The 557,667-nt window shown below is 43.8% G+C and overlaps 70 protein-coding genes, 8 long non-coding RNA genes, 1 other non-coding gene and 2 pseudogenes across 150 annotated transcripts in view; 43 read left to right on the top strand and 38 right to left on the bottom strand.

Annotated features, from left to right (window-relative positions):
* LOC6538383 (protein lap4) overlaps positions 1-42,411 on the top strand; it is a 61,943-nt gene extending 19,532 nt beyond the window's left edge. For 3 of the 33 annotated variants that reach the window (XM_039376048.2, XM_039376049.2, XM_039376050.2), the window contains 27 exons: positions 1-304; positions 908-982; positions 3,835-4,049; positions 4,430-4,729; positions 4,790-4,869; positions 4,999-5,276; positions 11,571-12,166; positions 12,294-12,494; positions 12,566-12,752; positions 12,895-13,175; positions 14,081-14,365; positions 16,479-16,589; positions 16,899-17,078; positions 17,244-17,273; positions 17,454-17,612; positions 17,726-17,939; positions 18,007-18,095; positions 18,165-18,470; positions 18,537-18,869; positions 22,241-23,647; positions 23,882-24,103; positions 27,859-28,018; positions 28,440-28,716; positions 35,842-36,336; positions 36,811-36,946; positions 37,348-37,533; positions 39,559-42,411. The exon at positions 1-304 is cut by the window's left edge and continues 115 nt beyond it. In XM_039376048.2, coding sequence (XP_039231982.1) covers positions 1-304; positions 908-982; positions 3,835-4,049; positions 4,430-4,729; positions 4,790-4,869; positions 4,999-5,276; positions 11,571-12,166; positions 12,294-12,494; positions 12,566-12,752; positions 12,895-13,175; positions 14,081-14,365; positions 16,479-16,589; positions 16,899-17,078; positions 17,244-17,273; positions 17,454-17,612; positions 17,726-17,939; positions 18,007-18,095; positions 18,165-18,470; positions 18,537-18,869; positions 22,241-23,647; positions 23,882-24,103; positions 27,859-28,018; positions 28,440-28,716; positions 35,842-36,336; positions 36,811-36,946; positions 37,348-37,533; positions 39,559-41,190 — 8,739 coding nt within the window. In that variant the 3' untranslated portion in view covers positions 41,191-42,411. Of the gene's footprint in view, positions 305-907; positions 983-3,834; positions 4,050-4,429; positions 4,730-4,789; positions 4,870-4,998; positions 5,277-11,129; positions 11,478-11,570; positions 12,167-12,293; positions 12,495-12,565; positions 12,753-12,894; positions 13,176-14,080; positions 14,366-16,478; positions 16,590-16,898; positions 17,079-17,243; positions 17,274-17,453; positions 17,613-17,725; positions 17,940-18,006; positions 18,096-18,164; positions 18,471-18,536; positions 18,870-20,567; positions 21,289-22,240; positions 24,981-27,858; positions 28,019-28,439; positions 28,717-32,898; positions 34,305-35,841; positions 36,337-36,810; positions 36,947-37,347; positions 37,534-39,558 lie in introns of those variants that run through there. The other 30 variants (XR_005561628.2, XM_039376056.2, XM_039376051.2 and 27 more) reach the window with 30 other exon arrangements.
* LOC120321897 lies at positions 25,319-27,843 on the bottom strand. The gene is made up of 2 exons (XR_005561629.2): positions 26,085-27,843; positions 25,319-25,819 (listed from the first exon to the last, which is right to left on the bottom strand). It is a non-coding gene; the product is annotated as an uncharacterized LOC120321897 (long non-coding RNA).
* A 3,592-nt stretch (positions 42,412-46,003) lies between the features above and the next one.
* On the top strand, positions 46,004-50,217 carry LOC120321875 (annotated as a pseudogene).
* Positions 50,218-52,958: 2,741 nt separating this feature from the next.
* LOC6538380 (keratin-3, type I cytoskeletal 51 kDa) lies at positions 52,959-59,687 on the top strand. Its single transcript, XM_002098868.3, has 2 exons — positions 52,959-58,691; positions 58,757-59,687. Exons 1-2 carry the CDS (start codon positions 58,677-58,679, stop codon positions 59,594-59,596), a joined length of 855 nt encoding a protein of 284 aa, XP_002098904.1. The 5' UTR covers positions 52,959-58,676; the 3' UTR covers positions 59,597-59,687.
* A 428-nt stretch (positions 59,688-60,115) lies between these two features.
* On the bottom strand, positions 60,116-60,883 carry LOC6538379. The gene has a single exon (XM_002098867.4). It carries the CDS (start codon positions 60,834-60,836, stop codon positions 60,174-60,176), a length of 663 nt encoding a protein of 220 aa, XP_002098903.1. The 5' UTR covers positions 60,837-60,883; the 3' UTR covers positions 60,116-60,173.
* A 1,098-nt stretch (positions 60,884-61,981) lies between these two features.
* Positions 61,982-65,819, bottom strand: LOC6538378 (glycine, alanine and asparagine-rich protein). The gene is made up of 4 exons (XM_002098866.4): positions 65,746-65,819; positions 64,858-65,681; positions 62,980-63,049; positions 61,982-62,911 (listed from the first exon to the last, which is right to left on the bottom strand). Exons 1-4 carry the CDS (start codon positions 65,758-65,760, stop codon positions 62,096-62,098), a joined length of 1,725 nt encoding a protein of 574 aa, XP_002098902.2. The 5' UTR covers positions 65,761-65,819; the 3' UTR covers positions 61,982-62,095.
* A 254-nt stretch (positions 65,820-66,073) lies between these two features.
* Positions 66,074-66,902, bottom strand: LOC6538376. Its single transcript, XM_002098864.4, has one exon. It carries the CDS (start codon positions 66,841-66,843, stop codon positions 66,154-66,156), a length of 690 nt encoding a protein of 229 aa, XP_002098900.1. The 5' UTR covers positions 66,844-66,902; the 3' UTR covers positions 66,074-66,153.
* Positions 66,903-67,992: 1,090 nt separating this feature from the next.
* LOC6538375 lies at positions 67,993-68,849 on the bottom strand. The gene has a single exon (XM_002098863.3). The coding sequence runs from the start codon at positions 68,767-68,769 to the stop codon at positions 68,026-68,028; it is 744 nt and encodes a 247-aa protein (XP_002098899.1). The 5' UTR covers positions 68,770-68,849; the 3' UTR covers positions 67,993-68,025.
* A 1,256-nt stretch (positions 68,850-70,105) lies between these two features.
* On the top strand, positions 70,106-70,930 carry LOC6538374. The gene has a single exon (XM_002098862.1). It carries the CDS (start codon positions 70,106-70,108, stop codon positions 70,928-70,930), a length of 825 nt encoding a protein of 274 aa, XP_002098898.1.
* A 1,228-nt stretch (positions 70,931-72,158) lies between these two features.
* Positions 72,159-73,232, top strand: LOC6538373 (DNA topoisomerase 3-alpha). Its single transcript, XM_002098861.3, has one exon. The coding sequence runs from the start codon at positions 72,218-72,220 to the stop codon at positions 73,124-73,126; it is 909 nt and encodes a 302-aa protein (XP_002098897.1). The 5' UTR covers positions 72,159-72,217; the 3' UTR covers positions 73,127-73,232.
* An 88-nt stretch (positions 73,233-73,320) lies between these two features.
* LOC6538372 lies at positions 73,321-74,988 on the top strand. The gene is made up of 2 exons (XM_002098860.4): positions 73,321-74,104; positions 74,167-74,988. The coding sequence occupies exons 1-2, from the start codon at positions 74,090-74,092 to the stop codon at positions 74,854-74,856; spliced, it is 705 nt and encodes a 234-aa protein (XP_002098896.1). The 5' UTR covers positions 73,321-74,089; the 3' UTR covers positions 74,857-74,988.
* Positions 74,989-75,190: 202 nt separating this feature from the next.
* LOC6538371 lies at positions 75,191-76,300 on the top strand. The gene is made up of 2 exons (XM_002098859.3): positions 75,191-75,205; positions 75,262-76,300. Exons 1-2 carry the CDS (start codon positions 75,191-75,193, stop codon positions 76,195-76,197), a joined length of 951 nt encoding a protein of 316 aa, XP_002098895.3. The 3' UTR covers positions 76,198-76,300.
* Positions 76,301-76,961: 661 nt separating this feature from the next.
* LOC6538370 lies at positions 76,962-77,916 on the top strand. The gene is made up of 2 exons (XM_002098858.3): positions 76,962-77,069; positions 77,130-77,916. Exons 1-2 carry the CDS (start codon positions 76,962-76,964, stop codon positions 77,760-77,762), a joined length of 741 nt encoding a protein of 246 aa, XP_002098894.2. The 3' UTR covers positions 77,763-77,916.
* A 2,597-nt stretch (positions 77,917-80,513) lies between these two features.
* LOC6538369 lies at positions 80,514-81,532 on the top strand. The gene is made up of 2 exons (XM_002098857.3): positions 80,514-80,528; positions 80,596-81,532. Exons 1-2 carry the CDS (start codon positions 80,514-80,516, stop codon positions 81,385-81,387), a joined length of 807 nt encoding a protein of 268 aa, XP_002098893.1. The 3' UTR covers positions 81,388-81,532.
* Positions 81,533-85,500: 3,968 nt separating this feature from the next.
* LOC6538366 lies at positions 85,501-123,295 on the bottom strand. The gene is made up of 9 exons (XM_002098854.3): positions 122,668-123,295; positions 107,890-107,999; positions 104,474-104,572; positions 104,072-104,207; positions 103,849-103,985; positions 102,891-103,122; positions 102,338-102,530; positions 91,517-91,911; positions 85,501-89,819 (listed from the first exon to the last, which is right to left on the bottom strand). Exons 1-9 carry the CDS (start codon positions 122,723-122,725, stop codon positions 89,629-89,631), a joined length of 1,551 nt encoding a protein of 516 aa, XP_002098890.2. The 5' UTR covers positions 122,726-123,295; the 3' UTR covers positions 85,501-89,628.
* LOC6538367 (keratin, type II cytoskeletal 1) lies at positions 96,900-98,180 on the top strand. Its single transcript, XM_002098855.4, has 2 exons — positions 96,900-97,179; positions 97,242-98,180. The coding sequence occupies exons 1-2, from the start codon at positions 97,165-97,167 to the stop codon at positions 98,091-98,093; spliced, it is 867 nt and encodes a 288-aa protein (XP_002098891.1). The 5' UTR covers positions 96,900-97,164; the 3' UTR covers positions 98,094-98,180.
* Positions 123,296-134,122: 10,827 nt separating the features above from the next.
* Positions 134,123-135,160, bottom strand: LOC6538365. The gene is made up of 2 exons (XM_002098853.2): positions 135,097-135,160; positions 134,123-134,918 (listed from the first exon to the last, which is right to left on the bottom strand). The coding sequence occupies exons 1-2, from the start codon at positions 135,109-135,111 to the stop codon at positions 134,196-134,198; spliced, it is 738 nt and encodes a 245-aa protein (XP_002098889.1). The 5' UTR covers positions 135,112-135,160; the 3' UTR covers positions 134,123-134,195.
* Positions 135,161-139,394: 4,234 nt separating this feature from the next.
* On the bottom strand, positions 139,395-156,065 carry LOC6538364 (neuroendocrine convertase 2). The gene is made up of 12 exons (XM_002098852.3): positions 155,435-156,065; positions 145,495-145,602; positions 144,378-144,648; positions 144,249-144,286; positions 143,711-143,787; positions 143,253-143,341; positions 142,540-142,715; positions 142,153-142,466; positions 141,681-141,914; positions 141,447-141,611; positions 141,262-141,379; positions 139,395-141,206 (listed from the first exon to the last, which is right to left on the bottom strand). The coding sequence occupies exons 1-12, from the start codon at positions 155,645-155,647 to the stop codon at positions 141,045-141,047; spliced, it is 1,965 nt and encodes a 654-aa protein (XP_002098888.1). The 5' UTR covers positions 155,648-156,065; the 3' UTR covers positions 139,395-141,044.
* LOC120321750 lies at positions 143,327-144,648 on the top strand. The gene is made up of 3 exons (XR_005561467.1): positions 143,327-143,403; positions 143,455-143,841; positions 143,899-144,648. It is a non-coding gene; the product is annotated as an uncharacterized LOC120321750 (long non-coding RNA).
* Positions 156,066-157,343: 1,278 nt separating the features above from the next.
* LOC6538363 lies at positions 157,344-159,439 on the bottom strand. Its single transcript, XM_002098851.3, has 3 exons — positions 159,267-159,439; positions 158,183-159,205; positions 157,344-158,119 (listed from the first exon to the last, which is right to left on the bottom strand). Exons 1-3 carry the CDS (start codon positions 159,331-159,333, stop codon positions 158,088-158,090), a joined length of 1,122 nt encoding a protein of 373 aa, XP_002098887.1. The 5' UTR covers positions 159,334-159,439; the 3' UTR covers positions 157,344-158,087.
* Positions 159,440-159,856: 417 nt separating this feature from the next.
* LOC6538362 (protein YIF1B-A) lies at positions 159,857-161,794 on the top strand. Of its 3 annotated transcripts, none has more exons than XM_015193316.3 (4): positions 159,857-160,012; positions 160,317-160,855; positions 160,909-161,295; positions 161,355-161,794. In XM_015193316.3, exons 1-4 carry the CDS (start codon positions 159,991-159,993, stop codon positions 161,586-161,588), a joined length of 1,182 nt encoding a protein of 393 aa, XP_015048802.1. In that variant the 5' UTR covers positions 159,857-159,990; the 3' UTR covers positions 161,589-161,794. The 3 variants fall into 3 exon arrangements, with proteins under 3 accessions (XP_015048802.1, XP_002098886.1, XP_015048803.1); XM_002098850.4 differs by having other exon boundaries at positions 159,899-160,024; XM_015193317.2 differs by having other exon boundaries at positions 159,904-160,039.
* Positions 161,795-162,242: 448 nt separating this feature from the next.
* On the bottom strand, positions 162,243-167,343 carry LOC6538361 (WD repeat-containing protein 20). The gene is made up of 4 exons (XM_002098849.3): positions 166,294-167,343; positions 164,915-165,103; positions 162,911-164,851; positions 162,243-162,824 (listed from the first exon to the last, which is right to left on the bottom strand). The coding sequence occupies exons 1-4, from the start codon at positions 166,855-166,857 to the stop codon at positions 162,765-162,767; spliced, it is 2,754 nt and encodes a 917-aa protein (XP_002098885.2). The 5' UTR covers positions 166,858-167,343; the 3' UTR covers positions 162,243-162,764.
* A 974-nt stretch (positions 167,344-168,317) lies between these two features.
* On the top strand, positions 168,318-168,719 carry LOC6538360. Its single transcript, XM_002098848.3, has 2 exons — positions 168,318-168,330; positions 168,388-168,719. Exons 1-2 carry the CDS (start codon positions 168,318-168,320, stop codon positions 168,693-168,695), a joined length of 321 nt encoding a protein of 106 aa, XP_002098884.1. The 3' UTR covers positions 168,696-168,719.
* A 1,062-nt stretch (positions 168,720-169,781) lies between these two features.
* Positions 169,782-172,386, top strand: LOC6538358. Its single transcript, XM_002098846.4, has 2 exons — positions 169,782-169,978; positions 172,039-172,386. The coding sequence occupies exon 2, from the start codon at positions 172,041-172,043 to the stop codon at positions 172,308-172,310; it is 270 nt and encodes an 89-aa protein (XP_002098882.1). The 5' UTR covers positions 169,782-169,978; positions 172,039-172,040; the 3' UTR covers positions 172,311-172,386.
* On the top strand, positions 171,023-171,657 carry LOC6538359. Its single transcript, XM_002098847.4, has one exon. It carries the CDS (start codon positions 171,071-171,073, stop codon positions 171,380-171,382), a length of 312 nt encoding a protein of 103 aa, XP_002098883.1. The 5' UTR covers positions 171,023-171,070; the 3' UTR covers positions 171,383-171,657.
* A 5,624-nt stretch (positions 172,387-178,010) lies between the features above and the next one.
* On the bottom strand, positions 178,011-178,839 carry LOC6538356. Its single transcript, XM_002098844.3, has 2 exons — positions 178,698-178,839; positions 178,011-178,556 (listed from the first exon to the last, which is right to left on the bottom strand). Exons 1-2 carry the CDS (start codon positions 178,705-178,707, stop codon positions 178,105-178,107), a joined length of 462 nt encoding a protein of 153 aa, XP_002098880.1. The 5' UTR covers positions 178,708-178,839; the 3' UTR covers positions 178,011-178,104.
* Positions 178,840-180,008: 1,169 nt separating this feature from the next.
* Positions 180,009-181,169, top strand: LOC6538355. Its single transcript, XM_002098843.3, has one exon. It carries the CDS (start codon positions 180,351-180,353, stop codon positions 180,918-180,920), a length of 570 nt encoding a protein of 189 aa, XP_002098879.1. The 5' UTR covers positions 180,009-180,350; the 3' UTR covers positions 180,921-181,169.
* A 31,908-nt stretch (positions 181,170-213,077) lies between these two features.
* LOC120321884 lies at positions 213,078-214,722 on the top strand. Its single transcript, XR_005561615.2, has 2 exons — positions 213,078-213,533; positions 213,606-214,722. It is a non-coding gene; the product is annotated as an uncharacterized LOC120321884 (long non-coding RNA).
* A 5,171-nt stretch (positions 214,723-219,893) lies between these two features.
* Positions 219,894-223,392, top strand: LOC120321798. The gene is made up of 2 exons (XR_005561517.2): positions 219,894-220,179; positions 223,125-223,392. It is a non-coding gene; the product is annotated as an uncharacterized LOC120321798 (long non-coding RNA).
* Positions 223,393-228,391: 4,999 nt separating this feature from the next.
* On the bottom strand, positions 228,392-229,053 carry LOC26535530. The gene is made up of 3 exons (XM_015193315.3): positions 228,930-229,053; positions 228,720-228,875; positions 228,392-228,659 (listed from the first exon to the last, which is right to left on the bottom strand). The coding sequence occupies exons 1-3, from the start codon at positions 228,955-228,957 to the stop codon at positions 228,541-228,543; spliced, it is 303 nt and encodes a 100-aa protein (XP_015048801.1). The 5' UTR covers positions 228,958-229,053; the 3' UTR covers positions 228,392-228,540.
* A 52-nt stretch (positions 229,054-229,105) lies between these two features.
* Positions 229,106-230,065, top strand: LOC26536217 (annotated as a pseudogene).
* A 14,408-nt stretch (positions 230,066-244,473) lies between these two features.
* Positions 244,474-288,612, top strand: LOC6538352 (protein toll). Its single transcript, XM_002098841.3, has 4 exons — positions 244,474-244,918; positions 272,611-272,731; positions 283,952-285,191; positions 285,295-288,612. Exons 3-4 carry the CDS (start codon positions 283,972-283,974, stop codon positions 287,372-287,374), a joined length of 3,300 nt encoding a protein of 1,099 aa, XP_002098877.3. The 5' UTR covers positions 244,474-244,918; positions 272,611-272,731; positions 283,952-283,971; the 3' UTR covers positions 287,375-288,612.
* Positions 288,613-288,682: 70 nt separating this feature from the next.
* LOC6538351 (cation-independent mannose-6-phosphate receptor) lies at positions 288,683-309,736 on the bottom strand. Of its 8 annotated transcripts, none has more exons than XM_015193310.3 (18): positions 309,667-309,736; positions 309,203-309,280; positions 309,039-309,122; positions 308,501-308,717; positions 308,280-308,443; positions 307,922-308,205; positions 307,714-307,861; positions 307,535-307,656; positions 307,357-307,469; positions 302,175-302,629; positions 301,887-302,000; positions 295,595-295,741; positions 295,036-295,215; positions 294,844-294,970; positions 293,167-293,234; positions 289,849-290,110; positions 289,633-289,763; positions 288,683-289,468 (listed from the first exon to the last, which is right to left on the bottom strand). In XM_015193310.3, exons 2-18 carry the CDS (start codon positions 309,257-309,259, stop codon positions 289,388-289,390), a joined length of 2,754 nt encoding a protein of 917 aa, XP_015048796.1. In that variant the 5' UTR covers positions 309,260-309,280; positions 309,667-309,736; the 3' UTR covers positions 288,683-289,387. The 8 variants fall into 8 exon arrangements, with proteins under 8 accessions (XP_015048796.1, XP_015048793.1, XP_015048792.1 ...); XM_015193307.3 differs by having other exon boundaries at positions 309,039-309,125; positions 309,667-309,681; XM_015193306.3 differs by lacking the exon at positions 309,667-309,736 and adding an exon at positions 309,343-309,641 and having other exon boundaries at positions 309,039-309,125.
* LOC120321992 lies at positions 295,750-300,940 on the top strand. Its single transcript, XR_005561734.1, has 2 exons — positions 295,750-300,748; positions 300,804-300,940. It is a non-coding gene; the product is annotated as an uncharacterized LOC120321992 (long non-coding RNA).
* A 383-nt stretch (positions 309,737-310,119) lies between the features above and the next one.
* LOC6538350 (integrator complex subunit 12) lies at positions 310,120-311,365 on the top strand. Its single transcript, XM_002098839.4, has one exon. It carries the CDS (start codon positions 310,204-310,206, stop codon positions 311,197-311,199), a length of 996 nt encoding a protein of 331 aa, XP_002098875.1. The 5' UTR covers positions 310,120-310,203; the 3' UTR covers positions 311,200-311,365.
* Positions 311,353-313,402, bottom strand: LOC6538349 (nucleosomal histone kinase 1). The gene is made up of 2 exons (XM_002098838.4): positions 313,060-313,402; positions 311,353-313,003 (listed from the first exon to the last, which is right to left on the bottom strand). The coding sequence occupies exons 1-2, from the start codon at positions 313,291-313,293 to the stop codon at positions 311,420-311,422; spliced, it is 1,818 nt and encodes a 605-aa protein (XP_002098874.1). The 5' UTR covers positions 313,294-313,402; the 3' UTR covers positions 311,353-311,419.
* A 972-nt stretch (positions 313,403-314,374) lies between these two features.
* Positions 314,375-316,446, top strand: LOC6538348 (histone H2A.v). The gene is made up of 4 exons (XM_002098837.3): positions 314,375-314,583; positions 314,896-314,973; positions 315,160-315,273; positions 315,855-316,446. The coding sequence occupies exons 1-4, from the start codon at positions 314,581-314,583 to the stop codon at positions 316,083-316,085; spliced, it is 426 nt and encodes a 141-aa protein (XP_002098873.1). The 5' UTR covers positions 314,375-314,580; the 3' UTR covers positions 316,086-316,446.
* Positions 316,447-318,327: 1,881 nt separating this feature from the next.
* On the bottom strand, positions 318,328-321,245 carry LOC6538347 (SPARC). Its single transcript, XM_002098836.3, has 3 exons — positions 321,118-321,245; positions 319,293-319,472; positions 318,328-319,236 (listed from the first exon to the last, which is right to left on the bottom strand). Exons 2-3 carry the CDS (start codon positions 319,452-319,454, stop codon positions 318,484-318,486), a joined length of 915 nt encoding a protein of 304 aa, XP_002098872.1. The 5' UTR covers positions 319,455-319,472; positions 321,118-321,245; the 3' UTR covers positions 318,328-318,483.
* Positions 321,246-321,306: 61 nt separating this feature from the next.
* Positions 321,307-324,964, bottom strand: LOC6538346 (ribonucleoprotein RB97D). 6 transcript variants are annotated; one of them, XR_005561838.2, is made up of 6 exons: positions 324,798-324,964; positions 324,405-324,634; positions 324,089-324,333; positions 323,302-324,024; positions 323,092-323,237; positions 321,307-322,906 (listed from the first exon to the last, which is right to left on the bottom strand). XR_005561838.2 is itself a non-coding variant. In XM_015193303.3 (6 exons), exons 1-5 carry the CDS (start codon positions 324,876-324,878, stop codon positions 323,097-323,099), a joined length of 1,431 nt encoding a protein of 476 aa, XP_015048789.1. In that variant the 5' UTR covers positions 324,879-324,963; the 3' UTR covers positions 321,307-322,906; positions 323,092-323,096. The 6 variants fall into 6 exon arrangements, 4 of the variants coding, with proteins under 4 accessions (XP_015048789.1, XP_015048791.1, XP_015048788.1 ...); XR_005561837.2 differs by having other exon boundaries at positions 321,307-322,042; positions 322,104-323,248; positions 324,798-324,963; XM_015193303.3 differs by having other exon boundaries at positions 323,092-323,248; positions 324,798-324,963.
* Positions 324,965-325,102: 138 nt separating this feature from the next.
* LOC6538345 lies at positions 325,103-325,770 on the top strand. The gene has a single exon (XM_002098834.4). It carries the CDS (start codon positions 325,176-325,178, stop codon positions 325,701-325,703), a length of 528 nt encoding a protein of 175 aa, XP_002098870.1. The 5' UTR covers positions 325,103-325,175; the 3' UTR covers positions 325,704-325,770.
* Positions 325,771-325,807: 37 nt separating this feature from the next.
* Positions 325,808-329,697, top strand: LOC6538344 (oxidoreductase-like domain-containing protein 1). The gene is made up of 3 exons (XM_002098833.3): positions 325,808-325,952; positions 328,630-328,984; positions 329,298-329,697. Exons 2-3 carry the CDS (start codon positions 328,745-328,747, stop codon positions 329,553-329,555), a joined length of 498 nt encoding a protein of 165 aa, XP_002098869.1. The 5' UTR covers positions 325,808-325,952; positions 328,630-328,744; the 3' UTR covers positions 329,556-329,697.
* LOC6538343 (homeobox protein rough) lies at positions 325,959-330,474 on the bottom strand. The gene is made up of 3 exons (XM_002098832.3): positions 329,799-330,474; positions 326,713-326,947; positions 325,959-326,371 (listed from the first exon to the last, which is right to left on the bottom strand). The coding sequence occupies exons 1-3, from the start codon at positions 330,346-330,348 to the stop codon at positions 326,086-326,088; spliced, it is 1,071 nt and encodes a 356-aa protein (XP_002098868.1). The 5' UTR covers positions 330,349-330,474; the 3' UTR covers positions 325,959-326,085.
* Positions 330,475-330,966: 492 nt separating this feature from the next.
* LOC6538342 lies at positions 330,967-361,502 on the top strand. Its single transcript, XM_002098831.4, has 3 exons — positions 330,967-331,303; positions 332,832-333,431; positions 359,970-361,502. Exons 2-3 carry the CDS (start codon positions 333,164-333,166, stop codon positions 360,959-360,961), a joined length of 1,260 nt encoding a protein of 419 aa, XP_002098867.1. The 5' UTR covers positions 330,967-331,303; positions 332,832-333,163; the 3' UTR covers positions 360,962-361,502.
* On the bottom strand, positions 333,466-336,905 carry LOC120321729. The gene is made up of 2 exons (XR_005561439.2): positions 333,791-336,905; positions 333,466-333,705 (listed from the first exon to the last, which is right to left on the bottom strand). It is a non-coding gene; the product is annotated as an uncharacterized LOC120321729 (long non-coding RNA).
* LOC120321728 lies at positions 339,699-348,631 on the top strand. Its single transcript, XR_006245215.1, has 2 exons — positions 339,699-347,738; positions 348,076-348,631. It is a non-coding gene; the product is annotated as an uncharacterized LOC120321728 (long non-coding RNA).
* On the bottom strand, positions 361,279-363,379 carry LOC6538341 (DNA-binding protein Ets97D). Its single transcript, XM_002098830.3, has 5 exons — positions 363,204-363,379; positions 363,012-363,126; positions 362,879-362,948; positions 362,109-362,823; positions 361,279-362,047 (listed from the first exon to the last, which is right to left on the bottom strand). The coding sequence occupies exons 1-5, from the start codon at positions 363,265-363,267 to the stop codon at positions 361,617-361,619; spliced, it is 1,395 nt and encodes a 464-aa protein (XP_002098866.3). The 5' UTR covers positions 363,268-363,379; the 3' UTR covers positions 361,279-361,616.
* A 2,796-nt stretch (positions 363,380-366,175) lies between these two features.
* Positions 366,176-397,577, top strand: LOC6538340 (aminopeptidase N). 3 transcript variants are annotated; one of them, XM_039375272.1, is made up of 14 exons: positions 366,176-366,330; positions 366,873-366,963; positions 375,652-376,369; positions 377,536-377,571; positions 388,063-388,377; positions 390,616-390,799; positions 391,112-391,441; positions 393,726-394,097; positions 394,155-395,585; positions 395,644-395,767; positions 395,829-396,019; positions 396,079-396,246; positions 396,304-396,447; positions 396,513-397,577. In XM_039375272.1, the coding sequence occupies exons 3-14, from the start codon at positions 376,345-376,347 to the stop codon at positions 396,766-396,768; spliced, it is 3,576 nt and encodes a 1,191-aa protein (XP_039231206.1). In that variant the 5' UTR covers positions 366,176-366,330; positions 366,873-366,963; positions 375,652-376,344; the 3' UTR covers positions 396,769-397,577. The 3 variants fall into 3 exon arrangements, with proteins under 3 accessions (XP_039231206.1, XP_015048787.1, XP_002098865.1); XM_015193301.2 differs by lacking the exon at positions 388,063-388,377; XM_002098829.3 differs by lacking the exons at positions 377,536-377,571; positions 388,063-388,377.
* A 345-nt stretch (positions 397,578-397,922) lies between these two features.
* Positions 397,923-399,644, top strand: LOC6538339. Its single transcript, XM_002098828.4, has 6 exons — positions 397,923-397,999; positions 398,190-398,388; positions 398,443-398,579; positions 398,641-398,694; positions 398,755-399,070; positions 399,125-399,644. Coding segments are annotated over exons 1-6 (1,215 nt in total). The 5' UTR covers positions 397,923-397,998; the 3' UTR covers positions 399,633-399,644.
* Positions 399,645-399,687: 43 nt separating this feature from the next.
* Positions 399,688-399,759, bottom strand: Trnaq-uug. The gene has a single exon. It is a non-coding gene; the product is annotated as a tRNA-Gln (tRNA).
* A 231-nt stretch (positions 399,760-399,990) lies between these two features.
* On the top strand, positions 399,991-401,809 carry LOC6538336 (sperm-associated antigen 1). The gene is made up of 5 exons (XM_002098827.3): positions 399,991-400,367; positions 400,434-400,852; positions 400,908-401,035; positions 401,097-401,224; positions 401,281-401,809. Exons 1-5 carry the CDS (start codon positions 400,095-400,097, stop codon positions 401,716-401,718), a joined length of 1,386 nt encoding a protein of 461 aa, XP_002098863.1. The 5' UTR covers positions 399,991-400,094; the 3' UTR covers positions 401,719-401,809.
* A 449-nt stretch (positions 401,810-402,258) lies between these two features.
* LOC6538335 (uridine phosphorylase 1) lies at positions 402,259-410,850 on the bottom strand. Of its 2 annotated transcripts, XM_002098826.4 has the most exons (6): positions 410,560-410,850; positions 408,889-408,958; positions 404,026-404,149; positions 403,262-403,609; positions 402,832-403,203; positions 402,259-402,763 (listed from the first exon to the last, which is right to left on the bottom strand). In XM_002098826.4, exons 2-6 carry the CDS (start codon positions 408,942-408,944, stop codon positions 402,620-402,622), a joined length of 1,044 nt encoding a protein of 347 aa, XP_002098862.1. In that variant the 5' UTR covers positions 408,945-408,958; positions 410,560-410,850; the 3' UTR covers positions 402,259-402,619. The 2 variants fall into 2 exon arrangements, with proteins under 2 accessions (XP_002098862.1, XP_015048784.1); XM_015193298.2 differs by lacking the exons at positions 408,889-408,958; positions 410,560-410,850 and adding an exon at positions 405,237-405,479.
* A 2,934-nt stretch (positions 410,851-413,784) lies between these two features.
* On the bottom strand, positions 413,785-417,229 carry LOC6538334 (tetraspanin-13). 2 transcript variants are annotated; one of them, XR_005561445.2, is made up of 5 exons: positions 417,060-417,228; positions 416,530-416,697; positions 415,558-415,920; positions 414,956-415,480; positions 413,785-414,859 (listed from the first exon to the last, which is right to left on the bottom strand). XR_005561445.2 is itself a non-coding variant. In XM_002098825.4 (4 exons), the coding sequence occupies exons 1-4, from the start codon at positions 417,117-417,119 to the stop codon at positions 414,764-414,766; spliced, it is 687 nt and encodes a 228-aa protein (XP_002098861.2). In that variant the 5' UTR covers positions 417,120-417,229; the 3' UTR covers positions 413,785-414,763. The 2 variants fall into 2 exon arrangements, 1 of the variants encoding a protein (XP_002098861.2); XM_002098825.4 differs by lacking the exon at positions 414,956-415,480 and having other exon boundaries at positions 417,060-417,229.
* Positions 416,694-417,863, top strand: LOC120321733. The gene is made up of 2 exons (XR_005561446.1): positions 416,694-416,815; positions 417,582-417,863. It is a non-coding gene; the product is annotated as an uncharacterized LOC120321733 (long non-coding RNA).
* On the bottom strand, positions 417,530-419,036 carry LOC6538333 (putative gustatory receptor 97a). Its single transcript, XM_002098824.3, has 2 exons — positions 417,864-419,036; positions 417,530-417,806 (listed from the first exon to the last, which is right to left on the bottom strand). Exons 1-2 carry the CDS (start codon positions 418,905-418,907, stop codon positions 417,573-417,575), a joined length of 1,278 nt encoding a protein of 425 aa, XP_002098860.1. The 5' UTR covers positions 418,908-419,036; the 3' UTR covers positions 417,530-417,572.
* Positions 419,037-419,348: 312 nt separating this feature from the next.
* On the top strand, positions 419,349-430,291 carry LOC6538332 (probable Rho GTPase-activating protein CG5521). 2 transcript variants are annotated; one of them, XM_015193296.3, is made up of 8 exons: positions 419,349-420,007; positions 422,089-422,199; positions 422,697-422,714; positions 423,013-423,184; positions 423,244-424,210; positions 424,270-428,342; positions 428,401-428,597; positions 428,655-430,291. In XM_015193296.3, the coding sequence occupies exons 1-8, from the start codon at positions 419,902-419,904 to the stop codon at positions 428,909-428,911; spliced, it is 5,901 nt and encodes a 1,966-aa protein (XP_015048782.1). In that variant the 5' UTR covers positions 419,349-419,901; the 3' UTR covers positions 428,912-430,291. The 2 variants fall into 2 exon arrangements, with proteins under 2 accessions (XP_015048782.1, XP_002098859.1); XM_002098823.3 differs by lacking the exon at positions 422,697-422,714.
* Positions 430,292-430,932: 641 nt separating this feature from the next.
* Positions 430,933-438,001, top strand: LOC6538331. Of its 4 annotated transcripts, none has more exons than XM_039376888.1 (6): positions 432,885-433,015; positions 433,823-434,070; positions 436,342-436,596; positions 436,656-436,814; positions 436,880-437,021; positions 437,075-438,001. In XM_039376888.1, the coding sequence occupies exons 2-6, from the start codon at positions 434,007-434,009 to the stop codon at positions 437,625-437,627; spliced, it is 1,173 nt and encodes a 390-aa protein (XP_039232822.1). In that variant the 5' UTR covers positions 432,885-433,015; positions 433,823-434,006; the 3' UTR covers positions 437,628-438,001. The 4 variants fall into 4 exon arrangements, with proteins under 4 accessions (XP_002098858.1, XP_039232822.1, XP_015048781.1 ...); XM_015193295.2 differs by having other exon boundaries at positions 432,889-433,071; XM_002098822.3 differs by lacking the exons at positions 432,885-433,015; positions 433,823-434,070 and adding an exon at positions 430,933-431,229.
* Positions 437,988-440,957, bottom strand: LOC6538330 (aldehyde dehydrogenase X, mitochondrial). 2 transcript variants are annotated; one of them, XM_002098821.4, is made up of 5 exons: positions 440,800-440,957; positions 439,617-439,721; positions 439,432-439,532; positions 438,805-439,376; positions 437,988-438,744 (listed from the first exon to the last, which is right to left on the bottom strand). In XM_002098821.4, exons 1-5 carry the CDS (start codon positions 440,833-440,835, stop codon positions 438,101-438,103), a joined length of 1,458 nt encoding a protein of 485 aa, XP_002098857.1. In that variant the 5' UTR covers positions 440,836-440,957; the 3' UTR covers positions 437,988-438,100. The 2 variants fall into 2 exon arrangements, with proteins under 2 accessions (XP_002098857.1, XP_015048779.1); XM_015193293.3 differs by lacking the exon at positions 440,800-440,957 and adding an exon at positions 439,793-439,941.
* A 449-nt stretch (positions 440,958-441,406) lies between these two features.
* Positions 441,407-442,316, bottom strand: LOC6538329 (leucine-rich melanocyte differentiation-associated protein). The gene is made up of 4 exons (XM_002098820.4): positions 442,190-442,316; positions 441,885-442,121; positions 441,658-441,806; positions 441,407-441,604 (listed from the first exon to the last, which is right to left on the bottom strand). The coding sequence occupies exons 1-4, from the start codon at positions 442,217-442,219 to the stop codon at positions 441,472-441,474; spliced, it is 549 nt and encodes a 182-aa protein (XP_002098856.1). The 5' UTR covers positions 442,220-442,316; the 3' UTR covers positions 441,407-441,471.
* Positions 442,317-446,547: 4,231 nt separating this feature from the next.
* LOC6538328 (extensin) lies at positions 446,548-448,943 on the top strand. The gene is made up of 2 exons (XM_002098819.4): positions 446,548-447,577; positions 447,802-448,943. Exons 1-2 carry the CDS (start codon positions 447,442-447,444, stop codon positions 448,746-448,748), a joined length of 1,083 nt encoding a protein of 360 aa, XP_002098855.1. The 5' UTR covers positions 446,548-447,441; the 3' UTR covers positions 448,749-448,943.
* A 555-nt stretch (positions 448,944-449,498) lies between these two features.
* Positions 449,499-508,086, top strand: LOC6538319 (RYamide receptor). 3 transcript variants are annotated; one of them, XM_039376281.2, is made up of 8 exons: positions 449,499-449,863; positions 472,149-472,907; positions 474,047-474,163; positions 474,812-475,010; positions 506,757-506,825; positions 506,882-507,116; positions 507,463-507,554; positions 507,781-508,086. In XM_039376281.2, the coding sequence occupies exons 2-8, from the start codon at positions 472,252-472,254 to the stop codon at positions 507,817-507,819; spliced, it is 1,407 nt and encodes a 468-aa protein (XP_039232215.1). In that variant the 5' UTR covers positions 449,499-449,863; positions 472,149-472,251; the 3' UTR covers positions 507,820-508,086. The 3 variants fall into 3 exon arrangements, with proteins under 3 accessions (XP_039232215.1, XP_039232213.1, XP_039232214.1); XM_039376279.2 differs by having other exon boundaries at positions 506,882-507,186; XM_039376280.1 differs by lacking the exon at positions 449,499-449,863 and having other exon boundaries at positions 472,074-472,907; positions 506,882-507,186.
* Positions 452,406-455,958, top strand: LOC6538327. Its single transcript, XM_002098818.3, has 2 exons — positions 452,406-452,473; positions 452,531-455,958. The coding sequence occupies exons 1-2, from the start codon at positions 452,440-452,442 to the stop codon at positions 455,770-455,772; spliced, it is 3,276 nt and encodes a 1,091-aa protein (XP_002098854.2). The 5' UTR covers positions 452,406-452,439; the 3' UTR covers positions 455,773-455,958.
* On the bottom strand, positions 456,243-458,866 carry LOC6538326 (mucin-5AC). Its single transcript, XM_002098817.3, has 3 exons — positions 458,758-458,866; positions 458,427-458,703; positions 456,243-458,373 (listed from the first exon to the last, which is right to left on the bottom strand). Exons 1-3 carry the CDS (start codon positions 458,795-458,797, stop codon positions 456,342-456,344), a joined length of 2,349 nt encoding a protein of 782 aa, XP_002098853.2. The 5' UTR covers positions 458,798-458,866; the 3' UTR covers positions 456,243-456,341.
* Positions 459,280-465,689, bottom strand: LOC6538322 (phospholipase A1 VesT1.02). Of its 3 annotated transcripts, XM_039376284.1 has the most exons (3): positions 465,609-465,683; positions 464,828-465,550; positions 459,280-459,587 (listed from the first exon to the last, which is right to left on the bottom strand). In XM_039376284.1, the coding sequence occupies exons 1-3, from the start codon at positions 465,646-465,648 to the stop codon at positions 459,331-459,333; spliced, it is 1,020 nt and encodes a 339-aa protein (XP_039232218.1). In that variant the 5' UTR covers positions 465,649-465,683; the 3' UTR covers positions 459,280-459,330. The 3 variants fall into 3 exon arrangements, with proteins under 3 accessions (XP_039232218.1, XP_002098852.1, XP_002098849.1); XM_002098816.3 differs by lacking the exons at positions 464,828-465,550; positions 465,609-465,683 and adding an exon at positions 460,380-460,465 and having other exon boundaries at positions 459,280-460,304; XM_002098813.4 differs by lacking the exon at positions 459,280-459,587 and having other exon boundaries at positions 464,529-465,550; positions 465,609-465,689.
* On the bottom strand, positions 461,452-462,620 carry LOC6538324 (phospholipase A1 2). The gene is made up of 2 exons (XM_002098815.3): positions 462,530-462,620; positions 461,452-462,468 (listed from the first exon to the last, which is right to left on the bottom strand). The coding sequence occupies exons 1-2, from the start codon at positions 462,606-462,608 to the stop codon at positions 461,495-461,497; spliced, it is 1,053 nt and encodes a 350-aa protein (XP_002098851.2). The 5' UTR covers positions 462,609-462,620; the 3' UTR covers positions 461,452-461,494.
* LOC6538323 (phospholipase A1 VesT1.02) lies at positions 462,819-464,018 on the bottom strand. Its single transcript, XM_002098814.3, has 2 exons — positions 463,948-464,018; positions 462,819-463,893 (listed from the first exon to the last, which is right to left on the bottom strand). Exons 1-2 carry the CDS (start codon positions 463,985-463,987, stop codon positions 462,920-462,922), a joined length of 1,014 nt encoding a protein of 337 aa, XP_002098850.2. The 5' UTR covers positions 463,988-464,018; the 3' UTR covers positions 462,819-462,919.
* On the bottom strand, positions 466,379-467,565 carry LOC6538321 (phospholipase A1). Its single transcript, XM_002098812.3, has 2 exons — positions 467,483-467,565; positions 466,379-467,419 (listed from the first exon to the last, which is right to left on the bottom strand). Exons 1-2 carry the CDS (start codon positions 467,520-467,522, stop codon positions 466,434-466,436), a joined length of 1,026 nt encoding a protein of 341 aa, XP_002098848.1. The 5' UTR covers positions 467,523-467,565; the 3' UTR covers positions 466,379-466,433.
* On the bottom strand, positions 469,241-470,407 carry LOC6538320 (phospholipase A1). The gene is made up of 2 exons (XM_002098811.3): positions 470,329-470,407; positions 469,241-470,258 (listed from the first exon to the last, which is right to left on the bottom strand). The coding sequence occupies exons 1-2, from the start codon at positions 470,366-470,368 to the stop codon at positions 469,273-469,275; spliced, it is 1,026 nt and encodes a 341-aa protein (XP_002098847.1). The 5' UTR covers positions 470,369-470,407; the 3' UTR covers positions 469,241-469,272.
* LOC120321943 lies at positions 490,001-495,501 on the bottom strand. Its single transcript, XM_039376282.1, has 2 exons — positions 493,644-495,501; positions 490,001-493,588 (listed from the first exon to the last, which is right to left on the bottom strand). Exons 1-2 carry the CDS (start codon positions 495,030-495,032, stop codon positions 493,580-493,582), a joined length of 1,398 nt encoding a protein of 465 aa, XP_039232216.1. The 5' UTR covers positions 495,033-495,501; the 3' UTR covers positions 490,001-493,579.
* Positions 496,785-500,660, top strand: LOC6538318 (pupal cuticle protein 36a). Its single transcript, XM_002098809.4, has 4 exons — positions 496,785-496,958; positions 498,616-498,947; positions 499,042-499,478; positions 499,559-500,660. Exons 3-4 carry the CDS (start codon positions 499,169-499,171, stop codon positions 500,074-500,076), a joined length of 828 nt encoding a protein of 275 aa, XP_002098845.1. The 5' UTR covers positions 496,785-496,958; positions 498,616-498,947; positions 499,042-499,168; the 3' UTR covers positions 500,077-500,660.
* On the bottom strand, positions 508,080-513,971 carry LOC6538316 (endothelin-converting enzyme 2). The gene is made up of 9 exons (XM_002098807.4): positions 513,425-513,971; positions 511,554-511,713; positions 511,397-511,491; positions 510,751-511,324; positions 510,406-510,688; positions 509,515-510,346; positions 509,223-509,271; positions 508,835-509,033; positions 508,080-508,730 (listed from the first exon to the last, which is right to left on the bottom strand). Exons 1-9 carry the CDS (start codon positions 513,534-513,536, stop codon positions 508,386-508,388), a joined length of 2,649 nt encoding a protein of 882 aa, XP_002098843.1. The 5' UTR covers positions 513,537-513,971; the 3' UTR covers positions 508,080-508,385.
* Positions 512,300-513,146, top strand: LOC26535472. The gene has a single exon (XM_015193291.3). It carries the CDS (start codon positions 512,391-512,393, stop codon positions 512,931-512,933), a length of 543 nt encoding a protein of 180 aa, XP_015048777.1. The 5' UTR covers positions 512,300-512,390; the 3' UTR covers positions 512,934-513,146.
* Positions 513,972-515,196: 1,225 nt separating the features above from the next.
* On the bottom strand, positions 515,197-520,166 carry LOC6538315 (protein spaetzle). 10 transcript variants are annotated; one of them, XM_039376283.2, is made up of 7 exons: positions 519,262-520,166; positions 517,589-517,696; positions 517,334-517,420; positions 516,778-517,084; positions 516,265-516,643; positions 515,966-516,194; positions 515,197-515,535 (listed from the first exon to the last, which is right to left on the bottom strand). In XM_039376283.2, the coding sequence occupies exons 1-6, from the start codon at positions 519,325-519,327 to the stop codon at positions 516,017-516,019; spliced, it is 1,125 nt and encodes a 374-aa protein (XP_039232217.1). In that variant the 5' UTR covers positions 519,328-520,166; the 3' UTR covers positions 515,197-515,535; positions 515,966-516,016. The 10 variants fall into 10 exon arrangements, with proteins under 10 accessions (XP_039232217.1, XP_015048775.1, XP_002098842.2 ...); XM_015193289.3 differs by having other exon boundaries at positions 515,197-515,518; positions 519,262-520,164; XM_002098806.4 differs by having other exon boundaries at positions 515,197-515,518; positions 516,265-516,616; positions 519,262-520,164.
* Positions 515,534-515,975, top strand: LOC26535470. The gene has a single exon (XM_015193290.1). It carries the CDS (start codon positions 515,718-515,720, stop codon positions 515,844-515,846), a length of 129 nt encoding a protein of 42 aa, XP_015048776.1. The 5' UTR covers positions 515,534-515,717; the 3' UTR covers positions 515,847-515,975.
* A 4,367-nt stretch (positions 520,167-524,533) lies between the features above and the next one.
* LOC6538314 lies at positions 524,534-533,121 on the top strand. 2 transcript variants are annotated; one of them, XM_002098805.4, is made up of 5 exons: positions 524,534-526,512; positions 528,950-529,240; positions 529,348-529,705; positions 530,228-530,431; positions 531,767-533,121. In XM_002098805.4, exons 1-5 carry the CDS (start codon positions 526,507-526,509, stop codon positions 532,546-532,548), a joined length of 1,641 nt encoding a protein of 546 aa, XP_002098841.2. In that variant the 5' UTR covers positions 524,534-526,506; the 3' UTR covers positions 532,549-533,121. The 2 variants fall into 2 exon arrangements, with proteins under 2 accessions (XP_002098841.2, XP_015048767.1); XM_015193281.2 differs by having other exon boundaries at positions 525,560-526,512; positions 532,863-533,121.
* A 371-nt stretch (positions 533,122-533,492) lies between these two features.
* Positions 533,493-537,075, bottom strand: LOC6538313 (tyrosine-protein phosphatase non-receptor type 23). Of its 2 annotated transcripts, none has more exons than XM_002098804.4 (4): positions 536,784-537,075; positions 534,664-534,848; positions 534,332-534,608; positions 533,493-534,271 (listed from the first exon to the last, which is right to left on the bottom strand). In XM_002098804.4, the coding sequence occupies exons 1-4, from the start codon at positions 536,790-536,792 to the stop codon at positions 533,636-533,638; spliced, it is 1,107 nt and encodes a 368-aa protein (XP_002098840.1). In that variant the 5' UTR covers positions 536,793-537,075; the 3' UTR covers positions 533,493-533,635. The 2 variants fall into 2 exon arrangements, with proteins under 2 accessions (XP_002098840.1, XP_015048766.1); XM_015193280.3 differs by having other exon boundaries at positions 533,493-534,262.
* Positions 537,076-540,133: 3,058 nt separating this feature from the next.
* Positions 540,134-541,581, bottom strand: LOC6538312 (extensin-2). The gene is made up of 2 exons (XM_002098803.3): positions 541,421-541,581; positions 540,134-541,049 (listed from the first exon to the last, which is right to left on the bottom strand). The coding sequence occupies exons 1-2, from the start codon at positions 541,430-541,432 to the stop codon at positions 540,354-540,356; spliced, it is 708 nt and encodes a 235-aa protein (XP_002098839.1). The 5' UTR covers positions 541,433-541,581; the 3' UTR covers positions 540,134-540,353.
* A 1,119-nt stretch (positions 541,582-542,700) lies between these two features.
* LOC6538311 (circadian clock-controlled protein daywake) lies at positions 542,701-544,609 on the top strand. The gene is made up of 4 exons (XM_002098802.3): positions 542,701-543,609; positions 543,684-543,930; positions 543,985-544,118; positions 544,175-544,609. The coding sequence occupies exons 1-4, from the start codon at positions 543,525-543,527 to the stop codon at positions 544,483-544,485; spliced, it is 777 nt and encodes a 258-aa protein (XP_002098838.1). The 5' UTR covers positions 542,701-543,524; the 3' UTR covers positions 544,486-544,609.
* A 297-nt stretch (positions 544,610-544,906) lies between these two features.
* Positions 544,907-546,247, top strand: LOC6538310 (protein takeout). Its single transcript, XM_002098801.4, has 4 exons — positions 544,907-545,163; positions 545,218-545,467; positions 545,604-545,737; positions 545,809-546,247. Exons 1-4 carry the CDS (start codon positions 545,037-545,039, stop codon positions 546,168-546,170), a joined length of 873 nt encoding a protein of 290 aa, XP_002098837.1. The 5' UTR covers positions 544,907-545,036; the 3' UTR covers positions 546,171-546,247.
* LOC6538309 (fibrillin-2) lies at positions 546,246-550,367 on the bottom strand. Its single transcript, XM_039376278.1, has 4 exons — positions 550,223-550,367; positions 549,992-550,161; positions 546,400-549,488; positions 546,246-546,344 (listed from the first exon to the last, which is right to left on the bottom strand). The coding sequence occupies exons 1-4, from the start codon at positions 550,322-550,324 to the stop codon at positions 546,289-546,291; spliced, it is 3,417 nt and encodes a 1,138-aa protein (XP_039232212.1). The 5' UTR covers positions 550,325-550,367; the 3' UTR covers positions 546,246-546,288.
* Positions 550,368-552,067: 1,700 nt separating this feature from the next.
* LOC6538308 lies at positions 552,068-553,658 on the top strand. The gene is made up of 5 exons (XM_002098799.4): positions 552,068-552,273; positions 552,420-552,512; positions 552,575-552,731; positions 553,069-553,202; positions 553,263-553,658. Exons 1-5 carry the CDS (start codon positions 552,204-552,206, stop codon positions 553,613-553,615), a joined length of 807 nt encoding a protein of 268 aa, XP_002098835.1. The 5' UTR covers positions 552,068-552,203; the 3' UTR covers positions 553,616-553,658.
* A 523-nt stretch (positions 553,659-554,181) lies between these two features.
* The window catches only part of LOC6538307 (carbonic anhydrase 2), a 4,472-nt gene continuing 986 nt past the window's right edge, over positions 554,182-557,667 (bottom strand). The window contains exons 1-6 of one of the 2 annotated variants that reach the window (XM_002098798.4): positions 557,357-557,525; positions 555,476-555,588; positions 555,305-555,395; positions 554,945-555,213; positions 554,729-554,879; positions 554,182-554,573 (exon numbers count right to left, since the gene is read on the bottom strand). In XM_002098798.4, the coding sequence (XP_002098834.1) occupies positions 554,317-554,573; positions 554,729-554,879; positions 554,945-555,213; positions 555,305-555,395; positions 555,476-555,588; positions 557,357-557,411 (936 nt within the window). In that variant the 5' untranslated portion in view covers positions 557,412-557,525 and the 3' untranslated portion in view covers positions 554,182-554,316. Of the gene's footprint in view, positions 554,574-554,728; positions 554,880-554,944; positions 555,214-555,304; positions 555,396-555,475; positions 555,589-557,356; positions 557,526-557,667 lie in introns of those variants that run through there. The other variant, XM_039375483.2, reaches the window with a different exon arrangement.

Genomic DNA, 557,667 nt, shown 5'->3' with positions numbered 1-557,667 from the left:
TACCTGCCCCTGGAGATTGGTCAGTGTGCCAATCTGGGCGTGCTGAGTCTGCGGGACAACAAGCTGAAGAAGCTGCCGCCAGAGTTGGGCAACTGCACCGTGCTGCATGTGCTCGATGTCAGTGGGAATCAGTTGCTCTATTTGCCCTACTCGCTGGTCAATCTGCAGCTGAAGGCCGTCTGGCTGTCGGAGAATCAGTCACAGCCGCTGCTCACCTTTCAGCCGGACACGGATGCGGAGACGGGCGAACAGGTGTTGTCATGCTATCTGCTGCCCCAGCAGGAATACCAGCCAATTACCCCAGGTGAGTTTGGATGAGTCAGCAACGAGCTGTACGTATAAATGGCCATGTGGTTTAACCCACCACCACAGTGGTTAAAGGTTGCTCCACATTTGGCGCTGTCTGCTCGCGGTGGGCCAAATTTGGCCAAGTTATGTGCCCTTATCAGCACCTGACATAGATTCCACAATACCCCGAACCCCAGCCCCCGTATCGTTGTGCAATATCTTCCATCTATGCTCGCATTTCCGCGATAAGATAAACCGCACAAAGTGAGCAAACATCGCCAACAAACGAGCGCTATCCCAAGCTCTCTACGTTTGTATACCTTGCCCAATCTTATTGGGTGAACTGAACCCAATAGAATAAATGTATACAAAACTTTCGGCAAATCTTTAAAATTTCAATTCAATGTTATACTCCCAGCAAGTTTTCACCTATATTTGTGACTAAATTTATCTTCTAATGGTGCTGCAGCAAGAGCACCTTTTTCCATAATTCTGTTCTATACTGATTTTGATTATTTTCTTTGCATTCCGCCACGTCACGCGCTCCCTCCAACATTTGCACTCCACTCACCCTCTATTTTATGTTCATCCAATCCAATACAATCCAATCCAATCAAAGACTATCCACCCATGACGCTTTATAGATCAAGCGAAAAATTTGATTCCACGGAATTCTTCAGTTATCAGCAAAAAGGTTTGCGTTGAGTATTACCTTCTTTGTTAGTATCAATAAAAATACACGCTATATCTGCCTTGTACAGTTAACAAGTCCATATAGTAGAGTTGCTCATTTTGGTTTAATGAACTAGTTGCGTTGGAAATTAAATTTAAAATTCAATTGTTATCAGTTTAAACTCTACTATATTGGCCCACTTCATACTTGAAGCATGACCGCTAAGCATTTGCATGCCAGCTTTGTTTTGAATGTGAAGCTTAGAACTTATACTTTAATGCTTTCTGGTTACGAATGTTTTGAATAGAAAGTTAACTAGTTTCGAATAAAAAACCGAATAAGACCTGGAATGAAGCCAATGATCTAATAGTATGGTATGCTACCTAAACAATTTATATAACACCCATTCCGGTTGACATTTTAACCATAACCCCGTTCACTTGGGTTCCTCGTAGACGTTAGCATCGCAGCTCGCCAACACTTTTGGTTTTGGAAACGCATCTTGGTCTGGCCAAAAGCCAGTCAGCATTGACAATGCCTGTGTTGAGTGTTTGAAACAAAAACACTAACCGGTTTTCTCCAACACCCGAAAATGACGTCATGACAACAAGTTGTTTTGTTTTTCTTATAAGTTGGGTGTCTCAGGACCGGGCGTTGGCTTGAAAACATGAATATATGGTTTCTTTATAGTGACTGAGAATACTCTCACACACGCAACGTTGCGCGATGGATGATAAAAGTGTGTTCGATTTGGCTTGTTTGATTTGATTATGTTATTATTTTGTGTTTATATTCCACCATTCATTTGACGGCCCATGCGTGTTTCCCATCGCCGATCAGTGCCGTTTTTTGCTGCTGGTTCCCACACCCTGGAAAAAAACCACTTGGACTGGGGATTGGCTGGCGATTGGCATCTATTTTGCCCCCGAATTGAGCAGTCTTAGCTGCCCACCAGTGGCAGCATGCCAGATCAAAGCGGGCAAATAGACGATTTGTTTGTTGTTGGCTGCTAGTACCAAAGATCCATTACCGTTTCATCTTCCGACCATATATCGTATCCATGTTTCTCCCATGGAACATCCAGAGTATAAGGCCCTAGCATTTTGTGGCACTTGAGTGATGTCAACGCGTGTGACGTCATATGGGCAAGGCGTGGCAATGGGTTGCTTAAAAAAAAAACTGGGGCAAGATCGCCGAGCAATGTAATTATGTGTATGACGCTGCGTTGGTTAATAATATTAATCGCCCGGCTTGTTTCGATGTGGTACGTGTGTGTATGCCACCAAAACTAACTGTTGATTAATGGCCTGTCACAGGGGTTACAGTAGGACCTCGCTAGGTAGAAATCTTAATTCAAAAACCCGTTTAAATTCCTTACCACAGCCAGTAAACTCCTTGTAACATTGTAAATGTGATTTAAATATCTGTGCTTAAGTGTTTCAAAATCCAATTAAATTGGTTAAATTATTACCTGTAGATATGTAAATTAGCTAGCCTAGAGCTGAATTCGTTTATCACCAATCTTCACTGTGACATTCACTGATTGAGTGCCGCATGATTCAACCTGTATTTGTTGTTACCAATGTTGCTATTGTGGTTTCGGTTCTGTGGCGTAGTTGCTTCCCAATCGAAATGAATGTATAAGTAGATATTGTAACTGTTATTTGGCTTCGAAACGAGTTTTGGCCTATGCGATTGCCTATAAATAGCCGTATATCATCAGCATATTTGGAGAACAACTTGTCTGGTAACTTCGCAACCGATCAAGCGATCAACCGATCTACCGATCAATGGTCAATGACGGATTAAGTGGACACACAAATAGCACACATAACTCAACCAATTTGGATGAATGTGTGAATAGTTTCAAGATCACGTCGCCATTATTGTTTTCCCCGCACATCTTAGTGCCATGTAAGCTATGCTCAAATTATCCAATTAAAGTCATGGGACTACTCGGCTCGAGAAAAACAAGAGGAAATAATTTTAAATGCGGAGCACCCGACACGAAATGGCCTCTTATTATTGTCATTGCCATTACAAGTCGTCTTCTATTTGCATAAATCTTCATCTTGGCGCTTACTTTACTTGGACTCCCCACTGGGGGGGCCACTGAATTTGTTTGCCTATGCTAAAATCGGTAACGATTGTAAGTTACGACTGCGACGGACCGGACATTCAGCAATCGTGGCTTTGTCGGCGGCTGCGACTGTGACTGTGGATGCAGCTACTTGGGTCTCAGCCAGTGGCACTTCCTGCCTCGAAAAAGCGGTGATTTGCATTTGTTTATTGCCGCAACAGCCATCCATCCCCTGCACTTGCTGCGTAGATAGATTGATTGGCCGTCAGTTGGGGGTTTTGGTATCCGAGAAGCACTGATTGCCGCCTGCGTGCCCCCACATGTTGCAACTTTTATGTTGTTTACCCGTGATTGTGGTGTGAAAAATTTACGGCGCGCACACTTCTCATAAGCGCTTGATGGATTAGCCAGTGGACTTGGTTGGTCCAGCAGACCTGGCCAGCAGAAACTGCCAGCCAAAATGTTTACGCTGCTGCGTCCAAAAATAGTGGTTTGCCAGCTCGTAGTTTTAATGGTTGGTTTATTTATTGATTTGTGCAAAACCAAAAGCGTAGACCATTAAGCGTTTTGAATATAAGTCCGTTTGTATATAATAAATATCGTTGTATACATATATTTCATATATACTATATCTGCATACATACATATGTGTATATCCCAACAACTACGTATTAAAAGTGTGTGCATGAGCATGCAGTTCACTAATCCAAAGCCATTTTGAACCCCACAAAACACCTCGTTGCACTGTTGATTTATATGCTAATGGAATTCGTTTGATTTGCCCCTGAAACAGCCCGTGACCTGGAATCCGATTCGGAGCCATTCGAGGAGCGCGAACCGTCGCGCACCGTGGTCAAGTTCTCGGAGGAGGCCACCCAGGAGAAGGACACGCCCTTCGTGCGCCAGAACACGCCGCATCCCAAGGATCTCAAGGCCAAGGCGCAGAAGCTGAAGGTGGAGCGCAGTCGGAACGAGGAGCACGCCAATCTGGTCACCCTTCCGGAGGAGGTGAGTTCTGGTCTCAAATTCGATCCGAATGCCAAGCTTCTGCATTGGTTCCATCGATAGAAGAGATTTCTAAGCATTTTCCAGCGCAAATATACGATTGTTTTCATACGTTGTCATGCTCTTTTGGCTGCTTACTAATCCTAGAATTAAGCCTAGTGGCTAAGTAGCTTGAGTAGAAAGAGACCAAAACTAACTGGGTATTGCTGACTGGTTTACTACTCAATTCTACAAATTTAAACTATTTAACTATTTACAGAGTAACTTACACACACTTTACTGAATGCTTTATGTAGAATTTAATTTTACACACTTTGCTCGAGGAGCTGTAAAGTGCCATGTAAAGTCAAGTAAATAAAATAAAGTTCCCTTTTCCTCCCCAGAACGGCACCAAGTTAGCCGAGACTCCAACCGAGACACGAACCATTGCAAACAATCACCAGCAGCAGGCACACCCAGTGCAGCAACCAATCGTTGGTGTAAATTCCAAGCAACCAGTGGCTGTGGGTGTAGTCACTCCAACCCCGACGATAGCCCCAGCCGGCGTACAGGGTGGCCCAGAGGGAGCCAGCTCCACCGCCAACAATGTGAAGGCGGCAACGGCAGCTGTGGTGGCTGAATTAGCAGCCACTGTTGGTGGCGGTGATGAGGTCCAGGATGATGACGAGCAGGAGGATGAGTTTGTAAGTATTAGGATGGACAAATATCACATATTCTATAAAAATATTCAATTTACTTCTTAGGAATCCGATCGCCGTGTGGGCTTTCAAGTGGAGGGCGAAGACGATGACTTTTACAAGAGGCCACCCAAATTACACAGAAGGTAAGCAATATAAATCTTTAACTAATCGGTAATGGAATCTATTTGGACTACTCAATTGTTTTGTTAGTAAAAGTAGTTTATTTTTTACCTTTTTAATAATGATTCTTTACTATATAATTTCTTACCTAGGGACACTCCGCATCACCTGAAAAACAAGCGTGTACAGCACTTAACCGACAAGCAGGCCAGTGAAATTTTGGCCAATGCCCTAGCTTCCCAGGAGCGTAACGATACGACACCACAGCACTCGCTGTCCGGCAAAGTGACATCACCAATTGAGGAGGAGGAGCAGCTGGAGGTGGAGCAGGAGCAGGAACAGGAGCAGCAACAGCAACAGCAGCATCCCTTCGACTCCTCGCTCTCGCCCATTCCGGCTGGCAAAACAGCAGAGGCCAGCACCGACCCAGGTAAATACCGAAATTGTTTCAATTAATTACATTTATATTGCTCTATCTCTGTGAACCGAGAACTGTGTCCAAAACAGCCAAAGTGCTTTGGGTGCTGCATGGGTGATAGCCAGGCATTGATGGGAAATCGATATGAAAGTGGGCGGGCACTGGTAATTTTCACTCATTTGCCAATTGGGTGACCTTACGGGTAGAGGGGCAGACGGGCAGACACTGAAGTGGAAACTTAATTGGCATCCTCTTGGACCACTTTTTAGATGCAAAGTGAAACCACAAAGAGACCACCCATGCCCCCTTTTAATTGTTTCAGCTCTCCACACGCCACCTAAATATAAATACACTCTACTCTTTTATTTTTTTTGTTTTTTGGGGTCTAGGCCTCATCAATGGGGCAGTACTTCCGACATAATTATATCGGCAGAAAAAAGAGAGGTTATTAGCAAGAGAGCCAAGTCGATTAAAAGCGCGTTATGCCAGCGGAATACTACAGGTGTAGAGACCGTGTTGGGCTTGTGAAATACACGCAACAGTTGAGCGCTAACCTGGCCTATAAATAGGCAAGGCACGTAGTGTTTGCCTGCTTATCAGATAGCGATATCGGCTTGCAAAAGCTGATAAAAATGAGCAGAGATAGTGGAAAAACTGTGCAAACCTCACTCAAACCAAGCAGAGGGTAAACAAGCAAAGAGAGCGCCGAATGGCGATAAAAAATGTGGTGCAAATGAAACTGAAAAGAGTTGCCTCATTATACACATATGTGGCTAGGGCTATATGGGTATGGCTACCTGGGAAAGCTGAGAGTGAGCAGAGAGCTACGGAGAGACTAGAGTATAGAGTCTAACAACCAGAGACCAGAGACCACATCGAGTGCAATTGCCAGACTTTGCGACCGGGTCTGGGCGTTTGGCCCACTCGCCGCCTGCTTTAGTCATTCTTCAGTTACGCTTGCGTTTTGTCAACGTCGCGAGAGACGCGCTACATTCGCCAGCAGCTCACCGTACATTTGCACTTGTTATTATACGGTTTTTTATTATTTTTGTTTGCTCCTCAATTGGCATTCAAAACAGAGAGCGCGTTATAGCCAAGACTCCCGAGATCTTGGCCAATAACAATAGCAGAAGCTTCACACGCAAATATCAACACCTTGACTTAGTTATAAAAGCAGAGGGGAAACATCATTTCATTTCATTGTTAAATAATTCTCCCGAGGAGAGTGTGAAATGTTTTTTTCTTCGACTCTACTTTTTCTGCCTACGTGTTTTTGTTGTCTCGAGCGAATATGGAATATTGTTATCGATTTTTGTCTGCTGTCTGCCATAATTCCTTTATGGAGGTGTTGAGGAGGAGGCAGCGGGTCATTCGTCTGGAAAGTTTCTCACGTTGCGCATACGCAGCGTATGATGGCCCGAGGTCGTAATTGAATTTCAGCTGCAGTTCTCCGTCAATTCGAGTGCTCAAGGTTGGGAAACGGAACAGAAGGAAGCAATAGCGAAGCCCCCAGGCCAAGTAGCCATCCCTATTTGCATATCGGCTTCAGTGCATATCCCCGAAAATGAGCTACTTGAAAGTAAATTTAGTCTTGTTTATCTAGCAAGCGTTGCCGGGTTTTCTGTTGGATATTTGCAGATGGCAAACATGAGAAGTGTGCTCAGTTCGCTTCGGTTTAGTTCGGATCCGTACGGTTGTGTGCATATCCGGTTTCCCGGAATTTCCTTCGCCTTTGCACAGATTTTTCTGGCTTGATATTGCAACCGCTTCGGCAATACAATCAACATTTGCACAATTCCTTTGACATTTCTACGCTACGCTGTGCTCTATTTTTATAAATTTTTTTGCTGGTTTCTGGCAAACAATGAGCTGCATTTGCTACACATTTGGTGCACATTTCCTGCAGGATTCTTAAAGCACGGTTACCTCCTTTACTTTCGAAATAGAATGGTACCGTCCGAGTCGACCAATGTTGCCCAATAAATAAACCGTTGATAAGCTCAAGGCAATGGCATTCATTATTTATGTATTGTGCCGTTGATTGCATGGGATTCTTATTGAATTTTCCGCAGTATGTTGCGTGTTCGTCAATGTGCTTGTATATTTATATATGATTCTTTGTCGGTTTGGTTTCCCGGTTTGTTTGTTCGGTGCGCCCTTTTCATCACTGATGTAACAAAGTATGCATTATTATTTGCTGTTCTCTTGCAGCTTTTGTGCAAACAGCAATTTAAACTATTTGCAGTTGGCATTCCTTCTATCATGGGCATCAAACAAACACGATTTTCGATTTGGACTTTGGCTTGCCGAATGTTTTAAGTTTTGCGAATGAAATCATAGCCCTGAACCTCAGGCCTTGTGCTTTTCACAGTTGCATGCTAAGTTTATCGTTTAAACCGCCACTCCCCAGTGGTAGAATTTTCCCAGACCCCTCCCACCCCTCCCTGCCAACAGTCGTGACAGTTTTCTCTCCCCCTTAAAATAAGAGGAAAAATAGAATTTTCGCGCTAGAAAACAAACAAAAATGCAATAAACGCCAGCTGCAGCGGAGAAGAGAGAAGGAGAAGTGAGGAGCAGCCTGTTCGGGTCAAAGAATTTCACTGCGTATTTTCCAATATTTTCGCCGCCATGTTGATAGCATGGAAATGTGGAAAATTCGAGTAATTGTCACCGAGGTGGCTGTCTGTCCCAGCAAACCAAACCAATCCAAGCGAACATCGGTTTGTCAACAAACATGGATGCGGGAATGTGACGACCTGAATTGTTGCCCTCAAAATGCAATCAAAATGAACACTTACACACACGAACACACACTCGGAGCTGTTTTCATTACCAAAAGCGCTTTTCGCGCCCATGATATCATCCGTTTCGTTTTAAGCACATTAATCAGTACGCAAACCTGTGCTGCCCCACTGATATCGGGAAATAACGCATACGACAGGTGGACCAAGGTCATTAACTACCACTTGACTTTGCTGTACTGGCTGGGTTGGTCTTTTGCTGTAATGTTCCTACGTATGTGTCCAAAAATTTCGTAATGATTCAGAGCCACCTTATCGCCAGTTTGTTTTACTACTACGGTTTCGTTTTGTTTCATTCTCCCCACTTTGTTTTTGTGCCTTCTTGTTTTGCTTTATCACATTGGCTTAGGCATTCCAAAGTTTGATTAGATAGCAGTGTTTTGAACGCACACCCCTTTCAAAAAACCAACGCTCGATTGCAGTGAAAATCGAAAGAGAAGAGACAGTTTTCTGATGGAGGGAGCTTAGTGTGGTTTTGTTGTCGGGATATTCCTGGGTGATTTTATGCGCCCATAAAAACTTTGTTCATTAATTTTTGTCGCCACATTTAAGCGGACGTCGCACGGTCGTTTTTGTTGATTTCCAAAGCTTAACACTCGCAATTTGTCAGAGGCTGCAGCATCGCAACCCGGCGTTTAACCTGGTGGGCAATTAATCATGGAACCTGCCAGCACTTCACAACTAAAGCATTTTCCATAAGCGCCCGAAACAAAAAAAAAGGGCAAATAAAATATTTCAGAACTCGTGGATTGCAAAAGGGCTTTAAGTCGTTTTAAGCGCACTCGAATCATTGATCTCTTGCCATTGATAATGTCGGGGTAATTAAAATCGATTGATTCCATGCGGTCATTGGCTTAAATTCCATCAGAGTTGAAAGCGAAATTTGCATGAACGGGGAAAAGTTGTGGTGCAAGTTCTTCTTTTTTGTTTCCACTTGTCACAACAAATGTGACAAGTTGAGGCTCCTGGAGAGTGCCGTCCACATCTTGGCCACAGAATGCCGTGAGGAAAAAATAGTCGAGAAATATGAAATATGATTTCTGCCTTCTGGCATGTTATGTCCATGCTGTGGGCTAATTTCCCAGGGACAGAGATGACATAGTCATTTACATATAAATGACAAAACAAAAAGAGAGCAGCGAACTGGAGAGAAGCTGCAGGATTTCCCCGCTCCTTGCCATTGATTTTGGAATTTGGCATTTGTCAGCTGGCAGGAGATTCCGATTTGCGATTGCGATGCGATTGCGATTCATGGCCAGCGTGCAAATGCTAATGCATTCGGGGAATCATCATTTCTTATTGCCACCTCTTCGTTTTACGAGTTGCTCTCGTTGCTTTTGGTGTATTTAAATTTTTTTATGTTTATGCTTATGCCATTTATTTTACGGATGTGATGAAGGACAAAAACGATGGCCTTTCTGCGGGGCTCACCTCATTGAGCTGCACGCGTGATGTCATCGTAAAATGCTTAAATGCCCGCTTAAGTGGGTGCCGCAAAAAGTTCGCAGGCACTGTGGCAATCAGTAAAATAAGTCTGATAAGAAATATGAGGAAAACAAATGGTCTTATGCGATCCTTCTTGTGCAGTTCCTGTTCCTGTTCCAGTTCGTATTAAAACTTCACTTGCCGTGCCCTCCCTGCAGAAAGATTGCCTACATTCCGGCGTCCTCAGGAACCGGAATAAAAACACACAGCACGTGTCATTTGCTCTCCTCCCCGGGAAAAAATCTTATTTTGTTTTATGGCTTTTTCTCTGGTTATTGTTGTCTCAGACCGTTTTTCTCCCACTCATCTGGGTGGAGAGCATGAAAAGATGGCTTTATTCGGAGCATATGCATGTGGGGCGAAATATACATATCCATAAAAATATCTTTTGGTTTACACATTTGTCCGGCAATTCAGAGAGTCAAATTGAGAATGAGGGCGATGAGTTGTTGGCATTTAAAAAATTTAAAACGTTTAAACAGCATACTTTGCTGCCACAACACCTTCGCTTAAACTTCTATGCCACTGAAATTGTTGAATTATGAATATAAGAAGCACAAACAAATTTGGGTCTGTAAGCAAGCAAAGAAATTCAAATTTTCTGAATACCCCACTCAACTTACCAAACTCAATAATGGTACATTGAGTGAATGGCAATGTCGGTTTGCAGGTGAAGTAGACTGAAATCCGGCAATATTAATGTTGACTTGACAGGCAGACAGGAATCCAAGGAGGTGAGGCTCAAGCTGAGTGGTGCCCCTGTCTTTTCATTTATGCATTGATTAACATGAAAACTCGCATACAATTACAAAGTGAAATTGTCTCAAGAGCCGACTCTCTGTTTTCGCCCGTCCCGCCATCCTGGCGAATTCTTGACAGTCGATGGATGTGGAGATGGGAAAAGAAAATGATTTTGTTGGCCAAAGTGCCGACGGATTTATTGAGTGCAAATCAGCAATAGCGAAAATGAAAGCAATAAATGTGCTTCTGAGATGGGAAAAGTTACTGGCACTCATCTTTCTTACACCACCATTTCGACCTGAGGGACGTCTGAGCGTTTTCTGGCAGACTGTCTGTTTATTTATTTAATAATTATACAAAGTCGTTTTCTCAGCTGGAGGAGGGGTCTTGAGGGGTCTCAGCCAAGGTCGTTGCTTTAATGCCTGTTTCTAGTGGAGGGGTAATATCGCTTTTGCAGCGGTTCATTGACTGCTGTTTATGGCCAAGTACCAGCTGCTGTTGGCCAACTTTTGGTCATTCAATTTAAATGTCATCATGGCAGAAATTTATGCTGAACACGAACCCTTTAGGTTGTTGTTGCTTCGTGGAAGGTGTTTCAAATTGGATTAAATCAACGCAATAAATGTGTAATTTCACTGATGCTCCATCGCATTGATGGGGTTTTCCGTTCCAATGCACTTGAATGGATGCATATGGGCTATCCACTTAGCCAGCAGTCCCTGTTTTTATCTATTCCTCTGGCAGACACAGATCGATTGCGCTCCTTTAGCTCATCGGTAGAACGAAAAGTTAGCTTCGCATATTAAAAAGTGCAGTCAAATATAAAATAGGTTGCCTCACAACATAACAAACACTGGGTGTCTGGACAGGATGCCTGGCAGCTAGCTGCTTATATTAAAAAGTGCACTCAGATAAAAAGCAAATCCAGTCATGTTCAATGTCAAAATCAAAGTCAAAGAGGGCAACAATACCCTGCCCCGTAATGGCCAGCGCAGCAACGGCAACTTTAGCTACTCCGGAGCTGGAAGTGGTCGCAATAGTCCGGCGATGAGCAGCCTGCGCAGCTCACTGGCCTCCTCCAACCGGAGTCCCAGTGGATCACTGCAGCGCAAGGGCAAGAGAGTACGGATAGTGACCAGCTATGATCCGGTGGATCGGGATTACGAAAGGCAGAGGCAGCTTTATGGTAAAAGTTCGGGGATTAAGAAATATAAATATATTACCTCTGATAACTTGATAACTCGGTTGATATTAAATAAATCAATCTCTTTGTTTACAGATAACTTGGATGGCGTTACGGAGCTGCGTTTGGAGCAGTACGAAATCCACATCGAGCGCACTGCAGCAGGATTGGGTCTGAGCATTGCCGGTGGCAAGGGCTCCACGCCCTTCAAGGGTGACGATGATGGCATCTTCATATCGAGGGTCACCGAAGCGGGACCCGCTGATTTGGCTGGCCTCAAAGTGGGCGACAAGGTGATCAAGGTCAACGGCATTGTTGTCGTGGATGCGGATCACTATCAGGCGGTGCAGGTGCTAAAAGCCTGCGGTGCCGTACTTGTTTTGGTGGTACAGCGCGAGGTGACTCGCTTGATTGGACACCCCGTGTTCAGCGAGGATGGCAGTGTGTCCCAAATCTCTGTGGAGACGCGACCACTGGTGGCGGATGCCCCTCCGGCTGCATCCATTAGCCACGAGCGTTACATCCCGGCACCCATCGAAATTGTGCCCCAACAGCAACAGCAGCCCATTCAGCACGTGGCTCCAACGCATAGCTATTCGGGCAACGTGTTTGCCACACCCACAGCTACTGCCGCACAAACGGCGCAGCCTGCGGCGTCTGCTGCACCCAATGGATTGCTACTGAATGGCAGGGTGTGTAATCCGTGTAATACATTCCCTAACCAAATCCATCCACCTCCCTGACATTTCACTCGTTGCCCCGCACTGTCCTTTACTATTTGTGATTGATTTCTGGTTTTCGATGTGCGGTCATTTTCAGGAGGCGCCACTGAGCTACATCCAGCTGCACACAACGCTCATCCGCGATCAGATTGGCCAAGGACTGGGCTTCAGCATTGCGGGCGGAAAGGGGTCGCCGCCGTTCAAGGACGACTGCGATGGCATTTTCATATCCCGCCTCACGGAGGGCGGCCTGGCGCACCGTGATGGAAAAATTATGGTGGGCGACCGGGTGATGGCGGTGAGTGGGCGGCGTTCCACACGCCGGACGTTTCAATCTCTGAGCCAGGCTAATGGCATTTCCCTGTACAGATTAACGGCAACGATATGACTGAAGCCCATCATGACGCAGCCGTCGCCTGTTTGACTGAACCGCAGCGATTTGTGCGTTTGGTGTTGCAGCGCGAGTACAGAGGTCCACTGGAGCCACCGACGAGTCCACGCAGTCCGGCAGTGCTCAACTCTTTGAGCCCATCCGGCTATCTGGCCAACCGACCAGGTGGGTATATCGGAATACTCAATAGATTTGAACATCTGCAACTTAATGCTCCGAAATGCTGAACCCTTGTTTTCTTGTACTCGTATTTTCCTCCATGCGCTTTAAATAACCAATGTGTTTTTCCCACCTCCATTGCCAACAGCTAATTTCAGCCGATCGGTGGGGGAAGTTGAGCAGCCGTACAAGTACAACACCCTGGCTGCGACCACGCCCACACCGAAGCCCACTGTGCCAGCTAGTATAAGCAACAATAATAACACTCTGCCCAGCAGCAAAACCAATGGATTTGCCACTGCTGCTGCCACGATAGACAGCTCCACGGGACAACCAGTGCCCGCTCCCCGTCGCACCAACTCCGTTCCAATGGGAGATGGAGACATTGGGGCCGGCTCCACCACCAGTGGTGATTCTGGCGAGGCTCAGGTAAGGAAGTTGGATTGTTAGCTCTAGTAGTTGCATAGACTATAGTCTAGTTTCCTGTTTAGCCAGTTGCACGTCATTTTAATGTTGCCCATAAGCTCGTTACCTTACTTTTTTGTTTTCTACAATCATGATCAGTCGGTAGGATTAAGATAAAACCAAAATGTATTAGCTTGCGCTGCAGTATCTTGCATATATTTTTAATCAGCTTAAAAGGTAAGTAACCGAAATTTATTTTGTTATCTTAACAATAAACTGCAGCGCAAGTCGTCCAAGCAAATTGTTGTTGATATTTGGCGCCCAAAAACCTAAATTCAAAACTTAAACATGAACACACTAAATAGTCGTAAGTTACCTAATATGTGCTAATCCATTTCTCCGCCAGATTATCAAATACTCATAACACTAGCTGCTAGATCTATATATTTGCTCATCTACTCGTATGTATAACGAAATTGTTTGTGTTTGTTTTGCATGTGCCCTGTGCGCCTTGTTCGTCCTCCCAATATATGCCATATGCTATATGCTCATTTTGCATACATTGTCGAATATATATACATTATATTATCGACCGATTAGCTGCTAAGTTTGCACCGATTTATGTCCCAGCTTGTTGAGCACCCATCGAGAAAAAGAGCCAAAATGCTAGGAGGCGTTTGCAGGATTGTATCTAAATTAATGATATTCATAGTTAGGCACGTTAGCTTAGTTCTAGATCTTACGATGGCTACATAAGGCCATCATCAAAAGTGAAACCAAAATTTACAAAAACCAACATATTTTTGTTTCTTTTTCTCTGATCAACCCAACACCCCCCTCGAAAATCCAAAAAAAACTTGCTTAAAACCGATATTTCCGAACACTTTGCTAAACCCAAAAACCACGTAACAACCAACCAACGTGAGCAGCCCTCCTCGTTGCGACCGCTGACCAGCGATGATTTTCAGGCGATGATCCCGGCACACTTCCTCAGCGGCGGCAGTCAGCATCAGGTGCATGTGGCCCGGCCCAACGAGGTGGGCGTGAGTGCCGTCACGGTGAATGTGAATAAGCCTCAGCCGGATCTGCCCATGTTCCCGGCGGCACCCACCGAACTTGGCCGCGTCACCGAGACGATCACCAAGTCCACGTTCACGGAGACGGTGATGACGCGCATCACCGACAATCAGTTGGCGGAGCCGCTTATCAGTGAGGTGACTATCTCCACATCCCGCATACACTAGAAGCGCGTACAGTCGCTGCCCAAGAGTCCAAGAGTTAAAGAATCGTTGTGTAAATGCCACAAGCAAAGTTATCCGGACACACGGACACACATTATCCTGTAGCTCAGATGACCTGATAAAAAATATGTAACAAATTAATTATACTATATAGTGTATCCAGCACGGAATTCGAGCTTTCCTCGTCACCGCACATAAGCACGCACACCCGTACATGATGCACAACACACACCAAAATTTACCTAGTTTAAATCGAAATTAATTTACGTTTTATATTCTCCACAATTGGCACACTTTGACCCATTGGCCGCGCGTCCTATCTTCAATTTGATTTTGCTAAATAAATATATGTGCGTTTTGCAAACGATTTGATTTAACTATTGGTCCCCAGTTTGATGTACGTTTGCCTTGGAGGCGCCGAGTTCATATATGTTTCATGCCAAGCATTATGCAAAACATGCACATTTACAAGAGTTGTGATTGCTCCGACTAATTGATTAGCAGTTGAGATGGAATTGGATTAAGTTGGTTGTGGCAAAATGCTGGAAAATACTATTAAGCGATTAATCAATTCGATTTAATTCACTTAAATGTGGAAGAAGTTTTGCATGCCAATGGTTTCTGTACTAAGTTAACTTTCCCTCTACTAACACTGGATAAATATAATTTTCCATCTGTTTCACAAAAATCCTGGTTTATGTTTCTTTTGCAAATAGCTTGAAACCGACAAAAATATCTATTTAAGTGGGTATTAGCCATAATGCTTTTGAGGGGTTTTCAAATCTTTTTATCGTTTATCTTTTTGGTTACTAAGTGCTGCTACAGTTTTTGATAGCCAGGCCAGCACTTGTATTTAGTGTTTTTTCACAGTAACGTAATCTATTGAATTGAGCGGCAAAGCGACTTTCGTTTGAACGACAGAATGGTTTACTCACTCACTTTTCGTAGAGCCACTCGAGTGACATTGTCGACGTGATGCAAATCCCGGCAAGAAATCCCAGAGAGTCTGTGCATGTGGCAGGCTTTGTCACTTGCCACTTGCAGCATAAATATCTAAAGCGGCCAACTATGCTACATGCAAATATCCTTAAATAATAAAGTAAATGCATGCCGAAAAAAGATTTCGAAACTATAAATGACTCACAAGAGTTCCCAACAGCGTTTATTTTGTGTGCGGCAGAGTGTGGCCATAAGTAAACTTTAAATATTTCTGTTTGCCTTCGCAATCTCCATCTCCATCTCCATCTGCGTGTGTCTGTCTCCGGGGCACGGTTAAATAAAACATTTAATTGTTTTTAATTTATTTTCCCCTTGTGCGTTTGCATTCCGCATCGGAGCGAGATATCCTATCCGTTAGCTTCGAACTCGAAAGAATTCAATTTCCCGAGGTAATTGGCAAGAGTTAGTAGCAGTGTTTATTTGGCATCTTGACACGAATGAGCCTTTGTGGATATGTCTGTGCCAGTGTCAGTTCTCTGGAGTTAGTTCCGAGTTTGTCGGCAATGAATATAAAACCGAAATATTATGCTTTGATGTTGCAATATGCCAGCACTTGAGCTAAACGATGCTCACCTCAACCACAGGAGCCGCAAAAGCTTTGTTTAAATCTGTGTGAAAATGCGTGAGCCAAGAAAATTCAGCATAAAGTGGGCGTTTCACCCACTCACCCACTCTTTGTGCATGTTGTTTAATCTAAAATTAAGTTATTCATAAGAACAGCACAAAACGTATTCATTATTTATTGAATGTGAATCACTTCTGGTACTCGGTTTTCATGTTTAATGAATGCTTCGACTTAAGTGCATGACTTTATTTTTGTTGGTGTTTGTTTGGCTTGCCTTGGTTTTTGTGTCTCACCCAAGAGTAGCCCCCTTAATTTGCATGTACATTTTAATATAAATATCACCAACAATTTTGCACCACCATTGAACGCCAGCACATGAGCACCCTTCAACCATTCAACAATTCATCCATGGATTCACCTAATATACACGGCAGACTCAGTAGGATTCTTAGCGTTAGGCCCATTGATCTGTGTTAATTTTGTGATGTGCTAACACACGATTTCCCATTATCTGTCCTGTAGGAGGTTGTGCTGCCCAAGAACCAGGGCTCCCTGGGATTCAGCATCATCGGCGGCACGGATCATTCCTGTGTGCCCTTCGGCACTCGAGAGCCCGGCATTTTCATATCGCACGTAAGTACAGACGGATGGCTGTATTAACTAACAATTACCTGCAGCAGCAGCAGCAGCAGCAGCTGGCAAAAAAGTTTTCGAATTAAAACACTCGAGTGGCCGCAACTTGCGAATGCAAATGAGCTGCTGCTGCTTCTGCTGCTGCAGAACAATTGTTCAGAATCCAGTGGCTCAGTGGCTCAGTGGATGGCTTCATTATAAGCAGCCAACTAAGCCAGCTGCCAGCTCGAAAGTTTCAAGTCTTTTGGCCATTTATGAGTATAACAATTACCCCTGGGGTTTCCCCCACCCCCTTCTTAAATCGGACAGATTGTGCCCGGCGGGATTGCCTCCAAGTGCGGCAAGCTGCGCATGGGCGATCGCATATTGAAAGTCAACGAGGCGGATGTTTCCAAGGCCACACATCAGGATGCTGTTCTGGAGCTGCTGAAGCCAGGTGATGAAATCAAGCTGACCATTCAACACGACCCACTGCCGCCAGGATTCCAGGTAAGTTACGTGGACTGGCAGAAGTCCTTAATAACTTTTTTTAGACTGCTTTCGTAATCGTACTGTAAATATGTATACACGCTTTGGATCTACTTCTTACTCCCTCCTCTATAATCAATTTTTGTATACTCTGCCACTGCTCACAAACAAATTCAATACGCACAGAGCATAGAAGTAGTTTATGTTAAAACAGAGGTAAGCTCCTCTTGGCTTTGAGAGGGGAAATATTTGCAATTAGTCAAATGCCTTTTCCTCGCCTTTTTTTTTTGTTTGCTTTGTTTCGGCCTGATGAGAGTCCCGATTGTTATTTGTCAGCGTTTAAGCCGAGTCCTTGCCCATTTCCATACCCTGCTAATTGTTAATTGTAAATCGCAGGAAGTGCTGCTCAGCAAGGCGGAGGGCGAACGTTTGGGCATGCACATCAAGGGCGGCCTGAATGGCCAGCGCGGTAATCCTGCCGATCCCTCCGACGAAGGCGTCTTCGTGTCCAAAATAAACTCGGTCGGTGCGGCCAGACGGGACGGAAGGCTTAAGGTAACGTACTGCTACTGTCTTGGGCGATTACGCCCATGGGCTGAACCGCCCACCTTTGTTGTCTGGGGAAAAACTCAATTGAAACTTTTCTGCTGCTACTCCTTTTGCTTTAGGTGGGCATGCGTCTGCTGGAGGTTAATGGACACTCGCTGCTGGGCGCCTCGCACCAGGATGCGGTCAATGTGCTGCGCAACGCTGGCAACGAGATTCAATTGGTTGTCTGCAAAGGTTACGACAAGTCCAATTTAATTCATTCCATTGGCCAGGCCGGCGGCATGAGCACTGGCTTCAACTCGTCTGCATCCTGCAGCGGTGGCAGTCGCCAAGGTACGTAATCGTGAGCTTATCGACCCAGTTGAGCCATTCTTAAATTACTTTTCCCTTGCTTGCCCAGGCTCGCGTGCATCGGAAACGGGCTCGGAACTGAGCCAGAGTCAGAGTGTATCCAGTTTGGACCACGAGGAGGAAGAACGTCTGCGACAGGTGCGTACAAAAGTTAAGGAGCAGCGGCTTGGGCATGACATTAATAGCTACTTGCCCATTTCCCAACAGGACTTCGATGTCTTCGCCTCGCAGAAGCCAGACGCACAGCAGCCAACTGGCCAATCGGTCCTGGCAGCTGCTGCTGCCATGGTGCATGGCGCTTCGTCGCCCACACCACCTGCTGCTGCCACCTCCAATACTACTCCCCAACCCGCAGCCGCTTCAGTGGCATCTGCTGATTTAACAGCACCGGACACGCCAGCCACGCAGACAGTGGCGCTCATTCACGCAGAACAGCAGGCCCATCAACAGCAGCAACAGCAGCAGCAGACGCAGCTGGCGCCTTTGGGTCAGGAGAAGAGCACCCAGGAGAAGGTAAGTGACTCGGCTGGCCTTGGGACATTCGATGAAAACTTATGCCTTGTTTCGTTTGCAAATTAGGTGCTGGAAATTGTACGCGCGGCTGACGCCTTCACCACCGTGCCACCAAAGTCGCCATCGGAGCACCACGAGCAGGATAAGATACAGAAGACGACGACGGTTGTCATATCGAAGCACACGCTCGACACGAACCCAACCACACCCACAACGCCGGCGGCAGCTCTACCCATCGCCGGAGCAGAGTCAGCGAACTCGACCGTTGCTCCTTCTCCAGCTGTTCCAGCATCCACGCCCGGCTCAGCGCCAGTTCTTCCTGCCGTGACCGTGCAGACACAAACGCAAACGCAAACGACCTCCACGGAGAAGGATGAAGAGGAGCAGTCGCAACTACAGGTATGTACCCACCTGACCGTGGATGCACGTCTCTTGTCTTGGCTTTAATGTCTGTGTGTGTGTGTGTACACGTCTTTCAATATTTGTGTGTGTACTTTTTGTTTGAGTAAAATACCTGTCTGTGTGCGAGTTTGGGTACCAAGACCCAGACCCAGATCCAGATCCAAGTACAGATACACCCATGTAACAGCTAACACGAACCGACAGTCGCCACCCAACACACAACACCCAACACCAAAAACTCGACTCTAAACCCGACCAATCTCTTAACTTGATTTTTGTTTCGTATTTCGCTTGTTATGTGTTTGTGTAACTTCACTAATGCCTTTGTCCTGTCACTGACATTTCGTGTCCTGTGCTTGGAGTGCGTGCGTGTGTGTGTGTCAAAAATTTTAAAATGAATTCAAAGAAATAAGATGATAAACCAAACAAAAAAAAAAAGAAAAAACACCATACTACCATCCATATTCACAAACCACAAAGGTCACAAAACTGTTGTTGTGATAAATTTGGCATGTGATGCCAGTTGAAAGTAAAAAACGAGAAAAAGAACGTAATAAAATGGGAATTATAGCTACAAAAATTTTCAACTGAATTCACAGGTAACAGCATGATAGCATCAGACCATTAAACCAACTGACTGTAACTAAAACCAAAATAATCACTGCATCCACTCGTTCGAAAGCACTTTCATTCTCTCATGTAAACACTAGCAGCCTCGTTTTCCACATACATTTCGTGATTTGCGTACTTTTGTTGCTGCTTTAAGGCGAGTTCTTTTTTTTCGTTCAGTTGCATTTGAATTAAAAATGAATAAAAAATCATAGCCTATCTATGTGGGCCGACTGTACCTGGGGGCGTATGAGTTATGTATTTGTTCTGCATGCGTGTCGGGCTTGCGCTTAGCTGCTCTCAGCTCCTCTGAGCTGCTCCTTTGCCTCTTTGGCAGAGGAGTAGATGGCCCCACATTTATTGATATGGCAGCAGACAATTTATTATTTATTAGCATATTGGCTGCTGTTGCTGCTGGCTTTCTGAGAACGTCCTTTCTTGGTCTGGCTGGCTGGCTCACTCTGATCATTGTTCTTGTTGAGTTTCATTCTCGTTCTTGTTGTTGTTGTTGTTCGTGTTGCTGTTGTTATTTATGCTACTTTCATATTATATTCATTTCAGTTTGCGTCTTTACTGTTACTGTTACCGTTCGTTGGTACCTTTGCCCCCACTGCGTAGGCGGCATTGTTATTATTGTTAACGTTGATGTGGTTCTGTTTGTTGTTGGCTTTAAAGCATGCCCCATTTGAATTCGCATTGAAAGCAGTAGGGAACAAACGAAGTAACGAAAAGGGAAAGAAATCGGGCATACATTACATATATATAATATATACAAACATATACTTACTATATAGATGGCACGTATAATAAATGTAAATGTAAATAATTCAAAAACTGCAGAAAGAAAATTTCCATTAAAACGTCTCTCTTATCTTCTTCTCGTCCTTGTTCTTCTTTCATTCTTCTAAATTCCTTCAATAATGTGCGCGCTTCTCAACAAATTGTTGATTTTTTTTCTTCATTATTTTGTTTCTGTTTTATTTATAATATTTTTTGTTTTTTTTTTTTATTGTTTTTCTCAAAACATTTTGCAATCTGTTCCGTTGGTTTTGCATCGTTTTCCGCCCGCCATCGATTTCATTGCAGCTTACTGCTGAGCAGCGCATTGCTTAACAAGCGGATGTTTATCACCATAAGACTGAATATTTAGTTTAAACAGACAGAATACAAATGCTAGCAGCCAAAATGAACGGACAGGAGGCAACAGCTTGGGTGTGCAGGCTCTACTATTGTATTTGTACCAATGGAGTTGCAATATATATATATGTATACAAAATAAAAACAAACTAGGATTTGAGGAAGCGTGTTCAAAGGGCCAAGAGTTACTACTAATAGCGCTTTCGTCCCGTAATCCCCCACTCGAAATTCAATCAAAATCTGAACGCTCTCGGAACTCAGCAAATGGTTTCAATGTCTTCTCGCTAGAACTCTGTCTCCACCTTCTCATCCCAATTGTTAAAAAGTGTGTCCTTATCAACACTAACAGCAACAAATTCACACGCCTCCACAACCACCACACATTCCAGACAATTGTTGAGATGAAAGGAACTCACTACCGCAAATGTGTAAATGTATTTATCAACGTGGACTGCTGTAATGTTGTCGCCATTTTGCGGCATAAAGTATTCCACTTATACATATAGTCTTTCGATGTTTATACTATGTGAAACGAGAAAACTGTTTACTACATAACACGCAGAAGACACCCACACTATATACATATATTACTAAATGTGTAACAACGTGTGGCAATCACACACAAAAGGTCCAATTATGCAACTGAATAATACTCAAGAGAAGAATAGAATCTTTCCGACAAAAAACTAAAGCCGATGATGACAAAGGGCATCTTGTTATAACCTTTTGAATGAGCCAAGCTATACCTATACTAGGGATATTTTGTTAAAGTATCTACTAAACTGTTACCACATAGTTAAAACCGAATTCACACCGTGTATTGATTGAATATCCTTTAATGGCAATGGTTAGGTTTGAGTTTTCCACTTTCGTTGTTACCTAATGATAGTTAAATTTAAAGCTAGCTAAATGGAATTTAAAGTGTGCATTTTTGATGTCAATAAATCTTAATGTATTTGTCGTATAAAAACCTCAAAAAATGGGTCAAACTTTTAATTGCATTTCGGTTTTGTGTGGAGACCAAAGATTGAATTCTCGGAAGTTCCTTAGTTTTTGGCCAAGAAGTTTAATTCACGAAAGTTTTCGTTTGATTTCGTTATTTTCCTTTTGCCATGTGAATCGTCTTTGTCTCCGTATCTGCTATCTGCTCTCTGTATTTTCGTATCGCTGCTGTTCGCTATCGTCATCGTGTGCCGAGTTCATCAAACCAATATCATCACCCAGCAAATTGGCCAGAAGAGTCCCAGTCGCAGTCGCCATCGCAGTCACTCACCTCATCATCAAGCAGAAAATCACTGGTAATTGGCTAATGGACGCAGGTTGCAGAGGAGCACCAAAAACAAAACCAAACAGAATAGTACAACTTTTGTGTGTGTCGTTCGTACCAAAGCATCATCAACTAAATAAAGCGCACCCACATTCATTCCACTGTTTTACCGAGAATACCTCACCACCAACCATCTCACCCACTCACCATTAATGCTGCACACTGCAATTTGTGTTTCAAGCTTGTGTGCGATGACGTTGCACCCGAAAAATACCAAACCAAAACCAAAACCCAAACTAAAACGAATCTATACCGAACTAAATGAGCAATCCACCAACAATTCAAACTCTAATAGCAACGAGGCACCCAGACCCCCGGAGCACGTTACTCCTATCAGCAGATGCTGGAGTCGCAGGAGGAGAGCCGAACTTCTGGCAAAGCCGCCCAGGCGAAGCCCAAGAAGGCGGAGCCCGTGTACATCATAGATGACGAGGACGATGATGATGATGAAGACGCAGATTCCCAGCGGCTGGACGACATCGATGCTATCCAAGAGGAGGATGAGGAGGACACGGAGAGCTCTCCGCCCTTGGAAGTGCAGTCTCCACCTTCCTATGCAGACACTGATTCCGATACCTTCGATCGACGACGTGGCCGTTACACCAGTGACTCGGAGAGCGACTGCCGGCCGTACAAACCATCGAGATCGGGACGCAGTACGCCGGAATACGGTGGTCATCGCAAGTCCGTAAGCTTCGATCTCAGTGGAGACGAGCGCTCCAAGTCCGACTACGAGCGATCGCGTTCCCGCACTCCAGATGGTTATACTAGGGCCTACGATTCGGAGCAGGATACTCGAGGTTCGGGACGTAATCGCCTGCCGCGCAAGGGGATCTTGAGGGCCACCAGTCCGTGCGCCACGCTGGAAAAATCGGAACCCATTGTGCCAGCAGTGGCACGCATCCGTGATGTGGAGTCGCCGCAACTTCAGCGCGTTTCCCGAGCCACTTCCCCCGATCGACCTGGCGGGGAACTGGACCGGGAAAATCCATTCCGTCACCCCACTTCCGAGGACGATGAGTACACGCGGATAGCGAAGGAGGTCAGTAAGTCGCCTCGTTCGCCGCGCTCCACCCGCGAGCAATTTTTCTTTGGCTCTTCGAGATCCAGCGAGGATCTGCTGGAGCAATGCCAGTCGCAATCCAGTGGTCGCAGCACTCCCAGCACAGTGATCTCCAAGTCCACGGAGAATCTCACCGGCACGCGACCAAAGATACCACCACCCACCGCACCGAAACCGCAATTAAAGAAAGCGAACCTGGTGCGAAATGTAGCACTGGAAACATTCCAGGCCAGCGATGTGGGACAAGGTGATTTTACGGTGTTCGAGCACGATGCCAGCACGAATACGATCCATCCCGTGGAGGCCAAAGTGCCCGTTAGGGTGTCAACCAAGACAAAACCGAGTCGCCCGAGGGAATCACCACCACCGCCGCCAGTGAATTTCGCTACCCTTCCAAAGTTGCCCAGCACGCCAACTTTGCGCGAGGCAGAGGAGTCCATCTACATGGAGGCCCTGCCACCGACGCCCTCGCAGCTTCGTCCCCACGAATTCCTGCACGAAAACTCACCGGACAATATTCTGGTATCGCCGCAGGAGCATCGCGAGTATTTGCTGCGCGAGAACGAGCTGAGGAATCAGTTGCGGGCACCCTATGAGCCCGCTCCACCTGTGCCCATTGTCGGCGGCGGCGGATATTCGGTAACGAATCCCTTCCTAGATAGTTTCGACACCGACATTGACAGCCTGCCATTGCCACCACCGCCCACACCGCCTGCCCAACACCAACATACACGTCATTTGCATGAGCCGCCGCAGTTTCCGCAGTTTGCGCCACCACTAACCGCTAACGCATCCACGTCTCCATCTTGTTCTTCCAATGCTGCTTCTGCCGGTGGCGCCACTAACCGCTTGATGGATTCGCCGCAACGACAGCTGCTGGTCGCCGGGTCGCCCACCCAGATCTTTCCCACAGCTCAGATACTGCCCGTGCAGTATGCCAGTTTGCCGCAACCGCAGCAGCCCAACACGCTCACCCTTAAGACCGTTACCCCCACTTCGTCCCACGACCCCAAACAGCCCCTGTTCAACCTGGTACTCCTGCCCGGCGACCAGGTGGCCAACAAATCCTCGCCAGCAATGCTCTACCTGCAATCGGTGAGTGAATCGAGTGCCAAACCACGGAGGGGGCCACCACCTCCTCCGCCCGTAACCGTGACCTCACCCACGCCCTCGTATGCCGCCATGAAGTTTCCGACCTTCTCGGAAATCGTTGTCAGTCCCGATGCGAATAGCAATTACCAAAATATGACCACTGCTCGCGTTGGCGTCTCGAATTCCTCGCTGGCCCACAGCACCAGTTCCTTTTCCGTAGGCTCCTCCAGTTCTTCACTACTTTTGACCAAAAATTCGTCCTTGGGAGAGGGTGGTGTGCCCACCAGTTATTACGAGACGGCCGAGGAGATCTACTCGACCATCGAGGAGGAGGCCATCTACAGCAACACCTCCTTCTTCGATTCGCGGCGCAGCAGTGACACTTCGGTATCCCGTCGCGCCTCCAAGTCGCCCACACCGCCACCACTGCCTCCCAAGCGACCCTTGAAGCCCACCAAGTTGCGTACCGCCCCCGCTCCGCCGCCGCCCGTGGCCCAAAAGCCACATGGCCTGAGGGGCATGGCCAGTTTCAAGCTGCGCTCCCAATCCCAGCCGCAGCTGGAGGGGGCGTGGCAACAGCCTGCTCTACCTCGAACGCCCACCACGCCCACGGGCAAGGAGACAACGGTGTAAATTAGGGTTAAATTGAAATCTAAGAATAAATCTAAACTGTTCGCCAACGTAATTCCAAAGATACATTACCCAGTGAATACTACCATCACCTCAAACTTCCTTCCAAAGACACATTCTTCAGTACAAAATCTTCTTAAGCGAGTTCACCAATAACAATAAAACATTAAACAAAATAGTGAAAAGCAATACCCATACTTCATAATAAATACAAAAACTTACTTTAGCAATAAATCAATGGAAAATCAAAGAACTCAAGGCTTTCAAACACAAAAGTTTTTTTTTGCAAACGGAAATGCGCTCCCCATTTGATTGAATAGCTTCAAAATATCGAGAATATAGCGAGATTAGATTTATTCCTCTCCAAAAATCGATCCACCTCCAGTGGTGGACCGCCATCCAACCACTTGCCTTCGGTGGTTTGCAACGATGACGATGCACTTAATTGCTCCTAAGCTGACCGCAGCACCTTCCCATTCCGAATGCCAAACCCATTCTCTCTTTTCGTTCATGTCTCTGCTCATACATTTTAATTAAATTCTAACACCTTTTTGCCATCAATTAAATGGCCCAGCCCAGCCCCTTGCGTTTTAACTTGCTCTCTTTATTTCTGGAATCGACTGCAATTTTCAATATTTTCATTCCACTCGCTCGCAATTTAAATTGATTGATTTGTGGGCGGGTGGTGTCTGAGCTCCGAACTCCTGCTGAACTTGCGGGCAGGTGGCAGAATGGGTGGCGCACCTTTCCTGCTAATTAGATGCAACTTTCTGTTGACTTTCGAGACACCGTCGACCCCCGTCGAGCATATACTACCTAGTTTGCCACAAAATTGCAGTTGAAATTGAGCAGCAAGCGGTTGAAGTTTAATGGGTGCCACCTCGTCCTCAGTTCCTCCTCCTGCTCCGTCTGCTCCTTCTGCTCCTGCTGCTGCTCACCTGGCAACTCGTCCTGAGTCTCGGGACAAGTTTAATTTGACGTTGATTGAAACGGTTGGCTGCTTATGGTCGCCCACCTGCAGTTACCACGCCCACCGGGCCATTAATTTTTGCTACTGCTGATGCCGCCGCTGCCCATTTTTATTATTGCCTTTTGTTTTGGAAAAACAAAAACGAAATAAACGAATAAAACGAGTGAAAGGAAAATAATATACGAAAAACCAACGAATAAATAAGTAGTATAACGAAGAAAAATACCTGAGTATAAAATAAGAGCGAAATAACAGCGACAACAGACAGAAAACACAATTTTACAATTTATAAAGTTAATTTCGCCCTAGCGCTGCTAAGTTGATTTTAATGCTAATTTATTTTATCAAGACAAAGAAGCAAGCTAAACATTTTTAATTGCATACCTTAAGGCAAATAAACATTGCGTATTATTCTTATTTGCGTTTCGTGGGCTCTTTTCATTTTGTCTCGTCCCCCTTGGCCATGTATTGTGTAAACAGGGTTTTGAGTACTCCAAAAACGATTGTTTAAACCCAGTGCGCCCAATGGGGCCAGTGACCTTGACTCACTTGGCTACCATTTGTTTCTAATTGCGTCGTGACCCCAGTTGGCCAAGAGGCACTGACTGGTTGGCGACCTGTCGCTTTCGCACCTGGCCCTGCACTGATTTGGTTGTCGACTGGTTGCCCCTTTTCGTGTAGCTCTGTATCTCTGCTGCTTCTCGTTGTTGCAATCTTATCGCAAAGCACTCGTAATTGCCTAGCGATAAAAAAGAGTTGGTTACCCCTTATCAACGCCTTATCTTTCACCCACTAACACTGCGCTCGCATGGTCTGAATAATTCAATGGCTTATTGGCTTCTAATGCGCTGGCTATTTTGACCCACACACACATAGCACACATAGCACACACTGGGACATTTCTGGGATCGGTTAACTCACACACACATGCACATTCTCAACACTTTCATGGCTCAATAAATTCCTATTAGCTGGACTGCTGAGCAGGGCAAAAAGCAGCTCCTCACTGGAGCACTGGAGACTGATGCTGATAAACCAGCTACATGGCTGCCTCCTATCCTCCATGTTGTTGGCTCTGCGCATTGACTTTAATTGAAAATCGAAAAATCCGATACGAAATTAATTTCTCTTCTAAAAATACAGCTCAGTTAAGCTGGCACTCCTGCTGCTTTCACTTTTCCCCATGCACTTGTGTCCAGCCCTCCACTCCATCGCCCTTGGTTCTCTGGCTTGGTTTATTTATGAGCTCTCGGACTAGTGTGGTCTGATGGTCTGGCTGCTCCTTGCTGCTCCCGGCTGGAGGGTCGAGCTCCACCACTCGTTTGGTATAAGGTTGCAATTTGTGCAGTTTAACGCTGGCCTTTGCCCTGTTTGCCTTTGTTTCGTCTCGGTCCTAGGGACTTCCTCCTCCTCCTCCTCCTCCTCCTTCCAGTTGTCCCTTTGCCACCCAACCACCCGACTGCTGGCATTTAATGACTTTGTCGTCGTAGTCGCAGTCATCGTTGCTCTGCAGGCACTAACTATCCAGCACGGGTTGGCTTTATCTGGCCACTGTGTCTCATGTTGCCCAGCACGAGGAATTGCATGAAAGCATAAAACCGACAGTACACACGACTTTGGGTGATAAATGGCCAGCTCCGGTTTGGTTCGTTCCGTTCTAGCCCACGCAGCTGTAATTTGCGCCCTCTCCAGTTCAATCCGAACTCAAATCCCAACCCAAAACTCAAACCCACACCCCCCACCGTAAATTATATGCCCCGAGTGCAGGACATAGCAGCACAGACCCAAAAATGTCGGCTTGGTCACTTTATGATTGAGCCAGCCTATGGCTGATCCTGCTAAACCCCAACCGAAACGCCCTCACTGGGCGTAACCAGTTCTGGGCAAACAGACAGACGACTGCCAGCCTGCCTTTTTAATAAACTTGTGTAGTGCCATCAATTTTCTTTATGGCCATTTCGGATTTTTCAGCGCTGCCTTTGAAAATTGCAGTTTTTCCCAGTCATTTAATTGAAAATATGGCTGAGGCCTGCCAGCGATTCTGCTTTATCTGTTTATTGATTTTTTCCTTCGTTAAATAAATCCTTCAGATTTCTTTTCTTTCATTTTTTTTTTGTATGCGTTGAGTTGCTAACAAAAACGTTTTGCCATTTTCCAGTCAACACCTGCCAGCAGCAGGGAGGGAGCAGAGGAGGAGCCCCACCAGGACGAGGTTAGAGCCAAACCGACACCGACTAAAGTGCCTAAATCGGTTTCCGATAAAAAACGCTTCTTTGAGTCAGCCATGGAGGATCAACACAAGCCCACACAAAAGACAGGTGAGTCAATGGTTAGCCCAAAAAGTTCCATGATTGAATGGAACATTGAGTGGCTCAATGATGTCGCCATGTCGCCGTGCACTTTCACCAAGCTGCTGGTGGTCCTGCCACTTAAATCTCGCTTCTTGGCCCAAGTTGTCAATCAAACCACTTATCTGCGGTTGCCAAGCCACCACAACCGGTGGTCGTCACCTTTCGCTTCTCGGCTGGCGTAATTAGAAAAAGGGCGGAGGAATGCGCGGCTGGCTGCGCCATTTGCATGACAAAGTCTGCAGCTGCAGGGGAGCTGTAGTGGTGGAATCCACTTAGGCAGCTAAATGGCTAAGCTGCATCGGATCGCTATTTATTTAATTTCCCAACTTAATAGCGGGGCGATGTCCTTAGCTTACACTGATTTTATGCACTCTCTATTCGCTTGCAGACAAAGTTTTCTCATTCCTGTCAAAGGATGAAGTGGAAAAGCTGCGACAGGAGGAGGAGAGGAAAATTGCAACATTGCGCCGTGATAAGAATTCCAGATTACTGGATGCCGCCAACGACAACATTGACAAGGATGCCGCACACCAGTCGAGCAAAAGCAACAGCAACAGCAGCAGCGGCGAGGATAATGACGACAGCGACCAAGAGGAGGCCAACGCTCGCGAGGATTCCGTTGACAACGCCGCTCTGGGGCACTTCGATGATGCGGAGGACATGAGGTGAGTGCGGATGTGCGAAGCTCTCATTTCGGATTATTGGTGCTTGCATTATGCGCTTTTTATGTTACATCTGAATGCACAGACACACTATACACACACCACACCCCATCACAACCCACCAATCCACCCAATCAATCAATCTATCAATCACCCTTCACCCCATGCGATTTTATGATAAGCATACACCCACTTTCCCACTCACACTCACACACACACACACAAAACTCACACAACTTTTACGGTGTTTGTGCATTTGCTTAGTATAATCTTTTATGCAAAGTTGAAATTTTTAGTTTTATTGGTGAAGTTTTTCCGCTGCCTTTTGGTTTGGTTCTGGTGCCGGTTCTCTTGCAGCTGCTTTTAAATATGGGTTGCTCTTCAGTTTAGATGCCTTCAATCGTTCACATTGAAAAATACACCCCACAAAACACCACCACTCTATTTACTATCCATGCAGTCAACTGACGGAGCTGCTAATCATCATTGAGACTTAGTGTGTTATTAAATAAGGATAGCGTTCTATGGCTGAGTGTTCTTTAATAGTAAGTACACTCCTCACCACACAATATCTCTACAAACACACACACACACTCACGCACACACTTGCATACGATTATAAGCGTCTAAGCCCTAAGCAGTTTAAGTTTTATGTAGCACTTAAGCGTTGTATGGACTCGTAAATCGCAGCCAGACTCCCAGCCCTTAGTCTACTTAAAATGTAAGGAAAAAAAAAAAAATACCAGTGAGGATCTCGAAAAGGAGGTGGAGTGAAAATGACGGAAAAACATGTTATGGTTCTGGCGTTGAAATCTTTTTAGTACATAGACCTCGCGCCCGGTGGGCTTCAAATCTCATCTCGTGTATATGATAATCTAGTCGAAGCGGCAGAAACTCAAAAGTGTAAGTATATCCGCTGCTGCTGCTGCTGCTTTACTTAATTTTTTGTTCTGCCATTGCGTATACGCAATGTGCGCCTTCGGGCCTTCACCCTTGCTCTTCCTTTTGCTCCTCATCCTTCCGTGTGGGCGTCCTACTCCAATCCAGTCCACACTCCACTCGAATTCCCTGCGGCACAATGCCAGCTGTTTTTACAATTGAATAACTTCATTTGGGCATTCCGCAAATTGCGTTTTGTGCGTTTGCTCACTCAACTGGGCGGTGCCAGCTCAGATTCGCTTTCGGATTTGGATTCGCTACGGTTCTGCGGCAATGGATCGGCAAACGAGCCACCAGGAGAGCATCACGCAACACGTACGCATAATTCAGTATCCGCTGGGAATCGATGATTTTATGCTAAGTGTGTTGCAGTGAATTAAGCGCCGCGAATGAGTCGGAGACTCGGAAAAGGGCACTCGGTTTTGGTTGGCTCAAATTATATTTTACACCCAGCTCGAAACGGGCAATTATAATTAGCGCCAGTTGGAGTGTTGGCTGGCAGTGTGGCAGGGTCCACTTGATGGGTGCTCAAACCACTGTCGATGGCATGCAACACGTAGCAACCACAACCATTGTGTCAAAGGGCAACTAGTTTTCACTCTGTGCGTGGAAGAGGTGCCAACAAGCGGCGAACAAACAACAACTGAACAATGAAAGAAACTAAAAGCTTATGCCAGGTGGTATACACCCATCCAACCAACCAACCAACCAATGCTATGGTTGTTCCATCCACCAAAAGCACCACCCATCCGCCCACCATGGCAGTTATTTCGTACGCGGAGCTGGCGCTTATCAGCAAACTTTCACACATATGTGCTCCGCTTGGTTGAAGGACTCGTAGTCGTCGTCCCCACGCGATGTTCCAGTGGCTGGCTCTAACAACATTATATAATGAGCAACAACAAAGTAATTTAATACAATTTCGCCCCAAAGCTGTTGCAGGAAAACATTAAAAAGAGCGCAACCACCAAGCGTCAGCAAAAGTCGCCACTGGAATACCCTTCTCAGGTCATTAGCTCAACGATCCGTTGACCACTTGTCTGACCTCTGCCATAAACAAGCACTCACAACCTGATGTTTATGTTCTGTTTTAATTTATAAAAAGTTATCTGACTGATTAGAAACTGCAACCAGTTTTCGGCCACAAGGGTATTCACTGTGGCCAGCAAGCAAAAAATAATCAGTGATAAAAAAAGCAGAGACGTATGACAACAGCAGATATCATATATCTTGACAACGGGTTCATGACATTAAAGGACTCCGTGCTCGTCCTTTGTGTTAGCGAGTGGAATTAACTCCAAGAATAGAGCTACGAAAATAACGCGAAATTTATAAAAAAGAGAGAGCTAATTCCACTTTAGCGTTTATGTACATAGCATTACAAAGCGTTGGAATTTCAAAGGAGACGTCCTTTAACTCTTTAGATATGCGATGCTTTTATTTATCTCCGCCGTTCACCAGCGGCATTTGTTTTTCTAACCTTGCGCATAAATCAAGCCGCAAGAACTAATCATTAAATGGTTACAAATTTGGGAATAAATATCTTATGACTTCACAGTCCCGCGGAGCGCGGAATTCGGCGCAATTTTCCTAGCAGTCGCCATCGTCTGTTTGTCAACTTGGCCGAAAAGACGAGAAGACGAGAAGGTGGCCTTCGTTGGGGCACAGCTGCCAAAAGTTCGGGAACGAAACGGATGGAGATCCGACCACCCTGTGCTGTCCCAAAAAAAAAAAAATAAAAAACCCGCCTGCCAGCTGGCTTTACAACTTTACATGCATAATATAATAAATTGAAATGTGTGTTATTATGTTGCTCGGGCCGTAGCCTTGGAATTCATAACGAGGAAAAGAAGATAAACATGTTAATAACCTTGTAATAAATTTCTAGCAAGAATTTCTACTAGTTTCGTTCCTCTTTCCTGTTCTTGTTCATATATTTTTCCCATGCATAAATTTTGTAAAAAACCAAAAAAAAAAAAGAAAGAAGCACGGAGAAGTAGAAGTGGTAGTATATGCTGAATATATGCTGAAAAACCCATATCAAATTAGCCGGCAAGGCAGTGTTCTCCAAACTATTTGTATTTATATTCAAATTAAACTCGTCTAAATCTATAAAAGTTGTGGAACACAAAAGGCTCGCCAGATCCGTGTTTATGAATTTTATTTGCGACATCGAATTGGCTTCCGTGACGACAAAAACCTAGTCTCGATGTCGGCAAAACGCAATCGAATTCTTAGTCGTGCATTAATCGTCTAATTTATTGTTTGATAATTTATGTACTATTATTAGTTCGTCTGTTCCGCCGGGCATTCTACTATACCATCTTCTGCTCCACTCCGTTTTCTGATGGCTGATCGCTGATCGCCGAAGATACCGCCGTATTCTACAGATACAGATACATATGCAGCCACAGATTGAGATACTCCCTCGCTCTCGCTTTCAATTGGTTTGCGGTTGCGCTGCTTTTGACCCTGAAAAATATTGGCAGCGACAAGACAATTGGTGGATTTTTGAATGTTTTTCTGGTCAGCTGAGATGGCGGCGCGGTGGCGGTTGTTATTCTTTTTTTTTGTTTCTTTTTTTTAGTTTTTGGTGTCTCTTCTGTCGGTTTTTATATTAAATTTTTTACATTTAAATGTATATGTTTGCGGCCGTTTGCTTCTTGGACGTTTTTGTGATTTTATGCAGATGAAAATATTTATGTTTTGTTGATTGCGCATAAATTAATTTATATTTTATGGCGTTGGCGCTTCGTTCGTTCCTCAAATGGATCGCGCCGCGGCGTATGCAAATCGGACTGCCGTTGTCTGTGTTTCTGATATAAAAGCATAATTTGACCTTAAGCTAAAATGAGGGCGTTAATGATGTTTTTTGTTTTCCTTTTCTTAGTCTATTTTATAAATTTTTTTGGTTCGCTGGTCCACTGGTCCGCTGGCTGGTCGGTAGTATGCGTTTTTTTGTCGGCTGATTGTTTTGTTTTGGGTTGTTGCTTTTTTGGTCACATTAATATTAATTACAACGTCGTGGAAATCCCAGCTACATTTCGCCACAGACAGAATAAAATCCCCGTGGAAAAAGAGAACCAAACCAAACCGAAAAAAGCGGCGGAGATTGCTTTGCCGAATGCCGAATGCCGAAGGAGCATTGTGTGTTTATTATTTTACAATTAGCTTGACTCTCTGCACCTTTTTTTAATTGTACACCACAAAAACTTTCTGTTTCTGCTTTCCAAACCACTTTTGCAGGAATCCACTCGAAGAAATTGAAGCAGTATTTAGAAGTTAAACTAAACTAAGCTCTGACACCCACACTACGACTTGTGCGAATGTGACACGTTTATTAACCATAGCTTTAAGTGTAACCTCCATATAATACTATGTATGTAAAGTGTTTATTTCGAACGAGACTTTTTTCGAGACTAAGCTACACCTACTGAAGCGAGCAGTAAAGCAACTAATCTGCAATATAAAGTCATTTTTATACTGCGACACGAAAACTTTTTATACCCGTATGCCCCGTAACATGTTAACACTGAAACGTGAATTTTATAGAGTGACAACTACCACGAACTCCGCCCCCACCCCCACAGCCACGCCCACTTTCACCTGATATGGATAAAGGCATGGTGTTAATGCCACATGCTGTCTCTCCCTTTTGCATTTTATTAGCCTAATTATTTCTCTCTTTTCAAATTGCCCAACTTTCCGAACAACAACTACCAGTCTGTCTGAGTTGGCTACACTTGAAATTTTTCAGTACACATCCTGCACACTCACACACCTGCAGCACTTCTAGGACCTTCACACACACACACACACAGAAACACTTCTATACTTTAGTGCACACATATACTAAACACCCGTACACAAACGAACTCCAGTGCCTTGTGTGTTGCTTGCATAATTTATATGCGTTTTGCATTTTTGAAATGTTTGTTATTAAAAATAATGATTTTTAGAGCAGGACAAGAAGTCCAATTAGTTGTCTGTGTTCTTTTCGTAATGTCACCTTTGCCCTCCCACGGCACTTTTTTAATTGCCATAGATTAATGTGTGTAGATAAAGTCACGATTTCGCAGTCAGACACGCAGGTATTGTCGGGTTAATGTCGACTTATCGCCTTAGCGATTTCAAATCCTCGGATAACGATGCATTTACCACGATTGTTATACGTTAAACATACCAGAATCTTGAATTTAATTTATGAAAACTCAACTAATTTATAGGGACTCAAGGTGTTCCATTTGTATGCCCATTGTAAGAAGTTAGCGTTTATAGTTCCTGAGTTTTATTTCGAAAAAACAAGCTGTCAGCCAAGCAAATGTATTCCTAAAGTCTACAGCTGGTTAAGTTTTACGATACTCAAACGGTGTTATAACTTTGGATATATTTTATAAATATTTATATGTTAATATCTGTGAACGAAGCAACCACATAAATAAGAACTGCTTAACGATGTATTAAAATAACTACTGACTACGGTTATGGAATCACACCATTATCACATCATTACCATTACTATTATTAATCATCCACATATGTACGTATTTGTCATCGATTTGTGCCATACATATTTTATGTAACTTTGTTATTTTGCATACAAAAGAAGTACAATTTATGATACTAGAAATAAAGGCGAATGATTTAAATTAGCTTTACTGTAATTTATTTACCCCACTACAATCACCACATTTCTATAATTGTTCAACTTTAACCAATACTCGAGCACTCTTTGGTTGTGGTTTTTGCATTATTTAGCTCACCTACTTTTCTACCACTGCCACTTGACTTTTATTGGGGTGTTTTGATTATTCTGGCTTTCATCATAATGAGCAATTAGCAATTGAAAGATGAAAAACAATCATTTAGAGCTGCGAATGGATGGGTTGATGGGGTAAAAGAAAGTTTCATTGGGCATTGCATAAATCTGTCAATTGCAAAAGTTGAACGCGAATGCGCCGGAATACGTTTGTGGGTCCAGGAGAACATAGACCAATGGATTATTGTTGGAGGCGCGCGGTCGAGTGGCGGGGCAAAGTTCATTTAAAAGTCGAGAGGACAAATGAATGAATAAAGGGAGCAAGGAGGCAGCGAAATGAGCAAGAAAAGAATCCACTAGAATATTATAAGTGCAATTCCCTGGGTCAGGAGCTTGGCGCACTTTGGCTACTCCACGTAGCCTTAGTTGGCTCCTTCATTCCGGATCCTGACTCCTCCAGATTCCTCGGGCATGACATTTGCGTAGGTAGCGAGAGTGTTTCAACGAAAAGTTTCTCTTTCTCTCCCCAACCGCCGCCGCTGGTGCTCCAAGGACCAAGGACTAAGGAGCCCGGCGGCGTTCAAATTGAAAAACATAAATCACTCAAGCAGAAGTTGCTGCCAGCGACTTAGTCTTAGTAGTAGTAGTGGTAGTAGAAGTCGTTGTAGTATGTAGTAGTAGCCCCGGCTTTGTGTGAATAATTTCGTATTAAAGTTAAATTGAAAGTGTGTAGCAATTTGTTTAAAGACAAAAGTCAGTTTAGCTGCAAGGAGGGCATAAAAAAGTCGAGCGAGCGGATAGGCCACAAAGTTCAGGCAGGAGGAAGGAAGGCTGGAATCCTGCCCAAAATCCCATTGCAAATAGTTCTAAGGCGCTTTATTTTAAAATTAATTTTGCATACTACTATGCGGCTGCCATGCTTGAAGCTCGGTGCAGCATATACGACGAACGACCATGGTTATATAGTGCGAGAGGGCCCTTGCCAAGTTTTACGACTCCACAGACAGTGGCTCTTTGAATCCTCGACTACTTGGCTCCACGCTAATCTCCAGCTGCCATGTTATTGCACTTGTTGGCAAAGTTTTTCAAAAAGTGATTTTGTCAGGGGTTTGGCGGCTGGGGTCGCTTTCTCCTTTCGGGCTGCAAAACTTTGCAGTATGTTTCTTGGTTTTTAATTACAACAAATTCGACTTGTTATGCCAAAAAGTTTTGCAGGGATTCCAGGGCACGTACGCAAGTGTGACTAAAAGAAATTAACGTCATTATGTTTTGTAACTGCTCATATCACGTGCTAACCGCATCTCACCGATCTTCCCCCCTTTTGGTTTTGACAAGCAAATAATTTGATTAAATTTACATATATGTGTGTGTTGTTTTACTTTTGCACAATTCGAACACGAAAACCAACTCTCAAAAAAAAATTATGACAGAACCGCACAAAGTCTGGCGCCGACAATGCCACATGCCCCCAGCAAAATACCCAAGCAGAAGTTGAAAGCGAAACAGATTGAGGCGACTCCACCCACACCCACACCCACACCCACGGCTCTTGATCCGCCCAAGCCTTCGCTGCTGCCCAAGCCAAAGGTCAAGGTTGTCATTCCACCGGCACTGCAACAACGTCTTAAGCAGCAGCAGGTGCAGCAGCAAGAACAGCAGCAGCAATCCCAGCCCGAAGAGCCCTCAATTCCGGAGGAGGAACATGACCAGCAGCCAGAGCCGGATTCGCCCACCGCCGCAGGAGGCAGTCGCATACCCGTAAGAACCCTGAAGGCCGAACGCCGCGCCCTGGCCTTGGCAGCCCGCCAATCCGGACTCAGTGTGGTGGAGTATCTGACGCAACTGGAGAAGCAGGATGATAAAGAGTCCCCGGTTTCGCCCAATACGCCCACAACGCCCACTGGCAAAAGCCGTTCCATGATTAAGTAAGTTGAAAGCGTGACGGTCAACATAGAGTTGACATGCGTGCAGGTCCAGGTCCATGTCCAGACCTCCTTGCCCCCCAAAAAGGTTACAGGTCAAAAGTCCAAATGGTCCAAATGTGGGCGTGCGAAATGCCAGAGACTAGCCCCTGGCTTAGATTGGAGTATATAGAACACCCACACCAAATGCACCCACTCACGCGAGGCAATACGAACGGCTCTCAATGTTTCCGTATATGTACTATATATCTTTGTATAAATCTATATGTCGATTGGAACACCTACTTCTACATCTTTGTTTTTAGTTAGCGGTGTCTGTTCTAGCCACAATCACTTTTCCTTTCTCTGTCTGTAAATACAATAGTCATATCTGGTAATTAGTTTTGCTTAAGCCGAAGTACAGATTGAGTATCAGTTATACCCGTACATCTTAAGTGCAAGTGATATATGCTAACCAAATGATTCTCGTCCATTTAGTGCGGAGAAGCGCGCCTCCTGGCGAGCAGCTCGTCTTCGATCACTGGAACAGGGAGCCGTCGAGGCACAGGATGTGATCAAGAATATGCGCAAGATGACCGACGATCTGATCACCCACGAGTCCAGGGCCAGCGAGGTAAGTACTCGACTCGGGGCTAAAGTCCTCGCCAACTAACCGAACCCATAGCCAAACCCAAAAAACCATATACATTAACTTGCGCCCGATGAGATGGAGGAATGGCCCGAAATTTGCCTGCGAACATAACCATAAACGAGCAAAAGAACCCACATAGCTACATGGTTTGCTTCACTAACTAACTGCAAGAAATACTAATATCCTTCAGCCTCTCGATTGTAACTAATGAAGGTGCAAAATCAATATCCTCAATCACAATCGAGATATCGGAATCGGCAAATGTGGTATACCTCAGAAATGAAAAGTGGAAACCCCTTAAAATTGATATCTATTTCCCGCTGCCTAATACGTTTCTCACCCATTACTCTATCTCTCTTATTTATTGTCTACCCACTAATCAGGCTCAGCCGAAAATAGTCTTTCCCAAAATTGCCATAAAATCGAGCGACGGTCCAGTCATTGTGCGCGAACGCGAGAAAATCCTCGATGAGAAGATTGTGCGACGCACTGAGGAGGTGGCATGCCCCATTACGGGGCGACCTCAACTGCGCACCGTCGAGTACATTGAGAAAATCATCGAGACGGAGGTTAGAGCCAGCAAATCAAATTCAAACCAGCAATTACTGTATTATATATCAATTGGCACCAATTTGAGTTTCGTTTGAGCATTATTATGGGTTGCATAGCATAGCATAGCGTTCCAGACACATTAAATATACCTAATTATCGGTTTCTGTTGCCGTTGTGTTGTGTTGTGTTGCGTGTGTTTTGTATCCCAGCAATTGTAGCCATTTAAGCTGTAGCGTGTCCCTATTTCTTGTAGTCCGTATTTCCGGTTGCACATTAAGTACATTTTACGCACCCACACACCCATAAAGCACTCGCCAATGTCTCTCATTGTACAAAGCAAACATCTTACGAAGAATTCGCGGCATCGTCTTAATTATTTTATAGAGCTCATCATTTTTATGGTCTGTTAAAAATGTCTGTCCGTTTGTCCGCTCGTCCGTGGGATCTTCTCCTATTTCCATTCCTGGAAAGTTTGTCCAACTGCGCGCCACGTTGAGTAAAACAAATTTTAATATCCTTGAAGCACTCAGTTGCAAAGGGGATTTTGTTGACATTTGCCAGGCTTATGCGACCAGGTGCTTCACGCTCACACCGCCGTCCAGTCTCCAGCGGAAGTGCAGCGCATAAAAAGGACAATAAGCCACTTTTGCGAGCCACCTACGCGAAAAGGTTTTCGCTTTTTGAACGCGAGGCAGCGGCCAAAAATGATTTCCAGTTATTGTTTGGCATTTGAGTGTCGCGGTTTTTTTCTTTTTAAGGTCGAACCCTCGAAAGAGTTTCATTGTCTGTTTTTGGGGTTTGTTGTTGTCACATGTCTATAAAGCTATAACGACTCAGTCGACCGTCATTTGGCTCTTGATTCTGGATACAATTTTTAGTATGCGAACGCATTATAATGACGCGCTGCTTTTTATGGCCGAGTCCATTAAAATTAAGGCAAAAGTTTTTTGCTTTTGCCTGTTTGCTGTTTGCTGTTTGCTCGCAGGGGCAGCCGACTTTTAATGAGTTTCAAAATAAATACTTATAAAAAGAATGCAAATAAAAACAAACAAACCAGGCAAACACGCTAAGGATTTTATGCGCTATTGTTATTCTGCGGGCACGTGTTTAGGCCAGGTTTTTTTTTTTTTTGTATTTTTTTTTTGGCCTTTTATTTTCAATTTGCCAACGAACGGAAAGAAGTGCCATCAGAAACAAGCCAAAAAGAATGTCAACGGCAAGAAAGAAGGCCTTCTGGCGAGCAAACTGCAAACTGCAGTTGCATCACATCTGGGGGAACTGCAAGCGAAGCTTAAGCCGTATCTGATTCTGAATCCGAATCGGGCTGTGGTTTCATTCTGGTAATTCGAGTGCAAAAAACTCGCCTGCATGGCAAAAGAGACGGAGACCCGAGCCTCTTGTCCGGAGGCTGACCCCGTTGCATTGAATTCGCCGCAGGATGTCGCCGGAGCAGGCTCTGTTCTCGGATTGCCTGTCAGCTGCAGTTTAGTTTCGGCTTATCGTCCTGGCCGGGATTCGGCGGGATTCTTGTGTGCTAGAGTCTCCTGCCCCAGGACCAGATGAAAATGCTGGCAATTTTCTTTTTTAGTCGTTTGTCAATTTGCCTCATATCACGTATACGACTAGGCTGCCCCCGAGCGTGCCAGCTTCTCAAAATTCAACCAGGTCGTGATCGGCTCAACTGGAACTTTAAAAATATTGCACGTTCACCCACCCACCCATAATTACTAACTTTAACTAACACCTGTCTGCACCTGTACATATAATATATACATGCGTAGCCTTCACCGTATGTTTTTAATGCATCACTCCTTTTGGCCTGGCTCACATCTCAGTACACCCGTCAAGCTGTTCGTTTTCCACCTGGCTGTATAAATTAGCTTTAAGCGCTTTGAGTGGGACACACATCTCTGGTTGCGGTGCCTGCTTTCTGCTTTCTGCTTTTTGCCATCTGCTTTCTTGGCCTTGCTTCCATTGCTTCCATTAGTAGTTAGTGTGCTGGCAAACCGAATGCACAACGTATCCGCCTCATCTACACTTAGGTGGAGACCTGCAAGGAACGCATCATATCCTTGGAGCTGCAGGTGCCCGAAACGGAGGACGAGGGCAGGCTAGATGACACGCAACCGCCTCTGGAACTCGAAGCGGATGACTTCCAAGACGACGAAGATGACGACGATGATGATGAAGATGAAGACGACTACGAGGATGAAGATGAGGAGGAGGACACCGCCTCCATTGTGACTGTACAAGCGAACAATGAGAAGCTATTCCTGCGCCACGATTCTGATACCTATGGTCCTTCGTCCATTGAAAGTGTCGCATCCGGCAAGGTGCGCATCAAGCCCACGCCGCTGTCCCTTCACCAAACGCTGGCCAAGGAGACCACAATTGTGGAGGTACTGAATCCCGTCATCGGCGGCGACGGCAGTGCCCGCACCATCCACGTAAGCGGTGGCCTGCCCTTCGAGGAGGACGCTTTCGAGCAGGGCGCCGTGGCCGTGTTGCGCAGCGAAACATTCGTCCTGCCAGGAGCCGCCGGCGGTGGCAGATCTGAGTTGTCATTAAACGCTAAAATGAAAACCGTGCTCGAGGAGCTGCTGGAGAACGAGCGCGTCAAATTGAATTTGCAAAAGAGTCTCGAGGGCGAGGAAGAGCAGGACGATGACGATGACGATGACGATGAGAATGGCAGTGCCTATGGCGACGCGCAGGACTATGTGGAGAGCGCCTATGGCGATGCCATTGACGATGTAGTTGACTTTGGCAGCGCCACGGTCACGAGCCGCACAGCCAATGATAAGGAGGATGTCAAGAATGGGAATCAGCAGATCCTCGAGGAGCTGATTAAGGACAGCAACCGCAACACAATCATTGCTAAATTGGCGGGCCAATTGTCAGACGATGATGAAGAGGATGACGACGAGGAGGAGAGCAGCGACTCCTCGGACGAGGATAGCGATGACTCCGACGAGGAGGACAACGCTCAGGAGCAGCTGAATGTCACCTATGTGCAGGGCGCCCAGGTGATCGAGAATCTCAATACCCTGGCCACGGGCGGAAAGCTGCAAAAGTCGCAGACCTACACAACCATCAAGCAAGCGGAAGAGCCAAAGGAGGAGGACACGAAACTGGAGGAGGAACCATCCTCGGAGAAGCCCTGCGGAGCTGATACCCTGGCCCAACTGCAGGCCGAGCAACGCGCCCTGGCCGAGATCTCAAAGCAGCTGCGCAAGTCGGTGGAGGATTTGCTAAACGCCGATGGCGAGACGGTGGTGGAAACTCAGAGAACTTACACTTTGCCCGCTCCCAGCGATAGTTCAGCGGTGGTCACGGTCACCGAGGTGGTCAAGAAGCAGAAGAAAAAGAAGAGCGAAACCGGGGAGGAGCTCTTCAATCGCCTGCTAAACGCCGGAGAGTCGGAACGTCAGATCTTCGACAGACAGCAGGGCGAGACCATCACAACCACCACCACGACCACAGAGGCTGTGAGCTCGGAGGACAACGAGCCGAGCACCAGTGTGGTGACCACCACGCGGACTGTGTCCAATATTGTGACCAGCGGCATTCCCAGGCCAGAAACCAGCAAGCAGAACAACCGCAGCAGCAGCAGCAACAGCAGCAGCAGCAATAATAACCGCAACAAGAACAAGCGAAAGGGCAAAAAGAAGTAGGGGATATCCGGCAGCAGCTGAAAGGAAATGGGCTGAAGTGTTGAAGTTGCGTATACGCCGTGTGGTGGGTATGGGTATGGGTATGAGTATGAGTATGTGATCCGAGTGAAACCCTACGCGCACAACCTTTCGCACAAACACTCACTACCCACACACATACACACACTCACAGAAACACACATATCAGCGTGTTAGAGGGCTCGTTGTCATCTCTCTACATTAGAACCACTAATTGTATACATATGTATATTATGTATGTACGATATTCGCATTTGTATTGATAATTTTAATTAATTGTGCAAATAATGTGTCCCATGCATTTACAAAATCCCATTTGTTACTAATCATCAAAGTGTGCGCATTAAAACAAAAATATTTTCATTGCAAATTAAAAACAAATCGAATTGCCGAATGATATATTGCAAGAATTTAACAGCAAAATTTAATGTTGTGCAGCAACCGCAAAGAAACGAGAACAACAACACAAATCGCCACACTGAGCCCATCAGAATTGAATTAATACAACAACAGCATTGGACGAACAAAAAACAAAAAAAAAAGGGAAACAAAAATCTTATTTAATTGAATTAAATAATTTCACTTTGTTTGCATTTAACTATCATTTGCATACTGCATCTGGTTTTTCTCCCTCATTGTGTTTTTCCAAATGGGCTTTGCTTATTTTCCACAAATTAAATTTACGTTTTATGTTCTAGCACAAAAAGTAGGAGCAATCCCAAATCCGTGCCCAGCAGCCGGCCGAAGTATGAATTATCCACGATGATCCTTCACGAGAACCATTTACCATAAACTTTAAGCATTCCCGACTGCCCGAGATTTTTGGGGCATACTCTTTTTTAGTTTTAGCCTTAAGCAAACTAAACCCGCAACTAAATGAAACTAGAGTCGAAACGAAACAGCGAGAGCCGAGAACATAAATCAAATAATCGTAAATAATATTACTATAATAATAGTTAGCAGTGTGTAAGAGCGTCCAGTTGTAATCCGTAGTATGTAACACATGGCATAAGCACAACTATGACAAATGTCCTATGGCGATTTCAGTTTCCACTTTTATACAAATGTAAAAATATTTACAAGCAATTTTATGTAATACCTTTATGATATTTAGTGTGTAAACTCGTCTTTTTATGAAAACGAAAGCAAATGCCGCAAAAAACGAATGAAAATAAACAAATTGTATGCATTTTTATTTAAAAACAAGAGAGAACGCTATAGTCGAGTTCCCCGACTATCTGATACCCGTTACTCAGCTAGTGTAAGTGCGAAGGACAGTTTTTGGCGGTTTGTGGGCGTTAGAGTGGGCGTGGCCAAAAGTTTTTTGGCAAATAGATAGAAATTTACAAGACTAATACAAAAATGAAAAAATATCAAAACATTTTTCAAAAGTGTGGGCGTGGCAGCTTTGGGCGGTTTGTGGGCGTTAGAGTGGGCGTGGCAAAAAGTTTTTTTGCAAATCGATAGAAATTTTCAAGACCAATACAAAAATGAAGAAATATTAAAACATTTTTCAAAAGTGTGGGCGTGACAGTTTTGGGCGGTTTGTGGGCGTTAGAGTGGGCGTGGCAGCATGATTCGACAAACTTGCGCTGCGTCTATGTCCCTGGAGTCTGTTTACTTAATCTCAACTTTCTAGCTTTTGTAGTTCCTGAGATCTCGACGTTCATACGGACAGACAGACGGACAGACGGACGGACAGACGGACAGACGGACAGACGGACAGACGGACGGACAGACGGACATGGCCAAATCGACTCGGCTATTGATCCTGATCAAGAATATATATACTTTATATGGTCGGAAACGCTTCCTTCTGCCTGTTACATACTTTTCAACGAATCTAGTATACCCTTTTACTCTACGAGTAACGGGTATAAAAACCAAAAAAAAAATTGTGTACATTTAATTTGCCGGGTGGATATTGCCGTATTTGGTGATGCTTTATGGCATCTGAATGTGGATTTGGCTGTCATCATTTTTGCGTGGGCGTGTGTAATTACGCCAACTGGCTTTTCTGCATATAATCCACATCTATAATAGACAGCGCTGCTATTTATGTGCCGCTTAAAATTGTGTAAAATTGCTGAGACTCAGTTTATTTATATGCACGTCAGGTAAGTTACTTAGGCGGTACACTCAGAGAAATGTTATGTCACTGTATTAAAATTTGTGCTTCCACATGATAGATAAATGATAATTTAAAGAATAGTTTAGTCCTCAAACCAACGAGTATGCAACATTTTGCTCTATCTCAACTTTCGCTGAGTGCATTTATGTAATAGCCATTCTGATTGCGTTGAGCATAAAGATGTGAAATATTGTTAAAGCCGAGACATTTAAGGCAAGGCTCCGCATTTATTTATGCGCCGCACAACACCAAGCATACATACATGTCCCGTGTTCCTGTGACGCAGCGGAAGCGGCTGCCACGCCGTGATGGAAGATACGGCGTTGGAGATACGGAACTAGAACCTGGTTCTGCAACTAGGACGCTCAACAAACGTCTTCCGACACGGCCTGTTGAGACAGTGAAATAGATAGACAGCTGCCAGGTCCGATGGAAAACGGGTGAGTGGTGGTGGTGGGTGGGGTGGGGTAGTTGCTAATGTGAAAATCGTTAGAATTCGCTCAGTACGCAGAACTTTCAACCGGAATCGCCAGGCTCACGTTCACGTTCCCTGTTTGCTGCAGTGTGCATAATACGATTTAGAGTGCGCAGCATATGGGGCAGATACTTACATCGGTATGCACTTGCGTCAGCATCTTAAATATTTCATGCCCACCAATCGAATTAAGCCCTGCTGCTGAATGCTCCCGCTGATGCTGATGTAGATGTTGCATGTTGCAAGTGTAATGTTGATGATGCTGTTGCTGTTGCCGTTGCTGCTGCTGTTGCTACTGCTGTGCCTGAAGAAGACAAATGAATGCGGCGTTGGCGGTCCCATGTCGGCGCCCTTGACCGCCCGCCGCCTTTTTCACGCTCTCCTGGCCACGATGCACATTTGCATTCTGCATTTCACCGGCCAGCTATCCAGCTTTCAAGTGCAGGATCCACTGCAGCGACGATGGCGTCGCTAATGCAGATGCAACAGCAGCAATAGCAACAGCAGCATCCCCAGCAGTAATATCGCAACCAGCAGCCGCAATGCGCATTAATCAAAATCTCATCTTCGTGGGTGGCATTCGCACAAATACAAAACACCCACACAAATACGGGCCACGTTGTTGTTTACGTGTCCGCAGAGCAATGGAAAACAAAAACAGTTTGTCATATTTTAATACACTCCAGTGGTCCGGCAATGCAGCATATACAGGCGCCGCTGTCGTGGCCAAAAATCCAGCCAATTGTCGTCCCCTGTCACATTTAATAGGATTATGCTTGGTTAAACACAAATATCCTTGGACACACATACACACACACACACACACATAGTCGCACCATGGGTGACACATAAATTTACAGCGGCGTTGGCTGTTTGAAATTTTTCCCATTACACACATAAATCCAGCAAAGATGGTCGTCGAAAACCTCTTGAAAAATGTCCACTGTTTGTTTATACAGCTCCGCACATATGCTACATACCTGCACCGACGACACCTATGTACATACACGTACACGTATGGAAGCTCCTGTGTGTGTGGCCAGGTGAGAAGAGGTCCTGGTCCTTGGTCCTTGCTACTTGCTGCTTGGTCCTTGGGCGCGTGTTCGGCGAGCTATTTGCCGCCGCCCGTAGCTGAGTTATCTGGCAAATAATGGAACGTGCTGTGCAGATGATGCGTTTTCATAAATTTTAAATAAGCACAGCAGCTGGCACAGGACTCCCAGATCCCAGAACCCCAGCCAATCCTTTGGAGCAGCTGAGCAACGGCGATAGAGATAGAGAGAGAGAGAGAGCGAGTGCCAAGAAGACAATGGAGGACACTCTGTGCTGGTGCATAATATCAAATTTTATTCGAAAGTTTAGTTGCGTTTGCTTAACGCCCGCCCATCTCTTAAGTTGGCTGATTCATTTATCAAGCACTTTATCAGCAGCAATCGGTGAGAATGAAGAATGCACGCTCCGACGGACAGTAAAATATTTACAGAGGGCGATATTAGATTTGCCCCGAGAATTGCATGGAGAAAATGCAAGAATTTTAAATCGAGTCATCAATTAAAAAGGTTTCCAATAATAAGAGTTTCATATGGCATAAGTCCACTAGAAGTTACAGAATATTCTTTTTATTAAAAGATCTTCAAGATACTATGTTGGAAAATCTGTTTATCTAATAATAATATCTTAGATATGTATCCTTTTCAATATTTATATAAGAGTTATAAGAATATATTCTCACTTAAGTAAAGTAAACCCCCAATATACATAGTTTCTAAACCGTGCGCTGATTATATAAACTTCACTTTGTTGTGCTTTTTTGCCCAAGTGTGTCAAGTTGATCTCAGAATGAGTTACTCTCCGGACGGGAAACTCGTGAAAGGGCCGTTGGAGCAGGGACAATGAGTGGATAGCTTGCAGATGGGCTGATGGCCTGATGGGCTTTGTCTAGCCCATAAAAATGCATGGCCCGCATTGCAATTTTGATTGCGCTGCCCCCCGGTTGGCGAAAGGGAACTTGTTGTTGTTGTTGTTGTTTTGCTGCTCCTTCAGCCTGTTGCTGTTCGGAAAATGTGAAAAGCGATGGAAATGCGCATGCGCTGGAAGTGTGGGACACAAACTGTTGCAGTTGCGAGTACAAAACATTGCCCCTGCGAGGGCCATTTTATCCGCTGCCTTATCCAGTCTAAGGCTTTAATAGTTGTTTGCGTGGGGCAGGTCCCCAAAAGGGACGTTTCGTTCGGCAGCTCGTCTTCGTCGACTTTCGACGACTGTTCGACTCTGTTGGACTGGAAGTCTATGCAAAGTTCGTATTTGGTTTCTTCGCTGCCTGGAATGTGGGTATTTGGGCTGGCTTTAGAGCAGCTAACTCCACCGCCCCCCTGAAAGCATAACAACAACAACAAAAAAAAAAAAAACAGTGGAATGGAAACCACCAAAGCCCTGAGGCCTTACCATCTTTTTTTTGTGTTTTCCTGTCCTGGCGCTGTTCCTCTTTTTCGCACCACTGCGGCAACGGCTGCTTTGCAATTGCAATTTTCAAGGATATGCTTGAAGCAGATTTATATGGAGGGCTCAGTACGTGCGGAATTTATTAATGCCGCCCTGGAGAAGCTACCCCGTTTTTTCGCCATTGCCATCATTAGTTGGAGCAACAATGATGCCACCCACTGCCCAATCGAGCCGCCAAATGTTACGTAAGGTGAGTGAGCGGCACATCGAAGTTCGCACATTAATAATGAGCTGTGTGTGTGTTTGTTTTTTAGGTGAGAGTGTTTTGGTGTGGTGGCAAAATTTGAATCGTGTGCTTGTGCTGCATTTTCTATTACCAGATTTCCGACTTTTGCCCCTTCAGAAACGCAAATAGAAACAGACACCACGGCGCACCACGTGTTTGTTTGCCATCGCTGCTCCGCGAACTTTAGCTCCCAATTCCGGACTTTAGATGTCAGTTGATGGGCCGCTTTTCCGGAGAGTCTACGGGAAAACAGCGCTCACGCTCACGTACGCGCATTAACGAACTTCGGTGCTTAAAGTGCAGTCGAAGGCAAGAGCAAACAAACAAACGCCAACGAAACCCACAGCTCCTCACGCCGTTAAAGTTTATCCGTGTTTGTGCAGTTGCCAAGCATGCTCCATCTCCCCGTGGTAATGAGCTCCGGGTGCAAAGAAGAGAGAAGGCCAGGTGCCGAGACGACTAGTGTCCATGGTTTAGCATAATTTATTCCGCAGAAGTTAAAACCAACGCCTTCAATTGCAGCCAAAAGGTTCCGTCCAGAAGGTATTATAGGGAAGTGAATTGAGTTCCCTCGATTAATTTTCCATCCAGCTTGACTGCCGTTAATTAATTTCCATACACGTCGCATATGGCGAAGATATTCGCTGGAAGAATCCTTGCAAGCTGGCCAGTGCTATAGCGGCACTTCATCAACGATGGTGCAGGCGGGAAAATCTGTTAAATTGGATGGTTTGCAGCTTTACGCAGTGGACACTCCCATTCTCAATTTGCATACATTTTGATTGTGATTATCCCGGGCCACTGATTTAAATGCGGACGGATAAGGATGTGGCTCGACACAGGCGGGCGACACAGGCGACGAAGCGTACACAAAGGATAATGCCTCCTCGACTGGCTGCATGTGGCAGATGGACCGCTGGCTGCCCCAGCTGCACCAGCTCATTAATAAACACGGTGTCCTGGCTACAGTAACAACTACAAGTGCACATTCACACATACGTACATACATACGCCGGCAAACGCAATTCCGCGGCTTGTTCGCCGCTTTTCCTCATCCGCCGACGATGATGAGCTTGTGGTCAGATGGTCCATTTCAGGCTCATTGTTTTCCATCGGTTAATGGCCAGCCTTTTTTTAAATCGCCCGAATGAAGTGTACGTATGTCGGCGGCCGTATACATACCTAAATATTTTTAAATTCCTTTTTAATTAAAATAGCATTAACCGAGTTTGAAGCGAACACATGTAGTGCACTTCACTGATGGGCCCATGTAATTATTGCGCGCTTTCAAACATTAAGTTATGCAAGCTATTTGGCTACTGAGCTTACTCGAATGGTTTATTACTGTTTCAAAAATTAATGTAATAAACTGCGTAAAATCTGAAATATTTTTTAAAATGCTCTATTGATAAGACCCTAATTGCGAATCCACTGAGTTCTTGAAGGGCAAGTCTTCTCTGTGTGCATTCTGATACAAAATGCAAATAGAAATGCTGATTGCTATTACATCGCCAAAGCCATCCTTGAGTGTCCTTGCTGGAGAAATGAACCCGCGATGGCGGACTGATAGCCCGCTGCTTTCATTTCTCATCATCGCAGCCAGCTCAGAAACTCAGCAGCTTTCAGCAGGACTCGCTGTCTGTTTCAGCCGCAGTAGAGCAACAACTTAACTGCACTCAACATTAGTTTGTTATCAACGCTCGATTGCTGCGGAAAATTGAAAAATATTGTCGCAGAGTGCAGAATGCAGGATGCAGCAAGCAGGATGCGGGATGCATGATGTAGGATGTAGGATGGTGGCTCTGGGGTGGAGCATCTGCTGCTTCATCAGCGCCTCCTGCTGCTCCGCCATCCTAATGATGGATTGCGCTGAAAGTGTCTTAAGCTCACACGCGCGCACTCTGCAAATAAAAGTTTTCAAATGTCGCCTATGCAGGCGCATCGTGGAAATTGTCTAACCCAAAGAACAAAAAGAAATCCCAACCACCCAACCCACCAACCTTGCTCCATTTCCAAAACTTAAAACTTTGCTTTTGATTTTGCATGAGCCCTCGTTGTCGCTGTCGTCTCTAAAACTATTTGGGTTGTGCTGTGCGGGCTGCTGGCTGATAAAGCGCACCCATTTCTGCCTTTAAGTGCACTTTAGTTGTGGAATTTTGCGCAACAATATAAATCATCTTGATCGAGCGACGGCAAGTGTCCGTTCGAATATTAAAGCGGGTGCTTTAAAATCGAATTTAAGCGATGCATTTCCGTTGCAGCAGCTGTTGCAGACAGATAAACGACTCAGAGTAATAAAAAATCGTTCAATATTTTTCCATGCCATCGTTTGGGGCAATACGACACATATACTACGAGTATATAGTTATACTTATATATTTTATAAAATTAACCACGCCTCGAGCGTTGGTTGTGGTAATTGAAACACGACGTTCAAAGTTGTTAATTAATAACATCGTTGTGGCAGTTGAATGGACAACTTGTTGCACTCAGCCTCTTAAAATGTCCCAGTCGTTTGTCAACTACGCTTTCGGCAGACACGCTAATGTGGTCAATGCCAACTGTTGCCACTGTGCCAGTTGGCCAGTTGGCCAAAACGGCAGAGTGGCCCAAATGGCGCAATGGCAAAATGGCAGGATGCAGCCGGAATGACTCTATAAATGCATCTCTGCATTCGCCCCTCTCTCTGCCCAATAAAAGTCAAGTGCATGCTTCGCTGGCAGCGTTCCAAAACGAAGGCGATGGCGATGGCGTCGATGGGGAAAGTGGTAAGTGGAACGGGAATGCGGCAATGGCGAACGGAAACGGAAGCGCGCAAAAAAATTACGACTGCAAAATGGCGATGGGGCTGGCGGCAGACGGCAGGCGGCAGAACTAAGATCCAAGCACCACTAAGTGGCAAAACATGAACAAAAACTTTGTCCGTTCTGCGGCCGCCGACAAGTTGAAACTAATGACAATTTTGTTGTAATTAGTTGCGGCCTTGCCGTAAACCAGCAAATGCGACGGCAACAAATAAGTTGTCAGCGGACTTAACTTGAGCAATTTTCATAGTTTCCATCTACGACGTCGTCGTTGTCGTTGTCGTTGTCGTCGTTCTGGCAAATCTTTTAGCTCAAATTTGTCGGAAATGAGATTCATTTGTTTCCCTTGTCGAGATTGTTTGAGTAGAAAAGATTGTTGCGTGGGCGTATCCATTTACCCGATAGCAGCTTACACACAAGGCCACCGGCTGCCAGAATATTTTCAGAGGTAGGTTTCGCACCCAGTCAGCTTGGCTTTTAATTATTTAAAATTGCAGGACTGCAGCTGCTGCTGACGTGTCCTGCGGGAGGATATACACGTGCACACACATATGCACAGGTCTGCAGCGACGCAGGACCGACCACAAAATATTCGCAACAGCAAACGAGCTGACTTAGCACTTTGGGTTGGGGGTGGGGGTGGTGGCTAAAAATGGCATTTCATAAATTCTGGCAATTAGGAGCTGTCCGAAAGGCAGAGCGTGGAATGTTGCCGTTACGCAAGGACACACCCAATAACGGCCAATTGAGGCGCATCCTGCAGGCACGAGGGCTGCTCTCAAATGACCTACTCTGAATTGTAAATTCAATCCATACAATATCTGAATGTGCCAGCATTTTCGCACCGTAAATACGCACATTGTAAATTTTATCGAGCGGATTGTGTGGGTTCGGTTCGGTTCTGCTCGGTTCGATTGTAAAACAATCCAGGGTGGTGGTGGGTGGTAAAATCTTTATGTGCCGCGCAGCGTCTTTATTTTATGCACCGCAAGTGAGAAGTGCGATTGTGCGGGCTGTGCCGCCCACATGCCAAAGGAGCTCGTTGGAGCAGCGACTCCTGATTTCATTTATTTGCACTGGGGCCCACAGAAGGATGTACCGAACGCACGTCCTGCTCCGTGGACAGGTCCTTTGGGCGGGGTAACTGTCATCGCAAATTGATGATGCGCAGCGGGCAAATGAAATATGGGAACGACTGCAATGTGACGTTCGAGGCGTGGCCAGTCGAATTCCATTGCGGTCTCACTCACTCGGCGTCTAATCAACATTTAATTGTTGTTCTTGTCCGGCAATTCATGACTTGTATGCACTCTTGCACACACAAATATTTTTTGGCTGGTAAATATTTCCTGTTTTTGGACGGGCATTCGAACATTTGCATTCGGTGGGTGTGGTCAAGTGGCACGTGGGAGGCGGAGGCGGAAGGCGGGCCAGCATTTGCATATCATAAAAATTCATGCCATTGCTTTTTTGTTTACTTTTTAAATTGAGCAACCGCAAAAGTTTTGCGTTGCATTAAGAGCAGCAAGTGGAATTCATACTCCCCATTCAGCTCCACTTCTCCAGTTCTCCAGTTCCACATCCACGTATTCCTGCTCGAAATCACACAGGGATTCACATTGCGACTTAGATTCGGCTTGGCAGTGCACAGGAAAAATAATCTTTAAATATGTAGAATTTCTATAACATGATATTTATAATAATATTCATTTACAATATTTTTATTCATTTCCTAGCAAAACAGGTTTATAATGGCAAATCTCTATTAACATCACAAAACATTTCTTATTTTCACGACCATTGTGCGCCGATCAAAAATCAATATGACATTTATGGACTGCCAAAGAAGAGGCAATTCGTGAATATTCAAATTGGCCTTGTTGTTTTAAGCTGTGTGTGGTGTTGTGTGTGTATGTCTTCTTTATTTTTTTGCTGTGTGGCATTTTCGCTACAATATTTTCGAGAGCACTTTGCTTCGATTTTTCGGCTGCTTCGGCGATGGTCGTACTGTAAGTCCTGCAGGCGAAGTCCTTTCGCCGGCGGTGTAGTCCTGCTGCTGTGTCTCACAATGTGCTGGCCATGTCTGCATATAAATTACGCCGACTTGTAGTTGTAATTTCTCTTCACGTCTCAGTTTGTCTTGTTCGGAACGGCACGCACATAAAATACATCAATGTGTCTGTGCTACTCGAGTGGTGGAGTTGGGACATTTCAAGTCCTTCCACTGTTCGTTCCTCCATCGTCCTTCAGCTGGGCCACACTGTGCAGTATCCAAGTCTCCACTTGCAGTTTTGATTTAGTGCTCTTACAGCAAGCCTGTAGCTCGTAGTTGGCTTTGTCGCTATTGCTGCGCAACTTTAAGCCACTGCGGAGTTGAATTTCACGTCAGGCTGAACTTAATGATACCTTCCGTGTTTTTGTTTCTCGTTTCCGCCCTTTTGCCTGGCCGTCCAGGCCAGGACAATGACATCCACTCAAGCGAGTGCCCTTTCCGTACGTGTGTGTCCAGGAGCCGGGCCGTTGAAATATTGTTTATTTACCCAATTAACGATAATTGCTTGGATCAATAAATTTATATTTGCCGAACGCGCCACCACGGCGAAAACCACACATAGACCGCTGAAGTAAAGTGAATTGTTGTCCCAATCCCAATCCCAATCGCAGCCAGCAATGTGTCATTATTTCGCCCCCAGGGAACACTGCCACTGCTGCGACGACATTAATCATGCCTCTAGAATGGTCGTCGTCGCCTGTCTGCGCATTAATAAAGTCATTACCATGTGCCAATCTCTGGCAATACCTTGCTTATCGGCCCGGCCAGAAGAGACCCATCACAGCCAAATGACATCCATTTCGGTACAATCACAGCTGCAATTCGGGGGGGTTTGTAATAAATTTTGCAACGTTTATCTGCCGGCTGACAAGCGGAAGCGCCTAAAGGCAGGCAACACTTTTTTTGTTGGTTAACTGCTTATTAAACTCTCGCGGTCGCATTAGAGTCACGTAGTGAATGTGAAGAGCTCGCGCTTTAAGCTTAAGTGGCAATTTTACAAAATAGCAGAGCGTAAAACAAATTTCTTTTATGTACTCGCAAATTGCTAGCCAAACTTTTCATATAAATAAATATAAAGGCGAACAAAGCGAACTCAGTGCGCGAACGACGAATACAAAATACAGTATACAGAACACAGAACACAGGACACAGAATGCCCCATCCCCATGCCACACTCTCATAACAAGTGTCAATGGTGGGGCGGACACTATAAACATAAAAACGTCTTGCCGCACAAAAAAAATGTCTTTAAAAACTTTGCGAGGCGTGGCGAAATTGTGGAGCGTGTTTAGAAGCCTGTTATTATTGTTGCCACCGCCGTTGTTACTGTGGTTGCACCGAAAAAAGCCGCCTAAACTGGCTAGAAACCTTCAAGAAGCTACCAATTGCAAGGGTGTTCAAAACGAGGCTGCTTAGCTTACTTCTCGACACCTTTAGAAAAAGTATGAATCTTTCTTCAGAGAAATACACTTATTATTGCCTCAGCTCGAATGATTACTTTTCGGTCAGTGTATTGCTGCTGGGTCGCTTAACGCCAATTGAATGCCGGGCTAAGTGGCAATGTGTGCGAAGGCGTTTTGCTTTTGCAATTTGCAATAACCAAAGCATGGCCATAAAAATATAGTTGCCATCCCAAAAAATCGGAGGGAAGTGCCAGTAAAAGAAAGAGGGAGAGAGAGACAGCTGGAGTGGACCTAGAGCGAGATGGCAGCACAATGAGTTTTTGATTACTTTGAAATTTCTTATTTGCCTTTCAGTAAGCCGGGCGCAAAAAAAAAAAAAAAATTGGCGCCTCGTTATTGTGCAAATATTGATAAGCGTCAGTCACGGCCTGCTGTTGGCCAAATCCCAAATCCAGAATCCGGAACCCAGAATCCGACACCTTCCCATCATCCTTGCCATCGCCACCGCCATCGCCATTCTGGCACTTTTATTTGTTTCGCAATCAGACTGCCAAGTGACATTTTTGGCGGTTGTTTGTTCAGCGCGGCTTATTGCCGGCCAGATTAGGCCTAGGTTTCCCAGTGCAGGCTGGACCAGTTTGTATTCGCTGAATGGAACGAAAACAAAGTTGATATCCACCAAAATCCTCGGGCAGTCGATATACCATACCGGTGGGATAATTAAATAGTTTCGCATTCGAACTGCTGGAAAGCATTCCGCAAAATAAGCCAATGCCACTGAAATTGGCTGAAGTTGACAGGCGTTCGCCAAATTGAAGAATTTCCGTGTGTAATAAATTTGAAACGTGACGCGCGGCGGCGGCAGCGGCGGCGAAGGCAAAACAAATGCGAAGCTTATTGATAGGGAGAAATGGTATCTGACTTGGACGGGATATGAATGTATACCCATTTCTTTGCCATCACCAACTTGCCGCCCAAAAGTTTGCATGTCAGCGGGTCTGATAGATCTGTCACCTGCTCACGTACGCGCCGAACGCGGGCCATCCGATGTTTGTCAAACATGATAACCTGGGCTAATAATTTATGAAATTTCCAATAATAAGCCTGACCAAGTTCATAAATTACACGGCGGCTAAGCTGAAAGTGCCCATTCAATGTGGCAGCTGCTTTAAGGACATTCAAGTCCTGCGAGCACGTGCAACTAGTTTGCTGATTGATTAAACCACGCAACATCATCTTGAAAGGCCAGCAACTGTATACTCGTACATACGTACATATATACAAGAGCCAGGACGTTCAAGGAATTGTTATTAGATCGTTTGCTAGTTCCACCACTTGCGTACTTTTCGCCAACTTGGTTCGCTGCCGATGCGGATACGGATGCTGATTCCGATGCTGATGCTGATGCCGATGCGAATGCTGATGCTGATGCTGATCTGACGTGGACGGCACACGTGCTAAAGTCACTTTTAACGGAACAACACGGCATCACTTAACGCGCTCCCCGCTCTCGTAACAGCGCCAACCTCCAATCCCCAATCCCCGACCGCTGACCCCGTGACCCCGTAACCCCGCCCAGTTTTTTTTCCCAAACCCAAAGCCCATGCCCATTGAATCGGACGTGACAAGTGCGGGCAATGGGCGATATCCCAGCATGGGCCACGATTCCTGCTCATTGTCATGTGCAGCGCATAAAGGGGCGGCATCGGTGAATGGGCCGAGTGGGCGGGGCCAGTAGGATGTTGAGTGGCGCCCAGGAATACCCAATATGACAGCCCCTGGCGAAGTAAGAGCGAAAGTCTCAGGCTAAAGTCATTCTTAAAGCATATCAAGTATACGCACTCAGCCCTTCGTTTAAGTCGAGCATGCCATAAAATCAAATTCCCAACGAGCTGATGAAATTACTTGCAAAAATATTTAACAACTCGAGTGCGAGCATGCTAAAAATGCCAATTGTTGTCAACAGGCAAACACTCGTTGTCCTGTGGAAACATTAGACTCTTGCCAAAATGTACTTGGCCTCCAGCAAGTAACAAGAAAGCATTAGGACTTGACCCACTCCCATCGCAAATGGGAAATTGTTTGCTTCAATTAAGCAAGAGTTTCCCACTCGTCTGAGCATATTTCACACAACGACCACTCCACTCAACGGGGTGCACCTACCTACCTAGTTGGTATTATGTAAATATGTTAATTCGTTCTCTCGGCCCGAAGACAAAGCCCTATGCTCTCGACCAACGCAGAGGGTCGAGTTCTGGTGACGCTTTCATTAGAAATGCAAATGGGCATGGCGACATCTTCAAGTTCAAGTTGCCGATAAATTTCGAGACGGGACTGGGAAAGCCCCACAGGTCAGCCAGGTGATAGTTGGGTCAACCAGTTTGGTCAGCTTTAACGTATAAAAGTCGCTTGCTGGCCTCGCTCCATACTTGATTTTACCCAGGCATTCTACTAAAGATTCATTACGTTGCCTTGATTGTGAGACTGCTTTCATTACGTATACGCAGCGTTGCCCCAAATTTATGTCAACCAGCGAATCGCGAACCGGCGCTAAATTTACGCCTATGTGTTCTTATTTTCTAATTACTATATATGCATGTTAGCCGGGCACGGTTGACTGTGGGCGTGGTGTATCTGTAATTAGTGTTTTGCACACACATATTCATATCAAATGCCGGCATAGTCGCTGTTTAATAAATTAAACGACAATTTGCACTGGGACCCGGTGCTGTTGCTGTTGCTGTGGCTCGTAAAGAGCTGGAATCCTGAAAACTGGGACATTAAGGCATTAAAACTGGCATTAGGCAAAGGCAGGCCTGCAATTAAAATAAAATGGAGAGCTCAAGCGTCGACAACAATATGCACTATAAGGCAGGCAAAAATGTATGTCCCTTGCACAGGATGCGTACTAAGAGGACCTCGAAAATAATTTATTGCCTCCTTGTGGGTGCCAAGAATCGCGCACTAAGCCGCCAATTTATTTGCCGCTCTTTTTGCTCTATTCATGTAGATAAAGCAAAGATTTTTGCTATGCTTTATATATATATATTTTTTTTTTTTTCTATTGTTGATTTCTTGTGGCATTTTCGGCTGATAGACGTGGCCCTCTGTTTAATAAATAATCTCGACCATTTAGCTAGATGGTTGCAAGCTAAAAAAATACATAAACACGCAAAATAATAATCAGCATCTGTCGTCGTTGCCGTTTGATTGTCAATACAACATATTTTTATCGCTAACACAATTTGCCAAACAAATTGGCCAGCTCGGCGAAATTTGATTTGATTTATTCCTTTCAGCACTCTCGGATAGGTTTTTTTAAATATTGCTTTTTTTTAGCATAAGCTTTAGTTTAGTTTCAGCTCGGTTCGGTTTGGTTCGGGTTTTTGCGCTTGCAATAATTGATATCGGCTATTTGCATATCAAATTTAATATATTTGCATATATTTCTTTTGCACAGAGAAACGATTTTGCGGCTAGCCAGTCAGCTTTTTGGTGAATTTTTTGTTTTTTATTTGTCGCCAGGTATGCGGAAATAATTTTGGTATATGAAACTCGTATCTAGAAAAGCATAGAAACGGTCTGCTCGTAAAAGAGTTCTAAAAAGCGGGCAGCTCCAAACATTTTTGCAAAAGAAAGGCTAGAAGCAAACAAACTCGTTTAACTGGTGCTTAAATGGCAAATTGGTCGTCCGTAAATAATGCTTATGATTTAAGGAAATTACTAATGCTCCAATTTATGGTGAGGCGACAGATTTGATTGGAATTTTGCACCTGAAAGGCACCGCCCGGTTTTGACACCAGCCAGGTGCCAGGTGATAGCCTGATAGCCGCATAAATTAAATGCACAATCTTATTCGTTTCGTCGTCGTGTTTTGGTGGTGGCAATGTACAATGGCAATAAAATAATATAGGGGCAGTCTTGTGGTCTAGAAAAGGGAAAGACTAAAAATAATGGATAAAATAATAAACAGTGACAGATTTTGTAAATAGATCGATTGACCCAAAAGGCCATTTACATAAAGTGGTGCCAGAAATTCCCTCCCGCAGTTTCTTATTTATATTTTTTTGGTCCACCGGGGCCGTTTTTTATTTATTTATTGATACGCCAACGTCGTCCGACCGCTATTATCTTCGATTCCAAGCTGGAAACTCTTTCCCCGCGTTTCGACCACTTTTTATGTCGCTGCTGCGTGCATCTTTTATGTGCGTGTGGCGCCCGAGACCTTGAAATTGTGGCTGGTTTGTTTTATTATGCTTACATTTGATTAGTTTGCATATGACATTGCCACCAGCGACCAGCGACTAACTTCGATGATGCTGAGATGCTGGCCAATCGGCGATCCGCAACAGTTGGCAGTTGAGCAAAAGGTGGGGCCGCACACAAAGCCAAGACAAATTGTTTTTGACTTTGGTTTATTGCTCGAAGTGTGAATCTTGATTAGATTCTGGGCACCATGGAATGGGGTGGTATCATATACCATCATTAGATGTAGAACGACACAAGAAGTTATATCATGGATGTGATGTCTTGGCGGATTTCCTCACTAACCCCATCTGCGGGTTACTCATCGCTATAGTTATCCGTGATATCAATCAATATATTAGTCATAACTGCGATTGGCATTTGCCACTATTGATTTGCAAATCGGTTTGGCTATCTTAAATATGGATCTTGGGTATTTCTCCTTAATTATGCAAATCAAATCAGTTTTCAGCGGATTTGTTGTGGCTGGTTAACCCCCCCTCAACCCGCTTCTGCTCCCAAACTTTGCCGAAATAAAATAAAAAACCATAATTTTTATGATATCAATAAACCATGATGAAAAACGTGATAATCGCTGATCAGATTAAATGGTCGCCTGGCGCCAGCTGATTACCGCCGAATTCCGAGCAGCTTCGGGTGCTGGTCAACAGTAAAAAAGCCTCAAGGTCGCAACGGTTGTTAACTTTATGGCTTCTATTTTGCAAAGCCGTGTTTTTGCCACAGGTTAAATGGCCAAGCGACGAGCTCCGGACAAATGGACAGATGGACCATCGGATAGATGGATGGATGAATGAATGGATGCGCAAAAAAGTCTGGCGAAAATTGATTTCTATCCATTTCGGACCCATTGTTTTTCAACCCCAACACCACAGTCCAGGGCTTGGGTTTTAAATAGCCAAACCCTAGAGCAGCCAGTCCCCGATACCATACCATACCATATACCAACCATATATTCCAAATACCAAAGGGGGGACGCAATAATCGCTGGGAATTCCCAGCTAGAAATATGCGGCTGGACCAACTAAAAAGTGTAGAAAAACCGAGTCGTTTTCGAACTCGTTTGGATGCTCCGCTAAATGTTTTAGCATACAAAATATGAAGAAAATCATTTCATTTTACTGAAAGCATGACCATTTATAGTGGCTCTGGCTAAACGAGTTTTCAGCCCTTTTCTGGCCGTTTCCTCTGCCGAGAGCCTGCTCTATTGGATTACAACTTGACGGGTAGGGTCTTCTGCCTGAACATTTTCGATGATACTCGTCGTACTGCGACTTGGACTGAGATCGTTGAATTAGCATAATGTCGACGGCAGCATTTGCAAGAATAGGGCGGCAAGATATCGATGCGCTTTGTTTATGTCGGCTTGGCCATTGTTTTATCGCACAAGCTTCGTTTTTCGAAGGTGGATAGCATTTCAAGAGACAAAAGCTGCCGAAGAAGTTACCAAAAAATGCTTCGAGCCAACAAAAACAACGGTGGTAAAGTCTGCATGAACTTGAGCGCAGTCCAGTGACACCGATCGGTTGGTTTTCGTATAAATATTGGACCTTTCGGTGATGCAAACGTCAGACACAACCAAGTGGTCAAAGTCAAAGAACTAAATTCAAAATGCGTGCCTTCATTGTAAGTATACGATCGATACACCAAAAGGATACCAGGGATTACAATTCAATTTTCTCTAACTCCAGGTTATGTGCTTGGTGGCAGTCGCCTGCGCCGATAAGCTCGGCTACAACTACCAGCCCGTGGGACACTCCAGCTCCGGACTGTCCTTCGCTCCTGGCAGTGGCAGCATTGGAGGTGGCTCCATTGGCGGAAGCATCGGAGGAGGCAGCATCGGAGGAGGCAGCATTGGCGGAGGCAGCATTGGCGGAGGCAGCATTGGAGGATCCATTGGCGGTGGTTCGATTGGCGCCAGCATCGGAAGCGGTGCCGGTCTGGGTGGTCTGAGCAGCTTTGGCGGTGGCAGCATTGGAAGCATTGGTGGTGGTGAAGCCCTCAGCGCCCCCGTCTCCTACAGCGCCCCTGCTCCCGCTGCTGAGCTCCAGAAGGAGTTCTTCACCTACACCGCCAACGAGCAGGACTTCGATGAGCCCCAGCAGCTGGAGCGCGTTTCCTCTGCCCTCAACAAGGCCCTGCGCGTTGTCTTCATCAAGGGACCCGAGAACCGTGGCCTGGAGAACGCTGCCCTCGCCCTCGCCAAGCAGGCTGCCCAGCAGGAGACCGCCATCTATGTCCTGAACAAGCAGGCCGACATTGGAGATCTGGCCAACAAGTTGAACGCCATCCGCAACAACAACAACAACAAGCCCGAGGTGCACTTCGTCAAGTACCGCACTCCCGAGGATGCTGCCAACGCCCAGCGCGCCATCCAGGGTCAGTACGACCAGCTGGGAGGATCCTCTCAGGCCCACAACGGTGGTGTTGCCCCCGTCCTGAACTTCGCCTCCGCCGCTCCAGTGCGTCAGGCTGCCGCCCAGAGCCCAGACAACTCGTACCTGCCTTCTTCGGTCTTCCGTCGCGTCTAAGTTGCTCGTTTCGCTCCTTTTGGAATCGAAAACGAAAGCGATTTTTGACTGATATTAAATCGTAGTTTTTGTTGACTAATGCTTAAATAAATTCAATTTTTAAATTTTAAAACCAATTTAATGTTTTGTAATGATTCCGGCAAACCAAAAAACTTTGCAGACATACTTCATTGGAAACGAAACTTCGCAAGCTCAGAATTATTTCCGGCGAAATATATTTTCCTTGCAAACTTTGCAAGTGCACATATGTTGGGGTCACATACTTGTATATGTTTCTTAGGAAATAGTTTATACCTTAATATTTTTCACAATTTTATAGCAATTTATGACTGCGGGAACAAGAGTGGCAAGAGAAGATATCAGCTGAGTTTGGGTTTTTTAGTTTACAAATAGTTTTCTTTCTGTTTATAGCTAATGCTATGAATACGTATGAAATATTTTTAAGTTTAAAAAAAATGTTGCATACTTAGGTTGACTTGGAAAATTTGTAAGGAAATTAACCCCATGAAAACAGCATCATTTACGTAAACATATTAGATAACTTTTATTCAAAAACAATTTTTAACAAGACGATTTTCTAGTGGCGCAGGCGGCTTAGAATGTTGGCGGGTAGGTAGTTGCTCTGTGGCACCTGCTGAGGAGTAGCACGTGCGGGAGCAGCTCCCTGAGATGCAAAGTTGATGGCGTTGGCCACGCCCCCGTTGATGGACTGGCTGGAGCCGCCCAGTTGATCGTACTGCGATTGGATGGCCCGCTGGGCATTGGCAGCGTCCTCGGGAGTCCTGTACTTGACGAAGTGCACCTCGGGCTTCTTGTTGGCATTCTGGCGCACGGCATTGAACTTCTGGGCCAGCTCGTTGATGTCAGTCTGTTTGTGCAGCACATAGATGGCCGTTTGCTGCTGGGCAGCCTGTTTGGCCAGGGCCAAGACGGCGTTCTCGTAGCCACGGTTCTCCGGTGACTTGATGAAGATCACACGGATGTTCTTCTTTACCGAAGCAAGTGCCCTCTGCAGAGCACCCTTATCCTCGAAGTCGTCATCGTTGGCATAGAAGCTGTAGAACTCCTTGTGAACGGAGGACTGGGGAGCGGCACTGTAGCTAACTGGTCCCGCCAGTGCAGCAACTGGGGATACACCACCACCCCCGATACTGGAGGTCGCACCTTGTCCGTAATTATATCCGGACAAACTGCCGGCACTTGCCGCAGCCAGAATGCTTAGAATAATGAGGGCACGCATATTGACCCGATGGCTACGAGGTGTTCTAGACGAATGAATAATATCGCATTCATTATCTACCTTTTATACCGCCAACGCGACGACGTTTAAAATTAGACTAGAAAATCTAGTCAATTGAGCCGTCTATTCGCATTGAGGTCCCTCTGGCGGAACACGGCGATCATTGATCTCCGCTCACGAATCGTGACTTGCGAATGGCCAGTGGCTATTGGCCATCGGCCATCGGGTTTTCGGAATGCTGTTAATCTGCTAACATAATTTCGCTCTTAACACATTTAACACATTGTTTTGAGCAAAAGGCAGCTTCAATCATGCCGCCGACTGAGTTGAGATTGAGATTCCGACTCGGAGTCCAAGTCCGAGCTAAGATCCGATGGCGAGTCCAGTCGTTTTCCGAACTATCGTGATTCACCCATAATTGGCTTATAATTTATGCACAAAAAAAAAAACGAAGAAAAATAACCGATCTCTTGGCTGTTTCAATCCGATTGTTTTGTTATATTTGCTTGAATATGTATACAGAACCGCTTATTTGTTAATGATTTCAACAAAAAAGTGATCGTCAGCTTAATAAAATTAATGATTAGACTTTGTTTTTATGGCTAATCAGGTTTCGATTGGGCATAAATCTTCATTGCCTTCATATGTGGGTTGCACTTGAGATTCCTTTCTAATTGTACGTGACACACGACGGGCCTCGGAAACCAGGTCATCTAACAGTTGTTGGCATCTCCGCGACCTTGAGCTGTCGGCGGTAAAGAACCAGTTCCTCGTTGGCCGGGAGTCCGATATTAATGCTTCCCGTCGGCCAAGTGGGTGGATCTAATCTTGTAGACGATTAATTTGGCGGCATGCGAGTTGGCTATGTCAGACAATTAGTCCATCGATTTGTATGGAAAGTCTCGGTGAGCATGATGCGGGGAGGTAAACTCATGAGGGAAACCTGCTCCGAAATGCCTTCCTTATCTTGATGTCGTCGCTTCGAGATATTTATAGTTTGAAGGGCACTTTTTATACTTAACCCATCCGCAAACAATCAAGCCAAACAAGGCGGACTTAATGCACCATTAGCTACTATGGCAAAGCCGCAATAAAAATGTCACTCTATAAAACACATAAGGCAGACCTTTGTTCGAATTTTCGTATTTAAATTTCAAATTTATTGGTGTAATTATGCATTAGTCAACAACGTGTAACAGGAAGAATGAGTTCTTCAGTCGAGATTTGCTTAAGTTAATGGACTCCATGGCGTAGCCTTCTTAAAAACGCAGACGACGGAACACCGAAGTTGGCAGGTAGGCGTTCTCAGGGATCTGAGCATTGGCCTTCTGGACGGGACCAGCGGAGGCGAAGTTCAGGGCGGGGGCCACACCACCATCATGGGTCTGAGAGGATCCTCCCAGCTGGTCGTACTGACCCTGGATGGCGCGCTGGGCGTTGGCAGCATCCTCGGGAGTCCTGTACTTGACGAAGTGCACCTCGGGCTTGTTGTTGTTGTTGTTGCGGATGGCGTTCAACTTGCTGGCCAGATCTCCAATGTCGGCCTGCTTGTTCAGGACATAGATGGCGGTCTCCTGCTGGGCAGCCTGCTTGGCCAGAGCCAGAGCAGCGTTCTCCAAACCACGGTTCTCGGGTCCCTTGATGAAGACAACGCGCAGTCCCTTGTTCACGGATCCAGCAACGCGCTCCAGCTCTTGGGGCTCATCGAAGTCCTGCTCGTTGGCGGTGAAGGTGAAGAACTCCTTCTCGAGTTCAGCAGAGGGAGCGGGGGCGTTGTAGGAGACTGGAGCAGCCAGAGCGTCGCCACCTCCCAGACCACCGAGTCCTCCAAGACCGCCCAGACCGGAGTCAATGGAGCCACCACCGATGGCACCACCAAGGGAACCACCTCCGATGCTTCCACCTCCGATAGAGCCACCTCCAATTGAGCCTCCTCCAATTGAGCCTCCTCCAATGGATCCACCACTGATGGAGCCACTGCCTGGAGCAAAGGACAGGCCGGAGCTGGAGTGGCCCACGGGCTGGTAGTTGTAGCCGAGCTTATCGGCGCAGGTGACTGCCACCAAACACAGGACCTGGAGGCATAAAGAGAGAAGTGTTATCCTGGCGTATAATCCTTTGAATCCTTGACCGCGCTACTTACGATGAATGCGCGCATCTTGAGCTGATTGTTGGTTCTTTTGCTTTGAGGTATGAGTTGCTTGTGTCTCTGGCTAGGAGCGATGTTTATTATTTATACAAATCCATCTTGGAGGCTGATAAAGACAAAGATACCGCCGCGGCGTCTGCTGCATGGAGATCTCTTTGAAGCCACTGTGTTTTGCCGCCTACAAAGGTTTTTGCTTCCTCGGTTTTTTTTAATGTTCGGTGTGGAATTTTTTGGTTGCGTTTCAATGGGCAGAGTTTGGTCGTTGTGGGTTATTCAAATGATGATTCAAATATTTCGAGTTTCGTCCAATAGTTTACAAGAATTCATATTAAATTATAAAATTAATATGTCGCGAGCACGTCGAAATGAGTTTATCATGCAGATGGGTCATAATTAGGTATTATATAAAATACATTTTTTTACAAATTCTTCGGCAAGGCTAAAAGCTTGTTTTATGTAGGACATCTGCACTTGGGTTTACCGACTAAATGACAATCGTTTAGGCATCATAATCGTTTTCGACACATCTGTTTAGTTCTGATTTATGGACATGATGCAAGCGCTAAATTTAGCAATTCGTCTAATGAGATGTTTGAAAAGCCGCCCCCAGTTCATTGATTCTTTTTTTCGCATATATTACGTACTAATAAAATAGAGAACTTTGCTTTGGAGTGATGAAAACGATATGTTTATATTTAATAATTTGCTTTTTTGTCGTAAAAACATTTAGCCTACATTTAAAATATGCGGAAATACATTAACTTGTTCCTTATCCAGTACTGTGAGCTTGAAGTTAATTTAAAGTCCTTGGTATTATAATATTTTGGTTATAACAAATGTCAAGGTCATCAGGAAGATGTCTTGGGTAATACTGCTCACAAATTTCTTAATGGATGTTAAAGCTTATATTTAACTGAAAAAGTAGGGATAGACATAGTTAGGTATGCTTATTAGCTGCACAAAACAGTCTTTATTTTAGCTGTGCGTCCCTTTTTGGCCGTTATGGAAAAAACTCCGATTGAAAATATCCGATTTCTTACAAAAAATTTTTTTTTCAATTTTTTGATAAAAATAATCAGTTTTTTTTCGATAGCAGTAAAAATAGTTGTCCAAATGTGGAATGCCATACCTCGTTGAATTCGTAACAAAATTCCCTATCGATCCATGTACATACATTGAAATGCTAATTTTTGGACATTTTTCGCAAATTTTGATGATGGTACCCCTTATCAAAAATGCGAAAATTTGTCAAAATTTTTTTTTTCGAAAACCAAATAAGTAAGAATAGACATAGTTAGCTATGTTTATAAGCAGCACAAACCAGTCTTTATTTTAACTGTGCGGCCAATTTTGGCCAAGTTATGGCAAAAACGCCGATTGCAAATATCCAACTTAAAAAATAAAATTTTTTTTCGATTTTTTGGTAAAAATAATCCGTTTTTTTCGATAGCAGTAAAAATAGTTGTACCACCACAAGAGCTCAAAAAAGGAAAGTGTAATTTTGTGTCATTTTTCGCAAATTTTTGATGATATCGAAAATGCAAAAATTGTTAAAATTTTTTTTTTTCCAAAACCGAAAAAGTAGGGATAGATATACATAGTTAGCTATTTTTATTAAAAATAGTTTTTCAATAAAAATAGTTTACAGTTTCCTATAAATGACTGAAATGCTTGTCTGACAGCTAACTTTTTAATCCACTGATGTTGTTATCAGGAAGTATTCACGATTGCTTACTTTACCACCATATAGAATAAAATATCACAAAATATTTGGATTCAGAATTTTTTTTATATTAATTATCAATAAGTTTCAACAATAAGATTTAACAAGAACAGTCAACGGCTTCATCTCGAAGTCGTTACAATCCTTACAAACGACGACGGAAGATGGAAGTGGGCAAGTACGAGTTCTCAGGGATCTGAGCATTGGCCTTCTGGACGGGACCAGCAGAGGCGAAGTTCAGGGCGGAGGCAACACCACCGTTGTGGGCCTGGCTGGATCCTCCCAGCTGATCGTACTGCGACTGGATGGCGCGCTGGGCGTTGGCAGCATCCTCGGGAGTGCGGTACTTGACGAAGTGCACCTCGGGCTTGTTGTTGTTGTTGTTGCGGATGGCGTTCAACTTGCTGGCCAGATCTCCAATGTCGGCCTGCTTGTTCAGGACATAGATGGCGGTCTCCTGCTGGGCAGCCTGCTTGGCGAGGGCGAGGGCAGCGTTCTCCAGACCACGGTTCTCGGGTCCCTTGATGAATACAACGCGCAGTCCCTTGTTCACGGATCCAGCAACGCGCTCCAGCTCTTGGGGCTCATCGAAGTCCTGCTCGTTGGCGGTGAAGGTGAAGAACTCCTTCTCGAGTTCAGCAGAGGGAGCGGGGGCGTTGTAGGAGACTGGAGCAGCCAGAGCGTCGCCACCTCCCAGACCACCGAGTCCTCCAAGACCGCCAAGACCGGAGTCAATGGAGCCACCACCGATGGAACCACCAAGGGAACCACCTCCGATGCTGCCTCCTCCGATAGAGCCACCTCCAATGAAGCCTCCTCCAATGGAGCCTCCTCCAATGGAGCCTCCTCCAATGGATCCACCACTGATAGATCCACTGCCAGGAGCAAAGGACAGTCCGGAGCTGGAGTGGCCCACGGGCTGGTAGTTGTAGCCGAGCTTATCGGCGCAGGCGACTGCCACCAGGCACATTACCTAAAGTAATCGAGGGTTATCCATTAGTTGTGATTTTGGCGGAATTCCTGACTAAACCACTTACGATGAAGGCACGCATCTTAAGTTTGAGTTTTGAGGTTCTCTTGGTTCGGAGCACAAATTGCTTCTGCCTATGACCACGGCGACGGTAACTATATATACCAAGCCAACTTCGAAGCTGGCGGCGCAGTTTCTCGAAGACAAAGCGCTGATGCTGCTAAATGTTTTGTCCGCCTACAAAGTAGGCAGCGAACGGCTTTTGTTCGGGCTCGCAGAGCAATTCAGCTTTGCATAAATGCTATTATAAGGAAAAGCTATTAAAAAACAAACAAATTGCAATAGCCGCTGACAAAGCCAGAAACTTGAAAGATCTAGATTTAAAGCGAAGTGTATTGGTTTTTATCGATTTTCGTTTTTCTTTTATTCAATTACATTTCTACAACACATTTAACAACTGTCAGTTTCCGTTCCCTTAACGGATGCGCAGGCGACGCAGGATGTTGGCAGGCAGGTAGGAGCTGCTCGTGGCGGCGGCTGGTGCGGAGTAGTTGGGGCCACGACGAGCAGGAGCCACGGGGGCAGCGGAAGCGAAGTTGATGGCGTTGGCAACTCCTCCGTTGATGGACTGGCTGGATCCACCCAGGTTATCGTACTGCGACTGGATGGCACGCTGGGCATTGGCCGCATCCTCGGGAGTGCGGTACTTGACGAAGTGCACCTCAGGACGCTGGTTGGCGTTCTGGCGGGCGGCATTGAACTTCTGGGCAAGATCTCCAATGTCGGTCTGCTTGTTCAACACATAGATGGCGGTCCTCTGCTCGGCAGCCTGCTTGGCCAGAGCCAGAGCAGCGTTTTCCAGGCCACGGTTCTCGGGTCCCTTGATGAAGACCACGCGCAGACCCTTGTTCACGGAGCCGGCGATCTTCTGGGCGGCCAGAGGATCCTCGAACTGGCTCTCGTCAGCCTCGAAGGTGTAGTATTCCTTGTTCAGTTCGCTGGAGACCGAGTAGTCCGGGCTGCTGGCGGCGCCATCGTAGGAGTCGCTAACACCGCTGCCGGAGTAGCTGGGAACATTATCGGAGGCGGCTCCAGTAAATCCCGCTCCGTAGTTGTACTGGGCGCAGGCGGCACCAATCAGGCAGAAAGCGATGAGGAAACGCATGGTGAAGATTTAAATTTTGTAGGCTGGGTGTGCTGAAGAGGCAAAGGCCAAGACTGAATCCTGAGACTGAGGCGAGCAGCTTATATACCCATCTGGCGTAGTTAGAATCCACTTAGAACCATAACCGACACCATTCCCGTCGGGTTGCTCTATAACTCAACTAGTTTTTTATGCAAAGCGGTGCGCTTATGAAATGATTATGCAAAACTATCCTAAAATTCTCGCCAATCCATCCAGTCGGCGACCCCCGACTTACTTACCAATTGCAAAAGTCAAATTCTCGACCGGTTCATGGCGCCGCGATCTATTCTTGACCGGGCCAAAACTGCCCGGAATTCGATTGGGGAAAATGCTGCAAAACTATCAAACCCGTTTCCCAAAAAAAAAGTCCGAGTCCGGCTACAAATGTTCTGATGGTCGTTAAAGTCAAACACAATGTGATGCATTCTGGGAGTTCCGCCTACGAAACGATAAAAGCTTAATCTATGCAAACTCTATTCATAGTTTATGACTTCTTGTTGCTTTCTGTTTGTCGCTTTTTTGCTATCGAAAGTGGGTCTAGAATTTTAAGCGACTTTTTAGTTTGGGGTTCAAAGTCAAAAAGAATGTCGGAAGCTTGCTTTGAACTCTGGGCAAACCTGTTCTAAATAGTCTGGGAATTCCACACAAGTCCCCTATATAAGAGCCAGAAATCTCGGGTCGCGTCAGTTTAAAATTAACAGGAACTGACAAACAATCGTTGTCCAAAATGATACTCATGAAAAATGCTTTATCTGGCGCAGAAAAGGGATATTTTCCACAAAAGTTTCACTCATACATTTTTGAGTTCCACAAAAACAAACTTTCTGTGTCATCCTAGCTAACCGAATGCAACCTAATGTTTCTTAATGCAAATACTCAAATTTTTTAACGCCTAAATATACCTTCCTTACCCTTCAAAGAGTATACGTTCATTATTTCTCAGAGTTGCATACATAACATAATTATTTTCTTATTAAAAGTTTTTTTTTCTCATATATTAATTTTTCAACAGTATTGATCAGACTAGATTTATAAGCTAATTTCCGTCTTGAACGGAATCAATCATAAAAATCAAATCAGATTACAATTATTTTTTCATTTTATTTATGGAATAAAGCAACAGGATAACTAGGCAACAACTCAACATTCGGTAAAAATCACTTAGAGACGCAGGCGGCGGAAGATGTTGGCGGGCAGGTAGCTTGGTCCTGGAGCACTGGCAGCGGTGCTCTCGCGGGGAGCGGACTGGGAGGCGAAGTTCAGGGTGGAGGCAACACCTCCATTCTGCGACTGGCTGGATCCTCCCAGCTGGTCGTACTGACCCTGGATGGCGCGCTGGGCGTTGGCAGCATCCTCGGGAGTCCTGTACTTAACGAAGTGCACCTCGGGCTTGTTGTTGTTGTTGTTGCGGATGGCGTTCAGCTTGTTGGCCAGATCTCCAATGTCGGCCTGCTTGTTCAGGACATAGATGGCGGTCTCCTGCTGGGCAGCCTGCTTGGCGAGGGCGAGGGCAGCGTCCTCCAGACCGCGGTTCTCGGGTCCCTTGATGAAGACCACGCGCAGGCCCTTGTTCACGGCGTTGGCGGCCTGGTCGGAGGCAGCTGGGTCGTAGAAGTCACCCTCGTCGGCGGTGTAGGTGAAGAACTCCTTCTCGAGTTGGGCCTGAGGAGCGGCGTAGTTGGGGGCAGCAGCGGATTGGGATCCTTCCAGGGCATCAGCAATGGATGATGGACCGGCGGCGAAGGATGCACTGGGTGCTGGAGCGAAAGCGGGTGCATCGCTGCTGGCCAATCCAGATGGCTGGAAGCTCAATCCGGAGGAGGAGTGGGCCACCGGTTGATAGTTGTAGCCCAGTTTGTCGGCCGTGGCCAAGGCAATGAGGCAGAGGACGATGAAGGAACGCATGTTGACTGTTTGGATTGCAAAGATGATTGGTTACTGACTTATCGATTTGATATTTTGGCTTTTATAGGTGCAATATTCAGTTCTTCGGCTGCATTATGAGGCGATATGAATTATGAACAGTTCGAATTTGCCTTAAAAATGCATAAATAAGAGATTAAAATGTTAAATTTATAATATAATTTTATGATTCGTCACACTGCTGCTGCGGTTGCAAATATTTGCATGGCTTTATTTTTACTGGCTCTGCGGAAAGCGGCATGCAAATTAGGAGCTAGCCAGAATTGGCCAGTGAGGAGGTTCATAGTCCGACTCGGATTGCCAAATCAGATGGCGCCAAGTAATTTATTAAGAGACCAATTATCGAATTAACTGATTTGGCGCTGACAAGGCGCAGCGGTGCAGTTTTTAATTGGCGACCAGCCTAGGCGATCAGAAATCATGTGTATACATATATATTGAGTAAAGATTGAGTAAAGATGGCGGCTATATTTAGCGATGAGTTCGATTCCTCACTTCCGGCGGATGGAAGGTCGCCTCCACCCGCCTCAACATTTGCATAAAGCAGCTAACACAGCGACCAAGACGACAAGACAAAGCCGCTGAATAAGGCAATAATAATTTGGCGAATCGTTAAAATATTTATTTTTGGCAGCGGTAACGCGACTAGGCGCGCCTCATTTGCATGTGAAACGGCCTGTCAAACGTTTTGTTTGCTCTCCAAGCCGATTTGGGTGACACTTCTTCTCATCCCGTACTGGGGCGTACTGGGAATGGGTTTAAATTTTCGTGATACACATGTACATGCATGAGTAACAAAGCATCCATCTAAATAGCCCCAAATGGGGTTTACGATGCTCTTGATGCTCTGTCCGCGGCTTTTTATAGCCAGATTTTATTGATTTCAACGATAAAGCTACATGAAAAATACCAAAACGGCAAGGTTGGCCCACAGCACTGGCCAAAAGCGGCGGAGAAGAATACGCGAATTATTGATTAAGGCAGCATATTGAATTTAATATGAATTTTATGGCGCCAGCTACGGCTCATACATGGCCCATACCTCTTCCTTCTGAGTTTCTGAATTTCTGATTTTCTGATTTTCTGATTTTCTAAGTTTCTAAGTTGACCTCATGGTGCAGCCACCCGCTTCGCTTGCATATTTTAGATATTTTAACGGGGTGGTACTGGTACTGGAACTGCCTGATCTAGGTGGCTTAGGCCATAATTAGACCACTTTATGCAGAGCGTTTTGCATAGCTGTGGCTTTCATCTGCATAAAAGCAAAAGAACCATTAGACGCCATCATCAAATCCCACAGCCACCTCACCCGCTCAACATGCATCAGTTCTCCGCAGTTCTTTGCCTGTGCCTCGCCGTTCTGGCCAGAGCCGACAAACTTGGCTACAACTACCAGCCCGTGGCCCACTCTTCCTCCGGATTGAGCTTCACGCCATCTGGATCGGCCAGCAGCGATGCACCCGCTTTTGCTCCAGCACCCAGTGCATCCTTCGCCGCCGGTCCATCATCCATTGCTGATGCCCTGGAGGGATCCCAGTCCGCTGCTGCCCCCAACTACGCCGCTCCTCAGGCCCAACTCGAGAAGGAGTTCTTCACCTACACCGCCGACGAGGGTGACTTCTACGACCCAGCTGCCTCCGACCAGGCCGCCAACGCCGTGAACAAGGGCCTGCGCGTGGTCTTCATCAAGGGACCCGAGAACCGCGGTCTGGAGGATGCCGCTTTGGCTCTGGCCAAGCAGGCTGCCCAGCAGGAGACCGCCATCTATGTCCTGAACAAGCAGGCCGACATTGGAGATCTGGCCAACAAGCTGAACGCCATCCGCAACAACAACAACAACAAGCCCGAGGTGCACTTCGTCAAGTACAGGACTCCCGAGGATGCTGCCAATGCCCAGCGCGCTATCCAGGGTCAGTACGATCAGTTGGGAGGATCTTCTCAGGCTCAAGATGGTGGAGTGGCCTCCACCCTGAACTTTGCCTCCCAGCCCGCTCCTGTCCAGGCTGCCAGCAGCCAGGCGCCCGCCCAGTTCCTGCCCGCCTCCCAGCCTGAGGCTACTGCCCCCATCTCCTCGTATGTGCCACCTGCCACTCCAGGAAGCTCCTACTTGCCCGCCAACATCCTGCGCCGCCTGCGTTTCTAAGTTCCTGTCATTGGACACTCTTTGTTATTGTTGAGATTTTAACTCGAAATAAATTTGTTTTAATATACATTTTAAAATTTCTTGCAATTCATTTAGAGGGCTTTTGAGGACTTGGTTCTAGTGAACAATATTAATTTTTTATGTCTTTTAAGTTCCCCTAGGATTGAATATATGTAATAATATATCCTAAAATATACAACACAACCTTTATTTAAATTTAAATGATAAACCTTTGGATAGACAAAAGAACCACCCTACCAAGTAGGCTAGAGGCGAATACACGACATTCCTGTGTTATTGTTTAGATTTGAGGACCGAATAAAATTGTTTAAAAATGTAAATTGTTAAGCAAACTTGCGGATCTTCGCGGCCAACATTCTTAGGCATATAATCGGCTTGAATTAAATTTCTGAGCTCAACAAAATTTTCGCATTCGGCGGTTGGCAAACGAGTTCGACATGCGTTGAATTATGAGTCCGTCCGGCTAAGCTGTTTGTGAAAATTGCAAATGAGCGGAAACCTAAGATGTTTTCTCTGCCATCGCTTTGTATAATCGGGTGCGTGATAATCTGTATAATCTGGTGTATAACATATGGCTTATCGGCTACTTGGCTGCCCATGCCCACGCACTTCGCGGTTCGAAATTGAGATGGCACTCGGTTTGACAAATTGCACGAGACATCGGACGACAGGCGACAGACGACAATGGTCAAATGCCTAAACTCCATTGGGGCGGGCAATTTAAAATTATTAAGCTGGGAAATTAGCCCAAAATTGGAGGGCCAGAGTCTTACTTTCAATCATGCCCAGCTCGATTTGCATAACAAAATGGGCGAACAAAAGAATGCGGCTACTGCATAGACAGACAATTTGGAGCTTGAAGCTTCGAGCTTGGAGCCGCTACTGCCCAGCCCTTTGTCGCCTGATTTACATAAAAAATTTTGTTTTTCCCTAAGCTGCAAGTTCATCAAATTTTAATCAACGCCGCCGCCAACGCCGCCACGGCTTCTGCTTTTGCCTCAGCTTCTGCCAATAGCTCTAGACCCAATCGAGCTCTCGGGCCCAAAGCCGCCGAGTCCGCCAAGTGGAAAAAGAAAAACCGAAAAACAGGTTAGGCGCGCAGACAATGCGAACCTTATCGCGATCTCCAGCACGCTGTCATACGCCTGTTCTGATTGACGCCCCTGCCGTGTCGACCAGGCCATATAAATGGCACGGCGGCTCAGTTCGACATCATTCTGACTTCCGACTCCGGAGCTCCAACTAGAACAGCAATCTAACAGCAAGATGCGCGCCTTTGTCGTCCTGTGCCTCGTGGCCATCGCCTCCGCCGACAAGCTCGGCTACAACTACAAGCCCGTGGGCCACTCCAGCTCCGGACTCTCCTTCGCTCCTGGAAGCGGTGGATCCCTGAGCCTGGGAGGCGGCGGTGGATCCTTGAGCCTAGGAGGCAGCGGTGGATCCTTGAGCCTGGGAGGCGGCGGTGGATCCGTGAGCCTGGGAGGCGGCAGCAACTTCGGCAGCTTGGACGGCGGCTTTGGCGGTGGCTCCATCGATCTGGGATCCTCTGGACTGGGATCTGGTCTTGGATCCTCCGGTCTTGGATCTGGACTCGGATCCTCCGGCTTCGGAGCCGATCTGGGTTCCGCCGGACTGAGCGCCCCCGTCTCCTACAACGCCCCCGCTCCCGCTGCTGAGCTCCAGAAGGAGTTCTTCACCTACACCGCCGACGAAGCCGATTTCGATGAGCCTCAGGCTTTGGAACGCGTTGCCAGCTCCGTGAACAAGGGTCTGCGTGTTGTCTTCATCAAGGGACCCGAGAACCGTGGTCTGGAGAACGCTGCTCTGGCTCTGGCCAAGCAGGCTGCCCAGCAGGAGACCGCCATCTATGTCCTGAACAAGCAGGCCGATATTGGAGATCTGGCCAGCAAGTTGAACGCCATCCGCAGCAACTCCAACAACAAGCCCGAGGTGCACTTCGTCAAGTACCGCACTCCCGAGGATGCTGCCAACGCCCAGCGCGCCATCCAGTCGCAGTACGATCAGTTGGGAGGATCCAGCCAGGCCCACAACGGTGGTGTTGCCTCCGCCCTGAACTTCGCCTCTGCTGGACCAGTGCGTCAGGCCACCGCCCAGATCCCCGAGAACTCGTACCTGCCATCGTCGGTGCTGCGTCGTCTGCGTTACCGCCACTAGGAAGTGCCATGCCATTGCTTTTGAAGCTGCCCTATTTGTTGACTTTATTGTGTTATCTGTTGATTTGTCGAACGAACCGCTCAAATACAATTCTTTTTAAAATTAATTATCTGGCTATTTCTGTGCTGTGTGTGGGAACTGAGTTAACCATAAAAATGTCGGGAATTTTTGACGATTGAGCCACTCACTTCGGGGCGAGTGAGAAATTGCAAAGCTCGGCGTTTATTACACGCCCGAAGTGGCAATAAAAATTCCAAAGCGATGGCGCCAAATGGAATACAAGTGGAAATCAATAAAAAATTTACATTTTTTGAGATGCAGAGGAAAAAAACAATCGATGAAAATTTTTTATCATAATTAAAATGTTAATCTGCGTGAAGTAAAAGGTTAGACAAACTATTAGCGGTCAAATTTATGGCAACTGCAAGACGGAACCAAGACGGCAAGACGGCAAGACGGCATACATAATGTATGAGTGATAACAGAGTGGCCGGATGAATGGCCAATAACAAAGAGCCAAAGTGGTCAGCGACAGATCTTTTCAAGAGCACCCACTATACGCTCGATTAGCATAAGCAGAAAAGTGGCCGAAGTTTGTTTAGAAAAATCATACAAATTATGCTCACCGCCGCAATGATTAAGCAGAAAATCAGAATCGAAAGAAGCCAGCCAGCCAGCAGCAAAGTTCAAAGATACAATAGCAGAGAAACAAACGGTGACAAAATGCGAATTGGGAATTGGGCAAAACTGCAGATTGGCTGATACAGGAGCAAATGGGCAAACTGCTCGGTATGAGGTGCAAAATCAAAGACAGCCAATTAAAAAACCAAATGATGGCCATAAACAAAGAGTTGCAATCTGCAGTGATTTTGCATAAAAGTCGTGGGCGTCGTGGAGTTGGACATACTTGCCTTCGATCCAGCAAACCGAGCGGAGTTATCCACCTACACACCAAAACTCAAGATGCGCGTCCTTATTGTAAGTACTTCGTACTCAAGGATCTCTAAGGAGTATCTCATACTGATACTGATTATTTTCAGGCTCTGTGCCTCGTGGCTGCCGTCAGTGCCAGGAGTGGCTACAACTACCAGCCTGCAGCTTCTGCTCCTGCCATCGCCTCCTTTGCTCCTTCGGTGGCCGCTAGCCAGGATGCCCCCGTCGAGTCCTATGCGCCTGCTCCCGCCCTCGAAACTGCTCCCTCTGCTGTGGCCACCAACTATGCGGCGCCCCAGGCTGAGCTCCAAAAGGAGTTCTTCACCTACACCGCTGATGAGCAGGACTTCCTTGAACCAGCTGGCTCCGAGCAGGTTTCCGGCTCCCTGAACAAGGCCCTGCGTGTGATCTTCATCAAGGGACCCGAGAACACTGGCCTGGAGAACGCTGCCGTGGCTCTGGCCAAGCAGGCTGGACAGCAGGAGACCGCCATCTATGTCCTGAACAAGCAGGCTGATATCGGTGACCTGAGCAACAAGCTGAACGCCATCCGCAACAACAACAATAACAAGCCCGAGGTGCACTTCGTCAAGTACCGCACCAACCAGGATGCCCTCAATGCCCAGCAGGCCATCCAGTCGCAGTACGATCAGCTGGGAGGATCCTCCACCATCCAGAACGGAGGCGTGGCTCCCGTCCTGAACTTCGCATCTCAGCCAGCTGTCCAGCAGGTGGCCGCTCCCTCGGCTCCTGGTAGCTCCTACCTGCCCGCTTCGGTCCTCCGTCTCCGCCAATAGGCAGTGCACTGACCTCAGACTGACCCATGACCCCCATCAACGATTCCTACGCACTCGCTGCGACCCACTTTGCCTAGTTTGTAAATCCCTCGAATTTCGATACGTGTCCCCAATAAAATATTGTTAATATAATAGAGTGTTGTAATAGATGGTGGGAATCGCGAATTTTGTAATATATTGGCGAGCGACATTGGACTAATTGCCCTATAAGGTTGGCAGTATTCCCGATTTGGTTACATTCATCCAACCACTTTTGAGGGCAAAATGTTATAAAATGCTTTGCCCTCTTGCGATTGTGAGTTAAATGTTTTTTGCTCTTCGCATTGGTTATATCATGCTGGGAATAGTGGTAAGTTTAGCTGAAAATTTGCAAGGTTTCGCATAAGATCATAAAATCTGTCCTAGTTTCTCACGTTGTTGGCGGGCAGCTCGGCGGAACTGGGCTACCAGTATCAGCAGAATAGTTATGGAGGAGGAGCTGTGAATAGCTATGGAAACGAAGCAGTTTTGGGCGATGAACGATACCCCAGGCAACCGGGTAATCACTACCAGGAGAACGCAGACTTTCACAAGCACTTTTACGCGTTCGAAGCTCCTTACGATTCTGCGGAGGAGGCGGATTTAGCGGAAACCAAGTTATCATCCCTTGCCGAGAAGAACCTCCAAGTCGTGTTTATCAAGGCGCCGGAAAACAAGGCGGTGGTGGGTGCTCTTAACGCCTTGGCCAAGCAAACCAGCGAGGATAAGACGGCCATCTACGTGCTCAACAAACAGACGGATGTCAATGAGCTGGCAAGCCAACTTAGTGCCCTTAAGGCCCAACACAAACATAAGCCACAGGTTCATTTTGTTAAGTACAGAACGGAGGAGGAAGCTGATCAGGCCCAACAATATATTCAGGCCCAATACGGCGGCGGATCTTCGATTCCCCAGCCGGCAAAGGCATCCTCCTTGGGATATTATCCCGAGCAGCGTCCACAGTATGAGCAGGTTGCGCAATCTGAGGAGTATCCAGCTGGCCAAGCGGGCTATCTGCCGTCCCCTCAACAGTCCGCCTATCAGCCAGAGTCAGGATATCTGCCACCCTTGCCCAGTTACTCCTCAATTTCGCAGGGCTACAATGCTGCTGGATCCTCAAGTGGAGCCTCCACCATTGGACAGCTTGATCTGCCCCCTGTGCCCGAGGCTCAGCAGGATCTATCGGCCAGCTTTAACGATGCCGGCGTGGACTACCGCTCCGCCAGATCGAGGCGATTCGATTTTCGGGCCAATGAGCGGCATAGGCGTGGTAGTAGGATGGTCTTTCCATCAGCCAACCCTGGAAAACGCCTGCGGCTCTGAATGGGCCACCCTCTGCCAAATTAAGACATTAAATTAGTGACATAAGACTGCCCCAAGGGGTAACTAGTTATAGCTGCGAATAAAGCCCAATAATATCTATCAATGAATTTGTGTTTCTTCTACACAGCCCAAGATCTCAGCTGGAGTTGTTAATTTCGGTAAGCGGCTTATCAGCGATGCGAGACTTTAGACTTTAGGCTTAAAATGAAAAAAATTAACAGGCAATATGACGTGTAAATTAACAAATCAGTAGCCATAAAACGTCGGTCGTAAAAATACCTGGCAAGTGAAAGTGGAGCTGTGGAGGTGTAAGTCGTTGGTTGTCTAAACAAATGGCTTCGACTATGACAGACGACAACAATGGGGACCCAACAAGAGTATATGAAAATATTTTATAACTAATTCAAATTGGGAGCTCATTTGTAAATTTTATGCGAATTAAATTCAAGTTCAAGCCGGGCATCAGGTCAAAACGCACAACCACACTCTTAGCTGGGTATATGTATAGTATATAATATTGGCTTTTGTTTCGGGTCTTGCAAAGCCAGAAAATTTGCATTTCAAAATTGAACGACATTAACATGGATAATCGGAGCAGGCAAACAAACACACACACACACAAAAACCAGAGCAAACGTTCGCAGAAATCTTTTATTGGAAAACAGATGCAAAAATGCGAAATAAAATAAAATCATAACGAGGGGCGACGCGGCCGAGAAGTCAGCTTACTTTCGACCTCCTATTTGTTTGTGTCGTATATAAGGATGGTTTTGTTGCTGGGACTGGATTATAACCGAACAGCGCTTCAAGCGGTAAAAATGGCCAAAAACCCATTGCCAGTGCCGAGTATCGCAGCCATGCTCTCCTTGCTGGTAAGTTTGGAAGTGGAAAGGTGCTCCTAAGTGGACAATAATTAACTAAATTTCTTATAGTTACTATGTACTTTCCTTGGTATCTGCCATGGCTTGGGAGATGTCTATCTGCCGGCTGAAAACGAAGTGTTAGCTGCTGGAAAACTGGCCACGGAGTACTTTACGTATGAGGCTCCAGCGGAGGAGGACCAGGTGGCGCCATGGCAATCGGCCAGGGAATTGGCCAAGGTGCTGTCGCCTCCGCAACAGGTGGTGTTCATTCGAACGCCGGAGACGAATGTCTTTTCACTGACTGCCAAGCAACTGGCGGTGAATAATCCACTGGACATCTTTGTGCTCCACCGGCAGGCGGATGCAGATGCTCTGGCCAAGCAGCAGACTGCGATACAACAGCAGGCATCTGAAAAGCCATCAGTACATTTCGTAAAATACAGAACTCCGGCGGATGTTACTAAAGCTCTAAGCGCCCTTAGAAGCGATTATGATCGGTTGCCAGGAAATAGTATTAGCCATGCTATAGAAAAAGCCGATGTTCTGCAGCTAAAACCACAAACAACTGAGACACCAGTGATTTTCAAGATCAGGCCAAAAGATAGCGACTACTACGAGACCCATGAGCCGGCGAGCGAATTGGAAACGGCCAAGTTGCAGGCGCTATTTCGGGAATATTTGCCACCGGGAAAACGACGTTAGTTAAGCTATGACCTATAGGCTAGTCCCAAAGATTGTTTAAAGGTTATTTAAATTAATTTTTAATTAGTTAAAATCAATTGAACTGTTCCTGAACTGTTAAATAGATAAATACACCCACAAACTTGTGGAAACTTTATGGTATAAATCATTCAAATTCAACTTCATGAAAAGTAATACCCATAATTTACCACGGCAATGGAAAGTTTTTATTTAATAATTTAGTGGACGTGGGAGCCAGAAACTGTTATAACGAAAATATAAATAGCATTGGTTATTTAAGTCGGTTTGAAAGTAGTGGACTTCAAACCATTCCGGTGACTTTTATTATGATTTGGATAAATTTGTTGGTTTTAAATTAGATAAATCTTTCTTCTGCAGTTCTACTGAGTTAGAATTAATTCTGCGCAATTTTAAACACTTAATAATAGCCATTCCTGATAATGCATAGGGTGAGCTGCTCATAAATAACTCAACAACTTGGAACTCGGAATTCTTGTAAACAAATTTAATTTAAATTTCAATCAAAAAACATTTAGTTGTTATGGCGAAGGTGGCTGCTGTTTATCTATAGCCTGCTATTATGAATAATTAATTACTCAGCCTATGAGCGCAACATTTTCCATCTGAGTTTCTGCCCCACACACTTTGTGGATTATCATCAAAGTATCTCTTAGATAATCATTAAGGTGTTGGTAACCGACTGCCGACTCCCGACTCCCAATTCCCGACGCCAAATGTTTTCTTAAGCAAATGTCGCCGACGCCGTTGTCGCTGGCAAACTTTTTAATGAGCTGCGCGCGGAGTTTTCCCACCGCTCCGCCCACATGGAACCGCTATTCCTGCATTGCCCCTCCAGGACGCAGGATTCTACGACAGGCGGTACTTTTGGAATGTTTCAACTAAATTACGCCACTACTCGGCAAACAACAGTGAAGGGAGAGGCGGGGAAAGGAAGGGGGCGGGCGAGGAAGACAGGACACTGGGGCTGACATCATTTCGCTTTGCAAATTGTTTTAGTGTCAAAGGTCAAACACACACTTACACCCGAGTGCCACACTGTGCCAGCGCCATATGACACGGCGAAGTGCAGCCGTAAAAAGGCTCCCTCTTCTGTTCTGCAGCTCCCTTTCCCAGTTTGCAGCGCAAATCTGTTGAGCAAGTTTTAGTTTAAGCATTTTTGAGAGAAGCAACATGAGATCCTGGGCCGCGGAGGACGAGCTTCGCTCGTTAGCGGTGCCTGCCAAAAACTTTGCCAGTCACGTCAAAGCTGCCGCTCCAACAATTCTCCCCAATCCGCCTCCAAGCCCACAAGCACTGCCCTTCAGGTGGCTTTTTTTTATTTCGCGGTATCTCCAAACACTGGGGAACATGAAGCTAAGCGCTTTAATCCTGAATCCTGGCCGGAGGCAGCTCATGACTTGCTGCAATTTCGGGACAGGTGTGTCCAAGGTCCAAGTCTCGGATTCCATCCAGCGGCAAAACCAGCAGAAGCAGCAGCAGCTGCCAAGTTTGCGTGTTTTCCAATCTTTTCATCGTTTTTGGGGCTCTTGCCTTGTTTGGCTTGCCATCTCCAAATTAGGCGCATTTTTGGCGCTGCTTTTGCTTTTGCTTTTTTTTTTTGGCCTACCAACTTTGGTAAGAGTTTCGCTGTGCAGCGGGCACGGCTAATAGCCAGCATGAGTGGCCAAATGCTGGGTGGAGTCATCTTGGCTAATCCTCCTAGAGAATAGGAATCCCAAACTGTAAGCATTGGAAACTGAAATCACAACTACATATATGGTATATTACTGCCTAAACTATTAATAATATTATTTAAATTTAATTAAAGCCAGATAAAAAAAATCCCTTTATAGTTAGATTATTATCTGTAAACCAGCTGAACTGTCAAACGAAGATTGTAATTATGAATTTCTTTCTTGTATCTTTGGTGACCCCTCGACCCACACAGCTGCTATTCCGCAATTTAGATTCTTATTTTGCCTTGGCCATCAAACGATGCCAAAAAAGTTTAAATTAGTTAAAGAACTTCATTAACTGAACCGTCGAAAAAGATTGACGTTTTCGAGCCATGCGGCGCTCAGTGGAAAACGAGAGCTCGTGGAAAATTATGAAAATTATGAGAATTATAATTACCGGCTTAAGCTGGCCAACCCGGAGCACCAACAGCCAACTGGTAACTGGCATCCAGTGACCAGTGAGCAGTGACCGCCAGTCGCCAGATATTATCACTAAAGCCAGTAGCTGTTTATTTTCCGAGCATTTCAACACAGTGGCTGCCGTTTGGCTGTTTGGTACGTCTCTGCAGCATCCAGATTGTGTTTTTTATGGCCTGTCGCAGCCAACACAAATCAATTAGATAATGTGGCAGTGTCGTTGGCATCGGCCGCATTTGCAATCGCAGTCCCTGATGGGCCATGCATATTTATAACCTTTGCAGAGTGCATTTAAATCAAAGCCAAGACAAACGATCGGGGACTGGTGATAGGCCTATGTCGGGGAATACGCTTGCATATTTAAACGGTGGGGCATTTTAATGACGATCGAATAGCATCGAAATCAAATCAACAATGCTGCGACGGCAAGGTCGTTCGTTAACAGGGGATTTCTCTATCACCGTTGGCCAAAAACTGGGTCTAATTCGTGGGAGGGGTGAATGCAGTGCCGCGTCTTCAACTATAAAAGCCAGATTGGGCTGAACTCCAAGCATTAGTTCCTCCTGTCAGCTCCAATTGTACACAGCTTCCAGTCACCATGCGCGCTTTTATCGTAAGTGTCGAAAGGATTTGGGAATCGAAAATAGAAAAGTATAAAACTAATATTGAAAATCATGCAGGTCCTCTGTCTGTTTGCCGTGAGCTGCAGTGCCGATAAACTGGGCTACAACTACCAACCCGTGGCCCATGCCGATGAGGGTCTGTCCTTCCTGCCCGGAGGTGGTCAGGTGATTGGAGAGCTTCCATCGCAGGCGCTGCCCGTGCTGAGTGGCGAGGCGGTGCTCTCCCAGCCCATTGATGCTTCCCTCCAGGCACCTGTTGCACCCCAGATCGCGCCCTTGGTGGAGGAGTTCCAGAAGGAGTTCTACAGCTACGCTGCCCCCGAGGAGCAGTACGATGAGGGTGCCAGCAACCAGCAGATCGCCAACTCCCTGAAGAAGAACCTCCGCGTCGTCTTCATTCGCGCTCCCGAAAACCAGGGCTTCGAACGTGCTGCCCTCCAGTTGGCCAAGCAGTCCGCCCAGCAGGAGACCGCCATCTACGTACTGACCAAGCAGTCCGATGTGTCCAACCTGGCCAAGCAACTGAACGCCCTCAAGAGCAGCTCCACCAACAAGCCAGAGGTGCACTTCGTCAAGTACCGCACTCCCGAGGATGCGGCCAATGCCCAGCTGGCCATCCAGAACCAATACAACCAGCTGCCCGGCGTGTCTCGCATTTCGAACGAGGGTCGTGCTCCCGTCCTGAACTTTGCCTCGTCCGCAGTCCAGCCTGCTGCCATTCCTGCTGCCATTCCTGCTGCTGCTGCTCCAGTTGCTGCAGCTGCTCCCAGCTCGGAGTACCTGCCCGCCACTGTGGTGGCTGGACAGGATTACCTGCCACCCAATCTGCGTCGTTTCCGCGTCAAGTAAATGGTCTCAAGTGCAGTTCCAACGGTAACGCTTCCTAATCCAGAAAATCGCATCGAAAAGAAAACACCTAGCTACTCCCATCACGTGCAAGTTAACTAGTTTTTAAGTATCCATGTAGAGGAATAAAATTTGTTTTGCTGACAAATTCCCGATGTGAACTGGAAAACTCATTTGCAGCCTAATTGCAGGATTCGGCCGTTTCCATGCTGCGGAACCGAACCTTTCCGTTGTGCGAGTTTCTCTTTTTGCCCGGCAAATCCTGCCTGCGCATTCGTGCGTTGTCCTTTCACATAAAATCCCTGAAATAATAGCCTGGATAAAGCGGCTGGCATGTCATAAAGTCCAGCAACAAGTTGAGCCACCCACATGCCACCCACTCATATTGCCTCCCGGCAAGTGGAACGAAACCGCACCCACACATCCATGGAATCTCCGGCATATGCACAATGGTTTTATCCCATCCGCCATTTGTAATTGGAGTTATTAGATTCGAAATGAAGTGGTTGCAAAATGGCCCGGTCTAGACCCGGCTCCAGCATCCGTCCACTCTTTGTGAGCCTGCTCGGAATCGGTGTCCCTCAGTGATGGGAAAACTAGCTGAGTACCAGGTAAAAGGAAATTTAACAAACTTATATGGCTATATGCTATGGTAAGCATTTACCATATGAACAGAAATGTATTATAAACAATATATATTAGCTGGTAAGACACATATTTCCAAGCTTAATTTCATGCTAATTGTATCTAAGTAGGCTTCGGGTTTTCAAAGCCAATATTCAGGTACCACTTTCGCAGCACTTCCCGTCACTGGTGCTTATTGTTTGCCAGAACAGCCGCTCTGCCCGTTGCGGTTTGAATAAGTGGCAACGTCCTGTTGCAGGTGAAAGCTGCCTGTATTCCTGATCTGTGTCCTGCCAGCTGGCAGCACTCATTGAGTGTGATTGTGTGCCCTTGTTGCGGGGTGTGAGCAGATACTGCCGTGCTAGTATGTGTTAGTATGTGTTAGTATGGTGCGCCTTGATGGCTTCCTGCTTCCGTGGAAGGCAAACTCATCATGCGAGATGCCAGCACACATGGCCCGAAACTGAACTATGCTGTGGATTTGGTACGTTGTTGAGTGGAGTCCTTAAATTTCACTTAGACGTAACATAAGCCCGATATAAACGCAACTCAACGGTGCATGTATTCATGGCCATCAGGATATGTGTGTGTGTGTGTCTGTCTTTTGGTGCTGCAGGAATCGCACGCTTATCAGCAGTCGAGTGCAAACTGAATCCGTTTCTCTTGTGCGGTACAGTGGCAAATCGCTAAAGCGTAACGACAGCGACAATATGCCAGCTATGCGGCATGGTTGGAGGGGGCAGAAGGGATCCGGGATCCTGGTAATTTAGGGCACCATAAACGCTGTTGGCTTGTCTGCTATTTGCCGTCTGACTGCGCCCAGACTGCTGCCTGTAATTAAGGTGATATGCAGCAGTCAGCCGACCGAATCGACGACGTGAATGCCAAGTGCGTGTCCTGTGCGTGTGGGCCAACATATCTGCAAGTGTGTGTTTGCTGTGCTGGTGTTTCTGTGTTAATGAGGAGCCCGCTGTGCGCACAAAATAAATTATTAAAACGACATTCACGGCACTCTCAAGTGTCGCCCGTGTGCAAAGCTCCTTTCTGACGCCCAGAGATATCAGCCACATTTCCACGAAGCTGAAAGGATTCAGCTGAACGAAGGAAAGACACCCTTCAAAGGATGCATAAAAAGGAAATTTAAAAAAATGCAAGTATATATATTTAATACATTTGCGTCGACTTAACGATGGACAATTATACCGTCTGAACTTGAATTTTTTCATTTTTGGTTTTCAGTGCATTAACAAAATTCTTTAATGACAATTTTACAAGTTAGAAGTTAAACGCTTTGAAATTAGAGAAAAAACGCGTATACGCCCCGATGTCAGCTGGTTGAGCAGCTAAAAACATAGCACACTTTTAGGCTTAATTTTTATAAGTGCAAAGTTTGCAAAGCGAACAATTTTAATTTCAATTAACAAGAATAAGGCCAATTTAATTTTCTGAATTCTGAAATGGATATCTGACGTAAGTCGCAAAGTTCAAGGTTGCACAAAAGTTAGAATGTTACGTATACGCCTCGTAGATTTATAGTTCAACCAATTCGAGATTAAACCCATATTGTGATAGGTCACGGGGGAAAGCATTTGCAAATACCTCGACCATTTCAATCTCACCAGCTGACAGCTGCGGTTGGCCAGCCAAACACAGAAATACTTGCCGAATTCACAGGCAAATAATGCAACTGCTAAATATATATATGCACTCCGTTATTTCGATATAATTCGCAGCGCGAAACTTTTTGGTAAATTCTGGCAGAATCGGGCATTTGCTTTCGGTCCCACGGGCTAACCAATATTTCTTTTCAATTTTTGGAGGGAAAGTTTGGTTGTACAACTAAATATTTTGACATTTGTCCGCATGCAGGCAAGGCAGCGCAACTTTGTACGGCGAGCGCAAATTGAAATGTGCTCGAGACAGTTCAGTTCAGTTCAGCCGACTCCATTGTTTTTGCCCAAAGCGAGTGCAACAAAGTTGTTTGCCTTTGTTAATTTGGCAACCGCCCATGCAGGTGGCAATGAGCTAGGGAGCTAGGGACCGGAGCCAAAATCCCGGCTAAAAGCCGAGTCGGTGGAGGAGGTACATCCAAGTGCACTTGCAGTTGGCAGTTGTACGCCATGTTGTCGCTGTCAAAAAGTTGTACTGCGCCTGTCGCTACTGCACTTGCTGCTGCTGCTGCTGCTGCTGCGGTTTGCTGCGCAATAGTTCGGGATTTGTTGCAAAAAGTGTTTATTGGTGTTTCCCGCGAGCTCCAGAGCCCGGCTACTCCATGAAAATTGAGTTATTTGGTCGACATCGGCATCGCCAACGCCATCGCCATCATTTCACCGTGCTGTTTGTGCACACAGCGCTTCGCTGGATGTAGAAAGTTGGCACACATGCTGCGAGTTTTAGCTCATTAACCGAGCCACTCTCCGCTGCTCGACTGCTGCATATTAATTAGTCGACTTTTGGGCGCTGCCATGTATAATTAAGCAGCGAACGAGCCTCTTAACAAACCACATCCTGTCTGACTCCTTCGCTTGCCATGGACATGCCTCATTAGCGGCAAAAGCAAAAGCAAAAGTAAAAGCAGCAGCAAAGTAAAGATAGGTTAGGGGATATGCATAAGGATAAGGACAAGGAGCTGCCAGCGTGGCCCACTTGCTAATTTAATATTTATACCTTAATCAAGGCAGAGTCGGAGAACCCTTTTGATGGTCGAAGAGAAAATCTGTTGATTCGTCGATAGCCAGATTGGTCCGGCCTAACGATGGCCCAGGCGTTAATTGCTCATTTCCATGCAATGTTGTCGTTTCGTCCTCTCGCCCCGAGACATCCTACATCCAGCTGTCCTGATGTCAGTCACACAAATTCGGAATCGATAGCTCGCATCTGTCACCAGGCACACACACCCACGTAACCCCCACCGATGTGTACAGGGCTTTGATTCCGTAATGAGCCAACCGGACTCGTTGCACCTTTGCGGTGTCCTGGGACGAAGGAAGATGGCAGTGGGAAAAGAAGAAGGAAAATACTCGGCCATTGTGTCTTGGGCTTTGTTGTTCGTTTGGATGAGTTTTAGGGCCGTGATATCCTTGCCTCACCATTTACTCCTTAGTTTATCCTTGCGTTGATTATTGCGGCCCGTCCCCTTTTGCAATTTCGTTGAGACTTCTGACCTTATGTGTCCTTTGTTTGTGCTCCCTCAATTTCCCTGCACATTTAAAAGGATTAAAAGGATATTCGTCAAACGAAAAGTTTCGCAAGTTTGTTTAACGCACTTGTGGGCTCCTCGGCCGCAAAATCCTGTCTCTCGACCCCCTAAACCAAGAAAAAAAAAACACCATTTTATGGCACAAAACCCCCTTTTTTGTATGGCTGCCACTTCGTTGTGTTTTTCTACATTTGCCATTTTTTTTTTTCTCGAGCTTTGGGTTCTTTGTTTGCTCGGCCTGCTTTTAGAGGCGTGTGCTTCTTAACTGGTCCTTGAATGAAACGCTTTTGGCCTTTTGTTTTCAACATTTATTTTTTAGTTCGTTCTCTTTACCACAAATATTCGTATTTCTGTATGTATATTTAATATGCTGTATATCCCTTTCAGTGTAGTAGATTGGCCAAGCAGTAGGCGCCATAATTTGGGTTGAGTTGTAATCGTAATTGTTGTTCTTCGTTTGTTAATTTACACTTTAAACTTTACACCTAATTCTCTCTGCCGCTCAGTGTACATATAAATATTCGTGGCTTAGTATAATAATAATACACATATTCCACACACTTTTTTTTCTGCGTTTGTCTTGCATAGGTTTTTTTGCAATTTTTTGCAATTGTATCGCTCGCTTGGTATGTCTGTATCTATAAATAAATATTTACTTTACGTTTATCGAGTTCAATTTGTCTGGGTTTCTTCAATATTCAGTTATTATTAGTAGCCTCAATAATGCTATTTATCTAGACAATTTCTTAGACCTTAAAACATTTTATACAATACAAATGAGGGAAATTCAAATTAGGCTGAATTCAATATCAAATATTTTCCACGTGATTTGTGCATGCGATTATATTAATGTTCGATAAACAATGGGAACAAAAAGTTAAAGCTTTTTGTGGTGTAAGTGTTTTAAATTAATAAACATACCTTTTCTCTATAAATATATCTTTTATACACGCTTTTTATGTGATTTCCTTATGTCGTCTTGTATACATAATTTCAATATATATTTTGTATAATTTCATGTTTTTTGTTCAATACGCAATGATATGTGTGACTGGAAGATTTTGATGTGAGAGAAATGATAAAGGTAGACGTGCATCTGATTTCCGGACAAAAGGCATTTTATCCGGCCATCTGACATCATCGTAATACTTTCGACTTATCAAAATACAACATTTAAATACATACTTGTATAACATGCGTTCCCATTACATTATAATGTCATTTGCTCGTCTACACGAGACCCCATGGCAGCCAAGTCAGCATCCACTTACGAGTATATGACTTGGAGAAGCCTCAGCAAACAATAATAATAATTAATCGGCGCAAATACCATATGCTAGGCATGAAAAATGTTAATTGGCTTCCGACTCGAGAGGCTGGGTTCTCTGTGTATTGGGAACCGAAAATGTTACAACATTTATGATATGTTTTGCGAATTGCTGCGACACTTAATGTACTCTTATTTGATCTATATAAATAACATCCTCTTGCGTTTCGCTTGCACTGGACACCTATATAGAGTTTTTACATTGATACACATACATAGATATGCTCGATAGAGGTTGCATAATTAGCTACGTGACTGGGATGATAAAGTAACTCCAAGTCCTTGGCCAATTATGCATATTATGCATATTCATGCGGATATTTGCTGAGACAACAGACGACTGAATTGAAGACAACACGCAGTTTGCATATTTATACAGACAAATAGAGAGGAGAGTGTATGACAATTGGAAAAGCTTTTTCGGGAAAACTGCGGATGTGTTGGCGAGTGTAGATAGTGTAGAGAGTTTAGAAAGTGATGCGTTGATAGGGTGTTTGCACTTGTTTATAGATTGGTGGGAAACATTTACTAGTACGAGTGATTTACAAACCCATAACTAACTGGGAAATAGCTCCCGTATAAGTTTACATAAATTAAATCATCTGGAATTGAATAATGGTTGAAATTAGCATACCATAATCATATCATTACTAAAACGATATAGTCTATGGATTTGAATGAAAACAGGAATAAATTATCGATTCGTTTTAAAGCATTTACATTTGTTTGTGTATAAGTGTATCATTTTTTACTTATTCGGTTTTACTCCTTTAATTTAGTTCTAAGTGTATGCAATCAGTAAATTTGCATGCACACCTATTCGTAATGTATAATTTATAAATGTAATCAATTTTCTGTTTTTTTTCTGTTAATAATAGACAGCGTAGCATAGGAAGACGTCAATACCTGCATAAGACATTTTAGCCATATTTTCATACATAATATGAACTTTGTTTTCAATTATTTATACGTGATGTCACCGTTATCATAATTAAGTATATGTCATTTATAAAAAATTCTCGTAGTTCGTTCAAGCATTATCCAGTTGGTGTACTCATCCGCTTTCACTGGCCACGAAACTACATGTACGTGTACTCACAATGAGGACAACCCTTGGAAAATGTTTCAACTGTGGCAAGATTTTTGTTTTGTTAATTTGCAGTTGTAATTGTTCATTGTTCTTTGTTAATTGTTAATTGTTATTGATTTGCTTTAACGGATTTCGCTTGCTCAAACTGTTGAAGAACATAGCAGGTTTAGTTGTTATACTTAATTTATGTTTGGTTTTGCATTTCGCCGTCGAGTAGAAGTCAAAAATAGAAGCCTAATTACACACACAGTACAGACAATCATTTAAATATACTTCGGTTTTTTTTTTCTGTTTATGTTTTTGTTTTTGTTTTTGTTTTTAGAGAGTATAGACTAGTCCACTAATTGCTTTACATATATTTACTTTGCCGGGTTGTCCGTGGTTGCTACCATCTTGCTTTACATAGTTACATTGTTATGCTACGTGTTAAAATGGTTCTTTAGCCATAGACACTTAAAGCGCGCTCGAAAATAATCCTCCTAAATACACAAGAAAATGCATCCGTACTTGTTGTTAAGCACTGCGACTAAGCCGCTCCTCAACCGGAAAAAAATAATGGAAAATGAAAATCTTAATGAAAACAATTAATCGCAACGGCAAATATTTTCCTAACTACACACTAAACGAACCATTGCAACGATAACCATTTACACACAACGAACCCAAAATGAAGGCTCCAAAATGAAAATAAATAAATAAGCCTCGTAATGTAAAGCGGAGTCGTTCCGGAGTGGGGTCACCCATTACGACCCCTACCAATTTTCGGGGTCACCACGCGCCGCAGATTGCGCCTCTTTTGGCTCCTTTTCCTTTGGGTTCTGCGTGCTATTTTTCGCTCCGCCTTTTTCTTATTTGGTTTTGGTTGTTTTCTCGAAAAATGTTTTCAACACTGATTGTTTCTGTAAGCTTCTTGGTTTAACTGTCTAATTATTTTACATTTAAACGTTTTATTTCCGGGGGTACGTTGGTACGAGGGATTCGGGTTACGGTACTGCTGGCTCCTAAACTCAATTGCCCTAATCTTAGCCTACCCTCAGTTTGCCACATCCCTAAATCCCTATCCGTTTGACTAGCCCAAGCGCTACAATACCGTAAAAAATATGTTTCCTTTGAGTGTTTTTTTTTTTGTAATTCGATTTGGTTTGCACTACAGCACTAAGATCATGCATTTTAGGTACAAGCTTCGTAGCGACTGCTTTGAAACGCCTAAAAACGATAGCCCTAATCAATTCTGGCTACTTTGGATTTGAATTTCTCTGGATTTTTTAGTTTCTTGGTTGTTCTTTGGGGGCGGGGTGGGACTGTGCCATCTCCCAAACATCTGACAAGGCCGAAATCAGTGGGCGGAGCACAACGCCCTTGACGCACTGACCTTGACAGAGCGCAAAAACTTTTGGTTTCTTTGTTCTGAGTTGCAGTCGCCTCCTATCCCGAAACTTATGTTCAATTAGCTATACAAAATTCTCCTCGGACTACAAAAAAGTGGCCGCTGGCCGGACTGAAAAGCATTCTAACCAATTTCCCGTCCGACTGCAACTTAATTACAAACATTTCTCTTTGGCATTGCGGCCACACAAAAAAATAGGGGGAAATCCACGCCCGCTTTTCTCGGTCATCTGCAGTTATTTACAAGTAAACTATTTAAATTGGCCGACCAAGGCGAGCACAAATGCTAAAAATGTTCTCTTAGTCCATTGTTGGTTTTTTCCTTTTGCCCTCTTTGAGCTGCACTAATTTAGCTGCTCGATCGAGCTCATGCTGGGGAAATAGATTAAAAATGCGGTGTACAATTTACAAAAATTCCAACTTGTCTTTTTTCCGATGCTGCTGCTGCTGCTGTTGCTGCTGCTTGTTCTGCTACATTTGTCCTTGATGGGATGGGGGATGGTGATGATGTGGTTGCCCTTGGTTTTGCATTAACAATACCTTCTGTGCGAGTATGTCGGTGGTCTTCTCCTCTCCTCCAGCGTGTCCCGTTCGCCTGCATCCCGCATTTGGTGCCATCTAGTAGCTGAGGGGCAGCAGGACGAGCAGCAGGATCTGCGCCAGTGACCACAAGTGCGTCACAACCGTGCCATGTGCCCTCCGTCCGGCGGAGGTCTCGTTGCCATGTCCGTTTCCATTGCCCAGCGCCGCCATTCCGATGCTCGGCGGTGCCGTCGACGTGGAGGAGGCCAATTGTCGCTCCACCTCAACTGCAAGAGGTAGAGAAAAGGATAATTACAGAAAGTGATAAACAATGCACGGAATAATTAAAAAAGGACGCAACCTTCCAAGTCTAGAAAGCTGGAAAAACAAAACGGAGTCCAATTATCTTTCAATTACCAAGTATTTTTAGGTACCAAAGTACAATTATTTTAATCAAGGTTAAGGTAAGGTAAGGTTCAAAAATTATAAAAAAAGATTATTTTTGCAACACAATTAGCTCTTATTTATATATTTTCCTTATCATATTTACAAAACAATTAAGCAAACAAAGTGTCACGCAAATAAATAACCCTGACAATATGAGAGGTCACAGATGAAGCGAAAAATCAATTTGGAAACCAAAGTTTGTGCCCACAAAAATGAATAATTCAGAGCAGTGATAAGTCCCGCAACTTATCTGGCCGAAATGGTTTACCGCCGAAATAGAGGCACGAAACCGCAGAAAAGGTCGCCATGTTGATCGGGCCAAACAACAAAAAAAACAGAAACTGAAGAAGTCTTGAGCGCTAAAAACTTTTCGCATAAGCGAACTGATGGCAGCCCCTTAGGGCGGCATAAGAAACAATTACAGAGTGAAGCATTCTTGGCTACGAAGTGGCAGTGGCCCAAACAAATGACGCACTTCACGCAACATAAATAACACGCATACGCCCCTTGGTACAAGTGACAGTTGGCAGCCACTCGGCCGGCAAAGAGGTCGAAAGACGAGACTACGAAGCTGCCGCCGGCCAAGAGCGATGGTTTCTGGGGGGGCTCACAAGGTTCACAGAAGGGAGAACGAGCAACGACCAACGACCATCGTGAGTCATGGCCCTGGTAATGTGTAAATTATTTGGTACAATTCGGGACAATTTACAACTTAAGGCACAATGACTTGGCTGGGACGTTAGTGTTAACAACCGGCTCGTAGGCAAACAAAGCCGGCAAAAATATATAAATTAACCTTTGTTTGGGCTGCTGTTCAGTTACCAAAGAGGCGGAGTAAATGGAAATTAAACGTAGACAAAGCGGCAAAACATACTCGTATGTAGCCCCCCTTTTTATGTGCGACACCAGTTAGGCAAACGAGGAAATTCAAGAACGAAATACCTAATCTGCCAGTTTGAGACAAAGGCAAAGCATTGGCTTTTGTTTAAAATTCCTCATTGGATTTTGCTCTCAGACAGTTGGGCAAATAACAATGCCCCAGCATATTATCATACAAATTTATTTTGTGAAAATTCATCAGTGATTCCATCATTTCATAATTTCGTGGCGCCGAGGACACTTTTGATGAGCTCACTGGTCGTAATTTCAGGCGAGTGTGTTTCGAAACAAATATTTGCCTGGTGTAGCATTACAGAATATAAAATAAATAAAGTAAACATATATGCGCTGGAAAACAGGGAACACAATGTAGTCTGGCTGCCGCTTTATTCAAATCACGCATACGCACCGTGATCACGGGGAAAAATGAAGTTTAATAAAGGCAAGAGCTATCTCTTGGTTGTAAACATGTAATGAAAGAATTTATTTTATTTTTAACTCTCTCTCTCTGTTTGAAAAAAGGTATAGGTCATAAAATATAGACATCAGTGTTGAGTGAAATGAATGTTATTTTCAGGAACTCATATTACGAATAATATTCTATTTTATTAAACTTAAAAATGTAACTAGTTTGGCTTCTAACATCAGTCTCACTCACCTTTCACCGAGTAAGTCTTGTAGTCCGCGTACTGCTCACCCTGGCCCACAGTCGCCGGGATCGTGGACAGGCAGGTGATCTCCATGCGACTGTTGCTGCCCACATGCTCCTCGGTGAGCTCGATGTTCAGCTGGCTGATGCTGAACATGCCCTTCTCCTGCTGGGCGGCGGTAACGGCGGCCGCTGCCGCCGCCACTCCGCTTCCACCGCCGGGATGCGATAGCGGTCGCTGGTAGCCGGCGGCCAGCTGGTTCATGGGTCCAGCGTTGGAGGGGATGCCCAGCTCCTTGTTCATGTTGGGAGCCTGGGGACCGAAGCCACCGCTGTTCAGGGTGCTGCGGATGATGCCCAGGGCGTTCTCGTTTATGTGGCGCCGATACTTGCGGTTGCTGTTCCTGCAACATAAAGTGAAAGTGTGGGTTTAATGTGCCTGTGCCTGGCAATTTGCACACAAATAAAATCGTAAATATTTGCATTTTATGATTGATGTGTGCAAACGTGAAAAGCAAAATAAGAGCCCGGGCAAGTGAGTGGAGCTTTCACATGCCGGGCACGCACATCTGATTCCCATACAATGCCTCTTGGATACAACCCATATAACCCATATAGCTGTCTTCATTTTCGCCAAGACCCCTGAGTAATTGATAGCCGTACAACAAACTTCACAAGTCTGAATGGCCCCCCGGATTGCAAAAGAGGCTCATTCGGTTTCCGAGAAAGAAAATACCATGTCAGAGATTATTGGGCATCTGAGTACGAGTATTTTTGCCTTTCTGCTGATTGGTTGGTAAGGCTTTCTAATGGTTCGCCTGCATTTCGGCCAGATTAGTTTGCATTATTCAGCCGTATCGCACATTGTGAGTCTAATTAGCTTTTACGACTTTGCTTCATATTTGATAAGAAGCCTGAACGGCATACAAATGAAGCCGGATCTGCGGATAAGCGGTTGTGTGGCTTTTGGGCTCCCAGATCCCTTCCCCTTCAATTACACTGGGTTTGTTCGTTTGTTCGTGCACGGTGACATGTTGCTTTATTACAAATTCAAAATGACAGCGAAATTACCTTTGGTATTGCCAAGATACAGACTTATACTCAAACACACACATGGAGATTCTTGAGAAAATAATGTCGAGGACATAAAGCTTAATGCTGTCTAACCAATTGTCAGCTGTGCTAGTTTATGGCCACCATTTACATATGTAGGAAATATCGAATTTCGTATGACAAAATCGCCTTTAAATTGGAGTGAAAAGCGTTCACTTTCGTCACATTTAAACAATTATACCATTTGCATATCTCTTGTCCTTGCTGCCGACTTTCCTGCTTATGCAAATTGCAAAGTAAATGCCATAGAATTTTAGCACAATTATATTTAAATAATATTCGGCTTAAAGTGCACTGGCTGCAAAACTCACAGTCTAAGTCTGAGAGCAAGGATGCGAATGCCACAGGCACTCGCCCTGATAAAGCAAGGTGTCAGCAAAAAGTTGCCTTTCCATGGAGTGTTTGCTCCTCTTTCAATCTTTTCCTATGTGTATGTATATATACTCGTAAGTATATATGTTCCAGAACATCCAGACTTCCTCTGTGCAACTGAAGCACTTGGCAGCTGGTAAGGAAAATGGGCAAAAGTGTCATGCAAATTGTGACGGCACAAGACGACATCTGTATACGCTTGAAATTCTCCACAATTGGAACTCAAATCCGAGAAGTAATTTTCATTATGGCTGTACAGTGAAATTTGATTTCATTTGCATCTATTAAAGTTGCCAGCACTTTGGGTCTAATGAAATGGTCAGAACAAAACATTCTGCACGTGTATACTAAATATTGGTTTCTTTGCCAAAATGTATAAATATTTTTTCCATTTTGGGTATGCTTGGCAAGCTGTAGCACGCACAAAGGTCAAACAATTGGTCTGGAGAAGTGTTCATGGAGAACTCAACCAATATCGAGTAGCAGTGTGGCAGAAACCGACAGCCAACAGCTTCGGTAGTAAGCCAGTTAAGCCAGCAGAGCAAACAAAAATGCGGGCCAAAACCCAGAACAAATGCACAACATCCTTCCATAAGCCTTCGACAGCTACAGCTCCAGGAACAGGACCAGCTCCAGCACCAGCTTCAATACTAGCTCCAGAGATGATGACAGCTGGTAGCTGCATCCAGGGCATCATCAACGAAGCTGTTGTTACTGCGAAGCTACTTGCACATCTACTTCCTCTGCTGCAGTTGTCTTAATAAAATTCCTTATGCAGCGCACTTTTCGCAGGAAACGCTGCCACCGGTAGTGCAAACAGGGCGAGGAGCTGGCATTTTCAGGGCAAAACAGCTAGGACAACAGCTTCAGCAGCCGTGGCAGGAAGCTCAAGTTCAAAACATAACAAACTTGCCGAGCAATTCAAATCAGACGGAAATGCGGGACCCGGTGTTCCGTTCTCGTCCCTCTGCTCCTTTTCGTCCTTAAATAAAGTGTGTGTGTGCGTTTGTGTGTGTGTATGTATAAAAGTTATGAAACTGCTGTCTGGCATGACACTTTAAATTCCGCTTTACCCTTGGCAAGAAACTGCGGAATATCTTAACTCGCAGCTGACATGCCAAAGGACCTTCTGGGTTTTTTGGCCCGGCCCAAGGCGATAATTTGAGAAATGCGCCTAATTAATTGATAAGTCATGTAGTTTCGTTCTGCTCCCTGCTGTGGAATATTTATGTGTCTCTGGGCCACAAAAACCGCAGTCTAATGCCATTTACAAACGCAGCCAAACGAACCGAAGGCTTCGATGCCGGCGCAACAGAACCTATTAGCAATTTATGATAGACACGGCAGTCCAGAAAAGTATCGGAAGTAGTGCTGCCGAGTTCGAAACTTGTCGATAAAATAATCTAAATGGTTCAAACTTTGTTGGTTGTGGTACCATACCATCTGTACTAACATTGAATAGTTCATGGAGCAAGCGGACAGCCTATAAGCGTTACAGTTATGAAAAGCAATCATTTTTCAAAATGTTCTTATTTATTAGAAAGTTTTTGATGGCAGACGATGATAGCAGTTGTAAAACATATAATCCCACAAATCACCACTTCAGCCAAATTTTGACGTGCTAAAGGACAGGGACTAGATACTCCGATCGATGTTACAATTCCTTTTCATTAACTTTATTTTGTTATTGTATGAAACTTTTAGCTTCCTTCTCGCCAAAACCCACCCACTGCATAACCGACAGCACTGAAGGGTCCGAAGCAACAAGATTTCCAATCGACACAAGAGCATTCGACCCACCATCAACCCACTTAGCAGGAACAAGCAAAGTAACTTAAGTGGGCGTAAGGGCTACGAGCAAAACCATGAATTTCTTATGCCGCCATGCACAAAAAGAGGTCTTGAGATCGGAAACCGGAACTTCGGTGAGCCGCAACTTGGCAACACAACAGGCAAACAACTACAACTACAACTACAACTACAACGGCAACTGGCAACTGGCAACTGGCAAAGAAACCAAACAGATTACCAGCCAAACTTTTGGCCAAAATCAAATCCTTGCACGGGAGTTAGAACCTCCTCCTCTTCGAACGCCAAAAATTACACAGCGCAGCGCATGCAAATTTTGTTGCCAAGTAATTGCCCAGGGGCAGCTAATTTGTATTAACTATTCATGGGTGTAAAGTGTTTCGTCATCGGCAGCGATGCCAAGTCGATGTCGACCTAAACAGTGTCTAACTTACGGCTCAAATGCGCGCGCGCACAAAAGAGCGCTGAAAAAAAGAAGTTTAAAACTGGGTTAGCCAGCGAAAGCACACTGACAGAAAAACTAGCATACGATAAATTAAATATTTTAAAATCCACAACTTTGATGCACATCATTAGTTGAAATAAATAGCTTTTATGCTTAATAATTTACGGCTTGCTTGCACTTTTGGCCAAATTGGTATGATTTTTAGCAGTGTAGGCCGACAGGAAACACCACTAGCACCGTTAGCTACCTTCGTACCACCACCAGCACAACTGACAACGGCAACTGTTACGCGTGTGAAATTATAACTGACAGCAGAGCTTCTTTTGTCGCCGCCGACTCGTCCTGGCATGCGGTTCATTGAATAATTTATGCACTATAAAGTGGCAGCAGGCCCATTCCATTCGGCCGGATCCGGGGATTCCTTTCTTTCAGCGCAAAAACAGGGCCAAATGCCAGAGAGAACGACGCGGAACGAGTTGTTTGGCATTGGAATGCAAATGCGAAAACTTCATTAAATGCCTCTGGTAGTATTTATATTAATTGCATGCGTGTCCTGATGCAAAACAAATATTACCACCTCCGCTGGCCAACTAATTAGAGGTTAAATCAAACGGAAAATTGTTCATTAGGAGAGCGACAGATAGATCGCTCATCATTTAAACCACTTAATTGGGAAAAACAATTTGATAAATTTAGTTTAAATCAAATTATTACGAAAGCAGTTGGTAGCCTGTGGCTGCCACACATGTTGCACGCGACTGCCGGCTACCAACCGCTGGTAATTGGCTTAATTGGGCATTTATCGTCAATCACGAAGTTGCATGTTCATGTTTGGCTTGAAAAATGCATATTTCCGTAATTAGCTTGATTGCATTTCGATGGAAAGCGCCACAGGGCCAACAGATATTGGGGCTAAGTTCATTAACGACGTAACAGTTTGACAGCCACTGATGGCAGTCCTAAAAGTATGCAACGAATGGCATTGAACTTAAGCTCAATTGGGCAATCAATGAATGAATCAAGCATATCGAATTCCACAATGAATGCTATCGTAAATGCCCAATAATATGTAAATGAAAAGCACAGCAAAACACAATAAAATAAAACCCTAAACCACAGAAAGATGCCACAAGCGATATGAGGTTAATTTGCATAAATAGGTTTTTTTTGTGTATGCCTCCCTTTTGTTTTTTTGTTGCTGGCCAGAGTATTTACGAAATCGAAATTATAAACCATAAACTAGATACGGTGGACAGTCGGCAGAGAGTCGCTGCTCGATTAGCGATTGATTTGTGATCCATGTAGCCAGTGTCCACTGCCACGGTCGACCAATTTGCAATTGCCGGAAAGATGTGTATATTGACTGAATTAATTAATATTGAATTTGACCAATCATTCGCAGAATTTTGCGGACACAGTAATTGATTTATTTTGCTTTCTTCCTTTTTTTTCGCCAGCTATTTGGCTTTACTGCAATTAATTAAATACGACCAGCTATGCAAATCGCCTGGCATTGCTCCACTTAAGTGGCCATAATTTCTGATTTGGCCTACCAACATCCAGCATTCAACATCCAGTTTCGTCGTGGTTTGTTTTTGCATTTCATTGCCAACGAAATTGGCAAACCGTTTCGGTTTCGAATTTATGCAAACAAATGCTGGCGGATACAGTTTTGAGCGCTTTGCGTCACCTGCAACGGGTATTGGTATTTGTGGTGGATTAGCATCAATGGCATGGGCTACACCCGCTGTCTCATCGCGGAAATCTGCATCTACTCGTAATATGGGACCTGATTGGGGCCGGGCTATAAAAACGCCCCTCGGCCAGATGGGCTGCAGCATTAACAGTTTACACCTCCCGGCGTGCCCAACACGTTAACAGATTCGATCGAATATTGGTTTGGAGTGGAGCTATCAATATGCGTGGATTTATTGTAAGTTTAAATGGCATAATTAGTTTGAAATAGTTTGACTAACTTGAGCTTAACTTTGTTAGATTTTGGCTGTCTTAGCTGTGGCTCACGCTGATGTGGGTGGCTACAACTATGGAGCAGGTATTGGATCAGGATCCATCTCTGGAGGCTCTCTGTCTGGAGGTTCCATCTCTGGAGGCTCTCTGTCTGGAGGTTCCATCTCTGGAGGCTCTCTGTCTGGAGGTTCCATCTCCGGAGGCTCGATCTCGGGTGGCTCCATTTCAGGTGGTTCCCTCTCTAGCGGTTCCCTGTCTGGGGGATCTTATTCCACCAGCTACGCTCCCGTGAACACCGAGTTCAACAAGGAGTTCTACACCTACTCCGCACCCGAGGCCGATTTCGAGGACAACAGGAGTGTCAGTGATCTGGCCACTTCGCTGAAGAAGAACCTCCGTGTGGTTTTCATCCGAGCCCCCGAGAACAAGGGCCTGGAGAACGCCGCCGTGGCCCTGGCCAAGCAGGCTGCCGAGCAGCAGACCGCCATCTATGTGCTGACCAAGCAGGGTGATCTCTCCAGCCTGGCCAACCAGCTGCAGAACCTGAACCATGTGACCGCCAGCAAGCCGGAGGTGCATTTCGTCAAGTATCGCACCCAGGAGGACGCCATCAATGCCCAGCGCACCATTCAGCAGGAGTACGAGCGTCTGGGTGGTTCCTCCACCTCCCACAACGGGGGCGTGGCACCCGTCCTGGACTTTGCCACCAAAGTGCAGCAGCAGCAACAGCAGCAGCTGCAGCAGGTGCAGCTGATTGATGAGCGTCGGGCTTCCAGCGGAAGTGTAAGCGCTGAACTGGAGGTTCCTTCGGCAGGATATATTCCACCACCAGCCGCAGCGCCCAGTTCCACGTACCTGCCTGTGAACAAGGTCAAGTAGGAAGTCCGCCAGTCCACCTTCTTAGTTACGAATTAGCGAACACATTCTCCATTAAGTGCTACCGTATAATATATAAACTTAACTTAATGTATGCCCGATATACGAGTATGGTTGCTGTCGAGATTAATGTAGGAAGTCATTTCAGCGTCTTGTAGCCACTATCGGTCAGAGCCTGGGCTGCAATTAAAACTAAAAGCGCATTGGCATTGGACGGTTTGGGTTTAAAAGGGGGCCGTAAATTTAAGTGCATGCCCTCTGACCCCGGATTCGTTGCCGGCGGTTTATGGCACGTCACCGACGACCACCGTTGACCCGCCCAAAAGGACTACCAACATACACGCGATCAGGGCCAACTGGTTTGAGCTAATTACCGCCGCACAGAGCCAATTTCTGGCGCTTCATGACCACAACCAGTCGCGACATTTAATGGGCGCCCTTTTGAGGGTCAAGTCGGTGGCAATTTGGTCCTGCCACTGTTGCTGCCGCCAAAGAAACCCACACTGAGAATTAAATGAAAATTACTAGCTGCATTTAGGAGCGCGCGCTCCTTTGTTGACCGTCATGAAATTTCAGCAAGCAAGCGAAAGGAAACCACAAAACTTCTAAACCAGAAAGTGCTTTGTTTTCCGTTTCCACCCAGTCCTTCGCGGCCACCGAAGTCCCGTCAACGACATACCTCGAAATAATTTAAAAATGCAGTTTTAATGGCAATTCCATTTGCAGTCAAGTGACCCCAAGTGATTTCCCCAATGGAAAACCCCGACAAAAAAAACGGTCATGAAGCTTCTATTAAAGAGGTGTTTCCCGTGGCCGATTTAAGCTGCCGCTTATTGGCATTTTGGATTGCCATTCGGATGTATCGTGTGTGCTGTGTTTTCGGTCGCTTCTGGTTTGTGGCACAAAGGAAGTTGGCAAAGGGCAAGCAAGCTGCCGGAATAAAAGCCAGGTTGAAGCTAGACGCAGACAAGGACCTTCAGACCTGCCCAACATTTAGTTCTCGGCTGGCGTGGGCCTGCCACAAAAGGCCTTACGTGTTGCACAAACATAAATTGTGCAACAACGTGTAAACTACTTTTTGACTGCATAAAGCCCACGATTCCCATTCCTGTTGCCATGTCCTTGCTGGCCCATTCTGAACCATCTTTTCCATGAACACTGCACTACTTACCCTTGAGTGGGGTAATATCTGTTTAAAAGGTAGGCAAAGTAATATCCTGTAGAATTTTAAGATTAATTGAGTGAAAGTTATTTTCACACTAGATTTATTAATAAGCAGAAATTTTATAAATAAGATTTTTTTAAGATAGTATATTCTACAGGGAAATATGTATTGTTTTAGAATTTTTCTGTTTGCGAATAAGAGTGCATTGTGTTCGTTGTGCTGGAGGATTCCCGGCTTTGTTGCCCATTTCCCCCGACAAGTGTTCATTCAGAGCTACGTGTTATGGCCCTTTCAGCCGTGCAACGTCTGCTCGTTGCCTGCCATTCAGTTTTGTTCTTTTCATGTTGCAATCTTAAAGGTCTTCAAGCCGTGCTCCACAGAAAATAGAAGGCAACAAAGCCGTGAAAGGCAAACAATGCATGATATACTCCTACACTTCTACGGCAATATGAAAGCCTTTTGATGTTCCGGCTTTCGAGTGCCACTTTTCTATCCGTCTGTCTGTCCGTCTGTCTGTCTGTCTGATTGTCGGCAAAATGGTCGGTAATCACGTTAAGCGGTTAATTACTTTGCATGGCTGATGTCACAGTCTACGGGCACGCATTCAAGTGACCCCAACCCAATGTTTTATGAGACGCATATATCGTGCAAGGTCACTGGGCTCAGAGGGCAGTGGGCGGTGGGCAATAGGCAGTGGGCGGTGACATTAGCATTGCATTTGCATAAAATAACATGAATATTTTCGCCACACCCACACATGCCGCCCATGATGCACAAACTTAATAAACAGCGCAGTTTATATTCCACGCCTGGCCAGCCAAGCAACCCACACAAACTCAAACTCAAAAACAAACACAAACATGAACGTGAACGTGAACGTAGCGAACGCAAGGAATTTATGCACATTGGCATGCACATAAACGCTGCCTGTTACTGGTTATTGTTGCACCGCTCGGCCTTGTCCTGCCTTTGTTTTCGCTGCTGTTGCATGTGCACTTTTCCGCCTTCCCCCCCAAACCCCCCCTCACCACTCACCAAACCGTATCCAACCCGTGTTGCAAATTTCCACTTTCCACTAGTTTACGCCAGGCGGCTGCATAAATATGCAACGCTTATCACATGGTTTTATGGCAAAAGGGCTTCACAGTTTTCGTTACGGCCGGAGGAGAGGGTGCTGAAATCACGCCACCGTAAGCCCATAACTGAAGCCATCTACAGGTGTCTGCAGGTGGTCTTTTAGGGATAGTTAAACCCGGTTGTGCAGGTGAAAAAATATCGTTTACAATTTGATGTAAATTACGAGTTTATCGTCCTGTTATAGAGCAAAATCAGTATTCAAAAATGCCTACTAAACATCATGCAACTTCATACTATAAAATGCATTCTGATATGAATAACTGCAAAATTATCTGCTACCTAGCATTTAGAATTGGCTGGTGATTATATAAATCCTTGCTACGTTGTTTGTAGCAGTACTTCTATATATTCCCGCCGTTAAAGGAATCCAATCTCTTCTTTGCCTGCCACTAGCTCAGCGTATGTTAAGCGTTGGAGCCTCGTGAGCTTTGAATACAAATTATTTCATATTGCCATTGGGCTCTCAGCGAAATTAGTTCCGCGCCAGACCCTTCATCACAGCCTTGCACCCTCTTTCCAGGACTACCTGCCACATCTACTTACAGCAGCAGTAGCAGTAGCAGCAGCACTCTGAGTTGTGGGAAATTATTTATAAAATAGTTTTCCGCACTGCTCGTGCATTCGGTTTGGTTTCTTTCCCGCGGCAAATGCAATTAGCATTCGCTGATTACCCGGCGAGGAAATGGCACGAGTGTAAATTATGGTTTTTACTTTATGGCAAATTAACCAAGTGGGTTTATTTCGCACACACATGCGCGTCGCTAACTTTTAACGGCCATAAACTCTGGATTCTACGGAGGCTGAGTTCGAAACTTTTTGGCTTATGCTAATGCGCATAGCCAAGCGGCAAGTAACCGTCTTTAAATGGCAAATTCATTTGCCAATTACCAAGGGCCGTGACATTTTAGCTGGTCTACTCGGCTTTTTTCGTTTTTATCCCGTCCATAATCTGTCAACCCACTCGGTCAATGGAATCGGTAGGGTTGGGTTGAGCGCTCAGGTGCAAAGGTTGCTGATACAATAGCTGCCAGGCTGCCTTGCCATGAATATGGCTCTTGAGTGCTCTGCATTCAACTTGTTCGCAGGACCATTTCTATTTCAAGTGGCTTTAACCCCAGCCCCAGACCTTCGACCCCTAACCTCCGACCAACCGCCAATCTATGACCCCCCAAGACGTGGCACGTGGCGTATGTGCAATGCCAACATCAAAGAACAGCTACTTCGTGGAAGCACCAAGCGAGTCGTGGCTTTCATTAAGCTGACACCTCGCCAACGCCCACCCCAATCCGCTTTTGGCCAGTTCTACTGCTCCTACTGCTCCTGCCACAACCCAACCAGGAACCCAGGATCATATACAGTATACTGCCACGTCCTTACACTCCAGCACTCCTCCAAAAGTTAGGGGGCCAAAAGTTGTTATATTGGAAAAGTTTCTTCGCTTGATTTTTAATATCACAGGTGAACGTAAATAATTTATTGCATTCATTTACGTTTCACATCCAATCGCGCCACGTAAAGATTTCGAAAAGCCAGCCAAGTGTTCCAAGGCGTTCCAACCACAAGGAGCACCACACAAAATTTATTTATGCGTTATACTCGTACATACAACAAAAGGCACAAGAAGCCGGGTCGCCGGGCAGAGGCAACAAACTGTAACAATGTGCCAACAGCCGTTGGCTTTAGCAGGGGCAAAATCCTTTTAGACCATAGATAAGGAAACTTTAATAAACACGCCACACACGCAACCTGGGAAATTGATAAGAATATGAAAAGTTTACCGTGCGAAAACTTTCCATGCCCCGTTATATACCCTTTGGTTAGCAGGCATCTAAGCTGGTTTCTGAAAGTTGCAGCTTTTTAATTTCTATAGCCCATAAATACAGTTCAGGGTCCATTCAGGCAACGAAACGGTCGAGATCGACGTGATTAATGTCCTTGCACTCACCTGTGCTTCTTCATCTCCATCTGCTGCTTCTTCAGCTCCATGTTCTTCTTGTTGGTGTCGTAGTTGCGCTGATGCACCTCGTGGAACTCGCCCACGTCATGGTAGTTGGCCAGTGACCCAAACGGATTGTTATAGAGGCTGCCATGGTGACCATGCCCCTCATGGTGGTGCGACAAAAAGTGCGGGAACTCATCTGCAATGCCGGGGAATAGATTGGCAAAAGGAGCACTGGTCAGCAATCAAACTAATTAACGTAAACGCTGCAGAGCCCCGTTTGGCGCACAAACGACACAGAAATGCCGCATTAGCCAGTGGTGATTCACAGCTTATTGTCTTGCCACTTGCAGATACACGGAGAGAATAGACTCAAGAAATGGGCCTGATTACGTTATCTAACTGTTTGTAATATTTACTTTTAATACGAGTGTTTGACACTCTTTGCAATTGATGCCAAGCTAATGCTTGATCTAATGCTATTTGTTTATTACTCTGTTGTCTGGAATCTAGACCCTTTTCTCGCAGTCTCCATTCTACGTGGACAATGGCTACTCACCCGCTCGTGCCCCGGCTGGCCATCGTAGGCTTTTGTCGTAGCGGTCCATGAATTGGCCAACGGGGATGTGATACTGCTGTTGGTACTGGTTGAAGTACTGCTGCTGGAAATACTGCTGCTGCAGCTGCTGCTGACTCAGCTGCGTCTGTTGCTGCTGCTGCGTGCGACGCTGATGCTGATGCTTCCCATTGAATGAGAACACGTGGTGGGTGCGCACGTACCTGTCCTCCACCTGTCGATACACAAAGGAGCCCGACAAGGGCGATGAGTCAGTGGGTGAATTGCTTGGATGGACAGCACATGACGCGACCAGCACAACAATGGCAATTACAATGGGCTGCGCACACAGAAGTCACTTGAATGTCAAATCCCATTGCCCATTCCAGTGCCACATCTGGACACGAGCGTCCGGCTTAAATTAAATATGGATCAGACCCCAAAGGGCCAGTCCCACATCTGCTCAGCTGCCCAGCTACCCAGCTGCTCATCTGCTTGCCACACAGTGCTGCAGTTGTTGCCATTTCCATAGCCAGCGGCGCGCGTTTATGAATAAATTTCATTTTAGAGTTGCCCGCCCGGGCAGTTATAATGAATTTATATAAATTTCATTTCCTCTCGCTGACCACCGACCGCCGACAGCAGCTGGCCAACGGGCATGTGCAATTAAAACGAAAGCTGACCAGGAAAGCTGGCTCATGTAGGCCATAATTATAAAATGGCTTAAACTGATGTTAATCTTAATGCACTGCATGGCACATTCATGCCACATTCATGCCACATCCCCTGGCAGTCGTTTTCCACTGATTAACCCACCGCCCGGCGGCAATTTTCGCACATAGATGCCCCGCCGTAAATAATCCATTGCAATTGGACTCCGATTACGCCAAGCAGACAAACAAACAATTGAATTGCGCAATCGACAATCGCACCGTCTGTTTCAAATATCACGCATACGCACCTTTTTCCCATTGATTAGCCACGTGATGTGCGGCGCAGGGCGACCGCGGGTGGTGTTGCACAGTGCGAAAAGTTTCTCGCCCACCGCGAAGGGCGTACGCTTGCGAAACTTAATGGTGGGCGGACCCGTCTGGGGCACTGCAAGTACAAGAATGGGGAATATGGTATACCATAATTATTGGAGCTGTTCACGCTTCGTGGTGGGGGGATAAATTGTTACGCACAGAACACGCTCATCAGCTCATCGGCGCTGGCCTTGGTGAAAATGGGGGTGTCCGTGGAGACCTCGCAGTAGAACTGGCCGGATAGATCGAACTGGACATTCTTCAGTGTCACCTGCTGCTCGTTGGAATTGTCCCACTGTTAATTGAAGGGCGGAGTGAGAAAGGACAAATGGACAAATTAGAAAAATGCAGGGACACCAAAATCTCATTAGCAAATCAATTGATTAGAAAGACAACTTGCATGTACGACAAGTGCCTACCAATTAGCTGCAATTTACTGACTTATTTTCCCATGTCAAATCCACAAATGATTACCAAGTCACAGCGGAGTGACAGCGGTAATGATGATTGAATAAAATGAATAAATAGTTGGCCATGGTACTCGCATCATTGGGTACTTACGTCGATTTCGGCTCCCTCGATGGTTGAGTTACGAAACGGCGGATTTCGCCCGTTTATAAATTCAAAGAACTTGCCCTTGTCAACCTTCAGCCATGTCACCTGCAAAACAAAGAACATTTACCAATATTTAAAGAAAACATGCCATGATTGCCCAGCCGCCCCACCGCCGCCCCAACCTCCCAATCAGATTCGGTTTCCGATTCACTCGATTCATTCGGCGATTGCTGCTTCTGACAGTGATTGAATGCGTCGGCTCTGATGGCTGTCCTCGGCCCAAGGATCACTTAATGCTGCAGCGGGACATTAATATATGGCTTAAATGGTGTTGCGCAATTTCGAACGTTGCGTAATCTGACCAAAAAATAATTCCCTTAATTCCCTGCCAGCTGCAGAGCATTTTAACTTGGTTAACTTGGCAACAAGTTGCGCTAACTGAATAATTTCGACGGCGAGCTGTTGTTAGCGCGTTAAACTGTAAACTGTAAATAATAAAACGTTTTTATCGGAATGGCAATGGCACTGGCACTGGCATTCCACAGAATAAGTGGGGCGGGGTGTTGGCGCTTTTCTCCCCATGCAATTAAAAACAAAATCTACAAGCGAAACTTGCACTGGGACACAAAAAGTTGTTTCCTGTTTGTAATTTTTTTTTTTTTTTTTTGTGGGGCGTGGGACGTGGAGCTTACGACAACGACAAATATGAATAATGAAAATGGAAATTAATTTTCATGCGCAAGTTTTCCACATCCAACTTAAAACTAGCCGAGCTGACAACGCTTTTCTGGCCGGATATGCGGCTCTTGTCGACCATTTTTAATTACGCCCAGCATTTATTTATTATGCATATTTTTTAACGCCCGCATTTATGTGCTTACTTTAATCACATTTCAGCGGGGTATTTCGGCGGCGGATTAAAGTTGAAAAGTAATTTATTTTTCTTGTGGTCCCTGAAAACTGGTGATGTCCAATGGCTCCTGAAATACGCTGCATTTGCATACAAAGTAAATATAAATTTGCTGTTTGTCTACAACATCTGAAAATCATTTTGAAATCGTGGTGCTTTCTACGAGTAAAGTGTACTTTAGTTAATTATTGTTTAGTCAGCAGACTATTGGGAATATTGTGTAAATATAAAATTGCTATATTTAAAATACGTTTTCCTCAAACTAGTGGTCACTGCACCCTGGTAATCCGGACCAGATCAGGTGACTCCACGTGTGTCCTGCTCCAGACGTCTGCTGATGGCCCGATTGACACGCGTGGCAGGAATTGCATTGATTGCACGCAACTTAATAATATTAATGTGCTTATTGAATGTGTCCGCGGCAGGCGAGGCGTATGCGTAATTTGTGCCGCAAATGTTGCCATTACTCAAGCCAGCGTCGTCGTGTGTGTATGTCTGTGTGTGTTTAGCGCTGTGCGGGTCAATCAATAGTAGTAGCCAGTAGCCAGCCGCACAACCACTCAGCCACACGGGGTCATAATGAGAGGGCAAACAAACAGCAACGGGGCAGCAAACATACTGGAAACTCGGTATACCGAATGAGCGGCCATTAGCGCACTCTAGGACCGCCAGACACGCATCGAGTTTTATCAACCACTTGTGGTCGTTTCAAACATTTTCCCTCGACCTGACATGCAACTTCGTATCGCCGCAATATCGCCAATGGATCTCGGGCTAATGAAAAACAAAGGGCAGCCCGAGATATTTACCTTTTCCGCTGATGTTTGTTCGCTTAGTCAGAGCGCCATGTGTTTACTTTGGCGTGCCTGCCTGCGCGCTCGACTTCATTTCTTTTGACTTTCGGCCTTTTGTTTATGTTTGGGCTTATTAGGACACGCGTATGGAATGAATTTCCCCATCCATTCAGTTGACACATATAATACACAAAAGTCTGAAAAGTGGTAAATCAAAAGCTCATTAATGAGCGCTGGGACGCCCGATTTTCGGGCCCAATTTGCCAGGCATCGGACTCACTTCGTAATTAGTTTATTTAATTTGAATGTATACAAAAACCGGTAGGTATAATTTCTTTTTGGGCAAAAAATATTATGTTCTACATGTGTAAAGGATCCCCTTACAGTTAGCATTTGCGTTTTAATTGCCTTTTTAGTGCCACTTCCACACAATTTGCCACGCTTCGTGCAACAATTCGAATGGCGGCTAGCCGAGCGCACTCGCTTATATAGTTAATTATACTAATTAGCTATTGCCCTGGTCCGCCCACAACTCGACCGACTGGCCAAATAAATAAATGTCTACATTTGAGTGGTATGTTTGGCTGTTTGGCGGGTATTTGGCTATTTGGTCGGTCAGCTAATTGTGCATGTTTCCCGCCCCGGAGCACACTTCAAATTTGCGCGGCCCAGCGGCGCATTAAATTTGTTAGTTGACACTTTTGGCGAACGCCGAACTAAACCGAGCCGAACCGGCAATGGAATATATCCTCGAATTTCCATGCAAATGAGACAACACAATGGCGGCTTAAAGTTGCCCGGGTCACGATCCGGAAACACGACATGGAATTCCGTGTACTCCATGTTATTCAAGTGGGGTTTCGTCGTGGCCCAACAATGGCTTCCACTCGCCTATAAGTACGTGCCCCCTTACTGTCGACATCAACATGGTTGTGTTCTAAATCCATCTTGGTTCCAGGACAAAAGTAATCAATATGCAGCTAATGTTGGCCAGTGTTGGCTCTTCCCATCGTGAGCCATAAAATTTGTACGCTTTTTTATGGTACTTAGAGCGAGCAAAACGTCAGGTTGAGCGACCTTCAGTCGGCATCGGTATGAAAAGTGCCACCAAAGTGGCCACAGCAAAAGTTCACAACTAAATTGAAAGTGTACAGCAGAAAATTGCTTCACTCGGTCAAGTTTACGCCGCGCCAAGGCAGTTGGCCATAAACCCAATGGGCCAAAGGCTTGGCAATGATTTTGGCGTACGCAAGTGCGTGTCTGTTGATATTTCGTGATGGAATTAAGTAAACTGAAGTGAAATTAATTGCCGCCAGTCTCAGTCTGCGTCGATATTGAGAAGCGGAAGCGGTAAAAGGTTTACGGCCGCGGCACTACGGATTCGATGGAGCGGAATGGCACTTTGAGTGCAACTTTTTTTCGTGTGGGCCGAATGGATGGGGTGCGCGATGCGGGATTCCTTTGACTGCCACAAAGTTGCGGCACGAAACTTCTGCTCCTGCCCGAAGGATATGGCTCGTCGTCGTCGTGGTGGCTGTGTTTGTCACAGTGCCGGAAACTTTTCGCCCACAAAATAGCACAAGGCGAACAAAGTTTCTTTGGCGCCCGGCCGCCATGGACGGCAATTTTTATTTTTCAATTTAAACTTTTTAATGCACTTTCCATAATTTATATGCGTATGCATGACATGGAACTTAATCCAATCCGCAGTCACTTACCTTGAACAGTATTTCCGGCCGGACATTGTGCGTGCACTTGAAGGTGGCACTCGATCCGCGTTCCACATACCGCGGCACCACCAGATTCACCAGCACATCCGATTGTCCATCTGAAACGGCAGAGATGGTACAAACATGTGAGTATACGAGTATACATACATACGTGTAAGTGCTTGCAACAAAGGACCCATTACAATGGAAAGTTCGGCCAATTGTGGCTTAATTGAAAAACTATTATAGGGCTTGGTCAAATGAAAAGTAATCGGTAAAAACTCAGCACTGGCGCCAGATATGCTGGCCCATTTAAAACGGTCTTTTCTACGGAATTTCGAAATTGCGGTCGGTCCTCGAACGAAAGATACTCCAGTGAACTGGCAGATTACGGGTCCTCGTCCTTCGACCTGGCTCAATAAATCTTAATTTGTTTGCCAAAGTGCACATGAGAAATTTTTGCGCCTGCATGCCGGCGTCCGGAGTGAGTGCGTCCGTCCTGCAGCTGGGGTGTCAAATATTTGCAGCCCCTTCTGGTGTCACCCAACCTCCATTTTTCACACGAAGGAAATGGATGGTGGGGTGAATGAGGGGATTTTGGTGTATTTGGGTGGCGTTTAAACGACATTTTCCCAGCCAGCACGTACGACCAAGGTGCCAAGGCACTGAATTGAGCTTTACAAAAAATTTAAAATTTTATATATACGAGTATATATATATGTATTTTCCAGAGTTTACACACATGACTGACCACCACTGCGTATACGTAATGTCAGCGTCTGTTCTGCCCGGCAGTTGATGACATTTAGTATGTGTTCTGGGCAAATAACAAGCACGTTAAATGAAGTCACTTTTTCGGTGATTTCTTGGGTACATAATTGATGATGGGAAAAAAACCTAGCATGTGTCATAAATGAGGCAGACAATCTCGAAAATGCTATTGAAAATTAGCCAATTTTTTTGTTGGCACCAATTTTTTCCAATTGGCTTTTGGTTATAACTTGTTCAAAAATCAATATTTTTGAATGTGCCAGCGCTGCCGCCATTCGCAATCATAATTAAGATACAAAGTGGCCCAGGGCAAACACATTGCCCCCATTTGGAGGCCGTATCCTGTGGCGCCAATTCTGTTTCCATTTTCATTTATTCACACCACGCGTCCATCGTCAGTCACGCAAAATGTCAACGACTGAGTAAGTAAAAAACGTGTCTGACAGCGCGAAAAATATGGAAATAATCGGATAACGCAAAACGAGAGGAGAACAAAACCCAATGAAATGAAGCGTGTCAAGTGAATATGTATGTATGTATATATGTAGCGAATGAATGGATCGGCGAAACAGGAGGCCCGAAACAGTTTGCAACTTGTTGCAGGACATGGCATAAACATGGCCAACCTTCAGCAGCCTGGTATCGTAGCCCCCAGCATGACGTACGTGTTCGTGCCGCACGCTAACGAGCCGAAATTTGCGAAAATTCAATCATGACCCAGTCGGTTGGCCAAAACCAAGACCAGGAGCAGGACCATCGCTCGAAATTCTGGCCCAAAAACCGAAAGCCAAACCGCAGCCGCAACAGGAGAAGATGCTGCCAATGTCTACGGCCAGAGGTCCAATGAGAGCCACTGTCAGTCATCAGACACCGATGGCTTTCCCGAAGCTGCTGGCTTCACAATCAAGTTGGCTCTTTTTTTGACAGTTATGTGGCAATACTTCTCGTCATTTTTCAGTCCTGGCAGTTGGCCCATATCTGCAAGAATAACGAATAACGAATTTGAACTGCACGACCGCTGACAAGATGCTCAGCAACCGCAATTATGCTTCGTTGGCTGTCTGGCAGAAAAAAATTCATTACTAACTTTGGCGCAAAAAAAAATGGGGAAAACACGAAAGGGGCGCTACAGATCCTTTGGGTTGTGCAACAAGCTGCGAGACGAGTTGGCAGCAGGCTTAACATTTCCACCACTCACTGGATGGATGGTTGGTTGGCAAAAAAAAGAAAAACGAGGGAACAGCGTTTCTTTGTTCGCGTTGTGCTTTTTTACAAGCGGAAATTGATGATTTTCCACGAGCTGAGCGACAATAAAGCGTGCATCATGTCAGAAAAACGCAAATAATCAATCAATCAGCATTAATCAACGCCCTATGCGGCAAGACAAGCCAAAGTGGGCAGCTGTTGCAGGCGGGGGCGTGGCTTTTGCAGATGCCTTCAATTTGACTTTAACAACTGGATTAGGCTGCGCAGGAAATTGATATTTATCGCCCACAAACTCAATTCGGCAGTAGATAATATTCAAGTGCTGTAAACAGAGATTCATGGTTTGCCACTTTATTGATTTCCATTTCCATATTCACTTCGATATTTCATAGTGTTCGCACGCCTTCGCTTCATTGGAAAAACTTGTACACAGGTGTTCAAAAATACACACACGACTAGCCACAAACCGATGGCATAATAAATGTTTACCTCCATCCCCAAAACATTTAGCTTGAGTTGCCGACCACAAGACCACTGACCATTGAGTTTGAGAAGTATGCACTCCATTCGATTCAGATAGTGTGGCCAAGGCCATGATTAATGGGCCAACTATTAAAGTCAATAATTGTTTGCCATTGGATAATTTAAGAGCTTCAACCGGACAGATGATTGATTGACCATGCTTCGTACGGACATGCCGCAATAATTAAAGAATTCCCTTTGTCGACGGTCAACTTTTTCCGCTAATTAAAATAAAGTTCAACAATAAAACGGGAAAACAATGACCATTAATATCGGGCACGTTTTTCCTTTGCTTGCCATATCAATATTTGATCTGAGGCCATTAAGCAGAGTATGTGCCCAGAAATGTAAAAAAAAAGTATTTATAAACTGCTGGGTTGTAAATTCATTTTACAGAGTGCTTCATCTTGCTGCTTTTGATGAGATAAAATAGCCAAATAAAAGATTAAATTCATAGAAATTATGAAATAAATGAAAAATCCGAATAATTTACAAACATTTTCTTCCTACAAAGAATATGCGTTCATTCCGAGTGTAGTGTAGTGTCTTACTCCGAAAACATCCAGTAATATCGACTAGGGGTCAGCTGTCTTGGCCCGTCTAACTGTCTGTTGGCCACCAGAAGGCTCCCCGGTGTCCTTATGGCTGGGAGTCATTATGGCTGAGTGGCAGACAATACTCGGGGCATTCACATTCCATGGAGTTCATTAGACACGGGCAGCTGCCAAAGCGGCATCGGCATCGGCATCCTGCCCTACCAACTCACACTTTTCCAAACTGATTTCCTGTCCTCATTACGGCCGTTTGTCTGCTCCGGTCTGATGAGGATTTGAAGATTGAAGGCATGACTGTCAATAATTTTCAATGCTCCACGACCTATCCGACCTATCGCAGTGGACTTGACATTCTCTAATTGATTGGTGGCCACGTGGCTAACCAATTTAAATGCATGCTTGATTGGTAACACAAACGTAGCCAGCCAGCGAACGGAACGAGTCGTGACTGGCAGTAAACGTCCACAATGTTTTTAAAGTTGACCGCACAAAGCAAACATTTTCCTAGCCAAAACTCAAACACACACATTCGCACATACACCATGGCAACGAAACCATGGAACACTATCAGCAACATAAGCCAAACAATAAAACGGCAAACACCCGGCATTTACCCACTCTAGGACTTGGACTAGGACTGTGACTAGGACGAGGACTACGAAAAGGATAAGGCCATAAGTCGTTATGCTACCGAGGCGTTCGTTCAGAAACTGTAAGCACTGGCTTTATTCGGCCTGTGCCTTTGTGTGGGCATGGGTGTCCTGGTGTCCTTCGTTTCTACGTCCTTTCATTCGGGAGCGAGAAACAAAAGGCCGAAATAAAAGGCAGACAAGGTCCGCCGGCATGTTCGAGGCATAAAGTAATTTTATAGAACAAATCACAGGCATTAGCGGATATAAATCCAGTTTATCCCTGCCAGTGTATGCGCGCGTGAAATTCAAATAACTCGGGGGGCACGCAACATTGGTGGGAGCAAGAAAAATGCTCGATTGTGGCCTTTTCTGGGGTCCTTGAGCTGTTTCTGGGCTTGTAATTCCATATCCCATCCGACCAGCAGCCAGCTAGCTACATGCATGTGGGAACTTATCCACCGTGGAAAGAAGAGACTTTTGAAATGGCCCAACTCTCCTGGGAGACAAATTGCTTGGCCTTGGTCACAAGGAAACAGGCATCAAAGACGATCCCAGCTGAGCACACTCCATTTTTTTTGCTAGTTGAGTCGAACTTTAATGGCTTTAAGCGGGTGATATCAAATTGAATTGCCCTCCACACAGGACATCTTTTATTTTATTCCTTAATTTTCACTCCCACATTTTAGTCACATTTCTGAAATTAAATCACAGCCGAATGCCGCCATGAATGGAATCAAAATCAAAGGAAAAATAAAATGAAAAACGAAAATGAAAATGAAAATAAAAATAGCCAACGCGATGTTGTCGCCTACAGCCCACCAGCCCACACACACAAACACACTGGGCTGGAATGGAGTGGCTTATACAAGCCCCCTTTATACAACATGACCGACGAAAGTAGCCAATGTAATGGCCAAAACAAAATATGAACGAAATTGCGGACCGTCCAGGGCCAAAAGCAGAACCAGAACCAAAAGCAGAACCAGAAGCAGAATCACAACCAGAGCGCCACAGGAAGCCAACTTCCTGGTTGAAAATTTTATCTCGTTGGCCATGGCAGCGACTACGAAAATGAAAGAGCCCAGCTAGCAAGAAAGGACGAATAAAAAAATCAAAAAAAAATAAAAAAAAGCGCCAGAATCCGTTTATATGTATATGTATAAGAAAACGGCTTCAAGGACACCTCATGCTGCTGGTGCTGTTGCTGTCGCTGGCGGCTGCACAACTACAGGCGCAACTACAACCAACACCACTACATCGCATCGGCGTCTAAGGTCCTGCCCAGGCACGCCCACAGGGTTGCCCAGCACGTAAAGTACATACCAGGCCATGCCACACCACGCCACACTGTACAGCACGCCCCGCGCCCATTTACAAGGCCGTGGAGCGAACACATGTAGGCCATGAATCTCATAACGAGTGTTAGACATGCGCCACGAGCCTCGCACTGTGGACGAAAAGTACCAGCCCATGCAACAAAGTCTATATACATCTTAAAAATTAACTCTTATCTTTTGTATCCCTTTTGGAAACCTTTAGGAATTGCAACTTCATATAAACTAATGATAGGTTGCAACAGATCTAAAACCTAAAGTTGTAGTGCAGTGCTGCTGATCTGTTAGGCAAATAACAACTAAATAAAAAACTGCGCCTACTTGGTTCTGCCCAAAAAATGATGATATAAGCCCACAGTTCGCCGTCTTGGTGTGGGTGGGCTTTGAGCCCAATAAGTGTGTGAGGATGGCCAACAGTTGCCGCTCCAGTAAGCGCGACCTGGACCTGCCTCGTAAAGCTGCAGACCATTAAAGAAATGAAAAGCAAACGCCGACGACCGAGACAGCGACTGCGACGGCGACGACGACGGCGGCGTTGGTAAACACATAAAAATGCTTAAATTACTTTTAAGGGGAATTATTTATTATTAATGTGTGGGCCATGAGAAACAAAAACCAACAAACAGGGAATATACCACAACCATGCCAAACAGCAAAAAACGCGACTAAGCCAAATTAGAAGGGCCGACAATTTGAGTTTCAATCATTTTGCATTTGGCTAATGCGTATTTCTCATTTTCAAATGTTTTGCGAAAACGCAGATGCAATTTTAATCGAGGGTATGGCATAAAAAGGCGGTTGTTTTGCTCATTTCCGGTTGCTACATTTATTCATATTCCACAAAAACATTCCACAATCGGTTTGGCAAACACATTTCAATCATTCATGACAGTTGCAGCCATGGCAAGTGGAATTCCAGACTGCATTTGACATTTTGCCGTTCGCACATTTTGGTGGAATATACCGATTTGTTTATAAGCAAGTCCGATTCAATTTCAAACGGTGCACTATTTCTAGTCACCAAAAACAATTAAATGAGGAGAATTATTTATTTATTTCCTGGTGTCACGACGTGGGGAGAAGTGACATGCGCAGCTGTTGTACGATTTTCAGAAAATTGAAAACATTTCCGCCACCCCTTGAGTGTTTTATTTTTTTGTTGTTGTTTTGTAGCCGCAACAAATGTTTGGAAACCGCAGGTGAACGTGGAAAAGTGGAAAGGAGGTGTCCACGTCCACGTCCACATCCACATCCACGCCCACCTGGACAATTAATGGGCGCCGAGGCCACGTGCTGTCCAAACCAAGCGGTCCTGACCGCCATCACTTTGAGCCTGCGTCACAATTATGTTTGGTATTCGTAATTTGACCAACGAATATCCTTCGACCACCGGACGAGCTTTTTGAAGTTGGCTAATCTCTAATCTACACCGGCATTAGTCCAGTGACAAGAGCATGGGATCTGGAAACTGGAATGGGTAGCAGATGGGATGACGAGATGACGCCATTGGCCCTGCAGCGTTTTTCGGCCCTGCTGATGATATTGACATTTATGCTTGACCCACAGTTTGACTCATTCTCATTCCTTTTTTTTCCGCATTTTTTTGTCAGCTTCAATTTGGCCAAAACAGAAGAGAACAGAAGAGAACGTTGGGCCCAATTTTTTGTTGACACTTGGCCGCACCTGCTGTCCGCCTGTCTATTTGTTTGGCTAATGTCTGTGGCCAGGACACGGCGAAGGATAGGTTCGTCGAACATGTGATATCGTTGGCATAGCCCGAACTATCCTGGCCGGACTGTAAATGCGCATTTGTCGAGGGTCAGATGGAAGCTATATGGCGTAGAATATTTGCGGGCTGCTAATAAGCAGCTTGGCCGGCGGCGACAGCAAAACCCTCGTCAACAACCTTGGCCAGAACTTCAGGACTTGTTGAAACAATGCGCGTCGCACACAAGTCCTTGCACAATCAATGCCAGCCGGGCTTTGTTTGCTTACCACTTTCACTACCACTACCACTACCACTTTCATTCCCTATTCCAATCGCAATGCGACTGCGAATTCCAATTCCTTCTGCTGGCCCGGGGCACCATTAAAAAATCAACGCCCAAGTCGGGCTCACAAAGTGCCTTCATTATGCGAATCCGAGGCGAATTCGAGGGGAGTTCTGCCTTTCCTTTTCCGTTTCTTGGCCTGAAAATCGGTCGTCTGTGCATTTCGGCCAAACGCTTAGCCAGGCTGAAAGCAAATTTCTGTACGCACAAAAGGCGTAACAATCAGGCTCTGGGCATCATAAAATCTATATGTAGAAGGGCCTTTTGTTTGGACTGCATGATTTCTGGCGATTGTAATCAATAATTTACGCATTTTCATTTTCGGCCAGCCCCAAGGAGGCATTAGTGTTTGGGTCGCAATTACAAAGACACAAGTGGCAGCCATTCAGGCGTGCACTTATGTGTGTGTTCTCTCCCTTTTTCCTGTCCCTTATTTTCGTCCTTTTTTTTTGTGTTTTTTTGTTTCGGCCAAGTTATCCCCCAAACGCCAATCCTTAATTTAACGCTGCATATATTTCAGTGCTCGCAGACAAAATAATTCGGCTGGCCCTAACATCATTTGCACTGCTTGAAAAGAGTCCTGCTGTTAATTTGCTCGCCTTTCAAAGTTATTTATTCATATTTAATTTTTAGAGCTTCCTGCCTGCACTTTCCATTATCCTGCGCCATTATTACCAAGCATCCCACTGTTGGGAGGTTGCCTGAGCCATTATTCAGCTGGTAATTCCCTAAGGATTGTGTTTACTTGAGTGCGCATGTGGCTGCCAATTGACGCGTATTTGGCTTTGTGCTTTGCTCTCTTATATAATACACAATTATTGAGCAGCGCCGTGATTGCCATTTTTAGCAAGCGGCGAACCATGCAGCTTGTTGAATAATAAGCAGCTTATCCTTAGTCAGGAGCGTTTGTTTGGGATTTTGCTAACAGCTTTGCGAGAAATTTTAAAGCGACTATAGAGCGAAAAATGCGTGGGCTTCAACTCGCTACACATGCTTAAAACTCGCAAATGCGGGTATTAATAAGGTGGCTAAGTCGCCCACTCATTACGCATACGACACGTGAGCCTGGCCACAACTCAAGAAGGCACAAGAGCGCACACTCGTAAGCACCTACCATTAACATTATTAATTCAATTTAACGCTTGGAATGCTTTATTCATCCGTGGCTTCCTACACATAGGCGCTCATTAGGGGCTAGAACGCTGAGTCACCTGCCGAATATTAACTGCAGGCATTAAATACTGTCGCGCTAAGCACTTTCATTACAGTCAAACATCACTAAGCCGTCTAATTGAATTTATATTAATAAATAGCTGTTAAACAGGGTAATTTAATGGCTTGTAATATATTGCTTATGATATTTGCACTAGATTTTGTCAGAGTTAATCAGCATGAAATTTTAATTTTAAATATCAGAAATCAAGAAGGTTAGCACTGTTGCACAATGTCCTTGCTCACTTACACACGAACTCAGAAGCCACAGCATGGAAATGAAAACATTGCCAGTAATTGAGGACTCGGTGAAATTAATTAGGTAGCTGGTGTGGGAGATGAGAAAACAATCTACAACTGGCTTCAGGCTGCATTCGCTTTGTTTGGCAGCCTTAGATATTAAAAGCAGATAGAGATACATGAGCCAGTTTAGTTTTAAGCGGAGATAATTTGAAAATCTCTTAAGAGGCTTGCCCGCTTTAGTTTACGTTTTACTTCCGGCTGTGAGAATCTACAAATTACTAACCGACTCTTTGCACTTCATCACTTTGTGTGTTGGCCGCTCTCACTCAATTTGCAGTAATCACACTTTATTTGTCTCATTTCTGGTGTTCATAAAAAACGAAAAGTTCGACCTACTCCTACTACTATTTTTTTTTTTCACATTTTTCTCGCTTTTCCGTATTGTTTGTCATGCGTTTGAGCGCGTGCCTAGATTTTAGCTAGTGTTTTATTGCCTACTTTGGGTCGTCCCACTCGTGCAAGGATCCAAGGATCTAAGGACCCCTTCGCCCTTCGCCACACACACACACTTTCAAGTGAGCACACACAGAACTGCACTAAAACAAAATTACACCCACTGTAGGTGGGGGAGTGGCTGGGTAGTGGGTGGGGATGAAAAACAAAACATTTGCCTTTCATTTGCGCCCCCTTTGCATAATAAAAATGTGTAGTTTACTTCCATTTTTCCCGCCCCACGCCACTCCCACCACCCCCTGAAAGTCGACCAACTTTGCTAGCCCTTTTTCCAGGCATTTGCCGACGTTATTGTTTGTTTGTTCATGTTTCCCCGCCCATCCGCACTCCCCATTTCTCGCAGTGTCTCCGTGGGTGCGGCTTGTACGCGTATGTGTGACATTTCCGGCTCTGTTTAATTTTCCATTCAGTCTGCTCCACTCTTTCCGCCGAGTTATACCCATTCTTTTTTTTTTTTTTTTGGCATTTAATGCGAGTTCTTTTTCACTCGGGCTTGCAATAATAAACTTTTTTAGTGCCTAGACATGTTTTTATTTAGTTGAAGAGGGGCTGTCAGACAATGGAGAGACACTGGGGTTTTTTAATTAATTTTTGCCTACTGGCGTCGAATCGTTTTCATGTACACCATGCGGCTTGCTAACGCCTGCCTGTCGCAGCAATACAATAAAATACAAGGCTAACTTCAAATTGTGCTGGCGCTTTTTTGGCAGTGATTAAATTGTTATGGCTGAGCAGTAAGCAAGGAGCCCATCTCGAATCTGCCATTCCGTGTGGCCTCGAATCACTGATTTGCCAGAAGCCAAAAAAGTGTGTGGTGCTGGGAACTGAAGCTATATACGACCTCCAATGCCTAATGACTACGGATTGAATGCGGGCTGAACTTCTGTGATTTCAATGGCCTGGGACAGGTTCAATTTATGCGTTTTGCTGTCATTTGTTTTGCTTGACCACACGGCTCTGTGCTTATGGGCTAAGCTAAGCTCTTTCGGAACCCGGGGTCCAGAAATTTATGCGCCATCACTTTGGTCTTTGGTATCCGGCTGCCTTCCGCTCAAATCCCTTAAAACCTCAGGAAAAAGGCAACAGCCAGGATCATTCATTTCATTTATTTTGCAGGAACTGCCGGCAGCGTTTCACTTTGGCCCTGCTTTAAACAGCTCTCGACCTTTGTCAAAAGTTTTGTGGCCTGAAAACTTTGTGGCGCAAATCAAACTGTGGATAATGATGAATGCGGCCAGCAGTTTGTGGCACTTGGCATGTGGGCCTGAATAATTACCGCATCGCTGGGCTCGCTGGTATGCGAGCTTGAGTCTTGACTCTTGTCTCTGAATGGCCAAACTTGGTCAATTTACATGTCGATGTTAATAGCGAATTTTTGTCAGCTCTTTTGGCATTGCGTGTGACCATCCAATTTATGGATTTTCCTCAAGTTTATTTTGGGTCGAGGCTCTGATTAGGGTTTGCCTGGTCGAGATTTATGCTGCAATTGTTTCCTGCTGTGAGCGCTCCTATTAAGGCTCATTAAGGATCAGGTTTGTGGAGCGGAGTGGTGGTGGTTGGTAAGGCAATAAAATATATTTGTCATCGGTTCTGCTTTAATGGAAAAAAGTGTTGGCTGACAGTACGGCGGACACAGCGATGCTGGTCGCTCATAAACTCATAAATTTGGTGAAAATGGCAAATCGATTCCGCTCTTTTTTGCGGTCATTGTTATTACAAAACTGTCAGAGCCCCGGACCAAGTGGAAGGCAAATGCAGGCGGCTATATCTCCAGAGTTCACCTCCCCCTCCCAGCTTCAAGTCCCCGGGCAGTTGGCAAATCCCTTTTGATAAAGTGCCTTTCGTCCTTCCAGGCAGACAGGCTCCTTCGAGCTTTTGGCTTGGAGTGTCGCATTATGGCCATTCTCGAAAGGCAACGCCTCGATGGCTTCGCAATTTCCAGCTCAGTACGCTTTAGTGGCGGATTTGGCAATAAGAGGCGGCCAGATTTATACAACTGCTTTCATGCATAATTATTTGCTGACATCTTAATAGTTTTTCCAAGTCTCTTTCTACCCGCTTTGACGTTTGTTTGCGCAAAGTCAATTTTACAGCCAAAAATAGCTGACAATCGACTGTGCATTGCTTCCGCTGGCAAGTGGCAAAGCAGGCTTCATAAATATTTTAGATCCTACACTTAGGCATAATTGTTTTGCGGAAGCTTTCCATTTTTATTTGCTTGCCACGATCCGCAGGGCTCAATTTTTTTTTTTTTTTGTATTTTGTCTAGGCCCCCTTTGGAGCAGCTGGCATCTGTCACCCACACACACGCGTGTATTTATTGGGGGCCTCTTAATGGGGCTGCCGTTTAACGACATTGCCAGGAGCTCCATAAATAATACAAATAATAGAAAACGCTGAAATATAAAATTCCGTTTCCTTGTTCCTCGGCTGCTGTTGCTGTTGCTGCTACCGAGTCTCTGTATTTGCGTCAATTTGTCGTGTGAGCAAGTTTATTTTTTGATAGGCCAGCAAGAAGGAATATAGCATGCCGATAAACCTGGCTCGAATCCCCGACTTTCTGCCTACACATCTCTGCCTCTCTACTTGTATGTCTTCCCCCGAAGGCGGCCCGAAAACAAGCTTAAGTCCTTGTCGTCCTTGGCGTGGCGACGCCACCTTGGGGCTTTTAAGTTTGACGCTCGTTTATAGACTTTGCACACTCTGCATTTACTTTACGGCGCCGCTGATGCGGCTGATAATAAGACCACGCGGCGTATGCGCAATGTTAGGCTGCCAGGATGCGGGGAGTGTGGCAGGCGGGCACAGCGGCAGAAAAACAATGGAATCAGCGAAAGTTGCCCAAAGTTTTTACAGCTCGATACACACACGCCTCAGAGACACCAATACAGGATACGGCAGCCAGCATCCAACCAACATTCCGCCAGCGGCCATTCGACTCTTGAGGAACTCTCGAGCCGTGCTTTTGTTTCGCCGAAGCTTGTTTTATAACTTTTTGATTGTCTTTGCGCCAAATTTGTGCAAAATTGCTCAAGTCTGTGGTTCTGTGGGCCCAGTTGCTGTCTTGTTGCTCGCACCTGCAAATTGTGCGCGGCATACATTACGGCTGCCATGTATAATATTTGGCTTAATCTGATTTTTGCCACTCAAGTTAACTTCGACAGCGGGCGGGTCGAAACTTTGCCCGCTGGCAGAGCCACAACAATTTATAGACCGTTTACAATATTTATTTCGATTCGTCGTAGGCCAACTTTTTTGGCCTGTCGTTGCCTGGCCCCCCAATTTGTATGACTTTATTTCGTTGCGAGTGCGGTGAGAGAGTCCATTAAAGTGCAATGGCATAGAGAGGCGGGTAAAGTTTCATTAGATATGCCAAAAGCGTCTTTGCACAAGTCAGTACTTGCTTGCTAGTCCCGGGGGCGGAAGGAGCAGCTAGCTTTGTCAAAGTCCTCACATGTCATACGGCAGACAGGCTGGCTGGCAGCAGGCATCCTGGCAGCAGGCAGCAGGCAGTAGGCATCCTGGCATCCTAGCATCCCTGGCAACAGCCACGCAGTCAGTTAGTCTGCTGCAGGCTACGGGCGTCCATCTCCCCGTCTGTCGTCGCCTGTCCTCGCCATGATGTGTGTACACTGAACACATCCTCGTCGTCGTCCTTTTGCACCCCCCCGTCCCAAACAGTTACGTCTTCAGTTGTCCTGGGGGCAGGACGAACCCTGCCATTGAAGCTGCAGCGAGTGCATATGTAGAGGCAACCACAGTTGCTGGCGGCTATAGCAATTATTACATCTGTATGGACATGTGGCCACATTAAGTATACGACGCGAAGGCCAGGCAGGACCTGCGGCTGTTGCTCCTCTTGTCGTCGTGGCGGCCCTGTCGCCCAAGTGGCCTGGCGCAATATTTATTCAAATGTTAGTGTCGTTAGCGGGCAGCCAGCCCCACTGTTTAGCTAGGCAAATTGATTTATGTTTTGCTTTAATTTCAAAATTAAATCCATCTCCAAGAGCTGGGCAAACACAGTGCGCTGGGCATCAGCATCAGCAGGATTAATCCTTTGTGCGCCAGTATGCCCGTCACGTGCGCCTTTTGTTGCTTCAGTAAATAAGTGCTCGACAGCCAGTTGGCAACTCAATTAGGCCATCAAGCGAAGGGGCTTCCTAATGAACTCCACTTCGCTCCGCCATTAAATCCAACCACCAACCACGAAGCAACCGCTAACGCCCACATAAATAATTCAATCTCAACAATTTCTGAGCACAGAAAATCAATAATAATCGCATCAAGTGTCGGAGGGCAGTTTCGATTACGCCTTTAGAAGCCCCGACCAGGCAACGTGTTTAAATTGTTAAGAGCCCGCATCCCGCATCTCGCATCCCGCATCCCACATCAACACACTCGATCCCATCCAGCTGCTAATCTGTGCGGGCGGAGGAGCAAGTCGCCGCTCCATAAAGATTCATTTCGTTTAATGACTTCAAATTGATTTCACTGTGCCATCGGCGCATTTTATATGACGCTGCCTTCAAGGATGCCCCACTCCGACGTGGGGTAAATGGCAAAAACGTGCTTTACGACGGGAGCGATGATCACCGTTTGGTTTGGAGCTTCTTCGTCCTCTTGGTTTTTATCCCATCTCTGGCTCCTTGGCGTATTAATTTTTCAGCAATTACGTTGCCAGCGACAACGTGAAATGGATACAGGCGAGGAGCCCTCAACTGCTCCGCGAGTTTTACAAGCTACTCATTGGTTTTTTTGATTAACTTTCGCTCGAAATGAAGCTGTAATGAAATTCAATTTTGTGGCATACTTTGGCGCACTCATTGGTTGGTTAATCAAATCAAACTGCCAGAGGCAATACCCATTAGCAGTGACATTTGCAATTCATCGAACGCCCCAACAAGGATCGCATGTTGCAAGTGAGCAGCGGACTGCTGTCGATAAGCCAGCAATTTACAATTTATTAAAATTAAAAGCATGCGCAACCTGTAAACCTGACAAGCCAGACATCACCCACTCCCATATATCCTGCGCCATCGAAAGCCCCTTAAAGGCAGCGAGACCGGACCGTGGTGGTATATTTATGAAGTAAATAATCGAAGCGTGCCCAATGAATTATTCATGAGCCTTATGGAAAAGCCAGCAGCCAAGGTGCCAGGTGCTGAGAACGCGTCCAGTGCGTGACTTTCGTCCTTTTCCGAGGGCCAAGAAGGACCATTCGACGTCCAGCCGCCCACATACCTGCGCACTATTTGCAATTAGCCATTCAAGAATTTCCATTCATCAGTTTTGCATATGCATATAGAAGTTAAACGCCAACATGCATAAAAAATTCTGTTCTGTAAATTCGAGCAGCTCAAACAAGCCCTTAACTCCAAGTCTCTACTAAAAGCTAAAAATAAAGTTTATATGGAAACATTTTCTCTGACCGACGCCCACGGCAGTACATTTTCCTTTAATAGTATACATTTAAACAGTAAAACCAATTTCTAAATTATATTTGCAAAAGCAACGCTGCTTCTGAATAACTAAAAGGTTTCAAATTACTTTACATATTCCTTTATAAATAACTTCATATATGTAGTGGCATGTGTTGATAAAACATAAATTAACAACTGAAATAGCTCATATTTGAGCTTGGTCAATTTGTCCTATTTTTAGCGCACCCACAACTAATAATCAGAAAGCAATCAGAAATGCCACTAGAAATGGGAGAAGCAAACATGAAATTCACAGGAAAAGTACTTACTTATTGGCTTTGTTTGCTGTAATCCTAAAAGTAAAGCGATTATCCAAAACCTATTCATATTTCCGTATTGATTGCTTCCAGCTGCAGCGGCAGATGGGGTAATAGCCTTGTTTAGCCTTAGATTGAAATCAAAAATGGGCACTCGATGCGTTTGCAATATCTTAACTGTAGCACTTGTACGATCTGATTATCTTCACAAAAATAAATAGCAACAATTTATCGGTGGCTCGTTCTGGGAATCGAGGGGTGTTTCTACTTTTGGCACCACCACCACACCCGAAAACCTAAGCAATTATCGATCGCAGTTTCGATTTTGGGGAAAAGGGAGTTACATGTTTTATTGAACGCGCGCAGCTATTGAGCATTTAATCCTGCAGATCGGATCGCGCGCACTCGCAGGACTCGAAGGACCTCGCCGGCAGGTGTCCAGCCCAGCCTTTCACTCGCACAGTCACTCTATCACTCTGCAACAGGATGCACTTTCACTTTCACTTTCGCTTACACTACACTACACAGCAGGGTGGAACTTTCGGGCTGAGGCAGTGGCTCACTGGCTCTGGCTTAAAACCACTGGCTCCGGGGCTCTTTGCATGCGCGCACTTGTTGTGCTCGTCGCAAGCGTTTATCCTAGACTGAAGTGGCAGGCGACACGCACTGCCAGCCTGGAAAGTGGACGGCTCAGGATACACCCACACCTGCCGCCGCCCCCTTTCATTTTTTGTTGTGGGAGTCGAGCCTTTCCAGCCACTTTTCCGAGCCAGAGATTGTGAGAGCGAAAGCTCGTCGGAGCTTTTTGCCGCTCACTTATCCGGCCAGTTGTTGCGCCACGGCAACAGTTCCCTGCCGAATCCTGCCCCGAGTCCAGCGAGAGTCAGAGTCCTGCCTGAATCAACAGGCTGCCATTCGTGGCCATTCCATTCCATTCCTTCCACTTTGTTTGCGGGCGGCCAAAAGCAGTCGCTTTAAATGCATTAAGTGTGGCCCAGCCGCGGGCCATCTAGCCATTCTGCCATCCAGCCATTCTGTAATTCCGCCGACAGCACGTCCGTCCGCTGGCCTTGTTTTTTTTAATTACCCCAGCAATTGTCTGTAATTGGTTTCTGTAAAAACAATTTGTGTTATAGTTCCCATTATTGAATTATAACATAAACAGTCAATTTGAGAGCTAATGATTGTCTGTCGCTCAGGAAATTTTACACTTGCTAGCGTGCAAATCAAATGCCTTTAATTGAATCTGATAAAATTATAGTGCTAACAGTTTATATTTACCAACAGCTTTTACTTATTCACAACGTTAGTTTAATACACAATTTACATATTCACAAGTACTCACAACATATTCTTCTGTGCTCATAATAATTCCTATTCATTTATTCAAACTATAATTACATTAGGGTAACATACTATATATTTGACTTCAATTACTGAAAAGTAATTTACATTTCCCACCCTTCTCCGCGTCGAATATTTAAACGTGAATCTACAATATTGTAATGAGTCGCCCATGAATACCGAATGTGGCCTGGCCTTCCTGGCCAAGTCGCTCTAATTCATGCGACTCCTTCCGCTCCTTTGACCATGACAGCGCATTACTCATTCCCACTAATATCCATGTTGACAGGTATCCAGTGCCGTTTCAGTGCCGATTCCGATTTCGATTCCGATTCTAACTTCGAGAACCGGCAAAGTCCTTGGCTGTACACCTGTCATCGCCCACAGACGACGTACCGAGTGGCATTTAAGCTTTGATGGAATAAATGAACACGGAATTATTTTAGCTAATTAACCAGGATCTACATCTGCGACACGTGCAAAACTTCTTGCCGTTGTCTTGTCTTTTTTATGGCGATTCTACTTTTTAAATTAACGACACTGTGAGAGGAGCACTGTCATGGCACATGGCCATAAAGTTTTATGCTCAGCCACGAGGATCAGGACCTGCAGGCGTATCCTGTCCGCGTATCCTGCGCATGGCCGCATCATTTTCCCCACGTCCGTACACTTTTAATTACAAACAATCAAATCAGTTTGTGTTTATGTTCCTCTTTTTCCGCCCCGCCATCCAGCTGGAAATTGGACAGGGGCCACATCATTGTCACAACAAGGACCGCGGACAGAACGACGGACAACGGACCTGCACTGAACGGAGTCGAGCCACCATTTTGTTTTTCTATGTGTGTTTGGACTTGGGCTTTGACTGCCAGCCTGTCATCATTAGTGACCACAACACAAAAGTTGACATTGCGCTAAATGGGAACATGGCCATGGCTCGCCGACTTGTTTGCTTGCGGCGATGTGCTGACATATCCAGTCGAAGGTATTAAGTCATAAAAAAGTGAGGGAGCCGCTAATTTGCGAAATTATTTTTGCTGACCTTCACTTACGCCAGCTTCTACTAACCCACCTTAAACCTTGGCAAAACACCCTTTGTTAGCAACTTGGGAGATATATATCCCTCTGCTCCACTTGAAAACTAAACAAATAGGGGCATGCATGCAGTTCGCATGAAAAATGGAATAAATGCTTGTTGGCAAATATTGGCTCATATTACCAGTCCGTATTTGTTTATGTAAATGCAGAGCAGGTTTTGACAAAAGCCCAACGTTTGCAGTTCGTGCAATTAAAACACGATAAAAAATACATTTTCAAAACAAAATTTTATGGCGCATGCAGCCAAGTGATGTATAAAACACACAAAGCTGGTTTCGCTCTCGTTTAGGAAATCTGTGATTGTTGGAATAACAAAATGGAAATATACAAATTTTAAACGCGAAACCAAAAATGTTTGGTCTCGCTAAGGTCGTTGGAAATTTGCTGCCTGTAAAAAACAACATGACCCCGGGCAATTTTCAGCGCTCAGCCACAGGAACTTTGGACCGCCCCGAAATGCCTTTCCATTTGGCCATGTTAAGTTGGCAAGACACGCGTGCTGGCCAAAATGCAAGTCAAACCGGCGCCAAAACAAAAGCTCGGCCTTTACTCTGTTTTTTTTTTTTGCGTTGCCTTTTCTGGCTGCTGAACAACAGCCAACAAAGCTCATTTACACGGGAAATAGCCTAAGTGCAAAAACCATTTAAATGCAAATTAAGCACAAAGTGAAAACATGTGAACAAAGAGGCTAACACACATACAAACACACGTACCAAATGCTTGTGGAAGCCAAGTATTTGGGCCATGCTCCTGGTTTTGGCTCCCAACGTGGCTTACACATCGGCTTCGGTTTCGCAGGAATGCCCAACAACTTTGGGCTGCTCTAAATGTAAAATAGTTTAGCGCCGCCAGCGCCACAACAAATAGCTCGACCAGCAGGATTGAGGAGCAGTGAGCCCCATGTCCTTTGGCCCCTCAGCCTGCTCGGTCTCTGATTTGAATAAATTCATATGCATAAATGGGCCAGGGAAGTCAACTGCAGCTGACAAAATCAACAACCTGCTCCAACTGCCCGGTAATTGAGTTAAAGATCCAGGTCCCAAGATATCGCCGGCTGCTCCGATGGCTCCAATGGCTCTACGGTGTACGGTGGCCATTGCTCCGTTGTCCGGCAACTTCACGAGCAATTTACCCACTGCGTATCAGCCACGGGCTAATGAAGTTACACACAGCCAGCTGCAGGGGTTGCTTTTATGGCCAAGGTGCATTACAACGAGCCATGGCTGCCGGCGATTGCACACCAGTTGAATGAGCTCGCCTCGATGGACATGGAAAGCCAGGGGCTTCAACTCCTGGCCCCCAAGGGCTTCTGTTCGGGGTGGCACCCAAGGTGGAATTATTTCATGGGCGGGGGTTTTACATTGCAGTTGAAATGGCAACCACGAGCTTTGCCTGAAACATATTACATACCTCTACAGTATTCGACTCATCCGATAGCTTTCTCTATAATCCCAGCAATAGTTTATCACAAACAGAACTTTCTAAATTCAAGCAAAATGATTTACAATTGGTTTAAAAATAATAGGAGCAACTTTTGGCCTTAACAATAATGATTGATGCCTGTACCATGACACCCAAAGGCATGATACGTACTGTTTCAGACAGCTGATGACCTCAGCAAACCAGCAGAACCATTTTTGGGCTGATACAGAAAAATACATTTTTTCTCATTTTTCACAAGGGGTTACATCAAATTTTTTTGCAAAAATTGGTCAAAAATTAACATATTACAACATATACACCATTCGATAGGAAATTTCATTGCGAGTTCAGCAAGATATAACATTCTATACTTGGATTATTATTTCTCATTCTTTGATAAAAATAAGAACTTTTTTATGGTGGAAATCGAAACTGTCATACCTCAAAACTCAAAGATTAAAGGGGCACAAACAAACCCAAAAATCCCCCTTGTCTACGCCCCTGGTTGATGTGCGACTGCCATGGCTGTTACTGCAAGTGTCGAGTGCGCAATGCGATAGTCTTTGATTATATCACAGCAGAAGGACGAAATTCCGACTGCGAGTGTGCGTGAACTCGATGCGAATAGTCCGAGTGTTTGCTTTATTTATGTGCACTAAACAAACAGGGTACGGACATCACTCCCCCGAGTAAAAAGTGCTGCAGGTGAAAGGGGGGCGATGGCGTTGGATACCAACCAGCCTGCAGCAAATTGAGCAACCGGCCGCAATTATTTTTACACGGCCAAGAGGAACGAGAGGCAGTCATTTAACACATTCTGCAATTGAACCCGATTGGGGCTTGATTCAGACATTTCGAATGGCACTCTTTGTTTGCCAGCGAGTTTTTGTATTCAGCCTGTTATTATTTGCCTGTGCGTGACAATGGGTCACTGGGGAATAGACAAGCAAAAAATACTTGTCCACATTTGTATAGTTAGTTTTTCATATAAATTTATCGATTCGCTGGTGCACAAGTGTGCACAAGAATGTAGCACTTCGAAATGAGAAATCAATCTGGCTCAAATCATACAGACTTATACATAAGCCATGTGCCAAAAAAGTTTCACTAAGCACGCCACATGAATTAAGTCGTTCTGGCGTAATAAAGCCCTGCTGCTCGTGATACTTGGTTCGACATTAGCTTGTTGATTTTGTGACCGTTCCGATGATGATGGGTTCATTCTTGTAAAATCTTATTAACTTTCATTGTTGTGCTGTGTGTGTATCAACTGTCACAATGAAGTTGTGTCTTGCACGTTTTGCTGCCATGAGCGACCCACATTTGTTGTTGCACTCTCACAGTTCATTTGATATTAATATAGACTCTGGCCACTGGCCATTGGTCACTGCTCACTGGTGACTGCTGCCCATGATGATAATGATAATGATGATGATGCTGCTGCTGCTGCTACTGCTGCTCCAGCTCTGCCGTTGCCGCTACATATGTTTTCATTTGTTTGACGCTGATGATGACAACCCTCATCAAAACTTTGTACCGATGGCCGCTCGATTGCTCGAGCGAGTGGTCAACGGCTGTTGACAGGCCACTTTGACATTGTGTGGGTCCTGCAAAAGGACACTGGCCATGTGTACGCTGTGTGGTGTACAGTGATACATAATTAAAAGGCCGAGGTCAGCGGGCCGGGGGAAGTTTTGATGCCACGCTCGGATATACCGAAAAACAGAAACACAAACGCACACACACTCACACTCAGGCCACACACAATTTAACTTAATGGCCAAAGGGACAAAGTTTCTGATTTTCAACATAAAAGTAAACAAGTTGCTTCCAGGTAATTTATTAAGCCTCGACCGGCCATGTGCAACCCAAATTGGTAGCAGTTCGAGCTGGATGAATCGAAAAAAGGCAACGGAAAAGCGCAGAGGTGCAAAGTCAATGAAAATCAAGTGCTGAGGGGGCGGCGGGGCGGATATGGCCAGCCCGAAGGCTTTCGGTGAACTATGAGGGATTCGAGGCCCCGAGGAGCGGACCATAGAAACCGAAAGAGTCAGCGAACACATGGAGAAATCATTTGTAGTAATTGAAATCGAACAAAGCACAAGTTGCACAGCAAAGGGAGCTAAAAAAAAATCAAACTGCCACTGGGGCTCGGAACACAAAATAAATGTACAACAGCAGAAAGCCAGAAGGAGCGAACGAAAGCGAGTGGATTGAAAGGCAATGGTTGGCTTCTGGTTTTCCAGCTCGAGCTTTACAAACTGACTTCAGACTTCCTGCAGCGGCAGGATGCAGCCCCCAGTCATATTGGCATTCGAATGTGAATGTGCAAGGCTCCACCAACCACCACCAGCACCACCACCACCACCTTCATGTGCGGAACATGTGTTGAATACGTGTTCAACACGGCCAAATGACGGCGACATCGCTCGAGTATTGTGTGTATGTATGCCATTTGCGCAGATGGAAAAGGATCTAAAGCAGGAGCTGCAGAAGGAGCAGGAGCAGAAGCAGGAGCCAAAATCAGCAACAATTCGCTGTTCATGTGTGAGCAACGCATGCAGTCGTGCATGGCGATGGCGGCTTAGACGCGCATCTTGAATGACGTTAATGCGGCTAAGCGGGAATCTTAACGCGACACACGACCGACATTTACCCACATATATGGTATATGGCAGACAGCATACGTATTATATATGCAAATTGTCGGCCCCATCGCTCTTAACACTATCTATAATAGGCAAGCGCTTGTCTAGTCATTGGATGCATGAATCGATTCAATCACACTCCTGTCACACGAGGCGTATACGTAATGCTTGTTAATTGCGGGGAGGGGGGGCAACTTGTGTGAAAGGACTTGCTAACTAGATTACACAAGCTAGCGAGTTTCACCTGTAGCGATGTGAATTATGTTGAATCACGTGGGTATTTAAAATGCAGAAGTAATAGCAAAATCCTGACCTTTTTTTACATCAATTAATATGCGAGAGTAACGATATCAATTAAATAAAAGTAAGCCAGATTTTTTCAATGATAAATTTCGCAAAAATTGATGCGGCTGAGTCTCGATTTCCTTTTTTGGCCACCATCTATGGTTTCTGTCGATGCCAGCAAGAAATGATTGGGTAAACGGAAAAGCACAGCTGCGGCTTGTTGCCCATTTATCCTTAATTATATACACGAAATCGGATTCGATTCGGGGCAAAATGATGAGCACACTGACTGACATATAAAACGAGCACAAGGCAAACGGCAACAAGTCAATAAAAACCGTTAAAAATTAATGCCACATTGAAGAGAGCACGATACGTTTCCAGCCTGATTGGCACTTAATTTACCATTCAATGGCCGGCTCTTGATTTCCAACAGGCCTTTAGCCTTTAGCCGTCGTTTTGTTAAATGCAAATGCGTTGACTTTTTGCGGCACTGTGTGTGTGTGTTAATTAACTGCCCGGATAGGTATGCTAATGCAAATAAAAATGCAATTGCTCCTAACTGCCACGGTTATGGCTGCCTAACGGTTGAGTTACGCTCGCACGTGCTCTGCGCCTGTGTGGGTGTGAGTATGGGTGTGAATGCGAATGTGAATGCGAATACGAGTGCAAGTGCTCGCTTGAGTGCACCCAAACGCTTTTGCTGCTTGGGCGATTTCAATAACGCAGCGTTACATCGATGCTGTGCTCCTTGCGAGAGTCTGGCCCGCAATGCCCCAACCAGTTGGCCCCAAGTTCGCCATGGTCAGATAGACAATTGATGCTCTTCGCTTGGCCGGGCGTGGCTGTTTAACCTGCCAGTTGGCCAAACTTCCAGCACCTGAGGGTGGCTTGGATGCACCGTAACAAAATGAATCATATAACATATAAACTTACTTATTTATTACTTTAAAAAAGGTTGAAAACCAAAAGCTCACTTAAAACAAATGAAGTAAAGCCAATAAATATCGCATCACTCGTTTCCCATTTCATTGCTAAAGTATTGTAACATTTTGTTGGTATCCAAAAATATTACTTTGCAGCATATGCCACGCATATGAATAAGTAATATATATTCCTCGCTGTGTGCGCAAATGTCGATGTTAAAACGAATGTGAGTGTGTGTGTCGATAAGTGCACACAATCCATTCGGTATTCAAATTACTTTAAATCGCATTTGTCTCGCGTGCACCGAGGTGCTCGCTCAGCTCTGCTCCCGGCACGTCCTTTCCGCAAAGTTGCAGTTAAATTTGCAGCAGGACTGGCAAATCAAATTTAGTAAAAGTCACTAGCACACGAGTGGCTGAGCAAACACAGATACAAATGTGCACATGTGCAGTTGCCAATATATGTGTGCATATGTGTATGTAGACTCTGTCACAGACAGACAGTCCGAGCAGTTTGGTTTTCAATTAAATTTATGGCTGGTCAACACAAAGGGGGAGATGGGGAGTAGTTTTGAGGAGAGCTGTGGCAGGGGCTCACTTTAATGCCAGAAAGCTAGGAACTAGAAAAGCTAAAAGCGAAAAGCGAGCCGAACAACGGCAAAGTTCATTTCGGCGTGAAAGGACGAAAATCGATTAGATCCAAATCTTTTAATAAGTTTCATTTCCGTTTTGTGCTGCCTTTCGGTTGGGCGCTGTCTGCGGCTGAGTACGGCCTTGATGGGTGGTGGATGGTGGGTGGTGGGCGAAGGCACTCCCCTTTTCAGAGACGCCCCTAAAGGGCACACCCATTTGCATTGCGACTTGCGGGCTGGAAACTGTCTAAGATCCGCTCCCCCATCCTGCGCCCTTTTATTACGTATATTAGGGTGCGATTTGGAAATTGCGGTTCAATTGAGTTTCGGGACTTGTCGACTGCCGGCAGTCAAGTGGTTGGTTGGCAAGCAAATTAGGCCAAACCAAACCAAAACCAGTAAAACCCACACCCAAAACCCACAGCCGCAGCGGGGCGCGATTTATGATTGACTGGCCAGTCAAATCGGAATCCGGATTGTAGTCGATAATTCGTTGGCGATTGTGATCTCCGTTTGCCAACTCACTTGTGAATGTTTCATGAGTGGCTCCTGTGCTTTCGAATTAAGGCATTAACGAAGCTATTTCGAGGGAAAAGCTAATTGTCTCGAGGTTGACTGTCATGTCGGCAATCAGGTTGGAAATGGTCGGGCATAGAAATGGAAATCTCACCCTTCTGCACCAGCAAATTGCTCGCCCGAAAACAAAAGGGATAATGATAGGCACAGCGGCCTCCTGTTTCTGCCAGGACACCTGGTCAACAGAAGGATAGCCCTACTAAGCCAGCCACACATCACAGAGAACTTACACTTGGAAAAACTAGTGAGAGGGCTAAGCGAATGCTTACAACAACCTTTATATACTTTTACCAATAATAACTAATATTAGGTGTTCAAGTACTTGGTACTTTTAAACGGTACGCTTTAGTCTACGTTTGCTTTTTTCTTTCCTAAGTGAATTTTTTCTTTCAGTGTTCTTTGTTTACGGTGCCTGGGCGTTCCAAACACAAGCATCGCAGCTCAGCTGCGGCTTTTGACCACGCTTCTTTTGGACGCCTTCGTCGCGTCTTTCCTTTCAGCCGGATTAATTGGCTGCGATGTGACACACACACTGGCAATCACTCACACACACCTTGTAAGCGGCTGGTCCTCACGTATGCACGCGTATGCCACGTCAACAAATCATTCACGCGGCCTGAAAGTAGGCAGCACTATTTTAACTTATTGCCTCTTTACGAGCACTTCAAGTTTTATGGGAGTTTTTCATTACTTTTCCGCTGGCCAAAATGAATGATGTGGCGACCTGGCGATTTCTGGTTTTACTATATTTCGTTTCGTTTCGTTTACTTTTTGTTTCCTTTCGTTTTCGGCATTGCCTTTCATTTCGATTCGGTTTCCATTTCGCACTTTTTGCGCTTTCACTGGCAAGGCTTTCGGCACATTAACGACATAAGCAGCGACTGACAGGACACGCCAACTGCTTGGCACGCATGGCCGGATGCCTGTTGTCCTTTGTTGGCTTTAATGCGGCTTAAATGCTGCCTTTCGAATGGATTTTTCATCCTTGGGGGTGCTTTAAAACCCCAACCCACATGCCAAACTAATTACACGTTTAGATGTCCCCAAGGACGGCATGGGTAATGGGGAATGGGGATATGTCAAAGAGCAATTAAAAATAATCGATATGCAACACGGGCAGGCGCGCTAAGTGAGCCTCAACCCCCGCAGGACAATTAAATTTAGAGCTCCGCCCCAAAACGATAACAATTTTTCACAAAGGATTAGAGAGCTGTCGGCAACACGTCGGCACTTGGCAATTTTTGCAGCATTCGATTGTAGTTGCTGTTGTCCCAGCAAATTACTTTTCCCCATGGCCAATATTGCTGCTGCCCCTAAACCGCAGCGCCAACTGTTTGTTTAATTAAATTGCAAAAGCAAGCTGAAACGAAAATTCCCTTTCTCCCTTTTGGCTGCAAGTTATAACCGTCGAGCTGAGCTGACCGACCAACCGGCAGCAGTCATTTGTATTAATTGAATAAGAATTACGCTTTAATCCGATATAGACAATATAGTCGTTGACCCAAAGTACCGGGCCAAATGGCAGACATTTTGTTGGCACTTCATTTTATATCTCGAACATTTTATTTCTACGAGCACTCCGCTCCTATTTTCCTACTTTTGTGTGCTGCTATATCGCGTTCCCTGGAAATTACGCCACCGCATACATAGCTAATGCCAGGACCCACGGCAATTGTTATTGAATCCGTCTAAATACACGGAGAAGGAAACCCGAGGATGTGTAAGGAGATCTCTTTCTCCATGGGTGTGTGCGGCTCTAAAAGGAAACCTGGAGAACAGGAAATTTCTTGGCTATAAATAGAGAGGCGGGCATTTAGAATTCAAGTCTAGCCCCCTCTGTATTTTTACCTATTCCACCTGCCAGTCGCCGCTGCTGAATGGCCCTCTAATTAGCCGTAACGATGGCACATATTTTATATTTTATCAATCCTTGACCCTGCGGCCCTTGGGCTTGGGAAACTGTAAATTGTTTTCAATACTCGAAATTATTATTATATTATTAAATTATTCATGAGTATGGGGGTCTGGTTGCCATCTGCCCGAGGGCACTTAAAATATGAAATATGACAGAAACATGCGAGATAGGAATCAGAGTCTCGTTGTCGTCCTCGCAAAGGAAAGCGGTGTAAGGAGCAGTAAGGCACATGACAGGATCCCTCTGGCCTCCAGCCATAATGCTCGGCGGTTGGTTGGTGGATGGTGGATGATGAGGGGAGGATGCTCTTGAGTGGCCAGGAAGTGGCTGGGAGGGAAACAGCTGGTTCCTGCCCCTTGCTGCATCTTGGTTTTTGCATGATAATCGCCTTTAAGGTTTCATGTTAAAGCTGTCACTGTTCGTGGTTGGAAGTCTGTCAATGGCATTTAAGTTTATTTTCCTTTTCTCTCAATTTAGCAGCGCAAAAAGGGCAAACTTCAGTGAATCATAAGTTTTCCGTTCGTTAAGCTGTTAATATGTGTCCACACACTGAAATCTCTGGTGACTTCAAAGTTCTGATTAGGGGTCCTTGGACATATTTAAAAGTATGTGGGCGCTATGTTTCTTTTCTTTGTATTTCTAAGGGTATACAACTAGCTCTTAAATAACTACAATCAATAATATACATATTCAACTACTTTCTGCGCAGCAACGCCGCTGGCAAATACTTTGTGAGGGGAGTGACGGCCTGCACCTGATTTTGGGCCTCATTCTGCTCCTGAACGTTGATGGCAGCCGGTGCAGAGCTGAAGTCCAAAACAGGTGCGACGCCCTCGTCCGAGCTGCGAGAGCTGCCGCCCAAGGAGTCGAACTGCTGCTGGATGAGCTGCTGGGCACGCACCGCGTCCTCCGGGGTGCGATACTTGACGAAGTGCACCTCCGGCTTGTGACTCTGGGCCTGATTCTCATTGGCCAGCCGCTGGGCCAACTGGGCCACATCCGCCTGCTTGCTGAGCACATAGATGGCCGTTCGCTGCTCGCTGGCCTGTTTGGCCAACTGGAGGGCTGCGTTGGTGAGACCTTGGTGTTCCGGCGACTTGATGAACAGCACGCGGAGATTGCGTTTCAGCATGCTGGCAATGTGCTCGGTGGCCTCGCGATCCGCAAACTCCTCCTCGGGCGCAGCGTAGGTGTAAAACTCCTTGCTAAACTCATCCGCAGCAGCTGGAATCTGTTGTTGCGTATTCTGCTGCACAAGCTCCGGTTGCTGATGCTGCTGCTGCTGCTGCTGCGTGGATGTGGAGCTAAATCCGGTGGCCTCCGCATCGATGAGTCCTGCAAAACGACGGTCGCCAGCCGCAGCTTGATAATTATAGCCCAATTTGGCTGCCGAAGCAGAAGCAATGAGGAAAAGTAACTGGAATTTAGAAAATTATCTCAGTTACAAAGTAGTTACATGATATATTTCTTAATTAATAAACTGGATAAACGAATTTCAAAACTTCTTTAATTTAGTTCACTTTGGCTTATGTTGCACTTATATTCCTGTTGACTTGTTTAATGTATTTCACTATTCTTAGCTTTAAATTTCTCACCAGAAATCCACGCATCTTGAGCAGATATTTTTGATGTCTAGTGCGGAGGATCTGTTTACCACTCGTTTAGTTTGCTAACTGACGTTCGATGTTTGCATTCCGATGGTATTTATACAAGCTTGCGGAATGGGAAATTGGAAATATGACAAATGATGGGCCTGCAATGTGGCAGCGTTTTTTGATTTGACTTGGCTATCGGGATCGGAATCGCATCGGTTTCCGTTTCATCTTCGGATGCTGCAACCCATCGAACTTCGCACATTGCCAACAGTTAATCAGAGATAAATGAGCTTTTAAGCGTTGACACAAAACCCCGTCTCAAGTTACGGGTTACGGGAAATGGGGATACCGCACGGAACCAGTTTCTTTTTTTTTTCAACCAGACCATGCAACCTTAGGGCGTTGCTTGTCTTACATAAATCTGCGGAACTACTCGTGTTTGGGCGGACGAACATCAAAGCCGCTTACTTACCACAAAAAACGATGCAAAATATGCATAATTAATTAATTAGCCGGGCGATTGCGATTTGCATCTTTTGCGGCAGGTTATGAACTCGGTTTGAAGCTCTCTTTCAACCCCATCGTAGTGTCGAGTCCATCAATATCGTCAGTCATCGCTTGGGCATCGACAGCAATTGTGGTTTTTGGCCGCACAGTGCAGTGTTTCTGTGGACTCAACCAATACTGGAATATTCCCCAAGTCGGCCAAGAAATGTCCGTCCGTAATCCTCACACATTGCTGCTGTTTATCCGAGCATTGGGTTTCCTGGTTTCTAGCCAACAACAAACGCCTTCAATTAGGCATACAAGGTATAGCAAGACACAGGTACAGAAACAGAAACAGACACAAACATTGCATAAACAATATTTAACAATAAATAGACACAGGCACACACTCAGATTCACAGGCAAAACGGCTTCCTTCGACTGGGCCAGTTAATTGCTCTGATTGTTTCACATAAATCTCCAGAGTGTTTATCTGTGGGTGGTTAGGTGTGTGTTTGTGGATGGGTGGATGAGTGGATATGTGTGTGCAGATGCTGACGATGTGCTCTAGTTGATAAGGCGGTCTGAAGAGCGACAGAGCTACCAATTGAATCCAACATAAACCAGTTAAGATGCACACGGCAACAAATTTGATGAATGTCAACAATGCTTGCATATCTAACTGTGCAAAGTTTCTTCAGTTATCATTATAACATGGTGGTATATAATCAATAGCAAAGTTTATCATGGGAATATTTAATTAAACTAATATTGTGCGTTTTCCTCTCAGTGCACGATATTGTGTGGCTGAGATTTATAGGCCTAAATCACCAGAACATTCCATCAGGCTGGAAGACAGGCAGGCAGTGGAGCAATGGCCAGAAGCAACAGGCTTCTCGGCCAGGCCCCAACAATATCCATTTATGCGCATAATGAGTAGTCATACATCAGGGATGGCTACAGCTGCCGACGGCTGCTCATCATCCCCAGTCTCATCCAAACGTGGGCAACTCCGCATCCAAATGGCCAGTGGCCGGCATTTACATTTATAAATATGCATAATTTGTTAAAGGCCAAATGAAATCCTGCAAACGGCCTCAAGGGGGACTCGAGCAAAACGCTCTTCTAATTTAATCATTTTGCCCATTGGCACCGACGAATTCATTTAATTTGTTGCCAGGCAGGAGTCATGGTCGTGGGTCGCGGGGGTATAAGGTGCGTTTACGGGCAAAGTTTTCCAAGGAGCAGTAAAACCTATCAGCCTATTGACAATGACACCCGCAAAAGGCAGCGTGTTCGTAAGTAAATAAACTGTCCCGAGGCCAGAGACCTGTCCCATAGAAGGTATCAGTTCGTCTAGGTTGCCGGGATTCCTGTTGTTTCCGCAGTTCGTTGTTCTGGTGATGGGCCCCTTGTTTACTATTTATCTTTGCACAGAAGACAAACAGAACTAAGACCAAACAATGAAAGTAACAATTTGGCAACGTCAAAAGTCGTAGGATGATAAGATTTATTTATAGTACCAATCGCCGTGATTGGCCAGTTTGAGGGCGTAAGTGGGAGTGGTAGTGGCAAAGGCAGTAAGAGCAGAGCTGATGCTTTTGTTAATTAAAATTTTGTAGGGCACGTGTGCCACGGAACCTGAGCCATAAATCATGACATCAACAGCAATGGCAGTGGGGTGGTAAACGAACTCAATCACCCACTGCCAAGGCAGCAAACTCCCCAGAGGCGGCAACAACAATTACCGTCAGATAATCATGGCCATTATGTGGGGCGCCAAAAACACAAATCATGACAGCATTAAGAGGAACAAATCGTTCCCTATCTCTGAGCGGACAAAGGTCAGCGGTTAGCGGTCAGCAGACCGTTATTACGCACAATTAGTGTCTGTATGCATTACAGAACTATCGAAGACAGGGTGCTCAATTAAAGAGCAATTACCAAATATTAGCTAATGGCCGGCCGGCTGGCAATTGACATTTGTGTCTGGCCCAGAGCGAATTGCTCTACGACTTTCGCAAGGCGCAAGAAAGAAACCAAAACAGAGCGCCCGGGGGCATTAATATTAATGAACTGCTCACACACGCGACCCCGGGCAGTTCATTAAAGTGTCAAACACTTTGTCCCGCAGACATGTCCAACTTGGGTCTCACTCTCACTCTCGCAGTCGCTCTCACCAGGGCAAAGACCACAGACCCCCGTAAAGACCCACCAATTCGAAAGAAAGTGGCCAAGAGCTACAGAAACTGAAAAAGAAACCGAAACAGAGATGCCAAAACCTGTTGCTCTCTTGGAAGCTGTTTGCTGGGGAGACGACACGACTGCGACGATAACGCCCAATTGACCCCAAAAGCGGGCAAGCTGTCACTATTAACGTGTCATAAATCAAAAACTTGTTACCATGTAAAAACGTAACATTTTGCATATTGACCGGGCATGTAACCAAATAGCTTCCCAGTTACATTTTTTGCCACAATCGCTCTTGGCCGCCGTGACACCATCGATGGCCACATGATATCGCCAGCTAATTATGATTGATGCTTGCCACTGGGTTCAAGTTCAAATGAAGGGGATTTCTAGAGGCCCCCCATTTGGAAAAGTGCAATATTGAAATGCCAAATGATAGGCGATATTTGACAGGGCAAGTAAAAGCCCTAAAATATTAAAAAAAGGAAATAAAGTAAAAGTTGGACCTGCCTTGCCTTGTGGCCACGTTTCTACGCGGCCTGTCTTGGACGCTGAAAACAATTAGTATGACAATTTATCATATGGCCACAGCCAGATGATTTATGAAGGCCTAAAAACAACACGTAGCCGACACGTTGCGTTGCGTATACGCCATGGAGTCACTCGCTGTGCTGTTTCTGTGTGTGTTAGTTTGTGTATGTGTATGCGTATTTGCTTCTGGGGGTGCGTCACATGTTTGCCCATTTCCTTCCTTCCTGCGGCCTGCTTGCTGCCGTTGTGCTATGCAATTTCTAGTTAATAAATATTTCCGGCTACAAGCAAACGGAGCAACAAAAAAAAAGCTGACAGACACGCCCGGCAAGGAGGCGACTTCTGGGCGGATATCGCGCAATTAGTTGAGTCAACAATTAAAACTGTTGCCCTTTTTCACACAAGAGTGCAAATTTGGCCTGGCTATTATTAGGATAGTGAGAAAACTATAAATCACCCGCAATTAAATATATATGAAAGGAAATGGCACCGAAATATTTCCCAAATATGGCGTCATATTCAATATCTTTTCCGTGGAGTGAACCGCAGCAGGACAGTAATCCCTTTACCCCAAATCCTGCAGCTATCACATGCTCATTCTGGCATATTAATTGGCTTTCATTAATTATATTTTGAAAGCGTGTCGGGGACATGGCGAAAATAGTGTTCCATAATTAATTGATGTTCATAATATTAAGGAAAAGTACATACATATATATAAAGTGTGGTCATTTAATTCCCCAGCAGGGTCCAAGTGGACAAAGCTCAAAAGCATATCCTTCATATGAAAGTCTTCGCCTTAAAAGCTTTCGGTAGTGAAAGTCTTAAAAAGCTTGCTGGAAACTTTTTGTAGAGTTTCCTGAACACAAACAAATTGTGTAGAAAGCCATTGGATGAGCTTTGAAAGTTTCCTCCAGTACACTGAAAGAAAAACTACATACTAAATATAAGAAATTCGATCCTTAGTGGAATCTAATATTTCAAGGATTATCTCGGAGTTTAATTTCTCCTTCAGGTTATGTTATTATAAAAGTTAGAATTCACCATGAAGACCACACGTTGTACCCATTTCCCAATCTAAACAACTTGAATCCGTTTTTTCTTAACTTTTATTTACAAAATTAAATTCTCTTTCTGTTCAATTACATGGAAATGACAAAACCGCACCAAAAGACAAAAGCAAATTGAGTGCTATAGGAAATGATTAAATTTGCAATCAAATATCGGTTTTGCATTAGCATTCACACATCTTTCTATAATTTTGGGTGGTAGGGTGCAACTATTGGTGCTACTTCTTTGTATCTTTGTATCTACAACATCAAAAATCAACTTAACGGCCACATTAGATACTCCTTGCTTTTATTTTGTGGTTTATATATATACGTATCATACATTTATGCATATATATATAGTTAAATATTCGGTGTATGTATATAATGGTTATTCCACAGTTGCTGCCGCCATCTCTTTATGTGGTTTTTGATTAATAATTACACATGTATGTACTTCATATATGGTTCTGTGTATATATATATAATTTTTTATTCCTCTCGCACATTATCGGTAAACTTTAACAATGCGCTGTATCTCAGTTATTAGACTAGGTAAAACAATCCGTATCTGTATCTCTCTGCTCACCGTTTAGGTTTATGCACTTGTACTTTAACATTTGTTTATGTATTTTTACTTCATAACACACGCTCCGTTTTACGTTACAATCGTGAGTTTGGTTTCACGCAATTAATGTTACTATGTTGTGGTTTTTTTTGGCCCCCGAAAGAAACTGAAAGGAAAACTATGTATGTAAATGCATTTTACACGTACGAGTTGTATCCAAATTAAAGCAGATTTCGGCTCGCAACTAAAGTTAAGCGACAAACTTTTTCCGCAGTAATGGGATTAACATTTTATGTTTTTGCTAAGTATCCTTTAAGTACATATGTATATGCATGTATGTAGGTATATTCGTGTATATATATATATATATATAGAGGATGGAAAACAAAGGACATAGCTTTAAAATACGTGTAAATACTTTGTTTAGTTTGTATTTTATACTAGAAAGAGTTATAAGTCTACAGCATAGGACGCAGTTAAAGATAGGGTATGCATACATATAGATATTACACATTTACATATGGTTTATCCTGTTTTCTTTGTTCTAGTTTTATTTTATATCTCTATTCCCCGCCTGCTCCTAGTCCTGCTACGCATTCAAATATACCTGCTATACCTGTTTTCTATGCTCTTATCTTGTGGTTTTTTGCCTTTGATATCGACTACAGAGTTTGCTAGGACACTCAACGGATTATGGTGTCGAGTGCAGAATTTCGATAAATCTGTTCTACTGTGGTAAATGTGCGCTTTTGCAATTTCCAGAAATAGTTTAAACAGCGAATTAAGTGATTTTGTGGCACCCTGGGCGCTTAGCTCACCAAATAAGAAAACTAATTACACAAACAGAAATTATAAGAGTACATCCCCTGCTTAAATGAACTTTCAGTTCTACAGATCCAACACAAATCACGAATGGCAAATATTAGAAGTTACACAAAGGAATAAACACAATCAAAATCAAATGTTTAATCTCAATCAATCCTATTCCAAAATAAAACACAGCCAGCACTTTTATTGAACCTCACACTAAACTCGTTGATAAAACGCCAAGCTGCCTAATGGACGTCGCTACGCGGATGTTTATCTGGACCTGACCTCTGACCCTCTGCGCGACCCTCTCCGCCCTACTTCATCTTCTTGTCCTCGTGCGCCTTCTTCACAATGGCCAGCTTGGAGTGCGGCGACGAGGGATGCAGGGTGCGGTAGGGCGCCTCCTTGGTGCCATGTAGTACCAAGGACCACTCCAGCAGATTGCCATGTCGCGTTTGTGGCGAATTGAAGCGAGCCTGTGGGCGGATTCATTTAGATATGCCAACTATATATAGGCAATTTATATACTACCTCCAGTTTCCAGGTTCCCTGCGGATACTCGCCCCACGAGTGAGTGGTCATGAAGGGCCATTTGGTGAAGCCATCGCGGTGGTCATCGTCGTTGGCGCGCCTCGACAGGATCATGGATCTGTGGAGTAATGATTATAAAATATTATAATCATGCATTTTATAAATGTTTTTATTAATTCACTTACTTAGTGCCCATTGGCGATGTAAGGAAGAGCTCCAGATCGCCGCGTCGTGAGGCATTTGCCGAGATCACTGCCTGTACATGTTCCAAATAGTTGACCTCCGTGTCGCTGCCCTTGCAGGCATCCGTTTTGATCTCCCAGAAGAGCGAACGACCCATAACAATGGCTCTGCGTTATTTTTAGAGGACAAAAAGGATAAGCCGACTTAAGCCTAGAAGTAGTCCAGGATATACTCACTGCGGCTGGGTGAGCTCGCCCGCCTCGCAATGATAGCGTGGTGGCACTGCATGCCACTGCTTGGATAGTGTGACCATGGCGCCGGCGTCCAGCACTCCGAACCCGAATAGGTGATTGAACTCCAGGCCCACGCCGTTCATTGTCCAGTGGAATCGGTTCTTGGCATCGAACAGCGAGTTGCGCTTCGATGTCAGCACCGTCAGATGCTGTATGTCCCGCCAAGTCAGCTGCGGACTGCCAAAGGAGTGTGGGTTTAAGAGGGATTAGCATAAATTCATAAAGTGACACAAAATAAATACACTCAAAAAAATGGTACTCCCTTGTTTGTTATCAAAGAGTTGATTTTAAATTCGACCTTATCATCAGGCTGTGTTCTGATAATTACCATTAAAATGGCATAAAATAAACTTAAATATGGACACCAATACTTTCGAGTGTATCAATCAGAGGGGCGAAGGCGAGGATTACTCACTTGGCCTCCAAGGCCAGGGCAAAGACGCCCGCTGCTTCGGGCGCCGCCGCACTGGTGCCCGAGTGGGTGGTCGTGCACTTGCCATAGAGGTCCGTGGTGGCAACGCCCGTGTTGGGGTCCTTGGCTCCGTTGCTGAATGTGGACGCCAGCGTGGAGCTGCAGCTCTCGTCGTAGTGGGCGTTCTGGCCATCGTTAATGGCACTGTTAATGGATATGGTCCACATGGAGGCGGCGTAGCCGTCGCAGTTGCAGTCATCCTCCTCGCCGCCGTCGCCGGATGCCCAAACATAGATGTTGCCCAGGCCATTTCGTCCCTGCGGGTGGCGTGAAAGATTAGCCATAAATTCCAAAAAAAACTGTACCTCCTCTTCCTCAGCTCAAGCGTACCTCATTGACGCCCTGGACTATCGCGCGCATGGTGGCATTCCGGGGACCATCCACGGTCTTGCCATCATCGGTGGGACCCCAGGAGGCGCTGTAGATGTGGATTTTGTGCGGCTCGTGGCCCATGGAGTTGGCCTCGATTAGGTCCGTCATGTACGGCTGATCCAGCATGCGAATGCCTGCGGAGCGGGCGATAAGTATGCATTAAATCTAATGGCGGAAATTATAAATCAATATTTATACGATCCCCGCCACACCGTCCACTTTCACTTGTCGCTTTATGGCAATCGTAAACATTGCAGTGCATTTCCCAGCGCCGTCTGTGGCTGTTCGAAATTTTTCCCGATTTTTCACATGATTTCTCCCTGGCGAGCGATAAAAAATATTGACAGATAACGCGGCTGGATTTGTGACCGCACTTGTTGCCTCCCCATTCCAAGAGGAAAAATATCTTCCATTTCATGTAAAAATCACATTTTATCGAAGCTCAATTTACAATGATGGAACGCGCCCCATGAACTTTACACTTTGGATATCACATATGTACATGACTGAAGCTGACAATTGATTCACCCCGTCTTTTCGCGGATTACGCTGCGTATGCGTAATGCGATTTATACGCCCGAAAACTTTGGAGGTCAGGACCTCGAAGGTGTCGCTGTTATATACACGCATATGTATATTTATTCAGCGGATATTCTGGCAAAGCCACTTACCTGCGATTTTGCTGTCATAAGCAACGCCAACGCCGCAAATTCCATTATCTCTGGCAGCAGCCACTTCGCCGGCACAACGAGTTCCATGGCTGAAAAATGTAGTAGCGGTCGAGGATGAGATGGGGTTAATCATTTACTCAGCATCCTGCAGGTAAGCAGCTTAATAAAAAGTACTCTCTCTATCTTTCTCTGCATTAAGCAGTGCCCATAAGCTGACAAACTATCAAGTGACTGGAGCTCCAGTCTCAAGTGAAAAGAGCCATTAATTTCGCAACTGCCTTTTAATTAGTCAAAGTTTTCTTTGCGAGCACAAAGACAAAGGCAGCTTAACCCATCAACTTGGACATTCCATTCAAATCGTATGGCACAAACAAATTATCCTCTTCAACATTCCAGTTGGCTGTCGAAGACATTTTTGGGCCCAAAATCGATAGCTTTGCCCATTCGCAACCACTTACCTGTTGAACCAGTCGTCGGTGTATCGGGGATATGGAAAGGGATCGTTACTGCTGAAGTCATAACTGGCCTCGGCATTCTGGAAATGAGCAGATGTAACCAGATTAAATGCGAGCTCACACGTGTGTGTGCGGTAAGTGGGTTTTGTTGTAGCTTTTGGGAAAATTATTCAATTTATTTTCGGAAGCAGACCACCTCAACTCAACTCACTCGACCCGCTTGCATATGCATGGCAGATAAGCACTTTGACAATAATAATGATGGTGGAAAGTTTTAGTGTCAGGAAAAGTTTAAGCTTTTAGCTTCAATTTCCTGCCAACTTTTACTATTATGCACATTAGGGATTTCAACAGTCCGTTGTGGAGCAGCTCCACAGATAAATTAAATTGCAGACATAGAGCCACAACAACTGTTGGCTATTTGGCCATGAATAATTCCTCATTGGCAACCGATATGTGCAGTCAGCCAAAATTTAATTAAATGCTCGCTAGTGCCATTTAAAAGGGCTTTGCAGCCATTGCGCGTGTGGATTATACTCACATAATTGAATTTCAGATCCGGATGCATGTAGTCCACGCCTGGGCAGAGAAAACGCCGCAATAAAGTGTAAAAGTGTAGGATAATAAACTGGTAGATTGAATTTTTATTTTCATTTCCGAAAATACTCACCATCATCCATGATGGCAGTCGTAACATTCTTTCCGGTGATGCCCTGCGCCCATGCAGCCTGTACATTCAGATCCAGCCTGACTTTGCCGCCATTCTGGCCCGTGTTCTTGAGGTACCACTGCATGGGAAAGTAGGGGTCAGTGGGCTCCTCGTCAATCCGATTGGCCTCGCCCACTTTCAGGTCGAACTTCATGCCGTGAATGGCGGGCACCGCCGGTCGCAGGCCTCGTTTAACCCGCTTGAAACCCGGCTGTTGCACGGCCGTATGCACCTGCGAAAGAGAGGGGGGGTGGAGAGGCCATTAGTGTTAACGTTTGGCGTGGTAACCACAAAAATGGGGTTACGCTGATGGGCCATCTGTCACACAAGCCGAACTCCACAGCATGCGGGTCATTGTTATGCGTACGCGTTCCAATCCAAAGCTGTGCAAACAGCTGTGAACAGAAGCGAAACGACCTTGTTTGCATGCCAATTTCCATATTGTCCTTCCAACACCCACACACCCACTCCATGCACCTTGTGTGTGCATTCATTCTGCACCCTGATTATCGACTATGGCCTATTGGCACGTTCCACTCCGTTGGCCAAATGGACGCACAGCCGCACGCAATGCAATCGATGTCCGTTATGCAGAACGGCAAACAATGTCCGGTGCAAACTATTTTGGGAGCTTGCAATGAACTCTGGCATTTGACATTGGTGCGAGAAAGCAGGCACATTGTTACAAGCTGATTGTGATTCCTGTTTGCCGTTTACTGGGAGTTTATGGGAAAAGTATTTTGTATTAAATGAAAAAAACGAGTAGAATACTGGGATAATCAATGGGCAGTTTTACAAAATGATTTACATTCCCAAGTGAAGTATCATGAAAACGAAAATATTATTTTTCCAGAAGAGTCCGGAATAGTAATATGAAATCAATGTGGAAAAATTGCCAACTACCCCATTAATAGTTATTTCTGTGTCTGTCTGTATTCCAAGCCATTGCATTGAGCACGTTCCTACCTTATTTGCGCCCCAACTAACAGCAAGTGTGCCAGTTTCCCTTTCGACCTTGATGCGAATTTTCTGCATTTCCCCTCCCCCCACCCCTCGCAAAGTTTCCACTTGTACTCACCGCCGGATGGCTCTTAAGGGCCCGTGTGTGCGTCAGACTTCGCCTGGTGCGGGCATGTGGAAGGGTCCGGTGCTTGAAATGATACTCGTGTCCATCGGCGCCGACCAGCTGTAAGGAGTCCAAGCAGTGCAAGAGAACATTTTATTAGAGACGTGGCATTTTAATTGAGAAAAACACATTAATTCTCTGCTTGTGTTGTGCCTAGAAGCGTGACCCGTAATTGCGCTCTAATTGAGTTTGGCCCCAGCCATTCCTCACACATTCTGATGGCTGTTGGTTGATGTTCGGTGGTGGGTGGTGTGGCCATAATTGTGCTCTAAATTGCCAGTCATAATCATCATCTGCTGCAGGAGCAGCAACTCCAACATCATCATCATTAATTGGCTTTGGTAAATTGAGTGCCAGCAGAGCCAGTAGAGCCAAGACTGAGCCAGTAATTTTCCGTTTTTCCCCACTGCAATTTTTGTGAACGGGATCTCGAGTTTCCACACGATACGTGCCGAGCCTTCGGGCCAAACCCACTTTCACTTGGCCAATGGCAGGCCGCCCTTGGGAAATGGGCCACTATTTTAGGCCTACACGCTGGCAAAATGGTCTCTTATCAAGATTACAGATTTATATAAGTTGCAACTTCGAAAGCCAACGATTTTCTTTCTAAGTACTTGTAAATACCATTTAAAGTAGGAGGAGGAATTTATTATACTTTGTTTCTATCACTATTTCCCTAAGTGTACGATTTTGATCCGCCGCCTGCAACATGTTGCTCATCTCTAAGCCATCGGAGACCCGAATGGCATTTGGCCAGCTGCTGGGCGTTATATAACTTTGCCCTTTTGGACGGATGGCCGGAGATGGCCGGGCGACTGGCGTCCTGCATAATTCAGGCTTACATCGTGATTAATTAGCAGCTGTGCGGCGTTGAGTGCCATTGCTATCAATTCATAATTCGCGCAAATGCGCATCAATAAAACGGCATCAGTGGGGAGCGGCGATGACAATACCCATCAATTTGCCAGCCAAATAAGCCCGACTGTGAATCTATTTTTAAAACACGCCTCATTAACCAAGCCAGCCGCAAATTATAAGGATGTCGACTTGATGGGCTTCCCGCCGGCAGCAGCGGTAAGCACACGTGGGTAATTGCCTTAACCCAGCCAGTAGTAACTGACTAAACAAAGGTTTTTTCCAACCATCGGAGTTCCATCAACGTGAGCTTATGCAAAACCCGCCCACGCGGCCTTTTTAAGGATTCTCGTCCGCTTCGCAGCAGCATTAAATATGAATAAGGACATTTGGGTGAGCAAATTGAGCCAGAAGAATGCTTTCACTCCTTTCACTCCTTTCGCGTTTCGGCATTTATGGCTTTTCTGACCGCTGTCTGCACACTTTCAATTCAGCTTCAACACTTTGGTCGGCAAGGAATAAAGGTGCGCGGAAAGGGTTGCAGGAATAGCAGAAATTTCTTTGATCAGTGAAAAATGCGTAATTCTAAGTAAACGTTGGAAGCGTTTAATGAATTTCAAGTTAAATTAACAAACGAAATGGGAGCCCTTTCAAAGGCGGAAAATCAATGGATGTAATTAATTTCTACTAACAATGAGGTACTAAAATTTACTTTATGAGAAAATAGTTGAGTGTTCATGCTAAAGATAATAGATCTTTATATGTGGAATACCAACAATAAGGTACTAAAATATATTTAATGAGAAAATAGTGTTATATTGGTGCTCAAAATAATAGAAATTTATATTTGCAAAATATTTGTTGGGTCGCGCCTTAATGTTCCTGATTTATGAAGCCCAAACACAAACTTAAAACCCTGACATCTATCACAAGCATTTCCCAAATTATGCGACAGAAATTCGGCATTCATTTACAGACTTTCAGTCATAAATTGATAAATTCGTAGCCAGCCACGTCAGCCAGTCAATAAATGGCTCCACCCAAGTGGAGCAATATTGGCGGGGTGGATTCAAACACCAGTGGTTCAGTGGTTTACTTAGGCGCCAAGTGCCGCGCATAAGTAAGCGGGAAAACAACGGCAAGGCGCGTAACTTGAGGGCCATCAATCCGTTGACTGCTGTCAATCACGGTCCTCCACAGACGGTTTGAGTTTGTCTATTTTTATGCCCTGTTAATTTGTGTGTAAATTACTCAATGGGTACTGCAACAGCTGGCCAGTTGGATTCTTTGGCCTATACTAGCCAGTTTAATGGACTTCCTAAGTATGTTGCCAGCTTACAAAAAAAATAGAGATAGATAACGATTGCGTATACGCACAGTGGGCGCTCTTGAACGCACACCGCACACAAATAAACAATGTGAGTTAACTAATCTGGCGGACATTTGACCACATGCCGCTAAATTGCTGGCATATTTTTAGATGTCCCGCATAATTTGCAGATTTTTCTTCATAAGCATAGCATATGGTATGCCGCTTCCCAACACTCCCAACTGCCAAGTGAAAGTCAAAGTAAAAACAAAACCTTCAGTCAGTAGGATTTATGTGGGTGGAGCTGAACACAGATATTAAGAGCAACAAAGCAGGACGTCTAATGTAGCAATATAGCTGCCATTGTGTCTGTGTGCAGGGCTCGCCATTATAAATATAATGTGTCACACGGGGTGATAACGGGGCTAAAATAAAGTAAGGACAGCTTCGTGGCAAATGGCAGCTGTTCGCCACCCCCCTTTTCGCTCAGTGTGCGCCCGTATGTGTCCGTTGTGTGTGAGTTATTCAAGCTCAACACCACCCACACGCAAAAGTTGGCCAAAAGCTCACATGAGTGCTGTGTCTGTCTGTGTTTGAGACACATTGCTCATTCCTCAGCCTGCCAAAATGGTGTCTATAATTAGTTGGCTGCCGCATTTAAATGGCAAATTTATTAACGAGAAGCCGTTGGCATCTTCGGCACTACCACTACAACACTTGTTGCTCGACAGGACAACAGCTGTGTAGTTACATCACGACCAAGGGATTTCGGTGTGGGCGTCTTTGTAGCCGGGTCGTGGCCACAACTCGTCCGCGCCATGACACGTCATCTCTCTTGGCCCGTCAACATCAGAAATTTATGGATTTTCACTCGCCCCGTGCGAATCCATGCAAGGTAAATGAAAAACCCGCTGAAAAAGCTGAAATATCATCAGTTGTGCTGTACATGACAGCTTCCCTCGTACATACGCATATACAGCCATGTATTTATGTGCAGCAGATATTTCACAGTGCCTGCAAAAATAGCATACAACAATGGGCCAATGGGGCATTTGGAATGGGCGTTTGTGTTGACTTTAAGTTGTTAATATAGCTTCCTTTGTTTACCTTAATCGAATTCTTGCTCGGTCAGCTGCCAACAGTACACAATGGTGGACATTCAACAAGTTGAGCAAACAGAATTGCTTTTAAATTCCTACGCAAGAGCTGATAAAATATTTAGTTTTCAATGTCCTGAAAATGTTTGCCTTACAAGGAGAGTGTACAGCTTCCTTGTAAACAAAATACGCATTATTGTAACATCCTGCGCTATAAATTTGTTATTTGCATGCATTAGCATACTTAATCTAAAAATACTGGCGGCTATATTCAATACTTTCCTCCAAAAAAAAGAATTGAAAACATAGAGGAATCCAATGCCGCATTCTCAGCCTTCCAGATCCGCAGAAAAGTAGGCAACAGATTATGCGAATAGCGTAAGCGATTCATCTCCGATAAAAGCCATTACGCAATCGTCGCATTTTATTTGTTTCCCAATATTGAAAGCCCCGAGGAATAACCATTCATCAATTTGTACACTCAGTTGGCCGAAATGGCTCGGTTTAGTTAACCAACCAACGTCAGAAGCAGGCGTTTATCAAGGACAGCCGCAGTCACTTTATCAGAAGGTGACCAACTTTTCTAGTGGCATTAGCCGTCAATAACTACTGGCACACACATAATATAGATAACAGTCGGGTTACCACGTGATAAATGTGTTTCCAGTGCAACTGCGCTAATTAGGAAAAATAGTCGCCCTTCCTGTCATTCTCGCAACTAATCAATCAGTCAATCAATAATAGGAATATGTATTACTGCACTATTGTGTTTGCATAAATTATCGCTACAAGCGAAAATCACTTGTGCAGACTGCTGAAACGGAGTCCTAAATGATAGCATTTTATCGTGCTGGTATAGAGAAAAGTCCTCATCAAGTGTTTTCCCCCCAAACTGTCAAGAGTGGCACTTTTATTCAATTGAAAAATACGCAAAAAACTTGCCTGTCTTTGTGCTGCGCCAAAACAATGCAAATAAGCGTGTTTGGATTGACAGCTTGGCGATCCACACAAATCCAGTCGTCAATAAATGGCATGCAAATTTGCACAGCCTTAAAATTAGAAGACCTCGATGGCAGGTGGCGAATTGGAGAAATGCAAATGAGTGTCCTGGCACAGGACTCGTGAATAATTCAGCAGGATGCGGCGACAAAGGAAACGGCAAAGACAAACAGCTGCGCACAACTCGACTAATAAGCTTTGATTGAGGCTCCTGCCATGTGCCCGTGATTATGGCATTTGATTTGCTGGCTGGATCAATGGTTAAACACAAGTACAAATTGCATTAAACTTCGACCATTGCCATATATATTAAATGAATTTAAACGGCGACTGCTCAGGAAATTGCGTTCTGACTTAAACTGGGCAGCTTAAACTGGGTCAAATTGTAAGGCCAGCGTAATTGAAAGCGGCGCAATGGTAGTAAGCCCTTAAGACGCTTTTCTATTCGGAGCAGGGCAAAGGCAGCTTGGCCGCCAGCACACAACATAATTATCTGGAGCGCTCTGTTGACATTGACATGCCATCGCTGGGCAGACACTGCGTATGAGCGATTTCTCAAAGCGCACACAGTGCCAGCTCGGCACTTTACGGAGTGGGCAGTCTTGGCAGCCACGCCAGCTGGCAGTTGGCTAATTAAATTTCAAGATATTCATCTAATTTTATCGGAATGAAATTTGCCGCGTGGCAAACAAAACTTTTACCCACTGACCTTTGACATTTTGGGGGAGTGCACACGCAAAAGCCAGAACGTTTAAAATAAAAATGTAATTATGTATTGTGTGTTATTCACACACTCGTTTATCAACTGCAGACATTTCGGGAGTGAGGCATTGAAAACTTTTTTAATTATTTACAAAGAGCAAGCGGCACGTTTGGTCTTTGTGCTTGCGCCTCGGTTTTCACTTTTTGTGGCTCTCGAAGCACTTTCCTTTTGGTTGAGGGCAAAATATTTGACAAAACTTTGGCTCAAGTGTTGATTTATTAAATTGTTTAGCCACAGTGGCAGACCCGACAGCCAAGGATGCTCGCAAAGGATGCTCGCAGGATCAGAGAAAGAGCAGGCGTAGGAGAAGCAGTGATGTGTGCATTAGCGACACCTGTCCAACTAAGACAACTGTGCGGGCCCAGGAGCACGGTCCATTGGTTCCATTATGGGAGCTGATCCACGCTGAGCCCGGCATCTTGTTTACAGCATGTCTATATTTAGTGCCACCCTACTTTCGCCTCCATCAAATGAATTCATAGCCCTGCGAATAACATCGAGAAAAGTTAAGCAGACACCGGGCTAAACTAGTTAAAGTTCGGTTCTACTTTTTGTGTGACCTCGTTTAAGCGAGACCCGAAAACTTTCTAATTAGCATTAGAGCCCTGTGAAATCGCAGCCATTCTCTTGCTATTATATTTATAGTTTAAAACTCATTTGTCAAATGATATGTTCAGGGGCAGACAGTGGGTTCCGTAACACAATATTCCCAAATGCAAACGAAAAGCTGGCAAATATTTACCAGATGTTGGGCTTCCGTCGTCACATTTTCGCAGGGGAAAAGTAAAAAGTTAAGGTAACTTTGGTAATTTTGTTGAGCCAATGTCAACCTGTTAGTGTGATCAAAATTGAAAGTAAACCTGACAAAGGACCACGAGTTGCCTCCGGTACCTCACTGCGACTCTATAGTGACTTTCCATATACATTACTTATTCTGTTTGGCCTTTGAAGCCAGTTTCGCTCAGATTTCGCTTATATAAATCCTTTCAAAAAGATATAAATTACCCTTCTCTTCAACCACTTGCAATATTTACACAAGGCATCACTCTCAGTTGCTGCACGTTAAACCTCTTGCATGCAGTCCTGCCCATAAACCGCTGCAAGTGTGTGTCATAAACAGCAGCATAAATTTGCCATGGCTTCAAATGCATATATCCTGTTACAATTTAAGGCAGTGTACTTGCTTTCGAAATTATTTTTAGTTCTTCAACCAGAAATGCCGTTGGCAACATGAAAAAAGCAAACGGCAAAACTATTCAGAGCCAATTACTGCATTAATAGTCATAAATCTTCCATCTGTGAGAAATTGTTGTCATCTGGTCCCTACAATAGCCAGCCTTTGTCCGGCCAACCATCGAGCTGCTTTCCAGGGCTAAAAATAAAAATAAATAAATAATGCGCCTGGACTCGGGCCGCAACACTGCGTATACGTGATAAGGCATTGTGTGCGCCGTGGTGGCTCGTGATTGTGTGCCAGTGTGTGTGTGTGTGTGTGTGTGTGTGTGTGTGTATGTGCAAGTGGGTGGCGTGTGTGCCTGTGGTTTTTGGGGCGATGGAGCCAACCTTTTTCCAAAGGCTCGGCATCTTGAACTCCAACTGCGTCTCTGTTTGTCCAGCGACATTCATTGGAATCGGAGTGCGCCTCCATTGTTTGTCTTGTATTTGCCAACATATGCTGCTAGCCTTGGGTTACAAATGTCCGTGCCTTTAATTTGCAACCATCTAACCATCTGGGCCAGCGACCACCGAATTTGTAAACTCGTTTTTCATTTGGCATAATAAATGAAAGGAAAACAGCCAGCGATAAGCAAACGGAGACGAATGTGCCGATGTCAGACCGCAAAGTCATTTCCACATTTGTCTTTGCAGCTCAACTCTAACCCGCCAAAAAGCAACAAAATACGGTTTGGTTTTTTGTGGCAAAGAGAAACTTATTAGGTTGAAAATATGCACTTCATCTACGTGTACGCTCTGGCATCTTAATAAGGTCACAACACTCTTGCATAATTTATGAGAAAACTATGGCTTAGCAGTATGAAACTATGCATAGTAGATGAGCGTTGACATTTCAGGAACTCCTGATTATCTGGGACAAGCTTAAGGAAAGCAAATACTTGCAATGTGTGTGGAGAGTGAATTACACGAAATAAGGACATCTGAAAGGAAGCTACATACTCCGCATATTAAGGACTCAGACAGGATTTTAAAACGCCTTTGAGTTATACCACATTAAAGGATGAATTTTTTTATTTATTATTGCACAAACATTTAATATCCCTCATAAATGGCTTTCCGCCTTATAAAGTACTATCTTTTAATTCGAAAAAATCGTAAGAACTTTGCTGATATCTTTTTCTATGCCCATAAACGTTGCTGTAATAATCTGCTTTTGCTGTTGCAATCACCATTGTTGGTGATGTTCTTGGGACTTAGAAGGGCTTTTCAAACAGCAAACCAGCAACACCAGCAACACCAGCAAACAACTAACGCCTGTTGCCGTTGGCCACGTCAACTGGAGTCCTGACTTAACGCTTTATGCAAGGATTTGGCTCACAGCCCCACAACGAAGACAAGCGGCTCAAATGGATGGGAGAGGGGTGTTGGGGTTGGCTCAATGACAGGTGAGTTTGTTGGCTTTTAAAGTTGGTACACACACACAAACCAGGCAGACACACCACTATGCATGCACAAAGGCTTTCGGTCCGGTCGTAGGTAAAACTTAAACCCAACGCACAGACTAGTCGCTTTGTGGCATTAGCCAAGTTTGGAAATTATTCTTGGCCAAACACGGGGCACGAAACTGCAGAGAGCTGCTGGTATTAAACTCCGCCAACGGCGTGGGCACAAATCCTGCGTGGGCAGTGAGGAAGCATATGTATTTACTTGAGCAAGAAATTGACTTTCGCTTTCTTTTCGCCACACAGCGTGCCCCATTTGAGTTTCAGGGCAGCAATTACATTCAACGCGGGATCGGGATTTATTTAGATTTGTACGGCAATAGCTGACTGAATCTAACGTTTTACTGCCGATAAGGTCGTAACATCAAAGGCAATAAAATCTAAACACACTCATTGTCAAAGTCCCGCAGATAAGATGCGGCGTATACGCAATATCGATTGGAATGGGAGCAACAGTGAGTTTGCCCTGGGTAAGCACTCACTTTTGGTTTGGGATACATTTTGATTTGTGCTCGGCGATAGCGTTTGACGTAGGAGCAACAGATTTCATTCGAGTTAGGTTTTTTCGTTGTTTCCTTCTTTTTTTTTCGGTTTTTTTTTTTTGGTTTTTTGATACATGTGCCGCAATTTTATTACGAGGACCACACCCACACAGAGCATGGGATTTCTGGGCAATTATCTAAAAACGAGTTCGAAGTCCGGAGGCGAAATGCCAACAGGCTGCAATTTGTAATTAAATCGGGGGCTATTTTTAAAAACATCGAACAGGAAAATCTCTTAGCTCTGATGGGATTATTATAGGCAATTGAGTGGGTAAAAAATCAATAATTACGAAGCTACATAATTAGACTGGAAATTCTCCGGAAAAAGATTGTCTCTACGGGTATGAAGCAAATCGAAAGGAATTAGTCGCTGAAATTGCACAGACTTCTGCTCGTGTTTCGCTTGCAAAGGAAAACATTCCGACGCAATTAGTCCTTTTTCCCAGAACCTGTATGTACGTTCGCCTGTGCAATGCGAGAGCAGTGTCCATGGCAACTGCGGCATGCAATCAGCTTTTGGCTGCGATGGGGGCAGATGAGATTGCGCCATTGCAAACAGCATCGATGTCGCAATGAAGCCATCGGATAACAAGGACCTCTCTCCATTCGCCAGGAAAGAAAACAACGAGCCGGGGCCTCAGGTGCCGACTGGATATCGGATTACCAAGGAATAGGAGAGTTAATTGGATTTAGCGCCAGCATTATGTAGTCCCCTCTTCCGATGCCCTCAATCTCAATCTCATCGCCGGCACTCTACTGGTTATTGATGCCCCTAATTAATTGCGTCCGTTCCAGCTCTTGAATTCGCATTAATCCTGAATTCCCCGAGTGAATTATTGACCTAATCCCAGTGCGTGCAACAAGTGCGCGTCATAGCTGTCAAGTGCTGACAGAATTGGGCAACGGTTATGCATTATTTTGACGGATGACAAACCCATAAGAGGGTTTATCGCTGCGAATCGCCAGGCTGTCAGGATTGCAGATTCCTGCAGTGACAGGAAAGCGAAAGTTCTCACAAGGAAAGTCGTTGCACAAGGAATTACAAGAGGAATGATTTCGTAATAAGCAGATATAATCATTATCCATAAATAAATGATAATGGCTTTTAGTTGTCAATCTTTATTCCTGCGCTTCGAAATTATTTAAAAATTCCACATAATCTGAGGAGTAATGGCCAAGAATGACAGGTCAGACTGTAAATTACTGACCTACTATGGTGTTATTTACCCCGTGTGTGGGCAGGTTTATTTTCGCCACTCTGACCTTGGCTCGAATGCAATGGCTTTTCAGCATGCAATGCGCAAATTTGCGCCTGGCGGTATGCAACGGAAACTCCGCTCTGCCGACGGAAGTTGGCCAATGCCACAAGCCCCAAAAACTTTGCCGCTTGCCAGCTGGCCAAAAGCTGCCTTTGGCATTCCGAGCACGCTCCTGGCACACAAACACACAACCAAACACATTAGGACACTCAAGCACTAGGACACCCAGACACCCCGCGAGCAATCGCAATTAACGCCTGACACGCGCCCGACAGTGCAGCATGTGAACCCAAAACGCTGGCAACTTGGTAGAAGCAACCAAAAGTGGTAGCGACCCACCAAGCCGGCCGTCGGCAATATAATAATTGATTTTTCGCACAATCCACTTACCGGGCCTAGGTTGTCGAAGCCGTACTTGTCGGCCACATCATGGGCAAACGCGTTGTCCACTCCGCGCCGGAAGCGCACCAGGAAGGAGCTGGTGAATACGGAGGGGCCGCTCAGTCCCGCTCCCAATCCGCCTGCTCCGCCGCCCGCTCCTGCAGTGGCCCAGTGGAGGAGCAGGAATGGGGCCAACAGCCAGCTACATGTGGCTGCTGCCATGGAATTCAGATTGGACGCCTTGGTCCTGCGGGTTCCTCCTGGCTCCTGGCGGCGATGGGGCAACTCTGGCAGCCCTTACAAACGATGAGTGCGTGGGGCGTCCTTTGGGGTTTTTTTCTTTCTTTCGTTGGCAGGATACCGATGTGCTGACGAAAATAAAGGACGCGCTCCACTGCACACCCTGCGTTTTTATTTCAGAATTGGCCACGCGAATTGGGTGCCCAGGATCAAGTTGCTCGGCTGGCAAAGTATCCTTTTGTTGTGGTTTGCAATTTGTTTTCTTTATTGTGTATTTGTAGCTCCTTCTCTGGAGCTTGTTGTGCTTTCCTTCCGCCTGGAGTTCTGTTTTATTTTATGTACTTTAGCTGGGTTCTTTGTGCGCTGCCACGAACTTCACTGGGGCGCTGCGCGCTGAGTACTGTTCGCCAGCGGTACCGACGGACGCCATTATGAATGTCCGCCAGGCGCCAAAGCGGGTGCGAAAGCTCCGCCGGAGAAGCTCGCTCGAAAGCTCCATTTCAAGCAGCCGATAAGCCATCCACCACCCGCCACCCACTAGACGCACCCCTAGCGGAGATACTGCTGTCTTGCTAGGTTCGCCAGTGGCGTGCACAGGACTTTTTCCAGGGGTTACGCAAGAAAACGTGGAATGATGCTCTTAAAGTATAGGGATATCCTGCTGATCCTGCAGATATAGTAAGTAAGATACACTAAGATATAGTAAGATAATCCCAACCCCCCAATAATCAATCTGACTACGCCCCCGCTCGCCTGCTACCGCTCAGCTGCGCTGGCTAAGCTTTTGCTCTGGCTTTTCCCCCCAACTCTGGCTTTCCATCTCGCCTGGCTTGGCTTTTGCAGCGGCTTTAGCTGCCCGCAGACGTCACCAGTTTGGCCGCCCGCTGCCATTAGCCACCCACCATGGGCCGTGCTAAGTTGTAGCCAGTGTTTTGTCATTGGTTTATGCTGCGCTCCGCAAACATATGGCAGCATACTTGACTTTCGCTGACTTTCGGCACGATTCGACTGATTCAGAGTCACATGCTCCTCCGGGTTCGGTAAGCGAATGGACTACTGACGACTGGTGGAGGACTATTCATAAACATGGGCGCAATTGCCTCTTACGCGTAATGGCTGCGAAAGGGCTTCAACTTTGACCTTAGCCCAAATAGGTTCATAAAGCCTCCAGCACCCAAGCCTTTAAACTGCAGGCCAAGCGAAAAGTGAAGACAGCTGGGGCAACTTTCGCCGGCTTTTCATGCCGACTTGATTGTTGCCTCCTCCACTTTTAAGTGCGAGATGGGATTCACACACTTTGATTTCATTTGCCATAAATTCTGCTTCCCAGGGAAATCGCCTTTCAGACGGCTCATTACGTTTTAAACATCGTTTTATGAACTCCTCATAAATTAAATGTGGGAAATGTACGTTTGATTGGTAAAGAATGAAAGGAAATTAAATTTAAGTTTATGAAAAACTAACTTAAGAGATAAATAAGTTCAAGACTTAGTTAAACTTAAATAATTGTTAATTAAAACTATACATCATAAGGTGTCACCAATAAGTTTCAGTTTTATTCGTTTTCCGGTAAAACCTATGTTATATAAACGGAAAATACGAAATACTTCTGTATACACTAGATTATTAAGGCTTGTGTCTTAAATTGTTCATACATATAAAAAAAAGAACCATAATGTAAGCTAATGTAATGTAGCTTAATAATACATCTTTATAGTATTTTCAATTTAAGAATATTTCAATAGGTTTATCAATAGTGGAAAAAAGAAAAACGAAATATTCATTGCAAAACGATCAACCATAACTAATGGTGAGGAATTTTCGTATTTAAGTAACAAGTGTAATTAAATGCTAATTTTGTTAAGTTCATTATCTGCTTCTCAAGCAGCTCGAAGTCGTAAAAAACCCCAACTGACCTATATAGATAACCATAGTCAGAATATTTAAACAGAAATCCTTCGCCTACATTTCAATTAATTTAAAACGCTGTCGCAGTCAACGAGCTTCCTATCCGTGAATGAAAGCTCAACCGGGGGACGACAATTCACTGCTTGTCGGCGACCAGTCGTATCCACCTGTCCGTCCTGCCACCTGCGCTGGTGGGCGGCGCGTTCGCGGCCCGATAATGCCGAACATATGGCGAGTCGCATGCGCCGAACGAACGCACAAGCATTCGATGCGAATATTAAGGGACCTGCTTTAAATTACAATTAATTTTTAATTAGCCTTAAATTAACATTTTCAAAGACGCTTTAGAGCTGCATTAATCAATTAGCGTACTCGTATACAGAATGCTCAATAAAGGGGGCACGCCAGTCAAGCGAAACAAAACGAAATATCTTAAAACTAACTTTGCTCATCACAATTGGTACTCGCTGAGGGGAAGCTGATTGTGTTCAGGGGCTGGTTACCTTATCGGGTTTCATTTCCGGCTGCCAAAGAGTTTGCCGCGCGCTGCAGGGAACAAAATGATGAGTTTGCTTTGGTCTACAAATGCTTAACTTCGTTGGCACTTACCATGCGATGTGGCTGGGGACAGGGCGTGCGAACTGGCATGCCGTTTGATGCGCGGCGTGTCCCTAAGCTCTGATCCAGATGCGGAGGACGAGCTCGTGCAGGCATTTGAATTGGCCGTCACATTGGTCAGGGTGGACACTCCGCTGGACGAATCCCCTGTGGTTGGCATTGATTTGTACCGCTGCAGCGAGGTACGCGGCTTTTTTGGCATTGTGGCCTGCTGCACTGCCTCTTCTAGAGCGTTTAGCCAGTCCTCGCCCTCGCTTTCGTCTTCCAGAAATTTCATGTAGAAGGAGGGTCGCTTTGCCGTGTGGTGCCTAGTGGGTGTGGTGCTTGTACTTGGTTTCGGAGGCTCTTTGTGCTCTATATTGGACTCCAGTTGCTGGGAGGCCTCGAGCAGAAAGAGATCCGTCTCCGAATCGTTGAGAAAATCTGCCATTGGATCGGAGGCAGCTGTGGGTGGAAGCACTGGCTCTGGGATAGCCTTCTTGCACGCTGATCTTGTGCGAGCAGCAACAGGTGGCGGAACTGTGGGAGTTTTGTGTGGCACTACTGGTTCGGACACAGCTATCTGTTCCAACTGGCTGTTGAGTCTAGCACAGCGCTCCTTAAGGAGAACATTGGCCCGCATCTGCTGTGCCCTCCACTGCTCATTGTCCAGTTGGCTGCGTCTATCCTCGACGCCCTTAAAGGCTATCTGCCGGCGTCGTTCCCGCTGGCTCAAACTGCCTATTTCCGCGGAGTCGAAGCCACTGTCCGTGGTGGCATTGCTGCTCCGGTTCCAGCGCCATCCCACCTCCGGACTCTCGGTGGCCAGCGTCTGGGAGAAGAGGCAGCTGGGCGAGAGGCTGATGTCCAGGCGGGGCGAGAAGTCCACACTGTCATCCAAGCTGGGCTTGTGTTTGTGTGGTGGAGTGCTCTCCAAATCAGACGTGATTCCCACTACAGTTGAGGAGTTGGGCGAACCGGGTGTGTCCAAGGATACACTTACATTGTGTCCTGGGCGCACGCTCTGCGGTGAAGCTATGGAAAATAAAGATTGTTTTATCGGTATTCCAGGTTCTTTGGGCGGGGAAATCTTTACCACTGTGGCGCTTCTGCAGAAGACGCGTGCTAAGCGTCAGAGATCGCCGTTTTAGCGCGTTCTCCATAACTCTGACTTAATAGAATAATTAATTGCGATCAAATTATTTAACTAATCAAATTTGTTTTGTTTTGCGCCGCTGAATGCGCTAAAAATTAAAGTATGCTGGCAGTGTTGCCAGATGGCAGGCTACAAAGACATCTGGTCACCCTGCTATTCAATTCGTTTTGGTAATAGGCCTTTTCCACTTATGCGAGTAGAAAATCACCCTTTAAAAATTTATAAAAACACTTTGTTTTTTAACTGTAATCAATTTATAATTGCATCGTTAAATGTTTTTTTATCTACTGGCTTAAAGTAGGTTATTTCTGCTACTCATAGTTCAACAAATGCAAAAATGCAGTTTCGCAGTTTTAGATAAAAAAATATGTTCGTCTACTTAGAAATCCACAAGCATACAAATGCAAATAATGATGTGCAAAAAAAAATTTATCCGGAATGAAGATAAATATATTTAAAATGAAAATATAGAAAATTTACAAGTCGTTATATATTTATTTATTGTTTATTAAAACTTTTAGGCTTTTAATTATTGTTGTGCGGATATTCTGATAGGCGGGAGGGCTTTGGTATTTTAAAACAATAAACTCCGGTCACACTGCAAAATGCTTATGGTGATGTGTTAAAAACCGAAATTTTGAATACAATTTACTGATCCAGGAAGATGAACTACAATCCAAATCCGGGTATGCGGAACCGTAAGTGGGAGAACTGTAAGGATCAGGCTACGCAAGCAAGTATACCCGAAGGATGTCCGGTGCAGCCACTCCGGAAATTCCCCAGCCGCCGACCGACCGGAATCGGAATCCGGAGTGCTGTCACTGTTTACGTTACACGTTACCCCACTGCATCCTATCTCCTAGTCTCTATGCCTGCCCTGCGTTTCCGTTCCGTGCTGCGTGTGTAGCTTGAGTGCCTGTGTTCCCCGCTTCCCAGCTGTCTCGTATTGATCCTCCGGCACTAACTAATGGTTGCTCTGTCCCAAAATAGCCTCAGCTGCCGGTCGCCCAAGGCCACCGAAGCGTGTCAGTGATGTTAATGCCATGGGACCCTCGGCTCCGATGATGGGCGGTGGCGCCACCTTCATGGCCCCGCCCTCGGGTCCCGGTATACTGGATCCCAATATGTATGGAGCACCTGCTCCGGCGCCGGTCAACAGCTATGGCTTTGACCCCAATCTCGGCCAGCCATCGCAGCACATGCAGCAGCCACCACAACAGCAGCCCGGATTCGGATATGGAGCACCACCCGCTCAACAGGCGGCTGCTCCACCCGCCTACGGAATAGGAGGACCTCAGCCTGGAGCACCACCAACTGGACAGTACCCACAGTTCGCTATGTTCCAGCAGCCCATCGTGCAAGACATGGCCATGCAGTATGGTCAAAAGCTAGCGGATCAGGGCAAGCAGATCATGGAGAATCAGTTCGAGAAGTGGGTGCCCGTAGCCAAGCTCAAGTACTACTTCGCTGTGGACAACGCCTACGTGGGCAGGAAGTTGCGCCTACTCTTTTTCCCCTATATCCATAAGGTGAGTGGTGAAACACAAAGGGAGAAACCATATAACTTACATTCCTCTTTTAGGACTGGTCTCTGCGTTACGACCAAGAACACCCAGTGCAACCACGATATGACGTTAATGCCCCGGATCTCTATCTGCCCACGATGGGCTACATCACATACGTGATCGTAGCGGGTTTGCTTCTGGGCATGCAGAAGCGATTTTCGCCGGAACAGCTTGGCATTCAGGCCTCTAGCGCGATGGCATATAGCATTTTCGAATTGGTCATTTACTCCATAGCTCTGTACGTAATGAATGTGAAGACGAGTCTGAAGACTCTGGATCTGTTGGCTTTTACTGGCTATAAGTACGTTAATATAGTGGTCTGCCTAATGGTTAGCACGCTGTTCTTTAGATCTGGATATTATATTGCGCTGGCGTACACCAGTTTTTCCTTCGGCTTCTTCTTGGTAAGTTTGCTATTGCTATTCATTTGTACAGCAATCAAGTATGCCACCCCTTTTTTTAGCTCCGTACTTTGCGGACGAAACTGCTGCAGGACAACTCCCCGGCTGCGCCCAGTGGAGCCATCAACTACGATCCGTATGGAAATCCACAGCAATTTGACTACAGCGGCGGGAAAAAGCGGAAACTCTACTTCCTGTTCATGGTTGTCGCGGGACAGGCGCTATTTGCCTTCCTGCTCTCCAAGCACTTGTATCTGCCAGAGGCGGAGGTGCTGGCGGTGCCGAAGACCTTCTAACCCACAGGCTTGATAGGTTAATTTGCATACTCCTTGAGTTTATCGGGGCCAGGATGCCCACTCACATGCCGAACGGTTCCGGAGCCAAGGCATTGTCATTTGCAGCATGAAGTTTGTGGTTGTCTCATCTGAGATTCGAGCGAGAGAAGCATATTTTTGTTAGAAACAAACACATTTTATAAATAAATACCAGCTATGAAAACTAATTTTTTATATAATTTTATTGAAATTTTAGTCTCTTTTTACTGTAACGTGTTGTTGGTTGGTTTTGCTTGCTCGGCTCATTGTTAACTTATTGGCTAACATCGCAAATTGCCGATTGTTTCTCCTGGTTCGTTATAAAATATATGTGTGAAATGTTTGTTGTGGTTCGGGTTTCAGATTTCAGATTTCAAATTTCCGATCACCGATTTCCGGTTCCTGTCTGCATTTAGTCTAATTTGTTCGGTTGTCGTCTTCTGCGTCTGCATGCTAAAACGTTGCACTCCGGCTTGCATCAAAAAATAAAAGGCATACGAATCCATAGTAATAGTAATGATAACAGTTCCTACTTTAGGTTAGTTCGTGAGTTTACATAGTTAGATAGTTCGTCGTTGGTTAGTTTGGGGCCTCGACTGCAACTCAGTACATAGCACAATGTGAAAAAACGTCCACTTCTCATTCCTCTATTTGATTCTGTTTATTTTAGTTCGCTAATGCAGTTCGCTTCCTTCTTCGTTCTTTTGCTTTATTTATCGTGTGTAGTGTAGGCTAGCACTTAGTAAATAGTTATAAACATGCTTTGCTTTGTTTTCAACAAATTCCACGTACTAAAAAAATAATACATTTACAACTAATAATTTAGATTAAACATATACGTTTGTTCTGTTGCCTGATGCTGCGTATAGATCGTAGTTATGTTGTACATAGCTATATATCGTATATATATATATATATATAAATATATATATGTTACGTGTGTACGGTGTGTCTGTGTGTGGTTCATAAACTCATTTAGGCTACATTTGGAATACAAAATACGCAACATAAAAACCTTTAAAACTCTTGCTCCTATCAATAAATTACCGAAATCAATCGCCTAGCTTTAACCTAGATCACCGACTGCTTCTGCTGCTTCTCCTGCTCCTGCTGCTTGACAAGATTACGCTGATAGTTGACCAAGTCCACTTTATTGAACTAAATTACCGTCCCGCCGGGCGCCGCCGTCTGTCCAGGTGACAAGTGCTGAGAGGCGTGCTATTAAATAAGGATATATCATTATTTATTATTACCCACTGCAAGTCGAACGATTTCATTTCTGTTGGGTGAAATGTCGTACTTACCGTGGCATGACCTGGCCGCGCCCAGGTGTAGATGAATCCATCCTGGCACGCCGTCAGGAAGCAGTCCTCGCGAAAGATCAGCGCCGTCAGCCGCTCGTGGGCGATCTTCTTGCAGACAAGCGGCTCCAGCAGTGGGCACTCATCGAAACGGGGGCAGGCGGGCGTTCCGATGAGCTGCATGGGATCGAAGCTGCTTACACCTGAGCCAGAGCCCGCTCCAGATCCCGACGCATGGGCGGCCGTTGCCAGTGAGGAGTGGTGCGAGGACCTGCTCAGCTTCAGGGACCCGAAACTATGCGCCGTCGAGCTGCTGCCAATGGCACCAGCCGCACCCGAATCCAGGGTGCTCGAGTGGCCAAAGTTGGAGGAGCTGCTGTTGTTACTCTGGCTGTGGTTGTTGTGTCCGCCAGTGTGGTTGTGTTGGTTGTAGCTTTTCAGCATGCTCATTGCCTTGCGGTGCTGACGATGCGCCGTGGAATGGCTTCCCTCATAGCCAGCGGCCTTCTTTTCCGAGCTGCTCAGGAAGCTGAAGTTCGAGAGACGCTGCGTGAGGCTGTTGAAGGCGCTGAAGCCGCTGCCCGAGTTGGAGGACTTGTTCGAGCTGTTGGAAGTCTTGCTGTTATATCCCGATGTAGTCTGCGACGACCTCTGTGCACTCCCGCTTCCGCCGCCTCCGTCAATGCTGTCCGACTTGGTGGCGCTGATGCAGTTGGGGAATTTGATTGAGTTGCCAGTGCCGTGGTTGCGGTTGTTCTGCTTCGTTGAGGACGCCGCTCCCGCTGCCGCTCCAGCCACCGAACCTGCGCCCGCATTCGATGAAGTCGAGGCGGGAGTGGCTGCCTCGGTGTCGCAGTCGTCGGGCGAGGATTGTGAGGATATCGTGCAGTTGGCGGTTGAGAACTTGCTGGAACTGCTATTGCTGTGCTCGCCGGCACCGTTTGTTGCGCCTCCGCCCGCTGCTTCCCGTGTTGGACTACAGCTGCCCGATTCCGCTTGCTGTCCAGCCGCTTGACCAGACATGGCCACTGGTCGGATTACCTTGATGCCGTCCTCTGCTTCCGGCTCTTCATCCACACCGCCGTTGAGATAGCCCCTTTCGCTGTTTGCTCGTTGACGTATCACCAATGGATGTCGAAGCACGTCCTCCGTGATGTCCCACAGGCAGATCTGCGTATCCTGACTGACGGAGCCAAGTCTATAACTCATAAGCTTTTCCGCCGAAGAAGCGTCCGAGCGAAAGGAGGCCGAGTGTGGGCCGTTGCGGGCAGCGTGTACGGGTGTAGAGTTCCTGTCGAAACCCTCGAAGCCACCATTGGCTGTGGAATCTCCAGAGAAGCGCGCCTCTCGCGAATGGGAGTACTCGTTCATTTGATTCTCATCGTCGCTGAAGTCACCGCCATCCCAGTTTGTGTACGACGTGGTATACGGATCAAACGCTACCACAGAGACCCAGGACCGATGGCCCTGGCCGCGAGCCACAACTCGTCGCTCGTGCAGCGACCACACGGTCACCAGGTCATCCTCGCCACCCACAACAATGTACTTGCCGTCGGGGGACCAGCACACGCAGAGGAAGCCGCCAAAGTAGGAGCGTGCGATGCCAAGCAGCTCCATGGTGTCGTAGTGAAAGACGCGCAGGAAACCGTCCTGGGAAACCACCGCCAAGTGAGAGCCGCAAGGCGAGAAGCAGAACTCATTGACGCAGCAGTTGTCGGTGCTGAAGACCCACTTGAAGAGCGGGTTCCTTGTGGTCTTGGACTTGCTGGTGAGTATCGTATAGCCGTCGCCAAGCTTGAAGGGCTGATAGCTGGGCGCTGTGGCGGCGCAGGGCAGTTCCTCGTTGTACAGGTACAGGTGACCTGAGGCGTGGGCGGCGAGGAACAGGTGCGGTGAGTTGGGTAGCCACTTTAGGCAGGTCACTTTGGTCTTGTCGATCAGTCGCTAAGAGAGAGACACAGTAATCAGTTAGCTTTTGCAGGGGTAACTATCAGTTAGAACACTCACCTCCTCGTTGAAGAGCTTCCTCACTTCCCGAGGACCAACGTGCGGGGAGACCAGCTGGATCTGACCTGTGGTGAAGCCCACCAGCAGAGGCGCTCCCGTGGGCGTGGCCGTGCTCGCGTTGAAGTCGTGGCAGCTGGGATTGGTGCCCTTGTAGAACTTCTTATCGATCGGCTTGCTCATCTCCGTGCCCTGAAAGTAAGTCAACAAGAGTCACTATCATCTGTTTATGTTTATCTTGCTCGTTCTGGATTGCATTACGTTTTCCTATTATAAACCTAAAGTGAATGGTTAGCAGCTAGAAAAGCTTCAAAGAGTTTCAATAAAACAAAAGTATAAAACCATTATATAATATCTGGGGAGTACAAGATGTAGGTGGGGCTGGAAATATTTATAATTTGTAATTTAAGATGGGGGCATCATAAACTCGATGCTCTGTGTAACTAGATGCCACTGGATATGAGTGTGTATAAACAAATCACAGAAATATAAGTCATCGCAAGCATCAGAGAAACTTGAAATTGTGCTAACTCGGAATAATGATAATTTTAACGATTAAAGTTTATTGCTTATGAAATATTGATATTAATAAAAGTCAAAATTCCCGTTTGAGCCAAGATTGGCATGGAAGATGACGTCCAGTGGGATGAAATAATATTGGAAATTAACACATTCGGAAAGCGGAGTGGAAATTAGCAGCTTGTTGGCGCAATCAGGTGGGAATAGCTCCATGCAAGCCCTGCCAAGTTCTCGCCAGCATATAACTATGGCAACAAAGAAGCCCAGCTAAAGCAAATACAGAAGGAGAATCGCAAGCTGTTGCTGAACAGAATGCCAAAGAATTAGAAACAGCTGCTGGGCCGCGGAAACAAGGCAAACACAAGCGAGGCGATGAGCAATTCGGATGGGCGAAAGTCGAACCAGGATTACTCTATCGGAATGTTTATTGACTAGAATGGAGTGGAATGCTATCGACTTTGGCAATTGAACAGGTGCTTGCGTTGATAATTGGACAAAAGGCCACCACCTTGCTGCATTCGAGGGTTCCAAACAAAAGGTAGAGTAATCCGCACGCAGGGATGAGCTGAATACGCTCACAACCAACCGGCTGGCTGCCTTCGAGCGCAATAAACATTCATAAAAACGCCAAACAAGCGAATTGATCATCAAGCGCTCGAAATGGAACAAATTAAGCTCACTGGGGGGACACTGCATGCAAATGGCAAGGTATTTTAGCCCCCGCCAATTGGCTGGTGCAATCCGCTTTGAATGCAATTGCCGGCAGCCTCTATCTCTGGTGTGATAAGCCCGCAGCACCACCCCAATCTGCGCCATGTCACGTGCTTGCGGATGGAGACGTATCTCTGGCCAACAATGTTTACCTTCTTGGCTCCACGAAAGGAGTAAACGTAGAGATCTCGTCCGAAGTTGAAGCATATGCGATCGCCACCCAGGACCTGGTTGGTTGCCACACCATTCTGGTCGACGACACCGCCGTTCATCATGGAGTGCATGGAGATGCCGCCACCCAGACGCGCCTCCACAGTGTTGTTCCCGGCACTGTTGCTGTTGCTGTTGTGGTTGCTGTGGCTATAGTTGCTGTCACCGCCGGCGCCTCCATTGGATATTGCTGTGGTGCCTCCAGCCGCTCCTGTGGGCGACGCTCCTGGCGAGCTGCCATTCGTTGTGCTGGTGGTTCCTCCTGCTGCTCCGCCTCCTCCGGCCAGTGGTGAGCCCACGCCCCCATCCGTGCCCAGCTTGCCCTGCGCCGGACTGGGCAGGGTCACCATGGAGACGCGCACCTGCGGCGAGCTCTGGTTGCTGCTGTAGCCCACCCGGTTGGGCCGCGAGTACTCCGAGAGGGTCAGCAGGCGGTAGGTGCCCTCGCGCGTGACGAACTGCGTCTTCAGGTCGTCCTTCACACTGGCGTCCAGTTGGTTGGCCATCGCTGGTGCGGCCACTGCTCCTCTGACGCTGCTGCTGCGCCTTCGCCTTCGCCGATCCACCAATTCCACTCGGCACTCAGCCCATGTGAATGCCAGGTGCCAGTGGTGCTAGTGGTGGCTCTGCGGGCGCTGCAGGTGCTCCTATCCAGCCCCAAATAACGCTGGCTGTCGCCACTAATTGAGCGCCGTGGGGTTGGGCTTGCCCTTCGTTTGTTTTCTTGTTATAATTAGATTTAATTCCTTCACTACACCGACTTTTGTGGGGCTGTGCTTGCACTGTTGTTGTTTCTGCCGTTGGAGCTGCGTTCGCCAAGTTTTCCGAGTTTTCCGGCCACTGCGCTGGTTGCCTGCATCACGGCGTGGTGGCGGCGGGTTGAGGGTGACGGGGATCGCGGTTATCGCATCGGCCGCACGCTCGCTTTTATTCCGCACAAATTACTTAATTTATTTCTAATTTCTGATTGGGCTTAGCGATGTGAAAAAACGTCGATATTTGCCGTCGATACTTTTCGATGTTCGCGTTGATATCGATGTTAGTACCAAGAGCTTGGTAAGTGTGGATTAACAACGCTTCACAAACTGGTCACTCTAAGCGATTTAATGCAAAGTTAAATAAATTTGTTTTGTTATAACGTTTTTAAACAAATACAATTTAGTACCGTATGTAATACATATTTGCGATTGTTATCATGGAAACAATATATTACTAATGATAGCTGCCAGACTGACAAAAATAGATTACGATCAATGGTGCCAAGCGGCGGTAATGATGGGCAGCACTGAATAGTTTGGCGCGTAATTTGAATTTGTAGAATATCCAAATAAGATTTGTTTTTGGAGTGTATAAGAAAAAAATAATGTTTTCTTAACTTTTAAATAACAGTATTTAGTTATTTGTGCTAAAGCTTTATTTTTTGCATTCGTAAATGGCTTTCCTGCTACCTATTCTACTTCTTGACCTTTTCCATTATTTGGTTTTTCTGCACCATCAATGGGCAACCAACGAAATAAACAACGTTCGACAGAAACCAGTGACTTGCGTTATTCCAGAAACTGCCAGAGTGTGTGTGTGTGTGGTGTTAGCCGGAAATGCATTTGGCATGTCCTGCGAAATTGGCCAGTGAAGAAGAAGAATGAAGCTGCTGTTTTGCCGCCCTTTCGCCTTTTACTTGCTCCCATTTTCTTGTTACTTTGCACTGCCAATTGCATTGAAGTTCCCAGCTAAATCTCGTTTGGGACACATGTCTTTTGTCTTGGCATTGTCACCCAAAGAATTCCCCCCCCCATCAGCTTACGAGTAGTCCGACCAAGTGGGATGGGCAAACAAGCGACGACCTCGAGCAGCGCATCGAACTCGAATCAATCAAGAGCGATTGATAAGAATGGCCACTTGAAGGGCTGGAGTGTTCCTATAAAAAGCATCTCCACCAGCCGGCTAAACACCCACTTTCACTTACACCATGCATCCGCAAGGTAAGTTTATGCCCTCGCTGTCAATTCGCAGGACTAGAGCTGATTATATCCGATTAGCCTCGTTCTGGCCACTCGCCTGCTGCCTTGTGCTGCTGCTGCTTCCATCCGGAATCCGATCGCTGTGCAACGACAGCTTTGAGCCGGGATGCCTCAACCCGGTGGAGCTGCACATCCCCCAGCGTTATTGTATAGACCCCACCAAGTACTGGCTCTGCAACGACATCGGTTCGCAGGCCCAACTCCGTAAGTGCCAGCCCAACACCGGATTCGACCAGGACCTTAACGCCTGTGTGCCGTGGACCGCATGGGAGTGGAAGCCGTGTCAGGAACCACCCAGTCGTCCTCCTGGATATGTGCCGTGCTAGGAAAGTAAGGAAGTCCAGATTCCTTGGCCTATAAAATGGGTTTCTAAAGATTTCTCACACTTCTGCTTAAAACATTAATGATAACTGGTTCACAGATTAAATTGGTCATTTTCTGATGTCGTTACTCTTCATTGTTTTTTTTTGGTTTTGGCTCTTAAAAAATGTTTATGTAAAATATCCAAAATAATGTAAACTCACACGTATATGGGATAATAAGCATTTGCATTTTAAATGCACGAAAACTAATTGCTTCGATGGGAATATTAAATACGTGCAAATTTATTAGTTTTCTAGGCTCAGCTATTTGTATAACGAAATGCGGGGGTCATTTTGGCTGTTAAGCTTAAATAATTTGTCACGCTCTTTAACATAATTTAAGCAAATAATTTACGAAAAATAAAATATGTCGAAGCTTATTTAAGTAGACAAGAACTTAATTAGCTATTTATTTATTTTTACATATGTCACTAGAAATGCCAGAGAAATCATGAAGCTGCTCGAACTTAAAATGCCAAAAATACAAATTATTTCTAGTAATGCTCTTTGCAGAGCAACCAAAGCTAATAAGGCAAGCGAAGTGATGGATGCCAAATATTTTTAGGGGCAGTATATCTCCATGTCCCCAAGATCCCCCTTGTGGTTTTATCTGGCCAATGTCAAGAGCACGAATCGCGAGAGCGATAAGTCGCATATCTCAGCGTCGCGAGTCGCATATCTGGATGAATCATTTTTATGAACAGCACTCGAGGCACACTCATTTCTCTCAGTGCCCGGATGTCGGAGATTTGGCGTGTATTTTTATGGCAGCGGTGTGATGATGCGCCGATGGCCAGTTGCAATTACAGTTGCAATTGTTAACGCGCGGCTTCTGACGGCATTTAAGCGGTTTTGACTGACGTGCCACGCCCCCTTTACGGTGCTGCCGCCAAAGCATTTGTCATAAATCAATATGTGAGGAGGGCACTCGTCCTGTGCTCCCCAGTCAACTGGTGGCGACCCAATCCCTTTGCTGTCCGCTCTGTCTGGCAATAAGTTGCCATTTTGCTATTTTTGATGCACTCGCCCGTGCATTTGGTGCGAGAATTTTATTTCATTTCACAGTTGTCAGTCAAACGCTTTGTCAGGCCGCCGAGCACATCAATAAGCGGCGAAAAAATACGATTCAATTGAATTTTTATTTCTCGCTTTCGCAGCTTTCGGGCGACGTGCGTGCGAGAACCAACAAAATATTTGCATGTAAAAGAATTTTCCGCCAGCCAAACAGGGAAGCGAGCTGAAACATAGTGAGTGCGAATCAAAGGGAGCGGGCAAAAAAATTGTGAAATGAAATTTTAGCATACGTGACGTATACGCAATATATTTAATTGCATTGAAACCCTCCTCTTTGTTTTCCATACCGTTTAATCACGCTGCAAGTATATTTTAAAGTGAACTGACAGTGGACGAAAAAAAAGTGGTCCGAATAATTGGGTTTCAGCTTTTGAGTGGTGGGATGAATTTGAAATCACTGCTCTACCTGCGTGCGCTGGCAAAATAATGGCCTTGTCTTTGAAAATCTCAAAATACTCGGGGAAATGCTACAAATGCCACACGAATTAGCATAAATCACTGGGGGCAAGGACAACGGCGGCAGGAAGTGGGCATTTTGCAGGCAGCCAAGTGCCGTTCCTCCCGGTGGCTTCACTTAATGGCAGACATTAATAACCCGATTTAATTTATGGCCCAAAACTAACAAAAGCCCAATCCGCAAAACTGAGCAACAAAGGCCAAGAAGGGCGGCAACGAGGCCTTTTCCCAACACCAACTCCGACTCCAACTCCCAACTCCAACTGCACTGTGCAGTGCACTGTGGCAATTACTCAAGTGCGCCAGGACGAAGGACGTAATGTGGCTTAAGGCGCACTCCTCCCTCCGCGCAGCCAGGTGAAATTTGTTGGCCCCAGTCCCAAAAATGCCTTTGAGGCAGTGTTTTGAATTAATTAGCCAGCGTATCCAGGCGAGGCAACATCGTCGTTGCTCCTCCGCTTGTTTGCGGCCTGCCTCGGCTATCTCTGAAAATAATTTACAGCTGCCGTTGATGTCATGAATATGCAAGCAGTTCGCCCGGGATGGGTCGCCATCCACCTGACCCCACCTGGCCAGTTCCTATCCAGCTCGGCTCGAGCGGAAGAAACAACAATTGGGCAAACAAACAGCGCCATAAAATGCGAGAGCAGAGTGGGTTGCTGGGGGGGATTAATACCAGATGAGCTTATCGCGACCACAGCATCACATCTCAGTTCCGCTCGATAAGATTTCGGTTAGCCGTGGCGCGTATAAAAAGCGTTCCACCGATTAGCATAGGTCAGTCCAACGAAAGTTATTCCAAGTTCAAGATGAAGTTCCTGCCTCTGTTCGCTGTAATCCTGATCCTTGGCTGCTCCACCTTCTGCAGCGGAGCTGCTGTGGCCAAGCCCACGGGTCAGCCGGGCTGCCAAACGGCCGAGGAAGTGGAGGTGGCGCTCTATGCCCACTTCTACCTGAAGAGCGCCTTCTGGGTGTGCTCCACCCAGGGCGTTCCCGCCACCCTCGCCCAGTGTCCCATTGCCTCTGCATGGTTGGATTCCGCCAAGGCCTGTGTGCCTTGGTCCCAATGGGTGTGGTCTCCCACTGTCCAGCCGCCCAGTCAACCCGAAGTTGCTGCCTAGAATTGGAGATTTAACATTCCACGCTCTTTCAAAATAAATCAAATTTAATATCTCTATCATGTGTCAAAAAGTGAAAAATGTCAGTCAAAGTCTAGTAAAAGTAAATATTTAGTTAATTTATTTGACAAATAACTTAGTTACTAACTAGCGCGCGTAAGATAAGCACAAAGACTTTGCACAGATAAACATGTTTGCTGTAATGTCAGACAGTCAAATAATGGAAATTTTACTTAATTCGTAAATAAAATGGCACACTTTCCAGCAAATGAGAAAAAGAGTGGAAAATATGCACTTTTTTAGCTTAATGGTTAACTGCGTTTGTGCGGGCATTAAACTAAAGCACTTAAAACAAAGTAAACACATTTGTCTCCGGTCTTTTCTCTTTGTTTATTGATAATAAATTATTTATTTTAAAAAATATTTGCCTGGTGCTACGAGTGCGGAAAAACATTCCGACTTCACTCACTTTTTTAATGCGTGCTTACAAAGTTGTAAAATATTGTTAAAAATACATTTATTTATATACAATTATGCGATTTAAGCTTTATTTAGTTGCACAGCTGATAAGCTTAACATATTTGGGTCAATGGAAAAAACTTGAATATATCACGGTGTGATTCCCAAATGTGCTTAAATGTGTGTCCTCTCACTTTCAGCCATGTCTGGTCGGGACTACAACGGAGAACCAGGCTGTCGCAGTCCCGAGGAACTGGGGCAAATCTACCGCCACTTCTGGGACCCCACCGCCTACTGGCACTGCGAAAGTGGCAAATCAAAGGAGGAGCAGGAGCGGGATCGGAATCGACCCGCCCAGTTGCACCGCTGCCCGGCCAACGAGCTGTTCTACGACCGGGAGCGGCGGTGCGTGAAGTGGAAGGACTGGCAGTGGACCGAACCGCAGGATCCGCCCACAAAGCCGCGCAAATAAAACACGCCGTGCGCGCGTTTCGCATGTATTGAAACAAATTGTCGAAAATATAATTAAAAAGCGCTTTTCGATTTTTCCCGGTTGAGTGCTGCTTAATTTATGCGTGGCCCGCTGCTCGAAGGACATGGGCATGGTGGTGATGGTGATGGTGGTGGTGCCAGGACATAAGCCGCTTTCGGGTGGCCGCCTCGCATGTTGATGCTGGCGGGGATTTGCTCTTGTTTTTCTGTGCCGCCATACGCCATACACCATACGTGCAACAATTACGAAATGTGCGTGCGGGTGCTGGAGTGGTGGAGTGGCCTTGGTGTCCTTTCCAATGCGGGATGGGGGGCTGGAAAACGGGGCTGCCCCCTGTTTGTTTGCGCAATTTGGTAAATTGACATGATGGCAATTTCCCATGGTCGGGTCCTCGTTGAGCTGCGTGGACTTAACTTCGCTCGCTAGTTTTAATAATTTTTAATTAGCTGCAGCGCAAAGCTCTCAAATGGACAAACAAAATGTGTAGCCAGCTTTGTGGCAGTTTCGGGTATTATTTCCGCCCCCCAAAACTGCCCAGAAATTTTTCACAGCCGGCGCCTAATGTAATTGCGAAATTTGTTGTATGCCCCAATTAAATTTGGAATCAAGCGGCGCTTAAGCGGCCAACAGCATTTAATTAATTGTATTTGAATTTAAAGCGAAAGTGTGTATATGTGTGGGTGTGTGTGAGTGTGTGCGGTCATTGGTGTTCGATCAATATTAAGCGATTCGTGTGATCCAGATTTCACTTACGTTCTTCCTGTTGCAGCTGCGGCAAAGCGGTGAGCTTTGTTTTTCCGCTTTTGTTTGGCTTTCAGCTTTGAATGTGTGTTTGTGTGTGTCTTTTATACGTTCATTTTGTTTTTTGTTTGAAGCCCCACAATTTGATATACACAAATCGATTTACTTGCGCATGCAAATAACTTTATTTGCTTAGTGGGTAAGAGCGGTAAGAGGGGCAGCAGCAGCAGCACAAAGGACTCGCACAGGACACACCAGCACCGAAGGAAAGAAAGCAAGAAGGAAAGAAAGAGGCAACCGAAACTGTTAACAAAAAGTCGACAGCCGGGCTTGGCTCAGCAGCCAAACAAATTTGCATAAATCGCAGTTGGTAGCACACAACACAGCCAACACACACGCCCGCATCCTGCCACCCAGCCACACACATGTGCTTATTCACACCCATACCAATATACCAATATACATCTATGTCCTGATCCAAAGCGACACAGCCATCGACATCGCCAACGCCATCGCCATCGACACGAAGTGAAAGGCGCAAAGACTAAGTGCATGCTTAAGTGTTTTCTTTTCTATTTACGTGCCACAGCGAAGGAGTGAGCAGCAGTGTCGTTTGTTTGCTCTGTTGCGGCTTGTGTGCCAAACCCAACCCACCCACCTAACCACCCACCCAACCATCCAACAATCCAACCATCCAACCATCCAGTCATCCAACCATACAACCACCCACAACCCGCTTCATATGTAAATCAAGGTAAACAGAAATCTGTTACAGCATGATACCATTACAATGACATGCAACGGACCCCGAAAACCCCCCTCCCCCAACTCGACTGGGGCCCAAGACCACCACAGAGTAAACTAGATACTTATACACGTGTCTCATATTGACTGCGATATGTTATACAAATGAGATATTGATGCCTCACCATTACAACACGGGCCGCAACAACAGCACGCCGCCCATTTGGCCATTCAGCCAGCCAGACAGCGTCGTCCTCGAGTGACAGCAAACAACAGGAAGAGGATCGGGAGAAGGAGCAGGGAGTAGGAGCAGGAGCAGGAGCAGGAGCAGAAGACGGAGCAGGAGGAGGAGGAGGAGCAGGAACAGGACTACGCCCAGAACCAGCAAAAGCAGCAGAAGCAGCAATAAATGCACGAAAAGCCGCCGTAATGGAGAGCCAGGTCCTAAAGTTGGCTGTTTAACCCATTAGATTACCGCTGAAACTTATAATAACTAGCAAGACTTTGATTGTAAATATAAAGATTGAAAGATTTACAATCAAATATCTTTATACCAACAAAAACTCTTTCAGAAATTTAAAATATTCAAACCCCTTAGGCTTTAAAGGGTTAACTAGCGGCTTGCATCGATATGCTGCAACTGGTTGGCCGCCCATCAAAAGGTACTGCCTTACGTAACCAGATGCGGCCAACTCCAGGGAGATAGCCACATAAGGAAAGTTGGAAAAGAGAAAAGAGAAAGGCTTTCTATGTGCGTGTCCAATCGCAAAGCAATCGAATCACACGGAGATACGAAAAATGGAAAGCGGCATCAAAGCTGGGGGATAGAAAATAGAGAAAATGCACAGAAAACAAGCAAAAAAACGTAGTAATTAGAAATTGAAGACCAAAAGTAGAAAAACGTAGCTCTGATGATGACTTGCTGCTCCTTGAAAGCAAACCATATCCTTGGGCACTCTATCTTGGGCATTCAAAAACGGCCATAAGCAAGAATCACAACTTGGTTCTATTGTAGTCATCCATAAATGTAATCGATGTCATGGAAAACTTGAATATGATTTTTGTGCAGTCAGCGAAGAAAATGCAATTACCATCTCTGCGCGAAACCAATTTTGCAGATCAATATCGCCAAAAAAAACAACTTTAGTCCTGTGTAAAGGACTAGTTTCCAACCCCAAATCAGCGATTACGAATCGAGGAGAATCGGGCAGAATGCAATAACTGAATACAAATTTGAAATGTGGCGGAAATTGAAATCGAAGGCGTTGAAGTGATTTCGTCTCGCAAAAATTCAATTGGAACGGCAACAGCAACAATCGAGCAAAAGGACCGCAGTAAATGTCTTGCACAACAACAATAACATTAACAACAACAGTTCGGCGGCACTTGAGCACCACCCTGCTGAGCCACCATTTCCATTCACGCAGGTCCTGGCAGCTCCTAGCAGCTCCTGCCAGGTCCTTATGGTGGCAAGGCTTCTGGTTACGCGGTTATTTGCCCTCCTCTCTGTGTACTGTGTGCTGGGTGCACAATTTTTCCGCTGCATGCAATTTTAATGCGATTTTGGATTTGATTTGTAACCGAAAAATAAGCCACACACAAACTTTTCCCTCTCGAAAGTGGTGCTGCGGTGGTTGCTATTGCCATTGCTGTTGTTGCTGGCTGGCAACTTCGAGTTGTGGTTGCATTGTAGTCGTTGTCGTTGTCGCTGCTCCTGTTCCTGTTCCTGTTCCCTCCTGTTGTTGCTCCGGTTGTTAAGTGCAAATATAAATTCAACGGGAGCGGCAAAAAGAGAGAGAGAGGGGTCGAAGGGGGGAGGGTTTGCACCCTGCTGGGAGCTGTGAGCTGGGGTCAAATATTTATTTGTTGCCGCGCACAAATTTTATGCTGCATACTTTCATGCGCCGCTGCAGCGGCGTCAGCACAATGTGGCACAAGTCACCAGCAAACCAGCACCACCCAACACTCTCCTTGCCACTGGCAGTGGCACAGTGGAAGCGAGGCGCATAAAACCTTCCGCTGCCATTCAAGTGGAAAAGTTTAAGCCAACTTTTCCAGCCCAAAAGCACCCATACCATTTGCTGTTCGCCAGCAATTCAAGCGCGAAAATGCGCGCACTGAAAAATCATTCAACGGAAGCCGCAGAAGGGGGTGCAAATTGAAGGAAGTCGGGGGCTGCCCATTGAATGTGACTGTCACCACAGAGGCCTGCGACTCCAAAAATGCCAATTATGCCCATTCGACGGAAAATGACTTGTACAATGGCCAACTGAACGGAAGTAAGCGGTGCAAAAGGTCAAAAAGAAGAAAACTACGAGCGCATTGCGTATGCGCCCTGTTGTCGACTTAATTTATGCGAACCAGCGCAGCAAACTTAATTAATGTAACAACACGTCAGCCAGGGGTCAGAGTTCACAGGCAGCTGGCGGCTGAAAAGCGGCGAATAGTGGCCACAAAACAATTGTAAACTCAATTAAATCCAAGCACCACTGCGGCACTGGCGCTGTGCAACAAGACGGACTCTAAACTACAGGCCAGAGTTCTCAGCTCGAAAACTACAAAAGGCATTCTATTTTTCAGCAGGCAAAATAATAAAGTGTTCTTAATAACAAATTTAAAAATATACCGCATTTGTAAAATGTTCAAAATAAATATCAAATAACTAGAAAGATGACTGAACTATTGTTAATCACTTATTTAAAGATAGATAGATAGTTAGTAAGCGATAAAATTAATTTTTCTCCGAGTGTGTACCCTCTCGTGTCGGAGCTATTCTGCCTGGGTGTGCTGATAACATACGACAGTTGTGACTTTAAAAATCCCTTCTCGCAATTTTTGCGCAAAACTTGTGCAGGATTAATGGTCCGAACGGCCCAGGCATCCATGCAATTAAAATGCAACAACAGCGGCAGGAGGCAGTTGGAGGAGCTGGAGGAGCTGGCGGAGATGAAGCAGTTGGAAGGCAGCAGCAGCAGGAGGAATCTAGGATGTGGTGGCAGCAACAGCTGCAGGAGTGGGCGGAAATGGAGCAGAAAGATTGCTCTGACTTTGGAGCGTTTGAAAACTCGCATGTGTGACGGCCGGAGTCCGGAGATAGCCACGCCATTTTAAAGTGGCTGGCGAGGCAACAAAACGAGCAGCAAAGAGAGAGAGGTGCAGAGGGGGCAGTTTCCACACTAGTTAGTGCCCCCCATGGGAGGATGGCGATGCTGCGGCACAGTATTGTCCGCATCCACACACACACACACACACAGAGGCTCCTCTTTCTGCATTCGCCATCATTGTACGGTTTTTGCCCGCAACGGCCAAAGACAAATAATGCAATTTCCTGACTAACTCATTTTGGGTGGTTGAGCAGCAGGAGGTTCCCCATTCCGGACTACATGCAACCGACTGTAGTTCCGTGTCAGTGACACTTGGCCCTCGCTGCCTGCCCACTCAGACATTTATTACCTAGTCGGGGATGTGCAATCGCTGCGAGTGATCAAAGGGTTGGGAGTTGGCGTTCTCATGGCGGAAAAACAACAACGAGGGCAAGGAAACAAAAGCTGGTGGATGGATCACTTGGAAACATACTAGATCTGCTTTCTGCTTTCAGCGTTCACGTGACTCCCTTTGGGGCATCTGACGCAATCATTGGCAACTTTTGGTTTCATGTTGCACCACTTCGCACGCAGCACACAGAAAACACAGCACACAGCACAAGATTAATGCGGTTCGGCATCGAACTTTAAACTCATTTTTAGCCCCGACGAGTAGAACTGCCCCCAAGGACCTCTCGCCAGACGAACATGTGTTCGGGAAACCAGGAGCATGTCCTGCAGTTGGTCCTTGCTCCTTGCTCCTTTTCACTGGCCCCTGTAATTTGTCGCCCCACTCGACGCTGTTTGTTTTGCGCTAAAGTTTGCGGCGACAATTGTTTTGCGCTGCGACAGCAGCCAACACACAAACTCACAATCCCAATCTCGCACACATGCGATTGGAATTTTCTTGAAAATGTTTGTCGTTTTTCCCAACGCCCTGTAATTTTTGCTCCTCGCAAGGGGAAAGTCAAGATTTATGCCATGGCATACCAAACTGTATGGAAGCCCGGAAATGTCGCAGCAGTTCAATTTGTGGGTTTCAATATGTGTCACCGCTTATCATATCAGCGCCACTCGACCACCGCTCATTTATCAATTATTTTCCAATCAATTTAAAGTTAATAACATTTCAATTCGGACACTTTTAATCGCGGCAAGTGAATAGCGCTGGAAGAACTATAATTAAAACGCCACACATATCACCATCAGTCGTCGACGCAGTTGCGCAACGTGCGCCACTGGGACCACGCGAAGCATCCCAGGTAGCCATCCTGGTCGACGAACGCCTTGCCATCCGGGCAAGGCAGCTCCTTGGCACCATCGCTGGTGCACAGATAGAAGCTGGACACATCGTCGGCGGCCTGGGGCCGCAACTTGCTGTCTCCGGTGCAGTCGGGCACCTTGATGTCCAGGTTCACGCAGGAGGGCTTCATCAGGTCGGAGGGCAGGCAGCCGCAGATGGTGGCGTTGTTCACGAAATAGTATCCCGCGTCGCACTCGTCGGTGATCACCTGGCCGTCCAGGCAGAAGTAGAACTTCCTAATGTCCTCGCCGCCCCACAGCTCGTCCTCCGACTGGCAAACTTCGGTGGCATTGCTGGCGCTGCCCACGGAGGCGGCGTAGCACAGAGCCAGCAGGCCAAAGAATATGATGAGTCCTGCGAATATCCAAGTGATTAATAGTAATAGTGATAAAGATTATCATGTAATATGCTTAAAATGTATTTGTAAATATTCGATGAGTTTCACTTTACGCCAGTCACAACAGTTGAGTAGATTATTTCGAAGGATGTGCTTACCTTTCAGCATGGTGAATCCTTTATCAGCTTCTTTTCGATTCAAAAATGTAACGCAGACTAAACGATTGAATGGCCACCGAGTGGCTTTTTATAACATTCTATCCAATCGGCCAACTTATCGGGACGGGACTTTCGAGAGCGCAACCATATCATTGGCATTGCCATTGACTTGTTGACACTTCCGATGATGAACGTTCTGCGAGGCCTGTTTTCTGTGTTGTGTTTTGGCTTCTGGTCTTGGCCACATCGCTTATCTCGGGTGTTTTTCTTATGCAGATAATGGCGAACTCTTGGCTTAATTTGCTGTACTGCCTTTGGCAGATACCACGCCTCAAGTGGTTGGCGATGAGCAGTTCCTGGAATCCGAAGTAACTTTGATTTTGGTGTGACATGGTGTCTGGGTGCCAAATGTTGGGTTCTCAGTGTCACCTGGTGTGCTGCTCACGTCTGGGAAACTTTTAATTGAATTCCCTGCCAGTGGAAGCCAACATCGATAGCAAGCCTATTGGAATTTAAGTCGATTATATTGTCAACTTTGGCAGAACTCCACGAAGTTTGCCTATTTAAACTTGGGGCTCGCGTAAATAGAGTGCAAAAAGTGGAGAAGCGAGTAAGGAAGTTGAATTGACAACGTGACTCAACAACAAAAACGGCTAAGAAGTTTTTCCTTTTTTTTGTTTTTTGTTTTTGGTTTTTTTTTTGTTTTAGCAGGTTATGGGCTTCGTGTCCTGGCCGCAAAGTGAGTTCTTAGCCGGCGGCAGCTGTGCCAGCTCCTTCATTTGGGCGCTCTAAGCCAAATCAATTAGAACTTTTGACAGCAGCTGGGCCTGCGACTGAATACTGAATACTACCGAAGCCATTCGAAAATGCTCCATTATCTCTTCGCCCAGTGGAGCGTAATTAAATTTTCAACTGATTTCTGCAGCAATAATTTCCAATTTGGCTTCATTTGAAAGGCAATTAATGTCTCTGCTATCGCTTAGATAAGCGATGTGCATGTGTGTGTTTCGGTGCTCTGCTCGTTTTCGGTAGTCCAAAACTGTAATGGCACTCTGATTCATTCGGCCAAGTTAGCAAAGAGAATTTCTAACAATCGAACGATGAGAGTAGGAAATTTTTTTGGCCAGCTCCTGATTGAAATCTTCTTCTCTCGTGCCATTAATTTCCAGAACTTATCGACCGAGAGCATACAACTTTAAACCAGTCCGTCTTATCTAATCAGCAAAACGATGCCAAAAGAGAGCGACGACGTCACTTTCAACCAAAATATATAAAAAAATGCCCGAAAAACCCGATGCCCGGTGCCCGATGAAAAATGACTGTAAAAATAGCTGGCGATAAGGTCTGCAGGGAACATGGAAAGTCATTGCAATGAGCATGGCTATAAAAGCGAAAGACAATGGCGACGACATCAATCAGTCGAGTCGAGTTTTTCACCAGCAAGCAACACACATAAATTTATTAACGAACCCAGCTTATGGCCAAATGATGAGAAGTGTGTGAAAAAAAAGAATATCTGAATTTACCCGCCAACTGCAGTTTGCAGTCCAAAATAATAAAAAAACAAAAAAAAAACAAGGAAAAGAAACAAAACGAAAAATCAGACATTCGGACAGTGAGCGAACGGGGGAACGTTGTGTGTCATAATAATAAATGCTCCGTTGGCGGTTCGTGATGAAATTATTTATGAAAAATAAATGGAGCTACTCCCCCTGGATGCTGCTCCCGATCCTCATCCTGACCCTGCTGCAGCTGCAGCTGCAGGAATGTATGGCTGCCAGCGCCGCCAACACGGACACAACCACGAATGCAACATGCAGACATGCCACGGACATGTGGGGAGATCCGGATCCCAACAAATTCTACGTGTGCTCCGATGGCGGACAACCGCTGCAGCTGGAGTGTCCGCCGGGTCGGGGATTTTTCAGCGGTCTCGGTTATCTGGGCTGTTTGCCCTACGGCCACTGGCCAGCCTGCCGGCCCACGGAGGAGCAGGTGGCCGCCCAGTTGTCAGCTGGCTGTGACAGCACTACCACCGGTCATGTGCCATCGCCCTGGGCATCGCCGGATCCCAATCGATTCTACCTGTGCCCCAGCACAGATGCCACACCTCTGCTGCTCAACTGCGCCGCCGGCCGAGGATTCGTGGCCAGTTCGGAGATGGTGGGCTGTGCGGATTGGTCGCAGTGGCGCCGCCAGATGGAGTGCGAGGCGTACTACTGATGCTGTGGGAAAACCATGTACTCGCTATATCAATAATCACATCAATACCCCAAACTCGAATATTCATTAACTTATTGGTTAGTCATGCTGCGCCATTTCACTCACTAGTTCTATCTGTAAATAAAGTAAAAAGTTTCTTACTGATGTGGGTGTTTATTGCTGACTGATAGACTTGTTCAAAACTCTGATACTGATAGGCGAAACAATTGATTGATAATGAAATCGATGCCGAAAAAAATGTGTGCAAAATAATTTTATTTTGCTATGTTATGTTATGCTTCTGATTTATAAATAATTCCGATATTTTGCAATAATTGCAACAATATCCAATTGTTCTCGTATACAGTATATTTTTGGATTGACCTAATGCTTTTCGATTGGCATTGCATTGTTTTGTGTCATTATATATTTAGAACACTCCGCCTGTCGGCTCATTGTTTGGATCTACTTATGGGATTAGTGAATTCCAAATAATACCTCTCACATGCTGTGCATTGCAAGCATTGCTCATTTGAGCATATTAAATGATGATGTGCTCTATGATGAGTGAGTGCGGCGCATGGGGCAAATCCTTTTAGTTCCCACACTCCCGCAAAGCCACGCATTATCCTTTGCCATTACTCTCCTTTATGCCCTTTTTTGTCTGCTGCAAACTGAAGGTCTGAACGGCCGGAGTTCCAGTGGTCTGGAGGTCTGGAGGTCAGCTTCTCCGCCTTTGATGTGCCATTTTACCATGTCCTTCCCTTCGGTGGGGCTATTTTTTACGGTACGGCATGGCAGCAGCTGCTGTGATCCGTGCGGGCCTGGCTCTAACCAGGCTCTCAGTACCCGTTTACAGGTTTAAGCCTTTGTCCTTGGCTGGCATAAAGCATGGCCCAGGTAAAACGGCATAAGAATAATGACACATGCAGCTGGGCGGCGCATAAAAAAAAAAAGGGAGCTGACTACACCGTGCAGCCCAACGGAAATTGCATTTTGCTTTGAGCGCGTCCAGATGCAGGAAATTACTGTCAACTGTTAACGCCCGGCGTTGGATCACGACCCCGACTTCTTTTGTCTGGCTTTAATAAATCTTCAATTTGCATACATTTCTCTTCGTTTTTTCGTTTTCAGTTACCCATTTCTGCCACGCTTTGCATTCCTCGACTGGTCGTTAATCAATGCCCGCGGATGCGATGGCAGACAACATCACGTATACGCAATTTTAATTGCCACTGATATAAAAGTGTTTAGCGGTTGGGGGGCCGTGCAAATTAATTAAATGTTTACCTGCTGCTCTCAGCAGAAATCAATGAAAGCGACTTCTAATTTATTGCGTACCAGAGACGTACAAAAGACGACTCCGCCAGGACTCTAGCATCCTGCTGACTCAGACTGGGCAAAAAGTAATTAACCGATTGGCAACTGAAACACGGCTGATAATATCCTTGGGAAATACTACGAAAATGGCTTTAACTGCCTTGCGCTTAGGGAGGCGCTGCTCCAGCGTTAAGTATGCCATAAATATAGTTTAAGGCGGAGGCAATCAGTTGGGAAATCAATATAGACCGCCAGCATCATCGATGTGGCTAATAGAGAGCACACTCCATACACTCGGGGGACCCATGACGCCCCGAATTTTCGTATCCTCCATGTGGCGTCTTTGTTAAGGGACTCTCCATTTCGTTGATTGCCCCACCGCAGGCGCAATAATATTGATCGTCTGCCAATGTTGTTCAGCTGCCCTTCAATTTATGTTCTCTCCTACTGCAAATCCAACTGGGCGCCAGCACACGAGCACCGGGGGTTAATGTGGCAATGCAAATCCCAAATATGGGCAAAAATGCAGTTGAAAGTGCCGCCACACACACACACACACTCACACTCACACACACACGCATACAGTGTACCCTGCAAATCCGAATGCGAATGCAAATGTGGCACCAAGGCCAGCAACGGTTAAAGCCTACACAGGATGCAAACAGAGAGACCGGCTGTGGGTCCTCTGCAATTGCAGTTGCCACTGATATACGGGGCTTAAAGGCAGGAGCGGATTTCAGGCTCACAAAACTGTTTAGTAATTAATAACTTGTGGTGGTTTTATATCAGTTCTTATATTACTTTTTGTTTGCATACCTATAACTCGGATTCTATATCTAATCCTTAGATCACAGGTCGTTGTCCACAGGTAGGTAGCTATCCACAACTACGAGTGTCCTTTTAGTGCCGATGCTAATCAGCGATGAGTGACAGATTTATGATCACCCAATTGGGAGTGAAACGTTGCAGTGAGATGAATCAATTGGTGGGTAAGGATGCCTCCGCTCCTGGCCGCCTGCTGTGGCTTCAATCCATTTACAGGTGTTTGCCCAGAGTCAATGCATACGCAGCCAGCCGTAAAACATTTGTCACATTTGCATTAAAAGCGGCTGCAAGCCGGGTACCTGCTTTATGTGTGTTTGCATTTGCCCACCAGGAACAGGAGCAACAGCAGCAGTGCTGCACCGGGATTGGGAAGCGCCCAATCCAAAGCAAGCCAGAACAGATCCAGTACACCCATACCCACATCCACACCAACAGCGTAACCCACACCCGGATGGCTATGCAATTTATTTGCACAGTGCACTTGCCAATTAATTCTTATCTCAGCAGCAGCCATGCAGGTTGCTTTCCCGGCGACTGCATAAATCAATGTGCCTGAAATGATAACTCATGCGAGAGTGCAGGACGAAGGGTGCTCCTGCCTATATACGATATGTATGCTCCTGTATTCTGGCGCACAAATCGTGCTCTAGATCGTCCTTCCGCCCTCCGCCACTTTGTCCTTCGATTGGATTGGAAGGCCCGAAATGAGACGTTACGTGCGGGGCATTGTGTGTCTAGGAACTGCAGCTCACTCAATTTCATGCTGTCAAATGTGCTGGCAAGATTCGCCTCCTCCGGCGGCACAGTCATATGCCTTCCCACCCACACCATCACCCTCATCCACATTCAACCTTCCACCCGCTGAACGGCTTCTAATTGAATTGCACTGCGATAATGGGCGTTGCAGCTTTGGTGGCACCTCCTAATTGAAAAGTGTTGTTCCCGACAGCAGCAGAAAATTTACGATAAAAGTGCCATTCGTCTTGTGAGTCGATTGAGATTTAAGTTGGCCACTAAGCCCGGTAGATAAATGCTTCGTAAATTGAGAGCAAAGGGGTGAAAGAATCCAAGGGATTATTCACTCTTTGGAATCTGTCATGCGGCATAATGAATTCATTTAGTATTCCATTTGTGGTCACCTGTGCATGCAACACCATTATTCATGCATTCTAATTTGATACAAAAGCCAAAAGAGGACTTTCTCGTCGGCGGCTGTCAGTTCAAATATGAGTCCAAACTTTATGTCCGTTGTCTGCTGTGTGTGGATTATCCTGCGGGCACAATAATAAGTGACTGCCCCGCACATAAATTCACATAATTAAAGCGATCCAATTATAAATGGCTGTGCGTTGCTGGCAGGCAGCCTCCACGTCCTCGTTCTCGTCCTCGTCCTTTGTCTCCGCCAGCTGTCAGCAAATCTGGGTACAAGGACGACAGGCCGCTTCCTGTTTTCCAATGCCACTGCCAACGCCTCAGGTGAGGCACACTGGGAGAAGGCCGCTGGGAAATGCTTGGCGCGCCCTGGTAATTAATTATGTCGGCTGCAATGACGGTGCTGAAAATATCCGGTAAGGTAAACCCAGCCAAAGGAGGGAAAATACAAAAATTACAACAAAAAAAAATTACAAAAAAGAGAAAAATGAAGCCAGGGTCGTGGGTCGTGGGGCCAGCGGAAACGGAAATAAGCACAAACAGTTGGCGACGGCATGAGAGCGGAGAAGCGAAACAAACAAGTCGCTGTGTGCGCCTTGCCGAAATGATTTATTAGAAACGACATTTCAATTTTTCATCGCCAAGTCTCGGTTCCGTTCCGCCTTACCGAATAAGAAACGCGTAGAAATAAATATATATAAATTTGCCTGTTGACAAAAAAATGTAGCAATTTCACATGCAACTAAATGCGTATTTCCGGCCGGAAGAGCCCCAACAACGTTTGTGCGTGTGGCATGGGCGAATGTTGGGACGGCACTTCCGCTTTACCGCCATTTTGCTGTTTGATTGGTCGGAGGAGTCCTTGTTGTCTCAAGCTGAGATCCCCTTTGACGAAGGTGCTGGTGCTGGTGCCAAGGAGCGCCATCAGGCTCAAGCAGCGCACAAAGTGTCCTCGCAAGAGTGCTTCAAAAAGCGAGAGACACGCAAAAAGGACAAATCGAGGTATCCAAGCACACACAGAACCAGACACACACACACACACACACAGGCACACACGCAAACCGCAAGGAAACAATAAATTTGCAGCAATGCGAAACGGAAATGTTTGCAACGGAAATAGAGGAAACGCAGCACTGCACTGCCACTGCACCACTGCCACAGTGGCAAAAGTCTCAGTTGTCCTTTTGCAATTGTCGCACGGCGGACGGCGAACGGCAAACAAACAAAGTAATTGGTCCACACAAATTGCCAAGCGAAAGAATGAAAAGCGGCAGGACGAAGAAGATGAAGGCGATGGCCAGACCGGAGAATTGCCACTCCAAAAAGGATGAAAGTGAGAGAGAGAGAGAAGGAGCGAGTAATGGCTAGTAAATTTTATTATGACCATGACGTGGCTACACAACCCTGCAATTGCTCTACCCACATTTTACCAAACCCACTTCACCGGCACATAAATTATGCATATTTAGCTGAGTGAAATTGAAAACTAATTAATTACACTTGCAGCCTGGAGCAGCAGCTAAGTGAGGTGGACCCCGTTTTGCTGGAGAAAAATGTTGTTCAACTTTTTAATTGCCAGCATCAAGTGTTTTTCAAATTGCTCTTGGCTGTAATTATGGTCGAAAAGTGGCTGAAACGTGAGACATTCTGCGCTGGCCAAGGGTCGTCAGCATTGCTAAGCTAGTAAACAGGACGAAGGAGTCGTGGGTTTGGGGGTTAAGGATACAGGAGCGGTGGCATTGAAAGCACTCAGCGAAAGTTCAGACACTTGTTGGTGGCTGCGACTCTGCAGCACTTTTCGTGTTGCCTACTTTGGGGCGACGGCAAAGGGGTACAGTGAATAATGCTTGGAATAATTCATTATAATTGGATTTTACCACATTCGTCTCTTTGAGAAGCTTTACAAGTAGGCTTGCCAATCTTGGTAATATCTACTAAATCGATAGTTTTGGTAGAATATAAATAACACAATAATTAGTTTGATTACAACGAGATTTTTTCCACATTATTAGAATTAGCTGTCTGTGTAGCCAATACTCACTGTATCTCTTGGCTCTTACATGGCTGCTTGGTGCTGCTTAATGAATTAATATAAGATGGTTACGGGGCTGCTGCTGCTGCTCCAGTCAAAGGAAAGGAATCGGCTTAGTGTCGCCCGGGCAACTTGAATCAGATTCAGGTTGCATTCCCCATTCCCCATTCCCACTTCCACTCCCACTTCAGTTTCCAAGCCCCTTACACAGCTGAAGGCTGCCACAAAAACCGCTTTTTCGAGGATCCCTTTGCTAATTCAATGCTTTAAATTCAAAGTGTCAATCAAAGCAGGTATTGATTCTCGTTGGCCCAGCCACGCACGGCTAAGACAGCTGGAGTTGGAGCTGGAACTGAACTGGGTTTGGGATTGGGATGGGGATGGTGAATGTGAAATGCGGATATGGGATGGAGGTGGAAAATTCAAAGGCAAATGGCAGGCGGCAGGAGTCACGTACTCTGACTGCCAAAGGGCAACCTTGCAATCGACTCGATCCATTTTCCATCACCTGTCTGATGCGATGCCATCCAATTGGAAGCCGTAGGCATAACACAATTCGCCTGGCCAGCGCTAAGCCCTTTTGGCTCCGGAATGTTTATCCAAAAAAAAAAAAAAAGAAAAGGGTTGCCTCTTCGACTCCGGCCGTATATTTCACAGCAAGTGCCAGGGGGAGTTTTATTAGTTGGACAGGTCGCAGTAGGTTCGTAACCCTTCTCAAAAACATGATACTAATAAAAATCCATGTTAATGTTGCATGAATACCAAATAAATTGAGGCAGCCAACACGTACAGTGCGCCTGCTTCTTCTTCTGCTCCTTTGCTCCTTCTACATTTATTGATTGAACATAAAATTGGGCAATTTCATTGACGTAACAATTTTTTATGCCCTAACCGGCGGCCGGGGAGCAGTTGTTAAAATTGGCCAAGATGCTCGAGGCAGAGACTTTGTCTTCTGTAAATTATTTATGTATACCCCAGTTCGAGTGACAAATGAATGCTTTGTGTGCCGCTTAAGCAGCTGTCACCGTTGCGTGTGTGCAACTTAGTGTGTGTGTGTGTGTGTGTGTGTGGAAAAGGCGCTTATCGATTTATCTTTCCATTTCCGTTTCCGTTTTTGCCACCAGATGCAGCTAGTTAGCCGAGTTGCTGCGGTTGCAACAGTGTCAGCCCGTTTTGTCACTGACTGGCAATCCTCCTCATTTCAAGCCGCATTATTAATGCCGTTCTGCGAGTGCTGGATCTGGCGTTTGTTTGACTACGGATTTTTAGCGCGAATCAATCAAATCACATGACTGCTTGACTAACAGCCAGTGATTTGATTGATGAACTGCGTCAACAGCGGGAGGGACGAGCTGCTGCTCCATGTCCTTGCTCCTCGATTGCCGCACGCACAGCGCCAGCGGGGGAGGACTCAAAGTCGTCCTGGCCCTGCGGTTAACTGGCTGAATCGCAGAATTAGCTTTGCGGCGTTAGGAGCGCATTATTGATTAGTGACTCGTATCGTCATCCTGATGGAGCATTAAAGATGCTTAATCAAAATCCGTGACATCGAACGGGGCGTGATGTCTGCTGCTCTCAGCTAATGAATATTTAATTTATCGCAAAGGAGCTCTGGTTTATTTAAAAGCAGCTGAGTTGATGTCTTTCAAGTTCACTTCGCTGTAATGTGTTTGCCCATTTCCGTAGCCATTTCATGCATTGCCATGTGTGCGGCAGTAGTTTCTTTGTATGTGTGCCGTAATAAAATATTTTATTACTTTTTAAGTGTATTTGGTGCTCGTAAAGTTTTGTTGCGTTCGCTTTCTCCTACGAGCTTCTTGTAATATTTTTTTCATCTTTTTCTTTTTTTTTCTTTTCTTTTCATTTCTTTCCATTTTTTTTGGAATGCGGCATGCAATGTCACATGTGAGCGAATGACTTGGCATCGTTCTTTGGGTATTTGGCATGCAAATGCCAAGTTGACTGCGAGTCAAGTTGGTGAAAGTCGAAAAATGTCATCGCCTGGCAATGTCCCGAAAATGTCGTAGTAATCCGAGTTCTGATGAACTTAACACGATTGCACCGAAAATGAAGCCTCATTTGGGACTCCTTCTTGGCTGGGCTTCATTAGTGACACAGTTGTGTATCCTATCGTCAGGTTAGGGCATTCACATACCTTGGTCATATGAGAGGTGCTGTGTATTCCCTTTCCACTTTTCGGGCGCATCTCTTTTATGTAAATGTGCGAAAATTTCATCGCACACATGCACATCAAATGAAATTGTATTCCTGCGGCGGGCAAAAGTACGAAAAGTGTGGGGTATAGGGCGATGGGTGGTGGGCTGTGGGCGGAAAAGCGGAAAATGTCTTATTCTCCCACCGGTGGCAGCTGGCATCCGTGTCCATGACAGGACTCCGGCGACGTCGCTCTGCTCCTTCTGCTTCAGTTGCCGCTGCGGCTCATCATCATCATGAACGGGCGGCGGCGATGGCGAGGTCGACGTCGTTCCCATTTCATCATTGTCATAACTTTGTGTCACAATTTCGTCCTCCTCCAAGCAGGTCCCATGTGTCCACGGGGCGAGCACAATTTTTCGACTAGAATGTGGCCACTTTTTTCTCGCTGCTCCAGCGTGACTTGGAACCTTCAATTTTGGCACTTGAAGAAACAGGCGAGACTAAAAGATGCCTACAGGCGTTTTGGCATTTGATTTGGCAACTTCTTCATTAGATCTGAACTCTCTTATCCCGGTCTATAAATAAAGCTTCTTAGTACTTACACTAACAGCTGATATAATATATTAATATTTTATATATATTTTTGTATATATATTTTTTATAGAACATGCTTTGTTTCGATTCTTTCTAGGCACTTCATTTTTCTGTGTGATTGGCGAAAACCTTCAGCGCATGGAATTCCATTTGTTTTCAGTTTCAGTTGCAGCACAGCTATTTCGAAGACATATTTACTTTATTTGAAAATACTTTCCTTATTGTTTGCACACTTGCCGATCGGCCTGTGGGCGTCATTTTGCACCGACTGTGACGACTGACAGCCAAAAAAAAAAAAGAAAAAAAACAGTGCCAACAGCGAAAACAAGGAAATATGCGATGCCAGCTCTTTGGGGCATATTTACACTTCACTTTTGCCGGGCAGTAAAGAATATTTCACATAGCAAATAAACAATTTTGGGGGGGTGAGTGGGGCACAGATGAAAGTGCCCCCTTTATTCGAATTCAGCATATGTGCAGCAGCTAGAACAATTTATTATGTCATCAACTGGCGTATATACCAGTTTACTCGTAAACTACTGTACTTGCAAATATGCTTAGAAAGCTGAATTTGCACAGAATGCAAAATGTGTGGCTAGCATCCTTGGGAACTTCGTTGTCACACTGTATAATATGATGATTGAAAAATTTGAAAGTAAACTCTGCTTTGCGGAAGGACTTTGCCAGCAGAAATGCAAGCTTCGCAAGATGGCCAAGTTAACGCTCCAAACGGACTGACAAACTGCTTTAAGTGGCCAAAAAACTTTGGCCGGTGCTAAAAAATGCCGGTCGGAGTTGAACACAAGTTGGAGTAACTTTTACATTGTAAGTCCACAAGGCAGGTGGCCCCCAGAGGAAAAGCGGAAAAGCGAGGCGAGAATAAATGTTAACAAGATGACGAGGGGAAAGGCAAAGAAAAAAAAAAAAAAATCAGAAGGAAGATCCACGAACCATTGGGCTGGACATCTCATTGTTTCGCCAGTGAATGGAAAAAATTAACTGAGCCGAGACTGGAGTTGCTTCAACTAAATTTTGAGGGATGCATTAGAACTTTTATTTGCAATAAAGCAAAGTTGGCCTGCGCATATTACGCGCAAATGAAATGCCCGGCCAGTCAATGTGTACCATTGAGATGCTGTTTCTGGTTTTGCCGTCGATTTTCTTTGGCCCCTTTTCACTGTCATTTGGCCAAGTTCTTGGCGCATAAACTTTTGCTGCAACATTTGCCTTCCCATTGTTTCCTCTGGCCAAAAGCGCCCCATTTCGTGGGAGGTTCTCCGTAACTGCTGCTGGGGGCAGCCAAATTAAAGTGCATTGTATGCTAAAAGTTTTCTGCCAGCAAACCGGAACAATGAAAAGTTCATGAAAATTTTTGCTTCAACGCATAAACAATAAACATAAAACTTTTGACCATTAAAAAGGCGCCCCCCCCCTTCAACCCCCCTGCCCAAGTGACAGTTGGTTAGTCTGCTTTTGGCCTAAAGAGCGAGCAGTGGGCGGTTTTTAGTGGGTGGTGGTTAGTGGGTGGTTGCAATCTGGCCAAGAGGGAAACGGTAGCCTCGAGTGCTTGCTCCCAAAGTTTTCTGTTGCTCTAATGACAAAAATCGGCGTGAATTTGATGTTTGGCCAAAAAGTTTTGTTCCCCCTTCTCAGTTCTTGTTGCTTCTTAGCCAAGTGAAATTTAGATCTTGAAAACTACAGCAGATTGTCCTTCGAAATCTTTGGAAAATCACTTCAGACGCCTCATTAGAATCAAAGAGGCAAGTTTTTAATGGAAGTTTCTGGGTAATTTGGGAACTTTAGTAAATGTAAATTTTCCTTTTTTGAGCACAGGTGGATAGAGGTATGGCATTCCACTTTTGGACAACTATTTTGACTGCTATCGAAAAAAAACGGATTACTTTTATCAAAAAATATAAAAAAAAAATTTTGTAAAAAAATTTTATTTGGCGATTTTGCCATAACTTGGCCAAAAATAGCAAATACTGCTATCGAAAAAAAACTGAATATTTTTTATCAAAAAAATCGAATATTTTTTGTCAAAAATCTGATATTTTTAATCGGCACTTTCGACATAACTTGGCCAAAAATGGCAGCACAGCTGATATAAAGACTGTTTTGTACTGCTAATAAACATAGCTAACTATGTTTTTCCCTACTTTTTTGGTTTTCGAAAAAAAAAATTTGGCTAATTTTTGCATTTTTGATAAGGGGTACCATCATCAAAATTTGCGAAAAATGGCAAAAAATTATCATGTCAATGTATGTACATGGATCGATAGGGAATTTTGTTACAAATTCAACGAGGTATGGCATTCCACATTTGGACAACTATTACTATAATTTGCGATAGGGAATTTTGTTACAAATTCAACGAGGTATGGCATTCCACATTTGGACAACTATTTTTACTGCTATCGAAAAAAAACTGATTATTTTTTATCAAAAAATCAAAAAAAAAAAAAATGTTGTAAAAAATCGGATATTTTTAATCGGCGCTTTTGCCATAACTTGGCCAAAAATGGCAGCACAGCTGAAATAAAGACTGTTTTGTGCTGCTAATTAACATAGCCAACTATTTCTATCCCTACTTTTTCGGTTTTCGATTTTAAAAATTCCTAGAACGGAGATTTTACCACAACTCGCTTACAAATAAACAAAACATCCGCTTTAAAGATGCTGAAAATCTCTGGGAATTGCGCATGCGCCGCGGATGTGAACTTCTCTTATACCAACAGAGAGATTCGGAGATGCCGAGAGATTAGCAGGAAACAGAGAATCAGAGAGAAATGGATTTCTCGATTCGGTGTAACCAGTATTATTCAGTTTGTGTTTACATTGTATATATACAACAAGCGACGACAAAGCCGATTTACACTTGCCAGACACTTGGCACTCGGCTCAAACCCGTACCCTGTACCCCGCACCCTGCATTTTGCCATTTCTCCACCATCTTTCTCCGGAGAAACGAAACGGACGGACAGGCCAGACGGACACGGAATTGCCGGCAACAGCTGATGAAGTCTGGCGAGGAGCAGGGTGGAGTGGAGCAGCAACTTGCATCGTCATACGGATTTTATGCATGGAGTCATAAAATTGTCGAGTAATTCAGCAGGCATGGCACACCCGTGGCCGGGCTATTTAAATTTGAAATAACAATTCCAAACTGCTCGGCGAGATGGAAAGTTTTCACGAACACACGGCAATGCGAGGAGCTCTTAAATTTGCTCACAATGAAGCAAACTTTTCATCTGACTCAAAACATTTGTAACGTGCCAGGGGAAAAAAAATATTTATTTCAGCTCGTATGTCATGCGACTGGTGGAGGGGAGCGGAGCGGAGGGAGGTGGGGGCGTGGCATTAAAACTTTGAGCCATTTTTCAAATTTGTCGCGGTTGCCCTGTACCTCCACCCCGCAAAACCCCCTCCAAAAAAAGCACACGAACCCACCCGCCTGTGGAATCAACTTGATAATATCACACGGCAAAAGCGCGGAAGTGCCCGGCAAGTTAATGCCTTATGACTACGACTACGACTGCGACTGCGACTGCGAATATGACCCGACCTGGCGCGGAAACTTTTCTGCCATGTTATAAAATGATTAATGATTATTCCGACCAACTGTGTGCGTCTGCGGTTCTGACCCGCCCCATTTCGCTGGCCAAATATGCGCCTGAAAATATGTTAACGCTTTTTAAATCATCTTGTCCCGTGTCTGCAGGAGTTTCGAGTTTGAGTGCGTGGCAGTTGTTTCAAAACATTAATTCTGAGAAATTATGCTAAGTTTGGCATGTGCGCAAGCCATTAAAAAGTAACAAAGGTTGGATTTTGTTAAGCAAAAGTGAATTTAATAGAAACTTGATTTTCAGTACATTTCCCTGTCTTTGATTGGCAGTAATCAAGTGCCTAAGTGCCGCCTACTACGGAGTCAAATGGAAATCAGAAATTGGAGACTGCAGAAGACTGCAATCAGAAGGTACTGCAAAGTGCGGGCAAAAATTTGGAAAATATAAGGGGATTTTCCCTCTGGGCAGGGCAAGTTTATAAGTTGCGTTATCCGAAAGAACCTGAAACGATATCGAAAATGAATATAGTTCACAGTTCTTTGACTCAGTTGCAGCTTAAACGTCTTCAAATAACAAGCAACCAGCAGGCAACCAGCAACCAGCATGCAGCATGCAACCAGCAGCCCACAATGATCTCTGCAGCCAAATCCCCCCCAGAGTTCTTTAGTCTGGCCGGGCAAAGCGCATTAAAGCAAAGTATTTTTGCCAGGATTTTGTTGCTCTTGCTTCTGGGTACACTTAAGCCTTGGCTGGGTATCAACAAACAGTACTTACCAAATCGTTTTCAGCTGCGATGCCAAAAAAGCCAGACAACGTTGGAGACTACTAGACCAGCGGGAGCAGAGGGACCGGTGGAGCTGGAGCCCAGGCGCCCAGTTTGCGGGCGTTTTGGAATTGGATGGGCAGGGCAGGGCAGGGCGAGGGGGGAGCCCTGCTCCGACTTTATAAATTGCATATCGAATTTAGTAATTTTCTGCATTGTGAGAATATCGTGCGTTGCCGGAGGCCACAGCACATGCCTGGCTATCTGCTCTGCTCTGGTCTGGTCTGGTCTGGTCTGGTCTGGTCTGGTCTACCTTGGCTGGGTGCTGCTGGGTTCTGCTGGGGATACTGGTCTGCACTTGGTGGTGAGTCATGGACTGGCTTTGGCTTGGAGCCCTGAACGTGGACTGCCGCTAATCATGCGATCGCCGGTGCATTGTTGGATCCTGCATTAAATTCCACGGCCAGTGTAAGGCACTTGCTGACAGGTTCTGTGCGCTTCCTGCAACTCCTGCTGCTGCTCCTACTGCTCCTGCTGGCTATTTTTCATTTTCATTTAATATTTATGATTTATTTATGTGCGGATGCTTGCTGGCTGTTTTCATATCGTACGAGAATTTATGCTTTCCGTTTTGGCCGTGCTTCGGACTCAGCAGGTCCTGGGTCAATATACCCATGGCACATCCACTACCAACTCTACCCCATTCTCGCAGGCTCTTCTAATTTTTTGAGCCACAACCTGAGGCAGACAACAATTTCATGCGCCGCTGGCCAGTGACTCGGTAACAATAACCATGGCAGGAGCAGTCACAGTTCCATACACAAGGCTTATTATGCAAATGCCTCACAAAACTTGACCACAATTGCGTTCTCATTTCCAGGACCCAAACGTAATAACAATATCTTGCCTTTATTTTTTTTTTCTTTTTTTTTGTATATGAGTTTGTCTGTGGCAGCAGCAATTTCTCGTTTTCCACTGGCTGCGCACGAAACAACAACAGAAATGGCAGTGCAACTTTTTCAATTAGCCACGCGGCCAGCATTAGTCTTATCATGGCCCAAAAAAAAACCCACCGACCTTTTGCAGCTTCGATTTAGCTCCAGATCAGCCCGGGGATTGGCTCCAGTTGCTTCAGTTGCTCCAGTCCAAACGGCAGGGCAAAGTTTTTAAACACGCTAGCTGACAGCTCAGCGCCATGGGGGCCATTTGCTGTTGAAAGCGGCCAAAACGTTGCTTACACTTGCTCACCTGCACAGCACAGGTATAATCGATATTTATTTATTTTGCCCATTAAAACAATAACGCAAACAAAAAGTTTTTAGGGGGCGCTACGATAGCTGATAGCTGCGAATGGGGAAATGCCAAGGGCTGTCGTCTGGCTGATAACATTATTTATACATTTCATTAGGTGTATTAAAATCAGTAAGGAGCAGTGTCGATTTGAGAGTTTTCTGTTTAAATAAGAATTTAGTTAAGTAGATATCAGCAGAACTTTATTATAAAATATCAGAACTGAATGGTGTTTTTTGTTACCTTTGCAACTAGTTAAGCATCTAATTTGTTGCCTCCACTGGACAGTATCTTTTACTTGATACCCATTCGATTTGCCAACATTTTGTCGTTGCCTTCGCTGCCAATCAAGCATTTGAGCTGCACACAATCCCAGAATAAATAAAATATGAAGCTTATGGTCTGAAAATTACTCAACAGCCGCACTGACCTGCCGCTTACCCTTGCCCCCCGGATGTAATAGAAAAGTGAAGCTCATCTAATATTTAGGTTGGCTGAACTTGGGGCTTCCCCCTACCGACAAAGTCGACCGCTCGCTGACCGCTGTCAGCCGCAAGCCAGCGAAACATTAACGGAATTGTTCCTCCGTCGGCGACGGAAGACAACGGATACATTCTGCTGCCTCATCGCATCCACACTCGTACACACACACACACACAGACAGAAGAGGCGGAGATACGGCCAAAACGAGAGGCCAGGACAGGCCAACGAGGACGTCCTCCTAGACGACGGGCTCAAAGCAAAACGAAAATTCCAATAAATTCAATGCGACACAGCAGACACTTGGGAGGACTTTAGGGCATGTCACAGCACCAGCAGCAGCATCAGCAGCAGCACATGGAGTGAAAGGAGTGGGGTGGTGGGTGCGCAGCAAGGACCAAAAGGAGTAGTAGCCAGACTGACAAGGGGCGGGTTGTGGGGCGTGGCTGTTTGTCTCTGTCCGGCGATGTTGGTCTTTTCGGTCTCTCGGTCTGGGGCTGTGAATGTGTGGCAAAGTTCAGACCTTTGACATTTTTGTTTCGGCATGCATTACTCATACGCAACGTAGTCCGCATTAGTCCCATATATGAACTCAACTCCCCAGCCAGCTGGCCGAGCAAAACTTTTCTAATATGTTAAGAGTGAGAGAGAGGAAATCTCTCGCTTGGTATTTAGATATTTTAATGAAAATCTCAGCTAATGCTTAACGCCCGTACATAAATAACGTCGCGCTTTCGAGTTGCTTTTAAAATATGTCCTGTCATAGACTAGTATCCTGGCATCCTAGTATCCTGGCGTATTGGTGTCTTGGCGTTCGAGGCTCCACAGCATGTGTCACAATTTATATGCAAACTTATCAACGTCTCAGTGTCCCTGGAGCATCGTTTGCATGCATACGACTAGCTGCACATGTCTGGGGCAGGAGCAGTAAGCAAAATGGGGAGCTGCTCGATGTGCTGTTAATTCCCATGGCCATGCCAGACTCTCCGAGTCTTTCCAGGATCAGGAGCAATGTCAGCGTCTGCTGCCTGGCAACATAAGTTTGGGGATTTTTATTTGGCGTCTGGCAGGAAATATGGCTCACAGGCTAACGCATGGCAAACGCAGCTGTTTGTCAAACTGCCTGAATAGGTCTCGAAACGCGTTGCCCCATTTTTTTTTTCTTTATGTTTTGTAGCTTTTTGTGCCAAACTTGATGGGGGCAAAATAAGTATTTTTTGTTTTTAAAGTTTCTTCTCGCTCTTGTAATGGGATCCATTTTAAAGGAAAATAAAATAAAATTGCAATTATTGCTTACGCGTTGCTGGCAGCCTTTTGTCTGTATTTTTCGTTCTGTTCGCTCCTTTTAGTGCAAAGCCCAAACAAAGTTTTGCACATTAAGAAACTTTTAAAGCCCTTTTTGCCTTCGCTCTTGTTGCTCCTGTTTGTTATTTGTTGTATATTCCGTTTTCCCTGGCATTGTTGTTGTTAATGCTGTTAACTTGAAGTTAACCCCAAAATGCTACTTTGTACAATTTGCTCCACGGCGGCGGGCGTAAGCAAAGCAGCTGGAAGTGGCCAACTTGGGGGAGCCCAGAGTGTTTAAATTTAAGTGCGGTAATTATTAAAACATTTGTAAAAACGTTGCGAGCTCGGGGCTGATGAAAAATACGGGATACTTGAGCAAAAGTGTGCGCTTGTCTGTACAAATTAACCACGGCTTTCCGTTTCTTTCTCCTTGTTTTTTTTTTTTTGGTTGAAAACGCGGTGGTCTTGGCCCCTTTAAATTTTAATGCCTATTTCAACGCAAAATTTCACCTGGCCATTAATTATTTAAATTCGCCCAAAATGCTTTTATCATCAGCGACGTTCGTGGAATGACAGCGTCCTTCGGGGCGGTGCCACGCCCCCTGGATGTCCACTGAATGCCCACGTGATGCCCACGGATGCCCTGCAGGCCTCATCAAGGCGCGAACATCATGCATGCAAATGAGGCAACATAGCCGCCGAATGGCAGCCATTTTTGCGGCTCACAAAACTATTTTGCATTTCAAATGCATACACATCCAGCAGACATTCAGCTCGACGACGACCCATCACGCATACGCACCGTGGCCGTTGTTTTTGGCCTCCGGCAATTGTGTCTCTGGTGAAATTGAAAATAAATAATGTAAAATGAAGGAGCAGCCGATCTAAGCTGGCATTTTCCATATGCTTACGTTGCTTAGTTGTCTAATGAAGCACACTTTCGGGCGCTGCAGCTCAGGGATACAATCTCTCAAAGGACTTCGAGCTGGAGCATCAAATTAGGGCTCAAGCCAGGCGTAACGGGACCTGTTCTAACAGTGCCACACACACAAACACACACACACACACACACAAAAAGGTTGAAATCTGTAATTTGAATACTCGAAAAAAGGATGAGATTTTATTACAAACAAAGCATTCGCACTCAAATTCGTATGCCCATTAAAATTAACATACAAATGCGTGGAAGCAGAAATTCAAACCGTATCCTCTTTCATCTTTACACGTACAGGAACACAGGAGAACCCTCACACACACACACACACACACACGCTGGCAAACACCCACACCAATGCATTTAAACAAGGATTTGCACAACGGAAAATTGCTTTTAATGTTACGCTTACGCATCGCTGAGTTTGTCTTAGGCTGGCAAAAGGATGTGAGATCTTCGCCTGCAGGCCCACTTAAGAAGTCCTTCCTGCAGTGGGATAGTGAAAATACTGAGAACTGAGAGCTAGATGCTGAGACTGGGGCTGATTTTAATGGGCTTTGCTCGGCAGTGCATTGCGATACAAACTTAATTTAAAATCAAGCTGCAAATCTGCTTAATTGAGGCAGCCGCACAAACATTGAACGCTTGTGAAGTGAAGTGGCGCCATCAGTGGCTTAAATGCTGCAGTAACTGCCACAAAGGACTCGTACTTGTGTAGATTATGGAGTTGGACAATCGATAAGCACTTGACGAGCGTTCAACGCACACAAGCACACTCCTAATTAGAGCTCTCATTCCTGGCTCAAATGCGTTGTCCTGGCAGCTGATAGGCGTACTCATGCCAATGGCACGTGGAAGGGGCAGAGGGGCAGATTAAAAGGACACTAAACTGCGACAAGTGTTTTAGGACTTAATAGCTACGTTCGCTCGATTGCTGCCAATGAAAATTATAGAAGCGATTACGATATTTACCGACCACCATTGGCATTAAGCACAACATGTTTGTAGGCTTTCATTGTTATTTAACCAGCTCTAGGCAATGCTCAAATGAAATCCCCGAATCGTATGTTAATATTGTAAATTCATTTAAATTTTCATCAATTAAACGGCTTGTTTCCATTGCATTAAGTCCAGTCAGGCTGAGCCTGGACAGAACACGGCTGGTTTTAAGCGCATTTAAATGCACAGACCCATTACAAAAGTGGAGGAAAAAAGTGGCCTATTGTGATGTCCGCCGGTGGGCAGCGGCTTAATGTCCTTGTGTCAGGACAATGTGATGTGATTGCGGCGTAATGAGCTTATCCATAAATTTAAATTTATCGCACTTGAAGTATCTTTGCCCCGCAAAACTATTTCCTTCACCGTCTGCCTTCCACTGGATGGACTCATTACAAATAGCATTTCAATTTGCCATATGGGCCAGAATCTCCTTTAACAATTATTTAATTACGCATACGCCGTGATGGCCGCAAAATCAATTAAGTTTCGTGTGTGCGAACGGCGGAAGCCGCTTGTGTAAAAGATGTCCGCCGGGCATTGTTGTCTGCGGCCAAAAAAAGGCATCACAGTTTTTGGCGCATTTAGTTTTTTATGAGCGCACATAAATCTCGAAAGTTCCGAGCGTTTACACGATGTAAATTAGTTTTTAATAACGCATATATATCACTAGCCGAATTTATTGCGGCCAGTCCGAAAGCATTTCTACAATTGCGTTTGCCTTGCCATTAAATTTGTGGCTACTTTCCCACGGTCACGCTTTGCTTTGTTATGAATAAAAATTTCACCCGAAAAAAGCAAACTTTAGTTCCAAATTGAAAAAGTTCCATAAATATAGAAATACATACACATATATACAGCTATATCGTACCAAAAAATAAAAAGCGGGAGATGCGAACAAAAAGTTGAAGTTAGTTGCCGCCGCTACAGCCATTTTTTCTTATATTTTTTTTTTGTTTTTTTTTTTTTTGTATTTTTGGCCAGGCTAAAACTCGATTCTGAGTTTGCGGGTATGTGTGACTGGCAAAAATGTGCGGCGGCGGCATCGGCGTCGGCATAAAGTTTGCTACTTTGTGAAAATTTCATGTCTGCGGCACTCGATAGTGGCCACAGAAATATATAGCCGAGAAAAGTGCTGTCTGGATCGTGCTTTAACTGTTGCCAACTTATTTAGAGTTGCTGCCGTTGCCAAAGTTGATTTTTTTTTTTTGGTTTATATTTTGTACCGTCCATTTCGGGCTTTTCATATATTTTTCGCTAGGTTTGATGAGGCTGTGATTGCTGCAGTTAGTTGGATAAAAAGGGGCTTTCGTTCGTTGCATTGTGCACTTTAATGCAGGCGAAATAAGCCGTGCTTAGATAAATAACTGACTGCATCAATCATCGCACTTAAACTCGAACTTTTCCCGCTAATTAGAGCCGACATTAGGCCAATAGCTAACGATGCTTGCTGATTAATATTGACAAGCTCAATTTGATTGAACCCAAGCAAACATTGAAAATGCATTACGACAGCTGATTAAGCGCAAAGTTCGCCGCAGTAATTAATTACTCAGTTCGGCGGAAAACCTAGAGTCAAATGTGATTAAATTAGCCTTGTTGTGAATTAAGTCATTTTGGGGTGTTCACTTTCATAATTAATTCAAATCAACTTGTTTTTTTTTGCATATCTATAGCATATAGTATGATTACCACATTTAATGGATCGTTTCAAATAACAGGCCATAAGAAATGAGTAATTTAGCAGTTAGCTGTTAGTAGGAAACCTGAAATTAGTTGGCGGGTTTCTTTCAACACTCTGCCATCTGAAGCGTTTTTTTTTTTATAAATTAATTTTTTCGTCCAAATCGCATAAATGTTCTAATAACATTTGTGGCGCGGACTCACGCACACAAATACACTCGACATGGCCATGGCATACATACATATGTCCGGGTCGGCCACAGCGTAATCGAATTACCCCGGCGTATCCTGGCGTATCCTGGCATATCCTGGCGTATACTGGCTTATCCTGTTGCACTGGCCGCGATGAAAGGAAGTGGCAATGGCCCGCTGCCCGGACATTCGGTGTTTGCCGTGGGTTGAGGATGCCGCGGTGGGCGTGGCCCTGCAGAAACAAATATCGCGGCCAGGGAATTTAATTACAAGCGCAACCCAACACCACCCCCCTTACCCCTCCGCCTCCCCCACTAAAAACTCACACACACACATGTGCATTCGCACTTAGCCTTTATGTGCGGGTTTGCGGTTACGCTTTCCATCCAAATGGGATTTTTCTCTCTGCACTGTTTTTTTTTTTTTTCTTTTTCATTTTTTTTTTGATGGCGGGCATCGTTTTTTGGTTCATTTTAGTTAAACAAAGAATTTAATTAAAAGTGAAACTGAAATTTTATATTTTCAGCTTGTGTGCTGATATAAAAAGCTCTCTTAATTAAAACTTTTGTCACTCTTGCCCGCCGAATGCCGAACAGATTAAATATTATTTTTTCGCCATAAAGCGACGCGGCAGGCAGTTGAAAAGTTGGGAGTTGGAATTAAGCCGCAGCTTTTGGCACAGCTTGACTGGGCAGAAATCAAAAATGTCAACACAATTCCATTGCTGGGCGACGACTTTGCCGGGTTAATGCAGTGAGTTAATACAGCCTAACTCTGTAATGCAATTTACTCAAATATCTTTTATTCATATTTAATCCACTTTGTGGCAATGCCATTCGCCTCGCTGTGCCCAGGCCATCTGCTGTGTCACTCGTTTCTTATCGTCCTGCCAGCCATCCCAGCCAGATATCCCAAGGAGTCCTGCCAGCCTGCGATCCAGCCATCCAGTCATCCTGCCACTCTGAACTCCTCCCATCCGCTGACATCTGCAGACCCATGTAATTGGCATTCGAGTCAAGTGCAATTTTGCCGGCAACTTGCCGGCGTGCTCGAAAGCGGAGGCCCAAGATGCTGGCTGGCGGTTGGGTTGCAGTTTATTGCGGTAATGGTAATGCAACAGGACCGCCAGCTAGTCACCTCGTTAAAGGTAATTCCGCACAAATAATGCTCATAACTCCATTCTTTCCATTTCCGTTTCCGTTGCCGACCATTTTGCCGCTGAAGCGCAGACTGCCCGCTGGCGAACCCTGAGCTTGCACTTTTGAATCCTGGTGTCGTGGTGTCGTGGTGTCATTCTCGTTAGCCAGGGGCGCTTGACTTTTGGCCAACTTCCAGCCATTCAGGCCCCGCAGCTCCAGCACTTCACTGCACATTGATTTTGCAATCAATGTTGTTTTTTCCATCGCGTCGTGTTATCAGCAGCGCTAATTTGCATAAGTGCTCGTGCTTACTCAGCAGAATTATCATCCTTTTGTTGGCAGCGGTTCGTAATTCAATTACTTAGCCATTTGTCTTGGGCACCAAAGTCGCATAAATCATAATGAAAGCCCACCCACACGAAATTTATGACTTTAGTTTTGCTTTGCAGCGCACCTTCATTGCTCGCTGATTGTGTGACGTGTTTTTCATTACACAGCTGATTGCATGTAAACAATAAATTTAGCAATTGAACATGCATAAGACTTCGTTACGTTCCTTTTGGTACATAAATCCAGCAGGACGAAGGCGATAAAAAGTCGAGTCGAGTTGGCACTTTGCACCTTCGAGTGACGCTAGACGGCGCTATTTTATCTGTTTGGGTTCAGAACTTAAGCCGCTTACGATTGCCATGGCGTTACTAATCCCCCAAATTGACATGGTCATCATCGCAGTTACTTAGCATCTTGATTGGCATAGCTAATGAGCCCGATTGCCACGAATACTTGTTAATGAAATGAAATACACTCGGTAGATATATATATGTATGTATGTATATATGGCAAAGAACGGTCTATGCTTTTTACTACCCGGCTGCCACCGTATTCCCATTTCATCGATAGATAGATAGTTGGGCTGGCAAAATTGCTTTAATTGGGCTAACGAAATTCGCTGTTGCCACGCCCCCTTTTCACTACACACCCCACCGCTCCCCTTCCCCTCGCATTCGACGTTTCCAAGGGAGCTTTGTTTGTTTGCTTTTGTCTGTCTGCCTCACTGCCTCACTGCTTAGCTGGTTGGCTGGCGTTTTTGGCTTTCCGCACATCTCCGCTCCAGCTCCAGCTTTTGCTTCTGCTTTTGCTGCTGTTGCCGTTTTTGTGCAAAGTTTCCGGGGGGGAAAAGCTGGATCTGACAGTCCCGTTGGCTAGGTAGGTGCTAATAATCGATATTATTTTGTTGTCTTTGGCAACAAAAGTTTACAGCGCTTTTTGCTGGTGTTTTGGCTTCGAATTTAAACGTGAAATCGACGTGGAAATGCACGTGTAATGGAAATTAAATTAAAATCACTTTAAAGCTAGCTGCAAAGGGATTTAAAGCGGATATCCAAGCATTAGGCATTCGAATAAGACCATTTAAATAAATAGACACATTTTAGGCTGAGATTAGTTTTGTCTTTTGTAGTAAACTGCTAAGAATTTGATTTATTTAATATTGAATATGCCACTGCTTTAAAGCAGTAAATAAATATACATTTTTGCCATAGTTTCGGTAGAGTAAAGAAGTAAAGTGCACTTTATGTGTGGCTTTTGTTCAACGGTTTGCTTTGTTTCCGGCTTTTCCAACTGTCAGGGGATCATTTCCCAGGCGGTGCATCACACTCTTGCCTCACTGTACAGTGTGCAGCACTCCATTCTCGAAATATGCCTACGTAGGCTTTTTTTCTTCTGTTTTTGCTGGCCAGCCCCGTTTGCCCCTTATGTCTTCTTTAATTGCTTTTGCGCACCAATAAAGCCTAACAAGCAGAGGTCATAAAAATACTTTTGCCCAAAACTCGACTTTATGTCCATTTTTTCTGCCCGCACTTTTCCTATTCCTGTGCCACCGACATCCTGCTCTGTTTGCTGCATTGCTCTTTTTGTCAAGCGCTTATCATATCCTGGCTTTTGCTTCCTGCGAACGTTATCCTGGCAGTGCCGTTGCGCTTCCTGTGTTTGTTGCCTGGTCCAGGAGTAGCAGCCTAAGGGGCATCCTCGGTACCCTGCTGTCTGCATATGTTGGCATTTATATCATTCTGTATGGCGCTGGTATTTTAAATTTTTGACTTGCGCACTCTTTTTCCAAGTCCCTTTTGGGGGCCGAGCAGAAAAACGCTTACTTAATGCCTGAAATTGCCTCGCTTGGCCAAATGAAATAGGAAGAGAGCTAAACTCATAACTTGTAGGAGTAACTGAGGAGATGCAGAGGCTCAGCTTTGGCCATGTTTATGATTCCACATCTACGTTGCATTTTTGGCTCAACTCTGGAGTGTCCGGCAAGTGGTGGCTACATAAAATCCAAATTGAATTTTTGTCATCCCACTCGGTGGCTCCTCTATTTTTTTCCCCTTTTTTTTTTTGTTCGCGTCTGAACCATTTATGCAAACGCAGCTGCGGCGGCTCAGGCACGTCCTGCATTCCAGAGCTTTCATAAAAAGGACATACCATACCATACCATACCATACCATACCAAGGCTGGCAGGACCCGGAGCACGTGTCATCGTGGGCCGATCCTGATGGAGAATGTGCAGCCATAAATCATGGCCAGCTAAGAAAAAAAAAAATCCATGGGCGTACAGTCATGTTCATGAATGAATCCCTAATTACAATATCAACATTGTAATTGCAAATTCGTCAGGCTGCTGGATGGTGGAATTCTGAAGGAAAGGAAAGTGGATCTGTCAGCTGCTGTAGCCTAGATGATGCATCCACTAGCATAATCTCCTGTGCGGAGGGGAATAGCGGTAGCATCGCCTTGGGTCATTGATGTTGCCACTCCAGCGGGTTCTCGCGTTTCTGCCATTTCAGCATTTGCTACCTTTGGTGGCATTTTTAGAAAAGCGCATTGTTGTCAGCGCGGAATGTCAACGCTGTTGGCAGGCGCCATTGTCACAAGATCTGCTCGCCAAAAACAACACAAACAAGTGGCAAATGCGCTAGAGGAGCTTGCAGTTGGGGAAAATCCTAGAAAAGGATGCTGGTTGGCCGGCAAAAAGTAGTTTTTCATTTGCGCCATTTGCCGCTGCCGGCGCTTCGCTCTCCTCCTTCTGCTCCTCTGCTGCCTCTTCTCCTCCCCCCTTTTAGCATCAGCAGCGGAAACGGAAACGCAACGCCATTGTCACAGGGTGCATCCCCCTTCCCCTCTCTATTTCCCACCCCCCTGCTGGCCGCCATCTCCGGCCGCTTTTGGCCGTTGTTATTGTCATTGGAGCAAAACATTTCCGCTGACATGAATTTCGCTTTAGCGCTTTGTGTGTTTTTATTATTTTTTTGCGCTGCTTCCAGGCGTTAGTTTATTTTTCGCTAATTCTTATTCCCTTTGTGGGTCAGGGCAATTACCAAGCTGAGCTCATAATTGAAATCCAGGCACACAGCAGCATGGTCAGTTTTGAGATTCGTTTTTGCCCACATATTTAAAAATTAATTTGACTAAATTGAAACAACATTGGCCAGATTCCAAGCCAGAAACACACACACAGTTGGCACAATCCTTTTTGCCTGATTGAAATGCAAAAACCCAATTTGTTGAAATTCGAATTGGCAAGCGAATGCAACAAATCAATCAGTTTCCATCAGGATATGGACGATCCTCATGTGTGTGTGTGTGTGTGTGAGTGTGTTTGTGTGAGAGTGTGTGTGTGTATGTGCTTGTGAAAGAACACACACTGCACACCTGGTCTAACCCGATGTCCATTCAACCAGGACACGTAATGTATCAATCTATTTTGCGGTTTATTCCATGGCCCAGACATCCACCGCATTCCCCCCAAACTCCAAACCGCCGGCGTGGTCGCCAATTCGTATTGGCCAAATGCGAGTGGGGGAATTGAATTAGCAATCTCCTCAGACATCGTGTACTACAAATGTATAAAAGATTGAAATCAATTTGGCAGCCACTTGCCATTCAAATGCTTGTTTTTTGCCAGTGATTAAATGCAGTTTTAAAGTCACTGTGTGGCAGCATTTTGTTTATGCAACCATTTTTTTTAATGAGTTCAATACATTGTGCTTTTTCAGCAATTATTTCCGAAAGCTTTCAATGAATCTATTTTGCAAATAAACAAGTTAGTGGTTTTTTTATATTTGGCAAAACATGAACAAATATTCAGTTAACCAGACTTTTTGCGTTGGATTATTGCCAGTGCATTCGATTTGCTTTTCATTGTTATTTTTCTTTATTCAACTTTTTAAAGTCATAAAAAAGCAATTGTGATTATGCAAAATACTTAAACCCACATTTTTTATACAACTTTGTTTATTATCTATAGCTATACTGTGTTCACTAATGACGCTGTTCATTCAACATGTTTATGTTTATTCGACTTGTATCCCTAACTCTAGGTTAGTTACAAATGTTGAATAGATAAAAACATCGAGTAAACCAAGTAAACCAGTTAACAGACCAGTTAACTGAGCAATGACACTTGCCAACACCATTTTGGTCCGTGAGTTGACGGACATTGTTAAGTACTCTTCTCATTGTCCCTTCACTTCCAATCTTTGGCAAACGCCTTAAATATGCATATTTTTGTAATTAGAAACTGGCTGCGGGCGGGGGGGACGGGGGGCGTGGCCTTGGGCCAAGTTAGCGCAAAACATTTTTTGCCGCCTCAATTAGTGACAGGGCGTGGCTGCTGGCCGGGCAACTCCAACAACAGCTCAGTCACGTAGTCAGCCAGTGAGATCTCATTAAAATTAAAAAGCTCTGCAAAGCCATCGCACAGGGACGGCGTGGGTGATTTCTTACAAAAAGGGGGGCTGAGGATGCTGAGGTCGCCGGGTGCTGTGTTAAATTTGTATAGACAACATGGGGGCGTGTAAGCTGGAGCAACACTTGAGGTCCAAGGGCTGGCAGGCAGAGTTTAATGACTGAAAATTGCACAAAGCAAATGCTCGGATGGGCGGAAAAGGACAACGACGCCCATATATCTCACAGTGTTGCAGGACCTGCTCCCTCCGTTGGTGCATCTTTAATTAAGTTTCGATTTAAGGGGCCAGGGAGCAACCCACATCGATGATTGTGTGAAAATCAAAATATCCAGCAACAGGGCGGGAAATTGGGAAAGCAAGCAATTTGCTACACACTTGGCTTGTCTTGCAGGTGGAACTGCAAGCATTTGCATAATGCAAAAAGGACTCTGCAGGTAGGTGTCCCTGGCTAAATTGGTAATGACTGCAGACTGCAGACTGATGGAACGAAAGTTACTCTTTAAGCTGTGGCAAATTTCTATTTAAAGGAAAAATGCTCTCTTGCTCAAAGCCGAAATGAAGATTTATGGCCTCAGCGTGGTCAGATAATTTCCAAATTAATATGCAAGTCGTCATCATTTGCATTTAGGACGACGCTCTAAGTAATGGCAAAAGTTTTTTCATTAAACTGTCACTGGCTAACTGAATCTTTTGCTTGGGTTGGGGTTTTTGGGCTTCAGTTGTTGCTGAAAATGTTGAAAAGGGTGGCTGGAAAATATTGGGCGCATTGCTCAACGAGAATTGTGGCCTGCAATTCGTGTAATTTCGCCTTCAATAGAAGTGCTCCTGCTCCTTGCAGGATTATTCTAATGGCCAAAGCGACACACCCTTGCTGCTGCACTGGTGGCGCCTTGTAAATATGACACAAATGGGTACAATAAATTGAAATAAATGCAACACGGGGCAGCGGCAACAACAACAAATGGTAATGTACCGACCACAGGGGAACTTCAACAGCATTCGTCGGTTATTAATACTCTGGCCATTTGGGTTGGGAGAGTTGGGGGTAGTAATATAAATTGGTGTCATGTACGGCCAGCAAACACTCAGTCAGCAGCAACGTGGCAACAACATTTGTGGTTGTATAACCAGCAATTATAAAGCCTGCTCCTGCCGTTGCAGCCATTGTTATTTCGGTTATTATTGCCACTGGCAAGTGCGCTTCGTACATGTGTGTGTTTCTGTGTGTGTGTTGCAATTTTGGAATAGAATGAAATATAAATATTAAAAATGGCGCATATGCATAAAAGACAAAGGCAAAGGCAACGCAGGGCCCAAAAATAAAAACCCATACAAACTCCAACCCAAGCGCACTAAAAACCCACTAGAAAATCCTCTTTCGTAGAACTGCGCCAGTGTTTCTATTTCTATTTCTGTTTCTATTTCTGTTTATGTTTCTGTTTGTGTTTTTATGTTTATTTAGATGCATTACGGTTCGTTGCTATTTGCAGGCACTGTGCGTCCTGTCCGGTCCCTTTTGCCAGTTGTTTGCATATCCATTAGCTTAGCTTTTTTTATGTTTTATTTGTGTTATTTGTGCTATTTGTGCGGTGCTCTTCGGTTTCGTTGTAAGCTCCCGCATGTCCTGGGACCTTTTGAATTCGGTTGCCGTTCGTTAGAGCTATGGGATATGGTCAGGGGTTTGGGTGGTGGAATGCCATAAGTGTTATAAGGAAATATTGCCTTGGTTGGCCAAAGTCAGCACATCATCAATCTGCATGTTAATATTCTGCCACTGCAAGCAGCAGAGTTCAGAAGGATGAAATCAATAGGTAATTCATTGTGCATTTCACTGGAGCGAGCAACAATGGTTATGGCATCATTACAGTTCAGTAAAATGAACTCATGAATTAATGAACGAAATTTGATTCCATCTAATTACGATATGAACGTGTACGTAATGAGGATGTTGCGCATACGCCATGTTTAATGTTGCATTTACGTATAGAGCTCTGTCATAAATTACGCATACGCAACGTTGGATTTTGCAGTATCTGTTTCGGCAGAGCATAATGCCCGGAATTTAATTTACTCCCCAAGAGAAACATTCTTAATTATCTGCTCCCGATTCTGATTGCTAGCCAAACATGGCGATGGCAACAGTTTCAAATTGTATTAAAATATATATCTGCGAATGCGCCGAACTCCGGCTTTCGCTCTACTGGTCGACTGGTCGACTGGCCGTGGCCAGTGCATCCTGTCCACTTCCGGCGCCAGGACCAATTCAAGCTGCTGGCCTGCAGCCTGTCATCCTGCCATGTCATGATTGTGATAAATGACGTAAAATGATGCCAGCGACAACGGGAACGACAGCCCTGTCGGTCTTCGTTCTGCTGCCAGGATCCACTGCCTTATCCCGTTTGCTCCCCCCATTTTCCCCCAGCTCTCCACGTCTCTGATATATTTTTTATGTTTGCAAACACACACACACAGGCACACACACAGGCACACACTCATCGGAGGCTGTGTAATTTCGGGACATATAAAATGCAGCCTGCAATTTTCCGCCGACATTCAGCCCCAGTCTCTTCTTTCTGGAGATGCAGCAGCCAAAAATTGTACTTCTTTGGCTTGTTTGCCTTAACGAAATTGAATTTCTTGTTGGATCGCCCCCGCTTACCGGCTGTCTGGTAGGCAGCCAGATATCCCAGTTCATCCCATACCATGGTTAATAATTTAAACTTGTCGTGTAAAGGCAAACACTTGGGCACACACAAAAAAAATCATCGTTAAAGTTTTTCCGATTGTGCAATTAAATAAGCAAACACTCATGGCTGGCGCCTTAATTAAAATGCAAAGGGCTTGCAAGCCAACATATTTACACACCGGCTGTGGGTTGGCTGCTCAATACAGCCAGGGATACCAGGGATATTTGGCTCACGCTCAGCTTTTCCGATAAGAGTGGAAGAACAATAAGGAGCCAGGCAAGGCGAAAAAAGTTAGCAGGGGAGTTTCCAACCAGCTGCATGGAAACGAGCACATTACGCGAACGTAGCTAGGATAAGCGCCAAGTACTTAGGGGCCATGCCTGTGCTGGGGAAATTGGCTGATAATACACCTTAACTGGCAACTGGTAACTGGTAACTGGCAACTGGAGCAAACTGAGAACAGGAGGTCGAAGGATACACATTAATCTGCTGGCTAATGGATATTGGCTTCGAACGCACTCGGCGAAAAGTCGCTTGAGCTCAGACTGTGTCTATTAGTTTGGCTTTAAAAGGGTTGCTGGATAAACTAAATAAAAGTAAGTTGTTCAGCTCAATGGTAAATAGTTACAGAAATAGTTACAGTACCATTCTATATTTTTAGAGCAAATATATTGAATTAAAATTCCAAGTGTGCCTGTTCAAATGGCTTCACAAGCTATCAATCTGGCCCAACCAACATCAAAGTGCGCTAGAAATATTGAAATCACGTACTATAATTGAAATATTTATGCCCTACACAGGACATTTGTCTTTGGCAGCACCATAACTCTCGGAATCGAAACAATCCTACCCTGTGGTTGCTGTTTTTCATATTTATTGCCGCCACACTAACAAATCGTTTGCTTGCTGAGCACTAAATAGTCACTGCCTGGTGGTAAGCAAAGTGGCAACCTTTCCATAAATCATTAATTACAATTTATTGTTGGCAATTTGCACCTTGCAGAGGCCAATTTATGTCGCCCACTTCGATGGGGCGTGAATAAAGTGCAGGTATTGCCATGGAAAGTAACCGGCAGGTTGGCGATTGTTTACGGCAGCCCACTAAAATATCTGTTGTCAACAACTATCCGTTGTCTTGGTAGTTTTCCATTAAGGCCATTGTGCGACCTTATCCATAGATCAAAAGTGTGGCAAATGCCTTACAATATGCCTTATTAATCATGGTGAGTCTTATGCTCTGCGAAGCACAAGTGAAAATTTCAAGCAGCAAACTAATAACGTGCGATTTTGATCCGCTCAACTAGAAATTATTTAAAATATGAAGTAGCCGACCTGTGGGCCTGAATATTTAATTAACGCATAATTGAATGTAAAGGGAAACTGTGAAAATTCGAAAGCAGTTGAAATTAAATATCGTATGCACACACACATATGCATTTTTGCTGCACTCGTAGGTTTCAATTCACAAAATATAATTTGTATGCACACAAAGGAAATGCAAACTTTCACATTGTATATGTATGTGTATTTGTATTTGTATTTGCATTTAAATGTGTGTGAATGTGTTTACAATTGTCATGAATATTGCAATTTATTTGGCTTCTGCCGTCGTTTTTGCACCCAAAAACATTTGTTTAACAACAATTTGTGGCCAGGTTAGCCTGCTGCAGTCATTTCCATTGCCATTGCAGCACCTGTCACATCCCCTCTCGCCTGTGTCTCGGTGTTAATTTGATATTTTATTTATTGTTGTTCAATATTTATACATAATTGTGTTTGCGCTTTCACTTTTATGACCAGTGGACGTGTGTCTGCCTCAGATCAGAGTTTTAAATCAATTAAATCCAGGTATGGCCACAGAAGTTTCCCTCGTTTATTGACCGGCAAAGGCCCCCCGTTAAGTGAGTTCAATTAACAATGAACGGCGGCATTTTTTAATTAAATATGATTTGTTCTACCTGTGAACGTATACAGCTACTCAACTGTGAGTTATTTCATATTCATGCATATTGATCTCAATATGGGTGAAAAGCGTGACTAAAGTAATATGAAGCAATAAAATACGGTTTGATTTATCAATTTAATACCTCTCTTAGTTGGAAATCCTATATACCTTGAATAGATAGATTATTTTAAAGCCCCACTGCTCACGATGTCTATAATAATAGAAGATAATAGACCCAGTTAATTCCCGTAAACACGATAAAACCGTCACCATAAATACTAACAATGGCCTCTGCTCCCTATAAATTTTGCAATCGATTTTCGTAGTAAAATCAAAAGGGTTTACTTAGCGTGGCGCTGTCAGCAGTTGAGTAGGGTAAATACGGCCCCAATCAACTCGTCTACAACACTATCAACAGCCCGATTTGGGGGCATAATTTTTATAGAACCCCCCGCCGTTGCTTTAGTGGCGATATTTGGTATTTGGAGCGGATTTTTTTCTTTAGGTTGGTGGGGAAAGTGGCGGCAAAATGGCGCATGTCAGAGTCAGCCAAGCAGAATGTGAATGCATTTTTATAGCCAGTTGAAAGCGTAACGTGATAAAATGCTTTGCGAAATTTTGTTGTGAGCCAAAGTTTAGACGCCGCCAGTCCGCAGTTTGCCCTTGGCTTTTCCAAAACGATGATGATGAGGTGGGTTTCCGCGAAGCTCAGCACTCTGTGTGTATGTGTGTGTGTTTGTGTGTGCATATTAAAAGTCCTCACCTACGCAGCCATATGCCAGACTGCGTCGACCTACGCCGGCATGTCTGAAACTTTTGCTGATAAGGTGGAAAAGTTGAAACGTTCATAAATCACGACACCAGCAACTTGTTTTCCACTATAAATATGCAATGGCCCACAGCTCAACCGTTTGACCCAGCAACAACAAGAACAGCATTGTTGTTGTGCCCAGTCTCTTGATTTGCTCATTTTCAGCGAGGTATTGGAAGATTGCTTGGCCGGGGCAAAAGTCAAACTGTTTATAATCCCCGACACTGTGTCAGGCAAACTACTACTACCACTACTACTACTTTGCCAATCGTACGCCTAAGCCAAGGACTTACACTTGGCCAACTCCAACTCCAACTCCAACTCCATCGGCTTTTGGGGCCAGCCGCAGGGCTGGCCAAAGAGATTTGCAACACTTGTAACACTTTGCCAACATGTTTACCTCGAAATGCTTTTGCATCCCGACCGGCTTTTGTTTGACTGAGTGCGGCTGCAGGTGCAGCTGCAGTTGCAGTTCCAGCTGCATATCCTTCTTGCCGTGGATGATGGAGTCTTGCCCCCCCTACCTTTTTTGTTGACCTCTTGGGCGGCTGTGGGTTGCATGCTGCTAATGGCACATGCCACCATGCCACCCCCCACAATGTGTCACCTCAACTCAACCCACTACTCGAAGGCTCTTGCAGCAGATCCATTGTCCTGCTTTTGTGTTTTTGTGCTGACATAAGTAATCGCTCTGATTCTGTGGCCCGACTTGTGCCGAGGCATGTACTACACTCACTGAACAAAGATGGTCCTAAAGTGCCCGGAATGTGATTGCCACTTGAGCAAAAATGAGTTGCATCAAACAACTTTCTTGAATAGTCTGTTTATGGCAATAATAGTTGCTTCTCATGAGCTTAATTTAAGCATGATTTTCAATTTGAGGCTAGAATTCTAATACACCTATTTATATTTAACATGCAAAGTTGCATTTAGAATTTAAGCATTTAGAAGCGTATTTCGCTGAGTGCAAGCTCCCAATTGATTTATGTTCGACAATAGTGTTGTCGTTCACTTTTTGCTTTTTGTGAGATCCCTTTTGTGTGCCCAGAGCAATGCCAATCTCAATCCCAATCGCAATCCGAATCCCCTTTTGGCCCCATGGATTGCTGTAAAGTTTCTTTACTTGCGGCTTGCCATTAAGTTGTTAAGTTATCTATGTAGTATCGGCATTTCGAGCGGTTGGAAGCAAACATTACATTATATTGTTGTAAATGTTCGAAATTAGAAATTGGCCGGCACAGGGCGATGGTTTAGGATGCCCATAAGAGAGATGCAGGCCCATATCTTGGCCATCTTGACCGCAGTTTGTCTGTCTGTCTGTTGTTCGGCTCTTGTTGTTTGTGGAAGCCACTTTTTTCTGTCGGCCAGGCCATAAAGGCGAACAATCGGGGTGTTTTTGGGGAGGGGTTGGGTGTAGAATGGACGGTAATAAAGTAGAAACGTGCAAAAACTAGAAAAATGTGGTCGGAGCAAATAATAGAGAGAACTTAGCACAAAAATGCACAAAGTGGGTGGAGTGCCATAAAGAAGAAAAAACCCCAAGTGGAACAGAAAAAAAAAAAAAAAAAAACAAAAAGAAAACTGAAATTCGACTATGAGCAAGTACGAGCAAGTTTTGGCTACGTGCAATTCCTGCTCTCAGGTCACTTTTGCGGCATGTCAAAGGTTGTGGGTAGGTGTGGGTTCCTGTTTTGCGGGGGGTGGTGGGTGGTGGGGCGGTATATATGTGGGTTGTAGCTATTGGCCATAAACTTTCGCCTGTTGAAGCGCAAAGCAACAGAGCACCACCAGGGTTAGTCGTGTGCGGAAAGTGGAGATTGCTGGCTGAGAGCTTCGTGTGGATTAGTGCAAAAATATCTTTCCCTTTTGGTTCTATAATTCTTGAGCAACATTTAGCATACTTCCGGTTCTGTGGCGAGGAGTATTTAAGTATTTCACCATCCTTTACCGCACGCAGTCACCCTGTTTGGAGTGAGATCCTTATGGGTCCATCGCTTCAGTTACAGTCAAGTATGTCAGTTAAACAGTGCCAAGTGTTGTAAGTCAATTACCTGCCACTGAGCGGAAATCTCCGACCGCTTACATAAAGCTTACGTGTCTTTCCACACAGCTCACACTTACCACACTCTTGCCACTCGATGTTGCCTACTTTTGTGCGCAGCGCTGTCTCACTTCGCCGCTTCGATAGTCGACTGTCAGGATACAAAGCAAATTCCCAATGCAACGACTGCATTATGATTGTCACTTCAAATCCTTGAAATGCTGATTGAATGGACGGCAATTCGCTCGGAAAAGCCAGTTGGGAAGTGGGAGGGATACCAAGCATTCGAATGCTGACGCATAGCATCAAACATGGAGTGCAGCTGAACGTCACGCACTTGGCTGTCGCCGTTTTTATGCTGCCAATAATTCAAACTGCTGTGCGAATGCAAAAATGACAAGCCAAGTTCTCGACTTTCAAGTGGAATCGCAGAATCCCAGAATCGCAGAATCGATGCGCAGAAGCACTCAGAAGATAACGACTGGCGACACAAACGGCCGGAGCACATCTACATAGCAGAACCCACTGCTCCCTCAACTGGAGTGGTGTGGCATAATAAATGAACTCCTATTCCCCAGTCACGTCATTTAATAATGCAATCCCAGCCGAATACTGAGTTAGCTCGCAAGACTGTACAATTAATTTATCTTCATAAAATTACGCAATAAATTTTGAAATGGAAATGCTTTGACCGCTGTCAAAAGTTCCCGGCTTAAACTAGCTAAATTATTCATTTCGCTACACAAAGGAAGTGCACAGCAACTAAAACTTTATTCTGCATAAAAATGGAAATATTATTTCACTACCAAAGTAATATCGCCAATAAATCTTTCACTGACTTACATTTTCTTTAAGTGTGCTCTAAGCTGGAAAGGCCACCAATTTCGACCATGAAAACCTTTAAGAAAGTTTACGTTATGAATGGAAGGCCGAAAATAGGTTGTTCGCCAATAGCAACAAAATGTCGAAGAAGCTGGAAGATGAAGTTGAGTTTGCCCATCTGCGTCGGACACGAAAAGTTTCTAATTGAATTCCATGGAAAGTAGTGAGAATCTCGTTATGAATGGCCAACTCGAATTACTTGTATCAGTTGAGGCAACTGGATTAAAATGCTTAATAATTTCAACTTTTGTCTCGGCCAAATTGTGCTGTAAAAAGTGTTTATAAAATTACGACAACCAAGTCAGACCTTGGCGAAATCAATTGAAGGAAACTTTCGTCAACTTCATTTGCACTGTCGTTTGCCTAATTAAAGTCAACTTAGTTTCGTTTTTGGAAAATAAAAGCAGACAAAGGAGGTGGCAGACTGGAGCTACAACGTAATGCAAACAAAGTCAGTTGCAGAAAATGTAGTTTTCTTATTTCTCCCGGCAATTCGCATGTCAATCATGATTTGCACAGAGAGAAGTTGGCTCAAAAAAAAAAGCCAAGGGCAGCAGTAGCTGTATAAAGGTAAAGTGAAACTGTTAACTCCATAGCACCCGTAACACGTTTTTCATTTATGCGCATGGTGGCCAAAAAAAAGGGCAACTGACACTCCCAGTTGACATGCATTGAAATAGAAGTAAGTTGCCCAAGTCCTTGTCGCCACCTGCTAGCAATTGGCACTCTGGAAGCAAAAGTTTGACAAGGTGTTGACACGACACCTGCTCGAGTACAGTTTATACACTTTATACACTTCATGCAGTCGAATGGAAAGCGATCTCAATACGAGTATATATATATATGTGTATATATGTTGGGCTACAATTTATGGCCACTTAATTTGACTGAATTTTGCGTTTCATTAGTTGATGCGCCGCAGCCAATAGAAACGGCTAATTCTCATTTCGAAATTGATTTGCTGTAATTAAATTTCAATTTGCAAGGCATTCGGCTGGAAAACACACATACATAACTAACTAATTTGACGCTCACCTGGTGTCCAATCTATATCTATAATATTTCATGAAACGAATTATTGACACCTTAATCGATGCTAATTATAAACATTTGTCCTCACTAATATGCACGATTTGAAATGGCAGTGCCATGAAAGTTTTAGCCGTACATTATGCATGAGCGGGAAATTAAACTCAAATGTTATATACATTATTTTACGCTTATTTGCATTTCGATTATGCTCGGTTTTAACAACAATAACGATGAGGTGTGGCAAGAGAAGCACTTCAAAGGCTTAATTCGGTTAGAACGCTTGCCACCTCCACTACTGTTACTGCTACTGATTGACTCTCCTGCCTGTCGGCTGTCAGGGCATACTCAGCTTGAAACCATTATTTTGATAAATAATTGAATATTGTTTCATTATACGGCACAACTTGCCATGTAAATGCATTGTGGCTTCTGCTGCTGTTTCTGATATTGCTGCTGTTGCTGCTGCTCCTGGCATTCTGGTTCCTGCTGCCGACATCAAAATGCAATTGACTTTTCACTATATTGCAACTTTGAGGTTTTATCGGGGTGTATGTGTGGGTGGGTGTATGTGTGTGCGGCACCATGGGTGTTGATTACAGCAGCCACCACTACTACTACTACTACTACTACTACTACTGCACATTGCAGCCTCGAGTCCTCGAGTGCGTGTCTGCATTTCCGCTGACGAAGCCTTGTTGCCAATTTGGCAACACGACCACAGCTGCCAGCGACAATTTGAGGCAAGCAGCACTAGCTGCTGGAGTGGAGTCAGTTGTTCCGACTGTTTTGTCTTCAAATTTGGTAGCAATTCAACCCAAACTTTGCCAGTGACTTGGTGATGCGATGTGTGCTGGCTGTGGACCACAACACTTTGGCTTAATTTACCGGAAACTTTTCCGCAGAGCATCACACATATGTATGTATGAAACTTTTCCATTTTCATTCCGCTTTCCACTCGCGCTCGCGCGCTCTTCCTGCAAGAGGCACATAAATTAGACTCCTCTATTTTCAGCAGCTGTCAATTGACATTTTTTCCCCGCAAAATGAAGCCATTTAGGCAAGTCGAGGGCAAGCCAATCTCCTTGGGCGAAAAGTCATAAACCTTCGGCTCCGGCTGGCTGTGCAGCATAATCGTTATTTATGTGAGCGCGTGAAATGTATAAAAATGTTGCCTTTAACAGGCCATAAAATTCCACAGTGCCACGCGATATGGCGACCCGTATATTCGTTCTACTTCTTCTTCGTGTGCTCAACTGCCATTTTGTGCAGCGGGCCAACGTGGCGTATGCGTAACGTTGTATAATGCAAAGGTCGCTTTGGATATGATTGGATTTCTTTTTCGGTATTTAAAAAGCATTGAACTTATGGAGCGCGCCAGCAGCGGCAAATGGCAGCAGCTAAATGCAACACTCGGAGAAAAATCTTTTTACATGTTTTAATCTTACCTTTACTGATTAATATGACCTTTAAAACATTTTGAAATCACTAAACAAAACATTTAAAGAAATAACCTATTTGGCTAGCTTGCAAAAGGATTAAGTAATTGTGGCATTTTTCTTTAGAATTTTTTTCCAGTGCAGCAGCAGCATCCATAGCTTTGGCATGGATTCCCTTGCACACAAACACCGCTGCTGTTTTTGATATTCTTGCTCCTGTTTAGCAACATTTATCGCCGTTTTGACATAAACACACATACGCACTCACACCCACACACACTGGTAATGGGCGGGGTAGTGTGGCTGGAGGAGGGGGAAAGTGGGGGAACGACAGGCAACACATGCTTGGCAGCCATTTTCACATTATTTTGTAAACAATTTTAAGTTGAATGGAAAATGTTTATGTTTTGCCAGCACCATCGCATGCTGCACCCTATTTAACTTGTACTTTAACCATTTTCCGTCGCCGAGCTGAAATTCAGCTTTTATTTTTCTTTTCGGCGTGTGCGCATTTCTGCTTACGGTTTTTAGCATGCGTTATTAAATTTATTGGACTTGACAGGAGCGGCCTTATAAAGCATACAAAATGGGTACGTGCGACCGCAGGGCGTCATAAAAATTATATACATTTTTTCACATTGTTTATTGTGATTGTAGAATAACTCAACTCTTTGCCGTCTTTTTTGCCATCAGCGGCTCACTTTTGTTGGTGTGCAAACATTTACACTGCTTTTCATTATGCCAAAGCACACCCACACACACACAGCCATGTTTATGCAAATGTTTGCTAAATAGTTTACATCTTCGTGTCGTGTGTACTGGTGTGCATGTGTGCGTGCGTGGGTTAGTTCACTGTACCTCACTGTGCTGGTCTCGCCTCACAAGCTTGGCATGAAGCCCTGGGCATATTTGCATAAATTACCACAGAATGACAGAAAACAATGGAGCAGCACCGCCGAGAACTGGACAAGGGCTCATACACACTTATTGGTTTTCTAATACAGTGAACACTTGTCGCGAGGAAAACAACATTAGATCTGTAACTCATAATGGTGTCTATAAGTATGCAAAGGAAATTCCACATTCGCTTTGAAAAATGGACATTTAAAACTTACTTTTAGACACCATGTAGTTGCATTTTGTTCGCTGTTAAATAATTGGGCTCTCCTCTAACCTTCTGTGCGTTTGTGATCCTTTAGACGCCATCCTTGTGGCACGGCCAGTTACCGACAGCCCACGAATGCGTAATATTGAAGTGGATTGATTGATCTGGCACATGCGCCAACAGCACTTGTACGCTTTTGCTTGAAAATAAATTTGATTTTTTCCACACTCTGGCTGCCTGTTTTTGACATGGGCTCCAATTAAAGTAACGTGCCACGCCTCGTAGCACGATTATTGATTGGTTGGTTGGTTGGTTGGGTTGCTTGGACTAACTGCACTCACTGGCGGAGAGCTCACGTTTTCAGCTGGGATGTCATGCCCTATATTATAACATTATGTGCTCCTTCGGATGACGCCTCTGTTGAGAGGGACATTATTGTTGCATACTTTTTAGCATGCGCTTAATTACATGGCATTAACAATGTGTGCTTGTGTTAGTTTGTTTGTGTGAAAATTATGCGCGTTAGTAGCGTTTTACATGCTGCACTGTTTTTTTCCCTGTTTTTCCCGCTTTTCCCTCGAAGGCAGCTCATATTAATTGAACAATTTTTTAGCATATTTTTTTTGCTCGTTTTATGCGATTACTATCGCCGGACATTTTTACTTTTTTTCTGGTTTTTTTTTTGTGTTTTTTCTCCCACCGACCGCTGAATGCGGGCTGCTTATTAGGAGCAGCTCTGTGGCGTGGTCTGCGTGTTTATAATTCACACTTCTGTTGAATGCCATTCGGGGAGTGCATTGCGCAATGCAATTTCTCGCTGCCAATCGGAACAGGGATGTGGTTGTGGATGTGGCCGTCGTTCCAGATGGCTACGTCCTCCTATTTCCTAACTCAGGGGGCGAAATGAAGTCATTACCTGTAGTTATGGCATGACAGACTTTAGTTGTCGTAAATAGCAACCTTAGTCAACGCCTCTGCCATCAGGCAACTTCTCCGTTTCGGGGCAAATTAAAAACATTCGGGCCACAGTAGCTGGTGGAATGTGTGGCGGCGAAACGCTCATATAATTCAGCGGCCTTTGCGTGTCTTTAGCCAGCGAGTACATAAAATATTAAATACCAAAGTAAGTTTCAAAGTTGTTGAAAGCTTAGCTGGTTTTTGTCCACACGCACTTGCTGAAACTTAATATATATGCGAGATATCCTGCCGCGTTTCAGATTTGCGTATTTATTGCTCAGGGGGCTCGGCTTTATTTCCGTTTTAATTCAGTGTAAACAAATGTTTATGTGGCACTTCCTTTTGTTTTCCATAATTTTGCGTTTGTTCTCCGTTTCACAGTATCGCAGATTTGTTGCTTCATTTCGCCATTCTATTTTCGCCCCACGTGTTGACACTCTGCCAAGTGGCAGAGCCCGCGGCCATTTCACAGGGCCATTGTGCAGCCGCATTTGGAGCCATTGTTGTGGATTCCACCCACATCTCAGCTCGTTAGGCCCAGCGCTCTCAGCACAATCACAAGGACACTGAAAAAAAATGGAGCAAATCTATTAAAGTTTCTCATATTACGCATGTGTGAATTTAATCAATAAAGTTTATTTATAATCAAACTATACTTTGTGTACGCATAATCACATTAATATTGAATCAACATATTTATGCTATTTTCCTGACAATATTTTTTAGAATATGCAATATTCGATGCTTTCCTTTTAAATGGTAGAGGAAAAAACATGTAATTAATACATTTTAATTAAATGTAGAATCGAACATGCCTGTACGTGCATTTTTTGAACTAGGCAAAGAAAATTTATTTTCATCATAAATTTTCAATTGCTCGGTTTTTTTTCTATGCATACTAGCACACTCTGCAAAAACGAGGACAAGGATGAGTGTGGAGATGGAGGGCACTTGAAAGCGACACGACTAATTGGAGCCAGCTTTCTTACATACGATTAGACGTTACGTATGCGCCCCGTTGTTCGGCATGTGCCAAATTTATGAGGGCCTTTTTAGCCATTAGGCGCGAGCTGTGAGCTGTGAACAGTGAATTGTGAACAGTGAATAGTGAGCAGTGAACGGGGAACGGGTAACCACCCAAATGGGTCACAAAACTGTCGTCGATGGGCGGCGGGTCATCGGGTCATCGGCAGACAGCCTTCAAATGCAGAAGCGACGGATAATTAACGACGTGAGTGAGGAAACTGCTGAAATGGCGCTAATTGCAAAGCAATCGTCGCACGTGAAGGACTCGCTAAATCACGGTCTCTATCTCTATCACACGTTCCCGGGCAAATAGCCACCATTACGAACGCTCAACATCGCATCGGCATTATTTGCTCTCTACTTCTGGCTGTGTGGCCCATGGGGAAATGGCTTGGATCTGGGATGATGAAGGTCAATATGCCTACACTTAGCCCGGTTTGGTTTCCCATTTTTGGGTCACCATTTTGGGACTTTCTATGAGTGTGTGTGTGTGTGTGTGTGTATATACTCCAGTTTTTATTGACAAACGCATAAAATTCGCTTGAACCTTTTGTTAACCCAGAGGACACCTTTGGGCACCTAGGGTTCTCGTACTCCTTCTCGTTCTCGGTGCCATTTCCTGCCGTGTCCTTTTTCCGGGACGCCTGGTCGTCTTGGGTTTTGCCTTTCATTTCGCTTACTTAAGTATTTATGAGCTAGCAATCCCCGGAATGCTGTGTGTCTTTATTTGTGCTGCTACTTTGCTGCCTTCTGGGCGTTAAATTGAGTTGGCCCACACATGGCCACACCTGAGCGATCATGGAGTTTCACTTAAGTGGAAATCTTTGGTTTTCGGTTTGGTTTGGTTTTCTTTGTGTTTGCCACTTAAAGAGCTGCGCCTGAAAAACTTAAAGGACTCTCGCCCAAATAAGAATAAAATATAGCCAGCGATTACACAAAACTTTAGCTTGTAATTTCCAGGGGAAAAACTTAGTGCATTTGCTAATTTCGAAGTGGAAAAAAACGGAGCTCTAAGCCGAAACGGTTAGCGTTTTTTATCGCCACTCCTGTGCCATAAATATGCCTAGATGGTTGTAAGGACAAGAGGGGTGGAGTTGAAAGGAGCAGCCAGGACCAAGCGGCTTGGACCACACAATGTCTCTAAGTAGCTACGGCACTCCGGGGACCAATTACCCCATAGAGCCGGATCGAGTCAGGTAACAAGCTGGGTTTGACCCGCAGCCACAGCCCTTCGAGTTTTGTCGCTGGAAAAGCCAAAAAATTAAGTTACGTTTAGGCAAGCGAAAAAGTTTGGGCCCAAAGATGGTCCGTCCCGTTTCGAGCGGCCATATGTTTCACTAATGGTCGCGCACATTGCGGCCATTAGGATATGGCGCCCAGCAGGTGGGTCCTTCCACCCCGCGGGTATCTGCCGACCAAGGACTTTGGCATGCCAGCCAAGTCCTGCTCTCTCACATCGAGTCCTTTTTCTTCGGGAGAGAGAGAAAGCGAGTTTGGAAAAGAAATATAAAGATTAAAGTTAGGAAAATCGCTTAAAAGTACATGTATAAATCAGTGAGTCAGTGTGGCATCAAATCTTAATACTTGATGTTATTGTTGGGATAAAATTGGATTGGCCTTTGAAATTGAATAAATCCTAAAAGGATTTCAAACCCAACATTTTGGGGGCTTTATACAAAAGCTTAAAAAGATATGCTTTGCCGCTTATTATTAAATTATTATTACCTGAAAAGCTTAATCTATTAGCCTGATTGGCTAAGAGGTTTGTCAACCCATATTTAATAAGAGTTAAATGCGAAGATTAAAGCTGCAGATAACATTTCGCAAATGTACAAATACAAACAATTCTACCCAAATTGGCCATATAATCCAAAATGTTTGATTAAATTGCAGTGCTGTTTGTTTTTCTCTTCGAGCAAAATTAATGATATTTGAGACATTATCTGCACTAAGCGCAGTAGACATTTGTTGCAATACATATCCCTTGCATAGGCAGTGCACCTGCTGTTAAACGTCGCTTAGCATTTTCTCATTAGTTATAAAATCACTTATTTGCGATGCAAATTGATTGAAGTCAAATGTGGTCGTGTGCCGCATGAACTAATGGCGCACATTTCGTCTCGGGCTTCAATGAAATTGCATTTGTGCATGACCGAATTCCCAAAACTTGAGCAATCATAATAATAATTATGCAAAGCAGGGACGGAGACGCGCAGGAAACACCTGGAATTACGCACACGCACATACACACACACATATAAGGACCAAAAGGACGATTTGGGGGACGATGCGATGCAATGAGATGCGGTGAGGACAAGTGCAAATTACTTTGGCTTTGTTTGGTCGTCGTTTCTGTGTTTATATACTCAGGCTTGCCTGATGCAAGTATTATGCAATCCGGGCGACAATAACCTTATCAATGTCTCTGTGTGCAAATGCCAGTTGCCCAAATAGAAAATGCGACAACCTTCTTGTGGCCCCCACTTCTTGTAGTCGAGAAGTCAGCTCAAGTTTTCATGCAAAGTCGCATCATCAAATATCAAAGTTTGTCAAACTAATTTCAGTGACTCTGTCGCTTCGTCTGTGTACTTTCAATTAAATAATTGTCATTACAAGTATGTGTCAATAAGCCCGACAACACGAACTGCACTCGAATTCAGCACTTTCCGCTTTGTTGGGCACTCAGACAATCCCGTCCAGACATTAATCAAGCCAGGAAACTCTTGGGCAGCACAACCCAAATCACAAAATGAGGAATTTATGCAAAAAAAAAGTTCAATAAGGAAAATGAGATTGCTTTAGAGGAAGTCCAACCAAAAGGTAGCACAAAATTGAATGCAAATTTGTTTCCTTTACCGACTTTTGTTCGAAAGTCCGCCATGTGCTGAGCCATCGGAATCGCTGACCCTCTGCTAATTATGATATATGAAGGTGAGCCAGTCAAGGGAAACACATAAAAAGCCATTTAAATATATATTAATTGCGGCTCTACACCAAATCCCCGGAAGTGCAGGGAACATTTCCTAATTGTTTTTTGTTCATTACATCGCGCCCGTGGGTTTTGTGGCAGACAGCAAACATATTTCCACAACGTCATTAAATCACGGGTAAGAAGTAAAAGCACAAATAATCATTTAATTGCCTTTTCAGTTCCCGGCTTGAGTCACAGTCGTTACCCCAAGTCGGCAAAGTGTTGCCCATAAATAGTAACTACTGTTCAAAAGTGAAGGGCTGCGCAGTATCCTGGCGTATACTGCAGGATGTGAGGCGCCCGGGATGTCCGGATAAAACAAAGAGCATTTGCACACTCTACAAAAAGAAGTGCTCTCTCGCTCTCAAAGAAAAGGTTTAGTTTATTAAAATAAATGCTGTTAAAAATGCCTGCATAAAGATAAACTTGAAACTATTTAAAAGCAAACTACATTACAATGATTCTTTGCATTTTTGGTATGCCAAGCACTGAATTCATGTAAATGAATATTAAATGAAATTCATATGGAATATTATAGTTTTAGTGTGAGCTTGCTTTGTTCATTTAGTCATTGAATAGAATTTGCTACTAAATTTGCGAACAAAAAATGAACAAAAATGTTTACCTCAATGGAACTAATCTGGTGAACAATTCTCGTTTGTTATTAACAACTGTCATACATTTTTTTATCAATATTTTGATTTTTTTGTGTGCATCTAGCGCTTGCTGATGAGTGAGCAGAATGTGGCTGCTTAATCATGGGATGGGGGGCTGGAGTTTTGTTGCTGGCAGGGGAAGTGGAAATGATGCTCGCTGGCAATTTATTTGAAACCGCATAAAACAAGCGACGAGTAAAAATGTATCCGCCGCTCCTTTAGAATGTTGCTGTTGCTGGTTGCTGTTGCTGCTGGTTGGTGTTGCCGCTGATTTTGCCATGGACCGAGCGGCTAATGAACAAACAGTGGAGCGCAGATAGGGAACGGATGATGGAAACCTCAGTAAACAACTGCAGTGCTGGTAAATAGACGCCGGCAAGGACTTGGCCCGTAAACAGGCTGGCTTCGGCTTCAGCTCTGGCAACGGCTGCATAAGCAAAAACAGAAGAAAATGGCAACGGCAAACGGCAAACCAACCAAAGCTGCCAACTAGAGCAACGTTATTAACTTGAATAAAAATATTTACTGCCCGTCGAGCACTCCAGTTATCAATGGTGATGCAGCAGCAGTAGCAGCAGAAGTAGCAGAAGTAGCAGCAGCAAAAGCGATGACAAGTCGAGGCGAAGGCTGCTGCACTGCATCCCATCCATCCAGGAATTTGATGATGATGAGTGTGATGATGATGAAACGCAAGCACTTAGTGCGTTGCCGGCATTTACTTTGGCACTCACTTTTTTCGTCCTTGTTTGCCCACCCTGATTAAAGTTTATTTTAATTTGTTGCTGTTGTTCTTTGCCGTGCTGCTGCGGCTTGGCTTGATGCTTCCTGTTCATTTTCCTTCTTTTTTTTCTGTTTTTTTTTTGGTACACTTTTTTCACTTTTGGCTTCTGCTGCTCCCCGTTAAGTGGCACAATTTGGAGGCGCCCCCCTTTTCCCAGCCGCTCTTCATAACGCATCGCCGCTCAGGCGTGGCCCCAAGTGCAGTCGAGTGCGAAAAGAAACCGCGACGTCGTTGTAGGTGCCAAAAAGGTGGGGGGATCGGCATCCCCAATTTCACCTGGCATTCCTACCGGCATCACGGCATCCTGGCATCTCGGCATCTCCATCTCAGCAGCTCCATCTCAGCATCTCCATCTCAGCAGCTCCATCTCAGCAGCTCCATCTCATCCTCAAGGTGCCGCAGTTCGGCCGGCTATACATGCGCGAGTTAATCTTAATTGAAATTCCTTGCCGGAAAGTCCCACGGCTCGCCGTATGTGCCATATGCTGTTTGCTCATGCAGATGTCGGGCCGTAATGAAATATTAAAGGATATTAAAATGCTCGCGCGAAACACGGGTCTTAAGAAGTATTTGCGCCGCATTAAATTTCATTTTCCCATTTTGGGCACCCAGTGATGGATAATATTCGGTATAAGTGTTTTTCACACAATTTATTCTGCAATTGTTATGAGTAATTATTGTTTTATCTGTGAAAATTTAATTTTAACAATTGCATTTATATTCAATAATATGAAAGCATAGGTTTTCATCAAATGAAATTCTTTGTAAACAATCGAATTCTATTCAATCGCCGTAAAGATGAAATATCGTTTGCAAAAACATGCAAAACAAACCACTTCGTTTCCCATCACTGAACATTAAAGGGTGGCAAAAGCAAAATAGCAAAAGCAAGAAAGCATAAGCGAAAGCGAAAGCAAATACCCATGAGGTTGGATTCCGCCTCCTTAAGCTCAGTTTATGTTCCATTAAAATGTTTTAAAATTCTATCCCACATGGATCCCCATATACCCATACTCGCATATTCCGCTCTTGCGCTCTGCTAACAATTAAGCAAGATGCTAATTGTTTCACAAAGCATTCGCACTTCGTCGCTTTCCAAGCACCATGGCAAACCCCCATACCCTGCGAAAGGATGCCAGGATGCGGAGTTCGCCTTCGAAGCGTCCAGCTTAAATTGAAATTTAATGCCAGAGCATAAGAAGCTTAAGCCCTCTCCCTCAGCTGGATATGGTTGTACACATGTTAAACACTTTTTTTCCCACCTCCAGCCAACCAGTCCAGCCCGCCTTGCAGAGTTTTTAGTTTGAAATCCTTTGGCAGATTGCTAACCAACTGCCGGAAGAGTCCTTGACTTGTCCACGCCCACTCCTTGCTCTTACTCGAGCTCTACTCCTGGATTCCCCAATGTGGCTGTGCACATTCTAATTTGTATGCAAATCAAAATCAATAGGATTAACCAAGTTACATAGTTGGCAAGCATTGTCGAGTTTTTCCACTGCCAGAGAGCTGTTTTCCAGCAAAATTGTTTTCTCAAAAATATTTCATGACTACCACCACACCTACCTTTCTCCCATTCAAAGAAGGTGAGTGTGTGTGTGTGTGTGTTGTTCGTCGATTGCTGATAGTGTGTGGGCTTAGCAAACTTTCCAGCTTTGCCTCATAAGTGCGAATTTATGTTCCAATGAAGTTACCTGACTTGATTATGAAAACGAGCACAGGTCCTGGGAATCGAAAGTGGCCCACTGAAGTGGGAGGGGCTATGTGGAAAGGCTGTGCTTTAAAAACAATTGAAAGCGCTTTCTGGGGATTTTGGTAAATCTGCAACAAAAGAGTACTACTTGGAAAAGTAAGAATTAGGTTTAAAACTTGGTCCATGAGCAGCATGTTCTTAAAACTAATGCTTTAGCTAATAATTGAGTACTTAACTAATGGGTCATAATACCTTTAAGGACGAGTTTTTGCTACTTGCTATTGTAACACCAAATTGAAAACTCAACATACTACGAAATTTGGAGCAAACCAGAGCAAACCGAATTCGACCAACTGGTGGGCCATTTTTCATTGCTTACTGCCATGCAAATACCACACACATACACACAAGCACACACACACAGAAAGGACACTCCCGCATATGTGTAAATATTTAAAAACTTACGACTGTCGGCAAAGAATAAAGGGAATTACTTGTGTGTGCCAGTATCTGGCTTACGTTTAGCCAGCGGTTCTGCAGTACATGTGGCATCCTGACACTTGGCGATGCCCTCCATTGCGGACATAATCCTCCGGCCATATATCGCTATCTGTGGCGCATGTGGCTCCTGTTTCCGTTTCCGTTTCAGAGCCACAATGGCCAGTGGGCTTGGTTGGGTACTTTGGTGCACTCGCGGGTGTTCGCGGCACTTTTCGCCATGCGTGTCATGCCAAATCAGCAGCTGCAGCTGGCCAGGATTATGGCTCCAGTTGCGTAGCATTCGATCGAACGTAGGACGGTGCAATTAATTAATCTGATTAGTGCGTTTTGGGGCGGCAAAGAAATCTCTCACAGTTTTGCTAATTTCATTAATGGCTTGCTCGCCGCCCACAGCCGCGTGCCATTTTGCGTACAAGTGGCGCATTTAATTAGGCTAATAAAGTAATTCTCAGGCAGCGAGTGTAAATGAAACAAGCGGCGCGAAAGGAGAACGCAGATCCTGTCGGCGTTTCCCGCCTTTTCCGCGTTTCCCGCGCCAACTGCTAATAAAACAGTCATAATGAGTTAGCAGTAGTTGGTCGGCGCTGAAGTGGGCGGCCACCCACATATGTATGTGCATATATATATATATATATTACACACATCCTGGCTGCTCCTTCGTGCCTGGCTCAATACAATTAAATTACGTGTGCGCGCTGGCCGAGTTTGTTGCAAGTGATAAACCGATTAGCACTTCGCGCTACCCCTTATCGTGAAACAAACCACGGACAAAGGATCAAGGACCCCTAGAATCAAGACTACGAATCCCAGAATTCTGACTCCTGACCATGGACACCGGATCCAACAGACCAGTCACTATATCTTGGTCCTTGGATCACTATGGTTACCCCAACACGGGCAAAACGCGGCCGGTAAAATCAGGATATAATTAATTTCATAAATCATGCTCACTGCATGCGTATATTTATGGGTATAAATCATGTAATTAACTGGCGCATAGTCCCGACCCGGGTCAACATATGGCCAATGGCCAATGGTCGATGGTCGTTGGCCATGGAGGACTGGTGCTGGCCATGGAGGCCATGATAAACAAGATATTAACGACTTAATTTACTGCAGCCCGTGTGCCGGGGCAAGTGTCTGCCTGGCCATAAAGTGCAGGCACGCAACACAAATATTAATGGTTGAACAAATATATATACTCGTATGTACGTAAGTGATGAGAGCTAACGTCGAGTGGTGCACCCTTTGGATTGCCACATGCAGGATAATGTTAATAATTTTCCAAGTGGCTTAATTATAATTATAGCTGTTTGCGTAACGCAGAGCTAGCACTTACAAATGTCCAGGGGGAGAAATTAATTTTAGCGGCTTTTGTCACACATCAATCACAGTCAGATATGCATGTTTTTTATTATTATAAAGTGATTTTTTTGAGTATTATATATTTAAATAGTATACATTTGAAAAAACAATATACCTCAAACGATGGGATGTAGCGCATTTAACGCTGCGTCTCTTGTGTGAAATTAAAACGCTTAACGGTCGTGCAAATTTTCCCATTCTGGTAACCCTTTTGCTCGGCTACTGTGTACGATAACCGCCAATTTTTCAATAAACTGCAATAAATGTTTATCCATTTATATGCTTGATGCAATACTTCTTTATGTTGCTACTGTTGCCGTTTGTTTTTTAAAAGCAAAGGTTGCAATAAGAAAAAAAATGGGTAAAAACGCAGTCATATTAATGACCGTTCTGCAACACTGTTGGCCAACCACGAACTCACAGCCTCCCGCACCCACAAAGTACTGCCAGTTCTTTTGAAGTTTAATTGGCTGATTTAAGTAAAATATTTTATTCACTGGCAGCCCATTATGGCAGTTAAAAAGGAGGTTAAGGATATGTTTTTATAATTATTTGACACATTTTTGAGCTTTATATATTATATTATCAATAAATGTAACTGCCTAAGCGAACATTTCCACGGACTTGTCTTTTTTGTTTAGCTGCTCTAGCAAAACAAAGGCTTTGCACTTTTGCACCGTGGATCTGAAGCAGTGTCCATAAAAGGGCGTTTCCTTAAACTCTGCAAGCATATATACATTGGGTTACCCATACCGATCGTTCACTGTACCCTGCAACTTACTGTACGCCTCCGGTAGCTTGCAATTGATCATTTCCAGTTCGCAGGAGCTCTTGAAACTGGTGTAGCATCTGTTATTAAAGCCACACACCGCACGATCCACCCACGCAGCGCAGGTGGTGCAGTTGCCATCGCCCCGTGTTGCACTTAGATAGGATACTTAAAGCTGAGTTTAAAGCTGGCTGTTAGATACGCAGTATGCCACAAACTTACCCAAGAGAAGCAACCAAAGAACCTGCATGGTCGACTGGTCGAAGGAAATTATCTTTCCCCACAACACACCAAGCCGTGAGTTGTGGAAATGATTGGGTGTGGCGAATGGATTTCAGCGAATTTGCATAATCACCACCTGACTCAAGCCGTGGCGAGGCCTTTTACTTTATTACAAATGAAATTAGAAGGAAATTATAATTGCTGTAGTATATGCAGCAAGGCACTGGCACTGGACTGGCCGAGGAACCTGGAACCCGGAACGCGGAACCCAGAAAGCAAACTCCCTGGATGTTGCATGTTGCTTGCCGCCAGCAAAGGAAATGAAAACGCCCCCATGTGAGCCAAAAAGCCAACGACCTGGGCAGGGCAGGCACAAACTGCAGAGCGTCGGAGGGCGGGGAGAATAGAAAAAAATAAACACACCAGCGTCGGAGGAGTCCTGCCGCAGAGCAACTATAAAAAGGACACCCTGCAGCCGTGTGTACCGGAGTCTCTATTGGTGTCAGCCAGCAGCTTACAAAGTCAGACGCATGTGATGGTGTGTCTGTGTGTGTGTGTGTGTGTGTTTGTTCCGTACGAAGGACGCTCCCAGCTTTTAAGTATAATTTTCCAGATACACAGGCCGAGTAGTGGAGTCCAGGTGGCAACTGCTAGACAAAAACGATGTGCACGCCCCCACAAAAAACACACACAGACGTGGAACACACAGGAGCAGAAGGACCAAAAGGAGTAGAAGGACGAGAAGGACGAGAAGGAGCAGCCAGCTAAACGAGTAGGTGGAGAAAATTTAATATGATTATGTTGAAGTAAATTGCTTGAAACAAATGTTGCATGGGCATCCGCCCAGCGATCTCCACCTGTGCATGTGCATATATACTCGTGCATATACATATGTATATACACACCCATCTATCTGGCAGCCAGACTTTGATTCACTCAGTTGGCAGACCTTTAAAAAGCAATTAAGGACAATACGATTTTCGCCCTCAAAGGCTGCAAGCTGTCAACGAGTTGAGAACGGAGGAAAGTAAGTGCTCCGCTTACTGTGTGGCCAATGAATTACGTTTTGGGCCTCTGTGATTTGCAAACAATGTTAATAATAAATTTGTTACAGCTATCAAGTGAGCTTAGATGGATATTGATTCTATTTTTTATATTACCATTTATAGGTTCAAGAAGCTTAACGAGCGCAAATCATTAGACTATTTATAGCCGCCTCATTAGCGAGCTGTCAAATAATTATATGCCATTATTGCGGAATGTGGCACACTAATACCAATTATTAAAATCAAATGATGTGCAGACAGATCCACAGAAAAAAAGCGAAAAATTGAGAACATTGTTGCCAGTGTCTGCGATGTGGCATGCCACCGTTGGCAAATCAATTGACATGCCTGGATGCCAAGCGTCAACAGCCCTCAGCCCATGATAATTAAATTGCGCATTGAATTTTAATGCAATTCAATTAAAATATAAAATATTTTTCAATTGGTTCACTGAAGCGGTTAGCCGTCGTCCGACTCCGGGCCACGTAATTAAATTAATCAACGATGCTTTCACTCATTGCCACGTTTATTTGCTACCAACATGTGATACAATTTTGATGCATCATTTATGAAAATCCTAAATTTGGCTTCAAATTCCAAGGCATTGGTCAAATTATATACTTCATAATTTATAAACCTAATAATTTAAATACTTAATAATTTATAAACTTTATAATTTAAATACTTATTAATTTATTAATATAATAATTTAAATACATAATAATTTATAAACGTAATTGAGTAAATATAAAATAAAATGGTAAAAAGGATTAAAATTATCTTATGTGTTCAAACTTAAATGGGATTTCTAACTTGTGGCCTACCGAAACTGCGCCGATTATTACAAACTCATTGACTTTGGCTTAGTTGATTGACTCCTTCCCTTGCGCAATCAATTGGTTTTCCAAAAGTCAGTTGATTTTTTACCGGTCTACCGCAATTGCAATTGAACGCACAAACCCGAAACCAAACAGAAATTTCTGATGCTGTCTGCGGCTTTGCCTAATCGAAATTAGCTTTGCCCTCAAATAGGCGGTGGCAATTAGCCATCGCCGCGTTCTGGTGGCCACTGGGTGGCTATTGGGTGGCTATTGGGTGGCAACTGGGTGGCGTTGGGGATGCGGAGGTGAGCGCCTGATGATGTCACATTCAATTGAGAGCAGGGACCGACATCCATTAAGCCACTGTCACGTTGGAGCCCTTGTTTTTTTCGGCGTCCAAATGCTGCACAAAAGCGAAACAAAATAATTTAAAGCCTCGGTGGAAGCAGTCGACGCACACAGCACAGCAAAAAACAATTATCTTCGCACTAAAGCCAGTTACAGGCTGCCGCAGTGGCAAATGATTGACACAAGGCTGACAGGCATTGCAGCTCCTGACATGAACAGGATCAACGGGGAAACTCGGCAGCTCGGCAACTCGGAACTCGGAGCCAGGATAGAGCCTGCCAGCGTTGCGCTGATGTTTTGTAATCTGCTTAAATGTAAAGTTAACAATTTCGCCCATTTGGTCAATTTGGTCAAGGCAAAACAAAATGCAAAACATTCACAGCCACCAGCCAACAGCAGCAGTTGGAAACTTTTTGAGCAATGAATGCATGCATGTGATCCTGTTTTTGTAAAAGCTCTGGGGCTAAAATGCATTCGCAACGAGTGTCGTGGGTTGAGGGTGCTCGTCATTTTAGGCTGACGGTGTAGTGCCACTTTGGCCAGACCCGAGACCCTGGGGTTTTAGGTCAATGGTTTTTGGCCAAAAGGAACACACACACACACACACACACACACACACAAAACGCACCAATGGCCACTTGAGAGGCATCTGCCACGTGGCGTATGAGTAATATCTGCTCAGCGGGTGAATGCGGCACGGCCCATTTGGGGCACCAAGACGTTGCGGGCTGTTAATTTGATTTCTTGTCAAAGCAAACGGCAGGTGCCAAACCAGCCAAACCAGCCAACAGCAGACTTGGTTACCAAGGACGCACTTTTGACTTTCTCTGGTTTGCCGTTGACGTGACAATTTCACACGCAACGCACACGCTCGCGTTTGCTCAGCATAAATAAACAATGGCTGACAGGATACACGAGCAGGAGGTCCTTCTGCTGCCTGCTTCTGCTGCCTGCTTCTTCTTGCCGCATCGAAGCGTTAAATGGTTAACTCAAGTCATTTAGAACTCATTTCAAACAGGCAAACGAGTAATATAAAGTCTTTAGCAAGACGCTTTTTTGTTGCAGAGAAAATCCCCCCGAAAAGTGCACTTCAAGTGCAGTGCTTAATTATGCAAACTGCAGCATTAAATACATAATTAAATAGCATGGCCATGGCCATTTGCATACTGAGTCGACCAGCAAACACACCAAAACCCGCCCCACTAACAACCACTGGCCAATGGCAGCTTAAGTCTTCCGCTTACAAAACCGCGCTGCGCTTCATGAATTTCATACAAAATGACAGGCGGTTGAGCTGGGCGGCTGGCTACATAGTATGGGAGAAGCTTCATAAAAATGGCCAAAGCGCATTAAAAATTGTGAGCGCATAAAAAGAATATTTTAAGCTAACAAAAATGGCCGCAAAAATGGCGTGGGGCGGAGGGCGGGGCGAGAGCGCAAGAGACTTTGTCGAAAAGAATGGGCGCTTAAGCCAAAACGCTCCACCAAAATGGCCGGCAGAGAAGCGAATGATAAGCGCCGTTTTTTATGGAGCCCAGAGGAGCGAGCGATGCATGCATAACGCTGCAAAACGGTGACACATTTCAATTGGCTGTATAGCCCGCTAAAAAGTCACAGTCGAGTCATAAATGCTCTACTAATATGCCTTTAGTGGCTATTTCCCAAAAATCTCTGGCCAAAATGTTGCTACTTTTATTCTTATTCCAGTCAGGTTTTCTTTTTTAGTGTAAGTATTTTGTAATACACGACTAGATGCTACCTCGCCAGACCTAGATACCCTGAAATAAAGCAGATGTAAATGCACTAAATCTTGAACAACTTTGGCTACCACGTAGCACCTGGCTCGTTTCCTTTCAGGGCATAAATCGCTTGGTCTAGTGCGGGGATAAAAATCAACACCAAAGAGCTGCACTTTTTAGCCTTGCCACCATGAAAAGCGTACCACACACACACGCGATTGGATGGCTGTGAAATTGACAATATTTCACTGGTAAAAGCCGAATTTAGTTGCAGTTTGGCATCCGTTTTGGCCCATTGAACTTTGCCGTTGATTGCGGCAGCCCCTATAAAAAAAAAAGGAAGAGGACTCAGAAAAGTGAGAAAAAAAGAAAAATACAAACGAAATACATAGCCAGCCACAAGGGGTTGCCAATTCAGCTGGAGTCTTTAAAAGCCGGGCTAAAAGCATTCTCAACTGGGCCTTTAAGATGGGCTACAAAAAAAATAAAGCGCAGCCAGGCGTGTAAAATGTTATCGCAACATCAAATTTCATACATCATAAAACATATTGGCTTAGAAAGTAACAATTTTGATTGCGGTAAGAACGGTACACAGTAATGGGATCCTTTCGGGGCAAGCAGGCGTGGTAAGCAATGAGGCGAGATGCTGAGACAGGGTTCCCCAGGACTCTAAGCGGCTTTTTGCCTGCTCCTTTCTCGTCCTTTGCCTGTCTCCTTATCGCCATCAAAGGATCTGTAGCAGGCTTCACGGCGCCTTCTAAGTGGGCCATTCCGGGTACAATTTTTGGGTCATGGCGACAACGCCATGAGCTTCACGCTTATGTGGTAGTTTTCAGGGTCCTGTATTCAGACGCTCAGACAACGAAATGACTTTATAACTAGCTGCCAGCCATAAAGCTCCGCCCACAGTGTTTTTCGATTTTAAAACTGCTGCTGCTAATCAATGATTCGGTCTCCGGCTCGCTGGCAAACTTTTCACTTTCCAAAACTTTGGCTGAAAGTCAGGAGGAGCGAAAAGGGCTCAAACAACTTTCGCTTGCGGAAACAGGAAGCGATCGTCTTCGTTGAGTTGGGCACTTTATTTCTGCACTGACGTTGGCCAAAAGTTAAAGGGGGCAACAGATGCCGCTCCGCCATTCGAGGCTCAGGTATAAATCAGCAGGGAAAATCAAGTGTGTGCGGGCCATGTATGCAATTAATTTTGGCCCAGTGCGTGGTAGCTGCTGGTAACCTGGTAACTGCAGCCGGCGGAAATGGTTCGAAAGTTCAGTTCGCAGTGACAACAATCGGGTCGACAACCTGCCGGGCAAAAGGCGGCATGGGGGCACGGGGCATGGGGCATGTGGCATGGGGCATGTGGCATGGAGGCGTATATCCTTGCCCAACCACAGCAATGTCTGCCCGCATTGTTGTCAACCTTTTTTTTCCATTCGTCGTTATCCTTTTGTCTGGCTGCAAACGTGGCCAAGTGTGGCACAGCTACAAACATACATGCGTTGGCACAGAAACACGCGATCCAACTTCTGCTTAGACACATTCACTTTTACGTCAGTCAAATGCTTGTGTGCCGCTGGCTATCCACATACAATTGTGGTCAAAACTGTGTTGCACGAGCTGACAGTATGAAAATAATTTAATTTAATTTATCACATTCATTTTGTGCACATTTAGTATTTAGCAATCGCATTCAGCAGCCATAACTGCTCAGTTTGGTCCAATGAGGAGGTATGACAGTCATAAACGTATTATTAATGCATGCATTGCCATTAAACTTACTCAATGAATGATTAATAATCTGTCATTTAATTGCGTATCCTAGCTGTAATCACTGGTTCATGCCATAAATATTTGATATAATTATTGCGCATTAGGTTGAGTTTTAATACACACATCATTCATTACAATTTTTTTTCAGTTTGATTAAAAAGGTATACATACCTTTGCTAAGAATAGCTTTGAATAAGGGGTTAATCCGGATTTTTAAATTAATTTTTTATGTTTTTCTATCTACAATAATCAGTAGATATAGCTCTTAGGTAGAAACGATCCTCTGTGCTAAAATGTTGACCTCAACTATGCGCTGCTTATGAGCTCTCTGCTCGGCTCAGCTGGTTGTTCATTTGAATATTTCATCTGGCTGTGACGCTGCACTTACTTTCGTTGCTCGTTCCGGGTGCACTTTAAGCAAGTTCCCTGCTCCTTGCTCCCTGCTCCTTGCTCCTTGCTCCTAGCTGCTTGCCAGTGTTTATGTCGCCGGAAGTTAAGTTTTCACATGCGGTTAACGTCGCCTGGAGAGGCGGCATCCCGCACCGAGTCGTCCTCCTTTTTTGACCCATTTGCCAGGTCCGGAAAGACGGAAGACAGACGACAGAAGACAGTATCCATAAGACAGAGCAAACTCCGGGACTGTCTGGCGTTCCTGTGTCATGGCTGCTTCTGCATCTGAAACTGCCATCCAGTTCAGTTTCAGTTTCAGGCAGTTTTAGCCATGCATCTGAGGCCTGTCGGCTGCATAAATGTGAATGCAAATGCGGGACACACACACACACACACACGCTCGTTCACCTAGCTTATATATTGTGTAAATATGAAAAGTACTTAGTGCAACAATGCCGGATTATAGTTAAATTTATTAGCTAGTGTGTGCAGCTGGCAAATGGGTTGATGCACCACTTTTGCTCATCCTTTTGGCCCATAACTCACTCCCGTTTAGAGCATTTGTGGCATTTTGGTGGATGCAACAGCAACAGCAGCAACAGTAGCAACATCAGCGGTAGCTGACTACATTTTCTTGACTGACTTTGCTGCTAATTAGTTTTGCAACTTGTGCGCTCGAGCGGATGCAGCTCGTCCTGCGTTCTTTGCCTTTGGCTCAGCCATGTGATAAGTGATAAGAGCTTCAGCCAAATTTAATTTGCAATGCAGCCACAAAATGTTGTTTATCCAAGCAATGCATATCAGCTTTTGTGGCAGTTGCAGTCGCTTGTTTATTTGATGGCCAAACAAAATCTCTGCAGCCCCCCAAACCCCAAAACGAATCCAGCCATCGAGCTGTAATTAATGATAGGGAAACAGAGATGTTTCCTGCTAATTGACATGTGAGGGGGATATCCAAAAGATATTTCAAGACACGTGATGTGTGCGCGCAGGAAATGCAGAGATAACATTGATCCTAATTGAATACCTTCACAGACTGCATTTGGTATAAAATATAATTGAAAAAGCCACTTCACATGCTGCACTCAGTGATTATGCTTCAAGTGCCCGGACTTCTGGCAATGATCAAATCAAATGCATGACTCTAGCTTAATCCGACTTAAAGACTCACCCCCTTTAAGCAGCCAAAGAGATACATTTGCAAACGTTTTCAGTTTTTACGCTCGCTGCGCTCCATTTGTATCTTTTATCCTGCCAACTGTCAGCAGCAGAATCAGAATTTCTGTGTCACTAAGCACTGAATCCTCCCTCAGTGTAATTGTCGAGCAATTGTATTGGATGCTGATAAACAGGGTATATATACATTATTCTCTACTCTGAGCACTCAATGCACTGGCTACAGTAGCAAAATCTTATGCGACTTTTGAATCTAATCTTACTGGATTTATTTTTGCAATTTACTCTTATCTAAATATAGAAGTTTTATCATTATATATACGCTTTTATTTCTTTTACAAAAAGCGTACCGAAAATTCGATGAGTTCACAACTTTTTCCTGGCAGTTTCGTTTCACTTTGATTTCTGTTACGATTTATTGTGTGACAAAACCAAGTTTTATCCCTGACATTTTTTTCCTTACATAGACCATTTTTTTTTATTTTTGTTATTGTTGCGATTATTATGATTTCTCAGTTGCCTGCCGGTCCGTTTTTTAATAAATCATTTCCGCTGCTTGAGCTGGGGAATATTATTTCCGCTTCCGCTCGGCATCGTCCGTTGTGCCCCGTTCCGTTCCGGCCAGCATTTTGCATGGCTGGCTATATCCAACCGTTTTCAGTTTTCATTTTTTCAGCTTTCAGTTTTCAGTTTTCACGACTCGGACGGCCACAGCCGGGAAACGAAGAAAGCAGTTGTGTGAAAGCCAAGCGGAGAGAGAGAAAGCAAACGGTTTGGAATCATTGAAATAATTGGCAAATCGATTGAAGCTCCACCGACAAAAGGATAGCCATGGGGCCATTAGGAGATTAAAAACTACCCAAAGCTAGCAATTAACCAAATGGAGAAAAGGAAATAGCCAAAGTCATCCAGATGCCATACCAATACCCCACGATCTATCGGTATCTGGTACTGGTACTAGTACTTATATCTGCAATATCTGCATCATCGCCCATCCTTGGGATATAAACAACTCGGGCGGAGCTCAGCATGCGGTGGTAAATGGCAGTAAAGCAATAACTGTAACCATTTCTTTTTTTGGCAACTACACTCACACACACACACACACACGCGCACAGTGGGTGTCCTGCACTAATGTCACCACAAAAAAGAAAAAAACACCCCCGAAAAACGCAATGCGATCTGACCTCAATGAGCGCTGGGATTTGTTCTCAAAAAAAAAAAAAGAGATACGGAAACAGAAAGGATATAAATAGTTCAAGTGGGTTGCCGTCTGCTCGAAATTTAATTCGTTTGTTTGGCAACAATTTCTGAGAAATTCCACCGAAGAATTGGAGCGCCAGCACTCCACACAAAAGGAAAAAAGGGCACGAAAACTCCGACAAGACAATCGACAGATGGGCGGGCCAACTTTGCTCCGTTTCTGCCAATTTCGAGGGCTGAAATGTAAGCGTTAAATGCATTAAACTTGCACAGGACGACTCGAAGGAGCCCAGGATGTGCCAGCTGGTACAGGTAAGCGGAAACGGAAACTGCTAAATAAGCTTACACTGTGCGAATGGAGGAGATGGAGGAGCAACATCTCCTGGCTGTCAGTTGGCAGGTGCAAAAGTGGAGACTCGCTAACTTTAACCATCCATAACCACACCATCCGTGCTCCACTCGCAGTTTGATTGTTTAAATATTTCATGAGATTTTATGGCAAGTACATGCTCAACCCTTCTTCTGCAGCCCATGCCCCTGCCCCTGCCACGCCCCCTGAATTTATTTCATATTGATTCGAGACTCGCGTGCTCTCTGCACTCTCTGGAAATAAAATCAACAGCCTCCACTTGAGTGCCCCTTTCAAACCAAGGCACAGATCGCACATAAATACCATGCCATACCATACCATACCATGCCTCCAAAAGCTGACGAGATGGAGGGCAAAAATGCATTTAAAAATTAACAACCCATCATAAAACAGGGCCAACAACTCGGAACAAGTCCTGGCCATAAAACAGTCTCGGCCCTTACTGGCCAACCAGATCGAGTACTTGCCTCCACCGCGCCACTTGAATAAAATATTAATTTATTTATTTCACTTTCTGCTCTTTATGAATCTCGTAAAATGCGTGAGGCCACACATAAATTTGAATTTTAGACGTTTTTTATGAAAATTTCTGGGGCAGAAAATTAAAATGTGTACTAGATACAAGAAATTTGCATAAGAAGGAATATAATCTATAGAAAAAGGAATAAAATATTTATACAATATATTTTCATAAAATAAATTTATTAAAAATACAAGAGTTAAGGATTTTATTCGAACACATATAACTGAACTTTTCTATCATCCCTAACAAGAAACGTTAAATAAATAAACTTCTCAAATGGGCTAGGATTTACGGGGATTTTATACAGCGAGTGGCTTGATCTTTGCTTGTCTGATCTCCCGATGAAAGTTGGGCCATCAATTCCAGTTGCCACCTTGCCCCAAAGGCCACCCGCCACTCGCCACCCGCCACCGAACATGAACCAATTAAACGATTAACTCAAGTGCAGTTTCAATGGCAGCAACTTAATTTACCGCAAACAACCGCAGCAGTTGCACTTGCAGCTGGAGGAGTAGCAGGAGTAGCAGCAGTGGCAGCAGCACAAACAAACAACTCAGCAGGATTCGCGCCAGTATCCCTGGCAACTGTCCGAAAGTTGTCGAAAAGTTTTCAAGTGAAATAGCAGCAGTTGCAGCAGGGGCAGCAGTATCAGCAGCGAGTGCGCCATTTCCTGTGTCCTGTGCACTTTCGAACTCGACTTGGACGGCTAAAAGCCAACTAAGAAACCCGGTCACGTTATGCACATTTCGCTGCACTTCTCGGCCAGGATAACTGGGTGTGGGTGTTGCAGCTGGAGGAGAAGGAGTAGCAGGAGTAGCAGGAGTAGCAGGAGCAGCAGGAGCAGCAGGAGTGAGGAAAACAATAAGCGAACGGGGGCCAAAGGGACAACGCTCACGTACAAAGGCCAAAAAACGCATTTCATGCACACGGGAGAGCGGGAATGAGTAAAAACAACATCGCACCGATGAAGATGCGGCTAAAATCAACGGCCAGCATGGCCAGAAATATTGGTGGCAACAGTTTCGCCAACGTAAATTACCTGGAAAATACGTGACTTTACCGCGGAACGTGCGAGGTCGACGTCGACGTGCGGGAAACGAAGGCGGCGATGGAGGGCATGGCAATGGAAAGGCTGAAAAGTGCAAACAACAAGCAGCAGCTAGCCAGCTCGAAAAAGGACAACGGAAAAGCAACTGCATACATCCTGCCGCCGGTACGCCGTCGCAAGGATCAGTTTTTCCACCTTTTCCGAGGCCTCGATGCACGTGATGGCAACGCGTCCAGTGCACTTAATTCAATTTGAGCCGCCGCACCGCTGATAAGCCGCCAGCAACCCACCACCAACAGCAACATCACCACCACCAGCACCACCGAAATAAGAAGCGAAAATAAGAAATTCAGAATGAATATGCCATAATGCGTTGCGCTCCCTTAAATCAATTAGAGCCTTCATAAACGTCAAAAATAATCCACTCGATCCACTCGCATCTGTGGGCCCCCAAGTTTCGTATGCTCTGTATTGTTCTACTCCATCTAGCCAGCTGTAATGACTCTTGAACTTGACATTTTCCTTGCGGGAAATCCCCCATCAACGTTGCGCTGTCACTTATATTTTTAATCTCCTCCAGCAGCAGCGGCAGCAGAAGGCAACACACTGGGAAAAGCCCGAGAAAGTATATGAGTATAATTGAGGGGAGTGTAGAATCAAGTAAGTTTCCCTATTTTCTTTTTTTTTTTTGTAAGAGCGATTAACGCGAATGCGCAATTGAAATTAATTGTCAGTCAAAGTGGAAGTTGTCTGGCGCTGCAGTCTGAGCTGCAAGACTGCTCCCCATTTCGAAGAAGACTCCGCCACGCACGTGTTTAAAACGGATTTTTATTTTTAACTTTGGCCCCAAAAAAAGGGAAGCCTTTGAACCGCTGAAACGTATGCCACGGCCTGCTTGCTGCTGCGTGTTGCGCACACATGTGGCGCAAATTATGTCAACGTGGATTTGTGGAGTCAAATCCGCTTCCACTCACAATGGCCCATCAAGTGTCCCCATCCCATGCAGAATGTGTTTATTTTCAGTTCGGAGGCGGCAACTCTTGCCAACTGAGCTGCCGCTTTGTTGCATACAAACACAATTTGAATTAATAAATTTACGTATAAATTACAACTCCTTTCGCTGGCTGTCTAGAATGTTTATGCTATGCACCATGATCTTTGCCACCGGCGGATGCATCAATTAGGCATTGGAAAATGCTTTAATCACTTTGGAGTGTTAAAGCCACGCGACAGGATGTTTATGCATTGCAACCTAAACCAGTTTGATATATTTGATTTTTGATACAGAAACCAGAAATGCGATAAGCCCAATACCAACTTTGTTGCAATGATATCACCTCCACTGGCAACCCGTTTTTGCAGATCTCCAGGAACTGGAAACCTTCCTCGGCAGTGCGCTTCATTTATCCCATAATTTGCATCTGCTGGTGCAAAACTATTTTTACATTTGCGAAAGTATCTGGGGAGTGTGTGCAGGGCATCTGGCATCTGGAATCTGCTCAAGCGGCTCAGAGATGCGCCAACTTCCGGGCAGGCAGCATTTGCAAATTAAAAAGTGCAACTGCAAGTGGAAGTGCAACTGCTAATGCAACATTCACATATGTTGCGCATGTGCCGCTTGCAGCAAATGCATCGCTGCCACTTGAGACTCGGAAATGCGGCTCATATGCATATTTCAACGCCTTCTTGAGGCAAACAAAAACCATGCGATGCGGCCAACGGTAGCCGACGAACCAAACGAAACTCACACAAAATCATATCAAATATCGAAGGAAGCTGACAGCCATGGGATAAACAAAAAGACAAAATATGAAACAAAACAATAGCGCCGAAATGGGAAAACCGAAAGGGAAAGGGAAAAGGAAAGGGAAGGCCCAAAGTGGGCGGGGCTGAGAAGGAAACAAAGGGAGTTCAAAGTAAAGTAGACGGTGCGGATACAAGTGGAAACTGAATACTCACTGGGCAAATTTAATTCATACATTTTTAGGATGCTAACAGATAGATAGTACACAGTGTTATACTAAAAAACAGTAAACTGTCTCTAAAAATATTCAAATATGATTTTCTTAAGATAAACCATTCACTATCACATTATTAATGAATAGCTTTACGTAGGCACTTTCACTAGAACTGCTGGTGGACTTCCCCGCTTTCTTGCAGTGCTTTTTCCCTTATGGGTTTACTCCAAGCCTTTGTTTGTTCCTCTCGGCATGTGCATGAGTGTTTGTCCAAAACTTGGTAACTTCTCCGTCTTGCCATTTGCATTTCCCACGTTGTCAGCGGGGAAAACTCGGGCGCAGAACTGAGGAAAAGCCAAAGTCAACGTCAAAGTTGAACGTGTCAGATACAATTCCATTTGCCGGAGCTAAAGCTAAAGCTGAATCTCAATCTGAAGCTGGAGCTGTTGTTTCTGCCGGGCTATAGCTTTGTGTATTATTATTTTGGTTTTGGGCCAAAGAAGCTGGCAGCTGTTAATTGGAATTCGGACTGCTCTTGTTTTTGGGTGCCGCTGTCATTCCCGCTTACGATGAAATTTATACAATCTTTCTATTTGCCAGCGCTCAGCTCAGATCGAGGAAAACTCGGGAAACAGAAAGATAAATATACAAAATTAACACGTACTCAGGTGAAAATGAGCAGGTAGTTACCCATGCGATAGCAAGTGTGTGTGTGCTTGTGTGTGAAAGGACGTCTCACACACACACACACACACATGTGGTTACAGACCACCACTCGTTGAGCAAATAACCCTAATAAATAAGCCAAGTTAAACCGATTCGAGGGGCGAGAGGAAGGGAGAAGGGAGAAGGGAGAAGGGGAACTGGGTTCCAAGCCAAGATGTTCATGAAAAAAGTTAATTAAGGTGTTTGCCCCACAACAACAAGGCCGGGCATTATATGCTAGATATTTATCTCCCGGCTGGGGAAAATGGATCTGGTTGCATGCCTCAGAGTGTTTGCTTTTGAAATGTTTGTCATTATCGTCGTTAACTTTTTGATGAGTCGAACGTGTGTGATAAAAGTGTCACATGGATTGAAAAGAGCGCCGAGCGAAAGGAAAAGAAAAACTAATAACGCAGACGCGTCTGAATAAGTTTGTACGTGTGTGAAGAGATATATGTATGTACATATATGGGATGTATCTTTCGGATACCAATTGCCATTAGTTTATTGAGAATCTGAAATTTATGGCTCTGCGTGTCGTGGCCAACCACGCACAAATGGTCACAAATCTGGACCTGGGAACACATGTGGGCCTACTTTCGGCATTCGGCTTTCCTCCGGCATCTGTGGCACGTACAAATTTCATTTGTTGCACTATTTATGTGCTTCCCTGATGAAAATGAAATCAAATTAAATTTTCGGCACAATTCAAAGTGAAATTTTGCAGCTACCATAAAACAAGGCAAATGAGGAATAAATCCCCCAAAGTGCTCTGCTGTGTGTCCTGTGCGCTGTGTTTTCCCATGTGGGTACATTGAATGGGAAATGGTTGGAATTTCCTCTCGGTCAGAATTACATGCGCATATTTAGGTAATATCTTAGATACTTACAGCAAATCCTAGCTATTTCATATGAAAAACACGGGCATTGTGGCAAATGTGTACTATATTAATGTATCTGTTTTGGAGATGTTGCTTTGTTTGATTTAACGTTAAAGTTATTTGCTTGCAACAAGGGAATGAAAATATTTGAAATATTTATTTTAGTTATAATAAACGCAGTAATAAACAATACATTTGTTGCATTTGCAACTTTTCAAAAAATGTTACCTTAATTCCAAAGAGCTCAGGTAATTGGTAACCTATTGGGAAATTTTTAAAAATATGGAAATGGAAACCGAACAAGACAGCAATGAAAATTTTACACGAATTCAAGGATTATTCATAAGCATGTCCTTATTTTCCATACGCCGTGCATAATTACAGAAAACACAGTTGCAGAGTGATACGATTTCCATTTGCATTTCCCCCATTTCCCATTTGCCATTGCCCATCCCTGTCGCACTTCACACGCTGCTCCCCCGGGAGCTATGTCCCATCCCTGTCTCGCATTAGCAGAACGCACTTCCACTTCATTTGAGTCGCAAGCGGCAGAGCGAGAGGGGCGATGTTGTGGAAGTGTGCTTTTAATTGGCAACAGTCAGCAACAACAACCAGTCTGCTACGTGCTGGCAATTACATTTTACATTTTACTTAGAGAGGGACTAATCAACTAATAAATCCATAATCACTGTTATTACGTATGCTGCCTGAGATGCTTAAACTTCGAAGCTAACCGGTTAAACTTGGCTAACAAGAACTGAGAACTACTGGCCAACAACAACTGCCGGCTTTTCCCCCAAAAATGAAAACAAAACAGTAAAAGGCTCTCTCTCTCTCTCAGCCACTTTCTCTTATACGCGTATACGAAGTACCTGTATTACAACTGTATTCCTCTCTCGCATGACTTTTATCGCATGCGATTTGCTTATAGCGCAACGACCACAGACACGAAGATTATTCGTGTGTCTCTCTCTTTTTCTCCCTCGCATCTGTACTTACGAACGGAATTTGTAGGGTAGAAGGACTTACTCGACTTAATACGTCACTTGTCACACAGATGTTAAAGCGAGATAAAAGTTTTCCTGTCCAAAAATGAAAGCCAACTTATGTACATAAAATCGTCTGATTTCTCATATTTTATTTTTAAATAAAAATTCTTATCAGTACGTCAACATTATCAAAATAACATTCCAAGACTAGCTTATTTTTTATACGCGTGCTTATTATAATAAACTGATAATGTATCAGTACGCAACAGCTTAAATATTTCGAAATGCCATAACAAAATGGGGTTTGAGGCAGTTGAAACCAAACTGTGCCAAAAAGAAGATAATACATATATACTAATATATATATACTGTGCCAAAAATAATATAATATTTTTAAAATTAAATAGTGTGAAAAAAAAGTATCTAATTTTTTTGATTTATTAGTCCATTATTATTTCATATTGCGAAGTGAGTAAAGGGTATCTCTGCGGCGACTCCAGCAATTCTCGTCTTTCCCTCCGCCGTAAGCGCTCTGTCAGCTCTTCAGCTCCCAGTTCTCCTTTCTTTCCGAGTCGAGTTTAGTTTGTTCCGATTCGCCGACGTGAACACACGCTTGTCGCGCTTGAAGCAGTTGGATTTTGGATTTTCCCAGCCAGAGTCGCGCGTTCGTGTGTTGTGGGCCGCTTTTGTTTGTCTCTTTTTGTGGCCAGCGATTTGGCAACCGATGCGAATAAGCCAAGTTGAGAGCAACGCAACGCCGCACAAAATCCATAAAAACAAGAAACACAAGTCGCAATTAAATGCAAATGTGTGAAAGTGTAGCAAGCATTTAACCAAAAAAAAATTAAACAAACGAAAAATCGCGGCTTCAAAGTGCGAACAAGCGCGAACAGAGAAGCTAAACAACAGTGCCAGTGCGTGATTGTTCGTGCCAGCATAAGAAAAGCCAAATAAATATTAATATTTGCCCAAGAGATCGGTGCGGAGCAGCTAACCTCACATTTAATAAAACACGTATTAAAACGGTAAGTATTTACGTCTTTACTTGTTCAGTTATTACACTTTGAACCGTGCCATCTCGCTCTGTCTCGTTATCTCCCATTCGATTTTGCTTTGTGCTAAGCTTCGCTTGGCGCGCGCTAAGCTCGGCTATCTCTTTCCCACTCGCTGATCAGTCCAATTCGCCTATAATTGCACAGGAAAAAAATATATATCAAATTGATTGCTTATTGGTGGCAATTGGTTGGCATTTTGTGGCAATTTTGACCACAGAAACCAAAGTCAATTTGAAGTACATAAAAAAGAAGCTAAAAAATCTGTTTGAATTCAGAAATGCACCAATATTATCAATAACATTAAACTGTTTTTTTCCTGTGCATATTAGCGATGAATAGCAGTTACAGCAATTGTTACCGTTGCACAATTTTCCCCAGTGTTTGTGTGTGTCACACTCCTGTGGTCCACAATTTCCGAGGTTTTTACTCGACACTTTCCTGGGAAATGTGCAAAATGCTGCAGTGCAGCAGCAAGTGCTCTTCGGCCTTGGGGAGTGCTTTCCGTTTTGGCCAACCCATGAACCAAGACAAAAAAAAAAAAAGAAAACAAAGGCACACGCACTTGGCTCAAAGCTCACGAGCCAGCATATTAACACTCCAAATTTTGGCCAAAAACCAGTTTGGAATCGACACAAACAGACACAGCAAAAGTTCATTTACTACCGAAGAGAGCTTCGCTCAACAGGTTTTCATTGCGGGGACTTTTATTTGTAAATACTTAAGGTGGGAATTTCTGGGCAATGCAGTTTGGCTTTGTGCAATTAAACGAACATGATTTAGCCAATTATTTATAGAACCTTTTGGTTGAGAGAAAACAAAGTTTCCTGTTAGCTGGAAATTCCATGTAGCAGAAGGGCTCGTGGTTTTAAGTCGGTTTTGATAGGGGAAAATATTCTGATTGCCTTTGTTGTTTTAAATAACGCAAATTTATACAGAACTCATCGAACAATGGGAAATGAAATTCATGATTCGTGATAACTGCCATGAAATATGTTTAAAGTATCAATGATTTGACGTGGACTTCCCAGACCGACAATTCACTAATCATTACGTTTCTTTTCTTAAATAATCCCAAAATTCCCCTATCACTTATAGAGTGGCTTTTTCACCCGGCTCCTCATAAACAAATATGTTGTTGATAAGAAATCGCGAAACAAAATAGTTTATTAATTTCAAGTAAAACCCAAAATTCTGTCTGACCCTATGACCCGCCTGCTTTTAATTCATTTCGTCTTTTCTGGGTTTTCCTTTGTGCGTCCATCTCATCTTAGCTGATAGCCTTTAAGCACTACCTCTGTATATAAGCAAAACCCCGAGATTATCAAAAGTTCAAGGATTATCGCCCAGCACATTCTTGCTGCTTGAGTTCAAGAACAATGTTTTAACAATAATTTTACAATTTTGCAATACATATAAATATTGGTGGTACTTTTCCCAATAGTAAACCTCCTGCTATTGAGCTCCTTTCGCCTGCGGGTTTTCCAAATAATTGTAACCTGGATTTGGGTTAAGATTTTTCCTCTGTGGCCCAGATCAAAGGCACAGAAGCTTTCAAAGCGGCTATAACAATGGCGGCAAACTGAAAAAAAAATGTGAGTCTTCGTCTGTGAAGGTAAAACTGCGGAAGTCATTTAACAGTCTACTTAACTTCTGCCAAAAAAAAAAAAAACAAAGAGCCGAAAGAAAAAATGAAGTGGAAAACGGCAAACTGCACACGTTCGAGATGCTCCGCTTGGGTCTTTGGTCTTGGCCACGTTAGAAAGTAGCTGTAATTGTGGCTCCGTTATTGTTATGGCCAAACCGCCACTAGTTCAACTGCGGGCGGTAAAAGTTGCCCAAAATGAATTGTCATACATAAATATTTCTGCACTGCCTGACAATGGGAAACTCATTTAAGATTCATTGTACTCGCTTTTTTAGTCGTTTGATTTTTTTTTGCTTTCCTCTCATTTTTTGAGGGCGTTTGTGTCCACTCGGTTGATAACAATATTCAAAGCTGACTCCGCCGCTTTGGTTTTTACATCTGCCAAGTGTTTTTTAGCTTTCTGCTATTTCACTCTTCGTTATTGGCGACTTGTGTTGATAATTAGCACGTCGGCTTTCAGCGTTTCTATGACTGGCAGTTGGTCCGCTCAGCGGGATGAGTCAGCTTCCTAAGCTGAAAAGAGCGTTACGATCGATCCACCATATGTCTTACTCTCCCGATCTCAGATCGGCGGGCGGTTAAGCCCAAAGTCAAACCAGATCGGTGACGTAAATGGGAGACGGCTACACGGAAATATCTGTTATTAAAATGATAACAGTATTGCAATTTAATTATATAATATTTTCTTATAAGTGCACGTTTGCTTTACACGATAACAATATGTCTTATAAATAGATTAATCAAATAAATGTAATATCATCATAGCCAGACTATAGTTATCAGCTATTCCTACATCCGATTTCTTTCGGTGTCCCTTCAACGTGTGAGGTTTTTTACTCTCCAATCAGATTGAAATGAGATAGACCTGCTTGGCCAGTCAGCGGGCTTATTGCGTTGCATTCAATTAACTAATTCCAATTTTATTGCTTCAGCTGACCATAAAACTCGTGAGTGAAGGAAGAACCATAAGTTCCCCACTGCGACATTCTTTTGGTGGAGGGAAATGAAGTCGTTGCACTTGCTTTCACCCTAATGCCTTCATCAGCTGCACAAACGAAAAATCTCATTAATTCTCCACTGTCTGTCTATCTTTGGGTTATCTCTCTATTGTTTGTCCCCGCTCTTGTGGCCTTTATGGTTTTTTTTTTTCCTACCTGCGTGCAGGAGTTTTCCTTCGTGCAGTTTTTGATGGCGACATGTTCTCTGATCCGTGTCCTGTGCTCTGGTCTAGTTCATTAGATAGAGTTGGCTAATCGATTTCCATAATCAAACAGATGGCGCCAGAATGTGAATGAGACATACCAAATGAAGCCGAGTAAATGTTGATATAATAAACCCCGTGGCAGGGCCAATTAGGCTTTACTCCTCACCTGTGACACAGCCACATATTTTCTCATTTGAATAAAGAAACACGACCACAGCGTGGGGAAACATTAGACGCGCCTAAACGTGGAAATTAGCGGCCACAGAAAACGGAACGAGAAAAAATTCCAAAAAATAAACATACCGAAAAGGAGAAATTTAATTAAAGCCGCATAGAAAAAATGCATAAATTTAGTCACCCAAAAAACACCCACCTGGCATGTAATATTCGTAACCTCATTGCGGCGGCAGGGGAAAGGCGGTGTAATTTTCACGGTCCCCGATCTGCAGCTTTTCACCAACTTGGCGGGTCAGTCCGGCACAATGATTAGGGTCAGCGTGGGGTGGAAAAACTCCTGCCACCCAGCTGGCAAAAGGAAAAGCAACAGCAACGGCAACAGCAACAGCAGAGACAGCGGCATCAGCAGCAGGTTGCCAACAAATTTTGCTTATAATTTTCCGTTTTTCATCCGCCTTTTCTTTTTGCCCCGCTTTGTTCTGGCCGAGATAAAAGCATTTGTCATTAGCATAAAATGTTCTGGCTCAGGTTTTGATCTGGAGTTTGGCCCAAAAAAAAAAATAAATATAAAAAATGGTAAGAATATTTGAACTTCATTAGTGGGCCAGGGAGCCCAAATGGGCACTTGGCTATAATTAAAATTTAAGCTAATTTTAATGCTCAGAAAAGCGGGCAAAGGCAAGTAGGACAGTAAGTCAGCAACAATTTGGGTCAGATATTAAAAATACCTCAAATGGTGAATGTCCAACGCTTGATTTAGCTTTAAGAATGGAACACGAAACCCAAAGTGAAAGATAATGGGATTGGGTAAATGGAAAAACCTACGCTTTTCCATTGATGGGCATTCAATGATAAGAAATGCCCACGCAACAACAAGAACAGGAAGACACGTTTGTTGTAGGTGCCAGTAAAAGGCGATCGAGTCATCATGCCTCGCCGAGCACCCTACGTAGTACCCTTGTAAACGTCTCAAGATTTAAGTAGCTGATAAGCCCAAAATATACTTAGATGGCCAAGATGCCACGATAACACCACTCCCAAGGGTCAACACTCAACACTTTGCGTGGATGGTCTGCAATTAAAGGTACTTCTGCACCGACGACTGACTGCTACCAACGTTAATGATTGATATCCGGGCGGCCATTCAGCCTGGGAAAATGTTTGAGCACACACACAAATACACCCCATTGCCTTGACATGATCCCCAATAACCGAAAATGTCAGGAGCCAGCCCCTCGAATTTACATCAATGGCATATCTCTTGAAAATTTAATAGCACATTAAGGGCGGACAAGGACTAACATTTGCATTCCTAATGAGACTCCCGCCACGCACAACACCCACACACACCCACACACACCCAATCCGTATCCGTATCCACGTCCATGTCGAAACTGCAATTGGTGGGGACAGTCGGAATTATATAGCAATCAGTCGCGGACTGAAATGTGTCAATATGTTGCAGACAGAGGGGCAAATGGCGTGGCATGGTATCGGTATGTCTGCAATTTTTATGCAGGCTCTATAAACAATTCACTTCATCCAGCAAAATCGGAGCAAGACTGATGGCCCGGGTACATGTAAATCAATACACAAACAAATTATAAATGCAAACAGAGACGGTGCCCAGATGGGGCAAATGGGCAAATGGGCCAGACAGGAGCGAAATGTCCGACTGTTTGCACAGATTGACGCCATTAAAATCAACATATGACAGTTTTTTTTTTTTTTTTTTGTGGACCCTGGCCCTGGACACAAACGAATGGGAATACGACATATACATCCGTAACATATATGTATGTATAAATCGAGGCCAACTTTTAGATGAAAGTCAATGATAATCGGCCAGTGACGAACCGAACCCACCGCAATCAGAACTAAAAAAGAAAAAAAAACCCACAAAACTCAGACACGAAGCCAAATCTGAGCTCTTGCATGTTTTAAGCTGCCCGCTGTGTGGATCCACATAAGAGGTCGTAAAAAACAGAGTGTCATAAACATAAAATTGATTTTGATTCTTTCCTTGTCCACCGCTATCTTTAGGGTCTTTCCCACTCACTCTCTCTCCCCCCTTTTGTATGGTAAAAATCTGTTTTGTGGGACAGCTTGGGGAGTGCTTAATTTTTAATCGAGTCGCGTGGGCAGACCTTCACAAGGGGCCCCTATTTAATATTGATTTCAGATGCCGAATCTAACATTCCAGTAGTACACATTAATTACTGTTATTATTAGGACACTGCGCATTAATTATGAACGAGCCAGCCAGTAGATTATATCACAAGTGTCTGAACGCCCGCTGTCCAGAGGCATAACCATAGTCATACTTTTTAATGGCCCATAAACCTAAAGAAGGACCACAGAACATTATTGATATTCCCAGTGTATAACACACATGCATGCCTAATTTATGGCCCAGTCAGCACAGAAAGTTTAACGAACCTGCAGCTTAAAATCGTAACTTCTATGGCTCCCGCCCATGATGATGATGGTACGCCTATCTGCCTCGCAACAGGCGAGTTATTAAAACTGACAAGTAAGTCTGAGAGACGCCGCCGTCACACAAATATGCGAAGCTAAAGTCAAGACCCCAAATTGAAACTCGAAAATGTATTACAAGACACCATACAGTGCGTCACGCGCTGTTAAGGCAAGTGGAGCCTCACAGCAAGTTACTTTACACAAAAATAGCGTAGCGTAAACGCAAATAATGCGGTCTCATGGTGAGGTAATCAAGACGGAGAAAGTACAAATATTATTTGCAATAAATAAATAAATAAAAGTCAGTGGAGAATGCTGATTTATTGTTGTTTCATAAACGTGTAAAAACAAAAATATATTCATCATGAACTTTAAGACATGAAATCATAATGGTTTCCGTCTTATAAATTGCATTCAAATATATACACTAAACATTCTCCAGAATACATACTTCTCCAGAACACCTATAACCCCGAAACGCACTGTACTTTGAGCCAGGCTTAAGCAAATGCCATTAGGAAATGACTGTGGCTTACTCACACATAACGGGGTCTTCTTCGGTTGTTTACGTCGTGATTGCCGCGTTGTGGCAACACCTTTGATGCGGCTGCGCATGCGCCGTGAAAAACTCGCGAGGAATGCATTTTCCAATAATTTAGTTAGCGCGATAAAGTGGGAGATGGAAATTGAGGGGGCCCACTTGAACCTAATGCGATTCTGTGGCCGACCAATTTACTGATGGATCGGATCTACCTCGATTATGTTAATCGAGGAGGGAACCTAGCGTGGGAATCTGGCCCATCAGTGCCTTACAGCTGAGATTTCCACGTAAGCCGCTTAAGCCGAAGGAGGAGTGGGATGGATGTGATTTCTTCTTTCGCCGCCATCGCCATCGCCACTGGCAAACAGACGAGTCCAATTTTGGGCCCTGAGCCATTTGACAAATAAGACTTTTCATGTCGACATCAGCAGCAGCAGCGCTGTGGCAGCGTTTCGTTTCGTTTTGTAATTATTTTGCCAAGCAGCCAAAATGAAAAGGAAAATTCTGTTTTCATGAAAACTGTCAGAGGCCAAAACTAAATGCAGACACAAGATAAATAAAGCAATGCTTATTGCTGTCCTATGGCTGTGTGTTTGTCATGAAAACAGGACCAAACAAAAAACAAAACAAAAAGCAAAAAACCAAAACGAAAACGAAAAAAACAGAAGGCTGGCAAAAGAAAATGAAGCTCTAGAGAAAACTTTCATCGTTTGGTCGAGAAAATTAATTAAAAGATAATGACGAATTCGCTGTTTGAGTTCTAAACACATACATACACACAGATATATAGAGAGAGAGAGATATTTTGTCAGAAAGCAATTAGAAGCGGCAACCAATTATGCGAAATAGTTTACCCAGGCAAATGCCCCTTAAACTCGGGGTTCTTTGGGGTCCTGGAGTCCTGGGGTCCTGGGGTCCTGGGGTTCTGGGGTTCTGGGGCTTTGGCCTATCCCCCAATCGGTCTTATCCGTGTCAGCCCGCCCAAGTCACCCTGATGACCTGTTTGCATGTCTGCCACTTTGCCTGTCGACACTGACGCGCTGCCATGCTAAATATTGATCAATTATGTGGGTCCTGTGGGTAAACTTGGCAATTTGAGCTGTCCCTGGCAAATGCATTCGCACAATCCATCAACCGAGTTTGCTCTAATCCAGTACATTATATTCTTTCTTTTTTTTCTGTTTTATTTGCAGGTAAGCAGAGGCAGTGAGAAGCTTTAAATATCCAAAATTGGGTCCATTCTTTATTTGCCCCTCCTTTGAGTGTGAGTATCCAAGGATTTATTTTGAAGTTGCTTCGTTTCCTGCCTGTTCAAACGAATGGAATTTTCTTTGTTTATCGCATTTCAATTGTCTGCAAATCGCTCTATTTATGAGAACCCAAGCATAAGCTGGTCATGAATCTGTGTGAACACAAAACTTTCCCACACAAATTCGACCTGTCATCCAGGGGGCATGGCTGGCATGCTGGCAGGCTTTGGCCGCAGGATAAGTGCATAAATATATAAATGAATATTTAAAAAGCTTTTCAAGTATTATTTAAATACGCCATCTAAGTCCCCCTGGGCACTCAGTCGATTGTACATATGGGTGGCAGGCTCTGGATGTTGCGAATTAACATCTGAATGTTTGCCTCAAGCGCACTACATTCAAATGTTTGCCGGGCATTTAAGTAACGTCGAGCTAAAAACTTCCTCTGACATTCATTTCTTTCATGGAGCTGGAAGCGCTTTTTGTGTTGTTGCGGCTGCCAGATAAGCAGATAAGCCAAGTTAAGGGGATTTTCATGAAGATACAGAGGCAATACGGAAATTTCACGCCTCAACAGAATATCGATTAGAATTGTTCAATTTCAATTATCATCTAGGCGCAGGGGCGCGCACGGAAAATGAAAAGATTTTCCCAGATGATGACAACGATAATGAGCAATGGGCGCGCATTTTCGGACGGCCCATTCGAGCGGGAAACATGGAAAACGTGAAACGTGAATTGCATAAAATTTAACACTAAATAGCGCCGAATAACCGAAAAAAAAAGTGCTGACTTTCAGTGGAGTCTCAAATTGGGATTCTCGAGCGCGCGCCCCTTCTGTCGATTGATGCGCCAATAAAATGAAATAAAACAAAATTAATGAGCAGCCGTTCGTGCTGAGCCAGCACAGCACAGCATTGGAAAATTGCGCAAAATAAATTAAATTAAGCGTTTGTTTCCCAGGATTTTTCGTTCAAAATCGAATTGCGACGAGTCGAGTCGAGCCGAAGATGTATGGCATTTTAAAAAGTTTTAGCCCAATTTAGCGCAGTTGATTGTAAATAAGTACATACAAATATATATAATATATATATATGTACGTACCTACTCACAGCATCTCAAAGACGACATCTTCAAAAGCAAAGCAAATCGAAAATCGTGACAGGAATGCATGAGAGCCGACTTTCCCAGGGGCAACTGATTTGGAGACTGCTCCAGACTGGCCCTTTTTCACTCCGGCTTATTTATCCTTAGATCGCCTTAATTGCAGCACACAACGGCACACATTTGATTCAATCAAACACAGTCATTGATTTTGTGTCTTATTATTGCGCCTTTCGCTTACTTTTTTTTTTGCAATGACTTCTTCGTATAATTGAAATTGCTTTTACTTTTCTCCTCGATTCCTTTTTTTTCGTGATAGGGGGTAGGGGGAGGTCGATCTGGCTTGAAAATTTATTTAAAGCGAAAGCATTTTCAATTAATTTCCCAGCAGCGGTTTTGGTGCCAGCCGACAACACCGCAAAACAGCCGCAAAGAATTTTATTTATTTATATTGAGCTCGCTGGAGCAAAAGTGTCAAAGGACACAGGACGTAGGATGCGGGACGCAGGGATTGAGGACCCCTCGGAGTCCTTTCCTTTTTGCTTTTCATGTAGATTTTATTTGCGACAAGCAGCCGCGAGTCAACAAACATAAGCACACACCCATACCCATACCCAGGCCAAGAAATTGAATTTTACATGTATTTTTAATATTTACCAAGCGGCAGCAGCCCAGCAACAACAATAAAAACCGAAAGCGACTTGTTTGTCTTGTTTTTGCGCCCCAAAGGCAGCTTCAGTTTTTGATGTATGAATACCCTTGTTCCAGGACCCCGGGTCCTGAAACTTGCTGTTGGAGTTTACGTTTAAGGGGTAACACAGCTGCAGGTTTTATTTTTTAAGTATAACTTTTTATTATTCTTTCCGATTTCCTACGGGCACTCTCTGTGTGTGTGTGTGTGTGTGTACAATGTACATTTGTTGGTTACTTTGTTCAAACTTTGTTCAATCGATAGTATTAAATATTCTAAAATAAATATAGGTTTGCTTCAGTGAGCAATTTACTAACGCGAAGGCAAAACCTTATACAATTTTATTTTCAGTTATATTAATTTAATGAATTCAGTTCATAGGATATTTAATTTAGAATTTGATTATTTTCCAAAGGATACTCCTCATTCGAGACTTTGCTGTCAGTCAGCAGGCTCATCTGCATCCTTTTTACCGCCGAGAAGCAAAAAATGAAGACAAAACATATTGAATTTCACCGCTGTCTGTCGGTTCTTTGCCGCTTGGCCCGCGCTTTGTTATCATTTTTTTTTTTGGGGTCCCACTTGCCATAATAAAATGGAAAATATTTGTTAACGTTTTTATGCAAATCAATGACGCTGGCTGCGAACTAAGCAAGCGGCATTGCCACAGAGGAGATGCGGGCATCTCAGAGAAGGCCCACAAAAGACGGGGGGTGTGCGAATTTATAATAAAATTTTGACATGGCGACAGAACAACTTGACAGCCATAAAACATCAAAAAGTTATCGCTCCATCGCCATCGCCATCCGCATCCGCATCCCGAGTCCCAAGTCCTGAATCCCTCTGCATCAGCCTCGGGCGGATGGGATGGACATGTGTCCTGGCTCCTTGGAGCAAACCGTTTTCTTACAAGTATTTTCTGCTGGTGCCGTTCGTAAATTTAAAATCAAGAAAATGCGGGAATTACGTTTGTTTCTCCCTTCTTGGCTCTTCACGGTTTTTTTTTTGTTTTTTTTTGTTTTTGCGCTGTGTGGCCCTTGTTTTCATCATCAGCAGTGAAATGCATAAAGTTTTTCGCAAAAGTTGTTGGTCTGGATTTGTTTGTCGCAAAGGGTCGAGAATGGATGGCAGTGAATGGAAGTGAATGGCAGTGGTGTGGAGTAGAGTGGAGTGGAGTGGGATCGAACAAGGAATGGGTAGAGCCGAAGGATCTGGAGATTGTGAAAGTTTAGCCCGCTGTTCGCTGGGATTTTCCAGGGGTATTAGCGTTGTTAGCCCCACGTTTTGCCTGTGTTATACTTGATTTCGCCTTCCTTTGCCTTGGTCCCTTTCCCAATTTCGAGTACCCTCTCTCTCTCGTTCTCTCTCAACTTTCTTGGTACTTTTCTTTTTCCCACAGTTGACTTGACTTGACTTTGCCTTTGGCCCTGGCGTGAAATTTGCCATGGTGCGTATGTGCGTTCTTGGGGCAAGAGATTTGTCAGCGCAAGTCAGAAAGGCTCGGCAATCTTTTTCTTGCGGTTAGAGGCGAAACCAATTTGTAGATTTGAAAAGTTTCTCTTGAAAACCGTTAACAGGACACTTTGAATATTACAAGAATGAGGGGATGAGAGTCCTTCACGACGTCTTGGCACTTTTTTTTATGCTTTTTTTTTTTTGTGACACTCTGCGGCTGGAAGGACAAGCGAATAAGTTGGCAGACAGCTGACACAGAACGAGAAGTTCGCTTTTATTAGCTGCAAGAGACCCTACAAGTATCTGGTAATAAGTTTTCAAGATTTTCCCTGATAACCAAGAAAACGGAGATGGACTTTTACTCTCGGATTCCTGCATTCTTTTGTGCCCCAGTCACTGGGTAAACTCCATGCTCACATTTTTACCATGCCCCTTCAAACGAGGCAAAAATAAATTCCGAGATTAAAATCTATATGGTGTGCATATTTCGCGCACCTTGACTTGTTTGTTTGTTTTTTTTTTCACCGAGCGTCCTCTATGCTTCTTTCACATTCAATAAAAAAGCATAATTCTGGTTTTACAACGCGAGGCCGCCAAGGATAATGCCTTGAATCGCCATACCAACGCACAGCGACTGTGATGGCAAACACATTTCCTCGTCCAACTGTTTGCATGTGCGAGTGTGTGATAAAGGGGATTTAAGATTCAGCGAACGATAAATTGCGGTAAAAGGTGTCTCTCATTCCGGGCATCAAGGATCCGGATCTGTATCCTGCGGCCGTGTTTTTGCTGATAGCCAAAATCTTGCGCATTGAAAACATGATTTTTAACTGGCAGAGCTGAAAGGCGAATACGACAGCCTTGTGCCTGTACCTTCGTGTGTGAGAAGGCTGTTTGCATGGTGCACAAATGAAATGAGATTTCCCAGCAGAGATAGAAATACTTACTCACTTACAGATGGAAAAACGTTGTTGTACTTACTCATATTTCATGTTTACTTCTGATTAAAAGTTCTCAATTACTCAAGTTAATAAATACAAGTTTAAAAATGATCTCGAATGAAAGCACCTTAAGTATTTGCTGGCTGCCTTAACATTAGGTAATTTATTATAATTCTCATTCTTTTTCTCTCTGTGCACAAGCACGCACACAAGCGCGCAGGCAGAGTAACGCACACACATTCAAAGCAATATACGTGTTCCCATTCAGGTGGAGCATATGAGAAATTCTCAATTTGAATGCAAACATGTTGGATTATTATGATTTTCTTCCTACCGTTGGCAGTTTTTCTTGTTAGTTTGCTTGCTGGCTGGGTGGCTGGCTGGCTTTTTTTGTGCTCCCAATGTGTGGTGGATCCTAAGCCCCAGCTCCTGTATATTTTCTGTGTGCGGAATGCCTTTGCTAGCAGCAATCTCTTTTTTGCACCGTGCTGTGTGACAAGTATTAAGTGCAATCAAAAGAAGATTTACAAGCGTCATGAATGAAATATTTGCACCACATATGGCCGCACACACGAACGATTCACAGATTGTATCTCTGTTTCTATCTGCAGCCGCATCTGCAAAAGTATCTGCACTTGCGCATAAAAAAAAACACATTGCACATGGCTTCATATTTATGGTTGCCCAGCCCATTATCCAAAAAACCAAACACTTTGTCTATCTTGATCAGTCGCAGGCGGCTTTAATTATTGATTATGACACAGAAAACCAGACAGCCGGGGGATGTAGAAGTCAGGAGGGGTCAACTGGCAAAGTGAAAGGATGCGACATCGAGTTGTGGCAACAAAAACTCGCTAATAAATTTGTAGCTCTTTGGTACGTGAAAGCGTGGCTTTTGGCCGCTTGCTTGTTTTCGTTTGTGTTTCGGCTCTTTGGGGTTTCGTTACATTTTCCCAGACGGCGGTAGTCGCATGACTTTTGAATAACCTTTCCCACAATTGTTTGCGCTTGTTGTGCACCAAATTGCACATACAATTGCCGTAGACTCACTGGATTCACAGCTTCAGATACGGGATTTATTTAGCTTGTATTCGAGCCACAGTTGATTGGCGCAACTCGCTATCACATATTCGCATATTCATGATGACACACACATACTCGTATGTATGTATGTACATATGTGCATGCATAACTAAGCAATCCAGTTGGCAAACTGAAGTTCGCCTCCATGATTTAGCAATTGAGACGACTACGATGATGACGACGAGCCACGATTAAGATGCGCCATCTGGCTGGATTACATTGAATTGAGTTTTGGGGGCCATAATTGATGGCTTTCCAATTCACAGGGACTCGCAGCAGCCGTATGGCTTAAAAGTCGATATCCACCCGAGCCTTTGATGTAATACAATGCGCGCTTCTCGCTTTTGACACTCCCCAAAAATTAATGATCTGGCAAGCCGCAAAAACCAAGCGAATTCGAGTGTGGCTCTGGATGGCAGTTAATAAACGAGCACCAAACCAGCGCTCATGAGTGTTGGCTCTTCTGGTTTCACTTGGGTTTTAGCTTTTGCAGCAGATTGTTCATTTTGAGTGGCACTTCTTTAATTAATAATCCATTGCTTGCTGATAATGGCAAAAACGAAGAGTGCCTCATTAGCATGAAACAAAAATCCAAGACCGAGATGCTAGATTTTTAAGCTGAGTTATATAATAGTGCTTTATGAATGCTTACACATATTTGAAAAATAAAAGTTGAAAGCATTAAATATTCTTTTACATTTGCTTACATTTTTTGTACACGTTATCTTTACTTGCCTTCAGTGAATCATATCCGAAAACGATTCTTGATATCAAGCTGTCAATGTTTCTTTGCCGTTAAAAGTTCGACTTGAGCAGGCATTTAGAAAGCGATTTGTTCAAACATTTTTTCGGGCACTTATCGGAAGTTAATGGCTGCGCTGATAATTCCCCAAATTGCCTCTCTTGTCTTTAGAGCATAATTTACGCATCGTCGCTGGCGAAATGATGTGTAATATGTATATGTATATACTATGTGTGCGTCAGCTGGCATGTGAGTGGCTCGTAAAATGGCCGTCCACAAAAATACAAAAAATTGGGCTCGAAACGGCAGTAAAAATCGATGCAAGCCAGATATACACCGCTGCCATATACGGCACATTTTGTATGTGTGTATTTTGCGGAAATTTAAAGCGTGTTCGTTCGGACGAAGACCGGCGCAAAATAATATGCTAAGGTTTAAGGTAAAATGCGGAGCGCACGGCTGTGGCAAACAAACATTGCGCATACGCCGTGTTAATTTGCATTGTTATCAGACGCCGCCACTGCGGTTCGCTGATGCGCATCCTTAGCGGCATGGCCACGTCCTCACAGCCGTAACGTCTCTCCCCTCAACTCCACTTCACTCTACTCCACTCCACACCACACCACGTGGCGTATGCGTAACTCCATACACGTCGGTTTGTTTTTATGCCATATGCGTATGTGTATGTGTATGCGTTATTAAATTTATTTGACTTGACGTGCTCATACACAGACACAACTTACACACAGAGAAGAAGGCAACAGCAGCAGTGTAGAAAATGAAATGAGGATGAGAATGAGAATGAGGATGCGGAAATGGCTACACAAACATCGGCAACGGACGAAACAGACGGAAGTTGCGTTACGGATTTCAAGGTTTCGGATTCCAAGTTTTGCGGCTGCTGGTGGCTATGCAACTGCCCCAACTGTTCTGCCTTAACGTACATTTCTCATTCTCATTTAATATTTAAATTGCTTGTGGTTAAAATATCTCATGTGCTCTTGTGGCAATTTATATTTTAAATTATTAATTCTGCCTTATTACGTTACATACAAGTACAACCTTTTTTTGGCTCTTGCTCGCCCCCAATATTCTCTTTACCATTTTGCCAGCTCAATTTCAAGCTCGACTTCATATTTATTCAAAAACATACGCCATTCCCATGCCCATGCTCAAGCATCAGGTCACATGACTTAGATATTTTTTGGATGGGGGGCGGATTTGCTTTTGGGTTGGCAATTGAATTTGGTCTCTCGTTGGATTTTCTATTTGCATTTCAAAAGGAATTTTCAATTAAAATGTCAACATAATTTAGAATTATTTCTCGTATCTATTCCACTCGCTCATGTAAATGGGGATCTAGGCTGAATAATTTAATTTTAACTTGTTTTCTATTCTTTCAAGGAGATTCGTAATAGCCTTGGAGCAAAACTAAAATTGCATGTTGTGTAAACAAGAAAAATAACAGAATTACCTCTCAGTATTTGCATGTATCTTAAACGTTTCTTTCGAATTTTATTGCCTTCGATTTTTGCCGTAGCTTATTTCTGATCCATTATTTTTATGTTTGCCCTCAAAATTGAAAAGCCGACGCACAGAAAATCTTATACTCTTTGAACTTCAAAAATATATATGTATTTTTGTCCAGTTGTATTCAACACGAGCCTTTGATTTATATTCCCTTACGGATAACCGATGCTTGATTATATAAATATCGGTTAAATGCTTTTTTTATCATTCTTGTGTACTCGCTTTCTGTATATGGATGTAAAAGCACTCTTTGATATTCATTTAAACTGAATAAAGGCAGATAAGAAGTGGCTGCTGCCATGTACAACTCGGTTGCTCTGACTATCAGTCTGAAATCCCCGCAACCCCCTCACGACTACATGCATATCGTTCTTTGTGCCTGATGGGTATTAAAAACAAATACATTTTATTCATGGCGGCATGTCAAAAGTTTTTCGGGGAATATTTATTTCACAGTGGCTTGTATTAATGCTTTACATACCGTCGTTTTCAATTCTTTTGCATCCCACATTTTTTCTCTGTGGATGGAAAAGTTTTTTGCTTTCATTCGCATGAGTCGCATGTGAATTTTATATCCTTTATTTACGCATAACTTTTCCTCACGCGTTGCGCAACAAAAGTTTGTAAAACCGCAGAAATGCAATTCGCAGAAGTTGCGCGTTACTAGAATGGCTGATGCAAATGAAACTTTAATTTGTATTCATATATAAAGCATATTTTATGTTTTATAGTTTTTCATAAGCGGAACTCCACAAAATGGTCAACACGTCAAGTTTATGGGTATTGTTATTTAAGCAGATAAACGCGCTAATTGGTTGGCATTATTTTAAGCTGCTTTCGTATGTTGCCTTATACCAATTTGGCATTAAAGCTCATCAAATGCTTATCTGCTATCAGCACCCAGCCAACTGCTAAAAGCTACAGATCCTGGCCACGCATTAGGATACCCAGGCTCACGTACACAAAAAATAAATGGAAGCCTTAATAAAAAAGGAAATGTCGCATAATCGCGTGTGTATGGCTGTGTGTGTATGTGTGTGTGTGTGACAAATGATACGAAGCCCTCGGGAAAGAAGGTTTAACAGTTCATAGAACCCCAAAAGCAGACGCCCAGTATTTTTCATTAGGCGCGAAAAATATTAAACAGACGGCAGGCTGAAATTATTATCCTGAATCTGGCAGCCAGCGGTGGCGTTGATAACAAATTACGTATACGCATCACACATACGCCGCGTTGTCGCTGGAAAGCTCATCAGCGGGCGCTGGCATTCCGCATATTTCTTTTTTTTCCCCGCCCATTTATATTTAAGCATCGTTTTAGCCGCCACTCGAGGCAACGTCTGGCTGTGGCAGTTGGCCCTCTAAGCTGTTGTGATTGTCAGTTGCGTTGCTAAGCTGTTTCAGCCGCAGCTAGGGAAAAATAAGTAGGAGGACTAGGAGGACTAGGAGGAGGAGGAGCAGGAGGACGATGGTGCCATCATCAGCAAACAATTGTTTACTCTGCCAGCGATGCGTGTGCTCGGTTCCTCGGGCACTTTATTATATTTGTAATATGTATTATGACATTTCTTTTATGGGCTTTTTTCCCTCTTACCCGATGATTTGTCGATCGAGCAATCGGCACGGCGCAGTGCGTTAAGCATTTATTAAGCCCAAATGTGAGGGTGGCATAAAAACCAAGTTATGGCTACCACCCAAGCACACGCAGGAAGTGGGCGTAATTGCGTTTCTATGTTTGCTATTTGTATGCCTTCATGTGTTCATTTCCGCACGCAAATAAACAGGATAAAATCAGGCAATGGCCAGAGATTCAAGCCGAAGCCCAAGTGCCGCCATAGTACACCCCTGCTAGAAATTATTGATCGAAATACAGGAAATGAAGGGGGGGTGGGGAGTTGGCTAAGGGGACTTTCTGCAAATGATCCCGAGGCCACATAAATTCATTCTTTATGAAACCCAAGCATGCCAGATTGAAAGGGGTGTTGACAAATCCTGTGGCTCCCCAAAGCCTGACCTGCGGCACTTCATAAAACGTAATCCGACTGCCAGGGCCCGCTTATGACAAACATAATCATTAAGCCATTATTATTATTACACTTATGGCGGGCGAGTTCCGCCACCCCGCACGCACATAAATTACTCGAGGATATTGTGGGTTGGTCCACCGTGCCAGCGCCCAAGCAATTCTCAATGATTTACGGTCCATATTCCGATTGCCGGCGAAAAAAGGATGGCAAAGGATGGAGCCGAAGGCGTCGCCGCCGCTGCATTTCCATCGATAAACAACTCAAAATGAAATGCAATTCCAAGGGAAAATGCAAAAGGAAGCTCCTTTCTTTCTGGCTACCAGGAGCCACGAGTCCGGCGACTGTCTGCGGCAGACCATCCTGCGTATCAAGTGTGTGCACAGCCTGACTTGTCCATCTATCTGTTTGTCGATATTGGAAATCCGATTTTATGGCTTTTTATTTCGTTTGACTATGCGCTGATTTTCAATTGCCATCTCGCACTCGCTCTGCGTTCACCCCGTTTTTACTCCGCTCATCATTTTAATAATAACTTTTGCCAGGGATGCAGGACCTTCTCGTTGAGGTCCTTGTTCCCTTTTCTTTTTTTTGTTTTTTTTTTATATCCCAGTACGGCAAATTGTTTGTCTTTCATTCTCCACGACCACTTGATCTCGTTCCCTGCGCTCCGAGACTTATTTTTGATTTTATGAAATATTTATGTCTGGCTTTGGTCAGCAGGGAAATTGATTTTTCCTACCACCTCTGGGGTCTCCACTTTCCCCCATTTCCACTTCGCCTGTCACGTACATGTCCTGCGACAGCCTGTTGAGAAACAATTACAGTTACGCCCTGCGTCCAAAAAGGACCACGCCCCTGCGTCCGCCGTGCGAAACAGGTGTTGACATGTGTCGCGGCAAACGAATTAATAAATATTTTATCATTTGTATAAACACAACATTTCATTAATTTTTATATATTTGTATTTGTGACCGCCGGCATGCGCGCGTATCCTTTTGTCCGTGACTATGCATATTCTTCTTAATTAATCGGCCGTGTCGCGTAGTCCTTTGTGTAAAATTATTGGTAAATGCAGCCGGCAATTAAATACTTAATGCCAAAGTGCAGAGTTAAACAGCCGCAGCGCAGCGTGGCGCAGCAGAGAAACCAGAAACCAGAATCCAGAGGCATTGTCAACATCATCATCATCAACAACAAAGGCAGCAACGCCAGAGTCGCCATTATCGTTATATTAATGGAGTGCCGCTTCAAAAAGATGGCCATAATAATAATAGTAATGAAAATAATAATAATGATAATGATAAAAACGATAATGTGGACAATCCCTTTTTGCATATTTTCAGTATTTATTATCAAATGCTTTCAATTGGGTTTCAACCAATTAATTTTCATAATGACCACACAGCCGCCGTGCTTCAAGAGCGACATGCAATTTCAATAATTTTAATTAACCTATAGACAGTGCTTAATGTGCCTGTAAATAAATTAATGTGCCAGTCGGCACAATGCCGTAATGCCGCTTAACTTGTTAATCCTGTTAATCCTTGCAATCCCGAATCCTAAATGCCTGAAACGACATTAGCCACTTTGACACTTTTACTCACTGTTCTTGTCACTCAGTTACTTCTACTTTTATTCAGACCTGCATATTAAAAACATCATTTTTCATTTCCCCCCCGAAAAAAAATGGGTGGTGGGGTGTCGAGTAGTTGGCAGTGGGTGAAGGTCGCACGCACATGACGACAGTCATCAGTCAGTTGGTTAACGCGCTGTGGCCCGCTTTTGGCCCGCTTTTGGCCCACTCTATGCGTTTAAGTGCTTGTTTGAGGTTTACTCGCAGTGTGACCATAATCTGCCACAGACACTTACACACAGAGCGAGACGTCAGCAGATAAATAAACAAGGACGACATGAACAGACAAGGACAGACAATCGGCACAAGACAGAGACGGGGCGAGTGGATATAAACGATGTCCTGGCATAGTCTGATTAATGATGTTGCGACAATAATTAATTATATGCCTGCATCGGGGGAGTGAATGGCTTGGGTGTGCTGTAAAATGTGTAGTGATGATGTGGAGAGTGGGTTCAGTACAGGGTTTTAGTGTGGCCGATACCGCAAGTATTTCATTTCATTCGCGCAGCGTTTTACATGGCTGGTGAGCCACAAAAGCCACTAAATGTTGCCTAAGCAATTGCCTCGGTGGACAGTGGCGTGGGTGGGGGTTTTTGCCAGTGGTTCAACCACAATATTTACCAAATTACTCCTGCTGCATATAATGGACCTCACAATGCTACCTTTTCTAATGGGAACAAGCATCTAAATTTAATCAACTAAAGAACTCTAAACCCCCTTCAGAATTTTTTGTTTCCCTATCCTCCTACGTTCTAATGTGAGCTGCTAGCACGTCAAAATATATTAGAGTCGATTGTTATCGGACACTCCTTTAGCCACTCAAGTGCTGGCAAAGCTTTGGGGTAGCAATTAAAATGCAATTCAAGATATTTCTGCATATCCCTCGCCTCGAAAATTCTTCGTTCGTGTTTTTCGCGTTCATCGCCAGCGCGTTTTTCACCGTTCACCGTTTGCCAGTGTGTGAGTGCATGATTTAGACATTTCAATTTGCATGTGTTAACATGCAATGCAAAAAGGATTCGATTCTTATCGCTGCCACATGCCAGGAGCCAAAAAAAAAAAAAAAGAAAGAAGCACTGGCTGGCGGGTGCAGTGCCCGAGTCCTGTCTGTAGATCCCAGGAACTGTTGGCCAATACAGAAAGCACTTTTCTCCACTTTCCTTACTTCACTTGGAGTCGAGGTTTATAATGGCGCAACTTCCATCGCATGCGATGTGCAGCACACTCCCACATACTCAAACAATCATAGATATATATGTATGTATGTACATATATGTACTTTTCGCTTTCCATACCTCTCCGCAAATGTGGAAATTTGAATATCCTGCGGTAATTTCCACTATTTTTAGTACTTTGTTGCCCTTTTGAACTGTCATTACTGCGGCTTGCGGAGTTGAGTGAGGAAAAAGCTAGAAGGAGTTGTCGCAAGGGGTTAAGTGACTGCCTGCTGGGTTTTTCGGGGTGGCGCATCTTGTGTGCCATTCACGAGTTCTTTCGTCCTTTCGTTTTTCGCTTTTCCTTGTGTCCTGGCCCCCACAATCCTTTATTTGCATGCGAGTTGAGTTACTTTTTATGGATTCCTGCATAAGCGGTTGGGTTACTAACAAAAAATACAGCGACCATTTATATATACATATATATATAGATATATGTATATATGCAGCAAAACTTGGCAAACTCACACAACTTTGATGGGGATTTTTGATTACTTCTCAAATGGCTTCCAGCTCCATCAAGTGCCCCAGCACTCACTCCTCTTACACCCTAATGCGCAATTAGAGCGCCATTCGTTGATTGAGAAATTAGCCAAGTTTGAGCTGCGTCCGTCAAAAGACCGTTTTCGGCGTGGCCGAAAGGACTTATGTGGCATTAAAACGTTCAGAAGCCATTCTTCATTATGCTGCCCAAAAGCGGACGACTGCCAACAACTGCGGACGTGGTCATTGCGTGTGCCTCCATTTTGGCCACTTTCCCAAGCATATTTCTGTGTGCGTGACAATTGTCCGTAGTTGGGCAAAAACTTGGAACTCACATCTAGCGCTGGGTGCTGTTCAGCATGGCAAATATGATGTCTTAAAGTAGAAAAGTACTAATTTTTAAAGAATTAGTCTGAGTTTATCACGAAGCAAAGATATTTGTTACAAGTATTGTATAGTAAGAACTAATTTAAATTCAATTGCAACTTTCAAAATGAAGCATTACATTTTTGCTCTGTGTATCTACCCATCCACTTTCTCGCCATTTCCTAATCAAGTTGCGCCTTGGAGTTTCGGGAAAATTGACCCGCTCCACTCGGGCGATTTCCACTAGCACATTAACCCCGAATCGGTTAAAACGCTGCAAGAGCCCCACAAAATTGGCACGTTAAAAGCGTCTATAAAATGCATGTGTAAACAAGCCCCGAACTCGTGTCCAATTATGGCCGGCACACACGGATTGGGGGGCAGTGGCTGGAATGGGCAGCTCTAGGAAAACGGCGCTTGGGCGAGAGATGATGGCGATGAGGGGCGAAAGCCGAATGCCGAAAGCAAACTTTTATCTAAACAAACAGCTCGTTTGGGCCAGGCCAAAATGGACGGCAGTTCCACTGGCGGAGAAGCGAGGCGCGGCATGCTAAAAATAAATGAAGACATTAGCGACGCTCAAATGACATGTTATCGACTTTGAGGGCCAGCGGGCCAAGCGATGGCGGACACCGCAATTACCGTTAGCAACTCACACACACATGGCCCTGTGTGTGTTAACCTGGATCATAAATAAAGAGCTATAATGGAGGTAACCTTTTGGGGGCAAAAAATAAAAGACAGAGACAGAGGGAGTGAGAGAGAGAGGGACAGTGAGTGAGAACAACGCGGCTGTGACTGCGTTTGCCTTTCAGCTTTTTTAAGCGCGCTTCAGATTCTTGCGAATGATATAGGAACATGCAAACTTCCGGCGGAAGTGCAGGCGCGCGACAGAGACGGAAGACCATTTCCCCCGTACTCCCAAATACATGGACACGAAAAACCCATTAACACACACATACGAGTGCATACACACACACACACACTCACACATACTTCGTATTTGGGTAGCCGTTTTTTATGTGTTTGCGATAAATTCTCATTTCGCCGAGCTGCGCTTTTTCGCCGCAATCAGTTGGGTGGAAGCAACATAAATATTTTACCATCCAGCCAGACTGACAGACAACCAGGCAAACGGCAAACAGCCCAACTGGCGTGCAGGCGAAGGGTCCAAGGATCAAGGGAAAGGACATTGGACAGGACATGCTCGAAGGCGATGGCGATGGCGATGCCGATGGCGAAAAGGCCACCACATAAAGTTACAAAAGTTGCGGCATTTTCAAAATGCAAATTACCATGTGCGAGTTCTTTGGACGCCTTACCCCATAACCCCTTATCCCCTTATCAGAGGGACACCCTTAACCCCCCCGCTCGACACCACGCTAGCACTCAATCAAGCCACTCGAGCCCATCAATTAAAGGTCATTTACATGTCAATGCAGCGACTGGCGGCCAGCAGCAAATAACGAGAACAACAGCAACAAACCGCAAAGTTTTACGCCCAGCACAAGTTCTCTGTAATTGAAGCATTTTAGCCCACGTCATTCCACAGATTTGTGTGGCCAACTGAAAACAGGGGCGTTGATTACTCAAAAGAATGGGGTTCAAAAGTAGAGAGACCAAAGTGTCTAGACATCATTAGTAGCTCCAAGATATTGGAGAACTTTTTGAATGATAGTTTTGATATTTAACTCAAAACGAAGCATTTGATGTGTGATTTAAAGAAGACCCCTTTTTGCCAACGCCTCTGTTCGCTGACCCTTGCATGTTTATGGCCCCCCATTAAAAGCCATGCTCCTTTGGCTGGGCGCAAAAGACTTTTGTTACGAAATTGCATTTGCTGTTGCCAAATACTTGGCAGTTTGTAATTTTAACTGCGTTGCAATTTGTTAAGTGCAATGGCCATTGCGTTTATTTTTCGAGAATTTAAGTACAGACCCATGGTGTAGCTACAAAAATAAAGTTATTAAACTCACAAAAAGGATTGCACAACAAAATTTTGCTAATGGGATTATATGTATGTATGTTTTTGTGATCCAGTGAAATTAATTTTAAGCCGCTTTAATATCAACAAAACTAACACGCAAACGCATATCGACCGCTAACGCACAAACTGAGGCCAACAAACGGGCCTTTGTTTCGTCAACATCATAATGTCGCCCGCTGTGCTGCTTCCGCGACAGCGTCTAAAAGTTCCTTTACCCCTTCCCCCTACCCACCCTCCTTTTGGCCAAGACCACCCGGCCAGCAAACAGCAGCAAACAAAACGCCCAACACCACCCACTCACTCGCTCACTGAGACACCACAGAGTGTACAATCCTGATTTGCATTTTCGACATTGTTTGGCCCGATGATGAGTGCCACGCCTCCGCCTCGTCTCTGATGGAACCCATTACCAACCCATTCCGCACTTGGCATCGACGGCAATTTATGTGTTGCATTGTTTATGACAGATTTATCGCAAGTTAATGACATGCGACCGCTGATTTATGTAGCCAACACAAATATGCCAACGAAATGACGCGAAGCTGACAGACGAACGCACACTGAACGCCATTTTCGAATGGCATCTGATGGGCAAGGATCTGCCAGATACTTAAAGGCACTAATGAGCACACCTCCGCGGATCGAATGGGAGTATATGGAATATATATGTATATATGGAATATATTCCATTCGATCCGCTCTATTGGATGAGTGCTGCAAAAGCTGCAAGTGAAATCAGAACGCGGCGTGGAGTGATTATTTTCACATTAACACAACTGAATTTCTTTTTCTCTTTCGGCTTTTTAACTTCCTTGAAAGAGGTATTTATCGTACATGATATGTATTGGCTACCTCAGAATAAAATGAAATTCTGAATTAACGTTCTCGAAATGATAAAGTATTTTGGGCATATGATGTTGCTATCCTATACTGCATTTAAATACTTGACTCCCTATTATATGAAATTATATGATCAGTTGACATAACATAATCACTTTTCAATCAGCAGTTAATATAATATAAAAGAGCATTGTTTTTCTGTATAAATAAAATTTAAAGTTTTTCTTTTGGGTGCAATTTTTGTAAGAGTATTTGAAGGGCGCCCCATCGAGTTTGCAAGTTTCCATCGTGCAATTTCTTTTCCTTCTGTTGGCTGGGCGCTGTAATTTTAATAATGAGAAATTGTCAGCGCATAAAATGAAGTCCAGACAACGGCAGCTGACACAACAACCCACAGTAGCGGACCTTACTGAAAAGCATCCGATTCGCAGGCTGCCGCCACTTTTAATTTAAAGCTGTTGTTGAGATGCTCGTATATAATAATAAGTGCCCGTCGCTCTTCCTCTTGTGTAAACTTCCTTTCTGGTCCCTGACATGCAAATATTTATATGCCAGCGTTGAACTTTGTTGATTACAAAAAAAAACGGTACGGAAAGGAACACGAAGAACGGAACAACAAAAGTGAAAAGATTTTTTTTTATCCTTCAGATAGGTTTTTCTTTTTTTTCCCAGTTGGCTGAGTGATTTTTTTCGTTTTCGGGAAGTAGGTTAAGAGAAAACACGAATTTTTTTCAAGGCTCTCTCGTTTGCTTTCCTTTGTACGAATAAGTTTATTTGGCCAAAGGTCAAGTGTAATACAGTCGAGAGTGATGTACTCGTATACATTCTACACTTTTTACTATACATACATACATACGGTTATATATCTGCACGATCCTTTGTGTGCTGTGAGAAATGGCCTATCCAATTCGGGGCTCCGGTTTTTTGAGGTCAGTCATATATTTCAATTAGAGTTGAACATGCAAAGCATAAAGAATAAAATTCCAGCGGCATGAAGTCAAACATTCTCCGCTTTTACTCAGTTTTTACCACGTTTTTTGTTTTTTTTTTTTGGCTTTTGTGAAATCCGAATCCCAGAGAACAGAAACCCATCGTGTGGTAATGCTAATAAAAGATGATTTATGCGTGTGGAAAATGAAGCACATATTCTCGTGCAACTTCCCAGAGAACTTTGTTGTGGTTAATGCGTGCGACTCGCTTCCTCTTGGCCAACAAGCGGCAAGCGGCAAAAAACATGGCCATATCGACTTTCCAGTCGTCGAAGAAGTAGAAGTAGAAGACGGTAATTAACACGCTGCACAACAGCAACCACAACTCAAAACACCTAGAACGTCAGCAGCTAGAACAAAGCATAAATCTACTTTCCTGGTTCAATGCGCCGGCTGCGGTGGGCAAACGTGATTAGAAAAAGTAAGACCCAATGCGAGGGAGCCACTGCACGAGAACTAGTTTTCTTTTTTACCATACCTTTAGCATAATGGGAAATCGAAGCCGCAACAAACGGTACAAAAAAAAAGAATAAGGAAAAACAGCCGCAACGGCATAAAGAACTTCGGCTAACCATGTTGCCTAGAATTGGTAAAAGGCAAGCTTAGAAAGTGCTGTGGAAACCAAAGCAGGGCAAGAATCGTTTCGGCCACATTTAAAAGGCTTTTTCAAACTCAGCACAGCAGACTGACTGGTTGGTTAAGTGCAGTCGAGCGCGAATTATGCCCATGAAACATGTGTTGTAAAAGATACAGATACAGAGGGAGTTGCAAATTGCAATTGAAGTAATTACAAATGCACAACCATTCGGCGGCATTCTACATTCTACATACTAAAATGTGCCAAACAAAGGCTGCAAATTGCTGAAAAACTCATACAAAAGAAGAGTTGCATGAATGAAAGACCCAAATGCATACACAAATAAATTAGCAACTAAACAAAAAACAAAAGGCGAGCTCCAGCAGCTGCTGCGATGTAATTATGTAAAAATGGAGGGCGCATGCATCCACATGAGATATGTATGTACATATACATATATGCTGCACATGTTTGTTGTTCGCAGTTCGCCTGGCAATGTGGCAGCTTGGCAACACATTTGCACATTTCATTATTTAACAAAAAGATGGCAGGGCAGGGCAATAAAAATGCTGCCTGCAGCATCACTTCTATTAACATCCATTGAGAGCTGGCCGCCCTAAGCAGGCCTCATTATGCAAACATGCACTGAAAAGCTAGAGCTTTAGAGCTCCCCAGCCCATGTCTATTAAAATTAAAATGCGCTCGCCTCCTTTTTTTTATAATCTTTCATTCGTAAAGAGTAAGAGAACCGAAATTGCCACACAAACGTGGAAAGGAGGAGAGAAGGCAGGGGAAACTGGTCTGCCACTTCAGTGATTTTCAATATGAAAATGCAGCCAGACACAGCTGACTGACAGACAGACAGACAGATAGACGGTCGAAATGGGGGAGTTTGGGGTGGCATGAATGCATGTTACCGCATGCTTGGATGAATACGAATGCAGCAGCATTATGTGGCAACAGTCAGGGATTGCGGTTTTCAGCCTATGCAAATTAGCAGATATACGTATAGCTGCCATAAACGCGGTGCAAGCGGATAGTAGATAACAAACTGCTTGCATTTATCGCAGCCATTTAAGAAACTTATCGGACGGATAATGGGGTTTTAAAGACTTGACTACACAGAAACAAATAGTTTATAGCAGCATTAAAACTTGTAAATTTCCTTTAAAGAAAATAATAGCATGAGTATTAGCCATTTGTGACAGTAATCTCTTTTAGTTAAATACAAAACTAGGATAAGTTCACGAAACGATGAAATATATTGACTGTTTTTGCTGTGCATCTGCTCAATTCGTGGAAACAGCTGTCGATCCATAAGAAATTTAAATTGGCTAAGGTGCTGAGGTGGCGAAGAAAATGTTTCGATAATCTGTGCTAAACATGCCATGTAAAATGATGAAGAAAATCGAAAGATTAGTCCGAAGCAAAGAGCATGGAAAGTCAAATAAATATTTGAGAAAATACAGCACACATATTTGGTATTCATTCAATTTTGGGCTCGAATCCCTTAACCCCGGAACCGAAAAAGGCAATTGAATTAGAAATTCCTGAGAAGTTGTCAGTTTAGATAACTGGCAATTTGTATGCGGCGAGCAATTAGAGAATTTTGGGCCTCAAAATAAAATAACAAAATAACAGACACACGCACACACACACACACGAATGCGACAGACAGGCGGAGATGAGCTGATGAATTTAGTCAGCAGGAGCTGGCCATGCATATAAAATAAACAAAGAAATACAAAGGATGCTTCCTTATTTATGGTTGAGTCCCAGAAATATATTCAAATATGCAGATTTGCCAAGTTTATACCCCCATACCCCCCGTGGCCCTGCTGCCTTTTTTCACATGGCAGACGGCAGGCAGGAAATAACCGAATTACAGAACACGACCTTTCCCATTTCGACCCGGGTGAACTTTGTCATTTATTTGCAATCTGGGCTTAGTTCTTAATTATTTTCTTGAAACTGTTTCGTATTGCCCAACCAGAATGCTTTTTCCATTTTATTCGATTGGCTCGAAATGCACAGAGCAAACTGAATAAAATGGAATAAAATTGAATAAAATTATTGTAAAAGTTTGAATATTCTTTTCAAAGGGTATTTTTTTCGTATGCCAGTTGCATTGCCCGTTGCGAGTGATTCATGTCAAGTTGCAGCAGCACTCAGTCAACGTAATCCTTTGGCCGTCTCTTGTCTGCATTATACGCTCTTGACTTGCAAATTGTTTGCGGTTATGGCTGCATTGCAAATTCTAAGTAACAGCCAGCTTAATTAAATTAAGCATACACATCCAGCCACGCCCTTAAGCGGCTGCAACGTGGGCGACATCGCTCATGAATAGGCATTACGTATGCGTTGAAATTTAAGTGGCTCACACACACACATACACAGACACACACACACACACGTGTCGTGTGCACACCGAACACACACTTGAAGGCACACATGGACACGGCTTGTTTGCCACTTGTGCGTATGTATGACATAATTAGTGTCATAATGACACACACCCCCACACCCACATGTATGTGTGCCACTTGTCTAGCAGGCTAAAAGTTGAAAAGTCTCTGAAGAAATGGCCCCACCACACCAGTCATTTGGAATGCTAATAAGATGCCCTACTCTTTCACCTACACACATCCTCTTGTCTGCGACCTCTCAGCTAATTTGCATATTTTTCACGCTTTTTCTTGCAGTAAATTACTTAAAAATACATTAAAAATGTTCAACCGGCTGCAGCTGCATCTGTAGTGGTCGCCAGGATACAAGGATAACACTTCAACCTTTCTCCAACCCACAAGGACAATTCTGAGCAAGGTAGGTAAAAATAAATATTAATTCTGCCTTCAGTGCGCTACTTGTAAATATTCATTACATATTGTAAAATTAATATCCGGCCAGCATAGGGAGTAAATAGCAAAAAAAAATCATTTAGCCCCTCGTTATTTATATATCATTAAATATTATATTATTCAATATGAGCACAGTTTTCATTTAACCCTTTTGTTTTGTTGTGGTTTTGTGTGTAATTGAGCATAAAGCGAACTACAAATATAAATAAATTGCATTAAATAAATATAGGGTTGCCGTAGAAAATAGACAAAGGCAACAAAAATAAAAAGCGGAAATGAAAACCGCAATTATTTTCATAAATGTGCAGCACATTGCCAAAAAGAGCGTACAACAATTCTAAATTTTCAACACTTTTTCCCAAAGAGTTCATAACTCTTTACACTCACTGTCAGGCGCACAACCAAACATACACACCCACTAACACACCCACACTTGGCACTTGTTGTTACTTTTTTATTGCCACCTCTTGCCACCACACCATCTCCTTCGCTCTTTTGCGAAATGCAAAATGCGAAAATGCATTGTGACAGCCATTTTTTTTTTAAATGTCAACAGGAGGAGCACGAAAAAATATACGTATACGCCACAAACACTTTGTCGCCGCTGTGTTGCATAAGGAAAAACACTTTTAAAACATTTTCAGTGCCGCTTTTATGGGCGTCTAAAAACAAACGGGGCGAATAGAACAAAAAAATGGCTGAAAGGCTTTACGCCGCGGCGGCCACTATTAATGTACTTCTGTTCTTTTCTTTTGCCACTAGATGTGGAAGCGTGAAAAGGTCCTTAAAGTATAGAGAAATCCTGTCACGCACGACACTTGTTATTTTTTAAAACAACATGAGCTTACAATTACAAATATCATATTATTTGTATCACAACTCGGCTCACGAGTTCATCTTTTAAAGGCCATCCGCAGCTGCATTGCCACCAAAAAAAAATGGTCGCAGAGAAACACCTTGCCCCAAGCAGTATGCAACACTCTGGCAATGCATATAAGCTATCTCAGATATATTTTGCAGCTTAGCTGCAAAAGCACTGTTTTTTTTTATCAGCCACTTGTAGTGCAGTAGCTCCACGAGTTGGTGGACAAATTATGCGTTAAGAGTGCATCCCTGCGGCTTAAAAAGAGCTGAAGGTTTTAATTAAATTTTGACAGAGTTAGCAGAGGCCATGAAAAACCCAGCTGACCAGGCGAGCTGAGTTTAAGCCGAGCACTGACAAGCCAGAGAAGGAAAAAAAAATTGGTAAAAAATGTTTAAATTTCGCGCATGGTTTTCAATTTGACGCGCTGCTAGAAAATACGAGCTTTAGAGCCCACTTAATTGGTTTTCGCTAGGCAACGGCAACGGCTGCTGACCGCAAATTAAAATAAAAGCGTGGGCCAAAACAAACGAAGGCCAATGGCGTATTTGGCCCAGCTGAAGAATAAGCAAAGCGGCTATACAAAATTTAAATTGCATTGCCAGTTTGCCAGTTGGCAGTCCGTCCATCGTTTTGACCCAACGAATGCGGCGGCAGCGACCACGTGGCGAAAGGACAAACACAATGTGCACGGCTTATTTGACTTTATGCAAATTGATTGCATAAATAAATTATGATTAAGGATCGAGCAATAATTTGCCAATTTAAATGCACAATTAGTTTAATTGATGCGCTGTCACACGCCCACCAATATCAAAAATACGCAACAAACAGAAAAAAAAAGAAATGGAAAAAAATCTACAGAAAACACACAAGCGTCAAATATGCAGCTGCAATCCGAGCGAAACAAACTCGACGGCTATGTATTTGACAAATAAATAATAAAATGTTTATTTCCATTTCGAAAATGTTGCCATTTTGCCATGTTGACAGTCCGGCCAGTACATAATTATGCAAAATTCAACGCCAGCCCAAATAAATAAATAAAATAAAGTTTCAAACAAGCGACTGCAATTAAAATTAAAAATTAACAAAATATTTTTGCCAGCATAATCGCACACATACACACACACACGCTCAGACACAAAATTAACACCCGCACATGGATGGCATCGAGTTAAAGCTCATTAAATTTGCATTTGCATATGAAATGCATAGTTTCAACACCTCGCATGCCCGCCCCGCCCCAAAAATTCCATCTTCATCCGCCCTTCTTAGCCAGAAAATATATATTTTAACGAAAAACCAATTAATGCAGCCAAGCGGATGGGGCTGCTCCTGGTGATGTTGGTCCTGCAACTGAAATATTTTGTATGTGTGGCGCAGCCCATTGCGAAAATATGTAAATGTACAAATTTCATGTGAATTACCATCAAATTATTTTTTGGTTCGGTATTCACGGGAATGACGCCAACAATTATGCACAATATTTGTGTGCTTATGGCAGCTGCTGTTTTGAAATATTAAAATATAATTAAGGGGTTATTACCAGACGGAACTGCTCGTAATTAATTGCTTTCAAATCATAGCACATAATTTCAGCTTATTCTTAAAAGTTTTAGTACAGCAAAGTGTGAGGTAATACACCACATAGCACCTGTTTTTGCAAACACTCACTGTTCCACTATCTGTGCAGCCATCAGCACTTTTTACTCACTCAGTATTTTCATGCACTTTCCACTGAGTCCTCATGGAACGTTCATTAAGTACGAGTGTTGGTCACAAACGTTGCGCATAAAGTGCACTTTACGAATTCGCGCATTTTTATGACAAGATTTCAGCTTTTCATTTTCATTTGAAACCAAAAGGCCAGGAAACCCGGCACCCCCCTCGCCATCTATTAAGGCTGTAACGAAATTTTTATTTACTTTCTTTTATTTGTACTTTGATTTAATGGCCATAAAAATGCGGGGCGAAGGAGCCAAGTGAACGCGCGTGCATAAAAATCACAAGGCACGCTGTGAATTTTAATACAACGCTGCGTATACGTAATGATTTCACTTCGGTCGTCGCCATTTTGATTTCCATTTCGCCAACAACTGTTGTTGTTCCTGTTGTTGTTGTGGTTCTTCTTCTTCTGATTGTTGTTTTTGTTGTAGTTGCTATAACTGGTGACTTAAATCTCCCTTTTTTTTAACTCTGCAATTGAAACATGAAATTGCATTTATTGTGCGGCAACAATGCAAACAGGGAGCACTGAATACTGACAGAGTCCTGGAAAATAGCCTTGTGACACCCAAAAAGTAGGCAGAGATTTTTGATTTATACCCACAACGCCACACACACACACACACCGAATATGTGAGTGTGTGTGAATGAGTGGTGCATCAGCATATATATGAATACTTATGTACATAAATTGAAATGAAGTGCCAGGCACTTTTGTGACCATTTCAGAGATTTTAATCTTTATTTATAGCCTTTGCGGCCGGCATTGTCCTGCGGGCACATCCTGCATTTTCGCGGCTATTGGTAAATTTATGTTAAGCAGCATCCGCACTCTCAGTAATTTTTGTTGATAAATGTTAATGTCTCTATAAACGCGTGTGAAGCATACGATACATAAATATATCAACATAAATGTCCATTTTAAATGTTAATCAAAGCGAGGCCAAAATCTATCATTGTTTATACATATTTAATGCCTAGCGCCAGAGGCCAAAAGTCCAACGAAAAAACTCCAATCTAACCATATATATATATATATATAGTAACAATAAATAACCCAAATCAGAATGGGGACAAAAAGTGCCAAAATCGTATGGTTTTTGGCCGACAATGAAGGGCAATCAATACTTTTTTTCTGGCCACTGCAAAACCAAGTCGGACATTCATCGGATGTGGTGACGGTTTGCCTGTCCGTCTGTCCGCCTGTCTATGTGCAGTCGTTGCATAAAGCAATCAGTGCAAATATACACACAAAACAGTGCTCTTACAAATAAATATTGCATTGGGATTAAGTCCGTCACAGATAACTCTATTCGCATGGCATGATTTTACTCTCTTTTTTTCATTTGTGTCCCAAATTCGGATGCGTCACGCGGAAATATGTTTTGGATTCGACTGCAGCTTTTTTCTTTTAGGGCAAGTGCAGAACAATAAACGGGTTCTCTTAAAAAATATTGAGTTATGTAATAAATTAAATCCTGCTTCACGTGTTTACATGCGTATTTATTTAAAAATCTCAATGATTCTTTCCTAGAAAGAAGCTAAGAGCAATTGGCACCAACGAAACTTGCCAAAGTGTCTTAATTATCGCAGCTACAAGTTTAGGTCCACAAACTGCGCTGTCTAAAAAAGAAAATGACGGCCCCTATTGAACTAAAAGCGAACAAACAACGCGACCAAACGAAGCAATAACCGGAGCTTAAATGGCCAACAAACAGCAGGGTCTTGTGCGATTATTTATAACAAGCGCAAAATGTGCACAATTAGCGCTATATACGGCATCGGCCTATAAGTGGGTACATTCGGCGGCCATAATCATGGCAAGCATGCCATTTAGGGCCACAGAACTTTAAACGTGACTCACATTTCCAAAGGAGAGTTGGCAGTGGGGAGTTTTGGTTTTGTTCGGGGACCGGCGAATTAAGCTGCATACAATAAAACAAAGCGAAAATTATGAGGACCAGCAGCCGTGGACAGGAACAGGAACAACAGCAAATAAATGGAGACGACAGGGCGAATAAATAGAAATCAAGAAAGCATAAAAATGCTCAGGGACCGAAAGACCGACCGGCAAAGTTTGAATGCAGCGAAAAATTAAGTAGTTGGTCGGATATGAAACCTGTCCTGGCCTGGCTCCCCAAAGAAACGAGATGCGCCTCCAACCTCATTGGTAATTGAAGTGTACACGTGCGTCCCCTGGCAATCGGACTTGGCCACATTGGGCGGATTGTCGGTGGGTTGGATGGGTTGGTTAGCTGGGCTGGATAGCTGGGTTTAAATAGGTTCAGGCTGGCCAGCATTATGCTGTATTATTTACAATATGAGGGCCTGCCACTTAGATCCCCATACGTAACCATCGCATGTGCCCATAAAACGCTGTTTAAATGAACGCTGGCCAAGCGTGGAATGGACGACATTTTCATTTACGATGCCAGCGGCTCAAGGAGGTGAAGCCAAATTGAATGCGGACTGGGTGTCTATTATTTTATTTCTATTTCTGTTCCGCCGGCAGCCAGCAGCTAGCAGCTAACAGCCAGCAGACGGTACAGTAAAGCAATGAGGAACAGAACCCATTCCACCCGACGTCGAGTTGTTTATTTATGTGATGGACTGTGCGTGTGTGGAAGTTGCAGATAAATTTACTTAGCCGCCCGAGGAGAGCGCTCTAGTTGAGCAACTCCGTAGCTTAAGGAAATGACAAGTTGCAAGTGGAAGAGTAGACTTGGCCCGGGAGATTGATGGTGCCGGCATAATGAAGCGGGGCAGAGACGCTGAGTTGTTCCAGCTATTGTCTTCCCACACAGCAAGAAACGCTGTGATCCTGGGATTTGAAATTTTATATAATAATTTATTTCACCCAGTTGTCAGCTCTTCAAAAACCTAAAGCTTAAGATTAATATTTGGTAGTAGAAAAACTAAGGTATATATGGTTTTTGCGTGCTCGCTCTTGAGCTTGTTTGCAGTGCGTCATCGCCTGGCGAGTGGAAATCAATTTACGTTAAATGTTTGCCCATCCACCGAATCTAAACATGGCCGGCCACATCAACCTGGGCTGACAGGATGTGCGCTAAGTGAGCCAAGGAGCCAGTGGAGTGATGTGCGGGCGGAGGAGCAGTGGAGGAGTGGAGGAGTGCAGGAGCGGAGCAGCCAGCCGCAAAGTATCCATTTGAGTGACTTTGGGCTAGATGCGAAGCACAGAGCCACAGAGCAAACAATCGACCACTGGCGCTTCTGCGTTTTCTGCCACGGCAAACAACTGGCTGTGCAGCAAGAACATCATTATCATCATCAAGGTCATCAACATCATCGACATCATCACCATCATCACGGTCTTATCGTCATCGACCTGGCCAACAAGAATGGGGCCTATTAAACTTGAATGCGTCACGCATGCTTGCTGGTCCTTCTGTTGCCCCAAGTGGTGCTCCTCCTGCACCGCCTTGCCCCACGTCCACTGCTCCACTGCCATTACCATGGGCTCAACAAGTTTTTGCATTTGTCTCGGGCACGAGCGCATTATGCTTAAAACTTTGCGCAAAACTTGGGACGACAACATGATTAACAGACAAATGACATTACAAAGCCTTTCACTTGGCGACTTCTCCTCACTTTGCCAAGAAAATGACAAAAAAAAAAAAAAACAGAGAAAAAAACTGCAGCAGCAGCAGCAGCGCCTTACTGCCTTTCTATTTCCCAGACAATGAGCTGGCTTTCAACGAGATCTGAAGAGGCAGTGGCCCTTTGCTGGGTTGGGATATATGGGGGAGTGTCGGGTCTCGGGTTGGAATGCGCAAATCAGGTCTTAACCCCTTTTCTTTCATCTGCTTAGCTGTCTGCCGTAACTTGAACTTTCAGTGAGCTGTGCAGCTGGCAAGAGTAATGAGTGAGCGAGTATCTTATGGATTTGGCATTGTCGCTGACTTTGAAGTTGGGTTTTTTGTTCACTTCACTTGCGCCTCGCCTTCTCGCAAAAGTTGAGCTCTGCTGCTGATGCATTTACTAATAGAAATTTTAAATTTAAATGCCAGCATTTCTTACACTCATCCCGCCCTTTGGCGGTTTGCACTTAACGCAAAGGCGTTACAGCATAAGCAGCTTCAAGATATTTTCAATTCACTGCTTCACTGCGGCACCAGCAGCACTTTCGTTTCACTCGTGGCCCCACTTCTTTTGCCTCTGGAATTTTGATGCGCTTCGGCTGAAATTCTGCAGAAGAGAGTAGGTAAGTGTAAGCCATAAATAATGAAAGCGGACTTAATGTATTCATTCGAAGGATGTCTTAACCTTGCGAACCTTGCCAACCTTTGCTATGTTTGTGCATAATTAGCTCAGGAGCAGCAGCAGCAGCAGCTTGGGAGCAATTCCAAGAAGATGTTCAACATTTATCACTGGCTTTCACTAGAAGGCACACAGCAATATGTATTAATTGCAACTAGATATTTATGAAAGGTTTCGCACAATGCCAGACTTGACATTTAACACTGTAAATTATATTGCAACATTTGTTGAGACACTTGAATGTGTTCGAATACATTTGTGCACTCCATGCTTTAAATAAATTCGAATAGCAGATATGTATGCATTTAGTTTGGAGATACTTCTTTTGTGGCTATAAAGCTTTTGCACACTTATACTCGTTTTTGTTTTCTGAATAATATTCTTCTGTTATGCACTTACTGAACTGCAATCGTTCATTCGATTGTATTGGAAAGAAAAGCAGTGCAACATTGCCAATCACACAATCACATATTGAACAGTTTCCAATTTTGCGATATTAAGACCCGCTTAGAGACTCTTCACATGCCGCCCCCCCTCCCCCCAATCCTTCCCAGAAAAACATCTTAAGATGTGGAGTACACAGATGTTTACTTAAAGCTCCCGTTTGGCAATACATTGGCCCATCTGGTTGGCTATATAAACATGTCTCGGCTGCCGCCTGTTCACCAAAGTGTTGGAGGCGATGCCTGTAAAACCAGAAACATGGGGCCAAAAGACTTGCAAAAGTTTTTGGGGGAATTGAAATCCTTTGGCAAACAACCGAGCAGCCGCACACACACACACACACATATGTGTATGTGTATCTACACACACATTCGTATTGAAAATGGGGGAAAATGAAACATTGCCAGTGCAGTGGGATACAAAAACCGCACTTGGCCAGACTTTCGGTTTCCTAGCAGCTAGGGGCTAGGCGTTAGGAAATGGAAAATGGAAAATGGTCGAAGGACCTCCTCCCTTTCTCCCTTTCTCCCCCTCTCCACCTCCTCGAGTGTACTTCACATGCGTGTACGAACTTTTCTGAAGCATTTGTAAGTTTTTAATAAGAAATTGTTAAACAACTTGTTCTGCTTTTCTTTTTTTTTATATGTTTTGTTTTTCCTTCCCTCACTGCTCCTTAGGAGCTTTGGAGTGGCTGCTGCTACTGCCGCTTGGCAGAAATTGTAGTAATTAGTCATGTTGATTGATGAACGGGCTCAATGTGTGTGTGTGTGTCAGTGTGTGTGTGTTTCACTCGTATTTCCTCTTGATATTACAAAAATTAATTTAAAGGGCGAACAATATGTCAACGCCATTTAAACACTTTGGCATTTGCCGTAATCCCGACAGTCGAGCATTAAGAAAACTTAACCATTAAATGTCTGGCTGGGTGGTTCATGTGCAGGGAGGCATCCGAAAGCCAATTTTCCAAGAGCAACCTGCGGGCGGTACGACTATTAAACATCGGTCTTGGATACCCACACACACACCAACACACATACCGAAGTGGGGTTTCCTCTCGGGAAGGCTTACATTGTGTACTCCTTGGGTGAGCAATAAAAATCCAAGGTGGAAGCGATGAGCTTCCTTCTCCAAAGGAGCACCTAAACTCAAATTCTACCCACACAACCTCATTGTGCCATGCCTGCGGTTGTAATTTAGTGTGCCTAATGAATTTAGTACCGTTACATACCGGAAGTGAGCATGTGAGTGCAAAAATGCGCACTCAACTGGAATGTCTGTGAATCTTCATGGGGTCTCTGTCTGCATGTGTGTGTGGGTTACTACGTGCTGGTATTGAGCTTTTCCCTCAGTATCCTTCATCCTGTGAGATGTGTGCGCTGTGTGTGTGAAAATGTGTGAAAAATCTGCGCTCTGGCAAAACTTCGTTAACCTTTATTAACGACACCGAGCGTCTAATTAAACAAGACAAAATTTTAAATCGAGCGTAACGCTTGCGCAGGTATGTGTGTTCATAATTTCCCAGCATGTGTGTGTATATGTGTGAGTTTGTGTGAAATGAGCAATTATTTTTAATTGCCTGGCGGGATTAAATTGGGTGCCAGAGCAGGATTCAATTAATTGGCACGGCCCCAAAAAGTTCAGCAAGCAAAGGCCACACTTCTAGCCTGATGGCCCAATGTAAATGTTGTTGCTCCACATGGAGTAGAAGGAGCAGGAGAAGGTGGTTCCGCTCCGGGCAAGATGTCAACAAACCGGGGCACAATCCGCCCCAGATTAGATTGCATAAACAAAACGCGCTCGGGATATCAATTCGGATTGTAGGTGGTGCCCGGTTCCAGGTTCCAGGTTTCAGGTCGTTTCTGGATATTTACACGGCCAGCGTGGCATAAAAGCGAAAAGTAATTTTCCTAAGTGAATATAAATGTTTAAAATTTTCCCAAGAAAAGCAACACAATAGCCAGTTCGTACGGCAAACAGACTGGCTGACTTGGCCAAGGAAGAAATTTAAAAGGCAAAACACTGTGGGCCAAGGTAGTTTAGATCCACTCAATGGGTGAAAAGTGCTTAAAGTTTAATGCCAATTTGAAGTTGGCCAGGACGAGGAATTCTTTGCCGTTGCAAAAACAAGGTGTCGAGTTCCAAAACTCCTGTGGCCCAAACAAAGCGTGTCCATATTGCCATCTAATAGCTTAAGGGCAATATGCTCGATATCTGCCATCTGATGGCCAACAAACACTTGGCCGACACAATGCCTTCAATTTGCAATAACTATTAGCATCAGCATTTAGCCATATTTCGATTTTCAAAGCAAATAACCTGTCTATCCATCTACCAATCTGTTCTCTCATCAGAAAACAGCAGCTGTTTGAAATGACCAACAGTTGCAGATTTTTCAGTTGCTCAGAAATTGATCAAATTTTGCGAGCTAACGAAGCACAACTCAGATTGTGGAGTGGGAAGTCAAAAATCAATATAATCTGCACAGCCAGCGGCCAACCCTTGGAAAATGTTCTAATTAATGAGGAAAAGTCACCAATTTGAAAATCAAATTACAGCGCGCATAATTAAATTGCCTTATCAAAATTTCATTCAAAAGCTTCTGGGGGGGTGGTGATGGAAAAATACGAGACTTTTTTTTCTCCGCTTTCTTTGGCTAATGGGACAGTTGACAGTGAATGGAATATGGCCTAAAGTTGCCGATTTTAGGAGCGACAGCTAGAAAGCCAAAAAACTTTTAATTGAATTCCTTTCAAATTGTACGTAATGGGCACAATTAAATTGTCACCATCAGATTGAGAGGACGTCAAGGAAGCAGCTGTTGGCTGAGCTGCTGGCTCAAGTTCTCGCCGAGCTTTGGCAAAAATCTCGTATTATGCAGCACTCGAGCGCATGACAAATTCATTAAATGCACAAAGACCGTAAAGTGCTCCACTATCCACATGGAGCAACAGGACGAAAGGATGTTGGTCGCCAGTCGACGGACGAAGAAATGAAGAGAGCGTTTTACAAAATTTTATACACTCCCTGACCGTAATTACACCACACACAGAGGTAGAGGGCAGCAGCCGGGATTACAGGGTATGGCGATTGCAGTCGGGGGACGGAGAACGGAGGACGGAGGACGGAAGATGGGGGAACAGTAGTTGGGCGTGGTTTCGAGGTGAGCCAACCATGAAATGCAACATGGCAGAGGAAGCGAACTCCGAGAGGCGAAAAGGATGTGTTCTCGTGCCATATTTATACACGAGTTGTGTTGCCACTAGGTGTCGTCGTCGTCCGGTGCTTTGTGTGTGCCCAGGAGTCATCCTGTGATTTTCAGCCCCACAAAACGTTGGCATTTAAATGAATTTCATTTTTCGGCCTCTGCTCCACTGCACACACACGGCGTATGCGTGATGCTAATGAAATATTTTGAACGGGCTGTCAAAAATTCTGACTCGCGCTTAATTAACCGTCCCGTGATTAAGCCGCATTCAAAGGACTTTACGCACCGACGTGCAATGAGCACATTTGCCAAATTTACTCCACTTTGGCAATGGCACAATGTTTGTATCCAGTTTTATTTCTCTTTCATACTCGTATAATTACGTAAATGTTAATACCGCCTTCCAGTCGCTGCCTTTTCATTACATTTCGAGCATTTGCTGTTCTGACTGTCATTATGGGAATGACAAATGCGCTAAAGTTTTCTTCCTATTAATTACGGAGTGTGCACCAAAGGGAAAAGCACCTTGAGTACGTTATAAAAGCTATAAACAGTTTCGTAGAATAATTAGCCTATAATTAATCATACTAAATATCAATGGAATGATAATTTCTATGAATTGACTGCCACACATTTCTAATCATTCATTTTAATTTCTCTATTTGCAGTGCATCCATAATTGTCCATCATGAGTCGACTTAAGACGGCTACCGAGCTGGCACTGCTGCTGGTGATCCTACAACTCATCCAGTGGCCAGCAACTGAGGCATCCTTCGGTCGGGATGCCTGCACTGAGATTAGCATCGATGGCATCTGTCAGTGTGCACCCAGTATGTCGGAATACGAAATCATTTGCCCGGCAAACGCGGAGAATCCCACGTTTAGACTAACCATCCAGCCCAATGACTACGTACAGATCATGTGCAATCTGACGGATACCACGGACTACCAGCAGTTGCCGAAGAAAATGCGGATCGGTGAGGTCGACAGGGTTCAGATGCGACGGTGTATGCTGCCCGGTCACACGCCGATTGCCAGCATCCTGGACTATCTGGGCATAGTCTCGCCCACGACGCTGATCTTTGAGAGCGACAACCTGGGCATGAACATAACACGGCAGCATTTGGACCGTTTGCATGGCCTGAAGCGATTCCGGTTCACCACCCGTCGTGTGACACACATTCCCGCCAACTTACTGTCAGATATGCGGAATCTGAGTCATCTGGAACTGAGGGCAAATATCGAGGAAATGCCAACGCATTTGTTTGACGATCTGGAGAATCTCGAGTCCATTGAGTTTGGTAGCAACAAGTTGCGACAAATGCCGCGTGGCATTTTCGGCAAGATGCCCAAGCTGAAGCAGCTGAATTTGTGGAGCAATCAACTGCACAATCTCACAAAACACGACTTTGAAGGTGCCACCTCGGTGCTGGGCATAGATATTCACGATAATGGCATCGAGCAGTTGCCGCACGATGTGTTCGCCCATCTCACGAATGTCACGGATATCAATCTGAGCGCCAATCTCTTCCGTTCCCTGCCGCAGGGCCTATTCGAGCACAATAGACACCTGAACGAGGTGCGCCTGATGAACAATCGCGTTCCCCTTGCCACACTGCCATCGCGACTGTTTGCCAATCAGCCGGAACTGAAGATCCTACGGCTGAGAGCTGATCTGCAAACGTTGCCGGGTGATCTCTTCGAGCATTCCACACAGATCACAAACATCTCGCTGGGGGACAACCTGCTGAGCACTCTGCCCGCCACTTTGCTAAAATATCAGGTGAACCTGCTGAGCCTGGACTTGAGCAACAACAGGCTGACACATCTGCCGGACTCACTCTTTCGTCATACCACCAATCTGACGGATCTTCGTCTGGAGGATAACCTGCTCACCGATATTAGCGGGTAAATACATTCTATAGTTTACTCTTGAGTTTCAGGCAAACGCCTATAAACGTACTGTACTATCATTGTAAAATATGTAACCTTCCTTGTTTTCTAATTACAGCGACATATTCAGCAGCTTGAGCAACCTAGTGAGCCTCGTTATGAGCAGGAATCGACTTCGCACCATCAATACCATGGCTTTTAGCAACACCAGGGGACTGCGACATCTGCATTTAGATCACAACGACATCGATCTGCAGCAGCCATTGCTGGACCTAACAATCCAGGCCCAGCTCAACTCCCCGTTTTGGTACATGTTCGACCTTTTGACCCTTAATCTGCGCAACAACTCAATCATTTTCGTCTACAACGACTGGAAGAACACGATGCTCAAATTGCAGGAGCTGGACTTGAGTTACAACAACATTAGTTCGCTGAGCTACGAGGATCTGGTATTTCTATCGCAGAACAGTTTGCATGTCAACATGACGCACAATAAGATACGAAGGATCGCATTGCCCAAACATGCTCACTTTGACAACAGCACCATTGGTAATCTGGTGCATGTGGATCTTAACGATAATCCCCTGGTCTGCGACTGTACAATCCTTTGGTTTATCGAGCTGGTTAGGGGCGTCCATAAGCCGCCGTATGCCGAGCAGTTCAAGTTAGGCACAGACCGATTGGTTTGCAATCAGCCAAATGCCTTGGAGGGTACTCCAGTGCAAAAGGTGAAACCCCAGACGCTCCTCTGTCCGCTGGACTTCTCCGATGATCCCAGGGATAGAAAATGTCCGCGCGGCTGCGACTGCCATGTGCGAACCTATGACACTGCACTCGTCATCAACTGCCATAGTGGCAATCTGACTCATGTTCCCCGCTTGCCCAATCTGCCTCAAAACATGCTATTAATGGAGCTGCATTTGGAGAACAACACACTGCTCCGACTTCCTTCGGCCAATACACCTGGCTATAAAAGTGTCACTAGTCTCCATCTGGCTGGCAACAATCTAACCAACATCGACGTGGATCAACTGCCTACCAATCTGAACCATTTGGATGTAAGTTGGAACCACCTGCAGAAGCTGAACGACACCGTGCTGGGTTTCCTTAATCGTACCATGAAATGGCGCTCTGTACAGCTGTCCGGAAATCCATGGATGTGTGATTGTAACGCCAAGCCGTTACTCCTTTTCACCCAAGACAACTTCGAAAGGATTGGGGATCGCAATGAAATGATGTGCGTGGACGCCGAAGTGCCCACTCGAATGGTGGAATTGTCGACCAACGATATTTGTCCGGCGGAAAAGGGCGTGCTCATAGCCCTGGCTTTGGTAATTGCATTGAGTGGTCTTATAGCCGGCCTCATTGCGGCCCTGTGCTACAAATACGAGTTGGAAATTAAGGTTTGGTGGTTCAATAAAATAGGTTGTTGTTGGCCTTGGCCTATCTTGGAGGAGGACCTGGACAAGGACAAGAAGTTCGATGCCTTCATCTCGTACTCGCACAAGGACCAGAGTTTCATTGAGGACTACTTGGTGCCGCAACTGGAGCAAGGACCTCAGAAGTTCAAGCTCTGTGTACACGATCGCGACTGGAAGGTGGGCGGCTACATTCCCGAGAACATTATGCTCTCCGTGGCGGACTCAAGACGGACTATTATTGTGCTCAGCCCGAACTTCATCAAATCGGAGTGGTCGCGCCTTGAATTCAAGGCGGCACATAGATCGGCACTGGACGAAGGACGCGCGCGCGTTATTGTGATCATCTACGCGGACATCGGAGATGTGGAGAAGCTGGATGATGAGTTGAAGGCTTACATAAAGATGAACACCTACCTGAAGTGGGGCGATCCGTGGTTCTGGGATAGGCTGCGATATGCTATGCCACATCGCAGGGGCATCAGCAATATCAGTAATGGAGCGCTAATCAAGTCGGCGCTAAAAGGTTCCACGGACGACAAGCTGGAGTTGATCAAACCGTCGCCGGTGACGCCGCCGTTGACCACGCCGCCGGCAGAGTCTACCAAGAATCCGCTGGTAGCGCAGCTAAATGGCGTCACCCCGCATCCGGCCATAATGATTGCCAACGGCAAGAACGGCATGACGAATCTGTACACACCCAATGGCAAGTCGCACGGTAATGGCCACATCAACGGCGCCTTCATCATCAATACGAATGCTAGACAGAGCGACGTATAGGACTGGGAGAAGGCGGAGCTGTTCCAGTTCGATCCCGATGATGAGCTATTGTTCCGTTAAAGATAAGCCTCCAAGACGACCACTGCCACTGACGAGGCGGTGTAAGCACCCAGCTGAATGTAAAAAGTCTAAAGAATATTATCGATTTCCTCGTGTTTGGTCATGTAACAGTCGCCCCCCTTATAGGTTTAAATATCGTGTGTAGCGCTTGTAGAAGCTCCAAGAAAACTTAGTGAAAATTTCAAATTTCAATATTTCATGTGGCCTTTGTTGACGAAAAATGAAACAAAAATGATTAGTTTGAGGAAAGCTGGAAACACAAGCTAGTTTTACCACATCACTCTGTTTTAAGTGTTATATGTAAGCTTAGCATAGACCCTGTGCAGACTCTTGTAGACATAAAAATCTCATTTATTAAGTAATTATTTGTACACTAGGATTATTGCAAGCTGCCGCATACAAAACTGAGAATAGCTCAATGCTAAAATACCTTTTGAAATGACCACTTTTTTTTATATTTTACTTTTGAACAGAATCTCAAACGTAATGGGAATCTGAAATTTGAACAAATCGAGCTTTATTTCGAACTAGCTACTTATTATTTGTTAGAACGCAACCTACAACTAGGTGAACCACTTGCAATACACATACGACGTATCCAAATAGTAGTATAGACTCTGTAATTGTGTGAAACAAACGCAACAAAAGCAACCGAAATGAAATACAAATTGCCTTCTTTGTATGTATGTACGTATGCTAGATATATAGACCCCAAGGATTCATAATCGATTGCATACACAACCCGTCTCTGTACATAATGAATGGATAATGATTTCTGTACTTTTCCAAAACGTATCGCACAGCAGATTCAAGGTCCTACTCACAACTATCACTAGTATCAACTGTAATCTCACGCCCATTTAAACGACGCTATATAAATAAGTACATACCGCGCGAAGACATAATTCAGTGGACACACACATTATCATGTCATCTACCAAACAATTAGGTTAGTTCTTCATCCATACGAAAACAGAATATCGTCTATGATACGTAAATGTAATTAAGCTAAAGTATGTGTATATCGTCTAAGCTATAGATTGTCTCTGATATGTAATACCTAAGGTACCTACAGATTTATGCAGACACACACTCATTTACTCTGTATGCGTATGAGTACATTAAATCTAATTGTATATGAAACACACATACAACGCAAATAAAATATATTTTAAAAATTTAAAACGCCGACATTTTTAATTTGTTCCGCCCAAGGTAACAGAAAGGTAAAATATAACAGTGAATAGATTCAAATATATTGTTTTAGTTTTTATTATGTATACATTTAAAAGTGTACACTCAGCCGTTTAAATTGTGGCTCGCCTTATTGAACTAAAAACAACACAAGACGCAAACAAAAATGTAAGTACAGATTGCCTTAGAGTAAAATACAAATCGTTTCAAAGGAATACCACTTACAAGCTGCACTTGAAAATGTTAAAAATGAAATCACATATTTAATGGAAGGAAAAAGCTGCTGCGCTACACGGATTATACGGATTAGCCCTCAGCGAAAATACGATTTAAGCAATTGTCCTTTGCAATTCTCTGGCGAATGCAGGCCGCATTTAACTATAGCTATAGGTACGGGATTAGGTTCGGGATTTTCCTTTACATACGAAGGGTATATAAAATATATAATGTGTATATATATATGGTTCCAGTAATTGGTTTTCGTAAGTCGTCGTTGTTGCCTACGCGTATTGTACAGTTTTATATCAGCAGTTCACCTCCTTATCCTATCCCTACTTGCCTACTACGGTTCTCTTTAGTTTTCAATTGTTTTTTGTTTAGCTCACAATCAGTTCCAGTTTTCAGTAATGTCTTCTTTGGTGTCCTATGTTACTCACTTTGGGATATCTCGCGACTTTAACTAACTACCATGTGCCCCAGCCCCACCATCCTAATGGCGAATAAGGCGTTCGACGACGACTTGGCTTAGTTTGGGCCCACCTAAAGCAGCATGTCGTCATCGCTTTCGGTGAACTCTCCATTGGGCTCCAACAGCAGGTTGGCCTCCTCATTGGATTGCACCTGCAATGGGAAAAAGAAAAGAAGAATGCAAAAACATGTTTTCAAATCTTCAACAATGTATATTTGCAAAAGTATCTGCAAAATGTAACTCCAACAATGAAACCCTTTGCTTAAACACACGCACACAAAATGCTAAGGAATTTATCAATTTTCTGGTGACTTACCCGGGAGTATCGCACCGCGGAGTTGCTGCGCCGGAAGAGTCGGCGGACGCGCTGCCTCCGCGCCGGCGAAAAGGCCAACAGGCCCAGGCACGTCACGCAGAAGGTCACCGAGAGAATGGCCCCCAGGATGGCTGAAAAGAGCGGGGACAAAGGGGCGGATAAGTGACGGATTATTAAGGGGTTGGGGTGAGACCGTTTCGGGCCAGCTGCACTTACTGCCCACGGACGCCGTTGGCCCAATGGGAGTAGCCGCCGGATCGGGACCAGCTGTTGTTGTCGTTGTCGACGTGGCCGCCTTGGTTGGCTTACCCGCTGGCGATGCCCGGGTAGTGGGGCTGCTGGTGGTGGTGGAGGTGGTACTGCTGGTGCTACTGCTCGTGGAGCCATTGGATACGAGATCCTGCTGGGTTGCGCCAAGGGAAAGGAACTCACAGATGCTCGGCGTTCGCTGCACATAAAGCAAATTGCATTGCTGGTCCTGCAAGAAAGCGGATTCGTGTAATTAGAAACTTTCTTCATTAAGGGCTGGGCAAAAATAAATAAATAAATTGATATGGGTGTGGGGGCATAAATTCCAAGTAAAATACGACTGGACTACGGCGCAAATTCGTGGCGCAACAACTCCTTGCTGCTTGTTTCCGCCGGCATCCTGCTGCCTTGGTGAAAAAAAAAAAACATAGAAAGGAAAGGAAAACCCTTGCTGCTGTGTAACACTTTCACCCAAAGACCATTTCCGGCGCGACCAGCGACTGCAAAATGAAACAGCAAATGTGCGCATAATTTAAAAACTTTTGCGGCGCAACTGCAACTGGCAACTGCGAGTGGCAAGGCAAAAACGCTCGCTGGCTGGCGAGCTGGCTAAAACTTTCCCGTCACGGCGAGGCGCCGCACCAGACACGAACATGTCCGCGAGGAGAATCGGGTGACTAGGTGGTGCGGTTGGAACCGGGAACGGGGAACTGGGGACAAACGAGGCGGAAAGGGGGCAACGCATTAAAAAGTTTGCAGCCATTTAAAATCCCATTTCATTGAATCGCTAATTTTCCAACAGCGCCGCTGCCAGTTGCAGTGCCAGGAACCATGTACACAGCTCCTTTTTGCTGCTGCCCAAAAGTTGTCCTTCGCTGTGCATATATACAGTTTGCTATAAATGCACACATACACTGCAAATGAAATCTTATTTCTAAAGTCGGATATTTAAACAAGTTTTATGCAAAACCCCAAACCAATTTATCAATTAAAGTTTAAATGAATCAAATATAGTAATCATTTTCCAGCATTTCAAAATATTGCTTATAAGCTTTTCTATTTTAACATTTCACGGCACACTTATATTTAAAGTGTAGCAGCAAACACTATTTTCCGCTTTGCAGTTTAAGGATTAAAGCGTGTTGTGTACTTCCAGCGATTAGCTTTTCTTTTTCCCCCCATTTCAACTTCCCTGCCAAGCTGACCAGAACATCTTGTTCGGCTTAACCTGTTGAGTGAGCTAAATTAGTCGGATGTATTAGCTGTCTGGAACTACTCGGAAATGGAAATGGAAATATTAAAGATCCCAGAGAGCGTGTCAAGCAATTAACATCATCGGATAATACATGCACACGAGTGGCAGCCCAAACCAAACTACATTCGATTGTTGGTAGACGACAGTCGGTTAAAGGGGTTTTGGCCAGTGGGATTTTGGGAGCGGTTATGTGGAGAATGCGATGTCGGGATGTGAGAGGTGTACTATGGGGTGTCAGAGGCGATGGCCCGCATCTGTGACATCACCCCCAATGGCGACGGCATTTGGAAACGTTTGTCGGTGGTGGCAAACAGCTTGCAGCCGGTTTAAATTTGGGTCAATTGCCTGGTGCCACAAATGCAAAAGCGAAGCCAAAAACAGGACGCCCAAAATTTGGGTCCAGCTGTCCGTCGCGACGGAGTGAAACATAAAATCGACAACTATCGACCTAGAAAATGGACCGGCAAATATTTTCAATCAGCAACGCATCTCCGGGCGTAATTTTTGCGTAATGGACTAAAATGCGGCGTGATGATGACCGTCGAGTGTTTTTGGCGTTTTTGGGGTACCCCATCCAATACCTCATTGGATGTGAAAGTGGGCGCGGGGGCAGCGACCTCAAGCACTAATTGCAAAACGTTTTTCGGACGTCGGCTAATGCAATTGCAGTTGGTACACTAATTACGATGTATTGTGCTTGGCAAAATGGGGAAATATTTCTGCAACCTGCGGTTAATTGTCGCCCAAGCAAAACAAACAATTATTAATTAGCTTAAAGAGAGTCGGGCCTGCATACTAATGATGCTGCCTTCCAGAGAAGCCACAACAAAGTCGGATCCTTGGTCATTAGTCAAAGTGCTACAGGCAAATGCAACTTAATTATATTATTACACACACGTGCACACTCTCGTAGGTGCAGCATAAAAGGCGTGTGTGGCATGTAATTTAATTTACCCCGGACCGAGCGACTCGTCTGCCTGCTGGCATGGCAATCCTTGGCTAATACCACTACCACCAAAGTCCAAGGGTCATCTGGTCAATAAACGAAGGGGTCACAGTGCGAACAATGCGTGCATATCTGTACATCTGATCCCCCATTTTGGAGCACCTGCACATCCCATTGATGACAACAAAGACTGGGGCGACGACACGAATGAACTCGGGAAACAAAAGCTCCAACCAGCAGCTAAGAGCTGAGCTGGTGGAAGGTATTAGACAAGAAGCAAGAAATGCAAAGCGAACCGCAAAAACAGAAAATATGAAAAGACAAAAGACAAAGGACACAGCAACGCCGAGAAGGGCTGAAATGAGAAAGATGCACAGGCAAAGCCGATTGCCAAGTGGTAAGCATAACAAAGGATACCTGCCGCACTCCGAGCCCTGAGCTCCGCCGCTCCGCAGCTCCTGACCTCCAATGCCCAACCACCCACAGCCTTATTCGCCAACCAACCACCCACCTTTTAAGGTGGCATAGCTGCTGCGTCAGTTAGTCCCTTGTTGCCCTTTTGCGCACACATATTTCCTACATTTTCGCTTTGAAGCCCAAGCTCTGTGCCTTGTGGCGAGACTTTGAGAACGGACCCACCGACCCGCCGACTGCGAAGATTTCTTGTTCGCATTCACAAAGCAGCCGAAAAGTAAAGGGTAAGAAAAATAACTTCAGGTAGTCCGACTTCGTGTACCCTTGCCGTGCAGCTGGCCAGCAAAAATTATATTAATAATTCTACAAATTTGTAACACATTTCTCTTTATGATTCTCATTATGTGCACCGTGGCTTTCAAAACTTTGAACTGATACATAAATGCTGTATAGTATTATATATATTGTACCCTCTGATAGAGCATTAAAAGAAAAAGCATGCGATATATCCCCAAAGTTGCCATGCCCGCTGTGTTTCTTTGATGCGCATTTGGCACAGCGCTGAAAAGCGTGCTACACTTTTTGAAATCCTTGAAGAAGCCAAGAATAAGCAGCAGATGCCATGCTAACCGATTCAGGTGGGAGAATACATAGAGTACACTGTACTTACGCTCGAGATGGTGCTGCTGCTCTCCGTCTGGTTGCTGCATATCAGCCGAATCTGGACGTTCATCGTGCCTGCAAGGAGTGTAAACATAATAGGGCATTAGTTTCGAGAGCACTTTAATTAGTTCAAATGTACCCCTCAATTCAAAACAATCTTAACCCTAATAAAGGCGAACAAAAGCAGCGACACAGCAGGGATCCAGAAAGTCAGCCTTTCTAGTTTTATGGCCCAGACAAAGGCAGACATCCTTACACACACACAGTACGAGTATCCTTATCAAAATTTGAAATGATACAGCATAGAGCACAAGGGGGTTAGGCAAAGTGGATTGGGCCTGGACACCGCAAAGTTATCGCATAAAAGCCAAAAATAATTATCACCACAGACGACAACACAGCTTCAGCTTCAGCTGCTGCTGCTGCTGGTCCTGCTCCTGCTCCTGCTGCTGCTTCTTCTCCGGCCAGTTGTCCTGGATTCCAGCAGGGTCAGGCTGCTACTGTTGTCGGTCAAATGGGTATATTTGAGTGTGGATGGAGCGGGGTAATCAAAGCCTTCAGCTTCGGTCGCAAAGCCACACAAAATACACAACTCGTTGGGATTTGGGCTATCCAGGGACCATCTCCTCCCCCGGCAGCCACCCACAATTCTGGTATCTGCCAACGCCTGTCACTGGGCATATTAAAATTGTCTGATCGTTTGCAGATTGCGCATTGTCCTCCCACAATGGCGAAACAGTTTGTGTTCCGCACACAGAGTTTTAAAATAATACCATTTTACGGCCGGGGCTGAAGACAATGGAAATGTGTCATAATTAAATCGTCGTCAGTTTTATTTGTCAAAATAACAACTTTTTTGTTTTAATAGCAAAGTTTTAAGTGCCATGCAATGGCTCGAATAAAAATCATTGTGCGAATACAAGCCAGCTAACCCCGATGGCTCGGGGGAAATCTCGGCTGCGGATGCCGGATGCCTTTTAAGCCCCCACAGAAAGAAAAAAAAACTCAAACCCAAATCCAAACACCCACCTCCTGTGCGATCCAACTGTCTGCGCTCTGCATGCATTAAATATTCATGCAGTAGTATCACATCAACCAAACAAAAAACGAACGAAATGTATAGAAAAAACAGGAAAAGCGCCAGAGAAAAAGAGAGACAGTTTTTTCGTTTGCTTGATATTTTTTGTATAATTCGTTGTTCTTGTATAATTTCAAGCACTTTGCTCGCAGATGAACAAAAAGAATCTTGGTATGAAAGCAAACGGCTACCCGAAAATGTAGAAGTTGCAAGAACGGCGCCGCTGTAATAAAAAAAAAAAAGCGACAAAAATTACGCGATAAAATGCCGCGAGGATCCAAATGGTGGGGTGTTGCAAGAAGTGCCCGGCACGGAAAGTGCATTGGGCTGTATGCCAAATCTAATACGATTGCTACGTTTTCACACAAAACAGCCAAAAGCATACCAAAAACAAGGGGCAAAAAAAAAAAAAAGAAAAGCGCGAGCGAAAGGCAAACAAAATGGCGGCAATGCGCGCGTGTTGCGCCAGCGGAAAGGGAAGCGGAACGGAAACGGAAACGGAAGTGACAAGCGACTAGCGACAACGCGGATTCTCCCGCTCCTTAAGCCGAAGCACCGGAATATGTAAATCGAATTAGCCGGACTGCTTCAAAAGTACCCACTCACCTTCCCGACCGCAATTAGGCGACGCGTGTGTGAAGAATATGTTGACCAGCGCCTGCGAATAGTCCGTCATCGCCTTGCGATGCTCTCCGCAAATGTTTACCGACATCTTTGTGGCGTTGTAGTCAATCTGCAGGCGGAAAAGTGCAATTTACAGTCCTCACTCCAACAGCCAAGCCATTCAGCTCGACTCACCTCAATCTTGCCATCCTTGGTGAACGGCGCACTCTTGAAGTTGAAACGCCGACCCAGCTCGTCGTGCACCAGATCGCAGGTGTCCGCACTGAAGGTGCACTCGTGCGGCGGACAGAAGACATTGGTGGCCCACTCGAAGCGGTAGGCGCAGTCCTCAATCGAACGCAGCACGGGCTGTCCCTAAAAATGGAGGAGTAAAGAGTAAGTGGAAAGGTGGTGGTGGAACCATTAGGTGCATGCTGCAATTTGCTACAGAAATGGGACCAGTGGCCATGAAATAATCGCATATATGCTGCTGCCACACAGTCATTTAATGTCCACAGAAAGCCCTGCCAAATGGCGATTCCTTCTGCAAAAAGCCCTGAATGTGCAATTTTCCGTAACGGACTACACAAATAAAATTTGCACGTACTTAAGTATATATTTCATGAGCTCAGTAATGGCAAATCAAATTGGAAGGTAAAATTAATTAGTATTAAATGTTTCCTTCTAAACAATGAATAACTTAAGCATAGTTGCAGCATATCATGCGTTGTTTCGAGCAGTGTAGTGTACTTACCCGACCGGTACGCATATCACAATTGAAAAGGATGTGCGTGGAGAGCTCCGTGTTGTTGTCGCTGGGACAGGGGTCTCCCTTTAAGTAAACCAGCTCGGCGAAGGTGCGATTCCGTTGCGTCAGTGACACCAGCGGAAAACCCATGCTCTGCGAACGAGAGGGAGTAAGAGGAGCTTGAATCAACCTCGGAAAAAGCGAAATGTTTAACTTTATGTCTGAGATTGCGGCAAATAACTCGAAATCCCTGTCTGAGCCACGCACACGTTCCTGTGTTCCTGTGTCGCCTTCAGCCCCTCCTGGCGGTTTCTGCTTGTTGCTATCGTTGTCGTCGGTCTGCAGTCTCCAGTCTCGAGTCTCCAGGCCAACCAACAACGAATCAGTCGGATTCAGTGTGGAGTGGCCGGCACATCGATGCGATGATAACTGGCATGGCCAAGAGCCAGCAGGACATGCTGGTGCCAGTCAGCACAAACGACAATTTAATGGATAGTTCAATGGCACTGAGCACCCGACCAAAACGAACTAGAGTTACTTCCTATGAAGATAGTATATACCTTCTATGTTAGCTTCTATATTATGCTAGTACATACATAAGAATTAAGAATATCCCAAGTAAAAATAATAATACAGACTAACCCTTTTGCCTTTGGGGTATCCATTAAATATACTTATTTCTAAAATGCCTCATGAACTGTGAGATAATAGTGTTTCCCAAGACTCTAGAACCAGTAGAGCTTTTGACCAGTTCGTCGCCTGGGCAGCTGTTGCTGCTGCCCCCATCGATGGAGCACGCTAACTGCTGCTATTGGCAATCAGGCTGCTTAAACGCTGCCAGCTATCCAACTAGCCGGCCAACGACGTGAGCTTAATGCGCAAAAAGCAGGGATAGCAGGTCCTGTAAGAGAGACTATCTAGTGGGGCGGGGTAAGGATGGAAGGGGTAGAGTGCATTGGCGTTCGAGTGGCACAAGATTTATGCTCGGGTCAACAAGGTCGATGGCGGCAAGCGTTGCACATGTTGTCGTCTCATCTTAAACGTATTAGAAGCTGGAGCTCCAGTGCCAAGCTCTTTTGCTCCGAACTCATTTCGTATGCAGCACAGGCGATGTTTTAGCAGTTTGCTCTATTATTTATTGCTGGCCGTTTCACTGGCCAGTTCGTCCCAGTTCGTCCCTGTGTGAGTCCATCCCTTTTGAGAATCCATTTGAAAATCAAAATCGCAGCTAATGCGCCATCAGCAAATACACAACGAGATTGCGACAGGGATGAGCAACGTGGCCTGACCTTCAGTCGAGAAATCTCATTAGCATTGGAGCAGGCTATAGAAAGGCGTAAGGATCTGAGGAGCTGCGAAACTGAGCAGGCAGAGGGAAATGGGGCACATTGAGGGGGACTTTGTCGGCGCCAGCTTAGTGACTTAAAACACAGGGGCAAACGGTGCTGCTCGGCAGTAAGTTTTCCCAGTAGCTTGCTGTGCAAAATTTATTGAAAAACTTTCTTATCGCATTTGAACAAGCGAGTAACTTCTCTGTATGTTTCCGTTTGCCAGTGTGCGTGCGCCTGGATATTTGTGATTATTTTTTTTAAGTTTCGCAAAACTTTCCTCTCAGGGATAAGAGGACAAAAAAAAACAAGGAAAACGAAATGCCAGCGACGACTGGCCGGCCAGACTGAAAGTAACTTAATTGTTTGCAGATACAAATAAATGAGTTGAGCACAAAAAAAAAAAACAACACACTCACACAAAAGGACACGAGGCCAGGCAAGGCCAAGCTCACAACAAGGGACAGGAAAACAAGAAGAAAGTCTTGACTTGATTGTTGGAAAATCTTTGGCCCAGCCAGGCAAACAAATCGAAAACTTTAATGCGCTGCCGAGCAACGGGAAGGTGGCGGCGAAAGATTAAAAGAACTGTTTCGGATTCTCAAAAAGGATTTCAGGACACGACATTTATTTAGGAAGCTGCTTCTAATTAGTGGCAAAACAATGGAGGCGGAGGCAGCTTATCCTTTACGTTTTGTTCCGTTTTGTAAGGGAATGCTTTGCCTTTCTTATTTGGTTTGATTGTACAAGGAGCGGTGAAATGATATGATGCAGTGAAATGAACAGTGAGTTGAATCGCCTGAGGCGTTTAAGTACGCAAGGGAATCCTACAATCAAGGACATTTGTTAACTTGCGAACCTCCATATAGTTCTCCAACTCAAATCGAAGCCTGCCGATGGAAAAAATAACAAGGCCATGTCCGAGTTGAAAAGCAATAAAGATTTCCGCCAGTTCAGCGATTCGCTAGAAACATGCCAGCGCAAAAGGACTCCCACTCAGGATTCAGAATTCAGGATCGTGGAATGGGCCGAATGGGCGGGTCATCTGGCCTGCGGTCGCATTGACATTATAGCCTGGCCGAGACAGAAATTCACAGGAATCCATGGAACTACAACAATAACAACAATAGTGGCAGGAGAGGCATGACATTGAGGGCCAGGACAATAACTGGGATAACAATAAGCACAATGGCGACGAGAAGGACGAAGGCAGGACGAGCCAAAGCCCGCATTGTGGAGATGCTGCTGGCAAGGCATTCAGCTGTTTGCACAACAATTTGATCAATTTCGTTATTAATCCGATTTGATGGGGCGAAGAACCCCATCGGCAGCCATTTTGACGATTTTGTGGTTATTGTCGGAAGTGCAAATGCAAATGCAAATGGAGATGCATCCACCGCAAGCTGGAGAGGAGTGCAGATGAGATGAGGGGAGAGAAGAGAAGAGAAGATGGGCCGGGGTAATGGCTCCTGGGAGTGGGGGCCAATTGCCATGCCAGTCACATGCCCGTTGCCAAATTTGCACTGGCACAAGTCAAACGCCCCCATCGAGTTGACAATGGAGTCCCTGCATGCCAATGAATTGACTCGCACTCGCACTCGCACTCGCAGCAATCCAAGCCGAAATTCCCAGTAAAAATCAAACGTGTCGCTGATCCGGGGCTTCCTTTAAGTCAAGCGCACCAGGCGACAAATGTCTGGAGTGCCAGCTGCTTAACCCGCTAAAGATATCTAGAAGTTTTCAATAAAGAAAGCCCTCAGAACAACCAAAACTTAATATTAATTATGAACTAGAAAAAGGACATAAATAAAGTTAAACCTTTTCGAAATCCTTAAACTTTTAAAAATTATATTGAATAACTTCTGAGAAAGATTTCATAGTTATTTCAGTTTTTTGGTCATATTAAAAACATCAAATTTATACCAATTTGTCTCAAGTTACTATCTCATGTACTACATGCTACTCAGCCCCAAAAACTATCCAATAAAGTATTTTATGTCGTTACTTATCGGTAACCGGAGCTCTTTTGTGCACAGTGGGTTAATGGAATCCCCTTCAGGATGCAGCAATGCTTCTTTCCATTGTAGCTGTTAGCCTGGGGATATGCAATGGCAGCACATTAAAATATGTGCATGCGATAACGGCTGAAGAGAGGGGGAGCTTTGGGTTGAGTTCGGTTGGGGAGATGCCAAGATGCCAATGCAGGCGACAACGTTCGACAACTGCCAATGAGTGGGCCTGGCCAGGAGGCGGAGCAGGAGGAGGAGCAAGGACACCAATCGGGATGAGGAGCACTGGCGGTTGGGGTCCGTTCAAGTGCGCGTCAGCAGCTACGAGCAGCACATTTCCGTTTCCGCACACGAAATGCTCTGGAAACGAAGCATTTTCAAAATGCAAAACGTGGCGCAAAATGTAAACAGGGTTGGGGGCACCACCAAAAGGTACACGGAGAAATATGATTTCCATTTTTTTTTTTTTGTTGAAGAGTAAGCTAGATTCTTTGCAATCTATGAACACCATTGTATTTTTTACTTTTACGGTTGCCACATTTCAAGATACTACGAAATGCAGAGTAGTGCATATTTTAGGTAGTTAATTTGAATTGACAGTGAAACTAGTTATTGCTTTTATAATATAAATATAATTTTAAAAGTGAATACCGTATGTGTTGAATATTTAAATTAGTTTTCTGTGATTTACTGACGGAGCTAGCTACGAAAATAGAGCAATAGAATTTTTATAAAAATATATTTGCCATGACTGCGTTATAGTCAGGCTGGCGGCATGAAAACAAAGCCGATGGCACTTTAAGCCGCCACCCATTTGGAGCCACATAGAAAAGCCCATCCGCCCATCAGACCATCAGCCCATCAGCCCACTGGAACATCCCCGCTAGCGGAAATGCTTTGCAGGGCACGTCGCCGGTAGGCACACCCCCCTTCTCCTGCTCCCCATCCTCCTTTCTTGCCCCCTCACACACACACACACATGCACACATGGATGCTGCTGGCCGCTAAAAGCTGTTTTTACAGATATTTTACCCCCCAAGCCGCATTCTGCCATTTCCTTCCGTTCCGTTCCGTTTCGTTACGTAGCGCGACGTTACGTTGACTGACCTTACGTTATGCTCACATATTTCACTCGCGTGCTGCCAGCCACAAAACTGCGACCCCCTGCAGCCATTAGAAGCAGTGGCGTGTACCCTACACCTGCTTAGGGGGGTTTGAAAACAAATTAACAAACTAATAAAGGAGGCATGCATCAATCTGTTTACCATATTTAGCTATTTATAGTTGAATTATGTGCTTTTTAAAACTAAAGAGCATAAAATATGTTTTTATCTTTAAAAACCCCCTATGGGGCTGCCACTGCTTCGGATCCCACAGTTGCTGGCAACTTAACTGCCTCCTATCCGTACTTTCCGCTTCCAACTCCAGCGCATAGCCATTTCCAACGCGTACGTGCTTATTTTTTAGCAGCTTGAACAATGTTTTTGCACCCGGGAAATTTGTGCAGCTTGTGATAAAAGTTAGAGCCGGAAGGTGCCACAACGCGGGGTCGGAGGGCACGAGGTCGACATTTTGGGCCTGGCATACGGAAAATACGGAAAATGCAGTGGCAAGAGCGATTGCCTCCATCCTTGGCATGCATCCATTGTCGCATGCAATTATTGTGCTGATTGAAGTGGGGCGAGTGCGGTTGGCGGGGCAACTTGGCGGGGAGCCCCATAATTCATCCAACTTTCACAACAAAGACGACCTGGCACTAAGCCGAAACTCAAGCTGCTGAAAGCCGCGAAGGACACGCATTCAAGGCAGCACGCAAACAATAAGTAAATTGAATTCGCAGCTGAATTATTATCATTTCACAATTGCACATTTTTCCAGAAAAATACCGAGTTTTCAAGTTCACATTACCAGTGGGAATTTAAAGCAAACGCCGGCCTAAATCAGACCCATTTTTTCTATGCGTGTGTGTGCTATGGCCTAATGGAAAAATGTATGAATTATTGAGTCCAAGCAAATCCCCTCCAATTATCTCATTCATTTGCAAAGATTTTGCCCAGCGTTAGGTATTACGAATAGAAGCAGAAGTGATTTTTTTTTCGACCATTTTGTGGTTCTGGGTGAAATCTGGATTCGGGCAAATTTCATTGCATACTTTTGTGGGCTTAAGTATTTAGGCACCGAAAACCCCACAGAGTTGGACAGTTGCTGGGACCACATGCTCAGCGAGGAGATTTTTGGCATTAAACAACTTTTGGCCGCTGTCAACGGCAGACAGTGTGAGTCCGAATACGAATTCCCAGTCCGCCAGTACGAGGTTCGAGGTTTGAGGCACGAGCTTGTAGTTTGGAGCTGGGCGGTTCCTCTTAATGAAGCTAGCAAATCCACTGGTCAGTCCCCTGGGCACCCAAGTATGTTGGGTTGGGCGGGAGCTTTATGGTTTTTTCACTTGGCTAGTGGGTTGTTGGGGAAGCTTAGCAATTAGATTGCTGCATATTTAATGCATGAATGGCACCGCAATTTTGGGCATTTGACCAAAGGAGCCACGAGCATATTGAGGCGTTTATGAGGTGGAAATACGTAGTGGGAGTGACTCAAATTACGAGCGATCCCCGCGCATTCCTCCCAAAACGTTACATGCATACAAAGAGTTTTAAGCACATAAGCGGCTTTCCTTCACGTGGCCAAAACACCCGCGTCCCCCTTGTGCCCCTTTGAAGTGTGCACACACACAGCTGTGCTCAATGGAATATGTCTTTGAAGCCTATCCCTATGTTAACCAAAGAATGAAGTATACTTTTTACAAGCCAAATAAAACTAAATTATTGCTAGCATTTTAGATAAAAATATCTTATGCTAAGCTTTATAAATGTTTGATTCAGAACCTTTTGTGGTGTTACTAATTACTTGCCCCCAGCTGTGCGGATATGTATGTGGAGATGTGGATTTTCGTGTGGTACTTACACGCTCCTCCTCGGGGGCGCCGGCGGCCGTCACTTTGGCCATGCAGGCAGCAGATCCGCCGGCACAGCCTAATTGGTATTTGGGCACTAATGGACGGCACACATTCAAAAAGAACTGCAAAGAAATAAGAGGGTGAAACGAAATTGGAACGGTGTCCTCCTCGCCTGGGTTGTGTTGAGTTGAGTGGCAAAGACAAAAGCCAGCAAATTACGTTCAGAATTGGCATGGTATTTTTGGGAGGGGGAGGCTCTTTTGCCTGCGGGGAAATCAGGGACTACAACGACTCACCTTGGTCGTCTTGGGCACCAGGTGCTCCATGCTGGCCGGCAGCTCCACTCGTGCCTCGTAGTTGTCGCTGGCGCTAATCAATGGCGTTAGGTCGATCAGCTCGTCGCCGCTGCTGCCCAGTCCATCGGTTGTGTGGTCCACGTAGGTGGTTGCCTTGCATCTAATCGGCTCCCGGCAGGCAAGCGGCGTCTGATATTGGATCAACAGCTGACAATTGGAGTCCTCAATTATTTTCAAAGAATCGCTACCGCCAGCAGTGCTGACTCCATTGTCCTTGGTGGCATTGTTCGCACAGACAAACTCGATTTTCGTCGACCAGCGCCGCATGCCCGTTGCTGTGGAGCACTCGGCCCCATCCTCATACAGCAAATACAGCGAACCGGTCTGATTGAAACGCAGCTGCGAGTTGGAGTTGCCCAGGCTGATGGTCGTGGAATTCTGCTCGTAACAAGCGCCTGCAAGTGAACGGGAAGCGTACGGATCAATTGAGTGCTCCACGGCTGGGCGCCAAGTGCCAAAAAGTCAGAAAGAAAAAACAAAGACCATCTGAAAGGCAAACAAAACACGAGCATAGCCGGCAAATCCTGGCCGAAAAAACCTAAGCCATTCACTGAACACACTCAAACAAATTTTAGGCTATTGTCTAAAAGTCACTTTTTGTTTTTGCTTAAAGAAGGCTTATTTCTCTACTCAGATTACTTCCTTAGGCATTCGCGTATGGCTGAAACTCCTACTTCTTTACTCCTGAAGAATTCGCGCTTTGCCAAAACTTTTACTAATTTACTTGACTGTATAGTGCACTTATTTTTGACAGTGCACTGCTGAGCACAGGACTTCTACGTCCTGCAAATGAAGCGTTACCCGCTTAGGGCTGGAATAGGGATAACAAGGAGCGGCAGTAGAAGCGACTGGACATCAAAGCCAAAATTAATTGTTCTCGTTGTTTGTCAACTTGCAAGGAGGAATTTTTTCAGTACCCGAACTGCAAGAATGGCCAAGCAATCGGAAGGCTTTTAGTGCCGCCTCCTAACCAGAGTGGCATCCAGATACAATGGACACGGGAACGCATCAATACCACACAATGCATAAATGCCAGTACATTTGCTTCGGTTCATGTACTTCTTTTTACGGAATTTCCGATTTAATTGGCTAGAAATAACATTAAGTTGTTTGGATAGCTAAAAGCGTCCTGCTGACAACCCAATTTTATGGAAATAAACAGAATCTCCTACTCGCCCTGCAGCTGTAGTTTCTGGCTCTTCCCATTTCGATCCACCATCTAGCATTTCACTTGCAACCCAACAATTTTGAGCAATGTCACTCACATTTGCCGGATTTTGATTGAGCGCCCTAGAGCAGACAGCATTGTGATTGTGATTTGACTAGAGTATGGTAATTTCAGACCCCATCACTCTGCACTCAGTGCACCCATCCACAGCTCCATTCAACCGCCTTCCACAATTTTATACTTTATTGCAGACATCGGACAAGTATCCACACACACATGCAGAACAGAACAGAAGGATCAAGAGCCATGACCAACAACGAGAAAATAACAAAAAACGATGAGAAAAAGACCAATTGAGGTGGCTTTTGGCAAATCGAAAAAGAAATCGACTGTCAACTAAATTGATAAATGACATTGTGGGGCTGCGTGACAATATATGTATGTACTGCTGTATAACCCAGTGTAAGCATATACGTGTACATACATATGTATGTATATTCCAAACAGGACCTGCTAGTGTCCTGCGAAAGAATGCAATTGAATTTAGCAGACCACAGACCCAGAAGAACAGAAGACGTCCTCTCAGGATTTATTTGAACAGACAAGCGCAGAGCGGAAAGTCCCATCAGCTTTAAAATGGTTTAAACTTGTAGTTTGTTAAGATGTAAGCTTCATAAAGTGTGTGTACCAATGGAAGTTCAACTCAAGACAAGATTGAAACAGCTTTGAATAACAATATCATTGGGCATATTTATAGAATCCTTTGAGCTATTATTTCGACCGCAGCTGTGTAACACATACGGTCCAGGATGTGTACTTGCGCACACACACTCACACACACACACACCTTGGGTGAAAATCATTTCCTTGTCAAGATTATCCAACGAGATTGACCTGGTCACAAACACACCGACACACAATACAGCCCCCGCAAATTGAATTCCAATGCAATCTCGACCCAAAGCCGCCTTGGGGTTCGCATTGCGGTCATGAAACAAAACATTGTTTAAATTCCGCCTATTGCTGAGAAGGGTTAAATATAAGGAGCTGACTTTGTGGCATTGATAAGGCGAGTGGCAGCGCGGTATGACCGAAAATATTTCGGTGGCCCAAAAAGCGAGGCAGCCTGCGAAAGGGCAAAAGGTGGAACCCGGGGGCCAAATTGAATTTCAATAAGAAAACATCGAGGCAAAGGGCGAAAGTAACCCTAAAAACATTGACCATCAGCCGGCAGCAGCGGCGGGCGGCAAAAACCCGGCAGTAGCGAGAAAAACAAATATAAAACGATTTAGTAGCTGCCTGATGCCATTTTAGATGGCGCATCCAGGCCAAACAGCTGCCGGCAAGTGTTAGTTACGGCTGGCAGGAGTAGGAGGAGCTGGAGGAGCAGGAGCAGTTGGAGGAGCATCAGCATGGACCGGTTCGGTTTTTGTCCAGTTCGGGGCCAAATTGAATTTGCCCGCCAGCAGCAGCAGCGCGCAAACAAATAACCAGAGAACCCTGGGCATCCGGAGCCCCCCCATAAAAAGGAGTAAAATGCGAAAACAATAAAAACAGCAAATTGAAATTATAAACAAAGCGGCAGCAGGAGCTCAAGAAAAACAGCTAGCACAAAAGTGCTGTGCCACTTGGAATTTGATACTCTCCAGATTTCCACAAAATATGGCATGTTATTCTATGTAAACTAGTACCACAAAAACCAAACAGCAATCTTAAATTTATACATCTAAGACTAAGAAATAGGCAACTATATTATTAAAATCATAATCTTCTTAATGCCATGTATGTGAATCATTATTATATTGTCATAATCAATCATTAAATTATGTGCATATACTGTTACTAAAATGTTCCAGAGGAAATATCATATTTTATTCATTTTCACGTGTTAAAATATGTTTACACTGTTTTTAATACCTTTATAGACTGCAAACCACACTAAATTTGTTTAGACAATTATTTTGAAGAGGCGCAATTAAATGAAGCCTGCCTGATTATATCACATGGTGTACATAGTGCATATGGCCAAAACGCAACCAACAGCCTTCAAAAATGGAAATTTGTCCGCGCCCCCACCATAAATAAATATGAAATGCAGAACGAAATCGCAAATGAAAATTACACAAAATGACAGGGAAACGCATGCTGCATAAGCAATTAACAGCAGCAGCAGTTTGGTGGGCGTGGGGATTTGCCCTCGTATGGGGGCGTGGCCATAACTCAGTGGCAGGCTGCTGAGTGGGCCAGGGCCATGCCCCCTGCCAAATGCCTTCAAATATTGAATTCAGCTATGCAAACCAGGAGATTTTAATGCCCCATTCGTGGGATGAGTTGGGCTGCCTGCAATATGCCGTCTGCCAGTGTCAGCTGGGCGCCAAACAGCGAACGTGCACCGCAGTGTGCACCGTGAAAAAAAACGATGTTAGTTTTCACACTAAGATAAATATAATTTACATTGGCATCCAAAGAACTGTAGTTCAGACCACAAACATACCATCTCTACTAAATCTTTCTCTAGTTACTGATATATGTGCACTATCGTGATAGATTGTCATATATTTTTTGCAGTGCAAATAAGCGCCAGCTTGTTTACAAAAGCTCTGGCACGTCCTGCGCCCCACTTTCGCGCATGTGTGTGCGTCTGCTATTTGCCTAACAAATGAAATTTTCATGTAGGTCTCTGCCTCATGGCCTGGACATCAGTTTGGCAAAAGGGAGCACAACGCAGCGCAGCACACACTTATTTATTTGTTTAGGCCCAGCAGTGGGCCATGGTATCGCCTCCACAACGCCGTCTGTGTGTCTGTGTGAGCCGCGAGAGAGCCAGCCAACCGAAAAGGACGCGCCAACGGATATGCGTCTGCAGTCAACTACGAATGCAGGACACCCAGTGCGAACACCCAGATACACATCCTTGCTCTGCGTGAGCAGCAGTGCCATGGCTACCAGATACCAGCTACCAGCTACGAGCTACCAAAAAACGAGACACGTTTCACTTGCCAACGGCCCGCATCAGGAAAAGTTGTTATTTGCCAGGGCGAAACGTCCCCTATGTTGATGCAGCGCATACAACGCAAATAAATAGAAAAATATCAAAGCTGCGGATATGCTGGCATTATGTGCTGTAGGATTATGCACTGGACTGGCAGGGTAAACCATGTGTTGATATTTATATTTCGCTTCACCCAACTATATAAAATATGAAGTTATAAAGTGTTAGACGCTTCACATATCCACCTAAGTCAACACATTATATTAAAGATTCGATGGAGCTGAATTCGCTAAATTTCAATATAAAGTTTAAGCTACGCATTCTTATAATATATATACTAATAGCAGACTGATCAAAAAACGCAGAGCATCAGAAGGCCGTCGAAAGCGTTTAGCTTATTACTGACGTCAAAAAAAATGTAAATTGAATTTGCACGTGGAATGGAAGGATGGCCAACGAATAGGAGGATTGGCGAGCTTAATGGTCTGACCAACCCACATGCATATACACATGCAGACTCGTAAATTATGTAAATATATGACGGACCACATCACAGATCTAAATCATTATCATCATACCACGGCATTTACAACTGCCAACACACAAGTGCGAGTGGGCGAGTATATGGAGTATATGAACAGATGTAGAGGGACCCAGAAAGAGCCACTCGTGTGCGCTTTAATGGAAACCGGATGAAATGGTCAACACTTGACCGGACCCTTCCCATTTTTTCCGGCATTCCTCTCCGGTTGCGAAGACGATTATGGCCATGAGAGCCACTCGAGCAGAAGAGCAATAAAAAATCATTAATTCCGCACAACAAGAGCCATCGAGGCGAAAGGGTTTAAAGCTTTAGCAGGTTACGGTCTCCCTAAACCCTTTTAATTATGACTCGCATTTGTGACGAATAGGTTTGGCCACAAATCTATTTTAATATTTCTGTCCGCAAAGGGACCACTTACCGCCATTTTCCTGGCAGGGCGCCCCAGCATGTGCGCACACTGCAATTGTATAGTTCTTGCCATCCTTAAGCAAAGTGTGAGCTGGCTTAGAGCTAAGCGAACTCAGATCCAACCTGTTAAGAGGGCACAGCAGGGACTTAAAGTGGATTCGATACACTTCAGTATATGGACAACTCACAGTTCATTTGTGGAGGTGAAGGCCGTGCACGGTTTGAGATCATTACAGGCCAAAGGCGTTACAAAGTTGAACTGGTAGGTGCAGGAATCAGCTCCTAGACCCGCGAACTCCGGATGGGCATTCTAAACGGAAGATATAAGATTAACATGAGCATAAACCTAAAACCCTAAACTACGCACCCTGATGAACTTGTCGCAGCTGAAGTAAATCACGCTGGTGTAGTTTACACTGGAGTTCTTGGCACAAGGCGTTGGGGACTCATGCCTGAGCAAAAGCTGCCCATTCTCCACCACAGGATGCGTTTGTACATTGCCGAAATTGATAAATCTATGGGGAAAAACCTTTGACTAATATCTTGCAAGCAATATTAATCAAAGTTCTACCCACCGTTCTTTTGGATTGGTGGCTTTGTTATTAAATAGACAAACGCTGCTGCCGGCAGGACACATGCTGTTCTCTCCATATAGCACTGGTTTACAGACATTGATCACAAAGAAGGCACCCTGACGATTGCTAGTGTGGTAGTTACTATCACTAAGCGGCATCAGGTCGAAGGTTCCATTCGACTTGGTGTCCCCCACTCTGCAACTATTGGATTGCAGGCCATCGGGAATGGAAAGGCAGGCCAATGGCGTCCTGTAAGAGATGTAAAAAGAACAGGCATCGTCGGCCTAGAACAAGCACAGCAGCATATTAGTATGTTAATTAGAATGATCGTATTTAGGTAAGAAATTCCAATCCTTACGTAAGGCGTTATGTGGATGGGCTGCGCATCCAAAGTATAGTCGCAAGTGAGCCGTACATGCAGCTGGTAGTTGGGAATTTCGGCAGTGCCATTGTCGCACTTTGCGCCGCTCTTATACTTCAGATACATATTTCCATGGTTGTAGAACAACTCATGCTGGCCACCTGAACAGTAAAGGCATCTTAGCGTAAGAGATACAGATAAAGTGCTGTTCAACTCACCCAAAACATGCTCCTTTCCCTGTTTTTTGAGGCATGCTGCCACATTACTTTCGCCATTGCAGGTTTTTGAAAGATTTCCGCATATATTGAACTCGAATTGGTCGTTTCCATTGCTCACGCTCTTCACCACATGGCCCAAGTCCGAGTGGAGGCCACTGAAGTCGAAGGTGCTGCCGTAAATGGGCTCCTTGATTTTACATTCCGTGGTGGAGAATCGCTAATGGAAAAGTAAGCATATAACAATTTCTTATTTTTTTTTTAAACAAACAAAAGATATTTTTTATGACTGCTCCGCTAGCTTTAATAGCTCTATTATTCAGCTGATTGATATCTTAGTCATTCGAATGTTCAGCCAACAAAGACTGGAAGTGATAAGCGGTCGAAAAACATGCAATTGCGGGAGGCGTTAAACGGGGAATCGGCCAAAAGGCAACAAGTGCGCAGTGAAAACAAACAAACAGCCCCAAAATAAACGCCCGCCGCCCACTTCCCGCCCACGGACCACGAACCACCCACCACCCACCAACCGCCCACTTACCAGCTGATCGGCTGCGTCAGCGGCGACACTCTCGCCGCAGCAGAAAAGCAGCAAAAGCAGGGAAATCACAATTTGGAAACGCATCTGCTGAAATGTGAATAAATGCAATGTATAGTTTTGTGCTACAATTTAAATGATTTTTCAATGTATCATCATCATCCCACCTGACGAAAATTTTCCTGCGTGGGAGCTGCGCAGTCCTTGTGCAAACTGCAACGCATTTTTTTGGTCACCTGCAGGCGCTGAAATATTGTCACAAAATGAGTCAAGGCGCTGGAAAGCGTTTGCAGTTTGTTTCTTTTACTGTTTTATTGGTGATTCCACCTTTAAGATTAGCGTTCCTTGTTTTCTTTTTGCAACAAAAAAGCAATTCGATTTCCCTTATCACCAGCTAACTGTTTATGTTAAGAGAGAGAGCCAAGTTGTTATTGCTTTTCCGATTGGCTCTCTGCTTCGATTTTTCCACGGCTGTTCGTTTGTATGTATTTTTCTTCCTTGCGCAGCACAACAAAACAAAACAACAATAGGCGACGGCGCAGTTGCACGCAAGTTATAACAACGAACACCAATATTGGCAAAATTACTAATTTCACATTAAATACACCTTGTTTGTAAGCGGCTAAATTACCTGGGCAAAAAAACAACACTGGCTCTTTAAGCTGTTACTTTACGTTTACAGGCGAATAGCAGCGGTCCGGAAGAAGCGGTGCTCTGCGACGGTGTGGTAGCACTGGTCAAACAGCTGTTGCGCTTTTGAAAATGCATAATGCATACGTACTATTAAACTAATAACTATTAACTTAATAACTATAACTATTAAACATGTCGTAATAATATGGAATAAAGTAATGCTCGGTATACCTAATCAATTGTCAGAAGTGCGTACCCATACCTAAGTATAAAAACGTAACAAAAAAATTTTTTTAATTACTTATGTAGTAACATTGTAGTTTATAGGCTTCAGATTATGCGAAATAACCCATAACTTTAATTTTATTTTTTTATAGAACATAATTTAAAATTCAATTTTCCCGCCTTTTTATAATCCACGTTGCCAAGTGAATGGCTTCAGCCGGCAGTGTGGCTACACTGGCCAAAAAAACAGCTGTTGCGCGTGCAGAAACTGCATTTATATTGTTATTTACTATATTTACACGAAACTAAGATGGCCGCAAATATAGCCGCCGCTGCTGCAGCTGCCCAGGAAGTGGATCCTGTGCTGAAAAAGGCCATAAAGTTGCTGCACTCCAGTAATCCCACCTCGGCAGCCGAACTGCGTCTGCTTTTGGACGAGGCTTTGAAGACTCGTTTTGGTCCGGAAAAGAGTTTAACCAACAACATGACTCCACGGATGCTGGAGGATGAGGCCAACTTTGTCGGTCGGGCTGCCACGCCACCGCAGCAGCCCATCAATGCGGACGAGATCATCAATTTGACCAACTCACCGGACAAGGAGCCCTCCGATTCGGTGGACACCATTGCGGACTCGGATGACGGTCTGAGTGCCGTGGGAATAGTAAATACCGGAGACACCGGCGACTTTGGCGATCTCAATTGCTGCGTGTGCGGCGAGATGGTTTTCACGGCCACCAACCGGCTAATTGAGTGCTCGAAATGCGGCGCCATGTACCATCAGGAGTGCCACAAGCCACCCATAACCAAGGAGGAGGCGGCCGATGACCAGGAGCAGAACTGGCAGTGCGACACGTGCTGCAACAAGCCAACGAGCAGTGGGAGGACAGCATCCTCTGCAGCGGCCGTAACGCCAACTGTCTTCATAGCCGACGAACCCATGCCGTTGACCAGCAAAGCCAAATCCTCGGCAGCCTCGTCGCGCTCATCAAACTCTTCCAACTCCTCGTCGCCCTTCTACCGGCCCGAGCCCAGCAGCTCCACCAACGCCAGCAGCAGTAGCAGTAGCAAGCATGGCCACAAATCCTCCTCTTCGTCGTCGTCCAAATCGCACAAAGAAGATCGATCGTCTAAATCCACAACGGCGCCATCACTTAGCGCCATCGGCAGCCTGGAGAAGCACAGCAGCAGTGGCAGCGGCACCACCTCATCGCGACGCAGCAGCTCCAGCAACAAGTCCAGCTCCAAGAGCAGTTCCTCCAAACATCACGAAAGCGGCAGCAGCAGCAAGCGAAGAACAAAGCAGTAATATAGCATTCCTTATAATTAAGTATAAAGTTGAAATCTACATACGATTCTGAACGTTTAATAGGGATTTTAAAGTTAAACCAGAAATCATTTCAAATAAATGATATTTTTACTTGGTACATATGTACTTCCGAATTCAGAATACTAATATGAATGTAAGAAAATAATTCAAGTTTTTATTATAGAGGTTACAAATGTAAAAATAGAGAAAACAAAAACTCCTATCGCTGGTATTTCCGCACAGTGACCGCTGGTGTCCGCGGACTGCGACCGGATGTGGAGAAGTCGCCTTCGTCGCCATGACCGTTTACCTTGCGCAGATTTACTCGGGTCGCGGGAGAGCCCTCCTCCTTCACACTGGACGCCAGACTGCGGGATGAGGGTGTCCGTGAATCAACGGCAGCGGACTTATCTTTATCCGCCCTCTTTTTGCGTTTGACATTCACAATTACGTTGGCATCCATGCTAACGTCAAGCTCGAAGTTAAACTCGTAGGTCTTGTTGGAACGCGGCTGTGGGGTGAGGTCATCATTGATCACTGTCTTGCCACCGGGACGTCCGCGCAGCGAAATAGACGGGCTGAAATTGATCTTGGCAGCACTGGGAGTCTTGAGCCGCGCTGCAGTGGGTGTCTGCTTGGGACTGGCCTTCGGTGTGCTCCTTGGCTTGGGACTGGCCTTGGGTGTAGCTCTCTCCCTGGGAGTTGACTTGGGCTCAGTCTTGACGCGCTTCTGGATGGGTGGTGAGCTCTCTGCGGCAGGCGCAGCAGCTGCTCGCTTCAAGGGCGAAACTTTGGCGTTTCGGGCTGATGGGGAGACCTTTTTAGCAGTCTTCTTGCGAGGTGGGGTATCTTCCTCTTCATCCTCTTCGCTGGCGGAGATTTCTTCGTCTAGTGATGAGTTCAAGACTGGCGAATCAATTTTCTTTGCTCTCCTGGCTCCTGTTGCTTTGCTCGTGCCGGGTGGACTGAGGTTATTGTTGCTGCTGGTCTGTGCCTTCAGCTTAAAGTCGAGATCTCCGCTGTTTGGAATTTTTAACTGTTTGAGCGCTCCTGAGAACCAGCTGCGGCACTTGTCGTAGTCCGGCTCCTGGTTGTGTGTTAGTTTTGAGACATATTTCATGAAATCCCCAATTGGAGCGGGCACTCCTTTTGGAAACAACGTCTTGAGACTGTCTGCTATGTTATCCATAAATGCTTCCTTGGCCTTTTGAACTTTGAGAGGTACAGTCAGTAGTTTCTGCGTGACCCATGGCAACTCCGCGCCCATCCACTCGATGAGATTGTAACCGAGAATCTCCAGATCCGCTCGTCTGGTAGGCACACCCAGATGGGCATCCCTGGATGTGTATTCTATGGTGCCATTATGCATCTTCTTAGGGTCCGGCTTGAAATCGCCTGTGATGAAGTGTGAGGCCAGACCGAAATCCACCAGGTACGCCTGCGCAGCACCACCTTTTCCCAGGCCCAGCAGTATGTTGGCCGCCTTAAGATCGGCGTGAACGTAGCCAGTGCTGTGCATGTACTGATAGACGTCCAGCATCTGAATGGCCAGTCGGTAGACAGTGCCCTCAGGCAGTCGCTTGCCGTTCTGCTCCAGAAACTTGGAGATATCGCTGCCATAGCGCGGCATGACTATAAATCGATGCTTTTCACCATTGACCTCCACGGAACCATTGGCCAGTATGTAGGGCATGCCCAGGGATTTGAGGCCGTGCTTCTGCTTAAACTGTTTGATGTCCTCCTGCTTGGCGTTGCGCAGATAGAAGTGCATCTCGACGAAGAGAGGACCATTGCCATGTGGCTCCTGAAAATACGGGTTTTAAAAGGAAAACTCCAAAAAGGCAAACGAGCACTACTCACGCATTTCACCACCGCATCGTAGTTCTTTTCCCCCACTTTGCAAGCGGCGTAGATCTCGCCGAATCCTCCAACTCCGATGGAGGGTCCAATGCGCCACTGCCCCTTGGCCAAATCGGTAAAAACTGTGCCCTCCTTCACCTTCTCCGGCATCGCGTACAGCTTGCTCTTGGCCTTCTTGGCCGGCACCGCCTTTTTGGCCGGCGCAGCGGCTTTCGGCTTGGCTACACGCGGCATATTCTGGCAAGATCGTGGTTAAATAGTGGATAAGTACAAGATTCACAAATTCCGCTCGAAATGCCGGGCCATCAGGGTTGCCAATCGACGCGGGGAGAAGCGTCGTGCAGGGTTGTCAGGTGAGTGGCAGCTTAGAAAAAATATCGCAACTGCTTGTCAAAAAAATATATTTCCAGAGTTGGTACCTTCTTGACAAGGCATTTAAGTGTTAAAATATAAAAATGTTTATGTATTAATTTATTTATTTAAAGCTTAGTATAAGACTAAAGCTTATTAACTAATCTAAAGCTTAGTATAAAACTATAAGGTAACTGAGAACTAGGAACCTTAGCAGCCTTCCGCTCGTCTAGGGTGACAATGGTTTATACAGAGGAAACTATAGTTTTATATTTTATGAATTGGGTTGGAGATATTTTTTTGGTTACAATTTTGTTGATATTATTGGTTGTTGGGTTAGCAAATGCGGTTGTTGGGTTGATTGATTGAAAGGCAACGTTGAAATAAAAAATGTTTATGTATTTATTTATTTGTTTAAAGCTCACTTAAAATAAAGTATACAACTATAAAGTAACTGATAAATAGATGTATTAGCATCTAAGGGCTTTCGCTCGTCTAAGGTACCAATAGTCTAGAAAAAAAGAAAGAAAGAGGAAACTATAGTTTTATACTTTATAAATTAGGTTGGAGTTTAGCAAAAATGTTACAATATTGTTGATGTTATCGTTTGTTGGGTTAGCAAGTGCGGTTATTGGGTTGATTGGTTGAAAAGGCAATTTTTCTATGAAGAGAAAGGGAAAGGATGACAGTTAACTAGGATGTGTTTAACGCGTAAATAATGATGATTGCAAAGAGGGGCATTTGCATGTAGTGGGCATTTCTAGGATTGGAGTGTCCTAGCCTGAGCCTGCTCATAAGGATTTGTGTTCTCGTGTTGGGTGATGTGGTTCTTTAGGATAATAATGATTCAGTTTCTACGATATCTTAGCACCGCGAATGGCGCCACTCTACCGTATGCGGTCAAAAGTGGAAGCTTCCATCTAGGGGTGAGCACATATCGATAAGCCAAACATCGATTAGTTTCGCTCCACCCCTGGCGTCCGCTGACGGCGTCTTTTTCCCGAAAAAATTTTAAGTAGTCGAGACCGAATTCCGCAGAAACAACTCATACGCTCCGGTTCCGCGTTCTAACAAAATAAGCATTCCCATCGCGGCAATTACAAACACAGAGTGCCCACAGCCATTCGCAAGCGCAGTTAGCAGGCAGCAGAAAAAATCGATTGAACAGAAATGGTAATTTTGCGGCGAAATTTTGAGCGGCAGCGCAGCTTGCTATTCGCACTGCGCGTGCCCCCCGCGAATTAAATATTGATGCGTATTCCGAATTGCGGGAGACGCACACAGTGCACTCGAAAGTGGACAACCACGTAGGCCGCAACAACAAGGAGCCTCGAAATCGGCGGGCATTTGTTATTGTGCTGCTGAAGGCGATCGGCCGTAACCTCACTTCGGTAGCGGTGCCACCATTTTGTGTTTTCTGCGACTTGTGCCATTCGCTTTATTATTTTGTACTATGAAATGCATTGTGCTGTGTTCTCTTCGCAGGCTGGCGGTAAAGCAGGCAAGGATTCAGGAAAGGCCAAGGCGAAGGCGGTATCGCGATCGGCGCGCGCGGGTCTTCAGGTGAGTTTTACAATCTGTACCTCGGTTTTTGGCGCCTTTTCGGTACCCACCTCGCCAGCGAGCATATTCCACCACACCACAACAGGGTGCCTGCTCTCGGCGGACGTGGGGGTGACAAAAACATAAACAACCCAACTGCCGGTCCAACCAAACTAAACAGGAATCCTCCCCTTCTGCCGCACACAGTTCCCCGTGGGTCGTATCCATCGCCATCTCAAGAGCCGCACTACGTCACACGGACGCGTCGGAGCCACTGCAGCCGTTTACTCCGCTGCCATATTGGAATACCTGACCGCTGAGGTGAGTGCGTCCGTCGACTTTTCCCGCCTCCCGTTTTTCTCAGCTATAGTTTCCTATTGACATTTTTCATGTACACAGCATGTACTAGAAATATTTACGAAATAGCACTCGCTTCTTTCTAAATTCCTGCAGTTGCATTCACACCACTTTTCTCATTGTGTACAGTAACTTCAATTTTCGCCCTCCAATTGAAAAGCGGTTTTCTTATTGACATTTTATGTGAATTGAGAATGATGCAAATTTACAATTTATTTATGAAATAGTCGAACCAACTGTTTAAATTATAAAAATTTTGTTACTTGATTTTATAAATATTTATACATTTTGGTAAAAAAAAATTTTACGACTTCCGGAAGTTACACTTTTCCCGCCATTTTTTAATATTTCTTAAAATTTGTTTGCATTAGAAAGAATTTTTTCTAGTTTTGTTTACTCTGCAATTTCTATGTTTGTTTTGGTAAAAAGTTAGTAGTGAGCAATAAATGTCAATAAATTGCTGTAGCTTGTGGCAAACATTATGTTCTACTCTATTCTAAATTAAACAATTAAACTAATTTCTTTGGTTTGCGCACCCATTTCAGGTTCTGGAGTTGGCAGGCAACGCATCAAAGGACTTGAAAGTGAAACGTATAACGCCGCGCCACTTACAGCTCGCCATTCGCGGAGACGAGGAGCTGGACAGCCTGATCAAGGCAACCATTGCCGGCGGCGGTGTCATTCCGCACATACACAAGTCGCTGATTGGCAAGAAGGAGGATACGGTGCAGGATCCGCAGCGGAAGGGCAACGTCATTCTGTCGCAGGCCTATTAAGCTTGTCGGCAATCCGGCATTCGGACGCCTTCGAAACATGCTACACTAATGTTTAATTCAGATTTCAGCAGAGACAAGCTAACAAACCGACGAGTTGTAATCATTTCTGTGCGCCCAGCACATATTTCTTATATACAACGTAATACATAATTATGTAATTCTAGCATCTCCCAACACTCACAAGCATACAACATACAAAACAAAAAAAAGAAAACACACACAAAACGTATTTACCCGCACGCATTCTTGGCGAGGTTGAGTATGAAACAAAAACAAAACTTAATTTAGAGCAAAGTAATTACACGAATAAATTTAATAAAAATTATAATAAAAACGCCAATCCTGTTATTTCCAAAACCCAGACGAGATGTTTACGCTTGTGTCGATGAATGTAAAGTATTGCAACTACAGTGGCGTGCAAGTATGAGTACATATTCGCAACTTTTGACTGTTCGCCTAAATAAAAAAGGTATTAGTTAAGCAAATGAACCCAAATTTTTACTGTTGATTCTTTGATTATTTATTTACAAATTCGTAAAAAAAAAATAACAATAATGTAATTCTTTTCGTTAGGAAAAAAATAAAATTTAAATTAACTCGCATGTACTCAATTATGCTCAATTTGAATTTTTCAACAAAAGCTTATCTTTTAGTACTTAGTCCAAAGACCCTTAATTCTGATGACGCTTTTTATTCGATTTGGAATACTTTCCACCAGATTTTGAACAATTTCCTTCGGAATAGCTTTCCATTCTTTCTGGATTCGTTGCCACAACTCGTGTTGGTTTGCTGCAACCGATTCGGATTGTCCCAATCGTCTTTTCACAATCGACCACAAATTTTCGATTGGATTGAGATCAGGACTCTGAGCTGGCCACTCCATTAACTTAAAATCTTGATTTCCGATCCATTCCTTCACGATTTTGGACGTGTGTTTCGGATTTCCATCTTGCTGGAATGTGATATGACTCTCATTATAAACGCATTTGTCAACAAAATCGCAAAGATGGGTCTGCAGAATATCTAAATAGTCCTCTTTTTTCATAGTTCCTTCTATTTTCTTTATTGGTCCAATGCTCCACCAGGTAAAACAGCTCCAGACCATGACATTTCCTCCTCCTTGTTTTACTGTTTCCTGTAGGTGCCGTCTTTGCAGCGACTCTCCAGGCTTTTTCCAACAATATTGTTTTCCGTCCGACTGGTATCGATTGAATTTTGATTCATCAGACCATATAACTTTTTTCCAGTCGTCCACTTGCCAATTTTTATGTGCCTTCGCAAATTTTAGCCGTGCTTTTATATTTTTATCGGACAAGGCCGGTTTCTTTTTTTTAATTCGGAAACGAATCCAATACGCTCAAGTGCTCGACACGCTGTCCACTGGCTGACAGGCTTGCCTATAGCTGCAGACGCATCCTTGGGTCTACAATTGTTATCCTTTTTAATATTTTGCATCATTAGCCGCGAACCTGCATCGGTCAACAATCGACGTGGACTTCTTCTTTGAATTTTGGGTACCGCGTTTCGCCTTTTTTGAACACGAATGGCTGCTGATTGGCTTATATTTAACTTCCCAGCTATTATACGCGTCGAAAATCCATTTTCAGTAAGGTTTATCACTGAATCTTCAACATTTATTGGCAATTTCTTCATATTATTTGTTTTAATAGTTAAGAGCCAAAAACACGTGGAGATTCGTACCTTTTTGGTTGAAAGCTTTTATATTTATACTTTTATATTAAACTTTCTTAAAAACAAACGGTAAATTCTAAAGTTAAACTTTCAGTTGAATGAGCTGTCCAACTTTTGTTGAAAAATTCAAATTGAGCATAATTGAGTACATGCGAGTTAATTTAAATTTTATTTTTTTCCTAACGAAAAGAATTACATTATTGTTATTTTTTTTTTACGAATTTGTAAATAAATAATCAAAGAATCAACAGTAAAAATTTGGGTTCATTTGCTTAACTAATACCTTTTTTATTTAGGCGAACAGTCAAAAGTTGCAAACATGTACTCATACTTGCACGCCACTGTAGATGGTAATTTATTCCAGCTGTAAAAAGTACAAGTTTTTTTTTTAATTATGAGCAGTACAGTAACGCGTAATCAGTTCAGTTTTAATCAATGCATTTAGCTCTCGAACCCACAATGTTTGTAAACCCAATAATAGTGTAAATGCCCAAAGAGAAAAATCACAACTGTAGCTTTTCACCCGAAAGATAATAATTAATAGACTGACTTTTCAAAATGCGTATTATTTCAAAGAAGTTATATATTTCATTAAACAGCGAGCATTTACACAAAAAACTTGCTAAAGTAGACATTTTTGGATTAAGGAAGCAAGCAGCAACTACCCATTGCAGCATTCTACAAATGTAAAAGATGGACCTTGGCCCTAACCCAGGAGATGGGGCTGAGCCCGCTGGACATCGTCGCAACGCTCCTTGAGGTCCTCGGGATCCAGCTCCAGGCAGGCGCCCCACTCCACCAGTGTGATGCGATGGTCCTTGTTGGAGTCGCAGGACTCGAGGAACGGTGCGATGCAGTGCTCGAGACTGACCAGTGGAGCACGGATGGGGAACAGCTCGTGGCGGGAGACGGAGCGATCGGTGTCGCCGTCCAAGTCGCACCACTTCCAAACGGCAGCGTTCGACCAGCGACGCGAGTTATTGGTCTCCGCCTCCAGCTCCATTTGCATGTAGTGCTCGGTCAGCTCATCGCGCTCGGCCAGGTCGCGCATCACGTTGAACAGCCAGTCGCGCATGCGCCTGGGGAAGTCCTTCAGGTCCTCGCCCTCGCAAGATCTGGGCTCGTGGCAGGCGCCATAGTAGTCGATGTGCATGTGGGCGTTATCCGGATTGGTGCAACCGGGCTCACCACTGTCGCACCAGCAGCGCTGCTGATACACGGAGCAGTCCGACGGCCAGGTCTCGTTGGTGTTGGTACAGACCAGGCGGCGGGTGTCCACCTCCTCGGGACACTCCGGGATGCACACGCACTTGGGCTTCTCGTTGTGCATCTGACAGATGCGACCGGCACCGCAGCTCATCGTCTCGCAAAGATCGACCTCAACGACGGGATTAAGTAGATTGTGCTGCACTTCGGCCAACTTGGTGGCAATCTCGTTCTCCCGCTCAATGTCCTTGATCTGTAAATGGCATTTAGTTAGCGTATATCGCTTGTAATTGATTAGAGGCCACATGCCTTGTTCTTCTCCTCCAGCAGGCGCAGGAACTCCTCCTCGTTCTCATCGATGTCGGACAGGTCGAGGTCCTCATCCAGCAGCTCATCGGCAATGTCCGTGGAGGCCTGGACGTGGCTCAGAGCCAGCAGGCCCAAGCCGAGCAGCAGCCACAGGGAACGCATCTTGGTTGGCGATCTCAACTACAAAGGTTTCGAGTAATGTTCCTTTAAAACACATTGTTCTTCACTAACCCAAAGTTCTCTCTATAAAAGGGCGTTCTTCTGGCTATTTTTTAAACATGTACCATATTTACTATATATTTGGCAACTATCAAGATTCGAACTATAAATAAAGTGATTGGGAAAACCCAAATTACGTCGAGATTAGCTGCGGCCGTGGCCCAACTTTCGTTTCAAGGAGGTTTTCGACTGTACCACGAACTGCGGCGTTACTGTACTCCACTCCGCTGGAGATCTTGTAACCACCACCCTTACGGGGTGGTTTTACAACCACAGCCCGAGCGGCGTCTTTTCCTCATTGAAAACAATTGAAGAAGCCGCAAAAATCTTGCGCGCCTCTGCTGCAGGGTTCAAAAGGTCAGCGCGAATGTGGCGCGCAGTTACAGATGGCAGCAATCTCCTTTTATGAGCAATTTATCTTTGAAAACAAAGGCAACTTATTGTTGGCAGAAGTTGGGAGTTTTCCAAAAAGACCTATAGTATTTAGCGAAATCAGGTGATGGATGAAATCCCAGAATTTTAAATGTTTGCCTTTCATTTCCTGTGCCCGATGCAAATAGTTTTCTCGCTTTTTGCAACCGCAAGTCGAAATATGTGGGAACATATGAGAATTTGGGGCATGTTGAACACATGTTGAACTGTTCCGTTCAAAGCTTTTGCCCAAATCGCTGATGAAATCATCTATATATGCAAGTGCTCCAGTTGATGTGAACATATACCTGATTAAAGCTGACCTTAATCCTATTGCTAAACGTACAGGCTCAAGTCAAACCGAATTTTCGTAATCATCTCAAGACGTCGCCCCAGTTCTATGCTCAATCTTAGTGCTATGTGCTATATGGCATATGTCATTTGGAATACAGAATATAGAATATGGCACATTAGTTGCCCAACGACACAGTTGGCTTATCGCCGCGGGCGACTTGGCCCCACCGCCGCTTATCAGGATCGCTCGCTTCCGTTTTGGGCAGCAAGATGTGAGATGTGCTTAATCGTCGCTTTTGTGGCGCAAAATATCAACTCAAATGCGCAGCTATGTATCTGGCAATTGAGAAATGTATACGCGATCTCCGGGGGAATGGGCAATGGGGTATGGGGGCTTCCAGGAATATCCGAGTGGGATGCTGCCGCAGTGCATTCCACATGCTGCACATACATATATGCAAACTGCAACTGTGTCTGTTTAATTATACCGACGAAACTAGCAACAATGACGTGATGCTGCCTCCAAAGATGCAATGTTTATGTCCAAGGGGCCAATGAATCGTGAGTGAAATTGGGCCTAACGCAGATATAATTTCTTTCAATTTGCGGAAGTGCAATTCCCAGTTGACCTTTCAAAACACACGCCTAACTCTGGGTTTCTAGTAAAGTGCCTAAGAACTCTACGTTCTGGCCAATTAAATGACCAGTTTCATCGAAAATTGAGTCCAATTGATCGACTATTTGCCAATGAGCAGGGAACATTGAACTTGAAGAACTCGAGCCAAAAGCTGAGCTAGCAGATATTTGAGGAACAAGCCGAGTATCTGTATTTGTCACACACTTGTTTTAAATCCGATTACGACACTCAGTCCGTCCTTTGTCTCACTGAACGAGTACTCACTGTGCGGCTAATGAAAAGCGTTTCCTTTCAAATGTCTAATCGCGTTGGCGGATGGCAAGCGACTGTTTGCCTGTGGAAAAGCTTCGGAATGATTACGGATCGCCAAAGTGGAGCATTGTCCATGTTTTGGGGTCGCCCGCAACGTGTTGGCTCCCAACATGTTCGCTTGGAATAAAAACACTGATTGCCTCGTTTTTTGGTAGCTCGTTTTATTGGTGTTACTTTCCAGAAAATAAATTAAAACAAGACCTCTGCTACTTACCTTACTCTATGGGAAACTTAAGCTCTGGTCCTTTGGAACAGGCCACTCCAGCGTTGCTCCGGGTTTTCATTTCGGAAAAGAAACATGGGGTTTGCTTAGAGAAGCGTAATAAATGTTGGTTGACATGCTACACATAAGACAGGAACTTAAGCGCACTTATAAGAACTCTAGTATATTCTAGATGAGATCCGTTTCCTAACTTACCTTACGAATTAACTTTGTTTGAAGCGTTTAATGGCTTAGTTTGCTTGGTTTATACGAATACGAGTACGAGTAGAGTATGTTTAAAATTAAGAGAGAAATTTGTTTGTATCTAGAATGACATTACGTTAACTAAATCTTTGGGTAAATAGTATATGCTATCGCTACAGAGAAGGAGACTTACATATCGGCAGCTAAAACAAATACATAGTGTTGTTTTTATTTCGTATTTATTTAAAATAAATATGGGCATGGGTTTTCATAGAGTTCATTTAAGTGATAAATTGTATCTCGATAATGTTGCAGCTTAGTAGCTTAAAATGAATCTTGCAAACTGTGGACTAGACCTCCCATATCTCAATACTGCATTATATTTCATGATCAATTCAATTCGAAGCCCTTGGCGTGCACTACAGCTTAAATGTAGGAGAGAGTCGAGAATAAATCGTAAATCTAGTTAATCTAAAAAGCATATACATTTTCTTAGCATTTTGTCTCATTTTTTTCTGGTATATATACATACGTTTTCGAGTTTGTCATGAAATACAAATTAAGAGATAGATAAATTAACATCGTGGGAGGCTAGATTAGAAACCTTCAACGTCATTACAGTATATAAGTGTCCGATTTGCTTCTTGTAAAAATTGACATTTGTTTTGATATCATCTCTCTTGTGTACAATAATAGTTAAGGCCACGCCCGCCAGCCCTGCGTTTGATTTGATTTGTGATCCGACTTTGCTTCGTTTCGAATTTTATATTCTTATAGTTTTGGTTGTTTTTGTGTTTTCTTGTTGGACGTATCTTCTTATTTGAATGGTTAAGGTAATACATAGGTATCTACGATTAAACTACTTGTTTTTTTGGGCCAATAAGCTCAGGCTACAGCTCCGTGATCTATGTCTAATTAATTGATTATGACTGGCAATTGTTCCTCCACCTTTGCACGATCCATCACTTCGTTTTACAGATAGAGAGATAGTTGGATTCATATAGAGAGCTTTGTGTAATTTTATATCGTATTTGGGCATGTTCTACGATTTAGAGTTCCAAAATTATGTCTAAAGTAAGTCGATTGGGAGAAGAGCTCGCTTCCCACAATACGTTGTATAAAATATTTATATATAGTCTTGCATAGCTTAGGTCAATCGTAGATTTATCAATGGTATAGCTTAAGTGTAGAGTAAAATCGTAGTTAGTTGTCCTATGATAGAGAGACAATGCGTTAAGTTTCCTGTTTAGTAACTCTAAGCGAGTGTGGCCTAGCTTATGAACGAGCTTATTAAAGAGTGTCTTGATTCTTGAGCTTTAGCCGCCCAAAGAGCATCTAAATCAAAGAGAATTTTACACATTAGTAATTATAAATAAACACGTACTTCAGACGTAGTGCATCAATGGCGGAAATTGGTATATGGATGGCAAGACGTATTTGGGGTAACTCTTATGCATAGGCCACATTTAAAACAAACAACAAATGGCGGGTACGGTTACTATATGTCGCCATCTACTCACCCGATCTAGCGGCGATACTTGCTATTGGCACTACCTCCCGTGGCCACAGACCCATTGGATACGCCCACCGCCTTGGCGCCAGTTGACGGAGGAACGTTTCCATTAGGCGGCGGTGGTCCAGCGTTGTAAGCCGGGTATGCTTGCTGCTGAGGAGTGTCTATAAATGTAGCTGTTCGTAATCAAAGGCCATTTATAGTGCAATCCACTTACGGTAGTTGTTAGGCGGCGCTGCCGAGTAAGGATTCATGCGGTTTGCATTCATGGTATTGTGTTTTGATGGTCCGCCTCCGTAGCTCTGCTGATAGCCAGTGCCGAAATTTGGCTGTGGTGGCTGCTGTTGTTGCGGCGGCTGCTGCTGGTGCGCTGGAGGTGCGGCACCCGGCACTGGTGGCGGCATGTTCCAGTTGCCTGGAGCCGGCGGCGGTGGTCCATTATGACCCATGGGTGGTGGCACTGCCCCAGCCGGCGGCACCTGTTGCACTGGTGGCGGACAACCCCACTGGTTGGGGTGCCACTGCTGGGCACCCGGTGGTGGAGGTGGTGGTGCATTCCAACCATTTTGTGGCGGCGGATAAGGACCCCAGCCATTCATCTGCGGTGGTGGTGGATGCTGGTAGTAGGACTGCATAGGTGGCGGTGGTGGTCCCCAGTAGTTGTAGTTTGGGGGTGGAGCGCTTATTGGCGGTGGTGGCTGCTGGTGGTAGGGAGGCATTGCCTGTGGTGGCGGCACTGGCGGACGGAAGCCAGGTGCCTGCATGTTGCCATTGTGTGGTTGTTGTGGCGGACCCGGTTGTTGCTGATGCTGTTGCTGATTTAGCGGCGGCTTGACGCCGTTGGCCAACGCACCTGGCTGCTGTTTGTCCTTCTTCTCCAGGTTATATATAGATTTCTTAACGTCCACGTGCACGTACTTTATCGAATGTTGCTTTTTAACTAAACAAGTGAAAGGTAAACATTCAATATCCTACCGGTGTGGCAGTTTGGTTAATATACTTACGGATGGCCTTATCCACTGCATCGTAGTCGTCAAACTCGACGAAGGCGAAGCCCCGACGCTTTCCAGTGGTCTTGTCAGTTAGCAATTTAACGGAGACCACACGCCCGAATTGCAGGAAGTATTCTCGCAGGCAATCCTCATCGTGGTTGTCCTTGAGACCGCCCACAAACAGTTTCTTCACGGATATATTGGTCTCGCGCGATTCGCGTTCAGGACGGGGCAGTGCCCGCTTGGCTTCCACAGTTCTGGAAGCGACAGGCTTATTGGTATAGATCTATTCTTGAAACGGAATTACCCCCCACAAAGCAATACTCACTTGCCGTCAATGATGTGCGGACGGTTCTCCTGGGCCTTGTCCACCATAAGGGACTTTGTGTAGGTGATGAAACCGAAGCCGCGAGACCTCTTGGTGGCAGCATCGCGCATCACCACAACATCGACCACCTTGCCCCACTGGCCGTAGAACACCTTCAAGTTGTCCTCTGTGGTGTACGGGGCCAGCCCGCCGATGAAGAGCTTACGCAAGTGCTCCAGCTCGCATATGTCCTGCCGGTGGTGAGGTGGAAAGTGGGTTAGGTTGGGTGCCCATCAGTGGGTGGTGTGTGTGTGTGTGTACAAGGGAACCAATTTAGGTGCGTCACTCGCCAACTCACATACATGCACAGAAATGTACGTGTATGTTGCGGTTGGTTTTACGGCCAGTACTTACATCATCCTCGCGTTCCGAGATCACAACCAAATCGGAGGACTCCTCCGATAGGACCTCTTCCTTCACCAGCATTTTAGACATTTATTCAGGTCGAAATTCAACCGAAATTAACAAACGAAAAACCAAGTTGCACGTTGTAGGTCGAAGCGAAAATGAAAATTGTGATGACTGCAAAGGCAACGATGAATTGATAGGTTATCGATAGTCTACTATGTGGGGTATTCGCACTTGAAAATGATTGGACAATTTATGAAACTTTTATGGTAAAAAATACATATGAAGATGAATTGGGAATGCGTTAGCTGTCATCCACATCAAAAGCAAAAACTGCCAATCAGCATCCTCACGCATTTGATTGAATATTTAATTTAAGTTCAGATGTCGGAGTCGCCGCCCCATGAGGAGCACCGATTGTGCGGCCTGGGGAATCACACGCTGAGGTCCCCGTACCGCATAGTCAGGAATCCGCATCTGCTGAAGTTCGGTCGGTTGATAAACTCGGAGCTACGGTCGCAGCCACTGTGCCTCACGTGCTACACACAACTGATCCGGCTCTACAGGCTGAAGAACAACAATGCCAAGAGACATCTGGAAAATAGACAGGCAGCTAGGGCTCTTCTCTCGAGGAGTAGCAGTCGGACAACCCATGGCTCCGCGGCTAGTGTGTCCTCGGAGGACCATGCACCAACCACTAGCGCTGCGGCGGCGGCAGCTCAAAGAGTGGCATCCAGTTCATCCGATGGTACACTTTTCTCCGATGATGACGATCCCAGCTCCAATCTTAGTTTGAATGCAGTTAATGGCACGCGCTTACCGAATGTCCAACCGATTCCCAAAAGGCGCCAATTTGTACATTTGAATAAGGAAGCAATGGACATTTATTTGGCTGGAACTACTGGAGGATAAAACTTTCATATTTTCATATTCATTTTTGAATTTGATTGGAAATAAAACTGTTAAGTATTGGCAGTTACATTAACGCGTCTATCGATAGTTTCGTCCATGTTATAGGCAGCAGGAACAGCTGGCTGAGCACCAGGGCTGCATTATTGTTTGTTAGTTTGCTGTTTGGTTTTTAACAAATTTCCTTCGTTTCCCTGAAAACTCTCTCTTATATAAACAAATCAAGTGCAAAATGTTCAATCCATAGCACATGTAAGTTCGTGGGCAAAAAGTGATTCTTTCGCAAAGTGCAATGCCTTCAGGCTGTTATGTTTTCACAATTGCCTTTATTCAATCTTAATCTAAACAGTTTAAAGCTCAAATAAATGTAATCAATTAGTAAGTATTAGCAAATATTAATAGGCGTTGTTGTTTCTCGGCGTCGCTGCTGCTGTTGCTGCTGCAGTTGTTGTTGTTGGTGTTGTTGCCGCTCGTACTGGTCTTCAATGTCGATAAAAGTGGCATCCTGCGTGTTATCCTTGGGCAGCGCTGCCGGCGTCGCTGCCGCGGCATAATAGTTTAGGCCCACGCCCACTGCCACGCCCCCAGTGACGCCTCCGGGGGGCATGGTCGCGGTGGCGGTGGCTTGACCCATTATAGAGCTCATAAAACCATTGGCCACGACAAAGTTTCTGAAAAATTGATTACATCAAAGTACAAAACAATTTCGAGCAGCAACCACCCCTCGTTCAAAAATACAAAAAAAAAAAAGGAAAAGGATATCGTCTAATTGGGTCTGTGTGCGCATAAATGTCGTAAAATTAATTTCGTGTTAATTTTATGTGTGCCATCAATTAAACTTGTGACATCTCTTGTAAATTACTTCCGTTTCGAAAGCGAAGGTATAAATACCCACTAAAATCCTCTTCACAAGCTATTCATCAACCAGATATGGAAGTTCTTCTATTTAATGTCACATCAATAGAAATCTGTGATATCTAATCATGATCATGAGCTTTGTATAGAAACCCACCTGTAGTGCTGATCGATCTGAGCCTTTTCAATGCGCTTGTCCTTGGCCCTTCGGTTCTGGAACCAGATCTTGATTTGGGTTTCGGTCAGGCGCAGTGTTTCGGCCAGCTCGAAGCGGCGGCTCCTGGAGATGTACTCGTTGCGGTGGAACTCCACCTCCAGGCGCAGGGTCTGCTCCGTGCTGAAAGTGGTCCTCTGGCGGCGTTGTCTGCCCTCCTTGCGCCGCCTGCGAGCCACTGAAAGTGAGATGCATTGGTGTCCTGATTATCAATTTGTATAAATAATATCTAGTTAAAATCAGCTTATCAGCTATGTATATCATATATCATTCATGTATCATTCATTTTTTCATAGCCCACCCATTCCACTTGCGTCCTGAACAATGGAGATGTTAGAGCGAAATTAATCTTGCATTAACAAACCATCAAGTTGTGAGCGGGACTAAACGTTTTCGAATGTGCTTGCGTGTTGGCTCAGTTAAACAAATAATTAACCACTCCAAACCGTGCTTCCTCGTCCCTTTGCGCCCACCAAACTGCCAGGATTCGTGGGTCGCGTGTGGCGCGCATTAGAAGTGCATTCACCACGTAGTTTCTGTTGTCTATGTGTTTTTTTTTGTTATTTATGTTTCTCTTTTTATTTCGGCAATCTATGCTGATCCGGGAAAGTTTTAACAATGCCAACAGCTGGCTGGCCATCATCATCCTCGTCGGAATTCTCGGCATCATCCGCTCTTTCGAGTTTTCCATTCTGTCGCCCGATTGTTTGCATTCGCAGTGTCGCCGACGATGAAGCTCAACCAAGCGCACATTATGCCCCACTTCCCCCCCTTGCAAGCACCGAGCACCTGCCACCCAGCCACAACCAGAGTTACCCATTCCTACCCAGAAGCACCCACCACATTGTCAATGGTGCGGTTTAGAGTCTAATTGATGTAACAAGGCGAAGCTGACAAGTTGCTCGGTGGGCGGGGATTTCCCGGGAAGGGGTTGCCTTTGTGGGCGTTGTAATCTCTAGCTCTTGCTTGATTACCCCTAGTCAGCGTGGCTCTAGAGGGGCTTAAGCTCTACCCCGATCCTTGCTACCCCTCCGCTCGCCGAACCATTTTTTAAATCACGTGTGAAATTCGATAGCCAAGTGTCCTTTGGACAGTTTGTTGTGGCTGCAATGTGTCTTCCTCGCTTAACCCTCCTCGCTTTCTGTTTGTGTTTGCTTTTTTAGGTTTCCTGCCGAGCTCAATTACATTGCTAACTTTTTCAGACACTTGTTATTTTTTGAGATTTGCCAAAGTTTGGCTTGTGAGTTACTTAAATAAGACTGTGTCTCTTTATAATTTAAGGATTAAGTACTTATAGTAACTGTCTAGCTAGTGTAGCTTCTCATATATCAACTATTCTGAATGTTAAAAGAAGAAAATGTTTCTGCTCGAAGAAAAGGATGCAGAGCTGCTTCTATTTACCCAATATTGATAACGCTTTAACTTTGATTTCTTGCTTGCAAATGGTTAAGCCATTCACCCTTAACCTGCGATCATTTTCATTAGTCGACGCATTTCAATTTCTTCGTATCCTCACCTCACCTCCACACCTGGCACACCACCTCATCACCTCACCAACTCACCAACTCATCAGCTCGTCAGGAGCAAACGAAAAAGCCGCAAGTAAACGAAAACTTTCACGGCTGAATGCGTTTTAATTTTTTCTTGGCATTCAGTTATTTTTTTCCTTGGCTAACTTCTTTGCATTGGGGGTCAGCAGCAGCTCATTGTGTGGCATTGCTTGGCTACTCCAACTTCTTATTTTTTTGTTTATTTTTTCACAACTGATTTTACATAATCCTGGCCAGCGCACTTGGGGGTTATTCAATATTGTAGCCACTTGCAATTAAGCTGTTTTTTGCGTATCCGACTTTTTTGCAGTTCCTGCGGAACCAAGTTCATCTGGGCTGCACCTGCGCAGGCGTGTGAAATGCTCATCACTTCCTCTGGGCCTTTTCAATCGTAACTTTCGAACTCTTTCGGGGATCGGGCGGAAATGTTGGCTCCCCTGGGATTCAGCTGTCCGCGATGCTTGCTGCTGAGACGTGGCGCCGAGCGTTGGGCCTCCTTGGCCCGCCAATTGTCGGCCAGCAGCTCCCAGGATGATGCCAGCAAGGATGCGGCCGCCCAGGAAGCAGCGAGTGGCTGTGGTGCCAATGACATAACGACGGGCAAGGAGACAGCCAAAGCCAAAGATAGAACCAGCAAGGGGAGAAAGCGACTCAGAAACATAGAGGTGATGTTGTAAGCTAATAAGTTACTGCTATTAAAGGTAGATTATATCAGTTGATAAGCTCGTTACAAAGATATGCCAATCTACCGATCTAGAATGACTATACACCATAAACGGATACATACAAGTTTTAGGAACTTCTCAAACTGCTGAGAGGAGCTATTGAAGGATTAAGTCCAAAAGTTGTATCCCAAATGCATTCGAAATGTTCTCACAATGCTGAAATAACTTTCTATCTTGAGACGAAAGTTACATAGATGAAACCCACATAGGATAACTATTTTATCATCCAAATAACGTGTATATCCCTTTACAGATACCACCCGAACCCACCACCTGCTGCATGTCGGGATGCGCCAACTGCGTTTGGCTGGACTACGCACAGACGCTGGCCAAGCTGCTGGGCGACAACGATGAGGAGGCGCGCGAGATTGTGCTGAGCAAGATCACCGATCCGAACCTGAAGATGTTCCTCAGCCTGGAGCTGCGCCAGATGGCGCGGCAGCGGGAGGAGAAGGCGGCGGCGGAGAAGGCAGCGAAGCAGGGAAAGCCAAAGACACCGCCCTCACCGTAGTACAAATCCCTACTCTCCCCCATTGTCTAAATATACATATATCTAGTTAGGACCAAATTCGTAGTAGCTCAAATTTACTCTTGTACTTAGTGTGTAAGAACTGAGAAACCTCACAATAAACATGTAAGACGCTAAAGTGAAACAAACTTCTTAAATTCCTCTAAAGCTTAAATATTCTGGACATTGTAAAAAGCCAGTTATCATTTTTATAATGTAATAACTAAAACACCTATGAGCACTCACGAAATGCGGAAAAGCCGGCGCTGAAGTGCGGGTCACTTGGGAAACCGGCTGGGAATCCGTGTGGCAGGCCAGGATTCGCTGTTCCTCCGGCGGCAATAACTGGCGGCGGGCTCACGTAGCTGAGTTTCTGGTGCACCTGCTGCGAATGATGCTGGTGATGATGCTGGTGATGATGCTGCTGGTGCTGCTGGGTGGGATGCTGGGCGTAGTCCTTGGAGTGTGTGTAGAAATCGTAGGCGGGATAGCCGGCGAGCGAGGTGCGCTCATCGCTGATGGAAATGTCCGGCGAGGAAACACTTCCGCCGTCGCTGTGGTAGGGCGTGTCACAGGAAGGCGGCTTGTGGGCGTGAGTTCCCACGTCGATTTCCCCATTTTCCGACGAGCGACGTTCCAAGTGTCCGTACAAACGTTCGAAAAACTGTCGCGGCGACGAAGGACGTTGCGGTACGGATAGAATCGCGGTATTCGAGATGGGTTCTATGCTGTCACTCCTTTCGATGGCCGTTGGCGAGCCGTCGGGTGAGCCAATCTCAACCTTGTGGCGTTGCATTGCGTGCGAGGATGTGCCGCGGAGCTGTCCAAACTAATCACTTGGGTAATCGGCGAGCGACTGAAGTGCCAAGCACATACGGCTACTTCCGCTGGTCAAGCGCCGCTTATCCTGACGTCGACGGCGGCAGAGGAACTGGAAGCGAAAAAAAAAACAAAGCAAATTACGCGGCACATCAAAATATTAACAGCAGCAGCGGGGGCGCCTAAAATGCTGCTTACTAATAATAATACAAAAAAAAAAGAAACCCCCTTCCCCCTCCACAAAACACCTGAAGTGTGTCGTGAAGCCCAGTTTGATTGGCTGAAGTGCTGCGCAATTAACCCCTAATTTTACTTCCGGCCAAAGTTTCGATTAAGGGTGGCAAGCAGTGCGCTTGAAATAAGCTCCGCCCTCTCTTCAGCAAGCAGTGAAAAGGTATCCACAGAAGCAGTGCAGGCGTGCAGCCCTGGGCCTAGCCAAGTTTCTCAACCCACCGGCGCTTAGCGAAGACAGTCACCGCGAGATCTCTGGAGACGGGAAAATGCTAATACCTTGCAGTATTTTAAGCATTTTTTCAAATACCTCAAACGGTCCCTCTAAATGGCAAAAAGTCTATATAAGCAACCGAAACGCGCCACTATCTGTAATTTTACATAGCGCGCGCGAGAGATCAAATCAAATCGAATCGAGGCGAGGCAAGGCGAGTCGAGATCGTGGATAATATCAGCATGGATAATGTGTTCCCAAAACTTCGATGTGTTAACATGCGTTTCGGGAAAGATATATCGATGAAGTGATAGTGATCGAGACAACGAAAACAAACGATTACGGTTATGCTTGCCAATCCGTCTGCGCTGCGCACTCGATTCGCATGTACCGTTAGTTCGCGCAGCTGTCCCAGCCTCCGAAAGTGCCAATAAAGAATAATAACAATAAACAAAGACCAACAAGTGGTGACGAAAATAAATACAAGGTACGCCTTAGTGGAGCATCAACATCCCTTCGCTTTTAGCCAATTTCGATTTTGTTTACCGAACTCCCTCCCTCCCCCCCACTTCGCAAAATGGGAGCAGCGAACAGAAAAAAAAACAAATAAAAACATGCAAAGGCAGGCCAGCACAGAAATTGCAGCGACTTTTGTTTGTTGCTTTCTGGCCGGATATTAATTGAATGGCTTTTATTTGGCCCCGGCGTGCATTTGTGTTTGCTTCTCTGACGGCGGCTCTCCGTTTGAGCAATGCAAAAATATTTTGTTAAAACTCGTTTCGTTTAGCGCTTATTTGGCTTAAGTCCGCGAGTGTGTGATTTTCAGTCGCCGACTTTTTTCCATCCATCAATTTCGGTTTTTGTTACACTGACATATGCAAATTTTTTGAACATTTTTTCGTGCGTTTTATTTGTTGAGCTCAATTTATAAATACCTTCTGGTTACACAGCGAAATAAAATCCAGACTTTGAGTGATTGAATGGGATTTGAATCAGTTGCAAAACATTCGCATTTAATGACAGTGACTTTCAACATACACAATAAAAAATATGGATACATTTAAGCATAATGCTTATATCTTAAGAACGTAATTTTTTGTCGTGTGTAGAGCCTCTTTTCGCATTTCCTCCTTCAAGCGATGTTTAATAAACCGAAACCCACATGTTATTCATTCTGTTTTCCATCCAAAAACAACGGGGAAAAAAACAATAACATCGCCCTTTTCATTTCCATTGACATTTATGAGCGGCGCTAAGGGTGCACGCTGCCCTCTCGCTCGCACACAGCAACTTCCTGCCTCGCGCCATCCCGCTCGCACGCTCAGAGGCGTGGGCGGAGGTTTTCGAGGGGTTTGTTGTGGGATTTCTTTTGATTCCCTAATTCCCGCCGCGGGATTTCTCGTGGGCTCGTTTTCATTATCCTGCGCATGCGCAGCATATTACGGGAAAATTGTTATGGAAATGAACGCGGACTTTTATGTTTGATTAATAGAAATGTCGCGTACTTACCAATTATCAGCGCAACAACAACAACGAATAACAGCTGTTGGCAATGTGTGATGGTCAGTTGCCGTTAGAAATGCGAGTGCAGAATGTTAATGAAAGTGGTAGTAAACATAATAGTGACGAATGCACATCGCTGTTGGGTCTAAAGGCACTGATTGATTTGAGATAAGAAATGTTTTGTATCCAAATATCTTAAGATATTTTTAATATTTTGTTTACAAACATTTCGCGATGTGTATACTTTTCCATTTATAAAGATTTTGTTTTTACTTCTGCTTTACTAGGATAAGAAAAATAAACTTGTAGTATTCCCTATATTCCCATGTGGATTTCCCTTAAGCTTGATAAAAACTCCCTTTTAAAAGTTAATAATACTTGCCAAGCCATTCCGAATCAGTTTTATGGCTTTACTCATTGCCACCGTGAAATGATAAAAGATTGGCACGCATACGCGAACTTCTGATTTGGACCGTACTAATCCCACTGTTTATGTTCCCTTATCTTTGCAGTGCCAAAAACGTCTGACACACTTTAGTGACTTGGACGGACGATCGTTTTCACTAATTGCTGACACACATCATTTCCCTAATTGGCAGTGAAAAAGAGTAACAAGTGCGAAACGAGAGCAAACGTCGAGCGCAAATTGAATTTACGGTGCCCCATCAAAGTCAAGTCGGCCGACTCCAACTAATTTAATGATCAAAAGTAACACATTTTTTTCGCATTCGGCGGCAGCCGCTGAGCGGTGTTAATTGAAAGTGTCACGCTTCGTCACAATAATAAATATATAATTCCCATCGACTGGCTTTCGTCTATGTGAAGTGAAGAGTGTCCCAGTGAAATGCGGTCGGTGGAAGTGGCCAAAAGCGGCCCATCTGCCATCTTCTTCTGGCTGGCCATAGTGCTATTCGTGGGGGCGGCACAGGCTGCCACGCCCTTCGCAAAGGAGTACCGCGACGCGGGACTCTTCAATGGCAACACCCTCGTCGATCTGGACGGCTCCACCACCCTGGACATGGGATTGGAGAAGCCCACCAGCAGCAGCGGTCTAAATGGTGGCTTCAAGTCGGAGTCGTCGGTGGTGCTGCCCGGCATGCTGCAAAATTCAGGTGGGTTTCATCAACTGGATATACTACAAATTTCTTAATTTAGATAGGTCTCTGTTTTAAAGAATTTGAATATTAGGAACATTCCTCCTTTAGTTGGATTTTATGGGTGTTTTCTAACTTAGTTTCTATATGTTTCCATCCTCTCGGCTAATGGACTAAGTGGAGCCATCATCTGAGTTCTTCCCAGAATTATAAGAAAACAACCTTCATTCATGCTCGCCTTATCAGACCCAAAAAAGAGAGACCCAAATAAAACGTGTGTGTGTGTGCTCCACTGCGGAAAGAAGGAAGTGTTCACTTGGCCGCCGCTTCAGGTATACTAGCATACAAGCATTCATATGTGCCGGCGCTTATCTAACCTTATCGCACAACTCTTTCCTGGGACCCTTTTTTGTGCCTCCCGATCTTCGGTGTCTTCGGTTTGTTTGCGACCTGTGCCTTGGCGGCATCATATTTCCGAAAAGGGGGAGGGGACACAAAAGTGGGGAACAGATTACGCGAACAAGTGTATCTGCTGTCTGCCGCTTGTCTCTACCTTTTGCATTGTGCCTGTCCCCGTTTGAGATGGTCCTCCCCACGTTTTTTCCCTGGTAATTTAATCTCAGCTGCACTCGAGTTAGGGAATCAGAGAGAGAGAGAGAGATGAGTGCTGCCCAGCTGGCAACCAGGATGTCAACCGCAGCTCCAGGTTCCAGATTCGAGTGCCCATACCTCATGTACCATACTAAATGTACCCATCCCAATTGCAATCCCAATCCCAATCCCAAGCCGATTCCCATTCCCGTTCCCGTTTCGGGCACGCTCGGCACATCCGCCAAGCAATTTTCCTGCCTCATTATAACGAGATTAAAGCGTAATCACGGGGAGAAACCGAAGAAGACGTGTGCTGGAATGGGCCTCTCGCCGGGGGTTTCTTTATAGTTTTAATTTCCATTGCTCATTTTGGGGTTCTTCGATCTTTGCCAAAGTGCGAACTTCCTGTCCTGTCCACTGTGCAGTGAAAGGGATCTTCAGTCTCAAGTGTTTACCTTTCCATACAGTGTCGCCTGTCTGTTTTGGCCATACAAATTCTGTTCCCCCCGTTGGGTATTTCGACTGATTTAAATGTCATTTAAGCCGCTTAACTTGGCCGCCGCTTGGCTGCTACGTTTCTGATTTTTAAGTTTTTACGACGGCATTTTTAAGTTTAATGGTAGTCCCATTTTATGAGCGTGAAAATGAAAGTACTTTCGTCAAGTCACACTCACTGTCTCCATCTCCTTTCCCTTCCCCTTCTCCGTCTCCTTTCTCCTATCCCTATCTCCCTGCGTCGGTCTTTTCTTTTGGAGTTTTGTGGCCCTCGACTTATGACTCGACAGCAATTTAGGGGCTTGGGTGAACTTACGGACGTAAATCTGTGGCTTTCTTAAATGTGTCATAATTAAAAGCAACATTTTCGTGGGCCGATATGCGGGCTTTGGGATTTTCCATAACCCTTGGCTAGATTTAGATCAGATTTAGATATATGGTCGTCAGCTGTGGGTGGCCCAGCGTACTATGCCCGGAGTAGTATCGAATTTCCCGAGCTAGAAACCCATTAAATCTTCACAGTCCATTTCTCGTATAATACGCTATTTCCAGGCATTTCCTGAATTCCTCGAGAGCTGAATGGGCACCTAAAGACCGTTAAAATAGTTGCACGCCTTTATGAATACATTTTAATGCATCATTAATGCCGTGTTCTTGTTTCCCTCGACCTCTCCATTCATCGCAATTCCTGGACATTGGCCAAAAATATGAAATGCCTAAGGGGTACTACCTGAATGTTCTTCTCTGAGCTGAAAGAGAGTTTTTTTGTTTTCGGGTGCCGGGTCCAGCGTAAAAATTTCAGCAAAGCACGCAAACTTTGGCCCAGGGACCAGTTTTTGGTAGCCTCTCATCTCAGACTGGGTCTTTTCTTGGTCTTGGCTTTGGCTTTTTAGTTTGGTCTTGGTTTTGGTATTGCTCCGAGTGCTGAGTTTCCAAGTTCCCAAGTTCCCCAGTTTCCGAGTTTCCGAGTACAGTACGCAGGCGCAGAGATCTTGGCAGGAGGCTGTTGTCGCTGCCGTTTCTTTGGCTTGGGGTCCCTGGCACTTCAACTCTTCAGCATGTATTTAGATAGGCCAACGTCGAAAGATACAAGCGGCCTGTATCTGTGAGTTCGTGTTGCTCTGTGTGTGCTAGCGCTCACAGACGCGGTCAGAATAATAGTTACTTACAAGTATGATTAAGAACACTTACTCATTTATATTATTTGCTAGATAAAACTGGTAATCTAAAGAATCCAACTTGGTTTAGGAATTTTTGCTTATCCTGCTACTAAACAAATCTCGTAGGAATTCGACCCACCTTCTAACTTTATTTAATTTTGAGCATAATTAGAAAGAGGTTATAAAAATATACTAATATACTAGTCTAATAGATAGGACAATCGTGACATAATACACTTGCGCTGAAATACATTTTCAAAGGCCCAACAAGTGCTATTACCTTGCCCACAGTTGTGTGTGCCTCGGCCAAACAAAGCCAGCCGACAATCGTAAAAACTAAACGACGAGAGAATTTATGAGGCCTCAGCCGTAGTGGAGTCTCTTCAGTATTCAGTATTCAGTATGCTGCATTCAGCATTCGGCTTCATCTTGAGCGGTATATGGTAGTATATGGTAGATCAAGTGCCAAAGTCAGAGGGAACGGGCATTCTTCGAGTTAGATAACAGGGCCCCGGCCAGGTTTTGTGTCATGCAAATGCAGATACAGATAAAAACCGAATGCAGTTTTGCAGTAAGAATATATAAATCAAGGCAGCAGGTAGCACAGACATGGGCAAACGACCCAAACGAGCGAACAGAATGGAGAGCTAAACAACAACAACAACAACAACAACAAAAAAAAAACCTAGAATCTAGAATGTGAGGCACAAAGTGCGAAATATCCCACAGAGAAGGTGCATCTGTTAGATGCATTTTGCGCTCAGCATCCGGGCCATCGTACCCTAAACTCATTCTAGAAGCACACATCCCTCCATCGGTTAACGCTGCCACGCTAATTTGACGAAAGCCCATTTCATGGCATTTTTCCAGCATTTTTCCAGCACGGCCGGCGATTTCATGCTCCGAAATCGGACTCTCTGCATCAGGTACAGGTAGTTTTTAACACCTGAAAACCGAATCGTTTAGTGTGCGCAAGTGTCTAGCCTCCATCCACGTCCTCCGCCACATCCACATTCACATTCACGTCCACACTCACATCCACATTCATGTCCACGTTTACGTCCACTTCCACATGCACTACCTCCCACCTCAGGGGCCTCGTGTTTACACCTTTTGCAAAAAGTCAGGAAAAATGAAACGGTTTCTTCGCATTTTATGGCCCGAACCTGTTGTGTTGAGTCCTCCCTCCCTCTGTGATTTTTTTCATTCTTTTTCCCTATTTTATTGTTTTTTTTTTTTGATTATCCCATTGTTTGTTTTACCAGTCGTTTGTTGTTGCTATTTATTTGTTTTTAATTTTACATTCAAAAAAAGAACAAACGCGCCTTACGCCTAATGGATAAATTGTGCAAGGCGCTGGAGGAGTATATATTCTATTCGATTTGTTTACCCAAAGGGGGGAAAACTTTTCGGTGCAGTGCAGCCACCGACTTTCTATATAGGCAAATTTGGTAGATTTTTATCTACAGACAGCATTGTTTGCTGTTTTGGCCACGGGACATACCGCCATACGGACATACAGACATACCGACAACCCAACTAACAACCCAACCGAAGCAAAGTGCAACAATTTGGGGCCATAAAGCAGCCACCTACGTTGAATTTAACCCGGCTCCCCCTTCAAATTGCATTGGCAAACAAAAGACAGCACAACGTAAACAGGTGTCTCGAAATGTTTTCCTTTCTGCGCTTTTCTCCCCCTCTGGTTTTTTAATTTGAAGAGTAACCGAAACATTTTTGTTTTTTTTTTTTTTGGTTTTGGCAGCGGCCAACGCATTTCCCTCCCCATTAAAATGAAAAAAACAAAAATCTCCTCCCACACATTCACGCAGCTAAGCAACAACTTTCGATTAGAAAGAAAGTGCCAAACAAAAAGTGAATGTTACCCAATGAGTGGAAGACAACGGAGGTTCAAAAGAAACCCAAAAGTGCCATAAAAATATGCCATAAACGCAACGAAATCTCAGAAATCAATTGTGATCTAGTCGCGTCTCTTTCGCCCGCAATCAGTCCGTCTCTTTTCCCACAGAATTCCGGCAAAGAGGGCAGTGGAGGCGATATAGATATATACTCGTGACGTAGGCGTTTCGATCCGGCGCCGATCTCTTGCGATCGTGTCGCCCTCAATGCTAATAAGTTTTAACACAGAGACAAAAAATTAGGATTCAAACATTTTCTGGGTAAATGAATCACACTGCTTTCAAGTAATTTCAGTTTCTAGTACTACATATTTCTATATGTAATTAATATCTTATAGATTGAATTGCCGTTTAGAATATGTTATTAGATAGAGATTGCTATTGTTTGATAATTACACAACAAAATCGTATATTTGTAATAGGCACCAATTTGAATCACCTAGCACTTTTTATAACAACTTATGTTCTGATATGAATTATTTTGGTCGAACACCAAAAGCTCAAAATCCAATATGTGTATTTTTGTGTTCCCTTATTCAACTTTCGAGTGTAATTTGATTGTGTCTCTGTTGGTTTATTTGGCTCGCTGATAGCCGGCTGGCTGTTTGCCATAAACATCTCGTAAATTGAAAAGCGAAGTCATTAAATTTGAATCTCGGCACAGCAGTTGAAGTTCATTTGGAAACTTGACGAGTATACAGCTGCAGATGCGGGCAGATGCAGATGCAGATACATAGGCACATATATGTAGATGCAGAGCATGTGCAGGCACAACAACGAAAAAAAAAAAACCAACGAACTAAACTGAAAATTAACAACATTATTGTGTATTCATTATGGTTTGGTTCTGACGTCCCACATGCAGCAGTTTGTCTAATTGAAATAGAAATCTCTGCCTCTCCAGCAGTTGCACAGATGTTTTATTTCAAGTTTTGACTTATGTTCTGGCTCACTCACTCCTTGTCTCCCTCTCTCTTTCTTTCACTTGACATTTGAACTTCGGCGTGCAACCGCAACATATTCAAGTTGCATAAATAACTTTTGTTCCAGCGAAGACGTCGCTTTTTGTCTGCTGGCTCGCTGGTTTGTTTTGTTTGTTTGTTTGTTTTTGGCCTTTTCCTTTTTTGGCTTCTTATACAATGACCTAGAAATTTGGCTTTCTTTTTTTTGGCCTTTGTATGCACATGCTGAAGAAGATCCATAAATTAATGGTACAACCTCAAGATATGGTTAAATGTACAAACAGTGACATTGCTTTATGGTGGTTCTGAAAGCTGAGGTACTAAATTAAGCGAACGTGGAAATATCTTTTGAATTTGTCATCGATTAACATCCATTGTATTCTAGATAATATAATCCCATAAATAAATAAAAGTTATAAATAAAATGTATTAGTAAAGATATATTATGAATTCATGCCTAATAATCATCAGCTTTAATAGCTATTCGACTACTCCTGCGGTTTTAATACCAAGATACCATGTCCCAACCTTCCCAACTTCACCCGTTTAACGTTCAAATATTTTCTGCATTTATTTTAGCAATTTCCCAATCGTTTAACATCGCTTTGACCTCCACCCGAGGCGCCAGCCATCTCTCAGCTTTTCTGCACTTTTCTGCAGTATTTTGCCGCTTTTTTTTTTTTTGCCTGGCACCCACACGGAAATCAAAGTCAAAGCCACAATTATTGGCTATAAAAATACAAGGGGAGAAAAATGACCAATTTCGCAGCTGAAATGCTTAACAGAAATTGCTTCCGCACTGAGCAATTTGTCACGGCAACACACCCTCAGGGATTGCAGTGCCTCGGTGATCTTGGATCGGATCGAAGTGCCATATGACAGAATAGGCAGGCAGTGCGAATTATAAACCGACTGATCCGATAAATGATCAAAAAGCCCAGCGCCGACATCGACGGCCTGTTGCCAATAAACAGTCAATTATTGCAGACAGCCGAGTGCATAAAATTAAATTCGAATGGGCTGGGGGCACATCCGTCAGTCAGTCAGTCAGTCAGTTACTAACTCAGTCAGTTACGCAAATCTCGCCAACAGGCGCGACAGCAATTGGCCAACACTAAAAAATATTATAGGAAAAAATAAAAAATAAAATATCCAAAATTTAACGCATAAATAGTTAAAAACCTTTGATTAACTACATCGTTAGATTTAAGCTTGTTAAATGCAATCTATCTGTATTCCTCGTAAATTTACAAGTATGATTCCATTTTCCTTAGTAGAGCTACTGGAATATCCACTATTTTTGTTTAATATACAATACAATATTTTTGAATGGTATTTTTCCCGGTGCAGCAAAGATTTGCATTGCTGCTGTTTGCTGTTTGCTGGGCCCGCTTACCTTGCTTCGACTAATTCGACGACGACTGGCTAATTTATGCCAATTTATGGCATGTGGCCCCACCCCTTGGGGCGGTTCCCCGCCCACTTTCCCACCTCGGCCCACCTTTGAGCCGTGAGTGGTGCAGGGCCATATCTTATCGGTCGATAAGACCATTGTTGGTACTGGACTCAGAGATCTGTGGCAACACACTGCCTGTTGTGGGGATCTTCTGTAAGCCGCTTACAAGGTAATCGCTGCGAAGTGGTGGCAATATTTTGATCAGCATTTAAATGCCTTCGAACGTTTGCATTCAAAAATAACCCAAATATTTGTGGCTATTAAAAACTTTTCTTTCAATTGAATGGACATGGCTGAACAACATTTTTTTTTTCCGTTTGGCGCCAATGAAAATTTCATCATCGGCGACATGGCGACAAATGTTGTTCGCATTATTTTTGGGATTTCCTTTTCGCCGCTCTCTTCGCGGCGGCATTAAAATTAGTTATTTAAACGACTTTTTAGTTACACCGAGAAGGTTGGGGGTGTCCCATGGTTGAGTCATAAAATCGTTATTTTATTGCCGCGTTTACATGCTTGAAAACTCGTGGACAGAAATGTAACCAATGCGCTTCATTAAAATGTAGTAACATTTAACATATGCATCTCTGCAGTGAATTTTCATTGTTTTGCTCGTTTATTCATAAACATTCCTCAAGAGTTGGTGACAACCAATGGTTCTTGCTATATGTGCTCAATTTAAATGGTGTAATATTTGAGATTGCTATTTTATCAGTGGATCTATCTATTTTCCACACAGCTTCACGTTTTTTTTTATTATTTAATGACATCTAATGCTTCTCGACATGCCTCATCAATTTAAATACAATATTATTTAAGCTATGCATTTGTGAAATGACTTTTCATCATTCAATTCGTAGGTTTCGAAATATTTCATGGATCTGTTCTATCGTTGATATGCAAATGAAAACTTTCCACAGCATTATCTAATGGCTTATCGGACTTAAGATCGCATTCAAAGAAGTTCGGTTTCGAGTGGAATCGATTGATATTGATGGGGATCAAGAACTTATCCACTTGATTTGTACATTGTTACACACTTCTCGCTGTGTTTTGTCATAATTTTAACCAATTTATGCACATTTTTCCACATGTACCGTTAGTCGCCGAATGGCTTATCACGTTTCTAACGGTACACGGTCTCTGGTACCTCCTACCTCTCCAACTCCATAAACTCCCCGAAGTATCCCGCCTGCCCCTCGGGTGCTTTTCTGGCTCTTTGTTCGCATATGATTATCGACTGTCTGCAGAGGGACAGGTGAACGAACCTCAACACTGGAATGACTATACGAAATGATCGATTTCATTGTTTTTCGCCAGCCGTCTATTTCACAAAAATCTAATTTTTGAAATACGCATATCACATAATTTATGCACGAAAACTTTTAGCTAATAAACCAAAACTCCCGAAAGAGTCCACGTTAAATGGGGGGGATAATTAAGGCAAATTTATGGCAAGAGTTCCCTGAACCCTACAGAAATATAAGATCATTCTGAACTTTCACCACAGCCAATTTGACATTTGATGTTCCACGAAAACGAATTTATAAGCGTGCCGCTCTTTACCATCGCCCCATTTTTACCATTACCCCGCCCACTATTTATTTAACAAGAAACAAAAGTGTTAAGACCCGAAAAGAAATGTGTTCACATTCAGGCTACAAGTTAATTAGCCACAGAAATAGACAGCGAAGGAGCGCGAGAACAGATGAAAAGAAACCAATATGAAAGCTATAGATACAAGATACATGGGTATCCATAAGATAGCCAGCCAGCCAGTCGGCCGTCCATGTCAACAAACAGTTCGACACGCTCGATCGGCCATTAAAATTGTTTTGCCCGGCGATCGGCGGATCGGTGAAGTGAAGTGAATGTGAATTTCATGTTCCATTGGCCAGAACTCTTTCGATCCCGCTCAAGATCTCCCCATTCCCGCGATATCTGTCACACAGATCTGAAAGGGGCCTTCGGCAATCATAAATCTCTCGACACCTCGGTGAGATTTGATCTAAATTTGCGCTTAATAATAAACTCTCGGTTCCTGCCAAAAGTGAAGATAAAAGAAGCGAACGTATTATTCGCAGGTCAAAGACTTTGGCTGACTCCGCTTGATGAACCCTCATCCGCAGCGCTCTCTACTTTTAAATAATTGCAATAACCAAGGCCCACATACAACGTGGTCGACCAAGTGCTTTCAAATGAGACATGGCCACAACAGATTTTGGGCCATAGTGCGATGATTGATCGTTCGTGCGCCACTCTAACAAAACGAGAAGCTCCCAATCCCAATATCATAAAGTGGGAAGTATGGGAAAACCACTTCAGTACAAGTACTCATGTTTGGTAGGCTTGTTTGTGCTGTCTTTCTTCTTTGATTGTCTTTGCGATCGTTGACATTCGATTGCTTCGCCATGGACAGCAATCGATTGAAATCGTATACATATGTGTTGCACAGTGCGCACTAAAAGTTGTTGCTTAAGATAAGATATTCAGCAGAAAATAAGTAGTTTCTTGAGCAAATTTAAATTCAACCTTTAGCGTATCTGCTAACCAACACCTTGCAATTAACCCAGATAATTAGTTAATTGGTCTTTCAAAAATTATCATTAACAAGCTCAAAACAGCGTTAGCTAATGAGCATTGAAATTCAATATTTTCGAGGCGCACTGTTGCCGCGTATCTGAATGTTTCGATCTAAATATAGCGGGCGCCGTGACACTTGACTATATCTTGTATCTTGTATCTCGAACGCTTGACCATGTGCGGTTTGCGACCAGTTTGTGGGCGTGTCGTCGATGGTCGACGATCGGCGATCAATGAACGACCAAGACAGAGGTTAATGCTAAGGCGACCAAGGCTAGTGCATCGGAATTGTGGTTCAATTGAGTGTCGCTGAGCTTTCAGGGGCTCTGTTTTGTTTTTTTTTTGTAGTCCAGTGTTCACAGTTACAACCGTATCTATGCCTTAAAAGGCGGCTGTCTTTGAGCCTCGTGTGTCATTGCCGGCCGGAGGGGCTGAACGCACATTAGCGGTACAGAAAGGCACAAACCCATCATAGCCATATCAAATTTCGCGGCTAGGCCAAGATAATTGATTGGTAGAGTTGGTCGGAGCTGTAGGCTTCAGGCAGTAGCTGTGTAGCTGTAGTTGGAACTTGGCTTTCGGCTTTGGGTTTGGCTCAAAGTCAAAGCCGCACGCCCGCAAGTGCTGACATTTGTTGGGTGTCACGACTCGGCAAACTGGCAGCCAGAAGACTGAAGACAACTCCTGGCATCTTGAAGGCACAAACAGTTTGTGTTCTAAGTCGGTCGCATTGTCAGTTAGTCAGTTAGTCAGCTAGTCAGTCTGGCTGTTAGTCACTCACGAACTGTGGAACTTTGGAAACTTTCTTCCGTGCCGCAGAATGACAGCGGCAGAAGCTGCAGCAGCCCAAAGGAGGCCCAGCATCCACCCAGATGCTCATCATGATGTCATTGATCCCGGACCATCTCTTCCCAGTTGCAACACAACAGGCATGGAGCATTGTTCTGCAGGAGGCACAAGTTGCCGTCGTCGTGGGTTTTATCGCCTTTTGCTGATCGGCTGCAACTTGCGGTACTTGCTCGGTTCAAGAGTCAGCACTTACTAGTCACAGTGGCGGTCAAAAAAATATCACTCAAAATAGGTGCAATATCTTAAGCATTTCTAAGCCTTCAAAATCATTCTTAAAGTGTGATTGGAGCACCTTAAAAGATGCACCTTAAAAGGGAATGTAACTGAGTGTTAGAATGTACCTTGTTCTAAAATAGTTTGTATCCCCTTTTTTTGCATGAGGAATATATCTATGCTTCTAGATCTACTTTCTTGACCTCTTCTGTATCTGCCACATGCAGTTGCAGTCACAGTGGCAGATGCAACCAACAGTTACTGCCTGCAACATTTTTGTGAAAATTAATTTAACACGAGCTGACGACTAATTTTGCAAGTGCCACCATGCCCCCCAATCGCCTTTAAGAAGCCAACCAAATTTCATTATATAGAAATTTTTGGTTTTGGGTAAATTTTCTTTATGACTTCATATGGCTTCGGACAGCTGCAAACTTGGCGGCATCGCTTTAATAGCCTCAACTTTTGGCAACAAAATACGAACAAAAAAAAAAAATACAAAAAGAAAATAACGAACCCAAACTTGTTTTGGCCACAGAAACTGGTTCTCTTGGCCAAAGAAGAAGTTTTCTGTTGTTATTCCTTTTTTTTTGTGGATTTTTCGTGAATTTGTTTCTAAGTTGGGCAAACGCATGCCAAGTCGAAGCTAAGAGGCTAAGAGAAGATATTAACTAAATGATAATGCTTAGCAGGTAGTTAAGGGCTTGGTCCGTCCAGAAATTGCCTCGTCCACGAGCTTAAGCCAGCTTCCTCCTTCCAGCGATCTTCTGAAGCGGAAGTCACCATTTGGGCTTTGGCTTCTATGGTACTTCTTGGCTACGTGCTTTTGGCCAAGTCGTTGGTATTTCAGTTCGCCGACTTTACTTGGCGACTTGGATTTCCGCTTCTGTTTCCACAAAACTCTGATTGATACAACGCAAACTCATTGAACCAACAAGATCAGAACGTGAAAATCCACTTGGAAAACCGTCTGTCTGTCTATCTATCTGTCTGTCTGTCTAACTAACTGACTGTTTGAGTGCTGCCCCCAATGGAAATTCATTTTCATCGCCTCAATCAACAATTTAATTCAATTAAGTTTTGAAATGTTTGTGGCACGTCGGCCGAACTGCATGAAAAAAATAACAAAACATACTGTAAGTAAACGAAAACAAAGCCCCCAGAAAGAATGCAACTGCAAGGCGCACCAAATGTGTTTAATTATCAGAAACGGAATTTTCATGAACCACCAACTAAAACAAATGCCAATAAAAAATGTGCATAAATTTGAAGACAGGTCTCTGCTGCCGGGCAGAACGTGCAATTGGCCGCTATGGAAAATCGTTTGGGAATGTTGGCCAAAAACGGTGCGGTGCGCTTTCTTGGTACTGGCTAGTACGCCAATCTTGGCTAGCAGATCGTTTTCCCAGGCAAGTTCAACAAAATTGTGGACCAGCTGAAAGGGCCAGTAATACACGTAACACTTTATTATTATACAAAATATCAAAGTCGTTATTAACCAATTTTTAAGAGTTTTATTATAGCATCAACTGGGTGCATACAAGTTCTTAATTTAGAGAAATGTCGTCATTTCTTTTATTAAGCTAAAAAGTTGATTTTTAATATCGTTAACCTCCTAAGGAAATCATCCATAATCATCCATAAATATTGCCGAATAGGAACAGCTCTCATTTGCATAATCGTTTTGTCACTCCAGAGCGGGATTCTTCTCCTTTGATTAATGAATGTATTAATATAGCGTTAATGACTTGGACCGGCGGACATTCATTCCAGAATTAGCTCAGATTATGCCAATCCGTTGAACAGCTATGAAAAATCTGGTTCTCCAGAGATCGCTGAGCTCTACTCTAAGTAACTCTAAGCTGCTTAACCGCAAACTAGTTTGGTTATTTAGACTTTACGTGGAGATACGTTTCAATTTCGCCAACTGTATTCGGCAAGTGCAACTGCACAGCAGAACGAGGCAAAAGCTAATCGACGGATCGCGACTTGTATCTTATAAATACACCACAATTTATGCATTTGCTCGCATTTGCCTAAGCAAAGAACCGTTAAATGTTCGCGAGCCTCTTAATTAAAGTCCATGGAATCCATAGAATCAACAGCAGGGGGAGAAACACCAGCACTTGGCGGCGCAAAATGATTACGTTCTTGTTCTCCTTTTTTTTTTCGCAGTGAATGGCCGCCACTTACAGAAACCAATTTACACGGCCGAAAAGCTTGCTCAATTTATGTGAATGTGGATGAGCAAAGGCAGATTCAGATACAGATACAGATACAGACTTATATCTGGTATCTGAAAATTCAGTTTAAACAAACGCCGCATGACATTGAACGGCAGACGGACGGCGGAATTCTCTCCGTTTCCTCCATAAATTTTGGCCAGTTTTGTAATATTTTGGCCATAAACAAAAAGTACTAAAAAATTGGTTTCTCTTCGCCTTTTAAATGTATATTCATTCCTCTGTTTCGAATAAAGTAATTAAGAGTCTCATTGAGAGGATAATAAATCAATTTCGCTTGGCTTCACACTTGAGAGAAGGGAGAACCCAACGTAGAAAATGCAATGCCAAAGCCAGCGATTTGCAATAATGCTGATGATGATATCATATGCGGGAGGAGTGTTTCTGCTTGGCAATTAGCCGATCTGGGTGTTTTTGCATTCACTGGGTAGTCAAGCTGCTTATTATTACATAGAACACCGCTTTTCCGATTGCAAATGCGATGAGTTTGGAGGCCGGACGGGTTTTTAGACGATGTTATATAACCAACTGAATCGTGACTAATGGCAACAGCTTTGCGTTTGCTAATATGCATGGCAGCTTATCATTCACTTCGCGGTATCTGCTGTGAAAGGGGGTCAGAAAAATGGGCACTAAACTGCACAGAATCAATTTGAAATGTTAAATACTCTACAACCAATTCTGGGAAGAAGGCTTTTAAGATTGTTTCACTTTACATACATTATCTCAACAACTTTAACTACACTTAGCTTATCTATTGTTGATAGAAGTCTTAGCATTGACCTGAATGCACAAGCGTTTATAGATCTTTCCGTGTAAGTGCACTTTTGATTACAGAGATACTGCTAGGCACTATCTTTTATTGCTATTTATTCACTTAAGTGGTATCAGTAACCTAAGTTTACAGGTCAATGGAATTAAATATTAGCTTCCATTGTTTTAAAACTGATGTTACAGTTTAATGTAATATTGATAGTACTATGAATGTGGATGACGAAATCATTTTCAAGAACTTTCGTTTGTCATCAGATCTTTGGATACACATGAAATCAGAAGCATGAGCGAAGTTGCTCACGCGGTGATCAAGAGCATTGAACCTCTAAACTTTTGTTGTACTTCTTCATTTTTATGACTTTTGGAAGTTTCCATTTCGAGAGTGTTGAATAGTTTTTACACATGCCCGGCGTAACAAGTGGAATTTTATGTATGGGAGAAGAAAAACAGTGGAAAAGGTGTCTGGAAAATAATTAAATAATAAAAAGTATCTCTGAGTGGGATATACATTTATTTAAATGCCATTTAAAACAAGGCAAACCCGTTGAATCATCGGCATTAAAATGCATGATGACAATGAGAAAACTAATAAAACTTTCCCCCCAAAGATTCTCAGAATCTCAGCTTTAAAGTTTTTTTTATTCTACTGTTATGCTTCAGGAATAAGTTTTTTAGTAGCTGGTGATCTAGGCTTAATTGATTAATAATGAAAATTTTTACACAATTTATTTACGCATGATTTCATGATTTGATGGGCCAGTTGAACCCAAGTTCAAGTTCAGTTGGCACAGTCGGCGACAGGAAAAAAAAAATATAATTAAAAATTATTATGTCACGCAATGTTTACGAGTGTTTGTCGGCTCATTGCGCAATTGCGAACGAACGCTTCGATTTCTATTCACATCCACAATCGATGAAAATCCGAAATTGACGTAATGTGTTTTTGATTGAACATTTTGGGGCACGTTTCAATACCGAGCAGGCGCCGCATGAGTTGCCAAATCAAAACTACAAACAGTTTGTGAATGAATAGCTTTAAATTGGCGTGTTAATGACAACAACAACAGCAACTGCAAAACTGTAAACTTAATTTTTCAACAATATTTTTCGCAATACTGTTGGGCATTTCAGGCGATTTTGCCATCACAGCCGCAAGTCAGCGCGCGCTTGACCCCAAAAATGAAACTTATAAATTGATTTTTATTATTTCTTCAACTTGTTGAACTTAATCAATTAGCCAGAGATAACTCGATGTGGGTGTCAGCAATGGCAAATTGTCGCCGAACGAGAATTGCTTGAAATATTTCATCGCTGACCTTTGGTCTTCAAATCTAGTACTACTACGTATGCTCTTTAGTTTTTGCTTCCCTCATGAAAACTCATATTATTCATATTTTTCTTTCTTTCTCTCTTGCAGGTAAATAAACATTTTCCATATGGAGGCACTCCATGGAACTCTCGTGGTGAGCCATAATAACATGCACACTTATGGCCACAAGGAAAAGCTGAAAAACTGAATAATTATTCATTAGCCAAGTGCCAAAAGCGTATTCAAATGAAGTTGCCCATGCGAAAACCCAAAACCAAAACATGTGTCAGCCATGTCAATGCGTTTTGGCCCATACCGAAAACCGAAAACCGAAAACCCCAAAAAGTCGAAGCTCGAGTGCATTTGTGCTCTTTGGCCAAATGCGGTTTTTCTTTCAACTACAGCTTCAAGTTGTTTAGGATGATTTCTCTCCCTCTTTTTCTTGGCAAACGATTTGCCGGCGGAAATTTCATAATCATGGTAAAATGAAAATGTTACATTTTATGAAAATGTATTATTATGTCCATCATAAAAATGCCATTGAATGACACTTGCGCTTGTACGCTGCACTCCAAAAAACCACCTCCACGAAATATTTTGACAGCAGCAATTTCCCAGTTCCCCCCTGAAATACAAATAAAAACCCCCCCCACCTCCCATCGCACGTTTGATTTCCCCACATTGCCACAGCCCTCTGCTAATTTTTGTTGATTCGAGCAACTTGCATTTTATTTTCAACTCAGTCGCGGCGCCAACGCAGTTATATACATACATACATACAGAAACGAGCAAATTACCAATACAGAAAATCAACCAAAATTGAATTAAGTAATTTTTGGTTTTTGGGTGAACTGCAGTCGACGTGCGATCGCAATTATTGCCACGATTTGCGGCCATTTCCGCTTGGCTGCCGCTACTGCGCATGTGCCACTTGTTGTGGGCTGCAAAATGGTGGTTGGGGGGGCGGAAATACCTTCTAGTTAAACAATCTTTATGGGGCAAGTGTCTAATTTGTTATTTGTTAATGGTTACGGTTTTTTAAATTGCTTATAATTGAGGTGACGATATCGTGATCACACACAAGAAATATTTTAAAAGGAAATACTATAGTTCTTTGCCAGTTTCTATTCGTTTTAGAAAATATCTGAATGTATACGTTTAAGTAGTTAGTTTTTAGCCATGCTTTTGATATGTATAGATTCTACAGATCTTAAAAAGTGAACCTTAGTTGCGAATAATCCATTCCCATATTTCCACTGCCGTTGGGCGTTTAACCAAAAAGTGCAACATTAACTTCGCCCATGGGGCACGTGAACTTGTTGCTGGGCTCCGTTCACTTTATAAGCTCGATTTGCTCGCTTTCCGCACTTTGCGGACTTCAAAAACGCAGTGCGCCTTTGGTTCTTTATTTCATTATTTCAGCAGTGCTGCGGTCTCTTTTTGTTTTGGGTAATTAAAAGCAGCGTTCAAAGTGCAACTGCCGTGGGTTGCATTTGCATAGACATGTGTTCAAACATTTGCGTTGCGCTTTCTGGGCTGACAAGTGTTGCTGTTGCTGCAGCTTTTCGAGTCGCGTGGGCGTTTCAATTTAAACAAAATATCCAGTCTGCGGGCCACGGTTTAATGGCATTAACAATATAGACAAGACACGCCCAAGCCAAGTGGCTGACTGAGTGACCTACTGCACTCAAATGTTCGGCGACATGTTGCAGTCACAGCGGCGAAACAACATGTACATACAACATGTTACTCGGCTGAAACAAATTCTGACACCTAAATTTGCTACGCATTTTCAGGGAGTCATTAATTAGTCAAAGTTGGAAAGTTTTCATGCACTCTTTTTTTTTTTCGATATATATGTGTGTATTTTTGTTTTGGTGAAAGTTTCGCTTTTGAGGAGATAGGAATTGAATTCAGTTCGGTTCGATTCAGTCGGGCATTGCGGCACAGGCCTAGATTCATTTTTCATAATTACAAAATCGAATCGTACATTACCTTGAGCTCAAACTGCCAAAATGGGAACGGGAAATGTTGATGCATCTCTCAAGTATTTTTCATATTCAATGCTCTGAAGAGCTTTCAAGCCTTTGTGGACCATATTTTTGTGAGATGCGATACCCTGGAAAAAGTTGAGTGAGTGCTAGGGTATGATGATTAGGCATGCATTTCGATTTTTATTATGTTCTTGTGTAGACAAACTACAAGGCTACAGATACATTTTGTTTCTCCTATGTACATTCCCTTTTGTATTTCCCATATATACATTGGGTATCTCCTGTTCGATGCACCCTTTTTCCGGGCGGCATTCCTTAACTCATTTTCTTTGTCTTTTTCTCAAAATGCACTTCAAGCTGCAAGTTTTGAAGGCTCAAGTGGCACTGGAGTTGTCAGCTGTTGTTGCCGCATTGTCGCTGTGTGGCTTTAAATGCAGCTGCGGTTTCTTGGCGGTGGCCCGATCTGTCTTGGCCTGGTCCGATCCAATCCAAACCGATGCCATTCCCGTCATTCCCAGCCATCCCAGTACAAATTCGATTCCGAGCGGGCCATTCGAGCCATTAGAAGCGCATGTCTGTGGCCGTGTCGACAACAATCAATTGCCGGTGAGCGCATTTTATTGGCGTCATCAAATTGGCTTTCCGTGGAAATCCGCATTGCCAGTACGTCAAGCCAACGACTTTCTTTCCCAATAGAACTGAACTTCAGAGCCAAAATGGTCATCATCATAATCGTGATGATGGCCAGGGCCATCAGATGATCATCTGGGACATGGCCGATGAGATGCTCCGATTGTTGCTGAGAGCCATAAATACGAGCCGACATTGCTTGGCATCTTTTAGTGGCAAATGCAGCGCGGCTGGGCTGCCCGCATTCTGTGGCCAGGAGTTTTCATCTGGAAAAGAGTCCCCAACTCCCCGGGATGTGAGTATGTGACGCTGCGAGTCGAAAAAGCAGTATTAATTGTTCAAACATACTCGAACATACGAGCACACACTCGGACACACACACACCTTTCAAGGAAGCATTTTCCGAGCTTTTCACATATGTACTGTACATATGCAGTGTGCGCCTGCTTCATTTTCCTTTATTTGCACGATTTTTGCCATATTTCTCTCCACGATTGGAGCACGATCCTCGGGACTGGGATCTTGGAGCTCCCTCCCCCAAAAATGGTGGCGACATTGTGACGTCGTCGTGTTCGCTGGCAGATTATGATCAACATATATATATTTGATTGTAAGTACGAACAAACTTATGTTGTATATGTACACGAGTATGTGTCTTGTGTCTTTGCTGTAACCATGACAGCGAAATATTTCTGTTGGTGCCGAGCTGCCATGTGTGAAAATATTTATTTTCCATCTGCTCATGCGGGCCTGCAATGGGAATGCATTTAATGGAGGGAGGTAGGGAAAAGGGCTAAAGCTCTTGATGCATCCAAAATCGGAACAAACAAATCTCAGTGGATGGGCTTTTCTGGGTTCTCGAGTGTATATTTGGGCAAGACCTCAAATGGCCTGTATAGTTTTAAAGCCATCAAATCAATTGAAGAGGCTTTTCTGAAGTGTAGCTTTGTAGTGCTGCGTTGAACTAGATTTTTTTACAAGCTGGAATTGGGATCAATGAATGTTGGAGGAACTTAAGCAGGGAACAGTTCGAGTCAACTCACTTGTCATATAAATTATCATAAAATAATACATATTGCTTATGAAATATGCAGTAGACAAGGTAACTAAGAATAAGCTGTAGATGTAAGTTATGAGAACTTATACAAACCAAACTACGGCCAGCCCAGTTACTTTTGGACAGTTAAACTTTGGCATTTCATTATTGGAAATATGTACACAAAACTTAATTGAATATCGTGTCCGAATCGGACTTGGTTTGCTTTTCAAATTGCAGTCTTTGCACTGCCATTAACCCAAGTTCTTTGTGAAGAGGAGGGGCTATGAGTTCTCATGCGAGTTCTCCACTGGGCATAATTATGCTGCTGTTGCAAGCTGCAGGTTCTTATAGAAGAGGTAGTTTTTTAACCGATTTATTTATTTTGTCTGGCTCTTTAACTCTTTGGCTGTTTAGCTGCTCATTCGTCTTTTTGTCTGTCTGTTTGTTTCTTGTCTTGTCTTGGCCTGTCTGTGCGGAATTCGGTCAAGTACTCTGGCTGGTTTTGTTCGATTTGATTTGTGTGACATGTGGAAGCTGTCGGCTGCCGCATTATTGACACCTTATCGGGCGTGAAAATCCATAGCCCTCTCAACGATGAATATGCATGAGTGGAGAATTCGTATTCGACAAGAAACAAGAAACCATGTGGTGGTAAATGTTGCTTTCTACGCATTTGTTACACTTTGAAACACGCTCTCCTGCAAAGTAGCGCTTATCATTTGCTCAGAAACTTAATTATTTCGCCTGTCAGTCGTCGTCAGTCAGTTAGTCAGTCAGTCAGTCAGTCAGGCAGGCGGCAGAGTCCCGAAAAGAAAGAAACGTAAAGCATTTTTTAATGAGCCGCTACCGAGCGACCTTAAAAAGAAAGTCAGGCGACATGTCTGTGCTGCCTTGGATAAGTTTGGACTTCGTGCCAACATGTTTCTGCTGTTTGTATTGTATGCTGTAGTTCGTATTTTGTGTTTTGTATTTTGTATTTTGTATTTTCTGAGGTCTCCACCGAGTCCCTCTTGTTCGATGACTCTGCTCATTTGTGGATCTCTTGTTGGCCCAGTGTTTTTTTCTTTCGCATTTTTATTTTTTCAAAAAACTTACGGAAGCCGTCGCTGTCGAAGTTGTTACTCTCATTTTGTTTGGTGAAAGAAAATCTCCGGCTACCGTTTGTCAAACAATTTCTATGGCCGCAGCAAAGAAAGGATAACCATCATAATTGATTGAACCAGGTTTTGAGCGCAAACAAAGGCAAACCTTGGCTGTTTGCTCAAATGTCTGGTGAATAAATCAACCTACTATCACCATTTCTTCATCAGCTGAAGGCGGAAAAAAGTGCTGCTTTCATACAAATAACTAATTATATTTCACACACAAGTATGTAAATAGCCCAGCTAGGGTTAATATTTAAATTCGGCCAGCTTTCATTTCGCCGGTGTGCAATTTCATTTATTTTTGGCTAATTGAACGGCCTGCTGACATTATCATTGGCCACTTTCGCCGCTGTGAAACTGCGAACAGAGAAGCTACCGAACAGCCAACGGGCTGTCAACTTCATTAGATTTGATTGCAACAAGAAATATCATGGAACAACATTAAACGCCTCTGAATAAATTCAAATTAATTGATAAACACACAGAAACCGGAATAAAAAGAGAGAAATAAAATTATCGGCCATAGAGGCAGTCAGCGTTTAGCTGGCCAATTTGCAGGCCAAAAACTGCAACCGTTTGAAAAAAAAAAGTCAAAAAAAAAAGAAGCAAGTTGGTGGCTGCGCATGCGTCGCCGGATTGCGCAAGTCCACTCGGTGGTGCAGTGATGCGGAGTGGTGCAGGGTGGTGCAGAGTGGTGCAGAGTGGTGCAGTGTAGTGCAGTGTAGTGCAGAGCGGTGCAGAGTAGTGACTGCAACCAGTTGGCAGAGTTTTGCGTGGCGTGTGTTTAACTTTTGAGCAGATTTTGTCGCATTTTTTTGCTACTCGCTGTGCAGGCAGGCAGGTATTTGTTTTCACAACTCCCCTTTCGGCATCCTGGCTCCATCAATGGCTCTATTTGATGTAAACCGACTGGCGGCTGGCCGGCACATTTGAACCATTTGAACTTTTGGCTTTTGTCTGATTTCGGTTTCGGTTTCTGTTGCTGTTGCTGTTTCGGCATTGCTTGCCCCATTCACCCACCATGGGGCATGTTTTATTTGATATTTCTTTCCTCCAATTTTTTTCCTTTTTTTGTTGTCTACTTACCAAATGCTACGACATTTCGTCATGCTAATCAGCATGGAGTCACTCGTTGGCTAATTGGCTTAGACGGGCTAACTGGCTGCCTTGGATCTGGCTTACGATTTTTTGAGTGAGTGTGCGTGGCTATCAGATTACTTGACATATTGCAAAATTAGATTTATATGTATATATATGGTCAGATGGGGCGAGGAATGGGGAAACTTACGCTAGAGTGATGCGAGCTCGTTGCAGCTGACAAAGAAAATAATGCGGTTATCCAATGGAACTTGATTTCCAGAAAGTAAAACTTGCACTCGGATAAATCATTTGAATTAAATACGTTGAAGATCATTGTACTTTCTGCATGTTACTCAACCATTTTGCTGTTTATCATAATCACCTAAGAAGATGGCCAAAATTTAATGAAGCAACTAAATGGTTTCAAAAGGTGCTTTAATGAGCAAAATACCCATTATAATAAAGCGCCCCTGGGCTAAAGCTATAAATTGAATTAAGTTCGCTTAGGGCCAATTTTACTAATGATGCAGAAATATCTTAAGACTCGAAGAGTGATTGGAATTTCTAATTATGTCTTTCGACATAAAAAAATATATCTAGTTTAGTAGGAAACCCATAGAACTTCGCATACGTTTGTAAAGTACTTGAATCTTAATTTTATGGGTTGTTAATAATCTGGTTCTATTTGTTAGTTTCGAGCGACAGCCTACAAAATATATGGCTATCTGATCTTAAAACAGTATATTCATTTGATTGAGTGGAGGATTACCTACGCAAAATGTTTCCTACAAAGATTGTAACTGTTCTTGATTGAGATCCCGCCCCATTTCCGCCCCATTCAGCTGATTGAATTTCGATGTACAAGTAGTTTACTCAATCAAGTCCAATGCCAAAGTCAAGTCGCTTATTATTATAGAGATTTTTTTCCCTACCCCGAACATTTGCATTTACTAATTTATTTATTTACTTGTCTGCCTATCGGTACTGTATCTTTTTATTATGCAAATGCAGGTGGTGTGTGTCTGTGTATCTGGAAATTATGCAAATGTCAGTGGGCCGATTTGCGCCTCTGTGACGTGCTAGCCAATTTAATTTGTGACATTTGCTTAGACAATTTTCTCCATAAGAATTCCGAACTTACTTGTCTGTGGACTGTAACTGGAAGTGTTCCTCATCCCTCCATCTATATTCCCCCTAAGATTTTCCGCTGTGTGTGGGCCTAGTTACCCCAAGGAACTTGCGACTACATGAAACAATTAAACTCAACATGCATTTATGTCAAGTTATTCGCGCTGCGCCGGCAATTAGAGAGCAAAGCAACTCGAAGTGGGCAAAACTGCAACGCATGATCACTGATCGCTGGGCAGTAAATTAAGCAGCACTTCCACTTCCATATGGTTACGGCTACAGTCCCCGACAGCTGCGGTTGTAAATTTGATTTTTATGGCCTGAAACATGTTGCAGCCAATTGGCAGCCAACGGCCAGTTGGCCAGTCCAAAAAGAGCCAGGAAAATTGTGACCAAAAAAAGAAAAAAATCTGTTTTCCCGATATCTGTCACCAGTCATCGAAATGGAAACCTTGCCGACTTTTGAGGTGTTAATTTGGCCACATGCCGAAAGCTTTGGCCATAAATTCAAGTCGTGTTCACGTCGCGTGCAATTAGCCCAAAATCTAAATAAAGAATTTTAAGAATGGATTTTTAGAGTCCGTCAATACAGCATTTGGCCTTAAGCTGTTTGGTTGGCTTTCATTGAAATATTATTCCTATATATTTCATAAATCATTTTCAACGCGTAGTGGTGGACAAACTTTGTTTGGTCAGCTGAATGTTAATTACTGGTCGAACAGCCAAAGTCACAACAAAATCTAAAGAAATAACAAAAATTCAATTTCAAAATACCCAGTCTGAGTCAAAGCATCTGGCTGAATCCCAGTCGAAGTTTATTTGTGTCCAGCAAGTAAATCGTGACAATCATGACAAAAATCGAACGGATGTTTGAAACCAGCCAATGCAAAATGTCTTTTTGCTTTGTTTTGTGTATTTTTTTTTGGCTGGCAATTTATCACAAAACGGCGAACAAAATCTACAGAAAATAAAAGATTTCAAACCTATAATTTTGAGACAGGCAAAATAACAATAAACACAAGCAACAATACTTCATAATAAATTGTCATTTGACGTGTTGGAAATGTATTGGCAATTAAAAACGCAATTGAAGTAAATGGAATTGAGTTGAAAGGGCGGGACAGATCGGCGCTCCTTGGTGCAGTGAATCGCTCTGGGAGTCGTATATTTATGAGTAGTAGCAATTTTCGGGAGTTCATGAACCAAACTCTGGGTGTGTAGAGCTTGGTCATGATACTCGAATCAAATCGAATCAAAGGCAAGGCAAGTCGAGTCAACGAAACACTAAGGCTTAAGTATTGCGACGAGTGCAATGATATTGGAGTTGTTTCAAATAAAACACTATTAATATAAACAAAACCGCAGAACTCTAACAAATTCTTGGCAATTTGTTTACATTTCTCTCTTTAAATTTGCTTACATTTCTCTCTTTAAATATGCTTACATTTCTCTCTTTAAATTTGCTTATATATCTCTTTTTAACTTGCTTATATGTATATATTTTTTTTATTTGCTTATTTGACACCCAATTTCCATAGAAGAACACAAACTCTTCTTCAGCTAAACTTGTGCTCTCATATTATTTCCAGTTCCAGTGGTGTCCCTCAAAAATGCTGATTAAAGGTCTTTGTTCTGTCGATTTTGTGGCCGATTCCCGTTGTCCCAGGTCCGCCCATTCTCAATTTATATTGTCTTATTTTTTGGGCCGCCTTTTGCTTGCCCCATGCTTCATTTTCATTTTTTTTTGGAGTTGCATGTTGCGGTCTCGAGTTGAGTGCAGTTTGCTTAGGGCGCACTTAAGTACCGTTATTTTAATAAACGCCATTTGCGCATGCGCAGCTTCAGTTAGCCCGGTTTTTTTTTCGGTTTTTTGGGGCACCTTTTTTTGTGTGGCCAAAAATACTTTCTTCACATAAATGAAATTGAATTACTGCTGTTGGCAAAAAGCTCATTTTGCTTGCATAAGCATTTTTGCATTTGCTTTGCAAAAACTATGAAGGGTGGAGGGAGAGGTGGAGTGGGTGGAGGAAGGAAGTGGCTCATAAAGTATGCCATTTGTTTTTCGTAATATTTATTTACTTTGGCCATTGCATAGAGGCATTGTTTGTTTATTTTCGCTGCGTTCTGTTTGTCGCTTTTTGCATAAACATTTATGCAAATGTCAAATGCCTAATTGACAGACAAGAGCCAAGTGCTCGCCTCGCCATTTCCCTAAAAAAAGCGTATGAGCCTGCATTTAAGTGTTGCGACTATCTGATACCTAGGGTTGCTATGATTTTTAGTATTATTACGCGCTTAAACTGGTTTTCTTAAACAAACGATAAACAGATGCTATAGAAATTAAGATGCTTAATTGTTTATAAGATGTTGCGTCGCAGAATTATTGTATTTTCGTGTAGACAAGACTATTCCAAATAGCGCATACCCTTGAGTTCCGCCGAGTACCGAGTATAAAATCCATGACAGTGACCAGGCATTGTCTATGCTGGCGGCAAATTACAATTTACGATCGACGATCAGCGAATCGAGCTGTGCTGTGTGCGACAGCTCCACATTTTGTCAGCTCCACATTCGGTTTGGCGGTACCCTCTGATTTGGAACGACCTTGAGCCTTTGTGCCGCCCAATAGAGCCGGAGAAGCACCCCACCCTCCCTCCACTCCACTCCTCTGCACTTCCCTTGTTGGATACTCAATTATCTAGATATACGCGTTATAAAGTGATCTAATGAATTTACTTTATGCGTGTTTCATTTGATGGTGATTGTCCGATAAACATTTTATTTCGCTTTTTATGGCCCTAGCTGGCTGCTGCCTTCTGTCTTGTTTGTTTTGAGTGAAAGTAATTTGTCGATTATATGTTTTTTTGTATTGTGTTTGTGTTTTTGGTGCCTGTGTCTATATCTGCTGACTGCTAACTGCTGACACGCCTAGATAGTTGGCACATCATGTGCTAAGAGCTAAAATCGGAGAGCTGGTCTGCAGATTCTCTGACTCATTCAAAGAAAGTTTAAACAACGCCTTTCGGGCTGTTAATTCTTTGGCTTTCCCAAACACCGAAAACTGTTGATCATGATGGCTGATGGACGTAAATATAGTTGTAGTCATCAGCGTTTTATGGCTTATAATGCTGTATGCGCCTACAGGCACTTATTTAGTCGATCATTTTGCAGCAGGTGAGGAGAAATTTAAGTTTTTTGGGCGTGGCTGCAGATGGGCTGGTCCCGAATTATAAAAGCTGAATTTGATGAGATTGTTTAATCATGGCATAATTTAAGACCGTCGTTTGAATGGGTGAATAAAAATCGATTGTATTGAGATTTTCCATCGTTATGCGGCAAATTGGAGAGGCACTCCATCTTTGATCTGATCTCCTCGAGGATTGCGCTTGAGTTCATGGCAATGGACAAATTGATTTGCCATATATAGTCTGTATCATTGAGCCCGATCCACGGAATCGAGCAATCGATATCATTATTTATATCGCTTCAAGATCACAGCAGTCTGCAATTGCAGAACATTTACATGATCACCTGTGGAAGATGCACGCCCATTGAGTTGGAATTGTAAGTCGGCATTGACAGTCGGACTAAAGGCAATCATCCATTTAATAACCAATTATCATTGATCAACTGCACGCCCAGTCCCCAGAGATCGGTTCGGTTCGGTTCGGCTCGAGCTGGAATACCAAAAGAACGACTGACCACTGGGCAATATCAATTACGAATTACATCTGATTATCCGCCTCTGCCTGGGAATTGGCCATTCCGATTGCCAATGCCAATGCCATTGCCATTGCCAGTGCCATGGACTCCACATTCAAGATTCAAGATCCAACCCAGATCTAGGGTATGCGATTCCAGATCCAACTCCCGCCTGGGGGATGTGTGTGTCTGATTAGCGCATAAACAAGTTAATGCCATTGATGATGACGATGCTGAGCCACCTGAACAGACGCCAAGTGCATTGCAATGGGGGCCGACCGACCGACTGGATCTGGATGCGTACGTGGTGCGATGTTATTGTTTTCTTTGGCTATCCAGTATCAAGATATATTGGGCAAGGAGGCGGGCTCCTTCAGATAAAACCCAACTTCTGGCCTGTTTGGGAGTCTCGTTGCGTCTTCGACTTCATCGTTGTCGTTGTCGTCGTCGTCGTCGTCTTCTTGTTCGGTTGACAACAGAAACTGGCGGCGGCCTGGCAAGCTTTTGATCTTGGCGAAGTTTTAGCCGACGAAGCCGCTGGCAAGAGCCTGTACCATGTTGAACTTACCCAGTTTTCGTCGTCTTCCTAGAATATGTATATGTAGCTCCTCCTCTGTTTGCCCAACACTTTACTTTTTTTTTTTTTTTTTGGGGCGGACAGGGGGTGGCGATATGCTAATGTTGTTTGGGTTTGGGCAGCCAAAAGTCAAACACTGTTTGTTGACGTTACCTTGAATTCGTAGGGAAACAAGCGACGACACACAAAAGCCACAGAGCTATACAAAGATCTGTGGCAAACAAAGATGTTTGAGATATGTCATGTGTTCGGGGCGGATAGATCTTGACATCATCGTTAGGGTTCAATTGCTCTGGCTGCGCTAGGGATCGTCGTCTTAGTTGCTTGCATAAATTGCAGTTCATGTGAATGTTGTGGGAGTTACTGGAATATTACACTGAATAGTACTCAGTTTCTCATTCAATTAGATGTAAATATTTGATTTAAAGCTACTATAGTTACCTACTTTTTGTGTAAATTCGGGGAATAAACTTATACCTAAATCCTAGAAGTGTTTGCTTAGTGTATTTTGGGAGTCGCCCTCCCAAAAAGTCTGGGAATGATTCAATTCGTCGGCCTTAACGTGGACAATTGTCTGTGGGAGTGCTGTGACTTGTGTGCTCCTATGCAAATGAGGGGACAATTATGCTGATCAGCGCTAATTGAGGGAGCCATAATGACCCACAGAGTGACTAACCCAGTTCTGTTTGCATCTTTCTCATCCCCAGGCTGCCCGCTGACGACGAGTTCCCACTGCCTGCGCTGCAACAAGGCGGGCTGTATCAAATGTCCAATGTACCTGGTGACGGACACCAGGCAGTGCGTGGATCAGTGCCCCGCCGGCTACTTGGATCAGTGGTCCGCCCACACGGAGTTCATGGGTCGGGTGTGTGTGCCCACCGGCTATTCGGGACCACTGATGGCCGCACTCGCTGGACTTCTTGGTGGCTTCCTCGTTTGCCTGTCCCTGCTGGCCGTCGCGGTGATGTTGGTCAAGAGGAGAAGGCGGCGAAAGTCCATCAAACAGAAGCTCATCAACGAGAACACCATGGATCGGGCGGACTTTATGAGGCAGCTAAACGAGATGCGTCCGAACGCTGAGTACTTTCTGGCCATGCTCAACGATACCCGACGGCAGATCAGGAAGCTCTATTTGTCGGGCGAAGTGGCGGCTGCCAACTCGTACAGGCCCATCGTCCGGGATCTGGCCAAGCTGCTCATACTGCTGAATAGGCCCATCGAACTGATTCCCGCCCCGCCGCCAGATTGGTCCAGGCTGTATGCCTGGTCGGAGCAGGCCCTGGAACGCTACAAGCCCCAGGTGGGCCAGCTCATCGACTTCTTCCAGGCCTCACACGGCCACAATGCCGGTCACCACGAGGTGCTCTACGCTGCGCCCAACAAGAAGAAGCAACTGCAGCAGCCCAGCATCTTCCGGCAACAGGTGACGCCCACGGCGACGCCACAGGGAGTGGGCGAACTGATGGCCGGCGATCGGAGCAGCAGTGCCTCGGCGCAGCAGAAGCTGCACCTCTTTGGCTCGCTGATCAGCCTGCACGAGTTCGAGGAGCCACGCGCCTCGGATCCTTTCGGCAGCAGCTTCAACACGCTGAAGAGCGGCAATCTCATCTCTGATCTCAACGCCAGCTCGCTGTGGCTGGAGGACGAGTTCTACAAGCTGGGCTTTCGACCGCAGGACGAGATCACCACGGAGCTGTAATAACCGCATCACAAAACCCATACTCAAAGCTTAATGGCAATATAAGTATTACCCCGACTGGCGGCGCTAGCCGTTCGAGTTTAGCGCCAGTTCAGCTGGGGGAAAGAGGCATTTGCGTGCACATTCCGCCAGGCCATCATCATCATTGTACTCCATCAACAAGCTAACTGGGAGGCGATTTAGCCGAAGCAGCTAAATGCCCACGCTTAGAGCTTAGTTAGATCAGTTAAGCAAGCAAACTAGTCACGTAAAATCACAAACAAAACCATCAACACACAACGATGCCGAGGAGAAGAAGGAGCAAATGCAAATGGAAATCGCGTGGAAATGAATTTAGTTTTATGGATTTTACAAAAATCGCAACAATCATGTAACGAACAATATTCAATATACACACTATAGAAATACTATTCAGATAATAACTAAGATGATTAGCAGTATAAAAGCGATACTTATAGCTATAGCTTATGTAGACAGAGATTATAAACCTTAGCGAATACGAAATGGATAATAAAATCGTGTGCCTTAAGATTGTAAAATATGTAACAATTTGTATTATTAACCAGGCGCCGTCATCCGACCAAGTCAGCCAACGCTAAGGCTCCTCGTACTTCCAGAGTATGTCGGGTTCTTCCTTGAGCTTCAGCTCGCCATGTCACGTGTCTTCCTTAATTGTTTCCGTTGGAGCTACGCGCTCGGGCACCACTTTCCGCTCGTTGACCAGCCTGGACAGCTCTTTCGCATCATAACCGATCAATAGCTTCAAATCGCAGTCGAATTTGTATGCAAATCGCTTGCCGGACACCTTGGAGATCATATCCCCATCGTAATAGTAGCGCAGAGCTCTTGATAGCTTTTCGTAGTTCATGGCGGGTTTGTTTTTCTTCTCGCCCCAAAGGCGGGCCACTCGATCGGGGTCAGTAAGCTTGAACTCTCCCTCGGTGCCCACCCATTCAATGATGTCCGCGTGCTCGCAGTCGGTGAGTATTTCGAGTAGGAACTGCCACAGCTGCACTTGTCCATTATTGCCGGAACCGATGGTCGTGTAATTTGTGGGGCTCATTGATGTCGGAGTATTTTCCACGGCTGTGAACGAAGTAGATATTGTTAGTTTAAGCTTTGTTGTAATTGTCTCTCTTCTACTTACAATCGGAACTCTTGACTGCTTGGTAGGATTTTCGCATAATGCGCTGTTCGAGGGAAAGTGTGCTGCCTGAAGTAGTCGATATGGCAGTTGCCGACATGATTCTCGGTTGCTTGGGCTTCCTCTGCTCCTCCGCCTGTTTGTGCACCACGGATACGAAATTGCACTCCTTTAGCAGCTGGAGGTGGGTCCAGAAGATGTTGCCTGGATCACGGGGCAACTTTTGATTGAACTCCTCGTGCGTCATGGCGCAGAGCTCCTGACCGTTCATCTGCCAGTCGCTCATGTTGATGCCACCCAGCTCAAACTGTTTGACGGCCCACTCCAGCCAGTGGGTCACGTGCGCCTGTGTCCATTCGATGGCCGCCTCGGGTATCTTCAGGCGTATCTGTTCGCGCTTAAACTTGCTGTCCAGAACCCAATTAAGGACAGGCTTAACATCCTTGGTGTCAACCGATTCCTCTTCAGAGTCTTCTTTGTGCTTGCGTTTGACTGGGGTTTTGATGGGGCTCTCGCTGGAGGAACTCTTCTGGCTGGCCGTTTCCGGGGGCGAGAGCTGACCAGCAACCTCCTCGGCCATGGCAGCCAGAGCTGCCTCCGTGGGCTTGAGGACATCGGCGATGTTGATGCGTTTGCGAATAGTTTGTATCTGCACGTTGATCTGCACCAAGCCTTCTCCCTTGACGCACTGATCCACGAGATTCTTGTGGGATTCCAGCTGCACGAGAGTGGTGGTTTAGGTAAACAATATATTCTCCTGCAGATAGACTCACCTCTTGTGCATCCTGCAGCCAAAATGTGTAGTAATTCAGGCACACCCCTATCTTTTGCTCAACAAGTGATCTGTGGGTACAAAAAATTAGGGTTATTCGCATGGCAGACGATGGTAATCTGCGTCTGACTCACTTGAGATTGCTGAGCGGTTCCCGGATGTCCATGTGTACGATGATTATGTCGTCCGGCTCCGCCTCCGTCTCCACATCGATGCTATCCTCGAACATTTCGCTGGCAATCACTTCCTCTGCAAATTGTTTACAATTATTATTTTGGTGCAACAACAGGTGCGTCCCAATTGGGAATTGACATTGTCCAACTTACCCAGGGCACCGCCGACACTGAGGCGGCGTATTAGCTCTTCCGACAAGTCATTGCTGCTGTCCATCGTGGCTTAAATGCGTAAATAACTGCCGATATTTACTTAATTTTGTTAACAAATTTGTCTCGTGGAATTATTGTTGCATCTTTAGTGTGACCGTATGCGTAGGGTGTGAAAATACCAATTAATACTAGGCTGCGTTAGGCCAGGGCTGCATAATCATGGGCCAGTATTGCCACCAATCTTATCTGATACCAAAATTTTGGCGGCTCTTTTAAAATTTACAAATTTTCCAAATCATAAAAATAAGAATTTTTGTTAGCTAGTTGTTATAAACATAAAGCTATAAAAACAAATATAAGTATATTTAAGCAAACCCAACAAAGTTATTTAGTTAAAAAAAAAACATGATTTTGCTACAGTTTATTCAAGTTCTTTTTTCCTGTGTAGAAATTCATTCATCAAATGCTCGTAAAAAATTATTTTTTCCCTCCAAATTTTGTTGATCATAGGCTATTAATATTTTAAGCCTAACGATCTATAAAAATTAGCAATCTGTTTGGTGACAAACAGTGTGCACTCCCCCTCAAGTGATTTCCTAGAAAAGCCATCGAAATTAATTGAGGAATTCAATTCGCAACAATAAGTTGATGCTCAAAAAGACACCCACTTGTGGTTGAGTGGTTCGCTCTTCATGCGATATCTTTTCGCCACTTTCTTTCGGTTCCAGACTCAATTGGCCGACACAATTGGCCATGTTTGTGTGTGTGTGTCGGCCTGACTAGGAAGTACTTGGTTGTTCCCACTGGCAAGTGAAGTGGCAAAGTGCTGCTCATTTGCAGCTAATGCTGATTAAATGCCCCGTAACACGATCAGTGGGTCAAAACGTTTGGGACAAAGAATGCCAATTGTGTTATGAAGCAGAGGACAACCTCAAGTGCACAACGCACTTGTTAACACAAGCGATTTTCCATGTTCCATGTACCAAGTACCGAGATATGGACAATGACGGCTCCCGGCCTGAATAGTCCGGAGTTGGGAGCATTACCTCATGGTGTTGACTCAGTTGGCGCTGATGAACGATATTTGCTTGCGAATATCTCGCTCATGACAATGTTTGAATTTGATTCGAGCTCGGTCAAAAGTGATTCAATGTCTTCCACGGAAAGTTCTGGCACATCATCATCATCATCCCCATTTTTGCAACCTTGCAACTCCATTTTCCCCATCCGTTTCGTGTCCGAAAAGCGAAGAAAACTAACAAACTAAAGTGCGGACTTGTTTTGTTTGAGGACAAACTCTGCTTTGCTGCTTTGTTTATTTGCCCGCCAAGCTGTTGACTAATATTAGCCAGCTGGTCAAATTCAGGCGCTTCAGGTCAGTTTTGGTTTTATTGTGTGTACTTTCCACAGCCATTGACGTTGAGTCATTGTCAAAGTCATCTCATTTGGATATTATTATTAGATGTGAGTAGCGGTGAACTTTCTATCTTTCTCTCGACATAAACCCTTATTACTCATTATATGCTAATGAGGGCTTATCTCATTACATGTTAAGTATACGCCGCATTGACCTTCGCGTAGATAGAAATCTAGGCAGACCGAAAATTGTCTAGGTCATGACACCACCCAGCGCTGCAGTGGGGATACCAAACCGAACAGATGCCCAAAAACCAGCAATGACAACGTGAAAAACTCACATAAAACCGATACCGTACATAAAACTATGCGCAGTCATTGTGGCGCCCTCGACTGCCAGAAAATTCCCATATATTCGGCTGCCAAGGACCGTCGAAATGAAAACAACAAAACCCAAAAAGAAAACAACCCCTTGGGATTTTCGCCTCTGGATTATTTGTCGGCCGAGCGTTCAACTCCACGGAATTGCGTCACTGGATGGCTGGAATTAAATCAATAGGGACAACTCCCACGCGGAGCGCCAAAGTGGAGCACCAGACCACCAGAGCCCGGGACTTGGAGAATTTGCATTTCCGTGGCCCACACTGAATGGCCAGTATTTGGGTCGTCCAAGGATTGCTAACGCTATCGCTATTGCTTGAGCTGCAAGGACATTTCAAAGGCGGTCGGCATTTCCGTTTCAGCTTTTGCGCTCTTCATTTCATAATTTCTGGTTTTTAATTAATTGGTTTTTTTTTTCGAATGAGTTATGGTCGCTTTTCGGTCTACACCTAGAAACATTCGCTTGAATTAGGGCCAGGATATGAGCTGGCTTGTGACCTGCTTTCTATTGGTTTTCCGAAACAAGTCTGAATTATTTATTGCTTAGTTGAGGGCAGTGCAGTCACGTTATTGATGAACCGTTTAAGTGGTTTTGTCAAGACAGCAGGACATCGATATGGTCTTCTGAAAAATGTATGTTAGTTATACGTTAGTTTGCTATCACCTTTCGGCTATTTCCGATATTATAAATCTAACGCTCGTGGATTGAGTCACTTCTGCATTTTGGATTCATTAATATTCTGCGATTGTGTCACCAGTGGCCAAAATATGGTAGCTAACACTTGTTCAGATGATTTGCGTACAATTGCGGAGAAGTGAACTGAGTCATGGTTGCTTATACGTTAAAATTGATTACAATACATTTTCTTAAGATTTTCGCCTTTTAAATCAGCTAATCTATGAGCTTCTACTTAAAAGAAATGAAAAGTATTAAAGTGGGAATTTCATTGAGAACTATGCACGCAAAATTACTAGGTGCTCAAACTATAATGGGAACTTAGAAATGTAAGTAAAAGTAAATCAAATCAATAAATAAATTAGTTTAAAATAGTACACATTTACTGAGGCCATAAGCTGTGTGCTTCATTTAGAGATTTTCACAAATTGAAAAACTTGTTTATAGTATTTTTTCGAAGTGTTTTTCAACTGCTCGCACCGGCAAACGTCTGCTCTCGAACTCGAACATGTTCGCTGGCAGCCGGCTGGGCGTTTTATTTGAAAGGGTTTCAATATTGAACGACAGTCTTCTGGCGCAATTGAAACGCGACGGTTTTGTTTCTTCGGAGCGCGGGTGCTACCAAAAAATATATCACAAATAATAAAAGTGCCGAGCGCTCGCGAGTTTTGTTTTTGGCCAAAAACGCGATTGCTATAACGCTTATTTGATTAAGTACGCAAGTTTCTTAACTTTTTCGTTATCTTTGAGTGTGCGTGCGTGTGCGTTTTTTTGTTGCCTTTTTCACTACCACAAAGTGGGCGGAATTTGTTGTGTGGGCGTTTTGTTTGCCATTTAGAACACAATTTCAGCGTTGGCTGAAAAACTAGTTAGCCAGACATGGAATAAAACACACGCTGTAGCATTAAAAATTCAACTTCTTTTATAGTAGCAAACCGCTGAACAAAAGACCGGCGAGCTAAATTTAAAATTTGTAACGAATATAAATAAAACAACAATTTCAGCTGCGTGACATTGCCCCTGGCGGCCAAACAAAACAATAGGCGGTTTCCATCGATTTGCATTCGTTTTCCCCTCGCTCTAATCAAAATCAAAATCGAAATTGAAACCAAAATCAAAAGCACACACACGCACTCACAAATGCACGCTATCAGCAATCAAAGTGTAACAGTCGCTGCAAAGTTGCACATAAGCCATAAGCCAAACCAAAAATAAATAATACTACAATATTTCTTGTTTCAATTTTTGGAAAACAGCTTGATCAGAAAAATCCGAAAAAGTGCCCAACAAGCTGTAAGGAAAGCCTACAAATTGTGTTGTGTCAGCCAAGTGGAAAATTCAAACGAGGTGAGTTTGGCAATCGTTTGAATTGATTTCTGATTTTTTGGACAGCATGTGAATGGAAGGGGGGAGGGGAATCCGAAGTGACCCGGGCAACTATTGATTTTGGTGGTTAGGTGTCCTTCGGCCGAATGCAATGCCGGTTCCGAGTGCTCCACAGCAGCTGGAATTCCCAAGGACGCTGCCTGCTGCAGTGCTTGAACTTTTCACCTCCTGTGAAAATTCACCGCCCACCCCCCTGAAACAGCTGGGAAAATTCTCGTGCTCGCTCATTTTCTCTCTCTGTCTGTGTCTTCGCCGGCAGCATTTTCCGCTTTTCCATGTTGCAACAACAGCACGAGAGTGTTTTCCATTTCAATGCGCCGAATGCAACGCCGAACAAGTGGCAGGCAGCAGGCTCTCTTAGCCGGCGCTTAAAAGCGGCACGTGGGTGGCTCTTTGGCTCTGTGGCTCTGGGTGGTGCCCCAAGTGCCCCAAGTGCACAAGTGCCCCAAGTGGTGTGGGTGTTCAGACCTGCACCACCATTGCTTATCAACGAGCACCACTTGTTTGGCCGTTCGTAGTGGTTCCCTTGATATACAGCACATCCTTTTCAAACTTTGAATACCCTAAGGACAATCAAAGTTTACATCATTTTATTGAGAGCGCACATTCCAAATATGTTTATAAACACATATATATATATTTTTTATAGATGTTTGATTTTTATAGATGTCATAATGTCGTGTTGACATGTTGTATGCTGTTGTACCGCAGAACAAAATTTATGCCTAACATGAGCTATTTTTCAGTAAAAATCTTTCTTGTAGAGATGTCCAAGTATACCATTAATTTCTCACTGTGCATGTAAAAAGGCAGTTTATGTTGAAGCCTTTGAGTAAATGGGTCGCCTACATGGGCGACTAAAGCTCCTGCAAGAATGATTTTAAAAACTATATTTACACCAAGCCCACTCAATAAATTTGCCTTTGTTAATTTGCCACTGCCTCTCTGCGCTGCACATTTTGCATTAATTAAGTTTCAATGGTGCCCAATCGGGCGGCAATCAAGTACAGTGAACACTCGCCGAACAAGATTGTGGCAGCTGTATGGGTTTTACAGCACTTTTAATTTAACACTAGAGCGATTTTGTCGGCCTTTCAATCTGATTACAGCCAGCACAGGCATATGTGAGAGGCTTTAATTAGATAAAAGTCCAGCGATAAGCGACTTGCCATGTGGAAGAGTGTGCCAAAAATGTACAAACTGAAATGATGCCACATAAAAGGGGCTAGTTGTATCCGTTCCATTGTAATTTTTCTGATGCGACAAGGGGTTCCCTTATCTGTTTATTTGATATTCATTTGGGCATGAGCTCATCGGCGGCTGCAGATTGGGTTTCGCACTCAGGTAGTGGCGGCGCAAGAAGATCAAGTTCCCTCTTTTTGGAATAGTTTCACCCTACAGGAATCCACCCTCCACAACATTTAGGGTATTGATTTCAAATTACTTACCCTGTTTGGCGCGTGTTTTCAATTGCCCTCGATTGTCTCTTTTATATATGGAAAATAAATATTTCTTTGATTTTTTAACCCCTTTTTAATGGTTATTGTGTGATTTAATTTCTAACCGCTATGGCTTCCCTCGCTGCATTTCAAAGGCGGCTATTTGCATAATTGCATTTGCCGCACATACATACGATATACATATAGGGCGTCCCAGCTTTTTCCACTCCAATTTCAGGCCATATATTTACACCCATGTATTTATGCCACCCATGGAGTTTAAGTTGATTGCTGCATTTTGTGGTTTCCCGTTGATTTTCATTTGGGTTTTCTTTCCTCCCCGTTGAATTGGATTCGGCTTACCTTTTTGTGGTTTCGCACCTTGTCGGGATTGAAGGGAAGTGAAAGGGCAGGATGAGAAAGTCTGCTCTATATCCTATATACCTTTCTTTGATTTTCTTATAAGAAAAACAAGAATATTTTCCCATATCTCAACTGAAATCTCATGCAATATTTTATTAAACAAACAATCAATTTAATTACATTTGTGTTACTTGCCTCTTATCAAGTATTTTCCCTCTATTCCGTTCATTTCCACCTCAAACATATGGAGAATTTTCGATTGTGTTTCCAGTTCACCATCGCTCTGCCCTTTAAATGCAATATGTAATGGTTTCTTGCGTCGGCTGATACGCTTTTTATTGCACAATTCACGCGTAATGTTTATATATTTTTTTTTTTTCGACTAGGTTGGGGCCCCTCGGTAAATTGTTGCTAGTTTCATGAGTCATTTGATAAGAACAAATGATAATTGTGGCGCTGCTGCAAACGAAAATAACAACAATTAGACGAGGCAGCACCAGTTTCCATAAAAATGCTCATTAAAATGGAAAAGCGAGAGAGCCGAAAAGCAAACAGAAACGCAAACAGAACTATTTCAAGTGCAAAGTGAGGCGAGAAATTCTTTCGCCCACCTATTTCATTTTTGTGGGCGGTGGGCGAAGGTGGTGGGCGTGGCTGTATTTCCTAACTAGCTCGACATTTTTACACTCACTCACACTATCGCGCTCTCCCCGCGCCTTTATTCACAAATTATTCACACACGAGACTCTATATGCAATATCAAACACGCAACAAAAACAACAACTGCAACAAAAGCAGCTGTTGTAGAAAAGGCATAAAAATTTTAAATTTTTGTTGCCACCTTCAAGGTCACCGAATATCGTTAAAATGCCATGTCGTTGGCTTGAAGAACCAGAAAACAGAAACCGAAAGCATTTGTTTGCCATTAAGCTATACGTGTGCAGATCAGCTCTATATATTCATATATACATATATATATATTTGGGTATGAATATATGCACATGAATACTGAGTGTGTGAGCGCGAAACTTCATTCATTCATGGGCCTCACATGATTGATAAGGAAGGCGGCAGCCTGATAAACTTGCTGCCCAATTGTCTTTGACTTGGGCCGAGCGTTATGAATATTAATAGTCCGGTGACGTCAGCAAGTGCATTTGACAGATGACAAAACAAAAGATCAAATGCAAATGGCGAGGGCAGCCGAGTGAATGAAGATGAATGGGGGTTTGAATGCGAAGGGCCACAAAGTTACACAGATATATGTGCACTACACAAAATATTCCAAAATTTGCCTACTTCTATGATATATACTACTTTTATGATATATCCTACTCTTATAATATATCCTTCTTATATCATATATACTACATCTATGATATATCCTTCTTTTAAGATATATCCTACTGTTATGATATATACTACTTTTATGTTATATCCTACTTTAATGATATATCCTACTTTTATGTTATATCCTACTTTAATGATATATCCTTCTTTTATGATATATCCTACTTTTTGATGTAACTTTTCTTTTATGATATATCCTATGTTTATGATATATCCTACTTTTGCGATATATTTTATTTTTTCACAGCCACAGAAAACAGAGTTATTTTAATGTATTTCTAGGCTAATTAAGCTTTAATAATGCTCGTAACTTTTTCTTGGGCAAAACAACACTTTGTTTAAATAAAATAACATCGAAGGTGAGGAAGGCAAAGTAACGAAAATATTCACATAATCATGAATGAGGCGGCACTTTTCTCATTACCACCAAGCGAGCCACTGACAACTTGGGCTGCCACAAACATTTGACATTTTCATCTGACAGACGAAAATAGCAACAACCACCTGCAGCACCCAGGGCGTAACTAATTTGACACAAAAAAAAAGAACAACAGAAATTGAGGGGGAAATGGGAAATGGGGTAAGGGGTAAGGGAAGTTCCCCGAAAAGTGCACCCAGTTGCCATCAGATCGGCCATCATCATATACATACTATAGTTACATCCATCAAGTGGACGTGGGGTCATAAGCTCAACAACCAACATGCAATGGCGTTAAATTTTTATGCGTGCTATGGAATTATGACACAGTGCTTTTGGGTGGGAGTTTGCATTGCATTTGTGGGTGTGTTTCTCCTTTTGCCATCGCCTGGTCACGCAATGCAGATGGAAAGCCGCAGTTTTCCGCCTCAAGATAGCTGGCCAGAATTCGCTGTATTTTGTATTTGGGCAGCAAACGAAGAAAGGCGAATGAGGGGGAAAAACTTACACCTTTGCAGACATGACATCAACTTTGCAGGGGGGGCGCACTATCTTTATGGAGACATCGCAATTTATTAGATTGTGTGCTCTTAAGTTTATCACGAAAATTAAATATTTTTGTAACCTCCTGTAATTGTTTAAGCGGAGATTGCATGGGGAACGTACTTTGCAAAAATTAACTCATGTAGGCTAATTAAGTGACTTATATATATAAGTATATATATATACATATATATTTATTATAAACACTATAGGCAGGAACCTGCGCTAAATTTATCACGGACATGGCATATTTTTGTTGGTCTCATGTAAATGTTTTGAGTGGAAAGATAGCATTGAGCGAAAATGATCTCATGGTTAGCTTAACAGCTATAAAGAAAATTAATTCTATATGTCAGCGAGTCACTTTTAGTGCCGGATTTAAATAATCTTTACATGTGATCTTAGATGTAATCCAAGAAATAAGTTGATAAACATGAGTAATCAGTGAGATGGTCGCTCTGTAATTAGCCCACTCTTTTTCGTGTTCATTCAATTCGATTCCAACATCAACATCAACATCGAGTGCAACTCATGCCAGTTTGTGGACTTGGAGACCGAAAGCCCCAATAACCTTGAAACAACGGCACCGGGCTTACGTCACTGGGCTCCACAAATAGAGCCGAAAAAAAGGCGTCTAATGTCTAATGTCCGGCTTAACCCACTGCCACCCCCTAGTGGCCATTCCACCGCCCCTTAACCATCGCACAAGTGACAACGATGAATGTCACCGAGACTTTTGACGGCAGCCACTCCGCCACTCAATGAACACGGAATTGGAGCGCACGCTTCATTCGCCCCAAAACGTTGGGGCGATAAAAGCTCCACACACGTTCACATAGCATAGTGTAGTTGAATAGATACGAGTATGGCAACAAATTCGAATGATTTACGGCTCCTTCGATAGTGCGAATGGCAGGTTGCCCGCCCAGTGGCCACTCATCAGATCACCTATAAAAATAGACAACTCAAAATAAACGTAGACGCGGAAAAGTCGAGGGAAACTATAGCAGCAATTCGGTTATGGCCGAATCAAACAATAATTCTGAACAAATAAACGAGCATTTGTGTAGATCCGCATTCTATGGCCAACATATGCGGGAAACACAACACCTCAGCGAGAAATTCAGAAAAGTGCTTAAGATGTTTATTGGCTAATTTCAATGACCAAAATGGTCTGTTCAATTAAAATAGCATTCCGCATAGTTTCGGCCTACAAACTAAGAAATTTTATTGATTATCATTAGTCGAATTACTGTGTACCCTGGAATTACCTTTTGCTCAAAAAGTTATTGACTAAATTTAACTAAAAGTTAATAAAGTGGCTGTTTTTATTAAAGAGCTAAGATTATTCATGAAAATTAAATTATAAAAGTAAATTTGTATATAGATTAAACAATTCCCTATGTTTTTAATTATATTCAAAATCTTGAATTGCTTTTGACAAGTCCCATCATCGACTTGCTATAATCACTTTGTCGGCAAATTAGCTTATTTTCAGCACGTCTTCGGTTAATTTGCTTGGAAGCACGGTATGGTTCACTTATGGCATATGGTTAGTCTTCCAAATAATTAATATTTTCGCTCTTAGATGAAAGTTGTTGCGCCTGGGGGGTCTATGAACTCTAGGTGAGTAACTTACGCATTTTTATGGACGCTCGTAAAACGATACTCATATAAAGTATACGCCACGTGCGCCGCAATGGCTTATTAGCAATTGGCGCCCAACTTTGTCACCCAGTAGCTTTTTGTAGTTCTTTTTTGCTATTTTTTGTACATCAAAAAAATATGATTGATCTGGCCGGTGATGTATTTTTTTCTGACGCCCCACTGTGGGATGCTGGCGCTGACCCAGTTTCGTTATTTACTTTCAATAATATCTATGAATATATTCGCCTGACAAAAGCGAGGCGAAAATAAATTCTGGACCATTGTTGTTGTGTTTTCTGAGCTGTGAGTAAATTGCTTATTTATATTATGCGACCAAAAGCAGCGGCGAAAAGTGACAACAATGACGTCGTCGTCGAGCGGAGAGCAAAGCAAAATAAAAGCCAAGCAAAAAGTGCTATTAATTCGCCATATCCCCGTTGGGTTTTGCTGTATTGTTTGCCTTAATTGGTTTTTTAGTCTACCCAAAGTTGAACCTAATGATCCGTCATCAGCGCTTACGTATACGTAATATTGCACTGGACTAGTGTGGCATTGCCTCCGCAAAAATTGTGGGCGTTTGTAACGCTGTGTAATAATAATGCTGACAGAATGGTTATTTCGTATGCCATAAAGACCGATAGATTATTAAGTGCTCATGCCTGACATGAGTAATAATTTGCATTGCTAATTCGCAATTTGTTAACCTGCCATGGAAACAATTGACAGAAGCCACCAAAATTTATGTGCTGAAGAACCGAACAATGTATGCATACGAATGTTTATATATTTATGGTTATTAAAGCTGAGTTCTGGGAAACGATTAAGTAATTAGAAGCAGAGCTAGTGTGAAGTCACTAATTGCTGCCGAAATTTGTGCAGATTTGGCTGTCGCACTTGTGACCTCGGGTCAATGCTACACTTGTAAGCCCAACTTCAACTCCAACTCCAGACCCAAAACCCTTGTCATTGTCACACGAGTGAGACAAGTGGAAGGGAAACTAAGAAAGGGGACTAACCGATGAATAACCCATGAATAACCCAAGACAAGGCCATGACAATTACATAATTACCAAGTTGTGTGCTGGCAATTAACTCGACACTCCATTCTTGATTAATGGCACCCGTAGCGACGAGTGTAGAATGAGTGTCCTTTGCGTTCAATATTTACACTCGTTAAGCAATAAACTTATTGAACATCAATTGAACCACTTTTTCCCATTTTCCAATTTTCCCATTGCAAGGGCTTGTCGAAGGCTGCACACACAGATTTAACCCAATAAATGTCGATTTAAAGTGCGTAATGTAAGCGCTAATTGTTCCAACAAACCACAAAAAAGCCCTTGCACTGCCGAAGTGCGGGTCAAACCGGGTTCAATGATTATTAATCAAATGCCAGTTTAATTATGCGACTTGTTAGAGACGAGCACACAGACAGACAGAGTACGAGTATTCGTATTCATGTAATCACTCAGAATCCCCGCTTTTTCCTCTGCGGTCTGTGGCTTCAATTAAAATTCGTTCCGCCGATAAAATTGATCGCCAAGCGAGTCGGTTCCAAAAATTGAAAGTTTACGAGCTCGCCTTTTTTTTTTTTTTTTTTTTTTTTTTTTGGCACTAGAATGAGTGTCTTCGGTTCTTGTGTTCTTGGCGCCCAATCGAATGAATGTCAAGTATGAATCCATTGAAGACCATTTCACTTGATGGCCCTTCGTCGTGACAATTGTCTGCCTGTCCCTCCATCATTTTTTTATTTTATTACTTAATATCTTTCGTTTCTGTTTTTGGTAAAGTATTTTGATTGTTCTTCCTCCATTCGTTGTACGAGTATCTTTGGCTTCGCACAGCGTTCCTCTGCAGTTCGCGGCTAACTTTTATCGGGTGCGGTTCTTCGACTTTGCCTCTTCAGTTTTTGTCGGTTTGCAATTTGTTTCCGATTTCGTCTGGATAAGCCAAACATGTATGAGTCCATCGATATTCAATACTCAGATACTCGCTTTTGGGTCTCCGCTTTTGGGCTTCGCTTCGCTTCTTTGACATTGAACTTGCCGCTTAATCATTGTCAAAATATACGATCACGGTTCGCGTTTGCCAACAATAAAAAATAAAAAAAACAAGCGATTGCATTCAGGCTTTCGATAAACAAATTTGGTTTTCCTATGGATTTATTTACTTTTCGCTGCTCGTATTTGCATTATAAATTAGTTTTCAATTTACGGCACAAACATTGACAAAGTGACATCATGAACTGAACAGCATGTGCAGCTATAGTTTGAATTTTGTACGGAAAGTTTTCAACTTATTTTCAATAAGAAAAAATGTGAATATTATAAGGATTAATCAAAGTATGTTTTATTGAAGGTGCCATGATATTGTTGGATTTGAATATTGTTTTAATACCAGTGCAGTAATCATCATTCGTTTCTTTTTTTTCCTGTTTACTTGTCAACATTTTATGTGCTGAAAGATTTTTTAAGCAAACAGCGAGCAGATGAAAACAAAAGTAAGTCCACAAATCCGTGGGCGCCAACCATGCAGATGCGTGAAAAATGCGAAGGGGAAGGGTAATTGAGCGAAAAGCGAAACGGAAATGAAGGAGCTAAATATTCCAAGACGGAATGATTTTGTTGGCTATTTTTAGAGGATAAAGCATGCGAGTCATATCTGTTTTCCATTGCAATATAGAGCGAATGTCAAGGCAGTGATCAGTGGATCAGTGATGGGGTCAAGTCAAAGGTTTTGATTCCACGCCTCAGTGATTGCAATTATGCGATGTGATTTACTGACTTTGACCCCTCAGCAAATGCGAGGTTAACTTTTATCTTTGGTCAATTTGGCGGAGAACATTTACTTATTTTCGTGTTTTATTCTTACCCCCAACTGCATTTTCAGGCCCAAGAAGACAACGTCGCTGAAGGAGAACTGTTAGCAGGAGGCCAAGCCCAAAAAAGTGAGGACAATAGTGGAGGAGCGTGGATCCATGCAAATTCTGGTGAAATCTCTTCGCTGGAGTCGCAGCTGAAGTTGCATCTGAAGTTTGCAGCTCGAAGATCCAACTGGCAGATAGATTTACGCTCGGGGAGCACATTTCCGCACTTGGTGGGACAGTGGGACGAGATTGTTTGTATACGAGTATATCCAGCCGCATCCATCCAGCCGAGATGCACACAATGATGCCCGGCCACTTGCACGCCATAGATCTTTGAGGCCAGGCCTGCGATATTTGGAGTGCACTGCTGCTGCTGCTGCTGGTGCCGGCATCGCAATCGGTGGATAAATTGTAATAAATAGCCAGACAACCGAATACTTGGCACAAAAATAAATAAGAATCGAAGAACCCGGAACGCGGAACGAACAGCGCTCCGCACGCATTGCAACAGAGAGATTGTTGGATTCGTATCCATTCGAGGTGTGTGGAGTGCATTGGCCAGTCCGTTGGGGTCGTAATCCCCATACCACCACATCACCCATCACCATTGCCACCTTCTGGACTTCTTCTGACTCCACATAGACGTAGGTCGCGGCCAAAAAGTGTTCCAGGGCAGAGGCAATCGCAACCGGAGCGAGGTGTACACTTTTGGCACCATGGAGGGCGGTTACGTCAACGAAGGTGAGTTGAATCCATTAAATCCATAAAATCCTTCGATTCAAGTGGGTGCCATGCGATACTCAAGAATGCCTTTCCTTGATGCAATTCTCGTTTTGAGTTTGAAATGCTGTTGATTGCTTGGAGATTTATTGAATTTCATTTGGCCAGTTTCTTCTCATTTCTTTGTGCGCTGAATGGATGGAGTGTAAATTAAATACTCATTTTACCTTTGGGCCATTTTGAGCATTAATGAAATATTAAGAAAGTGGTTCTAAGTTAAACTTCATGGATATTTTTTACTGGAATTTACATGTTTTTTTTTGGATGAAATAGCTTCTGCCTTACATTTATGCTGCTCATATTTACTCTTGTTTTAAGATCATTTAAAAAGATTTAAGATCATTTGAGTTATGCCATTTACAGGAAACCAATATAAAAGTACCTTTACTTAGTTGGACTGTTGACATTTATAGATATTTATTCTGCAAGCTTTGAGTTCTTGGCTAATTATTATCTATAAAATTGAATATAAAACTTTTATTAAGACAAAATTATACCACTGGTTTCTGTACATCTGCACGATTTATTCGAAAACCAAGTAATTTTAATTACTGCGAAATGTTTGTTTCATCAGCTAATTATTCGTAGTCGCCCACCAGTGCAAAAGATATATAGGATATATATATAGGATTCAGACGCCATAGAGACACTTACATCATGACTGTTTTCGACAATAAATACGAGTATTTTCTCATTCATTTTGTGGTTTCTATGCGATAAGCTCACCTACAATACCTAAAAATATTTCTCGCACAATGCAGAATTCATTCAGCAAAACACCGACAGATGTTTCAGCAAAATATTTGACTTTGAATTCAAATTCTAGAGAATCTAAAAAAAAAAGAACGATGAGATCTGCACAGTGACACCGAATTCTGCAATTTATTAGCAATGCAAATGCAAATGCGAATGCAGATGCAAATTATTCAAACAGACACTTCACTCACCATTAGTCAGAGCACTGAGGCAATACATCTAGATTTGCAATATTAGTTCTATTTGTTTTTATTTTTGGCAAACACTTTGGCTAATAGAAATAGAAATAGACAATTACGTTACCTGACGACTGAGTCACAGCACAGCAACTAACCCAAAAATCACCAAATTCTTTCAAATACCTGCTGCAGAGGATTCTGACGCCATAATGGGTGTGGAAAGTCCAGGTAAATTGAAAGATCTTCCATTTAATCACTTGTTCTACACACGTCTTCATAACCAACGCATAATTATGGGATCGGCGAGGTGGGGCAACTGGATTGCCATATGGATGGGCCCTCCCATTCATTTCGATGACGCCCAATTTAAGTCTGAGATATATGGCAATGAGCTCAAAAGCCGGTTTGCCCACCAGTGAATCCCCTTCATCTAAAGGGCTCCCTAGAATCATCGATGATCGGTCGCTGACACTTTGTTATTATATCTTGTGACGCCACAACTGCCCAAGTGGCATTCTATTTTTGCTTCGTTTTATTTACATAATCTGCCACCAACCACTATTTTTATAATTTTCAAAAAAACAATTTTTTACAAATTTCGCATTTTTGATAAGGGGCACCATCATTAAAAATTGCAAAAAATGTGAAAAAAAGAGTTTTTTTTGAAAACACAGTTCGATTGGAAATTTAATTACGAGCTCAACGAGGCATGACATTCCATATTTGGAAGACTATTTCGAATGCTGTGATCAAAATACTGATAAAAAAAACAGAAAATCGATTTTTGCCAAAATTTCAATATTTACGATTGATATTTTTGGCATGATTTGGCTAAAAATGGTCAGAAAGTTAAAAAGAACTAAATTTTTGTACTCCTAATTACCAATACTAACCAACCAAATCACTTTTTGATCGACTCTGTTAAAATAATTTTTGGCCAAATTTTCGCATTTTTTGTAAGGGGTAACATCATTAAAATTTGCGAAAAATGGCCAAAAATCTGAATTTCCTTTTTTGAGCACAGGAGGATAGGGAATTTTGTTACGAATTCAACGAGGTATGACATTTTACTTTTGGACCACTACTTTTATTGCTTTCGAAAAAATAGTGATTATTTTTTATCATAAAATAAAAAAAAAGTTTTGCCAAAAACGTGATATTTTAAATTGGGGTTTTCGCCATAACTTGGCCAAAAAAGGTGACAGAGCAGAAATGAAGACCGTTTTGTACTGCCAATAAACATAGCTAACTATCCCAATCACTATTTTTATAATTTTTGAAAAAAAAAAGGGATTAGCGAATGTAAATCGCAGCCCAAATTGGCCATGCCTATCATATTTGATTCCATGTACGTATTTTCCCATAAGTAATGGCATGCAAAAAAGGGAATTCTCCATAGAAATATTGTGAAAAATGAAGCGTAAAGTAGTCAGCACGCTGACAACTGAATGTTCCACAAAAGGCAAAACTGTCTGTCAGACGGATGTTGGGATGCTATGAAGCTGGGAAGCTGGGCGATTTCAATTAATATTCATTTGCGAGAAGGCAAAAACTGTCATAAATTATAGGTTTTTGCAGTTCCTCAAGCGGCGTCTTCAAGTACGTGGCGTCAAAAGTGCAACGCGGTCACGTCTTTCACGGTTGAAAATTGTTTTCGGAACTCCAATATGATGTCATCTTCGTGGAGCCAGCGCTTTTTTAAGGACTGCAAGCGAATTGAAACGGCAATAAATTGGCGGTTTTGTGAATGCCAAAACCGAAGCAAAGCAAAGCTAAAGCTTAATTCCTGGAATTCTTTGGGCCAGCATAAAATCTCATATATCTTTCTTTGGCTGGCCATGGCCTTAGGATCGCCTGATGCGGTTTCCCTCTCGTTTGTCTGGCCAAAGTCGTTCTACTCCACCTCCACCGAAAATAAATAAGAAACAGATTAGCTTCTTGTTCATCGAATTCACAAGAATCGCTGATGGCAGTCGAAATTTATACATTTATTTGCTCTTGAATTCGGTACATAAACACACACTTCACAGCTGCGCAAATGCTTTAATGAAGACAACTGAGTGCGCCATTAAATTGTAATTAAACTATGTTTGGCATCAGCGTTTATGACATTGGAAAAACATGCTGTAAACAAAAGAAATTATTCTGTAAATCAAACACTAAATTAGTCATGCTTGGTTCGCTATCAAACTGACCTTGTGACCTTGCGCGGACCGTAAACTATATGTATATTTTTATGTTAGAACATAAATAAAAGACCAACCACGAACGATGACGACAGCATGACAAATGCCGTTGGCCCAAAGTTCCGGAGCACCACCGAATATTGGCATACATATGTATGTACACTGGGAAAGGGTATGCATAATAAATCAATAAATAATCAGAGAAAACCAACAAAACGATCCAGACATTTAAAGTTAATAAATTTCAAATGACCACTGTTCTTCATTCATTTGATGTTTGCTCCTTAAGTTGATCTTGGGATCATTGCGTTGCCAAAAATGAAGTTGACATAATGAGGCTAGCTGATAAGCTATACAAATTTGCATAAATCTCGTTAAGAAGTGGAAATAAAGGCGTTCAGCTTAACACCTCCCACTTATGACAGAATTAAAGAGATTTTACCTGAGCTAGAAACACGTTTTATTTGCCGTCAAGACAACTTTGCTTGGGCATTAAAGTGTTTTTCAAATCGTTTAAGGTGTTCAATTACACGACATGGAAAATGCATCTCAGGTTGCTCAATGTTTGAAATTTTTTAATGGCCCATTCGATATGATTTACTCTTACAATCAATTGTTCCAAGACTTTTTGTGAGTGACACATTTTCCTGAACAGTCAATATATGTGGAAATTGTTCATGTCGCCGCGATTTGATCATTTCTATTTTCTCTCCCACTGTCCCCATTTCGCTGAAATGTCAGTTTTCATTGCCCACTGGAAAATGGCATTCTCCACCTCAATTTGTGGTCCAAGTTCAGGCCACAATCCGCAATCGCTGGCCAATTGATCGGTTGCAGCCAGAAGAACACGTGATTTGCATTTAAATTGTTTTTGGCCTGCTCCTCGAACGAATTGCAACCAAATTCTTCGCAAGTCGCCGTGTTTATTTGCATGGGTGCCTCGCCGGTTTTGAACACGAGAAAAATATTATGTGGTAATATAGATTTCGAAAATATGGTTGTGCTTAGAGAAAATATTGCAGTATTCATTCTTTCCCACTAACAGCAACTCATTGGTAGACAGAGTTCTTTGAGGGCTGCCTTTATTTGAGGTATTGCAATTCAAGTCATCATTTTTTCCCAGTGCATCTAGCCGGTTTTGGCCCTGAACGATTAGCAACTTGACCAACAAGCGGCGGCAAAAAATCGTGGAAATGACGTCAGCTCTTGGCGCTCTTGTGCATACAATTGAAATCAATTTGCAGTAGCGCCAATTGCTGTTGACATATTTCATCTAAGGCGTTTCATTTCATTGCGAGCAATGAAAACTATGCTCATATGGATATGCAAATTTTATTAGTCAGCAGCTGGAGTTTATGCGCATGCGCAGCCATTTCGACTTCAGATTTTCATTGGGGGCAATGCTGGCAGTTTGCAGCATATGAAAGTCGAGAAGTCATCAAACTTTAGCTAAATATATGGCAAAATAGGAAGTCCACTTTGAGCTGTCTTCTGCCAAGTAAATCACTGCCAGTTTTCGGGCTAAGAATAAGCAAAGCCAATTTTTCTGTCGATTTTATCTTGCCTAAGACTAACTGCCTGTCAAATCTTAAACATTTTGCAGCCACATTATTTAGCAGCTTTATCGCCAATAATAATATTAAATAATTTATTTTAATGGTCAGTCGTGCTAAATGGGGCTAAGTGATTTTCGGTGTAGATTTCAAGCTCGGTCTTGTAGTATGCATGCAAAATTGTGGTTTTTTCACCAACATTCTCGAACGAAATTAGCTAAAATGGCCAACACAAAAGACCAGGGGCACCTCGTGACTTAGCCACCGTCACTGTGTGGTGGGGATTGTGGCTGGAAAATGCATCAAAGTAAACGGCGTTGAAGGCGAAAGATGCTATCCATCAGTTGGCAGTCTGCAAGACCGGCGCACGTATTTGAAGCCCCTCCAGATTGGCGTTTAATAGTCAGATAAATTGTCGGGCCTCCGGGCACCTGAGTTGCATATAAGACTGGCGGCCACTGCGAACATTTGTCATAATGCGGAACAGATTCTTATCAGCTCAAAGGCCATTGTAAATGGCAGGGTGCCGATACACAGGCAGTGGCAGTGGGTGAAGTTAAGTGCAGATACATGGGTATGTATCTGTATCTGTATCTGTAGTATTTGTATCTGTAGTGAGATCGGAGCAAGCATTGCCACCCACACAACTCATAATTGGATTACTCCAAATTCCCATAATTGGCAACCGTAGGCCAGCTCTAAATTAGCGCAAAAAAAAATGAAAGAGAATAAACGGAAATGTGAAAAAATCCCCCATGGCAATTAATCAATTTTTTTTAATAAAAACAAACCTTGGGCTGTGTGGCGTAGGCTGTTTCGACGATTGGACACTGACAAGCCCTCGGGCAAAGATATTATATATAGTATGTATGTATGTAGGGAGATTTCTGAGGTGTTGCGGGCTTCATTAAACTCAAATTAGCTGCCCCTTTTGTGGCAGTGGATAAATGACAGCGATAAATCAAACACCAGCCAATGTCAGAATTGCGAGTGGATCCGGTGGATCAAAGTGCCTGGATAAGCCACCACATGCGAGATCTGAGGAGCCCAACTAAAGCCACTTATGAATCTGAATTTCGCGGAAAACTTACTCACCTTACTCGTATGGGCCAACATTTTCTTAGATCTGAGCTAATGTGGCACTAAGAGCACACATTTCTGACAGACAATTAAAAATAAAATGTTTCGAAAATACTTTCACCAAAAAGGCGTGACAATGTCACTGCCAGGCAGCTGAAAACGAGAGCCAAATAATTTGGCTAACAGCCAACTAGCTACCGATTAAATGAGCTTCATAAAAAACCAGCGCTAAAAAACAAAACAAAACGTCAAGTTTACAGTGTGCAGTCATAATTTAAAATGCGAATATTTCCTGAAAGTAAATAATAATTTAGGTATATTTATGCCAAAAAGCGTGTGTGTAACGAGCAAATGATGGGTTATATACGGTGACATTTTAATTCCCATCAAGGACAGCTAAAGTGAAAAGAATAGACTATTTAATTATACGAAATGATGGTTTATGCACATTACGAAATTACGTGCCAATTTATTTAATGATCTGATATGGAAACCGTGGTGGGCGTGTCTACTTTGATGGAAAGTGGGTGGGCCCAAGTCAGATATTCACTTTCGATAAGACTCAAAATGCTAACTGCACAGAAGAATAAATAGAAGGAATTTTTCTTCCCAAAGTAAACAATTAGCAATAAATAAAATATGTGAATAGGAGGAATTTTTCTTTCTTTTCTATGTAAACAATTAGCAATAAATAAAATATTAGACGATTTATTGCTGAAGCTCAGAATGGTGTAAATATTTTCCATTGAACTTTTGCAAACTCTTTCATAAGTTTCAGCATTTTTACACCCACTTTTGAATGTGTTTTTTATGAATGAATAAATTGCTGTTGACTGGCAAAAATGCCAGCAATTGTAAAACGCTTAAACGACTTATTACAAAAACGCCAACCAATTTAGTCGTCAAATCAGAAACTCATCAAAATTGTTGCATGCCATAAAACAATCAAAACTACTTGTAGAAAAACGCAACGTTTCTTCTTATCAACTGCGAAAACTTTGAAAAAATTAAGCAATTTTTTTTTTGCTACATTCGCTTGCGTTACGTGTCGTCGATAATTAAAACATGAAATTGTTTTCCGACTTTTAGGCAGTGAAGTGACTTCAGGGGGCTTCTATAAAGATCCCTCAATAAAATGTGAGACTATGCCCCTGACATTTTAAACAGAGAAGTGCTTTTTACCCGTTCTTTGGCTATTTCGAAGTTTATTCAACTTGAATGAGTTATTCTCGCCAGGTAGAAATCCACTGCTTCTCGTCCACTTTTTTATGGCATTTCGTGGAGCAGACTAGACTTGCAAAATGTTTGTGAAGGAACTTCACCCACGAGCTGCATGGGCGGCTTTCTGGCTTTTGTATCTCGAATCTCGTGGTTTGTACGGCTAATTAAAATTGGGTTGTGCGAGGTTTATGAGTGTCTAAAACACACTGACGGCTGCTTTGTTGCCCGGTGGCGTCATATAGTCATTCCGCATTGGCAAAATGGGAATGAGCGCTAATTTAATTTACAAATTAGCCGCACTCGAAAACTGCATGGCAAAGTTTCGATTTGAGTGCTTTAATTTGTCATTTTTTCAGCTGAGGAAGGTTGTGCCTGGCATAATGTAACCAACTGATTGGTAAACTTTGGACAGCGTTTATGACTGGAATTTAGATTTTACGGCTTTTGTACAGAGTTTCGGGCGGAATTTAAAGCATAAATTTGGAGCAATGGATATGAGTCACGTTTCTATAAACGCTGCTTACTGCTATCATAAAATCATTCAGATTTCGTGGTGTTACAAGCATTTCAAGTAAATATTGTACTTCTTTAAGGCATTTTTTGAGACCCTCCACAAAATATTCCACAGCCACTTGATCGCTGCATGCGAAATGCTTCGTTTTGCTCGGCCCTAATGGTTATCGTATGGTAATTGGCGGAGTGAAGCGAATTGCATTTCGAGTTGCACGTCTGTTGGGGCATGAAGTGGCATGGCGAATGCCCGGTTGCCACGCCCACTCCGGGTGTAAGAGTAAGGGTGTCAACGGCAGTTGTGATGATAAATCACAGCCCAAACATCCAGCCAAAGCCGAGGAAAAACATTCAAAATCTCAAGGCTTGTTTGTCGCCCAGACGTATTATTTGGCTGCCAAATGTTGTCATACCCACTCCAGCATCTTAAGAACTTCAGATTCTGGTGCCTTTTGGGTGCAAAGGTGGCAAGTTCTGTTGGGATATGTCACCATATCATTGTGTTTTCCCATCGAGGGAATGCCTCAAGTGTGCCAGAATATACAATTATAATTAAGTCGGCTGGTAATTCTTTCCCCATTCTTTTCTTTTGGCTACCGTTGGGTAACTGCAAATAAAGCGACTGGTTTTTGGTGTTCAGTTTCTTTGTGCTCTGCTCTGCACCGGAAATGTGACCCAAACGGAGGAACCCAACAACACATCTGGATCTTGGCTACCAGTTGACGCATAATTAAGTGCATTGTCTGGACGACTTCATTAGCCTTTGTTTTTGCCTTTTGCAACTGTGGAAAATATTGAATATTTAATAAAATACAAATCGCGCTTTCAGGCGAGTTATGTTAATGTCATGATGTTTCACTTTCTATTTGTTTGCTTTTCTTCTCGTAAAAACCGATATAAAAACTGTGTGCAATTCAACGAATTCGAGTTGGAAGCGGCGGATATCAAAGCAAATGGATTAGGTCAAGCTCGGCCAGAAGTAAACAAGCATTTTGTTCAGGCGTCAAAGCTACAAAAAGGCCTACAAAAGATAGAAAATGCCGAATAAACATTGCGGCGTCTTGTGAGTTTTCCAGATGAGTACGAGATGGGATTTGTTCATGCGATGTGACAACAAATGAATGGTTTATTACCTCGGTGCATGCAACATTAGCGATTTGAAGTTCCACGAGTTATGCTGACATTTCCGCAGAATTTTTTCCGGCAGCCACCACAACACACCCTCTAATCATCGACTGAATGGTTCATTAGACCCATGCGAAATGTGGAGAAATGGGGAAAAATAAAAATAAAAATAAAAGCACCAGAACTCAACTCCATTGGAGTTCCTCGACACGTTCTGGCACCCGAGTTCACTAAACTCGTGGCCGATGGGATCAGTTGGCCAAACCCCCCATTCTCTTTCGCCTTGGTAAACATTCAAACATTTAAACATTCAGCAATTGACAATGCGAGGCGGCTAACATTTGTTATTGTTGGGCGCAGACATTTTGGCTGCCTCTGCAAAACCATAAAAAAAAGGAAAACCCCCACATACAATGTACTTTTTGTTTAGCAACTTAAGTGGGGGGCCAATTAAAAGTGTAGCGCGACTTTGTATGACCATAATATCGCTGTATATATTGCTTCGATCTTGCAGATGTGTTCTTCCATATGACCTATATAGCATTTCTCCTGAAGCGACACACATGTGTTTTGATTTTTCTTCGGCGCTGTAATTAATGCCGAAAGTGTCAGGAGACTTCCTTTTTGAACATAAAACTGGGTCAATGAAGTAAAGGGAAATGCAAAAAAGCAGCCAACAGATCCCTGACACATGGCGAGCCAGTGATGAAGAGCCAGTGAATCAACCCAGTTTTGGACCAACACTTGAAGAAAGAAGTAGAAATGAGCGTGAAAAGGGATTCCATGATTCCATGCCCCCATGCCAGTGGCTATCGCAGTTGGGGCATCTTTGTCTGGGGGCCAGCTGAATGCAACTCACTTGTAAGCATGACCAGAAGTTGTTTACATAACCCACATACCTCGTACCCCTTTTGGGGGAAAATGGGTTATCATTAAATATGACACAGACACAGCGAACGTATCCAATTGGAATCGCACTTCATGGGGAGATGGGGGTAATGGGGGGAAAAACTCCTCCCCAACATGCACAATTAACGAAAATAACAGAGTGAGAGTGAGAAAAAAATGAAGAAACGCTTGTTTGACTGCCTCTGATTTCGATGAATGCGATAAGATACCACTTTTGTTTGGGCCCTCAATGTTGGAAGAAAGCAGCCACGGCAGTTCGATGACGTAAATGCGACAATTTCTTTCCAATTAAACGTCAGCTTTGTGATAAGAATGTATCGTTTGTGGGTCTTGCGCAACATTAATATTGTTATACCACCATTTACCGGTCATCATAACGAATAAGGTCTTTAAAATGCTGTCAATTGCATTAGAAACAATAAATACATATTCATACATAAAAACTATTAACTTGGTTTTTGGTGTAAGTGCATCTAATCTACTACTATTATTACTGATATCTACTGATATTATTCTAGAACTTTGAATAAACTTCGCTGTACACTAATCGCAAACAGTTTACGTTATTCGTTTTAGCCGAATCACTTACCCAAGTTCAAAGTCGCGTAATCAAATTTTTGTTATGGCTGCTATTGAACTCTAGTTAGCGTCCACATAACATACAAACATGTGCTCTAAAGTGTTTGTGATGTTTTGGCATTTAACGCATGATTGAGTCATTAAGATATGGAGTAGTGGCCCCCACCATTCCCCTTCGCGTAATTTGAGACCACAGAACGCAAGTAACGCCGTGTAAAACGATCTGGTGTTTGTGTGTGTGCGAAATGCAAACAGTTGCCACATTTAGGTTTTATGAGTTAAGTTCATTTTCATTTTCATTTTCGATTTCGTTTAACGACACAGCAAAAGCAAAGCCAAACCAAAACGAGTATCATAAAAACTACCCGATGGGAAATAATGGTATGGGGTTCCGAATTCGAATAGGTGTTTTGGTTTCGTTTGAGTGATCAACTGAGTCGATGATTCATTTGGCGGTTTCTGGCTTGGTGAGCCCATCAGACTTTGATGTTCGAGGCCAGAAAGTGCTAAAAAATATTATAAATCGGGTTCGGAAAGTGGCAATTTCGGGAATTAATAGATGGCGAATATATGGGCCTTTGGGTGCCAGAAAAATCTTGATTAATATCAGCAGAAATTGCCTGATTGATGGGATATAATAAAGTTCAATTAAAATGCAGTTCAAAATGATTCCCTACAAATTAAACATTCCTCAGCAAATCTAAGATATACACACAGCAAGAAGTGATTGCGGATATTTATTTAGGCACTTTTACAACAACTCTGTTTATTTACCCACTGGAATCTGGAGGGTATCACTTCGTGTACTACTCGGAAGCACTTTTGAGTGCCATTGTTCGTCGTGTTATATCTATAAATGTGCAAAAATCATTTGGGAATTAAAATTTCCTTATGGCTAATTATAGATGTGGCTGCCGATCTGCCAAAGTTGAATAACACCGAGGTGCCGACACACACTCACCACCGCCGATTGCATGAACATGCGTTGCAAATGTGCGTTTGTATTTTTAGCGATATGCGAAACATTTGGCGCCGGCCATCGGCAAATCGCCTCTGTGTAATTTACACTCACGCATCGCTGGTAAACAACAAAGCGGTGGGAAAATCGATTGGCGGAATTCAACAGGCTTGAAGGAGGGAGGGGGTAAATGAAAAATCAGACCAGCCCCCTGCAGCGACACGTGCCACTGAACGCATTTTCATTTGCCCCTTTTCGATTTTCCCCCCCATCAGTCGCGGCGTCAATTTAATTAAATGCCGTTCAATTTAATTGCCAACCAAACGAATCGACTTCACCCGCACATATGTATCTACCCTGTACATATAGTACTCTTACTTTTAGTTTCCTACCCCGCATATTATGTTCTTTTCTCATCATTTCGCTCACATTGGTCACGCTCATCACATGATCATCACATGCTCATCACATGCTCATTAGTTATTGTAACATATAATAAATGAAACATCCAAACATTTCACCTTGCTTTCCTAACTCATTTGGCTTGAAATTCAGCTTGCTCTCTGTTTTTTCTTCTACTCCCTCTCGTCGAACGCAGCGATCATATCCTATACCAATCCCAAACTGCAAATCCCATTGATGGCATCGGCCATTTACGCGCCCACCACCACATCAACAGCCGCCACTCCGACATCAGCCAAAATCGCATCTGCATCCGCATCTGCATCTGCTTCTGCATCTGCTTCTGCTTCATTATCATCACCACCAGGTCCTTCGGCGGCAGGATCTGCCACCGCGGGCGGAGGTCCTTTGCAAGGACTTGTGGCCAAACTACGTAACTTTAAGCTCGACGACACGAAAAACATACGTAAACGTTTCCATTTCGATTACATTTCAAAGGACAGATTTTTGGGTATGTTTCAAAATTTATAACAACTGATATAGAACTGATATAAAAGAGGTATACAATAACCTACTACTTTCCACTCTAACAAAGTGTAAATTTTGCACTGTTAAATATCTTTTCAGCCTAGTAAAAAAACTAGAATTTATGTGAAACGAACATTTGAATAAAAATTAGGCAATGACTTGTAGGGATTTAAGGCAATCTGCATTCTACAGTTTTTTTTAGGCATAGTTTGTTGGAGTAGCCGCTCCATTTAAAGATCTTTTCATACACTGATCGCTCCAGAAGATCCCAACTTTTAATCAAAGCGAATTAGCATTTTCATTAGCCATGTTCGTTAAATTTGACGGGTTCGGCATTCCCACATAAAATTCAAACTCGAAAACCGAAATCTCGTCGTCGGTGGGCGTGCCCATTTTTCACACAATTTCACCGCATTAAACAAAAAGTGGGTATCCGTATCCATGCAGCTTAATTTGAATGTTTTATTGCCGCTTGACGCTACTTAAACTTCGACTTGTGCATATTAAATCGACATTCGGGTGGGGCACAATGCGATGAAGTGGTTAGCTGCCCGCTGCTAATGAAGTAACATCGAAACACCCGCTCCAGCGGAAATTCTGGTTCATCACGTGTGTTCATCAGAATCAGATTTTTACCACCTCTCTTGCTGCAGCTGCAGAGGCAAACAAACAATAAATTGCGGGGGAAATGGAAAAGTTGGGAAAAGTTAAAGGCAAAGTGAAAAGCTTTCAGTGCGCTGCTATCACTGAGTTATGCTGCTTGACAACTGATTCATCACCCTTCAATCAGATCGCAGCTGCAGGTGGTGCAGTTGCTCGTTTTATTTTCAACTGCACCACATAAATTCCAGCGCACCACCATGGTCGAAGATCAAAGCCGGGGGATGCCGGTAATGGGGCGCGTTTCTTGGAGCAGATGTTCGGCCCCCCGCCCGCGATGAACTGCAGATACATTGCAACAGGTGGATGGGGAATGGTTATGGGAATGGGAATGGGAATTCGGATAGGTGGAAAATCGATGAGAGTGCACGTTAGAAAGTTACCGCAACCTTTCCACGAAAACACACTCGGTGGTTTGTCTGGAGTGAAATTTAATTAAAACACGATGGCGTTGGCTCACTGGTAACGATGCCTTTCCTATAAAAGTGCCATGCGCACACATCATAAAAAGTTTGAGGCCTCCTACTATACTATACTTCTCGATGAAGGCCATGAAGGGAAATGGTAATCGGACAGTGGTAATTGAAAATTCGCAGCACGTGCTGCTGTTTCTGCTCCCGTTCGTTGACACAGGGGGACAGTGAGTGCGGAAAGTAGTGACCACTTCAAGCCATCTGATACCATTTTATTTTTCGCTATTTATCTACTTCCGCGTGCGTTGGAATTTTTTGCTTATCACGATCACGGTTCTTTGCTTATCAGATGACCACGCTATTATGTATTTTTAGCGCAAGGTTTTCAGATAAGACTACCAGGAAAAACGCAGTTTTCTGTTGAATTAAGTGCTGCAGCTATTACTCATCTTAAATGCAATTAACCTGTCAATGTTTGTTCAGTAGTTTAGTGCTGTTACTTAAGTCTAGTGCCCCCATACTTTTGGTCACCACTGTGCTATGCGTTTTGGCTCAGTTCCAACTAGTTTGGTACTTCTTGGCTTGTTCGACAGTCTGTTTTGCTCTTTATAATGAGCTAAACATTAATTTTCACTTGAGTTCATTTTTCGCCATAAAGAGCGAGTTTAACGATCGCTTTGGGCCAGAAACTCAGCGGGGTGAATGGAAAACGCGGGGGGAGGCGCGATTGGTTTTCCACATGTCGTTCTCGACACTTCGCTAAATGGCCTGCTAACATTATGTAGTTTTCCAAGCACTCGAGAGCCTTGTCTAAATTATGCTATAAATCAGTTTGATGTTGCCATCAATTGTTTACATGGACGGTATGTATGCACATAATGCACATTGGCATTCCACAAATTTCGAAACAATAATTCGATGCGAAGATCTATAAACAAATTTTGAATGCAGTGAAAACAATCAATTAATTGGACAAAGCTGAAACTTTATGGCCCAGTTGTAAAACTATAGATATGTAGGTGTGATAATTTCAGACGGCTCATATAGTTCGTTCCATCACTTGTTCTTTTGGGGGAAAATACTTGTGTGTATAAAAGAGATTCCTTTATCTTAACTTGTTATTAAATCGTGTTTTATGTCTTTTCCAGGCGGTCAGCTGAAGACCAAGAATGGCCAAAAGTATGTTTTCAATGGACCTCCATCCGGGGTTTATGTTTCCAAAGCCTGTCTCATCATCGCTGCCTTCATCACCGTGCTGGCCCTACTCTTCACCATTGCCATTACCTATTTTGTGACCAGGCAGGGATTGAATCCCAAGGAAGTGACTCCTAGGTGAGTGACTAAGTGAACCCGATCCACATTAAACAAAAACGGGTGTGGTTCGCTTTTTAAGTTTGGCCGGGTATTTGCTTTATTTCGCGGTGTTCCGTTTTGCATTTGTGCTAAACGTTTTGGCAAGCGTGCTAATTGGCAGTCGATGGCCACCTATATGACCTCATTTGGAAAGTGAAAGCAGTTTATGCTTTTCCCTTCGACGCATTTCGAGGTGTGGAAGGGTCAAAAGCATGCGAATTGGGTGTGACCCGAGCACTTTGCATAAACCAAGTCCAACCAAAACTGATTTGTATCCTTCCACTTCCTCAGTTGCATCACCGCCGATCACCACGATGCGAATGGTACGCCCATCCAAACTGCCGGCTGGGTGAGCATTAATTCTCCGCCGCCCTTGGATGCGGCCACGCCCACTCCAATGCCAAGTTCCACGCCCACGCCCAGGACCACACCCACCATAACCACCACAACCTTGGCAACCAGCATGTCCGCGTCGAGTGCGAAGCCCGAAACAAGGATGGTGGATCCGAAAGTGGGTGACATTCCGGCGCTGGAGCCGCCAGCAGAAGTCGAGGATAACACGACCAAGCCCATCAATCGTCCGCTTAAACTCTACGAAGGATGGCGACCACTTCACTATACGTAAGTGAATCACTTGGCCACTTGGGCCACCAATTGCTCCTAATGAACATTAAACCAAACACGCGCCGAAATGCCATCCATCTGCTTAAATTACTTTGCATGCTCGCCTTTCAATTTCAGCTGACATCTAAATTGCTCACTCAGATTTTTCACAATTTCCGGCTCTTTTTGCTGCCACTGCAAATGCCGGAATCGATCTTATTCTCATCCCACTGACACTCGATAGAAAACTGGATCAATTTGTCTAGCTAAAACGGTTGCATCAAGATTTGTTTTGACAAGTTAGCAAAAAAGCCCGTTTTAGATATTAGTTAAATAGCTTAAACGTTTAACGAGATAATTGGAATTAAGCCATCAAAAGTTTAGACAGTGCATTTCAATTGCTGATAATGCATTTTATTACAGAAATTAAAGGCAATTAAAGATTCATACAGAAGACTTGCAAATGGTGCTATTAATTAAGGAATATTTAAAGTACAAACAGATTCTTATTCCATGAGGTATGCAGTCATCTGAATGTTGGAAATAACTTAAGTAGTAATTTTTAAAGGGATTTCCCAAGCGCGTGTTGGTAAATGGGAAATACATGCTAATAGAGTAAACTTACTCCAAGTGAACTTTCTCCCATAAATACACGGCTACCCAGCCGCCGAGCCTTGAGCCTTATCCTTGGCAACTACTCCACTGGCATCCAACCCAGAAGCAAACCCATTGACGTCACTCCTCTGTGAACGCGAGTACACATTTACTTTTCTATTTCTATGGAAGGATGTGGGTCAAGGATTGAGCCGCTGCAGTTCAGTAGTCGCCGTGTACCAACCCGCCAGCTACTTGCAATCGGGCTAACAACTTGTTTAGGCCACCCCAGGAGATGATGGCCAACCAGGAGCCAGAAAGACCAATGGTCGATGGGAAATCGGTATGGCCTATGCCATATCCATCCATCGGTCACACTTCGCAGAAGAGGCGGCAGAGATCTAAGCAAAGAATTGAGGCACGCCGACAGTCGGCATGACATAATGCGCCACATAGATGGTCAGATAGAAAGATACAAAGATAGCAAGATACTTTGCTCAATGAAGATGCGCGGCTCCCCGGTAGCCGCCGCATGCATTAATATAATTGACACAGAAAGCCCAAGCTGGGCATTAATTTGTGCACGGCACGCAGCCTACAAAAACCAAAAAAAAAAAAAAACTCCAGAAAGTCCAGTGGCATCGAAATCGGTGGATGGAGTCGATTCTTGATGGATGGCGGCAAGTGCAGCACAGTTTTGCCACTCGAGCGGATCGATGGCAAGTGATTTTGCAGCTGCCGATCAGAAAAGCCAGCTGTCTCTGTATCTGTATCTGTATCTGTATCTGTATCTGTATCCGTATCTTTGTCTGTATGGGAGTTACTGTCTGAAAGCTCGCTTCCTGGTTGCCCCCAGAACACGCATTGTAAGCCAATCGCCTCAATTAATTGCAACTAGGCGCAAAGCCCGCACCCAGGGGACTCCAGATTGGCAAACGGGGGGGCAAGCTCGGCGTTGGAGTCGCAGGATGGGGCACCAACTGGCCGCATCTGCCAGCGGGTCTGCGGCATTCTTGGCATTCGTGTGAGCGAATGAGTCGGGGGAATTGATATTCAATCTATGTGGTGTACTCTAGCTTCCAGGGGATGCTCAACTTCTTGGAGAGACTTATAATTTCGAGGCATGACTGTTAATTGAGCAACAATTAATGGATCATTACGGGATCAAAGTATGATCATTAATGGATCAAAACGAGTGTCATTAACAGCTTAAATATATTTAACTGCAGATCACTGTATTTAAATGGCACTTACAATAAGTTCTTTAAACAAAATTATTTATTTATATTTAGATTTAGATTTAGAGTATACAAATCTGTAGCCACCATAGAGCATTGTATACTTGTGGCAGCCAGCTAGCCAATTATTGCGCTTCTTGTTTGCTTTGATTTGATGGCTGATGCGGCTTTTGATGGCATGCATTTCATTTGCCGCATTTCATTCCGAACTAATGGCGGCGTCCGAAGTTCGAGGCAGAATGCAATGCCCCCGAATGGCGGCGATTGGTGTGCCAAACACATGTTTGTTTGTGCTACCCTCTAATTTGCCCTCTGGGCGAGTGATTGATTGATTGATTGGCACTTTTGATGGCAGCGACCTGGCATTTTTGGCCACCATTTGCATTTCACCTGCAAATGCCCAAGCATTTCCCGTTCTATTTATACATGATACCATCGAAACTATATGATACACATCTATCTTCTTGCAGCCTTTTGATTGAGCCAAGTGTGGAAACATCGAGCAGCAATGGCAGCCTGACCATCGAGATCGAGCGGGACGTGGCCAAGGTGACCAGCTGGGAGCCCATCGTGCTCGACGTGCACAATATGAGCATCTCCAATGTCCGGGTGATCCGCGCACTTTCCGATTCCGCCAGCAATGCCAGCGAGGAACAGGACTTGGATTTCGACAGTGACTACGGTGAGGATAATGCCACGTTCGTGATCAATTTGGGCAAAGCTTTGGCAGCGGAAACCCAGCTGAGAGTGCTGCTCAGTCTGGACTTCGTCAGCCAGGTGACGGACACACTGCAGGGCGTCTACAAGACCAGCTACACCAATCCGGACACCAAGCACGAAGAGTAAGTGATGCCCCAAAAAAATCTAGGAAACTCATTTAAGTTTGCACCTACTTGTAGATGGATGATAAGCACTCAATTCTCGCCCGTGGATGCCCGACGCGCTTTTCCCTGCTTCGATCGTCCGGACATGAAGGCCAACTTCTCGATCAGCATAGTCAGACCAGCGCAGTTCAGGATGGCCCTGTCCAACATGCCCAGGTCGAGCACCAGTCGCCATCGCCGTGGTTTCACCAGGGATGATTTCCAGACGACACCAAAGATGCCCACTTATCTGGTGGCTTTCATTGTGTCCAACATGGTGGATTCGGGGCTTGCCAGTGAGGACAGTGGGATGACGCCGCGTGTGGAGATATGGACGCGACCCCAGTTCGTGGGTATGACACACTATGCGTACAAGATGGTGCGTAAGTTCCTGCCCTACTACGAGGACTTCTTTGGCATCAAGAACAAGCTGCCCAAAATCGATCTGGTGTCCGTGCCGGACTTTGGATTCGCTGCCATGGAGAACTGGGGCCTCATAACCTTTCGCGATTCGGCGCTCCTGGTGCCCGAGGATCTGCAGTTGGCCTCCTCCTCGGAGCACATGCAGGTGGTGGCCGGCATCATTGCGCACGAGCTGGCCCACCAGTGGTTCGGCAATCTGGTGACGCCGAAGTGGTGGGATGATCTGTGGCTGAAGGAGGGCTTCGCCTGCTACATGAGCTACAAGGCACTGGAGCACGCACACCCGGAGTTCCAGAGCATGGACACGCTGACAATGCTGGAGTTCAAGGAGTCGATGGAGCACGATGCGGACAACACCTCGCACGCCATATCCTTTGATGTGCGCTCCACCAACGATGTCAGGCGGATCTTCGATCCCATTAGCTACTCCAAGGGCACAATACTGCTGCGCATGCTCAACTCGATTGTGGGCGATGTGGCCTTCCGGTCGGCCACTCGGGATCTTCTGAAGAAGTTCGCTTATGGCAACGTGGACAGAGATGATCTGTGGGCCATGCTCACGCATCATGGTCACGAAGAGGGCACTCTGCCCAAGGATCTGAGTGTCAAGCAGATCATGGACTCGTGGATCACACAGCCCGGCTATCCGGTTGTCAATGTGGAGCGTCGTGGTGCTGATCTCGTGTTGCGCCAGGAGCGCTATCTGCTGCCCTCCAAGAACACTGCGGATCTGAGCACCTGGTTCATACCCATCACCTTCGAGACGGATGAGCTGCGCAAGGGCGACAACATACCCACCCACTGGATGAGGAGCGAGGACGAGGAGGAGCTCATCGTGGGCAATGTCTTCACGCATAACAGCAACAGCGACAACGTGATCTATTTGAATCTTAACCGACAGGGTTACTATCGGGTCAACTACGATATGACCTCCTGGCTGGCGCTCAAGAAGAACTTCAGCACACTGCCCAGGATCACAAGAGCCCAGTTGCTGGACGATGCACTGCATTTGTCGCAGGCGGAATACCTTACCTACGACATACCGTAAGTTTGGAAAGTAAGTTCCAAGTAAATGGAACTGAGAGCATTATTCTACCTTTAGATTGACCTTCCTCATGGAGCTGTTCGATGCCGTGGATGATGAGCTGCTGTGGATTGCCGCCAAGCCTGGTCTCAACTATCTCATCTACAACCTGAAGCGGGAGCCTGCCTACGAGACTTTCAGGGTAGGCATTCTAATGGAACTAGTAACTATTTTAGTGTCTTATAATACAATTTTCTAACCAGGCCTTCATGAAGTTCATCGTACGTCCCGCCTTTGATCACTATGGCCTGCATGAGCCGGACAATGAGTCGCACTTGCAACTGAAGCACCGCGCCTTGGTGGCCTACTTTGCCTGCAAGTTCAACTACGATCGCTGCACCCAAAAGGCGCAGATGAAGTTCCGCGAGTGGATGCGCGATCCCAAAAACAATCCGTAAGTATAGGCTTTAACTATAAAAACTATAACTTATAGATATTATTTAAAACGAACAGCATTAAGCCAAATCTCAAGTCTGTGATCTACTGCACCTCCTTGGCGGAGGGCTCCTCACCGGAATGGTATTTCGCCTACAAGCAGTACAAGACAACCACCAGCGCCTCTGAGAAGGAGGAGATACTCACCTCGCTGGGCTGCACCACCAAACCCTGGCTGCTGTCCAAGTGAGTTACTCTTTGGATTGCTTAAAGACCAAAGATTAATGTGCTACAACTTTGTAGGTACCTTAACATGACCATCAATCCTACGTCGGGCATATTGAAACAGGATGGCGCCTTGGCCTTCCGCGCAGTGGCCTCCAATGCCATTGGTCATGAGATAGCCTTCGACTTTCTGCAGGGCAACATAAAGGAGATTGCCGAATAGTAAGTGCTACTTTGTGTGCTACATTGAGTGTTGTTTAACTTATTTTTGTTACTTTGAACCAAAGCTATGGCGATGGCTTCTCCACGCTGTCCGAGATGATCAAGTCGCTGACCATCTACATGAACAAGGACTACCACAAGCACCAGCTGCTGGACTTGGCCGCCACCTGCCGCAAACTGGGACTACATGCCGTGGAATCGGCCATCGAGCTGGCCCTGGAGCAGGTGAACAACAACATCTACTGGCGCAGCCACTCGTATCACAGCCTGAAGAACTTCCTTGAGGGAATTGTCAGCGAGTTCCAGATCAACATCTTTTAGGTGAACATATGGAAAAAGTGGGGTGGGGAAGAACTCAAATTGATTTCAACCAAAAACGCGATTTAGTTATTGTAACTATTTACCATTATTTGTATTCGTGCAAAGGCCTCAAATTAATTTAATCAAACGAATTATTTGCGAAAAGTGATATAAACGTGTAAGTTAGCCAGCATAATTTAGGTAACCGATTTACTTTTTGCAATTGTATATTTATTTATTTGTAAGTCTCGCTTCTCTTCTGCTTTTCGGCATTGCTCTGCAACGTTCCTACTAAAAATAGAAAGCAATCGGAAAATACATAGTTCGAATAACTCTCATTCATCACTTCAGGCATCAGTTTAAGTCCACAAAACACAATATCTGCCACGAAATATCTAAAGTGTAAAACCTGTATTATCTAAATCTATATCTATACGTATGATTGTCAAGTACTTTGTGTTCGCACACCTTTAGATCCTAAGTGAATCAATCTAGCACTAAGTGAACCAAAAATCTATTTTGTAGTCGATCCAATCAAGGTTCCAATGTTTAAAGGTCCTGGGAGGAAACGGAAGGTGGGGAAACTTCGAGCGTGGGAAGATATTGAAACTGAGTGTCCTTAGTACATGGTTTAAATTGTTTGCTAAAGCAAGAGTAGTACACACACACATACACACAAATATATTTATTAATGTACGAGTACCTATTATGTATTTTGTAAAGCCCAACACAGAAATACTTGTATCGCTGCTGCACAACCATGTAAATAAGTTTTAAAGCTTACACTAAACACTTAAATAAACTATGTATTTACGTAATTTTATTCAAAACTCATCTTTTATTATTACTTGTTAACTTTGATTTATTTTTTGGAGTTTTGAACTTGGCGGTTAAAGAAATCAGAGTAACTTTTTATGAGGCCCTGAAATTTAGTATTTTCACCAGTACGGTCTTATTAAACCCAGATCTAAATACTGTTTCATATTCCGCCGTTCCTCTTGCGTTATACTGTTTTTAAGAAAAGGTTTTAATGCATATCTAAAACATTTACTTTAAAATTTTTATAATTAATATAAAAATAAGAAACGTTTACAATTAAAAATTCCACTTACTTTGCAAGTATACAAATATATTTTACATGTTGGCAGCCCTAACAGTTGTTTTTCTTGGATTTTCTGGGATTCATAAAACGGTCTTACTATCAACTAAATTTTTGTAAACAAATATCAACTGAAGTTGAATATTAGAAAAAGTAAGTTTACAACTAAATAAACAATAGTAGAAGTTCAATTAAGGGACTTAACAAATACCACAGCGTTTTGTTGACTGTTATGATATCAATCACTAAAATATTTCCGTGTTTCTGTGACACTCTAGAAATCAGGCTTTGTTTTGAAATCTGTAGTTCAAAGTATACTTAAACTTTATCCAATTCCATTTAGTGAGCAGAAGGAAGTGGCACGCTTCCGAAGAGGACAGGTTCATCGATATCTGGATCCACAACTTGCATCTGTTTGAGCCTGGCAAGAAACTGACGGATACCTATGCGGAACTGGAGCCCTTTTTACGAGATGTTGGCGTGGAGATCAATGTCCAGGGAATCAAGTCCAAAATGGAATCATTGAAGCGAAAGTATTTCAAGTCAGTACATAACATTCACATGGAGAAACGATTTGATAATCTCCGCGATTTCAGCTTGCTGCACTCCGACCAGGAGGACCAATCTATCACCTGGAGGCACTTCGATGCGATGGCACTGGTGGTGAATGCATCTGCCAACGAGGTCAAGGATTCGGAATGGAAGGACTATACGCAGCCACCGAAGACTTCTCGTAAAAATCTATGGAATTTCAACCACGAAAATCTATCGAATCATATATTTTAACATTTCAGACAAAACTCGTTCCTCTGTTTATATGGCCGATCCCGCACAACGTATCGAATATGGTTCGAAATTCAAGAAATATTAAGTTTTCTGCACTCTAAACGGTTTTCATTTTTTAATAGGCACACCATTCAAAAGCGTCTTCGTGGATGAAAGTGCTGTGAACTTTTTTACCGATGAGGAAATGCCCAACGCCAAAAGAGTAAGGAAAAGATACAGCAAAACCAGCAACGTTGGGGTGAAGTCGCGAAGAGTTTGGCAGCCGGCGGAGGAAAGCATATTCGTTGATGTCTGGGAAAAATTCGCGTGTCACATACAAAGTGATAGGAAAAAAATTGATGTCTACAAGGATATGCATAATGAGCTTCAGCAGCGTGGCGTTCGCATATTACCAGTGGATATTAAATCCAAAATTGAATCACTTATGCGCACGTTTAGGTAAGTACTCCTGCTTATTATTAAGCTGCTATATTATATTACGAATAATTGCAGAACACAGCGAGATTCGGTGGGAGATAAGTCTGAGTGGATTCATTATTCAAAGATTTTAAAAATTCAGACTCCTATTGATTTCACAAAGCTAGATGGAATTTCCGATCCAAGTAGCTTCGAAGACGATGCGTCCTGGTTCAAAGAATTGGAGCCAAAACCAGATCCCGAAGCCATCAGCAATCGCCCGAGCTCTAACGATTCCGTTGTCAATCAGTTTGATAATCGTATTCAGCCGAGCTCTCCCGCGTCCAACGAAGTTTGTTTTTGGTCTGATCCTGAGCCCAGCCATTGCAAGGTGTCTATCGAAGTATTGGACCAAGATGAGCCAACAAAGCCAATTGAATCTCCCTCTGTCGAAAAGCAAAGGGCCTCTGAAGAATTTAGTCAATTTGTAACAAAGGAGCTAGCCGTCTTAAATGATGATTTGCTAATTGAAGCAAAACGCCAAATATACAATATCATATGTGTCTTGCAGAAGAAACAGAATGAAGTAAATAAAATACCATAATGCCCAATTAAACGTATCTTTTTCTGTTAAAAAAAAAATAAAAAAAAAATCACAAAGGTTCTACCGAGATTTGAACTCGGATCGCTGGATTCAAAGTCCAGAGTGCTAACCATTACACCATAGAACCTTGATATGAGCCGTGCTGCCAAATGACAGTTTTCTGCTGCGGGCACTCTTTTCGTTGTTCTATGGTGCGTTAAGGGGGTTGAAGATAAGAAAACAATAGTGTATTTTAAATAAAGCGTTTTAATTCGATTCATTGCTTTTAGTCAAACATTTAGAAGCTATGCTGCTTTTGAAACAAGCTGAAAAAAACTCTCACTTTGACATTTTAGGGAATTCACAAGAGCACAGATGTTTGTTGTCAAGCAAGCCGGTAAATGTTTGTTTGATCGATATACACAAGATTAAATAAAAACCCCAAGCAGCTCCTGTATTTATTTGATAGTGCAAAGCGGAGACATGGAAAATGAAAAAAAGAAATCTCTTTTGGAAAGATACAACATACCACTGCACTATTTGGACTTTGCCCATGTGGAAAAGTGTACAAATGCCCGGGAAATGGAGAAAATCGTCCAAGTCCTGCGTTCCGGCCAGGAAGGACATTATCCTGATTTGCAACGATGTGCGGAAGAGAAACTAAAGGCACTGAAACCGGACAGTAAGCTATTTCGCTACGAGGAGCAGATAAAGCAAAGCAATATCTTGGACAAAACCGAACTAAAGCCAATTCTGGTAGGTTTTCTTCTAAATTTAATATAAATATTTATGGATTCAGGATTTATGGAATTATTGTTTCAGGACTGGACTGACGCCATTAAAACAAAGGATAGTGCTCTCAATGAGCTGAAGAAAGTTAAGCAGAATTTGAATCTTCCATCTGTGCGTAAACTTTCCAAAATCGATGTGGATGCAGAAAGTAAAACTGAAGCCCCAAAACCAGCGCCAAAGGCCCCAACCCAGCCTAATACCAAAAATAAGGAAGCTCGAATTAAATCCACGGATTATAGTAAATGGGATAAGTACGATCCCGATGAGGAGATACTGCGCATGGACTTGGATGAGGAACGCGACCAGGAGCAGGTAGAGAAAATCATTGCCACTCGCAAAAAATCGGTTGCCACTGATGATTTAAGAAGCGAAAAGGATTCCCTATATGAACGCCTCCAAGCACAGCTAAAGAACCTAAGCCAACTGGAGAGGGAGCAGTTTGCCGAAAGGTAGATATTGTTAAGTGCTTTATTTGCTAACCACTTATTTAATTTGTATTAAAAGACATCGACTGCGTGGCAACGAGAACTTCAAGGCCAAGGAATACGAAAATGCCATTGAGGAATACAACTGCTCCATCATATACGATCCTGAAAACGCAGTACATGCTTACAATAACCGCGCTGTCGCTCGTAAGTAATAATAGTATATATTATTCTTCCAGATACAAGTTCTTGTTGACTTCATCCACAGATTTCAAGTTGAAGAAATACTTTTCGGCCATATCGGATTGCCAGGCCTGTCTGCAGCTGGACCCTATGAATGTTAAGGCGCACCTTCGTATGGCTGAGGCCCACAATGCCGAAGGAAGACACCTTGAGGTGATGATTTTGTATACCTTTTTCTGTTAGTATTCAGCTAAAGTTCTACGTTTCAGTCCCTAAGCATTTACAAAAAGGTCCTGGACTTTGAGCCGGGTAATGCCATCGCCACGAAAGCCGTGGAGAAGCTAACTTCGATGTTGGGAGAGGTGGCACCGTCCAGTGCCACACGTTTGAAAATTGAGGAGATTGATCCTCCGCAACTGAAGACTTCCGAAGCCAAGAAAGAGGTTGTGAAAAGTGCCACAACTGTGGTCAAGAAAACCGAACCACCCATTAAGGACTACGATCTAGCCGAGTTGGTCAAGCCAAATCGCATGGTCAAAAGCAACTTGGTGTCAGCCGCAGAGGCATTGGGCAATAAGCTGCAGGCCAACAAGGGAGGTGCTCCCAAGAAGCCACAAAGTCCGCCCTCGACACCAAAGGAAGCCATGCTGCGTTTGCCACAGGACAACCTCAACACCAGCAATAAACTTCTAATACAGGAGATTTAAATAACTAGATACTGTATCTGCAGCATGAGGTTTTTACGATTGTAAACTTATTTAAAAATATATGTAGTCCAAATAATGGCAAGTCCGCTGATTTGGTATCTTCTCTATAACAATTTGCCACCAAAAAATGTTAAGTCGCAGAGTTGGTTGTATAATTTAATTACAATTTCTTTTAATATACCGTTGAAATATTTTTCATAAATTTCGTTTTTACAATATAACCTGTATATTTGGTTTTGTCGTGTGTTAAACGTAATTGTATTGATGTTATTTTCAGCATTTTGTTCTTCATCGTATTGTTTTCATTAAATTTGGATATAACTAGACAGAGAAAGATAAAGTGCTGTTGGTTTTTTTTTTGGTTTAGAGACGAGTGTACGGTAGCAACACTAATCAACACGTACGATTAACAAATCTTTAGGAATTTCAATACATTGTAATATAATAATTTATAAAATGGAAATGTAGCATTAAGTGTGTTTGTTATTGTTGAACTTTTGCTTAATAGATAAGCCCCATTTAAAATATGCAACATAACAATTAACAATTTCATAATTCTTCTATATTATTCGTTATTTTGTTTGTGATCTCAAAAGCGTTTATTTCTGATAACCTTTGAACGTCACACTCAGTGATACTATTTTCATATGTTATTGATATACATTTATATATATATTAAATTGTGGTAACATATTTCAGCGCCTGGCAGCTCAATGAATATACGTACAATATGCTCGGTTTTAAATTATCCAATGAGGTTGTGGGCGATATACACAGAAATAAAGCTAGGAACTTAATCAGAGCTAAACTAGGGAATGTTGAAACACGATTGTATACTGGAGAGATGCGCACATATAATGTAAGAAGGTGAATTGAGATGGAACTGGTTATGTGGCCCAGTTTACTCGTGGGCCTGAGACTCCTGCTGGACGAGCTTGAAGCGTCGTGGTGACTTGATGGATCCCTGATGTCCAAACAGCGACTTCAGCTGTCCATTGTGCGTAAGGACCTTACGAATGTAGCGCGACACAAGGATCTGCGGGCGCTGTTGAGGGTAACAAATCATAAGTTTAATTACACTCCATTGACAGGATGTTAGTCTGGGTCACTCACCGCTTGCCACTCGTTCATGACCTCCTTGGGCGCGTTGACCTGATCCCCATTCAGGCGATTCAGCAGGGCCACACACACCACCGCTGCCTTGATGCCGGCATGGTGGGTGAGGGCCGCGAAGATGGTGCTCTCCATCTCGATGTTGACCACACCGTTCTCGCGCAGCTTCTCCAGGTAGTCCATCTTCTCGTTCTCGCTGAAATCACAGAATGCGCCATCCAAACGGCCCTGGCCCTCGTAGAAATCGTTGGTGCACAGCGTCTTGCCAATGATGGTGTCGTACGGATCATCGGGACTGGCCAGGGACTTTAGCTCACGGGCTAGCTTCTTGTCCAGCTTCGCAGGACGATGAATGGTCTTGCCGAGAATGGTCTGTAAAACAAGTGCTTAGTGAGATGATTCTAGTTTTAGTTATTTCAGTTAGACTTACAAACTCATGGGAGTTCCTCAGCTGACCATCGAGGGCATCTTCGGTAATGATGACGGTGCCGCCGTCAACCCCCACTCCTCCGCAGGTTCCTATCCTGATGAACACGGGATCCTTGCACTTGGCGTGGTACATCAGCTTGATCATCTCGTGCATCAGGATGCTCACCGAGGGCGTTCCCATGCCATGGCTGACGCACAGCACCGGGCCCACTTTGTACATCGAGTAGCGATACGAATAGGCGCTGATGTCCTGCAGTTGGGTGCCCGCTGGCAACTTGTAGCCGATCTCGTTCATTATGAAATGGGCGAAGTTCTCCATGCGCTTTGGTGTGCCGCCCATGCAAACGAACTGAAAGTCAAAGAGTTCACAGAGGCATTTATTAAGTGAGCTTATAAAGGGGAATAACCGGCCTCGTTTTTCAGATGTGTAAATTACTAATACCGCTGATCTTGTAATCTAAACACGCCGCCTAGGTATGACTATACTGGGCTAAACCTAAAGTTTGTACTATGATTATTTATATAAAATATATTTGTAAATCGCAAATCGAACCTGTACTAGATTAGTGTATTGAAATATTTATTGAGTTTATAATTCTGACTAAGCATATAATTAGCTTAATTGGCAACAGCTAATGAACTCGTTTCGCTTGTGCCCCACTTGATTTGATAACAATCAAGGTCTAGGTCTGGGTCTAGTCTCCTCCACCTATTGTCTTTACCCGTTTCAGACTATGAATAATTCAATTCATTCAGACCACTCACCTTCACATCGCCAAACATCTCCTGCAGATCGTGGCTCTCGCTGCCCAATGCCAGGTGATACAGGATGTCCTGGTCCATGAGCTCGATGTTTGAGTTGCGCAATTTGACGGTTCCATCGGAGTATCTGCAATTAAAGCGAATGCAAAGCGAATTAATTAGGATTGCATTCTATTCGCCGCCGTCGGGGCCATAAATTCACGCCCACTTCAGGCCAAGAAATGAATGGGTTAATTACTTTCAGCTGTCGGGAGTAAATCACACTTAAAAATACTGGTTCTCTGATAAAAGATAAGGTTATCTAAGTACTTCCTAGAAATGTGGTTGCCCGAACAAGCCCCCAAAAGTGTAATCAGTAGTTAGGCAGGAAGAAATTCGTCAGCACTGGAATAATTATTTTTCACAAAATAAACTTTTGTTACACACAAAATTTTGTCACACAATCGTGAGTTAGCATATTTATTTATTTAATGGAAATGCCAGTTGCAAATTTCGTATTTCTAATCAATATTTGAATCTGGTTTGTATTAGTGCCTGTATTTATAGAGACCCCCCATGCGATGTAGGGTGCCTAGATTGTACCAAACCCCAACGAAAATCATTGTCAAGTGCGTCAAACGGGGAGTCGGAAAAAAAACATGTTAGAAGTGTGAGCAAAACAAAAAGCGAAATGTCTATGACTCTAGCATAATCAGCAATAAAAAAAACCGTGTAGTCTTGACCTTGATTGATAAGCGTAGTAAATATATTTCGTAAGCACTGCGACAAACATCCGATTATAATGCACACAGTTTGAAGCATAACTCATGAGTTGATGAGCTCGGAAACCGGATAAGATGAAAATGAATCTGTGAAATGAATACAGGGTAATCGAGTTGCCGGCACACCCACCGGTCTGTGCAAATATTTGCCCAACTGGCCAAGCGTTCTGTTTTCCTTTCGGCTCTTTGGCAGAGGCGTTTTTCTCGGTATTCGCCCAGATGAAGAGGTGGTTTGCTGCCAACTCAGCGATTTGTCATCCGGCAAACTATAGACAGCAGACTGCATTGCAGTGCACAAATGGATTTGTTGATTTGGTGATCAATAGAAAACTGTTGTTATTTGTTGCTAGGAATTAAGAAATTGCCAGAGCAACTTTCTCCCGCCAAGAGCAACAACCCCCGGGTGCTGTAGAGAAGCAGCTGCAGGACGAAAACCGGTTTCAGCATCCTTACCGCGTTATCCTTTTCACGTGCGCATCATCCGTTTCGTCGTCCTGCAGCGAGGACCTGTGGGCGCAATCGTAGTGGGCCTTGAAGTCGTGCGTCTGATTATCGGTAATGGTGGGCGGCATGATGTCACCTCTCGAATGTCCTTTTCACTCCACAAACTACCAAACTAGCAAACTAGCAACCAAAAGCAGCCAGCGAGCCAAAAAAAACAAAACTAGTTACTCGTGTAGACACGTCAACGCTTCGAGCGAAACTGAAAAAATTTCTTGGGTTTCGCCGGCTCTTATATAGGCCGGTTTACAGAGCTCTGTTAGCCGAATGCCCATTTTGCACCGCCTCTGCTAAACTATATAGATAAGACAATCTTCTCGGCGAATCGGAAGTTATGCTGCGCAATTTGATAGTGCAATAGAAACGAGCTGGTCGGCGGGGGCAAGGAAACCTTTATGGAATTTCATACAGCCGATTGTTATCAGTTCAGTGCGACTTATGTATGCATCACTAATCAAGTGCAATTGGCCACGAGCCTTGAGGCGAAATTGCAGCTGAGCATAACGGATTTGCGTAATCCAATTATTGCAATTTCGCTGCTTTATTCGCCATGTGAACAGGGTGCTCGATCAGGTCCAATCAGCCGAACCAATAATATAACATTTTATATATGCAAATTGGCTTGGAATTTTTGGTTTTGTATATTTTAAACGGGTTTTTAGCTACCATTATCGCTTCACATTCTTCAACTCTGATATTTGCAAATTAGATGCAAATAAACCAAAGTCGGTTAATTTGCCATTTTTACACTAATTTTATAGAACTAGGCACCCTGTTAACGTAACTGAAAGTTACTTCACAAAAAGCCATATTTCACCAGCTACAAGAATGTGAGCAGCGCAACTATTTGCCATTACTGTAGTAGGCCCAGTCAGCACTGCGTCATCCGATGTCGGTGGCTTTATTTTCGTAGTCAGGCCATTAAATATATACATAAACAGACGACGGCGAAAGACAAACCAAAGAGGAGCTCAGTGCCCACTCACCGATACTCCTGCACTCACACTGGCACACAGAAAGCGAAACAATCAGCAAAGAAAACAGGAAACTTGAACAAACAGAAAGAGAAAACAGAAAAATAAATACAAATGGGTAAGACTATAAGATACCCGATTTAGATACAGAATGTTTTAGGCTGTGTTGCATATGAGAAGATTTTTACCCCTTACAGAAACGAACTTCAAGCTGTTGAGTTTTAAATTAATATATATGTATATGTATGTATATGATATATATGTATATAAATATATGTATGTAATATGTCTTACTAGCACAATATACCCGAGAGCTGCGCAAGTAGTAGGTACTAAAAAAAATGAAAAGAGCAAAAGGCAAAAACAAAGCCTAGTCAAAAGCAGTCAAAAAGGGGGCTCGGCTGTGTTGGCTCAGTAATCCCACAAGAGAGAAAGAGAGTGCGACAGAGACAGGGAGGCGAATAATAACAGAGGCAGAGAGGGAGACAGCGAGACTGCAATAGAAAGAGAGGGAGGCTTCTATGTACGTGACGAGGCTCACAATTTGGTTTTGAGGTCGCATTTTGGCGGTAAGCAGAGTGCGGCAGCAGTGGAATCCACTTAATGGCCATACTCGTAATTAACTTGGCCGATTCGCCGTAACTACCATTGATGGACTTTGCCAGCTGCAAAGCCAAACAAAAATCGCTGTTTATATAAGCGAAAACTATGCGAGACTTGCTGTGATATTCGTTTGAATGGCAAGCGAAATAAAGAAAACTCATTAACCAACACAAGTCATGAAAAGTGGTTCAGTATCAATATTCAAGTTTGTTTTCCTCATAACACTGGTACATAGTACTTCTTGAGGTACTCTTTGTAATTTGAGATGAGTACGCAATCGTGGCCATTTGAAGTCGTTTCTTTGGGTCATTCCACTTGGTTGGGTACCGTGGGTAAGCCTGACTGTCACTGGCAGCAACAAATGTCACTGCCATGAATCATGTCTTTCCTTTGTGAGCCCAAGCACTTGATCTATTTAAGGGTGACTTAGCACTTCTTAGAAATTATGCACAAGATACAAATTCTGGTTATTTTAAACTTGTATATTGTATTATTTAAAATTTAATTTCCTAACTAACTTTAAATACTTCGTTACCCCAGCCGACATACCTTTCTCATTTTCTCACAGTGAAAGTTCATAAATCCAGAATCGATTTAAATGTTTGGGAACTTCTTCGAGGAGAGGAAAAGCTTTTTCCAGCTTAGACAGAATTATGCATTAGTCACGTCACACGGCAAACCATTAATCAGAGAGCTTTAAATGGACATCCTTTAAGGCTGTAAAGTCCTTTTGAGCCGTACCTTACCTTCAACCCCCCAACAAAAGGGGCGAAATGGAATTGCATTTACCCGGACAAAGCTATTAAGCATTTCTGCAGGTCGCAGATAAGACATGGTCGGGTAATTACTAAAGGGCCACTGGAGGTGAAAGTCAGGCGGAAGGTCATGCCAAGTCCAAACAATGAGACGAGAAATGCAAATGAAGCTGTGGACAATGCAGATGGTTTATAAAGGGATTGAGAAATGAGAAATCGGGCGAAGAACGCAAAAGTCAGGGCCAGTTCAGTGGGCCAAGTCGTGTCGTCATCCCAAATTGCATTACTCACGCACCACTGGCCGCGAGCCAAGGATCACACCCACTCCTTTTTGGGTGTGGGCGTATTGGCAATATGGCCCTTCAACCGGCTGACATATGCCATGGGCCCGCCCGAATCGATAATTGGCTCTTTATTGTTTTGCCGGCTTTGAACTTGCGACTACTGTGCGTATGAGCAATGCCAAAGTGGCAGCAACACCACCCACTCCAATGCCCAAGGCCACTGAAGGCCTGTTGGAGATAATAGAACGCCCTCGGTTCGCTAGTTACCCATTTATTTTCGCACTTTGCCAGCAGGGAATGTGCAAGATACTGTGTCTGATCAATCCTATTTATAGGTCTCAGTTGTGGCTGACATAATGTTTCTGATAGCTGAATGAGCCAGTAATTAAAGGCAATTTGTGGGTAGCCGGTTTTATGCGATTATGGCTAATCCAATTAATAACGATTTGTGTCATTGGGTAAAAGGGAGAATTACTAATCTGTTGAGCAGAGCAAATCAGATTAAAGCATATATAAGTTGTATATTCCATTTTGACATCAGTTATGCTAGTTTTCTGTCTATAACCAGTGTTTATATTTAATTTACTCTTTATTTTATCACTAGAGAACTCTTCTGCATTATACTTTTAGGCGCAACCCTTTTTACTAATAGATTCTTGTAGAAATCAACCGACAACTTTACTCCCAAGAGGATAATATATGTACATAACTTTCTTGTTGCAAGCTGTAAACAAATTGGCAATCCACCTTGCGAGTGCAAATTGCTCTAACACACCCGCATTACCAACTTTTCTAACTACCAACAATGGCTGGCATATTGTTAGTCAGCTGCGAAGTTTAGTCACAAAAGTTTTTATTTATAGCCCCAGCATTGTTGGCACTCTTCCGGGGCCCAAAACTTGCAGGCGAGTAAAACAAAAACTTGGAATTAAGTCAGCCCAAGTTGGGGCCATGCTGTTAATTTCAGCCAGCAAAGTTAGTTACTTACTCGTCGAGCTCCTCCTCGGAAAGGGAGGCACTGTTTCCTGTGAGCAGCAGCGACATCTTGCGGTGGGTGCCTGCAAACAGAAAGCGAGGTGTGGGTGAGAGATTGAAACGTAAATGGAATTTTAATAGCGCGTAATTCCAATGTGAAAAGTGGCAGCATCTTTTGGCAAAGGCCATGCAAAGCCCATTTAAATGCGTGCCACATTCGGAGGCCTAAACAAGCTTTGCCGTAGGCTAGAAAAAAAGGGGCAAAGGAACTACAGTGAAAGAATTCTATTAAAAGTCGTTTGAAAAATATAATTAAAATTTATGACCACATTTAAAAGTATAAAAATTAATACAAATAATACTCTTTTTTTTGGTTTATTAAATAAATTTAATTTTATTTTGTATGTGTACAGCGAAAGAGTGGAAAGCGCGCACAAAGCATTTTGACAGCTTTTAATTAAAAAACGTCAGGGAAACGTCACGTGCCAACATCAATGCGAGGGTTCGTGTGTGCTGGATCTTGGAAAATTGTTTGGGGGACTCCTTGGAGTCCTTGAAATGTTTGCAAACCCAGCCGGACCAGTCAAATGTTTGAGCCTTTCATTCTGCGGAGGCTTATCCGCTGGCACTTTGCGCATTATTTTGGTCCCAAGATGGGACACGTTGCGCCAACATGAAATGCCTCCCTCTAAAAGTTATGCCACACTCTGGCACCGAAGTATCTTTCTGTGTTGGGTGTTTGTTGTTCGCTGGGCAAGAAAGTTCAAGGCCAGCCACAATTAGCTTGACCAGGCAGCCACTCAAAAGCGCCGCAGGGAAGGGCAAAGGCGGTGTCCTCAATTTTCCACTTTGTTTATACTTGTTTTGCAGCAATGTTTACTCGGCTTCTGGCTATGCCTTGAATTTGTAATTATGAGAAAGGAAAGCAGATGGAACTGTTGCATACTTTTCGGGACTTAGAGGCACATCGGGGGATTATTTTAAGAGATTTATTGAAAGCGTCTTGGAAAAACCATTATTGGCAGGATATTGCAAAGGTATTTTCTAGAGCTTAGTCATTTTTGGGGGTGGAACTCAAATGATTATGAACCTTAAAAGATATCTCTTATGATTTATGACAAACTTAATCAGTGTAATTATGCAAACTAAGAGTAGTAGAAACTAATGAAGAACTAATTGGGAAACGAGGGTGTTGAAAAGTATCTTTCTAAGTTAATTTAAAGTTTGACTCTCCACATCATGAATCATCCCTCCACTGACAACGAAGATAATCCGTTTTAGTGTCTGCACAGCTTGTTGACCCATTAAAGTGGATATAGCCTTGAAAGCGTTTGCTGAACCATTTCAATGAACAACAGGCCAATGAATGCAGATATCCAGCTGATGCAGACGGAATAGAAATAGGGGTAGCAAAAGGAGAAGGGTTGATACAATTACAGTGCTCCCTATACCCTTGAGAACTTTATTCAATTATATGAAGAAACCTCGTTGACCAGCAGATGTTTTCAAGACACAGTGCAATAGTCGCATCAGCTGGCTTGTGTGTATCCTGCGACAGGATAACAGCAAGAATCGAGCTATTGATTTTCTTCGCAGACAGCATTAACAGAGAAAGTTTTACGACTCATACACCGTACTGGGCATATTTATTGTTGCTGTCGTTTTTCCCGCTCCACTGACTTACGTAAAGAGTTCTAGGTGTTGTGTTTTTTTCTTTGCGCTGAGTTCGGCTGCCTCTTTTCCTGATATGCACCAAATAATGAAAATTGCAGCACTATTATATCGTGTTGCCTTGTCGCGATATGCGCGTTGGTATTTCGATTGCTGAATTGCTTTGTTTATCTGCAGGCACGTGAAGCAAACAGGAACGCTTTCTTCCCCTTCTCCACACTCTCTTTTCCGATACAAAATCACGGTGGCAACACGGACAGAAGAGCGACGACCAGAGCTGCGCGAGGTTTCAAAACCAACTGACTGAAGGGGAGTCCCACACAGCGAAATGGCTCGACTCGACTCTACTTGGTTGAAATGTTCGCTCACTCTCTCTCTTATAATTTTCACTCAACGCTCTGAAGGAAGAAGCGCCTCGCTCACTCGCCTCACTCGATTTTGAACTCGGCCAAGTTTTGCCACTGTCCAGGGGTTATTTAATTATACAGCCCCACAGCTAAGCAAGCAAGGCCAATAAAAACTGTTTACAATTTCTTGAAAATCCCACTCAAATAGAAGTTGCGTACGGTGAGAGGGGGTGTCTTTGGGCTGGGTAATGGATTTCTGTGCAACAGCTGCTGCGCAGACCATGCCACACGCGTTGCTCCTCCGTCTCCTAATTACTTGGCCTACAGGACATGAGCTGACCATTAAAGCTGAATTGAGTTATTTTTTAATGTGCACTTAAGAACCTTAAAGGTGTGGAAAATTGTTTAACACGGCGGCTCTCCACTTGTCGTATACGCAACCTGAGTGATGTGGGGGTGGACGTTACGCATACGCCATGTATGCCACATCATAACTGCAAACACACACGAAGTCGGTATTTGTTTATTCATTTTATTCCGTTTTATGGCGGTCGTAAAGCGTTTCCTATTCGAGCGGATTGTGGAATTTATTGAGCGAAAATATAAAGGATTTTCTTAATGGAAATGCTGCTGAATACATTAGAATGAATTTGCCGAGTTGAAGGGTGCGTAAAATCATTTAAGTGTGTCAAAACAAACAGGTTTATTTATTGGATTTTTGTATATATCAACATAAAATGTTGTGCATACTTTTCTTTTAGCGGAAACAATGAGATGCTAATTTTCACATTCCCCATGGGTAATCTTTTTTTAGCTGTTTACCAGAAGAACTTTTTGTTTAGATTTTTAGAACCAATATATGTTCAATGCCAAGGAATGTATGAGTCTAATTAGAAGAAAATGCCGTAAACAAGTTGATGAATTTTGTAAATTTTCCCTTCAGATGAGATCACATCTGTCCGTGGGTTTTAATTAAATGTAATCAATAGGCGGCTTGACTTTAACTTGACATTGACATTCAAATAAATTTCCCCTGTTCTCTATCGCTTAATTTCTAAGCTTTCACATACAGCCGTGTATACATATATATACACATATTCATGCCCCAAAAAAATCGCCATGGTTGACTGCGGCCCAGACGGAGATAATAAGTCCAACATGACACGACACCGACATGGGCAGTAAATTCGAATTACGAATTACGATGGGCGGAAAGGGCCCTCCCCCCGCAAAGAAGAAGAGGAAGAGCGAGCGGTAAAACGGTGACTAAACGTTTTGCTTTCGTGGATTTTCGACAATCGAGCGGCGGCTTCGCTTCGAAGGAGCTGAAAAACGTTCATTTACTCAAGTGACAAGAAAGAAATCTTCATAGAAATGGCATGAAATTTCCATTTCACTGCATAATAATAATCATCAGGATTTTATGCCGGGAATCACATCGTTTTATGTCTCATGGGGCACGCAATTGACAAGACATCGCTCATACGCAACGTTGGATCAACAGTTGAGAACACAGCATATGGTGGATTCAGGGATAAGGGCCGAGCCCAGCCATTAGGAATTTTAATATCTGGCGCGTGTCAACGGCAAGAACACTACGAAAATGAAAGGGTCAATCATATTAAGGTTACCCAAAGGATTCCTAGGAATTCTAAAGTTCAGAGCGGGTTTGGCATATTGAAACTGCTTATAAATCAACCCTCAGATGGAAATGTTAGTTGCCTGCGACTTTTAATGCACTATTTAAAGTTTCATTCGATACACAAGCAAGTATAATGTACTATATTTCCATTTGTTGAATCGATATTTTTATTCTTAGTGTGCATTCCTGCTTCTCCAATGGCCTCTGGAGGATATGTCTCTCAAGCGCCCACACAGACGCTCATTTCCTTGATCTGTTTGACAAATAAATACTGATGTTTTCCCACCTCGTTGACACGACACTTTGGATGAATTTTCCATTTCCATTTCCATTTCACTTTGCAGGCAGGAAAATGTGACGAAGTCGCATCTGTTGTTGACCATTTCCGCTGCGAGTGTCAACACGGCCTACCAAGAAATGAGACAAGCGTGTTTTTTGGGGGGGGCGGACCAACTTGGGGCTGGGTCAAACCCGGCATGCAGGATACCACCACGCCCACATTCCAGCACGCAAAAGCGGAAATGCCGCCCCTGGATATCCGCCCCTGGACTGAGTCCTTGTTACGTAAGCGAACAGCTCTCTCTCTAGTTCTTCTCGCCGAGAGAACAATGTTTTCTGCATCGCAGTGCGTTGAACTTGGCCCAATTCAACGCAGCTTTGAGTGAGATTTTCCCTCGGCCATTTTCTCGTTGAGTGTGGGAACCACCTCACTCATAGGGCCCACCCCTTTCTCCTGCCCCAGGGAGGCGTCAGGCTAAGCGCTAGCGTTAATCTCCTTCTGCGCTTAGGATGATTATGGTGTTTGGGACTGTGGTTACAAATCGATAGAAAAGGTACAACCAATTTTAAATATTTAAATTTCAATTATAAATATTATAAATTATTAAATAAAAATGTATACGTAAAATTTAACAGCACACCATTTGTTTTTAAATCTAAATAATTTATTGGTTCATGTTATATTTATAACAATTAAACTAACAAATTAAATCATGATACAGACATAAAATTCCATGTGAGGAAGAGCAAACCGTAATAAATGGAAAACGCAACACCATTACACAAATTTCTATCCTTCCTTATCCTAAGCCCCCAACCATTTCGCCACCTTTTGCGGGCAGCAAGGATGACTGTGGTAAGCCGAGACCCTTCGCTAATGATATCCCAAGCCGCGAATTCCCAAGAGGAAGTGTCGCTCATTAATTGGGTTTGGGGTAATGCGGGAAATGAAACTCAAGACTCGCTTTCGTTTTGCTTTTGTTGTTTTAAAGATCATATTTACTTCAATCACAGCACAGAATACAGAGAATATTATCTAATGGTTTACTTGTCGCTCGAAAAGAAACTGGAAAGGAAACTGTTGGGAAAACTATTTTCATGTGAGTGTGAAGTGTGCGTAGAGGAAGTAGCGTGTTGGTTGTGATGTGTTTCAATTTGTTTTTGGTGGCTGATGGCGTTTGGCATTTGGCGAGGGTAAAAGTCGAGAAGGATAAGCTGCAGAGAAAGTCGAGCTAGTGCGGAAAAGAAGTGAAAAAATTGAAGAAGCAGTTTTCTTATGTGTAGGGCTTTATCCGTACAGACTTGTATAATTGTTGACATGTATATGTATAGAGGATTACTGTTTTTTTTTGTTATTTTGTGGGCTTTTTTTTTCTCGCTAGTTTAAAGTTTAACACACAGCTAACATTTAGAGTATTGTTTATACGCCTTGAGGGCAATAATGCAATTACGTTTGTATATAGGTTGATGTATACTTATTACGTTGCTAGTTACAATTGTTGACTGGTTGTTAGTTCTACAGTAAGATCAGGTTGTTGAAATGTTTGTCTCGTAGTGGTACAGTAGTTTTGAGTGGAGGTCGAGTCACGTCGAGTCGTTCATGATTGTTGCGAGTTGCAAAGAAAGGCATTAAGAGCTAACTAAGGACATTCAAACAGTTAAACTTAGATTAAAATATTACATCTAAACATAATCTCAATGGAGGTTTCATAATTAAATAACTTTGTGCAATAAAAGCATGTAGAATAGTAAAATAAAATTATCCTTAATAGCAGCAGTTTTGAGCACATTTATAACTTCTCAACCTTCTCCTGCTCCTTCTATTAAGAGTAATCATTTGTTCCAGTTTGCATTCGATTTGTGTTAGGAAACGCGATTGTAAGAATTAAAATTCAGCCTTCATCCCTTTGACTAAAATGTTTCATTTCCACGTTGTAGTTTCAGCCTGTTCAATATAAGTAATCGTGCGGAAAAACGGCGCGTGCGGGAAGATAGCAAGGATCATGTTGGTTCCGGTAGCGACGCGCCAGGAAAACAGCCAGGACCTGTGATAGAAAAGTTAAATTAAACAGTGCTCAACAGATTCAAGAATTAAAAATATGAAATCAAACTATATAAACAATTATATAAACAATTCTCACCCTTGGTCACTTGTTGGATTTATGCTTAGTCAAAGAGAGGCAGTCGTGTTAGTACAAATTGTATCGAAAGTGTTAAAGAAAATGTGTTGAGAGTAAAGGGAAATATGTTTCTTAGCTGATTGCTTGTTTTTGGGTTAAACGCTTTGCTCTCTCCTTCTATATATATCTCTCTATAATATGTATATATGTCTAAAGTTGTATATCAATTACGAACTAACACATTACGTACATAGTTCTGCGGCAATGTGATTTAATATATATATATCTGTAGATGGTATAAATATAAAGGATGCTTGTATATGTATGGTATGTCGGCCCCAAGGGCTCATGAAATCTTCCATCGCAACGTTAAACATTTAGCAGAGACAGAGCAGAAATACATGCACTAAAGAAGTTTTGAATGTTTCTGTATCTGAAAAATGTTTATCCCTTTCACGACTAGCTTCTAATTTAGAGAAAAGCGCTGGGCAAGCCCCGCGGATCCTTTTGATTGCGATAGCGAACTGTTAGCCAGACGCCGACGAACTAAGCGCAGCATGTGGGGATTGGTTTGATAGGAAATTGGATTACTTGTATCAGATATGCATTAATCTGCACTTTACCTCAGTGAAGCTGAAGAAGATGCCCAAACCGCCGCACAACTTGAAGGCATAATCGATCTTGTCCTCCAGTAGGGGTCCACAGGGTTCACAGCGACAATCCGGCTCGGAGGAGTGGGCACAGCACTGTTGATTGATCAGCTCGCATGAGGGCTCATTTGGCGAAGGAACCACGGGAGTTGTGCTCGGTGCGGTGGCATTGAATCCGCAGCATTTCAGGCTGTCCTGCACCTGTTTGCGCAAATCCGTGGGCACCGTCATCCATCCTTGCTCGGCGAACTGCTGCTGCTGCTCGGAGTTGACGGCCAAACAGGAACTGGCGATGGAGAACTGGATCAGGAACAGCATGAACAGAATGATCATGTACTGTAGCCGGAGAGGTTCTAAAGGTTAAGGCTAAGCCGGGCAGTGCTTTTGAAATATATTTTCACTGGGGGTCACGTAGTGATACCCTCCAGTTGACGTCATGGAAGCACAACAAGCGAGGCGGCAGCTACAGCCACTGAGGCCCACTCATAATTTCAGTCATTACGGGCCCGCTTTCTCTGCGGAAGTGGGTACTTGGCTAAGTACGCTAATTGTTCCACATGCCACGACCTTCGTGGTGGGCCACAATGGCGGTTAGAATAATAGCAGTGCTAGGATATGCTTTGAAGCTACCAACTATTTAGTGCATAAAGCTTTAAGGAAATGATTGTAAGAAGTATCTTAGTAAGATCTCTGTTTTAAACTTTAAAGAAATTATTGTTAGAAGTATCCTACTTAAATATCTTAAGATCCTTGCTTTCAATTTGCATCATGTTGTTTAAAGAAATTATCTACAGGTTTTAAATAGTGCGATGCAAGGCTAATCAAAATTTCGATTCCCTAGATATAATTTAAAGTTCTAAGCTTGCGCTGCTATTATGTTGACCACGACTGTAGCTGCCAGCTCTGTGCGTTTGTAAATTGATAGGCTTTGTGGCAAAAGGATACGAAGAAGAGCATCACTTGGTGGTGCTTCACGGCTCCGGCGAGTCCCAGCATGGATATGCATATGAGGATGACACCGCAGGCCAGGATCCCGCCCACAATCGGCAGGTTGGTCACGATGGAGGCGGCACGCGCGTACACGCCCACTCCAATCAGCAGGAATCCAATCATCTGTGGGGTCGCACACACACACACGCACGCAGAGCAAAAAAGAAAGAATGAAAGGAGGCAAATGAAAAAGGACTCAAGGATTCTCGTCTTGAGGGCAGCAACAACAAATGGCCGAAAGGTATGTATACACACACATACACACACACATGCAGATTGCACCTGCCACCGCAGAGGAAAATCAATATATATTTATGTACGAAAATGATTCAATAATGATAATTTAATTATTCATTTTCCATTGTAGTTATTGTTGTTGTTGCTGCTGCCGTTTATTCATTGTTCCTCTTCCGTGTTTGTTGTTGCTGCTTTTGCTTTGCACAACAGTTGTTGTTTTTCTGCTTATGTTGTTTGTGTTTGCTTACCACATACAAAATGTTGAGCGCAATTAGCGCGTTTTTCGAGCAGGTGAAACCGCCGCACATGATTTTTGTTTGTTTATTCTTACTGGCTGCAAAGGATACTGTTTAAAAACTAATTTAGCTAATTGAATTTATTCCGTCTACAGAAGTTTTCACTTTCAATATAGATTTCGATATCGATACGATAACCAGCAACTAAACCGATTGGTTTCAATTGGTGTTATCGAAATATTCGCACGGAATTCAAACTTTGAAATATGTTTAAAAAAGAAACTACACTTAAAATATTTGTTGATTAATTGAATAAAATTTTAATTATCTACCAAACTATAATGTAACCAGTAAATGTGTTAGACAAGCAGCTGTAGTAACGCGTTTATGAGTCTTATCGATAAAATAGCTTTTTGACTGCTTCACTGACTAAGGCGGTTCTTTCAAATAGTATTTTAAAGATTTAATACGCTGTGTTTTTATTTATTTATATTGTGTTATTCTTAACAGTTCAAGCTATCCATTTTATTTTAGAGAAAACCTTAAGGTCAAGTCACTTTGAATGAGAATCAGGAGGCTGCCAGTGACGGACGAGAAAACCTTATTGACCAGCGAGGTGTTCAGCTCCAGGAGGCCCAGTGGCATAAGTTTATAGTCGATGGTGGCGACCTGTAGCCAGAAGGCATTCACCACTTGCTTGAAACGGGCATCGGCGTGCTGCAGTTCGAATCTCTGCAAGAGTTCTCCAGTTCTCCTGGTCTGCAATTATAAGAGCTTAGTATTTTATCAGAGATTAAACAAAATGATGACAATCACCTCCATGAGAGTTTGGTTACTTATCCGAGCCACCATGACGATTTCCAGGAAGGGCACAGCCAGAAATACCAGCAGCACAATGGCCTGGAAGAGATCGAAAGGCTCCTCGTTGATGTAGTGATCCGCGATGGCCAAGTACTGATTGTAGCATCCCGTGGTGATGCCGAGAAGGTTCATTAGCATCGACATCACCATGGACCAGTCCGTGAAATGAAGGTATTTCTTTGAGCGGCTGGCAGTGACGCCATATTTCTCGGCCAACTCATCCAAAAGATCGGCCAACTCGCAGAAGCGACGCATACGGTAATAGGGCTTATGGAGATTCATCTGGACAGGTGACTGCAGCATATTGGCCTCCTTAACAATGCCGTGCAACTTTCGATTTAGCGCAGCAATCACCAAATTTGCAATTACCAGGCCGCCGAAGAAGCAATTATTTATCTGGTTCGATACAATCAGCGGCAACATGGTCTTCACGGTCGCCAAACTCGTCCACTGATTTTCCGGATGGGAGCGTCTTTGATATAGAATCAGAGTTATATACGCGATGAGCGGACAGAACACGATCTTGAGTAGGCTATACACAAATGCCCGCCACACAATTATCGCCGAAATGTCCACCGAATCGAGGAGCTTAAAAAGGGGAACACTGTTCTGGAATCGGATTATCTCCAAAGTTTTTACCCATTGTGTCACATAATTAAAAAGACAAACGCAGACGTTCATATAGCAATATATTCCAATAGTATTTCGCAGGTTGATCTGGCCGGTGGAAATTTCGTTGTATATATTCCAGATGTAGAACAGTGCAAAACACGTGGCCAAACATAAGCTATAGATAGTAACCCCTTTGGAAAACACAAACTTTTTGCGCCTGAAGGAAAAGCGACCGAGATAAACGCCGTAAAGTATGTTGAGGAATACGGTCACGTACACACAAAATGTCACCAGTTGGGAATGGAGTTTTCCTCGGCGGAAACTTGAAGGAAGTCTTCGCTGCCAGGCGGAGCGAAATCGACGTGTCAGCCTTCGCAGGAATCGCATTGTACTGAGGATGAATTGGGGATGAATTCGAGCTAGTCACTTTGGCTAAATTGGTGCTTAATTGCCAGGTTTCTTATCTAAGATTAAATAATATAGTTGTTAAATGAATCACGGGTAGTAGTACTGTGTTAGCCTCGTTTAAGGGAGTTCCAATCAAAAATTATATTGTATTTTTATGTTGATCTATATTTTCAATCGTGTTATCTTCTTACGGATTAGTGTAATTTAACTAATAATGTTTTCAAAACAATAACATCTACGAGTTTACCTTTGCGAAACTCGATTAAAGTATGTATTCTTAGTTGTAATTTGAAAATTTGATAATGAGGAATATTTGAAATTAACGAACATTTCCCTGCTGACCAGTTCACAGTGCACTGCGAACTAGTTCCGCACAGCCCAACGGAACCTGCCAGCACTGCCGCGAACCGGAACCACAGCCAGTGAACGGAACCTGAACAGAACTGGAGACGCGACGCAAATGGAAAAGAAAACATAAACGCTGAAAGCTGGAAAAATGCGCTGTAAATCGCCAGCCGTTGGATTGCAAGTGCAAAAGCGCGTCGCCGAGTGTGTCCGTGAATAATTCGCAATGAAATAAGTTTGGGAAATTGCGAAAAACAGCAGCGCAAAGCCACGGAATTCACACACACACCCCCGCACCACCCCCCGCGCACCGAGCGGACGTTGCTAAATAATTTCTCCGGGGCGCTCCGCTGGACAAAAAGTGATTTTTTTCATTCGGTTTGATGGTTTTTTTTTTTTTTTTGGCTGGTTGGCGTGCGCGTATAAATAAATAGCTGAAAGAGGCAGAGAAAATACAAGGCAGAGAAAATAAATCGGAGAAAAGTCAGTACAAATCAGCGAATAGAAAGTGTATACCGCCTGCACTTGTGCCTGTATGTGCGTGAGTGTGTGTGCGAGTGTGAGTGCCAGTGAGCGAGTGTGTGTGTGATGTGTGTTTGTGTGCGGGGCAGAGAACACAAGGTGCAAAATGTTTACAAAAAAATCGCATGCCGACGTGAAGAAATCCACGGCCAAGTTGCAGGACTCCAAGAAGGATTCCGCCTCCCGCTTGCGGCACCTCCGCATGATATTGGGTGAGTAGCACCTACGTACGCCCTTATAGATCCTAACATATGCTATAGCGCAACTAGATGTTATAGTAAACTACTTAGTTCATAGACAAATCTGAGCATATTTTCGAATTAGTTTAAAAACCCTTTTCGAAAGTTGCCATTTTCCCAACCACACACAGAGTATGGGCGCCTTGAAACCAAGGTCCCGCGTTGGCGGTTCTGTTGACTGTTAATTATTTCATAATTTATTTGCATTCATAGCAAAAACAATGAAACTGGTTGGCTTTATTTTTTATGCATATGAACACTTTTTTTTTCGGCTTGGTGGGCGTCGTTCGCACCATTTTCGTTCCACGGTGGCTCGCTCTCAATGACGTTCTGCCCACAGAGCGGCAAACAGCAACGAAAAGTGGATCCACAATGCTGGCCATTTCCTGTTGGGCGCAAAAGAACCTCCACATCAACATATGCGATGTACCCCACATAGAACGCCCATTCTTCCAGTGGCAAAACATTAATTTATGCAAAAACGGAAAAAAGATTACAGAAAAACATCTACACATGCTCCGCTATGTGGCAAGCGAAAATGTGTGAAACACGTTAAATGATAAAGAAGCGAACAAGTGGAGCTACAGTCTTCACTCCCTAAGTCGGACTTGGGCAGTACTCAGTTTGCTTTATTTGTACTGAAAATGGTGACTTAACATAGCTTACTCATTTCTAAATGAGTCAAATTAAAAACAAATAAATATTTAAAGTATTTTGAATCAGAAGTCAAAACCACAGTTTCAAGTGAAATGTTAGATATTATTTAAGATGTCATCCTTTTTTTGCAAAATGATTGCAACCTTTGGTTCGCCTTACGGGATGTGGTCTGTAGTAGCCAACATTGTACAGCAAGTACGGGTCTCGATATGAGCAATCTCCCACCTTCGCCACCCTTTTTTCAGTGGCTTTCTTTTTGTGTCACCTCAGCTAGCGACTTCCAACAGGTGCCCCCCGCTACAATAAACCACAAATACACCTGACTGCCACCCTCCGGCACACTATTGTTGTTATTTCAAATTGCTGTTGCCTCTCTGTTGCCATTGTCCCTTGGCAAATTACACGCATTAGACATTCTTCCCAATGGCTGCGTTTCCAATTGTGGTTTTCTAACCCGTACAATAGCAAACGAACACCGAAAAAAGCTGTCCATATTTTGGAAAAAAGTTCCCAAAATTATTCTTCTGATTTGGTTTTATAATATAATTAAACCAGTTTTAGCAGCAGTTCATAAATTGGTATTGGTATTATATATTAACACATATAATTTAATATTTATTATACTATTTATTAGTACACATTATCTTTAATATATTACCGTAGACTATTGGACTAGAACTTCAGTGCTCTTAAATCGACATAGACATTTCTCTGGTTTTCTTTTCTGTGCAATGGTAGTCATCTTCGCTCTGTGCGTTTTGGCCTTCGGCTGAAACCGGTTTCAAAGGTTTCTTACTCTGTTTTACGTCTTTGTTTAGCTTTCTTCTGTTTTGCCGTGTGTTTTGCTGATGACAGCAAGCCGGCAATGGCAGTGAACCGCACCCCCCAACCACCAACCTCCACCCTCTTGCACCTATCAAGACCCCAACTTATCTGATTCATCGCAAATCGCACCCATCATAACGTGTTCTGTTCGTAACTCGAACTTTTAATAGCTTTCTGGCCTCCAATTCACTTGTTGTTATTGGGCATATCGTCATGCGTGGTTTTCTACATGGCTAAGTTGGGAAATCATTGCCTGCTTGGATAGGATTTGCGGTCTTATCAATAGTGACATGCCCAGATGCTGGGTTCGATGTTGCGTCACTATCTTGGTTGTTGCCCCCTGGCGCCATTTTCTTATCTCTGCTTCACAGAGGAAAACTAGGTCTGCAATTTGGTAATATTTCATTTTAATTAGTTTCTTATCTATGTAATGAGGGCCTTTTAAGTTAATTAAATACGCATAAGAGGGTGAAATTTGTATATGAACTTGTCTCTAGAATAATACAAGTCGACTATATTAACCCAATATGCCACTCATATCTTAATTGTTGACCTATTTATATACATTTCAGATAATGTGGAGCTGGAAGAATCAAAGTCACTGTTCGAGACCAACTACAGTCATGTCTACTTCATACTCTACGACACCTTTATTCAAGCCGAGGCGAATCTAAAGCAAAAAGGTAAATTAAGTTATTCTGCGATTACCCCAGATCGGAATATTGCTGTGTTTTATACTCTTGCAAAGGTGTTTTTCTCAGCTTATTTATTTGCTTCTTAAAGAGGTTACAATAGTACAGAAAAAAGAACTTTGATCAAAGCCAAAATGTTATGTTTTATGTGTCTTGTTTCAGTTGTTTTTTTTTCATTTTTGTAAGTACTAAAAAAAGAGTATCCGTACTTCGTTGACCCGTAGAATACCTTCTTGTTTCTTGACCCATTTAATTTTGGTTAATTTGCGCGTATCTTTTGGGACATTTTAAGCTCCACCAATTAAATAAATCCAACAGCGACGACATTAAATCTGTGCCTTGTTTGGGTTTCCGTAATCTTTATGCTTTGTCCCATTTTTGTAGAGCTAGTTATAAAAAACAAACGTGATATTCCAAATTGAACTCCTCATCTATTTCTATTTTACCGCCTTTTCTCTCTCTATTTTTGTAAATCCCCTAACTGGCAGAACTTCCGTTTCACATTGGTAAGTTTATGTGGTTTCTTATTGACATGAATTGACCATCGAACTGCATCCGCTTCCTCCCTGCGACTCTGCTTTTGAATTCTTTTTTACCATAACCTCATGTGCCTACGTCCCATGGTCTTTCTTCTTGCGCTTGAAATCTCAGAATCGAATACGAATTGCACCATATGCACATCTCTGTCTCTCTGCATCTTGTGCTTGTCCAGACATTTCGATTGCATCCCAATAGCAAGCAGGAATCTCTAATTGCCTAATGGAATCTTGTCACTTATAAAGCACTTCTAATTTTTTAAAACAGTGCACAAGGCGCATCGCGAGGAACTGGACGGTTCACTATGGCTGCTGGAGAAGATCCTGTGCCTGTTGCCAGAACTGTTGGCCCGCCGGTGGCAATGTCATTCCCTAAGTCGCATCATGGCCAAGCTACTGCATCTGGGCAACTCGCCCAAGCTGCGACGCGAAGGTGTCAGGTTGGTCAATCCCTTAACAACAATTTGAAGCGCACTCTAACCTAATTATCCTTTCTCAGATACTTCTTACTCTGGTATCAGACACTAGGCGAAAATGCACCAGGCTACGTGCACGCCATGTACGCGGACCTCATCCCTGGCCTTATTGTGCCCCAGAAAGGTGTGGTCGGTCCGGATACAGAGTTCAGTGCCTCGGACTTTCTAACACATCCCAACATGAAGGCGGACGGTGGGATGGCATCAGTTTTTCACGACAACGCATTCTCGCATCCCGTGCAGAGTTCGGAGGTTGTTGCACTATTGCCACCTTCATCCAGCGAAAAGTCAGCGCCACCGGATCCTCGGGATGGCCTAGAGGTTCTGCTAAACAGCATGGTGCACACGGCGGCCTGTCTGAGATGGCGGGATAATCGGGTCCTAAAGGATCACCGGGCATTTGCCTTCCTGCTACAGCGATTCATGGATGTTTTCCTGCCAGTATTTTCGCCCAATTTCGATGTCAGTTGCTCCATCTACAATCCCCGCTTGGACTTGCCCGTCATGCGATCCATAAACAAAAAGGAGGAAGTAATGGCCTCCTGCGTTGTGGTCTTGATTAACTGGGTGTCTCGTTTTACCCACGAGCGTTTGCTGAACCACCGATTGGATTGCACCTTGCACATGGATGATGTGGACCATGTGCGTCTACACGGTTATCATCAGGGTCAAATCGTACGGGATGTGTTTTATGTTAACCGCGAGAACATAAACTTTGTGCACGAGGTGTATCGTCAGGCGTTTTTGCTTAATTTCACTTCGAAGCCGCAAATAGAAGCAATTCGCACAGCCATCGCTGTTTACCGCGACTGGATGACGGGCGACACCCCTCCACCGTTCTTATTAGAGCCAAACGACGATCCGCCGCCTCCGTCAAATGCGGGTGGAACTCCCAGGAGCCAACGACTTCGCACACCATCTTATGTGGGCGCTATTGCAGGCTCCAAGGATCAGTTGGTAGTTAGAGCTGGCCGCCAAAATGTGTTACAGGTAAGTAAACCATCTGAGTCCCGACTGAATTTCCTATTCAATGTTTTGTTTTTTTTCAGGTCTTTGTAACCAATGCGGCCAACGTGTTCCTGGTGAACACGGCCAACCTGAACATCTGCTTTCCCACCCGCTCGCGCACTTATCGCTCCACTCCACTAGAGGAGCAGACAGAGATCTGCAAGAAGGTGCTGAATGTGTACCGCACCATGGTTATGAACACGGAAATGGACACACGCACCTGGGAGCAACTACTAATGGTTTTGCTGCAGGTTACCTCAGTTGTGTTGCACCAAAACCAGCATACATTGCCAAGTGGAACCAGCAAGAGTGCCACTTTGGGCGGCATCCTGGGGTCTGCTATATTCCAAACCCTCATTGTCACATGGATAAGGGCGCACACCAAAGTGCCTGTCAACGTGCTGTTGTGGGAGAAATTTTTGACTGTTCTGCAATCTTTGACGCACCGCGAGGAGCTTATTGTTGAATGGAACAAGACCATTCAAACGCTGACGCGTGTTTTTTCGCGATACACTTACGGCATAAACTTGCTGGATCTGCCCCTCGATCGAGTGGCTGAGAGTCGGGCGGAAAAGCGTCGTCGCATTGGCAGTGTGTGGCAGGGATCGGGATCGGGCAGCGCTGCCAATGGAGGCAGTGCTGCTTCTGCTGCTATTAGCCAGAACAGGCAGCGGGAATCTCTAGCAGAGTCGAGTAGCAGTCGCTCGGAAGAGACCTCGTCGCAGGTGCCTCTTCCAAATCATCCTCGACCTCATCACCAGCATACACAATCCCAGGGAGGCACCGGCCAAGGAACACGACCAATACCTTTAACTCCCATGCTTAGTAGGAGCTACAGCGAAGGAAGCTTGGCTTCAGCGGCCCGGAGCTCGAGGATACGACGTCGACGGGCGGCCACTCCAAAGCCGAAAGCGCTACAGCCTTCACAACTTGCGGAGAATCGCATTAATCCGCAGGACCTGCGGCGAGCCATGTCCCTTGATTCATTGGCGAGAAAAGGTGATGCAGAGGAAACGGACAGCTACCAGGAAGGAGACAATGAAAGTGGAGCGGGCTCAAGGAGTCCGTCACCCACCGCCAGCAGTGGAATTGAAGGTGGGTCCATCAAGGATGCCCAACTGCAGATAGATGCGAGTTTGGATGATGCAAATTCTGGTAGTTACGGAAGTGGCAGTAACTCGGAAAGTGTTTCCGGACGTCGCTGTATTATTCTGGGAGGCTCAGCGGAGGGCTGGCACCCAGATTCCACCTCCATCATGTGGAAACGCATGCTTGGTGCTCTAGGAGATGTTAATCGCATACCCAAACCAGATTTGCACGCCCAGGTGTTTATGCATCTGCTAGAAATGACGCAAAATCTGATCAAGATCAAGCAGAACCAAGGAATATCCACGGATAATCAGAACACGCCACCAATGCCGACTTTGGTACCGCCCATTGGAATTGTGGCACCATGGTGTTACGGATCTCTTTCTCTGGATCGTTCCTTCAAGAAGGGCAAACTGTGGGCACTTCAATTGCTCTGCTCGCTAGCGATTCAAGGTGCTGTAAACATGCAACAACTGCCCTTGTTCTATCATGCACTTCATCAACTGCTAACTGGCGAGGATCGGGACTTAATTTATGCAATTCTCAAGCACTTAGAAGGACCTAGACTCCTAAGTTTGCTTCTGCCAGGACACACTCTGTTACTGTTGGACCTAGTCCATGCAAGTGCTATATTGCTGACTTCTTTGGAGGTCTCTAGAAGTACACCAAGAGCGGAGGTTGCGGCTCTCCTGGGATCGCTGCTTTGCTATCCGGCCTCGCTGTTGCCACGCCCAGTCCTGCAGCCCACGCCACAAAAGTTTGAGATTATGGAGTGTGCGGATTTGCAGGATCACATCCTGAACATTATGCTGCGGTGCGCCAGGCGAGAGCCTTCAGCCAAAGCACGATGCATCGCACTTTCTCAGCTCGGCCAGTGGCTGCTAATGCGGCTATCTCAACCATTGCCGGCCTCGAATTCCGGAAGGGCTAACCTCTTTCAGCAGGCGGTGCCGCATCACAAGGATGTGCATCCCAAGGAGACACGAGTCTACAATCCGCGCATAAAGGAGGTGCTACAAGTATTGCTACAGGCGTTGCAGTTTAAGCATCACACCATTGCCATTGTAGCTGTGGATTCATTAAAGTTGTGCGCCGAGCGTGGACGTCAACTGGCCGCCATTGAAAGAGTTCCCCAGCTAATCATCACTGCCATCTGCAAAGCTTTGGAAATCCAAAACGTAACCAAGCCCAAAGACTCGGACAAAGTGGTGCTAACTTCTCTAATGTTGTGCTTGGGCGAATTCTGCATGACAATTCCAGCGCCTATTATGCTGGCGCCCTTCAACGAACAAGGTGACACGTTAGTGCTTCAGGTGCTCAGGGTACTTTTGCAAGTTGCCTCCGGTGCTCCACGTCATGAGAGGGTGAAACTGACAGCCGATGATGACTTCGATATGCACATCGCACACGACGATCTTCAAGGCGATGGACGCCTGCCGGAAGCTACCTATCAGACCTCCGAGACCATTCAGAAATGCATTACAGCCATCAAGCTGTGTGCTAAAGCAGTGTCCATGCATTTGGTCACCCACATCGGTCACTTCCCAATGGGAATTGGAGCATCTCGCTTGAGTTCCATGGTCGAGGAGCAGGATGACATTGGAAATGCAGGCTATGGTGGTCAGGTGGAGACGAGACGCGATTCTGTGGAACTTCCTTCTGTTGTAAGTGCCCAAAATATGCAGCTTTTCATGCTGAACTCTGGTCTGGTAGCCAGTTTTATTGAGCTGCCTACACTTAAACTCCCCGGTGGAGGGATTACTGCTGGCTTGGTTACAGCCGATAAGCAAGTTAGGGTCCTAATGAGGGATCTCAATGGTAAAGCTTGCTGGGACGCTTCTATCTTGTACTCCGAACCGCGGAAGGCGGAGGAGCCTCCACCAAAAACCACACCAAAGATTCAACACACCCAACCGTTGGATTCCATGGCGTCCTCCATGGTAACACATGAGCTGCAAGCTCCTCGACACACTTTGCGACACCGGCCGGCGGGAGTGTTGCCATTAGCCAAAGACATGGCACCAGATCTGGATCAATTGGACGATATGTTGGCCTATATTGGTCACACCAGTCCAGAATGTGTGGCTCCCACTGTAAGCCAGCTGAATGCTCCAACAAGCAGTCCTCTGAGTGGAAACCAAGAAGCTCAGGCCATTTCGGTAATTCTGAATCAACGCCTTTTGGAGCAGGAGTTCGTGACCCACTCGACGCAGGCTCCATCTCCGGCATTGCGACATGCCAGCTCGACCTCCTCACTGCAGCAATCGGATCAGAGGTCACTGCACTCCGCAACAGCCTCCTTTGATTCCCTGCCTACCCGCACAGAGATGCCGTTCCAATACTGCCGGCTGCTATTTTCACATTTAGGACTAGCCGGCTGGGAGCGACGCTCTAGAACGCACTTGCTTCAGAGGAGCGAGAAACTGATGAGAGAACTGCGAAACGTTGATCTCCAAAAATGCCGGGAAACCCACAAAATGGCGGTTATTTATGTGGCCGCCGGGCAGGAAGATAAGGGAAGCATCCTTAGGAATACGAGTGGAAGCAGCACCTACGAGATGTTTGTTTCTGCCTTGGGTTGGGAGATCGATTTGGAGACGCACAACGGCTTCCTGGGCGGATTACCCCGCCAAGGATGCGGAGCTACAGCTCCCTATTACGCTACTCCCTTTCTGGAGGTGGTCTACCATGTGGCCACCAGAATGCCCTCGGACTCTTCGGAAGCAATGCTACTAAAGACGCGGCATCTTGGCAATGACGAGGTTCACATTGTATGGAGCGAGCACCATCGGGATTATAGACGAGATATTCTGCCCACTGAGTTTTGCGATGTGCTTATTGTGGTATATCCGCTGAGGAATGGTTTGTTCCGCGTGACTGTAAACAGGAAGCCTGAAGTGCCGTGGTTTGGACCATTGGCCAATGAGAGCGTGGTAAGTGGCGCCTGCTTGGCCACTTTAATCCGGGCAACCGCAATCAATGCCAGTCGAACGAAGCGCGCTGCCCTGCCGCTCTACCAACAATTGTAAGTAGAATTTATATGTTATTTTATTGTATTCTAAGTGGCATTTATATTTCTGCAGCTATGAGGAGCGCAACCGTTCGTTGGATAGCGTATCTTCTCGGTACAAGGAGAGCACCACCTTCGAGGACTTCGCCAGCCGCATCTACAATCCCATGCCGCTGTCTACGCTGGGCACACTTCGGGAATCCAATGCTAGCAGTTCGGCAGCACCGCTGGCTTCTGCATTGCTGGATCACAATCGTGCCTCCGTTAAAGGTAAGCAGCTGAGCTGGTAGATTGTGGAAAGCAGTGCTAATATTTCAATTCTTCTAGGTTGGGTACAAGCCTCGATTGATTCTGGCCCCATAATGGGAATTGCGCCATCGGCTTCCGCTGGATCCACCGCGGCCATGGAGGCAGCCACTGGAATGACTTCCGCTTCACCGCGTGGCCCACGAAAACTGGGCGCTCCGTTTAAGAGCGTGACCAAGAAGCACTCGTTGCAGCACATCGCCGTCGGAGGCGGCACAGGAGCAGGTGGGGACACGCCGCCCGAGAGCCCAACTTTGCCGCAGCGACGCTTCAAATAATACGTGTCCCTTTCCTCCGATTCCCGGTACTACCTGCACCCATTCCCTTCCCCACCAATCGGGCCGAGGGCCAAGCCTGGCCCGAAAAGATGCAGAGAGTTCTAATGCAAACGAAAAGTATTGCGAAACACGTTTCCTCCTATATTAGTTGTTGTAATTTATTTCGGTTTTCAACTTAGTCTATCAGTGTAATTAACTATTTATTTCTACTACTTCCAATCGAAGGGTTCTCTCTACTTTTATCCCCTCTATTTCATTTCCAATATAACACTGTGTTGTAATGCATTGCGAATTTTTACCTAGTTACAATGATTTCTTTTTACGTATTTATTTATAAGTCCGCACGCCTGCGATGCGGCTGTATTTTGCGTCCACTCAAACACTAATTTGAAATTATGTTATCTATGCAATCAATTATGTTAATTCATTCGATGTATTGTAAGATTATTTAGTTAATGAGCTTTAAGCATTCGAGTGCAAATTGATTATTAGCTAGCTGAACAATTGCTTTTATCGCATTTACTCAGTTTTAATCACTGTGCTGCGCTGTTTATCCAAAGCAATCTGTTATTCAATATTATAAATATATTTCATTCTTTTAATGTCACATTTTACGCTTGGCCACAAGACGCAAATTCAAAGAATTCGAAAATCGTTTTAAGTGTCACGCACAAAATGCAAGAATAATCAAAATTCGAACATAGAAACTTGCTCTGCCCATTTAAAGCAACACATCAACTACTAGTATTATGTAATCGAGCTATATGTATAGGTAGCCTAGTTATAAGCATTCTCTACTATTCAAAACCCTATCAACTGTCGATGGCAATCGTCACTAGGAGTGTGAGTCTTAGAAAGGAAAACAAAACAACAGAGTAACTAAAATTGTTCAAACAATCGCCTTTTATTTGTGTGTAAAAATGAAATTGTTACAAGATGATTTATTAACCAGTATAGGGATGTTCTTCATTTGTATTTCACTGCGAATTGTTTCAACGAATTGATCAAATTGATAGATTTATATTTATATATATTTACACCGAGATATGTTAATTTTGTATTTATGTAAAACGGGCAACTGAAAGTTAATTGCAATGCCTTTTTGTTGCACAAATGTTTTATGAAATCTGTAGTCTAATTAACACAATTAACCTTAAGCGAGTAAACATTTTTGTATAAAAAAAAAAAAAACAAACAAAAACCAATAAATTGAAAAGCAAATTAATGCTATGTGAAATTTGTAACTAACACCAAGTAACGCATTATATACAACATACATTTACAAGTACGATTTAATATGTATATTAATTTACTAATTTATTTGAGAAACAATCGAGTATTTTTCGTACAATAAATAACGTGAATTTCAAAGAGTTGAAATCCCGCTGCGAACGAATATTCCCATTCCCCCTTTCCCACAGCCAGATGTTGTTAACGTTTGGTAGTAATTAGCTGGACACGCAATCGCTCTACTGACACTCATTTCGCGTCTCCCAGGTGGCCCAGACTTATGGGCCCGGCCGCGAGAGGTCATTGCCTTGACTCCTGTTTTTGGTAGTTTCTTTTTTAGGGGTGATTCGCACCCGCCCGCCCCTTAGGAGTGGACAGACAAGTCGGCTGGCTGCCAGGGATCAGAGATGGCAACTGTCTAGCCGTTTACATAGGTACCAGGACAATGGACATAGGTACTTGAATGTGGTACAATTGATTGGTAAAGTATTTAAGCAAATAAATGTTATGAAATATTATTATATAAAGTACACTTCGAATTTGAAATACAAGGTTACGGATTACGCGGTATATTTTTTTACTGTATTTACAATCGCCTTTTCTTGAATATACATCCCCCAAAAGATAGCCACCACTGGGCCGGGATCTAAGAGCGCTCTATGCTGTTTGCATAGTGCCGTAACCACCACTATCAAGTGACGCCATAGCATTTGAATTTTCCCCGGAGCAGCGGCAAAAACCCCTAATGGCTCATAGCCGCTTGGCGTGCGCACAGTTCTCGTCGAGCGGTCGTGTCGTCTGAACGTCTCCAGTTGTGGCATTTCTTTTCCAGTGGGTTAAACATCAAGCTAGTGCCAAGTCTTGCCCGAACTGAGCCATTCGAGTCCAATAATGCGCACTCAAGTGCTAAGTTTTTGTTTAGCAATTTTGCTAATTGTTTGTCTGTTGTAAACAAAAGGCGTAATTAGATGCGGGTGCCAAGTGCCGCGGATCAGAGATGGGGAGTCGGCCGCAGAGGATACGTCGGATTGGCGACAGCCTGCAGATGCTAACCCGGGAAGCCAGGAGCGAAGTGGTGCGCTGTGAACGTAAGTGGTTTTGTCCAAAAATGCGCATACGCCATGTGAAACATGATTGAATCACCGAAAATTAAGCACTAAACTCAGTTTAAAAATATTTTGAAATTTTGTTACATTGTTATGAAAAACTTTACTAGCTAATTTCGCTTAGAATGTGATTGATCACCACCATAAGTCACCTGGAACCTTGTAACTCTGTAATATATTCATGTACGTCGCATTGTCTGCTGGGGATTTGCATAAGGGGACGACGTCATCGCCAGTTTCAACATTGGAGCAAGGAATGATTTGCTTGTTTATCTATCGGTGGCGAAGACCTTATTATGACATGTGTGGAAATGGATTCAATAGAACTCGTCAGGGCTAGAAATGTTTATCGCCTGGCGAAAGGCATTCAAACCAGGGGAAATAGTTATTATGGTTTTTATTGGCCGCAACGCAGTCTATAAATAAGTTTCTTGGGTGGTAATTGTTTAGTTCAGGTTAGCCAACTTTAATATATGTTATTATTTATCAGCTTACAGTGCGATAAGAATGACTTACGCAAATTATAGATTAAAGTGCATTTGTAGATTTACGAAATTTAATATGGGTTGCTTACTAAATATGTATATACTTACTATATATATATGCTTACTATATATATCCTAAACTATACTATATGATAATATCGTGTCATTAAAACTATATTTTTTGTTTTTAAAAAAACTTAATAGACTTGCATTTGCGATAAGACCCTCAAAACTCACAACGGCTCCCAAGTGACGAGCGTCATTGTTAGATGAAGTTTCGCGTTTAGCATAAGAAACCAGAAAAAAACTAGATGCCTGCCAGGCACGCGATTTGGAGCACTCACATCGACGAGTCCTTCGAAGGCCTTTTGGCCGCTAATTAAGTTCACCTTGGACGTGAAAAAGCGGCGTGTTCTTTCAAGGTCATCGGCGATAATTGCGGCCATGGCAACTGCCCAAAAGCCGAAACAATGGACTTGCAAATAGAACAGGATATTTGTATTTCTATGAATATCGGATTAATGCTCGCTTCTGACTGAGGAAGCACAATAATGGAAGATATAAATTGTGCTTTTGTTTATTTATGAAAATGTATAAATATACATGAAGGGAATAACAAATTTTGCAAATAGCTGGAAGCTTTTGAGGGAGTATAAATTAGCAAGGAGTACACAGAAATAAAACTTCCACTTTGACTTGATTTAAAATAAGTCTGCGGATATATAAAATAATAAATCTGCGGAGATAACTTAATGGACGTAAAGCAAATTGTTTTGAATTGTAAACTACGCTCTAAAGCCAGTCTCAAAACCCACATTCGCACCACTCAGAATGTAAAAATAAAACAATGATTTCCCATCCCACGCACGCTGCTCGCAATGAACAAAACAAGAAAACAAAAAAACAAAAAAACAGTCAACAACACGAAGGAACCAAATCAAAACAAAGGCCCAAAACAAAAACATAGATGAGCAACCAGTTGCAGATTTTCGAAATCAAAACAAAACTGAAGAGGCTCGCTCTTGAGAGCCACCTAACAAAACAAACAACTTTTAGTAGACTAGAGCTGCAGATACAGCTCTCTATAGAGCGAATGAGTGCGAGAGAAAGACAAAATCGCTGGAGAATTATGGACTGCCGATATAGTCGCCTCAGTGTCCAAACAACAGTCACGAAAGGCGGACGGATTGCGAGCGAACAGAACGCAGAATTTGAAATCCATCGGAGCGGTGCGGTTTATATCTTTTGGATGCGTGCCCGAACGTCGCGTGGATTAATTTCGGGTTCGGCAATTAATAGTGCCATTGCTTGTTATGCAAATCAGTGATATCGTAGCGGTGTAAATAACCCACATAAATGACAAATCGAGTATAAGACGCCCCATTCCCCTGCTCCCGACCCAAACCTTGACCTTGACTCGTGAGCTCAGACGGATGTCAGTTTTCCCAAACCAAAAACACCCATTCCAAACGACTTTAAGCCATTGAAATACTTACATATGTTCGAAAACGAGCACCGAAAGGTGTTAATTTCGGTTCGTTACGTATACGTAATGTGACAGGAAAATAGAAATGGAAATTGAAAGCCCGAACAACTGCTGTGCGCGGCAAATGTAAATTGATAGCCAAAGTGTTTGAAATACAATTGCTAAATTCGCGTAGGCACCTTTCATATGTATAAACAAATACACCCGCACACTTTCCGTAATTTCAAATCAATTAATCTCAATTATTTCGATCGCTCAAGTGAACAGAATCGAGGCGAAAATCAAAAAAGTCTTCGCGCTACATTAGGTTTCCTCCAAAGTGGAAACCAAATTTATAATCGCAATTGTTAATTATATTTCTTATAAATTTCTGTGCTGTTTTGTAATTGCCTCCATTTGCAAAAATGATGTATTACACTCATGGGCCGTAGAAATCACATAAGCTAAATAAATTTAAAGTGAAAACGATAAAGACCGTTGCCTAATAAGAAGGCAAATTAACAATAGCAAAGCATTTAAATATAACACAGGAAGTAATGCAAGATTCGGATAAACTGAATCATTATTTTTTCAAATTTTTTACGCTAATCTTGATTTCCATCAGTCACGTATAATATTTCCAACAAAAATCGCTAAAAATAAACATATGTAAAGTAAAAACTATTATTAGAAATTTTGTGGATAAGTACCAAAAAAAAATGTGTTGAAAATATGTTTTAAATGTGATAAAAAAAAGCTGGAGCATTTTTATAAAAGGAATTTCCGCAACCAAAAACTAGCATGCCAAAATGGAGCTGATTAAAAAATACCAACAAGGAAAGCTAACCACCAGCGATATTCGCTATCTAAATCGTACGTTAATAAATAAGATATTTTAACATGACTTAATGTGCTTATTGTATTTAGAATAATGCTGAGGGCAGCCCTTGGTGCTTAAAATACATTTTTGGGGTCGGCCTTCAGAGGGCTGAGGAAGATGAAGCCTAAAATAAAAACCAAAACAAGATCCATAAAAACATTTTGAAATTCGAATGTCGTACTGTGGAAAGCCAATTGGTTAAATTTGAGGTGAACTGTCTGCTGCCATTGACAGCAAACGCTCAAGTCAATTAAAGCCATTTCATGGTTTTGTCCATCAGTCATTCAGTCATGGAGGCTGCTTTTTGGGGGCGCGTCTTTCAGCATCAATAAGTCGATTGAGTATATGTATTCGAATGTTTTGAAAATTGGCAGAGACCGACCGACCCAATAAATAATTCGATAGACGTGAATTCACAGTGGGAATTCTTTTTTTCAACTTGTATATAAATTCATTATGTTTTTTTTTTTAATTCATTGGACATAGATTAAAGCTGTTGTAATGGTAGTCCAAGATAAAATACAAGGCCTGCCACCATTTTCCGCTGCTAAATGTGCAAATTTTATACCATTTTTATAGCGTCAATCAACTCATTAAAGGTGCTAAATTGGCCAACAGCCTTTTGGGCCCAATGCGCTAATATAAACTTTGATTGTGTTTGCTTATAAACAATTTCACAGTTGTCTTGCTGGGTCTACCGATCTTCATTCTATATATGTATATAGTTCATTTAATGCAGCTCTCATCTGTCGATAAGTGGCGGAAAGTTTATATGAGTGGGCGTAGTTCATAGTACGTATTCGCCATGTGGCTCCTGTTAATGGCATTAACAAATTGGCTAAAGTGCCAAACTTCCGGGCGCCGTCGTTTGTAAACAAACACTTAGTCAATGGCGATAGGAAAATTGTTAGCTGCTTGAAATACAAATTCCAATAAGATTTTTGAAAGAAAATTCTTCAAATAAAATCACTACCTTTTTGGCGGAGATAACATTCTAAAGCATTTCGTAATATTTATTTATATTTTTCCCTGTCAGGCTTGGCCTCTTTTGGGCCATATTCAGTAACGAAACCTGGCCAAAAGCGATTGAGCTAACGACTGAACAACAATGCTGAATATTATTTATCCATGTTCCGGAGATGAGAGCGGATTCATGATGGAAATGATGTCATTCCGTTGGTGCCACTTTTCGACGGATCGTGCAACGCGCAGTAAATCGCTTCGTATATATACATGTGTATATAAAGTCGGTGGCCGGCCAAAAAGCAAAAAACATTCCGCTTAATGCGTACAAAGCACTTGGGGCATGAAATTTGCGGTAGCAGCTCGTGATCTATTCTCTCTATAAATGGGCGAACTTGTAATATACAGCTGTCCATTATAAACCATAAAATGGAATGGTAATATAACATTTTCCCCTGTTTTGACATGTTCCGCCATGGGACTTTTATTATGCACACCGAGCATAATCGTATATTTATCCACGAATCTGTTTGTTGACTCTGCCAGCGAATTGTTTTCTCTTTATTTCGAACAATATGCGGGAATATTTGCATCCATTGAATTGAATTTTATTGGGAGGCAGTCACGGTATCGACGTCATCTGAAAATTTTTCGCCCCGACTCGTTAACCGAGCTCTATAACATTTGGCATGATATCATACCGCCGATAGAAACTCACACAAACTCGTTAATATACGAAGACCTGTTCAAAGTTAGCGGTTTCTTACATAAAACAAACAAAATCAACAAACCCATACCGAATATAACTAGAAAGCCATAAATTATCGAATTGCTAACCTTCAAGCACTGGTGTTTTCCATTCTCACAACTTTGAAATCCATTGTAAGCAAAAGTGCGTATACTTGATCTATGGCTCCTGGCAGAACCATAAATAGTTGATTTTCCAAATGCAGCCATGTCTATTTGCGAACCATTAATTTCAAATTCAAATTTGTCAGCGGTCCGTTTGAAAGATCAAAATGTTTGCAATGCTAAAGCGTGCCAGAGGTTAAAAGCATGATTTCATTATTTGTTATTTTACGTTTGTGTGGCATATTAACATGGGAAATCTAAATTCAGAATGAGTAAATAATTGAGAGTCAAGCTGGCTGGCTTTTGAATTTGTGTCCAACTTAATAAAGTATAAAATATAATTCAATGATGTGTTACTCATTTCAAGGTTGTACAAACTTAACAACAATTTTTTATAATTTTTAAATTATAATACTTATTTTACTTACAACTTGTATCTTTCCTTTCAGATATGGTAATATGTCTCATGGTCCTGATAGCAGTATTCTCCATTCTATGGAACATATCGCTGAACATGATATCGGGGGATCTGTACGAGGGAATAGTCAGTGCCAAACTTATCTTCCGGGAGCGCAGCCTTGATAAGATGGATGAGCCCAGCAAGCAGATCCTTCATCGGGATTTCATCAAGGCCACCCAGTATGCCTATGGAAGGCATTATTCCGTGCAGGATGTCACGCCCGAATCGCTGAAGAGCGAGAGCCGTAAGATAGCTTCAAAATATACTTGTACTTTAAAAACAAATTCAACTCTTTTTTAAAAGAAATCTATAAGTTACCGCATATCTATGAATCGATCGAGAATCGACCGAAGTTGGAGCGTCTGATTGCTGAAAAGAAAGTGGAGGTTTTATCAAGCACGACGACTCCTCCACCGAAAATTACTTTCAACGCTGAGGCAGATCGTCACTTTTTGAGCACAAGTAAGAGTAAAACAGCAAAATTAAATAATAATAATAATTAAATTATAAATTTCCTTTTACTAAAGTGTCCATTGATGCTACAGCCACTTTTTGGGAACGAGGCCCTGGAGCTCAGTTTGTGTATGTGTTTCCCCTCATATCAGAGATCGTGGCCATTATCTGGACAGCCATGTGCTTGATTTATCAGACAGGCAGCAAAAAGAGCTCGTAAGTATATAGGTTTCAAGCTCATAGTGCTTAAATTAATCAACAATATTCAGAGTTCTGCCAAAGCCATGGCGCATTGTGGTGCCCTCCATCGTAATATTCTCGGTGATGAGTTTGGGCAGCGTAATCTACACGATCCTGACCAATGGCCATCTTAGGCGCCTTTGTGGCCAACTGCGGGAGAATCTCACAGATCCCACTGCCATCACTTGCGGCGATGCCATCGCCCTGTTGCGTCCCATCATCCACGACCACAACGTATCCCACGATACATATCTGGAGCTCTTCCGCTGCAGCTACGTGATCGGCATGGTACTGTGGATTGTGGCTCTGCTGGTCATGGTGCTGCGATATGTATTCGCCGTGGACTTCCAGCTGGTGGACATTGATGATATGTTCGATAGCGGACGAAATGGTGCTGCCCAAGTTCAGATTCAACCGGTGTACACTGAGGTAGTGCAGCAGAGCAGTCCGCAGCACCAGACGCAGGTGCGCCCAAGATCGGAGGATGACTATCACAGTGCCAGGTCGCGTTTGAGTGATCTTGCGGTGCCACTTCTGGAGGTGCAGAGCCAGTCTCAGATTCCGCCAACCAACTTGGCCTAATCCTGCGGCTGGCCAGCAGATTAGCAATCTCAGGTTTATTTTTATACGTTGTGTAGTGTTTAGTATTTAATGACTAAGGAATATTTTATCAACTAACCCAATTTAGGTTAAGTTTTAAGGGTCCCTCTAATCGAGAGTCCTTGATCGATCGATATTTAATTGATATTTTTCACTTTCCTAGCGTAGTGAACTCGTGCCTCGATATTAAATATCAAAAATGTGGTTTAATCGGAAAGAACTACTTTTATTTAATTGAATTTATGCAACTTAAAGGTTGCATACTCTTGGGCTGATGAATTCAATCCGAGTTCGAGATGCCTAGTTAAGCCACATTGTCAGTCGATTCCTTCGACTATAACCTCTGGTAACTTAAATTCATGAGTTTTATTTAAAATGCAACATGAAACCGAAAACAAGTGCGAATAAAATACAAATATTGTGTATACGATACAGGAAACTCTTCAAGTTCCAGCTTAAAGCAGTTTCATGGTAATGGTCTTGGTTTCCAGGTAGTTATCCAGTCCATCCTTGCCCAGTTCCCTGCCAATGCCAGAGTGCTTGTATCCGCCGAATGGAGTGGAGGGCAGCACGGCATCATAGCAGTTGATCCACACGGAGCCGGCATCCACATTGTTGGCGAACTTCAGCGCCTTGTTGATGTCATTGGTAATAACGCCGGCGGCGAGACCATATTGCACATTGTTGGCCCGATCGATCATCTCCTCCAGGGAGCTGAACTTGAAGATGGACTGCACGGGGCCAAAGATCTCCTCCTGGGCAATCCGCATATCATCCTTTACGTCCGAGAAGACAGTGGGCTCTACGAAGAAACCGACGTTGCCGATCCTCTTGCCACCAGCCTGCAACTTGGCACCCTCCTTCTTGCCACTCTCGATGTAGCCCAACACCTTGGTCAGCATGTCATCGTCGATCTGGGGGCCCTGCTGCACATTCTCCTCGAAGGGATTGCCCACCTTGCGTGCCTTCGCCTTGGCAGCTGCCTTGGCCACGAACTCGTCGTAGATCTTCTCGTGAACGTAGGTGCGACTGCCGGCACAGCAGCTCTGGCCGTGATTCGAGAACAGCGCCTCGTGAGTGGTTTCCACGGCAAAGTCAACTAATAGGGGAAATCAGGAATTAGGCTTAGGAGTTAGTTTGTAGGTGATAAGCCACTTACTGTCCGCATCATCGAAGACCACAACGGGACTCTTGCCGCCCAACTCCAGAGAGACTCTCTTCAAGTTCGACGTGGCTGCAGCCTGCATGACAATCCGTCCGATGTCCACGGAGCCGGTGAAAGCCACCTTGGCAATATCAGGATGCTCACTGATAGCAGCTCCAGCGGTGGGTCCAAATCCGTTGACCACATTGATCACACCGGCTGGGAAGCCCGCCTCCTTTGCCAAAGCAGCCATGTGAAGGGCAGTCAGGGGCGTCTGCTCCGCGGGTTTCATGATGATGGTGCATCCGACGGCCAGGGCAGGACCCCACTTCCAGGCCAGCATTAGCAGGGGATAGTTCCAGGGTATGATCTGGCCGACCACGCCCACAGGTTCCTTGCGCGTCATGGAGACAAAGCCCCCGGCGGGAATGGTGTCGCCGAAGAACTTGTCGGTCCAGCCGGCGTAGTACTGCAGCGTCAGGATCGAGTAGGTGACATCAAAGAGCGCCTCTGCGTAGGGCTTTCCATTGTCCTGGGTCTCCAGGCTGGCCAGGAACGCCTTGTCCCGATCCATCAGGGCACAGAGTCTGAGAGGGAATTATTACTAAACATTCCTTAGGTGTGAAAATGGGTAAAACTCACTTGTTCATTAGATTAGTGCGCTGCAGAGGACTCAACTTGCGCCATTCCGAGTCGCGATGGAAGGCTTTCTTGGCCGCTTTCACCGCCAGGTCGATGTCAGCCTAATTTAATTATAGAATCAATTAACAGTTATGATGTTATCGACTATTTCACCATCTTATCTCTTTTGAGAAAGCTGGACTCACCTTATCTCCCTCGGAGACTTTCACAATCTCCTTGGACGTAGCCGGATTGAAGGTGGCAAAGGTCTTGCCCGACACCGAATCAACGAACTCATTGTTGATGAAAAGCTATAAATAAATGCATTAAGGGGGATGGAGCTTAGTACGAGGCTAATAGATCCAATGGAATCTTCCCCCACCTGGCAGTGATTGGGTTTGCACTGGACATGAGTATGCTCAAATTTCATCCACTTTCGTGAACCAGCCAATTGGTGTGCCAGTAATTTTTGCAATTTGTTCATTGTTGTTAGCCCAGTTTGTCAGCGATTACTTATCCGCTCAAACAAGTTATCAACCCTCCGAATGGGCCATTTCAATTTGCCGGGGACACGCGATAATGTAAACACTGTAAAGTGTAATTCTAGTCACGATTCCAAATTGTCGAGTTTGTAAACAACACAAAACAGTTGACAATAAACTAATGTCGTTTGAGGCTGTTATCTGGTGTTGTTTTGAATTATAATGGTTCGTTGGGCGATAAGAAATTATAGGCCCACCGTTCTTAAACTTTCAAGATAAAGTAGGCCGCTTATTGGAGTCAATTGGAAACAATTATGAATGTATAGAAGTGGGTTATTAAAATCAGGGTATTATAATGAGTTTGTACTTTATAGATGAAAAAAGGGTTATTAGTTCTTCTACTACCATTTATTCAAATTATTAATTGTTTTTCGGTAATTTTGTTTCTTAATTTCGCGGTTGAAAAGTTTGTAAGCGTATAAGATTCAAAGTCCCATCCGTATCAGAAAAAAAAGGGCAAGTTCATGTTGGCCCCCTACGAATGTTTCCTTATCAGCATAGAAAACTTCTTAATCATTATTGCTCTATATTTGCTGAATCTGTTTATTTTTACGTTCCACATCTGTTGATAACAGATTAAGCCCCCATATCTATGAACATACAAACTGTTCTTTTTTCTTAAATATTTGTATGTATCAGGAGGCCAAAATCGCGAGTATTTGTACATACTTAAATTGCGACACAAACGAGTTTGGTGTGGGCTGAGTTTTAGTAGGCAATTTACTTTAAATCACTTAACTTGCATTATGTGAAGTGCAAGTTGAATGCACTTAGCGTAAGTTCATCGAAGTAATAGGGCATTATTTGCATTATTTAATAGACAGCTGTCCACAATATTTATACTCACTTTTGTGTACTTGGGCTTGGCGTTGGGATCGGCCATATTGAGCAATATATATATACACTTTCAAGAACTGGACTAGAAACCGGCTGTATGGGAGTCGTCGCGAAACTGAAACAGAAATGCTGCCAGATGCCCATTTATATAGAGCCCGATAACTGGCTATCAGCGATTTGTTTTGCACTGCCGTTCATCACCTCACTTTGCTTGTGCTCGTCCTCTGAATTATCTTATGCCGGCCGGCTGCAAACAAAAGATTTTTTATACGAGTGCCCTACAATTTATAGAAAGTGTCCATAGATTTTGTAGTATATATGGTTTTAAAATATGGCTAAAAAAACACTTGTACTATAGTTATAATGCTGATTCTATAACTGGTTACAATGAAAAAATCTACATTTTAATTTTAGTGTACTTGGGGGATATTGATTTATAACAAGCAGTTATTTAAAACATTTTTTTTGCATTTCGACCATCAAAAGCTTTTGGTGGTGGTTGGTGTCTTGGCTAGATGCCCATGCCATTGTCTTATACGGTTGGTGTCTACGATGTGGTCTTATACGTGAACAATATTCTTTAGCACCCAAACATCCATAATTAGATCAGCGGGAGATATTTTTTGAATTTCCTTCATTAAATATAATTAACATAGCTTAAAAGTCTTATTTGCTGATATGTTCAGACACTTGTGGTCTGAATAAGCTGTTTGCCATTGTAATTTGTTAAGGGAAAGCTTTCGTATTTGTAGGTGCGTTGAACCAGTCCATGATCCAGAAATTTCAGTTTGCTCAGCGACTGTGCAATGTAGTTGCTGAAACAGATCGGCAGCTAAGTATAGATAGATCAATGTTGTAACAAACCCACCTGTAGTACTCGTAGTCGTAGCGCAGGTAACTGGAGAATGGCTGCAGTTCCAAGCCATCTGGACAGATCGGATTGCCATGGAGGCTCAAATACTGCAGGTTGGGAAAGAACTTTCTGATCAGTCGCATTGTCGTCGGCAGGTCACTGAACTGGAATCGATAAGAAATTGCAGCATTTGGCGATCCATTCTAATATACAGTAATTGAACTGTGATTCTGTGTTTTTACCTCATTTTTGTTCAGCATCAGTACTTCCAATTGTGGCAGTGGGCAAGTCAGTGTCCTCAAATGAGCCTCATGCATGCGATTGCTGTCCAGGACCAAATGACGCAGCTGCTCAAAGTCCGCCAACCAAGACAGATCCTTCAGACAATTGTGGCTCAGATCCAGTTGCTCCACATAATCAGCATGCTTCCTAATTAATTCCTGGGGCAGTGTTCGTAAATTCTGTTGCACCAAAATAAGCTAAACGGGTAGACAAAATAAATGAGATACGATTTGTAATCTTGGCTAGATAAGCTCGATTTTCCTACCTGACTGTCGTTATTTTGCGGCTTTTGCATTGCTCTGAGATAAATCGTATATGTGTTCAGCGAGAGCGTTACTGTGCCTTTCGGATACCTCACCGGCGATCTTGTCGTGAGCAACTGAAATGAGTGCTCGATTGTGCTGCAGTCGTAGCCGAATGCTTTTGTTTTTGGGTTGTCTCTTTTAAAATTGTTACATACCCTACATCTTCCTTAGGTATTTGCTTTTATATGTGCATTTTGTAGCTATGTAAAATTATAAAATGTAAGAGAGTCATAACATTAGAGTGATAATCAACAGATTTTAGAAAACATATTTTTGCTTTTAGACTATATATAATGATAAAGCAGTTTTAATAAACAAGTTAAAATATAAGGTATTGTAAAGTTGAAACCATTAACTCCAGTAAACTACTCCATATGCTCTTTGTTTGCCTTTAACTTTGTTTGGCTTCTGTGAAGCTTTTTTCCACGTCTGCCGATTTCTTTCATCGCCTGAACTTGTTCAAGGGAAAAAGAAAGAAAGACGCTGGTGATAAGCTATATAGTTAAATGACATGTAGATGGCGCCAGCGGGCGACTATGATTGCACATCGAGTATACGACAAGTGGGCTTAAATGCGAGACCACATTTAGTAACGGCCATTTAGGGGCTAGTCCTTCGACTGGCTTTAAACCTCTTCAAATCGGAACTGGTCAAGTGCAAGTTGGGCGATAAGTGCTCCACAATGGCAAAGAGCTGGTAAATACATTTTTAATTGCCATCTGGCCGGCAAACAGAGATGACGGCCCACTAAAGACCCGAAATGAAAAGGCAAATGGAAAGACCAAAGCGGCCTGACAAGCGTATTTGTTAGTGGCCACACTGCGATTGACTGCAAATGGCCAACAAATTGGACTGGAGGCTGGGGGCTGGGCAAACTAGTGGCAAACAAAAGGGGATGACAGCGTGAGTAAACAAACCGCAAGATACAAATTGCGGCTCACAGCATTTAGCCGGGCACTCAATTCAATGAAACCCAAGCATACGCACCGGCAGATGAGTATCTACTCATAAAGTTTTGCGTATCTTCGAGATACGTGAAAAGTAATCGACCTGGCCGACAGCTGTTGCAGATCCCGCGAAAGAAAAGCCTTTACCCTTTATGTTTTGAGCGCTGTCAGTGACAAAGTATTTGCCACTTGCCTTTGCTCGCTAACCATGTTATTATTTCCCCTGCTTACACTCTACTTTTGGCCGTAATAGGCGTGTGTGTGACTCTATATTTAGGCCTTTGATTGCCGTGCGTCTCAATGGGCATTATAATTCAATGTCAATATTGGGGCACACGTTAAAGTCCATGGCAAGTGGTCTTCGATTTGGTTAGGCGTTGCCCCTGAAAAAAACACGCTGCAATAATAAAAACTTAGTGGGAGTAAGTCCTAGTATCTAAAACTTTCCTCAATAAAAAACCTTCCAAGAACTCCTTAAGCCATAAAAACTCGTGGTAAAACCTGTAATGGCTTTGTATTTTTACCAGCCACCTTGATGTCTAATTCTCAGCACTTAATTCAATACATATGTATATTAACTAGGGAAATATTTAACTTATCCTGAAATTCAATTTATTTTCTTCATTAAATTGTTGGAGCCTCATTAACATTGCCTTAGGAACCTGGTCACGAAGGCCCGGTAACCACCCTCGTGAATAAAAAGCACTCGACTTGCTCCAGTTTTAATTACTTCCCACAGGCTGGAAGTGCGTTACATAAAACCGGAGGCGATGATGATGGGTTGGGATAAGGGCCTCGATAATTGTGCTAAAATCGGGTGACCTTGACGAGGCGGGAATGGCAAGCGGCAATAAATGGCAAAACTGCTCTGGTTGTCTGTGGTCTCTAATTAACGAGATAATCGGCGTCGCCGATCGCAGTAATCATCATCACTATGCTCCTCCGGGCTAGCTATTAAGTCACTTAACCAAACCATTTGTCAACGTATTCAAAAGGGGGGAAATGCCAGGGAATAGGACCACATTCATCTGCCATTTGTCATAATTTACGTAGTGTGGGCTGAAGCCCCAGTTAAATATATAACATCTACCTGCGATCTTTTTTTTATGAACTTTTTGAAGCATGATTTGCATGTTTCGTTTGCAGTTGCCTTTTTATTTTCGGTGTTTGTGGTAAAAGTGAAAAATATCCACTTGCTTTGGAGTGTAATAAAATTATTTAATATGGTAGTCGAGCATTTCTCGGAAATCAGTAAATCATTTTATGTGGAAGTCAAATTTGTACAGCCTAGGTTAACTTGAGGTTTCGAATGTAAGTGAGTGTTATTTTTATGTTAACTTACTTTGGTGTTAATTGATTTAAGTGTTGAACTATTAAGTAGAAAGTATAATAATATGGCATTCTGCACTACTGAGAGTGCTATCCGTATCATTATATCCACTTAAACTACAAGGTTTGCAGCTGCTTCTACTTCGTATTTAAGTCAAGTGACCTACGCATTCTTCGATGGCGATGGAATGCGCCTCTTTACTGCCATTGGCCAACTAATCGACTTGTGGGTTCACATCTCAATGACAAAGCCCCAAAGTTTCTGCCCCTTCGTGCTGGCCGCGATGCTTCTTCTATGGCTTTTGCTGTTCGTGGCACTTGAATGCAACAAGTGGCAAGTCAAGTGGCGCATCCCCGGTCGTTCCGTCTATTTTAAGCTGCTCCAATGGAAATTCCCCCCAAGAGGGACGCTGCTCCCCGGCAATGTCAATGTGAAACGATCGAAGGGCACCGAGCAACAAGACAACAAGCCAATGCCAAGAGGAGAAGGGCAGGAGATCGAATATTCGACACAAATCAATAACTCATCGATGGACGTGCTACTGCACTGTTGACCTGATTTTCACCGAATTTCGATCCGTCGATGACACAATCTTCGCCAGCTCCTTTGGTCTTTCTCACTTTTCTCTTGGCCAGGGATGGAATAAAAGCTATTCTTGCACTTAAGATAATATTCCTTAAAATGAAACTTTTAATACTAGTACTATAGATACATTTTATACCCAGTTGTTATTTCAGTACGTATATTTCTGAGGCTTTCGGCTAGAACTCAACCAAAATGGAACGCACAGCTAAGAAAATCACAGTTTTTTAGAGCTAAAGACCTCAGCTAACAATCACAATCAATTTTTTTTTGATTCCAGGAAATTAATTTTTTGTCAAAATTTTACTTTTTTGTAAGGGGTAACATCGTAAATTTTCACAAAATTTCGCAAATTTTTTTTTTTTATTCTTGAATGCCAATTGATTAGGAATGTTTTTAGGAGTCTAATAAGGTATGACAATCTATATTTTGATCTCGTTTGCCCACAATTTGGCCTGTTTTACTGATATTTATGAACCATTTTCTCATATTTCTGTGTCATATTTTATTATACCATTTATTAATGTTAATGTATTGAAACAAATATTTATTGACCATTTTTATTGCGTACGTTCCGAGTACCTTTGCATCCCTGCTTTTCTTGAAAGCCGAGCCCTTCTTCCCGCTGTCAGCGCTTGACTCGTTGGCTTCTTCTTCGGTGGCCAAGTGCACCAATTTCCAATCGATCGATCGATCGGTGACGTAAAGCCCCAAAAACCCTGTTGCCATTACGTACGCCCCCCAGCTTCTTGTGCCGCCTTATAGCCATGTGGATGTAGTTATGGCCATAAGCTACATGTGTCCGTACAGCACTCGACATTTCTCCACCTCGCTGCGCCGAGATGCGTCGGCTGCAATTACGATTAATGATTGCTGTGTGTGGACAGCAAGTGGACAAGTGTCTCGATTCAGCTGGTTACTGGACATTGGGTATTGGGCCCTGGGTATTGGGGGTCTATTTGCTTTCGATCCAATGGCTGTGTGCACCAAATCCAATTAAACGCCGCTCGCTTTTCACTTGATTTGGGTAGCTGCTGTTTTGTTTTATTACTTATTGTTTCGATTTCGTTTTTGACGTTTAATGTTTGGCTTCAATTTGAAAATTGATTTTGATTTTGATTTTGTTACGATTGTTTCGTAATTGTTGTCGTAGGTGTTGAAAGTGTACGCCGTCAACGGTTGACAGTTTGGGGGAAATTTGAAGCTGGCCTTGAAAAGCCCTTCGTTATTGTGTTATTTTGGTCTGATGACTGGGTGTATTTATAGCTTTATGAAGGAATTTGTTAGGGCTTAAGAATGGGTTAAAATGCATTGTATTGTAAGCAATGACGCGGTTATTTTATAGAAACTATTGTTGATTTCATATGTTGTAAGAAAACATTGAAGATAAATGATACTAAAGAATGAGTAGAAATAATTAAATTTTATCATAGAGCTTAAAGCATAATTTATTTAAAATTTTATTTTAAAATTGTACACTTGTATATTATGACAGTTAACGACTACCCACAACTTGGTTTAATGTCCCAGCAGAACATTTTGTTTTGACATTTTCTATTATTAATTTAGATTCCCTGCTTATTATGTGACAAAATGGATTATCCCTTGACTGGATTGCCGGGGAATCACTTGACCCGGCTGGCGAGGAGATACAAACTGGACAAACAAGTTCCTCGAGGCGTCACATGAATGAAGTTCATCAATGGGACTCGGTCGAGTGTGTAATCGTGGGTCACTTTCGATTTCGATTTCAAGCCAGCGATTTAAGTGCGCTCCAATTGTGAAAATAACACTTGGCGCACTTGGCCGAAGGTTGCGGCTGCTGCATCTTTCAGATGCTAGATGCGCGATATGAGATACGAGCTACAAGATACAAGATACGAGATACTCAGCGGAGAGTGTTACACATAACGATTTGGGCAAACATTTTTCGCGTTGGCCCAGGGCGTTGAATGTGGACTATTGGGGTTGCCCCCTCCTGGGAGATTCGATTTGCAGCCGGGTTTGCTCCAGTTTCTCGCTTGTGAGCCCAAAAGACACGTGTCGCCGACTTCTCTCTGCATCCGTATCCGTATCATCGCTCTGTGCCGCCATCTACTCGCTTTTGGTTCATCCGACGCTCTTCGCGTCTCTTTTGATGCTTAATTAAATTTATTTTTTTCGTTTATTTCATTTACCTTTTGTAATGAGATTTTGAGCACTCGGCGCTGCAGACATCGAATCATATAAATTGGGACCGCGTTGGCCAAGTCAGCATCAGTCGAGCATCGTGCTTCTCCATCGAAGCATTTCATCGAGCCAAAGGATTACGGGCTTACTAAGCAGCAAAGGATTTCCGATTACCAGAAGCAATATGCGTGTCTCGTCGCTGTTCGTTGTGTGTGTGGCCTCCCTGGTGGCCACCACTTTGGGTCGTCCTGAGCCCCCATCCCCGTACGCCTACCACGGATTACCTCAGCAGCAGAGCCAGCGGGCTTTGCCACTCAATGGTAAGTGGCGAGAGGATGAATTCAAAAAATTCAGATAGATATCAGCTTTAAATATCATTATATATATTGAAAGAATAATTTTTCTACAGTTCTTTGATTCCAATAAGTTTATAAAGAACTTTATTTTTTGTAGTGTTAAAATCGTAAATCAAAATATTTATTTTCAACTTTAAAAGGGTTTTCTAACCATATTATAATCCCTGTATCTTCCTTTTTTTGGACAGCTCACCCCGTGCCCCCGCAGATCTACCAGCCACTGCCCCAGGAGCAGTCGTTCGCCAACTTCGCAGCGCCCCAGCAGACCTACTTGCCACCCCAAATGCAGCTGAATGCCATCGAGCAAGTGGCTCCCACTGCCGCCGCCGCTGAGCCCCTGAATGCCTACGATGACAGCTACAACATGGCCCACCGTCTGTCTGGAGTCCAGCATGCCAGTGGCTACAACAACGGGCCCCAGGAGACCAAGGTGCACAAGCACATCTACGTCCATGTGCCGCCCAAGGACTTCGAGGAGGAGGATGCCATCCAGACCCGCGTTCACCACCAGCAGGGACCCAAGCAGAAGCACTACAAGATCGTGTTCATCAAGGCGCCATCTGCTCCGGCCATCCGTCAGCCAGTGGTGCCACCACCACCCCAGAACGAGGAGAAGACTCTGATCTATGTGCTGCACAAGAAGCCCGAGCAGGAGCAGGACATCGTGATCCCGACGCCACCACCCACCAAGCCATCGAAGCCAGAGGTTTACTTCATCAAGTACAAGACTAAGAAGGAGGAGGCCCCCGTCTACGGACCCCCACCTGCAGAGATGGAACCCCGTCAGGCCACCGCCGAGGATTTCGCTCCATTGGCTGAGGTCGCCGATGTCCTGCCACCCACCACCTTGGCTCCCGCTCCCGAGCCGGAAGTCGAGCAGCCAGCCATTCCCTCTGCGGTCTACGGACCACCCACTGCCGCTGCCTACACTGGTGAGGAGGTCCAGACCACCTTGTCCGCTCCTGCCAACCAGTACCTGCCCCCTGCCACCGCTCCCGCCGCCCTGGCCATCGAGGAGCCTTCGATGGCGCCCATCGTGGTGGAGGAGCAGCCCGAGCAGCGACTGGCTCCCTCCCATGTGCCTGCCACCAGCTACGGTCCTCCTAACCGCTACTTCCTGAAGAAGCTGAAGTGAAGGTCCCGGCTCTGAGATAGTGATGCCTTAGCCAATTTCACAGTTTGTCATAGTCTAATGTCCATTGGATGCACCTCTACCCAATCCCCAGTTCCCAATTCACACATGCACACGTGCCAAAACTTCCCACATGCACATCTCGTTGTTTGTTCGTTTGTATAACTTGTTACATTTGTTTTAATAAAGAGTAGATAATAAATATCGAATTTATAAAAAAATCCCAAAAGTGGTTATAGTATGGAATATTCCTCAAAAGTTGTATACACCTTCTTTAAGCACAGTTAATGGTCCATTTAATTCGGACAAAACGCAGTGGAACATCATTGGATTTCGCATTTCAGTGATTTAATGATGGCTCATGCAGGCTTTTATAATAATTGACCCTGAGTGAAGACGTGAACTTGGCGAATTTACAGCCTGCTTAATTGCGTTACGTTTTGTTAATTTCTGCGGTAGGCCCAATTTCGAGGGCTTTCCTCATTGCTGTGCCCAGATACCAATCATAAAGTAATGGCCCAAATGGCAAAGTGTTTGGATGGTTGTGGTTGCAGCAACATGTTGCCAGGATTTCCCGCCAAATCCAACAGTTGGCTGTGGGTTTTTTGGTGCCTGCGCAAAGCGATGCGGCAACATGTGGATGGAAATGCCGGGAAAAGGAGTACGAGGAGCTGCCAAGTGGTTCGTGCCCGAGTTTCGTGGCCGGTTGATCAGTCAGTCCGGATGAAAAATCCGGCTGCACATTCAGTTCGCTTTTTGTGCTCGCGCGAGTCGCATCGTTGGTGGGCGTGTACCTTCACTTTTTGTCGGTTGTTCCGCGACTTATTAGCGGTTTTCGTATTCAAACTTATAAGCCCATTAAAAACAAAAACACCCATTTCATTCAATTTAGTGAGTGGCAATAAGCAGCGTAAGCACAATCAGTAAAAAATAAAGATTTAATGAACTGCGATTAAAATCACGCGTCCAGCATTGCGTATACGCAATACGGCAAGTGAGTGAGTGCAAGTGAAATTGTGGGCCATTGTTTCAGGTCATTACAACTGGCATTGGCATTGACATTGACATTGGCATTCCCCTCCTGGGTGGCTCCCGTCTCATCCGACGCACTGCACCAGGTGAGTTGTAATGAGCTTTGTTTACCTGCTAATCAGCTTGTCCTCTCCGCCGGCAAATGGCTTGTTGTTTCCGCTCGTTAGCATTTGGCTGAGTTTCACACATCTGTTCGGACATTCGGTTCTGGTTGGGATTAACTTCGGACACATGACTATAATTCACGGACGTGTTTCAGACCAACCTTCCTGCTAATGTCAATTTATTACAATTTTGGTAGCTCCTTTAAGTCATTCACTTTAACTCATCAAATTAACTGATCAAGATAAAATCCCTTTACAAATTTTGTATTGCATTATACTTATTCCTTCCGGAACCATCAGCTTCACTTCACTTCCACCATCAATCAGCACTTTCTTGTGTTGCAGCTGCACAAGTTTAGTTGCACATAAATAACATAACACATACGCAACGTTGTCGCTGGTGTCCTTGTAAGCGTTGCATGAACTGGACTTAAGCAGGTCTTATCTCCTAAGTTTTCCATCCATTTTGCTTTTGTCGACAGCCATGCTTGGCCGGACTAATTGTAAATTATGCAGGATGATCCCAATTTGTAGCAGTTTTAGGGCTTTGTCCTTTTCAGCAACTATGTCCTTGTGCGCTGCCATTGTTGCACATGAATACCTACATTGTTATTAAATTCTAGGATTTTACTGGGGGCTTCTTTAAGGCCTTTCAGCTTTAGTGGACTTGTGTTACCAAAACGGTTATATCACTTGAGCCTTTGTTTATCCTATTTACCGACTCCGCTTTTATTTTGCATTTAACGCAATATGGCATTGTTTTTACTGTTTGCTTGCCGGCATGTTGTGATTCTGGTTTATTATTTCGGAAAACCTTTTCCGTTTTGAGGCATATATTTTTATATACTCGAATAACGATAGAAGCATAATTTGTCCATCACTCCAAAAAGCATCATAAATACTAATTCAGCCAGTGCCAGACATTCGATTTGTTTTCTCCTTATTTTATGCATTTCAGCTGAATTTTTTCGAAGCTCGCTTTGGATTTTAATTTTGTCTTCAATTGATGTTATTTGATATCGTAAATAAATTGTTTTTGGCAAATAAGACACATATTGCAAAAAGCAATAATAAAACTTGAATAAAAAATATTTGGATATTTTCGTTTGCAAACAATAAACAGCATTTTCAACCAAGTTAAATGAGGAAGCAGTCTTCTCAAGTGGCTTCCCTGTTTTATTTGTCTGTTTTATTTACTAGGACTTGTTTTTTCTTTAAAGCACTTAAAATATAGTAAGATAACCAAAGAAACAATATTGCAGCAAACAAGGTCAATTTGTTTACACTGAAAACATGCACAAACACAAAGGCAAAACTTTTAAACAGTTTACTGACTGTGTGTATAAAAAACTGAAAATTGTATTTTAGGAGGGATAATAAGTTTGTGAGCTTATCTCAAACGGCTTTCTGAATAATGCCATCTGCAAGATGCACTCGGCCAACCCGGCTTTTATTATTGAAAATTCTTTTCCTAGAAGTTTGCTCTTGCCTGAGCAAAGAAATTTGTTTGACTGACAAAAAGTTTCAAGTCATTCTGCGATTTGTTTACAGTCTGCCATTTTCAATCACAGGAATTCAATCATTTCGAACCTACCAAAGTGGAATTTGTCAATTTTTCGGGAGTTAGGGTTCAATTTAAATGCAATTGTTTTGCCCCAGGAAAAAAAACAATAAACTTGCTGACTTTTTAAGCTTCAATATGGCTGACAAAATAAAAAACAAGCATTAACTTCCCTGAGCTTCTAATTTTGCTGAAGTTTTTTAGATGTCACACTAGTCCACATCCACTTACAGCCACTTTTACCCAAGGACTGCTATCATTAGGTAGTTGAAAGTGACCATTAGGTTTTTTGGCATATAAGTCACTAAAAACAGGCATTACCTTATCCAAAAGGCAACCACCAAATGATTGTCCTTTCAACAACATACGTAAATTTTAATGGCGTTGAAAATGAAATAACTATTTGCTAAGCCATTCTCGAAGTTTGTAAATAATTTCTGCCCAGCTGCCAATTAACCTTTTCGGAGAATGAAATAGTTTTGGGCATGCCATTTAGCCTCTCTCAAAAAGCAACAAATGATGCAGGACACTTTTCTTATGTAAATTCAATAGTTTGCCGTCATTGGGATGTGCAGAAATTTAGTTGGAAGCCTCCGCTTGAACAAGGGGATAAAAGTAAGTGATGAAAATATGCAAATCACTTGGCACAAAGTGTGAATTCAACCGAGAGTAACACAGGTTATTTGATGAAAACATTCTTGTGATTCGGGTTGTCTTGTGAGAAATCCTCTCAATTTGTCCCCTTTATTGCAGACTTACATGACACCATTGTTGTTTGTCAATGATTATTTAAGCTCTAAAAATTTTACCTTTGCTGAGTCACTTGTCAGTGGTTTTTCTCACATATTTTCTATTTGCCACTTATAAAGGAACATATGTAAGTTCTTTGAGATAAAGTCATCACTCTATCTTATCAATCGTTACACTAGTGCTAATGGAGCTGCAATATAAAAGCTGGAGTTGCATTGGGCAACTCTCATTGTAGGAATATAAGGAAATGGAGTTGCAAGTAGGTCGGAAGTATTACAAAGGTGAGCCAACCAATGAAGATAAAAATAATTTAAAAAAGAAACTTCATCCTAATTTAGAGTTCTGTGTTTTGGCATGGATATGTCTGATGCGTCCATCCTTTGGATCCATTATTAAGGACTCTGTAAAATGTACCGAGGGTTCAGTAGCTGCGGACACGGATGACTGTGCCAGTTATTTTCAGTGTATCGACGATGAAACTGTACACATAAATTGTGCCAATGGAAGTTATTTTGAAGCGAGTAATGAAATCTGCGTGGTGGATGAGTTTGGTGTGTGCCCTACATCGCGAAGATTATGTTTCGATGGAGAAATCTTTGAGGATCTGAATGATTGTCTGTCCTACGTTAAGTGTATTCGTGGAGATCTGGTAAAGCAAAGATGTCCTACTGGGAGTTACTTCAATGTAATATCGAAAAACTGCCGCCTTTCTCGAACTGGAAACTGTGCATCTCAACGAGAAATTTGTTTGGAGGGAGAACTAAAAGTGGACTCCGAGGATTGTGCCGGCTATCTGGAGTGCTTGAATGGCGTTCTTGTGAAGTTGAAGTGTCCTGTTGGTAGCTACTTTGAGCCCATATTCAAACTCTGCCAGGTGGATGAGAATGGTGTGTGTTCGTCCTCCTCAAATGAGTGTACAGATGGAGAAGTTCAGGTGGATCCAACTAACTGCGCTGGTTACTTCAATTGCGAAAATGGAAAACTAGAAACTAAAACATGTCCCAGTGGCACATACTTTGAGCCCACATATAAAACTTGCACTGTTGATTTAAATGGAGTGTGTGTGGATCCACCAGCTAAGTGCACCGAAGGACGACTAGAAATAGATCCTAATAACTGTGCCGGATATCTGAAATGCATCAATGGAGAGTTTGTGGAGGAGAATTGTCCAAGTGGAAGCTACTACGACTTCAGGCTGGAAACCTGTTCCGTGGATACTGAGGGTGTTTGTGTTACAATCAGACAACTTTGTGTCGAAGGACTGCGCGAAAAGGATCCCAAGGATTGCGCTGCTTACACACAATGCATTCGAGGTGAGGTCCAAAGTCTTAGGTGCGATTCTGGTAAATATTTCAATGGGACGCAGGGAGAATGCCTCACCGATTTGTATGAAGTGTGTTACAAATCAGGGAAAGAAACTTATAGTAATATAGAACATCATGAATTTACTGAAAGTACTACGGCCAATTCAGATCAGCAAACCGAGAGTATTAATCCTGATTTTCAATCTACTGATTCTTCTCGGCAAGAGCGTACATTCCAAGACTCCTCCTGTATCTTTGACTTGAATGGATCTTGTGTGAACTCGGATAGCACAATTGTGGATTTTGATAACGAAAGTTCTACTGTTGATTTCAAAGGATATACAGATTCGAATCCGAGTACGGAAAGTACTACAAACGATGTTCCTCCAACCACTGAGAGTCCTCCTTCCGATTGGCAAACAACTGATCTAGATTTGCAGTTCACCACTTTGAAACATAATCAATATACTGAAAGTACTAATGATTATTCAGATCAACAAACCGAGAGTACTGATGCTGAATCCCAATCTACTGATTCTGCTCTGCTAGAACTTACATCCCAAGACTCCTGTATTTTTGACTTGAATGGATCTTGTGTGGGGCAATCCACAAGCTGCACAGAAGGTAAGAAGCAACGAGATATCAACAATTGTGCAGGATACCTCAAATGCATCGATGGAAAATTTGTGGAGGAGGAGTGTCCCGATAGGACATACTACGATTCCATTTCAGAAACCTGTTTAGTGAACAGTGGACAATGTGTAAGAAGTACTAGTACTTGCATTGAAGGAATTGTAGAAGAAGATCCGAAAGATTGCGCTAGATACACTCAATGTATTCGAGGTAAGATTGAATCGCTCAAGTGCGCATTTGGAAAATATTTCAATGTGACCCAAGGAGAGTGCCTCATTGATGTGGATGAAGTCTGCGTTAGATCAAGAGTTGAATATGACATGGATTTAGAAAAGCTTTCGTATTCTGAGAGTACTATTAGTGATTCGCAGGAAAGTACTAGTACGGATAGCACAACTTCGGATTTATATACAGATAGTTCAATTGCTGATTTTAAAGGATATACAGATTGGAATCCAAATACAGAAAGCACTACAAACGATGTGCCTCTAGGCACAGATAGTTCTACTTCCGATTGGCAAACAACTGATCTAGATCTGCAGTTCACAACTTTAGATACAACCTACAATCTGGAAAACAATTCCGTCACTTGTGTCTATAATAATAAATCGTTAACCGAAGGGATACGAGAGGTTGATCCCCAGGATTGCGCTGGTTACATAGAATGCTTTGGAGGTGAGGCTAAGAACCTTAAGTGTGATTTCGGCAAATACTTCAATATAACCCAAAGAGATTGCTTCATTGATGTGGATGAGGTCTGTTTAAAATCTAATAAAACAACTGTTGTCGACTTGCACACTACTACTGAGTCAACTCCAAATTTCACCACTACAATTGACCCGTTTGCCAAATGCAGGGATGGTCAGCTTAGGTTAGATCCAAACAACTGTGCAGGATTCCTGAAGTGTGTCGATGGAGAACTGAAGGAGGAAATGTGTCCCAGTGGCTTCTTTTATGATGCCACAACGAGCAAATGTATAGTCGATATGCGAGCTACTTGTGTCACTAATATCAAATTTTGCATAGAAGGAGTCCGCGAAGAAGATCCCAATAATTGCGCTGGTTACAGACAATGCATTCGCGGTTCTGTGCAAAATCTGAAATGTCCCATTGGACAATACTTCAATGTGGCAGAAAGAGATTGCCTCTATGATGTGCATAAAGTGTGTGCAATGACGGAAGAGGATCATAGCCCAGTTGAGGTGCTTCACAATGACACTGGTCCGCCGATGACTAAACCCGATGAGTCCTGCATCCTGGACATCAATGGGGTGTGTGTTGATCCACTTGCAAAATGCACAGAAGGACAGGTCAAATTAGATCCTAATAACTGCGCAGGATACCTCAAATGTTATAATGGTGAACTGATTGTGGAACTTTGTCCAGATGGCTTCTACTACGATCTGCAATTGAAGATGTGCTTGCTGGACAGGAGAGGAATTTGCGTCACAAACATACAAATTTGCGACGAAGGAGCACTTGAAGAGGATCCCTACAACTGTGCTGGATACAGGCAGTGCATTGGAGGTCAGGTCGCCAATCTGCAATGTCCGTTTGGAAGCTATTTTAATGTGCCTCTGAAAGATTGTCTTCTTGATGTGGATGAAATCTGTGTGAGGACAGAATACAAGTATTTCGAATAATAATGTGCAATCGATTATATTCTTGATGTATTTTTATACGATAAGACAAACATATTTAAATCTAAAAACAAAACAAAAGAAAAGAAAGTAATTGCTTTAATCAGGGTAGCGACTTTACCAAACTGATTTTGTCATATAATGTAGTCGATTGATTTCGCATGAATAATAAATATGCAGGCATGATAAGTTCCAAGTATATAAATCAAGCTAATTGGGAAGTAGCCATTTGGTAACTTGGACTTTTTGGAAAGTTTTTTATTGCCGCCATCGAAAGCAGCTGTGACTGGCGGTAATGCGATAAAAGAACTTGAATATACTAATCAGCACGTTCTGTCTCAGGAATAATCAAGTGTTCGAGCTGATAAACTTGACATATAACATGGATTTAGAAGCCCTGTCACTATTAATTGTGAGTCATTCCGAAGCAACGTAAATTATTCTCGCAGTTAAACAGAGAAAAACGAATTAGCTAAAACTTTTAAAAGCGACCTGCATTATTATTTGAATTTAATTTATATTTTTTCTTCGCCAAATGGGCGAGAAACTATGTAAGAAGCATTGTCTTATCTTTAATTTTTGTTTTCTATCTTTACATTTACCAAAAACACGTTAAAAATGAAGATGTTCTTGGTGCTTCCATCTTTCGGTGGTGGAACTTCTGGAGACAGCGTGGTGATGGGAAGTTCCGGAGCCAGGGTGGTGATGGGAACTTCAGGGGGAACACCAGTTGTCGAAGGAATCTCATTGGGAACTGTGGTTGTCGTCCAAGGAAGCTCAGTGGGAATCGTTGTTGGGGCCGCCGGAAGCTCCGTGGGAACATCTGTTGTGGATACTTCCTCTAGGTCTTCAGTTGTCGATTGGTCACCTTCTGGTTCAACAGTACTATCAACATCCGGTTCACCGGTAGTCGATACTTCCTGTTCTGCGGTTGTTGTAGACGTCTCCTCAGGATTTTCTGTTAAGGGAGTATTATCATCGGGTGCTTCTGTTGTAGTATCCTCGGAAACTTCGGTAGTGGACTCCTCAGGTTCTTCGGTTGTAGTAGAAGGTTCCACGGGTTTCTTGGTCGTTGTAGTCTCTTCTTCGGGCTCGTCGGTTGTTGAATCCTCGGTTTCATCGGGAGTAGTGGAGTTTTCTTCGGGGTCCTCTGTGGTTGATTCCTCTTCGCCGTCTCCGGGAGCTGGGGTAGTGTCATCGTCTTCGCCGTCTCCAGGAGCAGACGTAGTATTATTATCTTCAGGGGTTGTAGTGGTCGACTCCTCGGATTCCTTGGGAGTAGTCGAAACTTCTTCGGGCTCCTCAGTTGTTGAATCCTCATTATCATTGGGTGAAGTAGAGGTCTCTTCGGGCTCCTCAGTTGTTGAGTCCTCATTATTATTGGGTGAAGTAGATGACTTTTCGGGCTCCTCTGTGGTCGAATCGTCTGAAGGAAGAGTGGTATCATCATCTTCGGGAGCTGCAGTGGTCGTGTCCTCAATTACTTCCTCAGTAGTCGTATCCTCAATTTCATCAGGTGTAGTAGTGGTTTCTTCGGGGTCCTCGGGAGCCTTAGTAGTTGTAGACTCCTCTTCGGGCCCTTCAGTTGTCGATTCTACTTCTTCATCTTTGGGAGTAGTGGTCGTATTATCTTCTTCTGGGGCTTCCGTAGTTGAATCTTCTGCTTCTTCGGTTGTAGTAGAGGAGTCTTCGGGCTTTTCGGTTGTAGAAGAGGAGTCTTCGGAAGAATCGGTTGTTGTGGAGTTCTCTTCGGGTTCTTTGGTTGTCGTCTCCTCAGGATCATCCGTTGTCGTTGATGTGGAGACCTCGGTCGTCGATTCATCTTCACCATCAACAGTAGTAGTCACTGCAGGAGCAGCTGTTGTAACCTCTCCGCCACCGTTCACCTCTCCAAATCCGTAGGGGGAATCCTTGTTTACCGGCACATAGAAGATACCCTCTGCGACAAAGAAATTTATAGTAGCACCCATCAAGACTGAACTGTATGTATCGGCACAGGTGTTCTTGTTGGCGTCCTTGTAGGTTTCACACTGCTTTGAAGGAAAGTTGTTCCACAGCAGCGCCTCCACGTAATAAAGAACTGCTTTGGTGTGTGAGCAACTGCCGGTGATATCGATACCACAACCTGGCTGCGATTTGCCTCCGTTCATGTAGAAGGCAGCTTTTCCAATTGGCTGGCTAAAGCCCAAAACTGCACCGTTTGTCTGGATTGACTCCACATAAACGGCATCATCGCTGGACAGACGCTTTGCAGTCTTAGAGTAACTGATGAGGGGAGAAGCCGGATCCAAGCCCACGACTTTTCCCACCTTGCCAGAGGCCACCTGCTTGGCGGTGTATCCCGCAACGTGGGCGCCCAAACTGAAGCCCACAATTTCCAGAGTATCCAGGCGCATGCCGTATCCTTCCACAAGGAAATCCACAAGTGCGGCAATCTTCTTGCCAGCTCCCGGGGCTCCGGCCACAGAGGTAGCGTACTCCAAGGAACGTCCACGCAACCAGTCTACTGCAATCATGTTGTAGTCTCCATACTGGAACCAGGCATTGGCTACCCTGGTGTTTACCCCATCCTTGTAATTGGAGTTCCAACCGTGAATGGTAATTCTATAGAGCCATTGCAGTTAGTTTAAGTATAAATTGATCGCTGGCATGCTCACCTAGTTGGATTTTCGGGATTAAAGTTAGAGGCATCGATGGAGGACTGGGTAGCCTTGATCTGCTGTCCATCGGTAGGATTCTGCTGCGTGTAAAGGTAGAAATTAACCGTGTTGGTGGACAGACGACCCTCCAACGCCTCCTGAGCCTCGTAGTATTCCAATTGGCGCTCCGCCTCAGCCTTGCCAATCCACCTTAGGCCGCCTTCCCTTTGAGGGACAAACCATCCATTGATGCCATGAACTCGAACCGAATGTTGGTCGACCGGCCAGGCGCTGGCTAAATTCAATTCATGCTAGGTTACCAAAAACTGTGAATGTGCAAAGTCTTTACCAGCAATCACGCAGCCCAGCACAAGAAGGCACAATCTCATCGTTGAAGTGAATATTTAGAATGGTTTATTAGTTGTTCCTGGTGGTGGTATTTATACCTTCAGTCTGCAAAAGTTGAATGAGAACCAAATCTGCGCAACAACAGCGAAGTGATTAGATCAAGTTTAATCAGTAAGATTCTAGTACCCCGGAAAAAATACGTTACTAGCACTTGACGCAATTCTTGGAAACCCAATATGGGATCACCAATTTTAGAGGATATTTCAAAAGTAATATCATATCAAGTGTCAAAAAACTTTTCGATTATTAAATAATTGTATTAGTCAACGAAATTACTAAACTATCTATGAAATAACTTGGCAGAAATCGCAACCGCTAAAAAGATAATCCGAACTTTAATTCTATAAATAACTTTCATATTGAAAAGCTTTAAGTCGTTAGAAAAAAGAAAATCTAGTTAGTCCCCAAACTTGCGCTCCACAATGGTAACCCGGAATATCAATAAAATAAAGCTCACAACGGATTGCTTTCGCTCACAGAGCTTTCACTCAATTTATTAGATTAAAGACTGGACTTAGTTGCCCATTCCGTAGGGAGCATCGCTACGGACGGGAACATAGTAATCTCCGGCCACCATGTAGGCGTTGGTGGTGGCACCCATGCGGACGGAGCTGTAGGAGCTACCGCATCCCTTGGCCACAGCCTCCTCGTAGTCGCCGCAACGCATGGTGGGGAAGTTGTTCTCGGTCACGGACTCGGCATAGTAGATCACCGAGCGGCTGTGGGCGCAGGATCCGGTCAGATCAACACCGCATCCGGGCTGGCTCTTTCCTCCGTTGGGGTAGAAGGCTCCCTTGCCGATGGGCTTCAGGAATCCCAGGGTTCCGCCGTTGGTCTGGATGGACTCCACGTAGTAGGCATCGGTGGAACTCAGGCGCTTGTTGGGGGAATCGTAGCTGAAGAGGGGCAGGGCGGGGTCCAGACCAATGATGGTGTGGAGCTGGCCGTTCTTCACATTCTTGCCGGCATAGCCAGAGACATGGGCGCCCAGGCTGTGACCAATCACCATGGTGTTGTCCAGGTTCAGGCCGTGGTTGTTGCGCATGAAGTTGATGAGGGTAGCCACCTGCTCACCGACTCCGGGAACAGCCAGAACGGAGGAGGCGTAGTCCACGGAACGGGCACGTCCCCAGTCAACGGCAATCATGTTCATGTCGCCGTGGGTGAACCAGGCATCGCGGACTCCGTAGTTGATGAACTCATCCTTGCTGGAGGACCATCCGTGGATGGTGAAGCGGGTGGGGTGGTTGGGGTTGAAGTGAGAGCCAGAGATCGATGCTGACGTAGCCTTGATCTCCTGGGGAGAGTTGCGGTTCGAGTTGGTGTACAGATAGAAGGTGACGGGGTTCAGGACGTTGCGTCCCTCCATGCGGTTCTTGGTCTCCAAGTAGGCCTCGGCGAACTCGCGGTCCATCCACTCCATGGTGCCATCAGCCTGGGGCACATACCATCCGTTCTCACCGTTCACACGAACCTCCACGGCATTAGCTGAAGATGCGAAATAAGTACACATAATTTAATAAGGACGATAAGGTACTAAATGTGGAACCTTCTCGTGCTTACCCGCCAGGACACAAAGGGCCAAGGCCAAGAACAGTTTCATCATTGCGGCAAAGTCAACTTCAACTAACAACAGTGGGTGGCGTGGTTGCTACTTTATATGGATGGTGGGTCCGATCAGTCGATCAAATCACAGACAAGTTGAAGCATACCACTTAAGATAGGCCACTGGATTGGCCACTCGGACCATCGACCGTTTCGATAAGAGTGGAACATGTGTTTCGGCAATCTATTCTTCGTTCGAATGTCCATCTTGAATATAATTTGATTGAATTGATTTTTTCTGGCCGCGTGTCCCTATGAAGTAGTTCACGTTTCAGATAGCCAACAATGGTTGACGTACAATTCGATCAGTGCTATTATCATCTTTGTATAGAGGAGATACACTATCTTTCTGTCAATTTTAATTAACACTACTCTGAAAATTATATTTAAATAAGATATTAATCTTATTCATTTCACGCAGAAGTCAATGATAATGGTTTTTGCTACCACTTTACGGGTGTTATTGTATAGCGTTGTATTTTCTGGCAAAGGTATGCCTTTAGTTGCTTTTACTATCAGTTGCTTGCTTGTGGCCACTTTGTCAATTCTAATCAATATTTTTTGGCAGCTGGTCGCCAATTTAAATATAAAACTAATCGCAAAGCATTTCAATGCTGAAATCAGTGAATCGTTTATCAAAGAAATGTGCCTTGTCAGTGCTAGAAAGTTATTTTAATATTATATAAATATTTTAATTGCTGAGATAAGAAGCTTACTTTGAACTTAACATAAACAATGCAATACACAATATATGTATATATCACCTTGATTATTTAGTTTATGTGCTTTCCTATCAATGAAAGCCAAGTACCCCCAGCAAAACGATTTGATTAAAATTGCAGAATATCTGAAGACAACGTGACTTGCATAATGGAGCCCTTCATGAATGGCGACTCCAATTCCATAGTGGATTGCTGAACCCATCCTTATCCACTGACGTGCGACAAAGCACTTGGCGATTTGACAGTGATTAGAACCCCATGAGAGCCCTATCAAGATGCAGATAGACTGGCAAAAATAGACCACCTCATTTTTGGGAGCGCAGTTTATTGTTATTTACTCTTTATTGATTTCTATTCAGCTTGCCCGAATGGAGCCTCACTGTTTACGGGCACATAGAAGTGGCCCTTCACATTGTCAGCATTCGAATCCTCTGCCATGCGGACGCTGCTGAAGGTGCTGCCACACTCGTTGTCCAGAGCAGCTTGGTAGTCCTGGCACTGGATGGCACCAAAACTGTTCTCGGTGACGGCCTCGGCGTAGTAGAGAACGGATCGTGCATGGGAACACGTTCCTGCAAGGTCCACTCCACATCCCGGCTGTTTCCTTCCGCCACTCACATAGAACGTGGCTTTGCCAATGGGCTTCACGAATCCCTTGACACCACCATTGGTCTGGATGGACTCCACATAGAAGGCATCTTCGCTGGATAGACGTTTATCAGGGGTATCGTAGCTGAACAGCGGCAGGGCAGGATCCAGACCCACAATGGTATGGACTCTCTTTTGGCCAACTTGCTTTCCAGCATAGCCAGCCACATGGGCACCCAAACTGTGACCAATCACCTTAAGGGTTTGAAGTGACATATCGTGATTTTCGTGCATGTACTGGATCATCTCTCCCACTTTGGTTCCAGCTTCAGGAACACCACGTACGGACATGGCATAGTCCACGGATTGGGATCGATCCCAGTTCACAACGATCACGTTAAAGTCTCCCTTCGACAGCCAAGCATTGGTTATATCGACATTCATACTATCGGTGTACTTTCCCTTCCATCCATGTATAACAAAACGAGTTCCATGATCCTTGTTGAAATGAGAGGCAACAATTGAAGAAGCATCGGCAGTAATTTCTTGGCCTTCCGTTGGGTTTTGTTTAGTATAAAGATAGAAGGATACTTCATTGGAGCGGTATTCAATAGGGGAATTGTTCTCTAACAGGGTTAGAGCTTCCTTTTTGTCCATCCACTCAAAGGTGCCATCCTCCTGGGGCACATACCATCCATTTTCGCCATTGACACGCTCTTCAATAGGAAGCGCAAAGCCTAAGAACCAGGAAATTATGATTTAAATGAAAAAGGGTTCTAAAAAACAATTATAACTTACCCGCTACAAATAATGCTGCTAGAAAAAATACCTCCCTCATTCTGGTATCTCCATGAAATGTAGTGTGCTTAAGGTTCATTACAACCGTTTTTATAGCCTGTAACTTATCAATAGACAATCTACTTGAGATCAGGAAACGACTGTTATCATGAAAGTGTTATATACATGGTAATGATATCAACTGATAGTATGCTAATGACATTAACAAGTTGCCTGTGTTGCATCTATCTAATATATGACTTTCCACGCTATCTATAAAGTATTCGTTTTATAATGCAACTTTTTAAAGTGGTTTTAAATCCTAGTATACTTCAAATCAAAGAATGACTATCTTTATTGGAGTATTCATTTTTGAATTTTGATAAGATGATGAAAATAAAAGTTGCCCCTCTATTCGATTTTGCCGAAGGGGGCCTGGCTGTTCACAGGGACATAGAAGACGCCCTCGACCATGTAGGCGTTGGTAACAGCTCCCATGCGAACTCCACTGTAGGTGCTTCCGCACTCGTTGGCCAACGCAGCCTGGTAGTCGTGGCACTTAATGGTTCCGAAGTTATCCTCCGTGACAGCCTCCACGTAGTAGGTGACGGATCGTCCGTGGGCGCAGGTTCCTCCGATGTCTGTACCGCAGCCTGGTTGATTTCTACCTCCATTCGGATAGAAGGTGCCTTTGCCAATGGGTTTCAGGAAGCCCTTCTCACCGCCATTGGTCTGGATGGACTCCACATAGAAGGCATCTTCGGTGGACAGTCGCTTGTCCGGCTTGTCGTAGGCAAACAGGGGCATGGCAGGATCCAGACCGACAATCGTGTGGACTCTCTTGCCTCCCACCTGCTTTCCAGCAAAGCCAGCCACATGGGCACCCAAACTGTGTCCGATAACTTCCAGGCTCTCCAGGGACATATGATGGTGTTCGTGCAGATACTCAATCATTTCTCCCACTTTGGCTCCAGCTCCAGGCACAGCTCGCACCGATGAGATATAGTCCACGGACTGGGCACGATCCCAGTTAACTACGATCACGTTGTAGTCTCCTTTCGAAAGCCAGGCTCTGGTGATCTTGACGTTCATGCTATCGGTGTAGCGTCCACCCCATCCATGGATTACGAATCGGGTGCCCTGGTTCTTATCGAAGTGAGAGTCTTCTATTGAGGAAGCATCAGCCCTGATTTCCTTGCCAGTGGTTGGGTTATGTTTGGTGTACAGGTAGAAGGACACGTCATTGGCACGTCCTTCGATGAGAGTATTGCTATCCAGGAGCTCCTCGGCGTCCTGTATGTCCATCCACTCAAAACTGCCATCTTTCTGGGGCACAAACCACCCATTTTCTCCACTGACACGCTCTTCAATGGGAAGAGCACTAACTGAAAACCAAGAAATGTGACCACTGTATAGCAACAATACTTTCTATAACTCACCTGCTACCAACAAAGCCGCTAGAGCTATGAGCACTCTCATATTGATATCTTTGCTGAATCTAACGTACTCAACCATTTTACCAGAGCTTATATAGGCTGTAAGTTATCAGAAGCCAGCTCATACAAGATCAGGATAGTATTATAAGATAATCTTATCATTTGCGGGCATTTATTCGTTTTTAATGATTGTATTTGTAATCCTATTTATATATAAATATTTGTAATCTATGTCATCCATTTAATCTATTGCGAGTCAGAACAAGAATTTCTCGATTGATTTCAAGTGCTTCGAAAATCCCAGTGTACTTCAGTTATAAGTACTTTCGTGAGCGGTGGTAGGTCCTCCATATCAATTGGTGTTGCTGAGTATAATTTAGGCGCTAGAAAAATACGACTCTACGAGCAAATCATAAATACTTTCGGAATGCGCTGTATACTTTAAAACGGATTAAGTTAATTAGTAATTGAAATATAAATGAACTTTTTTTAAATGCAAGTGCTAGCCATTATCGATTTCCATAATAATTATATGCGCTCTTAAAATCCTAAAATAGTCATAAATAAATAAAAAAAAGATTACATTTTTCGGCGCTTCAGTAATGTTCTTTATTCAGGGCACGGTTCTACTCGATCTTGCCGAACGGAGCCTCGCTGTTCACAGGGACATAGAAGTCACCATCGACCATGTAGGCGTTGGTAATGGCTCCCATGCGAACGCTGGAGTAGGTGCTACCGCAGTTCTTGGCCACGGCGTCCTCGTAGTCATGGCACTTAATGGATCCAAAGTTGTCCTCGGTGACGGCCTCGGCGTAGTAGAGCACGGAGCGTCCGTGGGAGCAGGAACCGGTGGCGTCCAGTCCGCATCCGGGCTGGCTCTTGCCTCCGTTGGGGTAGAAGGCTCCCTTGCCGATGGGCTTCAGGAATCCCAGCTTGCCGCCGTTGGTCTGGATGGACTCTACGTAGTGGGCATCATCGGTGGACAGACGCTTGCTGGGCTTATCGTAGCTGAAGAGGGGCAGGGCAGGATCCAGACCGACAATGGTGTGGACACGCTGGTCTCCGACCGTCTTTCCGGCGTATCCGGCAACATGAGCTCCCAGGCTGTGGCCGATCACCTCCAGACTATCGTAGTCCAAGCCGTGGCTGTCGTGCAGGTACTTGATCATCTCACCAACCTTGCCACCGGCTCCAGGAACAGCCAGGACGGAGGAGGCGTAGTCCACGGATCGGGCACGGGCCCAGTCAACGACGATAACGTTGTAGTCGCCCTTGGACAACCAGGCCTTGGTGATGCGGGTGTTCATGTCGTCGGTGTACTTCTGGGTCCAGCCGTGGATGACGAACCGGGTGCCATGATCCTTGTTGAAGTGGGAATCCTCGACGGAGCCGGACTTGGCCTTGATCTCCTTGCCAGCGGTGGGGTTGGACTTGGTGTATAGGTAGAAGTTCACGGCGTTGGTGCTGATGCGGCCCTCCATCTGGGCTCCGTTGGCCATCAGATCCTCGGCATCCTGCATGTCCATCCACTCGAAGCTTCCATCAAGCTTGGGGATGAACCAGCCATTTTCTCCATTGACGCGCTCCTCAATGGGCAGGGCACTCACTATTGAAAATAGTTTATGTATTAAATGTCTCTATTGCAAATATGAAGGACAACTTACCTGCTGCCAGTAAAGCGGCAAGTACAAGAAACACCTTCATGTTGGGGGTCTCAAACTAATTGTGATAGAGAAAGCATTCATTTCTCGCTTTTTATAGTCTTGAAATAATGACCGTAATCACCGTTAAATGTCAGTAAGCACTTGAGGCTTTGACAGCTTCTGAATACTAAGATAGGGCCGATACAAACGATTTGAACGTCGTACTTTGATAGCGTATCGTTTTCTCCAGCGAAGCTGATAAGGGAAAAACCTAATACGGTAGAGCTTTTCAGCTTGCATCAACACAAAGATAAGGTTCAGGGTCACAACCCTAACCTTGATATTAATCTATTCGTATTTGCATATTTTATAGGAACGGATTATACGGACTTTACTCTAATAACGTATAAAGGATGATTACGGTTCCTTAATTCAATTGTTTCTTCCATCAAGAAAACCATTGTTAACCAATGACTTAAGAACTCAAGGTAATCCAAATAATGGTCAAGTGCAACCATAAATGTCAATAAAACAAAGTGGTTGGTAAGCAATGCAATGGTTTATGGTCGACTGCGTCCGACAAGGAAGTTCATTGAAGAAGCAAAGGTAATTTTTGTCGCCTTATTACGTTCCTAAAATCCAGATATCAATCGGAAATCAATCGAATTTAGTGGTATGTAGTGGAAAATATATTTTTATGCTTAAGTTTTATAATGCCCATAAAAAACAATTATTGCCTATTAGTAATAAAACCGAGAGTGGGTTTTCGATAACGAGAAAAATACAGAATGTTTGATTAAAGAACACAACGGTTTCTTAGCTATTTTGTAGTTTATTATATTTCTATCAGTTAATCATGCCGAAGGGAGCCTTGCTGTTCACGGGCACATAGAAGTCACCATCGACCATGTAGGCGTTGGTATCGGCTCCCATGCGAACGCTGGAGTAGGTGCTTCCGCACTCCTTGGCCACGGCTTCCTCATAGTCTCCGCACTTAATGGAGCCAAAGTTGTCCTCGGAGACGGCCTCGGCATAGTAGGTGGTGGAGCGTCCGTGGGAGCAGGAACCAGTCAGGTCCATTCCACAGCCGGGCTGGGTCTTTCCGCCGTTGGGGTAGAAAGCTCCCTTGCCGATGGGCTTCAGGAATCCCAGGTTGCCGCCATTGGTCTGGATGGACTCCACATACCAGGCATCATCGGCGTTCAGACGCTTGTTGGGCTTGTTGTAGCTGAAGAGGGGCAGGGCAGGGTCCAGACCCACAATGGTGTGCACCTGGCCGTCGGTGTTCTTGCCGGCATATCCAGCCACATGGGCGCCCAGGCTGTGACCAATTATGTACACATCGTTCAGATTGAGACCATGGTTGTCCTTCAGAAAGTTGATCATCTTGGCAACCTTCTTGCCGGTGGCGCCGACAGCCATGACGGAGGTGGCGTAGTCTATGGAGCGGGCACGGCCCCAGTCGACGATGATCACGTTGTAGTCTCCTCGGGAGAGCCAGGCACTGCGGATGTCCTTGTTCATGCTGGAGCTGTAGCTCTGGGTCCAGCCGTGGATCACAAAGCGAGTTGGGTGGGCGGCGTTGAAGTGGGAGCCATCAATGGACTTGGTGGTGGTGGTAATCTTTGTGCCCTTGGTGGGGTTAGACGAAGTGTACAGATAGAACTTCACGGGAACAGTGGTCAAGCCACGGCCTTCCAGCAGCTCTTGGGCTTCCATCCACTGTTCGGCTACATCCATGTCCACCCACTCGGAAGTGCCATCCTCCTGGGGAACGTACCAGCCGTTCTCCCCATGGACGCGCTCAGATTCCTTGATCGGAATCGCCGAAGCTGAAAGGAATAGGAATAGGATTTGAATAGAATTCTTTTGGAATTTTAGTTCTTATGTCTTACCGGCCAGAGCAAAGAATGCCAGAATCAGGAATGTCTTCATAACGTAGTAGAGCCCACAACTGATGGTAGTTCCGCCCGAAAACCATTGCTTTTATACGTCCCCAGTGGGCCAACTTATCACGGAATGATTAAATCGCTTGGCATTAATTTGGCTGCCTGGGAGGTTTAGGTACATTTAAATTAATATGATTGCCAGCCATACTACACGTGTTTTTTTTTTTTAAGAACTCCAAATCTGATGGCTCCATTATCTGCTGATTGGCTTTTCAATTGCGCCATTCGTGGTCGATTTGCAAACTGATTCTTTGATTGTTGGGCGTTGTTGCTTATGGAAATTTGTGTGTGTGGGCGAAAAATTCCAATCCGCACACGAGTCATGAATAGCAGCAAGCAGTTACCTCCGCTATCAGCTATCGATTACAATGGTTGGCGCCCTCAAGCAACTTAATCTCCTGTAAGTCGGGCTAAGTGGACGTAATTGTGGGTATAATTAAATGGGCATTTAATTTAACACTCCAGTGCATTCTTGTTTTGCTCGACTTCTGTTATCTTGGTCAGCTGGTGGTTTGTAATCTGTGCTATAAACTACTCAATGAATGTGTTGAGCTGGGGCATTAAATCAAGAAAATAACAAGCAAAACTTTCTTCAAGTAAAAATCATATTTTTCTGCTGCAGTAAACAGGAAGTGCGTTTTTACAATGGAGCCGCTTAACCGGAAGTTACAACTTTAAAATTTGTTCAGAAATAACGGCATACTTTCAGGCACTTTTTTATGCCGTTTCCACTTAATCATCGCTTATTGAGAAATTAATCCTATTAATAACGCGAATATGAACATGAACACAAGCCGCAGACCACCCACGACTTTTAACTTCATTATAGTTCATTATAGACAGATTCAATGAGCATTTTGAATATTTTGCATGCCGAAGAGTATCGTATATCACGTGGCGCTGGTTCACATGATGATATATGGGTTTTGTCGTTTGGTTAAGCAAATTAAATAAAAACAGCTCGCAAATAGTCCGACCTATCCTTACTAAACATTCGTGCGACTAATATTAGCTTACCTGGGTGGTTATGTCACCCAAAGTTGTGTGGAAACCAAACAAAGCTATGCTTAAAATACTCTACACGTCCTGTTTTAAGGTTACTTTAGGCCACAAATCCCTGAACTTTGATGCGGAATTAAAACACCAAACTAGCCCATTCATATATAAAAGGAATTAAGGTGGAACATATGGTTGCACTCTTTCCGTCGGGTTTAAAAAACTCCTTATCAGACTGTTGGGACTCAAGAGCTTGGTCCAAAAATATCCTATCTGACGATTAAATGAATGAATCTCAAGTAGAAAGCGTGAAACTTCAACCTCCAACTCACCAGGTGCACATACTCATTATCGAATACTTGACATGCTTGAGAGCTAATTGGGCCACAAGGACACACAGACCACCTCCGGCAACCAGGTCGTTATTCAAATATTTGTGTGTGATGTCTTGTGGGTGGTGCCTTCTACTATCATATTATACAAATAGATGTGGCAGTTGACTTTGCCGCTAACAAAATTGCGCTTGCCATTCGCTCATTAATTATAATTACAAACATGTCATACAAAGTGCGAAAACTCTTTGACGAAACTGGCAGAGATGTTTCTGGTTATAGTTTGGGGTGCATAGTGAAATTATACTTTATACTTCAGGGTATTTTCTCACTCTGTTAGAATTTTAATTCTTATGAATTTTAAAAGAACTGGAAATATTTTTAAGCATCGTTTTTATTGTACAGCCATTAGTTAATCATGCCGAAGGGAGCCTTGCTGTTCACGGGCACATAGAAGTCGCCATCAACCATGTAGGCGTTGGTATCAGCTCCCATGCGTACGCTGGAGTAGGTGCTTCCGCACTCCTTCGAAACGGCTTCCTCGTAGTCTCCGCACTTCATGGTTCCGAAGTTGTCCTGGCTGACGGCCTCAGCATAGTAGGTGGTGGAGCGTCCGTGGGAGCAGGCGCCAGTCACATCCAATCCGCAGCCGGGCTGGGTCTTTCCTCCGTTGGGGTAGAAAGCTCCCTTGCCGATGGGCTTCAGGAATCCCAGGTTGCCGCCATTGGTCTGGATGGACTCCACATACCAGGCATCATCGGCGTTCAGACGCTTGTTGGGCTTGTTGTAGCTGAAGAGGGGCAGGGCAGGGTCCAGACCCACAATGGTGTGCACCTGGCCGTCGGTGTTCTTGCCGGCATATCCAGCCACATGGGCGCCCAGGCTGTGACCAATTATGTACACATCGTTCAGGTTCAGACCGTGGTTGTCCTTCAGGAAGTTGATCATGTTGGCAACCTTCTTACCGGTGGCGGCAACGGCCATGACGGAGGTGGCGTAGTCCACGGAACGGGCACGGGCCCAGTCGACGATGATCACGTTGTAGTCTCCCTTGGAGAGGAAGGCCTTGCGGATGTCCGAGTTCATGCTGTTCAAGTAGCTCTGGGTCCAGCCGTGGATTACGAAACGGGTGGGATGAGCAGGGTTGAAGTTGGACTTGGAAATGGACTTGGTGGTGGCGTAGATGTGCTTGCTGCTTTTGGGGTTCTGGGGCGTGAACAGGTAGAAGTTCACGGGAACGGTGGTCAAACCACGACCCTCAAGCTTCTCCTGGGCCTCCATCCACTCCTCAGCCACATCCATGTCCACCCACTCGAGAGAGCCATCCTGCTGGGGAACGTACCAGCCGTTCTCCCCGTTGATGCGCTCGGATTCCTCCAGAGCAAATGCCGAAGCTGTTAAAAGAAGCATATGACATTGCTATATGACATTTCCAAGGGTGTCTGAATATGTTTCTGTCCTTACCGGCTAGAGCAAAGATTGCCAAAATCAGGAAAGTCTTCATATTGTAGTAGAGCCCACAACTGATGGCTATTCAGTACGCCAACAGTGTCTTTTATAGGTCCCATGGTGGTCGAGTTATCGACAATAGATTAGATCGTAAAACTTACCTTTGGCTGACTAGGTGGTATGGGTACATTGAATTAATCTGATTGTTTACTTTTTCTTACTTTTTGGAATTCCGAATCTGATCGCATTTTTATCTACTGATAGGCTGGCTTTAGTTGGCTCTCTAGACAATTTTATTTAATGAAAAAAAAACAAAGTTTTGTGACGCTTATTGTCTGCGATTTATTTTGCAACGTCAAAAGGTTGAGTTCCATATAAGCATGAATAGTAGAGAAAATATGTTATGCATTTTGATTTAAGCTAATCGCTTTAAAGCAAAACAATAAGTTTATTATTCTCGGCAAATGTTTAACTTCCTGTGGTTTTCCAAGGCATTATAATGTTTCTCGCCGATATTAAAAATTTTTGCGTGCTGCCTAAAAGACCGCTAAACAAATTTATGCACCAACTAAGCTCAAAAAATCCGAACTGCTTCCTTTTCCAGAAAAACACAAGACCTTATTACACTTTTAATGGCACACATATCCACAGCTCAAATTGTACGTGATTTCTTTTTTTTTTTTTTGTAGCCAACATCATGTTAAATTGCTTTGGTCTGTGGTGCCTCCCTTAATTTGGAATTTTCTGCGCAGGCTTTGCACATTTCTATTTTTCGATATTGGGTTGTTCCAGCAGAATACCAATCAACGTTCCAACAGCATGTAATTATTTCACCTGTTTCGGCATTCTCGGCACACATTTGCAGTTTTACATCATTGTTAATACAAAATTAATGAGATGTTCGTTAATTAAGGGCTGCTGCTATCGGTAGAAATATTTTTGATTGCAACCTAACGTTGAATAATGATGTAGGCCTTTGCATTTCAACCTGTCCTTTGATTAAACACCAAAGAGCAACTTTAACCTATCAGTCAATAAAAAACTTGAATCTGAACTTTAGATGGGCTATTTTTAAATTGCATTATGCTACCTCATTTTGTACGTTATCGAAAGACACTTCAAGTAATGCGTATTTTACTTTAATGGCCAGCTTATCAAATGCCTGAGAATACAAAATTATTTGAATAACATTAATGAGTAAATTCTTTAGAATTTTCTCGGAAAAATGAGCGGAAGTGGCCTGACATGGGATATATTGACAGAACCCTAGGTCGAAGAATTTGCCAGGATAATTGATAAAAAAAATCACTGATGGATGCCAGGCAAAATAAATGACAAAAAGAGACTCCGCACACGTCTAGACCTTTGCCGAATTCCCAACCATTTTATTGAACTGAGATAACCAATTTACCCTCTTGATAACTTTGCCCTGTTCCTGCTGGTGGGTGGTGCAAAGTGTTTTTCGGTGGTGAGGGTTGCTAGTCAATGTGAGAGTTCATTCAGAATGTTATGAAAACAAGCATAGCATCGGAGACAGGAACGTTTGTATAGACCATTTCGTAAATTACTGTTCACCCGTATTCAAATTACTTTTTCCCCAAATTTCTAAACTCCAATAAATAAAAATTTAAATTGGTATTAGACATTTCTTTTATTTTAAATTACACTTCCTGCTTCATGTCTTGCACATGAGAGAAACTCTTATACTGTCAGCCGCCGAAAACTATGCAACGGTTTTTTTTCAAATGTATAAATGATTTATTAAGTAGCCGCAATGTAGTGCAACACATATTTAAAACACTGAAGTAATTAAGGCCGCAAAATTTCACTTGCAGGTCGAGTTTGAAGAGCCAGGCTTCATGCCCAGAATGCTGAGCAAAGTTTTCCACGACTTGAAGTTGGCTTAAGAGTTTGCTCTCCTCCCATTGACGCGCCTGAATGGAGCTGCACAATAGCCTTCGGTGGCCTGGTGGCAGCGAGAAGATGTTCTACATAGCTCCGCAGCAGCCGCTGCTGCGGAACGAGGATGACGACTACCAGGAGGGCTCCCTCATCCTGCCGGACTCCGCATCCCTTGTATACAATACCACTGCACTGCCAACGGGCGATAAAGAGTCTGGCTATGAATATGGCTCCACAACGACGCTCAGTGGCCTCCAGTTTGAGACCTATAATATCACTGTGATGATGAACTTTAGCTGTGACGGCAACGACCTTCAATCGGAGAACATTTGGTCCAGTGCCTACTTTAAAACCATCGTCTACATGCTGTACATTCCCATCTTCATCTTTGCCCTGATTGGCAACGGAACCGTATGTTACATCGTCTATTCCACGCCGCGCATGCGCACGGTCACCAATTATTTCATAGCCAGCTTGGCTTTGGGAGACATCCTGATGTCCGTCTTCTGTGTTCCGTCGTCCTTCATCTCGCAGTACATCCTGAACTACTGGCCCTTTGGCCTGGCCCTCTGCCACTTCGTCAATTACTCGCAGGCGGTCTCCGTTCTGGTCAGCGCCTACACTTTGGTGGCCATCAGCATCGACCGATACATAGCCATCATGTGGCCACTAAAGCCTCGCATCACAAAACGGTAAGTCATAGAAAAAATGTATTTAATTCCGATTTAGAATAAGAAGCTTTAGAGAAGATTAGTTAGTCCTCATATTGCTCATTTTTGTGTGCAATGAATTTATTCACTCAAGTAATTCTTTAAAAACAACTCGTAAAAAACAACTATTAAAGTACTTTCTCCTGAAACGTTTACCAAGAGTTCGCACATTCGCGTGTTTAGACACCGTTAAGTGGACACCGTGGTATTTACTTTTGTGTCCACTTTGACCACTTGACCTAAGCTACGATCTCCAGGGAATGGAGTACCGGTAGGCTTTTAGTAAGACGGCTCACGGTGTTGATTGGCTTATATAGTAATCCGAGACCCAGTAAATCCAAGCCATGCCGCTTTCAACAAGCACTGGCCGGACGCATTGCAAACGTCAATTTGCTTGGTAACTGAATACAGCGGGTTTTCCCTCGGAAAATCAGCCACGGTGTCAATCCACTGACATTAATCTCATCTTCCGCCGAGTTCAAGAGCTGGCGTGAGTATTTCACGCTCGGACGACTTTTAATGTCCGTTATATGTGCACAGAGAAAAATTACCTGCGTTTGTTCAAATATTTATTATAAAATAAATCTCCTTTACGAAATCTTATAATTGATTTATTTTACTAAAACTTGTTTTATGAAAGTTTTTTATTTTCATTTTAAGCAAAGATTTTATTAGCTTTGCAAGTTAAACTTTGCTTTTTTGCTGTGTTGTCCACATGGAAATCTTACTGACGTCAGTGTTTGCGAGTGCGTGTCACTGTTTCATAGTAATTGGGAACGACGAAAGTCATCCTTCGTGGCTTCTGCAAATATTTGCGGGGACATAACGTCAATAACGCTAATAATTATTCACCATGACTGCAATTTATCAGCTCGCAGCTACCGCAGAGCGCTCCCTGAGCCAAAACAAACCGAGCTCAGTGCTTAATGCCCGCTTATCACGCTCCACAAAAAACACAGCATCACTCATACGCCCCGTTGAATCGGGAGTAAGTGTAGCAATTTATAAGAGTAACCTTCAAAACTCAAAAGTAGCGCCGTAACAATAGAACTAAAAATATCCAACATTCAGAAGAAAATAAACTCAACCCATTTAAATACGTTCTCTTTCTTCCTTTGCAGCTATGCCACCTACATCATCGGCGGCGTTTGGTTTATCGCACTTGCCACCGCACTTCCCATACCCATCGTCTCTGGACTCGACATCCCCATGTCGCCGTGGCACGAGAAATGTGAGAAGTAAGTACAGAGCATTTCAAACAGCAAACAAGAGTAACAAATTGTGACGAATTTTTATCGTCTGATATTATTCACAAGCGGAGAAAGATATTTATTTTAACAACTCTTTGGTTTAAGAAAGTATAAACATTACATTTTGGTATAATGGTATAAAATTAATTTTGGCGAGTGTTTTTCTTGCTCAGCATTTGAATCTTTCATGAAAATGCCTCCGTGCGAAGACAAATACAGAGCAAATTCAAGTGGAGCGCATATATAATGTATTATGCACATTTATGTACCTTCCTCGACAAGCAAGTTAAATTGTGCACATTCTACAAGTAATTTCTAATTGCTTATAGTTAACTTAAATTGCTTATTATGTTGTATCTTAAGATTATTGCAACTGAAACTCATCTGCAATGAGAGTAATGAGAAAAGGTTTTGCAGGAGCATCACATCCTGTCATTGTTTGCAACAGCTTGAAGGGCTTAGCATTAAAATGAAACTGTGCACTCAACCGAGAGTCCATGAGCGTATATGCGGGTGTCCTTTTGTGACAGCAGATTCTCGGTGACCACCAGAACTGACCACTTGAAACTAATGCACTGCTACCCGTCTCTGTCCCCTCCTTCCATGTGATGTCCTTTGTGCGCGTGCATCCATCAGATACATTTGCCGCGAGATGTGGCCGTCGCGGACGCAGGAGTACTACTACACCCTCTCCCTCTTCGGGCTGCAGTTCGTCGTGCCGCTGGGTGTGCTCATCTTCACCTACACCCGGATCACCATCCGCGTCTGGGGTAAAAGACCGCCAGGAGAGGCGGAAACCAGCCGCGACCAGCGGATGGCTCGCTCCAAACGGAAGGTGAGTCCATTTGAAACCCTCAATCTCCACCTTTGAGCCACCGCAAAAACTAATATGCGCTTTAAATTGACCCTTCCCTTAGTCAAATCCCCGTGAGAGTGGCCATGGCTAAGGGGTTTTGTGGGAGAATAGATGGTGACTAAAAAACAATTGAAAGTACAAAAGCAACGGAGAACATCAAGATATGTAGTACATCATTCAAGTATAACTTTAACTGATTGATCTTAGCAGGTAAAGAAAAATAACTCTCATGGTTACGAAGTATTTGCAAATGGATAGCAAATAATGTTGTTCAATGAGCACTTTAACGGACCCCCGAAGTTTACTTAATTTGTATTATTAGTAAATATTCTCCAATCAGTGGGCACAAATATATTTTGAACTTATAATTTAAGCAAATACCAGTAATCTCCTTGGCCAAAAACTCCTCTTGCATAATTTAAGCCATCTCCTGTTTGTGTTGTGTTGACTCCACAGTTTAACCCCAATCGCAGCACCTTACCTTACTACTGCCTTCATCTGCAGTCAATGACAAGCCCCACTTGTTGGATGCTCCAAGTGAACTCAAACCTAAGACGAAGCTCAGGCTCAAACTGAGCCATCAGCAGGCCGAAGTTTGTGGAAACGACAGCCACGATGACGACAGCTGTCGAAGCAGCAATCTTCAAATTGATTTTGCATTTTTTCCCCCTTTTTTCTTGCTTCCAACAGCCGGAGAAAAATCTGGGGTCAATGGGGAGCAAGCGTGGCAAGGCTGGCTTCCTGCTCCTCACTGTTGATTTAATACCCTGGCAGGGGGTAAACTTACATTTTGTGCGACTTGGGTAACAAATAAACAACTTATTTCTTAACTACCACTAATGCAGGGTTTTACATTTCTAACGTCGCGGATTATAATCCATGTCATTGGATTTGTTCAGAATTCTTTGAGTAAGCACTGTTGGTGATTTCCATAAAATACTTTTACATACTAGTATAGTGTGTTTGAAGCTTTACCTTCTTAAGCAACTATTTGTGTCTTTTTTTTTGGGACGGATTTTGGGGCTGTGGCAGCGTGCCAAATGGCATGTAATGCTCACATAATCACATAGTGCAAGGCGCAGACACTATTTACAATAAACTTGCACGAGCCGAGTTTCGGCAATGGTAAATGAGAAAAGATTTATGCGGTGCATGTGGTCCGTACTTGGTACAGAGGTCCCCCAACCTATCCACTTGCCAGCTGGAAGCCTTTGCGATCCAACGAGATTGCCATTGCCATTGCGTCTGCGTACAAGTCGTCTTAGCCGTCGCCTTCGACTTCGACTTCGCCTTCGTCGTCTGAAGATGCCATCCAGCGTTTTGTGGTCTTCCAGGAAATCAGTTGCGATGAGGGTGGGGGTGGGAGTACCACGTAACCACGTTACTTGTCAAACGAGCCCCCAAAGTCGATGGCCAATTGTGCAGCTGAGCAAATGAAGAAGAAAGCCGAAAGCCAGTTGGCCAAAAATGTGGACATGGGAGCTGGCCAAAGCCTTACCTGGACTAATGGCTTTCCCACCCTTCAAAGAATTGTAAGAAATTGGGAAAATATGTTATCTTATAAATGATTTAGTTCTTCAAGATTCTTAAGTATAACTATTGTCATTTTCTGAGGTATATTTCTAATCCTATATTCGAAAACATTTTTTTTTTATGTTCTCTGCCTTTCATTGTTTTAGTATTTTTGCTTCTTGTGGAACTTCGGTCAGTTGTTAATTAAAATAGCCGTATTTGCGGGAGAATAGAGAGTTGGCTTAATGACTGCCCAGTCCCAGAGATCAGACAGTCATCCGACAGGGACTCCTTCATCTGCCAAACAGAGAGAGCCCATGCCAAAAGATGAAAATAAAAACAATTGCTGACAGTTTCGCCCACCGCTGCGCAATGTTACCCAATTTGAGCCCAAGGCAATGCAGCTTCATCTGCCATTCACTTTTGCGATGCAGTGGCTCCAGCTCCAGCTCCGAGCTCCCCTCCAGTGTCCAAGCTCTGACCATCCTTCGATGCAGTTGCCCAAAAAGTGGCTACCAATAGCTATTTGGTTACTTAACCCGGCAACAATTTTGCTGACTTGGATTTCTCATTTTCTCATGACGGCTCCCTTCGCTCAATTCGCTGCCATCGTCCATCGTCCATCGTTGACAATTTCTTCCTTGTGTCCCATCGTCTTTCGAACATTTTTGCCAATTGGCAGCTGAAATGATTAGCAAATTACTCGATCTCCCCATGGGACCACGACTGTGTGTCGCAGCTTCCTCGAAATCGTAATTGTCGCCCGTTGTTAAAAGTCGATTGAAAACTACTAGTTTATTGGGTAATCTTGCTCAGACTTAATTGCTTGAGTGGGCAACTGAAAGGATTTATGAGTGACTCGCTCGGAATAACAATTAATGTATAATTCTACTAACAACTGTAAAAGATACACGTATGTGATCTCACTTCGAGATAATTCACTTTATTTTTCCTAGACAAATCGCATTCCCTTTTGCCATTGCACTTTTTCAATATTTGTCAAGTGTTTCCTAAATTTGTTTGCACGAGTTGCCATTCGCAGTCCATCATCTAATTGCTGGGAAACACAAAGCGCAGGCAAAACAATCAGTCGAAATTGGAGATCCGAGAGGGGGAATAATATTATTGCTGACTTGGGGCGATGACACTTCATAGTTGTCAGCGGACGATTGCAGTTTTGGATTGAGTACGAATATCGTTATTACGTCTTTATTCTTATTTTCTTATATTTTTTGTTTTTTGCACAACCAACACAGGCAAGATCGACTGGCCAACATTTGCATCTGCCATCTGCATTCGAGTCTGTTTTGTCAAAGTGTCGACTACTAATGTGTAATGTGAAGGAAACGCGGATCATTTGGCGCGATTGCTGCTTGTTTGCTGGCAAATCGTTAATTGCATAATTGACTGCAAGAGGCGTAACTCTTGGCCAGAAAGTGCCCATGCATTGGCCATCGTAGTCATCGCCAACGTGATCATTATCGCCACCGTGGTCCTCCCGATATTTGAGCCCCTGTTGGCCGCCCCATGGATGCTCAAAATGCAGACTGATGAGCCATCCCCGTCCAACTGGGCAGGTCCCAAACAGGAGGCGGCCAGCAGTTCAATCCACAACTGGTTCCCATTTCTACTTTTTCTCTTTGGCATTTTTATGCCTCACAAGGGGTAACTAACACTTTCAAGAGCCTAACAATGTTAGATTAATTACTTATAATTATGTTACAAAAAAAATAGTCGTTAATCGTAATGTTCCATAAAAATGATCCTATGACTGTGGTTATTAATAGAATTTCTTGATTTTAAAGAGCTATCTTTGTTCTGAAAGTGTGTTTTAGTGTGCGGTCTTCTTGATTAAAGATGAAATTTCTTGTTTTATTTCTCCGACTGAGGCTGCGGCAGACATTGCAGCCGCGTCATCGTCTTCTCTTTCAGCTGAATTGTGTTAAAATGTTAATTTCGCGTTACGTAATCTGTGTCATATCCAGCAGTCGGCAGCCAGCCCGTCTTGGCAGCAGAGTTGGCCGGGCAGCTGGAATCTTCATCATCGTCGGCTCATCCACATCCCATGGATGCACGGATACAATGGAGAGTGCATGTGAAAAAAAGTGAGAGGATTCCCAGGCTTGGCCAGTAAGTTCGGCTTGGTCTTCCCGCACTGGCGGCTAACAAACACGCAGATACAACTGTGCACACCCACAAACACACACACCCACGCTGCGGAGCCAAATGTGTTGAGTGCACTTTGTGCGTTTTGTGGCAAATTAAAAGATAAAACCCACAAAGCCAGCAGCTGCAGAAGCAACCACTCCGCAAACAGGCTGCAATTAGTCTCCCCTTCGTGCGATTTGTTTATCTCGCCGCTCGCCGCTCGGATCTCGGATTTCGTATCTCGGATCTCCCCCAGCTGCGATTCCGGTTCCCTCTGCGGCTGGTCCACCGGATGGGTAACACTCGAGCCCTTCTTCCATGTCATTGATTTATTTACGCCCAATTTATTTCTGTCTATTCCTGCATCTGCATATGGCTGCAAACAACAACTTTGCAGAAATAAAGAAACTTTGTGCCAGCTTACAAACATGTTATTTTATTTTTTGCCCATGCGTGTAAATGTCAGCACGTTATTAGAATTTGGGAATATATGCATACAATTTCTGAATATTAAAACTGGATTTTTTAACGTAATATTTTTAATATTTTCTTGCGCAATACGAATTTTTGAAAGCAACTAAGTTGCATATTGACTGCAACTAACTGTCTGAGAAACAAAATGAGCTGCAAATTTAAATGGCAGATTGTTCAAACAAGAGACCATTAAATTTCAAATTTAATACAGTTGAATTTCTGTTTTTAGAAGATTTCCTTATGCCATGAATGCTCTTAGCTGTAGTTCTTCGAATAAATAATTATCCGAAACCTCCGTAAATATATTTATCATAGGGTAAGGTTCACAATTTATGGCTCTCACAAATATTTGATGAACCCTGGCCAAATGTTGGCATTCCTAATTCTTCGTTAATTATGCAAGAGTCTACTATTTTTCTACTATTTGTTCGAAGTTTTGTGGACAGATCGTTGGACTATTGCAAAATAAGCGTGTAGTCCATTAATTATGGGCCAAACAAGTAGGATGACATTAACATTAACCATTGACTTTATGGGCAGCTCATTTGGACTGTTTGCCCTCGACCATAAAATGTATCAGCCTGTTCGTTTTCGGTCAATTTAGGCTTAAATCAATAAAACTGAATGCGGTGGTTGTTTCAATGGCCAGGAGTTTTGTGCTCAGGACCATAAATTAGCCAATGAATGTTCGTAAATTAAACATAGACAAGGTGAGAGGACAGTTCGTGTATGTAAAGTGGTTTGCAATCGGTTGCTGTAATTGCAAAAATGGGTAATTAAAGTCACAGAGTATCGATCCTGCTGCACACCGATACAAATGAGGTTTAATTTTGATACTAGGAGAATCCTCTGTCATTTGTTGGCCAGAAAGAGCAGTTTTTGGCCAAAAGCAAAACGCGTTGGTAGCTGCAGTTGGAAGACAGCTGTCCGGCCATTGTGGTTGCATCTGCTGTTGATTGAGAAAACATCTTGTCCAGCAATTGTTTTTCCCCCTCCTCCCCACCTGTCTGTCTGTCTGTTTGTGCTTGTTTGTCGGCGAGGTTTGTTTGTTTGCTTGGCGCCCGAACAAGTTTATTCTACAAAAGTGAAAGGTTCGGACTTGCATTCAACGCTTATGAATGTCGACTGGGTGCAATCTGTGTCAGTGACGCACTAAAAAATGTTCGGGGTCCAAGACGAATGCCCCTAATGGAGATGCCTCAATGGAACACAGCGACTATAGTTCATTTGCGTACACTTCAGATAAAAGTTCTGTAAAAATGATGTATCAATCACATCACCAAGGTATTATGCTTAAAGTTTTTTTTAACGTGTAGCCATGCACAACCTAGTGATATTACCATCTCGCAGTCATTGAGCAAATCAGTGGGGCTGCTCATTAATGTTAGAACTATACGAGCGCATCAAATTGCAGCTGCTACTTTGTCGCATTGCGTATACGCCTCGTATGGCGTATGGCTGCAAATGAATGGGAGACTCAGCTAACGAGCTAACCCGTCGACAGCATTTGGATAATGCAAATTTGTAGCTGACCAAAGATGGTGAACAATTCGTCAAAGTTCAGCGCTGGTTGCGTAATAATTGGAAGTGGCAAATTAACGCAGATTATTTAAAGCACATTTAGATAATTTAAAGCTAATTCATTTCGAGCGACAAGTGCCCCATTTAAAATACCACTGAAAAGTTCATCACTCGTTACAAAGATCATCAGATGGGCCAGCCCAGGGAGTCGAAATGTGTGATTCGCGGCACTTTAACCCCGTTTTCGTGTATCCGCGTTTCAGCCTTCCAACTGAGCGGCTTGTAATTAAAACGTGAACATCGCCTGCCGGGCTTTTATTCATCCGCAGGCCCACACCCTACATGGCAGTCTTTCCCGCCTCCGATTCCAGTTGGTGATGGTGATGGTGATGGCATCAGGTGCACAATGAAAATGCCATGAAGAGTTTCAAATTATGAGTGATTTATAGTGAAACATCTCTAGCAATTATTTACTTATACTTTTAACCGCGCAGACTTTTAACACTATTGAAAATGGACCAACCTTATATAACCTTTGAGTAAGCCTCTTAAAACGTTATAAATGTTATTGGGAATTTTCCTCTGTGCAGCAATCAAATGGAAACCAACAGGTAGCTGGTGTCGGACTTCAGAAATGGCAGACACGAACAATTTAGATTAAGGCGGATTCCCCTGATTCCCCGTGAAGGGAAGGGGGGATGCTGGCTGTACTTTGGAGCCCAATGCTTTCTTATTTCACCCATCGAACCACTCGAGAAAATCCCGCACAGAAATAATTCAAATTGATAAGCCACTGTTAATGGTCAACTCTTAATGACCAGTAGCGACGGCGAAGCGGGTTAACTTGCCTTAGTTTTTGTTGTTATTTGTTACCTCATTGTTGCTTGTGTTGTCGACTGCCATTATCTTTGAGTTGGCACTTTAAACCCGTAATTAGTTTACACTTGCGGTAATTGCGGCATAAATCTTCAGCTCGCCAAGTGTCGTAACATCCAAGTCACACATACTCACATGACTCACATGCGAAGAAATCCCTATCTGGATCCCTGGAGGCGCACGAACAACTTTATATCTGCATCCCTTGCCACACACCACCGACCACCTTCCACCCAGCTCCATTCCCAGCTCCACTCCCATCCCATTGCATCCGATCCCATCCATGCCAACTGCCGCAAAATGATTTGTGGCCTTAAGTGGAGCTCTGAACGTCGTGCTCTGCAGAAAATTTAACAGCACATCGTTGGCTTGTGGACTCCTAAAACATGAAAACCAAAGCAGTTCGTTTGTGCTGAAAATAAAATTTAATTTTGCCAATTTCAAAGTTCAATTTTGAAATTATCAAGAAATATTTCCAAGCTTCTGAATGGAACATAAAGCAATGCAGTACAAATGTTGCAAAAGTCAATACAAGAATGATATGTGCAGAGTTTTGTTGTCTGGCAAGGTAAATAGCATTCTGCCACATAAAGCTTTAAAACAGATTTTTCATATATTGCATTTGGAGTGCAGACACAGTTGGTTGTGTGACTTCTACCCAACAGTTTCAGTTGTCATGGCACTTTCAAATAAACAGCGCCACTGCAAATATCATCTTCATCCCGACTGCAAATAAAAGCATGAGCATGGCTCCCCTGGACAAACGCGCATCCCACTTCTTACGTAGGGGCATTCGTTAGTGGTTCTCATGGCGAAAGTAATATGGCCATATCATGCTTCGGACCTGGCCCATGACACAGCATCTGCCACCCATTCCGCTCCCCGAACAATTGTCTTTGCCGCAGCGGGTGCGTGGGTGGCTTTATGGGTATTGTCGCCCCGTTTTATGGAGCCATGGAGCTATTAAGGTGTCGTCTTTGCGACTGTTGCCACAATTGTCCCATTGTCTGCCAGGTACGGAAATGTCGCGTGCTAAGGGCTTCCCCCGTTTTTGTACATATTTGGCTTAAACGATAGAGTTAATACAATATTGGGGTAACGATTGCTCAAGTTCAGTGGGTTAGACGCACTGGGAATGTGAGTGCAATGTTGCAGCTCATGGGTTATTTAAACCCATATAAAGATCAACATTTTGATATTTTAGCTTTTTAGTTTTAGGAGGAATACTCATACTTAAATTTATAACTAAAATGCTTAAATAAAAGTTACTAAAACCTTGAAGTCTCAGTCCGCAACTTAAGCTCCACAACGGAATTGAATTTCGTTGTAATGGAAATGTTAACAGGATAGATAAAACGAAAGAAACAGCGTAAAATTGGCTGGGAAAATGGTTTAATTTAAGTTTTCTTCGGCCAACCGTCTGCAATGAAATGTGAAAATGTGCGAAAGAAGCTTGCGAAAGTGAAGCACTTTCTCCCGGCTCGAGTTTTCCCGAAAAGTAAACAACGGTTCTGCATATAAGTTGTAGATACAGATACCGAAAACCAGATAGCTGGCAACCGCCGACGGACCACGACACGACCATGCACATCCGTGAGATACATTTGCTGATGCCTTTTAGGCAGCATTGCGGTGCCTGCTCCTCATCGCCTAATTAAAACGTGAGCATTTGCGGGTGATGAGTGTACTGGATAAATGACTTGGGGCACAAGCCACACCGATTCGCCCAGAGGCACGCATATCAGATGCATGTAGATGCAGATACGGATACATTCATGTGGCTAATGCACTCGTGGGGATGCCAGTTAGTGGGTGCCTCGATAATGGAGCGATTTGCATAAATGCGTTAAACTTTTGTGACAACCAGCCACCGGGATGTCCAGTTGCAGTTGCACTTGCGATTGCACAATTCGGTGGATCGCATTGCTGCTCGGATGCATCCGTGAAATACGCTCCAATTCGTTCATTATGTGGTCGCATGGGTGACTAAAGGGCCATTGCCGATGGCCACCACATTGGTCCCACATTATGGGTAAATATGTTGCTTCTTTTCTGGAAATATAAACCTAAGCCCTAAGAACTTTAAATTAAATAATCAAATTTTTTCAAAACTTATTTCTTATTATCTTATTAGCTAAGCCTTAACCAAATGTCAATATCGTATCGTACTCACAGTAAGCTGCAGATTAAATCTAAGCCTGGCGAAGATTTGCCATTAAATGTAACCAATTCGTCTTTACTATTATTTTATGGTTATTAACACGGAAAATTACCAGTATTAAAAGTGTAAAGCAATCTTTCCTGGTCAATTTCTGCCCACGTTTCTATCTGTCTCTCTTCCTGGAGGGCGAAGTCGTGGCCAAATTCATCTGAGAAAGTAGAAAAAAGTGCAAGTATCTTGTACCAACGAATGTGCCCCAAACTGAGTCTCTGGTTTTGTGGTTATGCCAGAGCATTTCCTGACACGTTTTCCCATTCGAAAGGTTAAATGTTGTGCCCGTTTGCTAAGATTTCGCCGGGTTCGCCTCCTTCGCCTTGGCCAGACACTTTTGCGGACTCCGATTGCCAACTGGCAGACCCACAACTTACAACTTACAACTAACAACTTACTGGCTGCAACTGTGGCAAGGTCTGCAAGGTTAAAAGCGGCCAGCTCGTGAATGCGACCACTTGCGGTCACATTTGCAACTGCTGCAAATCCGCGAATCGCAGATAGCCAGCCTCCGGATACAAACCAGTTCCACCAGTGACCTTTTCGTGTCTCGCGCAATTTTCATAAGCCCCTAATCGAGCCGCGTGTCAAGTGCGTGAGTCGTTGCATCTGGCGATGATTAAGGGGCGGGGCAAGTGCTGTAGATCACAGATATATATCTCGAAGCTGCAAAGAAACCTGCCAAATGCTTGTACATTTTTCACAAATTGGGCACGCAAAGTAATGCCACGCATCTGTTGCCATAGGCTGAGGTTTCGACCAGAGGACACATCAAAACACATGTGCGTGTGCCTTCAAGTGGCAAAAAGAGCTGGGAATTAACACTTTAGAGGTCTTTAAATTGCCTTCAATTTTGGGACTTGGTGCGAGTTGGCCTTGCCACAGAATTGTCGGTCGCTCTTTAAGTTTTTTTCCTTTCGATCGTTACGCAACAAGTGATTAGTCCCTTTCACTCCTCTTTCACCCGACCTCCTTTACCTCTTTGGGCCATTGATAATCTTTTCCGCATTTACGATGAAGTCATTTTGGCAAAGGGACAATTATCACCACATTGCATACGAATTCGTGAACGCCCCGATCCGCCGGCCAGCGTCAACATCTCGGACACGTTCGCTCATTAATATTTGCACTGCCAATTGAAGCGGTTTCGGGTTGCCTTAACAACTAAAGTGGAAATGATGACAACACCAGCGGCAACAAACGCCACTCGAGCAACTGCAAAACAAGCAACGCCGGCTACTTTGCATGAATACAAACAGCAACGTGATCTGCAAGTCACAACAATTCGCAGATACTCTATAAGAATGCATATGATATCTGTTACAGAGAAATAGAAATATATAAAAAATAAAACTTTAATTTATTGAGAACACTTTCCTTTAAGTAATTGATTATTTAAACTATATAGGGTATATATGTAGGGTATATATAGGGTAGTAAACATACAGTGCATGCTGAATTAATAATCCAAAGCAAAGGTAGCCGCTAAGTCCACCATTAAATTAAGGCAAATTACGCTTGTAATTGAAAGCATAACGAATAATGCATTGTTCCTTATTACTATTTAATGCATAAACTACTTATAAACTGAATACAAAAAACTAAACTGTGCACAATCATTTAAGAGGCAGTTTAGATTAATTACGAGTTACTGCATGTATCGGCAGCGTCTTCATCTTGGATGGCAGTGCCCAAAAGCGAAAGTTAGCCAGCCAGTTCCGATGGGAATCTCAATCTCTTTGTGGACTGGTCATTTATCTTTGAGTTCAATTTGCGCTTACCCAATCGGTTACGGAGGATTTTGTGGTTGGGGGTGGTGGCGCTGAGGATTCCCATGGAGATATGGTCACGGTTTAGGAGTTGGGGGTGCTGCATCCACTTTGGGAGCCGGTTCATGGTGGTCATCCTTTTTGGCGCGTTGCCACGCGTTTTGCAGTCTCCATAAATCGCCTTGATTATCGCGCCATTCCAATTGACGGCAGAGGTCTCCTCTCATCTTTCATAACTCGATGGCCATTGCATCCTGGAACCGAGTTGCGTAACCAATCCGGCGATGGTCCAATCACAGAGACCACTCTCTTTGGTTTGACTGTCATTTGGCGGCCGTTCTTTCACTTTTCGCTTCGTGCCCTTAATTGATTTTAACAAGTTTTCAGCCTCGGCCGTGTTTATCTTGACATTTTCGTATTTCCCCTGGCATAAAGTGTCTTTCCCCCAGGCCTTCAGTCCCTTCAATCAATCTTGAGATCCCAAGCTTATGGCTTATATTTCAGGCCTTGTGCTCTTGGCCAAAGTGTGAAATTTGAAACCCATTTACGCAAAATACGATTTCTTGTTTTGACTTTTGCTTGTGTAAAGGAAGGTGGTTTAAGCTTTGCTGTCAACTTCAATTACTTTTGCCCAAAGTTGTGGGCTTTCAATCGAAATTTAATAGGAGCAGCATAACCGAATTACTAGTTCCTTGAGAGCTGTTGAAGAACTATTTCAAGGTTTGTTCATAATTCCCAGAGTATTCCAGACCTCTTAAGATCTGCAAAATCTACAGAAGACTACAGTGGATTGCAAAAGACTTAAAGTAAACTCCACTGCCGCACGCAACAATGGAAAGATACAAAGATACGGGGATACAAAACTATCTGCCGCCCGAAAAGTAAAAGGAATCCCAAACACTTCACGCATATTTACGTCTTCGACAGTGCAATTTAAATAATTGTGGTTTCTTCTAGCCACAAGACCGAAGACTTGGCAAATTGCATAAGCCGGCCAATAAAGTTGCGAATCCGACTCTGTGCCTAATGACCATTTGCATTATCTTCTTGCCAAATTACACGGACTTCGCCCAGAGGAACTGGCCACGTATCGAATAGTGTATGGATGGATGTCGTTGATGAATTACGAATATTTCGACAGATATGCAAATATGCGTCTGTTGTGGCTGCCATTGTTGGATCGATGGCCGACAGACTCGCACGTTTTTCCCTTTCTCGGCTTCTCAGCTTTTCTCAGCTTTTCTTTTCTTTTCTTTTCTTCGGGTCTCCGGGTTTTTGGGGCACGTGCAGCTGCTGATGGACAGATATACTCGTAATGATGAAAAATTGCGCCCAGGAAATGCAAAAATGAAATGCAAAGATGAAGAGAAAACACAAAGCGATTTCCGCTGATTTGGGGAAAACCTCTTAATATGACAGACAAAATGATATTTCCATTTAATATGCATTTGCTGTATCCACCCCAAAAACAAACAAATCAACCACAATGACCGCGATCCCACACAATTTAACCCCCGCGGTTCCCACCGCAACCATAAATTACACCGCAATTGGCATTATAAACAGAGTTCCAATCCCCAGATTTCACCTCCATTTCAGCCACATCAGTTTGGGTGGGAGCCGCAGATATTTGAAATTCCGCTCGGCGGCAAGGGAATCAATTGCAATCCGAATGCAATAAAAGTTTGGCACATGCAAATCCAAGTGAGCGGCATGCCCTTATTGGCATACAATGTGTTTTTCTCAGCCATTTTTATGACGAAGAGGACACATCCTTCACACACATGCAAAACATTATTTACCTAATTTAATAATTTACTATTTAATAAAGAATATACAAGGATTGTAAAGCAGTTGGTTTTAAGTTTCAATACATATTTTATACAAACCCTTACATGCCTTATACATACGATTCTCAGCTTTGTCTGTTGCTTAAATTAAAATCAAAGCAAATATTTTGGAAACACCTGATGTAGTAAACCATTACGACTACTCTCTTTTTCTCTGTGCATCGCTGTTGGCTTTAATTATTTCATTAGGCAAAGTTTAACGATATGCATTAAGAGCAGACTGGCGCACAATCAAAGTCGGCAGTTTCTTTTCACACATTTTCGCTTTTGCGAGCTCAGCAGCAGCATCCAGTTTTAGGATTCATTCGAATTGCACTTCATTTGTAAAATTACGCATACGCCACGTTGTGCGCCCGTTTTATGGTCTCTTTTGCATTTATACCCCTGCGCCTCTTAAGCACACAGCGACCCACATTTCTCCGGACTCAGGTGTGAATTTGATTTTAATTCCGGAATTAAGTTGAGTGTTAACTTAGTAACTAGTCTCCCTGCTTGCGTATATAAATGGAGCAACTCCTGTTGAACTTTGAGCTCCGCAGTTACTCTTTCGCGTTGCCAGAAATGCAGCCAAAGTTTCTGGGCTTGCATACCACTTCAAAAGTGATATAGGTGAAATGCGTTCGGTATGTGCGAAAGGTGGCGGATGATTAATGTTCCACACTCGACACGACTTTTCCATTTGTCAGTTGGATAGGAAGCCACCGAAATGCGGTACAAGAACACTACTCGGCAAATTGTAACCGAGTGGTATTGAACTAAAATTGCGTTTATTAAACGGCAACTGTAAATGAAAGAAAAAATGGCGGAAAGTCATGCAAGTTTTTGAGTGCAGACCACAAGAAACAGAAGTATAAGCCAGACATTTCAACGTGTTGCAATTTAATTAACAGCTTGCTAAATAAAAGCAATAAGAATTATGTGTTTACGGAATAGAATGAAGAACGCAAATGTTTCTCATGCTTCGAAAGGTTTTAATTCAATATACATAAGGCAAAACATATTCTTACTTTATTGCATTTCGAAAAATCTGTTCATTGGTATTCACGTAAGTGCAAACAAAACTGGAATGGAAAATTCCTAAACCCTCAAACCCAATGGTTTTGGTTACCAATGGTTTAATCCAATTTCGAAGTGAAATCTGCGCTAGACATCTGTAAATCCAAATCCAATTTAGGTACAATGGGCAAAAGTTTCTTCAGAGACACACAAGAACTTTTAATTGCCGCCTGCAAATGAAGGTTAATGACAAACATTTCAGCTCGTCTCGACTACTAAGACTACTAACCACTCTGAATGGCCCATTCGCTATCGGACATTAACATTTTCATTTGCCGGCGACCTTAGACAATTTGCCGCGCTGCTTGAATTGCCAAATGGCGAACCGTTAAGCGAAAAACCAAAATATATAAAAGCCAACTCTGTGGCAAAAAGTCGTTGACACTAATTAGCATTTAAAAGTGAGCGAGCAGAAACAGAGTTCGAGTAGCAACAAATTCAATTGAATTGAACATCTCGAACCGTTGGACAACCGAACATACAATAAATAATAAGTCTGCAAATCTCGAATCGATGCACCGATGCACCGATGCGACGATACCATCGCGGACAGATGGAAGATGCAATTGACGCGCCGGCGGCAACATACAACACAGAGCAACAACGCAGCCACATGCAACATGCACCAACTGAAGCAACACCAAAAATGTCAAATGTAAAAACGGCAAAACCGTTCAGACGGCTGCAAAAAACTAAAAAAAACTAAAAATAAAAAGCGAGAGAAAAACGCAAAGAGCCTAAACACAGAAACCGCACACAACAATATAAAATTTGCACGCTGCCGTTTGCCTAACAAGCAGGAAGTGTTGCTGGGCAGACTGGAGATGGAAAACCGATGAGGAGGATGAGGTGCTGGCGAGGTGCAGGTGGTGCTGGTGAGGGGGATGATGCCGCCGGTAAAAACCAGCGACAATGGATGCAGGAAGCAACAACTGTCGTCGTCTCAGCCGACTTCCTACCCCACGGGCCCGGCCTCCAAAATCATAAAAATCCCCACTCCACTTCCCAGGGATGCTCCCATATTTTTGCCCATTGCGTGTGTGTTTTATCTTTCAGTGTCAACCTGAATGTATTGCATCTTTGTAACTTTTATGCAACTTTCTGTTGATTCAACGCCCACCGAGGCGTCAGCCCAGTGAACAAAGTTCAAGTCATTGGTATCCCAGATATGCATGTTGAGATGCCTGAGTAAACAAATATCCCCCTGAAATTTTCTGGGCTCACACTTAATATGCAAATGAGTTTATAGTTGCACAAAATTTGAAGTACTTCTACACAAAAACAGATACATGCCAAGAGTTTATTTACAACGTACATTGGAAATTTAGTGGCGAAATAAATTGCGGTTGGTACCAATTTTATTTGGCAAGTCAAATTGTTATTTGAACACGAACAGGGATAAACAATATCTTTTATTGAATCAATGTTACTTCTGTTGCAAAACATATATAGCATCCAATTGTCCAGGTATTACCTGCATTTCAATGCCTTTGCAACGCATTCAAATTACGTCCCACATTACAACTGTAGGAGGCGATTCAAATGCGGCCGTTCTCTCTTCTTGTCACAAACGAAGTGTTCTTTATTTCTTCGTTCCGTTCCTTCTTAGCCTATTACATGTATGTATTGGTGTGTCAGTTGCTGATCGTGCGAACGGGACGCACAAAGTAGTGTCCGTAAGCACGATCTTAACATTAGCGTAAAATTGTACTTAAAACTAAGAGTATGTATATCTAGGACTGTATGTACAATCACTGTGTGTATGTTACGGTAGTGTGCCTGCTTGCTACAATCGGCCATCCTGACCGGAGAGCTCCTGATCTCTACAAACATGTTAACTTTTACTTTTGTTTATCCATGGGCGCATATTTGCTACTGCCCAAACTCCCTTGTATGGAAGTCTAGACTGTTGAAAACCTTCAACGTCCTCCACGACATACCTATCGTTACGCAAAACTTTTGTTATTCTATATGGACCTTTGAACTTGGGGATTAATTTTTTGGATACGCCTATATGCGAGTCGAAATTCTTGATCATCACCAAATCTTCTTTTTCATACTTATAAGGATCTTTCCTTTTCGAGTCTGTTCGTAACTTGTTGTATTCTTGCAATTTATTGATGTTTTTGCCAGCATTTTCTCTAATTTTCTCAAAATTTATGTCATTATTTGTTTTATTTATTTCTTCTAACCTTTCTTTTAAACTATCTATAACTCTGCCTTTTTGAGATACTCCAAACAGAACTTTACTTGGATGTTGGTTAATTGATCTTTGCATTGTATTATTTAACGCATATTCGACCATTTCTAAAACAGTGTCCCAATGCAGTCCTTTGTCTGGTTCAGTTAACTTAGCTATAATGGGACCTATGCTTCTGTTCACCCTTTCGACCTGACCATTAGCCTGTGGAGAACCGGTAGCTATCTTTATGTGTTTTATTTCACTTTCTTTCAAGAAATCTTGAAATTCCCCAGAGGTAAAACATGTCCCGCGGTCCGAAATAATACATTTTGGCCTACTGTAAGCCCTAAAATAGTCCTTTAATGCAACTATTGCTTCCTTTGATTTTGTTGTTTTTGCAGGATATAGTCTTACGAACTTTGTAAACGCGTCTATAATCACTAATATGTGTTTGTTCGACCTACTTTTATCAACAGGACCATAATGGTCTATATGTACTACATCAAATGGAATATTTACTTTGGGAATGTTGTGAAGGAATCCCTCTTCTTTTCCAGACTTTTCAGAATAAGCTATACACTTCAAACAATTGCTAATGTGTATCTTGCATTTCTCTCTAACTTTGGGAAACCAATAGCTTTTTGAAATAACTTCTACCATTTTGTCTATTCCAACGTGTCCTAATTGATCATGATAATTAAACAACACGTGGCTTTCCATTTCGTTCGGTACATAGAATAAGAGAACTTCCTTATCCTTCTTTCGATAAACTATTCCATTACGCATTTCGTAACCTTTGAGTTCTGATTGTTGTAGCTGTTTAGCTATCGTTTTGATCTTCTCGTCTCTGCTTTGACAAATAATTAAATTTTCCTCAAAAGAGTTACAATCAATTGTTAGTATGTTTGTATTTCTACTTAGTGCATCTACGTGCTGCATGCGCTTACCGGACCTATGTTCTAAGATGTAATCATAATCTTGTAGAAACAGCGCCCACCTGGCTATTCTTGGACTTAAATCTTTTTTATTTAATGCTAGAGTAAAAGCACTACAATCTGTGACTATTTTGAACTCAATTCCTTGAAGATAAATCCTAAAACGTTGCAAAGAGTAAATCACCGCGAGGGTTTCTAATTCGAAACTGTGGTACTTTGCTTCAACATCAGTCGTTCGTTTTGAAAAGTAAAATACTGGATGAAACTTATTGTCTTTCTTTTTCTGCATAAGAATAGAACCGAACCCTAAAGCGCTAGCGTCGCAATGTAGTTCTGTTGGATCTGTAGGGCTGTACAATGCTAAAATAGGAGCTTCTAGAAGATTTCTTTTTAATGTTTCGAAACAATCTAACTCTGTCGCACCGAAATCGAATTTTCTATCTTTTCGTACAAGATCGTATAAAGGTTTTGCCTTTGTTGAAAAATCTTTTACAAATCGTCTAAAGTAGGAGCACAACCCCAGAAAACTCTGAACTTCATGAGTTTTTGTCGGCATTGGAAAATCTCTTACTGCTTGCATGCCTTTTGAATCTGGTTTAATACCATCACCTGATATTACATATCCTAAGTACTTTATTTCACTTTGAAGGAATTCGCATTTGTCTATTCTTAATTCCAGTTTGTTATCTACTAATCGCTTAAACACTTCTGTTAGTATTTCTATATGGCTTTTACTATCTTTTGTTGCTATCAAAATATCGTCCATGTAAATGAGGACCTTGTCCTCTTTCACCAAATCTGCGAAAATTCTATTTACAAATCTCTGAAAAACTGCGGGGGCATTTCGTAAGCCGAACGGCATTCTGAGCCATTCGTACTGTCCCATAGGTGTAGTGAACGCGGTGTATTTAATTGAGTCCTCGTGCATATGCACGTGAAAGAACCCGTTTCTAAGATCTAATTTGGTGAAAATAACTTTTTCAGAAAGTTTATCAATAAGGTCGTCTATCAATGGAGTAGGGTAGTTGTCTTTTAGCATGTTTTTGTTGAGAGTTCGATAGTCAACGCACATTCTTAATTCTCCTGACTTTTTCTTAACTAGAACAATTGGTGATGCATATTCTGACTCGCTTGCACGTATAATCCCGTCTTTTAAGTAATCGTCTAATAAATTCTGAACTTGACTTTTTTCTGCATATGATAATCGCCTTGGAGGATAATTGAATGGTTTTGTGTTGTCAAAATTAAGTTTCATTTCCCATTTTACTGCTGGGATTTCTGGACGTTTCGCATTCACATAAAGTTTATCAAATACGTCTATTAATCTGTTTCTTAGATTCGATTCACACTTCTCGTTAATATTTAACTGACTGCATTCTATTGGATCGGGGTATTCAATTGATAGTATTTCTAATCCGTCATAAGGACTACTTGTTTTGCTCTCATTTCCATTATTTATATTAATTGAACACTTATTTCCATAATTTTTGACATTAGCCACGTCATTTTCAGATTTTCTATCATTTAAACCATTATCTTCAGAATTTTCATTATTTAAAACAGCATTTCCGGAATTTGAATCATAATTTTCACAATATCTATCGTTTGCAATAAAATTTTCAACATTTCTATCATTTGAACGATCATTTTCACAATGTCTATCATTTGCAATAAAATTTTCAAAGTTTCTATCATTTAAACAATCATTTTCGCAATGTCTATCATTTGAACTATCTTTTTCCCTAACAATCTTAAAATTACTAATTTTCATAAAATCTCTTCCCAAAACTGTTCCATATGCCATCGATCTGTCTGTCACAATTAGTAACTCAAAATTTAGAATTTCTTTATTGATAATAACGAAACATGATATTTTTCCAATTATATCTAAAGGGCTACCGTTTAAGCCAAAATAATTTTTAAGAATCTTTCCATTTAACGTAATATCTTCCTTTTTCAAAATTTTTTCGACGTATGACTTCTTTATGAAACTAATTGGACTTCCAGAATCGATTAGGCATTCTAAAAACAGGCATTCATTAGGTTTTGAACTAAAATAAATCTTAAACGGTCTTACATATTCGTTGTCGGATACGAACTTCCTCTCAGTGCAGTTGTACACCAGATGATCCTTACTGCCACATGCGTAGCAGGCTCCATACTCGCGCTTGGGCTTGCGGCAGTCGGCGGCGAAATGCCCAACAGCATTGCAATTGAAGCACCTTTTTGGAGGCGCCGAACCAGGTTCCTTATCGAACGAAACCTTAACACGTCCAGCCGGAGAAAGTAGCGGTTTACGTAACGAGACCTTGGCAAATGCGTGCAACATCTGCGCAGACGAATTAAAACAGTGCATGTGTGCCTGTTGTCGTAGAAGGGAGTCGGGAATCCCTTCAATGATGTTGTCGATTAGCTCCTCATCGTCTATTCGAATCTGTGTAGCCAACAGCGTTTTTTCTTTGAAGTATGTGGAGAAATCTTCCGACGGTTTCCACTTGCGCTCTTGAAACTTGCGTCGAGATATTATTTTGCTCTCCTTACCGTGGAAAGCTTCACCAAGTTGAAATAGAAGTTCTTGAACCGGCAAAGTCAGCAAACGTTCCGAAGAGTGCAACCAAATTTGAGCATGGTCCTTCAATTTGGACATCACTAGCATGCGAATTACATCGTCGCTTAGTTTAAACATTTTTGAGACCGCGTTGAGCTGGGCGACCCATGTGGTAACATTGAGTTTGTTGTTAGAAGCACCGTCGAATATCGGAATCATTTCCTTGGCCATTGCTAGCAATGTTTGTTTATTTACAAATGCTTCCTCCGATCTGGCATCTCCGCCAGCGACTTCTTGATCTTGAGTGGCATCCTTGTGTTGATTTGGTTTGGCAACACTGCTTCGAATTAGTGGGGTAGCCTTGTTATGACCCGATGTGGCAGCGCTGTTTTGATCCGATGTGGCAGCGCTGTTTTGATCCGATGTGGCAGCGTTATGGCGTCGAGCAGATTCCAATTTCAACATTTCGTTTTCCAATTGGAGCAGCCTTAGTTGACGCTGCATGGCGTCGAACTGCGTAGAAACTTCTGGAAAATGTTCCTCGCGTGCCAACTCCGAATCGCGATGATTGGTAGATGTTGAGGGCCTGGCGTCGTCATGAACATTCATGCTTTCAGCATTGGTGCAGTGTTCGCTGCTTGGCGGCACCACTCCAGCGGCGGCGTCCTCGATCATGCTCCTTGGGCTTTCCATGTCGACCTCTGGTGCTGACTCTCCGACGATTTCGTGCTCCAAATCATTGTTAGCGATTTCGCCTTCTAATTCGCCAATCACCGGGCAAACTCCTCGGGCTTCTGGGGGCACACCGTTCAATCGCGCCGCAAGCGTGGCCTTGTTACCGCTTTTCTGCATGCTGAGCTTTTCACACCAATTGCGCAGTTCTGCTGCTGTATAATCGTCCGCACCGATGGTTTCCATTTGATTATATTTAAAGATATTGTTTTTACTTTGCTTCGTAGGTTGAGTTTTTTGTGAAAAAAAAAATTCACAGTAATCCCACTTCTGAATTTGTAGGAGGCGATTCAAATGCGGCCGTTCTCTCTTCTTGTCACAAACGAAGTGTTCTTTATTTCTTCGTTCCGTTCCTTCTTAGCCTATTACATGTATGTATTGGTGTGTCAGTTGCTGATCGTGCGAACGGGACGCACAAAGTAGTGTCCGTAAGCACGATCTTAACATTAGCGTAAAATTGTACTTAAAACTAAGAGTATGTATATCTAGGACTGTATGTACAATCACTGTGTGTATGTTACGGTAGTGTGCCTGCTTGCTACACAACTTACTGAGTTAAGCACTTCAGTACACTAAATTTCACACAGTTGACTTTACTCCAATTTAAACGCTTTTTATCGTCCCAAAGGCATTGTGATCCCCATTGACTGTTTGGCAGCCTCAGTCGACCGACTGCTTATTTTTAGCCGCATTGTTGAGCGTGAGATTTATCGCCAGCTGCGGTTTCTTTTTGGCCTTTTGGCGATCGGCGCGCTTTTGGCGCTTTTTTCCCAGCGGCATTCGGAAGTTGAATGAAAATCGTTTAGTTTGGGGGAAAGGAAAGCGCACACTCACACTTAAACTACCAGATACCCTTTGTCTTTATTGTGCTGTAAAATCCGTTAGTAGTTTTTTTATTTATTAATATATTTGTTGAAGAAAAAAATACATTGGTGTTAACCATATTAATACAACAGATGTTATTAAAATGAAAATCACGTCTTTAGGTAAAAGACCTTTTTTATGGTCTTATTGGCATATCTTGACTTAGAAGTGAACCACAGACAGCCAAGATGTATTTTTTTACATCTAATAACCTACAGGATCAATACAAACCGTTTTTAGGGTGATGGAAAAATTTTTTTTTTTGCAAAATTTTCATTTTTTATAAGGGGTACCATCATCAAAATTTGCAAAAAAAAAAAAAAAAAAAATTTTAATTTGAATGCAATTTTAAAGAGAATGTTTATCTTGGCTTATCAAGGTATGGGATTGCATATTTCGAGTTTTTTTTTTGTATAGTTAAACCATTTTTCAGGGTATTTTGGGTATACGAATTCCAAGACTTGCGCATTTCAAGGCGACCGCTTTTCGTGGACTCGGATGTGAACTCGAACTTGGATTGCAGCTCCGATTTGCATTCCCATCCATGGAGTGACATTCGGAGGCAGCGGAGATGCAGATTGAATGCCCACTGGTTGCTCCTTGGTGGCGGGTGCTGTTGGCCAGGCATTGAATTCGGTTTAATTCGGCTTTTCGGCACTTTGGGCTCTTTCAATTCGATTTCGTTGATGTAGATTCGTTTCCCAGACCGAGCAATTTATTGCAGCCTCGAGTTTGTCAATACACGAAAAATCGCTCGACGCTCGTTAGCCAAAACAGTGTTTGCATATGGCAACTGTTGCTCCTGGCTCAACTTGGCCCGAAGAAATGGCCTTTTTTTTTGTAGCTCTTTTTGGTTATGCAACCACTGAGAGCGATTCAAGGTGAAATCGCAATAGGAAACACTACCCGGCTGACAGCTGACTGCAGTTGCGTTTTAATTTTTATTATTATTATTCCTAAGAGCGCGAGTTTGAGCCGACATCCTCCTCACTTGCATCAGAAGGCGGAGTTGCGTTTTTCCCCCCACCAGGTGGTAATTACACACACCCAAGCCACAAAGTCGTTTGTCAAGTGTCGTTTATGAATTGCCGTGATTCATGGGCACTCGAATTTAATTACCGGGATTGGAGAAATGCTCATACCATTAGCTGATAGAAATATGAGTAATCGAGTGGGCATGAAAACAGTGTCAAACAAAACTGTGATGTGTCCAAAAGTGAAATACACTTATTGATTTTTGATTTTAAGGTGAGAGGTGTTTTGAGCCATAAAAGTGTTAATGATATGTCCATGTCAACTACTGTTTGCTTCTATATTTATTTGAGTCGTTACTGTACCACCCAGTGTTTATTTTACGTCCCAATTCGTTCCCCCTGAATATGTTTCTTATTTCTTATTTCATGTTTTATGTCTTTATGCTTGTATGCCCCACTGATGGTTTTTTCCCCAACTAGTCTTTTGAAGCTGCCGCCACAGAAAAATTTAAAAATCGCATCGAATCGCACAATAAAAATGCTGACCCGAAAACTGACATCTAATTGAATAAGTGGTGGTTTGCATTACACTCTCTGTCACCTTTCGCTGCTTTGTATTCGGTTCATTGAACGTTAAGTTGGTTCGAACTGATGGACCACTTCATTAAACTTAACACAATTAGCCGCCTGAATACGAAAAGTGGCAGTGGAAAGAAATAAATTGGCTTTAATAACATTACCTGCATTGATAAAAAACATTAAACAGGATTTTATTTTGTTTACAAGCGTGAATTACGCAATACATCACATCATTGAGCCAGTTGTACACACAAATAAATAATAGTTGTAGAAAAATAACAAACTTAATAAAACTTGAGGATTTATTTACAGCTTAAAAATGATAAAATAATGATTTATCCGTTGGCAGAATGAGACTCGAAGTCTACTGTATTTTGTACATATTTTATCTTAGAAACTAATGGTCGTTAATTCTTAGAAAATACTATACTACTCAACAAAAGATACAAAATTTCGACATACTTAATCGCGGAAAAGTATATGTTTCAAGTAGTGTGAAATATGCAACTGTGAGCCGAAATTTGGTAACCTCGCATTATGCACCATTCCCCTTATGGTTTCAAAAACAAGAGCCAACATTATTTGTGATTTATTTGCCATGGCTCAAACCCCAAGGATGTCTGGCAATAAATACGATCCCGCCTGGCAATTACTTTCGCACACCAGACACGGCCAACCCAGATATATATCTTTATCTATACGGAGAATCTACGGATCGTAGGCCTCGCACAGTGGCACACTTACACACACTCGCTGTCACAATCACAATCACACTCATTCACTCTGCCATCCATCATGGCACGTATTCGCATTTGTCGTGCGAGGGGCAGGGAAATTGGCTACTCCCCCCTCTTAGAAAATAAAACACAATGCCGGCCCAGAGATCCACAGACAGACATCAAATTATTCGAAATTGCCATTGTTTGCAGAGTGGAGAGACTTGCGAGCTTGGGGGAGTTTTCCTACGATTTTCACTTTCGTTGAGAGCAGAAGCGTGCAGAAATTTTCCAAATTCGACCCCACAAAAAAAGCCTCCGCTCGCCAGGCCAGCTGACGCTGAAGTGAGGGATCGGTTTTAACCCAGCAGCGGCAGTGGCAGCCCAGCGGCGATGAGAGCGAAAGTGCACGACACTGGGTCTCGACTTGGCCAAAAAATGTGTGGCCAAAACGAGACGCTCAGTGAGAGAGAGCTCTCCAGCACATCCGACAGCGGGAAATCGGCGGTGCTGTAATAAGTTGATTGTGCGGTAATTTCGGTTTCACTTGCCATCCCACACAGACACAGACACAAACAGACGGTAACCCCACAGATACAAGTAAGCATGCAGTTAAAGATACAGATACTTTTGCAGACAAATACGGATACACAGAGACACAGACAGATGGCCAAGACAGCGCCTCATTATTGGCCAGCTCGCCACGCATGCGCAGTGCCCAGAAAGCAAAGTCGCATCATCATCACCATCTCCATCGCCATCTCCATCTCCAAAAACGAACAAACCCAAGCCGAAACGGCGACCCTCTCGCGGATACAACAACTGCTGATATTGTGGTAGTTGTAGTGGTGACGTGCATCTGGCTGGATTTCTGTATAAATTGGTGATGCGGCTGCAGTGGTTCGTCAGTGAAGCATTTGATTTGGTCTAATAAACAGCAGCCAAGTGCAATCCGAGGATATAGCAACGTGAGGCACCTCAAGCTTTTGAGTTAACCCAATCCGTATAACTGAATCCCCGTCTTGTTTCTGTTCTTCCCAAACTAAACATACTAAACCACAGACCGAGGATTACTGTGGAATAGTGCCGAGTGCTTAAGTGTGTGCGTTGTGAACGAATAAGCCGTGAATCCGCATCCCCATCTTATATCCATTACCCATACGCACCGTTGACCCGTGATTGTTTAGCCATGAAAGCCTTCATCCTAATGTCCTGCCTGGCGCTGGCCGCCGCTCGTCCCGAAGCCGGATACAACTACAACCGTCCTGGTGGCGGCGGTGGCTCCGGCGGTGGCATTGGCGGTGGTATTGGCGGTGGCATTGGCGGAGGATTCGGCGGCGGTTCCGGCGGAGGATTCGGTGGCGGATTCGGCGGTAGCAGCAGCGGAGGATCATTCAGCAGCGGCGGAGGCGGTGGCTTCAGCAGCGGCGGTGGTGGTGGAGGAGGCGGCGGATTCGGCGGTGGATTCGGAGGCGGCTCCGGCGGAGGTTTCGGTGGAGGTGCGTGTCTTTTGTGCACCCAAGATCACATCCGATTGTAATCGCAATTTAACACAAAACATAATGTTATTCATCCACAGGCGGCAGCATTGGCGGTTTCGGAGGCGGCGGCGGCGGCGGCGGCGGTGGCACCACCTTGGTGCAGAAGCACATCTACGTGCACGTGCCACCACCAGAGCAGGAAGAAGTGCGCCAGCGCCCCAACCTGCCCATTGGCCAGTCCCAGAAGCACTACAAGATCATCTTCATCAAGGCCCCATCGCCACCATCGTACCAGGCTCCGGTTATTCCCCTGCAGCCTCAGAACGAGGAGAAGACTCTGGTCTACGTGCTGGTGAAGAAGCCCGAGGATCAGCAAGACATTGTCATCCCCACGCCCGCACCCACGCAGCCATCGAAGCCTGAGGTATACTTCATCAAGTACAAGACCCAGAAGGATTCGAGCGGCATTTCTGGCGGAAACTCGGGCTCTATTGGTGCCGGAACCGGCGGTGGTTACAACACTGGCGGCGATGGTGGCTTCAATGGAGGAGACAGCGGCTCCATCTCGGCCCCGTCCAGCAACTACGGACCACCTGGAAAGTCCGGACCCTACTAAATGGATCTTCAACCCATCGAGAACTCAAAATTGCGAACTTCGAACTCGGCCCAAACTGCTGACTAGTCCTGTCGTTGACATGCCCCCAAAACTCTCACTCGAGTACACCACATCATCCACATCACATTAACCACCTCACGATCTTCGACCACCATGTGTCCCCCAATTATCTCAGACCTACATCACTCCCTTCAAAGGGGGGGCGGCACTTTCGCCCACAACTTTTGTACATAATACGTTTCCATTCTTCCAATCCTTTTTTCACTCACTTTGGCTATCCACCTGTCGCATCAGTACATTTTTCACCTTCAACCAAATTGGAGTCTAACCTTCAGTCCTGCCTGGAAAATTCTATTAGCTAATAGGCGACATGTGCGGGTTCCTTGGATGGGAACCTCATCTGGCGCCCGGAAGAGCGAATGATGATGATGATGATTTGTAGCAGAAGATGATTTAGCGGGGCCTGACTTGCTCCATACATATAAATACATATACTTTAATTATACTAGGCTTAAGTACGTTATGCACAAATAAAAAAACAACGGTGACAAAATTACGAAAAAAAAACTCCTTAAGATATTCTCATTTCACACTCTCTAAGCTAAATGGCACTTAGTAGCCAAGGGAACAAGGGAAATTATTCGCTGACCCTACCATTCCGCTCATTTTCCATTTTCCCTCAACTAATTAACCTCTTGAAAAGGGTACTTTTGACATCGGAGGGCAGTGAACTAATTAAAAAGTAATTTCTCGCACTTATTCGCATTGCTTCTGTTTTCTTTTTCGACGGATTTCACGCATTTCTGTTGTTTTATAGTAACAAAAAAAAACCCAGCTGACCAGCAATTTATATCCTTATAATTAATTTAAATCGTTTGGCCAAGTTTTCATTTAAACTTTGCTGTGGAGAGTGTATCTCCAGTTGCACAATCTCCTAAAGTTGGTCTTTCATATTATTCAAAGTTTTCAGGGAAGAGGCAGCAAGATCGTTTGCCTCAAGTTAATGACAAACTGTTGCTCTGTTTTCTTCCCCCTCATTACCAACTGCTTTCAAACCCTCCAATTTGCCTTCGCTTTATTTTCTTTGTGAATTTCTGTTTATTTTTTTAATTTTGATTTTTTTTTTCTGCCACAATGTTTTAATGCCTTAAGTATACAGACAACTTGGCATTGTCATTGCCGGCCGAGCTTCTTCCTCTCATTTTCGCGCAGCTTTAGCACTTTCACTTCATCGCGAGTGTTCCTGTTACCGTTAACCCATATCAGCCTACTCTTTATTGCAATAATTAATATAATTCAGATGAAGTTGAGGTTTCTCAGGCTTTCCTAATTATTAAACATAGTACTATAAGCAATGTAAACACGAGCTTAAAATAAATATATTTTCATTTCTTGGGTACAACAATGGTTAACTAAGCTATTACTGGCCAATTTATTTAATGAATAGTAAAGAAATCAGAACTGTGCCCATGTATATATGAACAAAAGGACTTCGAGAGAAGGCAAACAAACCTGATGTATAACCCAAATGGGTTAACCAGAAATGGGTGTCTATTTTTCCAAGGGGCTCAGCTCAATTCGGCGTGCTGTGTGCCGCTGCCTTTGTTCCCAGCCTCATATTTCACTGGCATATGCTTCGCTTCCGCCTGTCTGGGCCAAAAATGAACCGCTGCTGTTGTTTTTACCATGACTATAGGTTTACCCATAGCTTTTGCCCGCGCAATCAATGGCAATCCGTCATACAAAAGCGTCGCCCTGCGGCACACTTTACTGGAAATCAGACGAGACCCTCAAAAATCATATTCAAATTAAGGAAAAGCGAGTACACATTCTTTAATGTTGCATATATATTTGATGGTGAAGTGATAGGTGATGTGATGGCAAAGTTTGTTAGCAAGAGGCTCTTCAATAAGCCTAATTAATTCCTTTTCGTACACGTGCGTTTCTCCTTGTCAGGATATTCCTAGTTGGCTCGTAAAAAAGGAAACGTGTTGCCCGGCTGGCCAAATGGCCAAAACAGGACAAACTGTGGAACAGAAGGACCGTAAACAGGACTTTGCATGTGGGAAATTGGCCGGAAAAAACTGCTATTGTGAATGAAGTGGCCAATGAATTGAACCTGTATAGATCCTGCCCAAAAATAGGACATGACTGGATGCAGTTCGGAAATTTGAAAAGTTTCTAAAGCCGCAACATTTCTGTAAATTGGTGCACTTTCCTTGTCGATGGAAATATCCTTTCACTTAATTACCCACAGTCATTTGCACTTTAAACCCATTATTTGCATATACATGACGTATTTTAAACTTAGTATAATAAAGATGAAAAGCAGGAATGTAAAAAACAAATTCAGAATAATGCGAATGGGAAAGCTTTTGAAATATACAAAATAAATATATGTATGAGGGTGGGCCAATTTATGGGGAAAATAAAATCTTTAAAATTCAATTTGTCGGAGAACGCAAAGCAAGCATAAAGAGATTTTGTTGCACGGACACTGGGAAATACATTATTTTATCATAACCGACAAACGTTTCCCCTCCCAGTCACAAAAAATATACGTATATACTGCGGCTCAAGCAAACATTTTTATGACCTTTACTTTTCACCCGGTGGGTGTGTTGTTTCCTTTTCTGTGTGTTTTTTTCCATTTCCACGCCCACAATAAATCGCAGCTGAAGCGCTTCCGAGAGGTCAAAGGCAAAAGGGGGGCAGAAATTGTGAGGTTTTAGGTTCGCACTTTCGGTTGCCGCGTTTAATTGACAACGCTGACAGGTTTATGACACTTTGGGCGCTTTAATTAATTGTGCGTATTTCTGCCACGCCCCTCTACTCAACGAAGGCGTTTTGGTTAATTATAATGTATGTATGTAGGTCGTAAAAGTAAAAGTGGGCTAACGGACCTGGGAAGATATGTACAATAAAGCGGAGTATCCCTCAAAACCCGACAAAATATTTCCGTCTTTGACTTACGTTGGTTGTTTGTCGTCTTATATGGCTTATAGGGAATCGCGAGGAAAAATAGCACTCATTTGCCTGAAAAGAAAATCTCCTTGAAAATGGTAAATCCATTGCTTGTTCTTGGGACTATAAATCGCATAGCTTATAATTGCGGCAAAGAAAAGTCCATTTGGCACTCCGTCTGTTTACTCCCATTTCGTGTTTTGGTTTTATTACTATATTGGATTATTTTTTATGACTGGATTTTTACGGCTTTCTTGTCGTGGTCATTTGGTTATTGTACTCAATTTATTTGCTTCACAAGTTTAGGAAACCGTAAAAACGCAGCTTTAACATTAGCAGCTCTTAAACTTTTGAGTTGGATCACTAAAGATATTATAAATAATGATCATCCTTTGATAGCTGTGCTGAAATGTAATGATCCAATTTAATAAAGCAACAAATCAATTTTAAAAAGTCATCTGAAAGCTTAAAATATTTCATTCACATTGAAATCAAAAGTAAAACCGCATTTTGTAAGGCGAGGTTGCAAAAAGGGCCAAAACTTGGGCTGTAATTTGCCGTGTAAATTAGTAGCTGATTAGTTTGGCTGCCGGCCAAGCGAAATGTTTAATGACCGTTTGATTTTGGCCATTTCACGGATAACAACTTGGGCGTTGGGTGTGCACCTCAACTGATTTTCGGGTTGTGGCTTTTAAATTACCAAAACTATTACCAACTAGGACCCCTCCCTTTTTTTCTGTCATTTTGGCAATTGCTGGGCAATTAAAAGCTGGTTCAATTACCACATCGTAAGACATGCGGGTGCCCAAGGGTCAATTGTTATTACCTGGAATTGGTCAAGATAACTTGGGGCACGAGCTAATCGATAAGTGAATTGGATTGATTAATGGTTGTAAGCTTCAAAATTCGTGCTTTACCCTTTTATTGATCCAATTTTCGTTCGCGGTTGTTATTATTTTATACCAAACTTTTTAGGACCCGGTTTTCTACTCCCACGCAAAAGAAAGATTTCCAATTCAGCAGCGTTGTGAATACAGTTTTTTGCTTTTAATTTGCAGCAAACTGTGTTTGCTTACTGTCCATTCGCATTCAGTGTCATTAGGCTAAGTGACGGAAAAAAGCTCCAAATAATAAAAACTAAGAGGCTTGTCAAAAAAAACGCAGTCAAACGCGTTACCACGCCTTTTTGTTGTTATTTAAGTGGTGTTATTTTTGCTGATGAAAAACTTTAATAACATCCGGAAATAAATTACGACGAACAAAATCTAAGTTATGCCTTTAGCGATTTTATTTATAAAAGAAAACATGTAAACAAGGTAAATTAACCATACTTAACAGGCTTTTGGGCGTCCTTGCCAAGCAACACTTCATTAATAAATCAAGCAAAAAGGACCCAGAATTAGGAACCATTTGCCTGAAGCGTACGTGTCCGGTAATTTAATTACCGAATTACTTTGGAGAAAGGAACTGGAATAAAGTCCGCTTTGTGCCCCATCACAACCTTTCTATTCCACTCGAAATGGAGCTCTCACTTTCTACCTCATTGTAGCAGATTCGTCGGATCCAAGCCTCATTTGTCAGCCTAAGACTTTGATGGCCCAGTTCCAAAAGCTGCCCGCTTTGATTTTGTGGGTGTGAATCCAAAAATATTTTGATGAATTACAACACGGCTGTACTGAGCCACAAACATGAGCTCATTTTTTATGTAAGCCCAGACGCGGCATAAACTTTTGATGGGCGGACTCAGCCTTAGCCACCAACCGGTTCAAAACCAAAACAAATCACCGAAAAAGCCAAGTGCCTTGTGATTGCAGCTAATGCCGGCAGCCTCCGCAGCCGGCAATTAAGCCATGGAACTGTCACGCTCAGGTGGCCAAAACAAACTGCCAAAATAAAGATGAAACTAGAGCCGCGGGCGCAGAAAATATAGCCGGCACATATGACATATGGCCACAGAGTTAGCACTTCAGTCGGCCGCGGCATAAAGACTTCTCCAGACGCCAGATGACGTTGCAGTTTCCACCCACCGACAACGAGTGCACTAGAAAAACATTCCATAAAATTTAAGAAATATTCATATTTTAAAAAACCATTTACAAACACACTATTTTTTTTCTGTGTGGGGGGCTAGGGAAAGTTGATGCCAGAGTTCATCCGTCTGCAGACACACGTTGGGGCCAAAGGTCACAGCTGGCGGAGACGCGTGTCCAGGCGTCAGGGGAAAAGCAGCATGAACGAACATATTTGTATAAACATTCATAGACGAGCTTGCTTGGGCGCACTCTGTTTGCTCCTCGTGTTGCTGCTTTGACGTCCAGCAACGCGGCGTATACTTAATGTTGACATGGTTCACACTTCCCGGCTGGATGGCCAACAAACGAGGCATTAAAACGAATCAAATGGCCGCGTTGAGCACTCGTTTACTTTGCCCAGCAACTCAAGTGTGTAACGGGTAACTGCATTTGAAATGGGAGAATCGACCGACAACAAAGGCGGCCAATAAAACGACTTGGCGGGTTCATAAAATGCAACTGCCAGCTTGTCCAGCGGAAAACTGCCGCCAGATGCACCCATCTGACATCAGAAAAATGTCGTACACCGAGATTCGCATCCACAACGAGTATGGAATCAGTTCATAGTCCCCTGCGATTGAGCAAGATTCCATTTATAGTGGCTTTGCCCGCCGATTATGTCATAATATTTGCATGCAAATTCGATTCAATTTCTATCCTTGCAAGTCTGCTTTTTAAGAACTCATCTCTGATTTCATCATCTGCTGATTTTGCATCAACAGGCTTCATCTGTCTGTCTTGCAAGCAAAACTTTAAAAGTACACTCAAATAAAAAGAATTGAATATGGGCATATTACTGTTTGTAATATCCTTGGATAAACAATTCGCACAATTAGTTAAAGCATTTTATGCTATGAGGCTTTGAAATATTTTTTTGTTTAGTGTAAGATACTCCAGATGTGTAAGCTGAACTAAACATCTCAATCGTGGCTTTGTTTCATGCCGTAAAACTTTATGTCTAGTTTTTTATTTAGGTGGTCACGTTAAAGAGACGTGGCCACCGAGTTCATTGTTAAAGTAAACTAAGCCACCATATTCTTAAATCAGTTTCTGGTCGATTTGCAATCAAAATTCCCCTTAATCTTCTTGTATATGTGAATTAAAGACCCGTGACTCACTTAATGAAATGATTTTTTCAGATATATAGAATATCCTTTAAATATGACGTTTTTTCTGTTCACTGACTAGTAAACAAAACTCAAACGGGGGAAAAGTTTTATAGGTAACTTGCGTGTCAAATAGCGAAGTAAAATTTATGATAACTCTGTTGAGAAAGGGGAAAGTTTTCGCCGCCTAAAAGTTTGCACATATCATGGCTTTACATGTAAAATTTGCTTGCGAAGCTCCAAGGAAACCTTATTTCCTAAACCTTATGATGCTACAATGAAAATAAGTTGCAATAGGCCATAAAAGCGAGGCATTACCCCCCTATATAAATAAACTTGAACTGGATGGTTTTTATGTTTTATGGGGGGAATGGCAAACAACAGAGTTTACGGCTCAACAGTCTGGGAAGCGGAGGTCAAGGTCGTTGAGCCATAAAAGCAACGGAATGATTCGCAAAGTTCACGACCGCATTAGTCCTATAAATAGACTCGTACTTTCAGTGTCCTTAAATTAATCGCCCCCCTTCTCCACTTGCAGATGGTCAAGATGATGCTGATGGTTGTGGTTGTGTTCACCAGCTGCTGGCTGCCCTTCAATATTTTGCAGGTGGGTTCTACGCTTCCTGTGAAAGTCAACCTTTACCTTGGATATATTTTCTATAGCTTTTGCTGAACGACGAGGAGTTCACGCACTGGGAACCACTGCCGTATGTGTGGTTCGCCTTCCACTGGCTGGCCATGTCGCACAGCTGCTACAACCCGATCATCTACTGCTACATGAACGCCCGTTTCAGGAGCGGATTTGTCCAGCTGATGCACCGTGTGCCGGGCCTGCGTCGCTGCTGCTGCCTGAATCGCCTTCTGCGGAGCGGTGGCGATCGCATGAACGAAGCTTCCGGTGAGATGCCCACGAAGTACCATCGCCAAGTCGGCGATGCCCTACTCCGGAAACCCAAAATACGCATTAGGTGCCAGGCCCTTCACTTAGTATCCGTTTCCGTTTCTGTTTCCGTTTCCGTATTCGTATTCGTATTGTTGCGATTTTGATTCATTAAAAGCCAGTTGGAGATCATCTGAAATCCATTGTCCTTAGTAACCATAGTTTCTGTCGTTTTTCTGTAGTCTTGCATGACACACTACCGCATGAATAGCACCAACTGCATCTTCCCGTTTACTAGTTTTAAGTCATAAATCATTTTCTAACATTTTCCTCTCGTTTCCACGCACAACTGGCGATAACAAAGGAACGGGTCCAGCACTTCACCTCAATCGAATGAACACATCCACCACCTACATCAGCGCTCGTCGAAAGCCACGAGCGATTTCTTTGCGAGCGGTAAGTTGAGAGCTTTTTAAGAAGATTACTTTAGAGATATAATATCAAGTATCACTGAAATCTGCATTTTATTGAATGTGAAATATCGATATCATTCCGGAATGAAAACAATAATCAGTTTCCGATTTACTTTTCAAAATTTTGCTACATTTTTAAGAGTTGTATGATATAAATATAATATACTACTACACATTTCTCCTACTCATTATACCCTCTAAAAAACCAGAACCCATTGTCGTGTGTCGAGACGTCACCGCTGCGGTAGCTGCCACACCAAAAACTGAAACTAATTCACCTGTGCGGCGATTGGGAAGCTCAGGTGGAACTCAAGCAAACGGAAAGAGCACAGAGTTTTGAGTGCGACTACAACGTGAAGCAACAGAAACCAACCAAAGATCGAATACCCCATTTTGCTGAGTGTATATGTGTGCGTGTGTGAGTGTCCGAGTGTTGCAACTGTATTGTAAGTGTCAACTCAATGTAATTTTAATGAATGTATATTAAAGGTAATTAATTAAAAGTATATACAATATTCACATGCAAGTATTTTATATCGTAAAGAGCAAGTACCCATAAAGCCCAAAATAATGCAATTAAAATTGAGATTTCATAGATATTACAACTAAAACGTAGCCTACTTATGAGCTGCGAGCTCGGAGGGTTTCGATTGTGAAGCGTTTTACCATTAAGTTTATTGCACCTGCATACGGAACCGTGCAAAAGACACCTGTATATTTGATCTAAACATATATGGCTAGCTTAAGTACAAACGGGTAGAAAAATCACTTGACTGTTCCTGTTACAATTGCTTATTCGTCGAGCACACCACCACTACCAAATGCGGCACTTGGGCTGGTTGGGATTCATGGGGGTTCCTCGTGCACACTTGAAGGTCCTGGCAAACTCCTCCGAGTTCGAGAGCACTCCCCGCAATCGCATCTGTCCCGGGCAATGGGAATCGCTGAGGGCGTAACGCGATGCAGCTGGCGTGTAGGTCTCACACCACAGATTCCCAAAGGAGATGAAGAAGAGCTGCTCGTGGGAATAGTGCTCCAGTCCGGGCAACTTGGACCGCTCGCGTCCAACCTCCTTCACGTAGAGACGGTATGCGTAGAAGGCCTCCCGCATTCCGCCGTTGTCGGCGATGTTCTCGCCCAGCGTCAGTTCGCCATCAATCTGCGAAAAATTAAAACAACTTATAAGCAATGTTCTCTATAATTTGGGTAACAACCTAAATTTCCAAAGAATTTATTAAAAGTGCACATGCCATATTTACTCACATATTCATCAATGTCCGCGAGGTGATAGCGGCTATATTGCTCCACAAAGCACTCCGTCCGATTGACATACTCGTCGATGGTGCCATTTGACCACCACTCGACCATGTTCCCCGCGCGGTCGAACCTCCTGCCGCTGTCGTCGAAGCCGTGTGTGAGTTCGTGGCCCAGGATGGTTCCAATCGAGCCGTAATTGAGCGCCCTGCCGAGGACACAGACCAACACACGGGTTAGGGCCATTCCGGGAAGGGATTAGTGCTAGGTGTGGGTTCTGGTGCGGGTGCTGGTGATGGTGCTGGTGAGGGAACGTGCCTGGGTCGCTGTTTGCTCGGCTATCTGTGTGCTCAGTGCTCGGTTTTTAGTACTTAGTGCTATTCCAGGGCGAACTTACTCTAGACCAAGGTCGTAAAACGGGTATTGCAGAATGGCAATGGGCACAGCTGCAAAAGAAGATAGTGTCGGGATTAGGCACTCCACAAGTAAATGTTGTTCATGCTCATTCATAGCACCACTGAAGTTTGAACTATCAAACTCGAATTCATCAATGTTCGGATTTGATGATAAATTCATTATTATTACTGCCGTAAAGTTGAGCAGTTAAGTTACTTTAAAGGATCTTTAATTTCAAATTTATCCAATTGCTTTCCTTCCTTTCAGTGGGGCTTTTCTTGAAGTGCACTTACTGATTGCATTCGATTGAAACGTATGAAAAGCATTCACATTCGAAGGCGAAGTGGCCCAGCCAATGGGCTCCGGCTTATCCATTTCGTTCAGTTTGTCCATCATCTGCCAGTGGACGAAGTCCATGAGGTTCTCCAGGTGGGTGCTGACATTCACCTCCGCTCCCTCGTAATAGGCATTTAGCACGGTGGCATTTCGCAGCCAAGGGGGAAATCCGATAAAGCTCTTCATCTCAGCTGACTTTTGAATGGTTTTCCTCTTGGTAGCCGCATCCATCCAAGACGTGGACTTCACCAGGCGATCGAAGGAGCGTCGTATATCACTCAGCATTCGCTCAACTTTAGGCAGCTTTTCCTTGGTGAAGTCCGCGTCGGCCAGGACATAGCTCACTGCCATTCCCAGCAAACTGTTTACTCCATTGGCGCAGTATAGGGATCTCGGGGTGCTACCCTCTGTTCCAATGGCCACCCGCATGTACTCCGAGTGGAGCAATCGCATCGCACTCGATGTGTGCAGAACCAGCTCCTCGATGGTACTCAGAAACAAATAGGATTCGATGTGGGATGGTGGCGTCTCCTCCAGATACTCCACGATGTTCTGCAGATACGAGATGTCTGCCTGGCTGGTTACTATTGTCAGATTCTGGGTCATTTGGATATTGCCGGCGTGGCGAGTGCCCTTTAGAATCAGTTCCATGTAACGCACCCAGATGGGCAGTGTCTTGGGTGCAATGTTCTTGTCAGTTTGGTTCTGCAGATCGTGCAGGGTAATGTAGATGATGTCATCTGCCGGGTTCTTAGACGGCTTGGTCATGTTTTCAGCGTTCTCTTTAAACTGGGTTTATTAATTAAATATATTAGTTTATATTACGGTGTAATTGTAAATGAGCCTACCTCATGCACCTTCCTTGCTACTTTAACGCCCTGTTTGACCAACTCGGTGATGCCCAGAGTGGCCTCCTCTTGGTTAACATTCGGATCCACGTAAAGCAGATACTTCTCGATGACTTTCCGGACGTAGTAGAGATAGGCGGTCATTCCGGTGTTGGTCTGCTTGGCCGCCTCCTCCTCCTCGCTCTCCCGATCCTCCTCCGTGTCATCCTCATCGTCGCTGTTCTGCATGAAAATGGTCTTGCGGTGGATCTTTCTAAGCATTTTATGGGAGTCGTCGTTGTTGCTATAGGTAATTCCAGTTACTTAAAATATACCACGTATTTATTAAACTCATTGGTTACTCACAAAGGAAACGCCGAATCAGTCTCTGGAGTTCCGAGGGCAATGCGGTTGATCGTGCGGTTAAACGGATCCGGAAAGACATCGAACCCTATGATCAGGTCCATGGTGAGGTGTTGTTTAATGGACACAATCGACTGCAGCCAGTTGTATTTGATATTGGCTGCCTCTGTGGCGTATTTGGAACCACTTCCCAGGGTGAGATTCAAGGCGGAGGGCAGAATGGGTAGTCCGAAACGCAGCAGATAGTTAATCAGTGGCTCCAGATCCCGCTTGTCCAGCAGCTTCGTATCCATGCAGGCTCTGTACATAGTCTTCGCCTTGCCCACCGCTTCCGGTTCCGATTTGGTGATATTCGAGCGGAGGAACTCGCGGACCACACGCATTATGTTCGCCTGACGCTCCCGGAACCAATCGTTCGAGGTCACCGAATCCGGACGCGGATGCTCGTTGGCCCACCGGCCACAGGTGAATTTGTAGAAGTCCTCGCAGGGATCAGTCTGCTCGTCCATCGCATAGATGAGGCTGGCCGCTGTGCGGATGCACTCCTTGCTCCGGCAAATCGAGCTGGATTTCTTAACTGGCATATAGTAAGTGAGTTTTATTTTATAATTACTTAAGCATTGTACTAAAAATATTAATTGATACGTACGGCCTAGGCTTACGACTATGATTGCTATGAGCAGAATGATTACGAGGGCCACCAGTCCGCCCAGTACCACTTTGTGGTAATAGCTTCGACGAAACCTTAATACAATGATCATCAAATGGTTAGACAATGGTTAGGTAATAATAAGAGGGGCACTTACTTGGATTGTATGCCAATTAGGTGCGAGGATACGGGCTCGAAGGGCAGCTGCTTTCCATTCGCACTCTCCGTGGCCGAATGCTGTCCATGTCCATTGGCAGTTGCGTTTCCATTGCCACTGCCATTGGCTCGAATGGGTGCCGCAAGAAGGCTGAGGTTACCTGTGATGGGGTTTCAACAATCTTTGAGTACAATGCCCAGACTGAGTACTAATTGGTCTCTGGCCAAGCTCAATTAGATTTGAGAAATGGATTTCAATCGATGGCCTCCGATACTCCGAGGTACGTTTTATTAACACTAATTAGTCAAATGTTGTCAATTGTGTTTGTACCGCCAAACCACCACCCACCGCATTTCTATGTTCGTGTATACCCTCTTATCTTGATCTGGGACATTTTTCTGTCTCTGTCATGTGATTCCATTCCTGGGGGTGTCCCTAATCGCCCGGCTAATGCATACACCTGTCACAGGAACGTCCTGCGAATGCGGACCTGCATTTACACAAAGTCCAAGACAACAAGCATTTGAAACTGGTGACAACGTCCGGTTCAATGGCCTGAAAACATTTCGCGTGTCCGGCAGCAATTTAACCTATTTTAAAAAAATTAAGCCCCACGAACCGATCTCGAATTTGCATGCAAAATAGAGACAGTGAGGGCTTCTCTGGTCAAATACCTAATCCCGGTCATTTAAGTACTTTTAGAACGAAGGATTTCGGGTCTATAAATATTGGTCTTGTAAACATATAGCTTTTCGTCCTTTGTCAGATGTAATAGATAGGTAGTACATAATTGTAAAATACAAAATTCTAAAATAATTACAAAAAGGCCTATTCCAAATGTTTCGTTCCTTATCCGTGCTGATGTTCAATACTTCCCAAATTGAGGCAAATCTCTTTGGCATGGCCGACGATGTGTACAATACCATTGAGATCTTCAAGGAGGCTGCCAGATTCGAGGCCAAGTTCGGAAGACCCTATAGAATGATATCGAGCTTTGTAGACTGCTTGGTCTTCATGGTGGTGGCTCTAATGGTGGTCGGTTTCATCATGCACGATCGCATTGTGCTGTTCAGAAAGCTGGCCAGGATCAATCAGAACAATAACCAAGACGTGATGGTAAAAGCAAACAGGATTCGAAAGCCCGAAAAAGCTGCTTCTCTCCCAGAAAATGATACCGATAATGTTGTGGATCAAGCTGAAGAAGACGGTATCAGCATAGCAAATTCCGGAAATGCAATAGACGAGGATGCCGCAACCCTTCAACCCATTGACAATGAAAAAATAGCCGCAATGGTCGGTACTCCCAAGTGGGCCCTTAAATGGCTTTCCACAATAAGAAACAAAAGTTTCGGATCTATTTACGATGGGTGGATCCGGTAGATTGAACCTACACGTCATTGAAAATCTGTCCAGTCATTTTCTGAGTTCCCTGACATGCGGATACTTGAGGTTTTGCGGTTAAAGATTTAATGTGGTAATTAGGCAGACTCCAGTACCATAAATTGCCTTATTATACTCGATACAAATATGAACATGTACATACGTTTAAAAAATAAACATGACTCATTCAATTACGAATGCATTTAGCTGCAATGGCAATTTGGAACCATTCAATTTACTCCTAAAGTTGTGAGCTTACAAATAGTTACAATTAAACTAAAACAGACTTTTAGACTGAAAGTCACCTTTTGCAAATTGGCATTTTTAAAGTTACAGCTCGTGCTTAAATCATAAGTTATGGCCGAGAATGTCGTTCTTAACTTCACTGCAAAAATTTAATTTTCGAAATTCTTTGGAATGGTATTACATATATTTTATTCTAAAATCAGGCATGCTTGAAATAATTAAATATCAAAACCAAAGGCACTCACCTGGTGTCTGCAATCTCTGCAGAGGCAACGGCTGCTGCTGCAGATTGTCGCCAAAGAAGCCATGGTTAATGTTGCCCGTGGTCCAGATGCGATTGCGATCCTCCATAGCCATGTGTCATCAGTCAGTCCAGTGGAAAAAAGCCCCCGATTATTGCATATTGCGTGTGATTTTTCCACTATTTTTTTTTTAACGCAGACTGCCGGTGATTTTCCTAGGCACTCTGGAGCATATCAATGAGCCGGGTGATGACGAGCCTTATCCGAATGCACGTCACAGCGCCCACATGTTGCGCTCAGCGCAGGGAACAGTTGGCGACCAAGTGGGAACGGTTGAGCAGCTTATCGTTTGTTCGTTAGCCGGAATGTTTGCCTTTTGCCTTTTTTTCGCCGCTACTGCCAACAGAAGGCAGTTGCATAATTTGGCATTATGTGGGGGCCGAAACGAAAAAGCTGGAGCTAAAACGCTGGAAAAATCGACTCGAAGTGGAGCCAGTGCAGCGGGTGACTGGTCTGAAGCAGCGACTACCGGCGTATTGGAGCCCGGGCGTCGTCAACAGAACGTATTTATACCGCACCGATACCTGCCAGCCTGCCAGCCAGCCAGCAACCGAATAACAACAACACGGCTGGCTGGCTGGCAATGGCAATAGTACTACCAACAAACAAATCAGGCAACCCCCATTAACTCCTTTGGCCATGCAAATGTGCTGCGGCAATTACGTGCCACCAATGCGGCCCACTGGCCCATCTCCATTCCCACCCAGAAACACCGCCGACACTGTCTGACTGTCCTGCATGTTGTCCATATCCTTGTTTGTATCGTACCCTTTATGGGTCGGGTCGATTCGTTTCGCAAAGTGGTATGTAGCATGTGTGTACAGCAATCAGTTATATCGCGTTTCCATTGTGCATTGCTTAACAAATTATTTAAAAGTAATTAGCACCGATAACGCGGGCGTACTTAAAACACAGATGTGGAAATGCCGACTGGGATTATGTATTAAAAGTATTTATTTCGTGCACCTTTCGTGGCTTGTAACCAAGTGACTTGGCACCAACTAAACTTAAGAGGTATGCAGCATTCGAGTACAAATCGCAGTTTATTTCCACAGTGAATCAGAACAGAACACGAAGGGACGCCAAGTGACCACAATCGGCGCAACGGAGCCAGTGGCGTAATGAGAAAAAGTACATTACAAAGGGCACCCCAAACTCTAAATATATATACATATATGGAAAAGAGATAGAGATATATGGATAGTTGCTAATTGATATGGATATGGTGTGGCGGGTGTTGAGGAAATGCATGATTGATGACCCTGGCCAATGTCCAATGCCCAATCGACCAGGACACGACACTGGGATTTGGCCAAATACGGAAAGGATAACTAATAATAGTAATTAAATTGTGGCACATTGCCCGCCCACAACGAATCCACAAGCATTCGCATTGTTCGGCCTAACTTTGACATAGTTTATTGTGTCTGGGAATCGATAAATACTATTGATTTCCACATGTGCCAGCGCCAGCGCCAACGCCAGCACCTCAAGACACATCGCGCATACGCCCCGCTGTCAGTTGGAAACTCCAGCGGCAGAAAGCCATGCGATGCATGTTATCCTTTTGCCGGTGAAGGAAGCCACCCCACTTGGGGAATGTGTTTACACTCACTAGGGTGTAATTGGTTTGCGCTGCGGGGCGAACCGAATTATGGTTAATAAGCAAATAAATTGTCCACCAGGTACTCGCTGATGGGTTCAAAGAACTTTACTTTGCTGGCATGTACTTGCATACATTTATTATACATTATCTTTTTTAACATACATTTTTCAAATCGTTATTTCTATGTTTTTTTTTTTTTGTTTTCTCTTGCTTTATTTTGTATTCTATGACTAATTACTTGCATTTCTAGCTTAGGCATTAGACGAGGAAGCCAAAAATGAATATATGACACGAATATGGTTACAGTGACTCGACTTAAAGCTCTAAATTAATATGCACATTAGTCTATGTGTGGATTCTGCAGATTATGGAATAAATCAACGACCCCTGATCAGTTTGGCCTGCCATTCTGTGGTGGGTGAAACTTCATGCTGCAAAGAGATCACATCTAGTTAACATGGTAATAATGTCAATGAAGCTGTATATATATTTCAAGTTGTCAGTCACAGTCTGAAAAGTTCGTCTCTACGAGTCACAATAAACATTTGATTAAAGTTCGATACGTAATAAAGCACAGCTTAACACATTTCGCAAGCTTCTGAACTGCTGACATTATACTATCTCATTTCGATGGATCGCGTCGTTGGCAATTTTGAGAACAAGTTTAAGCATTTGGTGAAGGCTGAAAGCAAGGGAATGGCCCTGAAGCTGGTGGGATTCTATGCCGTCGGCTGGACGCTGCGCAAGTTGGTCAAGTGAGAAGCACTTGTCCACCAGTCTCCAAGGATCCATTCAAATTCCCTGCTAATTGATGAGTCAGTCGTTTCTGTTCTGTACCTCAGTTTCAAATTCAATGTACGAATAAATGGTGGCCTCACCTCAATATCACATTGTCGCAGCCATCGACTGGAGAATCCCATTCTGCAGAGTCACACAGCCTTCAAGGCGCACTTGCAACAGGATGGGATCATGAAGGCCTGCAGCACCACGTCCAGTTTGCCATCGCTCTTGAGGCTGGCCAGGGTCTGCTGTGTGTAGTGCTGCTTGCAAACGGGATTGTAGTTTTGCGGAAAGTTGGCGGCAAAGTCACAGGCTTGGTTCTCTCCTCTGTGGATAAGGTTTAGGGAGTTTAGTTTAGAAGTTACTAAGTAAGGTATAAGTCCAATGTATTACTTACTCGCATTCCTCGATCTGGATGGACTGTTTGTACTCATCGGTATTGATAATGAACTCCCAGGTGTTGTCCGCCTTGATGCCCTTTTTCGGTTGTATAGTCCTCCTTATGCTCCTGCAGAGGAATCGCTCGTCTGCGTCACCAAAGCGAGAGCCCACATCCGTGGGCTGAAAATCATTGCCAAAGAACTTGGAGAAATTGGTTTTCAACTTCTGTGTGAGGCTCGAAATGTCCGGGTAGTCGTCCACTTCCGTGCAGAAGGTCTTGTGCTTGTGCATGTTACCCTTGGAGCAGGGATTTTGATCCTTGGTGTCATTCTGGGCATGTGGTGGGGCTTGCGAAGTGTGTTGGTTGACTAGGGGGGAATCGGGGAATACAAAGGCTAAAATTAGGCAAGCGCCAAAGGCAGTTGGCCAATGAGTATGGGATCGATTTAGTAGTTAGTTGTAAGTGGTAAGTTGTTTGCGTATAGAATGTAACTGAGCATCTATATGGGACATTGTATTTGGTACTTACAGTTCGAATGATGTCGGGGGGGACTCGGCTGATCGGATTGCATCTCTGCTTCCGTCCTCTGCAAAGATACGAACGTATCGTTAAAGACCAGATTCAGCTTGCCATTCGGGGAGCGCTGCACTTTGAAGTACTGATCTGGTTGGATCAGGCTCTGATACTGATGGTAATGGTGGTTCGTTTCAGGGATCGGGGATTGATTCAGATTCAGATTCAGATTCTGTTTTAGATTATGTTTCAGATTCTGTTTCTGGGGCGGATCGTCGCGCTGGATGGGTATGGGCATGAAGGGTGCACTGTCCGCGGCCGTCTGTACGGGTAGAATTCACTCGTGTTAGTCTTTAGCCAAGTGGCAAGAAAAGGAAGCACAAAGACAACACACAACCCAAAAAGAAACCGAATGAGCAGGGAAAATGGGGATGAGCAGGAGTTATAAGAAAGCAGCACCAATTCGTCTCTGAAGCAAATGGATCGCCTTTGATTGAAGGTGAAGGGCGGTTACTCACATCAGAGAAGAATTTATAAAATATAGCATGCATTGTCCTAGGTATACACTTACATTAAAGAGTACAACTCCCTTATCATTGGTAATATTTTGAGTTATGAAAAGCGATTTGATCACAGCATCATAATCCTTGGCCTCGTACTGTACAAAAATGGCGAAATAAAAAAACAAGACGTTTGACTTTAGTCTCGATTCAGCAGTTTTGACCACACAGACACAATAGGGTTATTAGGTACAGGTATTTAGCATAACGATACAACTGGGTCTGTTTCGGGACACAACTGGGTCTCTCGGACACTGTGCTCACACCTGTAAGTAAGTAGTAGTTGGTAGCATTCCGCGTCCCGAATTTCTCATGCCCTCTGCTCCCACCTCGGCCTCGGGTCGCTTCGTTAATTGAACACTGATATAAACTATCTGAAAGATACAGGTGAGAGTTTTGTTTGCGGTTCAACAACATTGCCAAGACAACGGAGTGGGTATACAATATTGGTGGGTCGGTGCTCGGGCTCGTTTGTTTGTCATCCAGACTTCGCTCTCTATTGTCGGCACTACATTTGCGTATTCGAAAAGTTTGAACAGCTGTTTTCCGGGCAAGCGCAGTTTTCTCTCGCCATCGCCTCTATAGTTCCGTTGAGTTAGGACCCGAACCTACATATGCATATAAAACAACAGCTAGAGCCCAAAATCTGAGTTGGTAATATTCGGGAAAGTTGCCCACATCTTACTTAGCAACTGCAAATTGGATTCAAAAATAAACTGACAAATCTTAAGGCAGCCAATCTTTAGAAAAAATTAAACCGGAAGGTTTCTTTTATGAAACAACAAGCCAATCGTAAGCAGTTGCTTTGAATGTTCTGATAATCCGAAGCTTATCAGCTTGTGTGTTCAAATATTCTTCAAATATTCGCATGGAATATATATGCAGTGGCATAAACATGCCTTGATTATAGTCTCTAATCTTAGTAAGAGTTTTTATTATTATTCATTTCGCGAATAAAGTCAACAGAAATAGCAAAAGAATTTGAACAAACAAAAATTAGGTCTCGACGAACACGAGAATTAAACCCGATTTTAGATGCCAGCCCGTCGGGAACTTGATTGCCTGAGAACTTTTACGATTTCTCGGAAATGTTTTTTCCCAAGCTCGACAATCAATCTTTTTTTAAACGCGTTCATCAGTGTTTTGGGTTGAGGCAACTAAGGCAAACATTGGATAATTTTTCCCTTACAGTTTTAGGTTTTCCATGAACCCATTGGAACTTAGCTAGAACTCAAAACGATCTATTGAACCGGTCCCCTGCCTAATACGCGGAAAACCGGAAAGACAAAAGTTTCAGGCGCTTTTCAAACGGATTTTCTAATACTCGACGCCATTATTACGGGCTAATTGCATTTCACACAGAGATGATCATCCCATTTGTCGGCAGTAAATTACTTCAAAAGTCGTGTGCAGAATGTCTGGCATTGTTTATGACAATTAATATTATTGTAATGCCTATGATGTGCATTTATCATATAGAGAATGAAAATTGCACATAACTTGCTAATGGCAATGCGAACAGGTTTCCAGTCTCTGACTAAATTTCAACTTGAAACTGCCCTTCGGCTAATCGAACTGCTATAACAACTGCGGAAAATCTAAACTAAAATATGTAATAAGTAAAAAGCCCACCACCAGAAATAAATAGCAATGAAATGACAGTTATGTTAAGCATAGATAAACAGCAAACAGAAAAACAGAAATACAGTCGAACTTTCATAGCTGGAACAAGCAACTGGCTCAAAACAAAAATCAAGTTCTGGAGTTTTTGTCTTAAGAACACAACAAATTTGATAGCTAAGGACACTTAAACCTTTCATCAAATTATATAGCTTTAGAATAAGTAACAGCTTCGTTGTCTAGATCTTTAAATATTTGTTTTAAATTACAGTTTTTACTATGTAGGTTCGACTGTTTGAAAATTTGGAAAACTTCTCACCATGGCAACCGCAAGTAGCAGTGGCAGCAGGACTTTGAACAGCGATATCCACATGGGCGTCATCATGAACGATCTCGGTTTCAATTCAATTCAATTGGGTTTTTAACTATTTAACTATATAGATTCTGTGGACGGCGTACGTCTGCGTCGGGGTTTGGTGATAGTAAAATATATAGCAGGTGATTGGCGAATCGGTGGCGGCTTATACCAATTTTCTTATTTCTACAACTTTGTTATCGCTTGGCGTATATAAAAAATAAACAAACTGGCACGACTTAATGTTAATGCCGGGCTTTTGTATCGGTAGCTGTTAGCAGTATTGTTACTGTTGCCGTATTTATTTATAAATATATTTTGTGCGGCGGCTTTGTGTGTGATATGTTGGCTATTCCGTTTTGTTTTTGTTTCCTTTGCACGTTTGCGAGACACAGGCAGACACTTCAATTAGTCGCTTTGCTTTTCACTTTAGTTTCGCTCTCGCCGCTTTGCTGGAACTGTTTTCGAATCGGATCGGGGTCTCTGTTGAAATGCCGCGATATTGATATTGATTATAACTGATTCGGATTTGGATTTGGATTTGGATTATAGCGCTGGCTGGGCAATCGCAGGATAAGTAAGAACTTTTCGGCTCTGTGCGCCGGCTTTGAGTGATACGAGAAGCGCGAGATGCCTGCGCTTTTATGGACCTGCAACCATCTGCCACCGATCTTGAGATTATAGCGACGCGCGCTGGGTTTTTCCGGTCGAGATCGAGAGTTTCACCATAGCTCCCCCCGCGGGCATGCAGAGTGTGTTAAGTGCTATAACTAAATTCGATTACGACTGGGATTTCGATTTCTCGCGATCGAGAACACACGACAGCGAGAGCGCACGTCTGGGAGGCAACTGAAAAGTGGTCACCAAAAGGCGGACTTGGCGCTGCTCCCCAAACAATTGCTGCGCGCTTAAGTGCAGCTTTAAGCTAGTTGGCGAGAGTGCGAGCGGGAGAGGGCGCTGTGCGCGAGCGAGACGAACTGCCTGGGTGTGCGAGTGAGAAGGGTAGAGAGAGAGAGAGCTGTTGAGCGGTCCGCGATTTGATCCACAGCTGACTCTGGAGCGGCACTTTATATTGCGCCTGCTTCACGAAAAACTTTACCAGCCGTAATTATCTGAATCATCTTACACTTGGAGAAAAGTGTGCATACCCAAGCTACCTCTATAATTTACAAACTGCGTTTCGAAAAAAGAGCATGTATAGTATACATTAGTGGATGACTTTAGAGGTAATATCAAACTGACAACTTTATACTTTAATCTCACATAAGTAAAAACAAATATTTCCAAGAACTGAAAAGGTTGAACAAAGTAATATTTTAGAAACTGTTGCTTTTGAACAATCTTTTAAAAATCACATTGTTAAAATAAAGCTGTGAACAAAATATAAATATACAAATAAAAAATGTATTATCACATCGTCATATGTCACTCATATCATATGTCATATGTTAATCAGCCTTAAACTTATGTACAAAATTGTATATAGAATTTTGTAGCATTTGATTAGCAAATGTCACATGTTATCGCATTTATAAAGAAAGCATTATTTTTATTTAAAACCAAAAAGTTAAAGCAGACAAACATAAACCTATTTGTCTCAAGGCTTTCTTTTTGTCTAGCGATATCAGTGGTTGGTTATTTGAGGAAGTGAATCAAATCGCATTTGGATGATTGGAAAAAGCTGATTTTAAAAGATGTACTTAATAAATACAGTACAAACTTGCTCTTTTCTTCGACCTATGCCAGGAGCTTGGCATTATGGTATCTGTCTGCTTGTTGTCGAACAGCCCCGATTACTTTTTATTGCTTTTTTATTTGGTAAAAACAAAAAAGCCCGCGGTTCAAGTGCGCCGGAGTCTGGAACCACGGGTGCCAGAAAATGTTTAGAAATAAACTAATTCCAGATATTCACAGCTATCCTTTGGTTTATAGCCAAAATTGTACCCAAACTCAAAATACCCAAAACTTTATTACATGTGGGCATTGATTACCACCTTCTCTTTCGGGTTAAACCCGCCAAGTGTAGGGCTTTTCACATTCGGCCAAGTTGACCGTTTGCCGGCCAACACCTGTTGCTGCTGAAAGTAAAAGTGGTGCCGGGCAAAGCTCGGCATCAAAGCTCTCGGCACCAACACCACCACCAATGAAACTGTGCCCACGATGGAGCCCATCTAAGATCTCTAATACATTTGGTATGCCGAACGGGTGCCGCACACGTCAGTTCCGTTGGCGCACGCGTCATGGGAGTCACGGGTCCGAGTCGCCAGCAAATTAGCCAGCAAGTCGCCGCCTTGGAGCGTGCTGGGGCGTTGGGAAAGATGGTGACTCAGTTGGTATTTCCGAGAACGCCCGATAAAAAACCGCATCTTAAAGTTGCACACTGCAAGTTTACGCCATGTAAGCGGCTTATGACGTAGTCGCACAGCCATGCAATGAATGGATCTTTTTTGTGTTTATGTTTATGGCCCAAAGTGGATGTTGTTCGCCCTGGAAAAACGGAAACTTATTTAAAGAATGTATTCTTCTTGGCCATATCTACTCATATATTCCCCCTACTTTAAGCCAATGAATGATTTAAGGCCATTTCGCAGAACCGTCAGCTTCTCACCGTTGATTCATGAGAATTTCTTTATCAATAAGTACGTAATGAAATGCAATGAAGGGGAACAGTAGCGTGTAAGTAGATATACGTGATCGGAAACTGATGCAATTTTTTATTGTTTTATATCTGTTCTATAAAATCGTGTTTATAATTTGCTTCTAAGAAATCAATAAAATCAATTAAATCCTCAACTGAGCGATCCATTTCAAAATAATACGATTGCATTCAACTTTTAGGAATCTGTTTGCATACTTTGGGGATATACTAAATTTGAGAGGCATATATTTAGGCGGCTTCAAGATTGTATTTAAATGAGCATAGTTAATGATTATCATTTGAGCTTCAACTATCATAGATGTTAATTTGGAATTCACTTAGCAGTTAAAATTTATGTTAGCGCAGCTGAAACTACTTCATTAAATACTTTCAGCGAAACCGCTGAAATTACAACTTATTAGTAAACATTGAATCATACGTTTGTCTACGAATTGATGTATTGGAAAAGGTCAAGACTTTTCACAATGTCTTGCAATAGTTGTAATGTGGTCAACTTTGTAAAGCGCTGAATAACATTTGTGTAGATTAAATTTAACGAGCAAAAATAGTTAATCTTTTAATTTCAACTACCAGAGGAGCCATGACTTTTCAAACAGTAGATAATTATACAATTCGCGAGCCTAAGCACCATTTGTGAGTTAAAAGCGTCAAAAGAAAAACACGTGGCTAAAGTAAATGAGGTGCCATTTTCCCAATGTCTTCATTTAACGAACCTAATAGTTATTAATCGAGCGGGAAATGAGCTCATTTAGGGCGTCCATTAATCGATGTGGCACCTTGGCGATCCAGATGAGCGGCGGATGGGCCAATCTGGCGAGGATGGCCCTAAAGTCAGGGCAAGTCAAGTGAACCAGTTGGCGGGTCAAGTTAACGAGAAAATGGTGAAATAGTGAAATACGCTTAATGACAGCCTGCTCATGCATGTGTGTCCAAGTGGTCGCGGTATCACAGTATCGCAGTATAGCTGGTGTGTGTCCGTCCGACTGAATAAATAATGAAATTGCATTGCACATTCAATAAAATATACTCGTATTCAAACGGGGCACAATTAAAGCGGCACGGCACCTGAGAAAAATGTGGACGCACCGCTTTGCAAAATGCAATTTCAGTTCCATGACAGCCACCACACACGCCAGCGTATTTCTTGTGCGTTCGCCTCGAAAATAAACATTCGAAGCAGGCAACCTGGCAACCTGGCAACCAGGACGAGATCGCGGCAGCAGCTGTTGCTTAATTTGTCGGAATAGGCCGATACGATTGCATCATAGCCATAATCTCGGCAGTATTATATTTTGACAGTGGAGCAATGAAAAGGGGTATGAAAAATGGAGATGCCCCCTTGCTGGAGTGCTAGACAAATAACTATAAATCCAAGCGCCTGGCATGCTTTCACTTTTTTCCTGCCCAGCTGCTGCCTGACGTTCCATATCCATTTAGATCCATATAATGCACCAAATTGAATTATACCGTGCAGTTTCCTCTCAACTAGACACACAAAATAAAACCTAATAGAAATCGACCACAAAAAACGCCGAAAACGGGTTCATTTCCGATATGGATTTCAGATATTTTTGTCCCCGGCACAGCCGAACATTTGGCGAATTTGAAGTTGAAGTTCATTGCGCAACTAACGAGCAACTGCAGCAGGAAGTCGAGGAAGTGGAGTGGACTTTGGTGGCTCTGGTGTTCGATGGTCGATGCTCGGGTATTTTCTAGCATTTCCCAATGCGCAGCGGCCTGTTATCGCACTTCACGTTACACTCTGAAAACTTTTTCCAACACATTTTTACATTGCGCCTTATTTATTTTTGCCTGCTCGCTCTGCCAATTGCCCCACGTCAATTAACAAAAAAAAAATAAAAACAAAAAGCACAACACTAGCAGCCGAGGAAAACCCATGAAAAGTGAGTGAAAAATTAAAAGCACATGTGTGTTTTTTGGCCTCGGACTTTGCCTGGATGATGAAATAAAAAGATAGAAAAAAACCCGAAACGCCATAATGGCAGGAAGTGGCACTCGAGAGCCTGGCGCCTTGTAAATTTATTTATGAGAAGACTCGGCACTTGAATTCCCGTGACAATAATGAATTTATTTTAATTGTAGACTTATTGCATTCCTGTGTTATCTCATCGCTTCTTTCATCTGTCATGAGCCGATATAAATTGTATATTAAGTCCATTCGGCTACTTCCTTCCTTTTTAAATTTGAACGGTTGTCGTTCGATAGTTTTTCTTTTTTATCGCTGCGGTGGCGTATACGCAATATTGGGTGCGGGCCATCAGTTAAATTGAATTGGATTCACTTTCTGTGCATTCAACTTGAACTGAATGGCCACATTGTCGGTTCGGCGGAAACTTAACTTAACCGCAAATTATGCCGATCAAAAAACATTTATATATCCCAGCTCCACTCTTTAAGTTGACAACCCAATAAACAGTGGCTTAAACATTATTAGGAAAACAATTTGCAGAGGGAAAAATGGGATCATTGGATTTTCCACGAATTGCAAATGGCCTTCAGATCAGCTTTTTCCGCTCAACAAGCTGGCAATTAAGTTTTACCATAAAAAAGTTTGGTAACTATTACATAGCGTTTTTATGCAAACTTAGAATAGCCCGAAATAGCAGTGTTCTTAAAATAATGTTTTACTTTTCATGTTAATGATTTTCTGCACCATAATTTGCAAGCACTTTTTTCATCTTAGGGTATTACCACTTAAAACCCTTTTACGGCAGCTACCGCCCCCAATTGCAATTATCTTGTCGCATTTGTATATATATTCGCCGGCTATTACATGAGTTGGGGTTTTCTTCTTATTTCCATTTTCATTATTTTGCTGCTGTTTGCTGTTTGGTTTGTGCCGTCTTGTTTTCCTTTTGCTGTTTAACAAATTTACAGTTTGTTAACTAAGTATTATGTTTGGGCCAAGTTTTCTTCATGCTCATTTCGCGTTTTGCATTTATGCAGTTGAAGTTGCAGTTGCTATTGCAGTTGCAACTTCAGTTGGCAGTTGCAGTGGTTCGGTCTGGGCCCATTTCACTTTCGGTTAGATAACCGCAGTCCAGTGAGAGGTGGGGATTTTTCGAATTGTGAATTTGCCTACGTAGGACTTACCCATTTGGGCCGACTTTGTCACCAGGGAATCGAGACAGGCAGACAGGCAGGCATCTTACAAATATCCATTGTTAACCCCAGCATTGTTAGCCGTAATTGTTTGGCACGTTTACAAATGAACCGCTTCTGACATAGTGACAGTGAACTCTTACCGAGAGGACTGACTTGCACCCATTTGTCGCAACATTAGATAATGGCTTGCCCTCAAGTTCGCATTGTGTTGATGTTTGGGGACTCAGTTTCGGAGTCTGCAGTTGAAGGCTTTCATCAGTAGGCAACGTACTTGAGTTCAAGGCTGTTGCTCTCTCAAAAGTCGGACATTAGAGATCTTGATAGCTTTGGGTCAAGAACATATAACGCTACTGAAGGATTTTTTTGTATTTACACACTCAACAATACTTACCAAAATTAGAAAAACAGTCGGTTCAACATAATTCAGCCACCTAATTGTTTAGTTAAATTATTATTAATCTCTTCAATTATTTTTTAATGTATTGATTTAATCTGTAACTGGCAGAAATTACATAACAAACGAATGGTAACCTAAGAAGTAGATTCTCAGAAGATTTCCAAAGCAAAATCGTGTCCTTGCTTTACTTCTTGCGATACCAACTTTTCCATTAGCGATCATACCATTTCAAGTTCGTTGCCTCAGTCTTTCGATTGGGCCATGTCAGAAAACGAAGCCAAGAGTGATGTTTTTCGAGCAGTCGAACACGTTTATGCCACCGAACTTAATGAGCCGCATTGCAGTTTTCGGATTGCCACATGTGGATAACACCGATGCCGATGCCACTCGAAACGCATTGAACCCCAGACACTCGTTTGTGGCCAAGAGGCTGTCATGAAAATGTCGGCAATGCTGCCGAAAAAAATATAAAATAAAATTGTAACACAAAAAGAGCATAGAAAGAGAGGGCAACACTCTTAACCCCACGACTAAGAGCGTTCAAAAAGACCCCCAAAAAGCGCTCAAAATGCACTTCGTTGGCGTCTCTCCGATGATTTCTTTAAATAAGCCGCACAACGCGATTTTCGAGCACAGTTCGAGCGCAGACGTTGCCGAGATATAGCCGCAGCTCCAATCCCCAGATCGGGAGACTCGAATCGGTGAAAGAAAGTGGAGAGTGAAATTTTGTGTGTTCGCTGCAAAACCGCCGCTGAGACGAATGCCGATGACAAAACAAACGTGAAGCGAAACGGTTCGAAATCGAAGTTGTAGAAAAAAGTGCGGCGGCCAAAAGTGCCAATTGCAAGTGGCCAAGTGAAGAAAGTTGATGTGAAGAGGAGACAGCGTTAAAACATAGTTTAAAAATTAAATACAACCCGACGACGTCATCGGTAAAAGTGAATCTTGATCTCGATTAGCCGCCCAGCTAATCGAAGGCCCAAATTGCAACTAAAAGCCACAAAAAGCAAAAACACAGGAGCCCGAAATGAAGGTAAGTCACAGGATAGCGCAGTGAAAGTTGATCCGAATACTGGACTAATTGAGCGGTCTAATCTTGGAGATACTTCTCCTCCGCCCCCTCCCTGCATGCCTGCTCATATCTAGTTTATGCAATTTCTTTGGCAAACAAGTTCAAGTGCAAGGCATTCTGCAGCGAAACTCGTTTTATGTTGGCCACACATCGCTGGCGCTATTAGCTAAGCTGTAGCGCTGCGCGGTCTCGCATAAGTGACTAATAGAGATGCTTTCGTTACGCAACAAATGGATAACCCAAAAATCCCAATCGATGCTTCAGTGCACTCGAAACGCGCTAAGGAGATTGAGCTTTTCTATAGTAGTAGACCTTCATTCGCTCGGAACCTTATGTCATGCAACTCACAAGAAGCGATGACCATTTGACCGAGTGCGAAGGTAGATGTCGTGCATAATTATTATGTCAGACCCGTTGGCTTCTACCCGTCAGCGGGTTGCTTTCGAAAATCGTTAAGAAATTTGAATACGGCCCAGGTGATGCTATGCCAAACGGAAAACGAAGACGAACCAGGTGAGGCGAGGCACACGTAGCGACAATAAACGGGTTCGTAAACCGAACCTACCGCAATTAAGTTACCAGTCAAAGTTGAGGTAGTTAGATATAAATATGTATACCAAAACCAAAAAAAAAAAAAAATAATAAAAAATAGGGTAGGCATTCTGCTCATTGGCCATTAAGCAATAATATTAATATGCTAATTGTTTGTGAACACGGAATAAGAGAGCGAGTGTGTTTCGGCCACAAAGCCGGCAAATACAGCACTTTCACTCTCTGACCAGACAAAATATTGGCCATAACAATGAGCAAACAGAAAAAGAAAACAACAAACAGTGTCGGCCAACTAAAAAAAAAACTATAAAAAAAAACCAATCAAAGAGAAGCGGCTAGGATGGGAAAATGGTTTTGGCAAATATTGGCCAATAGTTCAATATGCCAATGGATTCAAGCGAATTTTGCAAACAAATTCCACACCATTAATTACTCAGCTGAACCATAAATAATAATTGTATCCAGCAATTAACTTTCAATTATTTTTTGCCACCGTTTTATTATGTTTCTGCTTATGCAATCCCAAAACGAAGAACAATATTTATATTGATTAATCAGTGCATTTGTATGCAGATTGCAATTGGCCAATTGTTTGGGCCATGGCTAGGGCAATTAATGCATTGTATAAGATATCACAACATATTTGGCAAGTCATAATCGAGGTTGCGCCATCGCGGGGAGAAAGGCTGCCAATTCAATTTATTTTTTTTCGAGGCGGTTCCACTTTAACCCAAATATAAAACTAATTTAAAACGCATTTGTCAAAAATATCAATACGGCTTTTTGAACATGCCCCCATCGATACGCCGACCGAAATCTGGCTCACTTTCAAGATAATATTTCACAAAGTTTTTAGTGGATTGCACAAATCAATGCCCGAAAATAAGGCCAGCGTAATATCAACAAGTGTTTCCTATAATTTCGTAAAAATACAAAGCAATTTATTGAAAGGAAATGGTAACTACTCACGAACACTTATAGCGCTTAACAAAAACGTGGAGGAAAAGGAGATGAGGTTTAAAATCGTATCGTCAAGAAAATTATATTAACGTCACGGAAAGCCATTGGTAAAATTATTTAATTTTTATTTTCCTAAACCAATTTTTTCTTAATCACATAAACGTTTTCAAATATAAATATAACTCTAGTTCAGGCATATAATTTTCGGATAAATGTTGTAACGTTTTGATAAAAAAAACTGAGGTATTAATCAATTAATTATTCCGCACAATTGCGATTACTATTAATATAAACGATAAAGACTTAGTGAATTCCTCGAAGCATTAGCCTCAATGGCAATTAGCATATTGGCAGGTTGATGGGGCATGAAACGGTTGCAAATGCCGCAAGTCAAAGCAACGTCTTAGCCTCGCTCTTGGCCAAATTGGTTATGACCATTACCGCCCATCCACCCCCGCCAATAAGCCCAGCCCGCTCAACTGTAAACGGAGTAATATGGGGGTAAGGATGAGGGGTTTGGTTTTAGTGGGTTTGCATACGCAGATCGAGGATTACGATTCACATTTGTATGGCGGCGGTAAGTGGCAGATTATGATTGCACATGGTGTGTGCGTGTGTGTGTGACATGTAAGTTGACAAATGAGTGCACAGATGTGGCAAGCGGACAAAATTAGCAACAAAAAAGCGATGGTGGTGCAACCGCTGCAGAGACACATTTCGGCAATTGAATTTCCTCGTTGTCTACGGCTTTTGTTGTAGCTGTCATGTAAAATTTGAATAGATTTCCAAAGATATTGCACAATATACTCTCATTTTACAAAGTGGAATATTTTTGAATAGGTACTTTAGTTTTGGCCAACTTTTTAATTTATTTAACCACATTTAGGTCTTCAGCCTAAGTCTTTTGCTGGTGGCCGCCCTCCCACTGATGTGCCACGCCCTCCCAGCTAGCGATAAGTCCCTTTCCCTGGAAGACACAGATCTGGACAATGAACCGGGCGAGAGTGTGAAGGAGTCGCAGGTGCAAAAGCGGTCCGGCAGCTTCGACTACGTGGCGCACCTGAAGTCCGGCCTGCTGTCCGGAATTGGCCAGGCATCCGCCTCAATCGCCTCCGGCAGTTCCGGCGGAAGCAGCGGGGGCGGGGACAGCTACAAGTCCCACGAGATTGTTGTCCACGTAAGTTGTCAACGACATTTTCACAACCTGACTATGCAGTTGGCTATGATCTGCAATTTAATGTGATTAAATGTAATTAATCCATTGAATCCCTCCACCACTTGCAGGGCAACTCGGTGGACTACGACCCCTGGTCGTTCAAGAAGTCCGTGCTGAACACCATCTTCCAGGCGGTCAAGGCCATCACCGGCGGGGTCACCGCACTCAAGGGTCAGCTGATCAAGGGCAGCGGATACGCGCTGAGTGCGGGCGGCAACCTGGTAGCAGCCGGCGGCGATAAGGTCACCGACGTGGGCAAGTCCATCATCAACTCGGCGCACATCAACTCGCACACCTACGCCACTAGTCACTCCTCCTCCGGCGGCGGTCTCTTCGCCAAGCTGACCTCCTTGTCGGGCGGCTCCTCCGGCGGCAGCAGTGGGCACAAGACCGTCTCCGCTCCTGGACCCGTTGTGCATCACGAGAGTGAGTATACTCGGAGAAATTAGAAGCTGATAAGAAAAAACTACAAGTTCCCTCATTTGTTAATGGTATATAAGGTTAACCCATAAAGCAACCCAAATATGTTTATAGTTACATTTATTCAATCTCCTTGTAGTGCAGCAGATACACAAAGAAATTGGACTAGGTCGCGATACTATAATATTTATTTGAATGCATATGCCATTGTCCATGGGACCATGAAATCAAAACATATTGTCTTTCGCTTACGTAACTCGGCTGCTGAACTAGATGCATGACAATTAAGCCGCCTAATAACCAACACAGCCGCACCTGGCCAAAACGGAAGAGACAACTCCCAGCTCCGATTTGGCAGCAGATCCAATGGCCAAATCAGAGCATGGAGCGTGCAATGAACCTGTGTGCCAGGCCGGCAACTTTCGTTTTCGCCAGCAACCCGTTCCATCGCCATCTGCGTCTGCGTCTGCGTCTGCGACTGCGTTCCACTTTACCCCACTAAATGCCTCCGCATTTGTCTCGTTGCAGCCATCACCACGTACGAGATACCCACCGGCCACGCCAGCTACGGTCCGCCATCGAAGCCCCCGTCCTACAGCAGCGCCACCCACCAGTACCTCCCGCCGGTGGGCGGGGCCAGCTACAGCGGCGGTGCGCCCTTCAGCGTGAGCCACCCGGCGGCCTTCGAGTCGCCGCCAAGCAATTACCTGCCATCGGCCTATGGACAAGATGGTGCGTAGTAATGGGTCTGCAGGAAACAGTAACTTCAGGGTCCATTCTTAACAATCTCCACTGTACATACTCTGCTTTGCTAACAGAATTTGGTGTTGGGTTTTCTATCTGATTATCCATAAGAATAATATTCTATTTATGAATCAACTTGTAATATACTGTTTGTAAATACGATTGTATATATTTTCTCAGACTTAATTTAACTTGAAAGACATAGTCTAAGTAATTGATAAGTTTTGAGAAGAGTATCCTAAAGATGACACTGACAACAGGCGTTGGCCTGTCCCATCAACTTGCAATCACCAATCACTCAGCTTCATTTGCATACCACCCCCATATCCCACCGCCCTTTTGGCGGCCCTCATCTGATTTCCGCACACAGCAAACAACGAGAAGAAAGTGAAAGCACCATCATCAGTTGTTCATGGCTCGTGAAGACGAGGCGGAGAGTCGAGATACATTGTAAATACTGTAAATATTAACACCGCCAGACGAAATCTCTCCCTGTGCGCCTATGATGTATGGTCAGGCACCTGGAACTTGTTCCAATGACACATTTCCTAGGCTAAGTTTATTCGATTTTTTAACACATTGCGCAAGCGAACATTAATCGATTCATTGTACATAGAGACATGTGAACATGTTTCAATAATTTATCATATCTTACATTACTGCGTTAACCAACAATAGTACTTAAGCGAGTTGTACAGATATTAATGGTGCCATTTGCAGTGGCCACATGTCGCATACTTGATAAAGTTGCGCATACGTTTTTAGCCAATGGCCCATTAAAGAGTCTAGCGAAACCTTCAATGAAACGCCGGCTATCGACTATTCTCATTCAGCTAACCAAAACTAAAACCGGAACTCATCTACGATCATCATGCAAAGCATTTCGAAGCTGCCCAGAAATGTACAAAATGTGTAAAGTAAACCAATCATTTTGTATAAAAAATCTAAACTCATCTAACACAACAAAAAATAGGTGAAAAGTAAGAAACCTTTTCACTTCTTGCTAAATTATAATTCCGAGTCAGAATATAATTTGCTTATTTGTTTATTAAGAAAATTGTTGTTTTCATTTTAAAAAGCAAGATAATGAAAAGTTTTTATACTTTTTGTCATACACCCATCAACTCTTACATAAACAGACCAAGCGAAGTGTAAATACCCAAACATTAAAACGCAAATATTTAATTTAGTCAATCTAATGAAATCTCATTGCATACACACCTCGACAACAACAACAACAACTACAACACCACCACCACCACAACAAACAACCACATACACCCACCACATACGCCACTCAAAACGACAACCACAAAACGGCAGCGATCAGCGCAAATAGCAATGACTTTAACATCTATGGCCGCCACTCCAAGCTGTCGGACGAGGAAGCCCGAAAGGCGGCTGCGCAGCTCCAGGAGATCCTCAGCTTGCTGCCCAACGGGAAAACCGAGTACACCGCTTCCAAGACAGTGGCTTTGGATACCAGTTTGCCAACGGGTACGGGTTTGGAGCAGGCAGAGGTCTATAACAGCTATGGCATACCACTGCCCAGTAACCTGGGCACCTTGGAGTCTCTATCGCACACGGAATCCATTACAGCTGCCTATAATCCCGCCTCCAAGAATCCGGCGGATGTATACCACCAGATGGCCAAACGTCCCTCCGCCGAGGAACTCTACATTCAGAAGCATCCCAACGAAGGTTACGATTACACACCACCCGCAGGTGCAGCGCCGCCACCGCAAGCTGCTTCGGATTACCGGGTGGAGAACTACCACGCCACCAAGAGTAATGCGCTCAAGGATCTGACGCCCATTATAGCCGCCTTGGAGGTGGCCAAACGTAAGGGCAACAGCCATGGAAGCGGGCCAGTCTACTCCATTGAGAAGCAGGTGCACAAGCAGTCGCCCCACTTCCAGTACCTGCCGCCAGTGGTGCAAAAGTCCAAGTACGTGTACAGTGCACCACCGCACCACCAAGGACACAGCGGTGGCTACAAGGTGCGCCGCCACGTGGCGGGCGGCAAGCACACGAAGCGCGTCTTCCGGCCGCAGGACTACGAGATACAGGATCCATTGATGTTCAATCGCCTGCTGGAGGTCTAATGGAATGGACAGCAGTTCTTAGCTTATAGTCCTCTAAGTCATGTGCAGCATTTACCTATAACTTATTTATGTTATGTTCTCGTTATCGCAATCGTAATTAATTATTTATTGAGCTTCCCAGCGATGGTTGGCAATAAAGCGCGCCATTGATATTGCATCCGAAAGCATCTAAGCACAGCATGCCCCACAAGATCCCCAGCACCACCAATCCACCCACTCCCTCTACTCGCACACCCACTTTCCTGCGCTGCTGCACCACCGCACACAAATGAATCGGGAACCCTTTTTCTCACCTCTCACCGATCTCTTTGCAGTCTACCAGCAGTAGAGGACGCTGAGGAAGCTGTGGACCACGCCCAGTTCGCCAACAGCACCGTCCATCTCCACGTATCCTAGAGTTAGTCAAGCCGTTCCTGTCTATTTCGAATCTATCTGCTGTCACTCTCCCCCCCATTCTATATACATTTTCGATTCGAAGAACCTCGTTAGGGGCCTCTCAGCAACTTCAGTTGGCATTAATTGAACTTCCCCATCTTACCTTTAAGTATTTAATTAAATAAATCGTTGATTAAACAGCGCGTCTTTTATTTTTTGCTTGGGAAATTCAGTTTAAGCCGAAAAGTATGCTTTGAAAGCCGTAAAAAGCCATGTAAAGTTGATGTAAAAGCGTGATAATTTTATACAGACTTAAAACTTAATTTATTATTTATTATTACAAGTAAAGTATATTAAATATATTACATGAGTATCATGTAATGGAAATATATTGCAGAATGTATTTATCTGATATTCATAATCAGAATAGGAAAAATAGTACATATGCATGAATCTGACCGTTAAATTTTACCTCCTGCAAAAATTTTGTGTTGCCCCAAGCCTAAAAGAAGGCTTTGATCTATATAATTTACTTATTCAATTAACGCAGTAAAATGTCTTCGAACACATTTAAATTTATTACAGGGAATTTTTATTATCGCTTAGAAAATCTGAGGACAGGGCACACCTGTGCGATTAGGACCTAGAAGCAAGGAATCTCTGGGTTATTCAGGAAGATGGGTACTGCAGTCGCCCACTACTAAAGTCTAGCTCAGTAGTAGCCGAAGGTGATGTCGTGCAGCGGCTGGGCGTTTCCCTGGGGCAGGGCGTAGTCCCGGGCTAGCTGATCCAGCAATCCCGAGCCACCTCCTCCACCACTACGAGCCTGTGGCCGCGGCTGTGGTTGGGGCTGGAAGCTCGGCTGCTGTTGGACAGGACGAGCGCTGGGTCCCTGGGATTGGCCGAAACCCACTGGTTCCAGCAGCGGACGTCCCCCGGAGGCGGGAGCCAGGAATCCCTGAGCCCGGGCACTGCTCGGAGCTGGTGAGGCGGGGGGCAGGGCGTAAACGGGCCGGGAAATGCGCACATTCGAGGGTCCTTCGCCGAAGCTCTGCGTTTGCGAGTAATCCGGTTCGGGGCGAGCAGGACGCTGCAGTGGTGAGTAGAGCACATCGGTGGTGCGCTGTGCGCCGGGCACCTGGAGTCTTGGCGGTGCCGGACCCACCGAAGGCTGGTGGTGCTGCTGTGGCAAATGTTGTGGTTGCGGCAGCGGTTGAGACTGTGGCTGTGGAGCTGGGGCATACTGGACCCGACGTGGTGGCTCCTCCTCCTCCTCGTATTGCACATACTGCGGCTGCGGCTGAGGCTGTGGGCGGGGTTGTGGGCGTGGCTGGGGACGCTGAACACGCTTAAAAAATGATCAGTTTTACCAAAATAATTATTCGATTAAGTGTGTCTTGCAACTTACATAGGGTTTCTGGGGACGCTGTGGTGCCGGCTCGTCGGCGTAGTCTGGTTCCTCCTTGAGAGTTTCATCCACCAGTGTGGGTGGTGCCACTGTAATGCCTTCTCCGGATGGCTGGAAGCCATACTTGTTGGCTCCGTACTCCACTACTCGCACTTTTCCGGTCTCGTCCACATATCCGTACTTGCCCTTCACCTCGCCAGTGGCCAACTTGGTCTCGATTTTGAAGGATCCATCGGCTCCCTCATAGCCATAGGTGTAGGAGCCATCTTCATTGTGCCTGATGGGTAACATTATATGTATTATATATGATATCAAAATGTGTTACTCGTTACTTGTTGATCTGCTTGAGGATTGCCACTGGATCAGCCCGTGGCGCTTCAGCTCGAGCAGGAGCGGCATTGGCCCTCAGCCGAATAGGAGCAGCCCTTGGTGTGTTCTCCTGGTAATCCTGGTAGTCCTGTGACCTCACCATACCCACACCTACTATGAGGCAGCCGACAAAGAGCAGGCGTTGCATCTGTAAGAAAAGTCAATTAAAACGTTGGTGATAGGATATAAATGGGCATAAGTCGGTGTCTAGTGAAATGACAACCGGTTAGTTAATTGCACCCTGTCTGCCAGAAGAGTTGAGTTTCCACCTCGCCCCTGGCCATCGAAACACCTTGACAGTGCATCAGAGTCTGAGTGCTGCCCAGAATGCCAGACGGCGACGATGTCTACAAAAGTCTTAAGTCAGACTTGAGACTGCCTTTCACTTTTCCGCCGGCCAATGACACCCTCAATGCCAAGCAGGAACCAATACCCCGGATTTGGTTACAAACACTCAAAGAAATAACTTCACTTTTCGGTCAGAAAGAAGCTAAGCCAAATCAACACGTATGACCATTTCGGGTTTTACTTAAAGAATGACCTTCTAGTTGATAGGCTAAAGAAATTAAACCAATTGAATACTGATGGTATTTTGTAAAGAAGAAAAAAATGTATGAAAACCCATCCTTTCATTTCCGCAGTGTAGTTGCATAAAGGCCGAGCCCAGTTGAAAGCCCAATCCCAATGACACGCGATATGGCCGCTCAGCTGGATGAGCTGGATGGGATTAATTGAATGGCCACCAGTGGCGTGGAGAAATGCTACCGGGATGAAAGATGCCAAAGAAGCATGGGGAATGCCAATTATCGTTGCCCAGCTATGTGACTCCCACACAGCGAACATATCGCAGCTGCAATTGGGTAATCCGGCAGCAAATTCAGGGAGAAGAAAACCCGAAAGAGGCAGGCACGCAAATTATGCATGGGAAACTGGGAAAAGTTCCCACACTTGCCGAAATGTGTTGCAAGTGTGCAACTGCGGCAAGCAAATGCCAAAGAAATTTGCGCGAAATTACTGAATAACTGAAAGACAAGCCCATGTCCATGTTTTGTACGTGTATGCATGCAATTCGTGGGAGCTTTCTGCATAAATCACAATATTCGCAATCAAATATTTAAATCAATTAAATCTAACACATTTCAAAACACTTATATTTCTTGTTAAGAAAAGATTAGCTCTTAAATCCCTGAAATGCGGAAAATGTTAGTCCTAGGTTTTATGGTTTAACGGGTTAGTATGCAGCCGAGCAAGCTTTGATAGTCAGAATCTATCTCCTGTTTTTTGGCTTTTACTCTTTTTGGCATTTTGAACTCTGGTTTTTGTTTGCCATTCCGCATGCCAAAACCTTTCACTAGCTAGGCTCCATGTGCCGCAGCCTTGGCGCGGACGGACAGGTGGACGGACAGGTAGTTAGATACAGGCAGCGATACAGATACAGATACTGGTACGGATAGAGATACATCCAGGCCACGACATGCTCGGGGGACCCAGTGCGCCGAAAACCGAACACAAACTGACCAAAAAGCTGACTGCCGCGTGTGAACTGAGCCAAAGTTAATATTTTCACGCTGGACCAAAGGGGGGAAAACTATGTGGCAGCGGTGAGCTTGTTAGTGCAACTTGTGCTGATTGAAGTTCCTGCAACTTTTTTTTTTCTCAAGAAGCTGCGTCGTTCATAAATTATGTCAAAATCCAGTTACCAAATTGGGTGCCAAGTGGATTGGATTGGATTGGTGGACTGGATATCGGGCACAAAGACCTGGCAAAATGTCGCTTGTAGCCAAGCTGAACAATTGCGATTGGGGCTGGGGGCTGGGGGCTGGGAGCTGGGAGCAAATTAACGGTTCGCTCGATTTGCATAGCAAATTATGCGATATTTGCACAACAGTCGCCGCAATGGCGATGACGTAAGCTTACAGATCAGTACCGCCCCCCTTTTTTATGTCTGGGGGTCCCAGACTCATATATGTACACCCTCCTTTTCGGCAGCCACGCATCTAGTGATTCTGTCGAACGACCTTTGATATTTACCACCACCCATCGACATACGTATTTACGAGTATATAACCGCCCACTCACATACCACTTTCATGTTGAACTGTTGAATTGTAGCCGCTGATTGGCTTTGTGGGGCCAGCTATTTCGAATCGATTAAACCCTGAATGCAATCGCAAAAGGCCTTCGCTGGCAACACCCAGCTGAATATCGAGCGGCGAAGACAACAAAGCACTTTCAATTTCAATTCCAATTCCAAATCCCCTAATGAACCGGGTGACTATCTCGGGCAAATCGGCCAATTCTTCGGACCGACTTCGGTGGAGATCGCGTGGAGTGTTAACTTGTGACCGACGGCAACTGAGCCGCCCAGGTTGTTGTATTTCGCTTTATATACCGATCGCGGAAAACCTTTTTCCCTCTCCCATAACGGACCAAACAGACCCCACATCCCGCACCACCGCAGCACCACTGCACCACCGAACCACACCAACGGCCGCAGCAACACAAAACTTCACCAACGAAAGGACGGAGAGCGGTCGCTGGTGGAAATGTTTCTCTGGAGAAAAAGATATGGAGATATACAGAGAGAAAGAGAAGCTGCAGAGCTTGATGAAGCTTGAGACAGCGAATTCGCGGGAGTTCTCTCAGTGCTTTGAAGAGCTTTTCCTCACCATTACCACAGGAATGGCCAAGAATGACCAGATATATAAGGTATATTAAATTTCATATGCAATACAAGTTTAATTCTCATTAAAAGCTTAAATGCCAAGGAATTCTATTCAGTTTACATCAAGCGGAAACTTCACCCCACGGCTTCAGCAAAATTCCATTTCACTTGCTTTGCCAGTTTCAAGATATTTGCTGACCCCACAACTTAACAAATTAGGTCACCCACTTGTATTCGTTAAGTTCCACAAAACAATTTAATAAATTTAACAAATTGCTTTCGAAATCGGGGTGGTGGCACTCTTAGCTCTAACTCCGACCTTCTGTGCGCCATGGCAACTACTTCCATTGAGATGTGGTCATCCACGATAATTAATCAAAACTGTGAGGCCCGTAAATTGTACAAAAATGTAGCAAAGTTGGTAGGCCGTGAGCGCTTTAAAACTTGTGTGCCTATAAATTGTATAAAATTATGTTTAAACTGTCCTAAATGACATACTCTACTCTACATACTAGAATACGTAAAATCCTAATAACTAAACATACAACAAGTTCGATAGACATATTCTAGTACATCAAAGCTTGAACACCAGTCAGCGAAGAAATATCTTAAGAATTTGTTACCATGTTATTCTCTGTGGTGCAACAGTGCGTATGCTTGACGTCAAGAATATTGTACCATGTCGGAATCACAACCAGATCCAGGCAGCGTGTCACTTTCAAGAGTGTTAGCTGCACTCCACTCCTTCGCCTGCACTTTTCTGCAGCCACTCGAAATGGCCTTGCGGGAGTCATTCTGTTGGAATTAATGACACACCACGAGCAGCACTCCGTTATTGCTGAACAACCAACCACATGGACCAGGCACCAGAAATGCAGCCCGCTGCGGAATGGCGGATAGTTCAGCTAAAAACTGGTCGGCCACTGCACCACATTGCCTCAGATCAGGAAACCATCAACGATTGTCTGCCCCCCAGTTGCTCCCCTTCTGTATGCTGATATCTCCTTCAAGTGCCGCCCATGACGCAGGGCGATTTCCAGTATTCATGTGCGTGCGATTGTTATTTCGCTTGTCAGTCGCCTTTTTTCTCTTATTTTTATTTCGCTGAATACATCACTTTAAAGACTAGTTTCTGTCCGGCTTTTGTCTGTGGGCAGCGGTCTGGGGGGCAAATGGGCGTGCACCTGAACTTGCGGACATGCGTAGACGCACTGGCACGATCAAGGTCGAAAGAGTACGCTTAAAAAAAATCGGAGTATAACCACAAACTTGGGGTAATATTTTAGGGAATCGGTGCTAGGACTTTGAAGGAACATAATTTCATTTTAGAAATAGTTTCGCAATGGAACTTCAGATACTTCTTTAAGTATGCTTTAAGCAATCTTGGCATTTCATGCATTTTAGTTATATTTATCTAACAAATGTACATTTTCCCTTGATTGAGAGCTATTGAATACAATTGAATGCAGTGCAAAAGGAATAGATTCTTAATGCTGAACTCGACTCTTGCCAGCATCTTTGCCCACGCAATTTTGAATGGGAACCATAACAATCCCATACCTACGGATTTTTGCCACCTCAGAAAATACTGATGCAAAAAGTGGTGTAAGTGCAGCAGCTGTTCGCAAGTCACCCATAGCAAAGCAGACAGTTTTGCAGGAAATTCTTGAGTCATGCCAACGCCCCAGCAGCGGCAGACCAGTTTCGCTATTTTGCTCTGCGGAATTATATAAATGCTGAAAATATACAAATAATTCCAAGCCCGTAATGTGTGTTTGTGCACTGCTTTTTAAGAGGTGCAGTCTGGACTTGATTCTCCGTTTGTGCCGCCAGCAAAACGCTTCGAATTTTTGACTTGGCCAACTGGCACAGTGGAAAGGAAATTGAATAACTTGAATAACTATAAGTAGTAGATTTAAGGGTAAACAGGGAATAGCTCTTAGGTTCAGCTCAATAGATCAGTTATTAACAGTTTTGCTGTATTTCTGTAAGCATATATGAAAATGGTTAATCATCAGTTTTAATAAAATGAGAAACCTTCGAAACATTTAATTCAAATTCAATTAAATTACCTAATTAATAGCCCATTAAAGCTAACGAACAGATAAGTACCACGCTGATTTAAGCTCTTTGTTTGCCTATTGATCCGAGGGTGACTTCCAATTATCCAACAAGTCTTAAAGCACGGCTTCCACTACCTGCAGTCCACACACCCAAAAGACAAAGGCAGTGGTACCACCACCCAGCACAAAGTACATAGACCATAGACCATAGACGATAGACCATAGACCATGCTTATGGCCAATAGCTTATGGCCAACTGGTCGAACGTTGGTGGCAGTGCATTTGAAAGTGGTTTGGGGCCAGCACATTGCATAAGTGCACCAAATTCCAGTCAACAGCAAATCTACTTTGGTTTTCTATCCGAGTTGGCCACAATGCTTGCCTTTTTTTTGTTTTTGGTTTGGCTCGATCATTCTGTGTTGACGTAATGGCCTAACGATTATTGGCCACTTGCTGGGCTCTTTGTCTTTATTTCAATCGGCTGAATTTTGCTACGATTTCTGCCATGGGGCGGCTTAATTGAAGCGGAACCTGGTAGTTGGCTAAATTGAATGCCGAAGCAGATACTTCAAATTCTTCTCGGCACTGAGAACAATTAGGGAGCAGGAAATAACAGCGAAAAAGGTACAGTAAATTAATGGCATTCTCATTATAAAATTAAACACTATATAATGCCTCTGATTTTTACAGCAATTACCAATCAAATTTTGTTTCTCTGTAAACGCTTCAGGTCTCGAAACTCGATTTATTACACACATTCAAGAACATATACAAACAGTTACAGTAATAGATATATGTGGGGTGTGCGGAGTGACTGATTTATTTGGCAGTAACAAGTTGACATTGTCCTCGGACACTTCAGTCCCTGACTCTCTGGCCCAACTCAAAGGTGATCCCCCCAATCCAAAGCTCCTCCTCCTACTTCCTACTTCCGGCCCGTATAGTCGATGCTATAGGAACCGGTGTAGAGGTTTAGGTTTCGCAGAGAGGGATGATGTTGCTCCGGCAACCCTCTGTATGGCTGTTGCTGCTGGGGATTATAGTAGTTCTGTGCCGGGGGCTGGTAGTAGCGGGGCTGCGGAGCCGGGGGATTGTAGTACTGGGGTGTGGGATTGTAGTAGGGCGCTTGGGGGGCGGGTTGCCGAGGGGGCGGGGCGTACGCCTGCTGCTGGCCGCGTCCAAAATCGTTTAGACTGAATTTACTGGCCGGTGATAGGGGGCGATTGAACTTCTGGTCCTTGTAGTACACGGCGGGGTCCTCGCGATACTGACCATCGTCCAGTTCGTTGGGTCCCAATGGATAGGGATTGCTATTGGTGAGCGTGGGTGGTGGCACATTGATGTGGCTGCCAGCGGGCTCAAAGCCACGCTTACTGGCTCCATACTCGATTTCCCGCACTTTGCCCTGGTCATCCACATAGCCGTACTTTCCGTAGACCTCCCCATTCGCGTATTTGGTCTCGATCTTGAAGCTCTTATCGGCCGCTTCGTATCCATATGTGTAGGATCCATCGTCGTTGTGCTTGTCGATCTGCTTGAGAATGGGCACCGGTGTGGTGTAGTCCTGATGTTGCGCATACGCACTGTGGCCCGCCAAAAGCAGAAGCCCAACACTCAAGGTCTGAAATTGAAATACAATGAGGTTAACAGTGACTCAAATCATTTGCATCATAAAATCAGTATGTTGGTCACACCCATATGTGAAAACAGCAATTACACATGAACTTTTGGCTTTATTGCCTTACTTTGGGCTAAATACCTTAATTAGCTGCTCTGATTATCAGTGCACAAACATTCACTCAAGGACATGGCTGAGTAATAAACCCGCAATTAAGTTACTTTTTATCATAGACACTGATCAGATCAAACCGGTTGGCTAAATTGCATTCTAAAAATTCACTGCGCAAATTCTGAAAAACTCCTTTTTGCATACCGATATTAATATCGAGTTTTTTGGGATGTAGCACTATCAACCACCTGGCTGCATCTTACCAATTTCAACATATCGCCAAGCTTAGAACCAATAGTCAATGTCGAACCGTTTTCACCAATCTCCCAAATTAAGTAATGCACTGCGAAAATGGAAAATATGCTCTGCACTTGCACACGAGACTCTGCGAATCGAAACGACAAACTCAAAAGAAAATCAGGGCGTGCAACGCTTTTTATACCGCAGTCAACATTTTGCCAAAGCGGGCCAAGAGGGGAAAAAAGCCATGGCAGAAACTAAAGCTTCAAGCCGAAGTCTCTGGATCTGGCGATCAGCTGCGATCAGAAACCGAAACCAAAAACGAATACATATACCGAGACCCGAACTCCCGATACGATCCGAGAACCGATTCGACTTGGCTTGGAATGCAGCATAGAAATCGAAAGCGGTCGGCAGCCAGCTGGACGTAAGTACATGAGCGGTATACCCACTCACTCACCTCTACAGGTAATTCAGCAATTTCCAATCAGGTTGTTAACGTCGTCTACTCGAATTCTTGGCCAGCAATTTATGCTTCCAGGCCGCCACACTCACGCATACGCAATGAGATCAGAGCAGCAGCAGTGATGAGAACTAGGTACACTGGGTACACTTATTCCACATCTTACTATATATAACTACATTCAAGTCATAATTACCTTTGCCATCGCTGAAAACAACAATCCAGAAAAGAATTAAATGCCAGTACTGAGAGGTGCGGAAGTGTTGCACTTGCTAAGCATTCCAATTATGCAAGTCAATTCCCCCTCACCCGCTAATCGATTGCAAATACCTGGCCAAACACCTTGCTCCCAGTGAAGTGCACTGGCCGAAAGCAATCTGCAACCACAACAAGCAATTTGACAGCGGATTTAGCCATTACTCCTAGGCTGTCAAAACTCACACTTGGCGCAAGGAAAAGAAAGCAATTCAAAAACTTATATGCTGGTATACTGACCTAGTCAATGCTCTGGCTAAGAAAACTGGTTGCTGTCATTACGTCATAGAAAACGCAGAAAAAATTCGATGATTTCGCTAGATCTATGTAGATTTATAGAATTTAAATTAGTTTAAACGATGTTTTCTTCTTATTTCACAAGCAACCGGTAACTTAGCATCCAATTGATATAAGATATATAGCCAAAGTCCCCAGACAACATTCAAAACAAACACAGTTGTCAACCTACATTATAGTACTGACGTTATTCAAACCTTTCGGGGATTTTCGTTCATCCAGCTAAAATCACATTCTACACTGTGCAAAACAAGCCAGACAGCAATGCATCAAATAAATTATGTCTGTCCCCTTTTAGATTGGCAGATTTGCATGTCTCACTGTGGCAAATAATAAAAAACATATATGCATATAAGGTAAAATTCTCATGATACATAATTCATAATTCGTTATTTTCTGTGTAGATACTTATGCCAAAACCACAAGTTCGTTAACCCAAGAACCGCAGACCTTGGTCATGGTTGCATGCAGATAAATACATTCGCTTGGCTTCTTTTCCTCACTTGAGTATGCATCTATGCAAAGGTGGCTTACTAGAATTTCGTCTATAATTTATAAGAATATATTTTTCTCAAGGGAGATCTACAAAACCACATAAATCCGTAAGCATTACCGTCGTCATACTAAGCCGTCGCTTTTTAATGGTCTTGTAGAACCAGTTCGCCATCAGCGAAAGTGGGATAATTACCGCCTAGAATATATGGCTAAGTATCTAGATACATATATATTATGGCCGTAGTATGGAACTGCTGCCTCTTACAACTGGAAGTGGAGTCGCCGCCGAGCCAAAGGCTAAGTAATACGGTCGAAATTAATGCATTTTCGGGCTAGGGTATCGCATCAGATGACTTGAATGATTTAGGCACCCTGTAAGACCACAACAAGTCTAATGCGGCCAAACTCGTTTACTTACTAATTGTACCGAAAACAGAGTAGGAATAAATAAACTAAATAAATATAAAACAGCAAAACAAAGAAATGATTTTAAAAGTTATACATTCGAGCGTTCCATTTCGAATAAAATTACCGGAGACCAGACAGAATCGTCATTTCAATCAGAGCATTCAAAGAAAACGGTTCTAGTCATCACATTTTGGAATTAAATCATCAAGATGCTTATCAAAGTTGCCAAGTTCCTGAGCATTGTAGCCGTGCTCCTTTCTGCAGTTGAAGGAGCAAAATATCTGGCAGAGAAACGTAATGAACGTTCTACGAATAATTTATTAAAAAAGTGCCAAAGTTAATTATATTCTTAAATATATTACTTTTAGCCGACTTTCTAACACCTTGTGCTGTGGGCGATGCCAACTTCAATGTCTGTCTGACCAAGAACTTCCAGAGTTTCTTCCGTCAGTGGAAGGATGGAATTCCCGGCTACAATGCCGTGGGATCCTTCGATCCACTCTACATCAAGAGGGTGAAATTTGCCCAGGATGCCAGCAGGCAAATAGCCATTAATGCCGATCTGAAGGAAGTCCATGTAGCAGGTGCTGGACAAGCGTTAGTCAAAGAATCCAGGTAAGCTTTTAAAATATTGTGACGAAATCGGGGTTGACCATAAAAAATTCTTAGCTGGGATCCAAATCACTATGTAGCCAAGGCTTTGATCTCCGTTCCCAAGCTGCGTTTCAATTTCGATTACAAAGTCAAAGGACATGTGGTAGCCCTGAATCTCAATGGTCATGGAAAGGGTTACTTTGAAGCTGGTAAGAAAATATCTACAATTTATGAGAAGTACTATCTAAAAAGCGGGTTTCTTCAGAAAATGCTCTGTTATTCTTGGAAATGGCTGTCAAGCCGCTGGCCACAGCAGAAGGATATTTTGCTGATGTGCAAAGTGTAAAGGTAAATTTCCGCGAGATCAAGCAATTCCGCATCAAACTGGAAAATCTCTTTGGCGGCAACAAGGATCTGGAGGACACCGCACACACTTTGTTCAACGAAAACTGGCGCGACTTCTATGAGGTCCTGCGTCCCGCTGTGGAGCAAACCGTTGGCGGAGTGCTCCTGGACCGGTTCAAGAAGACTTTTGCCTATGTACCAGCTACCTATTTGATTAAGGACTTCCATTAAAAGCTACCCAGAGAAAAAGTAGCTCATAGTCGCGTACTTTCAATGTTATATTTTTGGGTTCTTGTGATCTACCTTTAAATATTAAATAAGGAGTAAGAATGTGTTGGAGTTTATAACAAATGTATTTTTGATTGTTTTTTATTGACAAAATAATATAATAAAATAATATAACAAAATATTTTTATTACATTACCAATAAGAATGCATTACCTGAATTTAAGTTACTTTTCTCACTGTATATTCGCTTTTAAGTCAGGAAATAGGTGAATTAAAATGTTATTAAATTAAGCAAAATGAGTTGCTCTTGGCCCCGGCATCGTTAGGTTGCTGTAAGTCGTTACCATATATGAGAACCCGAATCTCGGATCTTGGCAGTTGAGAATAAAACGCCGGATCGCAGCAAGTAGCCGGCTAGTCGGTTTCAAAGCGTGACACCGTTTGATGTGACTGAGCAGCGGCTGCCTCAGTCTCAGATACAGATACAGACACTATTCCCTGAGCTACTTAGATACTTAACTACTTAATTATTAAAAACTTGCTAGTACGGCAGCATGAGCGGCACGCGCTACGGCCGCACTTTGCTCGGCATTTGGAGTGTATTAATGGCCATTTTGTGTCTAAATGAAATCACCATGGATAGATCGCTGGTTTCAGCTGTTGCCTACTATTCCGAAAAGCGTAAGTATATGTCCTTAGAGTCGCAGTTCCTTTCAATGTAAACCGATCGCCCAGCTGCCTTTCTGCCATCATGTCGGATTTACGAACCGGGCTTTACCAAGTGCTCTACGAATACCATCCAGAAGCTTCTCGATCAGTTGAACATTGGAATACCAGAGGTGCTCGAGCGGTTCGGTCCCTTCGATCCCATGAGAGTAATGGATATAGTCTTCAAGCAGGATAACAACGAGGTGGCCACCATCAGAGCCAATCTGACTGAGCTGGTGGTCAAGGGCTTCGCCAACACAAAGGTCAAGGAGAGTCGGTAGGTACAAAGAATATGATAACCATACAGACAGTTTAATTTAATATTTATTTATTGTTGCTGTTCGAAAGCATAAAGTTCAGAACAAATATCTTAATAACTTAACTGAAACTGCATAACATTTTTTTAACAAAAGTGTGAGCAAGAAAGACTTTGGCTGGCAGACCAAAATATTTCTACCGAAAATGAGGCTGGATGGAAAGTATGAGATGGCCGGACGAATACTCCTTATACCGCTGAGTGGCTCTGGCAAAATATTTATCGAAATCGGTAATTAAATTATGATATTTATATAAGAGTATGGGTGCAAATGCGCAGCTTACACTTTAAAATTCCCGCAGATGATTTGGACATCTTGCTACTATCAAAGATACGTCTGTATGAAAAGGGTGGCTTCACTTTTGACAACGTGACCTCCGTGCGGGTTCAACTAAATCTGACCAAGGTGCGCACATATTTGGACAATTTGTTCAACGGGCGTAGCAAGGAGGTGGAGCGCAGTACCAATCAGTTTTTTAATGAAAACTGGCGCGATTTCTATGAGGCCCTTAAACCACTCATCGTTGAGACGGTGGAGAATATCCTTTATGACGTAATGTCTACGGTATTCCATCTAATACCAGCCAACTTTTTCATTGAGGACATACCAACGCCAGAGCAACTTTATGGTTCAAAGGAGGCGCTTGGTAAAAAGAATAGTTGAGTTAAATGAATTATTGTTCACTCGTAGTAAGCCATCTGTAAACTTGTTAAATTGTGTAATAAAAAATTAAAAACGTAGACATATATTCTTTATTTTATTAATGGCGTGCCGTTGAAGCTTATGCTCTAATAATATCAACCTTTTTGGGAGAAAAATATACACCGAACTCCCTCTCTGTAAACAAGAAAAATCATTAAGCTTTTCAAAAACTGCTTAAATTATAGCTTACCGTTCTTGTCCACGTGATAAGAGCGTTTTTTAAAGATATACATCATCACCACTGCGGTTATTATAGCCAACATCAAAGCCATGCCAGCAATCGTTATAAATGACCACTTCAATTGTCTTAAATTCTTTTCCTGGCGTGTTAATGAACCAAATGAATCCACAGATTGGCAAGAATATCCATCTTTCGGACTCTCCCCATCCCAGCAAACACAAGATCCCGGAGATTCACAGAATCCATTGATGCACTCGGGCTCGCAAATCGGAAGACAAAATTGCCCGTTGCTGTCTTCAAGCAGTTTATAATATTCACCACAAGTACATGTTCCTTCAATGCAGGTTCCATTTTGGCAGGTCTGATCACAATCTACAACGCTGAGTACATTTTTCTCAAGTCCACAACTTCTATATTCTGCCAGGTATAAAAATCCGACATTACACTTGCAAACATTTGGAGATACGCAATGCCCGTTGTCACACCCATCCTTACAAATAGGTGCACAACTATTTTCAGTTTCCTTGCTGTATCCTTCATAGCAAGAACACTCCTCTGGGGCAACACAGAATCCGTTCTCACATTCTGTTGAGCAGATTGGTGAACAACTGTTATTCGTTTCCATCCTGTATCCTTCATTACAGGAACACTGTTCTGGAGCAGCGCAGAATCCGTTCTCACATTCTTTTGAGCAGATTGGTGAACAACTGTTATTCGTTTCCATCCTGTATCCTTTGTTACAGGAACACTCTTCTGGAGCAGCGCAGAATCCGTTCTCACATTCTTTAAAGCAGATCGGTGAACAACTGTTATTCGTTTCCATCCTGTATCCTTTGTTACAGGAACACTGTTCTGGAGCAGCGCAGAATCCGTTCTCACATCCTTTTGAACAGATTGGTACACAACTATTATCTGTGTTCTTGCTGTATCCTTCGTTACAAGAACACGTTTCTGGGGCAACACAGTCTCCGTTCTTGCAACCACCTGAGCAAACTGGTACACACTTGTTTTCACTGTCCATTTCATACCCCTCATTACAGGAACACTGTTCTGGAGCAACGCAGAATCCGTTCTCACATCCTTTTGAGCAGATTGGTGAACAACTGTTATTCGTGTCGATCCTGTATCCTTTATTACAAGAACACGTTTCTGGGGCAGAACAGTATCCGTTCCCACATTCTATTGAGCAGATTGGTGAACAACTTTTATTCGTTTCCATCCTGTATCCTTTGTTACAGGAACACTCTTCTGGAGCAGCGCAGAATCCGTTCTCACATTCTTTAGAGCAGATCGGTGAACAACTGTTATTCGTTTCCATCCTGTATCCTTTGTTACAGGAACACTCTTCTGGAGCAGAACAGAATCCGTTCTCACATTCTTGTGAGCAGATTGGTGTACAACTATTATCTGTTTCCATCCTGTATCCTTTATTACAGGAACACTGTTCTGGAGCAGCGCAGAATCCGTTCTCACATTCTTGTGAGCAGATTGGTGTACAACTATTATCTGTTTCCATCCTGTATCCTTTATTACAGGAACACTGTTCTGGAGCAGCGCAGAATCCGTTCTCACATTCTTTTGAGCAGATTGGTGAACAACTGTTATTCGTTTCCATCCTGTATCCTTTGTTACAGGAACACTCTTCTGGAGCAGCGCAGAATCCGTTCTCACATTCTTTAGAGCAGATCGGTGAACAACTGTTATTCGTTTCCATCCTGTATCCTTTGTTACAGGAACACTCTTCTGGAGCAGCGCAGAATCCGTTCTCACATTCTTTTGAGCAGATTGGTGAACAACTGTTATTCGTTTCCATCCTGTATCCTTTGTTACAGGAACACTCTTCTGGAGCAGAACAGAATCCGTTCTCACATTCTTTTGAGCAGATTGGTGAACAACTGTTATTCGTTTCCATCTTGTATCCTTTGTTACAGGAACACTCTTCTGGAGCAGCGCAGAATCCGTTCTCACATTCTTTTGAGCAGATTGGTGAACAACTGTTATTCGTTTCCATCTTGTATCCTTTGTTACAGGAACACTGTTCTGGAGCAGCGCAAAATCCGTTCTCACATTCTTTAGAGCAGATCGGTGAACAACTGTTATTCGTTTCCATCCTGTATCCTTTGTTACAGGAACACTCTTCTGGAGCAGAACAGAATCCGTTCTCACATTCTTTTGAGCAGATTGGTGAACAACTGTTATTCGTTTCCATCCTGTATCCTTTATTACAGGAACACTGTTCTGGAGCAGAACAGAATCCGTTCTCACATTCTTTTGAGCAGAATGGTGAACAACTATTATCTGTGCTCTTGCTGTATCCTTCATTACAAGAACACTTTTCTGGAGCATCGCAGAATCCGTTCTTGCATCCACCTGAGCAAACTGGTACACACTTGCTTTCACTATTCATTTCATACCCCTCATTGCAGGAACACCTTTCAGGAGAAGCACAGAATCCGTTCTCACATCTATCCTTGCAATCTGGAGTGCAGACACCTTCCCGCTTTGTGTATCCAGCGTTGCATGAGCACTCATTGGGAGCCACGCAATCTCCGTTCTTGCAGCCACCGGGACAAACGGCCAGGCAAACATTTTGCCCGATTTTCGTATACCCCGGCAGACATTGACATACGTCCGGTGCCGTGCAGTTTCCATTAACGCATCCGTCTTCGCAGATTGGCACGCAGTTGCCATCGATGTGCATTCTGTAGAATTTGTTACACTCACATTTGTCGGGAGCCCGGCAAACCCCGTTGCTGCAGCCATTTTTGCAGACCGGCTGACATCCAAATGATTTGGAATTCGGCTTGGCAATGAAACCTGGATTGCACTCGCATCGATTGGGAGCCGCACAGAAGCCGTTGGCTGCCATGCAGTTATCCTTGCATGTTGGCATACACACCTGGGTGGTTGCATTCAGCTTGTATCCTTGGTTGCACCTACAATTGTTCGGCGTTATGCAAGTTCCATTTGGACAACCACTGTCACACTGGGGCACGCAGTTGTTTGTCTTTTTGTCCAACAGGTGGCGGTCGGAACAGACACAGCGGTTAGGAGATTGACAGGTTCCTCGACTGCAGCCCTTGCAAAAGGGAATACATCTGAACGAAATCAAAAAGAACAAATTTTAGAAACCTATTTTTTAAGAACTTTTTGAATTTTTTATCCCAGCGAAATTTGTGTATTTCCAATGTCACTGTCGTGCCTTTTATGACGGCTTAATCAACATTCTTTTTCTTCTTGTTTGGAGATTTTTTTTGTTTTTTAAAATAGCCATTATCATGCATTATTTTTTAGCACACAAATTAATGTAAGGAAGTGCATAAAGCTGGCGATAGGAATTTTTTCAAAAACTTGGAATTTCCATATATGCACCTTATCTTTAAAGACTGTTAGACTGCATACATACAAAAATACTTTTTAGTTCTAGGTCAAGTCCCTTTATACGGGATTGAAGATATGTATATATAAATAAGCTAAATAAACAGAGGAAACGCAACCTTCTGATAAATTTGTTTTAACTAATACATAACTGTTTTGATTAAATAGGTTAAATGGTTACCCGTCTTTCTTTGGGCTTCGTAAAGTCCATGGATCGACCTACCTGTTAGATGGATCGTTATTAAAGTTGACATATCCTTTCCGGCAGGAACAGACATTTGGTTTCGTGCAGGAACCACTTCCGCAGTCTCGCACTTTGCATTGTGGAACGCATCTGAGTGCAGCGCTAATTACTTTCCTATATCCCTTACAGCAAACTTTATTTTTGACAATCTAAACACGTTTTAAAAACATTTTAAAGAATAAATTGTAGTGCTTTTGATAGAACTCCTACCGTGGTAATGTTATTAAAACGCCTTCTACTCTTAACCTCACAGATCTGAGCCGCAACGAGTCCGAAGAGTAGGGAATATATAACTATTTTACAAATCCACATGGTCGCTTTGTAAAATTCAACCGATGCTGATGCCTTTCAAAATAGTACTGAAGAGGCCTGCGCAAATTATTTTGCAAAATTCCCTTAAAGCAAAACTCAGCCAGCTCTTATCACGAAACTTAGTATTCAGTCCAGTTCTCAAACTTAAAGAAACGCTTATCGCAATTAATTCTATGTTCCTTTACATGAAGACTTGGAGATTAACTCATCAGTCAGCCAAAGAGCAACAAACAATGGAACATTTGAAGGTCTTTCATAAAATGCTATAAAATTCGTTACTCTAAATATTTATCATATTTTATTTCACTTCATTTCACTAGCACGTCGTGGTTTTTATAATAAAAAATGAATCATACCAAGATATCTGATGGTACTATGTGTTTAAAACTTAGTATGTAAAATATAGGCTATATAATAGTCGGCTATGTAATATACGGTATACATATCTCTATTTTACTAGATTGAAAGTGCAGTGTTATCAAACTAGACTTGTGTATAAGAACGAATTGTGAGAGCATAATAAAATTAAATGAAATGAATAAAAGTTTACAACGGTCAACCGAGGTTTATATACCCTTACAGATACATATATATGTACACATTAATTGATATATCTATTACAATATTCGAACATATATGGTGGCTTTGAACACTCAAAGAATCTATAATTACAGTCGGTGGTGCTGATCAAGAATACACATTTAAGTTACGAACATCTTAGCAAAATTATAATACACTTGTTAAGTTATTAAGGGTAATTTCAAAGAGCTGATAATAAAGTTATATTATTAAATGCTTGTAAATGTAAAGTATAAGAGCGAATAGTTACTAGACCATGACATAATTCTGTTAAAATGGGACTAACATTATCGACTCGTAATTGTTTCTTTTATTGTTAGATGAGACTAAAACTCAAAAATATATATACAAAATATATATTAGTATATTACATATTTTGTACTTTCAAAATATCTGAAATATACCGACTGAATAAAGTCCAGATATATACAACATCTTACAAATATGACATCATTCAAGCGATAAATGAAGTTTAATCCATGCACTTATACTTATTGTAGTTATTAGATAAAGAACACATTGTGATCAATTTGAAAGATGCTCCCGTACCTCCATTTAATGTTTTAATAATGGCATCTAAACTTTTTATTGCACCTCAGTTCAAGCAATTAAGTTTGCCCACATCCGAACAGAGCCGAATACAAAGATACAAACATTGTTTTGTTCGTGCCATAGTTGTCAGCGTATTTTCCAGCTATGTAGATATTAAATTGGCTTACCGGTTCGGTTGCAAGGTAAAGTCGCTACAGTTTCAGAGTCGCATAACAACAGCAATATTAGCAGCTACACAGCAAGAAAAGCTGCTTCTAAAGAATATATAAGTTTTTATTTTGATTTTTTTCCATCGCATAGATTATAGATATATTGATATATTGAATAGCCACATTTTTAATACGTCTAAGTAAAATTTTAAATGTGTTCAATTCCAAAAAATATACATTCTTAAGAGAATTTTGATGTATTTATTTCATTACTTTTTTAAGGCAACCTATTGATAATTTTTCATTATGTGACGTTCTCGTACTCTCGTGCAATAAATATGGAATAAATTGAATTTTGCATTGCGAGCAAATGAAAATAGCTCGATACTGGTATTACCCAGAGACTCCAGATTCAATTCATCAATTGCAGCCGAGTCATAGGCATCGGATATATATATTGTCCAGATAAAAACGAACGCCACTACGAGTTCTATCTCATTCGCAGCTCGTGCGTAGTAAACTCGATTAAGGATCTGTGCGGATTGTGACTGGGATTCCGGCAGTGATTCTGGGAGTGACAGTGACGCCAGCTTTCCACCATGCTCCTAATTGGATTACTAATGCTGCTCCATGCCGGCCTCCAGTGCGTTGCTTTCTACACGGAAAAACGTATGTCTTTTAAATTGTAATATGTACTATTGAAGCTAACAACCTAAGGAAAATACTATTATAAGTAAAGCACATAAATAAAGTACTATATATAGTGTGCACTATTTAATCGTTTTTATTTATTTATAAATATGCTTCCTGCGCAGCTTCCTTTATGGAGTCATGTAAGATTTACGAACCGGAGTTCACCAAGTGCTCAACTCGCTCCATACAGGCATTTATGAACCAGCTCGTCAAAGGTGAGATACCAGTATGTTAACCACATCCTACGACATGCGACTGACTTGGTATTATCCTTTAGGTGTGCCCGAAATCGAGGAATCCTTTGGACCCATCGATCCCATGAGGCAGGAACAGTTGGTGTTCAATCAGGATAACAGCGACGTGGCCACGCTTTCCGCCAATCTTACGGATATGCTGATCAGTGGCTTTGGCAAAATGGTGATTAAGGAGAGCAAGTGAGTAGCTATCGATTCCACCCAGCCGTCAAGAGCGATCAAAAGTTGCTCTATTGAGGTCGTTGAGCTTGTATAGGCGAACATCTTTAATGGGAAACTCCCAGACATAAGTTTGTCCGATTTGATAATGCACTTACGTTTCTATACCTGCATCCATTCTAATATTAGACTCTTAAATGTTATTTCACATTGATCTATCAATTAGTTTCGCGCACGTGGTGTTGCCAGTCGCAATAAATTGCTTTCAGGCTTTGCATCTATGAATAATAATAATGGATAAATATAAGTAAGACTTAAATTTTTATTATACCAATGTGTATTTATTTTTCACCACCAGGGTCAGCAAGAAGGATTTTAGCTGGCTAACGAAGATCTATCTGCCCCAAATGCGAATGGATGGCCACTACAAAATGGTCGGTCGCATTTTGCTGGTGCCTCTGCAGGGCAATGGAAAAATCGTTATGGAAATAGGTAAATTCGAATGATAATTGCTACTAAGTGGAAGATAAACGGATGTATTGCCACTGACAGATGATCTGGACATACTGATGAGCACCAAGACACGCCTCTACGAGAAGGGCGGCTACACATTCTACAATGTGACGTCCGTGAAGGTGAAATTGGAGGTCGGCAAAGTGCGCACCAGGATGGATAACCTCTTCAACGGCCACAGCAAGGAGGTGGAAAAGAGCACCAATCAGTTCTTCAACGACAATTGGCAGAATGTCTTCGAGGCACTGCGTCCACTGGTGGTTGAAACCGTGGAACGAACGCTACTAGATCTTCTCCACAAGACATTCGCCCTCTTTCCAGCCAGCTTCTTCGTGGAGGACATACCCACCTCCTTGACCTTGTATGGTCGCAAATCAGACATGATCACATAAAAAGTCTTTCTTTACTAAATAAAGAAAGAACACCAATAATATAGTCACATGTTAGTATTGTTAATTAGGAGTAAAAAAATGTAATTCTTTTAACTTTCTGACCATTTTCAGCCAAATTATACCGAAAATACCAATCGTAAATATTGAAATTTTGACGAAAATCGATTTTCTGTTTTTTTGCGTAAATTATTATCAGTATTTTGATCACAGCATTCGAAATAGTATTCCAAATATGGCATACCTCGTTGAGTTCGTAATTAAATTTCCAATCGAACTGTGTTTTCAGAAAAAAATTCTATTTGTTTCAGATTTTTTTCAATTTTTGATGATGTTACCCCTTACAAAAAATGCGAAAATTTGGCCAAAAATTATTTTAACAGAGTCGGTCAAAAAGTGATTTGGCTGGTTAGTATTGGTAATTAGGAGTACAAAAATGTAATTCTCTTAACTTTCTGACCATTTTAAGCCGAGTTATACCGAAAATACCAATCGTAAATATTGAATATTTGCTAAAAATTGTTTTTCCTTTTTTTTTGCGAATATTAACTCGACTATAGCGTTCTCTATTGTTTTTAATCATTTTATTCTCTGTGAGTGCCTAGACTAAATGTTAGTGTAACTTATTAAATGCTTAGTTTAGAGGTATCCTAATATGGGATGGCACAGTGCTCCACATCCGGCTGCCAATTCAAGTCGATAGATCAGTAGAACCAGTCGTACTTGAGATATTCGCCTTCGTGTTTCAATGCGGCAATCGAGGTGTGGCGCACGTGTCCTGTGCGTGCGAAGATCCTGCGATTGCCCACCGGCTGCAAGGTCCTGAAATTGTCCACCAACGCACCATCCTGCGTGTCCGACAGCTGACGGAATCGGGAGATCTGCTTGGGCGAAATCGGGATGGGATCGGGGAACAGTATCCAGGTGACGGCCTCCGAACAGGGCGGTGTGGTCAGGGAACCTGGAGAATCAACATGCAGTATTTAGTTGAGTGACACTAAAGATAAACATCGCTTGTAGACATCGATTCGATGTCAGGTAATCCTCAGGTTATTACCTGCTTAAACGCTCACTGAATACTAATTGCAAATATAATAGAATTCTTTAGTTACTTACCCTTGTAGGTGTAGAACTTGTCCACATCCACGCCAGCAATCAGCGAGGAGAGCGAGAAAGTGACGTTGAGCGTGGCCTCCTGGTTGGCGTCGGCGATCAGATGCAAATGCCGGTTAATGGTCACCAGGCCGGGTCCCTCATCCTCGTCGAGCTGTGGAAGCAACACAAATCGGTTTATAAATCAGTCGAAACAAGCTCAACTCCTCAACCACTCACATTGAAGAAGAAGCCCAGGACGGCGGCACCATCCGGATGATTAAGAGCCTCCCCAATGGTCGCGTACTTCTTGTTCCGGTGCACAATGTGCATCTCCATGGTGTAGCGGATGTCGTTGATGACGTGCTCGGATCCACGGTTGTTCTTGTCGCCCCAGTGGAAGTGCAGACCCTCCACCTCGAACTCACCGGGCAGTTTGGCGCCACGGATGTAGGGCAGAAAATCCTCGCCCACCTCAGACACATTCACTTTGGGTATGCTGATGGAAACTGAAAATCACCGGATTAATTAGCACTAATTCTACACTGCGCAAATTGGTCAAAAATGGGTAATTTCAGTGGATATCAAGTCAAATCATACCCGTGTGTCCATTGTTGATCATTTTCAGGGGATAGGGCAGCAGGTTGTGGTAGCCAATCATGTCCACCGCCGGCATATGAATGGCCATTGTCTGAAAGGAGGATGGGCAAATGGGCTTAGTTGGGTTCCCGTTCCCGCTTGGCTGGGCCTTAAGTTGCTGGCTGGTCTTACCCGGCTGGTGGTGATGGCAATTGGGGATTGGGTCTTCCCCGCACAGTGACCATGATGACGCGCCCAGCGACGCTGGTTGGGCTCGGAGTAGCCGAAGACATGACTGCTGACAGCTGGAAAGGAAGGTATGTTTGGTTTACAAAACTGTAGGATGTACAATGCTTAATGTTTTTGTTCAGAGGGTTTGGTTTCGAAACAAAGGCAATATTAAGGAACAAATTAATAAATACAAATAAATGTATTTTATATGCCATTCGGATTTACTACGAGTATGTGCAGTCTTTCCACAACGAAACCGCAATCAATTAGTCGCTGGAATGCGCGCTTAGTCCTGAATCAGGCAAAATGATTAAAGTGTTTCCCCATTTGCAGACCGGCCGAACTCACAGACCCGCAATCTGCGATCTTGAGTCCACGATTGATGAGTGATCACGTGCCCGTGCAAGTGGGTGCTATTCACCCCCTTCGGTTGACCTTCTCCCGATTTTCCGGGGCTATCTCTGACATATACGAGCACTTGTGAATTACGGCATAATAAATGGGGCTCCGTAACAAATATTGAATATCTCTTTCTTTTTTTAGTCAATGGCTGGGCAAATAAATAGCTTAGTGGGTAAACAGGCTTCCAGGGAAAGCTCGGAAAGAGTGCGGACGCCAAGGGCACGTTCGGGCCAATAATTAGATATCGCCGCGATTGATATTGATTTAGATCCAGATAATGGCGCGGGCAAACAATTTTCATTATTTTCCAACGCGATTGAAAGCTGGCAGCAAATTCCATGGAATCTTTTGCAAGGCGAAAGGAAATACTTATTTAACGGCTAATTTGCATGTGATTGGTGATAATTTCAGTTTGAAGAGCTCGCTGCGAATTAACATATCATATGACATGGTTTTCCATTGTGCCATTGTCTGCACAACTGCTCGATATGTCACTAAAGCACACATTTTTGTGTGCACTGCTCGTCGATTGATGAATTAGTCTAATTAGTTGTTTATTTGTAGTAACGTTTATTATATTATATTATTTATTTCAGTCCCGGCTATCAAAGTCTTAGATAACTAATTAGTTAAATTGAGCATTTTGTCAGGTATGGCCATCGGGCATTATGTCATCCACTTTATATATTATAAACATATTACTTTCAGCTACTATTTGCATTTGTTCGTTGTAATCGATCTTTTAAGTCCGTACTGATTAGGAAAATAAATAAATATATTTTAAAGTCTTAGGAAGTAGATTACAGATTTCCATTTAGCATGTAAATAGTAATTATAGAGCTTCCGTAAAGATGACAGATTGCATTTTGAGTAGTTTTTGAAGTGCTAATAACTGGTCAACAGCAAAAACCTCAACAACTTCAAGTCCAGCAATACGTCTAAATCAAATGACGGCCAATAAAATGTATTAATTGACAGTTTCAAGTGGAATGAACACCATTAAACTGGTCAAAATTAGCTTCGTGAAGTGTGTACTTATGACTGCTAATGCCAAGATCCCACCATTATCAGCTATTGACATTTCGTAATAGACACGAAGCAAATGCACAAATAGCAACGATCAAGCACTAATTCACTTTCTATTCTAAAAAAAAAAAGTATACATTTTATGTAATAATGAGAAAATAAATATTAAGAAAAAACAATATATTTTAAGAAAATATTTTAATTAGAGAACTAAAATTGGTGCTTTTCTCAAAGTGCACAGTTGCCTGGGGGTATGACAAACCATTAATTCTCAAAGAAAAGTACTTCCCGCGAATAGATATCAATTTATGGCTATTTTGGTTTCAGTTCACTATATAGTAGCTATCTGCACAACTTGGACCCTGACAAACACGAGTGAGTCACAGGACTTCGTAGAAATGGCAATGCAATTACCTTGCGACCAGCAGATTAGCAAAAACGAAGCCTCAAAGAAAGTAGCGCACTTCATGGTTCACGGTTCCGTTCCAAAGTTCTTAACTCCTGACGAGCGGCTATAGCACCTTCCGATCGGGTGACGGATTCTAGACTGCGCGGACGTTTCGCTGGCGGAGCACCTTCACAACTTCCTCAGCGGGCAGTCAACGAACTACTTGAAAATTCGAAAGCTGAAATCCCCGCCCGAAGCGCGTGCACCGCTCACACAGATACGTACACACACCTGTGCAAAAGAGTCGCGCGAACAGCCGACGATCGATCGATCGATG

The sequence above is a fragment of the Drosophila yakuba genome, chromosome 3R, assembly GCF_016746365.2.
Source record: "Drosophila yakuba strain Tai18E2 chromosome 3R, Prin_Dyak_Tai18E2_2.1, whole genome shotgun sequence".
Lineage (NCBI taxonomy): Eukaryota > Metazoa > Arthropoda > Insecta > Diptera > Drosophilidae > Drosophila > Drosophila yakuba.
Note: the sequence above shows the minus strand (reverse complement) of the source record. Positions and strands in the feature narration are given on the sequence as shown.

Coding starts and splice junctions, on each gene's coding strand:
- LOC6538379 (XM_002098867.4), bottom strand. CDS start 60,836: ATGCGTGCCCTCATTATTCTAAGCATTCTGGCTGCGGCAAGTGCCGGC.
- LOC6538378 (XM_002098866.4), bottom strand. Junction 63,050..64,857: donor TCCATCTTCCGTCGTCGTTT/GTAAGGATTGTA, acceptor CATCGCTCCTAG/CCAGAGACACAAGCAACTCA. Junction 62,912..62,979: donor TCAAGATGCGCGCATTCATC/GTAAGTAGCGCG, acceptor TTATGCCTCCAG/GTCCTGTGTTTGGTGGCAGT.
- LOC6538376 (XM_002098864.4), bottom strand. CDS start 66,843: ATGCGTTTCCTCATCGCTTTCTGCCTGATTGGTGCCGCCTGCGCCCAG.
- LOC6538375 (XM_002098863.3), bottom strand. CDS start 68,769: ATGCGTTCCTTCATCGTCCTCTGCCTCATTGCCTTGGCCACGGCCGAC.
- LOC6538374 (XM_002098862.1), top strand. CDS start 70,106: ATGCATCAGTTCTCCGCAGTTCTTTGCCTGTGCCTCGCCGTTCTGGCC.
- LOC6538373 (XM_002098861.3), top strand. CDS start 72,218: ATGCGCGCCTTTGTCGTCCTGTGCCTCGTGGCCATCGCCTCCGCCGAC.
- LOC6538370 (XM_002098858.3), top strand. CDS start 76,962: ATGGTTTTGTTGCTGGGACTGGATTATAACCGAACAGCGCTTCAAGCG. Junction 77,070..77,129: donor CAGCCATGCTCTCCTTGCTG/GTAAGTTTGGAA, acceptor AATTTCTTATAG/TTACTATGTACTTTCCTTGG.
- LOC6538366 (XM_002098854.3), bottom strand. CDS start 122,725: ATGAATAGGTTTTGGATAATCGCTTTACTTTTAGGATTACAGCAAACA. Junction 108,000..122,667: donor ACAGCAAACAAAGCCAATAA/GTAAGTACTTTT, acceptor CTGCCGTTTCAG/ATGGACAATCGGATGTGCTG. Junction 104,208..104,473: donor TCGAGGGAGCCGAAATCGAC/GTAAGTACCCAA, acceptor TTCAATTAACAG/TGGGACAATTCCAACGAGCA.
- LOC6538364 (XM_002098852.3), bottom strand. CDS start 155,647: ATGGCAGCAGCCACATGTAGCTGGCTGTTGGCCCCATTCCTGCTCCTC. Junction 144,287..144,377: donor GACTGCCATCATGGATGATG/GTGAGTATTTTC, acceptor TTCTCTGCCCAG/GCGTGGACTACATGCATCCG. Junction 141,612..141,680: donor GGCGAGCTCACCCAGCCGCA/GTGAGTATATCC, acceptor AAAATAACGCAG/AGCCATTGTTATGGGTCGTT.
- LOC6538363 (XM_002098851.3), bottom strand. CDS start 159,333: ATGGAGAACGCGCTAAAACGGCGATCTCTGACGCTTAGCACGCGTCTT. Junction 159,206..159,266: donor TCTGCAGAAGCGCCACAGTG/GTAAAGATTTCC, acceptor TATTTTCCATAG/CTTCACCGCAGAGCGTGCGC. Junction 158,120..158,182: donor GTCCCCAGCCACATCGCATG/GTAAGTGCCAAC, acceptor TGTTCCCTGCAG/CGCGCGGCAAACTCTTTGGC.
- LOC6538362 (XM_015193317.2), top strand. CDS start 159,991: ATGAACTACAATCCAAATCCGGGTATGCGGAACCGTAAGTGGGAGAAC. Junction 160,856..160,908: donor TTTTCCCCTATATCCATAAG/GTGAGTGGTGAA, acceptor TTCCTCTTTTAG/GACTGGTCTCTGCGTTACGA. Junction 161,296..161,354: donor TTTCCTTCGGCTTCTTCTTG/GTAAGTTTGCTA, acceptor CCCTTTTTTTAG/CTCCGTACTTTGCGGACGAA.
- LOC6538361 (XM_002098849.3), bottom strand. CDS start 166,857: ATGGCCAACCAACTGGACGCCAGTGTGAAGGACGACCTGAAGACGCAG. Junction 164,852..164,914: donor GGAAGCTCTTCAACGAGGAG/GTGAGTGTTCTA, acceptor TCTCTCTCTTAG/CGACTGATCGACAAGACCAA. Junction 162,825..162,910: donor CGCGGCCAGGTCATGCCACG/GTAAGTACGACA, acceptor CTTATTTAATAG/CACGCCTCTCAGCACTTGTC.
- LOC6538359 (XM_002098847.4), top strand. CDS start 171,071: ATGAAGTTCCTGCCTCTGTTCGCTGTAATCCTGATCCTTGGCTGCTCC.
- LOC6538358 (XM_002098846.4), top strand. CDS start 172,041: ATGTCTGGTCGGGACTACAACGGAGAACCAGGCTGTCGCAGTCCCGAG.
- LOC6538355 (XM_002098843.3), top strand. CDS start 180,351: ATGCTCCGTTGGCGGTTCGTGATGAAATTATTTATGAAAAATAAATGG.
- LOC26535530 (XM_015193315.3), bottom strand. CDS start 228,957: ATGCAGGTTCTTTGGTTGCTTCTCTTGG. Junction 228,876..228,929: donor TCTTTGGTTGCTTCTCTTGG/GTAAGTTTGTGG, acceptor CTCAGCTTTAAG/TATCCTATCTAAGTGCAACA. Junction 228,660..228,719: donor CAAGCTACCGGAGGCGTACA/GTAAGTTGCAGG, acceptor ATATGCTTGCAG/AGTTTAAGGAAACGCCCTTT.
- LOC6538352 (XM_002098841.3), top strand. CDS start 283,972: ATGAGTCGACTTAAGACGGCTACCGAGCTGGCACTGCTGCTGGTGATC. Junction 285,192..285,294: donor CTGCTCACCGATATTAGCGG/GTAAATACATTC, acceptor TTCTAATTACAG/CGACATATTCAGCAGCTTGA.
- LOC6538351 (XM_015193307.3), bottom strand. CDS start 309,259: ATGCGTTGCAGTTTGCACAAGGACTGCGCAGCTCCCACGCAGGAAAAT. Junction 302,001..302,174: donor TGGTGCCCAAGACGACCAAG/GTGAGTCGTTGT, acceptor ATTTCTTTGCAG/TTCTTTTTGAATGTGTGCCG. Junction 290,111..293,166: donor GCAGCAGCACCATCTCGAGC/GTAAGTACAGTG, acceptor GCTTTCTTGCAG/GACCAGCAATGCAATTTGCT.
- LOC6538350 (XM_002098839.4), top strand. CDS start 310,204: ATGGCCGCAAATATAGCCGCCGCTGCTGCAGCTGCCCAGGAAGTGGAT.
- LOC6538349 (XM_002098838.4), bottom strand. CDS start 313,293: ATGCCGCGTGTAGCCAAGCCGAAAGCCGCTGCGCCGGCCAAAAAGGCG. Junction 313,004..313,059: donor ACGATGCGGTGGTGAAATGC/GTGAGTAGTGCT, acceptor CCGTATTTTCAG/GAGCCACATGGCAATGGTCC.
- LOC6538348 (XM_002098837.3), top strand. Junction 314,974..315,159: donor CGGCGCGCGCGGGTCTTCAG/GTGAGTTTTACA, acceptor TGCCGCACACAG/TTCCCCGTGGGTCGTATCCA. Junction 315,274..315,854: donor TGGAATACCTGACCGCTGAG/GTGAGTGCGTCC, acceptor CACCCATTTCAG/GTTCTGGAGTTGGCAGGCAA.
- LOC6538347 (XM_002098836.3), bottom strand. CDS start 319,454: ATGCGTTCCCTGTGGCTGCTGCTCGGCTTGGGCCTGCTGGCTCTGAGC. Junction 319,237..319,292: donor TGCTGGAGGAGAAGAACAAG/GCATGTGGCCTC, acceptor TGCCATTTACAG/ATCAAGGACATTGAGCGGGA.
- LOC6538346 (XM_002098835.4), bottom strand. CDS start 324,878: ATGTCTAAAATGCTGGTGAAGGAAGAGGTCCTATCGGAGGAGTCCTCC. Junction 324,635..324,797: donor TCTCGGAACGCGAGGATGAT/GTAAGTACTGGC, acceptor CACCACCGGCAG/GACATATGCGAGCTGGAGCA. Junction 324,025..324,088: donor TGCAGTGGATAAGGCCATCC/GTAAGTATATTA, acceptor TCACTTGTTTAG/TTAAAAAGCAACATTCGATA.
- LOC6538345 (XM_002098834.4), top strand. CDS start 325,176: ATGTCGGAGTCGCCGCCCCATGAGGAGCACCGATTGTGCGGCCTGGGG.
- LOC6538344 (XM_002098833.3), top strand. CDS start 328,745: ATGTTGGCTCCCCTGGGATTCAGCTGTCCGCGATGCTTGCTGCTGAGA. Junction 328,985..329,297: donor AGCGACTCAGAAACATAGAG/GTGATGTTGTAA, acceptor ATCCCTTTACAG/ATACCACCCGAACCCACCAC.
- LOC6538343 (XM_002098832.3), bottom strand. CDS start 330,348: ATGCAACGCCACAAGGTTGAGATTGGCTCACCCGACGGCTCGCCAACG. Junction 326,948..329,798: donor CGCCGGCTTTTCCGCATTTC/GTGAGTGCTCAT, acceptor TCTCACTTTCAG/TGGCTCGCAGGCGGCGCAAG. Junction 326,372..326,712: donor CAGATCGATCAGCACTACAG/GTGGGTTTCTAT, acceptor TCAATTTTTCAG/AAACTTTGTCGTGGCCAATG.
- LOC6538342 (XM_002098831.4), top strand. CDS start 333,164: ATGCGGTCGGTGGAAGTGGCCAAAAGCGGCCCATCTGCCATCTTCTTC. Junction 333,432..359,969: donor CGGCATGCTGCAAAATTCAG/GTGGGTTTCATC, acceptor TCTCATCCCCAG/GCTGCCCGCTGACGACGAGT.
- LOC6538341 (XM_002098830.3), bottom strand. CDS start 363,267: ATGGACAGCAGCAATGACTTGTCGGAAGAGCTAATACGCCGCCTCAGT. Junction 363,127..363,203: donor CAGTGTCGGCGGTGCCCTGG/GTAAGTTGGACA, acceptor AACAATTTGCAG/AGGAAGTGATTGCCAGCGAA. Junction 362,824..362,878: donor GGCTGCAGGATGCACAAGAG/GTGAGTCTATCT, acceptor ACTCTCGTGCAG/CTGGAATCCCACAAGAATCT.
- LOC6538340 (XM_039375272.1), top strand. CDS start 376,345: ATGGAGGGCGGTTACGTCAACGAAG. Junction 377,572..388,062: donor AATGGGTGTGGAAAGTCCAG/GTAAATTGAAAG, acceptor CGTCGAACGCAG/CGATCATATCCTATACCAAT. Junction 395,586..395,643: donor TACCTTACCTACGACATACC/GTAAGTTTGGAA, acceptor TTCTACCTTTAG/ATTGACCTTCCTCATGGAGC.
- LOC6538339 (XM_002098828.4), top strand. Junction 398,580..398,640: donor GCAGCCACCGAAGACTTCTC/GTAAAAATCTAT, acceptor TTAACATTTCAG/ACAAAACTCGTTCCTCTGTT. Junction 399,071..399,124: donor TCACTTATGCGCACGTTTAG/GTAAGTACTCCT, acceptor GAATAATTGCAG/AACACAGCGAGATTCGGTGG.
- LOC6538336 (XM_002098827.3), top strand. CDS start 400,095: ATGGAAAATGAAAAAAAGAAATCTCTTTTGGAAAGATACAACATACCA. Junction 401,036..401,096: donor CAATAACCGCGCTGTCGCTC/GTAAGTAATAAT, acceptor CTTCATCCACAG/ATTTCAAGTTGAAGAAATAC. Junction 401,225..401,280: donor CCGAAGGAAGACACCTTGAG/GTGATGATTTTG, acceptor TCTACGTTTCAG/TCCCTAAGCATTTACAAAAA.
- LOC6538335 (XM_015193298.2), bottom strand. CDS start 405,355: ATGCCGCCCACCATTACCGATAATCAGACGCACGACTTCAAGGCCCAC. Junction 403,610..404,025: donor AGATGTTTGGCGATGTGAAG/GTGAGTGGTCTG, acceptor TTTGACTTTCAG/TTCGTTTGCATGGGCGGCAC. Junction 403,204..403,261: donor TGAGGAACTCCCATGAGTTT/GTAAGTCTAACT, acceptor CTTGTTTTACAG/ACCATTCTCGGCAAGACCAT.
- LOC6538334 (XM_002098825.4), bottom strand. CDS start 417,119: ATGTGCGGCGGTTTCACCTGCTCGAAAAACGCGCTAATTGCGCTCAAC. Junction 416,698..417,059: donor CGCTCAACATTTTGTATGTG/GTAAGCAAACAC, acceptor GCGACCCCACAG/ATGATTGGATTCCTGCTGAT. Junction 414,860..415,557: donor TCTTCTTCAGCTTCACTGAG/GTAAAGTGCAGA, acceptor TTTCTATCACAG/GTCCTGGCTGTTTTCCTGGC.
- LOC6538333 (XM_002098824.3), bottom strand. CDS start 418,907: ATGCGATTCCTGCGAAGGCTGACACGTCGATTTCGCTCCGCCTGGCAG. Junction 417,807..417,863: donor GTAACCAAACTCTCATGGAG/GTGATTGTCATC, acceptor TTATAATTGCAG/ACCAGGAGAACTGGAGAACT.
- LOC6538332 (XM_015193296.3), top strand. CDS start 419,902: ATGTTTACAAAAAAATCGCATGCCGACGTGAAGAAATCCACGGCCAAG. Junction 428,343..428,400: donor CTGCCGCTCTACCAACAATT/GTAAGTAGAATT, acceptor ATATTTCTGCAG/CTATGAGGAGCGCAACCGTT. Junction 428,598..428,654: donor CAATCGTGCCTCCGTTAAAG/GTAAGCAGCTGA, acceptor CAATTCTTCTAG/GTTGGGTACAAGCCTCGATT.
- LOC6538331 (XM_002098822.3), top strand. CDS start 431,139: ATGGGGAGTCGGCCGCAGAGGATACGTCGGATTGGCGACAGCCTGCAG. Junction 431,230..436,341: donor CGAAGTGGTGCGCTGTGAAC/GTAAGTGGTTTT, acceptor CTTTCCTTTCAG/ATATGGTAATATGTCTCATG. Junction 437,022..437,074: donor ACAGGCAGCAAAAAGAGCTC/GTAAGTATATAG, acceptor AACAATATTCAG/AGTTCTGCCAAAGCCATGGC.
- LOC6538330 (XM_015193293.3), bottom strand. CDS start 439,894: ATGAACAAATTGCAAAAATTACTGGCACACCAATTGGCTGGTTCACGA. Junction 439,722..439,792: donor GCAAACCCAATCACTGCCAG/GTGGGGGAAGAT, acceptor ATTTATTTATAG/CTTTTCATCAACAATGAGTT. Junction 439,533..439,616: donor AAGTCTCCGAGGGAGATAAG/GTGAGTCCAGCT, acceptor TAATTAAATTAG/GCTGACATCGACCTGGCGGT.
- LOC6538329 (XM_002098820.4), bottom strand. CDS start 442,219: ATGCAAAAGCCGCAAAATAACGACAGTCAG. Junction 442,122..442,189: donor CGCAAAATAACGACAGTCAG/GTAGGAAAATCG, acceptor CTACCCGTTTAG/CTTATTTTGGTGCAACAGAA. Junction 441,605..441,657: donor TACGACTACGAGTACTACAG/GTGGGTTTGTTA, acceptor GATCTGTTTCAG/CAACTACATTGCACAGTCGC.
- LOC6538328 (XM_002098819.4), top strand. CDS start 447,442: ATGCGTGTCTCGTCGCTGTTCGTTGTGTGTGTGGCCTCCCTGGTGGCC. Junction 447,578..447,801: donor GCGGGCTTTGCCACTCAATG/GTAAGTGGCGAG, acceptor TTTTTTGGACAG/CTCACCCCGTGCCCCCGCAG.
- LOC6538327 (XM_002098818.3), top strand. CDS start 452,440: ATGGAGTTGCAAGTAGGTCGGAAGTATTACAAAG. Junction 452,474..452,530: donor AGGTCGGAAGTATTACAAAG/GTGAGCCAACCA, acceptor ATCCTAATTTAG/AGTTCTGTGTTTTGGCATGG.
- LOC6538326 (XM_002098817.3), bottom strand. CDS start 458,797: ATGAGATTGTGCCTTCTTGTGCTGGGCTGCGTGATTGCTG. Junction 458,704..458,757: donor GCTGGGCTGCGTGATTGCTG/GTAAAGACTTTG, acceptor AATTGAATTTAG/CCAGCGCCTGGCCGGTCGAC. Junction 458,374..458,426: donor AATCCCGAAAATCCAACTAG/GTGAGCATGCCA, acceptor ATGGCTCTATAG/AATTACCATTCACGGTTGGA.
- LOC6538324 (XM_002098815.3), bottom strand. CDS start 462,608: ATGAACCTTAAGCACACTACATTTCATGGAGATACCAGAATGAGGGAG. Junction 462,469..462,529: donor AGCAGCATTATTTGTAGCGG/GTAAGTTATAAT, acceptor CCTGGTTCTTAG/GCTTTGCGCTTCCTATTGAA.
- LOC6538323 (XM_002098814.3), bottom strand. CDS start 463,987: ATGAGAGTGCTCATAGCTCTAGCGGCTTTGTTGGTAGCAG. Junction 463,894..463,947: donor AGCGGCTTTGTTGGTAGCAG/GTGAGTTATAGA, acceptor CTTGGTTTTCAG/TTAGTGCTCTTCCCATTGAA.
- LOC6538322 (XM_002098813.4), bottom strand. CDS start 465,648: ATGAAGGTGTTTCTTGTACTTGCCGCTTTACTGGCAGCAG. Junction 465,551..465,608: donor TGCCGCTTTACTGGCAGCAG/GTAAGTTGTCCT, acceptor TATTTTCAATAG/TGAGTGCCCTGCCCATTGAG.
- LOC6538321 (XM_002098812.3), bottom strand. CDS start 467,522: ATGAAGACATTCCTGATTCTGGCATTCTTTGCTCTGGCCG. Junction 467,420..467,482: donor GGCATTCTTTGCTCTGGCCG/GTAAGACATAAG, acceptor TATTCCTTTCAG/CTTCGGCGATTCCGATCAAG.
- LOC6538320 (XM_002098811.3), bottom strand. CDS start 470,368: ATGAAGACTTTCCTGATTTTGGCAATCTTTGCTCTAGCCG. Junction 470,259..470,328: donor GGCAATCTTTGCTCTAGCCG/GTAAGGACAGAA, acceptor TTCTTTTAACAG/CTTCGGCATTTGCTCTGGAG.
- LOC6538319 (XM_039376279.2), top strand. CDS start 472,252: ATGGAGCTGCACAATAGCCTTCGGTGGCCTGGTGGCAGCGAGAAGATG. Junction 472,908..474,046: donor AAGCCTCGCATCACAAAACG/GTAAGTCATAGA, acceptor CTTCCTTTGCAG/CTATGCCACCTACATCATCG. Junction 475,011..506,756: donor TGGCTCGCTCCAAACGGAAG/GTGAGTCCATTT, acceptor CTCCACTTGCAG/ATGGTCAAGATGATGCTGAT.
- LOC120321943 (XM_039376282.1), bottom strand. CDS start 495,032: ATGGAAACCATCGGTGCGGACGATTATACAGCAGCAGAACTGCGCAAT.
- LOC6538318 (XM_002098809.4), top strand. CDS start 499,169: ATGAAAGCCTTCATCCTAATGTCCTGCCTGGCGCTGGCCGCCGCTCGT. Junction 499,479..499,558: donor CGGCGGAGGTTTCGGTGGAG/GTGCGTGTCTTT, acceptor ATTCATCCACAG/GCGGCAGCATTGGCGGTTTC.
- LOC26535472 (XM_015193291.3), top strand. CDS start 512,391: ATGTTTCGTTCCTTATCCGTGCTGATGTTCAATACTTCCCAAATTGAG.
- LOC6538316 (XM_002098807.4), bottom strand. CDS start 513,536: ATGGCTATGGAGGATCGCAATCGCATCTGGACCACGGGCAACATTAAC. Junction 511,325..511,396: donor CATAGTCGTAAGCCTAGGCC/GTACGTATCAAT, acceptor ACTATATGCCAG/TTAAGAAATCCAGCTCGATT. Junction 508,731..508,834: donor TCGCGGACATTGATGAATAT/GTGAGTAAATAT, acceptor AATTTTTCGCAG/ATTGATGGCGAACTGACGCT.
- LOC26535470 (XM_015193290.1), top strand. CDS start 515,718: ATGGATCGCGTCGTTGGCAATTTTGAGAACAAGTTTAAGCATTTGGTG.
- LOC6538315 (XM_039376283.2), bottom strand. CDS start 519,327: ATGATGACGCCCATGTGGATATCGCTGTTCAAAGTCCTGCTGCCACTG. Junction 517,697..519,261: donor TGCTACTTGCGGTTGCCATG/GTGAGAAGTTTT, acceptor TGTATCTTTCAG/ATAGTTTATATCAGTGTTCA. Junction 516,195..516,264: donor ATCCAGATCGAGGAATGCGA/GTAAGTAATACA, acceptor CCTTATCCACAG/AGGAGAGAACCAAGCCTGTG.
- LOC6538314 (XM_002098805.4), top strand. Junction 529,241..529,347: donor CCCACGAGATTGTTGTCCAC/GTAAGTTGTCAA, acceptor CACCACTTGCAG/GGCAACTCGGTGGACTACGA. Junction 530,432..531,766: donor ATCGGCCTATGGACAAGATG/GTGCGTAGTAAT, acceptor ACAAAACGGCAG/CGATCAGCGCAAATAGCAAT.
- LOC6538313 (XM_002098804.4), bottom strand. Junction 534,609..534,663: donor ATCCTCAAGCAGATCAACAA/GTAACGAGTAAC, acceptor GTTACCCATCAG/GCACAATGAAGATGGCTCCT. Junction 534,272..534,331: donor AGCGTCCCCAGAAACCCTAT/GTAAGTTGCAAG, acceptor TCATTTTTTAAG/CGTGTTCAGCGTCCCCAGCC.
- LOC6538311 (XM_002098802.3), top strand. CDS start 543,525: ATGCTTATCAAAGTTGCCAAGTTCCTGAGCATTGTAGCCGTGCTCCTT. Junction 543,931..543,984: donor GCGTTAGTCAAAGAATCCAG/GTAAGCTTTTAA, acceptor AAAAATTCTTAG/CTGGGATCCAAATCACTATG. Junction 544,119..544,174: donor AAAGGGTTACTTTGAAGCTG/GTAAGAAAATAT, acceptor GGGTTTCTTCAG/AAAATGCTCTGTTATTCTTG.
- LOC6538310 (XM_002098801.4), top strand. CDS start 545,037: ATGAGCGGCACGCGCTACGGCCGCACTTTGCTCGGCATTTGGAGTGTA. Junction 545,164..545,217: donor TGCCTACTATTCCGAAAAGC/GTAAGTATATGT, acceptor CCGATCGCCCAG/CTGCCTTTCTGCCATCATGT. Junction 545,468..545,603: donor ACAAAGGTCAAGGAGAGTCG/GTAGGTACAAAG, acceptor TTTTAACAAAAG/TGTGAGCAAGAAAGACTTTG.
- LOC6538309 (XM_039376278.1), bottom strand. CDS start 550,324: ATGTGGATTTGTAAAATAGTTATATATTCCCTACTCTTCGGACTCGTT. Junction 550,162..550,222: donor GTTTTAATAACATTACCACG/GTAGGAGTTCTA, acceptor AAACGTGTTTAG/ATTGTCAAAAATAAAGTTTG. Junction 549,489..549,991: donor AATAACGATCCATCTAACAG/GTAGGTCGATCC, acceptor GATTTCGTTCAG/ATGTATTCCCTTTTGCAAGG.
- LOC6538308 (XM_002098799.4), top strand. CDS start 552,204: ATGCTCCTAATTGGATTACTAATGCTGCTCCATGCCGGCCTCCAGTGC. Junction 552,274..552,419: donor TGCTTTCTACACGGAAAAAC/GTATGTCTTTTA, acceptor CTTCCTGCGCAG/CTTCCTTTATGGAGTCATGT. Junction 552,732..553,068: donor ATGGTGATTAAGGAGAGCAA/GTGAGTAGCTAT, acceptor TTTCACCACCAG/GGTCAGCAAGAAGGATTTTA.